General features: G+C 42.8%; 2 protein-coding genes across 9 annotated transcripts in view; both read right to left on the minus strand.

Moving 5' to 3' along the window:
• Positions 1-53,159: 53,159 nt before the first annotated feature.
• Positions 53,160-478,577, minus strand: LOC129699535 (KH domain-containing RNA-binding protein QKI). 8 transcript variants are annotated; one of them, XM_055639419.1, is made up of 9 exons: positions 478,445-478,577; positions 477,676-477,700; positions 349,409-349,551; positions 304,246-304,362; positions 207,617-207,760; positions 108,157-108,244; positions 105,270-105,566; positions 89,360-89,434; positions 82,308-84,867 (listed from the first exon to the last, which is right to left on the minus strand). In XM_055639419.1, exons 2-9 carry the CDS (start codon positions 477,695-477,697, stop codon positions 84,794-84,796), a joined length of 960 nt encoding a protein of 319 aa, XP_055495394.1. In that variant the 5' UTR covers positions 477,698-477,700; positions 478,445-478,577; the 3' UTR covers positions 82,308-84,793. The 8 variants fall into 8 exon arrangements, 7 of the variants coding, with proteins under 7 accessions (XP_055495390.1, XP_055495394.1, XP_055495391.1 ...); XM_055639416.1 differs by lacking the exons at positions 477,676-477,700; positions 478,445-478,577 and adding an exon at positions 475,853-476,406 and having other exon boundaries at positions 105,270-105,542; XM_055639414.1 differs by lacking the exons at positions 477,676-477,700; positions 478,445-478,577 and adding an exon at positions 475,853-476,404.
• Positions 478,578-489,847: 11,270 nt separating this feature from the next.
• Positions 489,848-576,716, minus strand: part of LOC129699538 (parkin coregulated gene protein homolog) — a 203,427-nt gene continuing 116,558 nt past the window's right edge. Inside the window, exons 4-5 of the mRNA XM_055639427.1 lie at positions 574,662-574,811; positions 489,848-490,224 (exon numbers count right to left, since the gene is read on the minus strand). Coding sequence (XP_055495402.1) covers positions 490,064-490,224; positions 574,662-574,811 — 311 coding nt within the window. The 3' untranslated portion in view covers positions 489,848-490,063. The remainder of the gene's footprint in view (positions 490,225-574,661; positions 574,812-576,716) is intronic.

Below are 576,716 nucleotides of genomic sequence, written 5' to 3' on the forward strand. Positions count from 1 at the left end.
GGGAAATTTACAGCAGCCAATTAACCTACAAACTCCCACGTCTGGGATGTGGACAGGCTAGATGCAGGAAGATTGTTCCCGATGTTGGGGAAGCACCAGCTTAAGGATAAAGAAATCCTTTAAAACCGACACGCAGAGAGTGGTGAATCTCTGGAACTCTCTGCCATGTTGAGGCCAATTGGCTATCCATATGTGGCAGTGGCCAGCACTCAGGTACGGGATACTGAGCTGGATGATCCCATGATCATGTGCGGTGCCCCTCGAAAATAGTTCCTGCAAATGTTCTATGTTTTTCTGGGATGTGGGAGGAAACTGAAGCACCCGGAGAAAACCCACACGGTCACTCCATGCAAACTCCATACAGCCAGCACTCTACCAGCTGTGCCACTGTGCTGCCCCTTGAAATAGTTGACAAAATGTTTTTTTTAGTGTGCTATAAATTGGTGATCTAATAACGTTTCATCTTTTTAGTGACTTAAATTTGGATAAAATAACTCAATAGCCCCATCTAGTGAGTTAACGTGGTTACACCAGAAGCATTCGTGTTAAAGATGTGCACACCTGATCTAGAATGTTTAATTTAGTTTATTATTGTTACGTGAAAAGCTTGTTCTGCATGTAATCCGGTCAAACCAGTCGACATGAGTACAACCAATGTTGAAGAGATTTAACTTTTTTTCGCCTTCCATCACAGTGAGGAATGTGGAGGATTCACCGTGATGCATGTTTATGTTAAAATGTGTTTTGTGTATTCCGTTGCTTTTTATTTGTATGACTGACTTGGCAAATGAAATTCATCGGATGTTGCAAAACATACTTGGCTAATAAAGTATTATTGTGATATTGTGATAGACTCTCTTCTGGAACAGCACGCAGCGTCGTCACGTTCTGGCACCAACTTGTAACTTCCAAGTCTTTAAAAAGTCCGATCTTGGCCCAAGGAGATGTGCAGTTTCTTATTTTCTCACTTTAAGGCCCGGTGTCGTGGTGGCACTGGATTGATGAAGTAGGGGTCGGCCTCAAGAATCCAGAATTACTCCAGTGTACCTTACACCCCAAGCTCCATATACATCAAATCCGGAAACGAGAATCACTTCCGTGTACCTTACACACCAGCTCCAGAAGCAAATTCACTGTGGATGGCTCAATTGTAATTGCGTATTGTCTTTCTGCTAAAGGGCCTGTCTCACTTAGGAGACCTCCACCGCGACCTCTGGCGACCTTAGGCGACTTGAAAAAAAATCAAGGTCGCGATGACCTACGACCTTCCACGACTATGTGTACGACCTCCTGCGACTGTTGAAGACCTCCCTCGACTGTGAAGAAGACCTCCTTCAACTATGTTGAAGACTGGCTTCGACCATGTACGTTTTATTCGAGGATGGTCGATGGCAAATTGGTCCGTGAATGAGCATGACCCCCTTCCACCTCAGAAGACCACACCGAAAACCAACAACGACCAGTGACGAGTGTCTACAGCTCAAATGATCACCTTATAAAATGATGTAATGGCCGCATTTTTGTCTCACTAAAAATTGCCTCCCAGGTTTTTTGCTAGATCATTCTGAACCATGCAAGCAAGGAAGGAACTAGTTTGGAGGATGTAAGTAAAAATACTACTGCTGTTTGCAGTAGCCCTTTTGCTTCAGCAGCCTTTTAAGAAAGGCAGAAGGGGAAAAGCAAGGGTGAAGGGGAAGCACAAGAAGAGGTCTCAATGGGTGAATGGAGATGATGTAATGGACTGTCCCAGTATACCAGATGACTGGAAGAGAGTGGCGCTGGGCTTTGACAAAAGATGGATCTTTAAGCACACATGTGGGGCAGTGGATGGCAAGCATGCCATTTATGTCCCTGTACCCCTCATTTTCCTTTTCGTACAGGATGGCATTCTGCTGGAACCATTCCTCAAGGTCCCCCTCGGGCTGCTTGGTGAAGGTGTAGGGCATAACCATCCCCCAGTCCTCCCTCACCACCAATGGGGCATCTGCCTCTGATGCTGTGTCAGACACAGGGGAAAGGGTTGCTTTGCTGCCTTCAAATGAGGCAGTGAAGGATGGGGTGGTGGTGGGGACATATACTCCCACCCTGGTCTCCTCCTCCAGGGGTCTCTCATGTCTCGATTTTTCCCACGGCGACCTATTTTTAGTCGCGGTCATTTTAAAAAATACGCGGCGACCTAGCTGAAGCCTCGACTATGCGGAGACCACTCTCGACCATGAAGGAGCGTGATGAAGACCTACGACCTCGTGGCGAACTTGCCGCGACTATGGGTCACGGGCAAACTCACCAGAGGTCGCGGTGGAGGTCGCCCAAGTGGGATAGGGGCTTAACTGGTTAGCACGCAACAAAAGCTTAACTGTGATTAACAGTGACTTCAGGGCCTGTCCCACATAGGCGATTATTTTTGGCAACTACAGGCGACTGCCGCAAAATTTTCAACATTTTTTAAAAAAGTTTTCGGCGACAGTGGTGACAATTTATGCTGTCGTAGGTTATCGTAGGTGCTGTCGTAGGTTGTCGCTAGGTGTCTTAGGTGAATTCCATTAAAACTAGTCCCTAACAGTCACCTAAAGAATCTCCTAAAGAGTCGCCTAAGTGGGACAGGCCCTTAACTTCCCAACCCAGGGAGTGTAGGAACAGTCATTGTCTCCACTTGTTCAAAGTTTGACCTGCTAGTTTCTAGGAATTGTAGTGAATTAATCTGGAAAGAGAGCAGGAAAGATTTTTGAGGATGTTGCCAGGACCTGGATAGAAAAGGTTAAGAAGGATATGGGCCAAACGCAGATAGATGGGACTTGTGGAGCCAGGGCATCATGGTTCAGTGTGGGGAAGTTTGGCAAAAGGGCCTGTTTCCATGCTGTATGACTCTCTGATTCTATGACTCAAGGGTCTGAGCTTTAGGGAGAGGTTGGGCAGGCTAGGACTTTATTCCTTGGAGCGCCTGAGGCTGAGGGGTGACCTTGTAGAGATGAAAGGGGCAAGGTGTAAAAGGAACCCGAGTACCAACATTTTTAGAGGATCAAGTACCAGAGGGCGTAGGTTTAAGATGAAGGGTGGTCTTGGTCGCATGGACGAGTTGTTCGAGGGGCCTTTTATATGCTGTATTGCTTCTGTTCCTGGTATATTTGTTACTGTTTTGTAACATAGTAGGACTGGATGTTACAATCCCTAAGGTTCTTCACCACAACTGACACCTGGTATCCTTGGGGGTGACCACTAGGTGATTTTGCTACCAATCAGACACATCTTCAGTTGTGTACCTCAACATCACTGGGTGTTTCGGCCTTTTATCACAAGACACCCTCAGTCAAGGCAGGCCCACCGCAGGGTGATCAGCCCTGGGTGTGTGTCTTATGGTTAGCCTCTAGATGGTCACGTGACAGCCCAGACAGCGTCTTTTCTCTTCAGCCACAGCCAGTGACTGCTCCATTCTGCCTTTTTTCTTCCATCTTCCTCTCTACCGCTGACTCTGGCTGGTTGGGCTCTGGACTTGTGTCCGTTGGTGGGACAGTACTTGGTTGAGCTTCGCCTGGGGTGCTGATACCCTGTGGATTGTGGTGGTTAACCTGCCACTGGGCTTCACTCGACTGATTTGGCCTACCTCTTAGAATGGTCAATGCGAGGCCCCACACCAAGCTCTCCCAGGCACTTTTCCTGCCCTGGTGGAACTTGAGACCCTTCTCTGATGTTATCTTTTCCCAGCCACAGATGCAGCGTAGAGGTGTATAAAATCATGAGGTGTATAATCATGTGTCGTTTCGCCAGAGTTGGGGAATCATGAACCAGAGGACATAGGTTTAAGGTGAGAGGGGCAAGATTTAAAAGGAACCCGAGATGCAAAATTTTCAGAGGATCAAGTACCAGAGGGCGTAGGTTTAAGGTGAAGGGGGGTCTTGGTCGCATGGACGAGTTGTCCGAGGGGCCTTTTCTATGCTGTATGACTCTATGGTGCTTCTTTGCTTCTGTTCCTGGTATATTTGTTCCTGTTTTGTGGTAAAAGCTACTGAACTGTGTATTATCTTCAGTAGTCCTGTAGATGGAGCAATATAGCAACTCACTTGGTTAAGAGCATAGGGTTAGACTAGTCCTGGATATACTTCCCCTTCCCCCCGTTCCCTTCCACCCATATCCCTCCCTCTGGCTTTACATTTCACTCCCCTTCTCTCCTTATCTGACACCCTTTTGGCTCCCTTTCAAATCTAGACTTTATCATTTACTCCACCCATCTGCCAAACAAGCACCCCTCACGTGCCGACTTATCTCTTACCAGCTTTCTCCCTCTACTACAATAAGTCTGAAGAAGGGCCCCGACCCAAAACGTCGTCTGTCCATTTCCTCCGCAGATGTTGCCTGATCCGCTGTGTTCCCCCAGCACATTGTGCGTTGCTCAAGACTCCAGCATTTGCAGTTCATTGTGTTTCTTGGATATACATCTGCCACAGAGTCAAACAGCATGGAAACTGGCCCTTCAGCCCAACTTTCCATGTCAAACAAGATGCCCCATCTACATTAGTCCCATTTGCCCATATTATGCCCATATCCCTCGAAACCTTTCCTATTCATGCCCAAGTGTATTTTAACTTTTTATAGGGCCTGCCGCAACTACCTCCTCTGGCAGCTCATTCCCTATACTCATCACCGTCTGTATGCAAGAGTTGCCTCCCAGGTTCCTGTTAAATCCTGTTAAATCTTTCCACTCTCACCTTAAACCTCTGCCCTCAGGCTCTTGATTCCCCTACCTTGGGTAAAAGACTCTGCATACACCCACATGGGTCTGATCTACTGCAATCATGCCGGCGTTCCTCGCTGACCATTGTCACTTGCAGGAAGATCAGTAGGTGAACAGGGAGATGTGGAATTGAAACAGTTGACTCCAGAGAGCATTGGGTAACTTAAACAAGATCACACCTACGTAATCAAACAAAGTATCAAAATGTTCTTCATTCTCAGTGGTGCTCAGGACAGGAGAGGTCAGAGGAAAGGATGGCAGAACCTGTCTCTTCTGCAGTCAACACTGAGGCTTAATCCAGAGACTAAGAATGAAGATGCAAGTGCTGGAGTGACTCAACGGGTCAGGCAGCATTTGTTGAGAGAATAGACAGGCGACGTTTCGGGTTGGGAATCTTCTTTAGATTCTAAATCCTTCTTAAGACCCTAAAGAAGGACCCTGACCCGAAATGTCGTCTGTCCATTCTCTCCACAGATGCTGCCTGACCCGTTGAGTTACTCCAGTCTTATCAGTCTGAAGAAGGGTCCTGACCTGAAACATTATCATGTTCTCTAGTGATGCTGCCTCAACTGCTGAGTTACTCCAGCACTTTGTGTCCTTTTTATGTAAACCAGCATCTGTAGTTCCTCATGTCCCCATTTTACGGCTCCACTGTAAAATCTCCTCAGGTATGCCTACTTTGAAGACGTTTTCCTCCCCTCCCCAGTCTGAAGAAGGGTCCTGACCTGAAACGTACCCTATTCGTATTCTCCAGAGATACTTTGTGACCCGCTGAGTTACTCCAGCACTCTGTGTCTTTTTTTTGTAAACCAGCATCTGCAGATCCTCGTGTCTCCTTCATGCTGCCTTGGCTATTGTTTCTTCCTCTGCACATTGGAGTATGGATTAATAATGATAACTGCATTAGACCAAAGTGTCCTTGGCAATAAACACTTCCACCACTTTGATTAAATGCCTCAACCTGCAACCTCAGCACTTAATCAGCATAAGATCCATTTATCGGCAAGGACATTTGGGACATGTGTCTTAAATGTACCTCCTAAGTAGCAGCGTGAGTGCAGGAGGATAGTCTGTGGTTTATGGTAACTGACACAGACCAATCAATGTTTAAAAATTAAAATATTGATTTTTTTTTCTTATCTGATCTCCGCTCAGCTGCACTGCATTTAACTATTTATCTTAACAATGTCACTCTTGATTAGAAAATTAATTTGGCTAATGCCCGGCCATTGGAACTCGTGATAGGAAAGAGCTTTCATTAAGTTGCTGTCATTTTGTGTCCAGTACTAAATTATATTTTAAACTCTGCCCTTTTTTTAATTTCACAAGTGATATCTTTGAAGCAGATTCTTATATTGAAATATTGACGCAAATCTCCCTAAATTAGACTGGATGGCTGAGTATGAGATTTGTGTCTGATTAGCTCCGGGATAGTGGGAACACAAGTAGATAGAGTATTTAAGAACACTTATGGTGTGCTTGCCGTCATCGGTCAAGGCATTGCGTACTAGAATGAGGAAGTGAAGCTGTACACATCTTCAGGAAGGGAAGTGACACACATACCCTGGTATGTATTGATGGCGCTGAAGTAGAGATGGTTTAAACCAACACCACTACTTACTTAGAAGGCTTAGGAAGTTTGGCATGTCCATAACAACTCTCACCATCAAACAAACTGACCTCCCTTCCAATGACTCCATTTACACCTCACACTGCCTTGGCAAGCTACCACCATAACCAAGGATGAGTCGCACCCTGGCCACTCCCTCTTCTGGAGCTTAACATGCCTGTTAACACAATAACAGAGTATGGATTAATAATGATAACTGCATTAGACCAAAGTGTCCTTGGCAATAAACACTTCCACCACTTTGATTAAATGCCTCAACCTGCAACCTCAGCACTTAATCAGCATAAGATCCATTTATCGGCAAGGACATTTGGGACATGTGTCTTAAATGTACCTCCTAAGTAGCAGCGTGAGTGCAGGAGGATAGTCTGTGGTTTATGGTAACTGACACAGACCAATCAATGTTTAAAAATTAAAATATTGATTTTTTTTTCTTATCTGATCTCCGCTCAGCTGCACTGCATTTAACTATTTATCTTAACAATGTCACTCTTGATTAGAAAATTAATTTTGGCTAATGCCCGGCCATTGGAACTCGTGATAGGAAAGAGCTTTCATTAAGTTGCTGTCATTTTGTGTCCAGTACTAAATTATATTTTAAAACTCTGCCCTTTTTTTTAATTTCACAAGTGATATCTTTGAAGCAGATTCTTATATTGAAATATTGACGCAAATCTCCCTAAATTAGACTGGATGGCTGAGTATGAGATTTGTGTCTGATTAGCTCCGGGATAGTGGGAACACAAGTAGATAGAGTATTTAAGAACACTTATGGTGTGCTTGCCGTCATCGGTCAAGGCATTGCGTACTAGAATGAGGAAGTGAAGCTGTACACATCTTCAGGAAGGGAAGTGGTACACATACCCCGGTATGTATTGATGGCGCTGAAGTAGAGATGGTTTAAACCAACACCACTACTTACTTAGAAGGCTTAGGAAGTTTGGCATGTCCATAACAACTCTCACCATCAAACAAACTGACCTCCCTTCCAATGACTCCATTTACACCTCACACTGCCTTGGCAAGCTACCACCATAACCAAGGATGAGTCGCACCCTGGCCACTCCCTCTTCTCTGGAGCTTAACATGCCTGTTAACACAATAACACACAGGTAAACATATAATAGCCAATAATACAATAAATTAATAATCCATAATACTAGTAAACCATAATAGTGCCAAAACCAAAGTCCGTATTGCACCCAATGACACAGTCCGTAGAAATCCACAATCTGAAGAGGAGTCTTGGTTTGAAACATCACCTGTCCCATTCCCTCCACAGATGCTGCCTGACTCACTGGGTTCTTCCAGCACTTTGTATTTTGCTCGTGATTCCAATATCTGTAGTTCCTTGTGTTTCCATAGAAGGTCATAGTTGCTGAGGTTAGTGTTGTGCAGTGTTCAAGAGCCTGATGGTTCCTGGGAAGAAGCTGGGAAGGACAACTTCAAAGTGAGAGGGGAAAGATTTAATAGGAACCTGAGGAGCAACTTTTTCACTCAGAGGGTGATGGGTACATGGAGCAAGCTGTCTAAGGAGATAGTTGAGGCAGTTACTGTAACAACATTTAAAATAAATTTGGACAGGTACATGGATAGGAAAGGTTTAGAGGGATATGAGTCAAGCATGCAGGTGGAACTAGCATAGATGGGACATCTTGGTCAGCATGGGCAAGTGTGGCCAAAGGGCCTGGAAGTACAAGTAGGATGTAGTGTTTGAAGGTATTTCCCGTTCCTAGTTTAGTTTAGTTTATTGTCATATGTACTGAAGTACAGTGAAAAGCTTTTGTAGTGTGCTAACCAGTCAGCAGAAAGACAATACATGATTACAATTGAGCCGTCCACAGTGTACAGATACATGATAAAGGCGAATAACATATAGTGCAAGATAAAGTCAGTAAAGTTCGATGAAAGGTAGTCTGTGGGTCTCCAGTTAGGTATATAGTCGTTCAGGGTTACTCTCAAATTGTTGGTAGGATGGTTCAGTTGGCTGATAACAGCTGGGAAGAAACTGTCCCTGAATCTGGACATGTGCGCTTTCACACTTCCATACCTCTTGTCAGAGGGGAGAAGAGGGAGTGACCGAGGTGAGACAGGTCCTTGATTATGCTGGTGGTCTTGCCAAGGCAGCGTGAGGTGTAGATGGAGTCAATTGAAGGGAGGTTGGTTTGTGTGATGGTCTGCGCTGAGTCCACAATTCTCTGCAATTTCTTGCGGTCTTGGATGGGTCTGTTTTCAAGTCATGCTGTGATTGATCCTGATGCCTTCTCATGTGTGTGTCTATGCCACCCTGGTTTGTGGATGTGTTATCATTGCTGGTTGGATCATCGTGATCCACACACCCAAAAGGGCTGTATGGTGCCGTTAACAGCCAGGCTGCAGTGGCTGAAGGAAGTGGAACGCCAGGATTTACTCAAGGATAAGCAAACATGAGTACAAACGTTGGCATGGCAAGCACGATCTGAGATGTAATTAAAGAAGAAATTCATGCCCAATGAAATTGACCAGGCAACCAAGCGGAAACTAGACAATCTGTGCATAGTTTCATTTTTATCGTGTTCAAGCTTTTTACTAGACTTTACTTTTTAATCACCATTGTTGAGTGCATTTGATGCTGAGGCAACAAAGAACTCAAGCAGCTCATGATGTCGCGGCAGAACCTTTGCCCCTCTCTCAGAAAGTGCAGGGTTCAATTTTCACTCAGATTCTTGAGTCAGATAGCAGGAGGATATTCCTGTGAAGAATTGAGGAAATGCCGCACTGCCAAAAGGGCTGTCAAGCTCCATGGATGTAAACATGAAAGATGTAAACACAAAACTCAGCACATCTACTATGGAGCGAGAAATAGGAACGATTTGGGCCGAAACAGCAAACACCTTCGATAGATGCCCAACCCCTCCATTTTCTAGCCTTCGATCTCCAGCATCTCAGTTACTGGCAAAAGAAAGCATCCACTTGGAGATGTTCTCTCGTCAGCAAACACTTATTCCAGCTTAATGGCATCTTTCCATTTTGGAGGTTCAAGTGTGGAACATCCAGGGCCTGTTTCCCAGCTTACTGGCATCTTTAGATTTTGGAGGTTAAGTGTGGAAACAGGGCCTGTGGCCCATCAAGTCCACGGCGACCAGCGATCACCCCGTACACTACTGCTACCCTACACACTGGGGACAATTTACAAAAGCTAATTAACCTACAAACCTGTATGTCTTTGGAATGTGGGAGGAAACCGGAACACCCAGAGAAAACCCACGTGGTCACATGGAGAATGTACGAACTCTGTACAGACATCACCTGTAGTCGGGATGGAACCAGGGTCTCTGGTGCTGTAATGCAGCAGCTCTACCACTGCACCGTTATGCCGCCCTGTTCCATACCAGGGCGACCCTAACTGAACACAATACTCCAAATGCAGCCTCACAAACGTCTTGTACAACTCTAACGTAACATTTGTAGATCACAAACTGCTGGAGTACGCGGCAGGTCAGGCAGCATCTCTGGGCAACATCGATAGGTGACCTTTCGGGTCGGGATCCTTCTTAAGACTGATTGTAGGAAGAAGGGGAAAGCTGGGAGAGAGGTGAGATTGGACAAAGCCTGGCAAATGATAAGTGGATACCGTTGCAGTTTAATTAGCAGATGAGTGCCCAAAGGCAAGAAATGAAAAGAAGACAAAAGGCTGTGAGATTCGGAGAGAAGAGTTACAGTTGTACAAGATGTTGGTGAGGCCTCATTTGGAGTATTGTGTTCAGTTTTGATCACCCTGTTATATGAAAGATGCTGTTAAGATGGCAAGAGTGCAGAGAAGATTTACGAGATCCAGAAGTTTAGGGATAGCTCATAGAGTGATGCAGCATGGAAACAGGCCCTTTGGCCCAACTTGCCTATGCCAACCAAGTTGCCCCATCTACATTAGTTCCACCTACCCGCATTTGCCCCATATCTCTCTAAACCGTTCCTATTCATGCACCTGTCAAATGTCTTTTAAATGTTGTTATAGTACCTGCCTCTACTACCTCCTCATTCCATATACCCACCAACCTCTGAGTGAAAAGGCTGCCCCTCAGGTTTCTTACCTTATGCCTTATATTTTCGCTCTCACCTTAAACCTATGTCCTCTGGTTCTTGATTCCTCTACTCTGGGTAAAAGACTCGGTGCTTTCACCCTATCTATTCCCTTAAGATTTTCTACAGCTCTAAGACCTCTATAAGTTACTCCAGTATTTTGTGGGCGGTGGGCGGCGCGACTCACGTCGCAGCGGCCTCTGCAGTCCGTCTGTCTTTTTGTTATTTTTTGTCCCGTTTTAATGTAGTTTTTATTTTTTTTGATGGGGTATGTGTGTGTGTGTGTGTGTGTGTGTGTGTGCGGGGGGCGGGGGGGAAACTTTTAAAATCTTTCCCCTGCACGGGGAACCCGACCTTTTCCCTGTCGGGTCACCGTTGTCGTTGGGGCTGCAACGTGGAGCGGCCTCCAGCAGGAACGACCTGGGGCTCCAGTTACGGAGCTGCGGAGCTACTCACTGGCCGAGTTCGGAGCGGGTGGAGCTGTGGTGGCGCGCTGCTGCGACCCGACCCCCTGGGATTCGGAGGCTCCAACCGCGGGCCCGGTGGACGGTGATATCGGGAGCCCACAGGTCCCTGCTGGGAGACCGCTTTTCGGGGCTTCCGCAACGGCGACTTCTCCCGCCCGAGTCACGGGGTCGAGGAGTGCCTGGAGCGGGGCCTGACATCGCCCGGCGCGGCTTCAACGGCTGCGGAACTTTGCTGGCGCCCGCCGGGGGCTCCAACGACAGGACCCGGAGCGCGGCCTTGCATCGCCCGGCGCGGCGTTGATGGCCGCGGGACGGTTGCCATCGCCCGCCGGGGCTTTGACTCTGACATCGGGAGGGGAATGGGGAGTGCAGGGGAGAGATACTTTTTTTGCCTTCCATCACAGCGAGGAGGAGATGCGCTGTGATGGATGTCTGTGTAAATTGTGTTGTGTCTTGGGTCTATTTTTCTTGTGTGTATGACTGTAGAAACAACATTTCATTTGAGCCTCTATGAGGTTCAAGTGACAAATAAATTGTATTGTATTGTATTATATTGTATTGTGTCTTTCCTTTTATAACGACCCATTCTTCTGACCATTCTACTCACTCCACAGCCCACCCCCTGATGAGTAAACTAGATATTCAATTCTGGAGAGTATCATTGCAGTTAATTTAATTTTTGCCCAGTCGTCTCAGCTCCCATCCATTTGGATAATAACTGTTCATCAATTTGAGTACAGAATCTCAAGGTGAAGGAGATTTATCTGTGCGTTCACCTGTATATGGCAAGAGAGAGGATAACAGCTCTCAATAATAATGTAATGGAACGCTGTTTTATTAGTTCCTGGAAATTGTTGGATATTCTCCAGCTAGAATTTATACTTTAGTGGTAAAAGTAAATCTTGCTGATTGCATCATGTTCCACTAATTAATTTCCTTAAAAATAAAAGGACGGCCATCTTAACAAGAAGAAGGAGATTGAGGGTTATTTAGGTTATGCAAAGACATGGAGTGCTAGAGTAATTCAAGTCAAGTCAAGTCAAGTCAAGTTTATTTGTCACATACTCATACGAGATGTGCAGTGAAATGAAAGTGGCAATGCTCGCGGACTTTTGTGCGAAAGACAAACAACAAAACAACCAAACAAATTATAAACACAATCATAACACACATATTCTTTTACATAATAAATAATGGAAGGAAAAACGTTCTGTAGAGTTAGTCCCTGGTGAGATAGGTGTTTACAGTCCGAATTGCCTCTGGGAAGAAACTCCTTCTCAACCTCTCCAATCTCACCGCATGGCAACGGAGGCGTTTGCCTGACCGTAGCAGCTGGAACAGTCCGTTGCAGGGGTGGAAGGGGTCTCCCATGATTTTATTTGCTCTGGAGTTGCACCTCCTGTTGTATAGTTCCTGCAGGGGGGCGAGTGAAGTTCCCATAGTGTGTTCGGCCGAACGCACTACTCTCTGCAGAGCCTTCTTGTCCTTGGCAGAGCAATTCCCAAACCAGATGGTAATATTTCCGGACAAGGTGCTTTCCACAGCCGCTGCGTTGAAGCACTGGAGGATCCTCGGAGACACTCAGAATTTCCTCAATTGCCTGAGGTGGTAAAGGCGCTGCCTTGCCTTACTCACGAGTGCTGAGGCGTGTGATGACCATGTCATATCCTCGGAGATGTGGACTCCCAGATATTTAAAACAGTTCACCCTATCCACAGTATCCCCATTTATCCTCAATGGAGTGTACGTCCTCGGATGATGTGCCCTCCTAAAGTCCATGATCAGCTCCTTCATTTTTTTGATGTTCAAGAGGAGGCTGTTGTCCTGGCACCAGAGTGCTAGACCAGCCACCTCCTCCCGGTAGGCCTTCTCATCGTTGTCTGAGATCAGGCCCACCACCACAGTGTCATCAGCAAACTTAATTATTGAGTTGGAGCTGAACCTAGCCACACAATCATGTGTGTACAGGGGTAACAATAGGGGGCTGAGGACGCAACCCTGGGGCTATCCTGTGCTCAGGGTGAGGGACTTCGATGTATTCCCTCCCATCTTGACTACCTGGGGCCTGGCGGTGAGAAAGCCCAGGACCCAGGCACACAGGGAGGTGTTGAGCCCCAATTCCATTAGCTTCCCGGCCATTCTGGTGGGGACTATCGTGTTGAAGGCTGAGCTGTAGTCTATGAACAGCATCCTCACGTAGCCCCCCTTCTGGCTGTCCAGATGGGAGAGAGCGGTGTGCAAGACCTGGGAGACCGCATCGTCCGTGGACCTGTTCGGACGATATGCGAACTGCAACGGGTCCATGTTCCGAGGGAGGAAGGCGCAGATGTGTTTCTTCACCAGCCTCTCAAAGCATTTCATGACTACCGAGATAAGGGCCACCGGACGGTAGTCATTCAGACAGGCTGGGGAGGCATTTTTTGGTACCGGTACAATGATGGATTTTTTGAAGCAGGCAGGGACCACGGACTTGTCCAGGGAGAGGTTGAATAATGTAGTGAGCACTGGAGCTAGCTGCGTAGCACAGGACTTGAGTACTCGCCCCGAGATGCCATCGGGGCCTGCAGCTTTTCTCGTGTTCACCCGTGTCAGAGCCCTCCTCACGTCGTGCTCGGACAGCGAGAATGTGTGCACATTCCTCCCTTCAGCTTCGGTAGCCAGCCCGCTGGCGGTATTGTCGATAGTCGGCAGACCTGAAGTTTTTTTTCCTCCAGTGATGCCACCTAATTCAGCGGGTTAGGTGGCATCACTGGAGAACATGGATAGGTGACATTGCAGGTTGGGACTCTTCTTACGATACATTACGCAGGTCATTTAGGTTATTTTATGCAGGAAAAGATCACATGTGTTTCACAAATTATTATCAAACATAATTTGCCACGAGGTGTGGCTAAAGGATGTAAAGACAAGGAACTGCGGGTCCTGGAATCTTGTATAGAACATTAGGTATTGGAGGATACTCAGTGGGGTCAGGCAGTGGAGGATATGGATAGGTGACATTTCAGGTCGGGACTTTTCTTCAGACTGATTGTAATGGGGGGAGGGGGGAGAAGCTGGAAAAGAAAGGTGGGGGCGGGACAAAGTCTGGCAAGCGGTAGGTGGATATCGGGTGATTGCTGATCAGCAATGTCTTGGTAGCTTGAAGGGCCTGTTTCCACGCTGGATCTCTAAAGCCTGAAGTCTAAAGTCTAAGTAATGGACTGGCACTGTCTACCACTCTCTGTTGTCGTTCCTGGGCGTGTAAGTTGTCGAACCAGGCCATGATGCAACCAGCCAGTGAGCTCTCTACTGTACACCTGTAGAAGTTCAAGAGATTCTTCAATGATACACCAAATCTGCTCGATCTTCTGTGCGTTCGTTCACATATCTCCATAAATAGGATAGATGGTCAGAAACTTTCTCACAGTGAAAATTTCAAAGACTAGAGGGCATAGCTTTAAGGTGAGAGGGCCATCATTTTTTTACAGAGGGTGGTGATTGCCTGGAACATGTTGCCAGGGGTGCTGGTGGAGGCAGATACGATAGTGGATTTTAAGAGGCTTTTGGATAGGCACAGGTTATCCAGGGAATGGAGGGATATGAAAACCATGCAGGGAGGGGAGATTAGTTTAACTTGGCTTCATGTTGGGCTTGGACATTGTGGGCTGGGGCACTTGGTGTTTGCTCTACCAGGTCCATTTGCCAGCAGATGGCAGTATTGCCTGCCATTTGGAGGACAAATTATTTGGCAGTGATTTTTTTTGATTTGTCCTTCTCTCTCCGTGCTTCATGTAACATCGACCCTGAAATGACACTGTTTTAATTTGTAATCACACATTGCCAGAATTTCTCAATTTATTATTGTCCACCTGATGCATTAATTCTTCCGTTAGTGGGTTGTCATAACCGTGGGCCACTCTGTTTGAGTGCAGATAAATTCAGTGGTTTAGTTTAATTTAGAGATGCAGCACGGAAATAGGCCCTTTGTCCCACCAAGTCCATCACCCGTTCGCACTCGTTTCATGTTATCCCATATTCTCGTCCACTCCCTCCACACTAGGAGCAATTTATAGAGGCCAATTAATTTACAAACCCGCACGTCTATGGGATGTGGGAGAAAATCGGAACACCCAGAGGAAACCACGCGGTCACAGGCAAAATGTGCAAATTCCACACAGACATCACCCAAGGTCAGGATCGAACCTGGGTATCTGGCGCTGTGAGGCAGCGGCTCGATCAACTGCGCCACTGTGCTGCTTTAAAATAGATTGGGACACACAGGGAACAGGAGCACGCACTCTCATCTCACCGCTACCATCGGGAAAAAGATACAGGAGCCTAAAAACCCTGACCTCCAGCCTCACAGCACCTGGTACCCGGGTTCGATCCTGACTTTGGGAGCTGTCTGTACGGAGTTTGTACGTTCTCCCTGTGACTGCATGGGTTTTTCCGGGTGCTGCAGTTACCTCCCACACTTCACAGACGTACAGGTTTGTAGGTTAATTGGCTTCTGTAAATTGTAAATTGTCCCTAGTGTGTAGGATAGTGCTGGTGTATGGGGTGATCGCTTGTCAGTACAGACTCGGTGGGCTAAAGGGCCTGTTTCCGCACTGTATCTGAAGTCTAAAGTCTAAAAGAATTCAATAGGAATGGTTTATTTTATATTTAACTTTTCCAAAATCTTTTAAATTGTAGAAACGTTTTAATAAACAAGCTTGATTTTGGATTTGTGAACTAATAGAGTATGGAAAGGAATCATCATGGCTGTCCCGAGCCTTTGCCAGAATGTGAGCCAATGGGCTTATTGACGATTGAGATGCCTGCTGGAGCGGCATTGGATGGAGGGTCAGTGCCGGTGAGTGAGGGGGTGGGGCTCATCAGAGGCACTCGGCGGGTTCCGAGATGGCTGCGGGAGGCGTCATGGGGCACGGAGGCTCTTATAGGTGGCATATGCTCAATGTCGAATGGCTTCCTTTTGCCCTGCAACTCCAGGAGATGCAACACCTGTCCCTAAACATCCTCCCTCACCTCCATCCAGTGACCCCAGCTGCCTTTCCAATGGTTCACACGCACCTCCTCCATCCTCATCTACTGCATCCAGTGTTCCCGATATGGAGTCTAGTACATTGGCGAAACCAAATGTAGACTTATGCCCCGTCCCACTTAGGAAACCTCTGGAGACTTTGCGCCCCACCCAAGGTTTCCGTGCGGTTCCCAGAGGTTTTTGTCAGCCTCCCTACCTGCTTCCACTACCTGCAACCTCCGGCAACCACCTGCAACCTCCGGGAACCGCACGGAAACCTTCGGTAGGGCGCAAAGTCTCCAGAGGTTTCCGTTCAGGTTTCCTAAGTGGGACAGGGGCATTGGTGACTGTTTCGCTGAACACTTGTGTTCAGTCCGCCAAGGTCTACTGGATCTCCCGATTGCTAAACATTTTAAACTCCCGGTCCCATTCCAACACTGACCTTTCCATCCTGGGCCACCTCCATTGCTACAGAGAGGCCACACATTTAGAGGGATTTGCGCCAAACACAGGCAAATGGGACTACACGTGCTGTATGACTCCATGACTGCACGATAGACTGTGCATCAGGTTTCTCACACAGTATATTGGTGGGGAGGGAGACTGCTAAGTTTTACAGACTTAAGGAGGTAAATAAATCTGTGTAGTCCAGTGTGTGTAGGGCAGATGAAGCAGACCACATTGTGAGCATCTTCTGCTTCCATTTATGTTTTTATTTCATGGGTTCTGTTGGTCTCCAGGGCATCAACTGTCGAGAGGTTTGTAAATCATCTTTAGAGCTTGAACCTTCCATAAATTACTTTCATTCCTGAAACTTTATGAATGCAAAGTGTGCTTTCCACCATCTACAGTGAACACCATGCATCATAGAATCTTAGCGAGGAAACAGGCCCTTCAGCCCAACTTGCCCATGCCAACCACATGGCCCATCTACACTAGTCCCACCTGTCCGCGTTTGGCCCATAACCATCTAAACCTACCATGTCCTATCATGCTCTATCCATGTACCTATCCAAATGTCTCTTAAATGTTGTGACAGTACCTATCTCAACAACTTCCACCGGCAGCTTGTTCCATGCACCCACCACACTTTGTGTAAAAAAGTTGCCCTCAGGTTCTTATTAAATCTTTCTCCCCTCACCTTAACCATGTGTTCTCAATTTCCCTACTCTGGGTAAGAGAAACTGTGAATCACCTGATCTATTTCTCTCATGATTTTTGTACACCTCTATAAGATCTATAAGATCACCCTCATCATCCTGCGATCCAGGGAATAAAGTCTTAATCTGCTTAACTTCCCCCTAGAGCTCAGGCCCTTGTGTCCTGGCAACATCCCATTAGATCGTCTCTGCACCCTTTCCAGCTTGACAACATCTTTCCTATGACATGATGCCCAAAACGGAACACAATACTCTAAATGTGGTAAAATGTGGGTTATGTTGTTCTCCAGCACATCAAATATTGAGCGGTTCGTAAATTATCTTTGGAGCACGGACCGTCCAAAAATCTACAACTTTGTGAATGTAGAGTGTGCACTAACTACCATACATTGTTCCTGAGGAGAGGGTCGGTGGCGGTGGGTGAGCAGGTTGGGGGCTCATGTCCCACCACCCCCCCCCCCCCCCCCCCCCCCGATGTGCTCTGGGGGTTCAAAGGTCAGCAGCAGGAGGTGCCCCGGGGCGAGGACCTGGAGTGGTCGACGATCGTGCATGGGTGACGTTTCATGCATGGGTGATGCATGGGTGACATTTCTGGACCCTTCTTCAGACTGTATAACATCATTAGAGGAATAGATCAGGTAAATACACACAGTCTTTTACCCAGAGTTGGGGAATCGAGAACCAGGGAACATAAGGTTAAGGTGAGGGAGGAAAGATTTAATTTAAACCTGAGGGGCCAACCTTTAGTTAGTTCAGTTTATTGTCACATGTACCGAGGTACAGTGAAAACCTTCTGTTGCGGGCTATCCAATCGGTGGAAAGACTATACACGATTACAATTGAGCCATCAACAGTGTACAGATACAGGATAAAGAGAATACGTTTAGTGCAAGATAAAGTCCAGTAAAGTCCGATTAAAGATTCACACAAAGTTCACCTCGGGTGCTGTCTGTGTGGAGTTTGCATGTTCTCCCTGTGACTATACAGGTTTCCACTGGGTGCTCCAGTTTCCTCCCACATCCCAAAGACGTGGCGGTTAATTGACCTCTTTAAATTGCTCCTAGTGTTTCGGGAGTTGATGAGAAAGTGAGACAACATAGAACTAGTGTTTAGTTTAGTTTAGATTTATAACATGAACACAGGCCTTCGGCCCACCAAGTCCATGCCGACCATCAATCACCCTTTCACACTGGTTTGATGTTATCCCACGTTCTCATCCATTCCCTGCACACTGGGGGCAATTTACAGAGGCCTATTAACCTATTAACCTGCAGTGAGAGGAAACCAGAGCACCCAGGGGAAACCCACATGGTCAAAGGGAGAACTTGCAAACTCCACACAGACAGCACCCAAAGTCAGGATCAAACCCGGGTCTCTGGTACTGTGAGGCAGCAGCTCTACCAGCTATGCCACCCTGTGTGAACAGCTGATCAATGGTAGGCATGGGTTCAGTGGGCCGAAGAGCCTGTTTACATTCTGTATCTTTCAATTCAATTTTTAAAATACCAGAACTATGCTAGCAAATGCCTGAAGCTGGGAAAGAAGGCTGAAATTGTAAGATTTAATCAGTGTTTAATTTTAATGATAATTTCAAAAAACATATATTATGCGTTTGCAATCATTTGTGCACAGTAATGGCATTGCAAATTGATTATACGACTGCACATAATTCAAATTGCATTCGCCACAAGAATATAAATGATGGCAGACAAGATTGGCTCTCTCCCCATGTAAATTAATTCAGGATTGACATTTCCATTTGCAAAGAGTTGAGGTTTGTAGTAGCCAATTGACAGCTTTCACAGCAGTTAACCGATGGGGCTGACCACAGATTCTCAATCTATTGATTTTTTGGTTTCTTCTATAAGTTCCATTTCTTCATCACAAAGCCCTTTGTTGAGAAGCTGCTCCCTACATCCCTTCTATTGTTGCGAAAACTTGCGAATTGACCAAAACATCGCCTATCCATGTTCTCCAGAGATGCTGCCTGACACTAAGCTGGGGGGCAGTGTTAGCTGTGAGGAGGATGCTAGGAGACTGCAAGGTGACTTGGATAGGCTGGGTGAGTGGGCAAATGTTTGGCAGATGCAGTATAATGTGGATAAATGTGAGGTTATCCATTTTGGTGGCAAAAATAGGAAAGCAGACTATTATCTAAATGGTGGCCGATTGGGAAAGGGGGAGATGCAGCGAGACCTGGGTGTCATGGTACACCAGTCATTGAAGGTAGGCATGCAGGTGCAGCAGGCAGTAAAGAAAGCGAATGGTATGTTAGCTTTCATTGCAAAAGGATTTGAGTATAGGAGCAGAGAGGTTCTACTGCAGTTGTACAGGGTCTTGGTGAGACCACACCTGGAGTATTGCGTACAGTTTTGGTCTCGAAATCTGAGGAAGGACATTATTGCCATAGAGGGAGTGCAGAGACGGTTCACCAGACTGATTCCTGGGATGTCAGGACTGTCTTATGAAGAAAGACTGGATAGACTTGGTTTATACTCTCTAGAATTTAGAAGATTGAGAGGGGATCTTATAGAAACTTACAAAATTCTTAAGGGGTTGGACAGGCTAGATGCAGGAAGATTGTTCCCGATGTTAGGGAAGTCCAGGACAAGGGGTCACAGCTTAAGGGTAAAGGGGAAATCCTTTAAAACCGAGATGAGAAGAACTTTTTTCACGCAGAGAGTGGTGAATCTCTGGAACTCTCTGCCACAGAGGGTAGTTGAGGCCAGTTCATTGGCTATATTTAAGAGGGAGTTAGATGTGGCCTTGTGGCTAAGGGGATCAGGGGGTATGGAGAGAAGGCAGGTACGGGATACTGAGTTGGATGATCAGCCATGATCATATTGAATGGCGGTGCAGGCTCGAAGGGCCGAATGGCCTACTCCTGCACCTAATTTCTATGTCTATGTTTCTATGACCCAATGAGTTACTCCACCACTTAGTGTCCTCACCGTTGCATCACGGCTTGGTTCAGCAACTTGAACGCCCAGGAATGAAGGTGACTCCAGAGAGTGGTGGACACTGCCTGGTCCGTCATGAATGCTGACCTCCCCATCATTGAAGAAATCTACAGGAGGCACTGCCTCAAAAAGCATCAGCCAGTATCATGAAAGACCCACACCACCCTGGCCATGCTCTCATCTTGCTGCTACCATCGGGGAGAAGGTACAGGAGCCTGAAAACCGTGACCTCCAGGTTCAGGAGCAGCCTCTTCCCAGCAACCTTCAGGCTCTTGAAGAATTACATACACCCACTAAACTTCGAACTATGAACTGCTTTGACTGCACTAGGGACTTTGGACTTTGTGTTGTCTTTGCATTATATTGTTTTTCTTATTTTATTAAATTTGTTTTGGTTTATTAAGTTATCTATTAAGTACTGGGTTTACAGATCTGTTGTGCTGCTGCAACTGAGAATTTCATTGTTCCGTTTTGGTACATTTGACATTTAAACACTCGACTTGATTGTTGATGATTGCCAGTAGCTGGAAGTGAATCCTTTAAGTTGCCAATCAGACTCTTTCTGTGGCGGTGACAAGATGGAGTACAAGGAGAGAGACAGAGACCTTAATGACATGGTGTCAGGATAATAATCACCCCCTCAATGTCAGCAAGTTGGAGGAGCTAGTTATTGACATCAGGAAGCATGGTGGTGTACATGCCCCAATCAGCATCAATGGTGTGGATGTGGAAATGGTTGAGAGTTTCAGGTTCTTGGATGTTAATATCATCAACAATTTGTCCTGGACCAACCGCATTGACACTGCAGCCAACACCTCTACTCCCTCAGTAGAGCAAGGAAATTCGGCATGTTTCCAATGACTCTTATCAATTTCTAGATGCACCATAGAAAGCGTGCTGTCACATTGTATCCCATCTTGATCTGGGAACAGCTCTGCCCAAGACCGCAAGAAATTGCAGAGAGTTATAGATATGTAGCCCAGTTCATCACACAGACCCGACTCCCCACCATTGACTCTATCTACACTTCACGCTGCCTCAGAAAAGCAGCCAACATAATCAAAGACTTGTCCCACCCCGGACATTCCTCGTTCTGCCTGCTCCCGTTCGGCTGAAGAGACAGAAGCTTGAAGCTGCACTCCACCAGACTCAGAAACAGCTACTTCCCTTCTGTTATTGGTCTATTAAAAGGTCCTCCAATAATTGATGGTGTAGTTCCTATCATCCAAATGAACTTGTTGCACCTCTTACACCCTTTTTCAGCACACGGGACTGCAGGTGTTGGTTTACAAATAAAAACACACAGTGCTGGAATAACTCAACGGGTCAGGCAGCATCTGTGGAGGGAATGGACAGGCAATGTTTCAGGGTGGACTCCTTCTTCAGACTGATTGTAGTAGATGGGACAAAGTTGGAAGAGAGGTGGGGCAGGACCTAAGTCTGGTGAGTGATAGGTGGATACAGCGGAGGGGGGTGGGTGGATTGGTAGATGAGTGGATAAAGGCCAGAGATGAAAAGAAGACAAAAAGTTGTGAGATTAGGATAGAAGGCGTGAAATGTAAAGCCAGAGGAAGGGATATAGGTGGAAGGGGACATGGGGAGGGTAAAGAGGGGTGGGATAGTGGGAGAGATTAGAGCATACCCTGGTGGGGATCAGGTAAAATAGAGGGATAGAAAAGCACTTCCTCTGTAGATGTAACACTCTATTCCGCACAGTGTATGAAGGAACTGCAGATGCTCGTTTATACTGAAGATAGATACAAAATGCTGGAGTAATTCAGCATTCAAGCAGCATCAGATCTGAAGAAGAGGGTCCCGACCCAAAACGTCACCAAGTCTTTTGCTCCAGAGATGCTGCCTGACCTGCTGAGTTATTCCAGCATTTTGTATCTATTTTCACCACATTCTGTACGGTTTGATTGGACTCATGTTAAGTGCAAAACAAAACTTTCCACTATATTCCAGGACATGTTTCAACAATAAACCGTCGCCAATACCTTGTGAAAGTGACATTGTTGATGTAAGCTAGAAATGGAAGCATTTATATTCGTATTATTTGACTGGACACATGGATATTCAGGGAAAAGAGGTGGACAAATTATGTGCAGGCAAAGGAGGTTAGGTTATTTTGGCATCATGTTCGGCACGGACATTGTGGGCCAAAGGGTCTGTTCCTGTACTGTACTGTTTTACGTTCTGTGTTCTATTAGTGTAACCTGGCAGCACAGACATAGTGGCTGAAAGACCTGTTTCTTTGCTGTACTGTTCTAGGGCCTGTGTTGTATTTAATGTCCTCAGCAGCTCGGATTGGTATCTGGCAAAATTATGCAGAAATGACTGGCGTTTTCTGATTTTATTTGTACATTTGTCTGGATCTCAAAGATGATGTACTAGCAAACTCCCCAAGTGGGACTGGCGGGTGGATCCTGTTGTAGGTTAGGATGTTGCTGATTTAATGCTGACAATACCACTCCGTTATCACCTGACCAGCTGTACATTTGCGCGCGTGACTCTGGTATTAAACACCCCTCACATGGCAGGATTCACACCCACACCTTTGGTGCACTGATGTCCGTTCAATAGACGTAATTTTTGATTCAATCTGTGCTGGCTTGCTGTTCTTCACCACTTTAATCTTTAAAAAAAAGACACATAGTGCTGGAGTAACTCAGCAGGTCAGGCAGCATCTCTGGAGAATATGGATAGATGATGTAGCAATGTTACAAAATTTTGAGATTTTAAAAATCAAGTTTAAAAAAAGCAATTAATTTATCCCATCAGATAAAGCATAAAAATAAGTTAAATTTGACACCTAATTCACTTTCATATCTTCAGTATTAAAAAAGTTATGGCCGTTTTCATACTCAGGAATTAGCATCTTGTTCCCTATTGCTATTTCATTAACACAAAAGCTGTGATCGAGAACAGTCAAAAGCCCATAACTTTCTTAAAAATTAAGAGAACTGAAAGAAATTTTCAGTTATTATAGATTGAAGCATTCTGAAACAAATATGAAACAATCTTACTTAGATGACTTGAAATTAAAGCATACAATTAGATAGTTACCTAATTGTAGCTAATTACAAAATTCAATGGCAAGATCTAAACATCTATCCTTTTTTTAAGAATAGATTCACATTTTTAAATAGCCTAAGTGTCTAAATAACATTCACACAAGAATTCACAATATAACATGATTTTTAAATCTCATTGTCATGGGTTTATAGGCCAAATGGAAGGAATTTAATGTTTAATATCTGTAAATTAATGGCCATTTAAATCAGCTTGCGAGTGGGTTTTTCTGGAACGCTATCAATTGGAATGTTGCGGTTGCAGTGGATTTAAACCCGTATCGGCAGCAAATACACTGCCGGTTCTTTCGGGGGAAAAAATCACCGTTTCGCTACTTAAAATGTGAATTAAATGCATCTTAAGAAACACTTTTATACATAAAAATAAACTACTTTCTTTTACCTGTCCCCTACGTATAATCCGTCCCCGTTGTCGGCGTTGACGGCCTCAGAAGCTGATTTTAAAATCACTCCAGCAAATAACTTGTCGGGCGAATTAAAAAATAAATTTTAAAAAACGGCCGACGGAACGATTCCTCAGCCAAAACCTGCACTCCAACAAAATATAATCCAGGACCAGGAGTGAGAAAACCGCGTTTTAACCCCGCCCCCCCTCAAACGCGCCAATATCGCGCACACGGCCAGTGGCAGAATTGCAGCGCATCAGGCTATTAAACTTGGCTTGGACAAATTCTGAACATTAATAGCCCATTATCTATTATTTGCACTTTATCAGTTTATTTATTCATGTGTGAATATATTTATTGTAACACACCTAGATGATGCTCCTGGTCGGGATCCTTCTTCAAACCAGCTGAAGATTCTAGATTGTAAATGTTTAGTATAATTGTTAAAAGTTTAATTTAGTTTAGTCTAGCTTAGTTTAGTTTAATTTAGCTTAGTTTTGTTTAATGTATTATTGTCAAGAGTACCGGGATGCACTGAAAAGCTTTTGTTTGCCTGCTATCCAGTCAAAAAAAAAGACAACAGGAATACAACCGAAGAATTTTTACATGCACAAAGAGTTGAAGCATTGTGTACACTTTTATTTCTGTTTAGTTCTGCCTCTTATTGAAGCTTGAGCAAAGCACAAAATTCTGGAGGAACTCAGAGGGTCAAGCAGCACCTGTCAGTCAGTCAGTCAGTCAATTTTATTTGTATAGCACATTTAAAACAACTTACGTTGACCAAAGTGCTGTACATGAGTCCAGGTACTAATGTGATACATACAATGGTACACAGACCTAACAATACGTACATAAATTGTTTACAGTGCCCCCTCAGAAGGCCTCAAAAACGCTAGTGAGTAGAAATAGGTTTTGAGTCATGACTTAAAGGATTCGTTGGAGGCGGCAGTTGTGATGAGGAGGGATGCTATTCCACAGTCTCGGTGCTGTAACCGCAAAGTCACCTGTGGAGGAAATGGTCAGATTCCGTTTCGGGTCGGGACACTTCTACTGACTTTTCTTCTAATTGAAGCTCTTTATTTGGAAGCCAGTCCTTTAACATGAGGAAGTTTCCTGACAACTTCCCATCTCTGCCTCCAATGCGAGGAAATCTCCATTAGAAAGTTGTGGGTACATGGAACGAGCTGCCTCACACATTTTGTCTTTTTATCTCTGTCCTTTGTCTAACTATTTGCCTATGAAGCTCTTATTGAAGCTCCTTGTTTGGAAGTCAGAAGGTTCAGGAATAGCTACTTCCCCACAGCCATCAGGCTATTAAACTTGGCTTGGACAAACTCTGAACATTAATAGCCCATTGTCTGTTATTTGCACTTTATCAGTTTATTTATTCATGTGTGAATATATTTATATAATGGTATATGGACACACTGATCTGTTTTATAGTCATGCCTATTATGTTCTGTTGTGCTGAAGCAAAGCAAGAATTTCATTGTTCTATCAGGGACACATGACAATAAACTCTCTTGAATCTTGAATCTTGAATCTTCCACCGGGTGGCGCTTTGGTGGCAGCCTCGCCTACGGTCTGTCTGTCCTTTTCGTATTTTTTTTTGTTAATTGTTGTGTATTTAAAGAGTATATGTTAGTGTTCTCTGGATTCTTTTATGTGAGGGGTGGGCAGGGGGGTCAGGGGAAACTTTTTTTCAATCTCTTACCTTGCTGGAGTTGCTCTGCGGCCTAACATCATGGAGCTGGAAGCCTTGCTCGGGACTGACTTTGAGTCCTAACGCGGGGCGTGGACTTACCATCGGAGCAGATCGACGCTCCAACCGCGGCCTGTGGACTTTAACATCAAGGGCTCGCAGTCTCGGGTTGAGACCGACGTCAGGAAGCTCCAAAAGCCGCATGTCGTTCGACTAGCCCCGACCCGGGGTAGATCGCCCGGCGCAGGGGAGCTGAGATTTCCCCCCCAATGCAGGAGCTTGATCGCCTCGACAAGGAGACCCGTCGCCGGCTACGGGAGTAAGATCGTCCCGTCAACGGAAGGTTAGAGGCTCCCGACTGCGGGAGAACAAAGAAGTAGGTATGTTACAAAACTTACCTTCAGCGGTGCTGCAGTTCTGCCACTGGCGCGTTTGAGAGGGGGGCGGGTTTGAAATGCCGTTTTCTCCAGCCTGTTGAAATCAATCTTTGTCAAGCTGTTTAGCTGCTGAAGAAAAATCGCTCCGACATCCGTTTTATCAAGTTTTTTAAAAACAGTGCTGGATAATTTAATAGCAGGAGTAAAATAAAAATCGTCTTCTAAAGCCATCAACGCCGACAATGGGATGGATCTCACGTATGGGACAAAGCAAGGTAAACCATTTATTTTTACATGTAAACGTGCTTCTTAGGATGCCTTTAATCAAAATTTCACATTCCGAAAAGGTGATTTAGGCCCCATACGAACCGGCAGTATTTCTCCTGCCAATATGGGGTTTAAATTCACCGCAAATGCAACGTTCCAATCGATCGCGTTCCACAAAATCCCACTCGCAAGATGATTTAAATGGCCATTAATGTACGGGAATTAAGCACTAAATTCCTTCCATTTGGCCTATAAATTCATGACAATGAGATTTTAAAATCATGCCATATTGTGAATTCTTGTGTGAATGTTATTTGGACACTTAGGCTATTTAAAAATGTTAACCTTTTCTTAAGAAATGGATAGATGTTTAGATCTAGTAATTGAATTTTGTAATTAGCTACAATTAGGTAACTAACTAATTATATGCTTTAATTTCAGGTCATCCAAGTAAGATTGTTTCAAATTTGTTTCAGAATGCTTCAATCTACAATAACTGAAAATTTAATTCAGTTCTCTTAATTTTTAAGAAAGTTATGCGCTCTTGATCACAGCTTTTGAGTTAAGTCAATGGAAAAGTAATAGGGAACAAGATGCTAATTTCCGAGTATGAAAATGGCCATAACTTTTTTAATACTGAAGATATGAAAGTGAATTAGGTGTCAAATTAAACTTCTTTTTAAGCTTTATCTGATGGGATAAATTGCAGACTTGATTTTTAAAATCTCAAAATTTGTAACATTGCTAAAAGAAGGGAGAGATTAAAAAAATTTTCGCCTTCCATCACAATGAGGAATGTGGAGGAGTCACTGTGGTGGATGTTTATGTTAAAATGTATTTTGTGTGTTCCTTTGCTTTTTTTTGGTATGACTGTATGGCAAATCAAATTCCTCGTATGTTGGAAAACATACTAGGCTAATAAAGTATGATTATGATGAACTCCCCCTTCACCTGTCACCACCTATCTCTCACCAGGGCTTGTTCTGCCCCACCTCTCTTCCAGCTCCCTTCCCCCTCTCTCCCCCTCATACCACAACCACCTCAATCAATCTGAAGAAGGGTCCTGACCCAAAACGTTATCTGTCCATGTTCTCCAAAGTTGCTGCCTGACCCGCTGAATTACTCCTGCACTTTATGTCTTTTGTTTTAAATCAGCATCTGCAGTTCCTTGTGTCTGCCTTTTACACTGGTCTGTTTACTGCTGTTCCCTGGTAACATTGTTATTCAATTCTTAGCGAATTCCATTAGGAACGATTGATTTGCAAAAACCAGTGAGTTATCCCGTCTGCAGTATGGAAGGCATCAGTCTTTTGCTAAAATAGACTCGCTGTGTTTGTTACAAAAAAATAAAAGTCACAATTTCATTTTAACAAATGGCAGCAATATTGTTGAGAGCCAGAGTGACGAGATGCATCTGTAAATCTGCTTGGTAATTGTGATCTATGGCGTGTTATTTTACACAAAAAATTACACATGTGTCCCAGCAGATTATTTTCCGATTATTTCAGAGAAGGGATGTGCATTCCAGGCCAAGGATGAATCCTTAAAGGGACCAGTCTAATGTGAATGAGAATATTGTAATTAGCTGTAAGGAATTACTAGCTGATGGGTACTAACTGATAAATAGACATTTGTCACATTTCCTTGTATTTTCAATGCTGCATTTTTCCGCTACTACTATTTTATTTATTTTTAGTTTTAGCGATACAGCACGGAAACAGGCCCTTCAGCCCACTGAGTCCATGCAGACCATCGATCACCTGATCAAACTAGTCCTACGTTATTTAACTTTCACATCCACTCCCTACACACTAGCGGCAGTTTACAGAGGGCAATTGACCAACAAATCTGTGGGATGTGGGGGAAAACTGGAGCCCCGTAGGAAATCCACGTGGTCACAGGGAGAACGTGCAAACTCCACACAGATAACATCGAAGGTCAGGGTCGACCCTGTGTCTCTGGCACTGTGAGGCAGCGGCTCTACCAGCTGCGCCACTGTGCCACCCAACTAATTACCATATAACCATATAACAATTACAGCACGGAAACAGGCTATCTCGACCCTTCTAGTCCGTGCCGAACACGTATTCTCCCCTAGTCCCATATACCTGCGCTCAGACCATAACCCTCCATTCCTTTCCCGTGCATATAACTATCCAATTTATTTTTAAATTATAAAAACGAACCTGCCTCCACCACCTTCACTGGAAGCTCATTCCACACAGCCACCACTCTCTGAGTAAAGAAGTTCCCCCTCATGTTACCCCTAAACATCTGTCCCTTAATTCTCAAGTCATGTCCCCTTGTTTGAATCTTTCCTACTCTCAGTGGGAAAAGCTTATCCACGTCAACTCTGTCTATCCCTCTCATCGTTTTAAAGATCTCTATCAAGTCCCCCCTTAACCTTCTGTGCTCCAAAGAATAAAGTCCTAACTTGTTCAACCTTTCTCTGTAACTTAGTTGCTGAAACCCAGGCAACATTCTAGTAAATCTCCTCTGTATTCTCTCTATTTTGTTGACATCCTTCCTATAATTAGGCACCAAAATTGTACACCATACTCCAGATTGGCCTCACCAATGCCTTGTACAATTTTAACATTACATCCCAACTTCTATACTCAATGCTCTGATTTATAAAGGCCAGCACACCAAAAGCTTTCTTTACCACCCTATCTACATGAGATTCCACTTTCAGGGAACTGTGCACAGTTATTCCCAGATCCCTCTGTTCACCTACATTCTTCAACTCCCTACCATTTACCATGTACGTCCTATTTTGATTTGTCCTGCCAAGATGTAGCACCTCACACTTATCAGCATTAAACTCCATCTGCCATCTTTCAGCCCACCCTTCCAACTGGCATAAATCTCTCTGTAGACTTTGAAAATCTACTTCATTATCCACAACCCCACCTATCTTAGTATCATCTGCATACTTACTAATCCAATTTACCACACCATCATCCAGATCATTGATGTACATGACAAACAACAGTGGACCCAACACAGATCCCTGTGGCACCCCACTAGTCACTGGCCTCCAACCTGACAAACAACCATCCACCATTACTCTCTGGCATCTCCCATTCAGCCACTGTTGAATCCATCTTGCTACTCCACCATTAATACCCCAAAATTGAACCTTCTTAACCAACCTTCTGTGAGGAACCTTGTCAAAGGCCTTACTGAAGTCCATATATACAACATCCACTGCTTTACCCTCATCAATTTCCCGAGTAACCTCTTCAAAAAATTCAAGAAGATTAGTCAAACATGACCTTCCAGGCACAAATCCATGTTGACTGTTCCTAATCAGACCCTGTTTATCCAGATGTTTATATATATTATCTCTAAGTATCCTTTCCATTAATTTGCCCACCACTGACGTCAAACTAACAGGTCTATAATTGCTAGATTTACTCTTAGACCCCTTTTTAAACAATGGAACAACATGCGCAGTACGCCAATCCTCTGCACTATTTCCGTTTCTAATGACATTTGAAATATTTCTGTCATAGCCCCTGCTATTTCTACACTAACTTCCCTCAATGTCCTAGGGAATATCCTGTCTGGACCTGGAGACTTATCCACTTTTATATATTTCTCAAAACTGTCAGTACTTCCTCTTCTTTGAATCTCATAGTTTCCATAGCTACTCTACTTGTTTCCCTTATCTCACATAATTCAATATCCTTCTCCTTGGTGAATACCGAAGAAAATAAATTGTTCAATATCTCCCCCATCTCTTTTGGCTCTGCAGATAGCTGTCCACTCTGTCTCTCTAATGGACCAATTTCATCCCTCGTTATCCTTTTGCTATTAATATAGCTGTAGAAACCCTTTGGATTTACTTTCACCTTACTTGCCAAAGCAACCTCATATCTTCTTTTAGCTTTTCTAATTTCTTTCTTAAGATTCTTTTTACATTCTTTATACTCCTCAAGCACCTAATTTACTCCATGCTGCCTATAATTATTGTAGATCTCTCTCTTTTTCCGAACCAAGTGTCCAATTTCCCTTGAAAACCATGACTCTTTCCAATTTTTACTATTTCCTTTCAACCGAACAGGGACATAAAGATTCTGTACTCTTAAAATTTCACCTTTAAATGTCCTCCATTTCTCTTCCACATCTTTCCCATAAAACAAACTGTCCCAATTTACTCCTTTTAAATCCTTTCGCATCTCCTCAAAGTTAGCCTTTCTCCAATCAAAAATCTCAACCCTAGGTCCAGTTCTGGCCCTCTCCATAATTATATTGAAACTAATGGTATTGTGATCACTGGTCCCGAACTGTTCCCCAACGCATACCTCTGCCACCTGACCCGTCTCATTTCCTAACAGGAGGTCCAGCACCGCCCCTTCTCTAGTAGGTACTTCTATGTATTGCTGCAAAAAACTATCCTGCACACATTTTACAAACTCCAACCCATCCAGCCCATTTACAGAATGTGTTTCCCAGTCTATGTGTGGAAAATTGAAATCTCCCACAATCACTACCTTGTGCTTACTACTAATATCTGCAATCTCCTTACATATTTGCTCTTCCAATTCTCGCTCCCCATTTGGCGGTCTATAATACACCCCTATAAGTGTTGCTACCCCTTTCCCATTTCTCAGTTCCACCCAAATAGCCTCCCTAGACGAGCCCTCTAATCTATCCTGCCAAAGCACTGCTGTAATATCTTCCCTGATAAGCAATGCAACACCTCCACCTCTTGCCCCTCCAATTCTATCACACCTGAAGCTACGAAATCCTGGAATATTTAGTTTCCAATCACAGCCATCCTGCAACCATGTTTCACTGATCGCCACAACATCATACTTCCAGGTGTCAATCCAGGCTCTAAGTTCATCCACCTTTCTTACAATGCTCCTAACATTAAAATATACACATTTAAGAAACCCACCCTCTCTTATTCTCTGTTTGTGTTCAAGAAGGAACTGCAGATGCTGGAAGATCGAAGGTAGACAAAAATGCTGGAGAAACTCAGCGGGTGCAGTGGCATCTATGGAGCGAAGGAAATAGGCGACGTTTCGGGCCGAAACCCTTCTTCAGACACCGCTGTGCCTTCAGAAGTAGTGTTTTGGCCCGAAACGTCACCTATTTCCTTCGCTCCATAGATGCTGCTGCACCCGCTGAGTTTCTCCAGCATTTTTGTGTACCTCTCTTATTCTCTGTTTATTGTCTTTTTCTTTTCTCTCCCCTACATTTTGGGTCAGAGTGCTACCATTCTCTGCCTCCTGCCTCACACACTGACTGCTAGTTTTCCCAATTTGAGTCCCTCCCCCCAACCATACTAGTTTAAAGTCTCCCCAGTAACCTTTGCAAATCTCCCCGCCAGGATGTTGGTCCCCCTCGAGTTCAAGTGCAACCCGTCCTTTCTGTACAGGTCACACCTTCCCCAAAAGAGGTCCCAATGATCCAGAAACTTGAATACATACCCACTGCACCAGTCCCTCATCCACTCATTTATCCTCCACCTCGCTCCATTCCTACTCTCACTGTCGCGTGGCACAGGCAGTAATCCTGAGATTGGTACCTTTGCTGTCCTTCTCCTTACCTCTCTACCTAACTCCCTAAATTCTTCTTTCAGGACCTCTTCTCTTTTTTTACCTATGTCGTTGGTACCTATATGTACCACGACCTCAGGCTCCTCTCCCTCTCATTTCAGGATTTCTTGGACACGTTCAGACACATCCCTGACCCTGGCACCAGGGAGGCAAACTACCATCCGGGTCTCCTGTCTGCGTCCACAGAATCGCCTATCCGACCCCCTGACTATAGAGTCCCCTATTACAATTGCCCTCCTCTTCTTTTCCTTACCCTTCTGAGCAACAGGACCGGTCTTTGTGCCAGAGGCCCAGCCGTTGTCGCTGCCCCCAGGTAGGCTGTCTACCCCACCCTTACTCAAACATGAGTACTTATTTTCAAGGTGTACAGCCACCGGGGTACTCACCAGTCCCTGCCTCTACCCATTGCCCTTCCTAATTGTGACCCAGTTTTCTGTCTCCCATGGTCTTGGAGTGACCACCTCCCTGTAACTCCTTTCTATGACCTCCTCGCTCTCCCTGAGCAGACAGAGGTCATCGAGTTGCTGCTCCAGGTTCCTAACACGGAGCACATTACACATTGCATTCAGATATTTGGACACTGCCCTGGAATTGGTGTGAGTTTGACACAATGGCAGATAAATCAGTACATTGTCTTTCCTCACCCAGTTGTCCATCCTACACTGAGACTGAACAAAAACTTATCAGTGCATCAGTATATCTGATGGGAAAGTTGGCCCAAGTGAAGCAAGCCTGTGAAAATGATTGACATGAAGTTGCCGAATACAATTCAAATAGCATTGCTTTCTTTATCTCCCTCTTGTAATGTAGGATGTGGAAGCTTTGGAGAGGGTGGAGATGTACCAGAATGCTTCATGGATTAGTGGGTATTAGCTCAAGGAGAGGTTGGACACACTTGGATTGTTTTCTCTGGAACATCAGAGGTTGAGGGAAGACCAGATAGAAGTATCTAAAATTAAGAGGCATAGGTAGGGTACATAGTCAGAGCCTTTTTCCAGTGTGAAAGTGTCATAGACTAGAGAGCATGGTTTCTCCGATGCTCCAGAGAAAACAATCCAAGTCTATCCAACCTCTCCCTGTAGCTAATAATTCAGAGACAGGAAACCTTCTCTGCACCCTCTCCAAAGCCTCCACATCCTTCCTGTAATGAGGTGACCAGAACTGCACGCAATACACCTTAAGCAGCCTAACCAAACTCCAATAAAGCTACAACATGACTTCCTATACTTGATGCCCTGACCAATGAAAGCAAACATACCATACATCTTCTTTACCATTCTACTTGTGCTGCCACTTCCAGGGAGTTATGGACTTGGACTCCAAGAACCCTCTGTACATCAATACTGTATCAAGTACATCAATAATGGTGTTAAGTACCATTAACTATATACTTTCCCGTTTTATTCAACCTCCCAAAGTACAGCACTTCACACTTGCTCGGATTAAACTTCATCTGCCATTTCTCTGACCATTTCTGCAGCTGATCTATATCCTACTGTATCCTATTGTATACTTTAACAGCCTTCCTCACAGTCCCTGATGCCATCTGCAAACTTGCTAACCAACCCGTCTATATTTACGTCCACATCATTTATATATATCACAACAGCAAAGGTCCCAGCACAGATCCCTGCAGAACTCCATGGATACAGACTTCCAGCCAGAATATTGTCCCTCCACCACAACCCAATGTCTTCTATCAACAAGCCAGTTCATTACACCTTTATTTGACAATAATAAACTAAACTAAACTAGACTAAAATGACCAAGTCATCATGTATCTTAATCTTCTGGATCAGCCTACCATGGAGAACTTGATCAAATGCCTTGTAGACAGCCATTGGACAACCCTCATCGATCACTTTCATCATCTCCTCAAAAAAACTGGATCAAGTTAGTAAGTCACAATCTGCCATGTATAAAGCCATACTGACTGTCCCAAATTAACCTCCATCTTCTTCCTAATTAACCCATTCTCTTCCAAATGAGACTAATTCCTATCACGAAGAATCGTCTCCAAATTTCCCTCCCACTGATGTGAGACTCACTGGCCTATAATTCTCTGGATTCTTTCTAATTCCATTCTTAAATAAAGGAACATTAGCTACTCTCCAGCCATCCAGGACTTTGTCTGTAGCTGGAGAAGATGCAAAGGTCTTTGTCAAGGCTCCTGTAATCTCCTCTCTTGCCTCTCTCAATAACCTGGGACAGATTTCATCATCCCTGGGATTTATTCACCTTAATGCTCTTCAAGAGCGTGAACTCCTCCTCCATCTTAATCTCAAAGTGCCCTTGCATATAGGCATTCTCTACATTGACCTCGCTGTCCTCCATGTCCCTCATACATGGAAAAATTACACGCAATAGAGGGAATGTTGGTAGAGCCACTGCCTCACAGCGCCAGGGACACAGGTTCGATCCTGACCTCAGGTGCAGTCGCAAGGACGTGAGGGTTTGTAAGTTAATTGACCTCTGGGAATACATCTCTTCTAATTCTGAAAGCATTACAGGTATATTGTTTTGTGCTGTTTCTATGATTCATATTACTTTTTTCGTTTACCAAGTGAAAATATTATATGTTATGCTGACAATGTTTGTTCAGGGTCAGAGGCCAAATAGGACTGGTCACGTGTGTGACACCACGGAGGCATTTTACAAACTCTGTGAATTTTAAAAAGTTAGAATGTTCATACCTTTAGCTGACGTGCATTATAGTTCTGTAGGTAGGAAAATAGCGATGAATAAGTTGAATCTCTTACAAGAATTTTTTAATGAATACTTTGTGATGCCAACTGGTCACGTGTGTGATATTTTGGTTCACTTTCCAAAGAATGGGCCGGTAGAATAAAAAGGAGGCCTTCCCGAAGTGCCGCGGCCACGGTGTCCGCCCGGAAAGCCTGAAGGCTCGGCGAACCGCGGTACCGGGAGGGAGCCGCTGGAGACATTGGACACGGGTAGCAAGGGCCGGGGTAATGCTGGGGTAATGCCTCCAGGGTAATGCCTCCAGCGGCTTCAAGGTCGGCTGCAGGAGGCGCCCCTGGGACATAAAGATGGCCAGACGAGGAGAGGAGCGTCGGTTCGTGGGCCGATCCGGTCAAAGTTGTCGCAGGGGGCCCTGCAGGAGCTTGGGGCTTGCCAGGATCAGGAACCTCCAGTAGACCCTGCCCGCGGACCAGACTTTGGACTGTGGCAATGGCGTAAAAACATGGTGGCTCCCCCATGTGTAAATATGCAAAAAGAATTTCACTGTGCAGTTGCATATGTGACAAAGAAAGCACTATTGAGGATTCGGGTAGGATTAGTGTAAACCATAGTCATCATGGACCCAGTGGGCTAGCTGTATCTCTGTGTATCTGCATCATAACTTACCGGCCCATATACTGGCATTGTGGTTTTGCCGCATGTGGCCTGATCTAGACGGGGCCTAGACTCCCCACAGTTTGGAAAAGTGAGAGGATATCTCCTGCTTTTTATTATTTCATTCCTTTATGGATTTCTTCACTGATTAACTTTTGCAAAGGCCTATGTTCAGTCCAGCGCCATTGATGCTAATTGCAAGGAATGTGCAGAACCACGTTATAAATTATATCATTATGTTGGCAGCCCTTGGAGCCATGGGAGAGACAATGACAGATGCGATGCACATTCCTTTTCTAATTCTTTTCCAAGTTTCTGCAGAGGAAAATAAGAAAGACCTGAAGAGTCCGATGAAGTATCCTGACCCGAAACACCCTTTTCCATGTTTTCCAGATATGCTGCTTGACCCACTGACTTTAACACTTTGTATCTTTTTTTTCACGGAATGGAGTCTGAAGCCTTGGTATTGTTGCAATGTCAGCAATGTAACAATGTCATAGAATCAACAGGCCCTTCGGCCCCTCATCCTTGCCAATCCAGGTGCCCCATCCTAGTCTCACCTGCCTGTGTTTGGTCCATATCCCTCTAAACCTTTCCCATCCATGTACCTGTCCAAGTGTCTTTTAAATATGGTTATAGAACCTGCCTCAATTATTCCCACATGGGTTTGTGCAAAGCTTTATGGTGATTGCCTTGTGGCATAATGTTCAGACTAAAGAGAGAAATCTTGAGAACCTTTAGACTTTAGAGATACAGCGTGGACTCATGCCCTTTGGCCCACCGTGTCCATACTGACCAGCAATCTCCGTGCACTAACAGTATCCTACACACGAGGGACAATTTATAATTTTACCGAAGCCAATTAACCACCAAATCTGTGCCCAATTAACCACCAAATCTGTACATCTTTGGAGTGTGGGAGGAAACCGGAGCACCCGGAGAAAATCCACACAGTCACAGGGAGAACGTACAAATTCCGTACAAACAGCACCCGTAGTCAGGATCAAACCTGGGTCTCTGGTACTGTAAGGCAGCAGCTCTACCACTGCACCTCTGTGGTATGGTTTACCTGCACTTTCCCCCCAAAAGAATCTTTAATTGCCGTTGTTCAGAGTCAATTACAAACCAAAACCTGCATTAGCATTTTGTGGAAGCTCTAGAGCAGAATAGTTATTAGTTAGTCAAAAATTGCATTGTGCCAATTTCAGATTGATGTAGCAAAGTTTTCAATTATCTTTTTGTTGGAGATGCATTAACTAGTTTAATGCACAATTAGAAAATAAACCTTTGGGTTGAACGCTTTGGCTGTTACATTAAAATCTTCTGCATCCATCCCTCAAACTCTGTCGGCGTATGAGTTGGCATTCTCATTACTTTAGAGATTACATTTAATCACTGCTAGTTATTATTGCAAGAGCTTGTTTCTTTTAGAAGTTGGTGCTGGGCAAAGTAAAACTTCAAATCAAGGGCAAAACAGTGAGTAGATCTCCACAGTTCCATCCTTTTTCCTGTGTTATAATTATTAGTATTAGTATTAGAAACATTTGCCTCAGGTATAATAATCTGAAAATTAGAACCATTAATGTTTGGCATTAAAGAATGTGGTTAAAGAATCTGCAAATTATAAAGGAATAAAATAACTTAACTGAAATTACAAACGTTAACCTTGTGAGCTATGTGGTAAGTGAGCTAACATAGCTGCACTCAACTAACATCGATCAGGAGGGGATAAATGCAGGTGAATTTCTCCTTGTGCAGAAGGCGTGCTTTGAATCTGGACTTGAGCCAGATGCCTGGTGTGGGTACATAACAGGTGTGTCAGGGACCGACCCCGTCTGCAAACAACAGCGGGAATGGGCTGGAGTGGACCAGAGATTCTCACCAGCTTTGTCTGAGCATAAGTCATCGGCTGTGACCCAGCGTGGATGTCAGCCGCTAATACTGCTCTAAATGAAGATAGACACAGAGTGCCTATCGGGATGAATCACAGCATGGTTTGGGAACAGCTCCAGCCAAGACCACAAGATATTGCAGAGAATTGTGGACGCAGCTCAGACATCAAACTAGCCTCCCTTCCATTGACTCCATTGACACCTCATGTTGCCTTGGCAAGGCCAGCAGCATAATCAAGGGGGAGTCTCACCCCAGTCACTTCCTCTCCCATTGGGTAAACGGTATAGAAGTGTGAAAATGCATACCTCCAGATTCAGGGACAGTTTTGTTGCAGCTGTTGTCAGGCAACTGTACCATCCTACCAACAACTAGAGAGCAGTCCTGAGCTACTATCTACCTCATTAGTGACCCTCAGACTATCTATGATCGGACTTTATTGCACTTTAGCTTGCACTAAACATTAATCCATTCATCCCTTGGAGAATCTTTGCCAAAGATCATTGCAAAAGGCAATCTGTCTCTCCCTTCAGAAACCGTAAATTAATCTGAGTTTAGTGGCTAAACTGGCATAAGGAGCTAACTGTTGAATCTTGTATTCAGCATTGCTGCCAATAATGTACCCTCCTGACCTATTCGACATTTAAAGCAGAGTTTTCTGTAAATTCACTTTGTACTATTGTACACTGTGGATGTCACGATTGTAATCATATATTGTTTTCCGCTGATTGGTTAGTACACAATAAAAGCTTTTCACTGTACAACATCCTAAACCCAAACTCATAGTGCTGGAGTAACTCAGCGGGTCAGGCAGTGTCTACCTTCGGTATAAACCGGCATCTGCAGTTCCTTTCTACCTGCTTTAAATGATATTTAATATCGGAATAGATTTAGTTTAGTTTACATGATTGTCACGTGTACCAAAGTGCAGTGAAAAACCTTATGTTGCGTGCTAACAAGTCGATCAGGTAAACGCCTGTCTTTTGCCTAGAGTAGGGGAATCGAGAACCAGAGGACATAGGTTTAAGGTGAGGAGGGGAGAGATTTAATAGGAACCTGTGGGGTAACGGTTTTACATAGGTGGGTATATGGACTATGATATTCTAACTCTATATGATGCTGCCAAGGTCGTTGTTTTCTACCTGGGTCCTGTCTTGTCAGGGAGTAGGGGGGCAGGGGGGCAGGCCCCTACAGAACAGAGAGCATAGAACAGTACAGCACAGGAACAGGCCATTCGGCCCACCTATGTCCGTGCTGAACAAGATGCCAAGTTAAACTAACCTCCTCTGCCTGCATGTGATACATATCCCTCCATTCCCTGCATCTCGACTTACCTATCCTAAAGACTCTTAAACACCACTATCACATCTGCCTCAACCACCACCCCCGACAGCACGTTCCAGGCACCATCCTCTTGTGTAAAAAATGTGCCCAATATCTATCTATCTATCTATCTATCTATCTATCTATCTATCTATCTATCTATCTATCTATCTATCTATCTATCTATCTATCTATCTATCTGTCTATCTGTCTATCTGTCTATCTGTCTGTCTGTCTGTCTGTCTGTCTGTCTGTCTGTCTGTCTGTGTGTGTCTGTCTGTCTGTCTGTCTGTCTGTATGTAGCTATGCCTTTGTCCAGTCTATCTGTCTATCTATCTGTCTATCTATCTATCTATCTATCTTTAAAACTGTGTGTGTCTGTGTTTCTGCCTGACTTGTGGGTGCCAGCCTTTGATTCGTTGCTACGCCAACACCAGACCCAGAAACGCCGAGATTTTATCAATTTCGGTAGAGATTTCACTTTTCATTCCAAGTATCCACTCCTCATTAAGTGTTGTCGTCTTTATGTACACATTTTAAATAAAATCCTTCCCCCCCCCCCCCCCCCCTCCCCCCACCGGCCAACCACCATAACGGCTGCTGGTGCCCGCCACTCGCCTCAAAGACGCCATTTAAAAACAGCCGCACTGCTGACTTCTGGAATCTTATGTTCGGGAACGGCTTGAGTTGGAGGACCACGTCTCCCGTGGGGGCTACGGGTAGGGTGACGGCTGCGTTGGGGGAGCAGACCCAACGGGTCTGCACTTGGTCTAGTATCTCCTTAAATTTGCCCCTCTCACCTTAAAACTATACCCTCTAGTGTTGGACATTTAACCATATACCCATATAACAATTACAGCACGGAAACAGGCCATCTCAGCCCTACAAGTCCGTGCCGAACAACTTTTTTTCCCTTAGTCCCACCTGCCTGCACTCATACCATAACCCTCCATTCCCTTCTCATCCATAAGCCTATCCAATTTATTTTTAAATGATACCAACGAACCTGTCCCACAACCTCTGGCTACACGAGGCACTGCCTCAAGAAGGCGGCATCTCTCACATAGGAGCAGGAGCAGCCCATTCAGCCCTTCTAGCCCTGCTCCTGGCCCCATTTGATAGATGATTGAAAAGGTATAAAGGTATAGATGTTGGAAAAAGTATTGAAGGGAAATGGGTTGTTTGTTGCTTTGATGTTATTCGAGCAGCTGCCTGTGGTGTAGGGTCAGTTATTCCACAGAGTCGTCCCTCAGTTTACCCGTTGTTTTATTTGTAGAAATAAGGACTGGCAGCTGCTGGTCAAGACACAAAGGGACACAAAGTGCAGCAACTCAGGCAGCATCTCTGGAGAACATAGATAGGTGACGCATTGGGTTGAGACCAATAGACAATAGACAATAGACAATAGACAATAGGTGCAGGAGGAGGCCATTTGGCCCTTCAAGCCAGCACCGCCATTCAATGTGATAATGGCTGATCATCCCCAATCAGTACCCCGTTCCTGCCTTCTCCCACTATCCCCTGACTCCGATATTTTTAAGAGCCCTATCTAGCTCTCTCTTGAAAGCATCCAGAGAACCTGCCTCCACTGCCCTCAAGGGCAGAGAATTCCACAGACTCACCACTCTGTGAGAAAAAGTGTTTCCTCGTCTCCGTTCTAAATGGCTTACTCCTTATTCTTAAACTGCGGCCCCTGGTTCTGGACTCCCCCAACATCGGGAACATGTTTCCTGCCTCTAGCTTGTCCAAACCCTTAACAATCTTATATGTTTCAATGAGATTTCCTCTCATCCTTCTAAACTCCAGAGTGTACAAGCCCAGCTGCTCCATTCTCTCAGCATATAACAGTCCCGCCATCTCTGGAATTAATCTTGTAAACCTACGCTGCACTCCCTCAATAGCAAGAATGTCCTTCCTCAAATTAGCGGACCAAAACTGCACACAATACTCCATGTGTGGTCTCACTAGGCCCCTATACATCTGCAGAAGGACCTCTTTGCTCCAATATTTGATTTCTCTTGTTATAAAGGCCAACATGCCATTCGCTTTCTTCACTGCCTGCTGTATCTGCATGCTTACATTCTTAGACTGATGTACAAGGAACCCCACATCCTGTTGTACTTCCCGTTTTCCCAACTTGATGCCATTTAGATAGTAATCTACCTTCCTATTTTTGCTACCAAAGTGGATAACCTCACATTTATCCGCATTAAACTTCATCTGCCATGCATCTGCCCACTCCCCCAACCTGTCCAAGTCACCCTGCATTCTCATAGCATCCTCCTCATAGTTCACACTGCCATCCAGCTTTGTGTCATCTGCAAATTTGCTAATGTTACTTTGAATCCCTTCGTCCAAATCATGTAAATAGCCTTGCGGTACCCCACTGGTCACTGCTTGCCATTCTAAAAGGTACCCGTTAATCCCTACTGTTTGTTTCCTGTCTGCCAACCACTTCTCTATCCATGTCAGCACTCTACTCCCAATACCATGTGCCCTAGTTTTGCCCACTAATCTCCTATGTGGGAACTTATCAAATGCTTTCTGAAAGTCCAGGTACACTACTACATCCACTGGCTCTCCCTTGTCCATTTTCCTAATTACATCTTCAAAAAAACCCTTCTTCAGAGGTACAGAAGACACACAGCTTGAAAGCATGCACTTTCGGGAATAGATTCTTCCCCCCTGTTATCAGGCATCTAGGGCCCTGTCCGATTCACTTCTACCATTTTGCGGACATTGTCTCTGGAATTAATACACTATCAGAATCAGAATCACACTTTATTCGCCAAGTATGTTTCGCAACATACGAGGAATTTCATTGGCCAGGTCAGTCATACAATTAAAAGCAACAGATCATTCAAAAATATATTTTAACATGAACATCCACCACAGTGACTCCTACACATTCCTCACTGTGATGGAAGGCGAAATAAAGTTCAAGTCCTTTCCCTCAGTTCTTCCTCGGTCGTGGGCCTCAAGTCTCCGTTGACAGGACGATCTGGACTCCCGTAGCGGCATTTCAGGCCCTCCGTGTCGAGGCGATCCACTCTTGCATCGGGGGGATGTTATCTCCTCCGCGCTGGACGATCGAACCTCGTGTCGGGGCTGTTTGAACCTTCTGCGGCGTTGGAGCTCTCGACTAGCCTCTCCCGAAGACCGCGAGCTCTTGATGGTAAAGTCCGCGGTGATCACGGTGGAAGCAAGGGATCCGCTCCGATATTAAGTCCGCGCCCCGCGGTGGGGCTCACGACAGTCCGAGGAGGTCTCCAGCTCCAGCGATGGTAAGCCGCAGAGCCCGGAGAATGTCATCCGAAAATTAATCACATCTCCGGGAAGGTAGGAACTTGAGAAAAAAGTTTCCCCTGATTCCCTCCCATCTCCCCCACATAAAACAAACCGAAGAACATTCAAACAAACTTTTAACACACTAAAAAATGACAAAAAGAATGGAAAATCCCCAGCGCCACTGGTGGAACTATAATGGTGAGAAACATATTCTGCACCACATTCTTCCACTTTGCTCTACCAATTGTACATGACTTTGACGACAGGTGGGTCTAAGGTAGATGGGGCATGTTGGTTGGCATGGGTAAGTTAGGCTGTATGACTCTATGATTGCATTTATAAGTTATAGGAGCAGAATTAGACCATTTGGCCCATCAAGTCTACTCCGCCATTCAATCATGGCTGATCTATCTTTCCCTCTCAACCCCATTCTTCTGCCCCATAACCCCTGACACTTACTAATCAAGAATCTGTCAATCTACACCTTCAAAATACCCATTGTACTGGCCTCCACTGATGTCAGATTCCACAGATTCACTACCCTCTGACAAAAGCAATTCCTCCTCATCTTCTTTTAAAAGGTGTGTCCTAGACTCTGGCACTAGTGGAAACTAGAATGGTCTTAACCTGAAATTCACCAATACCTTTTCTCCAGAGATGCTGCATGACCCGCTGAGTTACTCCAGCTTTTTGTGTCTACGGTGAAAACATTATGTATGGCATTTCAGATTTTTTTGGATAGCATGCAAAACAAACCTTGGCACATGTGACAATAATAAATCTAAACTCAAACCATCAGTGTCCTGGGATCTCTAATAACGGTTGAGAGGGAGAGGTAGGACATTTTATAACAATCTCAAAGGTGCCACATTCAACAACATTTCTCAATATTGCACTGAATATTAGCTGAGATTATGTATTGAATTTTCTAGCTTTCTGTCAAGCTCTCTGACTCTATGACAGGGACTTGAATCCATGACCTTTTAATTCAATGATGATATCAAGTGAGCCACCGCTACTTTCAAAGTGTATTCATTATATTAAGTTTCATATAAAGCACACTGGCACAAAACTGGAAGTGCTCCAGTATAACTAATATTGTTATTAGGTTATATTGAATCCCAAGTGAGTGTGGGATGCATCTTAACAAAGGCTGAGACAATATTTATATAACTAAAAGTAAAATCTTGACCACTTCCTGTTTTTCTGTTTCATGATTTTTGAAAAAACGCTGCCACTTCTGGCTGTGATTTTTGGCCATCTCCGGAGTCCCCCTCCGCTGTGCAGAACAAGAGGGTTTTTCCCATCAATTAAAAATAAAACAGTTATTAATGTTTTAAAAATGTTGATATTCTCTCTGCTGCCCCTGCTAGTGGGAGGGGGGAGGGACTATAAATCTCGCAAGTGTTGTGCCTCACTCAGTCTCTGCAAGATGGAGGAAGCGAGAGGGTCACATCTCTCTGAGCTGTGAATAACACTGAACACATGTCTACTCAACTGTAAGTGCCCTTAATGTGGTTTGGAAATAAAAATGTGGTTGCTTTGAAATGCTGCACTGCAAATGATTGTTGGTGGTGGTAACTGCTTTGAAATGCTGCACTACAAATGGTTGTTGGTGGTGGTAACTGCTTTGAAATGCTGCACTACAAATGGTTGTTGGTGGTGGTAACTGCTTTGAAATGCTGCACTACAAATGGTTGTTGGTGGTGGTAACTGCTTTGAAATGCTGCACTGCAAATGGTTGTTGGTGGTGGTAACTGCTTTGAAATGCTGCACTGCAAATGGTTGTTGGTGGTGGTAGTATATATTAATGATTGGTAATATACATTAATGATTTGGACAAGGGAATTGAATGCAACATCTCCAAGTTTGCAGATGACACGAGGCTGGGGGGCAGTGTTAGCTGTGAGGAGGATGCTAAGAGGCTGCAAGGTGACTTGGATAGGCTGGGTGAGTGGGCAAATGCATGGCAGATGCAGTATAATGTGGATAAATGTGAGGTTATCCACTTTGGTGGCAAAAACAGGAAAATAGACTATTATCTAAATGGTGGCCGATTAGGAAAAGGGGAGATGCAACGAGACCTGGGTGTCATGGTACACCAGTCATTGAAAGTAGGCATGCAGGTGCAGCAGGCAGTGAAGAAAGCGAATGGTATGTTAGCATTCATAGCAAAGGGATTTGAGTATAGGAGCAGGGAGGTTCTACTGCAGTTGTACGAGGTCTTGGTGAGACCACAACTGGAGTATTGCGTACAGTTTTGGTCTCCTAATCTGAGGAAGGATATTCTTGCCATAGAGGGAGTACAGAGAAGGTTCACCAGACTGATTCCTGGGATGTCAGGACTTTCATATGAAGAAAGACTGGATAGACTCGGCTTGTACTCGCTAGAATTTAGAAGATTGAGGGGGGATCTTATAGAAACTTACAAAATTCTTAAGGGGTTGGACAGGCTAGATGCAGGAAGATTGTTCCCGATGTTGGGGACGTCTAGAACAAGGGGTCACAGTTTAAGGATAAAGGGGAAATCTTTTAGGACTGAGATGAGAAAAACATTTTTTTACACAGAGAGTGGTGAATCTCTGGAATTCTCTGCCACAGAATGTAGTTGAGGCCAGTTCATTGGCTATATTTAAGAGGAAGTTAGATGTGGCCCTTGTGGCTAAAGGGATCAGGGGGTATGGAGAGAAGGCAGGTACAGGATACTGTTGGATGATCACCCATGATCATATTGAATGACAGTGCAGACTCGAAGGGCCGAATGTCCTACTCCTGCACCTATTTTCTATGTTTCTATGTAACTGCTTTGAAATGCTGCACTGCAAATGGTTGTTGGTGGTGGTAACTGCTTTGAAATGCTGCACTGCAAATGGTTGATGGGGGTTTGGGTTGAAGTAGAAGCACTGCAATTGGTTGGCAGTTTAAACAACTTCCTGTTTGCACTATATATTGATTTTAGGTAAAACGCTGCCACTAATGGTTGTGGATTTTGGGCCATCTTACTCAGTCCCCTTCCGCTCATCAGATGCAGAGGATCACACCCCGCCCCTTCAATGGGAGGGGGAGGGATTATAAAGTGAATTGTGGGTGTGGCTCAGTTTAAAAAATGGGGGAGGGAAGGTCTCAACTCTGTTTGAGCTGTCAATCACAACACACTGAATGTCTACTGAACTGTGAGGGGGGTGTTTTGATGTGGTATGAAACTGCATTTGGGTGTGGCCTTGCACCCTGCGTGAAATGCAAGAAATGGGGATGAAAGAGCATTCACAATTCTGGCCTTGCAGCTGTTTGAATCAACTGAAGGAAACTGGATTTGAATGTACTGAACTTGCACCCTGCGTGAAATGGTGAAATGGTATGAAACTGCATTTGAATTTGGTGGCCTTGCACCCTGCTTGAAATGGTATGAACCTGCTCTTGAGTTTGGTGGCCTTGCACCCTGTTTGAAATGGTAGGAAAATGGATTTGAATTTGGTGGCCTTGCACCCTGTTTGAAATGGGATTTCAAGGAATAGCCGTGAGTCAGCTGCCAGTCAGCCCACCAGCCATGAGTGAGCTGCCAGCACATCAGGCTTGAGGGACTGAGCTGCCCCCAAAGAATTCATTTGGCCCACAATGTCCATACTAGCCCTCTGTAGTCCAGCCACTTCAGCCCACAACACCCATACCAGTGCTCCAGTAAGCCCCGCCCCTCCCCTACTGGCCACCAATATTGGAATTGGTGGAGAGGTGGAATATTGTGTTGGGGACCATCCCTCCTGTGTGATGCTGGGACCCAACGGGTCCCACTTAGTTTAGTATAAAGTTATGAGAGGCTTAGAGTAGACAGAGCCTTATTCCCAAGGTGGAAATGTCAAAGACTAGAGGGCATAGGTTTAAGGTGGGAGGGGCAAAGTTTAAAGGAGATGTACGGAGCAAGTCTTTTAACACTGAGAATGGAGGGTGCCTGGAACGCGTTGCCGGGATTGTGGTGGAGGCAGATATGACAGCAAAATTTAAGAGGTATTTGGATAGGCATGTGGATATGCAGGGAATGGAGGGATTAGGATTACGTGCAGGTAAAGCTGATGAGGGAGAGTCTAGGACCAGAGGGCACAACCTCAGAATAAAAGGATATCCCTTTAGAAAGGAGATGAGGAGGAAGTGCTTTGGCCAGAGGGTGGTGAATCTGTGGAATTCATTGCCACAGACGTCGGTGGAGGCCAAGTCACTGGGTATTTTAAAAGTGGAGATTGACAGATTCTTGATTAATAAGGGTGTCAAAGATTATGCGGAGAAGGCAGGAGAATGGTGCTGAGAGATAGATAGATCAGCCATGATTAAATGGCATAGCAGACTCAATGGGCTGAATGGCCTAATTTTGCTCCTCTGTCTTATGGTCTTATGATTAGTTTAACTTGACATTATGTTTAGCATGGATATTGTGGGCTGAGCAGTAAAATTGCTCATCAGGTGCTGTGCTCCTATGCGATTTCTTTCCAGACCGTTCCCTGAAAACAAACTAAATGTGCAAACTAAAAAAGACAGCTTTCCCGTTATCGTTCTGCCTGTCAAATTGGAGTAAATACCATCAGTAGTACATCAGCTGGTGACGTCTCTCTCAATGTGATGCTTCTGTCACCTGGTAAATGAAATTAAATGGAAATAATGTTAGACGGGACATCTATCAGATAACAAAAGCCTGGGTCAGATGAGAAAGCTTCTGCTGGAAACACTGACTGCTAATGACTGTGTACTGGTGAAAGGCTGTTTACCTCGTGGACTCATAGAGTCCTACAACAAAAAAAACAGGCCCTTCAGCCCACCATGTCCATGCAGACCATTGTAACTATCTATACTAATTACATTTAGCAGCACTTGATTGGTAGACTACTATGACTTGGTGATTCATGGACTTGCTCAAATGTTGTGAAGTTGCCTCAATGGTTCAATGGTACTTTATTGTCACATGTACCTCAAAGCAATGGCCAAGAATGCACACCAATGCCTCAATTTCCATAGAAGACTTTGGAAATTCGGCATATCCCCAACAAACGTCGCCAACTTCTACAAATGGGCGTAGAAATAATTTATCGGGATGCATCACAGCGTGATTTGGGAACAGCTCCACTCAAGTATGTGAGTAATTGCAGAGAATTGTGGACGTAACCCAGACCATCACACAAACCAACCTCCCTTCCATTGACTCCATCTGCACTCCAGGCTGCCTCGGCAAAGCCACCAACATAATCAAGGACCAGTCCACCCCTGACACTCCCGCTTCTCCCCTCTCCCATCAGGCAAGAGGCACAGAAGTGTGAAAACGCACATCTCCAGATTCAGGGACAGTTTCTTCCCAGCTGTTATCAAGCACGCGCACCATCCTATCACCAACTAAAGCAGGGGTCAGCAACCTCCGGGCCTCGGGCTGAATGTGGCCCGTAACCCAAAATCATCTGGCCCGCAGGCGGATTGTTTTTCCCATAATCAACCGGCCGACCTTCTGTGGACACGTTTAAGAAAGAACTGCTGATGCTGGAAAAATTAAAGGTAGACAAAAATGCTGGAGAAACCCAGTGGGTGAGACATGCAAGGATTGCATGAGCTGCCTCACCAGCTGAGTTTCTCCAGCATTTTTGTCTACCTTCTGTGAACAAGTGATTTGATGCCTGCCATCTGGGGTGGGATCCATGTGTACACATGATAGATGTGGCCCGCCATCCGCTCACAGACATGCGTTCTGGCCCCTATGCAGAACCAGGTTGCCGACTTCTGAACTAATGAGTGGTCCTGACCTACCATTTACTTCACTGGAGACCCTCGGACTATCTTTAATTGGGCTTTACTGGACTTTATCTTGCACGAAACGTTATTCTCTTTATCCTGTATCTGTACACTGTGGACTGTTTGATTGTAATCATGTATAGTCTTTTTGTTGACTGGTAGCACGGAACAAAAAGCTTCTCATGGTACTTCGGTGCATGTGACAATAATAATCTGAACTAAATTAATTACATATTAATCAGCCAATAGAATGTGAATGAACTAAAAGTAAAACTCTACACAGACTTATGGTGATGATGCAATGGTTTCAACGTGTGAGTCTGGATATTTATGTATTCTAGCAATGACAGGAAGATAAATTGGATGATTATAAAAGATTTCGTAACAACAAATTTCGGAGCAAAAGGTGACAAGTGCCTTGTGGCTATCCTGTTAATTTGAATTTCACAGCACGAACCTCAGTCTGCTTGAGAGATATAATTTGCTTCCTGATGTATCCCATTATCCTGAAGATAGACACAAAAAGCTGGAGTAACTCAGCAGGACAGACAGCATCTCTGGAGAGAAGGAATGGATGATGTTTCGGGTCGAGACCCTCTTCACATATCCTGATGTATATCGGGCTGGACAGACCACACAACTTGTGCTGTGCTGGGCACTTTTGCCCAAGCCGAAATCGACCGATAGACCTTCCTGAGCTCCTGGACATCCTGAAGAGCTTCACCGTGAATGATGTCCTTGTGGATCAGTCGTGATCCGGGGTGAGAGATTGCAACATTCACGTGGTCCGCCCTGTTTCGATGAATGCAATCAACCTGGCGTGTACAATCAAATAAGATCAAATAGAACAAGTTGTCCTACAACTTCAGGCTGTGCACGCCCTACGCAAGAAGAAGAAGTAGTCGTGATCTGAAAGGAGAGCAGTCCTGAGCTACCATCTAACTCATTGGAGACCCTCGGACTATCTTTGACCGGACTTTACTGGGTTTATCTTGCACTAAACATTATTCACATTATTCCATTTATTGTGTATCTGTACACTGTGGACAGCTCGAATTAATCATGTAATGTCTTTCTACTAATGATCAGCACGCTACAAAAGCTTTTCACTGTACCTCGGTAAACTCATCTAGATGGGCCCCACTGTGTGGACTTGGTGAACTCAGCAGGACAGGCAGCGGGACAGGAATGGTTTAGAGGGGAAAAGAAAGACATTTTGGACTTTACTTTGCATTGTAGAGATACAGCGCTGAAACAGGCCGTTGGGCCCATCGAGTCCGTGCTGACCAGCATTCCCTGTACACTAGCACTATCCTACACCCGAGGGACAATTTACAAATTTACAGAAGCCAATTAACTTACAAGCCTGTTTGTCTTTGGAGTGTGGGAGGAAACCAAAGTAACCGGGGGGAAACCCACTCAGCAACAGGGAGAATGTAAAACTCCGTACAGACAGCACCCGTAGTCAAGATCAAACCGAGTCTCTGGCACTGTAAGGCAGCAGCTCTACTGCTGTGTCCCTGATCCGCTTGGAGCTGGAGTAACTCACTGGCTCAGGCGGCATCTCTGGAGAACATGGTTAGGTGACATTTTGGTTCGTGACCCTTCATCAGACTAATTGTGCTGGAAGAAGTTAAAGAAAGCTGGAAGAAAGGAGGGGGCAGGACAAAACCTGGTGAGTGATAGGTGGATAAAGGTAAGGGGAGGTGAATACAAAAGGTGTGAGATAAGGGTAGATGAAGTGAATTATGATGTCAGGGGAAGGAATATAGGTGGGAGGGGAGGTGCAGGGGGAAGGCGAAGGTGAGGGGGAGGGGAGAAATGGGTTGGGTGCACAAAAGGGGCGGGGGGAGAAGAAAAGAAGGGGGTTTGTAGGTTAGTTACCTAAAATTGGAGAATTCAATATTCGTACCATTGGGTTGTAAGCTACCCAAGCGGAATATGAGGTGCTGTTCCTCCAGTTTGCGTGTGGCCTCTCTGTGGCTTTGAGGGGTTGAGAGATATGGGCCACACACAGGCTGGTGGGACCAGCGTAGATGGGATATCTTGGTTGGCATGGGAAAGTTGATTTTGTGTTTTATGACTTCATGACTGTCACTTTGTGGTACAAAGTAACCTCCCACAGACAGTAGTGATATAAACAACTGACTGATGCTCTGGAATGATTGGCTGGTGGTCAGAAATGATTCAGCGCAGTGATCAGACATCAGTCCTTGTCTACACACTGGACAGACGCATTTACCGCAAGAAAGAGATGTAAATTTGTCCTTTGCAAGCATTGAAGGAGTGCTTTAGAGGTGCATACAATTTAAATGTTGGTTAATTCTAAACCTAGACCCTCACAGAGTGTACCAGGTGTGCACCAGATGTTTCCTAGGTTGCAATCACAAACACCTGATCAGCCTCTCCGCACCATTGACTTCATTTACACTTCTCGCTGCCTAGGAAAAGCAGCCAACATAATCAAAGACTTGTCCCACCCTCCCATTCCTCCTTCTTCCCGCTCCCATCAGAAGATACAGAAGTTTGAAAATGCGCACAGTCAGAATCAGGAACAGCTTCTTCCCCTCTGTTATCAGGCGTCTGAACGGTCCTCCTATAAGCTAGGGTGTAGTCCAAATCTTCCAACCTATCTGATTGCAGACCTTGCACTTTTCCTCTGTAACTAACGCTACAATGCTGAGAAAATATATTTTACATTTTGGCACTTTTCTCTTTCCTCTACCTGTGGTACTTGTGTATAGCTTGATTGGTATGGTATGATTTAATTTAAGTGGCTAGCAAGCAATCAAAGGTTTTCACTGTATTTTAGAACCAGAAGGGCAACATTTTCACACAGAGTGTGGTGTGTATATGGAACAAGCTGCCAGAGGAGGTAGTTGGGGCAGGTACTATAACAACATTTAAAAGACACTTGGACAGGTACATGGAATGGAAAAGTTTAGATGGATTTGGGGCAAACGCGGGGCAAATAGGACTAGGTTAGATGGGGCGTCTTGCTCGGCATGGATGGGTTGGGCCAAAGGGTCTGTTTTCCACACAGTGCGTCGATGTGGAGGGAATTCTGTTGCGGAGAAGGTAACCGAAGGGTGGAAGGCCAGAATGTGTTGCGTTATGACGTTGCCATGGTTACGGTTCAGGCTGCAGCTGAGCAGATGCAGGGGCGGAGTCAGATAATAACATGGAGGTGGGAATAGGCAGATCTACTGGGAATCAATGAAGCATAACCTCCCCACACTCCAACCCCTTCCACATAAAGCACAACATTAGTGGTTTTAATTACCTTTTTCATCCATTCACTTGCTTTCAGTGTGTAGAAAGAAACTACAGATGCTGGTTTACACTGAAGATAGAGACAAAATGCTGGAGTAACTCAGGGGGTCAGGCAGCATCTCTGGAGAAACGGAATAGGTGACATTTCGGGTCGAGACACTTCTTCAGACTCTTCAGTGTGAAGAAGGGTCTTGACCCAAAATGTCACCTATTCCATTTCTCCAGAGATGTTGCCTGACCCGCTGAGTTACTCCAGCAATTTGTCTAACTTCAGTGTTGAGTGCAAATATTCCAGCTAGAGATCCAGGTTTGATCCTGATGACGGGTGCTGTCGGAACAGATTTTGCACGTTCTCCACATGACCTTATGGGCTTTCTCTGGGTACACTTGACTCATGCAAATTGTCCTTAGTATGTAGGGTAGTGCTAGTGTACAAGGTGATCGCTGGCCAGCTGTATCTCTAAAGCCTAAATCTTTCTTCAAATTCCCATTCCCAGTTGCCCTCAGTGAACTTCATCCTCTGTAGGATATTTCCAAGCACTGAGTCTGATTGAGTGTGTTGATCATCACAGGGCAACAGCATTCAGACAGGAGGGTGAGAAGAAGTCCAGAGACCGGTCGAAGATCTCCCCCCTCTGTTACAATGGTCTGAACGATCCTTCCATGAGTTACTGTCCATTTCACCTCTACCCCATTGCGTTACAGGGAAAATGGGATTAATGGGATGTCTCTGTGAGATACAATACAATAATACTTTATCAGCCTTGTATGTTTTGCAACATACGAGGAATTTCATTTGCCAAGTCAGTCATACAGATGTTATCGGTTGTGTAATCACACATCCACAGTGTGATGGTCTTTGCAGTGCATCGCACAGACCAGACTCCCCACCACTGACTCCATCTACCCTTCATGCTGAGGGTTGTGGATGTAGCCCAGTCCACCACACAGACCAGACTCCCCACCATCGACTATGTCTACATTGCACGCTGCCTCGGAAAAGCAGGCAATGGAATCTCCCTCTTCCCGTCAGGCAGAAGGTACAGAAGCTTGAAAGCACGCACCACCAGCCTCAGGAACAGCTTCCTCCCCTCTGTTCTCATGCTTCTGAATGGTCCTTCCATATGCGAGGGTACTGACCGATTCACCACCACCCCATTGTGGACATTGGACACTATGACTCTATGCTGCCTGAACCACTGAGTTCCTCCTGCAGTTAGTTCCCCAAGTTACCTCACCCTAATCTTGTTGACAGGGACATAATGAGTCACCAGAGCATTCCAATAAAGGAAGCGCCTTTTTGAGGATGTTTTTTATATAAAAATATATATTGCCAGAGATTAAACAACATTTTTACTGTGTAGTCTGTCCATATTGTGTTCTGCTGAGAGGGGGAAAAAAACTAATTTAAAAGGAATTGAACTCTCCCCTCTCAGTTTATTTCATCCAGCAACAGCAGCATTGAATTGTAACTTATTTTATCCGTTCCTCTTTATGACATTCAGAAGAATATATTAAAGATCGGGGCAGGTTTTTTTACACAGAGGGTGGTGAGTGCCTGGAACGTGCTGCCGGGGATGGAGGCAGATATGTTAATGTTTCATGGGATTTTGGATAAGTACATGGATATGCAGAGAATTAACGGATATGGATCACGTGCTGGAAGATAAGCATTTGTCTTTGCATCATAGAGAGACACAAAATGTTGGAGTAACTCAGCAGGTCAGGCAGTCGCTGGAAAAAAAGAATTAGTGATGTTTTGGGTCAGAACCCTTATTCACACTGAAAGTAGTTGGGAATAAACTGGAGGTGAGAAAAGATCAGAACATATTAGGGTCGGCAACAGATGACCTCAGGAAGGGTGAGGCCCATAATGGCCCATTGTTGGCTGGGGAAGATGTGATAGCATAAGGGATACACGGATGCGAACAGTAGATGTTTAGTTTAGAAGCATTGAGTTTATATCAGTTTAATTTATTGTCACGTGTACCGAGGTACAGTGAAAAGCTTTTGTCACTGGCTGTCCAGTCTGCAGAGAGACAAACTATGATTACAATCGAGTCATTTACAGTGTATTTACATGATAAGGGAATCATGTCTAGTGCAAGGTAAAGCCAGAAAATTCCGATCAAGTGTAGTCTGAGGGTCATCAATGAGGTAGATGAGGGAGAAAACAAGGGGGGAGGGGGAGGGGGAGAGGGCACGAAATGAGGGCACGTTATTTGAAATTACAGAAATCAATCTTCATACCGCTGGGTTGTAAGACACAAATGAAACATGAGGCGCCGTTCCTCCAACCCACTCTTCCTACTTCAATCCCATTTTTGTTCCATTCTTCTCACATTCCCATCTCCCCCCCCCCCCCTCCCCCCAGGATTCTACCCCTCACTCTTGCCAGGAGCAATTTACCGAATGTGCAGCAGATTTTTTGGGACGTTGGAGAAAACCAAAGGGCCGAGAGGACACCCACACCACCCTGGCCACTCTCTCACCCTGCTGCTACCATCAGGAAGAAGGTATAGGAGCCTGAAAACCGTGAACTCGTTTCAAGCAACCATCAGGCTCGTGAACACTGTACAACACTAACCTCAGCAACTGTTGGACTTCTGTTTTGCACTGTTATGGTTACATAGTATCAAGGTTTTTAATTTATTGTGTTATCGATCATTTTATATTTATCTATGTGTTAATATGTTAATGAGCCTGTTAAGCTGCAGCAAGTAGTTTTCACACAGAGGGTGGTGGGAGAATGGAACAAGCTGCAAGAGGAGGTAGTTGAGGCAGGTACTATCACAACATTTAAAATACATTTGGACAGGTACATGGATAGGGAAGGTTTAAAAGGCTATGGACCAAACACAGGCAGGCGAGACTAGTGTAGATGGTGCATCTTGATCGGCATGGAGAAGTTGGGCTGTATGACTCTACGACTCCATAAGTAAGAATTTAATTGTTCTGTTTTTGGTAGATATTATCATTAAATGCTCATGACTCTTGAACCTACAGGGAGAACGTGCAAACTCCAGACAGACAGCATCTGAGGTCAGGATCAAACCCGGGTCTCCGGCGTTGTGTAGCAGCAGCTCAACCCACTGCGCAACCGTGTGGCCCAGACTACTTGTCTTGTTGACTGTGGGCCTGGACTGTCACTCATGGTAATACGGAACTGAGTGTCTGTTACCTCCCTGTGGCCCGATCACCCACTCCTGTCTTGGACGGGCAACCATACCTCTCACCTCCTGACCCAGACATGAGAGAGGTTGCAATGAGCTGAACCACGCTGAAACAAAAGAGAAGCAGAGGTTAGGACAGCTGTACACGGCGCTTGAAACCATTTCCTCGAATTGTGTGCATGGGGACAGACTTAAAGCAACAACAGCACCCAAGTGACAAGAACGTTAATAACTGCGTGTTGTTATTCCACTAATGATATCGGCACATGTTGGCGGGCAGCCACTGCCCTGGGTATTTTTAGAAGTGCTGTCCAATGCTATTTCTAGTCCTGAATCAACAAAAAATTTCAGACAGAGTGACCAGGACAAGGGTAGAAGGGGCCTCGGGTGGGATGTTGACTGCAGCACTGGGAGTGTGGCTGAATGAAGACTTGCCTCTTGATTCACTGACAGACAGACAGACAGAAATGCCTTGGACGTTCATGCTCTGCTGATAAAGGGAAGAAAATATATTAGTTAGTTAGTTTTGTTTATTGTCATGTGTACCGAGGTACAATGAAAAACATTTGTTGCATTCTAACCAGTCAATACACGATTACAATCGAGCTGTCCACAGTGTACAGATACAGAATGAAGTGAATAATGTTTAGCTTAGATTGTCCAACGGCCTCCAATGAGGTAGCAAGAAAATCAGGACTGCTATCCAGTTGGTGATAGGATGGTTCAGTTGCCTGATAACAGCTGGGAAGAAACTGACTCTGATTCTGGAGGTGTGCGTTTTCACACTTCTGTACCTCTTGCCTGATGGGAGAGGGGAGAAAAGGGAGTAACCAGGGTGAGACTGGTCTTTGATTATGCTGGTGGCACTTGCTGAGGCAGTGTGAAGTGTGGGTGGTGTCAGTGGATGGGACGTTGGTTTTTGTGTGATGGTCTGGGCTGCGTCCACAATTCTCCACACGTGCTTACTCCAATTTGTTCCAATTTGACTCTTGCAAAGAACCAGTCTTGTTAAAGACCCCACTTTTACCCCATCCCGCCTCTTTCCACCAACATACCACCCTCTGGCGTAAAGATTTGACTCCGGGTTTTCTCTCCTTATCTGCCACTGTTTTAACTCAACGGGTCAGGCAGCATTGCTGGAGAACATGGATAGGTGGCATTTCAGGTTGGGACCATTCTTTAGTTACTTACTCCACCCGTCTGTCAATCATTCCCCCCCCCCCCCCCCCCCCACTCACCTGTATCCACCTGTCACTTGCTAGGCTTTGGCTGCCCCACCTCTCTTTTCCAGTTTTCTCCTCCCTGCTCCATCAGTTTGAAGAAGAGCCCAACCCAAATGTCGTCTGTCGATTCCCTCCACAGACGCTGCCTGATCCACTGAGTTACTCCAGAACTTTGGGTTTTGTTCAAGATGAATGCTCCTGCATTTCCATGTTGACCATAATCTCTAATTTGGTTACTTCTTTGTGCTCTCTTCTTACACATCTCCTTTATCTTGTCTCCCACTGTCCCTGCACGCTCTGGACTTTTCCTATATCCAGTGATCAATTGTCACTGGTCAATGGTCATTTGTCAGTGGCCAATGATCAATCGTTATTGGTCAATGGCCAAAGGTGATTGGTCAATTTGTCAATGGTCAATCATCAGTGGCCAATGGTCAGTCGTCAATGGTTCTTCATTGTCACGTGTACATATGTCCAGTGAAATTATTTATTTTCATGCAGTTCAGTAAAGTATTGCCATACCTAAGCATAATCCCTGATTAATACAAAGTGTGTCTAGAAATAGTCCTCTGAGACTGCATGCAACAGTCACCAGGTTTTGGCACCATTTCCAGTTGTACTTTCTGAAGACATCACCTCTGACCTTTCCTTTTGGTTCTGAACATGGTTACGTTCAATCTACTGCTCACACTCCAGCCCGGCTGCATTGGCAGCCATGAGTAAGTCCATGCTTCTTCTCACGTCCCTGAGGGATCTTCTCCGTTTGCAATACAGTTCTCTCTTTAACCCAAACCATCAAAGACTCGTCCCATCAAAATCAGTCAACATAATCAAAGAGTTGTTCCACCCTGATCATTCCTTCTTCTCCCTGCTCCCATCAGCTTCTTCCTCTCTGTTATCTGGCTTCTAAACAGTCCTTCCATAAGCTGGGGTACTGTCCGATTCACCTCTACCTCATTGCGGACATTGGAACTGGTGCGCTACAATGCTGAGAACTATATCTGTATTTTCCCCTTTGCGCTCCCTCATACCCACTCCCTGTACACTAGGGGTAATTTACAGAAGCCAAATTAACCTGTAAACCTGCACATCTTTGTGATGTGGGAGGAAACCGGAGCACCCAGAGGAAACTCATGTGGGAAAACGTGCAAACTCCACCCATAGTCAGGATTGAACCCAGATCTCTGGCGCTGTGAGGCAGGCAGCAGCTCTACCCACTTCACCACTGTGCCGCCCTAATGGTGTAATTTTGTAGAAGCTAGTCAACTAGTCCAGCGCACTGGCTGATATAACAATGTATCAAATGTCCTTCTACACACATATATATTGCACCTCCTTCACTTCCCCCACCTTCACCACGTGTAGATGAATGGACCATCGATAGACTGTGCATCTTCAGCTGAAGGAGCCTCCATCTCTCCACTGCAGAACTAGGAAGTTGATGGGACTAGACACTGGGGAGCCATTGCTTAAATCAACCTTTGGAACGCACAATATTATCTCGGATAATTAGATAAGGCTTTTGCTTCAAGGTATACAGCTAATAAATGCATTTTATAAAAACCTTTTCTGGAACATTTAATTAAATTGTCACTGTTGTGTTTCCTAAACACAAGCAAACAAAATCAAACCGTTAGCTTGGAGGCTTATGGAGTGTAATGCAAGTGAGATAAAGCTGTGCCAGATATTTTAATTTGCCAGCCCATTAGTTTTCTGATTTGCGGGCTGTCTCCGGAGTGTGGTTTGTGGGGGTGTGGAGCTACCCTGTGGGTTGCTTTGGTCCTGTGTTAGCAATGAATTGCTTAATAGTGGTAGTGGTGGTGGAGGCAGATACGATAGAGGCCTTTATTAGACTCTGGGATAGGCACTTGGATATGGAGGGATGTGGATCACATGGAGATTAGTTAACTTGGCATCTCACACACGCGCACACACAGACACACCGACACAGACACAGACACACACACACACACTGTGTTACAGACAGACAGGTCAAAGTTACAAAATTAGAGACCTCAATGTTCATACTGCTGGGTTGTAAGCTACCCCAGCAAAATACGAGCTTCTGTTCATTCAACCTGCGTATGGCCTCACTCTGACAGGTGAGAAAGCCCAGGATAGGAAGGAAAGTATGGGAATGGGAAGGGGAGTTGAAATGTTTGGCAATTGGGTAATCTTGTAGGCCTAGGTAGACTGAGCGCAAGTGTTCAGCGCTCCGAGTCTATGTTTGGTCTCGCCGATGTACAGGAGCCCACATCGGGGAAACACTGGATGCAATAGATGAGATTAGAGGAGGTACATGTGAACCTCGGTCTCACCTGGAAGGGCTGTCGGGGTCCCTGGACAGAGTCGAGGGAGGAGGTATGGGGACAGGTGTTTCATCTCCTGCGTTTGCAGGGGACAGTAGTTGGGGAGGGCGTAGTTTGGGTGGGAAGGGACAAGTGAACCAAGGAGTTGCAGAGGGAATGGTCTCAGATGCAGAAGGCGGAAAGTGGTGCAGATGGGAAGATGTGATTGGTGGTGAGATTGGTCTTTTCTCACTTCATCCCCACCCCACCCCTACTTTTAGTGTGAAGAAGGGTCCCTACCTGAATCGCCACCCAGCATTGTTCTCCAGAGATGCTGCCTGACCCGCTGAGTTACTCCAGCACCTTGTACCTTTGGTATAAACCAGCATCTGCATCTCTGGATAACATGGATTGGTGACGTTTCATGTTGGGACCCTTCAGATCGAGAAAGGGTCCCGACCTGAAACATCTTCTCTCCATGTTCTCCAGGGATGCTGCCTGACCCGCTGAGTTACTCCAGCACGTTGTGTCTTTTTTTTGTACACCAGCATCTACAGTTTCTTGTTTCTACATTGAAGAAATGTTTTATGCTGTATTTTCAGAAGGCTGGTAAATCATTGTGATCCAAAGCCAGGGGATGACAGTGCACGTGACCAGTCGCAGGTAGCCAGGTTCACAACGTGCAAAGGCAGAGTGTGCAGGAAGGAACTGCAGGTGTTGTTTACACCGAAGATAGTCCCAAAATGCTGGAGTAACTCAGCGGGTTAAGCGGCATCTCTGGAGATAAGGAATAGGTGACGTTTCGCGTCGGGCCCCTTCTTCAAACCCAGACCTTTGACTGAGATTCCTCTTCAAACCCAGGCCAATTCCATTCTCATCAGGACCCAGAGGTGACATAAGGTGAATAAGCTGGAAATGGGGCCGATTGATTGATTATATTATTAGGATCAGACTGGAGCTGAGGAAACTGTTAGGCATTTCATGAATGAAATCTGAACAAGGATTTAATGTTCTCCACTTGAAGGGAGCTGCAAGCATAGTTAGACCACATCTTATCAGACCCCTCAGGATGTCAGAGAATTGCTTTATACTCAATATGATCCAGCAAACCATAAGAAGATTAACAGCCAGGAAATGGTCTCAGTAATACCTGTTTGCAGCTCTTAAGCCCTGATTTTAGGCTTTTCAAGTTACTTTCCAATGGAAGGCTCATTTTTAAATCTTACCTGATCCCTGAAACCAGAGAAGAACACAACAGTCTGTGCCAAGGCAAGATCTGTCCAAATGATTAATTTGTTAGAAAGGCTAGTTTATGGATTAATATCCAGGACACCAAAAGAAAAATCAAACGATATGTCTAGCTGGAAAGTGCAGAGCAGATTTACAAGGATGTTGCCAGGACTCGAGGGCCTGAGCTGTAGGGAGAGGGTGAGCAGACTCGGACTTTATACCTTGGAAAGCAGGAGGATGAGGGGTGATCTTATAGAGGTGTAATAAAACAGGTGAATACACAGAGTCTTCTTCCCCAGAGTAGAGGAATCAAGACACAGAGGACATAGGTTTAAGGTGATGGGCAAAATTTAACAGGAATCTGAGGAGTAACTTCTTCACTCAGAGGGTGGTGAATGTATGGAAGTTGCCAGAGGAGGTAGTTGAGGCAGGAACTATAACAATATTTAAAAGGCATTTGGACGGGTAAATGGATAGGAAAGGTTCAGAGGGACATGGGAATGCAAGCTAATGGGGCTAGCTCTGGTTGGCATGAACGGCCTGCAAGGTGTGACATAGTGGCTTAGCGGTAGAGTTGCTGCCTCACAGCGCCAGAGACCCGGGTTCGATCCTGACTTCAGCTGGTGTCTGTACGGAGTTTGTATGTTCTCCCTGTGACCACGTGAGTTTTCACCAGGTGTCCTGGTTTCCTTCCACACTCCAAAGACGTGCAGGTCTGGCTTCGGTAAAGATTGTAAATTGTTCCTAGTGTCACTCTACGAGGTGATCACTGGTCGGCACGGACTCTGTGGGCCAAAAGGCCTGTTTCCACACTGCATCACTAAACTAAAGTAATCAGCATTGTTTACAGGACATTTGGACAGATAAATGGATTGGAATGGTTTAGAGGGACATGGGCCAACCGCAGGCTAATGGGGCTAGTTCTGGTTTGCATGGAAGGCTTGGGCCGAAGGGCCTGTTTCCATGCTGTATGACTTTATGACTGTGTGACTATTCATGGGAACCCCATCCTCTGAGCTGCTCCTGCCACCACACTGTGTGTGGGGCTACCCAGCAGGAAGCCTCACAGTGGAGGCCTGCAGATATAAGCACCGAGTCCTTCCCATGCCACCATCTGCCTGTCTGCTGTTCAGATGCAGCCAGGCTGGGAAGGTCACATCCTCCTCCAAAGCTCTTTGGGTTTCGGCCCTTTGGGTTTCGGCCCAAAATGTTGCCTATTTCCTTCGCTCCATAGATGCTGCTGCACCCGCTGTGTTTCTCCAGCTTTTTTGTGTACCTGCGTCTCCATTTTACTGCTCCACTTTCAGATGTCCTCAATGTACTCCCACATTGAGAGATGTTTTTAAAATCACCTTATAAAACTTTTTTAAGAAAGATGGCACGATCGAACTGTAAAATACAGAATACCTGAGGCATTAAAATCCCATGAATGTCCTGCACATCACTGCACACAGTCCCTGCTCACCCACTGAGAGAGTGGACCAGTGCTGGAGTAACTCAGCAGGTCAGGCAGTAGCTTAGTTTAGTTTTAGTTTAGTTTAGTGTAGTTTAGTTTAGTTTAGTTTAGTTTAGTTTAGTTTTACAGCAGGGGGAGCAGGCCCTTTCACCCACCGATTTTGTGCTGTCCAGTGATCCCCACACACCAACACTATACATCCTATACACCAGAGACAACTTACAATTATACCAAGCCAATTAACCTACAAACCTGTACATCTTTGGAAAGAACATCTCTGGAGAAAAAGCATGGGTGACGTTTTGGGTTGGGACCCTTCTTAAGACTCGGTCACTGCTGAGTTATTCCAGCACTTGTATCTATATTTGGTGTAAACCAGTATCTACAGTTCTTTGTTTCTACACTCCAATGAAGGTTATGGATGAATCAGAATGAATGTGTCTGAAGTCTGAAGAAGGGTCCCGACCCGAAACTTCACCTCTCCATGTCCACCAGAGATGCTGCCTGACCTGCTGAGTTACTCCAGCACATTGTGTCTTTTAATTTGAAAAGAGTCACATTTGAGTCCGATCAATGTTCAGATTTACTGGAGACCTTTTGTGTTGCCAGGCACAGCAATAAACAATAGTAGCGGGAAAATAAAACTCTTCTCTTGCAGTAATTGCTGGGATTGCTGCTGTCAGTGAGGGATCGGTGGCAGATACAAAGTGTTTGTCCACAATAGAGGCTCCAGACCATAACACCAGCCTGCTGTAAGGGGCTTTGATTCAGACCGCAGGGACTTTAGTCATTTTGGATAGGTCTGGCCATGGATGGACAAAGTGTGTGGCTCAATGGTACTTTGTTTTCACATTACAAGCATGTTGTCAGGACTTGAGGGCTCTTTGTGCAAAAAAAGGACCAGGTACACCCTGTTATGGGAAAGATGTCATGAATCTAGAAAGAGTGCAGTGAAGATTTATGATGATGTTGCCAGGACTCAAGGGCCTGAGCTACAGAGGGAGGTTGGGCAAGCTAGGTCTTTGTTCCTTGGAGCGCAGGAGTGGTGGGCATCTTTGATGATGTTGACTGCCTTTTTGAGGCAGCTCCTCCTGTAGATCCCTTCGTTGGTGGGGAGGTCAGTACCTGTGATGGACTCTCTGGCATTGGTGGTCTTTCTGAGGCAGTGCCTCCTTTATATACCCAGGATGGTGGGATAACAAAGAACTAGTGTGAACGGATGATCGATGGTCGGCATTGACTCGGTGGGCCGAAGGGTCTGTACCTGTCAATGATTCAATGGAGTTTGAGCGGACCCTCTGGGAATGTGGGAGCAGTAAGCACTGAAGTGGTCATGATCTGAAGAGCAAGGCAGCAGATAAATGAAGGAAACTTGTTTAAACAGGGGAGCATTCGTTTCTGCTGGAACAAGCAAGCCTTTGTCCTCCCAGACTCTTGCTGCCCCTTAGTGCTGGCAGCTTGTGTGGCCAAGGTTACTGCCTGCAACAAGATGGTTGCTATGGCTGGGAATAGGCTGCATCCAGCACTGTAACCCAGCAGAATCACTGAAAACATGTGTGTTAGACTCACGTTCAGTGGAGCTCTGGAAGAAAGCAGTTCTCTTTACTCTCTCTCTTTTCAATAGAGGATAATTACTTCCCCCGGAGTATTTGGAATCAAAGCAGGTCACGGCTTGCAAGTCCTGCTGGGGATGGGATCCCCTGAATGTAATCATTGAAAGTAACACAAAAGGCGGGTGTGAGGCGGAGGGGGGAATGGAGGGCAGTGGAGGCAGTGCACGGAACCGCTCAAAGGAAGCTGGGCTGCAAAACTTGTCACGCCTTGGGTTATGGGGCATCAGACTACTGAACCGTCCTCCCATGAGCCTGGGTACAGTCCCCATCTTCCCACCTACGGGCGGCACCATGTTTGAGCCACTGCATCACAGCGCCAGGGACCCAGTTCGATTCTGACCTCGGGTGCTGTCTGTGTGTGGAGTTTGTCAGGATCGAACCCCGGTCTTTGGCGCTGTATAGCAGCAACTCTACCGCTGCGCCACCATGCCTGAGAATTAGCAAACCCTCCCCCCACCGCCCTCAAAGGAGTATCACACCAGGAAGGATGTTGTTAAGCTGGAAAGAGTGCAGAAAACATTTGAGACGTTGCTTCCAGAAGTCGAGGGACTGAGCTACAGGATAAGGTTGGGCAGGCGAGGATTTAATTCCTTGGAGTGCAGAAGGCTGAGGGGTGATCTTATAGAGATGCATAAAATCATGAGGAAATAGATAGGGTGAACGCACAGAGTCTTTTTCCCAGAGTAAGGGAATCAAGAGCCAGAGGACATAGGTTTAAGGTGACAGGGGAAAGATTTGATAGGAACTTGATGGGCAACCTTTTTTTACAGAGGGTGGTGGGATATGCAACGAGCTGTCAGAGGAGGTAGTTGAGGCAGGACAAGAACAAGATTTTAAAGACATTTGGACAGGGACATGGATATAAAATGTTTAGAGGGATATGGGCTAAATGAGGGCAGGTGGGACTAGCTTAGATGGGGCATGTTGATCTACATGAGCAAGTTGAGCTGAATTGCCTGCTTCTGTGCTGTAAGACTTTATGACTAAACAGCAGCTGATTTTCTCCTTGCTTCCTTATTTTGTTTCTCTTTTTGTTAAACGATTTCCTAATATCTGATCCAAAGCTCTTTCTAGCGCTGTGGTGACTTACTCATTCTTTTTCATTAACTTCCAATTGAATGAATTCCATCTGAAACAAATGAGATTTGCAATTTAAATTCATGGGAATAGGATCACATGGGTATAAATGGAAGTCCAATCTCATGTTAAGTCAGCCTCAGTGTTTTTCACAGAAGGGAAGGTTTCCTTTATCCCACAGTGGAATTAAATGATGTTATTAAAACTGGTGAAGGTTTATTCACACAGTTTCAGTTTGATTTAACAGACCATTGACCAACTTTGAATTAAGCCGATGCTGTTTGCATTTCACTTTAACAATACAATGCGGAAACAGGCCCTTTGGCCTACTAAGTCCGCACAAACCGGCAATCACCTCGTGCACGAACACTATCCTACACACTAAGGACAATTTACAATTTTTACCAAAGCCAATTAACTTACTAAAAGTCAAAGTCTGAAGAAGGGTCTCAACCCAAAACGTCACCTATTCCATTTCTTCTTTGATGCTGCCTGACCTACTGAGTTACTCCAGCATTTGTCTTGTCCGTCTTCGGTGTAAACCAGCATCTGCAGTTCCTTCCTAAACTTACAAACCTGCTCGTCTTTGGAGTGTGGGAGGAAACCAGAGCACCCAGAGAAAACCCACGCGGTCACAGTTTGCATATTGGCCTTCATCATTCAGCATACATTGCAATCCAAATCAATCAAAGGCAACAGTGAGTATCACCTATATGAGTAAAGCAGTATGTGCAAATGTGACCTACACAGTGGAGAGTGTTGTGGAGCAGAGGGATCTAGGAGTGCAGTACATAGTTCCTTGAAAGTGGTGTCACAGGTAGTGAAGGTTGCCAAGAAGGCATTCGGCACATTGGCCTTCATCATTCAGTATTGAGTATAGAAGTTGGGAAGGAATGGGTGACGTTTCAGGTCGAGACCCTTCTTCAGACTGAAGTAATGACCTCTAGTCCTAGACTCTCCCACTTGTGGGAACATCCTCCACATTCACTCTATCCAAGCCTTTCATTATTCTGTACATTTCAATGAGATCCCCCCTCATTCTTCTAAACTCCAGTGAGTACAGGCCCAGTGCCGTCAAACGCTCATCATATGTGAACCTACTCATTCCTGGGATCATTCTTGTAAACCTCCTCTGGAACCTCTCCTCAGATACGGTGCCCAAAACTGCTCACAATATTCCAAATGTGGCCTGACCAGCGCTTTATAGAGCCTCAGCATTACATCCTTGTTTCTATATACAAGCCCTCTCAAAATAAATGCTAGGATGTTGCCAGGACACAAGGGCCTAGGCTATGGCGAGTGGTTGGCCAGGCTAGGACTTTATTCCTTGGAGCACAGGAGGGTGAGGGGTGAACTGTATCAAATCCTGAGGGGAATAGAGAGAGCAAATGCACACTTTTACCCAGAGTAGGGGAATCTAGAACCAGGGGACATAGGTTTAAGATGATGGTAGAAAGATTTAATGGGAACCAGTTGGGCACTTTCTTTACACAAAGGATGGTAGGTATATGGAACGAGCTGCTGGAGGAGTTTGTTGTGGCAGGTATTATCACAATGTTTAAGAAACATTTGGGCAGCTATGTGTCTGGGAAAGATATACAGATCATATACATGCAGGTGGGATGAGTGTAGAAGGGGTATCTTGGTCAGCATGGGCACGTTGGGCTGAAGATCCTGTTTCTGAGCTGCATAACTCTAAATCATCAGATAGACTGGAGTGTCACTCAAGCTGTATATCAGACATTAAACAAACCAATCTGAGACTTGTTGCTTTATCAGCAGCTGTCATCAAGTTGTTGGAGTCAAGATTAGGAAACCCACCGGTGAGGTAGGTTGCTCATTGTCGATTCTTCCATTGATGGAGTGCTCAGATGCTGTTGGGTGAAACTGGGCGGCCTGCAGACAGATGGACAGGGGCAGACACGATGAAATGCAGACCCTGGAATCTCGAGCAAAACAAGGACCTCAGTGGAGGGAATGGACAGACTCCAGGATGTCAGCAGTGGAAGATGAAGGGGAAAGATGGTGGCTGTGAACAGTCTGTGAACTCAAGAGTCCTGCCATCAGCTCGGGAAATGGGACATGGCGATCTCGGCCACGGGAGCGGAGGGGGGGCTGATGATGACGATGGACGGCACTGTTTGCGGTGATTGCGGGTGGTGGTGCTGGTGGAGGTAGGCGAGTGAGGGCCTACAGCAGCCGGGCGAGTGACTGGATCGTACGCAGCCTGCGGCAGCTGCATGGAGCGGCGGTGGAAGGAGTCAACGGCATTGCGCTGGGCCAGGCCGACCCCTACTTCATCCATCCAGTGTCGCCAGGACACCCGGCCTTAAACTGCAGATCTCCATGGGCCAAGATCGGGCTTATCAGAGATTTGGAAGTTGCAAGATGGCGCTGGGATGTGGCGACTGTATGTGTGGATCCTTTGTACTCATGCATGGATAGCATGGAATCTCTGTACACGTGACGGTAATAAATCACTGTAGATTTGACCATTGTATGATTTGTGTCAGATCCCTTTTGGGAAGTGGTGCGTGTAGATAGAAAATGTGTTTAAAAAGCCGAGGATAATTGAGGTGTCATTTTGAACTCATGTCGTTGGGTAAGAAATAACAATCGCCGATTTTCCAGGATAGCCAGACAGAATGAGTTAAAGAACTGCCAGGCAGACGCCACATCTCCCAGACTTTATCCTGTAACACCGAACGCCAGCAATGTTCAGAATATATTTTTTCTGCTGATGTGATATCTGCAGAAACTCATTACGGCCAGGCAAAGGAAACAATAGTGTACGGAGGAGAGCCAAGGAGATTGTTTGCACTGAGATCGCCCGAAGGCAAGGATATTTCTGGCTGGATGTGTCCCTCATTCTAACTTAATTCAAAATCTCCTTTCACTCCGCTGATTCATGGCAATTAATTATTTACTTTAAACCAAATTTGTATCTAATTGTTCTTGCGTTGATGAGGTTAGCAAAGCACAAAGAGGCAGGAAAGGCAGCTCTGGTGTGCAGAAGCCCCCTGGTGTGTTGGAAGAGGTGGGGGTCGGAGGAAGGGCGGACCGAAGGGGGGGGGGGGGGAGGGAGGTTTAGGGGGGGGGGGGAGGGGGGGGGTCAGAGGGAGGGAGAGGGGGAGGGGTAAGAGCGAGGTGGGGCTCAGATGGGAGTGGAGGGTCAGATGGACATTGTAAGAGGGAGGTTGGGGGTCAGAGGGAGGTGAAGGGGCGGAGGGAGTTGGGTCAGAGGCTGGGCCTGTTGGAGAGACAGAGGGAAGGTCATAGGATGGGTGGGTCGGAGGGAGTTGGGTCGGAGAGAGGGGGTGGTTCAGAGGTCAGAGTGTGGGTCAAGGGGAGGTGGGAGGGTCAGCTCCCCACTGCCATTCTATGCGAGCATGAAGCCAGTGCCAGTGAGTGATGGTCTAGTCATGTGGGTGAACAAACCATCACACAGTGCGGATTGGCTGGTCTGAGAGACTGCTCCCCAACTGCTTTTCCTTCGGCAAGGGTTGAAAAAGAGATTGTAGCCACCCCGCACAATCCAGGCATTTTGTTTGTACGCAACTCCCAATAGAAATCTTTGCAGGTGCTTTGGCAAATGAACCCTCGGTCCCAAGCGAGAGGTTGGGTTAAAGCTTGCACCAGCTGTGTGGCATGAGATCCAGCTCTTGCCCGAGACCCATAGTCATATACGGCACGGAAATAGGCCCTTCGGCCCAACTCTCCCATGCCGATCAAGATGCCCACCTACACTGTCCCATTTGCCAATGTTTGACCCACCACCCTTTGTGTGAAAAAGTTGCCCCTCAGCTTCTTATTAAATCTTTCCCCCCTCACCTTAAACCTATGTTCTCTGGTTCTCGATTGCCCTACTCTGGACAAGAGACTGTGCATTTACCAAATCTATTCCTTTTGTGATTGTGTACACCTCGATAACACCATCACCTACATTAAAAAACAAAAGGGTAACCAGGGAGAAGGTAAGACCATTCAAGGAGTAGCAGGGAATTTGTGCTTGGAGTCTCGGGATGTGGGTGAGGTAATAAACGAGAACATCAAGGGGATGGACACAGATCAGTGTGGAGAACACTAATGTGCAAGGGGAGTTTGAGATTAAGAAGGAGGCTCTCGAAAAGCATTAAGGTGGATAAATCCTCAGGCCCTGATGGGATCTATGCCAGGTTATTGGCAGAGGCAAGAGAGGAGTTTGATGAAGATTTTTGCGTCTTCTCCAGCCTCAGGAGTTGAGGCAGGTGCAATAATATAATTTAAACAAAATTTGGACAGATACATGCATTGGGAAGATTTAAAGGGATATGGGCCAAGCATGGACAAATGGAACTAGCTTAGATGGGACACTATGTTCGGCATGGATGCATTTGGCCAGTTTCCATGTTTTAGGTTAGATTCGTTTATTGTCAATGAAAAACTTTTGTTGCGTACTACACGGTCAGTGGAAAGACTATACATGATTACAATCAAACCATCCACAGTGTCCATGAGAAAGGGAATAACATTTAGTGCAAGATAAAATCCAGGAAAGTCCGATTAAAGATAGTCCGAGGGTCCCCACTGAGGTAGACAGTGGCTCAGAATGCTCTCTAGTCCTCTCTATAACCCGTACAATCAGCGGCTATGCCAGCCTTCCCCAATGCATTGCATTACAGCATTCGGGCAAAACTCTGATTAAGGTGGAGAAAGGTGACTGCCTCGGTCAACATCATCGATATCCCCAAACTTTGCTCAAGACGAAAGAGATCATGAATATTTTATCCCAAAATAACATTCGACTGAGATAAACTTGCTCCTGAGAGGAATCAGCTTCCCTCGTGTGTCCTGGCTCCTGCGATTAGCTCCTGTGATGGCCCCACCAGGCTACACACCGACTGTCAGACGGACAAGACTGAAGCAATTTACAGATCAATGATCACACCTTCTGCAAGGCAGCCTGTTTATCTTCAGCTTCCACACCGACTGCCCAAGCTTCAGGATTGGTAATTCTAAGGGGAACCTGTTAATGCTGGAGGTAGAAATGCTGGAATAAATCAGCAGGTCAGGCAGCATCTCTGGAGAAGAAGGACGTTTCAGACGGGGGCCCATCTTCACACTGAAAGTAGGGAGTTGGCGGAGGGAGGGAGGGAGGCGAGAAACGACCAGGACAAACCAGGGCCAGGACCGGCCACAATTGACCTCAGGCAGGGTGGGGCCTTGTAGGTACATTGCTGGCGAGGGGAGGTGTGATCTCAGGAGGGATACAATGTGAAGAACTGTGGATAGACACAACATTCTGGAGTAACGTAGGGGGTCAGGCAGCATCTGTGGAGAAAAGGAATAGGTGAAGTTTCGGATCGGAACCCATCTTCAGACTGAAAGATAGAGAAGGCCGGAAGATAACAGGACCCAGCATCTGTGGAACTGCTAAACTAGGGTGGAGGAAGGGGGAAAAGGTGGAGGGGAGTGTAAGTAGAAGTTACTTAAAATTCGTTAATTCAATGTTCATATCGCTGGGTTGTAAGCTACACTAACGGAATACTAGATGTGTTTTCTCCAATTTGCATGTGGCCCCAGGACAGAAAGGTCAGTGTGGGAAAGGGAAGGGGAATTGAAATGGTTGGCAACCGGGAGATCCCACAGGCCTGGGCGAACTGTCAATGGTGGAGATTGACTTCACCACAAGGGGTGACTATGACCAAGGCCTTTGAAGTTACAACGTTGCCAGCCTAGAGCACAAACCCTCCCGTCTGTCCCCTCTAACGGTCTCCCTGATTAGTAGAGCAACTCCTCCGCCTCTTTTTCCCTCCAACTAGATCATGTCTGAAACACTGAAACCTTGGAAAGTTGAGCTGCTTTCGTAAGACATATGAGCAGCATTAGGACCTTCAGCCCATCGAGTCTGCTCCACCATTTGATCATGGCTGATCTATTTTTACCTCTCAACCCCATTCTCCTGCCTTCTCCCTGTAACCTTTGACGCCCTTCCTAATCAAGAACCTATCAATCTCCACTTTAAAATACCCAATAAGATTCCAGGCGTGCCCCTCTTGAAACCACGTTTTCACAATGGCCACAACATCATAGTCCCAAGCACTGATCTGCAGGCTCTCTTAATCTGCTTTCTCCACAATACTCCTTGTGTTGAAATAAACACACTTCAGCCCATCAGCTTCACCATATTCCTTCATCTCTGCCTGTCCTTCCTTTGACACTTACTGGTTCTAACCTGTAACTTTTCATCATTCCTTCCAATTTCTGACCTACTACTCTGGTTCCCAACTGCCTCTGCAGTTCAAACCCTCCCTGCAAGGATGTTGGTGCACTTTCAGTTCAGGTGTAACCCTGACCTCTTGTACAGGTCACCTCTGCCCCAGAAGAGATCCAATGGTGTAAAAATCTGCATTTCTGCCTCGGCACCAACTCCTGAGCCATGCATTCTTCAGTCTTACTTTGCTATTCCAATCCCCATTAGCACGAGGCAGCGGGTGTAAACTGGAAACTGCTACCCTCAAGCTCCTGCTTTTTAATCTTCTGCCTAACTCCCTACATTGACTCTGACCAAGGCCTTTGTACTTACAAAGGCGAGGTCCGGAGATATTTCTGTCTGTGGTGGAAATAGGTGCCAAATTAAGAGGCCGAGCCCAATAAAGGTGGCATCAAGCCCTGGAGAAGGCTTCTTACTCACAAAGGATGGGGCAAGTAGGGCAGAGGGAGGGTCTTGAGCCTGAACCCTTCACTCTTTTCCCTCCACAGACACTGCCTGACCTGATGGAAATTTTCAGCGTTGCCTGATTTCAGTTCATATTTCCAATGCCTGCAGTTCTTGTTTTTGTTTTGGGTTTCCAGAGAAGATCAGAAGGAGATGGGATGCCTGGTTGAGTGGGTTGGATGAAGGGGGAACAGGAGGCGACGTGAATATACTTGTGGCAATAATAACCGTACACCTAGAACTGCTGCCTGACATTGCTGGAGACTCGAGCCAGATCCTGCCCTCAGGTGCTGTCTGTGTGTGGAGTTTGCACGTTCTCCCTGTGACCACGTGGGTTTTCTCCGGGTGCTCGGGTTTCCTCCCACATTCAAAAGACATGCGGGTTTGTACATTCATTGCCCTCTGTAAATTGCCCCTAGTGTGTAGAGAGTGGAAGAGAAAGTGGGATAACAAAGAACTAGTGTAAACTGGTGATCGATGGTGGGGAAAAATGCCGTAGTAACTCAGTGGGTCAGGCAGCATCTCTAGAGAAAAGGAATAGGTGACGTTTCTGGTGAAGATCTTTCTTCAGACGGTGGGCTGTGCGGAATCGGTGGGACGAAGAGCCTGTTTCTATGCTATCTTTAAACTAAACCGAACTATACTAAACTAAACCAAATTAAACCAAACTAAACCAAACCAAAATAAAAATGTTGGAGTAATTCAGCAGGTCGGGCAGCATCTCTGGAGAACATGGATAGGTGACATTTTGGGTGGGGACCTTTCTTCAGACTAAATGCAGGGATAGGGGGTAAGAAAACTGGGAGGTTGGCTAAAGTAAACTAAACTAAACGTCAGAAGCAGGGAAGCAAGGCTGAGGATTACTGCAGCAGAGGCTCTGGCCGGAAACCATGGCAAATATCAGCATTGTGTTGATTGAAAGAGCGGAGCAAGGTCCCTGACAAAGGCAGCAGCCTCCAATTATGTAGCAGTGATCCTTATCACCCTCCGCATCAGCGTGTTCATTTTCCTTTATCTGCGCGGCGTAGAGCAGCTCCCGATAGCGATCAGGCAATCACTGGTCACCGCTGCTGCAAATGTCAGGCAGCTCAAAGCTCATTGAATTGTCTTGGCTCCCTGCTCCCTTTCCCCTGCATCCCCTCAGGCCCTGGCTCTGACTCTCGGCACAGTGCAGAGGCTGAGACACCCTACAAACCCAGTACCTACGCATTGATTCCCTCCCAACACCAGGCTCCAAGCGGTCTGGCCATTGGCAGCACCTTCCACTTGATTCCAATGGTTCCAGATTGTGAGCCATTCTGGGCCCCATATCAGAGGGAGGATGCGCTGGCATTGGAGAGGGTCCAGAGGAGGTTTACAAGAATGATCCCAGGAATGGGTTAACAGATGATGAGCGCTTGACAGCTCCGGCCCTGTACTTGCTGGAGTTTAGAAAGAAGAGATGGGGGACCTAATTGAATCTTACTGAATAGTGAAAGGCCTGGATAGAGTGGATGTGGAGAGGATGTTTCCATGAGTGGGAGAGTCTAGGACCAGAGGCCGTGGCCTCAGAATAAAAGAAAGTGCCCTTAGAAAGGAGATGAGGATTTTTTTTAGTCAGAGAGTGGTGACTCTGTGGAATTCATTGTCACAGATGGCTGTGGAGGCCATGTCAATGGATATTTTTAAGTTGGAGATTGATATATTCTTGATTAGTAAGGGTGTCAAGGGTTATGGGGAGAATGCATTTGAATGGGGTTGAGAGTGAAAGATAGACCAGCTATGATTGAATGGCAGGATGTGTAGGAAGGAACTGCAGATGCTGGTTTAAACCGAAGATAGACACAAAATGCTGGAGTAACTCAGCAGGACAGGCAGCATCTCTGGAGAGAGGAATGGGTGAAGTTTTGGGTCAAGACCCTTCTTTAGACTGATGGATGCAGATAGATTTGATGGGCTGAATGGCCTAACTCTGCTCATAGAACTAATGAATGTCATAGAGACATAGAGAATGGAAACAAGCCTGTAAAACCAACTTTCCATTTCACCCAAGATGCCCCATCCACCTGCCCACGTTTGGCCCAGATCCCTCTTTTATCCATGTACCTGTCCAAATCTCTTTTAAATGTTCTTAATGTACTTGCCACAGCTACCTCCTCAGGCAGCTCGTTCCATATACCCACCATCCTTTGTGTGAAAAAGTTGCCCCTCCGATTCCTATTAAATCTTTCCCATCTCGGTGCTCTCAGCTTAAAACTACATCCTCTGGTTCTTGATTCCCCTACTCTGGGTAAAAGACTGTGCATTCACCCTATCTATTCCCCTCATGATCTTACCCACCTCTATAGGATCACCCCTCAGTCTCCTGCGCTCTAAGGTGTAAAGTCCTTGGCTGCCCAACCTCTCTCTATAGCTCAGGCCCTTGAGTCCTGGCAACATCTTCATAAATCGACTCTTTCCAGCTTAACAACATCTTTCCCATAGCAGGGTGGCCAAAACTAAACACAATACCCCAAGTGCGGCCTCACCAGTACTGGTATAACTGCATTAAATTGACAATAAAGTTACTTTGACTTGACTTGACTTTGACTTAAGTGATTTACAAATGAGTTAAAGTCCACTGTGCTACCTCTCATGTTCCTATTAAATCTTTCCCCTCTCACCTTAAACCTATTTCCTCTTGATTCCCCTAACATGGGTAAAATATTCTGTGCATTCACTGTACCCCCCTCATGACCTTATACACCAATATAAGATCACCCTTCAGATCTTGGGCATCTTGGTCAGCATGGGCAAGTTGGGCTGAAGGGCCTGTTTCCATGCAGTGTGATCTTTGACTATCTGTACTTCCTGTGATAGGAGGTTAGGACTAGTGCTCTTGATCAGCGATTGGTTGGTTGGATTGCAGGAAAGTGCTAATTAGACAAAGTGCTGCAGTAACTCAGTGGGTCAGGCAGCATCTCAGAACATGGAGAGGTGACATTTCAGGTCAGAACCATCTGAAAAAGGCTTCCGACCCGAAACATCACCTACCCTTTTTCTACAGAGATGCTGCCTGCCCTGCCGAGTTTCCCCGCACTTTGTATCTATCTTCGGTATAAACCAGCATCTGCAGTACCTTCCTACACTAAAGTACTAATGAGGCTGGAGATGACAGGTTAATGGTGGTGTTAATACGACTGCTATTGTTACACTGCTATTGATCGCTCCTTATAATGGAGAAATAACAACCTTTGGCCTTTGCCTATTTAGTGGGAATGTTCAAGTCAATTTAAAGCACCAGTGGGCCATTGACACATTGTCTGCTCTCAAAACAATGGCCAGAAACCCTCAATATAAGGCATCCCCGCAAATACTGATTAATAAGTTTCAGACACCTTTAATTCATTTATGATGTGGAGCAATAGTTAGTTTTTCAAAGGGCAAGATCCAGTTGTGGATCATCACATTCAGTGTATCTCCAAAGATACATAGAACAGTTGAGCACAGGCCCTTCGATCCACAATGTTTGTGCCGAACATGACGCCTAGCTGAACTGAGCTCATCTGCCTGCACATAATCCCTATCCTTCCATTCCCTGCATAGCCATGTGCCTATCGATAAGCCTCTTAAACACCACCACCCCTGGCAGTGCGTTCCAGACCCCACCTCCCTCTGTGTAAAAAACCTGCCCTGCAAATCGCCATTAAACTTCCCCCCTTCGGTCTGAAGAAGGGTCTCGGCCCGAAACGTCACATATTCCTTCCTTCGCTTCATAGATACTGCCTCACCTGCTAAGTTTCTCCAGCATTTTTGTTTACCTTTGACTTTTCCAGCATCTGCAGTTCTTTCTTAAACATTAAACTTTCCCCTCTCACTTTATAGCTATGCCTTCCAGTTTTGGACATTTCCACCCTTGGAAAAAGGTTTTGACTGTCTACCCTATCCATGCCTCATAAATTTATATATTTCTATCAAGTTTCCCCTCAACCTCCGATGCAACATCTCTAAAGAACATGGGCATTGTAAAGAAGTGTTATCAACACACTGTGACTTTACTTCTTTTATTCATACTGTGGCATTACAGAGAGCACTAGCTGTACGTGGTCTGTCACGGAAACTAGAGAGCGATATGTGGGTGGGGAGGTTGTAATTATACTTGTGATATGGGGAGTGGTTAGTAGTGATGAGGTAACTATATTAAGGGTCGCATGCATCATCTCTAAAGAACATGGATAGATGACGATTCACTTCAGGACCCTTCTTCAGACTGATAGTGGTGTGAACCTATCCATTTCCTCCAGTCACCTATCCATGTCCTCCAGAGATGCTGCCTGACCTGCTGAGTTACTCCATCATTTTGTGTATCTTTGGTACAAACCAGCATCTGCAGTTCCTTTTTGTTACATTTTATAACAAATTATGGGTGTTCGACCAATTTTTGAGAACAAGAAACATTGTGAGGTACCAAAGATTCAAAGTTATTGGGTTATTTTTGTCAGGTATACTGAGACACAGTGAAAAACTTGGCTTGCGTGCTATCCAGTCATATCAGATCACACCTGGTGACAGTGGCGCAGTCGTGGAGCTGCTGCTTCACAGCGTCAGATACCTGGGTTCGATCCTGACCTCAGGTGCTGTCTGTGTGGAGTTTACATGTTCTCCCTGTGATCTTATGGCTTTTCTCCAGGTGCTCCAGTTTCTTTCCACATACCAAAGACATGTGTCTTAGTAGGTTGATTGGCCTCTGCAAATTGCTCCTGGTGTGTTGGGCATGGATGCGAAAGTGGGATAAAATAGAATTTGTGTGAACAGGCGATTGATGGTCAGCATGGACTCAGTGGGCCGAAGGGCCTGTTTCCACACTGTAACTCTAAACTGTACATGAGCGTAATCAAGCCAGACACAAGTACAGTAGGTAGTGCAGAATATAGTATTGTAACATTACAGTTTCAGAGAAAATGCCTAATGTCCGCAATGAGGTAGATTGGAAGATCTTCCCCCTAGCTTATGGAAAGATCGTTTAATAGTGTAATAACAGAGTGGAGCAAGCTGTTTCTGAATCTGATGATAAGTGGATTCAAGATTATGTAAGGTTATGTATTTCTGAAGAAGGGTCTTGACCCGAAACGTTGCCTATTTCCTTCGCTCCATAGATGCTGCCTCACCCACTGAGTTTCTCCAGCATTTTTGTCTACCTTCAAGATTCTGTAACCTCTGTTTGATGGGAGAGGGAAGAAGATGGAAAGACTGGGTTGAAAAAGTTGCTTGATTATGTTGGCTCCTCTTCTGACACAGTGTGAATTGTAGATTGAGTCAATGGAGGGTGAAACAGGGTAGAATCAGTCGTGTCTTGGGTCGTGTTGGTGCGACATCCTTACCCCCTGGAATGTACCTTTGAAGATAGAGTAATGCACTGGGGTTGCAGCACAAACCAGGTACCATCAGAGTTGCACCTACACGCGGAGATTCCTGCATCTCCTGCAGTCCTGCACCTTACATGAGATTAACACAGAATATGCTGAAACTCAGAACCTCGCCCGTCCATTCCCTCCACAAATGCTGCCTGACCGTTGAGTTTCTCCAGCACTTTGTGTTACGCTCAAGATTCCAGCATCTGAAGGTTTTTGTGTCTACATGCTGAAACACTCCGCGGGCCATGCAGCAGCTGTGGAGAGAGAAGTAACCAGAATGCTATCCTGTCCTGTGACCTGTGGGATTTGCCCTGCTGCAGCCCATCAAGTCCATGCTAGCTCTATCTTATCCCACTTTCTCATCTACTCCTTACACTCTGGGGGCAGTTTACAGAGAGCCAATTAACCTACAACCCTGCATGTCTTTGGGATGTGGGAGGAAACCGGAGCAGCCGGAGGAAACCCACGCGGTCATAAGGAGAACGTGCAAATTCCATGCAGACAGCGCCTGAGGTCATGATCAACCCCGAGTCTCTGGCGCTGTGAGACAGCAGTTCTACCCGCTGCTTCACAGTGCCATGTTGCATTCCCTCATGTTGCGTTCAGCTGACCTAGTCTCATTTCCAGGCAAGAGTCTGGCAATTGCATCATCTGCACACAAGTATGGATTTTCTCTTGTGAAATTACCTATATCCACTATATCTTGTTCCTGTCCGCATGTGGAAACAGCTTAAAAAAGAATGGTAAATTACAATTCCTCCTTTGTGGCCTTGAAAAGTCACAAGCAGTGCAGGGGCCGCCTGGAGATAATGGCTGCGCAATTCGCATTTCCTTCCCAGGACAAAAACAGCTATGTAAATCATTTTTTTCGGCACAGAAGAGAGTGTGTAGTGCTTACAGTGAAGGGCTTGTTGCTGCAGAGTGCCCTGACTTCCACTGCCTCCGGCATCAGAGCATGTGCATGCATCCGCTATGACCTGTTTCCTGCCACTCTTATCCCTGAGTCAGACATCCCACTGCCTGGCTGCGACCACAGAAGCCATGCTGACACACCACCGCTGCAGTGTTGCAACACCAGGCCTGCTTCTCTTCAATGCAATTGTTCAACCAGTCAATCACAACACGACCCGGAGCTTCACGTCCACAGATGAGATGTTGTCAAGCTTGAAAGCTTTCAGAGAAGATTTACAAGGATGTTGCCAGGACTCTGGGGCCTGAGGTACAGGGAGAGGTTGAGCAAGCTAGGACTCTATTCCTTGGAGCGCAGGAGGATGAGGTGATCTTATAGAGGTGAACAAAATCATGAGAGGAATAGATGGGCTAGACGCTCGGAATCACTTGCCCAGAGTAGGGGAATCGAGATCCAGAGGACATAGGTTTAAGGTGAAGGGGGGAAAGATTTAATGGGAAACTGAGGGGGAAATCTTTTACACAAAGGGTGATGGGTGTATGGATCGAGTTGCCAGAGGAGGTACTTGAGGCAAGTACAGTCGCAATGTTTAAGAAACATTTAGATAGGTACATGGATAGGATAGGTTTAGAGGGATATGGGCCAAATGCAAACAGGTAGGGCTAGTGTAGATGGGACATTGGTCGATGTGGGTACATTGGGCCTGTTTCCATGTTGTATGCCCTGGACATGGGCAATGTCTCTACCCCACCTATCAATGGGATAGATCACCTGCTCAGGGCTCCGTTACAGATTTACGGGATCTTGCTGTGCACAGATGAAGAACATTGCAAAAAGTGGTGAACAATGCCGGGTCCATCACGGATACTGACCGCCCTACCATTGAAGGGATCTTCAAGAGTCGCTGCCTCAAAAAGGCAGCCAGCATCAGCACTGGGATGAGGGATGAGGGGAGATGTCATTGAAACTTATCAAATTATGAAAGGTCCAGATAGAGTGGATGTGGAGAGAATGTTTCCACTAGTGGGAGAGTCCAGGACCATGGCCTCAGAATAAAAGGTTGTAACTTTAGAAAGTAGATGAGGGATTTCTTTAGTCTGAGGGTGGAGAATCTGTGGAATTCATTGCCAAGTCAATGCAGAGAATGACAAATTCGTGATCAGTAAGGGTGTTATGGGGAGAAGGCAGGAGAATGGGGTTGAGAGGGAAAGATAGATCAGCCATGATTGAATGGCATAGACCACTCAATGGGCCGAATGGCCTAATTCTGCACCTGTAACTTAATAACATGAATCTGTTTGGAATAGCATGCAAAACAAAGTTTGTCATTTTATTTTGGTACACATGACCATAGTAAACCTAAACCTTAAAGCCATGCTCTCCATCGTATGATACTTTCACCCTGGACCAGGCCTTTCAGTCTCCCCTGCCTTCTCTCACGTACACCATATCTTTTGCCTCAGCACCCCTTTCCCGCAGTAACCCGTATCCCTCTATACCAAATAACATCTGTCTTGAATATATCCAGTAAGCGGGTGGGCTTCCACTGTTTCCTGGTCGTGCGCTCCACATGTTCATCACCCTCTAGGTGAAGAAATCTCTCCTCATCTCTGTCTTGTATGACCTCTTCCTTATTCTGAGTACCAGTGCAGGCAACATAATGAGTTGCCTGTAGACTCAAGGAGCTGCAGATGCTGGTTTACAAAAATAAACACTATGTCCTGGAGTAACTTGGAGGCGTCAGGCAACATCTCTGGAGCGGATGGCTGTTGGCTGATGAAACTCCAAAGGCAGGTATGTGGTCTGGAAGCACAAGAGACTGCAGATGCTGGAATCTGGAGAAAAAAACAAACCGCTGGAGGGATTCAGTGGGTCTGGCAGCATCTGTGGAGGCAGAGGGGTGATCGACCATCCAAACCCCGATTGGCCTTGTGTCACTCACAAAAAACCTGAGTGGCAGCACGGTGGTGCAGCGGGTAGAGCCGCTGCCTCACAGTGGCCGAGGCCTGGGTTCGATTCTGACCAGGTAATATTAATGTGGAGTTTGCACATTCTTCCTGGGACCGTATGGGTTTCCTTTGAGTGCTCCGGATTCCTCCCACATTCCCAAAGACACGCAGGTTTGTAGGTAAATTGCCTCTGGTGTTTAGGGAGTGGATGAGAACGTGGGTTAACATAGAACTAGTGTGAATGAGTGATCGATGGTTGGCGTGAAGTCGGTTGGCCAAAGGCCCCGTTTCCATGCTGTATCTCTAAACTAAAGTAAATTCTCCCATAAAAGCAACAGGTGAACTCTCCAATGCCGTAATTGGACAAACACTCTCTGGCAGCTTCACTTTTTCTCATGTACCTTGAATCCTCATTGTTTTCACTCTTAGCATATTTAATCTGTTTACACAAATAAATTGTTCGGCAACTCCATGTGTACAGGTTTACGGTCAATTCATATCATGTTAGCGTCAAATGTCGATCAGAGTGATACCCAGTTGTCAGAGAGCTGCCACTTACGTTGTTAGTTATACCGGTGTGATTGGATTTACCAGAGCGGACTGGGAATTTCATAGCAAAGGTTTGGTCTTGCTCGTCATTTAATTCAGATGTACAGCCCGCTTTGTACCTTCTTCCCTTCCGACTTCACTGATGCTACATAACCTCTCCTCCTCTGCATCATTCCGTCACAGTGCTGTGTGTTCAAGTCTCACTTATGAATAAACACGGGACTTCCCTTGACATCTCGCTGCAGTGCTAAGGAAGAGCCACACAGTTGGAGTTGGCAACGTTTTGACAGGCTGTGGAATTAAGGCACTGCCGGCCCTCACAAGTAGATCCCTTGGAGCTATCTGTAGCGAGAAGCAATGAGTTATCCCCAGTGATTAGTGCATTATTTATATCTGAGTTAACACCATTCAAACATTTCCCGCCTATTAACACACTGCTGTTTGTGGAAGATTTCTGGATGTAAACCAATGGCTGATATTCGCTACACAGCTAACATTCCAACAAATAATTTGTTCATTTACCTCACTCATCTCTTTATTCCTTGCAGTGCAGGAGGCTGAGGAGTGGTCTTATAGAGGGATAGGGAGGATGATACCTGTACAAGGATAGGAAAGGTTTAGAGGGATATGGGCCAAATAGGTAAGAAAGAACTGCAGATGCTGGTTTAAATCAAAGGTAGACAGAAATTGCTGGAGTAACTCAGAGGGACAGGCAGCATCTCTGGAGAGAAGGAATGGGTGATGTTTCGGGTTGAGACCCTTCTTCAGTCCTTCAGACCCATTCCTTCTCGGGAGCACCTCAAAGCTGCGTGCTCAGCCCCCTGCTGTACTCACTCTATACTCATGACTGCGTAGCCAGTCAGAGTGCGAACTCCATCATCAAGTTCGTTGACGACACCACTGTTGTGGGGCGTATCACTGATGGGGATGAGTCAGAGTATAGAAGAGAGATCGAGCAACTGTCCATATGGTGCCAGCGCAATAACCTGGCCCTCAACACCAGCAAAACCAAGGAACTGATTGTGGACTTTGGAAGGAGTAGGAGGGGGACCCACAGCCCCATTTATATCAATGGGTCGATGGTTGAAAGGGTCAAGAACTTCAAATTCCTGGGCGTCCACATCTCTGAAGATCTTTCCTGGTCCGAGAACACTAATGCAATTATCAAGAAAGCTCATCAGCGCCTCTACTTCCTGAGAAGATTACGGAGAGTCGGTTTGTCAAGGAAGACTCTCTCTAACTTCTACAGGTGCACAGTAGAGAGCATGCTGACTGGTTGCATCATGGCTTGGTTCGGCAATTTGAGCGCCCTGGAGAGGAAAAGACTACAAAAAGTAGTAAACACTGCCCAGTCCATCATCGGCTCTGACCTTCCTTCCATCGAGGGGATTTATCGCAGTCGCTGCCTCAAAAAGGCTGGCAGTATCATCAAAGACCCACACCATCCTGGCCACACACTCATATCCCTGCTACCTTCAGGTAGAAGGTACAGGAGCCTGAAGACAGCAACAACCAGGTTCAGGAATAGCTACTTCCCCACAGCCATCAGGCTATTAAACCTGGCTCGGACAAAACTCTGATTATTAATAACCCATCTTCTGTTATTTGCACTTTGTCAGTATATTTATTCATGTGTGTATATATTTATATTATGGTGTATGGACACACTTATCTGTTTTGTAGTAAACGCCTACTATGTTCTGTGTGCTGAAGCAAAGCAAGAATTTCATTGTCCTATACAGGGACACATGACAATAAACTCACTTGAACTTGAACAAAAAAAAAGCAAAATAAATAAAAACTAACTAAAGTCCCTAGTGCAACCCAGACAGTTTGTGGTTTAGTGGGAGGTTGTAGTGTTTTAAGTAGGTTGTAGTGGCTGTTGTGGAGAAGCTGTTCCTGAACCTAGATTTCCAGTTTTCAGACTCCTGTTGCTTCTTCCCCATGGCAGGAGTGAAATGAGAACATGGTCAGGGTGATGTAGGTCCTTGATGATGCTGGCTTCCTTTCTGAGGCAGGGCCTCCTGTAGATCCCTTTAATGGTGGGGATATCAGAACCCGTGATGGACTGGGCAGCGTTCACCACTTCTTGTAATCTCCTTCGTTCCTGGGTGATCGAGTTGTTAAGGAATTAACTCTGTTATCTGTCATCTTCTCCCTTCCTAATACTATTTCCGATTCTGGACAATGATCATTCCTCACCACTGTCTCACAAGCATCAAAGTTGCATGTTCTAAAATGAGCATTGGATACAACAACAGATTGTTCTATCATCAGCCAGGGCATAAAATAGAAAGCACGGGGTTATGAAGCATCCCGATCAGCTTTAGTGCAGACTAGGCCCAGTGAGAGGGGGAAATTTTGAAGGAGATGTGTGGGGCAAGTTTTATTTACAGAGTGGTGGGGTCTTAGAATGCATTTCCAGGGGTGGTGGTGGAGGGAGATACGATATTGGCGTTTCAGAGACTTTTAGATAGGCACATGATATGCAGGGGATGGAGAGATATGGACATTTACAGGTGGAGGAGATCAGTTTATAACCTAGCATCATGTTCGGCACAGACATTGTGGGGCCACAGGGCCCGTTACTGTGCAGTACTTTCCAACTGAACTGAATGTCCAGCATGAACAATTGAAGAAGTGTGGCTTACATGGAAGTGGCAAGTTGTAGGGTAGTGAGTTCATAGATGAAGCTGAGGGTATTGGAAGCTTAGCTTTATGGCTGTTGTAGTTCAGGTGACTTGCAGCTTCACAGAGTGAGGCAGTGCCTAGCCGGAAGCATAACCCATTCACATTGGGTCTCGACCTGAAACATCACCTATTCCTTCGTTTCATAGATGCTGCCTCACCTGCTGAGTTTCTCCAGCATTTTTGTCTACCTTCGATTTTTCCAGCATCTGCAGTTCTTTCTTAAACACATTGCTGCCATGGTCATTTATAGAATCCAGATCCAACACCAGACAATCCACTGCTGTTTTTCCTCCCAGCACCAGCTCATCTTTCAAACTTGCTCCCGTGATTAATACTGCCTCGCTCAGAGTAATAGCAAAGTCAGGTTGTGTGCATAGTGGCATGATATTTAATGGGGGCTTGATGAGCATTAGGTTTCCCGTGCCCTTGGATTTCCTATGGAACTCACCTTATGAGTCACCTTATTAGCATTAACCTATTATGGGAAATTACTATTGCACTGACATTTATTAAGGAAGGTATCTCTAGAGCTGACGATTTGATTGGATTGCTAAAAGATCCTTAATTGAAACAACTTAATCCGATGAGGCAATGCACCTTTCTTGCTGAATGGTGCCATTTCTACAGGGTCAACAATGACGTGGCCTCTTAATAAATCTCTTAATGAAACCTTTGAAAATGAAACACTTGCAGAATTGAATGTGTCTGAAGGTATTGAGACACAAGGAACTGCAGATGCTGGAATCATGAGCAAAAGGCAAAGAAGTGTGGCAACGGACTTATTAGAAGTGGCCCAAACAAACTGGAAGTGTATAGATGAAGTTAAAGGGAAGGAGAGGTTACAGAAGTCCCCAGAAGTAATTGGACGGAACGTTTAAGGAGGGATAAGAGAGTAAGGTCAAGTAAAATTGGAACCAATGTGAGAGGAGGGGTAGTGAATACCGAACTAAAGGTATTATATTTGAATGCACGTAGTATAAGGAACAAGTGGATGAGCTTGTAGCACAGTTAGAAATTGGTATATATGATGTTGTTAGAGATGTGTGCAATGACATCTTTCACCTTTACACCGGTCTTATAAAGTAATCCAAAACATGAATGAGAAGAAGCCAAGCCAACAGCAGGTGATGGATCATTCTTCAGCTTTTCCAGTGTTACCTACTTTACTATGCAGATTCAAACTCTACACTCATATTAATTGATCTATCACACCTGTACACATTTTGCTTTAACAAAGAACTGATAAAGCAAAGTGTTGAAAGGAACAAGAGACTCAAATCCCAATAAGAATGATGTAACTTTGTCACCAGTGAAAGTGATGCCATATTGTTAATTGGGATGACACAGTATGTTCTTAAAGAATCGTTCCTCTGTTAGGACTTTGTGGAAAAGATGCAGGATAAACCGGTTTTTGATGCAGCTATTATTGTGAGGAACTTACTACTTTCATGGACATTTTTATTTTCACTTATTTTATTTAAGTTACAAAAAACGTTAAAAATTACCGTAAAGGTCCATAGCACGGAAGGCATGCACGAATAGAGTAATATTTGTTTTCCTTTTTGCCAGCTATATTAAATGATAAAAGGACTCTATTCCTAAAACTCAGGGATCTTAATATCGTCACGCAGAGAAAGTTGAACAACAGGACATGGATTAAATATGTTATACTGTATTATTACTACATGGTAATTCGCCATTGGGTTAGTCTGACAAACTATGTAATGATTTTTAATCTTTGTACATGGTTTAGAAAATGACACAAAAGCAGTTAAACAGACTTAGTGGTTTGATATTATAACATTTATTAAAATAATGCAAGGGTTAATAGAAACCGCAAAGTATCAGTGAAATCAAACGCAAGCAAGTTAAAAATAAAAGCAGGAATCCAGTTGTCTAAGCCATCAAGTTGCTAACATAAAGAGGTGGAGTACTTTCAATAATATACTACAAAAACCATTGGCATTGATCAGTTATCAAAAAGGTGGGATTTCTATACTTTTTTTTTAATTTATCAGGAAAAAATTCTTGAATGTTATATATAACATACAAAAAACAAGGTTTAGAAAAATACATTATAAATTGTAACAATGGCTGTAAATACATTATCTTACAAGTCTTAGGCAATTAAGTTAGTTAATGGTACAGACACAACATGGATCTATTTCTTGCTCTGTAAATAGCTGGCTCATACCTGTTAACTATGTGACTACAAGCGACACTCCCATCATCACTCCATAGAAATACATAATACTGCCAGAACAGGGAAGAGCGTGGGTCCTTTTTAAACTACTTGTAAATATCTATGGAGATATAATCCCCAACTAATGAAGTTAAGGGTACACAGACTTGCAACCTGGTTCAGTAAAACAAAAAATCGCCAGTGACAGACGATTAGCAGAGATGCATTAGTTTTGTTGTTAGTGTTAAACCTCGCCCTCTGCCATCAAGGCCCCACGTCCAGTGTTTACTAAAAGGGATACTAAAATCTCACTCTAATTCTTGATTCCTTCCAACCTCTTGCTATCACCACCTTCACTTGAGTGTCGCAAGTTTCACTCAAACAAAAACAATACAAATGGCACCAGGATGAAACGTGGATATGTTCGGAGAAGCATGATGTCTGTTTGGAAGATGAGATGGTGGCACAAAATTTAAAGCTGGCTGGATAGTTTCATTTGTGTTGCATAGTAAATCATTGCACCCCCCCATTCTATTGCGCCCCTCCCACATTATGAAGTCAAGTGAATGTTTGTAGCAACCCTTACATGTCTCTCCTCAAATGATTCAAAGAAGGCAGCATGTTCCTTTCTCTAAAATAGGATCCCTCAGTGGACATAAATGAGCCATCAGTTTAATTACGAGACATACATTGTGGTGGGAAATTCCTCTGCTTATTAGTCTGCTGGTTAGTTTGGGTCACGGCAAGGTCAATGCTAATGGAAAGGTCTGCGAGAAGTTTTGCCAACAAGTAATCGTATTCCTCTGTAATTGGAGGTTGATTAAGTTGGGATGAGTATGCATTTGATGAGGTCACCTAACTTAATTGACTGCCATGTTTGTGTTTTTTTTTTGTTTAACGTTATTTCAGCCAAACGGTTCCTATCGATTTGTAATCTTAAAACATAGGAGCAGAATTAGGCCATTCGGCCCATCGAATCTGCTCCACCGTAATGCGTAGTACAGAGTTTCTCAACTAAATTTTAACAGTCGACAACATTGGAGAGTTAGTCACAATAGACCTAGAACGTCTTTGTTTTGGGCAAACAATGCGATCGTGCACAATCCACAGTCAGTGCCGTGTCTCCTGACCATGTGGGAACATGGAGCTACAGTAGCGATTAGGAAATCACTGAACTTTGGCTACAATTGTGAATCTGTGCAACAAATTTTTACTGTTTATCCTTTAGTTCCCCTCAATGCTGTTTATCCGACAATAGGCTGGGTGCCTCTTTAAGATGCGAAAATCTACAGGAATGACAGCTTTCAATGATACTCCAAAAGGCCCAGGGAGTGTACAAATAAATGTCACTGTCACAGTTATTGTGAGCCATGGGTTCAGTGATGTAGCACTTATCAGCCAACACAACTGCCAGCTCATTTTTATTCACACGCAGACCCCTTTCATGTGAGCACTGGGCAGCTCTGTTTGCATGTATTTGAGACCTTGCTTTCAGCAAGATGATTAATATGAGACGCCAGACAAAATGACCATGAATAAAATAAGGCACTTCTTTCTTTAGACGTTTTCCAATCTTTACAATTTAACAGGAGGGGGGGTGGGGTGAAAAAGGAGGGAGGGGGAAGGGAAAAAAGGCGGTTTGGTTTCCTGTTTTGCTTTGTTCACAACTACCAGGAAATCATTTAATTAAATAAAGGGTTTCTTTGTTCAGGTTCTATTTAATACTTGAAAGTATAAAAGACTACACTGTCAAAAATATATATTTTTCTTACCAGCACCCTTGTATAGTAAAAGTATCTACTTTTTTGTTCTTTTTGTGGTCTGTTCAATGCATTATGCATATCTACAATTTCAATACATTAATATAGTAAATAGGCAAGCATGGCTTTACATCCTTGAGAAAACAAATCTATACAAGGAAGAAAAATAAGATTCAACAATTTTGCCCAGTATTGTGACACATAATGCATGGACCTTGTTGCCGAAAGATTGCTTAGCATCTAATGGGTATTCTGTTTGTTAAATCATGACTAATTCAGTCCTCCGCACAACACCCTTTGGTTCTTGTTCAGTTCTTTATATTGCTCAAGCATTAGGTTGAGGGACATTCTGAACCTGCCGGGTCAAATTCCTGAAAGGTTTCAACTGGCATCTGTGTCCTGGAGGAGCACAAACGGAACAAAAGTAAAGTTTGGCCAAATTTGGAATATTGAAACTCGTTCAAAACTCCTTCACCGATGACATCACTGAGCAAAGGTTCATGCATGATGCATCATCACAGCACATTACATTCAAGAAACTTGTGACTTCAGCATGAGAAAAAAATGTTCTTCAAACTCCCACAGTCACTGCCTTTGTTAATAGCTATTCATAGACTTTCATCTGCTGCGTCCTTGGCCTTCTTGCCGTTCATTAGGGAGGGTGACAAAATGATGATCACTGATGAACAGTGAGGGATGAATTGAACTTTATTGCTTTAGTATTATTCAGTGCAGGTTCCAAGACCTCACCATTCACCCAACCAGAAAAACTGAGTGGATGAATAATTTTGTGGTGTGTGTGTGTGTGTGTGTGTGTTTTCATTGTTAGGCAGTAAGACGATCGGACAGTGCCCCAGCTCGCTGCACTGAAGACAGGCGAGCAAAGGCGGTCACCAGTTAATTGATCAGCAGGCAGGCATGGTCAGGTCATCATTGGGTGAAGAGTTCAGAGGTCAGAAGGTCATAGGTTAGTTGCCAATGGCAGCTGGGTGGTTAGAAACAAAAAAAAGAAAAAAGAAAAAAAGATAGAGAAGAGATTAGTGTCAGCTGGCGACAACTGGATGACAACATGAAAAGCTAATCACAACTACTAAAACAAGCACTGTAATACTGACATACTCATCGACACCTATTTTGTGGAATGCATTCAATCACGGCAGCTCTGGATCATGATTAAAAAGCATGAGAAGGAGCCCATTCCCACAATTTGTTAACAGGATAAAAACTAATGACTAATGGTTAGTAGCAGTCAATGGAAGAGCTCAGGAAACAGCGCGAGTGGCAGGTGTCTGGACTTGCATGGAAACATCAGGTGTCCCTCAGTCAGTACACAGTTATCTGTACCTGACTGCTATTAAACATTAGTGTTTCTACAAGAACACAACTGTTATTGATGAAAGAGATTAACTGGTTATTGACAAAGTAAAAGTATTTATGAACTTCACACAACAAAAGTTAACAAACTATGGGGCAAAACCAAGTTGTTCAATAAAATTTTATTGCCTTTCATTTCTTCTATTTACAACAATATGAAATTCTTGGCCTCAAAATACAAGCAAATCTAAATTATACGACTAGCAGTGTAGGCTACATCATGGGAACTTGGAAGAGGCCAATTAATTTACTTTATCCAACATATTCCAGTTGAGTACTACTGTACACTTATAGGACAGTCTTGTATAAAATGCATTTGCATGTAAACACAAAAGAAGTCCTGCCGTTTTAAAAGTCTACATTTATAAAGCCCTAAAATATATCCAAAAATAGATGAATTTTCTACTGAATGCTACAATGCACATTTTAAACTACAAACAGCCCTCTTTTTTGAATTTCATTGCTAATACTCTGCAAATACAATAAAATCTGACATTTTCATATACATTCCTGCTTTATATTTTTATACTTTTTAAAAGAAGCCACCTGTAATACTATTTTCTTTGCAAAAAAATTAAAAATGGAGATGATTACAGTAAAACAAAAGTTCTCAAGTGGAAAATGATAAGTCACAGTGTTCTGGAATCATTCCGTTTCTCTTTGACTCTTCTCCCCATTCTCTCTACCCAACTTGGTCCACTTAAATGTAAAATAAGACTTTTGTTCAACAGCTTAACATGTATCAAAGTTCTGAGGTTCCAAAATATTGTACTGTTGGCCACAAGGCATAAACAGAGGAAATGAAATAAATTATTCAGTGCAAAGTCAAATTTGTGCCATTTTAGCAAGGTAAGGCCAGTGTAATGCTTAATAATAGCAACCCTTTTGATGGCATATAGATTTGGCTGTATATATTTCCCGTGTTGTGGTCATGCTCTCTCATTTTTAGACCTCATCTTCTTTAGGATAAAAAGGAACAGATTACAGGATTGAAGAACAGCACATTTGCCCATGATAGTGGGTTAAAAAAAAGAGTGCATTACCCACCAAGAGCCAATGCAAGGCCAGGGAGATGAAACTGCCTGGAGTCAGACACTGATCCTGTCACAATATCCAAATACATTAGCAGCTGAGGTCATGATGAAACAAAACATAATACTATGATGCCAGTTCTTTCAATGTACTTGTTAAAATCAAGAACGGATTGATGCCTGTATAATCTCTTTACATTCAAAGACTTGCTTACTGTTGCAATTGTTTTTCTTCCCAAAAACTCAAGAAAATAAAATCCTTTGCAATAGTAATTTAATTTATGTTGCAATGTGCTCAGGGAAAATGAAACACATATATGTGTTTACTTGACATAAATTATACAGCCTGTAAGGACCAACAAAATGGGTATGATCTCTAATCAACCAATACACCCGCTACAGATCCTCTGCCCAGTCCAAGGGTCCTAACAGTACACACAGGTTCAATAATCGTGCAACACAATGTGGAGTTTATTCCAATTGCTTCAGTCAGTCTATCTTGTTATCTGTACCAAATACATTACTGTAAAGTTACACTGCAGGGTCATTTTCTTTGCTGTAAAGGTTGATGCAGTCATTAACCCATCACCTAACCTAAATAATTAGTTAAAGGTAATACATCTAAATCAACTGGAAAGTATATTTTTCTCTGTTGCAAAATGCATACATAAGAGACTTATAATCCTATGCAAAGGAAGGGAACCGTCTATTTAAACGTATTATATCAAATATGGAAGTCCCTTAGACCTGGTTGGTAGACACTAGCTTTGAAAAGATCATGAATAAATTAGGGGCCAAATTTAAAGAGATAAGTTAGGTTCTCGACACATCATGCAGATCTGAATGGGACTTTCTAATGGTATGGATGCTCGCTGGCATTTCTGGGAATTCTTTGATAATTTACAGAAATTACCTGAGCTCTGGTGTCTTGAAAATAATCTCTGGATTAAGTGCAAAAAATGTCTCCATTATGTAAAGTAGTGAGAGCTGCAGCATTATCAATGTCTTTTGCCTAAACCCAGTAACTGCAGGATTGTATCCTGACACAGCTTTTGATTCCTGGGTCTGGGTGCGAAGATTCAAGTTATTCTCCACATGCATGCTGTTAAAACATCAGCACCACCTCCCCCTCCCTCTCAGTGTTGGGGATGCACAGCTGATTTAGCAGCTCATAAATCCAGTTGAGGCTTGTAGGCCTGTATAGTCATTGGGAAGCTAATATGCAAGAGGAGGTTGCCTTTTAGTTAGGCGAGACAAGGGACTGCAGAGACTGGAACCTTGAACAAACTTTTAGTCTGTTAGTTTATTGATTGTGGCCAGATCCAGTTCCATATCATATTAATCCTTCCACGCCACTGCTGCTCCTTCTTCCCTTCCTCTCACTTCCCTCTCTCACTCCCCAGTTAGACACGATCTCTCTTAAAACTTAAAGTGCACATAAAATAGCACATTTCCCCACATAAAACAAAGGGGGTCAGTTAATGGAAACAATTTGGATCCAGAAAACAAATATATGCATGGGACAGCGGGGCTAAGGGGAGCAGTTCCATATGTTGTCAGGAAAAGAAAGGTGACTAAATACTGATATTTCACTTGGTTTTGTGTCTAACCTTTCATAAAAAATGGGCAAGAATTTTAATTCCTGGGAGTTTGCTGAATGCAATGATATCAATGAAAACTAAGAACATGGTGTGTTTGTGAGCCTAAATATATTAATAATTTATATGTTTTTCCACTGACAGGTCTAAGGGCACATAATTATGGCAAGAGTTAGGCTGGGAAAATGAACACCGATCCCTGTTAAGACCTTCTGAGTGCATTATGGGGAGCAAATTCCAAAATAACTACAAAGATAAAATGTTGACCCGACTGTATAGGTATGATGGGTCCAATGCAGGTATAAAAAGTACATGGATGCCCCAAAAAGCATCAATAAGAATCAGGTACAATAGTGTATAAAATTCATATTCCACTGAAGATTATAAAGGCACAATTCAGAGTTTCTTCAATGAAAAGGATTTGGTCCTTTCAGAAGCATAGTTTGAAAAATATTTTTGGATTTGACTACTTTTAAAATAAATGAACACATTCTCCCCCCCCCCCCCCCCCCCCCCCCCCCCCCCCCCCCCCCCCCCCCCCCCCCCGTCCCCCCATATAAACAAGCAAAGGCCGTTAGAACATGCCCCTCAATGTTCATCAGTCTTACCAAGCAGGATAGGAACACCAATATTCTTTTTCTCCAGCCTCAAATACTTCTCTATCACCCCTGTCCAATGTGAGGAATTACATTCGGAAGTTCCAACAAAGCTTTGCCACAAAAATCTTCGGAGTCGTTGGGCACAGTGGTATTTGGTTGAATAAAAGTGGACAGAACTGGTCCTCAGAAAGTAGACCATTGGACAACCCCACCTTATGTGATTTTGCAAAGCAGCACCCTTTCAGTCAACATGTTCGACAAAAAACAAGAACTCCAGAACTAAACTAACCTCTGTCTATGGTCACAATCCTTTGATAAGGAAGGACCCGCATATCGCGCCTTCGAACTTTAGTAGCCACTGCACCTAGTTAAATTGCAACATTTGCAACACATGGTTAGAGGAATTTCCTAGGAAGTGATTGGTTAACATATTAATAGCATTTCAACAGCAGATCAAAGATGGATTTACATTAGAAAATACAGCATGGTAGCAGTTAAAAAAACAGGTTAAGGCACAGCACCTTTATAACTCGAACATTTTAAGCAGAAATTACTTAATTGAGTACAACTGTGCATGTTAATATTGCATTCCGTTTCAAAAGACATAGACTTAACCCACTGTCGTTATCCACTTGTTAAAAATCCCACCATATGAAATGAGATTACTTAATTAGATGCAAGCATAATTAAGTTTTACTAGTCACATAATCAGTGGAGTGCACCTTGCAGAGAAATACGTTTTAATTCATAACACTGAATCTATATTGACATCAGTTCTTTTTTTAAAATAAAACCTCTACAAATTTAAAATTTTTTGCAGCAATTGCATGACCTAAAAAATACACGCTTATCTCAGAAGCGACTAGCTACAAATTGCAATGAATTAGGTGATGTATAAAGCAAATACCCTACACCAAGCAGGCAATGAAACACACTGAATGTGCTTCCTCTGGGATAGATGGAACAAAATGATAGGAAGAGCACTAGGCCAGAATCATAACTAATTGACCCAACTGGTTTCCAAATGTGATGCGTGCACACACGCACACACACTCACACGTACACATACACACGCACATAATGCTAGCATCTCACTGACAGTCAGGCCCGGCATATTTTGTCCATGGCTGCTGTGAAACTAAGCATTTGTTAAAGTTCAGATCTGATGAGGGTTTCAGTGACATGGGTCCTTGAATTCTTAGCCTTTCGTTGGGAATGCCATACCTAAAGGTAAAGAAGGGAATTAGAATTAGTGTGATCCATTCCACGTTTTACTGAGAGAAATGACAGGCAATTGTCAAAATGACCCTTTGAGTACCAGATGATCTCTGCAACTTTTCAAACACTTTTAAATGATTTTCCAACATCATCTGGACAAATGATTTCTGGAAATTACATACAAAGTACATTTAATGCAAAACAAGCATCTTAAAGGAAACTGTAGAAATTTCTGGGGAGATATGATGGATGACTTCCAAATTTACCATTTAAGGGCAAATAGTTTTTTATAATTTGCTGGAATCCTACCCCTCTGATTCAAATGGAAGGTTGTTGACCTGAAGTGTTAGATTTACATCTATTTTCACAGCTGTTTCCCAACCTGCTGAGTATTTTTTTTAACATTTTCTGATTCTATTTCTAATTTTGGATAGCATAAACACCCACAAGCATTTTTCAGTTCGTGTATAAACGGATTTGGATCACACCTGACTTCAATTGGGCATTGCAATAATCCAGTTCAATTTGCAGGTATTTTAAAGCAGTATGTTGCAAGAATGGACACATGGGAAGGTATGTGTTCTTTAAGGCATAAATGTAAAGAAGATACAGCTAATAATTCAAAAACATTTGCACATACGATAGTCATAATCTAATCTGATAAAATGTTTCAACCACTGAATTGGAAAATGAATTTCCATTTTGCAGAAGTTTATGCTGCAAGCAGGAAATAGTGATGAGGGGGATTATTTAAAGTGCTAATTTAATGGTCAGTAACCATGTTTCCTAATTAAAACCTTTAATATTCCATCCCCTTTTTAAAATTGGCTTTTAATTTGATTAATTCTTGATCAAAGATTTTGGGGTATGAGATGGAACAAATTTTGGAACGAGTTTTTGTTTGTTCCACATTCAGGGACAAAGGTGAAAAGAAGTTCAGAAGCTGTCAGATGCTCACATCTGTACTGTCGATAACTGACTTGGCAAGATGTGTCTGTGATATCATGTAACGTGCTGTTCCTGTTTCGCTTTGATGAATCAAAGTTATCCTCCGTGAAATGGCCAAGTCATTAGTGCACAAAGATATATTCTACACATTCTTAATTAAATATATTAGCACAATTAAAGTTGGTTTGTTGGACTTAAGATATGTAAAATAATTGCCTGTGAAAAGTTCAGTTCAATAAAAGATCACTGTGAGTGAAATTTATATGAGAAAAGGGTGTTGGCAAATGTCCAAATGGTCACTGGGATTTCCACCACTGAGGTACAAGCAGAACACTTACTGGTCTATAAATGTGTCATACCTCAGGCCATTGTTCAAGCACATCAGGTTTGGAAACTGGGCACAAGCCTCCAAATATCATCTAACCAGCAATCCAAACAGCGTTAAATGAGTGTCCTTTGATTTACACTGCCTATTTTTTTTTTAAATAACCCTTTCAACTCGCACTGTGCTGCGTCACCAGCACTTCCCCTTGATTCTGTCCTCAATTCTTCTAGAACCCATCACATTGTCCTACCTAAATTTACATCAGGAGTACGATGGAAAAGTGCGACGGAAAGGAGCTGACAAGTTGGCAAAAATTGGCCTTTCTTCATCAAACCCACCACCCTCGCAGTCCACCTGCATGCATTGACCTAACCTGTGTCTAAATCCAGAACAATACGATGAGTGAGAAGGACTATTCTTCCCTACTCCAGAATATGCTCTTCTTTCATGGCTGCTGCAGCTACTTCACTGAGAAGCTTTGCCTTTGGAGAATGAAAGTGGATTTGCTTCTGGTCTCTGATGAAGGATAGATTTCCAAATTCCAGTTATCAGTCAGATCCACCTTCACATATTGTCAGTTATCTGAATGCATCACTGTATAGATATTGTACCTATCACATCAGTTTTGTTTCTTTATCTACTTGCAAATTTATTTTCTTGATATTATTATAGTTGATGAGATGTCGTTCATAATGTGAACTGGTTCTACAAAATATCTAGATTTTTTTTTAAATAATGTACACAGAATTCTATTGAATTTAGTGCATCCACTACTACAACACAATTCCATGTCATAAGATGTGCATAATTTACAACTTTCATTGTTATTTTTCCTATCAAGAATAGCAAAGGAATTTCATGTTTTTGTTTAAGTTATGATGACTTGAGTAAGGAGGGAAGAATGTATGTCTAATTTGATGATCAGAACTGAAAGACGATGGTGCATTTGGTTGCATAAAATGCTTGAGGCAATAATAATTGCAATTTGTATGGGAGGCATGAGTTCTATACTGTAAATATATATGGTTCTATGGATTATGGGATAAGAAACTACATTAACCTTTTCCGTACTAAGAAACATTTGAAAGAGTAAAATATGTTAGGCCAGATCTTACTGGCCTAGTTGCCTGCCTGCAATCACCACCTAATTCTCCCCATCAGGTCCTGATACAGAAGACCTATTTTGTAGCCTAAAGTATCCCGGATTCTAGTGTTGTGGTATGGCTGATGGTAGATTTCCAGCTGTGCAGAGAGAAAGCACTGCCCTTGAAATTACCCGCAAAGCTTTAGCTGATGACAAGGTTGAGGGGGGTTTTTAAACGAGTCTAACATTTTTTTTTTTTTTTAATTGAACAAAGTAATTAAAAATGTTCTTTTCAAAATGCAAGGTGTAATTCACAAAACACAAATAATGAAAACTATTAACCACAAATAATTAAAAAAAGAAACTTGCCTTTCACTCTGCCACCTAATGCACTTGCACAGAGGTCCCAGACTTACTGCAGGTTAAATGGGTAAGCCCTCGCCGTTCTGAATGGAACCACCAGCATTGACCAGCCCAATATAAGCTATGTTTAAAAAGGGGGCAAAAGGTTGTTTAAAATAGCATGCTGATTCTATTTTCACTATTACCAGATATTAATGATGGTTCCATTGGACAGTATCTTTTCCTGCCTTTCTGGCCCATACAACATTGTCCTCTTGACAGCATTAGTGAGAAATTTACTCAGAAATTTGTTGGGAATAAGGAAATATCTTTGCCATTGCGGTGCTAACAAGCCAGAGTTCGACAAATGCATTTCCCTGTTCCCAACAACTTTCTCAGTGAATTAATTTCACTAGAATTCAATCATTTATGAGTACGAGCCTGCACATTTTAAAATCATTGCAGAGTCGAACAGTTTTAGCCACCCCCCACCACCCATCCCCAACAGAGTAATATTGAAACCAAAAATCTGAAGCCTATGCATTTGCCATGGCAGTTTCTTCTTAGTGAATGCGGTAGAAAGCTACTCACCTTAATGCAAGTGTCAAATCTAATTACATAGATGTACAAAATAAATCAAAGCAATTTTTTTCTGCCTTTTAATGCTGCCTTTTTTTTATCCCAGTTAATAAAGAGGCATCCATGATTATATATTTAGAAGTAATACTTCATTTCCTTCTCCCAAAGGAATGCTGCCACAATGGAAGTAGTATTTATCTACATCAGTCACGGTTCACTCACAGTTTGTGAACATGTTAATGATCAGACCCAAAGCCACAGAGAAACTTAGGAAATAGAAATTCTTGCACAACTTTTCTTTACGATTTTCTTACTATTCTGTTTCTGTGACACTCACTTGCTAGTGAAGTAGAGAAAGTGATGGATCATGTAAACGGTGTGGTGAAGTTGAGTGTGAGGTTCAAAGCTGCAACTGGAACTGTAGAACAAGATCTTGTCAAGCAAGTAAATATATGCCAGCGGATGTAGCACATACAGAAACAAGCCGCAATTAATCTGGAATTCTTCTGTTCTGAGGACAGCCACATAAACTTTGAGTGACAGATGGATTTCTAACCAATGCACGAGTTTGAAGGTGGCAATTTGTATATTCCTGGGAGTTGACCTTCAACTAGAATTTTAGAAATTCAAGAAATTGTACTCTGCTAATTTCTGGATGGAGAAATTGTTGCACAAACAATTGTACATAAACATGGGTTATATTAGATTGTATTTTGAGGTTTTTAACTATGATACTTTATAGTGCAGATTTTTGAGAGATGTGAGCTACGATATTGAAATTTTATGTATTGACAGATGAACAGCATAAGCAACAAGCATACTCAAGAAGAGGAACAGCACAACTTAAAAACACTTTGAAATATGTGCCTTCAACATGATTTGCTTTTCCATAACAGTGTGCCACAATCCACCCACAGGAATATGTTGCACCAGGTACCCTCTGATTTACAGCATTTAGCTAAACAAAGTGTGTTCATGGAAAATATCCATTTCACCTCGAGGAATGGCAGCAATGTTCCAAAATGAAGCAGATTAAAAAGTAAGCTTCGATAGTCATCACTTCTCTGGAAAACCCGGAGTGAAAACAAAAAAATCCTTTAGTTGGGATACTATACTCTGCTTTGGTGCACTCAAGTTCCTTCTGCATTGCTTTATCTTAACGGGCAATTTCTAGTTGACAGAAACAGATCAGTTCCAGTAATTATGATATGTGTTGCCCGTTAATCTCTGAGCAACTGAATGTTGTATCAAATGAAGGTATTTGAGAAATGATAAAACAATTGGCTTAAATTCATTTCGATCTGCTGCCTGGCTATTGGAAAGGACATGAAGCAGGATTTAAAAATGGACAGACTGGTAGCTCAGGTACCAGAGCATCTGAAATAATTTTCAAGGAGAAACACTTTAATAAGCTAAGGCATGCCCGTGGTGCCTTGTCCTTTAACACAGACAATAGATTTTTGGTTGGGCCTTCAGCAAAGAGATATTGATAAAGAAGAATGTTGGAGTCCCTGGTCTCCACAGACAGAATTAAAACAATTGATTAAATCAATAAACTGTCTTCTGCTGCTGTAAAATAAATATCTGGGGTCACAGTCACCTCGACAGCTTTGTGTTTTGTATTATCGCCATTCAACAAAGCAAAAATGATCTCAATATTTTACAGATTTAGTTTAGTTTACAAATACAGCACGGAAACAGGCCCTTTGGCCCCGCAAATACATGCCAACCATTGATCATCTGTTCATACCAGTTCGATGTCATCATACTTTCCCATCCACTCTCTATACATTAGGGGCAATTTGCAGAGGCCAATTAACCTAAAAACCTGCACGTCTTTGGTATATGGGAAGAAAACGGAGTATCTGGAGGAAACCCATGCAGTCACTGGGAGAACGTGCAAACTCCCCACTGACAGCACCCGAGATCAGGATCAATCCCAGATCCTTGGGGGTGTGGGGAAGCAGCTTCTTCAGCTGAACCACTGTGCAGCTCTTATAAACAAGCTGAAAATATTGGCCCAAAGTGTGTGGTCAGTGGTAAGATATCTGCACTCACTTCATATCTAAGAAGAAAGATTGCAATTATCTTTTTGTGGGTCTCCTGAGGTCAACTTTGTAAATAATCCTGATTACAACTGCAAAAGTAGACTTATGGTGGACAAGAGCTTTCCATTGGCAAATCCTGCCTCGTGGGAAGAAAGATGTGAGTGAATGCATTGGACAAAGTAAGCCTTGCTCAAGAAAATGTTATGAAACAAAAACATTTAACACTGGCAAAGCCTGAGCAAGATCATCTCATCCTTCCCGCATTCTTCCAAACTGCACCGGATACAATCCTAACTTGTCGAAGCTTTCCTCACAAGATAACCAACCCTTTCCAGTGGAGTGGTGGTTCTGTTGTTTTGCTTTGAGAATCAGCTGGGTATTTGGAACTGATAATTAGGATGGTCCCTTGTATAGACCCTATAGGTTGAAATGGTTTAGGTTTATTATTGTCACGTGTACAGTGAAAAGCTTTGAATCACATCGTATCAATATACAGAAATACAATGCCTAACTCAAGTACAATAGACAGAGCAAAGGCTCAAATGAAAGTACACTCGATAGAGCAAAGGGGAAGATACAGAGTGCAAAATATTGTTCTCAGCATTGTAACGCATCAGTTCCATAGACAAGGTCCAATGTCCACAATGAGGTAAAGATGAATCGGACCGTACCCTAGCTTTTGGAAAGGCCATTCTTCTCCTAAGTCATAAGGAAACATGAAAAAAGACTCAGTGCAAACATAAAAGGGAATCCAAAGTCTGGACACGTGAATACGATAAACAGTAATTCTACTCATGGAAGCTGAGGACATGATCGAGGTACTAAATGAGTACTTCACAGTCTTCACAAGGAAGATGATATTGACAAAACATCGGCAAAGGAAAATGTGATCAAAATACTGGATGGGCCACAAACTGATAAGCAGCTGGGGTATAAACTGTCAGGAATAGCAATAGTACAGGCAGATTCAACTGCAGGGTTATGGGGAGAGGGGAAAAGGTCATTTGTCTTTATTAAGGGCAATACGGACTCAACAGGCCAAATGGCTTCCTTCTGCGTCGTAACCATTCTGCGAATCTGAAAAATGGTCATACCCAATGGGCGACCTCTTCTTCTGAAGGGATCTACCCCATTTAGCTCATCAGTATCTATTGCTTCAATAGGATCTTTTTTGGGGATAGCACCAGTCACCACATAATGGATACAAGATGGTGCCGAAGCCACGCGACTCTTTGCGTGCTGGTCCAAGAAGGGGTTCTGCTATAAATCATTACAAATTGCTCCATCTTAAAACTTTAGTTCTGTACACTGTGGATTGCTTGATTGTAATCATGTATAGTCTATTCGCTGACTGGATTTTGCTATTAGCACACAACAAAAAAGCTTTTCATTGTACCCCCGTGGTACACGTGACACTAATAAAAAACAAAACATTTGCCAACCTGTGTGCCCACATCTGTGGACACAATATGCAATGACCTATTGGAGCCACATGGTGGCCGTCTCCTGCAGGCACCTCTGTTTGAAGACGAATGTAACCTAAAATAGTCCCATTATTTAAAGTAGCAATCCTCAACGTTGGGACCCACAGGTGAAATTCTAGCCTTCTCATGGAACTTGAGGTCTGAGGGATTTTGTGTCGATTACGCGTGTACAGGGCCCAGGATTCTCAATTCCACTTGTTGTGTGCATTAAATATTGCCACTGCCGTCCTCCCAGCAGCCTTGATGAAAGCCAATTCAACGCACATTTTTCACTGCAGTAATTCTAACCCGACATATTTATGCCTCCCTCTGCAATGATCATGCATCGATCTCTACAGCATGGTGCATTCAGCTTCGAAAGGGCATTGCAAAGTGCCTTGTGCAGGTGCAACAAAAAACAGCTCATGAATAAATCTATTACTGCAGAATTATTGCAATATTTTGAAATAGTATATACATACCAATTTATCTGGTAATTTGGCAAACTGTGAACTAAGTAGTTAAACTATTTCTTTTTAGAATGGATATTATAAAACCATGTTTAGTTATCTTATAGGGGCCACATGGTATTACAATTAATCATATTCAGAGGTTAGAAGCTAATAATGAAATGGCAGTATGGGGCTATTGATCTGCTCGATGCACGGAATATAAGTACAGACCGCGGCTGGTAAGAAATAGTAAGTTCAGCACCAAACATTTTGGATATAATCAAAATAGCATGGCTAATGCAATTTCAAAAAAATGTAATTGCCAGAACATAGTCTGGAAATTAAGTTGAGTTCTGTTTTTACTGGTGTTGCAAGTGAAAATTGATTTCTCCTTCAGAGTGAAACTTGATAATTGTCATTTCTGGGTCATTTCCTGTCACTATGGAAAAGTAACCAGGCACGTTTGGATGCGAGTCACTCTTGCATGCCAAGCATAATTCCTGGAGGAAAACCTGGACCTCATTGCACCAGAAGCAATCATCAATGGGCAAGACATCTTGGTGTGCCACCGCAGGACCAGACTGGGATGGCTGCCAGGTGACAGGTAAGTCAATACTTACCAAAATCCTTCAGCTCAACTCCAGCTGCACTAATCCGCTCACCGTCCACTTAACCCCCCCTCATGACATCCATGGACCTCACGTCCACAGACCAATGTACCACTTCTCCCCTTGCACAAACCTTTTTGACATTCTGTATGCAAGACACAAACCATCCTGAAGCCCAGCCTTGAGCAGGCAGTGTGAAACTTGGAAAGGAAATAGCAGGTGATGGTTTTGCCACTTGCCTGCTTTAGTGACAGATGCTGCAGGAATAGGATGTGCTGTTGATGTAATTGAGGCAAGGAACTACACTGCATTTTGTATTGCTTGGGACTTTTGTGATGTAAGGCCAAACCGGAACAACTGTGCACAGTTTGTCTCATCCATTAAGAAAGTGTATACAGGTGCACAACCTTTTATCCGAAAGCCTTGGGACCAGACACTTGTCAGATTTCGGACATTTTCGGATTTCCGAATGGAAGATTTTTAGCGTAGATTAGGTAGGTAGTGCGGGCGGCTTGAAAAGTCTGGAGCGGCTGCCTCCTCCCCGGAGACCGGGGAATCATTGTAAATCATTGCATAAATGTTAGTCAGTTAGTTTGGAGGGATTTTATGTGGGTGGGGGGGGGGGGGGGGGGGGGGGGGGGTGAAGGAGGAAACTTTAATTCTTAGTCCCCTACCTGGGCGGGGAGCGGGCAATGCCTCACCGGGTCGCCGTGCAGTAAGCTCCGCAGCGCTGTGGCCGCCAACTCCCAGCTGAGGGCTGCGGGTGGCACCGGTTGGAGCTCCGACCCCGGCAACTCTACTCCTGGCTGCGCGGCGTTCCAAATCCAGTGCGGCCCGCGGCCGGACGCCCGCAGCCCCAGCTCCGCGATGTTGGGAGTCGGCGGCATTGCAGCGCTGGGATACCTGCGGGGAGCGGGCAATGCCTTACAGGGTCGCCGTGCCATAAGCTCCGGAGCGCTGTGGCCGCCGACACACAACATCACGGAGCTGGGACTGCGGGCGTCCGGCCGCGGGCCCGCGCTGGATTTGGAGCGCCGCGCAGCCAGGGGTAGAGTTGCCGCGGCCGGACGCCCGCAGCCCCAGCTGGGAGTTGGCGGCCACAGCGCTGCGGAGCTTACTGCACGTCGACCCGGTAAGGCATTGACCGCTCCCCGCCTCTCCGACCAGGTAGGGGACTAAGAATTAAAGTCCCCCCCCTCCCTTCACATAAAAGCCCTCCAAAATAACTGACTAACATTTAAGCAATGATTTACAGATGTTTAAGTGTCTCCCCGGTCTCCGGGGAGGAGGCAGCCGCTACATTAATACAGACCTGGGTTGACCGTGGGTCGTTTCGGGTCAAGTTTGGCGCCAAACGCGAGCTTTGGTGTGCAGACGACATCCTGGTAAAAATGGCTGGTTTTCCGAGTTTTTCCGTTTCCGGAACTCCGGATAAAAGGTTGTGCACCTGTAGTAGCATTGTAGTAGTAGTAGTAGCATTGTAGTAGTACAAAAGAAATTCACCAAGCTAATTTCTGGCATAAGAAGACTATCCTATCAAAACAGACTGGACAGGTTGGGTCTGTATTATTTGGAGGTTCGAATCTTATTGAAACATGAAAGTCCTCAAGGGCTTAGATATTGACAGGTTACATGTTGAGATGTTTTCATCAGTGGGAGGGTGTCAAATGAAGGGATGTCGTTTCAAGATAAGAAGCTGGTCATTTAAAACTTAGGTGCGGAATTTTTTTGTTTGAATTTCTAGATTTCACTACCCCAGACAGAGTACCCCAGAGTAGCTCACTGGAAGCGTTTTAAGCTCATTAGAAGCATTTCAAATGGAGGTGGATATATTTCTGAAAGACTAGGAGATTGAGGGCCATGGAAATCTGGCACAGAGGAGGAGTTGTGGCCTGGGGAGATAAGCCATGATCCTGTTGGCTGTTAGGGCAGAGTGAGGGGCCAAATGACTTACTGCTGCTCCTATTTTCTTGTTGTCACTCTTGTGATTATTTTCAGCCTATATTTGAATGTTCACAGATTTACTTAGGTTTAGGTTACTTCTTTTGCTGAGGAGTTGTGAATAGAACTGAACATTATGCGACCTTCAGCTAAAATTCCTACGTCTCATCCTGTGCAGGAAGACAATGGATGGAAAGATGACTAGGTCTCCTGAGGAACACCTGAAGTAATAATCAGAAGCTGAATAATTGGCCTCCAATATCCACAACTATCTTTCTTTGTGTGAGGTACCACCCAATCTCAGGAATGTTTTTCCTTTGACACCTACTGAGATGAGCTTTACACACTCGGTCAAATGCTGCCTTGGTGTCAATGGCAGTCACTCACACCTCACCTAGTTCTTACGTTCATAAGTCATAGGAGCAGAATTAAGAGATTTGGCCCATTGAGTCGTCTCCGACTCATGGCTGATCTAGCTTTCTCTCTCAACGCCATTCTCCCGCCTTTTCCCTGTAACCTTTGACACTCTTACTAATCAAGAACATATCAATCCCTGCTTTAAAAAATACCCAAAGACTTGTCCTCCATGGTCGTCTGTAGCAATGAATTCTACAGATTCACCATCTTCTGGTGAAATATATTTCTGTTCATCTCCTAAAGGAACATCCATTTATTCTGAGGCTGTGCCCTCTGGTCCTAGACTCTCCCACTAGTGGAAACATCCTCTCTATATCCACTCTGTCCAGGTTTTTCATTATATGGTAACTTTCTATGAGATCCCCACTTATCCGTCTACACTGCAGTGAGTAAAAGCCCAGAGCCATCAAACTCACATCATTCGTTAACCCAATCATCCCTGGGATCATTCTCATAAACCTGTTCTGGACCCTCTCCAATGCCAGCACACCCTCCTCAGATATGGGGCCCAAATGGAGGGGGTGACCTCCAGGAAATGTGGGGCTGACCGTTAGAATATAGCTTTTGGGTCCAGGTTTGGACCAAAGTCATGAACAGGTGAGGTGCAGAACTTGGCAAAACTCAAAGTGGCCGTCAATGCTTAGGTGCTTCTTGACAACATTGTCGATGACAGCTTCCATCACTTGCCGATCATTGAGAGGAGGCTGATTAGAAAGATTGGATTTGTCTTGTCCTTGGTGAACAGGCACATGGTGCTGGAGTAACTCAGTGGGTCAGGCAGCATCTCTAGAGAACATGGGTAGGTGAAATTTTGGTTTGGGACCCTTCTTTGGGACAATCTGAATCTGAATCTGAATCTTCTTTGTTCTCTCTAGACAATCCATTTTGTTCAGTCATGACAACATTGTGATTGAATTGAAAATAGAGTAGCGGCTAGTTTTTGAAGTACAGATCTTCATAACTACAACTGGGATGTTGCCTGGACCCATGCTCTCCGATATTTCCTGATATCACTTGGAGTGAATCATATTGGCCAGATACTGGCTTCTGTAATGTTGGGATTCTTCAGAGATTACCAAGAGGGAACCTATTCCACACTCCTGTCTGGACATGGTTGTGAATGCTTCAGGCTTGACCTACATGGTAGGCTGCTCCGTTGTTGAGGTTGAGTACTGAGGGAGGATGGGTAGATAGATGATGGTCAGGAAATTTCCTTGTCCAAATTTACCCTGACACCATAAGACTTTATGGGATATGGTTTGATCATGGACCATTGTTGAGGATGACAAGAGTTACTCTCACGATCTAACAACTGTGCCTCCGCCTATGGTGGGTCCTTGTGGGACTGGATGTACTTGAGGATTTGTGGTATGTACTCTCCCAGGTACTATCACAACATTTAAAAAACATTTGGATAGGTACATGTATAGGATAGGCTTAGAGAGATGAGCCAAGCACAGGCAGGTGGTACTACTGTAGATGGGACATGTTCGTCGGCGTGGACAAGTTGGGTTGAAGAGCCTGTTTCCACGCTATATGACTCTATGGTTTGACGTGCCACCATGCCAAGCTGCTGTGCAATAAGTCTGTGGAACCGGTCTCCCAATTTAAACATTAGCTCTCATACAATTTAGACACCAGGCCCCATATGTTTGCGAGTAACACTTTGCAAGGTCGACTGGTCTGGGGGTCACTGCCATGTCAGAATTTGGTGCTGAGGTCAATGCCAAGTGATATGTCTGGTTTATTTATCTCTGTGTTTGAATGTAACAGTAATGGGGCAATGAAGTGGCTTGCTGGACAATTCAAAGAACAGTTAAAGGTCAATCTCATAGAACAGAGATCAGCGCAGCACAGGAACAGGCTCTTCGGCCCACAATGCCTGTGATGCCAGGTTAAACTAATCCCCCCTACCTGCACGTGATCCGTATCCCTCCATTCGCTGCATATTCATGTAAAAGCCTCTTAAACACTGCTATTTGTATCTGCCTCGGCCACTAATCCTGGCAGCGTGTTCCAGGCACCCATCACCCTCTGTGAAAAAACCTTGCTCCACACATCACCCTTAAAATTTGTTCAAGAGGAGGACCTGGAGTTACATACCAGGTCAGGATGGCATCTGCTCTGTGAAGGACTTTAGTGAACCTAATGGGTTAACGATCCTGTACCTCTCTCAGGTTGCCTTCAGCTTCCTACGCTCCAGAGATAACAATCCAACGAGGTAGTCAAGAGTCAATCGTATTGATGTGCATCTAGAGTACTCAATGGTTTAGATGGTTGATTTCCTTCATTACAGGACATTAACGAATCAGATGCTTAATGATAAGTCTAGTAGTTTCATGATCACAGTTACTGGAATTGGCTTACTTTTTCTCAGTTATTTAATAAATAAATTTAAATTCAAGTTGCTTTGATGAGATATTGTCTCTGGTTCATTAGTGCAGATCTCTGGGTAAACTTAACTGACTATGCTACTACCCTCTGTATAAAGTAAAGACAGAATACAAAATAGCCAAGCCTCAGATATAAGTATTAAATAAATGGCTATAAATTTCTCAGATCAATGTCCATCCTAACCATTCATAAAGTTAATCATTCATAGGATCGGGTCAGTTTTTATAATTTTCTTTGGGGTCCTTATGCACATCTTGCATTTATATGGATTGAAAGCTGGTATAATAACTGTAACTAGCAGCACGAATGTTATCAACATCAGACAAAGTTATCAATTTGTCCAATTCTATGCAGCAGATCCATTTGCCAATATTCCTGTAAAAAGCCCTTTGGCTTTATCCTGCAGCAGAATTGGTCTTGCGTGAATGCCTCTTTACAGAAGATAAGGTATTATGTCAACTCTGTCATGTTAGACAGGCGATGCCTTTCTTTGACAATGCTAAGGGAAGACCTGACAGTCAATGGATGTGTTTTTCTAATACTGTGAGAAAAAGATTACATCAGAAATTTAAATTGCACCCTTTGTATTTTTTGGTTAGCTATTAACAAAGAAATGTTAGATATATCATTATGTGGATTGAACCTCAGTAACAACACATTTCAAGTTTCATTACAGTGCAGTCGCAAAAGCCTTAAGAACAAGAGTTGGCTCTTCAGACCCATCAGGCTTGTTCACCATTGAATTAGATTATGGCTGATTGTATTTCAACCACATCCCACATTTGTAACCCGTAGCTTTGCTGAATAAAAACAAAACTGATAATCATCCTTTCAAAATTTCAATTGATCTAGTGAACAGTGTTGGGGGATAAAGTTACTGATTTTGATAGTAATCGTACCTGATTGGCTTTACTCTGATTTTCAGATTATGTCCTTTGTTTTGAACTTTGTTTTTTACCAGAAAAGGGAAGTTTCATAAAAGTAACCCATTTCGCCCCTTGAGTCTGATCCAACATTCATTAACATCATGGCTGATCCAGAATTCTAAAGTGAACACAATTGAACCTCTGATGCTGAGAATTCTAAAGATTCACCGTCCTCTGAGTGAACAAAGCAGTTCCACACAGCTGACCCTTATTCTCAACATGTGTTCACTGGCCCTAGATTCCTCATTCAGGGAACACAACTACTGTACATCAAATAGAATAGCGCAGGAATAGGCCCTTCAGCCCACAATGGCCATGCTAAAAATGATACCAAGTTAAACATCTCCTCGGCCTGGACTTGATTCATATCCCTCCATTTTCTGCATGTGTTTATCTAAAATCCTCAACTGCCACTATCGTACTTGCCTTCACCACCACCCCTGGCAGCGTTTTCAGCCACCCATCACTCTCTTGTCCCATACAATTTTAAACTTTGCCTCTTTCACCTTACAGATATGCAATCTAATATTTGATATTTCCATCCTGGGAAAAAGGTTCTGATTGTTTACCCTACCTATGCCAAGTTATATAAGTTTATATTTCCTGCCCGTAAACTATCTTAACCTTTATTAAAATCAATTTACTGATTCTCTTTTGCTAATTTTTCTCACAATTCTCAGACCTACTGAGATATCTGGCAACTTTGTATGTCTGGAAACACAAGGAAATGAAAATACTGGAATTTTGGGCAAAACACAAAGTGCTGGAGGAACTCATCGTCAGGCAGCATCTTTGAAAGGCCGTCAAAAGGTAACTTTTTTCTTACACTATTCAGAATAACTAACTAAAGACATGAAGACCTTTAGGATGAAACCAGCTGGGGAGACAAGATGATGGGACTGTAACATCGTCATGATTAAGAGCATGCTAGGGGTGGCTTTGCCCGTATTTGTGTGTGTATATGACACCTCTGATCTGTTTTATTTAACTTAAACACATTATGAAATTGTAGACACAAGGAACTGCAGATGCCGTTTACAAAGAAAAGACACAATGTGCTAGAGTATCTTAGCGCGTCAGGCAGCATCTCTGGAGAACATGGAAAGGTGACATTTCAGGTCGGGACACTTCTTCAGACTGAATTGAGTTCAAGTTTGAAGAAGGGTCCCGACCCGAAATGTCACCTATCCATGTTCTCCAGAAATGCTGCCTGATACATTGAGTTACTCCAGTGCTTTGTATCTATTTTTATGACATTGTAAACCATGTAATGAAGTACACTTTACAGTCCTTGCTAACAATTGTCATTTCTAAAGGTTAACTCAATTGGGCTTGAATATTACAATCACTTAAAAGTCTCAAGCTTCAGTAAAATGAAATGAGCCTTAACTCGATCAAACGGGCTAGGATGTTAAACATGTTGTGAACCAGTCACACTTGAAAAGGCTCCTTACCTAAAATTCCACTCGGCTCAATGGGATACTCCAGGATGGAAGTAGCTGGTGCCAGTGTGTACGGGTAGTCGTAAGGAGTATAGATTAGACCGGCTTCAGGTGCGGGAGGCACTAATGCATTTGGATGTGGGGATCCATTAGGCATGACTGTTGCTGTCTGAATTTGCCTAATTAGAGGCATGATAGTTGGACCAGCTGGCGTGGGGGCTCGCAAAGCAGCTGGTGGAAGAACTGACGTGGGCCCTGTAATGATCCGTGGAGCTTGGGCTGTCGCTGCAAGAGAAAAGGCAAGGGCAGCTATTGTAAGCGAAGAAAATACACAGAGGTGGTGTGGAGAGAATAGTGTGTGTGAGAAAGAAGAAAATGAGAAACAGAGGAAGCAAAAAAAGCAGGAGGAATGAAAGAAAAATTAAGTAATCATTAGTACGAGCAGTGGTAATTTGCAATGCTAAAGCACACTTCTAAGTTAAACAACACAAACACACTTCTAAAAGAACTCAAATCACATTAAATACACAAACTGAACTTCATAAATAGCCGGTTTTAAATTAAAGTATAAAATGACTAATATATTTGTTCTTCTGCATAAAACGTTTGAAAAAGCCCAGCATTTATTACATTTTATCCAAGTAAACATTTAACATTCGAGATTCCCTTAACAGTACATTATATGCTGCCCCTCTAACCAACCCCATATATATGCCTCAACGTGAAAACATCCTGGACAACATTTCTCTCTTGAACAGCTAGAAAAGTTGATATGTTCATTTAGATAATTGCTATATTCCAAAAGTACATCACTGTAAAACACTTAGGGAAATCATGACATGGAGATGGGTATATAAATACAAAGGTACACAAAAATGCTGGAGAAACTCAGCGGGTGCAGCAGCATCTATGGAGCGAAGGAAATAGGCAATGTTTCGGGCCGAAACCTTGCCTATTTCCTTCGCTCCATAGATGCTCCTGCACCCGCTGAGTTTCTCCAGCATTTTTGTGTACCTTCGATTTTCCAGCATCTGCCGTTCCTTCTTAAACACTATATAAATACAAATTTCTCCATTATTTGGGAATGCATATTGGAGACATTTCTTGCCCATGTTGAGCCTACCATGTAAGTCATTATCCAATAGATTTTATAGTTCACATTCCAATGTGTATTTTCTGCATTGTAGCAGTGGGAATATTGCTGATTTAAGTGGATAGTGGGATACATTTTGATTTCACCTGGGAATTGTTATCACAGTCACAGTGAATGTTGCCATTCAATTCTATGCTATAAAACATCCATGCTTTTCAAACACATGATTGGAAATGCTTGGTAATGTGACCAGTTTTTTAAAAACCCTCTTTCTGAGTAAGCTAGCCAGATTTACAGCTATCTTCAAAATGCCAAAAATCTAAACATTGATGTTAAATTAAAAGAGGATATTTTAATATCAACGGTGGCTGGAAAAGAAATGAATGGACATGATTGATTTTTAGCACCCTCTTTTTAAGTCGCAGCAAGTTGCTGGATGTTTGGTATACTCGCATTTCTGCAGTTTACACAAATTCCTATATTTAGCTCAATTTTTTTGTTTGAGATAGAGAGATCAAGGAAAATTAAAAGTATGCTTATCTAGTGCTCTTAAAAGCTTACTAATGACAGTTTACAAAAATGTACACCATTTGGAAATTATGTCTAAGGATGGGGAAAAAATCTAAAGAACTGTATTTGCATTCCAGAGAGAAATTTTGATTTGTATTAAAAATATCTTGGTAATTATAAGTCAGTAAGTTAGTCAAGAAGCTCAGACAGTGTACATGTATATTTTGAAGCTCTTGAAGCAGAGCTTTGTCAGAACAGACTTAATTTGACACCTGTATTCCCAATCTGGAATGGGGACAACGACATTTATAGAAAAGTGAATATTTAGAAATATAATCATATGACATTAAGAAGTGTCAAAAATGCAATACAACATCTAATGAGCCCCAAAAAATAAGTTCAATGGTATGTAATCATAACCATTTATTTATAATGTATTATAATATATCTGTGAATATATAGTTCTGAAGTTTGGCTCTTTTGTGAGCTTGTGCCAGTCTTTGAATTGGTGATATTAATGTACACGAATTCTGAATATTTAATGCTACCTAAATCAAAGTTCTAATGATGTCAGAGTGACAATTAGGATCTCCCATTGATTATCAAAGAATATATTTGCTCAGTAAATATTTATGTAACATATTTAAGTCTGATCCTCCAACAGCCAGGCCAAAACCAACAAGGGTGTGTCCTGCATAAAACAACAGATTCCCATCAGAAGGTTAAGAAAAATGTTGTTTAAAATGAGCAAATATAAAATTATATTTTAGTGATGGCCCAGCACGAAGCACCAAATCCATACGTAGACAGAGACTGCAAGATGTTCTCTGTTACATCATGCGGTCCATAGGAAAAATGCAATAATCTCTGCTCATTCGTTTCTCAAGTGCATGATGCTCCATCAAACTGTCAGGCAGCAACTATGCATTTCTCACTGTCAGTAGCCAGCTATTCCTCGGTATTCAACCTGCCAGTTACTTACTTATTTCAAGAACAAATGATTTATTGTGGACTGGGCATTCACAACTTCATTTTGTGTCATGACTTCAGCTATTCTGTGGCCATTCCCGAGGAGTTTAACATCTTGCATTCAATCTGTGAAGATTATTTCAACTCAGGAAAAATGTTCCGTGGTTTACACTGGTGGGATTTAGCTTCTAGATGACAGAAGCTTTTACAAAAGATTTAAATGTCACCAAATGCCCCTTCCCCCAGGTGCTCAGTATAAAACAATTGCCTAAAAGAGGAACATGTATACAAGGTGCAATGCGTATACTAGGCTCTAGAGGTCCTTACGTGATTTGATGTTGGCATCTCTATAAGTGCCGTTCAGTATCGCTAATTCCATCAGTTGCATCTTCTTAAGGTTATCCTCTCCCTCTGCCTGAAAACATAATTAAAAAAGGTCTCAACAGTTATACCCAGTGATGGCCATACTGGCATTTTAAAGGCTTTGAGAACTGCAAATTTTAGCTTTCTGAGCCCCTTACGAATGACATATATTCGATCGTAATAGTCATAGCATTTTTGTTTTAAGCCCTTGTGGTAAAATTCTAACTATGATCCAGTTTTCCCTTTTCTGGAAGTAATGCAAGCCAAGGATCTGTCTGCCTTCAGTTAGACTTTAAAAAATCCCATGGCAAACATTAAGAGTAGTGGAGTATTCCTTGGTGTGTTGACAACATTTACTATTAATCAACATTTTACTATTGCCAACAAATCACTTCATCGCTTTAGTCATAGAAATAATGTAATCATTGCCTGCAGTGCTAAATCTCTGCCACATTTCCCCAAATATAGCTGAACAAAAGAAATGCAATCCTACCCATCTTTATTTTATGTTCAAGCTCATGAAAATAGATTAGTAGTATTGAAACAATTGGTGTCATAATGAGTTACATCAGTGAGCAGTCGAGCACAGTTCCAGGACTGATGTTCCCAGATCACGTGAGCAATTTCAGTTCAAGTTATGGTTGCTGCACTGCAATTGTCCTCAGAGTTGGGGTGATGATATGGGGAACATAGCCCTGCCTTCATGTCACTGTTCAGTACTTACCAAGGCCATCCTGGAAATGCAAGCATGTGAGTTTTAGCAAGGTAAAATGTTGTGATAAACTCAGTGGAAGACATTCTTCAAACAACGAGATAACTAAAAAGCCCTTCAGGAGAAGATGCTGAGGACTTTCACTGCTCACAAAACCGCATCTGAGATAGGAGTAAGTGGCCCAAATCCGGCCAACAGATTGTCAGCGCATTAGTCAGCAAGCAGCCATTCAGGAATTTCAGGTATGCATGTAGAACTGCATAATTCTGAACTGAAATAGTCAGCTACTTGTACATCTGAATGTCTGCTCTCCCTCGACAATGGCAACGTTTGTAGTGGTGCTGAAGAGGATTGAAATGCAATTCACAGCAGGTTCTTTCAAACCAGGAAGAACTACACATTTGAATGGATTGTTGAACTGATCCCAGGGATGATTGGATTAAAATTTGACGGGTGTTTGATGGCACTGGGCCTGTACTCGCTAGAGTATGGAAAGATCAGGGAAACTTACCGAACAGTGAAAGGCCTGGATAGAGTGGATGTGGAGAGGATGTTTCCACTCGTGGGAGAGTAGGACCAGAGACCATAGCCACAAAATGAAAGGGAAGTACCTTTAGAAAGTAGATGAGGCGGAATTTCTTTAGCCACAGGGTGGTGAATCTGTGGAATTCATTGCCGCAGAAGGCTATGGAGGCCAAGTCAGTGGATATTTTTAAGGTGAAGTTTGATAGGCTCTTGATTAGTAAGGGTGGCAAGGGTTATGGGGAGAATGCGGTTGAGGGGGAAAGATAGATCATACATGATAGAATAACAGAGTGGACTTGATGGGCCAAAAGGCCTAATTCTGCTCCTACAACTTATGAAGGAAGATATGGAGATAAGGAGAAAGATCTGTAGAAAGGTCCTGATCTGAAAAGTAATCTATCCGTTCCCTCCAGAGATACTGCCTGACCCGCTGAGATACGATCCTGATTATGGGTGTGTCTGTACGGAATTTTTACATTCTCCCCGTGACCTGCGTGGGTTTTCTCCGGGAGCTCAGGTTTCCTTCCAAACTCCAAAGACGACTAGGTTTGTAGGTTAATTAGCTTGGTAAAATTGTAAATTGTCCTTTGTGTGTGTTAGTGTGCGGAGATCGCTGGTCGGCGCTGTATCTCTAAACTAATCACACATTAAGATACTCCAGCACTGTGTTTGTTGAGGAAGGTAAATGCTTGCCTTATTTTACATTCTTTCAGTCTTTTTAATTATTTATGTTTTAAAGTGTGTGAATTAATCTTTTTTTCTACTTTATTATATTTAACTATATTTGAATCAGGTACTGATGGCTACTTTGTGCTCCGAGCCTGCACTGTCTTGCTAGTCTCCAGTTTGGAGACATAACATGAAAACAGGCCCTCTAGCCCACTGAGTCCACACTGACCATCAATCACCCTTTCACGCTAGTTCGATTTTACCCCACTTCCTCAACCATTCCCTAAACACTTGGCGCAATTTACAGAGGTCAATTAACCCACAAACCTGTACAAATCTTTGGGAGGAAACCGGAGCACCCAGCCAAAACCTATGTGGTCACAGAGAGAAAGTGCAAACTCCACATAGAGAGCACCCAAGCTCATGATTGAACCCAGGTCTCTGGCACTGTGAGGTGGCAGCTCTACTGTGCCGCCCTTATCCTTCCTGTTGTGTTTAAGAAATCAGCCTACCCGGCCCTCTCCATCCAGAAGGGTGGGTGAGTGGGAACTCTAGACAGTGAGTCCAAAGAGAGGGTGAGGTCCAGAATAAACAAACACAAAGCCTTCAGCAAAGGAATTGAAGGCAGGCACAGGTCAAGAAAATTAGTGTGGGAAATGCAAAGTATTTTCAGAAAATTAATTGATATCAATTAACTAATTGGGCAGCACAGTGGCACAGTGGTAGAGTTGCTACCTTACAGCACCAGAGACCTGGGCACAATTCTGATTATGGGTGTGTCTGTTCGGAATTTTTACATTCTCCCCGTGACCTGCGTGGGTTTTCTCTGGGAGCTCAGGTTTCCTTCCAAACTCCAAAGACGACCAGGGTTGTAGGTTAATTAGCTTGGTAAAATTGTAAATTGTCCTTTGTGTGTGTTAGTGTGCGGCGCTGTATCTCTAAACTAATCACACATTAAGATCTGAAGATTCATTTGAATTTTTAATGTTCCCTAAACCTATAAAATGAAACTATCTGGAGACACAAGAAACTGCAGACATAGAAACATAGAAAATAGGTGATGGAGGAGGTGATTTGGCCCTTCGAGCCTGCACCGCCATTCATTGTGATCATGGCTGATCATCCACAATCAGTAACCCGTGCCTGCCTTCTCCCCCTATCCCTTGATTCTGCTAGCCCCTAGAGCTCTATCTAACTCTCTTTTAAATTCATCCAGTGAATTGGCCTCTACTGCCTTCTGTGGCAGAGAATTCCACAAATTCAGAACTCTGGATGAAAACGTTTTTTCTCATCTCAGTTTTAAATGGCCTCTCCTTTTTTCTTAGACTGTGGACCCTGGTTCTGGACTCCCCCAACATGGGGAAAATTCTTCCCGCATCTAGCTTTTATAATTTTATGTGTTTCTCTAAGATCCCCTCTCATCCTAAATTCCAGTGAATACAAGCCCAGTCTTTCCAATCTTCCCTCATATGGCAGTACTTTTTCTTGCATATGGCGTGCACAGCCTAAAGTTGTGGGACAACTTGTTCTATTTGATCTTATTTGATTGTGCACGCCAGGTTAATTGCATTCGTTGAAACAGGGCGAACCACGTGAAGGTTGCAATCTGGCAGTCCTGTTATCCTGGGGATTAACCTCGTGAACCTTCGCTGCAATGTCTCAATAGCAAGGATATCCTTCCTCAAATTAGGAGACCAAAACTGCACATAATACTCCAGATGTGGTCTCACCAGGGCCCTGTACAACTGCAGAAGGACCTCTTTACTCCTATACTCAAATCCCCTCGTTATGAAGGCCATTAGTTTTCTTCACTGCCCGCTACACCTGCATGTTTACCTTCAGTGACTACAAGGACACCCAGGTCTCGTTGCACTTCCCTTTTTCCTAATCTGACACCATTGAGATAATAATCTGCCTCCTTGTTCTTGCTGCCAAAGTGGATATCATCACATTTATCTACATTATACTGCATCTGCCATGCATCTGCCCACACACTCAACCTGTCCAAGTCACCCTGCAACCTCTTAGCATCCTCTTTGCAGTTCACACTGCCACCCAGCTTTGTATCATCTTCAGATTTGCTAGTGTTACTTTTAATCCCATCATCTAAATCATTGATATATATTGTGAATAGTTGCGGCCCCAGCATCGAGCCTTGCGGCACTCCACTTGCCACTGCCTGCCATTCTGACAGGGACCCGTTTATTCCTACTCTTTGTTTCCTATCTGCCAACCAATTATCTATCCATGTCAATACCCTACCCCTAATACCATGTGCTCTAATTTTGCCCGCTAATCTCCTGTGGGGCCTTATGAAAGGCTTTCTGAAAGTCCAGATACATGACATCCTCTGGCTCTCCTTCATCCATTTTGCTTGTCACATCCTCAAAACATTCCAGAAGATTAGTCAGCAGGATTTCTCCTTCATAAATCCATGCTGACTTGGACCAATCCTTATACTGCAATCCAAATGCGCCGTTATTACTTCTTTAATGATTTACTCCAGCATTTTCCCCTCCACTGGTCAGGCTAACTGGTCTATAATTCCCCGTTTACTCTCTCGCTCCTTTCTTGAAAAGTGGGATAACATTAGCCACCCTCACAGGAACTATAGCTATACAGGAACTGATCCTATAGAACATTGGAAAATGATGACCAGTGTGTCCACGATTTCGAGAGCCACCTCCTTGAATACCCTGGGATGCAGCCCATCAGGACCTGGGGCCCAGTCTACGCAATACTATTGTCGCCTAATGCAAATTTATTTCAGTTCCTCTGTCTCCCTAGATCGTCTGAACTCTAGTACATTTGGGAGATTGTTTGTGTTTTCCTTAGTGCAGACAGAACCACAGTACCTGTTCAACTCTTCTGCCATTTCCTTGTTCCCCATAATAATTTAACCTGTTTCTGCCTTTAAGAAACCTACATTTGTCTTTACTAATCTTTTTCTCTTAACATACCTAAAGAATTTACTATCCTTTATATTCCTGGCCCTCGTACTTCATCTTTTCACCCCGTATTGCCCTTTTTGTTACCTTCTGTTGTCCTTTGAACATAGATACATAGAAAATAGGTGCAGGAGTAGGCCATTCGGCCCTTTGAGCCTGCACCGCCATTCAATATGATCATGGCTGATCATCTAACTCAGTATCCTGTACCTGCCTTCTCACCATACCCCATGTTCCCTTTAGCCACAAGGGCCACATCTAACTCCCTCTTAAATATAGCCAATGAACTGGCCTCAACTACATTCTGTGGCAGAGAATTCCAGAGATTCATCACCACTCTCTGTGTAAAAAATGTTTTTCTCATCTGTCCTAAAAGATTTCCCCTATATCCTTAAACTGTGATCCCTTGTTCTGGACTTCCCCAACATCGGGAACAATCTTCCTGCACCTAGCCTGTCCAACCCCTTAAGAATTTTGTAAGTTTCTATAAGATCCCCCCTCAATCTTCTAAATTCTAGGGAGTACAAGCTGAGTCTATCCAGTCTTTCTTCATATGAATGTCCTGACATCCCAGGAATCCCAGGAACATTTCCCAATCCTCTAGCTTCCTGCTACTCTTTGCTATGTTATACACCTTTTCTTTTAGTTTTATTCCATCCCTACCTTCCATTGTCATCCACGGTTGCTTCTTACTCCCCTTAAAATCTTTCTTCCTCTTTGGAATGAAATGATCCTGCATCTTCTGGATTATGCCCAGAAATTCCTGCAATTACTGTTCCACCATCATTCCTGCTAGGATCCTTTTCCAGTCGACCTTGGCCAGCTCCTCTCTCATGCCTTCATAGTCCCCAACTGCAGCACTGGCACTTCTGATTTAAGACTTGAGCAAAACACACAGCATTGGAGGAATTCAGCAGACCAGGCAGCACCTGTGCAGCAAATGGATAGGTGATGTTTCAGGTGTAGTCCTTTCTTCAGTTTATTTTCAGTTTTAAATTAAACTACCTGATGCTCTCGTGAGTTATTCAGTGGCCAAGAACAAGTTAAAAGATTCATGTTCCAGCAGAACAGTGGTATCTTTTGTACAAACCTGGGCACTATATCCACCTTCCCAAAGGATATAACTACTGAGCAACTAGCAACCAAAAGTGATCATCCAACTTTCCAGTGAAAGAACCTTTAAGTAAGAAGAACGCAACAACTAGAGTAAATCATCTGCTGTTGGCCTGTCAGTGGAATGAGGCAGTGCATTGTACTTGTATTGAAGGTAAAGCAGTCTGCTGAAAGGATCTATGAGATGCTCGGTTCTCCACCAAGCGAGGCTGATTAGCATGGCCACCTTCCAGGAGCAGGAAATGCACAAAGTGATGAGACAATTTTCATTTTCAGTTTGGGTTTCAACATTTCCACAGTGACTACAGCTCAGAAGTAAGTCTGGTGTTTGCGCACACCCTAATGTTGCAATGGGAGGCAAAAGAAGGATTTATTTTAACAGCAGAGGTTCAGAACAGAACAAGATCAGGTTGTTTTTTTCAACTTTATGCAATTTGCCTGTAGTCTGCGAGATGCCCTTCTCACAACTGAAATCTGCAAAGTCTGCAGCTTACAGTATTTTCTCTGAGCTCAGTCATGTTGGCAGTGCTTGTGTCAGCTTCCTTGGTGCTCAGTCAGTGAAAACATTGCACACAGCCACATTTTCCGATTTGAACCAGTGGGTTTTGTGTTTGATATCTGCTGTAATATGATTGTAATGTTACCACAGGGTCTATGGTACAGGCTAGGGGAGTAGAGATCCCTGGGGCAAGTGTGAGGTCAGCTCAGTTGAGACTAGATCTGGGTCAAACAGCAACCAGATGCTCATCCATTGGAAAGGCGGTTGGGTGGAGCGACCTAAGGGATACCCTAATTACAGAGCTATGTTCCAGTACGGGAAGCATAAAAGAAGCAAAGGAAAATATTGAAAAATAGAATTGTTTCAAAACACATATACAGGAAAGGCAGAGAGATTGATTTTACCTTGGGAATTCAGGGAAGATTTGGTTAGTTCTGGTAACACAAGCTGCCAGACTAATTGTCACATTACAAATTCTTGGATTTTCTCATTGAAAACTGAAAGGGTAAAATAATATATTTATCTTAGGCATTTTTCTTAGGCTGAAACATGACTGAACTGAAGGTTTTGGCATCATCCAACACCCTTAAGCCTAAAGTGTTATTAGTTGGCTCTCTTCACACACTGTGCTATAATCAGTGGTTTCACTCTATTTTGACTATATTTATGGAATTAATTTTAATAACTGGAAGAAATTCCAAATATTTACTAAAAATGATTGTGCTATGATTGAATACGGAGGAATAGTTCAGACTGGAAGGTTCGTTTGAAAGGACAGATTTAAAGGAATGATAAAACAATTCAGAGGGGTGGCACTGTGGTGGAGCTGCTGCCTCACAGCTCCAGTGACAGGATCAATTCTGACCTCTGAAGAACAAGAACCAAGAACCTCTGGTGCTGTTTGCATGGAGTTGCACACTCTTCCTGTGGGTTTCCTCCATGTTCTCTGGTTCCCCTTACATCCCAAAATATGCAGGTTGGTAAGTTACTTTGACTATTGCAAGTTGCCCTCATGTGTAGACGAGTGCTAAAATCTGGGGGGAGTTGTGGGGAGCAAAAATTGATTAGGGAGGATTTGTGTAAAAACGAGTGTTTGACTGTTCCCGCGGACCTGATAGGCTGAAGAGCCTGTTTCAGTGCCTTCTCTCTCTATGAGTCTATGATAAGAGGAGACTTTTCACGGTTAATTAAGATGATCTGCACACAACTCCATCCAAAATTATATCCAGGCTTTGTTCTGGTCCCTGAATCTTCCAACACAGCTTCAGATTTGAATACCTTATCTTTCTTTGCACAGCTAATAGAGCCACTGCCTCACAGCACCAGTGTTGGTTGCAATGAAGTGCAGGTATTATATAGTTACCTGGCTGCTGTAAATTGCCCCCAAGTGCATAGGGAGTGGATGAGAAAGTAGAATAACATAGAACAAATGTGAGCGGGTGATCGATGGTTGGCGTGGACTCTGTGGGCCAAATTGTTTGTTTCCATTCTGTATCTCTAAACTTTATAAATTCCACTTGTGTAAAGGAACATATGCTGTGGTACATCACACAATTAATGGAAAGGCCGCAGAGGGAACTGATAAGCAGAAGGATCTTAGTGTACAAGTTCCTGAAGTTGGCAGCACAGGGAGGTATGATTTGATGGGGCATAGTAAATAAGGGGATGGAGGTTAGGGAGCTACTTTATTAAATAGTTATTGCGCAACAGCTAGAATACTGCGCAAAGTCCAGATCACCACTTTAGAGGAAGGATGTGATTGCACTGGATAGGATGCAGAGAGGATTCTCCAGGATGTTGCCTGGGGTGGAGTGTTTCATTTAAAAGGAGAGACTGAGAGGCTAGTTTTGTTTTTGCAGGAGGCTGACGAGGGATCTGATCGAGGTGTAGGAGATTTTAAGGGACCTAGATAGGGTAGATAGTATGAAATTGTTTCCATGGTAGAGGTATCTAAAGCTAGATGGCATAGGTTTAGGGTAGTGGATAACGGATTTGGATGGGATCTGGAGAAGACCTTTTTCATGCGGAGGGTGTTTGGAATCTAGACGCACTGCCTGAGATGGTATTGGAGGCAAGCGCTCTCATAACATTTAAGAAGATTAGAGATGAGCTCTTGAATGGCCAAGGCAGAGTAGGCCATGGATTTACTGGCAATTGGAGGTAAGAAGGCAGATTATTATCTGAATGGTGTTAGATTACGAAAAGGGGATGTGCAACGAGACCTGGGTGTCCTTGTACATCAGTCACTGAAAGTAACTATGCATTGAAAACAAATGGCATGTTGGCGTAGTGAGATGATTTGAGTATAGGAGCAAGGAGGTCCTATTGCAGTTGTACAGGGCCCTGATGTGACCACACATTGCGTATTGTGTGCGGTTTTGGTCTCCTAATTCGTGGAAGGACGTTCTTGCCATTGAGGGAGTGCAGTGTAGGTTCATCAGGTTAATTCCCGGGATGGTAGGACTGATATATGATGAAAGAATTGATCGACTGGGCTTATATTCACTGGAATTTAGAAAGATGAGAGGGTCTCATAGAAACATAATATTCTTAAGGGATTGGCCAGGCTAGATGCAGGAAAAATGTTCCCGATGTTGGGGGAATCCAGAAGCAGTGGTCACAATTTAAGAATAAGGGGTAGCCCATTTAGGACTGAGATGAGGAAAAACTTTTTCACTCAGTGAGTTGTGAGTCTGTGGAATTCTCTGCCACAGAAGGCAGTGGAGGCCAATTCACTGGACGTTTTCAAAAGAGAGAGATATAGCTCTTAGGACTAACGGAATCAAGGGACATGAGGAGAAAGCAGGAACGGGGTACTGATTTTGGATGATCAGCCATAATCATATTGAATGGCAGTGCTGGCTCGAATGGCCTACTCTTACACCTATTTTCAGTTTCTATGTAATTGGGATTAGAAAAGCACTTTATGAGCAACACGGACTTATGACTCTGAGCTTCCTACTCTCCTTTGAAAAAAATAAATGACCGTAATGTATATTCACTGCATCTGAGCCTCGAGGCCTGGTGGAAATGCATCGCATTCAGGAATAACAGATCTCTTTGTTGCTGTGATAGCATGTTGCAAGAGGAGAGCTCGGTGCATGCACAGAACACATAATCAACATGTTCTACACGAGGAGACACAAGAGACTGCAGTTGCTGGAATTTTGTGCATAAAACAAACTGCTAGAGGAACTCAGTGGGTCAGGCAGCCTCTATGATGGGAAATGTAGAAAGGTCCCGACCTGAAAAGCCATCTGCCCATTTCCTTTCACGGATGCTGCCTGACCCGCTGAGTTCCTCGAGCATTTTATTTCACGCTCTGTAATCGAATGCCAGAAATCTCCTGATGCACACACACAGACTCTGTTGCATTCTCACCACGTAAATAACCCGACACATCCTTCGGGCAGTTCTTAGCCACTAGCAGGCCAATACATCTCATTATAGAGGTCCAGTTTCAAAGCACTATGAAAACTTGGACAAAGAACACTGGTTCCTGAAATATGATTGCATTGATTTAAAAAGATTATGACTGGTAAGGCACAATATAGAGGTTTTCATCATTTTATTTTGTCACTTAAACTTAGAGACATCAAAATGGTATGATGGAAATGTATCTTTCAAACTTTAATGAGGCCATGTCACGTGCAATATTTCCACAAGGACTAAACGTCAACTCCCAAAAGACAGAGGCTGATACAAATGGCACAACTGACTGGGTGCCGAGCTAGTTTTGAGGCCTTGCATGTAATGCTGGCATCTACTGTGGAGCAACCAAACCCACAAGTTTTCATGCGGTATATCTCTTTTCACAGCCAGTCCTGCCACTTTCTCCTCATTAGCTATTGTTTCCCACTTCAGTGTGGAAGATTTTCACATCCTTTCCATTAACACCTCCAGATGCAGCCTGACTGGTCCTTTTGCTAAGGATCTCTCCTCTGAAGAAGAGTCTCAACCTGAAACGTCACTTATTCCTTCGCTCCATAGATGCTGCCTCACCTGCTGAGTTTCTCCAGCATTTTTGTCTACCTTCGATTTTTCCAGCATCTGCAGTTCTTTCTTAAACATCTCCCCTTATCTTACATCCTTAGGGCTGTAGCCATTGTTCATCCTATTCACACGCCCATACTTGGGATCTTTGCTTGGGATCCATGACATCTTTTCCTCGGAGAGAACTGGTGCGTTGGAACATTTTACTTTCCACAAGGTGCCAAGAATGCCCAGCAGACACAAAACTAGAAGCTGTCGATCTTGCTGCCAACTGAATGAAAAATCCTTCAGCTATGGCTCAGAGAGAGGCACCTTTGCCTCTCAGCAAAAGAGCATTGGGCCCAAGACACGCTCCAGAAACTTAAGCTCGTTACTCTCAGCTGACAGTTCAGCAGCATCACTGCTGAAACTGTGCAGTCGGAGTTGTTTATTTAACCTAACATTAAGAAATACGGCAAAGCCGGACAAACTGCTAAATCCATTCGCTCGATGTGGAGCAGATATTATCCTTTGGTCTTCATTGAATAAAAATGTAAAAATAGACTCCCAAGGTATTACTAAATAACAGACAATCACCTTTAAGGAAAAATGAATGGCAAACAACTGTAGGGAAAATATTAAATATAAATATGCAACATTGAAGTATATTTTATTTTTAACTGTAACTTAATATAATGACTTGGATGATACCAGAAAGCTTCAATCCCCTTGTCCTGGCAACACAAAGCATCCAACACTTAAAATGTGGTGTTTAACACTGAATGGGACTACAGGTCATGGAGAACTAATTCAATAGCAGCAGCAGCATTCGTTTTCCCAATCTCTTCTGGATAAAAGCAGCATCTATGGAGGGAAAAGGACTGTCGACGTTTTGGGTTGGGACCCTTCGGCAGTGCAGATGAAGGGTGCCGGTCTGAAATGCAGACAGTTCATTTCCACCCACAGATCAGTTCCTCCACCTGATCGGTGGTCATTCCAAACAACAGCATCAGGAGGTGAGTAATCTACCCCCAGTGACATCGTGAACAATTACAGTCAGTCTTTCCAGGATAATGGTAATATATTTATTTATATATACTTATGTTTTCATTAAACCGCCACTAAAGACTTTGCTCATGGGTCAGCATTTTCTGAAAGTGCATTTGTTGCAGACAAAAAGGTGGCATACACATACAACCCTATCTGCTGTTGTACATCAATCTCATTTTTAACTGTTTAGGGGTGCCCCCAAGTCGTACCGTCACAAAAGCACTGTTTAAAACTAACATTTTCTAATATGCTATATATGTATATGTTATTTTATATCCAAACCCAAAATATCCCTCCACAGATGCTGCTTGACCTGCTTTGTTCCTCCAGTAGATTGAAGAAACAAGGGTCTGCAATTGCTCATTTACAAAAAAATACACAAAATACTGTAGTAACTCAGCGGGTCTGACAATATATACATATATATATATAGATATACACACACACACATACATATATACACTCACACACAGTTTATTTCTGCCATTTAATACTATTATTTTTTTTAATACTTTTTTCCATATTTGGAAAAATGAAGACTTTGAAATGGGAAAAAAAACACAAAGTACTGGAGCACTCAGCAGGTCAAGCAGTACCTTTGGAGAGCGAATGGTGACGTTTCGGGTCGGAACTATATCTGAAGAAGGGTCCCGACCTGAAATGTCATAGGTTCAGAGTTCTAGGAGCATAATTAGGCCGTTCGACCCATCGTCTACTCCACTATTCAATCATGGCTGATCTATCTTCCCCCCTCCCCCCGTTCTCCTGCCTTCACCCCATAATCCCTGACACCCTTACTAATAAAGAATCTATTAATCTCCACTTTAAAAATATCCATTGACTTGGTCTCCACAGCCATCTGTGGCAATGAACTCCACAGTTTCACCACTCTCTTACTAAAGAAATTCCTTTTCATCTCCTTTCTAAAGGTACGTCCTTTAATTCTGAGGCCTCTGGTCATAGACTCTCCCACAAGTGGAAACATCCTCTCCACATCAACTCTATCCAGGCCTTTCACTATTCGGCAAGTTTCAATGAGGTCCCCCCGCATCCTTCTAAACTCCAGCGAGCACATGCCCAGTGCCTTCAAATACTCATCATTTGCTAACCCAATCATACCTGGGATCATTCTCGTAAACCTCCTCTGGACCCTCTCCAATGCAAGTTCATCCTTCTGCAAATACACCACCCTCTAACTCAAGAAATTGCTCCTCATCTCCTTCCTAAAAGAAGTTCCTTTAATTCTGAGGCTGTGACTCTGGTCCTCGACTCTCCCACTAACCATATAACCATATACCCATATAACAATTACAGCACGGAAACAGGCCATCTCGGCCCTACAAGTCCATGCCGAACAAATTTTTTTCCCCTTAGTCCCACCTGCCTGCACTCGTACCATAACCCTCCATTCCCTTCTCATCCATATGCCTATCCAATTTATTTTTAAATGATACCAATGAACCTGCCTCCACCACTTCCACTGGGAGCTCATTCCACACCACCACCACTCTCTGCGTAAAGAAGTTCCCCCTCATATTACCCCTAAACTTCTGTCCCTTAATTCTGAAGTCATGTCCTCTTGTTTGAATCTTCCCTATTCTCAAAGGGAAAAGCTTGTCCACATCAACTCGGTCTATGCCTCTCATCATTTTAAAGACCTCTATCAGGTCCCCCCTTAACCTTCTGCGCTCCAGAGAATAAAGACCTAACTTATTCAACCTATCTCTGTAACTTAGTTGTTGAAACCCAGGCAACATTCTAGTAAATCTCCTCTGTACTCTCTCTATTTTGTTGACATCCTTCCTATAATTTGGCGACCAAAATTGTACACCATACTCCAGATTTGGTCTCACCAATGCCTTGTACAATTTTAACATTACATCCCAGCTTCTATACTCAATACTCTGATTTATAAAGGCTAGCATACCAAAAGCTTTCTTTACCACCCTATCTATATGAGATTCCACCTTCAAGGAACTATGCACGGTTATACCCAGATCCCTCTGTTCAACTGTATTCTTCAATTCCCTACCATTTACCATGTACGTCCTATTTTGATTTGTCCTGCCAAGGTGTAGCACCTCACATTTATCAGCATTAAACTCCATCTGCCATCTTTCAGCCCATTTTTCCAAATGGCCTAAATCACTCTGTAGACTTTGGAAATCCTCTTCATTATCCACTAGTAGAAACATCCTCTCCACATCCTCTCTATCCAAGCCATTCACTATTCTGTATGTTTCAATGAGGTCCCCGCTCATTCTTCAAAACTCCAGCGAGTACAGGTCCAGTGCCGGCAAACACTCATCATAGATTAACCTACTCATTCCTGGGATCATTCTTGGAAATCTCCTCTGGGTCCTCTCCATAGCCATCATATCCTTCCTCAGATATGGTGCCCAAAATTGCTCACAATATTCCAAACGCAGCCTTACCAGCACCTTATAGAGCCGCTGCATTACATCCCTGTTTTTGTATACAAGCCCTCTTGAAATAAATGGTAGCATTGAGTTTGTTTTCTTTTCCCACAAAGATCAGGGACAGATTGAAGCACCCTCCTCAGGCAAAGAGAAATGAGAAGGTTATCTTATAAGATTAAGGAAAGGTTTGATAAGATAGACACAAAGAAGCTGATTCTCTTATCAGCTATACCAAATGTATAGGGCATAATTATAAGATGCACATAATTATAAGATAGATATGAATCAAATGTGCAAAGCAAGAGAGAATTCCTCACTCAAAGAATAGTTGTATTGTAAACTTACCATCACAATGAAAAATTGAGGATGAACTAAACATGAAGGAGGAATGATAGACAAAATGCTGGAGTAACAGCGGGACAGGCAGCATCTCTGGATAGAAGAAATAGGTGGCGTTTTGGGTGGAGACCCTTCTTCAGACTGAGAGTCAGGGGAGAGGGAGACACAGAGATAAGGAAGGGTAAGGTGGTAAAACAAGACATCAAAGGGGATGTGGTCAAGGAAAATTTAGAATAGATCATTGTTAGCTGGGAGAAGTTGACAACAAAGCATACAGAGATCAAATTTAATCAGGGGGACCATCAGACTGGTCAGAGAACTAGGAAGATGGAGGGATGGAGAAAGTGAAAGCAAGGGTTACGTGAAGTTAGAGAAGTAAATATTCATACCACCTGCCCAAGCGAAATATGAGGTGCTGTTCCTCCAATTTGCGCTTGGCTTTAACCTCACTTTAAACCGTGGGGGAGGCCCAGGACGGAAAGGTCAGTATGGGAATGGAAGGGGTAGTTAAAGTGTTTAGCAACCGGGAGATCGGGTAGGTTTAGGTGGACTGAGCAGAGGTGTTCAGTGAAATGATCCCTGAGCCTGCATTTGGTCTCGCTAATAACTAAATCATTACCAGGCAGACTGAAACTAAATATAATGAACAGAAGATATAGTTTAAACAAAATATATAATGATTGGCAGAATTTTATCTCCAAAATATTGAAAAGATCTCACAATCTCAAGTTAAAATGCAATACAATTTATTCAGTTGCCTTAAACAGGATCAAAAATGTCAGTCTAACAACACAGCTGTAGTGCAAAAAATAAGGTTGGTCAATACCATATTTCAAGCAAAATACAGCATTTTACTTATTTGTAATTTATTTTGGAGCCAAAGTTCTCACTTTTCACAGAGCATAGTCTTGGTATCATGTTCGGCACAGGCATTGTGGGCCAAATGGTCTGTTCTAGTATTGTACTGCTCTATGTTCCATAGGCACGAGAATTACTTAAAATAATATTCCAAAAAATATAAATCATTGAATAAGATAATCAGGGGGATTAAGCAGATAAAAACCATAAGTAGATAGGCTTTTAAACAAAATAGCATGAGAGCTGATGAATAGTCACAAAATATGGAAAGCATCATGAGAGAAGATTTTTGAAGTGAAAATGAGCAGACTGCAGGCGCATGCTGCAAAATGGTACCACGGTACAATGACTGGAACAGATATTCAATTCAAAATGGAGAGGGATTGAGAACTTGATATTGGCTAAAAGTATAGTTACAACAACGGATACAGATAATGTACTTGTGAGGTCAATATCAAAAAGAACGATGGAATAAACTATTATGCCACCATGTACACACTTTAGGCCATTAAATAGTGAAAAAGGCAGTGCTAAATTTCAAGGCAATTTACCAGAAAATACATTGAAAAACCAATAATAAACAAGTCATTTTGATTACCTCATGGGTGAATAGAGGACAAAGGCTTGAAAGTCAGGGAAGACCATTTTCGTCCTCAACAATTTCCAATCGTAACATTATTAACTTAAGAGTTATGGAAATGGACAAGGAACAGTCAAATTTCCAACTGGAGGATGACCAACTTGTGTAATTTAAAAGATGGATCTGGTCCAGATGGATTGAGATCATGTATTTGTCAATGAAAGGCCTTCAAAGAAGAGACAGCTCAGGTACCAAAAAGACTCATTCTCACATGGAGGGGAGGATAGGAAGAAAGTTATCCTCTGGATATCAAATGATAATGAACCTAAATAGAAAAGAAAGACGCTTTGTGCAATAAATTTAATGTTTAAAATGGAGTAGGGAATTAAAATGAACAAATATTGTGCAAAGATCTATAAAAAGAAAAAGAGAAGCAAATAAACCATGGCATTAGATTCGTAGTTAGCATAAAAAGAAATTTAAATATTTTTACAAACCTATTGGTAATATAACATTCAAAGGACAGGAGCTGATTGGATACCAACATGGAAATACAGTATATCCATGGCTGGGGTACAAAATGCTTTATTTTTTGCTTGCCTTCAAAATAGGAGGGTCTTACCATGAAGCAGTAGTTGAGGACATGGCAGTGATTTTAGAGAGGATAGAATAAAGAGATAGGTAAAACTCTGCTTTTATTAACAAGGTGATCATTTTGAATTGCAAGTTTTGTTGAGCCATTTCAGGGGAGAATTAAAAGGAATTTAACAGCAAACTGAGGGATAACATTTTCACATAAAGAGTGGTGAGTGGATGGAACGAGTTATCAGAGGATGTAGTTGAGGCAGGAACTATCGCAATGTATAAGAAACAATTAGACAGGTATATGGATAGAACAGGTTCAGAGGGATATGGTCCAAATGCTGGAAAGTGGGACTAGTAGTGCATATGCGATATGTTGGTCCGTGTGGGCGAGTTGGGCCAAAGGGCCTGTTTGCACCCTGTATGACTGTAATTCTATGAAAGACCCAAAGTGCTGGAGTAATACAGTGGGACAGGCAGCATGCCTGCAGAACATGGATCGGTGACGATTTGGGCCTGGACCCTTCTTCAGATTAATCTTTGTTTCCATGTTCACCAGGGATACTGCCTGAACCGCTGGGTTTCTCCAGCATTTTGCATCTTTCCTTGGTAAAACACATTTGCAGTTCTTTTTCTCTACGAGAATTAAGAGGACATCTGTGAACAAAGTGCATTTTTCAACCAATCCCGAAGAGTCATGCCACCATTAATAGTATTAGCTATATGTTGAGTTAATTAACTGGATTTAAATTCCCTACCCGCCGACTTGATATTTGATCTCAATGTCTCCAGATCTTTAGATTTAGCACAGGAAAGATAGAAATCAGTTGAAAAAATAACATTTCTAGTCAGATCTCATATTCCCTTACACTTCGTCGATGTCTACTTGAATAGAAATGCTTTATAAAAAACTATGCAGTCTGGCTGCATAAATTCAAACACTTATTGATGACACGGAAGAGATTAAATGTAAACCTTTTTGTCATCGTACCAACGGAAAGGTCACCGTTTTATTTTTATATTTGAGCAATCAAGCTTCATTTTTTATCAATAGTAGATTTTCACTTTCACAATTTAGAAGATAATTGGATATAAACAAATTCTAAAATTGCCACGAGAGAATATTAGGTCATTATTTAAACAGACAGTTATCCTATTTCTCTGGAATACAGACTGAATGACACAACTAATAAACCTATGTATGGAGACACAGGAAACTGCAGGTGCTGGAATGTTGAGCAAAACACAAAGTGCTAGCAGAACTCAGCAGGTCAGGCAGCATATAGGGAGGGAATGGATAGATTATGTTTCAGGATAGGATCCTACCCTCCAAGATGTATGGTATTAAGGGTATTACAACCTAAGATTTTCTTACAAGTTAGTAACAAATTAGCAATTAAATATCATGCTATTTATGTTGATATAAACATAAAGTTGTCAAGAGGCTGAGAAATGACCACCAAGTAATTTTGCTTGGGGTTTTCTCTCTAATTACTAATAATACAATTCTTTCCTGTTTCAGGGTAAACTCCAGACAAATTTCTTAAAATATTCCTTGAGGTAATAAAATATGAGCCACACTTAAAGTATTTCCTATATGCCCTTGGGAATCAGGGGCTGTAAAGGATGTTTGGTTTACTTTAATATTCTCTTGGGTTCAGCAACGTTAATCACTCCAGCAACTGATATAAACCTCAAGCATAGGAATGCAACCATTTTGCTCAAATTCCAAGCACTGGGTTTTGTAGTCAAAAAGATGTAATAATTGTACTGGATACACATGATCTTAACTGGAAATTTATGACATTAACATGTGAAGGCAAGCACATGAGATTTGGCTTGTGCTAACCTACAACTGAGTAACAGATATGATTGGCTATCCAAATTTAAGACCAGTACAACTTGTCCTCACAGAATAAAATATGTATATCATGCTCTTTTTAACTCACATCTGAAACCCCCAATACATTTCTTCCTCAAAACATCACCCATTGCCCTGTAGTGTTTGATTAATGTTGTCTGTTTGGTTAATGTTTAAAGCCAGAATAGGAACGAGGGACAATTTAACATTACAGGCAGGTTATTTTTTCCCAGTTACTCACAGGATATTAAATTGTTGAATATTTACACGGGTAAACACCCATAACAGTAGCTAAGTGGCATCTAAAAACATCAAGTGATTAGTTTTGTAATTTGCATGCAATATATTTTTTTTAAACTGCAGATTCTGGAAATCAGAAATAAAAATAGACTTTTTCTTTCCATTTTCCCAATGGATCTGTGACCTGAGATGTTCATTCTTATGGATGACCTGCAGTGGATTTCCAGTATTTTCCGTTTTTAATTTTTATTCTAAAATTCCCCCACCCCCCCCACCATCCAAAAAAACCCTGCAGAAAAATGTTCAAAAGATTTGAGAGGTAGTTTAACGGTCCACTGAATCAGCTCTAAAGATGAGCAACTTTGTCCTTTAGCAGTCTCGATAAAGGGTGAAATAAAACAGCAGGATGTGAATTGGTCTATCAACAGCAATGGTTCCAGAGCTACCCACACATAACTGCAATCATTAACCAAATGTCAGATGCTAATTGATTGGTTATCATTTTTACATCATGCTTCTGTTGTGAGAGGTGAAATCCTCATCATTTGGACATTCCACAATAATTAGCTGAATAATTTTATTTAAATATTAGTGATTATTCAGAAGAAATATGAAAATGTGCTACCTGGCCCAGGAGATGGCACTGTTTATTGTACAAAGGATAATCCATCCTAATGACAGGTAGTTATCTGTTCTTTACGAACATCACTATGCTGTATCACTTGCTGGCTAAAATCTGATGGCATATTGAATATCTTGTCAAAACTGCCTTTCTTTCAGCTGTCAGCTTCAAAGGTACATCGAGAGCTCCGTGTATACCCACACAAGCTGTTCTATCGACGTGTACATTCACTGATGTCACAGGCCCCAATTTCTCATCATCCATCAGCTTGTAGCAAGAGACCGCAAAGCCATTAAGGAAGCCACAGTATTTTCATTTTATGAGTTTTTCTCTCCTCCAACACAACTGACAGCTGATCAAACCAAGCAAGCTAATGCAATCCATCTTCCCCCCAGGCAATCCTGCAGGCATGCTGTTACAACAGAGGAAGGTTGTGTGAGGTGTTATACTGTGCTCGGCCCTTCGAGAGAGTGCGTCACCTGGGCACCATGTGAAACAGCTATTTGTGTATTGGAAATGTGTTTCACTCAATATTACAGGGTCATTCGCGTTAAATGTACCAATCTCATTCAGTTCCTTCAAAACCCTACCAATTGTTATGCTGCTAAAATTCAGCTCTGCTCTCAATGCTTTCAGAGTCCTCAAACCCCTGCTGCAGCACCTTTGGCTAAGTAATGGTTGTAGAAATCCAACCAATGTGCATTCCAATTTAGTCAAATATTTCACATATTTCTACCCTAATTCCCAATTCAATGTAATTCGAATTGGCCATGATGAGGAACACAACTTGGGGAGGGGCAGATCACTGGCAGAAATAAGGAACTGCAGATGTTGGCTTACCATCAAAAAGCTGGAGAAACTCAGTGAGTCAGGCAGCATCCCTGGAGAACATGGATAGGTGATGTTTCAGGTTGGGACTCTTCTTCAGACTTTCAAATGTACCCATGTCAAGACTTAATCCAGTCTCATTGGCTACACCTCCCACCATGAAATATAGATACTAGGAACTCACTGGGGAGAGCACTATTTATGTATTTATTAAAATGGTTTATGATTAATAGTTTATCACTAAACTATCATTTTCAGCAAATTTATATCGTATTCTTACAAGAGTGTTGAGCATGATTCAACGTTTGCTTGCCACCTTAATATTAATATTGCATAATAAATGTAATCCAAAAAAATTTAACTTCAAAATTTTACCAAACTACTTTTAGATAATTTTGTGATGTTCACTAAATTATTTTGTAAAAGGTCTCAATGTTAAAAATACAATTTCCTGAACTAGTCTCATTTTTTAAACCCTGATTGTACAGGTGAAGCTGAACAATCAATCGGGCATTTAAGGCTCTAATGTCTCATATGCTCCTGGCGATATGATAAAAGTAGGCACATTAAGAAACAAAGGGCATTAATACACCAAGTATGAAGAAAGGAATCCACTAAACTGCTCTGCAACGTGTAATTGTTAAAAAGAGAATATTTTTGTGTGCTTTTACCCAGTTGGATGACAGTCCATGCATATCAACGCTGAAAAATCAAGACAAATCTCTAATTTATAGGGTAACCATAACAGGATGTCATATTCCTTTAAAGTCTGGCAAATTCCCACAATGTGTGTCTCATTTATCTTATATATCCATAGTATTTCTTAGTGGGTGCCTCTCCTGTTAAGTCAATTCCTTCCTGTGTGGAGTGTGATTTTCATTTATTGCAATGGTGACCTAGACTGTCTGAGTGGAATGTAGCACTTCCTCCAGTGCCCATCATAATGTTTGGGACAAAGACCCATCATTTATTTATTTGCCTCTGTATTCCACATTTTGAGATTTGTAATAGAAAAAAATCACATGTGGTTAAAGTGCACATTGTCAGATTTTATTAAAGGCCCTTTTTTATACATTTTGGTTTCACCATGTAGAAATTACAGCAAGGTTTATACATTGAGTCTCCACCCGAAACGTTGCCCATTCCTTCTCTCCAGAGATGTTGCCTCACCCGCTGAGTTACTCCAACATTTTGTGTCTACCTCCGATTTAAACCAGCATCTGCAGTTCTTTCTTACACATTTTAAACATAGCCTCCCATTTCAGGGCGCCATAATGTTTGGGATACAGCAATGTCATGTGAATGAAAGTAGTCATGTTTAGTATTTTGTTGCATATCCTTTGCATGCAATGGCTGCTTGAAGATAGGGTGTGTCTATACACTTCAGAATTCACTACCATCAGCAGTTGTACCATCAATGAAGATAAGTGAGCCAGTACCTTCAGCAGCCATACATGTCCAGGCCATAACACCCCCACCACCATGTTTCACAGATGAGGTGGTATGCTTTGGATCTTGGGCAGTTCCTTCTCTCCTCCATACTTTGCTCTTGCCATCATTCTGATATGTTAATCTTCGTCTCATCTGTCCACAAGACCATTTTTCCAGAACTGTGGTTGCTTTTTTAAGTATTTCTTGGCAAACTGTAACCTGACCATATTATATTTGCAGCTAACCAGTGGTTTGCATCTTGCCGTGTAGCCTCTGTATTTCTGTTCATGAAGTCTTCTGTGGACAATTGACAAATCCACACCTGACTCCAGAAGAGTGTTTCTGATCTGTCGGGCAGGTGTTTGGAGATTTTTCTTCATTATAGAGAGAATTCTTCTGTCATCAGCTGTGGTGGTCTTCCTTGGCCTGCCAGTCCCTTTGTGATTAGTAAACTCACAAGTGCTCTCTTTCTTCTTAATTATGTTCCAAGTAGTTGATTTTGGTAAGCCTAATGTTTGGTTGATGTCTCTTACAGTTTTATTCTTGTTTCTCAGTCTCATAATGACTTCTTTGACTTTCATTGGCACAACTTTGGTCCTAATGTTGAGATTCAGCAATAAAAATTTCCAAAGGTGATGGAAAGACTGGAGGAAAGACTAGGTGCTGAGAGCTCTCTTATACCTGCATTAAGTAGGCAATTAAACACACCTGAGCAATTACAATCGCCTGTGAAGCCATGTGTCCCAAACATTATGGTACCCTGAAATGGGGGGACTATGTATAAACACAGCTGTAATCTCTACGTGGTGAAACCAAAATGTATAAAAACGGCCTTTAATAAAATCTGACAATGTGCACATGTGATTTTTTTTTTTCTATTACAAATCTCAAATTGTGGAGTACAGAGGCAAATAAATAAATGATGAGTCTCTGTCCCAAACATTATGGAGGGCATTGTCCCAGCAAACTGACTCTCAGACCTCAACTCGAGTGCTTCTTTAACTAATACATTGGCGCTATCATCACTACCCTCAAAAAAGTTGAATGGTAAAAATAAAATTATCACTGATACCTAATTTACAAGAGTTTGGTAGCTACATTCTAGATGTCAAAATTATATCAACAAAAAATAGTTGTGAATCTAGAGTGAATCCTTGTGATGGAGAGTCACTGATAATGGTTGGACCTAGGACAGTGCGTTAGGTACACCTGCAACACTGTCTTGTGGCTGGGATAATTCACCTTTAACAAGCACCGTCATCTCTCCTTGCCCAAGGTATGAATGCGGCAGTTGACAAATCTCCCCTTAATCCCCATTGACCTTTTGCATTCTTTAACGCGGCACTCACTCACTTGCTACCCTGATGCCAACGGCAGTCAGTCTCACCTCAGCTCTAGAGTTCAGATTTTGTCTCTCTTTTTGCACTGAAGGCATAATGAAGTCTGAAGCCAAGTAGCCCTGGAAAAACCTAAACGGAGCATCAATTATCAGAGTGTTGGGAGTATGTGTCATTTAATGACAGTGCCTACATCAGTTTCTGTTACTCCACTGAAGCTTGAGAGCAGATTAATGAGTGGTAATTAGCTAGATCTGTTCTGTTTCTTTTGCCGACAAGACCCATCCTGGCAATTTTCCATGGGATCAGGTACGTGCCAGTGATGCAGTGTTACACATCTGTAACTTGTCGTTTCTAACTGGTAAATTCCCAAGCAAAATGAAAATTGCAAAAATTATACCTTTATATAAAACTAGGGACAGACACCACTTCACAAATTATAGGCCTGTTTCCTTACTTTCCCAATTCTTTAAGATACTGGAAACATTATTTATTGAAAGACTAGACAAATTAATTGAGAAGCACAAATTGCTGACTGACAATCAGTATGGATTCAGATCAAACAGATCCACGTGTATGGTGCTAATCGAATTAAAAGAAGAAATTACAAATTGTGTGGATTAAAAAAAAATGCAGTGAGAGTATTTATAGATCTAAAAAATGCTTTTAATACCATTGATCACATATTACTTGATAAATTGGAAAGGTACGGTTTCGGGGGGGAGGTGGGGGTATAGAATTGGTTGAGAAGCTATTTAAGTAACAGGCAACAGTTTATGAAGATAGGTGAGCATAAATCAACATGCTTGGATATTACTTGTGGAGTACTTCAGGGGTCAGTATGAGGACGAAAATTGTTCATTCTGTATATAAATTATATATGTAGAGTATCAAAAATATTGAAATTTGTTTTATTTGCGGACGATACTAATATATTTTGGCCCGGAGAGAATTTACAGCAGCTTTTGGAGGAGATCACATCAGAAATGAGAAAATTAAAAAGGTGGTTTGACATAAACAAATTACCATTACATTTGAACAAAACAAAGTTTATGTTGTTTGGAAATTGTGAAATAAACACTCAGGTACAAGTGAGGATAATGGTGTTGATAAAGAAAGAGTATATAAAAATAAATTTCTAGATGTGATATTAAACCACAATATCGGCTGGAAACCTCATATAAAAGCTGGCAAGGAGCATTGCAGTCCTGGGAAGAATTAGGCACATTCTTTATCACAAAGCGTTGTACATTGTTTATTGTTCACTTGTACTGCCATATCTAAATTACTGTGTGGAGGTATGGCGTAACACAAAAGCACCCTACATCCATTATGCAAACTGCAAAAAAGGGGCATAAGGATAGAAACATAGAAACATAGAAATTAGGTGCAGGAGTAGGCCATTCGGCGCTTCGAGCCTGCACCGCCATTCAATATGATCATGGCTGATCATCCAACTCAGTATCCCGTACCTGCCTTCTCTCCATACCCCCTGATCCCTTTAGCCACAAGGGCCACATCTAACTCCCTCTTAAATATAGCCAATGAACTGGCCTCAACTACCCTCTGTGGCAGAGAATTCCAGAGATTCACCACTCTCTGTGTGAAAAAAGTTCTTCTCATCTCGGTTTTAAAGGATTTCCCCTTTATCCTTAAGCTGCGACCCCTTGTCCTGGACTTCCCTAACATCGGGAACAATCTTCCTGCATCTAGCCTGTTAATAATGTGGGATTTTGTGAACACATCAACTTTCTGTTTTTAAAATTAAATGCCTTGAAGTTTATGGATCCAGTAGAATTTAATTCAGCACAAATAATGTATAAAGCAAGAAATAATTTACTACCAGGTAATATACAAAATATGTTCTTTAACACGGAGGGTGATTATGATTTGAGGAAAGTATAATTTAAAGAAAATTTGTGGTTGTACAACTATGAAGAGTACTTGTATTTCAATCTGTTGGTTGAAATTGTGGAATGATTTGGATGTGGAACTCAAGCAAAGCACAAACATTACTCAGTTTAAGAAGAAGTGAAAAAAAAATATTTTCCAGAGGTATAAGAATGAGGTAGGGCTGTGATGACGGTTAAGTTTTAGTTTATTGACACAGTGTGATATTTGCGTTGTACATAGAATTTGGATAATTGTTTATAAACTGTATATATTATGTTGGCATATGTGGATATGCGTGTATATATGTATGTGGCTTATGTATGGATATATGTATGTAGGTATATGTTTGTGTATGTACATATATATATGTAGATGAGATAAAGTTTGTGAATTAATTGATGCGTAGCGGAGAAGGGGTAGGAATAAATAAGTGTACATTTCCTTCTGCTCATTTTTGAACATGTAAGATTTAATTTGTGATGTTTATGAGGTGTTATTCAATTAGTTGTGTATAGGTTTATTGTTCATTTCATTTTCTGTTTGAATTGGAAGAAATATTTCACCCTCATTAACAATCAGTACGAGAGCACCTCAAGGCTGTGTGCTCAGCCCTCTGCTCTACCCACTCTATACTCATGACTGTGTAGCCAGACATGGTGCGAACTCCATCGCCAAGTTCGCCGATGACACCACCGTTATGAGACAAATTACAGATGGCGATGAGTCAGAGTATAGAAGTGAGATCGACTTATTGACCAAATAGTGCCAGCACAATAACCTGGGTCACAATATCAGTAAAACCAAGGAACTGATTGTGGACTTTGGAAGAGGAAGGATGAGGACCCACAATCCTGTTTATATCAATGGAACGATGGTGTAGTCAAAAACTTCAAATTCCTGGGCATGCATATTTCCAAAGAACTTTCCTGGGCCCAGCACACTGATGTAATTATAAGGAAAGCACATCAGCACCTCTACTTCCTGAGAAGATTACGGAGATTCTGTATGTCAAAGAGGATTCTCTTGAACTTCCACAGGTACATAGTAGAGAGCATATGACTGGTTGCATCATTGTCTGGTTCGGCAACTTGAACGTCCGGGATGTATACATATACACATATGTGTGTATGTGTATATATATTATATATATATAGATATATATATATATATATATATATGGGTATGTTGTGAGTATGTGTATATACACACTGAGCTTTTCTTTTCTCTCTCTCATTTGTCATAACTAGAGCCAGGATTTTGCCATAAATGCCATATGCCTTTTCATGCCTTTTTTGATAATTTCAGGAAAATAATGCCTTTTTTTACAATTGAGTGCCTAAATCAGCCTTTTTTGCCGTTTTAACGTAACTTACAAGAAAATTTATGCCACTGGGGCGAAACCCGCTGTAAATGGGTATTAAGTGGTGATTGGAAAGGGGAGCGTGGGAAAGCATCCAGTCTTTGCAAACTGGAGTCATGCTTAAGTAGGTGTGAAGTGGTGATTGGGGAGGAGTAGGTGGGGAAGGATCCAGTCTTTTCAAACTGGAGTCAAGCTGTGAGTAGGTGTGAAGTGTTGGTTGGGGTTACCATGGTTAAGTTTCTGTTTATCGAAACTGGAGTAGAACTCGTTCAGGTCGTTGGTCAGCTGATGATTGTCCAAGGAGCAGGGGGTTTTCTTCTTGTAGCTTGTGATTTCTTGCAAGCCCTTCCACACTGAAGAAGAGTCATTTGCTGAGAACTTGCTCCTCAACCTCTCAGAGTACCTTTCCAGAGGCTCTGATTCCTCTTCTTAGCTTGTACTTGGCCTGTCTGTAGAGGTCTGCATCCCCGCTCCTGTATGATCTACCCCTGCAGGCGTCAAAATGCCTGAAGTCAAGTCAACGACTTGTAAAAAACTGAACGATTTGGTGAGTGTACGGGAGTGATATATTCTCTACAGACAACCGTGTGCTGTTTTGCAACGCATGTGAGAAAGCAGTGAATCATGAGGAAAAAGAAAATCATCTCCATGTATGTACAGACGGCTAAATACACATTGGTGGCAGAGAAACAGAAGGTAGGAAATATACAAGCTTGTCTCCCCACAACATTTACTGCTGGCTCCAATCGCAAATCTGAGTTTGCGAGTGATCTGTGCAACGCATTCATTGATGCTGGAATTCCACGGTGGAAATTGGAAATTGGAAACCAAATCTCTCAGAGGTTTTTTAGGGAAATACACAGAGGAACATATACCAAATACATCATTACGGAAAAATTATGTTGACAGCAACTTCACCATTGTTGTGCAGAAAATTAGAGATGAAGTTGCATGCAACAAAATATGGATCTCAATAGACGAGATAACTGATGTTGTGGGGAGATTTGTTGCCAATGTGGTCATTGGTACACTGGAGGCAGGTCAACCTTCAAAGGAGTATTTCTTCGCATCAGAAGTATTGGAGAAGTCAAAGAGCTGAACTATTGCTCAGTTGTTTACATCTTCACTTGCTGTACTTTGTACTTAGTTCCTGGCGATGTAGGTGAAGACATACAAGGAAAATGTGAGAAGGTGATTTTAGCTAACAAAGGTCTTGAAGAAATACAAAACATAACTAAAGTTCTCAAAGGTAGTTGTAATGCACAAGATATCGACATGAATGTAGAGTTTGTAGCTTGTTTCAGGTATGCACCAGTGACCGCAGCTGGGGTAGAAATATGTTTTTCACAACTGTAGCATATTCTGTCTGACAGACAGCATAGTTTAACACCTGATAATTTGAAAAAATGCTGGTAGTTATGTGCAACCAGGCAACTTTGGTCATTTAATGTAGTATACCTTTATAATTATCATTTTTAACAATATTTTTATGCCTTTTTTTGTCAACAAATGCCTTTTTGTGCCTTTTTTGTAATTTTATTATGCCTTTTTGCCTGCCTATTTCAGAGATGCCTAAAAATCCTGGCTCTAGTCAAGTCATGTTTGCTGCAGCAAGTAAGAATTTAATTGTTCTATCTGGGACATATGACAATAAAACACTCTTGACTTGTCTCTTATTGTTATTTTGCTTTGTTTTTAACTTTTTTTGTTTTACATGTTCGAAATAAAATATATACTACTACTACTACTACTACTACTAGAACAGCTTGGCTAATCATCTACGCGATGCAAGTCTTCAACATTCACTTTGTGACAATGTACAGTCCTATAGCTTTTACTGTTTCAATTGTTCTCGCTTGGTACTTGATATATGAAGTAAAGAGTGTTGATTTGTCATGTGAAACAGCAATGGAACAATTAAAGTCTTACTTGCTGCAGCTCTACTGACCCATTAACACAATAACATAACAAATAAATATACAATTATTAACAAAATTAACATCAGTAATACTTGGTAACCATAATAAAGCACGTAGTACAAAATAAAGTATGTAGCAAAAGAAAGTCCATAGTAGAATTAGTTGCTGAGGTGAGGTTCTGGTTAGTGTTGTGCAGAGTTTGAGCCTGTTGATTACTGGGAAGAAGCTGTTCTTGAACCTGGAGGTCATGGTTTTCAGGCTCCTGTACCCTCTTCCTGATGGTAGCAGAGAGATGAGAGCGTAGCCAGGGTGGTGAAACAAATTGGCTGAAGCCTGGCTTCAGTGATGGTGGGGATCTCAGGATGAAGCTGGGATGGATCATTTACTTAGTACTTGTGATGGTGATGGTGAATACTTTTTTTGTCTTTGGGCTCTGCATTGGAGATCTTCATGGAACTTGGTCCTCTATTTAGCTGGGTATCTCTCGTCCACAACTCATGACTGGATTGCAGAGTTTCAATCTGTTCTGCTTGACATGTAGAAATATCCTCTGGCTCTCTGATTTGTAGCTGGAAATTAGTTCTAACATGGACACAATTACTACAATACTGCAATGTTTAATTAATAGATTATTTTAAACCACTTCAGAAGAGTGCATGGAGGTTTTGTCACATTTAAATCATTCTAACCAAAGAATTCAGTGACAGCCAAGAAAAAATATCTCAGTGCCCTGCAATGTTTCAAGAAAATTATAAGCTACCATTCAGAAAGAATCAATAAACTCACTTTCAGAAATGGAGGTTGATATATTTTGGAAGGTAGAAGGAGAGTCTTATATTTATGTAACAGATCATTTCATTCAGACATCCACAAGTGCCTCATGCATGAAAATTTGTATTTTGATATATTATTACTGTTGTTATTCTGTTAGTAAATGTGATCAAATAGCAAAGAGAAGAGTGTGCAATTAATCTGTTTGTTGTTGGTGTTGCTAGTTGATGAGGAGTGCTGTCCAGGAGACTAGCTCAGTGATTAATTGCACCCACACGCCTGATGTGTGCAACACAAAAAAATCGACACCATTTAGTCTTACTAGCAACCCATTCACCATGTTCAATGTACATTTCTTCAAAGCTGGTGTATGGTGATTGGACTGATCCATGATGAGGAGGAATCTGCCTACAGACAGGACGTGACACAGCTAGCGCCCTGGTGCCATCGCAACAACCTGGAGCTCAATGCTCTTAAGACAATGGAATTGATTGTAGACTTTAGGAGAGCTCCCTCTCCCCTCACCCCACTCACCATTAACAAGACCACAGTCACGTCTGTGAATCCTTTTAAGTTACTGGGAACTATCATCTCCAAGGACCTTAAATGGGGGGGTTACCATCAACTCCACAGTCAAAAAGGCACAACAGAGGATGTACTTCCTGCGGCAGCTGAGATAAGCACAATCTGACACAGGCAATGATGGTCCAATTCTATACGGCCATCGTAGATTCTGTCCTCACCTTCTCCATCATAGTCTGCTTTGGCTCAGCCACGACATCCGGAGGCTGCAGCGAATCGTCCGATCAACTGAGGTTATTGGCTGCAACCTTCCCGCCATTGACGAAATGTACACGTCAAGGGCCAGGAAGCGAACGGATAAGATACTCTCTGACCCCTCTCACCCTGGCCACAAACTCTTTGAATCACTTCCCTCTGGAAGGCGACTCCGGACTGTCAAAGCTGCCACAGCCAGAATTAAAAACAGCTTTTTTCCACGAGTAGTAGCTCTACTCAATAACCAATAATCTGTAGCCTCCTTTTGCTCTGGTATTTTATTTAATTCACATGTTTAATCGATAATGTTTTATTATTAATGTTTAATGTTTTATGTGTCATTCCTAACTATCACTGTATGTCATGTTGTCACTTGCGGGCGGAACACCAAGGCAAATTCCTTGTACGTGAATATACTTGGCCAATAAACGTATTCATTCATTCCATTTCTACATTGTCTCAAAATCTACAAACTACTGATTCAAAGGATCAAGGGAATACCTTTATTGTATGAACTGGAGTTTAAGAAAGATTTCCCCCAACCTTATCGAAGACAATTAGATCAGAGTGGGTAATTATTACCAGCCTTTCTAGCAACACCCACAGCCTGTTAATGGATACATGAAGTTGGATGTCTTGAGTTCAAATTTTAGTATGGACTGTTTAATATCCATTAAAACAGTGAGGTTGAATCTCACATATGAAACTTCACTTAAAGGGGAGAATATAAATGGGTGCCTGTTGGTCCATATGACATGATGCTGATTCTAGAGTCTAGAAGAGTGATCTCATTGAAAGCTTCCCCTTGCTGAGTAGTTCAGAACCGGTGCTCTCGGTGTCAGAATATGCGGTAGCCACTGACGACTGAAATAAGGTAAAATGTCTTTACTCAGAAGATGGTGCAATGTTAATTTGTTTCTATTTCTACAGATGCTACCTGACCTGCTGAAGGTATTCAGCATTGTCTGTTTTTATTTAAAAATGTATGATGTGGCATCAGACATATAAAAAAATAAAATATGTCCTACCTGAAATAATGTAAAGCAAACCATTGGCTGGTTTTCCTTTTGCACCTGATTTAGTGAGGCACTACAATAGAGGAATATTTTAAAATGGCAAACAAATGGTAATTTTAAATGTTGGGTTTTACATAGTTGGATTGTAAATGGCTATATTCAGGTGGTCGTCTTTTGTATTCAATTACAAACACGTTCATATGCAGTCCAACTGTGGTAGCTCACTGTTAATGCAGCCAACAAGCCAGATGCAAGCCAGATGTATGAAGTGAAACCAAACCAGCCAAGTTATTCGAATTAATTGATTGAAAGGAAATTAATTGATTGCATAGAAACAGGCCTTTTGGCCCACTGAGTCTACGCTGACTATCGATCACGTATTCGCACTAGTTCTATGTTTTCCCACTTTCTCATCCACTCCCTACAAGTTAATGGCAATTTACAAAGGCAAATTATCCGACAAACCTTGAGGTCTTTACTTAAGCTGACTTGCATTCCAACACTTTTTTAATGTAAAAGGACAGAAAGCGCTGGCGTAACTCAGCGGATCAGGCAGCATCTCTAGTTCTTTGTGTCCATTGGTGTAAACCAGCATCTGCAGTTCCATGTTTACACTTTTTTTTATACACCTTTGGTTAAATTCATTTCTAAATAAAGACAATGCAGGCAGCTAAAAGGGAATATTGATTATCCATTTGTTGCTATCTTTACAAAGCTCTGGATTAAAAGGGCTGTCCCTTCTGATAGTGTTGCTTCTAGTCAGGTGTAAAGCACACAAAGATGCTGCATTTGAAGACTGAGGCCTGAGGCTTACTGGACTCCATGTGGGCAAATATTTTTAATCCTAACCTTTAATTTATGTAACAGGGGATGCATAGGTGGAATGAGGGTGTGCATAAAGACAAATGTGTACAAAATCATTATTGTTTTTAGGTTCTGTATCTTTCCACCCAGTATCAACATTAAGGCTTACATCTAAATGGACAATTCATGCATATTTGCACATCCTAATGTCAAAAAAATTACAGGACAGTAGATAGCAATTACAGAGAAATAAGCTTAATTTCTCTTCCTTGTTTTTGGTGCATAAACCTGTTTACAGCACTTCATAAACACTTTAAAAATAACAAGAGTTTCTGGCTCTGCAACTTTGAGGTGTGAATTCCAAATCCTCATAAGCCTTTGGGTGAATAGCAAAAAATATCACTCACCATTACTGGTTATTGAGCTTTCTGTGAGGAAAAATAGGTCTTCTCTGTGACTCTATTTAGATCCTGCAAAATGTAATTGACCTTCCTTCATCCGTCTGTCTTCCAAAGGAACGTTGTGTTGACTTGATTCCAGTAGTGAGTGAAATAGGATCAGCTTCATAAAACCAAGATGCTATCATTTTATATTACCAGTCCTAAATCTTAATATTATTTTGGGCAGCAGTGGCGCAGCTGCTAAATCTGCTGGCTCACAGTGCCAGAGACATGGGTTCAATCCTGACCTCGGGTGCTGTCTGGGTCAAATTTTTACATCCCTCCTGTGATCGTGTGGGTTTCCTCCCGGTGCTCCGGTTTTCTCCCGCATCCCAAAGATTGTTGATTTGTAGGTTAGTTGGCCTCTATTAATTGCCCTCAGTGGGTAGGGAATGAATGCAAAAGTGGGATAACTTAGAACTAGTGTTAACAGGTGATCGATGGTTGAAAAGGCCTGGTTCTTTGCTGTATAGTTCAAACAACCAATCAATTTTCATTGAGATTTTCAGAAGAACATAAAAAATAGAAGCAGGAGGTGGTTATATGGCCCTTTGAGCCATCTATATACTTCGCCATTTTCCAGCCCTTTCCCCATCTCTCTGAATGAACAATGATCAAGTTTCCATGGACTTAATCACGCTCTAGTTTTCCTCAGGACAAAAAGACCTGTCCTTTATTCCTAAAGTGCTTCTCTGGTCCCAGATTACTCAGCCTGTGGGAAATGTTTCCATGAATCTAGTCTGTCAAGCACTTTGACAATTTTGTATGCTTCAATGAAATCTCCTTTCATTCTTTGAAACGCAAAAGAAAACTGTTCCAGTCTACTTAATCTCTCCTCACGCAACAAACTTGCCAGCCTGGGAACTGCCTCAATGGTCTTCGCTCAACTGGATGGCACCACATCCATTCTAAGAAAACTAGAAATGTACACAACACTCCAGTTGCCGTCTCACCAAGGCCCTGCACATTTGCAATTAGAGTTCCTTATTCTGGTAATCAAACTCTTTTGTAATAAAGCAAAAAACAAATGGCTGGAGTAACTCAGCGGGTCAGGTTGTATCTGCGGAGAAACTGATGAAGGGTCCCACCAACCCAAAATGTTGTCTGTCCATTTCCCTCCACAGATGCTGCCTGATCTACTGGGTTCCACCAGAACGTTGTTATTGGCTCAAAAATCCAACATCTGCAGTTCTTTGTATCTCAATTTTACTGCTCCACTGCAAAATCCTCTCCAAGAACGTCTAGTTGGAAGAAGTTCTCCTCTCTCCGACAGGAGTTGTGTGAGACCCTCTTTCACTGCTCACCCTCTGCGATTCCTGTTGCTCCTCTACTCTTTCAACGTGCTATCACCCAGAGTCACTACTACAGTGACATATTTCCCCATTTGAAGAAGAATCCTAACCGGAAACATCATCTGTTCATTCCCTCTATAGATGCTGCCTGAGCCAAAGGTTCCTCCAGTATTTTGTGTTTTGCTCAAGATTACAGCATCTGGACTCTTTGTCTCTCTTATTACAAAGGCTAACATATCACTTGCCCTCTTAAATGCTTGCAGTACTTCCAAATTTGACTTTAGTGACTTGTTAACAAGTGTATAAAGTCCCTCTATACATCACCACTCACTAATTATCGTGTTTCTTGTTATCTGTACCAAAAGGATAACCTCAGGTTTTTCTCAGCCTCTACTCTGATCAAGAAGGCTCATCAGCGTCTCTTCTTCCTGAGGAGACTGAAGAAGGTCCATTTGTCTCCTCAGATCCTGGTGAACTTCTACCGCTGCACCATCGAGAGCATCCTTACCAACTGCATCACAGTATGGTATGGCAACTGCTCTGTCTCCGACCGGAAGGCATTGCAGAGGGTGGTGAAAATTGCCCAACGCATCACCGGTTCCACGCTCCCCTCCATTGAGTCTGTCCAAAGCAAGCGTTGTCTGCGGAGGGCGCTCAGCATCGCCAAGGACTGCTCTCACCCCAACCATGGACTGTTTACCCTCCTACCATCCGGGAGGCGCTACAGGTCTCTCCGTTGCCGAACCAGCAGGTCGAGGAACAGCTTCTTTCCGGCGGCTGTCACTCTACTCAACAACGTACCTCGGTGACTGCCAATCACCACCCCCCCCCCCCCCCCCCCCACTTATTATTATTTTTTATTCAAATCGTTTGCTATGTCGCTCTTCAAGGGAGATGCTAAATGCATTTCGTTGTCTCTGTACTGTACACTGACAATGACAATTAAAATTGAATCTGAATCTGAGGTTTTTCCACATTATATTCCATCTGCCATGTACAGTGCATTCAGACCCGTTCACTTTTTCCATTTTGTTACATTGCAGCCTCATTCTAAAATGGAATAATTATTTTTTTTTATCATCAATCCTACACACAATACCCCATAACAAAAAAGCGGAAACAGGTGTTTAGAATTTTTTGCAAAGTAATTAAAAAGAAATAACTGAAATATCATATTTACATAAGTATTCAGACCAATTGCATTGACACTCAAAATTGAGCTTAGGTGCATCTTGTTTTCATTGATTATCCTTGAGATGTTTCTAAAACTTGATTGGAGTAGCAATGTTACAAAATTTTGAGATTTAAAAAATCAAGATTAAAAAATCACGGCTGGAGTCTACAGCCAGGGCCGGGCCGAGTACGAGAACCAGGCCGACTTCCATGCCTTGGAGCTGCTCTACGACCTGGGTAGGTGCTGGGGCAAGTATTGGGAGTGAGGGGAGGAGGATTAGGGAAATGAGGAGGAGGGAGATGGGGTGGGGAGTGCGGTGGTAGAGGGAGATGGGGGGTGGAGGAGAGAGATGCCATCTCCCTGTCTACCCTCACACTCACCCTCTCTACCCTCCCTCCTTCCCCCCCACTCTATCTCCCTCCACCCCCTCCCTCTCTCTCACTACCCCCCCCCCCCTCTCCCTCTCTGCCCCTCTCCCTCTCTACTCCCCTCCCTCTCTACCCCCCTTCCTCTCTAACCCCCCTCCTTCTCTACCCCCCTCGCGCTATCCCCTCCCTCTCTACTACCCCTCCCTCTCTAACCCCCCTCCCTCTCTACCCCCCCCTCGCTATCCCCCTCCCTCTCTACTCCCCCTCCCTCTCTCTACCCCCCCCCCCCCCCCCCTCCCTCTCTAGGGATTGACGAGGGAGGGTGAAGAGGAGGAGGAGGGAGTGCTGGGGGATGAGGAGAAATGAACTGCGCCTGCGGAGTTGGGGGCTATGCGTGAGTGGTACAATATTGCATCGGGGGAACGGGTGAGTGGTGGAATCTTGCGTTGTGGGAGCAGACCCAACGGTCTGCACTTGGTCTAGTATCTCCTAAAAACACAGCACAACATCAGACTGCATTTGTCTCATCTTCCTTTTAGTGTAAGACGTTCCAACACATATGCTTATATCTATTGGCAGACAGAGATAAATTAGCATCATTATTTCTCCTGGCCAACAAGGCCTGCTTATCTTCTTCAAAGCAAGCCCTCAGTTTAAATGATATGCAGAGACAACTCCGCTACCACACTTGACAAATTCATGGGTCACAAGGCTAACCATGCACCAGGGAAAAGGGTTCTTCAATGGAGTTCTTTACATCCCTGATTTTCTTATCTGCCAGTTGCCTCTCTTAATGAATATGCTCTGTAGTGCTTCCAGATTAGTTATATAATATGAGTCTATATAAGGGAAACATTAAACCCAAATGCAATATCACATCCAATATTTTTTTTTCTCTTTTAACAATCTTTAGCAAAAAACAACAGCATTCATTCTACTACAGACATAAAAGTCTGGCACCAGCAAAAAAAAACCCTAATAACTTTCACTGGATCGCATAATTTGGACGTATTTAGCATTAAAAAAAAATAAAATAATGAATAGCGTTATATGAGGGCTCTATTGAATATTTTCTTATGAATTTAATTAAAAACAAGAGAAAATGCATCAAACAGATTTGCAATCCAGAAGCCACTTCCCACCTGCTTACCTGTGACAGTGTCAGAGCACAAATGGGTACCAAATATAGGATGTATCACCAAATCCAATTTGTTACCTGTGACATATTGAAGAGTGAAGCATGCAAAATATATAATTTTAGTTTATTATGGCTACAATAAAAAAATTAAGTATCTAGAATGTATATTTTACACCATTTCAAGCAAAATACAAAAGTGCTGGAGTAATACAGCCTGACACCCTGGGTTCCTCCAGCATCTTGTGTTTTGTTTAAGATTCCAGCATCTGCAGTTCCCTGTGTATCTATTTCAAGTTATTTCACAGAGTGATCATTGCATTTGGTATTTGGTAATGATTCTGGGGGTCTCGATTATTGTTCTATGTATACTGATTTACAGGAGAGGAGTCACTGCGAATACTATAAAAGATGCGAGCCTCAGTCTGTACATTTTGTCACACAATGCGCCATGGAGATCACTTGTACATATAACTTCAAAAGTTACAAGCATTTTAATGATGACCAAGTCAAAGCTATTACTGTTTTTTTAGATTTTGATGGCAGTGCTCTCTTGAATCTCCGATGAAGGCGTGTCTTCAAGACAAAACAAAATCCTTCCATTACAAACTACCCGCCTTCTTAACAAAAGCAACAATTTTAAACATGAGACAGAATTCCACCAGCATTCTGGTGTTTTGTTGGATATTTAGTTGAAGAAAAATCAAAGAGATTAACTTCTGCCATCCATGCAATAAAATACAACATGATACAGCTTCTATATATCATCCGGAGTATCTCGGAAACACCTGTTGGTGAAGGCAGACATCGAGGATGAAATCCACCACCTCCTTTAATGCATCTACTCAGACTTTGGTACCCTTCCACAGTATACAGTGCATTCAGAAAGTATTCAGACCCCTTCACTTTTTCCACATTTTGTTACGTTACAGCCTTATTCTAAAATTGATTAAAATAATTATTTTTATCATCAATCTACACACAATACCTCATAATGAAAAAGTGAAAACAGGTGTTTAGAAATTTTTGCAAAGTAATTAAAAAGAAATAACTGAAATATCACTTTTACATAAGTATTCAGACCGTTTGCTATGACACTCAAAATTGAGCTTCGGTGCATCCTGTTTCCATTGATTATCCTTGAGATGTTTCTACAACTTGATTGGAGCCCACCAGTGGTAAATTATATTGATTGTACATGATTTGGAAAGGCACACATCTGTCTATATAAGGTCCCGCAGTTGACAGTGCATGTCAGAGCAAAAACCATGCCTTGAAGACGAATGAATTGTCCGTAGACCTCCGAGACAGGATTGTGTCAGACACAGATCTGGGAAATGGTATAAAACAAGTTCTGCAGCATTGCAGGTCCCAAAGAGCACAGTGGCCTCCGTCATTCTTAAATGGAAGAACTTTGAAACCACCAGGACTCTTCATAGAGCTGGTCGCCCGGACAAACTGAGCAATCTGGGGAGAAGGGCCTTGGTTAGGGAGGTGACCAAGAACGCGATGGTCACTCTGACAGGGCTCCAGAGTTCCTCTACAGAGATGGGAGAAACTTCCAGAAGGACAACTATATCTGCAGCACTCCACCAATCAGGCCTGTATGTAGAGTGGCCAGACTCAGTAAAAGACACATGACAGCCCGCTTCGAGTTTGCCAAAAAGCACCTAAACTAGATTCTCTGGACTGATGAAACCAAGATTGAACTCTTTGGCCTGAATGCCAAGTGTTACGTCTGGAGGAAACCAGGCACCGCTCATCACCCGGCCAATACCATACCTACAGTGAAGCAAGGTGGTGGTAGCATCCAGGGCCGGCCTTAGGAGGTGCGGGGCCCAATTGGGAACAACGTTTGTGAGCCCCACGTTCCCAGCCAATGGATATCATAGAAATACAAATAAAGTCTATTATAGACTTTATATCTCTATGGTAGAATGGAAGGTGATCAAAATGTGCGCTTAAAAAGTGCCTGCAAGTTAATGGACCAAACAGATCTAAGCTACATTTTAATATAAAATTGCACACATGTACCTACAAGTAACAAACAAAATGTGTAGATCACCTTTGAATAGTACATAGTTACAATACCACTTTAGTGACTGTGAAATGAAAAAAAAAATTAACTAGATCCTGGAAACCAATAACTATTGGCGAAAACCCAGTCCAGGCATTCAATTTTGGGCTTCAGCCCCATCCTACCCTTTGGGCTTCTACCCCATCCTAACTTAGGTGTGTGTGTGTGTGTGTGTGTGTGTGTGTGTGTTATTTGTGTGTGTGTGTGTGTGTGTGTGTGTTGGGTGTGTGTGCGTTGTGTGTGTGTGTGTGTGTGTGTTAGTTGTCTGTGCGTTGTGTGTGTGTGTTAGTTGTGTGTGTGTGTGTGTGTGTGTGTGTGTGTGTTAGTTGTCTGTGCGTTGTGTGTGTGTGTGTGTGTCTTGTCTGTGCATTATGTGTGTGTGTTAGTTGTCTGTGCGTTGTGTGTGTGTGTGTTAGTTGTCTGTGCGTTGTGTGTGTGTGTGTGTGCAGTGATGGAAATGGGGGGGTATGCAGGGGGACGACGTTCCCCTAGTTTCCACTTTCCATCCTGTGCATGAATTTGCAGCTTTATTCTGCGCTACTTAATCCAAGGGCGAGCGAACGAGCGGACAGACGGACGAAAGCAACGTTGATAGAGCGGAACAGATGACATTTCGGGCCGAGAGCCTTCTTCAGACCGAGTCAGGGGAAAGAGGAACAAGAGATATAGACGGTACTAAGGACAAATGAATGGAAGATATGCCTATATCTCCTGTTTCCCTTTCCCTTGACTGTCAGTCTGAACAAGGTTCTCGACCTGAAATGTCACCTATGCCGCTCTATGAACGTTGTTTGCGTCCGTCTGTCCGCACGTTCGCTCGCCCTTGGTGCCGGCGCTTCTCCCCTTAGACTTCTCCAAACACACACACAGCATGTCCGGCAGATCAGCGCGGGTCAAGACCAGGAACAAGGAGAAGGATGACATCAAACGGGTCATGGCAGCTATCGAAAAAGTACGGAAATGGTAAGGGGGAAATTTAAAAAAAAACACCCGAAGGAAATAGATTTTAACAAAAAAAGGGGCTGGCGATCGTTCCGCGTCCGTGTCGGAGAGACGGTGGGGAGCGAGGGCCGGCCTTTATAGTAAGGGGGCCAGAGTAATCTCTTGGCTCAGGTAGATCTACCCTGGGTGGAGGGTGGAGAGAGGGGTGGAGAGAGAGTAGAGGGATGGAGGGGAAAGAAAGGGGTAGACGGGGAAGGGGGTGTGAGCGGGAATGGAGAAGAGGGAGCAGGGGAGGTGGGTTGTTCTCTCGCAGTCCCGGGGCAGCGCTCCCGCCCCGCTAGTCGCCGTGCTTCACGCACATAGCCCCGGCTCCCCCTCTCTATCCTGGGGGAGACGCGGTGAACAATACAGGGAGGGCCGGGCCGGGGGTTGGAGCAACGTTTACAAACCTTGGCCTCAGCTCACACCTGTCTGCCCGGTACCCAGCATCCACCCCTGCCGCCCTCCCTCACCTTCCCTTCTCTCCCACCTTCTATCCCTCCCTTCTTCCTCCCTCCCTTCTGTCCTTCCCTCCCTCCTTCCTCTCTCTCTTTTCCCTGCTCCTTTCCTCCCTCCCTTCTTTCTCTCCATCCTCCCTCCCTCCCTTCTTTCTCTACTTCTCTCACTCCCTTCTTTCTCTACTTCCCTCACTCCCTTCTCTCCTTCCTTGGAGTAGCTCAACAGGACAGGCAGCGCAGCAACTCTGGAGAGAAGACCCTTCTTCAGACTGAACTGAACTCTCGTCGGTGAGAGTACTTGTGATTGTCTGAAGAGTAGTCTCGACCAGAAATGCAACCCTCTCCCCAGAGCCCCTGCCCGTCCCGCTGAGCCACCAGAGACAGGGAGTTGAAGGTAGACACAGGGGGGTCCACCTTCAACTTCAGAACCATGCTGCGAGTATGAGTCGAGGGCAACCTCGCCAGAACTCGCGGATTAGATCGCCCAAGTGGGACAAGCCCTTTAGATGGCACAGAGAATCTCATATTTAGATGGCAGTACACAAAGGCTATGCATATTTTTTTAATTGCTTGTAATAAATATTGAAATATCTTTGCTGATAGCCCTGAGTAACAAAATTATTCTGTTCTATGTATGCTCATTTATTTATGTTCAATATGAAAAATAAAAAGGGGAATGTTAAATATGGAAGTTGTATTTCAATCCTTCTCATCAGCAGCATTGCTTGGAAAAATCCTCCACACATTCAGAAAGTCATGTCACTGATGTGACATATATGCACCAATTCTGCAAGCAACATGAAGAAGTTGTTTTTTGATTTAAAATCTACTTATCCTTATTTTAGAGAATATATGCTGTGTCCCTGATACTTATAAACCATAGTAATAAAGGTGAGATTAACTCTGCTTCTTTGGGAGTGTTAATGAACTCACATTGGTGCTTAATCAAATACGTATTATTGTGCATATATTTTACATAAGGACTTTTGTAAGAAAATGATGCTGGGAAACAGGTATAAAATTAAATGAATTTTAATAACTATGAATTTGTACATGTAGGCATTATGTTTTTGATTTAATGGCAGAGACTGAAAGGTGAAGCAGGTTATTTAATGTTAAAATTATCCCAATTTGCCAAGTGATCAAACTGATCTATAAGCTTCACATATTGTTCAACTGAATTTTAATGCTGATATTAATATTCAACAAGATTAGTATTAGATGGCTAATTGGCGTTGCTTCTTCACTGACAGATAGCTTGGCACATTGTAAATACCACAGGTGGTTGCAAAGATGTGGTTCATTGCTATTAAATTCTCCAAGATCAACTGGTTCTATTAAGTTAGAAAAAATGTGATTTTAAGAACCCAGGTCCTGAATGGTTAGCATGGACATTTTTGGTTGCTGGCAAAGGAGTAGGATACAATGCTGATCTCAAGGTAACCTGCCCACAAACATCAGCCACATGGGCTTTCCGTTTCCCTATATAAATTGTTAACAATCACCTCAAAAGAAAAGTGGCAACAACAGAAACCGTATTGTCTAGTAATTGCACTAACAACTAATCAAATTCTAACACTTTATAGATAACAAGATAATGATTAATGTAGAAATTACAAAGGATTACAATTCAGGAATTTTGTTTAAAAAATGCTATAGAAATTAGACATTGCACATTGATCCAGAGGTTGTTTGTCAACAATCCAAATAATTCATACATTAAAATTAATTTAATTTTATGTCTGCTCTCCAGCTTCAATTTATTACACATATCTTTATTTAAAAATAGGCACAATAATACCTATCATTTTGCTTATTATTATTAATAATACTCCATGCTGTATCTTGAAACAAAACTAACTATGACTCAGGGTGTCCAGAGAAGCTCAGTGTCACCGCGTTCAACAAAGGACATCTTCAAACGTTTACCCTGAGAAAATGCTCATGTGTTATGAGTGATTCGAAATTGCTTTCCTGGCAAAGGCTGCAACAATGCACCGTGCAGTGGAGCAGGGCAGCACTCACAGCAATTTCTGCATTTCCATATTTTTCACGTGTGGATGTCAGACGTTGCTGTCAGTTTTCAGAATAATATCAATGAACGCTGACACCTTCTCTGTCATTAAAGCTATAAATCCTGTGCCCGTATCCTCTACCTGGTGATTTTCTTTATTTGCATAGAACTGTTTATCCAGTGGACCATGGGGTATACAATATTCATCATTGGACTCTGTGGCTAATCACTACGGAATGCTCAACCAGAATACTGATGATGTTGCTCCTGAGGAATAAATCGAGCAGAAGAGGACAGAAGACTGCTGATCAAAAATGCTCATATTGCAGGACGCAACTTCAGTAAGTAGGCCATAATTTTACAAAGGAACCTTGGGGAACGGTCTGAGAAAGGCAAGCAACTTGGGCATAGTAAAAAGCACCAAAGCTCATCATGGGAGCAAGTAGTAGACTGATAACTCACCACAAGAGATATTGGGTCAGATGGACAATGTGCGGCCTCTTTTAGAGGTTTTTATTTCAAGTTACCAAAGTTCTAGGAATTTACTTTATTGCACCTTTTCAGGCAATAAATTTAATAATAGGCAATTTACCTATCTATTTTTCACCATAACAAGTAGTGCACCTCTGCTCACTGGAACACACCGTACCATAATACCATACAACATTTTACCCAGAAGCTTTGATTTATGAAATTTTAATTAACAAAATGTTATCAACACTTTCAAAAATCGACATCAGTGGTCTTTTCAGGAGGGGAAAAACAACTTTAAAGTTACCCAAGTCATGATTTTTCACAGATATAGAAACCTGTTCTTTGTGATTTGGAGTAATATAAATCTCTATTTCATGAAAGTTACTTGAGATTATAGCAATTAAAAAGTTAGAAATTACCAGAAGCTTGAAAAACTGTATGATTTTGTGAAGTTACAACAAAATAGCATCACAGAACATAGAACAACAATACAGCCTATCACCAACTAGAAGGGGTCAAGGAAAGAGCGTTCACGTTGCGGCCCTGTTTCCACCAATCTTTCCACCAGCACGCACAAGAAGCAACAAGACATTATATGCAGATGCAGGGAAGTGTGTTCAGCTCTGGGCTGACCAACTTCTAATCTTGTGTGTGGACTCGATAAGGAGAAGACCAACTAGAAAGTGGTCCTGACCTACCATCTACCTCATTGGAGAATCTCAGACTAAGCATTAAACATTATTCCCTTTATCCTTCATCTGTACACTGTGGACGACTCGATTGTAATCATGTATATTCTTTCCTCTAAATGGATAGCACACAACAAAAAGCTTTTCATTGTACCTCGGCACATGTGACAATAAACTAAACTAAACACAGGAACTAGCCCACAATGTTTGTCCCAAACATGACACCTAGTTAAACTGATCTCACCTACCTCCACATGATCTATATCTCTCTAATCCGTGCACTTCCATGTGCCTATCTAAAAGCCTCTCAAATGCCACTTTGGTACAGGTGCACAACCTTTTATCCGGAGTTCCGGAAACCGAAAAGCTCCGAAAACCGGACATTTTTTCCAGGATGTCGTCTGCACACCAAAGCTCGCGTTTGGCGTCAAACTTGACCCGAAACGACCCACGGTCAACCCAGGTCTGTACTACTGTAGCAGCTGTCTCCTCCCCGGAGACCGGGGAGACACTTAAACATCTGTAAATCATTGCTTAAATGTTAGTCAGTTAGTTTGGAGGGCTTTTATGTGAAGGGGGGGAGGGAGGGTGAAGAGGGAAACTTTAATTCTTAGTCCCCTACCTAGTCGGAGAGGTGGGGAGCAGGCAATGCCTTACCGGGTCGCCGTGCAGTAAGCTCCGGAGCGCTGTGGCCGCCGACACACAACATCGCGGAGCTGGGGGCTGCGGGCGGCGCCGGTTGTAGCTCCGACCCCGGCAACTCTACCCCTGGCTGTGCGGCGCTCCAAATCCAGCGCCGCCCGCCCGCAGCCCCAGCTCCGCGATGTTGTGTGTTGGCGGCCACAGCGCTCCGGAGCGTACCGCAAGGCGACCCGGTAAGGCATTGCCTGCTCCCCGCTGGTATCCCAGCGCTGCGACGCCGCCGACTCCCAACATCGCGGAGCTGGGGCTGCGGGCGTCCGGCCGCGGGCGGCGCTGGATTTGGTGTGCCTCGCAGCCAGGGGCAGAGTTGCCGGGGTCGGAGCTCCAACCGGCAATGCCCGCGGCCCCAGCTCCGCGACGTTGGGAGTCGGTGGCCACAGTGCTCCGGAGCTTACTGCGCGGCGACCCGGTAAGGCATTGCCTGCTCCCCGCCTCTCCGACCAGGTAGGGGACTAAGAATTAAAGTTTCCCCCCCCCACCCCCCCCCCCACACCACACCAAATAAAATCCCTCCAAACTAACTGACTAACATTTAAGCAATGATTTACAATGATTCCCCGGTCTCCGAGGAGGAGGCAGCCGCTCCAGACTTTTCAAGCCACCCGCGCTACCTACCTAATCTATGCTAAAAATCTTCCATTCGGAAATCCGAAAAAATCCGAAATCCGAGAAGTGTCTGGTCCCAAGGCTTTCGGATAAAAGGTTGTGCACCTGTATTCTGGTTCAAGTCACAAATTTATTTTATTCAATAATTTATTTATTTGTTTCTGTTATTTCAGCGTGTTGCAATTGTCTGTAAGGCAACAAAAGATTAGTACGAGCCCGCCCTCGGGCTCCTCCTCCTCCCCTTTTCCTTCCTTCTCCCCCCCCCCCCCACCCCCCATCAGTCTGAAGAAGGGTTTCGGCCCGAAACTTCGCCTATTTCATTTTCTCCATAGACGCTGCTTCCCCCGCTGAGTTTCTCCAGCAATTCTGTGTACCTTTAGTACTAGTCATATGTGCTTGCTTGATATACCGAATGTTTTAGCTTTAGTAGGATAAAGTGCAATTGTCTGTTTTCCCCCAATGCTTGTAATACAGAACAGAAAGCTTCATGTGAAAACAGTGAGAAATGTTTGAACTTCATACTGACAGAGTTGTCAAACACAGGAGTGAAGCGAGGTAGGCAGGGTGAACAGAAGATTTCAAGCATCAGCTAAGCTAACTTTCACATGAGTTTTGTTGGTCTCAGTAAGTAGTTCAATTACATTTTCTTTGCCAACTCATGTTGTTATTAAAACATGAGTGATTAAAGGTTTTGATACTTGAAATGTACCTGGCCATCACATTGGTTCCTTGAATTGTAAATAATGAAGCTGAAGTCTAACCAATTAATTTAATATTCTATATTCTTCTAGGTATTAATCGATAGTGGCATAAAATTCTGTCAGCAAACCTGGAGTTAAGAGTAGAAGGCTTGCAACTGCAACTCTTCCTCAGGGGTGGTTCTTTTCAACATAAGAGACTTTGTTGAGTTCCAGAGGAGCAACTTAACCCCCGTTTTCCAATGATAAAATAAACACAGCATTAAATAAGAAATGTGAATGGGCTAATAGATGGTGAAGGATTAATATCAGCAATGTAGTAGAGCTTGAATGTGTCAATATGTAGAATTTATATAAATATCTGGGATAGAATCACTCAAAGTATTTTACATAGTCAGGCCTAATATTAAAATTATGAATTACATTTTAAAATGCAACAGTTTCAAATTAATTTTGCTGGGGGATTGTGACTTCTTAATTTGGACATTACAAAATCTCGGGCGGCACGGTAGAGTTGCTGTCTTACAGCGAATGTAGTGCCGGAGACCCGGGTTCGATCCTGACTATGGGCGCTGTCTGTACGGAGTTTGTACGTTCTCCCCCCGTGACCTGCATGGTTTTCTCCGAGATCTTCAGTTTCCCCCCACGCTCCAAAGACGTACAGGTTTATAGGTTAATTGGCTTGGTAAATGTAAAAAAAAACTAAACTAAACTAAAAAAAAAGGAATGATAGGTCAGGTGGTGGTGGGGAATGCTGGGCGTCCCATGCCTAAATGCTGACATTAATCAGGAAAAGTGCCAGCAAGTTTAGGATTCTAGCAAGACTGCAACTTGCAGGCTGCTCTTCATTGATCATACTCCCGCTGTGTGCTGATGTTTGCCTCTGCAGGGAACAAACTTGCTGCATTTATCCCAGTACTTTCATTATGGGTATCTGCCTGCTGAAACTATGACGTTTAGAGCACTTTTCATTTGGTAGGCCGCAGCAAGTTTGGTTACTTGAGGGTCCCTTGGCTCTCACCATCTCAGCTCACCAATGAAATTTGCTTAAAATCGTAACACCTCTTACTGCAAAACAATGAAATACTGAACCATGAAGGGACTGGTGAAAATAAGCAATCAAGTCAAAACTGTTCAGAGACCATACTACGGACATCAAGATATTTCTCTTGGCAACATGGCCAATACTTCCATTTCCTATTTGGTCCTCCAAGCACAACTGTTAGCTCTTGAAGGGATATTAATTGATTTCAATCTTAGTGTTCAATTGACTGATCTAGTTGATGATCTAACACAAATATGTAATGCTGTACTATTCAATTTTCTCAGCAAGGAAGTAGTTCCAGTGTAGTGATAGAATATTCTAGTATCAGTGCCTTGAAGTGCTTTGCATCTCACAGTTGCAGCTTTCTTTCTTTTCTTCCCATCCTCATTCTTCCTTTACATCCAAATTCTCCAGATTAACAAGCTTTCAACATCTTCCCTCAGCAGGTACAACTACCTTTTGTCTCCATGTGGTCTCCACCGTATTACTGCATCATTGCATCATTGATTATTATATGTATCTGTGTGTTAATAATAAATCAATATCAAGGTGCAGCATATGTGAATGTCAATGTATCATTGCTGTACATATGACAATTAAACACTCTTGATGTTCTCCGTGTTCTCCCCACCCGCTCCCTTCGCTGTAACTTAAAGCATGTTAGATTTCTGACATTCTGTTTCTTTTGAAAGGTTATTGACCTGAAACCTTAACTCCTTCTCCAACTATACCATCTGGTCTGCTTATTTCCAGCATAAATAAATGAGAAGATAGTGGATTAAGAAGCAAAGCCAGCAAAATTTGTTCCTTCTTCCTATTGAAAGTCTTTTCACCTTATTTAGCCATTACAAATTAACATTTGCGAGATGTTAATTATAAAAGAAAATTAACATTGTGATAATGTGATAAACCAAATTTCTCATTCAGGCACTAATTAGTTGTGTCATTACATGCAATATTCCAAAGCTTCTGTGTGATTTAAACAGTCCCTCTGACCTGATGGAGGTTCTTACGTCAAGACAAATGATTCCATCCGCACAATTAATTCCTGTAAAATCATTCATGACTTGTATTCACTGGAATTTAGGATGAGAGGGGATCTTATAGAAACATTTAACATTCTTAAAGGATTAGACATGCTAGATGCAGAAAAAAAAAATCCTGATGTTGGGGGAGTCCAGAACCAGGGGTCGCAGTTTAAGAATAAGGGGTAAGCCATTTAGGACTGAGATGAGGATTTTTTTTTCACCTAGAGAGTTGTGAATCTGTGGAATACTCTGCCACAGAAGGCAGTGGAGGCCAATTCGCTAGATGTTTTCAGGAGAGAGATAGATTTAGCTCTTAGGGCTAAAAGAATCAACCGATATGGGGAAAAAGCAGGAACGGGGTACTGATGGTAGATGAATGAATGAATAAGTTTATTGGCCAAGTGTATTCACATACAATGAATTTGCCGTGGTGCTCCGCCCGCAAGTGACAACATGACATACAGTGACAGTTAGGAATGACACGTAAAACATTAAATATTAATAATAAGACATTATCGATTAAACATGTGAATTAAATAAAATACCAGAGCAAAAGGAGGCTACAGATTTTTGGTTATTGAGTAGAGCTACTACTTGTAGAAAAAAGCTATTTTTATGTCTGGCTGTGGCAGCTTTGACAGTCCAGAGTTGCCTTCCAGAGGGAAGTGATTCAAAGGGTTTGTGGCCAGGGTGATTTTACCCATCAGAGATGATCTTAACCGCTCGCTTCCTGACCCTTGCAGTGTACAGTTCGTCAATGGAGGGAATGTTGCAGCCAACAACCTTCTCAGCTGATCGGACGATTTGCTGCAGCCTCCGGATGTCGTGCTTGGTGGCGGAGCCAAACCAGACCATGATGGAGAAGGTGAGGACAGACTCTACGATTGCCGTATAGAATTGGACCATCATTGCCTGCGGCAGATTGTTCTGCCGCAGGAAGTACATCCTCTGTTGTGCCTTTTTGACTGTGGAGTTGATGGTGGCCCCCCATTTAAGTTCCTTGGAGATGATGGTTCCCAGGAACTTAAAATACTCCACATATGTGACTGAGGTGTTGTTGATGGTGAGTGGGGTGAGGGGAGGGGGAGCTCTCCTAAAGTCTACAATCAATTCCACTGTCTTAAGAGTAGGTATGTTACAAAACCTACCTGAATCGTGGCTGAGCATCTGCCCCACCCCTTGTGTGTGATTTTGGCGCTGTTTAGAGGGGGCGGGTTTAAAACGCGATTTTTACTAGGCTGTTGCAATCGAAAATGTTCAGCCTAGTAAATCATTAACGAAAAATCGCTGAAAGACCCCGTCGCAAAAGGTATTATTAGTTTTTATGGCCTTGTAAAATAGAGTAGTTTAAAAATCACTCTCTCACTCCGCAACCTCTCGCAGCCCCAGGGTTTTATAAAGCAAACAATTAAAGGTATGTACCTTATTTTTACATTAAATGGGGCATGTATATAACCCTGTTATTAAAGTTTTCTATAGCGAGTAGCTCATTTTGGGCTCTTTATATCCCGCAGTATTTTTTCTGGGCATTTGAGGGCACAAATCCAGCGCAATGTGAACGTTCTAAACCAGTGCGTTTCACAGGAACCCACTAGAAAGCCAATTTAAATTGACTTTAATTTACAGCAATTGAACACTAAATTCCTTCCATTTGGCCTATAAATTGATGTAAATGAGATTTAAAAATCATGTTTTATTGTGAATTATTTGTGAATATTATTTGGACACTTGGGCTATTTAAAAATGTTAATCATTTATTAAGAAATGGATAGATGTTTAGATCTAGTAAATTGAAGTTTGAAATTAGCTACAATTGGGTAACTAACTAATTATATGCTTTAATTTCAGGTCATCCAAGTTAGATTATTTTATATTTGTTTCAGAATGGTTCAATCTATGATAACTGAAAATTTCATTCAGTTCTCTTAATTTTTAAGAAGGTTATGGGCTTTTGACTGTCCTCGATCACAGCTTTTTTGTTATGTCCATAGAAAATCAATAGGGAACAAGATGCTAATTTCCGAGTATGAAAATGGCCATCACTTTTTTATTACTTGAGATATGAAAGTGAATTAGGTGTCAAATTAAACTTATTGTTATGCTTTATCTGATGGGATAAATTGCAGACTTGATTTTTTAAATCTCAAAATTTTGTAACATTGCTATTAAGAGCATTGAGCTCCAGGTTGTTGCGATGGCACCAGGACACCAGCTGTGTCACTTCCTGTTTGTAGGCAGATTCCTCCCCATCTTGGATCAGTCCAATCAGGGTTGTGTCGTCCGCAAACTTGAGAAGCTTGACAGAAGAGTCAGTGGAGGTGCATTCGTTGGTGTAGAGAGAGTAGACGAGAGGGGAGAGTACGCAGCCTTGCAGTGCTCCTATGCTGAGGGTCTGTGGATCCGAGATGTGCTTTCCCAGCCTCACATGCTGCTTCCTGTCTGTCAGGAAGCTGGGGATCCACCGACAGAGGGGTTCAGACACAGTCAACTTGGGGAGTTTGGAGTGTAGTAGCTCTGGCACAATGGTGTTGAATGCAGAGCTAAAATCAACAAACAAAATCCACGCATACGCCCCCTGGTGGTCTAAGTGCTGGAGGATGAAGTGCAGGCCCAGGTTGACTGCATCATCCACAGATCTATTGGTATGCAAACTGCAGAGGGTTTAGCAGGGGGTTCGTGATATTTTTCAGCTTGGCCAGCACAAGCCTTTCAAGGGTCTTCATGACTACAGAGGTCAGTGTGTGACAGGCCTGTAGTCATTAAGACTAGTAATCCTTGAATTTTTGGGTGCAGGGACAATAGTGGAGACTTTGAAGCAGGCAGGGACAGTACAGGTTTGCAAGGACTGGTTGAAAATGTCTGTGTAGTCCAGTGCCAGTCGTTCGGCACAGAGCCTGAGGGTGGAGGGGGAGACATTGTCTGGTCCTGGAGATTTCTGGCTTTTCTGTCTTCTGAACAGCATCTCCACCTCCTCTATTTTTATTGTTGATGATGGAGAAGTCGTCAGATTGATATTGGGCAGCACGGAGGGAGTGGGTAGTGGACGAGGCCGCAGTATTTTGCAGTTAGGCTGTAATTGGGTGTTAAAGTGATTGGAGAGGGGTGGGTGGGTAAGGGTGCAGTCTTTTCAGACTGGAGTCTTGCTTTCAGTAGGTGTGAAGTGGTCATTGGGGAAGGGTGGGTGTAGAAGGGTCCAGTCTTTGCAGACTGTGAGTAGGTGTGAAGTGTTGGTTGGGGAGGGTGGGAGGGGGTACCAGGGTTACGTTTCCGCTTGTCAAACCTGCAGTAGAACTCATTCAAGTCGTTGGTCAGTTGACGAATGTCCAAAGAGCGGGGGGCTTTCCTCTTATAACCATATAACCATATAACAATTACAGCACGGAAACAGGCCATCTCGACCCTTCTAGTCCGTGCCGAACACATATTCTCCCCTAGTCCCATATACCTGCGCTCAGATCATAACCTTCCATTCCCTTCCCGTCCAAATAACTATCCAATTTATTTTTAAATGATAAAAACGAACCTGCCTCCACCACCTTCACTGGAAGCTCATTCCACACAGCCACCACTCTCTGAGTAAAGAAGTTCCCCCTCATGTTACCCCTAAACTTCAGTCCCTTAATTCTCAAGTCATGTCCCCTTGTTTGAATCTTCCCTACTCAGTGGGAAAAGCTTTTCCACATCAACTCTGTCTATCCCTCTCATCATTTAAAAAACCTCTATCAAGTCCCCCCTTAACCTTCTGCGCTCCAAAGAATAAAGCCCTAACTTGTTCAACCTTTCTCTGTAACTTAGTTGCTGAAACCCAGGCAACATTCTATTAAATCTCCTCTGTACTCTCTCTATTTTGTTGACATCTTTCCTATAATTAGGCGACCAAAATTGTACACCATACTCCAGAATTGGCCTCACCAATGCCTTGTACAATTTTAACATTACATCCCAACTTCTATACTCAATGCTCTGATTTATAAAGGCCAGCACACCAAAAGCTTTCTTTACCACCCTATCTACATGAGATTCCACTTTCAGGGAACTGTGCACAGTTATTCCCAGATCCCTCTGTTCACCTACATTCTTCAATTCCCTACCATTTATCATGTACGTCCTATTTTGATTTGTCCTGCTGGTCTTGTAGCTGGTAATTTCTTGCAAGCCCTTCCAAACTGAAGAAGAGTCACTGACTGAGAACTTGCTCCTCATCATCTCAGAGTACCTTTCCTTGGCAGCTCTGATTCTTCTTCTCGGCTTGTACTTGCCTGTAGTCTGCATCCCCGCTCCAATAGGCCTCCTCTTTAGACTGTCGGAGCTGTCTGAGTTCTGCCGTAAACAGGGCTTGTCGCTGTTGAACCAGGTCCAGGTCCTAGTTGGAATGCAACTGTCCTCACAAAAGCTGACATATGATGATACAGTGCCTGTATACTCATCGAGTCTTGTGGTTGCTTCCCTGAACACATTCCAATCCGTGCAGTCAAAGCAGGATTGTAGGTTCTCAATGCCCTCGCTTGTCCACCTTTTCGTTGTTCTGACCATAGGCTTAGCAGATTTTAGTTTCTGCCTGTAGGTCGGAATAAGGTGAACTAGACATTGATCAGAGAGACCCAGACCCGCCTGGGGAACAGAGCAATATGCGTTCTTGATTGCCGTATAACAGTGATCGAGTGGTCTCTCCCCTCTGGTGGGGCAGGTAACATGAAGTCTGTACTTTGAAAGGTCACGGCTGAGGTTAGCTTTGATAAAGTCCCCCAAAACAATGACCATGGAGTCCGGGAAATCACTCTCTACCCTCATTATCTGGTCAGCGAGTTGCGTTTGCGCCTCTCGTACGCAGGTATGGGGGGGGGGGGGGGGGGGGGGGGGGAAGTAAACTCCAGCGAGAATAAAGGAATTAAATTCCCTCAGAGAGTAGAAGGGTTTGCAGTTTATAAAGAAGGTTGGGCGAGCAGATGTTTGACATTACCGTAATGTTGCTGCACCAGTCCTAGTTGGTATAGAAGCATATTCCACCGCCTCTTGATTTCCCCGCTGCCTCCACTTCGCAGACCGCTCTGTGAAGTTGGAAGCCAGCCAGTTGCAGCGCTCTGTCCTGGGTCGACTCACACAACCAGGTCTCGGTGAAGCACAGGGCAGCGGCTCGAGGGAAGCCGTTGTTTGTCCGGTGTAGGTGTTGCAGTTCGTCCACTTTGTTATTGAGAGAACGTACGTTTGCCAGGAATATGCTCGGGACTGGTGTGCGTGATCCTCGTCGCTGGAGTCGGGTGAGTGCTCCAGAGCTCTTCTCACAGGTCCTCCTCCGTCTCACGACCTTGAACACAGCCACAGATCCACCAACGAGCATGTCCAAATAATCCAGTGAGTGAGAGAAATCCGGAACGATGATTGGAGGTACTGTATGTCCGATGTTAATGAGTACCTCTCTCGTGAAAGTGATCTTTGTAGGGTTTTCACAGACGATACAAACGAACAAACACATACGAAACAACAAGGAGCGATACACAGTGGCAGCCATCGTCGGCGCCAGCAGCAGTTAATCAGCCATGATCATATTGATTGGCGGTGCTGGCCCGAATGGCCTTCTCCTGCACCTGTTTTTCTATGTTTCTATGACTTTTGCTTTTCTGGTTCTACTTTTAAGAAACTGTTTTCACATTGCTAAGGTTTACTCTTTCCCCACATTCTAAATCACCAAAGAGTGCAATTGCTTTGTGTAAGCAGCGCAACAATTTTTCATATAGTCAGATTCCAAGATTATGATTTGCTGAGGTTATAGAAATGCTATCCTTCCGCCACAAGCAATCCCTTACAAGGCATCAATCAGAGAGCCATAGTAATATTCAATCCCCAAGAACATGAAGATAAAAACCATACCTAACACAGGAATATTATCATGGATATCCAAGAGTAATGATCCATTCCTGCCATGTTGCCCTGTAGTTATTAATGGCAATACTCTATCCCAAGCCGTTTTCAGTGCTTCATCAATGACCCTCCCTCTATCATGTCAGAAGGGGAGATGTCTGTGATGACTGCAGTGTTCAATCCCAATTGCACTTCCTCAGATCATAAAGCAGCCCATACAACACAGAAGATGAATGCATCAACTTTCAGGTTTGAGTTCAAAATGTGATGACAACTTTAGTATCAGCAATGATTAATTCCAAAGAAGAGAATCTATCCACTTCTCCCTGGTTTTCAATGGCATTATTCTCATCATATCCCACTGAAATCCTTAAGGCTGTGCCTTGTAAATATTGTGGTTGCAGAGGTGAAGTATTCAGTATCAACTGACACTTCACTGAATCTTTTCCTCTGTCTGCCTGGTAATTCCTTTCCATGACTGAAATACATGTGTTGGAGTTGGACATATGATGGGGACAACCACCATACACAGCCAACCACCACAGGAACAATGCTGGAGATATTCATCTGCGAGTGAATTTGGTGAAGACAGTGTCGCTTATATATGTTCAGCATCCTGAAGTGCCTGATGCAACAGATATTAGAATATTATAAGTCACGAGGATATAAGAAAACAGGAATAATTACTGCCCTGTAAACCATACATATTGCACCTGGTGTGAGGTCTTGATGATCTAATATCAGACACAGGCTAACGTCTGTGATTTTTCTCTACAACTAGTGGTTTAGCTTGAAAGGTTTTTATTTACAAACTTGCAAATTCAGTATAGACATACAGCATGGAAAACGGCCTTTCTCTATGCGGCCTTGCTTGTCTATGCCCAGCTTGATGCTCCATCTAAGCTAGTCCTATTTACCTGCATTTGGCCCACATCCCTCAAAACCTTTCCTATCCATAGTGCGCATAATTCCTAAAAATGGCTCAAAAGATTTGCCAAAAACGTTGTTTCTCATAAATTAGTTGTCAAAGAGATGATAGGTTTTATTTATTTTTCTAGAGAGCATTCAGGATGGTCTGGTAACCACTTATAAAGCATTTAGTTATGACAGGAAACAAGAGAAGATCAGTGATTAAATTAAGTTTCTAAGTCCACATTAGATACAATTTGTTAAATATCTACTGGAAACATGTCACAGGCATGTGACATGTGACAAGATCTGCATTTTTAATTTAGCTTAGAATTACAGCATGGAAACACGCCCTTCGGCACAACGAGTCCTTGTCGGCCAATGTTCACAATAGTGCTATCCTACACCCTAAGGACAATTTATAGAAGACAATTAACCTACAAACCTGCACGTCTTAGGAACGTGGGAAGAAACTGGAGCATGCAATCACAGGGAAAATGTACAACCTCTGTACCAACAGCACCCGTATTCAGGATCGAACCCGGGTCTCTGGCGTTGTCAGGCAGCAACTCTACTGCTGCACCATTGTACAGCCCCATGCATCATCTAGTATCATTTTGACACAGCAGGTCAAATGGCCATTTTCTGAATATCATACTTTGCCAATGGTTATGAAGTTCTTTCAAATGAATAATTCATGTTTAATAAAAGTTTAAAAAAAGCATTAATATTCTACTAAAACTGTAAAGTAGATACTTCACACAATAACTAAAGAGTATATGGATTTCTAAACAGTTAAAAGGACTATGTTTGCATAACAAAAGCACATATGTTGCATTGAAATCTAAAGCCTAAAAACATTCAAAAGTTCAAAATGATAACTCATCTTTATTAGCCTGTGCTTATAGATGCATGTTTAGGGAAGCCGGATTTCAATGCGCATTGCAAAGATGAGCTTAATGCCAATTTTATCTTGTGACATATATACTAAGAGACTTCACTGTGTATTCATGGAACAGAGAAATGTTGGTTTGTCAAATTTACTATAAACAACATTTGATATTTCAACCAATGAGAGTTATAACATTCAGTATTAAACTAAAAATAGCAAGATTAATATACAGATTATAAACTAGCATTGCAATTATGGAAAAATATACATAATTGGACAAAGCTTAATGGTTATCAGATGCTACCAATCACACCAGCAAGAAATTGAACTTAGCACATAATGTCTAATTCATAACCAGTCTGAGCCATGGAGGCAAATTAAATATTTATATTCAGAAATTGTGATAGTCCCCCCTTGGTCATCAATTTGTATCCTGTTACTATGTGTAGAATTGATTATTTTTAAACCTTGAAGAACCACTTCCCTATGATGAATGTCTTATTGGCATTTTTTCTGGAAAAAATAATGCAGGCTACATATATATATATATATATATATATACATATATATATATACACACATGCACACATTATATAAATAACTTGATAATATAGATGTAAAATGAAACATAAGTAATAAAAATGATTTATTATATACGTAACAGACTTCCATGCAGAAGTCTTATCAGGCTTAGATAAGACAACATTATCAGGCTTAGGAAAGACATGAAGACAATATTTTCAGGCTTAGATAAGACAATAAGACAATATTACCAGGTTTAGATAAGACAAACAACCTACTTAAATGAATATCTCTCAGGTCTATATCCAAGGCACTAAATTGCAATGATACATTCCTAATGTCAAATTCAAATAACACATGGATATTCAAAGCTTTTTCTTTCAGAAAATAAATGCTTTCAGACGAATACATTGAAAGTAAACTACCTAATACCATCCAGAGTTCTCCATCACACTATCATTTCTCTTTCTACAAAGAAAATTCAAACAAAAACAATTGAATGGGCTGAAATCAATCACCGTCAATCAACGGTTCTTAATAATACGTCACTCAGTTAACCTGGCATCAAAACCAAACTTTGTGTTCTGCCATGTTCTAGCTCACTCATGCAGTCTGTCTCGATCTTTTGATGCGCCTTCCACCTTGATTTGTATCATTGGCAACATTGGAAATCTGACATCTTGTTCCTTCAGCTGAATTATTCACATAAATTGTGAATAACCATGATATAATTTGCATTTGGTCAAACATAAGTAAGGAATTCACTCCCAATTGCTTCACCGTTCTTCCTCAGCTAGAGAATCAGTATTCCCTTATTGTGAACAACACTTGGAAGAGTAGGATGATGAGAGGGTGGGATTTTGAAGTCACCACTACTGACCTGATTGACGAAGTCCTGGACAAAACAAGATCCAAACTCTTCTGCAATAAGTGCTGAGTGACAAACACGAGAGATAACCTGCCTAACCTTTTCATCACCAGTCTCCGTTGCAGATTAATCTATCAATCACAGTACAGTTTGAGAAAGCACAGACATTGGTGTGCTTCCTTGGCCGTGGCATTAATGGCTTTGGACCAGGACAGATTATTGATAATGTTTACACCTAGGAACTTAATTTACTCCATATGTTATCAAGAAAGGATTGATATAATTGGATACAGAGTTACATAGAGATGCAACTTGGAAGCAGCCCACAAGATTTGTGACAACTATCAAAGCAAAGAATGAGCCTGACAATAGAGTTGCAGTACCAAAGATGTGCACTCAGAACCAGTGGCCCTCCCTCCAAGCCATTCCAGTAAGTCACACACTGGCACGGACAGCTCTGCCAATGACCCGTTTATAAAAAGATGGGTAAATCTAATTCCACCTATAGTACTCAGTCTAATCTCAATCATGGGCAATCTGTCATTAGAGGGATCAAGCAGCCTGGTAACCAATGCTTAGTTTTGATTCTGCCACAACCACTTTTCTCTAGACCCCTTCAAGTTGGTCTAAAGATGAAACAAAGTGCTGAGTTTAGTGAAGAGGAGATATCAACTGTCCTTGATATCAAAGTGTGCATCAGGGGGAAAACTGATTTTCCCCAATGACAGTCCACAAACAAAAATCACAGCTCAATGCACAAACCAATAGCTCAATGCACATTTACAAATGCAGTCTAATTTGAGATAATGTACCTGCATTTCAGGAGACAAGCTTATCATGTCACGATTACGCAAGTAAAGCAAAATTTACCTCAAAACATTTCAAACGTTTCTTGATGACAACTTGTAGTGCCAACACCTAAAGCACTTGACCTGTCCATTTTTTAATGGCATTAGGGAATGCTATTGCATCAAGGACTGCTGATTTTGAGAGTTCTTGCTTCTGAATCTGAGGAATCTGGATTCATGACCATCCTTGGAATGTCCTTGCTTACATTCAGATGCAGCACTGTAGCAAACAAGACATTGCACCAAGAATCCATTTGCTCTTTTAGGTGAATGTAAAAGATTCCCCGCCACAATTATCCACAATGTCCAGGTCAGTATTTTTCCACTCAATTAAAATTCCTAAACTAGATTATCGGGCCGATATTGTATTGCATTTTGTGGTAGCTTGCTGTGAGCCCATTGGCTGGTCGTCGGTCGACGGGACCATGAACCCACCCGAAGGCTCGTTAGTTGGCAGGGTCGGTAACTCACCCAGGCTCGTTGGATGGTGAACTGGGAGGGAGCTAGAGACATTGAATGTGGGAAGTGCAGGCTGGTAGGAGGGAGCACCTGGATAGTGCCTCCAGCACCTTAAAGGTAAGCTGCAGGAGGCGCTTCTAGGACACAAGGTGACTGGGCGAGGAGAGGGACGTTAATTTGCGGGAACTGCTCCAGTACATCGAGCACGGGCCAACCAGACTGAACTTTGAATAATGTCAAAAATGCCGGCGCCCATATGTGTAATATATGAAAAAAGAATTTCATTGTGCTGTTGCATATGCGACAAATAAAGCACTATTGATTATTGACATTTTCTACGTTATAAATGAGGCTTAACTTCAAAAATATTTTACTGCCTGCCAAGGACTTTGGATGTTTCCAATCTGACACCAAAGATGTAATATGAATGCAATATGTAGGAAGGAACCGGAGATGATGGTCTACACCAAAGATAGACACAAAATGCTGGAGTAATTCAGTGGGACAGGCAGCATCTCTGGAGAGAACGAATGGGTGACTTTTCGGGTTGAGACCCTTCTTCAGACAGAATGTCAGGGGAGAGGGAAACGAGATATGGAAGGGTGCAAAGAACATGTAAGGTGTGAAAAGAACAGATCAAAGCAGACATAATCAAGAAAATGTACAATGGTACACTGTCTCTATCCCCAAACTCCATCTCCGCTACAGTGACAATTTCATCGGTGCTACCTCCTGCACCCATGCAATAGGTGCAGGAGTAGGCCATTCGGCCCTTCAAGCCAGCACCACCATTCAATGTGATCATGGCTGATCATCCACAATCAGTACCCAAGAGAGGGTGTTGCAGAGTGAAATCTCTGGAGTGAAGGAATGGATGATGTTTCGGGTCGAAACCCTTCATCAGACTGAAAGCAAGTTCACTTGGTCTTGCATTGCTGTTGGTGGTACCTTTTTCTGGCAGGTTTATGGATCTGTTCCCAACATTACACACCTGCTATTTTTCACACCTTTCTAATTGGGTTTGAATCCCGATGGAAAAATCCTGGGGTGACAAAATTAACTATATAATCCAAGCTCTTTTTCTCTATAAAAGTAAATTCATTGTCTTTGTAATTAGAATGGGTCCTAAGTGGAACCACTTTTTGAATAGCTTTAAAATAATTAGATGTATAACAGCTTTACATGTAATGGATTAGAAATACTTCCGCATGCAAATGTGAACGGCAGACCCATACTGCGAGGAGAACCTGTATCTGCTTCGAGAGCCTTGGTGGTCGAGAAGATTATTGTCTGGAGCCACTGAGGAACTGAGAGGAAAGTAAACAAAATGTTCTGCAACAATCCTTCCTTTTTAAGACGTTTTCTCCCATGTTTTGATCATTTAAGCTCTTGCTGACAAATGATGCCTGCAGCACATAAGTACAGGTTTATTATTGTCACAAGTACTGAGGTACAGTGAAAATATTTGGTTTTGCAGGCCATCCAAACAGATCAGACATACCATACATAGATATAATCAGTTCAAACTCAAGTACAATAGATTGAGCAAAGGGGAAGATACAGAGTGCAGAATATAGTTTTCAGCATTGTTACGCATAAGTTCCAGAGGCAAATGGGGGAAAGGTGATTCGAACAGTACCCGAGCTTATGGAAGCCTGATAACAGAGGGAAAGTCCCTCTTAATAGCAGTATTACTTTCAAGATTCAGAACCGAACTAGTAAAAACCGGTAATACTAACTTTCATCTTTGTGGTATGAATGTGAGAAATTGCCACCTCACAACAGATGCGGTGAAGGCTTAGCAGTCGAGGACCAAGAAAGATTTTAGTCTAGTTTAGTGTAATTTAGAGATACAGCGCAGAAATAGGTCCTTCGGCCAATGAGTCCGCACTGACCAGTGATCCCTGTACACCAGCACTATCCTCCACACTAGGGGCAATTTACAATCTTTCCCAAAGCCAATTAACCTACAAACCTGAACGTCTTTTGAGTGTGGGAGGAAACCGGAGCACCTGGGGAAAACCCACGTGGTCACAGGGAGAACGTACAAACTTTGTGCAGACAGCACCCATAGTCAAGATTGAACCCAGGTCTCTGGCGCTATAAGGCAGCAACTCTACTGCTGCGCCACCGTGTCATGTCAAAGATGAGAAGAAATATCTTCAACTGGAGGGAAATGAATCCCTGGAATTCTCTGTGCAGGAGAAATGCAAATGCTCAGTGGCTGAGTATATTCAAGACTGCAATTGATAGATTTTTGAACATTAGGAGAAATTAAGGGAGATGGGGTTAGTGCAAGAAATCAGTGCTGAGGTAAATGATCAATTATAGCTGTGCTAAATAGCAGAGAAGGCAAGGGCGTGCTGAATTGCTTACGCTGCTTCTGTTAGTGTTCTAATATGCTCCCTGTTGTGTGGATGTTGAAGCATGGTGGGCACCATGATTACACAAGAATAAATGTGTCAAAGACAAATTGGACATCCAGGGACTTCTAGCCATGTGATTCACGTAGAGCTCCGAGTTCCTCAAGGGGAGCTTGAAGTACCGCACTAATGCTATATTTGATTTGCTGGGCCTGTGGAAAGTCTATTATCTTTGAAAATCTGCCTACCTTCTCAGCCTGAGGGTTTTTGCTCAAAGAAAAGATACGGATCCATGATTTTCCCTGAGCAACTGGGATACATGGCAAATATCAGCTACCACCTCTGGAATGATTGAGACTTGGATGTCAGAGTGACAGGATTGATTTTAATCACTTATGAAATTGTATTTATTAGACTGCAATGAAAACTTGGCTCCATGTAAGCACACAGCAGTGGCTCCAAAGCAGTCAAATATGATCCAATTTCAGCTCCAAATGCTCCAAATGAATTTCGCACACCAATTGATATCATTCACATACAGTCCAAGTGCTAGATATCGTACATTCGCTGGTGTAAATTGCAGGCTTTGTGAAATACAAAGAAATTACTTAGTTTCTGCTATTTGCACATATGGATTCAAAATTCACTAATACTACGTACAAAAAAGCTATGCAAGATGAATATATTTCTAGGTGATTATGCTTTGATTCCCAATGTAAATTGGGGAAAAATACTTCAAACAAAATATTATGGGAAATAAAAAAGTGTCATATACATTTAATTATTTCAATACAAGGGATAAATACCCATTTAGGTAAAAAATGTACTCATTTAGTCTGGTCAAAGTGTAATTATTCCAGAGTGGATAAAAACCTTGTCCTCGTATATTTGTTGACAGCAGTAACAGAAAACAGTCCAAACGCCTGAAACTAATTTAAAACCATTCTCCCTTACCCACTCAGAGTCTTGTTGACAAGTGCTTAAATGAATATTACACATCTGGAGAAAAGCTAAAAATCAATAACGTTAATGATTATTGAAACACTACAAAGAGCTATTTTTAATGAGGAAATTCAATTTTTATTTCGATCAATCAGATTCAGCATTTACTCCAACCTATGTCTGCTAAAATATGATTACTGTGCTGCATTTAGCACAAACCATTTAGCCTTAATAAGCTGAACACTGGCGCAGGCACAAATTAGCTCGCACTCATTATAAACAAAGCCCGTTTCTAACAGTTTTGCTTGCTGTCAGGTTTCTTTGGAAAAATTGGGGATCTCTCTTTTAAACACATAATTTATTCGTTTATAAAATCCCACCATCAAGTAAATCCTTATTACAAGTTAAAAATTCCCATGGAAATTCATTTAGTTAGGCAGGCAGAATTCAATTCAATCCTTTTATCCTCCAGCTAAACCATTACGATCATAATTCTGCTCTGACATTCATAAGACTAATTTCTGTGTGTTTGAGGTCCCTGGACAGATACAGACAGATGTCTTGTCTGCAACATTGAAAATGTTGCACCTCTTTTCTTTGGAAATGCTGCGATTCTCCAATACCTTTACTTGCAACAAAAGCTTCCTACCTAAGTTAGCAGAAATCAAAAATTGCAAAAGTGACCTTTGGTAATTAATGGCATCCACTTTTCTCAGGGCTTGCTTTGAAGCTTGTATTAACAAAGGGAAGCTAGCTAAAGTACACTTTCAAAACATCACACCATCACATACTGTGCTGGATGTTCTCTTTTGAGTTAAAAATGCTTTACACTTCATTGTTGCAAATGGCTCCTGAGGAAAGAGAGCTCTGACTGCGATAGAATATCGCATTAAGCTTGAAAGTGATGTAGCGCACAGGATTTTCAACCTTTATCTATGAAGGGTTGAGGGTCGGATTGGCATTGCAGACTAGGAAAAAGCTTTAAAGGGAATGAAAAGAGACAGGCAATGGCTCACATTCAAAGAAATAATGATTTGCAATATATATGCCTTTCGGGCACAGAAAGGAAGCCATTCAAAGGAGTGAACCGACAGAGTATTAAAGGTGAAAATAAAGATCTTGAAACTTAAGGAAAAACCCTACAATGTTGTCAGCAAAAGTAATAAGCCTGTGAATTGTGAATGTTCGAGAATTCTGTAATGTATGACCAAGAAATTGAGAATAAAGAGAAAACAGAATTAAAAAGTCGACTAGTACAACATAGAAAAACAGACTAAGAGCTTCTAGTGGTGTGTCAAATAGAAAAGACCATGAAGGACAAAATAGGCCTCTGATGGATATGGACAGAAGACTTTATAATGGACTAGCCTAAGTGGGACCCGTTGGGTCCCTGTCACACAGGAGGCTTCGTCCCCCAACACAATATTCCACCACTCACCCATAGCCCCCAACTGCACAGGCGCAGCTGATTTCCCCTCATCCCCAGCTCTCTCTCACCCTTCTCTTCACCCTCCTTTTTCTTTCCCCTCTCCTCCCCCAATCCCTCCATCAGCTCTCTCCCTCTCCTTTCTCCTACCCTCAGTCACTCACTCCCTCCCTCCATAACTCCTCTCCCCTCATTACCCCCCTCCTGTCCCTCTATGCCCCACCTCCCCCTATCCCCCCCACTAGCCCACCTCACCTCCTCCACTGCCCTCCTCTCCCTCTATTCCCCCACTCCCTAACTCCTCTATACCCCCCTCTTCTCCTTACTCCTCTCCCTGTATTCCCCCTCCTCCCCCTCCTCACTTCCTCCTTTTTCCTCTCCTCCTACCCTCCCCAATCCCTCCCTTACCTCTCCTTTCCCCTACCTCAGTCACTCCGTCCCACCCTCGTTCCCTCCATAACTCCTCTCCCCTTCCTACTCCCCTACTCTATTCTCCCTCCTCCCCCACCCCAGGATCTCAAGGTTGCCGCTCCACTCCCTTCTTGCGTGCCCCGGAAGAGCATCAGCCATCAGCGCGGATCCTCAGCTCGGCCTGGTAGCACCAGCCGCCTCGGCCGCGCCGGCGTGTGAGTGGGGGGGGGGGGGGGGGGGCTCGAGAATAGGTGGGCGAAGAGCCATGGGGGAAAGGGAGGCAGGAGCCAGCGAGGGGGACCAGAGGGGAAGGGGCTGGAGCTGGGGGGCGTTGTGATGGTGCTGCGTTTGGGACTCACAGCGGGTGCTAGACGCTCTCCTCCGCTTCCGGTCCCTCGGAAAATTGTGTCTTGTTGTAGACGTCCGCCAGCCACCCACCACCCGCAGCGTCCCTCAGCTCCAGTAAAGACGCGATGGCGCAGGGAGGGGAGGACCATGCCGCGGAGTGACCAGGAGAAGAGACCAACCCGCGCGGCGCAGACTGGCAGGAGAGGAGATCGATCTGCGCCGCGCGTTTTTTAAGATTTTTAAACCTCGCTAACTTTTACAATGTACCACCGATCAGAACAAAACGTGTTGCACTCGCAGTACAGGGGAACGGTGAGTGAGCTGGCGAAAAATTGTAGCGCTATCGCGTACCGGTTTTGAGCAAATAAAAAAAACGTGCAAACCGGAAGAGCACAAGATCAGAGATTTAGTTATGTATGCATAAAAAGAAAATGATACAGGAATTCAATACATTATGCCTGTCTGCATGGACGATGATGAAAATAATGAAAAAAACAGGGATCGAAGAAAACAAGGAAATAGTTGTTAAGGGAATACTACTGGAGAAGTTAATGAGCCTAAAATCTGATTAATCACAAGGAATTAATGATCTCCATCATCAAGTTTTGAAAGAAGTGACAATGGAGATGATGGAAACTCTGGTTATCAGCTTTGGCAGACTGGAAGATGGAGAATGCAACCCCTTTATATAAGAAAGAAATAAAGAACAGAGAAAACGGAACAATCAAACTATTAGCTTGACAGCATTTCTGAAAAGCATCTTTAATTGTTGAAATGTATAAATGTAAGCTGTTGTGGAAGATCCAGCTATTTGTATTTAGGCTCTCTGAATAGTTAACTGTATAGCTAAGGTAAAGGATATTGGTCAATTTAATAATAAGAAACTGCAAATGCAGGTTTATGTCAAAGAAAGACACAAGTGCTGGAGTAACTTAGCAGGTCAGGCATGACCTCTGGAGAGCATGGATAGATGATAGGTGCTCAATGCTTGGCAAACCTAAAACGGACATAAATCGCTCAAGCTATTTATGCAAATATGGTCAGACAGTAATATAAGCTTGTCCAATAATGATCATTTTAAAGATAACATTTGGATGTTTAAGGTAGTTCTTGGAGCTTAGTGATAATAGGAAAGAAGATACAGAATTGATCATGAATTTTTTTATTTTTTTTTAATTTGTATACTGAACATGAGTACGTCAGGACCCACACTGGTTGTACAGGTGCGATACCCAAAGGAGCGTTCCATTTAGTTATTCATTGCCTGGGTTTCACAGCTAATCATTTGCGAGGAGAACATTCTTTGGACCTCATATGGTGGCCTGAGTATGTTACTGTGGATGTTGAGCTCCCATGATACTATTCCTTCCCCAAGAAATTGGAACAAAAATAATTGCTGTTCAACTCACTTTGTACAACCTGCCTGCCCATCTCAATAATAAGCAGTGCAATCCATTACATGCCATGTACTTTGAAATGTTTCCAAGTGTTTGTAAACACTGACTATGAGCCATGAATGAGTTATTCCTTCATGTAGCTAGAAATGAATCTAAATTGAAGCTGTACATGATAAGGACAATGCAGCTATCTCGAGAAACTATAACCTACATGTAAACAGAACCAATGAATTTACTAAAAGATGAGAGATGTCAAGGGCATTTGGGAAAGAAATACCAGGATATGATAGAATTTGACATTGTACTACATCATTTTCAAAGTCAATGTGAAACATAGGTGGTAACTCCAAATTAAAATTAAAACTATGAAAATATGAGAGAAGGACTGACTGTGGTTGACTGGGAGAAAATATATTGAAAGACATGATGGTAGACAGGCTATGGACAGCATTTAAGGAAATGAAGCATATGTTGCAAAACAAAAACCCTTTGAGGCAGGAACAGTGATTCATCTTTGGTTGACAAGATAAATTAAAATGGTATTATGTTTAAGGAAGAGGTTTAACAAATTGCCCATAATTACAGTAGGGTCTATTATTGGTAGCACTTTAGAACTGGGCAAAGGTGAACCAAAAATACCGATAAAGGAAGGGAAGATTGAATATGTCAATAGATTAGTGAAAAACATTTAAATGAATTTGAAGTGTTTTAATAGGTATGAAAAGGGAAAATATGCAGAGATAAGAATGTGTGATGAGGAATAAGAATACGGCAGAGGAATTAACCAGTTACTTTGTGCCTGTCTCCAAGGAAGAATATACACAAAACATGTCAGACACAACATAGAATTGAAGGTTTAGGGATAACTAGACCATGTGGTGCCCATTGGGTCCCGTTCCTCAACGTGCGGTTGCGGATGGCTGGCCTGCATACACACAAACTAACCATCCCCCCCACACACACACAAACCACCCCCCCCCCCCTTGATATTATATTAATATTATTAATTTGCTCCTTTTCCCCCATCCCCCGACCTATCCACTCACGCATAGCCCCCAACTGCGCAGGCGCGGTTAGAGAGGGAGAGGGAGGGGGGTAGAGAGGGAGGGGGGTAGGAGGGGGGTAGAGATTGAGGGGTGGGGGGGGGGGGGGGTGGCATCACAGGGAGGGTTTTTGTTTAATTTTGTACTGAAAATATTATTGTAAATAATTGATTAAAAAAATAAATAACAAAATTAAAAAGGATAATATGACCTAACATAGATTTACAGAAGGAAAAACACATTTAACAATCTGCAGGACCAAGAAGATACAGGAAAAAAGTGAGGAAAAGTGAGTATTTGTTAAATGGTGAGAGAATATGTTGTGCTGGTGTTCAAAGAGATCTGGGTATGTAAGTTGCTGAAGGTGCAGCGAGTTAATTATTAGTGAAATTGAATACAGAAGTAATTATACGGGACCTCGGTAACACCATATTGCGAGCGCTGCGGCCACTTTAAGTATGTTTACCATAGTAGGTTTAAACTTGCCATAGAGGATGGTGAAGATTCACTCAACCAGTTCCAGGAATGGTGGGTTAGCCATAACAGGGAACATTCATAGAAGTATATAAGATTATGAGAGGCATAGATAGGGTAGACAGTCAGAACCCTTTTCACTGGATGGGAAACTGCAAAGTTTTTAGGAGATGTACAGGACAAGTTTTTTATTTTTACACCGAGGGTGCCTGGAATGAGTTGCCTGGGGGTGGTGGTGGAGGCAGATATAATAGAAGCATTTAAGAGATTTTTGGATAGGCACACGGATATGCAGGGAATGGAGGGATATAGATTGTGTGCAGGCAGTTAAGAGTTGGTCTTGGCACATGTTTCGCACAGATATTGTGGGGCAATGGCCCTGTTCAAAGGTCTTTTATTGTCAATTATGTAGCAATTAAGGTACAGTGATATTCGTATTACCATACCGCCATACTAAAAAAAAAGCATTAAGCCACACAACTACATAAAAGTTAACATAAACATCAACCACAGGAGATTCCCCACATTCTTCACTGTGATAGAAGGCAATAAAGTCTAATCTTCTTTCCTCATATTCCTGTGCTGTACTCTTCTATGTTCTATTGGGTAGATGGGGACTGTGCTTTCTAGTGTTTAGAAGAGAAAACATCGTAATGAAGCATACAACATTTGTACAAGGCTTGACAGGCTAGATACAAAGATTATAGGTACACAAAAAAGCTGGAGAAACTCAGCGGGTGCAGCAGCATCTATGGAGCGAAGGAAATAGGCAACATTTCGGGCCAAAACCCTTCTTCAGACGTTGCCTATTTCCTTCGCTCCATAGATGCTGCTGCACCCGCTGAGTTTCTCCAGCTTTTTTGTGTACCTTCGATTTTCCAGCATCTGCAGTTCCTTCTTATACAAAGATTATACGTTCTCTGGTTTATGAATCCACGTCAGGAGGAAACATTTGAGAATAAGGTAAAGACTGAGATTAAGTGAAATGTCTTCACTCAAGGGAGGTGACTCTTTGACATTTTCTAACTAGGAGGGCAGTGGAGGCTTAGTCACTGTGTTCATTCAAAAATGTAAACTGATTTTCTAAAATAAACTAACTTGTTAAATTGCATTGATTGAATAATTTTTAGTACTTAAATTTTAAATATGTTTTAATAGTTCTATTGTTTTCTTACGTTCTCATTTTTTTAATTGTATTTCAAATATTATTGTCTTTAGATGGTTTAAATAATAATAAGTGATAAATGTTGGAAATAGTGGCAGTCCCTGGGTTGTTCTGCTCCTGAGAATTGTGTGTAAGCCGATTTCTTAGAAAAGTACACTTTCTATAACTATCAATATCGTATTGCGCTAAAAATACACTTGTTTTTTTCATTTCATTATATAGTCTATATTATTTGAAGCATTGTTCATGCTAGTAATAATAAAGATTTCATGATATCCATTAGGAATGGATGCAGAGTACGGTGCACGAGTGTGAGTGAGAGAGTGTGAGTGTGTGTATGTGTTATATAGAATTTGTGCATGGTCAGATTTCCGTAAATCATAATCTGAGGAGTCTCTGTAATCAGCGTTTTGATTGACAACAGGCTGAGCCGGAAGCGTGGCTTAGCTGGTGGCTGAAGCTTTCCAGTCACTTCATGGATAGGGATAGTTCTGGACCATCCACTGAACACCTCAGCATCACACGACAGCTTGGCAGTGCGCTATGCTTCAATATTTACAATCAGGATGGCACGTACCAGCAAGACTAGGTCAGCGGATCTGCAAATAGTAAGTTTGTATATGCTGCGTATCTTTCCCGTGGGAAAGGGAGGCTTTTCACTGGAGTCCTAGTCCATCTTTTAGGGATAGAATGGCCCCAAAATTAAAACCAGCCTTTTTAGAAAAGTTACATGATCCAAAAACTGAATTGTGTAGTGCATGTCAGAGACAAGAAACGGAACAAACGACAACTTTTAAAATCATCACCTGTTTAGCAAGGTCATCACATGCTGCCAGTTGCAGAAAATGTCAGAATAAGGAAATTAGATCAGATAACGATAGACATGGACAAGGGACATGATATTCAAAATTCTTTATCTTAAAACAGGTGACCAATTATGTAAAAATGGGGCATACGAACACTTCTTAAAGAAAGCAGCAATAAATCAAGCTTCAGCAAATTATTTTTTTCTACTACTGAAATGGTCACATTGCACTAATTCATTCAAAAAAACTGATTCCTTTTCTACAACCAGTCTATAACAGATCATCCCCACAACATTAGATATTTTTGAGACAGTATTCATTCAGTACATACAATAGGCCACATTTATCATTTATAAATTGCAGGACAGGCACACAACTGTTTCTTTATTTTTGTCCCAAATTTCAATCAACTAAAGATTATATTAAATGTGGCATACGCTTTTGAGCAAAGACTGCTATCTATGGGAAATAGTACATGAACATGCGAATATTTAAGAAAAAAATAGGTTTGAATCTTGGGACATAAATTTCTTGATTACAATAAAAGTTCCATCAAAACAGATGTGCACACTGCTCTCCTGGAACCTTACACCCCAAGAAATCACTGTACTTATCAGTATCAATAAATTGTCAGTCTAAATATCTGGGGCACATAATCACAAATAATGATTAGTGCAGAATATTGGACTTCAATCCATTCTGTTTTCAGAGCAGTGCAGAGGTCAGCAGTTGCCGCTTGTCAAATTCAGATTGTAAGTTTTGTTTAGTGGAAAGTCGAGGGTTTAAAGAAATAAAGTTGAAAAACCAATAACTAAGACAGCAAAGACACAAAAGCACTCAGCTTTCGTCGTTTAAAGGACCTTAGTACAAACCTGCAATGTGTCAGAATTTGTCCCTAAATTATCAAAATGGCATAATTTAAATCTCAAATAGGTTAAAAAATTGGATCAATTTTCCATGTGCTTTTAATGCACAAATCACCTACTCACTAGCGGTTACCTTTGGGTAAAATCCTGATCACTAGAAAATTAATGGGCACTTCTATGTATAATTAATTGAACACAGGAAGACATTTTCTGGACCACGTATCTAAAGATATCACGTTATGTTGCACACTTTTTCTCCATTTAGCAAAAAGTGGAGCTTTGAGGGCAACCTATGACCATTGTTGGTTACATAGAAAATTAGGAGCGTACATGCAAGAATCAGCAATGAGGAAAAATTAAAGAGCCTGCACTGTGACGGTTGCTTTGCCCACTGCAGCTGCCACTCTCAGTTGTCAATATTCCACAACATCCTATCCCAAGATTAAAGTCAAAGGTATCCTGATTTATAATATCCCATTGGTTGGAATACATGTTTATAAATAAATGTCACGACATGCAAATGGAAAGAGATGGAGCTTGAAGGTGGCAACATTAATAATTCACATGCTAATGTGAGTCTTTTGCACAAATCAAAGCTGGTGGGATTTATGAGCAGTAGTCACTAAAATTAAAGAACATAATAGTCAGAGTTGAGAAGTAGCTCATGCTTCCACAAAATCATTTCCTAAACTTTTGTACTCATGTTAAGTTCAATATTATGCTTTCAATATTTCAATATATTAATAATTTTGAGAACTAAGGGCACTCGTTGATCTCTGGAAATGTTTAATACTCAGCAACTATACAACTCTGAGGAATAAACTCCTTACATAACTACTGTAACTGCATTAGTTGAGATGGTTTGACTCTTTCAGCAAACAAATGGTTTGTATACATGCCGGGTGAATTAGTATGAAAGAAAGCATTCAGTTCCACAAAACTAAGAGCTATCCATTTGATGACTGAATATTTTACTTCTTCAAAATATTGGCTGCACATTTAAAAATCATCAAGACTGGTTCCTCCACATTATAATGTAAATTATTCTGAAGACTAAAATACAGCAGATTGGGGCATTACAATAAAAAAATCAAAAAAAAGGAATGGGATGAGAGTGAAGTGGGTGGGGAAGCAACATGGGAGAGGGAAGCCTCATGGCACAAGGGAGTTGGGATGAACGAAGGTAGAGGATGGTTGGGGACACCACAGGTTAAGGAAGGAGCCAAGAGAACATTAGGGGAGACAAAGGCTGCAGAACCTATGAGGGGAGGGATAAAATAACATGAGGGATGGGGGAGGAGTGTGGAGGAAGAGGATCAAAGGAGAAAGGGAAGGAGGGATGGGGGCTGTAGCAAGAGGGAGAAAACAGGACCATGGGGGAGTAGTGTAATACAAGGACATAGGGGAAGGAAGAATTGTATGAATGAGGGGCTGTCTGAGGCAAGTGGGGCTGCATGGACAGGAGTGTAGGGATGAGAGGAGTTTGGGAATAAAGTAGAGTGGGGCAGAGGAGGAGAGGGTAAGGAGGAATACAGTGCCCTCCATAATGTTTGGGACAAAGACCCATCATTTATTTATTTGCCTCTGTACTCCACAATTTGAGATTTGTAATAGAAAAAAAATCACATATGGTTAAAGTTGTTAGATTTTATTAAAGGCCGTTTTTATACATTTTGGTTTCATCAGTCTTTCCTCCCATCTTTCTATTACCTTTGGAAACTTTTATTGCTGTTTATCAACATGAGGACCAAAGTTGTGACAATGAAAGTCAAAGAAGCCATTATGATACGGAGAAACAAAAATAAAACTGTTAGAGACATCAGCCAAACCTCAGGCTTATCAAAATCAACTGTTTGGAACATCATTAAGAAGAAAGAGCCTACTAATCGCAAAGGGACTGGCAGGCCAAGGAAGACCTCCACAGCTGATGACAGAAGAATGTTTTCTAAAATAATGAAAAATCCCCAAATACCTGTCCAACAGATCAGATACACTCTTCAGGAGTCAGGAGTGGATTTGTTAATGACCACTGTCTGCAGAAGACTTCATAAACAGAAATACAGAGGCTACACTGCAAGATGCAAACCACTGGTTAGCTGCAAAAATAGGATGGCCTGGAAAGTTTGCCAAGAAGTACTTAAAAGAGCAACCACAGTTCTGGAAAAAGGTCTTGTGGACAGATGAGACAAAGATTAACATATCAGAGTAATGGCAAGAGCAAAGTATGGAGGAGAGAAGGAACAACCCAAGATCCAAAGCACACCACCTCATCTGTGATAAAGTTTACAGGAGATGTGCAGGGCAAGTTTTCTTTTACACAGAGAGTGGTAGGTTCCTGGAACGTGATGCTAAGCATGGTGGTAGTTGAAGCAGATATGATACTAGCGTTTAAGAGGCAGAGGAGATTAGCTCCTCTTTTTATTTATTTTTTTATTTTTTATTTTTTATGATACTGCCTGTCAGGGAAATTCATTTCGTTGTCTCAAATTGAGACAATGACAATAAATTTGAATACAATACAATTAACATGGCATCATCTTCAGCACGGCCATTGTGGGCTGAAGGGCCTATTCCTGTGGCTGTACTATTCTATGTAGGATAGTAGTGCAAGAGAGGATGATGAAAATGACGATGTAATATTGTAAAAGATAGAGGGAAGGGGTGCGCATAAGGCAAGGAGATGTTTAGGGAGGATGTGAGTGACAAAGTGTGCAGAGTGACAGGACGAGAAGAGTAGATAGGCAAATTACTTGTTGGCCCCCTGAGAATTGTTTCTTTAATGTGTCTTCTGAAATGTGTAATCAATATGAGTGAGCAAGCTTTGTTAGTCTTCTATGTTTTCAAATATTTTCTGTTCCAATTTCAGGTTTCCAGCATCTGTAATGGTTTACTTTCCAAACTGGTTAACATATTTGGAAATAAATACTGCAGATCTAGCTTTCGCTCTAGGAAACATTCTAATTTTTGATAAACTGTATCACAATATTCTTACCCACTTTGTTCCAGAGGTCAGCCAATTTAAAAAAAACGATTACTGTTTTATTTAAAACCATTTCAAAGCTGTTTAACATGATCTACTCCAGTGTATTTCTCAGTTCCCCGATAGTTTCTTTGTAAGAAGTTGTTTTTACATCAACCTGTCACAAAACTGAAATAATACTACACCCTCAGGAGAAAGATTAAAATGTCAATAATCCAACTAATACAGCTCAACATGCTTGGATTCAAATCACGACCATAAGTTGTCCAAACAAAAGGAGCATTGTAGTTCATCAAAATAGACTTAACTTTGAATTGAAGATTAGGATTGATTAAAGTTATAACAACATTCTCCAAAGGATGTGTTGTTAAAAGTTGGCTTAATTTTGGAAGGTGAAACGTGATTTTATATCTTTTCAATATTGTTAGACTTATTTTTACAAATTATGATAACAACGCTGAGCTTGGCTGGTGAAAGTCTCAGTTCCTTTAGCTGAGGCCGAAGGACATTGCAGCATAGTTAACTACTGACATATGATTACGATTGTGCTGCTCTTGCACATTGAACTCGAAAGGATTCTCCGTGCTTGATTTATTTTGCATTCTCTGATGCACAAATGCATAGTTGCAGGAACAAACAAATTGCTGGGGGAACTCAGCCAGTCAGGCAACATCTGTGGAGGCAGAGGGAACTGTCGACATTGCCTCCACAGATGTTACCTAACCCATGGAGCTGCTCCAGTGGTTTGGATTATGCTCCAAATTCCAGCATCTGTATTCCCATGTGTCTTCATCCTATTGGTTTTCACTTCTACATTCTTCAAGTATTTAGTTGAGGCATTTGTGTTAAACTATATCGTCACATGACATGAATTACTAAAAATAATCTCAATTTCCATATGCAGAAATTTTACGATGTTTTAATGATAAGTAACAACTTTTATGCATTGACATATTTTTTAGAGGATGTATTTTCATTCCTATATATAATTCAAATGCATCACATTAAAAGTTTAGCTAAATGGCCTTCAATTATGCAAATATAAATGTACAACTAAATTTGAATTAGATTATCTTTTTAAGTACAGGTTTCCACATTTCTGAACATTTAAAATAATCACAGTCTAGGCAGGGGTAAGTAGTTATATTTGTTCTAGGATCTACATCAATTTTTAACTATGGAAGATCTTGCAATAGAAATCTGAACGTAATCCTCTTGAACAATGTCAGTTATATATTTACCCAGCAACTGAATGGCTCAACAAATCAAACAGAACTGCCTTTGTTAAATTTGCACAATTTAACAGGAAACGGCAGAATCCAGAATTTAAAATACATATTAACTCTGCATGGCCTAAGTTTAGGATTATTATTGTCACATGTACTGAGGTACGGTGAAAAAATTTGTTTTACATGCGATCCAAACAGATATACCATACATAAATACAATCAGTTCAAACTCGTATGATAGTTAGATCAAAGGGGGTATAGAGGATAGTTCCCAGCAATGTAGCGCATTAGTCCCTTAGACAAATTCCAATGTTTGCAATGGGATGGGGTGATTTGGATAACCCTAGTTTATGCAATAACCTTTTAAACGCCTAATAACAGAAAGGAAGAAGTTGTTCCTGATGCTGATGATGCACAGTTTTATGCTTTTATACGTTCTGCCGGATGGGAGCAGGAAGGAGGAATGAGCGGGGCGAGATGTTTTTGATTATGTTGGTTGCTTTTCCGAGGCAGCATGATGTGTATATGTTTGTCAGATCCTGGTAATTTTTCTAAGTTTCTAGACCACTGTTTTATTCTGTTGAAGGATGAGGAGTATTTTTACATTGTGAGAAGAAGTTTGATTTGACACACCAACTATGAGGTTTCTAAGTAAAATACGCTTCAAATATTATTGTAAGTAGGCCATATTACACCAGTTCTTTTCTCATTAAAAAAATTGAAACCTGAAGTTCCTATTGTTTTCTCTAAACTTTAATTTATTGTGGCACCTTCAAGTAATGCATAAATAAATTGAAAAAGCAGGGAGATACCAAATCAGGCAAATTATAGACAAAATAAGGGACAGAGGCATCGAGTTTAAAGTTCTCCAAAATCTTCCAGTCTGGGATACAGAGAATGTATATCCTGGTTGTTTATTTTTTGGGGAACAGTACTCCCTTAAATAGATACCTTTGCAAATCCTGGCCACAGTCTTACCATGTACATAACATGCTGCCGTAACTCATCATCTTCTGAACCCATAACCTCTCCTTCCTAGAAAAACAGAAACACCAACATCTACTTCCTCCTAAATCATATACGATCTGGATTTAGTAATTTCCCCTAGATCAAAAACCTGGAACTCCCAACTAACAGGATCATGAAAATACTCCCACCCAGAGTACAATGATTCATGGATGGTACACAAAAATGCTGGAGAAACTCAGCGGGTGCAGCAGCATCTATGGAGCGAAGGAAATAGGCAAAGTTTCGGGCCGAAACCCTTCTTCAAGGATGTTGCTCGCCACTCAAGGGCAACCATGATGGGCAACAAATGAGATCAGCACTTATCTCCCCAAAATGACTAAAAAAGTGCCATGAGAAGAGCAGTAGAGTAGAGTAGAGCCATTAGAACTGTAGCCTTCTTGTGAGGCTTCCAGTCATCTGATGTGTCAGGCTCCACCTTCTTACAATTGCCAATGGCTGAATAGTTTTAAATACACCACTATCAAATTTCCAAATGAAATCAATTATAGTGAAATGCGCAAAATTTGTCATCAACAAACTCTTCAATTACATCAATTTGCAAATGGCAGTTACAGTTCGGCCACAGAAGAACCAGCTTGTTACTAAAATGCAAGGCTCACAAACAGCATTTCAAGGATTGATCCTACAGGCCCAATGTTGTTATCCAGACTGCTGCATATTACTGTCCTCACTCACAGTTTGTACTCTTCTCACAATGAAATCTCATTCAAAATTGTTTGAATGACAATAAAGGAAATTCAATTCAATTCAATTCAATGAAGACCAACCCTTCCTTGCATTTTCACAACTGAACCGACACACATTTTTGCAACCGAGCCCGACTTGGAATGCCCATTTATCTAGACCCAACTTTGTGAATGACAGGGACATGCAAAAGAGGAACCCAAGGTGAGACGGACAGGGTTCAACACCTAGCACTGTATATATCCACGATTTACAAGGAGGCAGACTCTTAGTAACAATGTCCATGCAGGCTTCACTTTCAGAAATAGATCTTACTTGCATCCATCTCCTGATAAAACCGAGCGTAAGCCCAAACAAGTACCTACACTTTACAATCAAAGTCAAGGTCACCCTTCCAAGTCAACTTTCAACTTCCTAGTCGCTGAGTTGTCCTTCGCAGGCTGCAGCTGCTGATATGTGCTATATATAACAGGTTGCTTCACACTGTCATGATGGACTGACATCCTCAACTGCATTAGACCAGATTTCATCTGCTCCTCCAGAAGCAGGCATTTCCTGCCATTCATAGACTAATCTCCTGTGGCTATTACAGCTACCATTCTCAACCCAGAAACATATCGGTAACAGGAAGGAATTGTATTTTCTCGATGGGTAGGCTGACAGCTCTCATGAATTGTTCAAATCACAGGTGTTGTTCATCTTTAACGATAGCCTAAAGGTGCATGGGGGGAGTGGGGGGGGGGGGAGAAACAAATGTGGCAATGTCCCCCATTACGTATGGCAGATCAATCCACGTATTTCCAAACATATCAGCTGAACAATGGTATAATCACAGCCACTCCACCACCATGAATACATAAACTTTACAATTCAGCTACCCGCTGACATCTCTGTATGCACTATTATGGTGAATTCCGACAGTATTCAGTCGTTAAGGTGTCATTCTTTGCATTGGTCTGCCACACATTGAATAATTTTAACATTGTACACGGCAGCTGTTACCTATCAAGTCAGCAGAGTGAAGACACATACTAGGAGGTGACGGAGGGGAAAGGAACTAGATTATGGGAACAGGGGGAGTGGAACAGAAGGTGCTTTTCAGAGGACCTGGGTAGATCAGAAGGAGAGAGAAGGGGAGAAGCTTTACCAGAAAATTGAGAATTCAATGGTTCAATGCCATTGAGTTGTAGGCAGAATGAGGTGTTAATTCTTCCAGTGGCCACAGTCTGGCAGCCAAGGACAGATAGGCCAGCATGAGAACGGGAAGGGAATTTAAGTGTGTTGTAACCAGGAGCTCTAGCTGGTCCTGGTTGGCAGAGCAAATCTGTGAAAAGCTTTCACCACACAGTGAGGGGAAATACCTACTGCTGGGTGAGAATGGGATGTTCAAGGCCTCAATACAGACATCCAAGACCAACAGGTCTGGAGAAAGGAACCATCCCAAAGAAGAGTGCCACTCCCCTGAAGTTCCATCCAGATTTTGGGGCCAAACCTGGATCAGATTTGCATCACCTGGATGGGAAAATATATCTAATGATAACAGACTATTTTTCAAATTTCTGGGAAACAGATTTCTCAGAAAACATTTAATTATCAATTGTCATTCACAGGCTGAAAGAACAGATGTCTTAGTATGGCATTTGGATGGTGTTTATCACAGGTCATGAGCCACATTTACAGAGACATCACAAAGAACAGGCAGCTTGATCTCTGGGGTCAACCCGACTTCCAGAGTAATGGAAAGGCAGGAAAGAAAGTGAAGCTGGCAAAGGTGCTCTGAAGAACAGATACCAGTGTGGTAGCTGTACTGGAGAAGCTTGCCTAGATAAATGGCTTCACTGGAGTTCAGCAGCACAGGTGGGATGTTGTAAGCGGCTGGAGATTGCTCAGGCATTTCTGGATATCACGGAGAATGAAATGAATGGATTAAATGCAGACTTCTACGATCATGCGACCACAGGAAGATGAAATAGTATCATTACAACAATTTTGTACTTTTGTTCATCATAAATCTTCTCTTTTGCACTCAAGTATTTGGCTCCGCCATCACTTAGGACTGAATTAGTCATGGTCTCTTGGTAATTTTCTATTTGTGGCTGGATATGCAGGACCACGGAACTTTGATTGAAGCTGTTGGCGGTGGGATCACTTTGCTCTGTGCATAGACTTGTTCTATGGTGGTGGACTGTAACCTTGCCAGATTTATATCTCATTTTAAGATGCAGCTGGTGTTTCTCCTTCAACATTCTTCAAACCCTAAATCAGGATTGGTCCCGTGGTTTGAGAGTAAATTAATGGGAACGATGAAAGGTTGTAAGATTATAGGTAATTCAAGGAATAAGCTCAGATGATACTACTGGACCGCAGATGTCCAGTTTTGTATTTCAGTTCGTACAATTTATTGATGCCCTTACTTATTTTTGTGGTTGCAACAGTAAATGTGGAAAGTGTGGTGGAAGTGGTGGTGGGAGGGGGCTGTGGAGTTGGGGGAATAAAATTCTTGCAGTTTGCTTCGATGGATACCTTTCCCCATTTACAATATGTTGGTTGACAGCTTAGGAAGACTATCTCCCTCTCGGCGTAGTGATGGCACAGGAGTCAACAAGACACAAATGAATCTGGGACTTAGAATTAATCTAGATTTAGAAGATGTGAAACCTCATGTTTCCGAAAGCCCTTTAAGTACATGCATTTAAACTGATGTGTATAGTTCATATCATACTTGTATTTGAATGGTTAATTTATGGGTGGCACAGTGGCGCAGTGGTAGAGCTGCTGCCTCACAGCGCAAGAGACCCAAGCTCGATCCTAACTATGGGTGCTACCTGTGCGGAGTTTGTACATTCTCCCTGCAACTGCATGGCTTTTCTCTAGGTGCTCCGGTTTCCTCCCACATCCCAAAGATGACCAGGTTGGCAGGTTAATTGGCTTCTGTAAAACTGTCCCTAACTAGTGTGTAGGTGATCAATGGTCAGCGTAGACATAGTGGGCCGAAGGGCCGGTTTCCAAACTAAACATCTAAACTGGTCCCCAAACAAATTTAATTCAAGGCCCCTACCCACCCCCTAACTAAGCATACTGGAAAGCCACCCACAAAGACCAATGGCAGCCTCCACCTTCATCCCACCTCTCCTCACTCCGTGTAGCCAGCGCATTGAGAAGTTAAAATTCCTTCCTTATTCTACATGATTAACAAATTAACATTTAAAACCATACTTGCTCCAGGCACTGTGGTACTATTTGTTAATTTTATACAGCTCGAAATAGCTGTAACAGTGAAGAGCTTCACCATTCTACCAGGAGCCGCAGGGCTCATGGAAGTAGCCAACGTTTAATTAAATTGACTCATAAATAATCTAGATTGCATGCAATAAATATAGCATCATAAATCAATTTCAGCAATAAAGCTGCTACAAGGCTCTTACTAAAATGACCACGACTGTGCAGACACAACCAGCTCCAGCTTTTAAGGACAGATCTGCTCCTTGACAGGGTTTAAGACTAAACTCTATTTTAATTTGTACCAAACAAATTGTATGCACCACACTCCAAACAGGATGCGACCATTATCTCTTGGCCTGTAGATGATTAAATTTGAAACATGAAAGCGGTGCATATCTCAAGATTACAGCCTGTGATATTGGAGGTTCCCATTAAAGGACCAAGACAGCAGCATGTTGAAGCAGAGTTTCACAAAAGTGGTATTGTTTTATTTTTGCCACATGTACTGAGATAAGAGAAAAACTTTGTTTTACTTACTAGCTAGGTAAACCATTGATATACAATTACAATCAAACCATATACAGTGCCCTCCATAATGTTTGGCACAAAGACCCATCATTTATTTATTTGCCTATGTACTCCACAATTAGAGATTTGTAATAGGAAAAAATCATGTGGTTAAAGCACACATTGTCAGATGTTATTAAAGGCCATTTTTACATATTTTGGTTTCACCATGTAGAAATTACAGCAATTACATAGTCCCCCCATTTCAGGGCACCATAATGTTTGGGACACATGGCTACACAGGTGTTTGTAATTGCTCAGGTGTGTTTAAATGCCTCTTGAATGCAGGTATAAGAGAGTTCCCAGCACCTAGTCTTTCCTCCAGTCTTTCCATCACCTTTGGAAACTTTTAGTGCTGTTTATCAACATGAGGACCAAAGTTGTGCCAATGAAAGTCAAAGAAGCCATTATGAGACTGAGAAACAAGAATAAAACATTAGAAACATCAGCCACACCTTAGGCTAACTAAAATCAACTGTTTGGAACATCATTAAGAAGAAAGAGAGCACTGGTGAGCTTACAAATCGCAAAGGGACTGGCAGGCCAAGGAAGTCCTTCACAGCGGAAGACAGAATATGCTCTACAATAATGAAAAATCCCCAAATACCTGTCCGACAGATCAGAAACACTATTCAGGTGTGGATTTGTCAATGACCACTGTCCGCAGACGACTTCATGAACAGAAATACAGAGGCTACACTGCAAGATGCAAACCACTGGTTAGCTTCAAAAATAGGATGGCCAGGTTACAATTTGCCAAGAAGTACTTAAAAGAGCAACCACAGTTCTGGAAAAATGTATTGTGGATAGATGAGACGAAGATTAACATATCAGAGTGATGGCAAGAGCAAAGTATGGAGGAGAAACGAACTGCCCAAGATCCAAAGCATACCTCCTCATCTGTGAAACACGGTGGTGGGGTTATTATGGCCTGGGCATGTATGGCTGATGAAGGTACTGGTTCACTTATCTTCATTGATGATACAACTGCTAATGGTAGTAGCATCATGAATTCTGAAGTGCACAGACACATCCTATCTGCTCAAGTTCAAACAAATGCATTAAAACTCATTGGCCGGCAGTTCATTCTACAGCAAGACAATGATCCTAAACATACTGCTAAAGCAACAAAGGAGTTTTTCAAAGCTAAAAAATGGTAAATTCTTGAGTGGCCAAGTCAATCACCCGATCTGAACCCAATTGAGCATGCCTTTTATATTCTGTAGAGAAAACTGAAGGGGACTAGCCCCCCAAACAAGCATAAGCTAAAGATGGCTGTAATACAGGCCTGGCAGAGCATCACCAGAGAAGACACCCAGCAACTGGTGATGTCCATGAATCGCAGACTTCAAGCAGTCATTGCATGCAAAGGATATGCAACAAATAATAAACATGACTACTTTCATTTACATGACATTGCTGTGTCCCAAACATTATGGTGCCCTGAAATGGGGGGGACTATGTATAAACACTGCTGTAATTTCTACATGGTGAAACCACATACAGTCAAACAATTTAAGTTACTGAACTTTCATGCGTTCAGCATGTAAATTTTAAAGTAGCATTAATATGCACTGCAAATGACAAATGACAGTAGTGAGAATTATCTCCAATGGGAGCAGGAAAAGTTGGTCCAGTTCTTAGTTGGTTATTCACTTTGAAGGCAAACAAAAAGTTTGGTAAATTGATCAGAGTATGAAAATGGTAAAATGACTTTTTAGATACTGTAGACTAAATTAGATCGAACATTTTGTTGAACGTATCGCTGCCATCACTGAGTTCACGCAATGTTCAAATTATCTGCAATATTCTTAACCGAAATACAATTTCCTAATTGAAAGTATCCAAAATCACATAATTTTGCCAAGAATTAGAGGAGGAATATTGGCAGCATGAGGTATTCGAGAATGGAAATTGGATATTAATGTTGGCTCATTCTAAACTGAATGATCACATTTGTGTTTTGAAATTTATTTGAGCTGAATTGGAACTGCTGGCATTCAGCCATTCCAACAGGGAGCAATGCTGAACATACATAGCACACAGAAAATAGGTGCTGGAGTAGGCCATTCGGGAAAATCTATCATTGTACCGGTACCAAAAAATGCCTCCCCCGTCTGTCTGAATGACTACCGTCATTTTGACTTGACAATGATGGATGCCCCCCCCCCCCCCCGGAAACCGCTTGTCCCGATGGTAACATGAAATTTCAAATCAGCATTTTTTTTTTTAATGGGGTTCTATCTGAAACTAAAATACTTTTAAACGGTAGGTATTAATAATTAAAAGATTTATCACCCTTAAAAATATTCCTGTATTCTTGATAAAAGTTAAAATCTTACCGTTTGTTTAAAAAATTCCTTTTCCCGACGATTGGAGTCATTTACCGTCACGTACCTTTGTGGAGCAATCCCACAAGGCCATAAGTAGAGTAGATGCGAACTTCCGACCTCAAAAGAGCGCGGACTTGGATAGTCTCCTGATTCGCGGCACAAGAAGTGTGTAAAAATTCTGCTTTTTGTTGCATGGCGAGGTGAGTACCTTTAATCACCGCCATCTCCAAACGGTGTTGAAGTCGTAGAGAAATAAAATCTTTCTTTTTTGATTTGAACTTGGAGATGCGTTCCTGGTGCCGTTCGTCCAAACGCTATGGCCAGGCATCGACTTCCGGCGAGGCCATGCTGAGCTAAAGGCTTGGGCCACCATTTCGGTCACGCCACCTCCGTAACGTAATCCCCAATCTCCATCTAGCTCCAGCTTATCTTTTCTTCCCTGACGCTAACCTTAACCGCTAACCTTAACACTAGCCCCAACCCCCAGCTCTCAGGCCCAGCCCCCAGGCCCCAGATCTCCAGCTCCCCAGCCCCAACCCCAGATCCAGACCCCCAGCCCCAGCCCCCCATACCCAGATCCAGACCCCCCAGATCCGGACCCCCAGCCACGAGCCCCCAGATCCAGATCCCCAGCCCCAGGTCCCCAGCCCCATATCCCATCCCCAGCCCCAGATCCAGCTCCATCCCCCATCCCTCAGCCCCAGCTCCCAGCTCCAGCCCCCATCCCTCAGCCCCAGATCCCCCCCAGCCCCAGACCCCCCCAGATCCACATCCCCAGCTCCCAGCCCCCCCCATCCCCCAGATCCCAGAGACCCCAGCCCCAGATCCCAGCCCCCCAGCCCCAGAGACACAGCTCCAGATCCAGATCCAGAGCCCCAGCCCCAGTCGCTGCCTTGTATTTTCACATGAAAAAAATGATAAAAATGAATGAAACACCAGTATTAAGGAAACACTAATCCCTGTTCATTATGTTGCTTCCTGTTCTCAACCTTTAGCAACTGTTGGAGCCTTAAGATAGTTTAGGCATCTCCGTCACGTGACGGATATGCCGGCACCTCCCTACCTGATGACCTGAACTCCTTTTACACTCGTTTCGAGATGGGCAACACCACCTCAGGTCTGCCGACTATCGACAATACCGCCAGTAGGCTGGCTACCGAAGTTGAAGGGAGGAATGTGCACACATTCTCGCTGTCCGAGCACGACGTGAGGAGGGCTCTGACACGGGTGAACACGAGAAAAGCTGCAGGCCCCGATGGCATCTCGGGGCGAGTACTCAAGTCCTGTGCTACGCAGCTAGCTCCAGTGCTCACTACATTATTTAACCTCTCCCTGGACAAGTCCGTGGTCCCTGCCTGCTTCAAAAAATCCATCATTGTACCGGTACCAAAAAATGCCTCCCCAGCCTGTCTGAATGACTACCGTCCTTACCTCGGTAGTCATGAAATGCTTTGAGAGGCTGGTGAAGAAACACATCTGCGCCTTCCTTCCTCGGAACATGGACCCATTGCAGTTCGCATACCGTCCGAACAGATCCACGGACGATGCGTTCTCCCAGGTCTTGCACACCGCTCTCTCCCATCAGGACAGCCAGAAGGGGGGCTACGTGAGGATGCTGTTCATAGACTACAGTTCAGCCTTCAACACGATAGTCCCCACCAGACTGGCTGGGAAGCTAATGGAATTGGGACTCAACACCTCCCTGCGTGCCTGGGTCTTGGACTTTCTCACCGCCAAGCCCCAGGTAGTCAAGATGGGAGGGAATACATCGAAGTCCCTCACCCTGAGCACAGGATCGCCCCAGGGTTGCGTCCTCAGCCCCCTATTGTACTCCCTGTACACACATGACTGTGTGGCTAGGTTCAGCTCCAACTCAATAATTAAGTTTGCTGATGACACTGTGGTGGTGGGCCTGATCTCAGACAACGACGAGAAGGCCTACCGGGATGAGGTGGCTGATCAGGCACTCTGGTGCCAGGATAACAGCCTCCTCTTGAACATCAAAAAAACGAAGGAGCTGATCATGGACTTTAGGAGGGCACATCATCCGAGGGCGTACACTACACTGAGGATAAATGGGGATCCTGTGGATAGGGTGAACTGTTTTAAATATCTGGGAGTCCACATCTCCGAGGATATGACATGGGCATCACACGCCTCAGCACTCATGAGTAAGGCAAGGCAGCGCCTTTACCACCTCAGGCAATTGAGGAAATTCAGAGTGTCTCCGAGGATCCTCCAGTGCTTCTACGCAGCGGCGGTGGAAAGCATCTTGTCCGGGAACATTACCATCTGGTTTGGGAATTGCTCTGCCAAGGACAAGAAGGCTCTGCAGAGAGTAGTGCGTTCGGCCGAACGCACTATGGGAACTTCACTTGACCCCCTGCAGGAACTATACATCAGGAGGTGCAACTCCAGAGCCAACAATATCATGAGAGACCCCTTCCACCTCTGCAACGGACTGTTCCAGCTGCTACGGTCAGGCAAACGCCTCCGTTGCCATGCGGTGAGAACAGAGAGGTTGAGAAGGAGTTTCTTCCCAGAGACCATTCGGACTGTAAACGCCTTTCTCACCAGGGACTAACTCTACTGAACGTTTTTCCTTCCATTATTTATTATGTAACGGTATATGTGTGTGTTATGATTGTGTTTATAGTTTGTTTGGTTGCTTGGTTATTTGTCTTTTTGCACAAAAGTCCGCGAGCATTGCCACTTTCATTTCATTGCACATCTCGTATGTGTATGTGACAAATAAACATGACTTGACTTGACAGCGTGATGGAGATGCCTTGATTGATCATCGCCATCACACTGCGTCATATCCGTCACATGAGCATTTGTAAAATAATACAACAATTACCATAATTATCAATTGTAATTGATAAATGAACAGTATGCTTCAGCCTATTCATCTGAAGTTAACATTGTTTTAGAGGAAGTTGGTGAAATGTTATGTGACGGTTACCAATCTTGCTAAAAATCACCACTTTTTTCGGCAGTAAACTGTTATGAAGGTTTAAAATCAATGCGTTAGATATTTTTTTGGCATTTTATTTGAGGAAATACTCTATAATTTTTAAGATTTTTCCCATAGTAGAGATGTTCATTTATGTGAAACAACATTCAAGTTGTAAAAATTTAAGTTTTATAATCGGGTTTCCAGAAACTTCAAACTGTACACTTACTGAAGAATCACCCTTATCCACATTGTACAAGTCTCTGCTCTTCTGAGCAACAGAACCTGGTCTGAATTCTATGTCGAGTATGGAAGCAAAGCTTGGTTTTGGTAACATTCCCCATTTGTTAAGATGGGACATGACTCCAGAAGGAAAGTCAGAGATTCCACTCATTTGAAAGGGATTTTCCGATTTGTCAGAAGGAAGGCAAGTTATTATTTTTAAATATTTTAGTTTACTTAATGCTTTTCATGATTTATATTTGAATGTTTTAATGAAATCTATGCAAATCTTTTTAAAAAATAATTATTTAAATTTACATCAATTTTGCTTCAATGCTTCAAAACATCAATGTTAAATCCATTAAACAAGAGCGAAGGAGGCAAAACTCTAACCCCAGCTTTGCCTTTTGTCAAAGACAAAGAGCAATGTCTGGGGATGGGGCTCGAGGATTACTTGGCCAAACGCAGTCACGTCATTTGAAGCTCACCAAATGCATCCTGTGAGAAGACGTTCAAGTTCAAGTGAGTTTATTATCCTGTCCCTGATAGGACAATGAAATTCTTGCTTCGCTTCAGCACACAGAACATAGTAGGCATTTACTACAAAACAGATCAGTGTGTCCATATACCATTATATAAATATATAATGACGTCGGGAAGATCATCCTTCTACCTCTGGTATAGGAGACCGCGTGCTACTGGAAGATTAGCATTATGCTTCTGGCACAAGAGGCCAGGCCGCATGTTAATGGAAGATTAGCTTTATGCTTCTGGTAATGGAGGCTGCATGCCAGTGGAAGATTAGCATTATGCTTCTTGCATAGGAGGCCGCATGTTAGTGGGGACTGCGGGCAGCATTTTGGGCAGTGGGTCAGATCCAAAAATATCTAGTATTTTATTCTGAGCCTCTCATGATCAATGGGACCTACTCATCATTTCCTGAGCACAAAGCAAGTTGATTGTTTTTAACTAAGTTACTTGAATACATTCATGTGTGATTACATGCTGTTATAAATCAATGAGAGGGACGCATGAAGACAAATTGGCTAAGTCTATATTTAATTTGATGAAATACCAAGTGAAGTATGTGCGGCAGCATCACCTGACACAGCTACATGTGGAGTATATCTGGATGGATCTTGTTATATTTCACCAAATCCTGCATGGCTCTAATTGCAGTCCAATGCTTAGCACCAGCATTGAAGGAATTTATAAACTGCTAATACACCAGGCACTGGAATACATTTATGCTTACTTACATTGTCTTGAATAAATTCGACACAAAAAGTTATTTTAGAAATACATTTTTTTTTGCATTAAAATTTGAATTATTCCTAAACAATTAGGATCAATTGAGATGTATAATAGAAAAAAATAACTTGTGATTAAAGAGCACATTGTCAGATTTTATTAAAGACCAATTATTATGACCAATTGTTATGACCAATTATTGAACTTTGTCGCAATTGCTTAACAACTTATTAGAGCAGAACAAAGGACAATGATAATCAGTTACAGGGTGGCACTAAAGTTATACAGAGATCAGTATTGCATCTTATAGTGCCCTCCATAATGTTTGGGACAAAGACCCATCATTTATTTATTTGCCTCTGTACTCCACAATTTGAGATTTGTAATAGCAAAAATCACATGTGGTTAAAGTGCATATTGTCAGATTCTAATAAAGGCCATTTTTTATACATTCTGGTTTCACCATGTAGAAATTATAGCAGCATTTATACATAGTCCCCCCATTTCAGGGTACCACAATGTTTGGGACACATCAATGTAATGTAGTTGAAAGTAGTCATGTTTAGTATTTTGTTGCATATCCTTTGCATGCAATGACTGCTTGAAGTCTGCGATTCATGGACATCACCAGTTCCTGGATGTCTTCTCTGATGATGCTCTGCCAGGCCTGTATTGCAGCCATCTTTAGTTTATGCTTGTGTTTTGGGGACTAGTCCCCTTCAGTTTTCTCTTCAGCATATAAAAGGCATGCTCAGTTGGGTTCAGATCGGGTGATTGACCTGGCCACTCAAGGATTGACCATTTTTTAGCTTTGAAAAACTCCTTTGTTGCTTTAGCAGTATGTTTGGGATCATTGTCTTGCTGTAGAATGAACCGCCGGCCAATGTGTTTTGAGGCATTTGTTTGAACTTGAGCAGATATGATGTGTCTGTACACTTCAGAATTCATTATGCTACTGCCATCAGCAATTGTATCATCAATGAAGATAAGTGAACCAGTACCTTCATCAGCCATACATGCCCAGGCCATAACACCCCCACCACAGTGTTTCACTGATGAGTTGGTATTCTTTGGATCTTGGGAAGTTCCTTCTATCCTCCATCACTTTGATATGTTAATCTTCATCTCATCTGTCCACAAGACCTTTTTCTAGAACTGTGGTTGCTCTTTTAAGTACTTCTTGGCAAACTGTAACCTGGCCATCCTATTATTGCGGCTAACCAGTGTTTTGCATCTTGCAGTGTTGCCTCAGTGTTTCTGTTCATGAAGTCTTCTGCGGACAGTTGACATTGACAAATCCACGCCTGAAGCGTGTTTCTGATCTGTTTGACAGGTGTTTGGGAATTTTTCTTTATTATAGAGAGAATTCTTCTGTCATCAGCTGTGGAGGTCTTCCTTTTCCTGCCAGTCCCTTTGTGATTAGTAAGCTCACCAGTGCTCTATTTCTTCTTAACGATGTTCTAAACAGTTGATTTTGGTAAGCCTAATGTTGGCTGATGTCTCTAACAGTGTTACACTTGTTTCTCAGTCTCATAATGGCTTCTTTGACTTTCATTGGCACAACTTTGGTCCTCATGTTGATAAACAGCAATAAAAATTTCCAAAGGTGATGGAAAGACTGGAGGAAAGACTAGGTGCTGAGAGCTCTCTTATACTTGCGATTAAACACACCTGAGCAATTACAAACACCTGTGAAGCCATGTGTCCAAACATTATGGTGCCCTGAAATGGGGGGGACTATGTATAAACACAGCTGTAATTTCTACATGGTGAAACCAAAATGTATAAAAATGGCCTTTATTAACATGACAATGCACACTTTAACCACATGTGATTTTTTCCATTACAAATCTCAAATTGTGGTGTACAGAGACAAATAAATAAATGATGGGTCTTTGTCCCAAACATTATGGAGGGCACTGTAGTTGAAGAATCCTTAAGCCCAATTTGCCCATGCCGACCAAGATGCCCTATCTATGCTAGTCCCAGCTGACCATGTTGTGGCCCATATCCCCCAAAACCTTTCATGATATGGGGATGAATTTGTTGAACATAGACCAAGTTCTGCAAAATGGCCGAATGTGTTTCTGGAGGTGTATGAAGGAATAGACGTTTGAGTGAGCTCCAAAGGGAAGTAAAGTAGTTCAACAACCCAACCCAGATGTGCAGAGCTTTGGGTTGAGCATGAATCAGGATTCTGCACTTGTTTACACTCTGACATGACAATTAAGGAGGTTTGCGAATGCAGAGGCACTTTGTAGGGCAAGGCTGAAAATGGTAGAAGTAAGGCAGTTAATGAATAAACTACAGACATCACTCTCATGACAAGTCGGTAAATAAAATGCTGGAGGAACTCAACTGTCCCGACTTGAAAAGTTGTCTGCCATGTCCTTTCACAGATGGTGCCTAACACAGAGTTCTTCTAGCACTTTGTTTTTTTGCTCAAGATTCCAATGCCTGTAGTCTCTTCTCTCTCATTGTCGTGACAGGTGACAGACTAAGGCTGGAAATAGCATGAGGGGCATCTTTCAAGGACTGAAAATACTGTTGAGGAGCATTGGACACAGACTTTTTGATGTCCAAGCAGAGAAAACAATCCAAGAGGCAAATAGCAAAAGAGGCAACAGAAAAATTGCTATCGCATTACAACAGTCACAGGGTGTAGCTATTATAGATGGGAGAGTTAACGTGGAAGGGAGAATAGAGCCATGAGGCTGATGAATGCACAAAATGGCTTATTTAAGATTGAGATTATAATTCACAAAGATGCGTTGCTTCAGGAAAAGGCAGGGAGAAGAGCAATAATATCACAGAAACTGACCCTTCAGCCTACCACATCCATGCTTAAAATTTCGCCCATCTACACTAAATCCATTTGCCTACATTAGGTACATATTCTTCACCACGCTTCTATACAGCGGCACAGTGGAGTATACCTGGTGGAGTGGCAGGCTACCAAAGCCACAGACCTTGGGTCGATCCTGACTCAGATGCTGTCTGTGATTCATCGGTGAGAAGGGAGGAGAATGGGGTTGAGAAGGAAAGATAGATCTGCCATGATTGAATGGCGGAGCAGACTCAATGGGCCTATGCCTTATGTACTATACCATACCTATTTATGTGCCTCTGTAAACATCTCTTAAATGTTGTGATTGCTTCCAATTCCACCAGCTCCTCTGGTAACATGTTCCAGTTATCAATCATCCTCTATGCAAATTTTCCCCTCACACCCCCTTTAAAATGTCTTCCTCTCACCTTAAGCTTGTGCCCTCTCATTTTTGTTTTGGATTAATAATTGCACAAGACATGCATGAAAGTGAGAGAACTAAGGACATAATTTCAAATCTCCGCGACCGCAGGAGAAACGTTGCACAGGTCCCAGGCAGTCCCGGTGCAAAATCCAAAACACCCATCAGGACCATTCTACTAGTAGCCTCCTCTACGTTATTCACTTAAATTATTAACAGGAATGTTCAGTCAGTATGCCTGGCTGCACCACTTGGTAAGATTACAACCTCATCAGCCGAAACATGTCGTGCTAAAACAGCTGCAAAGAAATTAGTGAAATGTTTCTTGGCTGGTCCAGATTTGGTTTCAGATCATAATCAAGAAAGATGCTCTCAGCTATTCTAATGCTAATTACAGGTTTTATTTTAAATTACTTTACACACTAGTCATAATCTAATTTTCTGGAAAGGTCTGCCAATGGCAGAAATGGCACTCCGGTTAAGGCGGTGAATATATTAGCTGAATCCATAATTGCTGAACTTAAACAAAATTGGGAAGTTATCGTAAGCATAAACTGATGCATCAATGGGTGGCACAGTGATACAGCTAGAGAGAGGAGTTTGGCCCCTCAGCACAACACACCCGGGTTACTCCTGAACCTGGGTGCTGTCTGTGTTGAGTTTGCGCGTGCTGCCTGTGACCCTATTTCTCCTGGGTGCTCCGGTATCCTCCACATGTCAAAGACATATTAGTTGGCAGGTTACATGGCTGTTGCAAATTGTCCCAATAGTGTGGGTGAGTGTGGGCCATGTGGTGCAGTCTGGGAGTTGGTGAGAATTGAAAAATGGGACCAATATGGAATTTGTGTAGGAGAGTTCATGACTCTCTATGATTCTATTACTATCTTGTCAGAATGGCAAAATACTTAAATCTGAAACTAATACAGAACATATTTGCAGCAATCAATATTTGATTTCTGCAAGATAGAAATAGTTTAGGGACCACAATCTTAAATGAGGAAAGACAGGTCGTCCAAAGCTCAGGGGTCTCTGATCACAGAGGAAATGGTGGTGCAAATAAAACATGGAGTAGTAGGTATGGGATACAATAGAAAGGTAGGAAGATTATAGGAAATGTCGAGGAGAATAGTTACAGGGCAAACAGTATGATACTGAACTAATAACATAAAATCGCACCCAAAAGATTTTGGAAATGTAAGTGACCCAGATTTGACATAGGGAGATCAATTTTAAACATTGCAGAAATTGTAGGAAATGTTGTTAATGCAGTAAACAGTAACCATGATAGTAAATTCACAAATGTAAAGAAGAAATACACCAATTAATGAAATGTGTTTGCATACAGAACGTCTAATCTAACATGGATAAAGCAAATTTTAGTTGGGAGAAACATGGAAAGTTAGTATTATCTAAATTAGCCATGTCTGATGTCACCACTTTTGCACGTGGGGGTGCACATTTATAAATCTGGCGATAAAGTAATTAAGGAAACACATTGGACCCCTAGACTAGCAAATAGGGGAATTAAATATTAATACAAATGCATGTCAAATAATATTTTACAAATCTCTGGGTAGCCCACAGACAGATTACTATGGTCACTTTTAGTTCAACTTCTTTAAAATTCAAATTTTACTGCAACCAATTCAAATTCTCAGTACTCTGAGTAATAGTACTCTGTATTATTACTCTGGTAGTCTGCATTTCCCAAAGATATACAAATTATCTTTTCTCTCCATGGCTTTCTTGCCCGGGGTGTGTATAAAAGAACAGGTCCAAGTCAAAATGATAGAAACATAGAAAATAGGTGCAGGAGTAGGCCATTCGGCCCTTCGTGCCTGCACCGCCATTCAATATGATCATGGCTGATCATCCAACTCAGTATCCTGTACCTGCTTTCTCTCCATACCCCCATAGGCCTATTATAATTGTGTTTTTGATTGTGGATAAATATTGGCCACAATATTTGGGTACTTGGCAGGACCTATGGCTGAGGTCATCATGCAGAACTCAGCACTTGACCATCACACCATCCTTTATTTTTGGACTCAGGGCTTTAGAAGAACACTTGAATTCTCAGTGTTGTTACTCTATCAGTTGAGCCATGACCGTGATTCTATCCTCTGTGCAGCCCACTTTGCATCTCGAATCATTAACAAATAATTATAATTATCTAAAAGAATTACATTCTATTCCAAATAGAAAGGCGTTTTAATCTTTTTACACATCAATAGAATAATTACATTTTAGTCTGCAATCTGGGTAAACACAAAAGGTGCTGATTTTTATCCCTCAGTTACATCTACACCGTGCTTGCTCCATTGCACTCAATCTATATTGTGGAACAAATTCAGCGCCACTTACATGTAAATAAACCACATGAAATCTAAACCTTAGCATTCCATTCAGTAAATATTTATTCTTGTTAAATAGGCTTTTAAATAAAATGCAGATTTGATTTTTGTCAGTTTGTCAAATAAGAAGTAATTTTAGACTCCCAGGGATTTATTCTGAAGCATGTTGTCAACATTTGTTTTGCTACACCATTCAAAGCATTCAAAATTCCAGTCTGCGAGTAGTGTGGGATAAGTAAGACGAACTGGACTTAAAAATCTCAATCATTAACTAATGTTCAAAAGATGAAATTATTTTGACATTTCTAAAGCTAAATTAATTGTTGCAATTCATGAAGGGCCATTTAGGCGACTTTTTAGGCGAGTGCAGGAGACATAGAAACATAGAAAATAGGTTTAGAAACATAGAAAATAGGTGCAGAGTACGCAATTCGGCCCTTCGAGCTAGCAACATCCAAAATCAATGGCCATAATATGATTAGTGTGACCATAACATGATAAGTTTTAATCTACAATTTGAGAGGGAGAAGGGTAAATCGGAGGTGTTAGTATTACAGTTGAAAAAAGAGGACTATGGAGCCTTGAGGTAGGAGCTGGCCAAAGTTGACTGGAAAGATACCCTAACAGTGGAACAAAAATGGCAGGTATTTCAGGGAATAGTGACTAGTGGGGTACCGCAAGGCTCAGTGCTGGGATCCCAGTTATTTACAATATATATTAATGATTTAGACGAGGGAATTGAATGCAAAATCTCCAAGTTTGCGGATGACACGAAGCTGGGGGGCAGTGTTAGCGGAGGAGGATGCTAGGAGGCTGCATGGTGACTTGGATAGGTTGGGTGAGTGGGCAAATGCATGGCAGATGCAGTATAATGTGGATAAATGTGAGGTTATCCACTTTGGTGGCAAGAACAGGAAAGTAGACTATTATCTGAATGGTGGCCGATTAGGAAAAGGGGAGATGCAACGAGACCTGGGTGTCATGGTACACCAGTCATTGAAAGTAGGCATGCAGGTGCAGCAGGCAGTGAAGAAAGCGAGTGGTATGTTAGCATTCATAGCAAAAGGATTTGAGTATAGGAGCAGGGAGGTTCCACTGCAGTTGTACAGGGCCTTGGTGAGACCACACCTGGAGCATTGCGTGCAGTTTTGGTCTCCTAACCTGAGGAAAGACATTCTTGCCATAGAGGGAGTACAGAGAAGGTTCACCAGACTATTTCCTGGGATGGCAGGACTTTCATATGAAGAAAGAATGGATAGACTCAGCTTGTACTCGCAAGAATTTAGAAGATTGAGGGGGATCTTATAGAAACTTACAAAATTCTTAAGGGGTTGGACAGGCTAGATGCAGATAGATTGTTCCCGATGTTGGGGAAGTCCAGAACAAGGGGTCACAGTTTAAGGATAAGGGGGAAATCTTTTAGGACCGAGATGAGGGAAACTTTTTTCACACAGAGAGTGGTGAATCTCTGGAATTCTCTCCCGCAGAAGGTAGTTGAGGCTAGTTCATTGGCTATATTTAAGAGGGAGTTAGATGTGGCCCTTGTGGCTAAAGGGATCAGGGGGTATGGAGAGAAGGCAGGTACAGGATACCGAGTTGGATGATCAGCCATGATCATATTGAATGGCGGTGCAGGCTCGAAGGGCCGAATGGCCTACTCCTGCACCTATTTTCTATGTTACTAAGAAGTATAACATAACAAAGATGAGCGGGAAGCCAGATGATTGGGTAACTTTTAAAGAGCAACAGAAGATACCAAAAAAAGGCAATACGGGGAGAAAAGATGAGGAACGAAGGTGAGCTAGCCAAGAATATAAAGGAGGATAGTAAAAGCTTCTTTAGGGATGTGAAGAGGAAAAAAATAGTTAAGACCAAAGTTGGACCCTTGAAGACTGAAAAAGGTGAATTTATTATGGGGAACAAGGAAATGGCAGACGAGTTGAACAGGTACTTTGGATCCGTCTTCACTAAGGAGGACACAAACAGTCTCCCTGATGTACTAGTGGCCAGAGGATCGAGGATGACGGAGGGACTGAAGGAAATGCACATTAGGCAGGAAATGGTGTTGTGTAGACTGATGGGACTGAAGGCTGATAAATCCCCAGGGCCTGATGGTCTGCATCCCAGGGTACTTAAGGAGGTGGCTCTGGAAATTGGTGATCATTTTCCAATGTTCTATAGATTCAGGATCAATTCCTGTGGATTAGAGGGTAGCTAATGTTATCCCACTGGTTCATATGGCAATAAATGTGAACTTGAACTTGAAATATGCAGATGACACAAAGCTGGGTGGCAGTGTGAACAGCGAAGAGGATGCTGTGAGGATGCAGGGTGACTTGGACAGGTTGGGTGAGTGGGCAGATGCATGGCAGATGCAGTTTAATATGGATAAATGTGAGGTTATTGGCAAAAACAGGAAGGCAGATTATTATCTAAATGGTGTCAAGTTGGGAAAACGGGATCTGGGGGTCCTTGTTCATCGGCCAATGAAAGTAAGCTTGCAGGTACAGCAAGCAGTGAAGAAAGCGAGTGGCATATTGGCCTTCATAACAAGAGTAGTTGAATATAGGAGCAAAGAGGTCCTTCTGCAGTTGTATAGGACCTTAGTGAGATCACACCTGGAGTATTATATGCAGTTTTGGTCTCCAAATTTGAGGAAGGACATTCTTGCTATTGAGGGAGTGCAGCGTAGGTTCACCAGGTTAATTGTCATATGTTGATAGAATGGAGTGGCTGGGCTTGTATACTCTGGAATTTAGAAGGATGAGAGGGAATCTTATTGAAACATATAAGATTACTAAGGATTTGGACATGCTTAGCTAGGAAACATGTTCCCACTGTTGGGAGAGTCCAGAACCAGGGGCCGCAGTTTAAGAATAAGGGGTAAACCACTTAAAACGGAGATGAAGAAAAACTTTTTCACAGAGAGTTGTGAGTGTGGAATTCTCTGCCTCAGGCGGTGGAGGCCGGTTCTCTGGGTGCTTTCAAGAGAGAGTTAGATGGAGCTCTTAAAGATAGCAGAGTCAGGGGATATGGGGAGAAGGCTGCACTCCCTCAATAGCATGGGGCGAGCACAAATTGAAGGGTTTCAAAAAAGAGTGAACCCTCTGAGGTGAGGCCCTGTGCAGACCTGTGCTGTTAGGGATTAAACAGTTCTTTAAGAAAGCATTCAAAGCATCATAAGACATGGATGCAGAGCTTCCAGAACCCACGGGAACAGGTAATGAAAATATACTCTGAAAAATCTGATTTGTCTGAATGAAAGTATTAATTTGAATAGGTCATTGTTTCAGCTCAGAAATAAATTTTATTCTCCGAGGAGGTCAGGTGAAACTTTAAATCTAAAATTGTTCATGTGAAGTTTTAAATGGGTGATGTTTCAGGTCGAGACCCGTCTTCAAACTGAGAGTTAGGGGAGAGAGAAACTGGAGCGAAAAGCTGAAGAACAGGAGGAATCACCAAGGGGGAGCAGCAAGAGAGAGTGTTACAGAACTCTCGTCAGAGAGAGGAGGAGAACTTTTTCAAAGTAGGCATACCTTGAGGAGGTTTTGCAGTGGAGCAGACATAATGTGCAGGAAGGAACTGCAGATGCTGGTTTACACCAAAGATAGACACAAAATGCTGGAGTAACTCAGTGGGACAGGCAGCATCTCTATTTTCATTGCAGAAGAGCAAGAGGATTTCAAGAGGCACATAAGGAAATGGTAACTAAAGATAGACACAAACAACTTAGTAACTCAGCAGGACAGGCAGCATCTCTGGAGAGAAGGAATGGGTCGAGACCCTTCTTCAGACTCTAACTTCCTAGAATAGATTGAAACCATAATGTGTGGATAGACTCATTGTTTAATTTATGCAATGATTTTACCAAAATAGGAGATCTCTGGCCCATTAAACAACACAAAAGAAAATAACATCACTAAAGGCGGTGGAAAGTCTGATGCATTAAATCTCATAGTAAGTCTGACAGGACACAGCTTTGCAAATATCATTTTTCAAATCCCACTATTAATGCTCATTTATAAATTCAGGATTTCAGATATATAGCATTTTGTGAATCTCCAGAATTTGATTGATTTATGATGCTCTGTTCTGTCTTTTGCATAATCAACATGTAACCCTTCATCTTTCCATTAATAATTTGCAGGGTTTGTAAATTATTTGTCCATTAAACTAGCTAAAGAAGTTAGTTCTGGTAATTTAAACCCTTTTAAAGGGTATGATAATTGTTAATGCATTACCAATCAACCATGCTGACAGAAATAATTTAAATAGTTTAATGGCATTTCCGAAGCTAATCAATTTTCAAGTATTGAACATTTATAAAATGTAATAGTTTTCTTTCTTTTCCATGTATTCCTTAGTCTTTAACCAAATCAAAATGCCTTATTTCCACTTTTCTTTCTATTCTTAATTTAATTCATATCATTGGTCCTGTTTGCATATTACAAAATGTTTGTATGTTATAGGACGGGGTGCAATACCATTGTCTTCAACTTACACACACACATAAAAACAAACAATAGTAGTGTGAAAAGCAAAACCAATGCCCCCAAGTCTATGTGGTTTGGAGTTTATTTGGAAGTTGAGTTCTCTGTGATGGACTGGGAAAATGATCTAAAAGAGAGGTTAGAAGAAGACCATGACCATATTCAGGCAGTTCGGTTAAGGGGAAAAGTTTCCTGCAGCCTTTCCCTCCCATAATTTTATATACCTCAATCATGTCCTCTCTTTGGAGTTAGAATGAATGGGTCTTTTTTAGGTTGGAGGGATGTAACTCGTGTAGTACTCCGGGAATCTTTTCTTGGCCCTCAATTGTTAACTATTTACATCAATGACCTGGGAAAGGAACAAAATAAGTTTTCCAAGTTTGCTTCTACTTTCTTATGTTCCTGCATCTCAGTTGCCCCTTGCCTTCCTCTTCTGTTATACAGTTCCTCTCTCAACCAGCTTTGAGCCCCAATGTCCCAAGCAAAATCTAAAAGCATAAGCTATTGAATGATCTTGTCCAGGAAAAAACAACTAATTTTGGAACCTTCCCTACAATTATTAAATTGGCATGAATTTCATTTGAGGTGCTATGACATAAGAACATCATTTTGGTAGCAAGAGAGAAATAGGGAAGCGTGAATGAGCTTTACGCAGCAATAAATGATGACTGAAATCCAAAATGGTGAAAGAATGAAATGAAGAATAAATTGCTACTACAAAATCAGGTGTCTCAGGAAAGAAGGAGTCAAAATGAATCACAATCTAATCAGAAACTATATAGGTTCACTGAACACAAGATAGGATACCTTACAAAGATCACAATGCAGGTATTGTGGGAACAGTGTAAATACCTGACCATTAGTAGGTGTAATGTCTTCACCATCTTAAATATTCTGAATATTTTATTTAGACTATCTAGGCCTTTTATTAAAATATACTTGTTTTTTAATTTTCAACAACAGGGAATGCTGAATCTTCCTCAAAAAATGCAATATACTCTGGCAGAGCACGACTGAAGGGCCAAAAATAGCACATTGATATGGGAAAGGGGAATCAGATACAATTGAGTCCACTTTATTATCTCGCTGAATTTCTCATTCAGTTCGAAAAGCTGAGTCTGCATCACAACCAATGATTGGATAATATTGGAGCAGAGTGTGACAACATCTAGACCTGATATAATTTTAGCCAAATATCAATGTTAACTGACTCGTAGCAGGCAAAGGAAGTATAACCATAGCAATGGGATTCATTCACAACTGTCATGATGCATTTCGATGTTAAAAAAAGGTAGATATTTATATGGAAACCTCATAATTCCACCGACTTCCATTTAGATTTAGGTGCCACTGCACTTTTGAATAATGCAGATGTCATGATGTATTTGTTATGAGATCTGCTATATTAGTACTAATTCTATGGCGTGTGATGTTGCTGCAAGATTTTCATTGTACCTGATTCCCACTGTAATTGTGCACATGACAGTAAACTAAACTTGACTTGCTGAATGATGATTATGTGCCATTGCCTCTTTAGTTCAAGTCTGGACATTGTTATCTACATTCATAATAATCATATTTACCAAACAGTAATTGTGGATTATGACAGTATGGCTGATGTAAATCGGATGAGTAAACCACTGAAATGAACTAACAATATTTTCAGTTTAAATCTGAATTCAACTGAGAGAACAATAAAAATAACACTTAAAACTAAACTGTAAACACTAATAATTAAACACAAAATTAGTGGAAAATATCCAATTAGCTTATTGCTTTGTTTCAGAAAACATATCATTTTTAGGCTGTCCAATATGAGATAATTGCTAATTACCCATATAACCTTAACCTGCCTCTGAGATGTTGGTTTAAAATGTTTTAAAAAATTGTGATAGTACCTGCTTCAACCACCTCTTCTGGCAGCCGATTCCATATACCTACAGCCCTTTGTATAATAAATTTGCCCCTGAGGTTTGTATAAAATCTTTCCCCCTCACCTTAAACCCAAGTCCTCTGATCCTTGAGAGACCCGAGAGAATTATATAAAATTAAGAGAGACATAGATAGGGTAGACGATCAGAACCATTTTCCCAGGATTGAGAAATCAAATAATAGAAGGCATAGCTTTTAAGGTGAGAGGGGAAAAGTTTAAAGCAGTTGTGCGGGGCAAGTTTTCTTCTTACACAGAGGATGGTGAGTGCCCAGAATGTGCTGCCAGTGTTAGTGATTGAGGTAGATACGATAGTGGCTTAAGTTAGTCTTGGCATCATGTTTGGCACAGACATCATGGGCCGAAGTGCCTGGCCTTGTGCTGTACTGTTCTATGCTTTATGTTCCAAGATTGATTCAATCAAAATTATATGCTCTATTCATATTTACTCTTTGGAAGTAGATTAAAGTAGTAAATGAACAGCAATCTTACAACCAAGTGAATGGCAGTCCCGCCAGGTTAATGGTAGAAAGTTAAAAGGGGGCAGCGGAAGTTGCGCTGACTCACAGCTCCAACCAGTTTCAATCCTGATTTCTCGTGCTGTCAGTGTAGGGTTTGCATGTTCTCCTTGCGATTGCGTGATTTTCCTCTGGGTGATCCAGCATCCTCCCACATCCCAGGTTAATGGTTAATTTGCCATTGTAAACTGCATGTAGTGTGTAGTTGAGTATAGAATCCAGGACTACTAATTAGGAATGTGGGGAGAATAAGACAGATTATGCTAAAGTTAATGTACAATGTTGGTTGGCATAGACTAAAGGGCCTGTCCCACTTGGCAATTTTTTCGGTGACTGCCAGCGTCATATCAGTGTTGCCAAAAGATTTTGAACATTGACAAAAAAAAACGTTTTGACACTTGAGAAAACACCGTGTGTCAATACGTCATCATGTCGCGTCACTGCCGTGACTTTTTCGGTGACCTGATACGTCAGTCAATGATGCCGACAGTGGCTGAAACAAATCGCCAAGTGGGACATGCCCTTTAGTGGGCCAAAGAACCCGTTTCCATACATGATAACAAAACAATGTATTTACTGAGCTTGCAAATCAAAAGCCTTTTGAAGTGGAATTAACGGAACCAATTAGGAGAACAAGCTGATTTCAACAGCAAAACACAAGACTATGTTAAATATGTAATCAGAAGAGAGTGCCAATCCATCACCAAAGCCAGAAGTCCTAAGTCCTCAGTAAGAACTAGTTTAATGAATGACACAGGCATGTTCCAGTGATAAAACTGAAAAAGTATTGTTCTCTTCTCATACTATCAAATTCATAAAACACATAACTTACAGGTGGAATAAAGCTATAAAAAATGTTGCAGTTTTAACGTAAAGCTTACTTCTCTGTACCTGATGCGAGTAAAAATTACATCCATCAATATGAAATTAAATAGTACAACTTTTTAATGTTAATAGTAATAATATTTCTCTGATAGCACATATTTTAATAGTTGATGCAGTGGGATGTACCATTGAAACAACTCAAATGAAGAATACTTATCAACTATAACACTTCACTATTTTTCCTGGTGGTCTATTCTTTATTTTTCTCTCATGATACACACTAGTTCACACCAAGATGACAGCACCCAAATATCAGTCTGAATCACTCAAAGTAATGTTGTCCGTGATTGGCTCTCTAATTTAATAGCAGAGACAATAAGTCAAAACTGAACTGGGGTTTGATGCTGGTGCTGGAAGAGGAACAATTGCTCACTTGCATCAGCATGGCAATGCTGGCAAGCTTGATGCCACTGAAGGCCTTAAAGGCAGCCGATTGTCAGAGAGGAGTTGTCTGATTCTCAGGACAATTTCCGGGGCTGGTGGGAGGAGAGCAGTCAGGACACTGGCAGCAATCCATCATATTAATTTTCCTTTTATTTATCTGTTCATGGAAAATGGATATTGCTAAGATTTACTGTCCATTCTTGATGAGAGTCACATAAAGGCCAAGTTGAATATGGCTGTTTGATATTTTTCACATTCTAGATTTATTTAAATACCTGAATTAAAAACGCCCAACTCCGATGATGGGACATGAACTCGTATCTCCAGGTCAACGATCAGTTGGATTAGTTCAGGAATTTAATAATTATCTGGCTATACTCAATTTATTTTGAGCCAGGAGGAACACTTGTTTCCCATCGTTACACGAAGTCTTGCCTTTCGTGTGGGAACTTTTCGCAGCCCTCAATGGACAACAGGTTTGGCTCCTTACAGCTTGAAGTAATATTGTATAATAAGCGTCATCAGGCCTTATTGGCAAAGGGAGCTGAATCCTGCATAGGTCCTGGATTTGCATACAAAATTAGCCAAGACTAACATCGGCCATGTTCCCCAGATACTCAAAAAGCAGCATCACCCAAACAAGACAGGCTATATAGTTTTCACTTGGAATGAACGCATATATGACCACCATGCTGGTTTACGAGACAGCTCTTTTGCATGTGAAATGCCACTACATTTCCTGGATATGATGTTGCTCTTTCTAGGAGGATTTCATCTTTATACCAGTGTGAATAGAAGCTGGAACCGGGCTTTTGGGGATTTTCTACATAATTGCATGCATTCAGAAGTGATTTTGCATAATTGTGATGTTTCACTGGACAGCTATCTCTGTGATTACGTGCTATACTGATAAGATGCAGTAGACAACAAGATTTGTAACTGTAAATAACTCCCCCTGTGAGTGTAGTTATCAGGGGGCGAAGAATACAATCACTTGTGACACTTGGTCAAACAATTTGCCAACACCTACTGTAAAGATTTTGGTAAAATGCTGTAGCTAATGAATGAAAATACATTCCAACAAGCTGTCAACTCGTTCAGGAAATGCAAAAGAATTAAAATGTTTCAATGGAATTTTCCTTAGCAATTTTGAATCAAAACGTATTGATTATGCGCATGACATAGCCAGACTTAAATTACATGAGAGAAAGTAGAATCCATTGCTGAAGGTACTTACTGCTGGTACAAGTAACTTTTTAACTTCCTCCACTGCCCTCTTTAGCTTGATTTCTGCTCTGTTCTGTGCATCTTCCACAGTGATTAATACATGCAGGTCTTCATTCAGGTGTTCCCAGTTGGGTTTGCCTCTGTTTTGCTCCTCCTGCAACATCAATAGGCCAAAAAAAAAATATTTAAAATTAATGAAGGCATTTTTTTTAAACTTGTGTTAATTCTAATTCTGTTGAATGCCTCTGCCCAAAATATTCTGTATTGATCACCCACATGGAATTCCAAAGGAGTTGCTTGAGGCAACAACAATTCTACTCAGCACCTTTCAATCCCACACAGTCATGCTGAGAAAGGGAACCACTAATACTTCAATGGTACAAGACTTTTGTAAAAAAATGCCAGACATTATCCAAGCTTAAGATGAATTGTGGATTTCATTGCACACACACACAACGTAAATTTAAAAATAATCATTATTTTCCACAAAATTGTGTAATATGCTTCATGGTGCTTCAATGCACTCACATAAGGATTAAATTAAGTTTATGATACGACTTAGAATCATAGAGCTGTACAACATGGAAACAGGCCCTTTGGCCCACCTTGACAAACAGACCAAGTTGGTTATTCCCATTTGTTTGCATTTGGCCTAAATCCCTTTAAACCCTTCCTGTCCAAATATCTATTTTAAAAGTCTTAATTGGATCTGCTCTATAGCTTCCTCTGACAGCTCCCTCTAGGTAAACACTGCTCTCAGTGGAAAAAGTTGTCACCGAGATACCTCTTAAGTCTCTCCCCTCTCACCTGAAGCCTATGTCCTTTAGTTTTAGAATATGCATGGCTTAATTATTGCAAGTCATTTATTTAAAATGATCCAAGTTGACAGTAAATACCCATGACAGTAAATACCTGAATCTTTGTATGTGGTAGTCAAATTGCAGCTTTAAATATACAACTACAAAATTAAAATGGCATCCTCAGTTTTAGCTCTGTGCTCTATTTTGCAGACCAATGTTTCCTGATTGATCTTAAAGCTCTGTTGTAAGGTTATATGCTCTCCATCTCAGTTACCATGAGGTCAGGCCAGACCATTTCTGCAAGTGAGCAAGAGATTCATATAGAATTAAGTTTGGCTTCAACCCTACAAAAGAGTGGTTAGAAACATAGAAAATAGGTGCAGGAGTAGGCCATTCGGCCCTTCGAGCCTGCACCGCCATTCAATATGATCATGGCTGATCATCCAACTCAGTATTACCTGCCTTCTCTCCACACCCCCTGATCCCTTTAGCCACAAGGGCCACATCTAACTCCCTCTTAAATATAGCCAATGAACTGGCCTCAACTACCTTCTGCGGCAGAGAATTCCAGAGATTCACCACTCTCTGTGTGAAAAATGTTTTCCTCATCTCGGTCCTAAAAGATTTCCCCCTTATCCTTAAACTGTGACCCGTTGTTCTGGACTTCCCCAACATCGGGAACAATCTTCCTGCACCTAGCCTGTCCAACCCCTTAAGAATTTTGTAAGTTTCTATAAGATCCCCCCTCAATCTTCTAAATTCTAGCGAGTACAAACCGAGTCTATCCAGTCATTCTTCATATGAAAGTCCTCCTGACAGTCTGGTGAACCTTCTCTGTGCTCCCTCTATGGCAAGAATGTATTTCCTCAGATTAGGAGACCAAAACTGTACCCAATACTCCAGGTGTGGTCTCACCAAGACCCTGTACAACTGCAGTAGAACCTCCCTGCTCCTATACTCAAATCCTTTTGCTATGAAATTAGAAGGTAGACAAAAATGCTGGGGAAACTCAGCGGGTGAAGAATGAAGGAATAGGTGATGTTTCGGGTCGAGACCCTTCTTCAGTAAGAAATTTGAAATTAGAAAGTGGTTTCCTAATAATTTTGCTGAATTTGGATCAAAATTCTATATTCATTGCAGCATAGCATTAAGAGCAACCAAATTCATAAAATAAATTCACCATACAGCTTTGAGAGATGTACCACCGCTACACCCCTCTGCAGGATGAGCGTGACAAATGGCACAGTGAACTGCAGTGAAGAGATTCATTTGCGCCAAATTCATTTAGGTTATTTGGATATACAGGTGCACAACCTTTTATCCGGTGTTCCAGAAACCGAAAAGCTCCGAAAACCGGCCATTTTTTCCAGATGTCGTCTGCGCACCAAAGCTCGCGTTTGGCGCCAAACCTGACCCAAAAAGACCCACGGTCAACCCAGGTCTGTACTACTGTAGCGGCTGCCTCCTCCCTGGAGACCGGGAGACGCTTAAACATCTGTAAATCATTGCTTAAATGTTAGTCAGTTAGTTTGGAGGGCTTTTATGTGAAGGGGGGTGAAGGGGTAAACTTTAATTCTTAGTCCCCTACCTGGTCGGAGAGGCGGGGAGCGGTCAATGCCTTACCGGGTCGCCGTGCAGTAAGCTCCGCAGCGCTGTGGCCGGTGGGGCAGCGGGCGTCGCCGGTTGTAGCTCCGACCCCGGCAACTCTACCCCTGGCTGCGAGGCGCTCCAAATCCAGCGCGGCCCGCGGCCGGACGCCCCAGCTCCGCGAATGTCGGGAGTCGGATACCAGCGGGGTGCGGGCAATGCCTTACCGGGTCACCATGCGGCAAGCTCCGGAGCGCTGTAGCCGCCGACACACAACATCGCGGAGCGATGCTAGATTTGGAGCCGCGCAGCCAGGGGTAGAGTTGCCGGGGTCGGAGCTCCAACCGGCGCCGCCCGCGGCCGGACGGAGCCCCCAGCTCCGCGGCTCCAAATCCAGCGACGCTCCGCGAATGTTGTGTGTCGGCGGCCACAGCGCTCCGGAGCTTGCCGCACGGCGACCCGGTAAGGCATTGCTCGCTCCCCGCTGGTATCCCAGCGCTGCGATGCTGCCGACTCCCGACATTCCCGGAGCTGGGACGTCCGGTCGCGGAGCGTCGCTGGATTTGGAGCGCCTCGCAGCCAGGGGTAGAGTTGCCGGGGTCGGAGCTACAACAGGCGCCGCCCGCGGCCGGACGGAGCCCCCAGCTCCGCGAGGTTGGGAGTCGCCGACCAGGTAGGTAGGGGACTAAGAATTAAAGTTTCCCCCTTCACCCCTACACCACCACCACCACATAAAATCCCTCCAAACTAACTGACTAACATTTATGCAATGATTCTCCCGGTCTCCGGGGAGGAGGCAGCTGCTCCAGACTTTTCAAGCCGCCCGCGCTACCTACCTAATCTACGCTAAAAATCTTCCATTCTGAAATCCGAAAATGTCCGAAATCCGACAAGTGTCTGGTCCCAAGGCTTTCGGATAAAAGGTTGTGCACCTGTATTAATGAAGTTGACAGGCAAGAAGATGAATATTTTCCACCCTTATGTATTTAATTAATCCTGAAATTACCACGACGTTTTGATTTGTTTAAAATATTGATTTCTTAGATATGTTTCAACCTCCGGGACTGTAAATTATATATTAATTATTACTTTATCAAATTACAATGATAATTTATGAAAATAAATATAATTAGAAATCAATTTTAACTGCACTAAGATTTATTGCTATGATATATTGTGTCTATCCCGTCTATTGTTTGAATATTGAAGAACGAAAAAAAAAGAATAAAAACAATAATGGCTGTTATACATTTCTTTCCTCTTAATCATATCGCAGATTAATGGGCGGCTAACCTGCTCTGATGATATCACAATGTGGCTGGCAAATATAGATTATTAAACCAATTCAAGATGGCCAAGTTTTCAGAAGCTGAGGAAAGTTGGTAGCTTAATACAAGCGAATATAGAACTGAGAATGATGTTACACACTGTTTGTGGCATTTCCTCCAAGCTCCTTGGATTGAATTGTACTATATGCTACACCTGCCACCACACTGCTCTCACCTCATAATTCCACGCCTCACACAAAGATACCATAATTGAACACCCTGGAGTCAGCGATCTCACCATCTTCTCCCACCCCAGTGTTAGAAGCAAATGCCACTTTCCCCACTACGATTAACTGCTCAGTTGGAAGCAAAATGTGTCAATGCAGATGACATCTGAGTAGACCCCACCGCTTGAAGCATGTCCCGACAGTAATTTGGTAATAATTTAGCAGGCCATTACAAAAGGCTTAACAACTGAACAGTACTAATATGGTTCTCTGATAGAAAAGTTATGTTTGACACATTTATTATAGAGTTCTTTGAAGATTTAACTCGATGGTGAATAAACGAAATGTAGTTGACGTAAAGTATTTGGCTTTTCAAAGGCATCCATTAAGTTGCCTCATAAAAGTTTAATGCATTAATTGAGAGCTCAAGGAGGGGTGCATTAGCATTGATAGAGGATTGGCTCACTTAAACAAGGCAGAGAATTACAATAAATTGCTCTCATTCTATCTGGCAAACTCTAATTAATGGGCTGCCACAAGAATCAGTGCTGAGGCCATAAATATATTAGTAACTTAGATAAAGGAACCAAGGGCATTGGAGCCAAACATGTTGACAGCATATAGACAGGTGGGTAAACTTTTGAAGAGACACTGTGTGTTCAAAGGGTTAAGAAAGTTTTAATAAGATCACTTCACATTCAAGCGAGACATGAAGATCTTATGTAGCAAGTTAAATACAATGTGAAGAAGTGCAAGAAAGTAAGAACAGAATGGCAGAATATAGTTTTAATGAGGTGAAACTACAGGATGTTGCTGTCCAAGAGGTGGGCATCCAAGAGGATGCTGCTGTCCTTGCATTGCATGGGGGAATGGAGCACAAAAGTGGAAAGTCTTCCTCCAACTATACGATACAATGGCACTTTATTGTCAGACTGAGGTCCAAAGGTTTCCCACTGTGAGGGAAGGCACCAAAGTCAGTCATCTTCCTCGATGTTCCTGATGTTCACCCGTGGTCAGGGCCTCCGGAGCCCTCCACAGTCGCCGCTCAGGCCTGCTCGCCGGGATGATGGAACTCCAATGTAGGAACGGGAGGCCTACCTCAGCGGCTTAGACCTCCGAAGCGGCCGCTACCCACCGGAGTCCGCGGCTCCCGAATTCCCCAGGCCACACCGGGCATTGTTTCACGCTGGTAGCCCTCGGGCAAAGGGCCCCAGGGATTCCGCGGTGTTGTTCCGCGCTGGGAGCTCTGCGAACCACAGCTTCGCGATGTTGACGCTGCAGGCCCAACGCTACGGAGCTTCAAATGGCAATCCGGGTAGGTATCGCCCGCTCCGCGGTGAATCCAGCGCCGCTGCTGCCGAAGCTCTGGTCCGGCCCCCGGTCTCGGGTAGGAAAGGCCGCTCTGATCCAGCTGGTTGGCTAAGAGGTGGGGGGGGGGGGGCGATGATGTGACCCAGAGAAATAGTCACATCCTCGCCAGGGGATGCAACTATATAATACTATGCAGGGGTATTAGTGAGATCACACCTGGAATGGTCTAATTCTGCTCCTATGACTTAATAACATGTTAGGAATTAATTATTCCAAGCCACTTAACTTTTTAAAGGAGACACAAGAAACTGCAGATGCTGGAATCTTAAACAAAACACATTGTTGGATGAACTTCCTACCTATAGTGCACAAACGATATAGGTAAGAAGAGGAAGGAGGTTATGCAACTCGAGTTTAAGGAATTAGGTTAAAGGCTGAAAAGCAGGAACTCCAGGATAGTTATCTCTGGTTTGCTTCCAGTACCTTGTGCTAGTGAAGGTAAGAACAGGAAGATGGGGGAAATTAATGTGTGGCTGAGGAGTTGGTGTAGTGGGCAAGGATTTAGATATCTGGACTATAGGGATCTCTTCTTGGGCAGGGGAGCCCTGTACAAAAAGGACGGGTTGCACCTTAACTGGAGGGAGTACCGACATCCTGGCGGGCAGGTTTGCTAATGCTACACGGGTGGGTTTAAACAAGATTGGCAGGGGGGTGGGATCTCAATCAAGATAGAGGCAGGTGAGAGGCTAGAAGTTTGGTATGGAGGGTGGTGAAGGAAAGGTTAATGGACAGAATAGGTAGGTGAAAGGCAGAGAGCGAGGAAGGAGGGTTGGTTTAAACTGCACGCGTTTTAAATTCCAAGGGTCTGACGGGTAAAGCAGATGAGCTTAGGGCATGGATCGGTACGAGCACCATTGTCGCCATTACTGAAACCTGGTGAAAGATGGGCAGGACTGGCAGCTCAATGATCTGGGGTACAGGAGCTTCAGGAGAGACAGGGGTGAGGGAAAAAGAGGAAGGGCAGTTGTATTGTTCGTTAAGGAAGTTGTCTCGGCAGTGGTCAGAGGTTGACATTATGGACGGTTCATCAAGTGAGGCTATATGGAGGAGCTGAGGAACAAGAAAGGGATGATCACCTTTTTGGGGGCGTATTACAGACCCCCGAATAGTCAATGGAAATTAGAAGAACAAATATGCCAGGAGATTGCAGACAGCTGCATGTCAAATAAGCTTGTTGTCGTATGGGAATTTTAACTTTACCAATATTGACTGGACCAATCAGAGTGTGAAGGGTTTAAATGGGGTGCAATTCCTCAAAAGTGTTCAGGGGAGTTTTCTCAAGCAGTATGTAGAGGCCCCCACATGTGAGGGCAACACTAGATCTAGTGTTAGACAATAGGTGCAGGAGTAGGCCATTCAGCCCTTCCAGCCAGCACCGCCATTCAATATGATCATCCCCAATCAGTTCCTGCCTTCTCCCCATATCCCCTGACTCCGCAATTTTTAAGAGCCCTATCTAGCTCTCTCTTGAAAGCATCCAGAGAACTTGCCTCCACCGTCCTCTGAGGCAGAGAATTGCACAGAAATTGTTGGGAAATTGGAAGGGCAAGTTAATGAAGTGTTTGTGGTGGAGCCTTTTGGGACCAGTGACCACAATTTGATTTGGTTTAAGATATTTATGGATAGGGACAGAGGGCCCACATGTTAAAATGCTCAACTGGGGTAAGGCCAACTTTGAAAAAGGTCTCGCTCAAGTTGACTGGAGCAGGTTATTTGAGAGGAAAGGAAAATCAGCCAAGTGGGATGTTTTTAAAAGTGTGCTGACAAAAGCTCAGGATATGTACATCCCCTGTTAACGTAGAGATGCTTGGCTGACGAGGGAAATTGAGGCATTGGTCAAAAACAAGAAGGATGCATGGGACAGGTATAGGCAGCTGGGATCAAGTGCATCTCTGGAGGAGTTTCGGGATCTAAGGAGTAAACTGAAAAAGGAAATCAGAAGGGCAAAAAGGGGACAGGAGACAGCACTGGCAGGTAGCGTTAAGGACAATCCCAAAAGATGTTATAAATACATAAGGGGCAGTCAATGTAATGTCTTGAGAGCAGTCAGTGTTACCGTTGAAGAAGTACTGAAGGTACTATCGTGCATGAAGGTAGACAAATCTCCAGGTCCTGATCAGATATATCCGAGGACATTATGGTGAGGAAATATTATATAATAGAACTGCTCAGATAGTAGAATGGGCTATGGTTTTCAAGGGAAATTGGACATCTTGTTCGGAAAAAGAGGGAGATCTACAATAATTATAGGCAGCATGAAGTAAATGAGGTGCTTGAGGAGTATAAGGAATGTAAAAAGAATCTTAAGAAAGAAATTAGAAAAGCTAAAAGAAGATATGCGGTTCTATAATCCTATAAGTCACCAAAAAGGTTGATTAGGGCAGAGTTGTAGATGTTGTATACATGAATTTCAGTAAGGCGTTTGACAAGGTTCTGCATGGCAGGCTGCTCTGCATGGAAGGTTAGATCGCATGGGATCCAGTCAGAGATAGCTGAATGGATAGCAAATTGGCTTCATGGAAGGAAGCAGAGGGTAATGGTAGACGGTTGGTTCTCAGACTGGAGGCCTGTGACTAGTGGTGTGCCTCGGGGTTCGGTGCTGGGCCTGTTACTGTTTGTCATCTACATTAATGATTTGGATGTGACCATAACGGGCAAGATTAGCAAGTTTGCTGATACAAAAGTGGGTGGTTTTGCAGATAGATAAGATGGTTGTAAACAATTGCAGCAGGATCTTGATCAATTGGCCTCTGGGAAGTGTTGTAGAGCAGAGGGATCTAGGAGTGCAGGCGCATGGTTCCTTGAAGGTTGAGTCACAGGTGGTCAAAAAGGCTTTTGGCACATTGGCCTTCATCAGTCAGTGTCTTGAGTATAGAAGTTGGGAGGTCATGTTGCAGCTGTATCAGACGTTGGTGACACCGCATTCAGAGTATTGTGTTCAGTTCTGGGCACCATGTTATAGGAAAGATATTGTCAAGCTTGAAAGGGTTTAGAGAAGATTAACGAGGATGCTGCCAGGACTGGAGGGTCTGAGCTATATAAGGAGAGGTTGAGTAGGCTGGGTCTCTATTCCTTGGAGCGCAGGAGGATGAGGGGTGTTCTTATAGAGGTGTATAAAATCATGAGAGGAATAAATTGGGCAGATGCACAGAATTTCTTGACCAGAGTGGGAGAATCGAGGACCAGAGGATATAGGTTTAAGGTGAAGGGGAAAAGATTGAATAGGAATCTGAGGAGTAACATTTGCAAACAAAGGGTGGTGGGTGTATGGAGCAAACTGCCTGGGGAGGTAGTTGAGGTTAAGAAACATTTAGACAGGTGCATGGATAGGACAAGTTTGGAGGGACCAAACGCAGGCTGGTGGGATTAGTGTAGCTGGGATATTTTGGCTGGTGTGGGCAAGTTAGGCCGAAGGGCCTGTTTCCACACTGTATCACTCTGTGACTCAGCGGGTAGGGCGGTATCTGGGAGGGAATGGACAGAAGGTGCTTTGGATTGGGACCCTTAAAGTTTTAAATGGAATAGGCTAAATCGAAAAAGAGATAATAACTTTATTTCAAGAGATAATATTTATTTCAAAGAATGGATTAAAGGCAATAGAGATGAAGGATTTTCCTCAAAACTAGTAAAATTAGTCTCAGTGCAGCAAAGAAACATCAAGAGGTAGGAAACTTCTATGGCTATCCGGAGAAGTTGATGAGAGTATTAAATGAATGGAAAGGATTTATGTTGACAAACAAAACCAGTAAGAATGGGAGAAATTTCAAAATCCTGTGGAGGACCATTGAACCACAGTTGGCGATCAGGAACCATAGAAGCAAACCATTCGAATTTTTATAAATGGATAAAAAAGATAGGGCTATCGAAATTAATGGACATCTCTTACCAATTATGACAGGAGAAATTAAACAATGCATCATAATAATGTAGGAGGATTGCAGTTATAGAGCGAATAAGGAGTTCAAAGAAATACCATTAGTAAACTATTAGTATTGGAGAAATAAATGGGCTTGAAACGCAATAACCTTATGTCCTACACGCTAGGGTTTTGAAGGAGATGGCAACAGGAATAGGAAATGTAACTCGCTTCTTAAGGAAGAAGAATGAGTGAGAAGAAAGCAGGAGAAATAGACCAGTGAGTACACAATAGTGGAAGGGAACTAATGGATTCTATTATAATGGAAATAGTTCCAGGGTATGAAGAATGTAATAGGATTGGGCAGAGTCAAAATGGCTTTATGAAAGGAAAATTGTGCATGACAAATTATTAGAAGTTGTAACTAGCCAAATAGATAACATTCATAACAACTACTGAACATTCATTGTTACTGATGATACAAAGCTGAGCAGCACCAATGGATATTAGAGGATGCCAATCATTCCTGTGATGCCAGGTTTGTCGTTTGAAGAGAGAAGAATGAGGGGAGATTTCATGGAAACTTCCAAACTTCTTACAGGGCTTGACCAGGTAGATGCAGAATTGACAATTCCCCTCAGTAGGGTGTTTCGAACCAAGGGTCAGTTTTCAAATAATGGGTTAGCCATTCACGATAGAGACGAGTTGTTCGCCCTGGGAGTAGTGAATCTTTAGAATTCTCTATCCAGGTGAGCTGTGCAGACTCGGTAAACTCAGAGAATGATAGATGTTTTAGTGTTGAGGGAAACAAAGGTGATGGGGTCACCCGAGGAAAGTGGTGCTAAGGTAGAAACAAATAGGCACAAGACACTAAATGGTCTTCTCCTGCTTCTACATCGTATGCTACTTACGCCCTTTATACTTTCCCACACACAGTGCCCTCCATATTGTTTGGGACAAAGACCCATCATTTATTTATTTGCCTCTGTACTCCACAATTTGAGATTTGTAATAGAAAAAAAAAATCACATGTGGTTAAAGTGCACATTGTCGGATTTTATACATTTTGGTTTCACCATGTAGAAATTACAGCTGTGTTTATACATAGTCCCCCCATTTCAGGGCACCATAATGTTTGGGACACATGACTTCACAGGTGTTTGTAATGGCTCAGATGTGTTTAATTTCTTCCTTAATGCAGGAATAAGAGAGCTCTCAGCACTTTGTCTTTCCTCCAGTCTTTCCATCACATTTGGAAACTTTTATTGCTGTTTATCAACATGAGGACCAAAGTTGTGCCAATGAAAGTCAAAGAATCCATTATGTAGCGATGTTACAAGACTTACCTTCAGCGGCGCTGCAGTTCTGCCACTGGCCGTGTGCGCGACTTTGGCACCTTTGAGGGGGGTGGGGGGTTAAAATGCAGGTTTGTATCGCTTGTCGGAGAGGGATTTCCTCGGGCTGCTAGTCGATTAAGTAAAATCGATCGGACTTCCGTTCCCGTTTTTTAATTTAAAAAAAATCGCTGGACAATTTAATAGTTGGATTAAAGTAAAAAGCGACTTTGAATGCCCTCAACACCTACAACGTGACTGATTGCAATATCAGGACAAAACAAAAGGTAAGTCGTCTAATTCACATATAATCTTGCTTCTTGGGGTGGCTTTAATCTAATTTTACGACGCGAAAATATTTTTTGGGCCTTATACGAACCTGCAGTGTCTTTGCCTGCCGGTATGGGGTTTAAATTCACAGCAACGACAACGTTCCAATCGATCACATTCCAGAAACACCACTCGCAAGATGATTTAAATCCTCTTTTTTTTTTGGACAATCATGTCATAAATCGTCTATATTTTGTGTTATTGTCTATCCATAGTCAATATTTTTATACTAAATATCCACAACAGTTTTAGCCACATGTATTGTACAAAAAATAATAATTTTGATTATATTGAGAGTGGATGTTTCTGGATTAATTTATGGGAATTAAACATTAAATTCCTTCCATCTGGCATTTAAGTTCATAACAGTGAGATTTTAAAATCATGTTATATTGTGAATTTTTATGTGAATGGGATTAGTTTGTTATTTGGATACTTAGGCTATTAAAAAAAAATTCCTTTTCTTAAGAAATGGATAGATGTTTAGATCTAGTAATTGAATTTAGATGAATTTATCAATTGATTAGATGGAATTTGAAGACATTTTATGAATATGATTTTTTTTGTTGGGTATTTACTATTTGTTTTAGCGTTTAACTTTATAATTTCCACCTTTTTTCTAAAACAAATAATAACTTGTTTCCGTTAATGCTGTTCAGTGTTTTTTTTCCTTTACATTTCAAACAGATGTCTCTGAAGAAGAAATGCAAATTTGTCAATCCAAATGCCCAGCAAAAGAGACTGATTTAGACAGCATTCGCAGAAATTATTCGAATTTGGACTACTCCAAACGTGATGATCTACGGGACTTTCTTAATGGGAAAGTAGTGAGCAGAAAGGCATGTCATGCGTGGTTTGAAGAGCAAAAACTTGTAGCTTACAATGCCAAAATTGAAATGTTGAGGAAAAACAAGGTGTAGAGAGTTGCTTATTGGTTACAATCTGAGGGGCATGATGAAGCTACTGATTATGATATGCCAATGTACCAGCTAGAAACTGATCTTCTCCATAAAGACTTGGTCTATTGCTAGAAATTGTAATTTATTTACCTATCTGTTACGGACACATAATATGTTACGGCATATAATACAATAATATTAAAGTTCTGATCTTGAGAATATCACATTTTTGAATTTTCAAGGTAGTCTGGCTGTTTATTACTATTTCTGTCACAACGGTCAATTTTGTAATTAGCTACAATTAGGTAACTAATTATACGTTTTAATTTCAGGTCATCCAAGTAAGACGTTTCATATTTGTTTCAGAATGCTTCAATCTATAATAACTGAAAATTTCATTCAGTTCTCTTAATTTTTAAGAAAGTTATGGGCTTTTGACTGTCCTCGATCACAGCTTTTGTGTTGTCAATGGAAAAGCAATAGGGAACAAGATGCTAATTTCCGAGTATGAAAATGGCCATAACTTTTTTAATACTGATGATATGAAAGTGAATTGGGTGTCAAATTAAATTTTTTATGCTTTATCTGATGGGATACATTTTTTAAATCTCAAAATGTTGTAACATTGCTACATTATGAGACTGAGAAACAAGAATAAACCTGTCAGCCAAACCTTAGGCTTACCAAAATCAACTGCTTGGAACATCATTAAGAAGAAAGAGAGCACTTGTGAGCTTACTAATTGCAACGAGACTGGCAGGCCAAGGAAGACCTCCACAGCTGAACAGAAGAATTCTCCCTATAATAAAGAAAAATCCCCAAACACGTGTCCGACAGATCAGAAACATTCTTCAGGAGTCAGGTATGGATTTGTCAATTACCACTGTCCGCAGAAGACCGTGAACAGAAATACAGAGGCTACACTGCAAGAAGCAAACCACTGGTTAGCTGCAAAAATCAGAGTGATGGCAAGAGCAAAGTATGGGGGAGAGAAGGAATTTTCAAGATCCAAAGCATACCACCTCATCTGTGAAACACTGTGGTGGGGGTGTTATGGCCTGGGCATGTATGGCTGCTGAAAGGTACTGGCTCATTTATCTTCACAGATGAACCAACTGCTGATGGTAGTAGCATAATGAATTCTGAAGTGTATAGACACATCCTATCTGCTCAAGTTCAAACAAATGCCTCAAAACTCATTGGCGGGCGGTTCATTCTACAGCAAGACAATAATAATACATTTTATTTATGGGCGCCTTTCAAGAGTCTTACAAAAAATTAGCAGGTAGAGGAAAAACATGTAAGGGGAATGAAATAAATAGTAGAGACATGACTAGTACAGAAAGTAAATACAGAATTCAATACAAAACACAGTATGCGGCAACTAATGCACAGATGAAAAGGGACGACACGTGGGGCTAAGGATAGGCAGAGGTGAAGAGATGGCTCTTGAGGCGGGACTGGAAGATGGTGAGGGACACGGAATTGCGGATCAGTTGGGGGAGGGAGTTCCAGAGCCTGGGAGCTGCCCTGGAGAAGGCTCTGTCCCCAAAACTGCGGAGGTTGGACTTGTGGATGGAGAGGAGACCAGCTGATGTGGATCGGAGGAACCGTGAGGGTTGGTAGGGGGAGAGGAGGTCAGTGAGATATGGGGGGGCCAGATGGTGGAGGGCTTTGTAGGTGAGGATCAGGATTTTGTAGGTGATCCGGTGGGAGATGGGAAGCCAGTGAAGTTGTTTGAGGACTGGAGTGATGTGATGCCAGGATTTGGTATGGGTGATGAGTCGGGCGGCTGCGTTCTGGACCAGTTGGCGTCGGTTGATGTAGGTGGAGCCGATGCCAAGGAGAAGTGAGTTGCAGTAGTCCAGTCGGGAGGAGATGAAGGCATGGATGAGTCTTTCAGCAGCGGGCGGTGTGAGAGAGGGTCTGAGTTTGGCGATGTTGCAGAGATGAAAGAAGGAGGTTTTAATGACATGGCGGATGTGAGGCTCAAGGGAGAGGGTGGAATCAAAGATCACGCCAAGGTTGCGGGCCTGGGGAGATGGGGAGACAGTGGTGCCGTCGATGGTGAGAGTGGGGTTATTGATTTTGCTGAGTGTGGCTTTGGAGCCTATGAGGAGGAATTCTGTCTTATCGCTGTTGAGTTTGAGGAAATTATGTTGCATCCAGGTTTTTATAGCTGACAAACAGGAGTTATATATAAAATAACTGTTTCAGGACTGGACGAGGGTTGGTCAAGATTATAAATAATGATCTCCTTTTCTTTTTTATTTTATTTTATTTTCACTATTTGTCCTATAGGTGCCAAGGTAAATCTGGTGTCATCAGCGTAACAGTGGAAGTCCAGATTGAAGTGGCGGAGTATCTGACAAAGGGGGAGGATGTAGATGATGAACAGGAGGAGGCCGAGTACGGAGCCTTGGAGAACGCCTTGAGTGACTGTGGCTGTAGCAGAGGTGTGGTTGTGGAGAGAGATGAAGTGGGATCTGTTGGAAAGGTAGGAACGGAGCCAGCTGAGTGCAGAGCCTTCAATGCCGAGGTCTTTGAGTCTGGTGAGCAGGATGTTATGGTTCACTGTATCGAAGGCTGTGCTCAGGTTGAGGAGGATGAGGATGTTGAGGGAACCAGTGTCAGCAGAGGTGAGGAGGTCGTTGAGGACTTTGAGGAGAGCAGTTTCTGTGCTATGGAGGGGGCGAAAGCCAGATTGGAGGGGTTCAAGTAGGTTATACGCAAGGAGGTGGGAATTAAGTTGCGACGCAACGATACGCTCCAGGGTTTTTGAAAGAAAGGGGAGGTTTGAGATTGGGCGGTAGTTAATGAGAGCGGAGGGATCAAGACCAGGTTTCTTTAAGATTGGTGTAACAGCAGCAGTTTTGAAAGCGGAGGGGACAATTCCTTGGGACAATGAGGAGTTGAAGAGATTAGTGAGGTAGGGGCAGAGAACGGAGGCAGGACTTCAACGGGGGCGAGGGAGCAGGTAGTGGGTTTGGAAGAGCTGATGAGTTTGGAGATTTCAATAGGGGTGACCAGGTCAAACTGGGTTGACAGTGCGTGCGGTCAGCTGGGATGGGGGGTGACGCGAGTGAGGGGGGGCAGAGCGTGGTAGTGAGCAGATGGATGGAATGGAATGTCTGTGGTTGAAGCAAACAAGCCTTCGCCGAGAGCCTCTGTGGATGAAACGGGGTTGACGCAGAAGTCCAAGCTGTTCAATGACCTGGGTGCAGGATGGGATGTGGTTGTTGCAGAGACCAGTCATCTGCAGAGTTGAGTATTTGAGCATGATGGTGAGGGTGCAGAGAGGTGTCCAACGGTGCAGGTGCAGGTGGAGAGAGTATCCAGCGGTGAGGGAGCAGAGAGGTTGTCCAGCAGAGTGGGTGCAGGGAGGTGTCGAGCAGTGAGGGAGCAAAGAGGTTGACCAGCAATGCAGATGCAGCGAGGTGTCCAGCAATTGAGGGAGCAAATAGTTGTCCAGTAGAGCAGGTGTAGATGTAGTCCAGTGATGAGGGTGCAGAGAGTATCCAGCAGTGCAGGTGCAGAGAGGTTGTCCAGCAAAACAGGTCTAGAGAGGTTGTCCAGCGGTGCGGGTGCAGGGAGGATCCAGCTGGTGCAGGGATGTGTCCAGCGTCGATGGTGCACAGGCACGGGCAGGGAACAGACAGGCAGGTAGGTAACGGGTAGGTAACGGGGGGGGGGGGGGGGGGGGGGGACAGCGGGCGGAGAAGTGGCGAACATCCTCTCCGGGCAGCGTGCAGGGATTCAAGCGGTTCTGGCGGCTAGCTGTATAGGCCGCAGGGGGACGATCGTTCAACGGCCGAAAAAGACCACAGACCACCTCAACTCGAGCGACCCTCCAGTGGTCCCACGACAGGTGGTAGATCAAGACCTCATCCGGGATGAAAATAAACCGCAGTCGGCAATTGAAGGAGATGAAGCCGATTCGCGGTAAGGGACCGTTATTAATTTGAAATTCCCGCCGCTGCCATTTTTTCCCGATATGACCCCTGACATACTGCGAAAGCAACAAAGGAGTTTTTCAAAGCTAAAAAATTGTCAATTCTTGAGTGGCCAAGTCGATCACTCGATCTGAACCCAATTGAGCATGCCTTTTATATGCTGAAGAGAAAACTGAAGGGAACAAACCCCCAAAAGAAGCATAAGCTAAAGATGGCTGCAATACAGGCCTGGCAGAGCATCACCAGAGAAGACACCCAGCAGCTGGTGATGTCCATGAATCGCAGGCTTCAAGCAGTCATTCCAAAATATTAAACATGACTACTTTTATTTACATGACATTGCTGTGTCCCAAACATCATTGTACCCTGAAATGGGGGGACTATGTATAGACACTGCTGTAATTTCTACATGGTGAAACCAAAATGTATAAAAATGGCCTTTATTAAAATCTGACAATGTGCACTTTAACTATATTTGATTTTTTTCTATTACAAATTTCAAATTGTGGAATACAGAGGCAAATAAATAAATAATGGGTCTTTGTCCCAAACACTGTATATAAATCACCAGCATCTAAATCTAAGAACTGTAAAGTTTGTTTATTCCTTTGTGCACAAGAATACCAATCAGAGTGAGCTATTTCACTCCACCATTCAGTGTGAATATTGAATTCTGTTCTTTTCAGTCAGACCTTGTTACAAGACACTTCACTGCTCTCCAATAACTCAACTGTACAGCATTATGTAAAGGAACTCGATCACGGAGGAGCAAGGTTCAAGCCTTTCTCACTCAATACTGTTTATAAATCTGTTTCCCTTCATAAGTATTAAGCTTGATGTGGAAGCCATCCTGGTGCTATCACCCCAAAGCCATTAGGTCACTTGATGTGATCAAAAGACACTCCAAAGGGTCCCAACCCAAAATGTCACCTATCCATGTTCTCCATGAGTTGCCTGACCCACTGAGATATTCCAGCACTTTTTGTATTTTTTACAAACAAGAGTTAATTCAAACATAATAATTTATTGTGTGATAGGAGAATGCGATGGTTTACTTTTGGGAAGATAGAAGCCTGTGAGCAGAATGGAAAAGCTGAAGCTGTTCAGTCATCAGTTTAAATAGATTGTCAGCTAAGCAAGCAATAATAACTTCAGTTACCAATTTAATTTGGAAGAGGACTGAATTATGTTGGCCAATTATGCTCCTATGTCTTCTAAAACATTGGTACTGTTAGGGAAAGGATTAATCTGGATAATGCTGTGATAGTAGTGACACGCAGATCTATTTCTTGACAGAAAAACATGAAAAGGAAAGTTATCGCCCGGCCACCACATGATCACAGTTGGCACACGGTATAAGAAAAGCTTGAAACAATATTAGTGAATAGCAAAGGAGCAAATTGGATGAGCTAATTATTTCAAACTAGAATCATAATCTAAATCAAAATGAAAATATCATAAACAAAATAACTGACTCTGCCTTGTCATTTGATTTATGCAATTAATGGGAAAATTGAATTAGTTCAAAATCTATAATTATCTTCTAATCTGTGAGCAGCTCAGCTAGTCCCTTTGCCAAAGAGAACTACAACATTCACAAAATGCAGCATCAAAAGAAATCATGACCAATTTAAAGCACTGTCCAAAATGTGGAATAAGGTGCATTTTCTTTTCTCAAAAATTCATATAGTCAAGATATCAAAATAAATCCCTTCTTCCACATAGCAGAAGTGAAATGGATTTATATATAGAAACATAGAAAATAGGTGCAGGAGGAGGCCATTCGGCCCTTCGAGCTAGCACCACCATTCATTGTGATCATTGCTGATCGTCCCCAATCAATAACCCGTGCCTCCATTAGCCCCTAGAGCTGAGGAAATGTTTAGATTTGTTAAGACCAGTGGAACAGATATTTTTGTTTAAACCAATTAAGCTACCTGTACTTTTACAACTAAAATTAAGGCTATCTGAACAAAAAAAACAATTATTTCATTAGGAACAGGAAAGATAAATCACTAGTTTTCTCTCTCTCCACTCGGTCCTGAATGTAGGGTTTGAGCACAAGACAATGACAATTCCTTTTCCCCGCACGGATGCTGCTCGCTCCACTGACTTCCTCTAGCAGATTGATTGTTGCTCCAGATTCCAACATCTGTCAGTCTCCTGTGTCACCAAAGAAAAATACCATCTGGGCTTGGTCTATTTGGGCATCCTTTTGGTCCTTGCAGCCTAATTGATTTTATCCCTATCCATTTAAATCCAGTCATTGGAGATGTGTCATTGTATTACTATCTACGTGGAAGACATGGTTCCTGGGTTTTCCTGCATCAGCAAATTTAGTTTTATTTTAGTGCATTATTACAAACAATTTGCATTTACACAGCATCTTCAGTGGAGCAAAATAAAATGCTTGTTGCAGGAACCAACAGCGGCAGCTCTTGTATCTATGGTAGTTTAAGCAGATAGCTTTGAGGGGATGTTGCAGTGAGAGTTGGAAAACGAGGAGGCATTTGCAACAACATTTCCAAATTTGGGTATAGGTAGCTCATCGTAGTGGACAACAATAGCACACTTATATCAGTGATGCATAAGAAGCCAGAATTATAGGAATGTCGAGATTGGGAAAGGTTCTGATATGGAGATATGGAAGGATAAAGCCAGAGAGATTTGAAAACTAGAATGTGAACTTTTAAACAAAAGTGTTGGGAAGCAATATAGATTCATAAATACTAAAATGCTGGGTGAACTGGCAATTAGGATATTGGTGTCAAATGTCAGTAAATGGCTGTCCAGAAGAGAAAAACAACTGCTATTACGCGTCCAAACAGAATATCAGTCCCTTCCTCACTACCCCCAATTTTACAACCGGATAGATGTTTGTATGACTTGCTGGGAAATGTGGAAAGCACAGAACCGCTACTGTACCTTGTCACAAAATTTGCTTGAAAGGACACAGATTGCTGGAGAACTCAGTGGATCAGACAGCATCTATGAAAAATAGAGAATGGGACGTTTCAGGTTGAGACCTTTCCTCAGTCTGTTGAAGGGCCCCCGACCGCAAACAGCACTTAATCATAATCGCCAGAAATACTGCCTGACCCGCTGAGTTACTCCAGTACTTTTGAAAACCAGCATCTGCTGTTCCTTCTTTCTACAAAATTTGCTTTGCTCTGTGAGAAAAAAAAATGCAGGAAACATACAGGAGGAAGCACTAAAAGATTAAGATTTGGGGCTGTGGGTAGTCCACTGCAGCCAATATAATGGCTGTTGGGTCCAAACAGAACACCACAGAATAATTGCAGAAGAGAAGAAAACTTTAGTTTAATTAACAAAGATGTCAAATAAAGGAGTAATGATAAATGGAGCTGACCTGGATCATTAACTTGAATCTCAGACATCACCAATGGAACATTGGTTTCCTACACACAAAATGGTGCCCTGCTCCAAGTCAAATTGAATGGTACAGAAAAACAATGAATTCCATGTGCAAGTAGAGCATCACCATGAGTGGCAGACATCATTAAAACATACTGATATTAACGTGTAGGAAGGAACTGGAGATGCTGGTTTACACCTAAGATACACAAAATTCTGGAGTAACCCAGTGGGACAGGCAGCATCTCTGGAGAGAAGGACTGGGTGACATTTCAGGTCGAGATACTTCTTCAGACTGAGAGTCAGGGGAGAGGGAAACTAGAGATATGGAAGGGTACGAAGAGCATGTAAGATGTGAATAGGACAGATCAAAGCAGACGATTATCAACAAAATGTACAATGGTTCATTGTTGGCTGAAGGGAAGGTGACAACGAGGCATACAAACAGTAAAATTAATCAGGACAGTGAAATTAGTCCAAGAACTAGTCAAAAGAGAAATCAATATTCATATTGCTGGTACCTGGTGAGGGGGTGGTTTAAGTGAATATTGATTTCTCTAACTTCAAGTGCCCTTGCTTTCTCTCCCTCTCTGTCCCTCCCCCACCCTAGTTCTCTGACACGTTTCACTGTTCTCCCGATTCATTTTACTGTTTGTATGCCTCGTTGTCACCTTCCCCACAGCTAACAATGAACCATTGCACATTTCCTTGATCACCATCAGTTTTGATCTGGCCATTTCACATCTTCCATGCTCATTGCACCCTTCCTGGTTTCTCTCTCCCCTGGACTCTCAGTCCGAAGAAGGCTCTCGGCCCAAAACGTCACCTATTCCATCTCTCCATAGATGCTGCATGTCTCGCTGAGTTACTCCAGCATATTGTTTCTATCTTTACTTTTATCAGTATGCAACTCATTTTTAATATATTAATAATCATTTAGATATGTGACGAGGAAAACATTAGTTAAGACCAAAGTTGGACACTTGAAGACTGAAAAAGGTGAATTGATTATGGGGAACAAGGAAGTGGCAGATGAGTTGAACAGGTACTTTGGATCCATCTTCACTGAGGAAAACACAAACAATCTTCCTGATGTACTCGTGGCCAGAGGATCTGGGGTGACGGAAGAACTGAAGGAAATCCACATTAGGCAGGAAATGGTGTTGGGTAGACTGATGGGACTGAAGACTGATAAATCCTCAGGGCCTGATGGTCTGCATCCCAGGGTACTTAAGGAAGTGGCTCTCGAAATCGTAGACGCGTTGGTGAGCATTTTCCAATGTTCTATAGATTCAGGACCAGTTCCTGTGGATTGGAGGGTAACTAATGTTATCCCACTTTTTAAGAAGGGCAGGATAGAAAAAACAGGGAATTATAGACCAGTTAGCCTGACATCGGTGGTGGGGAAGATGCTGGAGTCAATCATAAAAGATGAAATAGCGGCACATTTGGATAGCACTAACAGGATCGGTCCGAGTCAGCATGGATTTAGGAAGGGGAAATCATGCTCGACTAATCTTCTAGAATTTTTTGAGGATGTAACTAGGAAAATGGACAGGGAGAGCCAGTGGATGTAGTGTACCTGGACTTTCAGAAAGCATTTGATAAGGTCCCACATAGGAGATTAGTGGGCAAAATTAGGGCACATGGTATTGGGGGTAGAGTGCTGACATGGATAGAAAATTGTTTGGCAGACAGGAAACAAAGAGTAGGGATTAACGGGTCCCTTTCAGAATGGCAGCCAGTGACTAGTGGGGTACTGCAAGGCTCGGTGCTGGGACCGCAGCTATTTACCATATACATCAATGATTTAGATGAAGGGATTCAAAGTAACATCAGCAAATTTGCAGATGACACAAAGCTGAGTGGCAGTGTGAACTGTGAGGAGGATGCTCTGAGAATGCAGGGTGACTTGGACAGGTTGGGTGAGTGGGCAGATGCATGACAGATGCAGTTTAATGTGGATAAATGTGAGGTTATCCACTTTGGTAGCAAAAACAGAAAGGCAGATTATTATCTAAATGGTGTCAAGTTGGGAAAAGGGGAAGTACAACGGGATCTGGGGGTCCTTGTTCATCGGTCAATGAAAGTAAGCATGCAGGTACAGCAGGCAGTGAAGAAAGCGAATGGCATGTTGGCCTTCATAACAAGAGGAGTTGAGTATAGGAGCAAAGAGGTCCTTCTGCGGTTGTATAGGGCCCTAGTGAGACCACACCTGGAGTATTGTATGCAGTTTTGGTCTCCAAATTTGAGGAAGGATATTCTTGCTATTGAGGGAGTGCAGCATAGGTTTACAAGGTTAATTCCTGGGATGGCGGGTCTGCCATATGCTGAGAGAATGGAGCAGCTGGGCTTGTACACTCTGGAGTTTAGAAGGATGAGAGGGTATCTTATTGAAACATAAGATTATTAAGGGTTTGGACACGCTAGAGGCAGAAAACATGTTCCCGATGTTGGGGGAGGCCAGAACCAGGGGGCACAGTTTAAGAATATGGGGTAAGCCATTTAGAACGGAGATGAAGAAACACTTTTTCACACAGATAGTTGTGAGTCTGTGGAATTCTCTGCCTCAGAAGGCAGTGGAAGCCGGTTCTCTGGATACTTTCAAGAGCGAGCTAGATGGGGCTCTTAAAGATAGTGGTCAGGGGATATGGGGAGAAGGCAGGAACGGGGTACTGATTGGGGATGATCAGCCATGATCACATTGAATGGCGGTGCTGGCTCAAAGGGCTGAATGGCCTACTCCTGCACCTACTGTCCTATTAATATCAGGCTTCATTTTAACCTTTCAAATGCACTCTCCGGTCAAAATGGGTAATCAGATGAAACTGAACTATTAAGATTTATTGACCTTCGGTGAGTTAGCATCCCATCCAGTGATTTGTACGTCTGGTCCCACATCCATACATCCATAAGATTATAAATTCCAAGCAAGGCTAACCTGATTTGTAAATTCATTGTGAATTTATTCCTAACACTGAGAAATAATTTACCCGTCATGTTTTATAACGTGTTGTAATCTGTAAATCTCTGTTCAGACCTTGAACTGACAGATGAGGAGACCAGGAGAAACACAATTAAAACCATTAATGTTCAATTGAAAAGTCTGTAGTAAACAGCTATAGAAATGAGCAGGTCCACATGGAATCTAGCAGGTGACAGTGTAGTTAATTGCATTTATTTTTTAAACATAAAATATTTTGGGATACTTTTATTACAGTTTGCCACACAAAAAGTAGAATACATTACCAGTAATACTTTGCGTAAGAAGGATCTGCACATGCTGGTTTAAACCGAAGATAGACACAAAAAGCTGGAGTAACTCAGCGGGACAGGCAGCATCTCTGGAGAGAAGGATTGGGTGATGTTTCGGGTCAAGACCCTTCTTCAGACTGGTTAGGGATAAGGGAAACAAGAGATATCGACGGTAATGTGGAGAGATAAAGAACAAAGAAAGATATTCAAAAAAGTAAGGATGATAAAGGAAACGGACCATTGTTAGCTGATTGTAGGGTGAAAATGAGAAGCTAGTGTGAATTGGGTGTAGGAGGGATAGAGAGAAAAGGAATGCCGAGGCTACCTGAAGTGAGATATATCAATATGCATACCACTGGGCTGAAAGCTGCCCAAGCAAAATATGAGATGCTGTTCCTCCAATTTGCATTTAGCCTCACTTTAACAATGGAGGAGGCCAATGACAGAAAGGTCTGTGTGGGAATGGGAAAAATAATTAAAGGTACACAAAAATGCTGGAGAAACTCAGCGGGTGCAGCAGCATCTATGGAGCGAAGGAAATAGGCAACGTTTCGGGCCGAAACCCTTCTTCAGACTGATAGGGGGTGGCGGGGAGAAGTTAGGAAAAAGGAGGAGGAGGAGCCCGAGGGCTGAGGGATGGGAGGAGACAGCCCGAGGGCTGAGGAAGGGGAGGAGACAGCAAGGGCTAACAAAATTGGGAGAATTCAATGTTCATGCCCGCAGGATGCAGGCTCTCCAAGCGGAATATGAGGTGCTGTTCCTCCAATTTCTGGTGTTGCTCACTCTGGCCATGGAGGAGACCCAGGACAGAGAGGTCGGACGGGGAATGGGAGGGGGAGTTGAAGTGCTGAGCCACCGGGAGGTCAGGCAGGTTCTTGCGGACCGAGCGGAGGTGTTCGGCGAAACGATCCCCCAACCTCCGCTTAGTCTCGCCGAACACCTCCGCTCGGTCCGCAAGAAGAGACAAAACAAGGAAAGCATACTTTGACAAACTCAGTGTGGCAACCCCAGATTTTACAGGGACATATCTATCCATGCACTGTACACTTGTATTTATACTTATGCATTTCAAATATGTATGTCAAAAACATGACAATGTTTTTTTATCATGCCAATAAAGTTTTTAAATTGAATTGGATTGAAATTGAAAATTGAATTGAGAGAGAGACAGAGAGACAGAGAGACAGACAGGCCCTGAACTCACCCGATCTCACAAATAAAATACTGAAAATCAATTTTGAGATATATGGAATAACCTGAGCACAACAAAACTACAAACACTACCAATTCAAGATGGTGATATCTGGAGAGCACACTTCAAAAATCTATATAAAGACATCCCAATAAATAAAATAAACTCAAATTATTCCCATATCAAAGAAAAACTCCAAACACTAGAAACAGTCATTAAAGATTATCAAAACCCTCTTGATTCCCCATTTACTTTGGAAGAACTGACCATAAAAATAAAATCTCTCCACTCAAAGAAACCCTGTGGTCCAGACAGCATCAAAAATGAAATGCTCAAGTACAGCACTCCGGAGATGCAGGACATAGTGCTTAGGCTGTTCAACATCATACTACGTTCAGGATATTTCCCTGATATTTGATGTCAAGGGTTTATTTCACCCATTTATAAGAGTGGAAACAAATTAGACCCAAATAATTATCGTGGCATCTATGTCAGTAGCTGCCTAGGGAAGTTATTCTGCATTATCATAAATAACAGAATGCAGGATTTCCTTAACAAACACAACATTCTCAGTAAAAACCAAATTGGCTTCCTCCCAAAACACCGTACCACTGACCACATTTATACCCTCCACACTCTCATTGAAAAACATGTACACCAAGCGAAAAATGGGAAAATATTTGCCTGTATTATTGACTTTGAGAAAGCATTTGACTATTTGGCATGAAGGGCTCAATTACAAACTCCTCAGCTGTGGTATAGGAGGAAAGGTATATGACCTTATCAAATCAATGTATCTGAATAATAAATGTGGCGTTAAAATTGGGGACAAACGCACTGATCTCTTCGCTCAGAGAAGAGGCGTCCGGCAAGGCTGCAATCTGAGCCCGACTGTTTAATGTATATATCAACAATTTGGCAGTAAAGTTGGACCAGAACACAGCGCCGGGCCTCTGTCTTCTGGACGGAAGGTAAAATCCCTGTTTTATGCAGATGACTTGGTTCTGCTGTCCTCCACAGAACAGGGACTGCAGCAACAGTTGGACATAGTTGATGAGTACTGCCAAAATTGGGCCCTGGCAGTAAATCTAAAGAAAACGAACATCATGATTTTTCAGAAAAAGACCCAGATGTCAGGAAGATAAATACAAATTTGCTCTCAATGGTACTGTTATCGAACACACTATGAGCTATACTTACCTTGGTCTAACTATTTCAGTATCAGGGAGCTTCAATATGGCAGTGAATGCACTAAAAGAGAAAGCTCGAAGAGCTCTGTATGCAATAAAAAGAATATTCTACAACATCCAAATTCCAATTAAAATCTGGCTTAAAATATTTGACAGTGTAATCCAGCTTATTGCGATTTCTGGTAGTGAAGTATGGGGTCCGCTCAGTCAAAATAGTTATAGTAAATGGGAAAAACATACAACGGAGGCCCTGCATGCGGGATTTTGTCGGAACATCCTCCGTATCCAAAGGAAAACACCGACAAATGCATGTAGGGCGGAACAAGGCAGTTACCCACTGATGATAAATATCCAGAAAAGAGCACTAAATTTTTGGAATCACCTTAAATCTAGCCCTCCAGATACCCTCCAGTTTAAAGCCCTTCAAACACAAGAGGGGGACCCAGAAAAGAGTTCCCTGTGTCAGTTGGTACTGAGACTAACTACCCCTATTCAGTTAAACCCTATCCAGTTAAACCCTGACCGGCCTCAGATCAATACTGACCCCCAATCACCAGTTAGAGTGAACCAAATTATCAAACAATGTAAAGAAAGGTATTTGGAACATTGGGATAAAGAAACCAAAAGCCAAAGCAGATTAGAATGTTACTGCGCCCTAAAAAGAGATTATAAATTGGCAGACTATCTCTCAACTGTTAGAGACATAAAGCAGAGACAGACCCTCACCAAATACAGGTTAAGTGACCACTATTTGGCAGTTGAAAAAGGAAGACAGAAGAGATTCTGGCAACTAAGAGAAAACAGAATATGCGGCCACTGTTTGACAGATGAGGTTGAAACAGAGGTGCACTTCCTCCTAAAATGCAAAAAAATTGACAAAACAAGGAAAGCATACTTTTTGACAAACTCAGTGTGGCAACCCCTGATTTTAAAGAACTAGATGATACATCAAAACTAAGAATAATCCTTGGCAAAGGAATACGGCACATCTTGGTGCACAATATGTAACAGCATGCCATAACCTGAGAGACGGTGAATGACCAACATGCACATATGTACGCACACACTAATTGACATTAACTAACACTAAGAAATTAATATTGAATTGCTAAACTTGCTATTGTGTTGTACTGCTTACAGCTGCAAGAACGTGTAGCAATCAATAAAGGGCTATAGGCCTATTGCGAGTTTATGTACAGGGACATATCTATCCATGCACTGTATACTTGTATTTATACTTATGCATTTTAAACATGTATGTCATGTTTTATACTTTGGCAATATAACAATGTTTTTTTATCATGCCAATAAAGTTTTTAAATTGAAACAAAAAAGAGAGACGTTTCAGATAAATTTTTAATTTTGTAATGGAGATAATTATTACATTTGAATACATCAGTTGTTTCTAGTGTTGAAGTGATTAATGTATCAGATTTTTGATTAATTTTGTATGTTTCTAGGTGTCAGTAATCACCACACACAATCCAAGAGTTTGGACAGCAGCTTTGCTTGGAGGCTCAGACAGCTGTCAAAGTTCCAACAGGCTTCAACGGTCAGCTGATCATGTGCCAGCTTCATGCAGCTGGCAGGCTGGTATGCTGCAGTCAGTCTGTGACTTTCATTGAGGTCATGGCCAGCCTATGTCATGCACATAGGCACTTGGCCATTCAAAAGGTGCTACATCTGTTGGAGAATTGAATGTGGGCGGCTCAGAAAAAATGGGCCACAGGCCACATATGGACTATTCTACATGGTATTAAACCTAATCAATGCGTGCAAATGTATTTAGGAAAAGATACATTTAGGAAAAGATGTTCCACTGTATTTATGAAAAGATGTTCCACTATACTGCGTTGTCAGAGTAGCATCCAGCTCCAAAAGTATAGAATCACGGAGACATACAGCACAGAAACAGGCCCTTTGGCCCATCAAGTCTGTGTCAAACACTTAATCCCATAATAATTTACTACCCATTTAAATTCAGGGAGGAAATCGCTTTCTATGGGTGTATCTGCAATCCTAGAAAAGGGAATGAATGATGTAAATGATAACAGAGTGAAGAGAATAGATTGACACACAAAGAAACAATGAATAATTGGCAAGATTCAAGTGATGTGCCACAGATATCGGCACTGGGGCTGCCAATTTTTTCAAAATGAGATAAACAAACGCAATGAAGACACCATAGGTATGGTTGTCAAATTTGCTGATGGCACAAAGATACGTTGGAAAGTAAGTTGTGAAAGAAAAGCAAGTTGTGAAAGGACACGAGGAGCCATGTGTACCTTTCTTCTTCCTAACATATGTTGGATTTGTAAATGCTTATAAATGTACAAAAATGTAGCTCAAAATTATTACTGAAGGTAAATTAAACACATCTCAAAGATTCTCCCCAAAAGATTAGATGGATCATCTTGATGGCATTATGAACCGGATGGAAAACATTGAATAGAATAATAGAATATAAGGAGAAATTTAAATTTGAGTAAACCTAGAGAAAAACATTAAATACAGAGCTCTTAGATTAAACAAAACCACAATGTCAGAATAAAAATCTATTTGATTGGTTGGAGCTTTGTAGTCTGAGGGAATTATTTTGTTGTGTGCTGATTTCCTGCAAGAAATTAGTGCATAAACCAACAGTCATTCCATTATTTTTTTAGGGTGTTCAATTAATTACTACAAATTAGCAGGATTCTCATGATCCCAACAAAACATAAAAATGGAAAACGTCCATATGCATTATCACTGTTTAACATTGGTATTGACGTCTGATATCTGTATTGGAGTCTTAAAAATAGCTGAATATAGGCACCCAACCACTCAATAATTTAAGTTTTTAGCAAAGAGCGTTGGTATACTCCATGTTTACAGTAAATGCATTAGATTGAAATATAAAAATCCATGTTATAATGTACATTTAAGATTCCAGACACCAATTTTATGCTGATCGGTACACATCAATCTTTTTAAAGATGATTGCCTTCAACTTCACAATAGCTATTTCAACATGCAACAGTCTGATCAGGTTCTCCTGTCTATTGAATGTAATAGTGAAATTTAAAAAATAATAGAACCTATTGTGCTAGGTTTTTGATCAATTCTGTCAATACCTAAATTCTCCACACAGTCCTCCATCTTTCAATGCATACATGGAAACATAGACATAGAAAATAGGTGCAGGAATAGGCCATTTGGCCCTTCGCACCAGCACTGCCATTCAATATGATGATGACTGATCATCCAAAATCAGTACCCCGTTCCTGCTTTCTCCCCATATCCCTTGATTCCATTAGCCCTAAAAGCTATATCTAAAGGGGCTGTCCCACTGCGGTGACCTAATCTGCGAGTTTAGAAGAGTTTGCCCTCGACTCAAACTCGCAGCATTGTCGACACGTGGTCCTAGGAGGTCCTATGAGGTCACTGGAACTCTCCTTCATGCTCGAGGGAAGTTCCCGCATACTCGCGGCCTCAGCTTGGTCGAGGAAAATGTTTCAGCATGTTGAAACATTTTCCGCGAGTAAATATTGGTGGGTATGGTTCTTTTGAACTCGTAGTGCAGTGGAGTGGGGTCGCTATGTAGTTATAGGCAGTCGAGGGCAGCCGTAGGCAATCTCCTTCGCTGACCGGGCATTTTAATTGGCTCATTGGAGTTTTCAGGACCAAGGAAAACAGACCGGTAATGTAAAATGCCCGCTAAACTTTATTATAAGTTGTCTGGCTTCTTAAAAGTGTCTCCACTCCCTTCTCTCTCTCTCTCTCTCCCCCCCCCTCCGCACTCTCTAAAGGACTTACCGTAACTGTGCCAGCCGTCTTTTACCTTCCTGTTCATCGCGGGTGTGAATTTCAGACAGCGCTCCCCCGCTTTCCTTGGCCCCCGCCTTTGCGATGTGTTGTGCGTGTGTGTGCGTGTGTGTGTGTGTGTGTGTGTGTGTGTGTGTGTGTGTGTGTGTGTGCGCATGTATGTTGGTCGATCCAGCTCGCGGTTTCATCACTGACAGTCGATCCAGCTCGAGGTTTTTCAGGCGAGTGCCCTCGAGCTTCAAGGTCGAAGACAGTCACTGAAAGGTCACGTCAGTGGGACAGGCCCTTTACTCTCTCTTGAAAACATCTAGTAAATTGGCCTCCACTGCCTTGTGTGGCATCTGTGACGGTCAGCTGGTTTAATTTATTAAAGTCAAGTGCAAGAATAAAATTAATTTCAATTGTTTCAATCAATGTATTATAAAAACATTACATACTGAAAATACTTAGTAGGTCAGGCAACATATTTGGAAAAATAATATCTAAGTTGTGGAGAGGATGGGAAGAGATAAATAGGGCAAAAGCAGTATCTCTTTGGGGGAGCGACTAGAGTTGTCAATAGGGGATGTTGTAAAGACCATGAATTACTGAGTTATTGAAGGCAGAGTGTGAGAATGAGGTGGAAGAGAGCGGGAGAGAGCGAGAATGAGGCAGGAGAGAGCACAAAATGACCAAAGCCTATGAATGAGGGTAGTTGCAAGCATATAAACATAGTCATGTAAAGGTGGTGGTACATTTCCAGCTAGAGAGAGATAACCAGGATATATTATAGATGGTAGACAAATGTGCTGGAGAAACTCAGTGGGTGCGGCAGCATCTATGGAGCGAAGGAAATAGGCAACGTTTCGATCCAAAACCCTTCTTCAGACTGATGTAGGGGGGGGGGGTGGCGGGGGAAGGAAGAAGAAAGGAAGAGGTGGTGGATCCAGTGGACTGAGGGAGAGCTGAGAAGGGGAGGAGACAGTGAGAGCTACCTGAAATTGGAGGTCAATGTTCATGTCGCTGGTGTATAAACTGTCCAAGTGAAATATGAGGTGCTGCTCCTCCAATTTCCAGTGGTCCTCACTCTGGCCATGGAGGAGGCCCAGGACAGAAAGGTCTGGTTCGGAATGGGATGGGGAGTTGAAGTGCTGAGCTACTGGGAGATCAGGTTGATTATTGCGAACCGAGCGGAGGTGTTCGGCGAAGCGATCGCCAAGCCTACGCTTGGTCTCACTGATGTAGATCAGCTGACATCTAGAGCAGCGGATGCAATAGATGAGGTTGGAGGAGGTGCAGGTGAACCTCTGTCGCACCTGGAACGACTGGTTGAGTCCTTGAATGGAGTCAAGGGGGGAGGTAAAGCGACAAGTGTAGCATTTCTTGCGGTTGCAAGGGAGAGTGCCCGCGTGGAGGGGTGGTTTGGGTGGGAAGGGACGAATTGTCCAGGGAGTTATGGAGGGAGCGGTCTTTGCGGAAGGCAGACGGGGGGGGGGAGATGGGAAGATGTGGCGAGTGGTGGGGTCACGTTGGAGGTGTCGAAAATGACGGAGGATTATTTGTTGTATTTGGCGGCTAGTAGGGTGGAAGGTGAGGACTAGGGGGATTCTGCCTTTGTTACAAGTGGGGGGGATGGGGAGAAAGAGCAGTGTTACGGAGTATGGAAGAAACCCTGGTGAGAGCCTCATCTCTAGTAGGGGAGGGGAACCCCCGTACCCTGAAGAATGAGGACATCTCTGATGCCCTGGTGTGGAACACCTCATCTTGGGAGCAGATGCGGCGTAGTAGATGGAGGAATTGGGAGTAGGGGATGGACTCCTTACAGGAAGCAGGGTGGGAAGAAGTGCAGTCTAGATAGCCATGGGAATCAGTGGGTTTATAGTGTATGTCAGTCAGATGTCTATCACCTGCGATGGAGATAGTGAGGTCAAGAAATGGTAGGGAAGTTTTGGAAATGGTCCAGGTGTATTTGACTGCCGGATGGAAGTTAGTGGTGAAATGGATGAAGTCAGTGTGTTGTGTGTGGGTGCAGGAGGTAGCACCAATGCAGTCGTCGATGTAGCAGAGGTAGAGGTCGGGGATGGGGCCCTGCAACGTCTCGAGCAAGGATTGTTCGACGTGCCCTACAAAGAGGCAGGCATAGCTAGGGCCCATGCTCGTGCCCATAGCTATGCCTTGTCTTTGGAGAAATGGGAGGAGTCAAACAAAAAGTTATTAAGGGTAAGGACCAGCTTCCGCTAGGCGGAGAAGAGTATCTGTAGGGGGATTGGTTGGTTATTACAGATGGTTGACTTTATATTACAGATGGTTGACTTACAGCAGAAATTAGCAATGTGCTGGATGATTCAGAACTCCCTGGTGCCTGTCATTTACATTTTCAGAGATATTGCCTTTGTCCTATCCATTCTTCAGCCAAACTTCTCTGCAACTTAAAACAATCGTTATTTTTCTCTTGCCGAGTTCAGCCAGTCATCGATCTGAAATCTCAACTCTCTTTCTGTTTCCATAAATGTTTTCTGACTTGCTGAATGTTTACAGTATTTGATCAGTTGCCGATTTCTAACATTTGTAGCTATTTTGATTTTCCAGCAATATTGACCAAAATAAAAAACTCCTAATCAAAAAAACATCAACTCGTATTCAGATATTGGACAAGAACTTTCTGGCCAAGCCTCCTTCCTGTGCTTTCCTGATCAAAATGCAGAGGGCTTATTTTGCTGGAACACCACCAGCATGATCAGGAGAGGAACAGGGTCCTCGATGGCACAGAGGAATCAGTGTCCTCAAAATGCACCCACTTTGCCAGCTGTAAATATTCTATACATCTCAAAAATTCAAAATCATTTACGAAGTGATGGAAATGAAGCAAATATTTTTTTTAATGGAATTGCAGAGATAATAATTTCCTTTAGTTTAAACAACCAGCTCCATAGGTTAAACAACCTTTGCCACCCAATCTATAGGTTCACAACCTAACCGGGGAGAGCATCACTGAGGCAATTGCTCTGCATAAATATTAGGGAATCTCAGGAAGCTGGTCTTTGTCATTGTCAAAGCCACTGCTTTCCAAATGTCAGTAAATCCAGTGTGCATGTGCTGAAGTCCCCAACTTACTGCCATTTAAATAACTAAACACCAACAGATGAGGGGTAAGAAGCACGAGTGAAGCATAAATTGTAGAAAACGTCAAAGCAAATGATTTACCTTTGTACTGTGCATTCCCTGTAATATTAAACTTTCACTATAAAATTGTTACAGCATCTCCCAACAATGTGACTTGAATTTTTACACAGAATCTTACTGCTCTACCAACAGAATTCAAGAAATCATGAGGTTTGGGAATTCCAAGACACAAACGAACTCAAAAGGACTGAAACTGGAAATTCCTATAATCCAGATCACATCAAATAAACCTGCTCTGTCTCTAAATAATTCCGGGCAAGAAATTCCACTTTATGAACTTATGCTACTTATTTTCTTGTGCTACTTATTTTCTAGAGCAATTCAGACTCATTTTTGGCATGCAGCAGTTTTTAAACCCCTTTCTCACGGGGCGACGACGCAAGAGTTAACCAGAGTTGAACATCGTGGGAACCTCTTGCGATAACCGTACGGCATTCGTGGACCACCGTGGATCACCGTGGCGCTAACGGCAGATACTCGTGTAACTTGGTGACTCGGGAGAAAATTCAAACAAGCTTGAATTTCTCCAAGAGTGACTTGTACACTTGTGGCTGAACATTGCAACATTATATGCACGTGGTGGCCAGTGCGATATCCGTACTGACTCTTGCGTGTACCGTGGGAACTCCTGCGAACGGTGAACCCGGAAGCTGGACAGAGGGGACAGAAGGCGAGTAAAAATTGTCTTCTGTGGGATTGAATTTAAAAAATAACGATTTGCATCCGCATATGGACATCAACTTATTCATGAGTTATGTTAATGAGATTCAAGAAAATAACTATAATCTTTAAAAGGGACTTTACTGAAAGGTCCCGCATTTTTATGGTCCGTGAGAAATTTTTCACATGTACTTCTTTGAGAGATAGATGCTGCTTGGCCCGCTGAGTTACTCCAGCATTTTGTGTCTAACTTGCTGATTCAGACAGTTTTTGATTATCAAGGATTCTGCGCTGACTCTTTACTCTGAAACACACGTTGGAAATTTAAACTTGGGCGCAACTAACATCGTCTTACTACCGTTGGAACTCTTTAACTCAGCGGGCAGGCAGCAGTTAATTGTTGCTCCCTTCAGTTTCCCAGGGGGTCGGGACAGGACTGGAGTTGGGAGGGAAAGGTGGGGGAGTCGAGGGAGAGGAGGGGGAGACAGATGGGGGTGTCTTCATTTACTGGGGGCGGGTGTCTGTCACTGAAACAGGCAGGTGAGATTTCACATCCACCTTGTGTGTGCCTCTCTCTCCCTCCCACACAGGCTGAGAGACTCTGCCTCTGTGAGCGTACGTCTCTTTCTCCCCCTCTCCCACACACAGTTAGACCGAGGTACTGTGCTCAGTCCATCTGTGTCTCCCACATACATAGTAAAACTCTGCTTTGTGTGTGTATATACATCTCCCCTCATTTCTCTCTCTCCCCCCCATCATTTGTGCCACTTGATGATTTAATTACACTTGACAGTTTACAATGTCTTTCAAGATTTAACGGGAAAGCTCGGGAGACGGACAAGTCACTCGCACAAATAACAGAAATGCCGAGTACCGTGGGAACTCTTTGTCTACCCCCCCGTTATATCGTGTGATATCGTGCTAGACCACGACCACTTCACTCTGGTTACATCTTGCGTCAAGTCGCCCCGTGAGAAAGGCCCATTACAGAATCTTGATATTAAGGTTACTTTCTTCTCATAATTTAATTATCTATTTTCTGCAAACATTTTCAATCTCCTTGGGAAGTTCTTTGGTCTTAATTTACCATTGTGTAATGGTGGTTACTCTAAAATAGGGTGGACACCAAGAGTAACCACCGTTACACTCTTTGAAATATGGCCATTGAGAGCACTTAATGCCAAATTCATCAAATGTTTTGCTTATTACTGTGAAACATGCATCTCTGCAAAGCAACAAACTTGAAAAAGTTTTGAATTATAATGAAATTAATGCAGAAATTGCCTCTTTATTTCATTGTGTCAAAGCATGTCACATTTCTGGTGTCCTAAAAATTGATATTTTGAGATATAAACTGGTTGAATCAGGGAATTAATTTAATTCCTAACTTGATTTTATCTCTACTATCTCTTGCACATTTGAGTAACAATCCCTGAAAAAATTAACACCACACCATAATTCTGAACATAGGTGGTCTCGGTGACCGCAGGCCGTCGGTTCTGATGAGCGAAATGTTTACCTTGATGGGCGGTCATCAGCCGTTTCCTTTTCAAACACGTATTCCTGGATGCCCGAGAACATCCACCTGCTCCTCGTGGGTGACGATTTTTCTGACCCGCTGCAGCTGGCTGAACATACCGACGAGCTGTGGGAGGCCAAACAGCAGGGTGGATTTTTCATCGGTCGGTTGTCGGTGGGGCCGCGACGCAGCCTATGGCCAATTCCGGTTTTGGATTCCATTAGAAGGCCGGTTTCGAGTGACGTGGGTAGAGGTAGGTGGTGCTACTACTACCAATGCTGGGGTCCTGCAGCCCACCAATGCCATCCGCCCTGCTCGTATCCGGGAAACGCTGTGACCCAACAAAACCTCCCACCCTGCTCGTATCCAGGAAACGCTGCAGCCGGCCGGCCCTAATGCCCCCAGCGGGAGTCGACACTCGATCTGGTAAGCAGGGGCCCACTCTTATCACAGTTAACGGCAGCCCCACCACACCTATGGTTTTCATACGGTCCCGCTTATTATCAGCTCCTGCCATTTTACATGGACTTTCACTGTGGCCGACGTGTCCCAACCGTTGCTGGGCGCCGATTTTATACGGGCCCAATCCCTGTTAGTTGAAGTGCATGGGCAGCGGCTTGTACATTCTGGAACTTTGGCGTCGATTTCCCTTCGCCCTACACCAGTTCCTCTGCCTCGCCTCGACCCGGTTTCCGCTATTGACAATATATATGCTCAGTTTCCTGCAATTCTGACCCCTCAGTTTCAGTCGGGCGTTTCCAAACATGGGGTTTTACATCATATTACTACCACTGGACCACCACTGCATGCCCAGGAACGCCGTTTGCCTCTTGACAAGCTTCGCATTGCCAAGGCGGAGTTCCGCCAAATGGAGGAGATGGGAATTGTGCGTCGCTCTGATAGCCCGTGGGCCTCTCCACTGCACATAGTTCCCAAAGCGAATGGGAGCTGGAGGCCTTGTGAGGAATATCGCCGTTTCAATTATGTCACGGTGGCTGATTGATATCCTGTTCAACATATCTAGGATTTCACGGCCCATCGGAATGGGGCCAATTTTTTTTTCAAAGATCGACCTGGTGAGAGGTAATCATCAGATTCCAGTTCATCCAGCTGATGTCCCCAAAACTGCTATCATTACCCCTTTTGTGCTGTTCGAGTTCATACATATGCCTTTTGGTTTTAAGAACGCCACACAGGCTTTCCAGCGCCTCATGCACATGGTGGGTCATGGTTTGGATTTTTTATTTATTTACTTGGACGATATCCTCCTCACAAGTCGTTCTCGTCAGGAGCACTGGGCCCACATTCGTTTGTTGTGTCAGTGTCTCAGTGAATACGGACTGGCCGTCAACCTCGCAAAGTGTCAGTTTGGTCTGAGTTCTATCACTTTTCTGGGGCATCGTGTTACACCACAGGAGGTGGTGCTGCTCCCGAGTAAGGTTGACGCCATTCGGCATTTATCGGGATGGTCAATTTTTACCATCGTTTCGTACGCGCGGCTGCTTGGATTATGCGGCCATTGTTTAGGTTCATGTCCAGCAAGCGGCGTGACCTGGTGTGGGACGATGAGGCCACGGCTGCATTTGAGGGTGCAAAGGAGGCGCTGGCGAATGTGACGATGTTAGTCCATCCACGAGTTGATGCTCCGACTGCCCTGACGGCTGACACTTCTGACACTGATGTTGGGGGCGTACTAGAGGAGTTGATGGATGGGCGCTGGCAGCCTCTCACCTTTTTCAGTCGGCACCTGAGCCCGGCTGAGCGGCAGTACAGTGCGTTTGATCAGGAGCTCCTTGCGCTGTACCTGGCCGTTATCCATTTTCGATATTTTCTCGAGGGCAAGCTTACTGCTTTCACGGATCACAAACCTTTTACTTTCGCTTTTGCAAAGATCTCGGATCCCTGGTCAGCACGGTTGCAGCCTCATTTGGCTTACGTGTCGAAATACACAACTCGCATCCGGCACATTGCGGGGAAGAGCAACCTGGTTGTGGATGCGTTGTCCCGCACCGCCACCATGCCGTCCATGAGGTGGCTCCGAGTATTGATTATACCACACTGGCGCCTATTTCTGGTTTGGTTTTGGAGGATGTGTGTTTTGGTTCTGTTGGTGCCACTGTCCTCTGTGACGTGTCGACTGGTCAGCTGAGACCCGTCCTTCTTGCAGCTTGGCGTTGCCGGGTTTTCAATCTGGTTCATGGCTTGGCCCATCCATCCATCCGAGTGACGATTGCGTTGGTGGCGGCCAAGTATGTGTGGCATGGTTTGCGCAAGCAGGTCGTTCACTGGGCGAGAACATGTACCTCCTGTCAGATGTCCAAAATCCAGTGTCATGTCAGGGCGCCCATGCAGGGTTTTGCTTTGCCCCAGAGGCGTTTTGACCATATCCATATGGATATTGTGGGTCCATTGCCCCCGTCCAGAGGGGTTACTCATCTGTTTACCATCATTCATTGTTTCACTCGATGGCCGGAGGCTGTTCCGATCACCGACACCACTGCTGCTCCGTGCGCTCGTGCCCTTGCCGCTCATTGGATGGCTTGTTTTGATGTGCCGGTGGACATCGCATCTGACAGGGGGGCACAGTTCACCTCTGAGTTGTAGTCTGCCATGGCCCGGCTGTTGGGGGCTCAGCTGCACCACACCACGGCCTACCATCCGCAATACAACGGGTTGGTTGAGCATTTTAATCGCCTCAAGGATGCTTTAAAAGCACGGCTCACAGGTCCGGATTGGGTCGATGAGTTACCGTTGGGAATTTGCACTGCCCCTAAGGAAGAACCGGCTACGTCCTCTGCCGAATTAGTGTACGGTGCTCCGCTTACAGTTCCAGGTGATTTCATTCCAGCTGCACGGGAGCAGCAGGAGTCGCCCTCTGTGCTGTTGCATCTTCGGGAACAGGTGGGAAAGTTTTCTCCCGTTTCAACATCCCGGCACGGAGTCGCTTTTTCCTATGTTCCATCTACCCTCAAGGACTGCCCATATGTGTTCCTGCATCAGGATGCTCATTGTACGCCGTTGCAACGCCCGTATGAGGGCCCATTCCGGGTGTTGCAGCACGGCATTTCAACTTTTGTGTTGGACGTGGGCGGAAAGCCTGAGACTGTATCGGTGGTGCGTCTTAAGCCGGCTCCTGTGGACATTGGCCAGCCATTGCAGGTGGCTCAGCCTTGCCGTCGGGGGCGTCCGCTGGCTCAGCTCCCGTTTCCCGTGCCTGCGGGATGTCCGAATGCGGGTCCTCTGGTTACGAGATCAAGCCGTGGCATTCGTCAGCCTGCTCGTTTTAGTTCCTCCGCTTCTGGGACGGGGGTCGTGTGGCGCCATCTGATAGTCGGGCCATTGTTTAGTCGAACCCTCGGAAGAAGCGCATGACTGAGGGTCGGGGGTTGGAGATAAGGAGTTAAAAAGGGAGTTTTTGTGTGTGCCTTCAAAGGGCCATGCAGCTATTCTCTCAGCCACGCCGCTATTGTTTTGAAGTTCTATGGTATTTAATAAAGCTTTCTCAGGAATTTACAACTCGCGTTATTGTGCTTCAATGTCACACTTTTTGAACTCAGTATTGTAAAAACACACATTTTCAAATCATACTGGTCATTCTGGGCAACAGTAACTAGCATTAGTGTCACTGGCAAGAAACCCGCTACCCAGCAGGAGGGGACCATGGCACTTTAGGGAACAAGAGCCTTGTTTCTCACCCCACAGTAAACACATCTGGTTTGATTTTCCTTTAAGATAAGACAAAACCCTCAAAAGAATTTGCACCGCTCATGGGCGGTGTAGGCACTTGCTTCACAAATGTTCCGTGACCAAAAGTACAACTGCAGCAATCGAGCACATTACATCAACCCACAGAGACTAGGACAAAATAAATATTTTTACATACTGATAGAAAACATACTTCAACATTTTTAATAAACCTCCTACATGAAACAGTCTACCTACTGACAATTTAAACCCAGTTAGGAGATAATAATATCCATTTAATGATTTGCAAAATGAAGATGAAGCTACAAAACAAAACCAAGAAACCACAGCAACTAACAATGAGAAATATTGTTTCTAACGATAAATCCCAAACGCTAAACCAGAAAATGATCATTGCTTTCTGTTTAGAATATCTACTCATTTGCTGCATATGTTATTCAGTTAGATTCATCCTATCGTGTTAGTTTACATTTGCCAATAAAGCATCTCGAACTCCTCAGTGGTAAAGATAATTTAAATCTTAAAAATACTACTTTATCTCCTTTTGGTTCAAAGATAGTCAGAGAAGAAAATCCACAGCTGTTTTTTATCAATAGCATGAAACCCTTGCAGTTCTCAAAGCTGACCTTGACTCAGTAACCTCTATTCAAACTAAATTAGCCAGAAATGACGAGCCTTGATTGAAATCACAGCACTTGAGTTGTAATACTATGATTTTCCTTCCTTCACAATAACTGATTAGTGATTGGTAATCCGGGAACATTCGAGCAAGCCCTCAATGCCATGAAAACTCTGTTTACATCACGTCCTGAAGAAAAACACATCCTGGGCTTTTCATTGTCCGTAGCCGCTTTTACGGGAATTAAAAAAACCACTGCTACGTCTCAGCTGGATTAAACTAAACCCTATCTTAACCCTATCTTAAGTAGTAAAATAGTTAAGTCACCAATGGAGCAGTGATGTGTACATTATGTCATATCCAACATCTTAAAAGTCAATTAATTCCAACAATTTTGGGGGGGATCTGGGTGTTATTAACAAGTCCAGCATTTACTGCCCATCCCCAAATGCCCCCGAGGAGACAACAAGCAGCCGTCTTGAATATTGCAATCCTTCTTGTGAAAGTATTCCCAGAATGTTATTGGGAAAGGAGCCCCAGGATTTAGACTCAGTGACAATGATGGACTGGCGATATATAACCAGCTCAGTTTGGTGTGCCACTTGGGGGAAAGACAGATGTGAGATGGATGTCATTAAGCTGGAAAGAGTGCAAACAAGATTTACAAGGGTTTTGCCAGGACTCGAGGGCCTGAGCTTCAGGGAGAGACTGGGCAGGCTAGGACTTTAGGGCTTAGGGATGATCGTCTTGCTTTTGTGAATAATGATCACCCAAACATTTTTTGCACTGCAGGAAGATATAGCTGGTCCAATTACTGAAATAGAATAGCTGGGCTAATACTGCATCTAATTCTAGTGTACAGGTCTTCTAAATTATAGTTGGTCTGTTGGCTGGTCCCAAACCCTTTATTGTATCCAGTAACTTAAGTAACTTGTATCCAGTAACATTTATTGATATTACATACAGTGTAATTGGCTGAAGTTTGGTTTCTGAATTGGTGGGAATCCAGGAAGGAAGCTGAGATAGATAATTCATTCAGCACTTCTGGCTGAACACAGTTGTGAACCTTTACAGTTGTGCACCTTTAGTGCTCACATGGTGGTCCCGTCATCACTTGATATCTCTAAGAGAGAACTGCAGATGGTGGAAAAATCGAAGGTAGACAAAAATGCTCGAGAAACTCAGCTGGTGAGGCAGCATCTATGGAGCGAAGGAATCGGTGATGTTTCGGGTCGAGACCCTTCTTCAGACTTGATATCTCAATCACGTTATTCAAAGTTCGACTAGATTTCATTCATAATCTGAACAAAGTGATAAAGAGTGCAGACAAGATTTACAAGGGTTTTGCCAGGACTCAAAGTTGACCCTTAACAACTTCTCCTTCGACTCCTCCCACTTCCTCCGTCCAAGGCATAGCTATGGGCACCCGCATGGGCATCAGCTATGCCTGTCTCATTGTAGGGTACATTGAATAATCCCTGTTCCAGGCGTACACTGGTCCTATCCCCGAACTCTAACTCCGTTACATTGACGACTGCTTCGGTGCTACCTCTGGCACCCATGCAGAATTCATAGATTTCATCAACTTCACCACCAATTTCCATCCTGCATCTCCGACACCTCCCTTCCCCTTTCTTGATCTCACAGTCTCCTTCACAGGAAATAGACTATCGACTGACGTCTATTACAAACCCACTGACTCCCACAACTATCTCGCCTATACTTCTTATATAACCATATAACAATTACAGCACAGAAACAGGCCATCTTGGCCCTTCTAGTCCGTGCCAAACACTTACTCTCACCTAGTCCTATCTACCTGCACTCAGACCATAACTCTCCATTCCTTTCCCGTCCATATACCTATCCAATTTATTTTTAAATGATAAAATCGAACCTGCCTCCACCACTTCCACTAGAAGCTTATTCCACTCAGCTACCATTCTCTGAGTAAAGAAGTTCCCCCTCATGTTACCCCTAAACTTTTGTCCCTTTATTCTCAAATCATGTCCTCTTGTTTGAATCTTCCCTACTCTCAATGGAAAAAGCTTATCCACGTCAACTCCGTCTATCCCTCTCATAAATTGTGCCACTGCCCAAGCGAAATATGAGGTGCTACTCCTCCAATTTACTGTGGTCCTCACACTTCACTTGGGCAGTTTGCACCCCAGCAGTATGAACATTGACTTCTCTAATTTCAGGTAGTCCCTATTTTCTCCTCCTCTTCGCAGCTCTCCTTCAGCCCACTGGCTCCATCTCTTCCTTTTTACTTCCCCCCCTCCCCACCCCACCTTCACATCAGTCTAAAGAAGGGTCTCGACCCAAAACATTGCCTATTTCCTTCGCTCCATAGATGCTGCCTCACCCCATAAGTTTCTCCAGCATTTTTGTCTACCCTCGATTTTTCAGCATCTGCAGTTCCTTCTTAAACATACCAGTTTTTTGTTCTCATTTTATTGGTATCTAATATTTTTTTATAATTAATGCATGTAATTATTTTAAACTAGGATATTATATAGATAAGCAATAAAAGACAGAACACACTGGAAACATTCAGCGGGTCAGGGAACAAGTGTAGAAACAGAAACAGAAGTAATAGTTCAGGTGGAAGATCCTTCCTTAGATCAAATATCAGCTTGCACCAGGTTGAAGATTTTTCACTTGTGTTTTGATAAAGAATATTCAGCCTGATACATTCCATCTGAAGTATTGAGTGTTACCAGCATTATTTGATCTTAACATAGATTTCCGGCATCCGCAGTTTAAAGAAAACACTCAGATAGGCAAATTACTTTCAGGAACAGACATGTTATAACAGCTTTCCAGAGAGGAATTCCAATTATGCTCTCACCTTCTCTGGTCCAAATCAGTTATGGGAAGAAAAGAACCAAGTTAAAAAAACTGAACCTCAATATTAATATTTGCTGCAGTATGTTTTTGCAATATGTATTGAGCAAAACTTGAACAGGTGAGATTTTATGTATGCTATTCTCTGAGAAATAACTGGCACAAGCAGGCAGCAGTTGGGCCCAAGGGATAGACTACTCTGGCAGTTGCTGGAGAGAACTCTCAAAACAGAATTACTCAGATACAACTACAAAGGGAAAGTAGATAGGTGACACTTGTGGAAATAGTACAATGTCTGACTGTCAGATAATATGCAAGAGACTGAAGAAATCTACCTCTCACCTCCTTCAAGAATACAAAACCTGGAATCATTCTTCCCAGTTTTGAAGTGGTGTGCAACTAACTCACTCCCACAGTTATAGAGTAGAAAATGCTGACCTACAGTGCCCTCCATAATGTTTGGGACAAAGACCCGTCATTTATTTATTTGCCTCTGTACTCCACAATTTGAGATTTATAATACAAAAAATCACATGTGGTTAAAGTGCATATTGTCAGATTTTAATAAAGGCCATTTTTACACATTTTGGTTTCACCATGTAGAAATTACAGCAGTGTTTATACATAATCCCCCCATTAGAAACACAGAAACATAGAAATTAGGTGCAGGAGTAGGCCATTCGGCCCTTCGAGCCTGCACCGCCATTCAATATGATCATGGCTGATCATCCAACTTAGAATCCCTTACCTGCCTTCTCTCCATACCCCCTGATCCCCTTAGCCACAAGGGCCATATCTAACTCCCTCTTAAATATAGCCAATGAACTGGCCTCAACTACCCTCTGTGGCAGAGAGTTCTAGAGATTCACCACTCTCTGTGTGAAAAAAGTTCTCCTCATCTCGGTTTTAAAGGTTTTCCCCTTTATCCTTAAGCTGTGACCCCTTGTCCTGGACTTCCCTAACATCGGGAACAATCTTCCTGCATCTAGCCTGTCCAACCCCTTAAGAATTTTGTAAGTTTCTATAAGATCCCCTCTCAATCTTCTAAATTCTAGAGAGTATAAACCAAGTCTATCCAGTCTTTCTTCATAAGACAGTCCTGACATCCCAGGAATCAGTCTGGTGAACCGTCTCTGCACTCCCTCTATGGCAATAATGTCCTTCCTCAGATTTGGAGACCAAAACTGTACGCAATACTCCAGGTGTGGTCTCACCAAGACCCTGTACAACTGCAGTAGAACCTCTCTGCTCCTATACTCAAATCCTTTTGCAATGAAAGCTAACATACCATTAGCTTTCTTTACTGCCTGCTGCACCTGCATGCCTACCTTCAATGACTGGTGTACCATTTCAGGGCACCATAATGTTTGGGACACAACAATGTCTTGTAAATGAAAGTAGTCATGTTTAGTATTTTGTTGCATATCCTTTGCATGCAATGACTGCTTGAAGTCTGCAATTCATGGACATCACCAGTTGCTGGGTGTCTTCTCTCTGGTGATGGTCTGCCAGGCATCTTTAGCTTATGCTTGTTTTGGGGGCCAGTTCTCTTCAGTTTTCTCTTGAGAACATAAAAAGCATGCTCAGTTGGGTGCAGATCGGGTATTGACGTGGCCACTCAAGAATTGACCATTTTTTAGCTTTGAAAAACTCCTTTGTTGCTTTAGCAGTATGTTTGGGATAATTGTCTTGCTGTAGAATGAACCGCTGGCAAATGAGTTTTGAGGCATGTGTTTGAACGAGCAGATAGGACGTGTCTATACCCTTCAGAATTCATTATGCAGAATTCATTCATCCAAACTTTGCTCTTTCCATCACTCTGATATAAGTTAATCTTCATCTCATCTGTCCACAAGATCTTTTTCCAGAACTGTGGTTGCTCTTTTCAGTACTTCTTGGCAAACTGTAAGCGGGCCATCCTATTTTTGCGGCTAACCAGTGGTTTGCATCTTGCAGTGTAGGCTCTGTATTTCTGTTCATAAAGTCTTCTGCGGACACTGGTCATTGACAAATCCACACCTGACTCCTGAAGAGTGTTTCTGATTTGTCGGACAGGTGTTTGAGGATTTTTCTTTATTGTGGAGAAAGTTCTTGTCATCAGTTGTGGAGGTCTTCCTTGTTCTGCCGGTCTCTTTGCGATTAGTAAGCTCACCAGTGCTCTCTTTCTTCTTAATGATGTTCCAAACAGTTCATTTTGGTAAGCCTAAGGTTTGGCTGATGTCTCTAATAGTTTATTCTTGTTTCTCAGTCTCATAATGGCTTCTTTGACTTTCATTGGCACAACTTAATGGTCCTCATGTTGATAAACAGCAATAAAAGTTTCCAAAGGTGATGGATAGACTGGAGGAAAGACTACGTGCTGAGACCTCTCTTATACCTGCATGAAGATGCAATTAAATACACCTGAGCAATTACAAACCTGAAGCAATGTGTCCCAAACATTATGGTGCCCTGAAATGGGGGGAACTATGTATAAACACAGCTGTAGTTTCTACATGGTGAAACCAAAATGTGTGAAAATGGCCTTTAATAAAATACGTCAATGTGCACTTTAACCACATGTGATTTTTTTCTATTACAATCTCAAATTGTGGAGTATAGAGGCAAATAAATAAATGATGCGTCTTTGTCCCAAACATTATGGAGGGCACTGTATCTTAAGATGCCAGCATTACTTCTATCACGGCTTCCTTGCCGCTCCATGCAACCTCTAGCCAGATACTGCAAACAATTAACCTGCAGACCAAAGTTATTTGGTCTGCAGGTTAATAACTGCAGGCCCTTCTGGACCTAGAACTGTTTGTTCATCACAGCCACTCATTTATCAATATAATTGAGGGGAAACAGGCTTCTACAAATCTGGCGGCAGTCACTGTGGGGAATGGGCATGAACAGCATAGTTATGGATGAAATGGATGACTATCTCCAAAGGAAACAAAAAGGTGACAGTTATTATGATTGCACAGTAAATTTTTCTTTGACACTAATTAACATAAATTTCAAATTGTTAATTTTTTCCCCATTAAAACATGTATGCCAAGTCACTGTAATTAAATGAAAAGATTGCATTACAAGCAAGGCTTTAGAAAAACAGACCGCTGCATGGATCAATGGTCTTTGGCTGTGGAATCTCTATTATCTATTTGTGTTGTGTAAAAGCAGACAAACTGGCAGATTACTCACTTTGTTTCAGGTGTTGCCACAAAAATATTGGTCTTCACCTTCAATAATGCCCCCAGCAGACGTGAGTAAACTAATCATGGTCTGGGCACTTTCCCATGAACAGATGCTCAGTTGTGTTTCCTGAGTTGCTGGATTTTTCCCTGACCTTTATTATTATTTCAGCAGAATTTTTAGGACTACTCAGGGGAAACACATGTTGCTGGGCCTTCACTTTGTACTTGAACTGCTGGTGAGGCTTTATTTAAAATTCAGATACAGACAATATTAACTTGGGGATAAGGGATTGCTTGAGATAAAGATTTTCAGATGAATGTCAAAGCAATTGCATAGATAGGACTGTGTACTTGTTCAAATTATATAAATACATATCTATTAAACAAGACTATCTTTTCAGTTGTAAATCACCGATTCATTTTGGTCAGGGAGATGAAATTACTATAAGTGATCACTGAACTGGAAATTAAAATCTTTGAAATACATCTTTGAACTATTAACACGTAGCAGCAAGTACAAATACGTGTTCCAGACAATCTGGAAGATGGACTCTAAAGTTGCCGTAGCTTCTACAATGGCCTGCAATTTTCAATATCCTCATTACTTGACCAACAAAAAGGCAATGTTTTAACCATCTCTTTTTCCTTTTCAAGACTACTTGGGGTCCATACTGCACTCCTATATGTGGACCAACAACACGACAAATACTTTGATGTAAAGCTGCTGAGTATTGTTATTGTGCTGAGTCAGTCTCAGAATTGCAGCTTCCCAAGCTTGACTCATATTGAGATAGATGGTTAACTCCACAAGTGTCAGACACTGGCACTCCAATCAAACAATTCCCCACAAGGATGCTCAATAAAATCAGGTGATGAGACTAAATAATTGTATGAGTTAGAGGTCATCCTAGTGTTGGCTTTGGTTCAAGAAATCATTCTTCCTAGTGCCTTTTATGGAGTTAGAACCATCAGGACTATTGGCTGCTAAATGCAGTTCTTTTGTGAAACCTGGTCACCAGAGCAAACTTGTTGCAGCTTTGACTATCAAGTTGGCCATGGTCAGAGAAACAACAGTGGGTGTGATTTAATGCAGTTGAAGTGCAGTGACCAAATCACATGGTAATCACAAGTCACTGGACCTTGACAATTATATATCAAAGAAGGGTGGTGTAAAAACAGTAGTTTTTATCCAAACCTTTTAACCTGGGTAGGTAACCCATGGTATGGCGTACTAAAGATATATCTGAACAATAATATTGGTCCTGACAGCCTTCTGGAGAGGGCTTTCATTGGACATTGTTTGCTGATCCTCCTCCTCCACATTATCTGCCATCAACTCTGTCTAATCCTCCCTTTCGCTTCTTAAAACACCTACTTCTTCTGTTAGACAACTGCCTGGCAAAAGCAAGGTTCAAGGATGCAGCACAAGATGTTAATAAAGTATCCAGTTTTCATTGGTGTGTTGTGAGACACTTCTAGAGTGACAACAATATTAAAATCTCATCATGAGGTCTCTGAGGGTATCCTTAACTATGCCTGATGGTCCTATGCCAATTGCGTCAAAGTGATAGAGTGTGGAAACAGGCCCTTCGGCCCAACTCACCCACACCGCCAACAATGTCCCAGCTACACAAGTCCCACTTACCTGTGCTTACCTGGCCTATCCATGTACCTGTCTAACAGTTTCTTAAACAATGGGATAGTCCCAGCCTCAACTATCTCCTCTGGCAGCTTGTCCCATACACCCACCACCCTTTGTGTGAAATTGTTACGCCTCGGATTCCTATTCAATCTTTTCCCCTTCACCTTGAACCTATGTCCTCTGGTCCTCAATTCCCCTACTCTGGGCAAAAGACTCTGTGCATCTACCCGATCTATTCCTCTCATGATTTTGTATACCTCTATAAGATCTCCCCTCGTCCTCCTGCGCTCCATGGAATAGAGACCCAGTCTACTCAACCTCTCCCTGTAGCTCACACCCTCTAGTCCTGGCAACATCTTTGTAGATCTTTTCTGAACCCTTTCAAGCTTGACAATATCTTTCCTATAACATAGTGCCCAGAACTGAACACAATATTCTAAATGGAGTCTCACCAACGTCTTATACAACTGCAACATGACCTCCCAACTTCTGTACTCAATACTCTAATTGACTGATGATGGCCAAAGTGCTAAAAGCCTTTTTGGCTACCTTATCTACCTGCGACTCGACCTTCAAGGAACCATGTGTAGTGACAGATTTTTATATCGTTTCAGAGATTCCTCAAGGTAGTTCTTCTGGTTCCTACTTTCGTTGTTCCTTCTCAAGCAGCCGTAGCTAACCCATCCTAGTAGGGTTTTCACAGCAAATGGTCCATCCCCTTGGCTCCTCAGTCTGTATAGGTTCCAATGCCTTCAAAGCATTTGTTCCGATAAGTAGGTCGATACCAGAATTTATTTTAGGTATCTTGACATCCTTCAAATAAGGCCATTGTTTCAAGTCCTCGTGTCTGGGTATATTTTAATGGCAAACTGACATGGTCTCATGTGTAAACACCTCAGATATTGGTATAAAATTGTCTTCATCCAGACTAGATATTTCCGTACTTGTAATGTAATGACTACCACAGGATTTCTCCTCATTCATGGTACGCAATAGAATCTTAACTTCTTCTCCTGTAATGTCCAGCTTTCTCATCAAGCTTTCTGTACAAAAGGTAGCCAAACTTCCATGATCCAAAAATGCATATGTTTGCAACACTGTATTACCCTTGCTATTCCTTACTTGTACTGGTAAGATAGAGAATGTAGATTGGCTATTGCATGTTAGCCAATCAGAATGCTTACTAGTAATAACTCCGCTAAGTGCATGCTTTATAGTGTTAAGAACTCGTTTATTACATTTGGTAGATGCAGCAGACTGAACGTATAATGTACTGCATATCTGACACTGAGAAGTCTACTAAAGATGCTTATACCTTTACCCGTGTACGAGTCAGGAAATTATATGGTGTCAGAAAAGTGGCTCTAACCCACTCTGTTGGTTTACCGCGATTTAGTTTGCTTATCAGTTTTACTTTGTAATTTTTCACCGTTATGGCCAACTCCTGCCAGTGTTTTTGACTCTGACATAGCCGAGCGATGGCGCATGTTTGAACGTGACTACGCTCACTATATTCGCAATGTTCAACGAAATTACCGCGATGATCTGAAGGCTATTATGAAAGCTTCATACTGCAAAGGATCGCCATCATATCTAGGAATTTCTATTGGTGGTAGGGTGGAAGAGAGATTTTGTTGAGCTATGGACTTGCTGATTTCGTTTGGTTCCTCAACAATTCATAGAATTCCCCTTGAGATCCTTGGCTTGGCGCAGACGGATGATAAACAGGCCTCTGAAAAGCATACTGAATTGGTGGTTTGTTACGGGCCTCATCAGGAGGCCCATAAATTTGTTGTTTCGGTCTAACATCCTGTTGTTGAGGTAAAGCTTTGTCGGCCCGCCAGTGTTCCAGTGGGTGTTCAAAGCCATGAGATCTGGTGGTCCTCGGTTGTGGATTTAATCCAGCTGCCGTCTCCCTTTGAGCAGTTCTTTTTCTCAAATAAGAGTTCTCTTCAAGGCACGAGTTCATCCTGGAACTCTATTAAATAGATAACCCGCTTCCATAGCTTGTTTCTCTCCTTCTGGTATTTCTTCAGAAATGCAACTCGGGCCTTTTCGGTGGGCTTAGTTTGTCTCTTCGGATATCTTGGCTTCTCTCCGCCACCTTGTGGCTCCTGACTCACCTGCTCCATCTTGCTTCATGGATTAAACAGGTTTTGGCAGGCCGCCAAATCTGCTAATTGGACAAACAGGACCTCTTCGGTTTGCTTCTGTCTTATTGGTAAGTGGGCAGGTGCTATAGACCTGCACGGGAAGGTAGATGCTCCCACCCCCACGAGTCGGGCACATGGGGTTCGTCAGCATGGAAAGGCAGTCCATCTAGCAGAGGGAAAATTCTGATTTAAAACCTCCACTGCCTTGTGGCCATATCCAGTCATGGAAAAGGCTCCAGGAGTAAACCTCAAGAAAATCAGGTCGGAGACGGAGCCCCTAAGGCAGTTCGTCGTTGTCTACAACCTCGCTCTGGCAGCTCCTGCGACGGCGCTGGTGCTAAACTGTTCCTTTGGATCGATCAGCGACGTGGAGAGGGGGGACATGCTGCATGGGCAACTGCCTGTCCTCCATATGACATCGCCCAGGCTTGCATCCGACCAGGATGCATCACCCATGCTCAGTCATGACCGATGAGGGGCCTATTACTATTACTATTGATAAACATTATGGTGAGTGTTCCAAAACAAACCAAGACCAGCACCTGAATTCCAGCTTTGCTCACACTTGGCTGCCTTCCAAAACTTAGCAGAACTGGCTTCCAATACATCTCTAGACTCTTTATCAGAGCCTGTAATTTTAGTTTAAAATACGACGTTTTCGAACTTTCACAGCATCTCGTTAAGAAGCTGTTCTAATTAAAGTGTTCCGGCCTTCAAATTTACAGCATAATACAATAGCTGTTCTACTAACGCTTTAGATCAGTGAAGTTTTCAATCTTCAGATAAGTCGCGTGGCTTTGTCGATTAACCTACCGGTAGGTAGGCTCTAAAGCAATCTCTGGCTGAGATCTATCTTCAGTTCCTCTTCTATGGAACCAGTTTTTCTGGCAGTGAGATTCAGCCCAATCTTCTGTTCCTCTTCTATGGGACCACTCTTCTACCTCCTGGCTGTAGTGACAGAGTTTTACATCGTTTCAAGGATTCCTTCTTTAAGTCACTATGATTGAAGACAGGGGTTTAGGGGATAATCGATACGCATTTACGAGCTCTCTACGAGACATTCAATGCCGTCAAAAGATAAATCTTCCAAAACGCAGTCTATTAATTAATAGGTTCTTTATTGCAGTAGTAAATACAGTAAGATATTCATCCAAACTTCTTCTTGTTTAAGTGCAATTTGATCTTACTCGTAGTCAAACTCGTGCATGGTCAAACTCATGCATGGTCTAAAGCTGTCCCCCATGCTTCTTCAAACTAAACTAAACTAATTACTAAGGCATCTGCGCGAGAATCCCAGCTGTAAACAGGCCTCCGACTACATTTAAATCCCACCCTCATAATAACAGGCAGGTAAAATTTAAAGGTAACTGGTTATAGTTATAACATACTGAGTTAAGCTAAATGGCTACTACACCATGCACCTGTACTCCTAGATCTCTCTACTCTTCAACACTGCCCACTACCATTTACTGTGTAGGTCCTGGCTTTGTTCAACATCCCAAAATGCAACACCTCACACTTTTCTGTATTAAATTCCATCAACCATTCCTCCGCCCACCTGGCCAATTAATCCAGATCCTGCTGCAATCTTTCACAACCATCTTCACTATCTGCAAAACCACCCACTTTTCATCAGCAAACTTGCCTTCATCAGCAAACTTGCTAATCTTGGCAAATTAAAAAGGTACAATGCAGTAGTAGATGCAATGCTAATATAGATGGGGCATCTTTGTCGACATGATCGAGTTGGGCAAAAGGGTCTGCTTCCGTGCTGTATGACTATGATTAAAGATAAAGTATCAGTTATTATTGATAAACCAATGCACAGCTGCCGACCTCGCTGCCTACAACGAAGATGCCAAGAAGTGCGTTCAGCTCTGGCTGAACAATATCTAATCGTGTGATGTGAACTCAATAAGAAGTTATTATTAAAGACACAGGGACATTCACAACAGAACCTTTCAGCAGTGGCTTTACATTCCTTCTGGATTACGAGTCAAATTTTCAGCATCTGGCATGAGTTAACAAAATCCTGTTAATGTTCTTCACCTCACATTTCCCTTGCCAGATAAACGAGGGCATTATCACTGTTTAATGTAAGTTTTAATTGAGTACTGTCACTGATGGTAAGAAAGTGTGGAACTGCTAGTTTTCACATCAAACAAAGCAGGTAATTAACAGCTATTCTGGCACTTTCCCTTATCTGTGGAATACATGGCACTATTACATTTAACCATATAATAACCATATAACAATTACAGCACGGAAACAGGCCATCTCGGCCCTACAAGTCCATGCCGAACAAAATTTTTTCCCCTTAGTCCCACCTGCCTGCATTCGTACCATAACCCTCCATTCCCTTCTCATCCATATGCCTATCCAATTTATTTTTAAATGATACTAATGAACTTGCCTCCACCACTTCCACTGGGAGCTCATTCCACACCGCCACCACTCTCTGCGTAAAGAAGTTCCCCCTCATATTACCCCTGCAAAAAATGGCATTTTTTCAATGCCAAGCTGTGCTACAGTAAAGGAGAACTGACAAAGTTTAAAGCAGCCCTGAATTGCATGGTTTCCATTACAATTAGACATGCAAATACTAAAAATTGTGGAAAAGAGCAATTTGAAAAATAATTATTGTCAGAATGCAGGAAATAAGCAATGTTCAGTCATTCTGTCATTTCATTATCACTCTAATAAATCCAATGTAATACCACAGGCAAGAGGAAATAATTTCTGCAAAATATTTCCGTGCCTTTTAGCATTGTTCTTGCCTGCTTCCACACTCCCCCTGAACTCAAGACCAAGATTGTGAACTTAATATGGAGAAATTATCCACACATATCCACACACTGAAACTGGGAAAGGCTGATATGCTATGCTGCTGCATTAGACATCTAATTGGAATCAAAATTAAAGTTCAACTTGAAATGCAGCTAAATATATCCACCACTGGACACAATGACAATTGAAGGTGTGACAACGAAGCAGAAATTTAACTGATAGTTCATTCACGTGACTTGTGTAATAATTAAAACAGCACTTGATTTTAAGAGAACCCATGCTGAATTAAATCAATTTTGCTTTGTGTCCTCATGTACAGCAGGAAATGCCTACAGGTTAAGTTTTCATATTTAAAAATAGCCGTAATTCCACAGTAAATTCAGATAGATTAAATTAACTCAGTCTTTAATAAATTTAATGTGAATGTTGATGGGGAGGAGTTAAATTGCCTGGAGTGGGTTAGAATTTGGACAGGGGATAGTGCAGAACAAATAATGATTTTTTTTTGATGAGTTGAATGCAAGAGACTAAAATGAAATAAATGTGATTAATCATTACTCAGCTCACATCTCAAGGTTAAAAACATAAGATAATAGTAATTGAGCTTTGCTTGACATTAAATTGAAAAGTTCAGCTGTGGTCTACATAGGAATTTGAACCATATCAATGAATTCTGTTTAATGAAGCGTATTAGTTGCAACAAATATTTAATACTGGACAATAAATATCAATATTCCCCAATTTAATATATTCTGTATGAGTATCATGGCATAATTTGGTTTGCAACTTCTGTAAAAATGTTCTGTAAATGGTAGATTAGGGGCTTTGAAGTGGCTAAAAGGCAAATGGTAATGCAATAAATTGCAACATTTTCTGACAACTGAGCTCCAATTAGGCTTTGAACGTGTGGAAGTCAAACAGTGCAAATTGTTGGAGGAACTCAGTGGGTCAGGTGGCACAATGGGCCTGAACAATCTTTTTTTTTCAGTTAACTGGGAATAGATCATTTGCATGGCTTTATTTTGCATCTAACATTGGTGTGAATGACATTCCATTTATAATTGCATTAAAAAGACAAAATGTTTGAAAATCTATCTCCAAATTAAATTCATTTAATCCAATCTTCAGTTTACAAGTTCTCACATGGTACAGAAAATTAAGCGCCAGCTGGCTGAAAGTCAAATAGATCTAATCTATTTGCAGCTTTTCTGTCAGAAAATTCAGTAACTGACGTATTGAATATGTCAAACATTAAAGTACGATGAGAAATTGGCTCTAAAAGATATACATAAACTAAGAATACAGCAAAAGTAAACAGGAATATAGAAAGTTCATTGATCTGAAATGTCAATTTCTCTCTTCATGTTATATGATTTGCTGAGCAAATGTAACATTTTCTGGTTTGCTTGTGTTTTTGGCAAAACAAAATGCTCCTTTTCCATCCTGTCCTGAAACGTCGTCCATCCATGGTCTCCAGGGATGCCAAAATGTTCTATAAATGGTAGATTAGGGGGTTAGAAGTGGCAAAGAGGATGTTCCCTGACCTGCTGAGTTACTCCAGCACTATGTGTCTTCTTTATGCTAATTTTCTCAGTTTGTTTCAAGACACAGAGTCCTTGCACAGGCATCTAGCCTGCAGTTGGTGCTTGCCATTCTATTTATACCAGACCTTCATGCTTCACATTTCTTTTGATGCTACTTTAATAGAATGAGATAAGGCAAAATGGCGTATTCATTATGCGGGCGATACAGTGGCACAAAGGTTAAGGGCAATAGTAATGTTCAATGCTATTGTTAGCATACTGCAAACCTGTCTCCACAGGTCTCCACAGGTTCCATTTCTCAGTTATTTTCCCTGAAAATGTGACCATGCTCACCATCTGTACCTCCGTCACAGAAAGGTAGTAATGTCATTAGTTGTTTAGACAATACCTCCAAGTCACGTCATTAATTATCTACGTCATGGTCTTTTTATGACCGGCAATATAATTAATATTTTCTGTACTGCTCACATCTTTAATACAGAAGATTTAATTTGAAATATAATCTTCAATTATGATGCAGCACTTCTGCAGCTCTAGAATGTTACATGCTGTTCATATTTTAAAGTTATATTGCTTTTATCTGCCTATTTCACATTAATTTTCACCATTAGGGAGTTTGGAATGCCCAGTCTGATGAATTATGTGTTGGTTTCTTTTGCTAAATTAAAAAAACTATCAACAAGATACTTTCCCCTTTCCATTCTCCATATTTACGTGTCTGTATTTACCGTGAAGGTGGTCATGGAAGCTAGTGAGTTCAGGTGGAGAATGGGGAGATATTCTGAAGATGTTGGCTGTCTTGAATTGTATAAAGGTAGATAAAGCCCCGGGGCCTAACCAGGTGTGTGGTGGGGGCACTATGGGACGCCAGGGAGATCACGCTGGGGCTCAGGCAGAGATTTTTGCATTTTCATCAGGCATGAGTGAGGTACCAGGAGACTGGATGAAGGCTAATGATATGCCTTTGAGAAGGACTGTAAGGACAAGCCAAGGCAAGTAACACAGTGGAGGGGATGCTGGGGGTCAGGATTTATTTTATTGGGAAAGGCTAGGACTGATTAGAGATAATCAGGATCTCTTTGTTCATTGAAGATCATGTCTCACAAATTTGACTGAGTTTTTTTGAGGAGGTCACCATGAGGCTTGATGAGGGCAGGGCAGTGCATGCTGTCCATATGGACTTTGCATTGCTTTTCACATGATAGGCTGTTTTGGAATGTAAGATCACATGGGATCAAGGGTGAGGTAGCAAATTGGATGAAAAATTTGTTTGATGAGACAAATTGTGGTAGTGGAGGATTATTTTTCAGATTGGAGACCTGTAACCAGAAATGTTGCACAAGGTATGGTCCTGAATCATTATTGATTGTCACATACATTCATGAATGGAAAAGAGTATAAGTGGCGTGTTTAGTAAGTTTTTAGATGACACAAGAATTGGTGGTGTAGTGGACAGTGAAGAAGGTCGTCTAAAGTCATAACAGGATCTGGATTGCCTGTGACAGTGGGCAAGTGAATGGCTGATGGAATTCAATTCAGGTGACAGTGAATGATGCATTTTGGGAAGTTAAACCAGTCCAGGACATCCATATGAATGAACAGGGCCTTGGGGAGTACTACTGCAGAACAAGACCTTGGGGTACAAGTACATAGTTTCCTGAAAGAGTTGACACAGGTAGATACCATGAAAAAGGTATGTTTGCCTTCACTTACCAAGGCGTTGAGTCTAAGAGTTGGGACATTGAGTTACAAATGTACAAATCTTTGATTCGGCCACACTAGCAGTACTGTATGCAGTTGTCAGTCATGCAATAAAATGGATGTATTTAAACTAGAGAGGGTGCAGAAAGATTCTGAGGAATGTTACCCGGATTGGATGGTTTGAGTTAGCTGGTTGGATCTCCAGGAGTCGGATATAAACAGTTTAGTCACAGACTTTTTCCTCTGTTTAGGAGAGGCTGAAACCACAGGTCATAGGTTTAACCGAGATGTGTAAGATTTTTGGGATTTCTGAGGGGCAAGTTTTTCACACAGAGGATATATGGAACAAGCCGTCAGATGAGTAGTTGAGGCAAGTACAACCATAACATTTAAAATAAATTTGTGCAGGAACTGGGATAGGAAAGGTTTCGAGGGATACAGGCCAAACACAGGCAAATTGATGGCGTAAACAGGCATGTTGGTCGGCGTGAATAAGTTGTGCGCAAAGATCTCTTTTTGTGCTGTCCACTGACACAAATCATTCTATATCAAACATATACTGCCCACTCGTGTTTCAGTCAGCTCTCTCACCATTCTTTACATTGAGTTTCAACGTTGGCAGTTTCTGACAAGTCTTCAGGCACAAATAACACTGAGGTAGCTAAAAGAGGTTACTTAACTGAAACATCTGTTTTGCTTGCACTTACACCAGATGTAATCTCTGTAAAGGAGGTGAATTCCACAATGGGAACAACTGACAAAAAGTTAATTAAGGGGCTCTCTGTCACTTAAACTGTCTGTTCTCATTAAAGGACCTGCATGTAATTTTCGTAGTGAACACTTGCCTTCACTTTTTCTTCTAATTGTAGCTGGCTTATAATAGCACACACATTGCTCAGGTGATTTCAAGCTTATTTAATGGTGACAAAACTAAGCTGAAAATCCTGTTGGAGCTGTACACAGATAATCATCAAAAGTCTTCTGGGGCAGTCTGGCAAGAATTCAATATTCAACTCACTTAGTCCATAAATTTGAGGATTTTGCATAAAATTTCTGTGCTCTCCAGATCATTATTGTAAGCTTATATGTCAAGGATAAAGGGAGTGCATGGTCGTCATGAGCAGTATACGAGAACCCCTTGGTTGGGGCAAACAATGGGAGAGATCTGAGATGAGTCAAGGCATAACCTAGTAAACACTGAAAGCCAATTACACCGTCTCAAAAGGTAAGAAAGCATAGAAATAAAATTAAAGAAGAAAATAAGAAAATAATGAAAGAGGTTGTGGAAAATATTGGCAAGCAAATTCAAAGAAAACCCACAGATGTTTTATAAGTACATAAAGAACAAGAGGGTAACGAGGGAAAAAGTAGACCTATTAGGCCTCCACAACCCTCATCACTCACCCCAACATATCCATCTGAGCCATAATTACCCCCTGTTCCCTCTTTGTCCAAGCTTCCACAGCTTCCTGACACTACTAATTGAAGCAACCGATCCTCCCCCATCCTCGACACATCAGGCCACTCTTTCACACCATCCCAGAACACTGCCAATACTCAGTGTCTAAACTTTCCCCAATCTTCACCGATATCCTCAATCTCCTCTCCTCCAATCCATACCCAACTACTCTGCTAGATCCTCAGTCACGGAGCTCTTCAATACACACTTTTTTTTAATTTTTATTAATGGTTTTAAAACAGTTGGTAAAAGGATTGGTCATATCTCCATGATAACTACTCAGATCAATTCCACCCTTGGAAATCCTCGGTATTTGAATACAATATTTCATTGAAAGGTCCAAGTAAGATCTGGCGCCTCTGAAAAATGTGTGAGAAAGCTTTTTGCTGACATGCATATCTTAACTCCTCTCCCATTGTCCACATTCATCAGGAGTGGCGAATCATTGCTATAATTACATCAATAGTACCAGGTTGCTCAAGTATGTTCAAGGTATACAGTTTAGTCTCCAGATGTTATTACAATCTCTAAAATGATAATACAGCAACACGACAGTGCAACACGTTCATAATTCTAATGAGATTGAACCTTAAAGTAATAATTTTCAAACACTAATTTACATTAGCATGGGAGAAAATAGGAATTGCACACTTTGGTGAACATGTGCCAAAAGTTACCCAAAGAAATTGGGCGTGTTGACATATACCATGCATGTATGTGTTTGGTTCCATTTAATAATGGACTAGACCAGGTGCGAACCCATTGGGCCCATCCTCCAAGGCAATATTCCACCACTAACTCATAGCCTCCAACTGCGCAGGCGCGGCTGAGGGGTTTCCGTTGTGACGCCAGAGATCTCCATTGTGACGCGAATCATGGCAACCCTCCATCAATTGCTCCTCGCCATCCCTCTTCCTACCCCATTCTCCTCCATTACCCCTCCTCCTCACCCTCCCTCTTCTTTCCCCTCTCCTCCTCCTCGAAGGAGCAAAGGGGGAGGGGGGGGGAGGAGAAGGGGGGAGAGAGAGAAGGGGGGGGAGGAAGGGGGGGGAAGGAGGGAAGGAAGGGGGGGAGGGAAGGAAGGGGGGGGAGGGAAGGAAGGGGGGGGAGGGAGAGAAGGGGGGAGAGAGAGGGAGAGGGGGGAGAGAAGGGGGGGGAGAAGGGGGGGAGAGAGAAGGGGGGGGAGAGAATGGGGGAGAGAGAAGGGGGGGAGAGCGAAGGGGGGGGAGAGAGAGAAGGGGGGAGAGAGAGAAGGGGGGGGAGAGAGAAGGGGGGAGAGAGAAGGGGGGAGAGAGAAGGGGGGAGAGAGAAGGGGGGGAGAGAGAAGGGGAAGAGAGAAGGGGGAAGAGAGAAGGAGAAGAGGGAAGGGGAGGGAAAGAGAGAAGGGGAAGAGAGAAGGGGGAAGAGAGAAGGGGGAAGGGGGGAGAGAAGGGGGGGGAAGAGAGAAGGGTTAAGAGAGAAGGGGGGGAAGAGAGAAGGGGGGAAAGAGAAGGGGGGAAGAGAAGGGGGGGAAGAGAAGGGGGTGGAAGAGAAGGGGGGAAGGGGGGGGGAGAGAAGGGGGGGAAGAGAAGGGGGGGAGGAGAAGGGGGGGGGGGGGTGAAGAGAGGGGGGGTTGTTGCAGTATAATGTGGATAAATGTGAGGTTATCCACTTTGGTGGCAAAAACAGGAAAGTAGATTATTATCTGAATGGTGGCCGATTAGGAAAGGGGGAGATGCAACGAGACCTGGGTGTCATGGTGCACCAGTCATTAAAAGTAGGTATGCAGGTGCAGCAGGCAGTGAAGAAGGCGAATGGTATGTTAGCATTCATAGCAAAAGGATTTGAGTATAGGAGCAGGGAGGTTCTACTGCAGTTGTACAGGGTCTTCGTGAGACCACACCTGGAGTATTGCGTACAGTTTTGGTCTCCTAATCTGAGGAAAGACATTCTTGCCATAGAGGGAGTACAGAGAAGGTTCACCAGACTGATTCCTGGGATGTCAGGACTGTCTTATGAAGAAAGACTGGATAGACTCGGTTTGTACTCACTAGAATTTAGAAGATTGAGGGGGGATCTTATAGAAACTTACAAAATTCTTAAGGGGTTGGACAGGCTAGATGCAGGAAGATTGTTCCCGATGTTGGGGAAGTCCAGAACAAGGGGTCACAGTTTAAGGATAAGGGGGAAATCTTTTAGGACCGAGATGAGGAAAACCTTTTTCACACAGAGAGTGGTGAATCTCTGGAATTCTCTCGCACAGAAGGTAGTTGAGGCCAGTTCATTGGCTATATTTAAGAGGAAATTAGATGTGGCCCTTGTGGCTAAAGGGATCAGGGGGTATGGAGAGAAGGCAGGTACAGGATACCGAGTTGGATGATCAGCCATGATCATATTGAATGGCGGTGCAGGCTCGAAGGGCCGAATGGCCTACTCCTGCACCTATTTTCTATGTTTCTATGTTACCGAACCAAACTGAACTCACTGTGGAATGAATCCATTAACGGAGCCACTCTGCTGCTGGATTGTAAGTTGGCCCTGCCTTCCCTCTGGAAACCTCCTCGTCCCCATCAGATGCCGAGTTCCCAGAGCCCTAGTTAAATGCAGGGGCCACTCACGGTAAGTCTGTGAAAGCGGCCCCATCAGAGACTGTGAGCTGCAGCAGGTTTCACTATAGGAAGGACCATTGCGCCTTTATGTCACCCGCCTGTCACCTTATCTCTTGTCCCCTGAAGCAGGTCAGTCGGGCACAGTTGCGAGAAGCTGAAAACTAAATATTGCAGTGGGTAAACTGCGGCTCTGGCAACAGCCGGTGTTCTGCTCTGTCTGGGGGGAGAGGGCGAGTGGGGGTGAAGGGGGGGAGAGGATGGGGAGAGAGGTGAAGTGAAGTGGGGGGGGGGGGGAGGGTTGGAGCGTGCGTGCAGGCGGGCGGGCTGGAGTCCAGCTGCGGGAGGCGTGGCACGAGCGTACTTGGAGGCATACTGGAGGCAGGTGGGCCTGGATTGGTCGGCATGTGTGCATTGTGACGTCACCTCTGGTAAGAGCCGTTTAGATCTTAAAAATTGAGTGGGGGGGGGGGGGGGGGGGGGGGGGGGGGAGGGGGGTGTTGTTACCGAAATGAACTCACTGTGGAATGAAGTTAGTGAAAGTGCCTGTTAGAGAGTGTGAGGCCTCGCATCCTCCTGAGATGCTGGCTCTGTCGCGCTGGCTGTTCCCCGCTGCTGGAAAAGCAGCGGTTGAAGATTCGATCTTCGGCACTTGTGAGACGCTGGCTCTGTCGCGCTGTTAGTTGAAGATGCGATGGTTGGCTTGAGGCAGTGTGACAGAGCCAGGCCGGGCACCAGCGGTAGGGAAAAATGTCTGCATTTTTGGAGCAGAGGCGGACGTCAGCAGCCATTATGGTCGCTGGCCAGCAGGAGGCAACAACATGAGTGAGTGGGGGGGGGGGGGGGGGTGGAACATTTTGTTAAAAAACGGGTACATTAAAAAGTCAAAATGTTTTGAGGAGTGCATAATTGAATGTAAAAGTGAATGAGCTAGCGAAATGGAAAAAATGACGGAGTTTCATGACGGAGCGCTGGCGGACCAAGGAATCAAAGGCCGAATCTGACATACACCCACCCACCCACACAGAGTTTTAACAGTATATAGATAGATATGATATAATATGACTAGACCAAGTGCAGAGAGAAAGGGAGGGAGGGAGAGGGGGAGGGGGAGGAGAGGATTTCACTGGGAAATGATCACCAGCATGAGCTGCACCAGGTTTACAATAATTTTTGCACAATTTCTGCAAAAAGAACATATGTAAATCCAGTCAATTTCCAGGTCAGTATGTATTTGTGTAATTCCCAATAGATTTAATTAGTGTATTTTTCTCAATTTCAGTCTTTCTTTAGTCATTCCTGTCTTGATTTATATATTTTAATATTCCTTTCTGTTTCTCATAAGAATAAATAAATGTTGATGACTCCAAGACTTTGGGCCAGTATAAAACTAGTATTATTGACTTTTTATTCACTCTGCGTTTACCTATTTTCCTACCTTCTTCACTAAATTAGTTGCTCTTTCCTTTCTACCTGCATTTCCTTCTTGTCTTCCTGAATTTTAAAGTCATAATTTTGATAAGGCTGAATGCTGTTAAAATATAAAAAATACGTACTGTAGATTCTTGGGCTCGGTTACAATTTATATTTAGCCTCAAAGCAGGCTTTTCTCCAGAGGTTGATACAGAAAGACAAGCCCAGACTTGCCCCAGATTGCTGTATATAAAGACAATGACTTATGAGCTCAAATGACTCTATTGAACTAGCCAGACTTGCCTCCGGTTAACATATATTGAGAAAATGACTGATGACTTTGAAATGTGTCTACCAATTGATGAGAGAGGAAGCTTAGATTAATCCCAGTGAGAGGTATTGAGGCAATGTCCGATGCCTTTGAGGTGTGCAGTGACATGATGCCTTTGATACGCAACTGCCTTGTACCACATGACAGGAGGCCTTTGATGCGACTGATGATTGACAAGAGACAAACTCAAACGCATTCTGTAGTAATGTGTATTTACTGTACCTCTGACCATGACTAATGTCTTTGGAATGTGCTTAGGTGACAAAAGAACAGTATAAAATACATGTAATTCTGTGTTCAGAGAAGTGGAGTACGGAGAGCCAAGTGTCCATGTTGCTCACTTGGCTGGGGTTATCCTTGCCACTTCCATCGGTCGATAAATAGTAAAGTTTTGAATTGGTCTACCAAACCGCTTTGTGAGTTGTTTCTTTATTAAGAGGTGAACCTGTTTGTTTAATTATAAGTTAACCTTTTTCATTGGCGTAGTCGGCAGGCCTTTGAATTTGTCATCAAAGCTAGAGGCACTTAGTCCATCAAATTTTATTGCAAGTTTGGTTTTTATGCAAACTTGAGAAGATAAGAACAGAAGTAGACTACTCAGACCCCGAACCCAAAAAGCCTTCAATAGATTCACATACCTCTGTACAGTTTCCCATTATCTCTGAATTCCTCAATCTTTCTAACAGCTAGCTTCCTCCTCTTTAAATACCTCCAAAGTTCTACCTTTCATATCACTCTGAAGCAGTGAATCCCAAAGATTCCCCACACTCTGCGAGAAGTTGTTCCTGCACAGATTCTGTATATGTATGCACTCAAGCATAGAGTTTACGGGACACACATTCACCTTCCATTCACTGGGGCCTTGGTTCCTTTATCCTCTCACAATTACTGGGTTCACGATAAAGTTTATTAACATATGATGTACTAAATAATTAAGTGTGTTGGGTATCCATAGAAATAACCCATTCACTCTGAAAACTGCCAGTCCTGGCCAGGGAGGTTTATCAGAAGCTTACTGATAAAGTACAACAATATTCTGCTTTCCCATCACAATATCCAATAGTTTATTCTTTTCCAAGCCAGTAGGGATTACCTTGTGTGATTGCCTGATATTTGGCAGATACCATTTTGTTTTCTGTTACGATATGGTTGGCAGACGTGCTGTTTTCAAAAAGCTTGTAAGCAGTAAATAAAAATGACAAAGGATCAAACTCATCCTCCTGCTTTTAATACAATGTAGCATGTTGGTGAAGAGGAAAAATGTTCCCAAACCTAGATGAACATCACGTTAAGTAGGACCATAGAGAAATTACAAATAAAAATTGAGGTCCAACAACTGTGTGAATAGGAAAGAATAAAAATGAGAAAACTGCAGCGACAATAGGCTTGATTGCGGCATTGTATTCACAAGCCAAAACATGGGATCAATATTTGTTGCAGGAAATAACTAGTACAATGGAAAATGACACAATCTATCTTGATCAGTATATGTAGGAAAGAACTTCAGATGCTGGTGAAGGGCCTCAACCCGAAACATCACCCATTCTTTCCCTCCAGAGATGCTGCCTGTCCTGCTGAGTTACTCCAGCATTTTGTGTCTACCCATCTTGATCAGTGTTGTGGGAGCTCTTACATATAGCTTAATGAGAAATCAGTGATCCCAGCAAAACCCAGTCATAGAATGTTTGAGGAATTGGTGTTGTTGAAAAAACAGTTTAATCCATAGCCTAGCAAGATTGCCTGAAGGTCTAACATGTAATTCACAACCAAACTTTTAAAGATAACACAGAACAAATTAATGTCCATGATCTATGGTTGATTTTCAACCTTTGAAAGAAGTGGAATAATCAAGTAATACTTCCAAAGTTTGAAATTAGACTCCATGGAACAGTGTGCATGGGGACATTTTTTTAAAAACATACTATTCTGAAGCAAACAAAAAAAAAGACTCTCATGATGAGGTAGGGACAGGGGGGTGGAGGAAGCACATATTTCCTGAATGTGGGTTCCAGCAAGAAAAGGCTCTCATGGTTTAAAAGTCCACATTGCCAGGGCTGCATGAAAAAGTATAAGGCTGAGCAAACAAAATGAAAGCAAGAAACCAAAGCGCACTAAAAATGTCCAATGTTACCACATTTTGCCCACTTAGAAGAAGCAGGAACCATAGAGGAGATGCTCATAATGTTAGATGTAAAGGTGGCTTATTTAACAAAATTAGAAACGCTGGCTGTGTCATAAATATATAGGTGAAAATACAAAGTTGCTGACAGACAGTGGAATACCAAAAAACAGATTAAAAAATAACCATTAGTGGATGGTAGAGACCTTGGATCAAACCTGTGGGGAAGAGGCTGCCCGAATAAATCCTCCAAGATTGAAGGCACATTTATCATGTTAAGACAGATGAGTCTGGGACATTACAGCAGATGCTGGGGCATGTAGAGGTTTTCAATGAAGAATTGAGTACACTGAAAGTCATGCAATCCAAAAATCATCCTGATCCCAATTTCTCACCAATGTTCTTCAAGCAAAAGTTAGTACTTGGTGTAGCCCCATGCCTGGGTACGTGAGGCACAAACGCAACTCGCTGACCAGGTAATGAGGGTAGAGAGTGACTTCCCAGACTCCATGGTCATTGTTTTGGGGGACTTTAACAAAGCTAACCTCAGCCGTGACCTTTCAGAGTACAGACTTCAGGTTACCTGCCCCACCAGAGGGGAGAGGACACTTGACCACTGTTACACGTCAATCAAGAACGCACATCGCTCTGTTCCCCGGGCGGGTCTGGGTCTCTCTGATCATTGTCTAATTCACCTTATTCCGACCCACATGCAGAAACTAAAATCTGCTAAGCCTGTGGTCAGAACAACGAAAAGATGAACAAGCGAGGGCATTGAGAACCTACAATCCTGCGTTGCCTGCACAAAATTGGAATGTGTTCAGGGAAGCAACCGCAAGCCTCGATGAGTATACAGGCACTGTATCATCATACATCAGCTTTTGTGAGGACAGTTGCATTCCAACTAGGACCCGGACCAGGTTCAACAACGACAAGGTACACAAAAATGCTGGAGAAACTCAGCGGGTGCAGCAGCATCTATGGAGCGAAGGAAATAGGCAACGTTTCAGGCCGAAACCCTTCTTCAGACTTGTTGAAGTATTACTTACGACAAGCCCTGGTTTACTGCAGAACTCAGTCAGTTTCGACAGTCTAAAGAGTAAGCCTACAGGAGCAGGGATGCAGACCTCTACAGGCAGGCAAAGTACAAGCTGAGAAGAGGAATCAAGCACCCCTCTCCAATCGCCACTTAACACCCAATTACAGCCTGACTGCAAAAGACTGCGGCTTTGTCCACTAGCCACCCCCTGCGTGCTGCACAACATCACCTCTCCATCATCAACAATAAAAATAGAGTAGGTGGAAGGCTGTTCAGAAGACAGAAAAACCAGAAATTTCCAGGACCGGACAATGTTTCCCCCTCTACTCTCAAGCTCTGTGCCGAACAACTACACAGACATTTTCAACCAGTCCCTTCAAACCTGTACTGTCTCTGCCTGCTTCAAAGTCTCCACTATTGTCCCTGTACGCAACAAGGCAAGGATTACTGGTCTTAATGATTACAGGCCTGTCGCACTGACCTCTGTGGTCATGAAGACCCTTGAAAGGCTTGTGCTGGCCAAGCTAGAAAATATCACGCCTGCAGTTTGCATATCGGGCCAATAGATCTGTGGATGAACCTGGGCCTGCACTTCATCCTCCAGCACCTAGACCGCCAGGGGACCTATGCGAGGATTTTGTTTGTTGATTTTAGCTCTGCATTCAACACTGTTGTGCCAGAGCTACTACACTCCAAACTTTCCAAGTTGACTGTGCCTGAACCCCTCTGTCGGTGGATCACCAGCTTCCTGACAGACAGGAAGCAGCATGCGAGGTTGGGAAAGCACATCTCGGACCCGCAGACCCTCAGCATAGGAGCACCGCAAGGCTACCTACTTTCCCCTCTCCTCTACTCTCTCTACACCAATGACTACACCTCCAATGACTCCTCTGTCAAGCTTCTCAAGTTTGCGGACGACACAACCCTGACTGGAATGATCCAGGATGGGGAGGAATCTGCTTACAGACAGAAAGTGACACAGCTGGTGTCCTGGTGCCATCGCAACACCCTGGAGCTCAATACTCTTAAGACAGTGGAATTGATTATAGACTTTAGGAGAGCTCCCCCTCCCCTCACCCACTTACCATCAACAACACCACAATCACATCTGTGGAGTATTTTAAGTTCCTGGGAACCATAATCTCCAAGGACCTTAAATGGGGGACCACCATCGACTCCACAGTCAAAAAGGCACAACAGAGTATGTACTTCCTGCGGCAGCTGAGGAAGCACAATCTGCAACAGGCAATGATGGTCCAATTCTATACGGCTATCGTAGAGTTTGTCCTCACCTTCTCCATCATGGTTTAGTTTGGCTCAGCCACAAAACATGACACCCGGAGGTTGCAGCGAATCGTCCGATCAGTTGAGAAGGTTATTGGCTGCAACCTTCCCTCCATTGACAAACTGTACACTGCAAGGGTCAAGAAGCGAGAAGGTAATAACATGTCTGACCCCTCTCACCCTGGCCACAAACTCTTTGAATCCCTCTGGAAGGCGACTCCGGATTGTCAAAGCTGCCACAGCCAGACAAAAACAGCTTTTTTCCACGAATAGTACCTCTACTCAATTACTGTAAAATCTGTAGCCTCCTTTAGCTCTGGTATTTTATTTAATTCACATGTTTAATCGATAATGTTTTATTATTAATGTTTTATGTATCATTCCTAACTGTCACTGTATGTCGTTGTCACTTGCGGGCGGAACACCAAGGCAAATTCCTTGCATGTGAATACTTGGCCAATAAGCTTATTCATAAAAAAACGTTATAATGAAATCAAATTTGGAGGCAGAAATTCCTACAGTCTGCAGATGTGTTGATGTAATGCTTCACTACTTAATAGACAAATAACTTTATCTTGTATTCACGTCACCATAATGTTGGTGCTGTGATGTTGAATCAAATATAATATAGTTCTGTAAAGCCAGTAGTATGTCCCATTCGAAAAGTCGATGTCCAGACGGCTGAGCATGGCAGAATGAAAATCAGCTGGATAGAGAAGGTTGAGCTGCGCCATTTGCACAGACCACAAACCACAAACTTTCCTGTTGCATGATCTGAAGCCAGAGCCTCAGATAATTTGCCCAAGAGTTCAAAGAAGCAGTCTGAATGGGAGAGCAAATAAATATGCGACATTTATCAAAGCAGGAAAATACCTGGGAAACATTGCTTTTTAAATAGTCTTCTGGTGCCAGAAACAAATACTGGTAAAGGAATACAGGCCCAGATGCTAATAATGGATCATCAAAGACTCTGCAAAGCAGACAATGAACAGCACAAGATCTTGTACAGCAAGTGGAAGCTGGACACTCTCCCAAAAAATACTCCAGCATATTTGAAAGATTTTGTTGAAAATTGCGCGATCCTTTTTTCTAAACTGTACTACAAGATTGTGACTAATGAGCCTGTCCCACTTTGACGACTTTTTAGGCGACTCCAGGAGACTATGCAGTCGCCACATGGTCGCCACATGTTCACGGGTGGTTGTCGGGGAGTCGCCTTCATGGTCGTGAGGAGTTCCCGCGTTCTGCGTGTGTGTGCCTTCCATTCCACTCTGACAGTCACCGTTCCAGTTACCAGTTTTTCAGTTGCCGGCAGTCGCCTGAAAAATCGCCTAAGTGGGACAGGCCCATAAAGAAAGGGGGGTCGGGGAGCATGGGAAGAGTAATGCAATGATGTCTAATAGTCAGTTCTCCTGCTAGTCAATGGGGTCATTGTGCACTACTGATTATACAGTGTGACTGTTCTGGCTCAGTAGACTTGCAAGCTACAAATAAAACTGTCAAAAGGTTAAACTCATCCTCCTCCTTTTGTTATATTACATTGTTCTCCTGAAATTTTGTATTGCATTGCTACACACAATTACTTATCGCGCTGCACATTTAGCAGTTTGTTGAATTCTCAATATTTCAGGAGTTTTCTCCACAGATTCAACCGTACCTCAGACGTTCCTCACTAAGTGGTTCTTTGGCTATTTAATAATTGCTATCCTTCAAGACAAAAATACCAATTTTGCTTCTTACTCTCTCTCTATATATATATATATATATATATATATATATATATATATATATATATATATATATATATATAATGTATTTTCAGCCAAATCCACTTGGAATGGAATGGTTGGAAAAGTGGTAAGAAATTTGCTAGCATCAAAGGAAGCTGACCTGGGGAAAATGATGCAATCTGCAAAGGAAATGAGTAAACATGCAAATACAGGAAGCAACTGCAGTCTTAACAGAGCAAAAAGGGAAATGGGATATAGGGGAATGGAACCAATGAAGTGTTTAACCACGTGACCAGGGTTAAAAAGCCGACAATCCATTCCAATATTTAAAAAAAAACGATTGAAATTCAGCAGTCTTATACACTTCCTTAAAAACCAAAACCAAGTGCACGTTCTTTGCCCCAAAATCCATTGACCTCATGAGGATCAACATATCCAATGATCTTAGCTCTGACTATAATATATAATATTTGTGTAACACAAATTACACAACCTCCAAAAAAAGTGTGCTCATCACCGTCAAATGTGACCAACATCATCCTGAGACTATGTCTCCTGGTTCTTGACTTACCAGTCAATTAATCTCCCAATCTTATACCTGAATATTTTAATTTATGTGAAATAGAAATGGGATGGTAAGAATTTTCTCAATGACAGGCAGGCATAGTTGGATATTTTTCAGTTTACCATGGTGCTTACAATGGTCTGGCATAGGTACAAAACTATTCAAATTTTATATATTAATTTTACTCAGATAAAGAGTTGTTATTAGACTGGATATAATCAAAATATATTAGCTAGTGGTGAGGATAATTGTAATCTTCAGGATGACAGACAGAATAACGAAATGGACAGAGGTGCAGAGACATATGCAGAATTGCACAACTGAGAAATTAATTTGGAACAATAGTAAAAGCAAGAATCGACCATTTGGTCCCTTGAGGATGCTCTGCCCCACTTAGCTGATCTTTTTTCCACGTTTTCCTGCTCTATAGCCATATCCTTGATTTTTGTAACATCCAGGAATCTACCGTTCTCCCTTGAATGAATTCAACGATGAACCCTAGAGATTTGTAAACATTCATTAACTTCTTGAGGAAGACATTTCTCCTTAACTAAGCCCTAAATAGCCTCCCAATGATACTAAGACTATGATTCTGGTTCTAGACTCCTGGGCAAGGGGAAACATCTTAGCTACATCCAGCATGTTGAGCTCTATAACCACGTTTAAGTTCCAATTAAGTCTCTTTTCCTTGTTTTAAACTGTAAATAATGTGAGCCCACTCTATCCAGTTTCTCCTCACATGGCAAACATGCCATCCCACAATCCAGTCTTGCAAATCTTTGCTGAACTCCCTCAATGACAAGCCCATTAATTAAGGCAAGCAGACCAAAACAATACATAATACTTCACAGTGCTCTCATCAACCCTGCCCAATTATGAATTGCAAATGCAATTTGCATTAATTCCTAGGTCACTTCAAACGTCAAGATTAAAAAGTACCGTTTAAAAGTACATTGCTATTTTGCTTTGTGTGTTAAAGTGGATAGCTTGATATTTTTCCATATTATATTGCTTCTGGCATGTTCTTGCCCACTAACTCAGATTCATCCTTCTGGGTTTTTACAATCTCCTTCCAATTCACTGTTGCATACAGTTTGATATTATAAATAGCAACAATTTTTAAAGTGCAGAAAATAGTGGGGCCATGGGCCTTTGTCCATCATGACTGTTCATTCAAATAGTGACAAGCAAAATGGAGCAATTGTTCATCAAAGATGCAGGTTACTGTGACTCCATGATTTCAGACAGATTGTTACAGATCTTGAATTTAAAGTGGAAACTTTAAAAGATCCGATTCTTCCCCGTCACTCCGCACTATTCATACCGCCCAATCGAACAGTCTGTTCCATGCCCAATTTAAGTTAACTTCCAATGATTGGCAAATACACAATTATATCACATTAGCAGTCTTTCAGCTATAACATTCCACCACATATCTTTTTAATTATTTTCTTATTCGTATTTTCTGAGCTAAAATAATGATAGATCAAGTATGGCCACAAAGTGCTGGAGTAACTCAGCGGGTCAAGCAGCATCCCTGGAGAACATGGAAGGGTGACGTTTCAGGTTTGGACCCTCCTTCAGACTGATTGTAAAGGGGGCAGGAGGAGAAGAAATACCAAACCTAGGTATGGTTAGTATAGTAAGACCTGAGTGATCTCCTGGACAAGTGTCGATCGCCTAGATTGGGGTCGGAGAGGAATTTCCCGGATTTTTTTCCCGAATTGGACCTGGGTTTTTATCCGTTTTTTTGCCTCCCCCAGGAGATCACGAGGTTCTTGGGGTGGAGAGGGGTGATAGCGGTATAAAGGGGAGGGTAGTGTCTTGTGTTCTGTGTCTTGTGTCTACTGTTTGTGGGTAAGTGTGTCTGTTTAGTGTTCAGCCATGAGTGAATGGCGGTGCGGGCTCGATGGACCTGGTGGTCTGCTCTCGCACCTACTTAATAAAAAAAATAAATAAATAAAAAAAAACTGGAAGAGGAGAGGCTCGACAAGTATGTGTGCTTTAATAAGTAGAGGTGGAACTTTGATCCCTTTCCAGACCAATGCATGCTTAATAGAATGCATACCTTGTGCAATCTGAGAAATTCAAACTCTTGCCTCAGTACTTATTAACCTGCCCTCTGTGGGTTCTATATATTGAAAGATGCGAGGCAGACGTGGTGATTAATTAAATAGTGATTGATTCAATGGCAGAAGTTTTGATCCAACAGTTAATGGAGCAACCATAACAGATAAACCAACAGACCAATGGATGGTGGAAGCCTATCTATGATTGCTTTGGGCATCATCCAAAATAAATTAAATCTTAGTTGAATATATATGCTAATCTCACCACAATGACATGATTAAATAAATAATAATAATAATAATAATAATATTTATTTATATAGCACTTTTCAACAAAACCAGTATTTGAACCAAAGTGCTTTACAAAGATTGATTAAATTAATTGAACAGATCAATGCAATAAATCCATACAAATCAAAAAAAGAGAAAAAAGAGAATAAGAAAAAAGACACAGAAACAGTACACTATAGAAATCAACATGAAACGTCCCCCCACAGCAGAATTCACTGTGAGGGAAGGCACCAAAAATAACCAGTTCTCCCCCTCATAGTCCACCCGAGGTCGGGGCCTATATCTGGCCTCCTCAGCCAGCCCGGTGTCTTCAGGCCCTCCTGCCGCGAAGCTGGACCATCGGCGTCGGTGAACATCCATCAGCGGCCTGGACTGAAGCGGCCGCTTCCCCCCCGAAGACTGCAACGACCAAAGTTCACAGGCCGCGCCGGCCGAACCTCCGACTCTGGCGATCTCGGATCCCAGGCTCCGCGGTGCTGTCGGCGGTCACAGTGCCCCGGAGCTTACCGCAAGGCGACCCGGCAAGGCATCGCCCGCTCCTTGTAGGTGTCCCAGCATCTACACCGCCGTCGAAGCTGCAGTCCCCGCAGGAAACGCCGCTCCAGCGCTGCTCCAGTTCGACTAGGCCGCACAGAGAGGACGAAGATGCGGTTCGGAGAAAAACCGCATCTCCGACCAGGTAGGACTGGGGTTAAAAATAATTTCCCCCTTCCCCTCCCCCACCCACCACATAAAAGAAGACCTCCAACAGGACTAAAAATAAAAATAAATAAGGGTGAAAGGACGGACTGCAGGAGGAGCGGCCATACACAACGGCGCATCACCCCCGCAGTCCGCCATCTTGAAAAAGAGGGTCAGGACAGGCAGCTTAATGCTTCTACAGGATTTTCAGATGAGATAGAGAGGAAGGCAATATTGGATAAAAAAAACAATCATAACAGTGAATGGGTTCTGTTACTTTGGAAGGATCTTCAAATGAGGATATATGGGTTGAACTAAAGGACAAAAAATAGGTGTTATACAGTTTGGTATGTACAATAGATATCCAAATGGTGTCTAGTTGGGAAAGGGGAAGTACAACGGGATCTGGGGGTCCTTGTTCATCAGTCAATTAAAGTAAGCATGCAGGTACAGCAGGCAGTGAAGAAAGCGAATGGCAAGTTGGCCTTCATAACAAGAGGAGTTGCGTATAGGAGCAAAAAGGTCCTTCTGCAGTTGTACAGGGCCCGAGTGAGACCACACCTGGAATATTGTGTGTAGATTTGGTCTCGGAGTTTGAGAAAGGACATTCGTGCTATTGAGGGAGTGCAGCGTAGGTTCACAAGGTTAATTCCCGGGATGGCAGGACTGTCATATGCTGAGAGAATGGAGCAGCTGGGCATGTACACTCTGCAATTTAGAAGGATGAGTGGGGATCTTATTGAAACATATAAGATTATTAAGGGTTTGGGCACGCTAGAGGCAGGAAACATGTGCCCGATGTTGGGGGAGTCCAGAACCAGGGGCCACCTTTAAGAATAAGAGGTAAGCCATTTAGAATGGAGATGAGGAAACACTATTTCACACAGAGAGTTGTGAGTCTGTGGCATTCTCTGCCTCAGAGGGCGGTTCTCTGGATGCTTTCAAGAGACAGTTAGATGGAGCTCTTAAAGATAGCGGAGTCAGGGGATATGGGGAGAAGACAGGAACGGGATACTGATTGTGGATGATCAGCCATGATCACATTGAATGGCGGTGCTGGCTCGAACTGGCCTACTCCTGTACCTATTGTCTATTGCCAAACACTATGACAACTAGCAAACATGTAAATACATTTCTGACGTTTAAAAGAAATATCCTTTTTAACAGGGGATCACATTTAAAAAATATATTAACTGGAATTTGTTATGGACATTACAAAATTATAAAATACATGCAGAAGGGCTTCCTTAGCCAGTACGTAGCAAGCCCAACAAGAAGGAATTCCAGATGCAGTTTAAGGGAATTAAGCTGAGAAGATAGATGTATGAAATAGATTATTTTTTACTGTCCTTAACTTCAAAAATAGTTATACTAAGTATGTACGACAAAATAGTTGCAAAGTTATAATATGAGTAAGTCCAATTTTATTAGGTCAAGATGAAAGTTTGCAAAAGTGGAGTGGATATAGCCATTTGGACGTTAATCATTCTCAACAATTCAAACAGGAGATTCTATAGATTCCGCTAAATGTATTCTCACCTTGGAAAAGGGTTGGATTTCCAAATCTGGAGTTCCGTGGATGGGAAGGTGCATAGAGAATAATATAAGGCAAAAAAGGTACGGTTATATGAGCACTTTCTACAATGGAAAGCCTAGAAGGGTATCAGAAGTGTAAGAGTGAAATTAAAGACAGCAGGAACCGGAAAGTTTTTAATATAAACTGCATTACCATTTCCAGCAATTTCCAAAGCTACATTTTATCACAGAGGAGCTTTAGATTTTATGGCACAAACGGTGACCAAGGGTTTATGATTTTGCGTTACTACTGCAATGTTAAAGTTGACAACTTGAACAATTACAATAATATAGGGTCTAAAATAATAAATTAACAATCCAGGGCTCTCATAGAAACATAGAAATTAGGTGCAGGAGTAGGCCATTTGGCCCTTCGAGCCTGCACCGCCATTCAATATGATCATGGCTGATCATCCAACTCAGTATCCCGTACCTGCCTTCTCTCCATACCCTCTGATCCCCTTGGCCACAAGGGCCACATCTAACTCCCTCTTAAATATAGCCAATGAACTGGCCTCAACTACCCTCTGTGGCAGAGAGTTCCAGAGATTCACCACTCTCTGTGTGAAAATCTCTCGCTTCACTTTTTTTCCCTGTTGCCAGTCGGGCAACCTTGGCAGCTTTTTAGGTTGCCAAATGACATTTTTGGTGGTCATTTAAGATGGCTTGCATGACGCGTGCTCGGACGAAGTGCGTAGTTACCAGTCGGAATTATGCTCAATGAAGCATTCACATATTATTTCTGCTTCAAATAAAGTCACAAACTAATATATTCACCAATCAAGACATGATATATACCACAATGACATGCAGCAAAATTATAATACAGAATCTCAACTTTTTTTACACATTGCAATTAATGCAATTTTTATTATTTCTTTCCACTTCCAAACAAAAATGTGGTTGGATTAGTCAGCGTATGATCAACCTGTGTCAATAAATCCTGGACCTTGATAACATATATGCTTAACCATACACACTACAGATTGATGCAAGCATGTTTTCTGTGAAGGGCCGAAAATTATCATGACATGGCCATAGCATGGGTCGTTATTGCTATTGTTACAGAAACACTCTCGCTTCCCACATAATTTATCCACAACAAAATATACAGGTTGCAAGGAATTTTCTAAAGGCATTTTATGATAATAGCTGTTAAAACTGACTATACCCATCTGACAGGTAATATACCCATATTACAGTCAGATTGTCACTGACTGTAATAACGTGTCAGTGACAATCGAACACTGCAGTTTTAATGTTTCACGTGTTCAAAATTTAATTAATCCATCTTTATGGATTAAAACAAATAATAACATTGGGAATTAAAACATATTTGATTGCATTCCGTTATCAAACATAGTCAATGTTAGCTCTGAAGACATTTCCAGCACAATAGGGTCGGGGGGGGGGGGGGGGGGGGGGGGGGGGGGTGTATGAATCAGTGCAGGATGGATAGATGGGGGGGGGGGGGGGGGCTTAAGAAGGCAATCGGTGTGGATTGGATGGATTGAGGCAGGGGAATTTGTCAGTGTTGGTGAATGTAGGTAAAATTGTGAGGGGAGAGCGCAGGGGATGTCAGTGGGGTTGAATGGGGATGAAGGGATGAGCAGTGCAGGATGGATGGGAGGGGGGGTCAGTACAGGATGAATTGGGAGACCAGTGTAGGATTGATGGGGAGTGGCAGGAGAATCAATGCGAGGTGGCTAGGGAGATCAGTGCAGGATGAATAGGGAGGTTTCACGGCAGTCGGGTCACGACCCATGACCCGTACTGTTGCTACGCTACTCCAAATGGATTACATGCGATGAACTGCAGGTAGGAACTTACCATTGTTTCCAGCGTAGCGGGCCCGTTAAAACCCACTGAAATTGTCAATTTTTGCGCTGTAAATAATTATGGAAATCGGGATAAGCGTGTGAGACATTTAGCATACTTCAGAATTCCAAAAGTGAGGAGAAATGACGGTAGATAAAAACGAGTGCTGAAGGGACAACAACAGCCTGAGTGCTTGGCGAACATTGGCTGTTTGCTCACTGCATTTCATCAACAGTAAGGCATTATTTGTGTTTTTTCTTGATTCCTTTGGCATCTAAAAAGTTTCAGAAGTGATAAATCTGGCTTTATTTTTTGAAATCGCCCATGGCTCTCGTGGGTTTTTAAATACAAAATGAAAACGCATCTGAAGAAAAATTTACAGCCAGATTTATCACTTCTGAGAATTTTTAGATACCTAAGGAATCAAGAAAAAACACAATTAATGCCTTACTTGATGAAATGCAGTGAGCAAACGCGATAATTCCCAATATTTTCAATGTTTACCAAGCACTTTAGCTGCTGTAGTCCCTGCAGTTCTCGCTTCTCTATTCCTTCATTTCGCTTCACGTTTGGAATTCTGAAGTTGGGTACACGTCTCTCACGCTTACCCCGACTTCCACAATTTATTTCAGCGCAAAAATTCAACATTTTGGTGGTTTTTAACAGGTAGGAAAGTACGCGTTTCTAGTAAATCCAGTTGGATTTAGCGGCTCCGTGCGTCGAGCACTATGACCCAGTGACCTTCCGTGCAACCCCCTATAGATGGGGGGGGGGGGGGGGGGGGGGGGGGGGGAGGGGGAAGGGGGGGAGCACAGGGGATGTCAGTGAGGACTGCATTGAGACAGGAATGGGATCAGTGGGATGGAGAGGAGGGGTCTCAGACGGGGAGTGGAGGGGGGCGTACGAGAGAGAGGGAGAGGAAGGGGCAGAGGAGGTGGGAAGGAAGGCCAGCACTCCTCGGACACTTGTCAGGCACGGAAATCGCAACAGTGGACAGAATATCTTGCGCACACTCACACACATGCGCAAGGCTTTTGTGAACGGTAATTTCAGCTCAATCCAGCGCTAAATGCAGCTCAACTGCCTGTCTCGCCTACAGCCCTGTCTCAATCCAGACGGGGCTGTTGGTTAACCTGGCGGGACAGGCAGAGTGAGCTGGGTTTTGCGCTGGCTGTGGGCCTGGGGGCACCGCGCCCATCTGACTCCCGACGACTCTGGCCACCCCTGGGCGTGGAGGGGGGTGCAGTGCCGGTTCAGCACCAATTGCAGCACCGGAGAGCCGGGATTGATCCTGGCTGCTGTGCAGGGCTGCCGAGAGTGTTTTGGCTCGTCTCCCTCCTCTGATCACCGCGCTCTATCCTCAGTCCCGCCTCCCCCTACTTCCGCCTCTGACCGACACCTCCCTCCTCCAAGGGTCTGTTTTGGCAGAGTGGCAGCAGCTGCCGTTAACAGGCGGGGCGGGGCGGGGATGCGGGAGGAGGAGGAGGAGATGTAGCCGTCGTCGCCACCGCCTCTGCCCGTCATTCGCTCCGACCCTCCGTCACGCCACACTTAGCATTTTTCCCACAACCGTCGCCGACACAAAACGTCACGTTCCTTTTCTCCAGAAATGCTGCCGGACCTGCGTAGTTACTCCAGTTTTTTTGTGTCTTATCTTCGGTATAAACCAAGTTGCCAAGCCGGGCAAAATGACTCGACGTTTAGGTTGCCCAGCGGCACTTTTAGTGGTCATTGGCACCCGGGCAACCGTGAATTTCGAGCTCTGCAATCCCATTTGAAAAAGAACCTGAGATATGATACAGCAAAGCAAGTTACTCATGGCATTACTTTCCTCCAGAATTCCATACTAGATCTGGAAAATTAGAAGGGAAGGACAAATTCTTGGGAGAGTACAATCATCAGGAAGTGGTGCTGTGCAAATTGTTGTAGCACCAGGCTGACGATGGCAGCTCATCGTAATTGCTTTCGGGCAAAGTCCTGATAGTTTTTGAAGTATGAACAGAAAGGAAAGTGGAGGGAAGCCTGATGAATGATAGGTGGGGGAAGGGGAGATTGGCAGATGGCAATTAGTTGGGACAGGCCAGATATGAAACGACATAAAATGTGAAATAAGGATAGAAGAGTTGCGAATTGTGAAGGCAGTGGAAGGAATATAGGTGAAAGAGTGGGGTGGGGGGGGGGGGAGAAATGAGCACGAGTCAATTTGGGGCAAATGGAAGAGAGGGGAGGAAGGGGATTGTTTGTAGGATAGATACCTAAGATTGGAGAATTCAATGTTTATACCATTAGTTTGTAAGCTACTCAGGCAGAATATGGAGGCGGCCCGGGACAGAAAGGTCAATATCCATATCTCATATTTTCTCTTTTCATCCCTGGCCTTTGTCCAACCATCTACTAATTAGCAACCCCTGTCCCACCCCCGCCCCCCACCCCCCCCCCCCCCCCCCCCCCGCATCAAGGCTCCTGAATTATCCTCTCTTGCCTCTCTCAATAACCTGGGATAGAACATGCCCTGGGGATTTATCCACCTAATTGCTTTTTGAGAGATGTGACACAATCTCCACCATGATCTCAAACCATATTAGCATATTAGTGTACCCAACATTGATTTCACTCTTCATCATGTCCTTCTTTTAAATAATTTTATGGTGATAGATAACTGCAAACTGTTATTAATCGACAAAGCAATTTAGACTGAAAAAAGGGACTAGGCTGCCACCCTTTCAGGGTTATCAGGAATTAAAAGATTATCCTTCAGGTTCCTAGAGTGAGCCATTACAGGAAAATGACTAGAATTTTGTTTTAATGAAAAAAACTATTTGAACCCCAGTGTTGCTTTGAAGGGTTATCCCACTTTTTTGGATGAACTAGCAGGATGTGAAAATCTGATGATGAGGTTAGAGTATGTTATTACTGTTAGAGAATAAATGCTGAGTTGCAGAAATAACAGATTGTACTTACACTGCACTGAAATAATGTCATTAAATACTCACCACATTGCCCACTGGCCTGTAATGACCTTTTCTGGAACTGGAGGTCCAAAAGATAATCTAGGAGATGAATGGGCCTCAGGCGATATACTGCCGAGGCCCTATCCCCCTCTTCAATAACTCAGTGTAAAAGGCTTTTAAACTATTCTAAATGTCTCAATAAAATACATTTAAAAACAATTAATGAATTGACTTTTTCCAAGACAATTGAATAAGACAATTGTCTTATCATCGGTTGACTATATCAAAACGAGTTGAGCCATGAATGGCTGCTGCTTGGTTTGACCCATGATGGAAATGAGGGTACAGCTGATATGGATTTGGAAAAAGACCAAGTTAGCCGGATTTTTTTACCATAGAAGTTACTCCCAGATAAATCAGCACACAAATATTTACATTTTTACTTAAAATATAATAATAATCAAATGCACTTTAAAGTTCTGCCAAGGAGAAATTAATATTTGGAAATTAGTGTATTTTTATTGAAAATAACTCAGATTGAAGAGTTGTAATTATTTAAATGCATAATCATTGTAAACACACTTACATACAGAGTAACCCCAGAATAGTCAAGGATGTGGTTGAATTTTACTCAAAGCCAAGTCCTTTGCTCAGCACTTTCAGTTCTACAAATTCATCACAATGTCAGCATTTCAATTTCAGCTGGCTAAAAAAAAAAACCTTTCTGGGTTGAAAATTATAGGATTCCTCTGTGGCCAGCCACTGCTGCTCCAATTTCACTGTCTGCATTGCTGCTGGTTTTAAGAGGAGAACATACAAGGGTGATTCTTCAGTAAGTGTCTACTTAAAACCCAATTATAAAACTTTAATTTTTGCAACTTTGAATGTTGTTTCACATAGATGAACATCTCTACTATGGGAAAAATATGTTTGGCGAAATCTTTCAGAAAATTTAATTTATTTTCCCCTCTTCTTTTTCCAGGCTGCCCATTGCATTCAGTCAAATCCATCGCATTTTTCTGATGATCAACAGTAAAATATAATGTCAACAAAAATTCTCGAGAAACTCAGCGGGTGAGGTAGCGTCTTTGGAGCGAAGGAAATAGGCAACGTTTCGGGTCAAAATCCTTCTTCAGACTGATGTGAGGGTGGGGGGGGGGAAGAAAGGAAGAGATGGTGCCAAAGGGTTGAGGGAGAGCTGAGAAGGGGAGGAGAAAGTAAGGAGTACCTGAAATTAGAGAAGTCAATGTTCATACCGCTAGGGTGCAAACTGCCCAAGTGAAATATGAGGTGCTGCTCCTCCAATTTATGGTGGTCCTCACTCTGGCCATGGAGGAGGCCCAGGACAGAAAGGTCAGATTCGGAATGGGAGGGAGAGTTGAAGTGCTGAGCCACCTGGAGATCAGGTTGGTTATTGCGAACTGAGCGGAGATGTTCGACGAAGCGATTGCCAAGCTTACGCTTGGTCTCACCGATGTAGAGCAACTGACATCTAGAGCAGCGGATGCAATAGATGAGGTTGGAGGAGGTGCAGGTGAACCTCTGCCGCACCTGGAAAGACTGCTTGGGTCCTTGGATGGAGACAAGGGGGGAGGTAAAGCGACAAGTGTAGCTTTTCTTGCGGTTGCAAGGGACAGTGCCCGGAGAGGGGGTGGTTCGGGTGGGAAGGGACGAATTGCCCAGGGAGTTATGGAGGGAGCCGAAAGCAGACAGGGGAGGAGATGGGAAGATGTGGCAAGTGGTGGGATCACGTTGGAGGTGGCGAAAATGTAGGTAGCGAATTTGTTGTATGGGATGGCTGGTAAATTGGAAGGTGTGGACAAGGGGGACTCTGCCCTTGTTACGAGTGGGGGTATGGGAAGTGAGAGCAGAGTCACGGGGTATAGAAGAGACCCTGGTGAGAGCCTCATCTATGGTAGAAGAGGGGTACCCCCGTTCCCTGAAGAATTAAGACATCTCCGATGCCCTGGTGTCAAACACCTCATCCTGGGTGCAGATGCAGCGTAGATTGAGGAATTGGGAGTAGGGGATGGAGTCCTTACAGGAAGCAGGGTGGGAAGAAGTGTAGTCCATGGGAGTCAGTGGGTTTATAGTGGATGTCGGTCAGTATATGTAAAATATGTAAAATAATCAATATAATATGTAAAATATAACTAATTTAAGAATATAAAATTACATTTTTGTCAGACTTTCAAATTATAGTATCTTCCTCAAATAAACCACCAAAATAAATATAATTTTTCAGTCTAACGCATTGAATTTAAAACTTCGTAACAGTTTACTGCCGAAAAAAGTGGTGATTTTCAGCAAGATTGGTAACCGTCACATAATTTTTCACCAACTTCCTCTAAAATAATATTAACTTCAGAAGAATAGGCAGAAGCATACTGTTCATTTATCAACTTATAATATGGTCATTGCTGTATTATTTTACACATTCTGAGCATAAAATACTCATATGCGGACATAACTCAATGTGATGGAGATGATGAAGCTCGAGAATGTCACGTGATGGAGATGGCTAAAGCTAGGGTTAGGGCTGGGGTTAGGGCTATTCACGTCATCTGCAAACTAAGTGCATGGACAGGAGTCCCGGCAATTATCCAGTGGATCAACTAACGGAACGGGACACTCCCGGTGAGCTGGGACACTCCCGGTGAGCTGGGACACTCCCGGTGAACAGGAACACTCCCAGTGAACAGGTACACTCTCGGTGAACAGGAACACTCCCGGTGAACAGGTACACTCCCGGTGTGCTGGGCCACTCCCGATGAGCTGGGACACTCCTGGTGAACAGGTACACTCCTGGTGAACAGAAACACTCCCGGTGAACAGAAACACTCCCAGTGAACATGAACACTCCCGTGGACTGGGAATGGGAGCGGTGGTGGGGGGGAGAAGGGGACGGAGGCAGACCCTGCACAAGGGCCTGGTGAGAAGACCCGGGGACCTTATCCTCCGTGCTATCGAGGCTACCTGCGGGAGGTATTAATCCGTCACGGTCACCTCCGTTACTTACCCCCGATCTCCCGGACACAAAGGCCTGTTGCAGCCGTCGCCTTTACCCGTGATCCGACGTCCGTCTCCACGCCCGGCCTTCTTCAGCTCTTGTCCCCCGCACCGGGGAACAAGGGCTGAAGAGGGCCGGGCGTGGAGAGGGACATCGGATCACCTCAGGTCACGGGAAGAGGCGACGGCTGCAACAGGCCTGTTGGAGCTGGAGCTAGAGATAAAGCTGGAGCTGGAGCTAGATGGATATCGGGGGTTTAAGTTACGGAGATGGCCGTGACGGGTATGGTGGCTGGAGCTAGATGGATATCAGGGGTTAAGTTACGTAGATGGCCATGACGGCCCAAGCCTTTAGCCAGCATGGCCTCGCCGGAATGCCATGCCTGGCCATATTGTTTGGACGAATGGCACACGGCATGAACACATCTCCAATACATATCAAAAAAGAACAATTTTTTTTAATTTTCTATGAGTTCAACACCGTTCGGAGGTGGAACTGATTAAAGGTACGTACCCTTTATAGTGTGATTTCACGAAAGGTCACTGGATCATAGATCCTCACCCATGTGACCGCAAAATCGAACTGGGGTACAAACGTCACTTCCAGTACATGTTATTGATGCTGAAAACGCGTACTTTCAAACCTGTTAAAAACCGCGAAAACGGCCCGTTTTTGAGCTGTAAATAACTGTGCCAGTCGGGGTGACCGCGAGGCACAGCTATCTTACTTTAGAGTCCAGAAAATAAAGAAAAACGAAGGTAAAGACAAGAGAGCTCTGAAGGGAAAATAACAGCGGAAGTTGTTGGCCGTGCAGATATAAAGATCGAAAATATCAGGAATTATCGCGATATTAGGACATATTAATACATGGATCCATTGCAGTTCGCATACCATCCGAACAGATCCACGGACGATGCGGTCTCCCAGGTTTTGCACACCGTTCCAACACACTTCAAAACAAAGTTGCAAGACAGGAACACTCTGAACTTTTCACCTCAATGGGATATCACAGCAAGTGCTTCAACAGGAGGGGGAGGGCCAATTGGTATTGCAATTGGAAGTGCTGCAGCAGGCAGGGGAGGTGCAATTGGAATTTTGTTTTAATCCACTGCTGAGGGAGGCAGGGGAGTGCTGGAATCTTACATTTGGGAACGAGTTCAGTTCCGTTGGAGGAGACGGGTGCATGGTGGAATATTGGGTTGGCGGATCACACCATTGGGGGAGCAGACCCAACGGTTCTGCACTTGGTCTAGTTATATATTAAAACTGTGTGCCTGCCGCCTGCCTTTCGATTCGTTCCATCGTGTGATGTCACAATGCCCAATACTCGCAGATGTCCAATCGGAATGGATCCATTTACATGGACGGCTGACGGCCGCCTTTCTTCCTTTGATTCACTGCAACTCCGAAACCAGACGCAGAATCGCCGACATCTTTTCCATTTCGGTACAGATTACACTTTTCTTTCTAAGTATCCGCTCCTCATTACATTTCGTCGTGTTTAAGTACACGTTTTTAATCAAATCCTTCTCCACCCCCCCCCCCAATATTTCAAAAATAAACTGGCTTCATAGAAGCAGCCCCAGCCCCAGCACATGGTGAACATTCCATCGTGTGATGTCACAATGCCCAATGTTCAAAGACATTCTTGCCATAGAGGGAGTACAGAGAAGGTTCACCAGACTGATTCCTGGGATGTCAGGACTTTCATATGAAGAAAGACAGGATAGACTCGGCTTGTACTCGCTAGATTTTAGAAGATTGGGGGGGGATCTTATAGAAACTCCTGATTACATTTCGTTTCACTGCACATCTCGTATGTGTATGTGACGAATAAACTTGACTTGACTATCAAAATAGATGTGATTTCTTCTTTTTCTACCTCTAAAAGCAAACACCTTATCTTTACAATGTCAACTTTTCCAACGGTATCCATTTTAAACATTTTTAGAGTTATTGCTATTATTCTCAGCATTATTCTGGGTCAGAAAAACTCAGTAATAAAGGCTAATATTTTTAACCTTGAAATGCCTCAAAACAAGATATTTGGCTGTAGATTGCCGCAAAAGTGCAATTAGACTGCTCCCAAGCCGATATGTTTGGCAGATATCCAAAAGTGATTTGAGCCACTTTAATTGTAAAACAAAATATTCTGAAGAGTTAGTTCAAACATTTGGCACTTTTGGCAGTTGCTATGCCTATTATTGTACCATGCCTTTCAATTATATAATTATCTCACACAAACAGATCTTCAGAACATTCCCATACTTTACAATGATTGAAGGGCAGGTGGCAAAATTAATTGGCACACTGCCCATTTTCAGTTCTTGTCTGGTTTAAGTTTGCAGCCAAAAATGATGCCTAAAATACCTCCATGCTCTGCTGACATATTAGGAAATTAGGTAGGCCAGAGTTAACATAATTCCTAACAGACACATCACCGGGAACAGTTTCAAAGAATGCAAGTTTATCAATTCTTTTTTTTTTTTTTTTTTAACTCATTGTGGCTCTAATTAATAATGGAGCATAAAGAAAATTGAAAAGTTTAAGATCATCATTTAGACAATTTCTCTAGCAAACTGACCACTTCCTAAGGTTCTTATTGAGAAATTCAAGCAAAACCAAATAGCCTGATAAGTGTAGCAGCAAGGCTCCAAAAATTGATTTGTTCATTGGTCCTCCCAAGTCTTCAATCACGTGACGTTTTCAGCACCTGTTGGTAACCTGGATTGAAGGTTACCTTATGTTGGAGCGAAGGTAGAGTATGGGAGCCTGGGAAAACATGCTGGTTGTGCAGTTCTATTGTTTTGGACAAGGGATGATGGGGAGGAAACTGTCTCGGCATATAGGTCAGGGATCAGTGGTTGAGGAGGGTAGGTCAGGAAATTGGGATAAACGAATGGCATATTTGCAAGAAAGCAAGAAAGAGAAAAAATGAAATGTGCAAAGATAGAGCCCCTAGACTACCAAAGTGTTGTAGCCAAAGAGTGAATAAATGAAAGAAAGAGAGGAATAGAAAAAATAAGAAAAATAAAAGGACAAAAAGAGAAAGAAGGAAAAAAGTGGTGATATATCTGCCTCGCATCCCTCCCCACCCACGTCACCCAAGCCGTATTTAGATTTAAATCCAATGTTGTGTTGTACCATACTATCCTTGTAATAAATCGATGAATGGTGTCCATGTCTTCGAAAAATGATCTGGTTTTTCTGCCAAGACAAGTCTAATATTTTCAAGATGTAGTGTCTCAGACATGTTTATAATCCACATCTTTAGAGTAGGGACAGATGTATGTTTCCAAAATTTGAGTATTAATTTTTTTGCCGTTATCAGGCCATAATTAAGGAAACGTCTTTGAAATATTGATAGCTCAGAGCAGGCTTCTGATGTGCCTAGAATAATCAATTCCGTATCGGGATCCAATTTTATTTTTAGTGTTTTTGAAAAATTTTCAAAAATTCCTCTCCAGAAATTATGTAATTTTGTACGAGAGACAAAGGAATGTGTTATTGTTGCTTCCTGAAGAAGACATTTATCACAAATAGGAGATGCATTTGGAAAGATCTTATTCAGTTTAGACTTTGAATAATAAAGTTTGTTACACACCAAAAGATTAACAAACAGTTTCCACCCCAAGGCCATCACCACTCTGCACTGAACACACATCCCCCATAGCCAATATTTTGTTCTGCCACAACACTAGACAGTGAAATATTGCTCATTGACTTGACAACGTTTTTCCTGCTGTTTTCGTTGTTTCCATTGTCGTTATTATTTATCTGCTACATTGGAGCTCCGCTCGGGCAGTGCGCCTGAAATTCCATTGTATGTATTTACAATGACAATAAAGTATTATTATTATTATAAGATCGCCTCCAGAAGATCACCCCTCACTCTCCTGCGCTACATGGAATGAAGTCCTGCCCTGCCCATCCTCTACCTATAGCTCAAACCTCAAGCCCTGGCAACAACCTCATAAATCTTCTCTTCACTCGTTCCAGCTTAATAGCATATTTCCTACAGCAGGATGACCAGAAATAAATAAAATATGCCAAGGTAGTCCTCACCAACAACTTGTATAACTGTAACATAATGTTTTAACCTCGATAACCAATTTCCCGGCTCACGAAGGCCAGAGTGTCAAATGCCTTTTTCACCACCCTTATCCACCAGCAACACCATTTTCAGGGAATTATGTACTTGTACTCCTAGACCCCTCTGCTCCACAATATACCCCAATGCTTTGTGAAACACTGAAGGTCCTGCGCAGGAAAGAACTGCAGATGCTGGTTTAAATCGAAGCTAGACACAAAATGCCAGAGTAGTACTCCCAAGTCCCTTTGCACCTCCGATTTCTGGATTCTCTCTCCATTTAGAAAATAATAATCTACGCCTTTATTCTTATTACCAAAATACATGACTCTGCACTTTGCAACACTGAATTTCATCTGCCACTTCTCTGCCCACTCTCCTAACCTGTCCAAGTTCTTCTGCAAAGTCCTTGCTTCCTCTACACTGCCTGCCCCTCCACCCATCTTAGCATCATCTGCAAACTTGGCCACTAAGCCTTCAATTCCCTTATCCAAATTATTAATATAAAACGTGAAAAGAAACGGCCCCTACACCGACCCTTGCGGAACTCCACTAGTCACTGGCAGCGAACCTGGAAAAGTGCCTTTTATTGCAACTCTTTGCCTTCTGCCATCAAGCCAACACGCTATCCTTGCGAATATCTTTCCTTTAATACCATGCGAATATATTCCCTTTAATACCATGCGAATATCTTCCCTAGCCTGACCTTATTGAAGGCCTTCTGAAAATCTAGGTAAACAACTTCTACAGTCTCCCTTCTGTCTGTCCTCCTATTAACTTCCTCAAAGAACTCCAACAGTTGCTCTTAATCATATTAGACCATCAAGACTTGGCTTTTTAAGATCATATCATAAAGCATTAATATGAAGCATTAATAAGAAGGAAACGCAAAATAAGCGAAAAAAGAGAATCACTTTTTCCCGTTCCCAGATGTATCCAGAAATCACCTTGATGTATCCATTCCACCTTGCTCAACTGTTAAAGCACAAACAACAGATTGAACTTTCTGATTGAACTCTGCTGACTGAATCAGATCAATTATTCTAGTGCAAGAGTTTGTCTAGATTTGGGGTTCTCAAGGTAACTGCAGCTTTGTGGCTAATGTCTCAATGATGAATTGTACAAATGTTACCATATTTATCCGTGACATAGAAAGAGCACATCTCAGCCAACTGAGTCTATGCCATTACCAAAGCAATTACATTCTGCACTAAATTTTCCTGTAATCACATTTTCCATACATTCCCATCAATACTTCCAAGATTTTCCACTTACCTACACATTAAAAGCAATTTGCAATGATTAATTAACCTACCAATCTGCACATCTTTGGGATGTGAATGAAAAATGAGAGTGCCTGGGCAAATCCCGTCACTGGGAGAATGTGCAAACTCTCCACAGACAGCACCAGAGGTTAGGCTCAAACCCAGATTGCCAGAGCTGTGAAGTAGCAGTTCCATTCACTGTGCACTGTGCTGAATGAAATCCTTCAAACTTGATTTTAGTGTTTGAAACTAAATCTATGTTATTTAAAAAAAGTCGAGATATTAGATGTCCTGAGGCAAATACAAATTACTTAATTTGCACAATTGATTATACATGCCACTTCTGAAAAATGTTGAGCTAAAAATTACAATCATTACAATCATTAATAAGGCCATTCTTAGGCACGTGTGACAAAAATATGAATATGAAATACGTCTTCTAATTCTGAAAGCATTACAGGTACATTGTTTTGCACTGTATATATGATTCATATTTTTTTCAGTTTATCAAGTAAAATTTTTGTTATGCTGACCATGTTTGTTTCGGGTCAGAGGTCAAATATGACTGGTCACGTGTGTGACCTCACACGGAAGCATTTCTTTCTTAACTCAGTTTTATCATACAAACTCAGTGATTGAAGAAAAAAAATTAAATTATAGTTCTGTAGGTAGGAAAGTAGCAGTGAATAAGATTAATCTCTTACAAGAATGTGTTAATGTATTACTTTATGTGATGACATTTGTTCACTTTCCAAAGAATGGCCTACTATATTTCATGATCTACTGAAATAGTTCAGTACCCAATGATAAGCATCTATCATATTATATCTCTATACTTATAAAACTCTGATCTTGGGTGTGTGTGTGTGTGTGTGTGTGTGTGTGTGTGTGTGTGTGTGTGTGTGTGGCAGGCCTCAACCCAGCCCCCGCAAATGCGCGTTGAGGGGATGGGACTCAATGGGTCCCATTTGGTCTAGTACATAACTAAAACTCTGATCTTGAGCTCTGACGTTTTGTGCGTTTTTTCTATTTGCGCAAAAACGGTAAGCGATAGCGCTACGATTTATCGCCAGCTCATTGACCGTTCTCCTGTGCTGCGAGTGCTCCAAGTTTCATTCCGATCGGTGGTAAATTATAAATGTTAGCGAGGTTTAAAAATCCTAACAACTGTGCGTGCGCAGATCAATCTCCTCTCCTGCCAGTCACAGCCGCACGGATTGGTCTCTTCTCCTGTCACTCCCCGGGACAGTCCGCCCCTTCCTGCGCCATCACGTCTTTACTGGAGCTGAGGGACTTTGTTGGTGGCCGGTGGAAGTCTCCAACCGGATACAATTACCAGAGAGACCAGAAGCGGCTCGGCCCGCAGATGTCACCAAACGGAAAACGGACAATCTGATCCCGGTGGAGGAGAGCGTTCAACGCCAGCTGGGAGTCCCAAACGCACCGCCATCGCAATGCCCCGCCGCTCCAGCACCTTCCCCTCTGTTCCCCCTCGCTGGCTCCTGCCCCCCTTCCCTTTGATATCCCCCTCTCTGCCATGGCTCTTCCCCCGTCGTTTCCCTAGCTCTCCTCATCCCCCCCCTCCCCCCCCTCCCCACACTCCCCTCCCACCCACACGCCAGCGCGGCCATTGCTGCTGGTGCTTCCGGGCTGATCTGAGGCCTGGCTCTGAGGGCGCCGACGGCTGATGCTCTTCCGGGGCACGCAAGAAGGGAGAGGAACGGCAACCTCGAGATCCTGGGGAGGGAGAGTGGGGGAGGAGAGGGGATAGAGGGATAGGAGAGGAGTATGGAGGGGAGAGGAGTTATGGAAGGAGCGAGGGAATGACTGGGGGTAGGTGAAAGGAGAGGTGAGGGAGGGATTAGGGGAGGGTAGGAGGTGAGGGAAAAGATGAGGGAGGAGCTGAGGAGGGAGAGCGGTGGAGGAGGGTGTATAGAGGGAGAGGAGGGGGTAGTAGAGGGGGGGGGATTCGGGAAGGTAGGGAGAGGAAAGCAGTGGGGGAGGGATAGTGGTTGGGGGATGGGGGGGTGAGAAATGGGGAGGTGGGGAATAGAGGGAGAGGAGGGCAGTGGGGGAGGTGAGGAGGGATAGTGGGGGGGGGGGGTTTAGAGAGGGGAGAGAGGGAGTGACTGAGGGTAGGGGAAAGGGGAGGGTGAGAGGTGAGGGAGGGATTGTGGAGGAGGAGAGGGGAAAGAAAAGGGAGGGTGAAGAGGAGGGGGAGAGAGTGCTAGGGATGAGGTGAAATGAGCTGCGCCAGTGCATTTGGGGGCTATGGGTGAGTGGTGGAATATTGCGTTGGGGGACCAAGCCTCCTGTGTGACAGGGACCCAACGGGTCCCACTTAGTCTTGTAATAGGCCTTTTTCACGGGGCGACTTGACGCAAGATGTAGCCAGAGTGAAGTGGTCGTGGTCTAGCACGATATCACACGATATAACGGGGGGGTAGACAAAGAGTTCCCACGGTACTCGGCATTTCTGTTATTTGTGCGAGTGACTTGTCCGTCTCCCGAGCTTTCCCGTGAAATCTTGAATGACATTATAGACTGTCAAGTGTAATTAAATCATCACGTGGCACAAATGATGTCACTTTTTTTTCACACACTATAAATATCCTTCCTTGGTTGAATTGGTATATACACACACAAACCAGAGTTTTACTGTGTATGTGGGAGACACAGATGGACTGAGCACAGTACCTCGGTCTAACTGTGTGTGGGAGAGGGGGAGAAAGAGACGTACGCTCACAGAGGCAGAGTCTCTCAGCCTGTGTGGGAGGGAGAGAGAGGCACACACAAGGTGGATGTGAAATCTCACCTGCCTGTTTCAGTGACAGACACCTGCCACCAGTAAATGAAGACACCCCCATCTGTCTCCCCTTCCTCTCCCTCGACTCCCCCACCTTTCCCTCCCAACTCCAGTCCCGTCCCGACCCCCTGGGAAACTGAAGGGAGTAACAATTAACTGCTGCCTGCCCGCTGAGTTAAAGAGTTCCCACGGTAGTAAGACGATGTTAGTTGCGCCCAAGTTTAAATTTCCAACGTATGTTTCAGAGTAAATCAAAAACTGTCTGAATCAGCAAGTTAGACACAAAATGCTGGAGTAACTCAGCGGGCCAAGCAGCATCTCTGGAGAAAAGGAATATATTCAATTTTTGGTCGGGACCCTTCTTCGGGATGATTGTAGGGGGGAACTGGAAGCAAGAAAAGACCGGGACAAATCAGGGCCAACAACAGATGACCTCAGCAGGGTATTTTGAAGAGGGATCCCGACCCGAAATGTCGCCTAACCCTTTCCTCCAGAGATGCTGCCTGACCCACTGAGTCACTCCAGCACTTTATGTCTATATTTGGTTCCCTGATAGGCCAATTGTTGGCTAGGGATAGTGTGATCCCAAGAGGGAACCAGCGTTGCAAACCTTGGACTGGTTAACCGACATTTACTGCATGGGGGTGGGGGGGGGGGGGAGGGGGGGGGGGGCGGGGGAGAGAGAGAGTGTAAGTTACCTAAAATTAAATAATTCAATGTTCATAGTGAACACAGACACAAAATGTTGGAGTAACTCAATGGGTCAGGCAACATCTCTGGAGAAAATGAACGGGTGGCGTTTGTGTCTATCTTCGGTAAAAACCGCAGTTCCTTCCTGCACAATGGATCTCAGTGTCAAGTCTCTGACTCCCGTTGGCAGGCCATTCGGCCCTCAGCCTGCCCAGCAATGACTAACCCATGTCACAGGGGGATGGTGTGAAGGCGGAGTTAGACAGAGCTTGATTAATGTTACGGTTGGGGAATGGGCCATAATATGGCCAGGGAAACGCTGTTATTCGTGATGCCCCCTCCGCCCTTTCCCAGCTGTTCTCAATCGCACCCCTGGCCACACAAAAATTTATACTTTAAGAGGGAATACACGGAACATTTAAACTCAGAACGCTTCTAACTGAGTGAGCCATGTGAGCACTTTGATCATTCTCCCTGTATTTGCATTTGACAAAATAGTCGAAAAAAAATGTTTAAAAGTGGTCATACCTTTCGCTATGCCTAATTGGCCCTTACCTCTGCGAAAATAGTCTGATATTCGTAGGTGAAATGTCACCAACAATAATTGATTCTATTATTAATTGACTAATAATTGACTCTACAGGTGCACAACCTTTTATCCGAAGTTCCAAATAACGAAAACCTCCGAATAGCGACATTTTTTCAGTCCTTGAAGAAAGGTCCTTGAAAACGTTCACCGAGGGCGGCCCGCAGAGGTGACAGCGGAACCTCCGGTCGGTCCTCGAAGAAAGGGGAACTAAATCCCCATTCATAAAAGAGAAGGTGAGGGTATATTGCGCGAGGGTTAATAATTGACAATCTGCTGCTGCCTGCCCGCTGAGTTAAAAAAGTTCCCACGGTAGACTCACGATACACAGTGTATCGTGAGTCTTGCATGAGAACTTTTTAACTCAGCGGGCAGGCAGCAGCAAATTGTCGCTCCCTTAAGTTTCACCCCACCTACACCCCTCTGCTTCCCGGCCATGTGTGTGACCCCTTCCCTCCCCTCTCCAGCTCCCCGCCCATTGCACCGGCGCGGGGGTTTTGCACTGTCTTCACGTCGGAGCTAGGGCCAGTCACCGGAGACGTCAGGACCAACGGGACACCGGCCCCCAGGCCCACTGCAAGCACGGAGATCCCAGAGACCCACAGCCAGCAGCAGCCCAGCCCCGTTCCAATTCCAGAGAAACACGATCCCCATAGGGACCGAAGCTGATGGTGTGCAAGGTGCATCTTGGTCTTGAGGTTGCGGATGAGGGGGCGCAGCTCGGGCTGTGACGTCTCCGGCCACCCCCTGTACAGGAGCTGAGACTGGGAACTGTGGGGTTGTTTGCAGTTGCAGAGGGAGGGGGCAAGGGCGGTACAGTTCCCAGTCTCAGCTCCATTCCAGGGGGGTGGCCGGAGACGTCAGGACCAACGGGACACCGACTGCAAGCACGGAGATCCCAGAGACTCACAGCCAGCAGCAACTCTAGCCCAGACCCGCTCCAACTCCAGAGGAACCCGGGTTGCGATGAGGGTGCGCAGCTCGGGCTGTGGGCGAACTGCCACTTGTCATTGTAGCGGCGCATCGGGGAGCGGGTTCCTGTTGGTCCTGATGTCTCCGGCCGTCCCCCTGGACAGGAGCTGAGAGACGTCAGGACCACCAGAAGCCGCTCCCCGATGCGCCGTTACAGCGAAAAGTGGCAGTTCGCCCACAGCCGGAGCTGCGCCCCCTCATCGGGACACCGACCCCCAGGCCCACTGCAAGCACGGAGATCCCAGAGACTCACAGCGAGCAACAACTCTAGCCCAGCCCCGCTCCAACTCCAGAGGAACCCGGGTTGCGGATGAGGGGGCGAATGTATGGATCTACAAAATGCAATCCATACATTTCCCTCTATCATGTCTAGAGTTTGTGGGCTTGGGGAGAGGAATCTACTAACTGACACAAGATGGTGGAGAAAATTTTAAGAGAGACCATTGTGGGGACTGTGAAGCAGAGGTCACTGGTTTGAAATTATGTCAGTTCTTGCTACTGTGATCAATCTAGATTATTCCATAAAAACCTAGATAATAAGACTGAATTGTCATATCAAATAGTAAATTAAAAAAATAGAACTAGAACCTTGATGTTACAAATAAAACAAGGGCTTTTTTTTGTAATGATCAGTGCCATGCATATCCTTTATGTAAAGCCTGGGGTGAAACCAGGCATACCGTGCCCTCGATAATCTTCGGGACAAAGACTCATCATTTATTTATTTGCCTCTGTACTCCACAATTTTAGATTTGTAATAGAAAAAAAATCACATGTGGTTAAAGTGCACATTGTTAGATTTTATTAAAGGCCATTTTTATACATTTTGGTTTCACCATGTAGAAAATACAGCTGTGTTTATACACAGTCCCCCCATTTCAGGGTACCATAATGTTTGGGACACATGGTTTCACAGGCGTTTGTAATTGCTCAGGTGTGTTTAATTGCCTCCTTAATGCAAGTATAAGAGAGCTCTCAGTACCCAGTCTTTTCTCCAGTCTTTCCATCACCTTTGGAAACTTTTATGGCTGTTTATCGACATGAGGACCAAAGTTGTGCCAATGAAAGTCAAAAAGCCATTATGAGACTGAGAAACAAGAATAAAACTGTTAGAGAAAAGAAAACACTTGTCCGACAGATCAGAAACACTCTTCATGAGTCAGGTGTGGATTTGTCAATGACCACTGTCCACAGAAGACTTCATGAACAGAAATACAGAGGCTACACTGCAAGGTGCAAACCAATGCTTAGCTGCAAAAATAGGATGGCCAGGTTACAGTTTGCCAAGAAGTACTTAAAAGAGCAACCACAGTTCTGGAAAAAGGTTTTGTGGACAGATGAGATGAAGATTAACTTATATCAGAGTTATGGCAAGAGCAAAGTATGGAGGAGAGAATGATCTGCCCAAGGTCTTAAACATATCACCGCATCTGTGAAACACAGTGGTGGGGGTGTTATGGGCTGGGCATTAATGGCTGCTGAATGTACTGGCTCACTTATCTTCATTGATGATACAACTACTGATGGTAGTAGCATAATTAATTCTGAATTGTATAGACACATCCTATCTGTTCAAATTCAAACAAATGCCTCAAAAGTCATTGGCTGGAGGTTCAATCTACAGCAAGCCAATGATCCCAAACATACTGCTAAAGTAACAAATTAGTTTTTCAAAGCTAAACAATTGTCAATTCTTGAGTGGCCAAGTCAATCACCCAATCTGAACCCAATTGTGCATGGAATCCATTTTATGGATTGTAATTTTATGGATATTAGTAATCAATGTATCAGCTGTAGAACAAGAATGAGATCCCTTCTGCACTCTGAATCTTTCTCTTTGCTCTACCTATTGAACAGGAGTTTGACTTAACTTGATTGTATTTTTGTATAGTATTATTTGGAAACCTTTTCATGGTTCTTCAGTACGTGACAATAATAAACTTAAACCTGGAATCTGTTGCAAAAAAACAAGTTGCTGGAGGAACTCGGCAGGTCGAGCATCTCCGAAGGGAAAAGAATAGTTACTTATGTGGATTCAGATCTAGCAACGCATATGAGAGAGTGGAGGAAGGATCAAAGAGGTGAAAAGTATTTGGTGAACCTTTTATGGAGTGAGGGATGATGAAGCCAGATGAGCAAGGAGGAGGATGGATCGGTGGAATTAGACAAGGAAGGAAAGATGAGGCATACGTAGCTAGGTGGAGGGGGGGGGCTGAATATAGAGACAGAAGGTGAAGAGTGGAGGCACAAGAGGGCAAAAACAGGAAAGTAGACTATTATCTGAATGGTGGCCGATTGGGAAAAGGGGAGATGCAACGAGACCTGGGTGTCATGGTACACCAGTCATTGAAAGTAGACATGCAGGCAGTGAAGAAAGCGAATGGTATGTTAGCATTCATAGCAAAAGGATTTGAGTATAAGAGCAGGGAGGTTCTACTGCAGTTGTACAGGGTCTTGGTGAGACCACACCTGGAGTATTGCGTACAGTTTTGGTCTCCTAATCTGAGGAAAGGCATTCTTGCCATAGAGAAGGTTCACCAGACTGATTCCTGGGAAGGCAGGACTTTCATATGAAGAAAGACTGGATAGACTCGGCTTGTATTCGCTAGAATTTAGAAGATTGAGGGGGGATCTTATAGAAACTTATAAAATTCTTAAGGGGTTGGTCAGGCTAGATGCAGGAAGATTGTTCCCGATGTTGGGGAAGTCACAGTTTAAGGATAAGGGGGAAGTCTTTTAGGACCGAGATGAGAAAAACATCTGTGGAATTCGCTGCCACAGAAGGTAGTTAAGGCCAGTTCATTGGCTATATTTAAGAGGGAGTTAGATGTGGCCCTTGTGGCTAAAGGGATCAGGGGGTATGGAGAGAAGGCAGGTACTGGATACTGAGTTGGATGATAAGCCATGATCATATTGAATGGCGGTGCAAGCTCGAAGGGCCGAATGGCCTACTCCTGCACCTATTTTCTATGTTTCTATGCCCCCTTCCCCATTGTGATATGTGGTTCCATCCACATATCACACACACACACACACATTTCCTCACCAAAGATCCTGGTAATGATGGTCCACCAACCCCACTCTTAAATGGTTCCACTAACCACTATCCTTACTTACCAAATTCCAACATTTGCACTAAAAATTATTTTATGGGCTGATTTAGACTAACTGGATGACTGGGTACATGGCAAACAAGACAATAGAGATAATAATGTGGACTTCCATAATGCCACATGAATGCGATTATAACATTTACAGGCATCATAACACAATCTAGGAGCACCTATTAAAGAAAGCAATTGGAGGAATCTACTATGAAGAGTACAATCAATACAAGGTGACAGAAAGAAATCTGAACAAACAACCGCAGCAAAAGTCCATTTGGCCAATCGTGTACCAATGTAAACTAATCCCATTTTTTCTCTTGGATCCTCATCAAGGTCCTGCACCTTCAAGGAGTACCTGTATTCAGTCTGCAGGGGTGATTGATTCTTAGCTTCTGGTTACTCCCACTTTAATCTCACTCTCAGTCTGACCTTGAGGCGACCCTGTGGCTGTTACATCAAGGCTTCATATAAGCTAAAGGAACAACATTTAATCTTCTGTCTGGGCACAGTGTAACCTAAAGGACTCGGAATCGAATTATCCAACTTTAGCAACCTGCTCTTTCTATATGTCTGCATTAGACCTGGTCATTTTTACCTGCCATCATTTTGTCCGTTTTTGTTTTTCTAACAATGCATCTGACTTGCTGGGCATTAGAAATACATAACACAGACTATTTGAGTCAAGTGTGAACATGGCAGAAGCTCCCAGCGGGTCGCAGCCTTTTGGAGGGAAGCCGCCAAGCCGACCCCTGTTCCTCCTCTGCAGCCGGAAGCACAAAGACCTGGTGGATTGTCATTGGCAGGGAGGGAAGCCACTGAGCAGGCCCTGCTCATCCCCGGAGACCAGAGACAGGGAGGATGGAGCCGGCGATAAAAACGGACACAACAGGCGAGGAGCAAGGCCGGTAGAGGAGGTACCAGGGTCGCCCTCAAGGTCGACTGTGGGAGGCACTCCCGGAGCACAAAGGTGGACGGGTGAGGAGAGGGACATTGGTTCACTGGTCGATCCACATGTCCAAGGAAGAAGTTAGCTGGAAGCCCTGTAGCAGCCAGGGGTTTGCCTGGGTTGGGCGCTGCTCATAAGACCTAGAGAGCCGACTGGACTTTGAAAATGGCACCAAAACCTGCCGACTATCTGTGTACACTTTGTTGCTGCTTGACAACATCTTTCCTATAATACAGTGCACAAAACTGAACACAATACTCTAAATGTGTTCACCTCCAAACCTCACCAATGTCTTATATAACCAATCAAGATCCTGCTGCAATTTTTGACAACCATCTTTACTATCTACAATACCACACAGTTTAGTGTCATCTGTAAACTTGTTAATCATGCCATGTACGTTATCATTCCAATCATTGATATAGATGACACACAGCAATCGGCTCATCACCGAAAGAGATGTTAATTTTGTTCCACACGCCCCTCCCTCTCGTTGCTACTGAAAAGTAACTTGTTTTCTGTGTTTCCAGTTATATCAAATGGACTCAACCCTGAAACATTATTTATTTATTTTTACCATAGATGCTGCCTGGCTTGCCGAGTGTTTACAGCAATTTTTGTTTTTATTTAAATTCAGGCAGCTTGAATAGGATATAAAACTTCCTCCGAATGAGAACCATTCATGATCAATTGGCTTTGCTCTGCAAACTACAATTGTACGCTTCCATTTCTTACAACACATCCATTTGGTGTTGGCAGTCTCTTCAAATTATGTCATGCACTGCTAATTGAACTAGAAATGACAAATTATCACCATTTAAACTTGCAAAGTAGAAACTGTTTAGAACAGAAATTACTCCATTACTGAAGGTTCAAATCACATTCACAGCTATTACTGCAAACAGAAGCTTTAATTTGAAAAAGTGTTAATTTACAAACCGGTTGAAAGATTTAAAATAATTTATATTTTCTAAAAAGGTCATAAGTGAATCATTGCCGTGTTTTGCCAAGACGTGAAGTACTATATTAATAATCATACATCTGCAGGGGCACATTGGGTGCACCTTTCTATAATTCTTTGTCCACGTATACATTGGGAGGTGCCTTTCAAAACTCGTTGCTCCTAAACGTACTTCACTGAGGCTTCATTCTATCAACTGTTCTGCAGATGATTTCTATGATGGACTTCGATTATTAAAGATGTTATAGTGGCGCATTTGGAAAGCAGTGACAGGATTGGTCAAAGTCAGCATGGATTTATGAAGGGAAAATATACTTGACTAAACTTCTGGAATTTTTTGAGGATGTAACAAGTAGAATGGATAAGGGAGTGGATGTGGTGGATGTGGTGCATCTGGACTATCAAAAAGCCTTTGACAAGGTCCTACACAAGAGATTAGTGTGCAAAATGAGAGCACATGATATTGGGGGTAGGGTATTGACATGGAAAGAGAACTGGTTGGCAGACAGGAAGCAAAGAGTAGGAATTAACGGGTCCTTTTCAGAATGGCAGGCAGTGACTAGTGGGGTGTGCATGGCTCGGTGCTGGGGCGCCAGTTATTTACAATATATATTAACGATTTAGACAAAATAATTAAATGTAACATCTCCAAGTTTGCGGATGACATAAAGCTGTGTGGCAGTGTGAGCTGCGAGGAGGATGCCATGAGGCTGCAGCGTGACTCTGATTGGTTGGGTAAGTGGGCAGATGCATGGCAGATGCAGTACAATATGGATACATGTGAGATTATTCACTTTGGTGGCAAGAACAGGAAAGCAGATCATCATCTGAATGGTGTCAGATTAGGAAAAGGGAAGGTGCAATGAGACATGGGTGTCCTTGTACATCAGTCACTGAAAGTAAGCATGCAAGTACAGCAGGCAGTGAAGAAAGTTAATGGCATGTTGGCCTTCATTGCGAGAGGATTTGAGTTTAGGATTAAGGAGGTCCTACTGCAGTTGTCAGGGCCCTGGTGAGACCGCACCTGAAGTGTTGTGTGCAATTTTGGTCTCCTAGTTTGAGGAAGGACATTATTGCTATTAAGGGAGTGCAGTGTAGGTTTACCATGTTAATTCCTGGGACTGACATATGATGAAAGAATGGGTCGACTGGGCTTGTATTCACTGGGATTTAGAAGGATGAGAGGGTATCTTGTAGAAACATATAACATTCTTAAAGCATTGGACGCTAGATGCAGGAAAAATGTTCCCGATATTGGGGGAGTCCAGATCCAGGGGTCACAGTTTAAGAATAAGGGGTAGTTCATTTAGAATTGAGATGAGGAAAAACCTTTTCACCCAGAGAGTTGTGAATCTGTGGAATTCTCTGCCACAGAAGGCTATGGAGGCCAATTCACTGGATGTTTTTAAGGGAGAGTTAGATTTAGCTCTTAGGGCTAAAGGAATCAAGGGATATGGGGCAAAAGCAGGAATGGGGTACTGATTTTGGATGATCAGCCTGGCGGTGCTAGCTCGAAGGGCCGAACGACCTACCTCTGCGCCTATTTTCTATGTTTCCTTGTGCTAAATAAATCGTTGTTAATTTGTTCTAATTTTACTACATATTAAAAAAAAAGTAGAATATAACGCAACTTCAAAATATAGCTGGATTGCTTTTGAAGTAATTCAGAATCAACATTTCCATTCTTGGATGAATTGTAAAATCATGATCACCACGTTTGAAATCAGACTTAGTGATGTAGTGCTCAGTCATTATAAACTGGACAACGCTCGAAAGAAGGTCCAATAAAATGGTATAAAATCACACATGGAACAGATTCAAAGACATGCAGCATTAACAATGTGCCATGGAGAGCATCTACAAATCACCGATGAATAGCACACACCTCTGACTTTGGGCCTCCCCCATTGGAAGCAATCAAAAAAAGTGTGAGCGAAAGGCCGAGACCATTCACACGCAACTAGGTACCAATGTCATGCGCATACTTGGAGATCATGATTGGCCTAACTTCTCAATCAAATTTACAGATAATGACTCATTGTGTCATTGGCTCAAAGCATAAAATATTACATTAAAAATGCTATCTTCATTTCTGATTATTGTATCCATAGAGTTGATTGATACACATCTTCCTTGAATTACCCCGGTTACCTAATCACAACTTAAAATTGAAATTGTTCATAGACCTCAGACAATAGGTAGAACTCACAATTTATTATTAGCTACCTGAACTAATGTGAAGAATTACTTTGAGATTAGACTTCAATGCAATTTTTGACCAGAATTAACATTTGCACCAGAGAAAACAGTATTCCACAGCTATCCAGTTACATCACTCACCTTCTTCTTGTCCCTCATTGAGCCCTTCCCTCGCACCATAATCTTGCATCCAGTCTCCGCTTCCAACTGTTTTGCTGTTAGTCCCCTGGGTCCAAGAATTCTTCCAACAAAGTTGAACTAAGTGGTTAACAGAGAAAAAGAATGTGACTAAAATGCTTAAACAGCAGTATATCTTTGGATATTTCACAGATATTCAAAATGTTTAAAAAAAAAAATAATTAAAGAACTGTAATCAGCATTATAACTTGAATATTAGATTCTGAAAATTGGAAGGGATTCTGAAAACAACAAATGTTATAATGAATAATGGTGAACTATCAATTATCAGCTCGGCCTTTAAGATGGCTGCCCATTCCATCCTGCTCCAATGCCTCTGCACTGTTATTCGTCTTAGATAGAGCCACATTCACCTGGTTCTCCATCGGGACAGTCATAGCCGAAGAACCTATTTCTGTTAGATTTTAAGGGAATCAAGGAATAAGCGGTTAATACAGCAAAGTAACACTGTTGAATAATCAGCCATGATTTTATTAAAATTAGTAGGCATTTGCCACCAAAATAAAAATTCCTGATTCTAATCTCCTATGTTCCTATCAATCGTTATAATTCTACATCTTTTTTTGTTATCCAGGATCTCTCTCTCTGGCCCTTTCATTTACAATAATACGAAACATAATCATTACAATATTTGAACATTATCCAAATCATAATCATCAATTTCTAGATCGATGCTGAAATCATCAAATCAAATTTAATCTTACTGTTGATTAATTGAAAGCTGCAGCATGGAAATAGGCCCTTGGGCCCACCAAGTCCACGTCAACTATCGATCACACTTTCACCGTAGTTCTGTGTATCCCTAGGCACTAGGGGCAATGTACAGAGGAAAATTAATCTACAAACTTGTACGGTTTTGAAATGTGTGTCGAAACCAGAGCACCCGGAGAAAACCCACGCAATCACAGCCACATAAACTCCACACTGACAGCTCCCGAGGTCAGGATCAAACCCAGGTCTCTGGCACTGTGAGGTAGAAGCTCTACCAACTGCACCACTGTGCCATCCTCAACTGGCATTGTCATGCCACTATCCAATGTCTAGTACTGGATAAGATTAACTTTTTCCATGACTAATTATTGGGAGGACCAAACTATAATCATCACCTCCACTGACAAAGCGCATTTTCTAGTTAACAATTTTATGCTCGGGTCCTTGAATCAGGTACTTTGCAATATTTGAACCAAGATAAGCTCGGACCACACAGTCTCACCAACATTATCTCCATCTTTGTGGCATCATCCAACCCTGCAGCTTATCAGCTGCTGAAACCCTCACCCATGTGCTTGTTCCCTCTTTGCATAAATAAAGTTATGTCAGTATGAAGTTATACAGGGATAAATAAAGTTATATCGTATCGCATCTATTACAATGCACACGTGGTCAGTTTCAATATTTCATACACTTTCAAATTAAAGTCATCTGAAACTCAGCTGCTATAACTGCCATTTCTATGTTTTTGAAAACAGCCTCCTTGTCAAGTGACACTGATTTTAAACATATTATTTCCTGATCCTTTCAGCCTCGACCTCCCTGCTTACTCCTCCAGCGCAACAACTCTGTGAGATGTCTGGAGTGTTACAATTCTGGACATTCACGAAACTGACTTTTTGGTTAATTACCACTAGCCCAATTAAAAGAAACCTCTAAGCTCTGAAATTCTCCTCCTAAACCTCTACACCTCTAACACTCTTTTTCCACCTTTAACTTGTCTTATAAAACTATTTTGGCCAAGCTTTTGTTTTTTTTTGCCCTTATACCAACATAGCTTGTTAACAAATTTTGTTCAATAGTATTCCAGTGAAGTAACTTAAAGGTGCTATATTAATACAATTAGTCTTTTTAAATATTTTTGATCTGTATAATAATAAATGTATAACGTGGATTATGTTGAATTGCCATTGATTTATCATATGGCATGATCTACAATGAGCCAACAAAAGACAAAAAATAAATACAATTTGATTAAACTAGAGACGGGTGGTGGGGGGAGGGAAGGGATGAGAGCCACAGCATGGGCACACCAATCGGTTTCCACATGAAGGAAAGCACAGGTGCGCAAAAGACCAGAAATGAAGGTGCGCGGTGATCTTGGGGGATCGTAAAGTCACGAGGAGGGAAAAATCCATAAAGTTACTTAAACGCAATTATGTAACTTTTTCGGCCCGAAACGTTGCCTATTTCCTTCGCTCCATAGATGCTGCCTCACCAGCTCTGTTTCTCCAGTATTTTAGTCTACCTTTGATTTTCCAGCATCTGCAGTTCCTACTTAAATATGTAACTTAAAAGTTTACTTAAAACTTAAAAGAAATATCACTGAACACAAACAAATTCAACAAATTAGCAGAGCTCAAAAACACAACAAAGAGTTATATGGGAACAAATTAGAGTTGCACAGGAGCCACAGAAGAAACATCATGACTTTGATTGCTGATCCTTCCAGTTGACTATGTAAACCAAGGGCAAATGTAGACAAATGGAAGGAACCATGACTTTAATGAATGGCTATAACTGGGGTTTATAAAAATATGGCACAAAACCAAAACTAATTTCTTAATGTTTCCTCAGTACATTAAGAAATTAGTTTTGGTTTTGTGCCATAATTTTATAAACCCCTGTATATAAATGAAGTAGAATCTTATTCCACAAACGATGGGTGTAGGTGAGACAACTATAGCTAATGAGGAGAAGAAACTGGCTTTCCAAGGAATGACGTGCCGACTTCATTGAATTCATGCCATCATATGGAACCAAGTGTATTCAACAGATTACACCATCCTTATCTCACTCCTTGTACTGCTAGTGGTCAATGTTTCTATCTTCTATTCCGTATTGCATTGTCTTTCTACGGTAGTGCAGCAACTTTGACTTGCCAAAATCAAGGCAATCTTACTGAATTTCCCAATAAGAAATTCCATGGAGTTCCATGTCCCACTCTGAAAGCATTGCAACTAATACAGCAACACAGATGCTGAATCTGCTGTGATTGATTTGAGAGAATCACAAAGTAAAAGCCATCCTTCCCTGATCAGTAATCCAGTAGCAGGTGTCGAGACTTTAATCATACTAGATTTCCCTAATGATCCTAAATGAAACCAATTCACTTAATAATTCCCCTGGGTTTGTTGAGAAAACCTCATGAGAACAGCTGCAGAAGAAACCGTTCCGATGTTGCCTTTCAACATGATCTGCTTTGCTGTTTAAGATACCATTTTCAAGGTAAGGAAGTGACACATTCTCTATATCTTTGTCGCTGTGCCAGTGCTGCCTGAAGAATGATCTGCTTACTTATCTTTCTGAAAGTTAATTGCAGGATTACTGTGGATATTACTTCTAGCTCACAGAAGACAATTAGTGCATGGTGGCACAGTGGTAGAGTTGCTGCCTCACAGCACCAGACCCGTGTTCGATCCGGACTATGGGTGCTGTCTGTAGGCATTTGTACGTTCCCCATGTGACCTGCGTGGGTTTCCTCTGAAATCTTCGGCTTCCTCCCACAATCCAAAGACGTACAGGTTTGTAAATTAATTGGCTTGATATAAATGTACATTGTCCTTAGTGTTTGTAGTGTTAGTGTGCGGGGATCACTGGTCGGCACAGACTCGGTGGGACGAAGGGTCTGCTTCTGCGCTGTATGTTTAAACTAAACCCAAGTATCTGTAGGTGATATTAACTGTGGTGGGGGGGGGGTTGTGACCTCTCCCTCCTCCATCTTGCAGAGACTGAGCCATGCCCACACTTCTGGGTTTTATAGTCCCTCCCCCCTCCCACCAGAAGTGTTCATGGTGTGATTGACAGGAAAGAGAATCTCAACATTTTTTAAACACTAATAACTAAGATGGCCAAAAATCACAGCCGTATGTGGTAGCGTTTTTTTCTAAAATCAATATAAAGCGCAAACAGGAAGTGGTTAAGATTAGACTTTTAATTATATAGAAGGCAAGGCAACTTGAATTAGGCAAGGCAACTTGAATTAGGCAAGGCAACTTGAATTAGGCAAGGCAACTTGAATTTGGCAAGGCAACTTGAATTTGGCAAGGCAACTTGAATTAGGCAAGGCAACTTTAATTAGGTAGCTTTAGCTTTAAACCAAAGGCAAGCATTTCCAAACCAAAGGCAACGCAGCTTTAGCACTTCCAAACCAAAGGCAACGCAGCTTTAGCATTTCCAAACCAAAGGCAACGCCGCTTTAGCATTTCCAAACCATGTTTTCAAACCACATTAAGGGCACTGACAGGTCAGTAAAACCACTCACAGTTTAGTGGACATGTGCTCAGTGTTATTCACAGCTCAGACTGAGAGACGTGACCCTCTCGCTCCACCATCTTGCAGAGACTGACTGAGGCACTCAACACTTCCGGATTTTATGGTGCCTCCGGAAGGGGCGTGGTCTTCAGGAGAGAGAATCTTAACATTTTTTAAACACTGATAACTCTTTTATTTTTGATCAATGGGAAAAATCCTCTTGTCCTGCGCAGCAGAGGGGGACTCTGAGTAAGATGTCAAAAAGCACTGCTGTAAGTGGCAGCATTTTTTCTAAAATCAATATACAGAACAACAAGAAGTGGTCAAGATCAGACTTTTAGCAATATAGATAGTTTATCATTTATCTAATCGTCAAGCCCCTGCCTTAGCACAGAGCCCAAGAGAATATTGGGTCATTCAGAGTTACCATGGTAGCATATTTAAACATAGTGTCCTTTTGTTGCCATCTTTTGATATCTTCATGGATCATGCCAATAACTCTCTGAAAGTGGCAACACACCTAGAGTATCTTGGTTTTGTTGGTCAGGGCTTTGAGTATATGAATCAGGAAGTCATGATATAGCTTTATGGGATGTTGGTGAGGCTGTATTTAGACTATTAGCTACTGTTCTAGGAGCCCCTATTACAGGAAAGATGTGGAGGCTTTGGAAAGGATGCAGTGGAGGTTTACCAGAATGACGGGGAAAGGGGGCATTAGCTACAGGGAGAGGTTCGACAGACTTGGATTGTTTTCTCTGGAATGCTGGATGATGCAGGGAAACTTGGTAGAAATATATAAAATTATGAGAGGCGTTGATAAAGTAAGATAATCAGAACCTTTTTACCAGAATGCAGATATCAACTAATAATGGGCATAGTTCTAATGTGAAAGGGGCAAAGCTTAAAGGAAATATGTGGGGCAAATTTTGTTTTTACACAGAGGGTGATGAGTGCCTGGTACACGCTGCTGAGATGGTGATGGAGGCAGATATGATACTGACATTTGAGACTTTTGGATAGTCACATGCATGTGCTGGGAATGGAGGGATATGGATTATACGCAGGCAGATAAGAATTCTTCTTGACATCATGTGTAGCACAGATATTGGGACCAAAACGGCTGTTCCTGTGCTATGCTCTCTGTGTGTACCTGCTCTTATAAATTTGTCCTCCTCTTTCTACCTAATGAATTTAGACACGGGTTGAGTCCTAATCATGAGTTTATGGAGAATGCAGGAAATGGCAAAATATCCAGCCCCTTCTAGATATGGATACAGATGTATTGTAATGTATGGCTGCAGAAACGGCATTTCGTTTGGACCTCAAGGGGTCCAAATGACAATTAAATTGACTCTTGACGTAAATACAAGAACTTTAACTCCAAGACCTTCTGACATTCTGTTGATGATCTTCAATAAAGAACGTAAATCTTTGTGACCTTGTTATAAAAAGGCTTTACTGCACTATTCAAAACCAAGAAAACTGTGCATTCAACCCTAAATCTGGCATAGCAGATAAAACTCACTGTGGCTAAGTTCAGAAATGTATGGCAGTGTAGGAGGCCAATGGCCTGTTATCCCCTTTAGCTAAAAGTGAACATTAAGTCAATCCCACTTCCTGTTCTTGGTCCATAAGCCTGCAGATTATTGCTCAGCCATATACTTATTTTCTGTCTCCCCCACCCTTTCAAGTATTCACCATTACAATTCACCATTTTTTCCCTCTCAATTCCTTCTAATTTTTCCATGATTTAACTTAAAATTGCATCCCAAACATTCTAATCTCCTTTCTCGGGAAAATAGGTTCTTTCTTAAACTAAATTACCCCTTCCTCTCCTTTGTTCTATGAAAACTGTTTTTCACATAGGATAATCCTAGTCCTCCATAGGATAATTCTTCATCCATAGGAACATCCTTAATCGTTTTTGCATCCCTTCTAGTGAATGTCCATTATTCATATAGTGCAGTGACCAAAATTGTGCACAAGATTCGAGCTGTGGTTTGTCTGTTTTATACCAGCAGTGCACATTGTCTAGGATGGATCTGTTCAGCAACCCTTGCAAACACTGCCCAGTACATTCAGTGAGTTCTACATCTCTTCCATGCCAAACTCCAGCCATCTTACAACAACACACACCCCACAAAGGGTAGGCTGTTAGCTTGTGCACACAATAACTTTACAACCTTAATTGTTTTTTTATTTGGAGGCCCCATCAGGAGGAAACTCGATTACTTGGATTGACCTATATCCAGATCAATACTTGCATTACATTGGGATAATTTATTTAAAATTTATTTTTATTGTAGACAAAAAAACAGTACATCTGACGTATTGCATTACATTTCCCTCCATTTTGTTTTTTATATATAATAACAAAATAACCCTTGCCCACCCTCCCTAAACACCCCTTGGCAGCTAATGTGTTCACAATACAAACATATCACAAATACAAATGCACATTTTAACAATAATAAAGTAACAAAACAGAATAAAGGCGGATCCCCACCTACTGTCAAGTGCCCTCAGTCAATAGGTAGTTCCTTTAGACCCTCAAAGTATGATAAAACAAAAGGTTCCCATTTCAAATAAAACTTTTTCACAGACCCCCTCAATGTGAATTTAATGTTTTCTAGCCTTAAAAAAAACATTGCGTCTTCCAGCCAAGCAGCAGCAGATGGAGGAGTGGTAGATCTCCAGACCAGCAAGATTCTCCTACGGGCCAAAAGTGATGTAAATGTAATGATATCAGATTGGGTTGTATTTAAACCCAAGGTTTTATCTGCTACACCAAATATAGCTACAAGTGGGCAAGGTCTCACTGTCATCCCAAGGACTTCACTGATGGTTTTAAAAACTACTGCCCAGTAGTTACCAAGTTTGGGGCAAGACCAGAATGCATGAGCTAGATTGGCTGGAGAGAAGGAGCACCTATCACAGTCAGCTTCTGTCCCCGGATATATGTCAGCAAGCCTGGCTTTGCTTAAATTAACCCTGTGTAAAACTTTGAATTGTATGAGCCCCAATCTAGCACATGATGGCGAGGAATGAACTCTTTTCAGCTGGATAATTTTACTGGTTCATTTGAATAATTTCTAATTTATTGTTAGTTAAATCTGTTTTATTAAAATAAAGTAAGAGTCAGCACTTCTCCCCTCCATTAAACCCAGTTCCCTTCCTTTGCACTTCTAACAGTTGCAAACAGTGCTACACGTTTATTACTTTAAATACCTGCTCAAAATCCACGTTCCATTTCGGTTTATAGCAATGAATAGGTACTAGTTCTAGCTAACCACTTAATTAACTGTAAAACTACCACTGGCAGGTAGCTTATTACCCAAAGATGGATAATGCAAATTAAAGTAACAGCAACATTTTAACTTAATTTTAGAACGGGATTATTATCCACTGAGAGTCAATGCAAATTCCCTGGACATAGGCCATTGATGACGTTTTTTCTCCTCACATCATTACATTCAAGTTACACGTTCAGAAAATGCAGACAGATCTCCAGGTTCTTATGAGTATTACAAAGTGAAACATGTGCAGTATATAATGTTCTGAATAAAATGTCCTCTCAAATCTATTTAATCCTGCTCTGCCTTATTATTTTTATTTGAGGAAATAGACAGACTAGATTTAATTAAACAAAGAACAGCTTCCTGATTACTGCAAGGTCAGATACACGGCATGGGACTTTGGTTACGCCACATTTGGAGTTTTGCTACAGGGAGAGGTTGACAGACTCGAATTGTTTTCTCTGGAAAGCCAGAGCTTTCAGGGAGACCTGATAGAAGCATATATAATTGAGGCATAGACAGGGTAGACAGTCAGAACCTTTTTCCTAGGATGGAAAAATCAAATAATAGAGACCATAGCTGTAAGGTGAGGGGGGCATAATTCAAAGATGTGCGGGGCAATTTTTTTTTAACAGAATGTGGTGAGTGCCTGGAACTCGCTGACAAGTTAGGTGGTTGAGACCGATACCAGAAGTGGCATTTAAGAGGCTTTCAGATAGACATATGGTTATGCAGGGAATAGAGGGATATGGATTATGTGCAAGTAGATAAGAGATAGACTTGTCATCATGTTTGCTACAGACATTGTGGGCCAAAGGGCAGGTTCTTCTGCTGTACCATTGTTCAACTACTTTAACTGGAAATATTATGAAAAACTAGGTAGATTAGAGAAATTCAGCAACTTTGGGAGGGGTACATGACTATACCTCTATGCAGCGAGAGTTACTCATTTTAACTGTCAATTTACAAAATTGTACCCTCTGGTTTCATTGCTCTTTGTGCTACTGGAGATAGGAAACTGATGTTGTGAACACTCTGGACAGTTAAGATCCACAGTCAACAATTCCTCTCCGTGGAGTTCACAGGCAAGGCAGCCCTGCCTTTGACATCTGTCTTGTAGCTTACTCATGCGGCATATTCAAAAGACCATGACAGAAACATCAATGACAATGAGGTAACTACAGTAAGGAAAGTGAAAGTGCTGATCCAAAGATACTAACTTAATTGAGGCTATTTGCCTAAGATTTTAAACTGCATTTTAAATTAAGCACTGGTCAGCGCAGGTTCCAGGGCTTTAAGAAACCTGTAGATAAGGGGAAGAAAAATACTGCAATGCAGAGATCAGAGTATCTTTTCAGCAATGATTCTAGACCAGTTGAAGCAGGAACGATTTCAGGAATGAAATCGGCAGGCCAAATGCATTCAGTTGCCAAAAGGGTCTCATTATATGTCATAATTTTTATTATGATTATTTGATCCCTTGCATTCAGAATGCTGGCAAAGAGAGAGAGTCAGTTGGGGAGAAAGCAAGAGAAGGATGTTAAGAGAAAGATGGGGGAGTTAAAAGGAAGTGATGATAAAATTTGCAGCGTCAGAGAACATCAATGAAAATGAATCTGTGAGAGTCAGAGAAACAGGGTGGTCAATGAGAGACACTGAGCAAGAGGGGTCAGAGCCAAAAGGAAGAAAACAGCAGAAGACAGAAATTAGAGGCGGCAAAGGAGAAAACTGAGAACAATTGGCATGCTTAATACAGTTCCAACCACTGGCATTACCCATGGGTATAATGTCATTAAAATAATCTTTCAGAACAAGGAGCACGGGCACACGATAGACATAAGCACTAAACCCAAATGATTTAAACCATTTACAGTACACTATAACAGATGGTACATTCATAACCCTCGTCACAATACAATTCACAATCTTGCTAATTTCATGTTAACATGAAATCATTGGAATTTGTTACAGTTCACACAAATTCCAAAGTCATTCATATTTTCATTAATCCATTAATTCTTATTAAACATGTAAATCATTTCAAGATAATTTAAAAATATAATTTCCCCAGAAGGTATTAATTAAACACTGCTGGACTCTGTCCTGTACAGACAAATGTTCTCCGTAAAGTAAGAACAGTCTGATAATCTTTCCTGTATCACAACAATGTAAGGTACATAATTTCTTTAAAAGTACACCGAGAAGTTCAGAGGTCATAAGGGGCATTTTTTTTATAAACAAAAAAGTGGCTGTCGTGCTTTGCATCCTACCACTACAGGTTACAGGATTTGAAACAGATGTATATCTCATTTTTCATATCACATTTTCTCAAATTTACAACTATATACAGTAGAATGTGCAATTGTAGGAATATAAATAAAAATCAAAAGTCCATTTAAGTCATTCTGCACCTCAAAGGAGCAAGGGAACAATGTTTAGTTTTAGTCTTAGTTTAGTTTAGTTCATAAGTATAGGAGCAGAATTAGGCCATTCGGCCCATCAAGTCAGCTCCACCATTCAATAATGGCTGATCTTTTTCTCCCTCCTAACACAATTATTCAGCCTTCTCCCCATAACCCCTGACACCCATACTAATCGAGAATCTATATCTCTGCCTTAAAAATATTAATTGCAGTTTAGTTATACATGGTGGAAAATAGCCCTTCGGCCCACTGAGTCCATGCTAACCAACAATCACCCATTCACTAGTTCTAATTCCTCCTACAAAATAGGGGCAATTTATAGACGCCAATTAACCTACAAACCCTCACGTCTTTGGAGTGTGGGAGGAAACCCACACGGTCACAGGGAGAATTTACAAACTCTATATAGTCAGCATCCGTAGTCAAGATCAAATCCGGGTCTCTGGCTCTCTTAGGTAGCAACTCTACCGCTGTGCTACCCTTTGTAGATTCTAGAAAGATTAAATGTTTAAAATAAGCAAATCAAATGATTACTAAATGGGCATCCAATACAGCCCTCTGCATGCTAATAAACTTATTTTATAATCCAAATTTAATCTAAATAAATGAACACTTCACCCACAAATAAAATTTCTACCTTGTATTATGAAAACATTACATTTCTCCAACAGATAGAAAATTGCCTTCTTTGCCACTACTCAGTGAACTTATTTAAAAAAAAAAATTCAGCAACGTCGAGTCTATTCATTTGAAGTGGTAATATCTCACAATCTTGATCTAACTCTGATCCAAAACAGTTTTGAAAAAATCAAAAGAAATCTGCAGATGCTGGAAATCTGAAATCAAAACAGAAAATGCTGAAACACTCATGAGATCAAGCAGCATCTGTGAAAACAGAAACAGAATTAATGTTTCAGGCCAGTCTTCATAAGAAAAACATAATTTGTTTATTTCAGTGGTCCAAAACACATCCACTTGCAATCTGTTTCTTGCAACCACAGTCATATCTCCAAGAGCCACCAATCACTTTTCATTTTGTTTAAAGCAATTCACTTCCACAAAGTTTGCCAATGGGTTTATTGCTGTTATCCTGTTATACACAACAAGAGCGATTTGAGAGTCAATGCAAACCAATTGTATATTAAAAATTTGAACTCCTGCAAAACACTCAAGTATTAAATATTGTATACTGGCTACTTTGGACAGTTTTTGTTTATTATCAATACAAAACTCATCCAAAAATGGATTCATAATATTTGAAAGTTTTAAACCACATCTTTGTACAGCTACTGGTCTCAGATCAAATCTCACCCTTAAACAAGAATTCTTCGATTAAGTAGTCTCATACATGGAGGGCTCTGCTACTGGGAGTTAGAATTCAATTGTGTACAAGAGCATGAGTAACTTTGAAAAAGTTGTCTGGAAATTCAAGAGACCATGTGAATTTCTGAAACCTGGTATCTCAACATTTATATATTGTTGTGCCTTCAAGGGAGGAGAATATCCCAAGGCACTTCAAAACCAATAATTACACTCTTAAGGGCCTGTCCCACTTGCCGATTTTTTTCGGCGTCATATCAGTGTCGCCAAAAGTTTTTGAACATTTCAAAATCCAGCGTCGACAAAAAAATGTTGCGACGCTTGAAAAAACACTGCGCGTCAATGTAAAATGTAAAATGAGAATGTAAAATGAGAATGAATTTTTTCCTCAATGTAAAATGAGAATTAATTTTTTCATGTCCTATTTGGTGGGGACATTAGAACATGCAGCACAATATATGTTCCAATGGCACGTTCCAATAACTAGGAACTTCTTATATGTTACTTTTATAAAACATTTGAATGTAGAGAGTTAACAAGTTTGCATGTATAAATATGCTCGTTTTAATCATCGTTCTGGCGGGAATCTTAATTAGAACTATTTTCAAACAATTAAATAATTACAAAGCATATTTATTATACATTATATACGGAAAATAAAATTTGTTTGAAATTCAAATTAAATTAGTGATGCAGAAATCTATGTGACAGTATGAGTGCATAACAATTTATATATTTGTGAAACACCTTTAATGTATTACTAATGCTCCAAAATACTTCACAGGAGCATCAGACAGCAATCTGACTGGTAATTCAAGCACTGATCCAAATGTTAATAGCCCAAACTGAGACTCACTAAGATAGTATTTCTAAATAAATCTCTCGGTGTTGGTTTGAGAAGATACTTTGTGGAAGGCCAAACGATTATGCACTAATTCTGAAAATACAAAATCTGAACTAAATAAATAATTCCACTGATTATGATATTTCAAATGTGGTATGGTGACACAGAGAAAATGTTACCGATTAGATGTCAAGAGGCCAAAACTAATGATCAGGTGAGTTCAAATCCCAGTATTCCAGATGCACAATATAAATTTAGTTAACAATATATTTATGGTCTTTTATAATGCCTATCTGGTTTATAACATCCTTTCAGGATGTGCCCATACCCAATATGGGTAAAATAATCTTCCTGATGCTCCATAATGGCCTAATAATGGTTTAAGAGTTTTTCACATGGATAATATATTTTGTTTTGCCAGCGATAACTACACCTTGTGAAGTAAATTAAATAAGCTCCTGTTGTCTACACGTATACGAGGAGGTGCCACAAATAGCAATAAGGTAAAATGGCAAAAACATCTGTTTCAGGGATACTTTGTGAAGGAGCAAACAAGGCCTTAATTTAATAAGGCATCACGGTGGCACAACGATATAGTTGCCTCCTTTCAGCGCTTGCAGCACCAGAGACCCAGGTTCGATCCCGACTACGGGTCCTCTCTGTATGGAGTTTGTACGTTCTCCCCGTGACCATGTGGGTTTTCACCGAGATCTTAGGTTTCCTCCCACACTCCAAAGATGTACATGTTTGCAGGTTAATTGGCTTGGTATAAGTGTAAATTGTCCCCAGTGTGCTTAAGATAGTGTTGATGTACAGGGATTGCTAGTCGATGCGGACTCAGTGGGCTGAACGGCCTGTTTCCGAGCTGTATCTCTAAACTAATACCTCAAAAAAAAAACCCGCCACAGAATAGCACTACTCCTGTACTCAACAGAAGTGATTTGGTAGATTTTGCATATTTTAACCTTAGTCCAGGACTGTTTATCATACACCAAAAATATTAGTCTATCCCGGGGTGGGAGAAAGGAGAGGTGGGGGTGGGAAGAGAGAAACTGTCTCTTTGGGACTATAAAGTGGAAATAAAATAAATATTTTTTCTATTTTTGACCAGTCTCACAATTTTCTATTGATTGGAGGAATGTCTACATTTTGGGTTAGGTGTAGACCACTCCTGAGATACGCATGCGATGACATGCAAAGCAAATGGCAGGGTTTTATTTCCATAAACATTCTATAGGGTGTTTTGGAACAGAGAGATCTAGTACAGGCATATAATTCCACGAAAGGGGTGACACAGCAGGCAAAGTGGTGAAAGAGGCCTTTAGCATGCTAGTCTTCATCAGTCAGGGCATTTAGTACAGAAGTCCGGATGCTATGTTGCAATTTACAAGTTGTTTGTGTGACCACAATTGGGAGTTATGTGCGCAATTCTGTTGCCCATCTGATATCATTAAGCTGGAATGGGTGCAGTTTCGCAAGGACGTTACTGGGATTGGAGAGCTTAAGTTTGCAAGAGAGGCTGGAGTGGCTGGGACTTCTTTCCCTGAAGCATAGGAGGCTGAGAAGTGTCCTTCTAGAGGTATACAAAACCATGAGGGGCACAGATAAGGTAGATGGTCACAGTTCTTTTCCTAGGTTAGGGAGACTAAAACTATAGGGCACGAATTAAGGTGGGGGGTGAGGATTAAAAGGGGACTTGAGAGACAATTTATTCCACACAAAGGATGGTGGGTATGGAACGAGCTGTCTGATAAAGCTGTAGAGGTGGGAATAAGGACACTGTTTACAAGACATGTGGACAGGTATATTGATAGGAAAGATTTGGAGGGATTTGGGGCAAAATGCATGCAAATGGGAAAACCTAGAAAGACATATTGGTTGGCATGGACGACGAGGCCGAAAATCCTGCTTCAGTGCTGAACGATTTTATGATTCTCTCTCTCTCTCTCCTGCTTCTTCAGTTTAAAAGCAACAGAATAAAATGTTCACTTTAATATAGCAAATGTAAATCCAAACAGTTTCAAAACTGCAACCACAATATTCAGAAAAATCCAACTTTTAGAAATAATATGCTGATTTGTATTATTAAAAATATATATTTTTTATAAATAACTGCTAGGAGGCTGCAGCAATACGATTCCGGGGTTCAAATTACAGTATAAACCACAAGTGTTTTATAACTATTACTTTGATCCTCAGATGAGTTTGCAACCTAAACTCTCCAAGGCATTGAAATTTGTAAATAGATATAAAGTGAAATATTGGTGCCTCCACATTGCTATCTTCGCAATTATTAACAGAGATGGTCCAGTGATCGATCTTTCAGTTGTACTTTAAGTGTTGAGTTTATAGAAGTGGCCTGGCACCAAAACTATATTAAATACGCATCAGTTACATTGCCTAAAAATCATTACATACTGATTCTTTACCACTGGAAATATCGTAATACCAGAGACCTACAGAGTGAATACAACACAAATAGAATCACAGATATATCTATTTCAGCTTTAACTTTTGAACTATTAATGCTGTACAAGTTAGAATTGCAAAATGCATTTTGTTTATTTAGTGTGGCACTTGCAAATTTTAATAGAATTCACAAGTTGTTTTAAAATGAAATCATAGAGTATGTAACTGGATTAAATTTCATTGGCCTCTTCTGCCAACCCATCTATTTTTTCTTGCAGTCTCTTACCATCCTCCTCCTGTTTACCAGACTTGGAACGTTTGTGTCATTTGCAAATTTCAAAATTATCCCGCATTCCCATATCTGTTGATGTGCGTTAGTATAGAGTGAGTTCATTTTACCTATGCATTTTCAAGAGACTACAGAGGTTGGAATACAGCAAATGAGAATTTGGCAAAATTGGAATTGAAATGGGGAAGTTGAGGAAGAATGAGTCAATCAAGATGCCTCTCACCAACTGATATTCCACACTGCCCTTTTCAATCGTTCCTCACCCTCTCAATTAACGTTCAACTAACTTGTTTCCTCCCTTTCCTGGTTCTGACAAAACATTTTCATCTTGAAATGTTAACGATTTCTCTTTCCTTGGATGAATCCCAATCTACATTTTCTGTTTTATCCCAAGCATACATTATGATAGTAAAATTTCAGCACATTATCTCACCTTCCTTTACAGTTTCTCTGGTCATGTCAACTATGTGCAAACTCACTAACAGAGCAGAACTATTCCTTCAAAACTGAAACTCAAGGTGACTGGTTGTCCAAAAAATAGAAAGTATAAACGACAATATTTATGCAGTCTTAAGAATGGACCCAACTCTAAACTTCACCTATCCATGTTCTCCTGACCCACTGAGTTACTCCAGCACTTTGTGTCTTTCTTTGGTAAACCAATATTTGTCGTTCCTGGTTATTACATCATCCTATTTATGCACCCATTCACCACTATGTTGTTTTTTCATTCTATGAACATATACCCATTTCTTACGCTGAATGAGTTAAGCATGGTGGTCCAAGGTCTAAAATTTCTCTTACTGTTGACTTGATTATGAGGAGCTATTTTCGTATATCAAGGGTCTGTATCAGTGATCAGAATGATAATCCAATATGGACACTTCTTGGATCTCAATAAACCTTCCTATTTAACTCTGGTGTTCTAAGATCTCTCAATCTTGCTTTGAATATAAAATTGAGCAACCACAAGCGTTGAAGTTGAGAATCTAAAGCTTGACAATGGCCTGCGTACAGAAATGTCACATCTGTCATATCTAGCTAACCCCTTGTCGTGTGACTATGTCTTCTAGTTTTAGATTCTCCAATCTAAGCAAGCAAATCCATCAGAACCTTTCATATCTCAATGGGATCATTTTCATTTTCTGTTGAGCAGAGGTCACGCTCATTCAATCTGTCCTTAAATGACAAATTCCTCATCAATCTAGTGAAACTTTATTGCATGACTCTAAGGCAAATGCATTCTTCCTTGAAATATAAACAGAGAATGCTCAAAATACTTAGCAAGTCAGGCAGAGTGTTCTGTAGTCAGCTTTGGCTAGAGTATTCAGTATAGGATATTTCACATCAGGAATCATAAATTGGATTTAGAATGAATATACAACAGATTTACTCGAAACATGTATGAAACTGCCAAGAAATCTATCTCCAGTTGTATGCACTTAAAGTGCTATCCTTCGCTCCATCGATGCTGCCTCACCCGCTGAGTTTCCCCAGCTTTTTTGTGTACCTTCGATTTTTCCAGCATCTGTAGTTATTTCTTAAACTAAACGTGCAATAGTCACATCAGATAATTATTTTTGTCCACTCAAATTTAATCCATTGGCACACTTAAGTTTCCTGCCAGGGATGAACTACGAGTAAAGCTAGTATAAACTTTGGTTATAATAAAATAATTCAATTGAATAAACACAAAAAAGCTATTTCCACTGGCTAGATTTCAAAATATAGTCATGTAAATAGCTCGTTCTAAGCTTCCCCCCAGACTAGTTTCAGTCAATAAAATATTGAGTCAAGCACTTGCGCATCTAAACTTTATTTTGGAAAAACACAATAACAGTTCCCCTCTACTATACCTAACCTCTGCGGATTCGATCCTTGTATCTGCTTGTCCAAGCCCTCCTAGCCTTGTGCAAGCAGAGACACTCCAAAAGGTCACGCAGTCCCAAGCGTTCTCCCAGAAGATCGACACAAAACCTCGTGGGTGCTACCTTTTATAGGTCCCCAAACCTTGAAGAACCAAACCATATGGGGGTGGTCTCTTTACAGTCCAATAACAGATATCGATTAACACAGTACATGATAGACATTTCCCTAACCCAATAATACAGTAACTAATACAATGTATTTAAACTGAGCTTCTGGAAGGAAGCAAACATAGCAACATTTGCCCAGATATTCAAGAAACCCAGACAAGGCTCAACATTTAACCCAATCAACATCTAGCAAAGTAAAGCTTTGCAACAATATTTACAATGTGTATGTCTGGTTTGCATTCACCCAATCCGTTTCATGCAATTTACACCTAATTGTAAGAATCTGCAGATGTCCCATTCTTTCCCTGCAACTCTTATCTAGGCTCCACACAAGCTGGCACCATTCTGCAGCTTGTCCCATTTCTGCAGAAGGCACATTTAAATTGACCAAATGGCCTAGCAGCATAGAAGCCTTTATTCAATTTTAGTGTCCTGACATCGCCAATTTGGCCAGAATTACCAGTCACATAATTTTAATATCGGAGCTGAATCATTCAAGAGTGAAATAAGAAAGCACTTTACTCTTACCTCAAGAGTAGAGAAAACGTAGAATTCTTCCTTCCCCCAAAAGGCTGAGAATAGTATGTCAAAATCTAAACTGTCACATTTTTATTGTGAGGAATACCAAGAGATACATAGAAACATAGAAACACAGAAATTAGGTGCAGGAGTAGGCCATTCGGCCCTTCGAGCCTGCAACGCCATTCAATATGATCATGGCTGATCATCCAACTCAGTATCCCGTACCTGCCTTCTCTCCATACCCCCTGATCCCCTTAGCCATAAGGGCCACATCTAACTCCCTCTTAAATATAGCCAATGAACTGGCCTCAACTACCCTCTGTGGCAGAGAGTTCCAGAGATTCACCACATACAATTCAGAGACAGGTAAATGAAACAAAATTGTAAATCAGTCACAATGGTGGTTTATGTTCATGGGTTCAGTGTCCCAAGTTCTAAAACGATCACAAGTAACCAGGATTGGATAATTCTCTCACGTCATTCATTTAATATTTGTACGTTGGAAATAAGCAAGCAAGGCCAGAAAGATTAGATTCAGAGCAAAACTGTAGAAAGTCCATTGACCATAACAAAAGTAGCATGTCAGGCGTTACAAGTGACACAGAGGATCTCCAAATCTATCGTGTTTGTGACAACAATCTTGGATGGGCATTTGCTCATTTCCCCTTCTCCTTAAATACAATTGGTCACTGTAGAAAGAGCGAGCATCAGGTCAGATAAATGCACAGTCTTTTACCCAGAGTTAGAGATTCGAGAACCAGAGGACATTAGTTTAAGATGGGGGTGGGGGGCAGAGAGATTTAATAGGAACCCAGGGGATAACTTTTTTTCCCCACACAAATGGTGGTGGTTTTATGGAACGCGCTGCCAGAGGAGATAATTGAGGCAGGTGCTATCACAATGTTTAAGAGACATTTGGATAGGTACATTGATAAGATAGGTTTAGAGGGTTATGGGCCAAATGTGGGCAGATTAGACTGGTGTGGATGGGATATGTTAGTCGACATTGGCGGTTGGGCTGAAGCCCGTTTCCACACTGTATGACTCTATGACCAGAAGTGGACTGGAGTCTTGTGTACTTAGCATATCTATAATCTTTAAAAGAGGAGACACATTCAGGAAAAATGTACTTAAAAATTAAAGAATTCATACAATCATTTAAACAAAGAGCATATTCCCTTGAGTACCCACAAATCATGAAAAAAGCAATTACAACAGCAGTTGCAACAATGGGATTGCTGGCCAAAAGAGGATTTCCATCAAGTGGACCAGTGAACAATTCCATGCTCATGGCACGGTTGGCAACCCTGCATGGATTTACTCAGAAGAAGATTAAAAACTGGTTCTTCTATGGAAGAATAACAAACATTAGTCTGAAGAAGAGTCCCAACCTAAAATGCATCAGTCCATTTCCCTCCAAAGACGCTGCCTGACACATTGAGTCTCTCCGGCACGATGTGTTTTGCTCCAGATTCCAACATTTGCAGTCTTATGTCACCTCTTTTGAAAATAGGACTTTCATGCTATAAACAGCAAAACCATCCATGTTTACAATTGCAATCATGTAAGTCATGTCACCACGTTTACTAGCCATCAATCCTTTCAAAAAACTAATGTTTGTGAATGCCTTTAATGTTTGTTGTTGACACAGTGGTTAGTTGCTTGGTCAAACATTCCAGAGATACAAATTCAAACTCCTTCTGGGCAACTTTGGAATTCAAATTCAGAAATCAATTCAGAATCTTTTCTGAAATATAACAACTACTAGTCATTGTATGACTCTCCATAAATGCTGCCAAACACCTCAATCGCATTCAGGGGTTGGTTACAGATTACTAATGCTAGGGGAAATTGCTCTTGGGTGTTCAACATTGACTCAAGGCTGTAGGTCAAGTGCTGATGAGAAAATCTCCTCTCAATTAACATTTACTGTCCTTTCTCAGCTGATCAATCAGTGCTCCTCTATGAAAAGGAGCACATGGAAGCTGAACAGAAAGTGAGAATATAGAGTATACTTTGGGGTTAGCGACTTCAAAGTGCATCAGCAAGAGTGTCCAGGTCGTATCACTGGTGACAATGCTGGCCACTTTCTGAAGGACAGAACTGTCAGATTTGTTATACTGAAGCGGTGAGCGAACTATCGCATAAAATAACTCTGCCTGCCCTTGTCCTCACAATCACCTGTTTCCGATTCATTTGTCCCTTTATTCCTCGCATGTCTTGTGGGAACAAGGTTCCTTCTTAGCACTGAGGACCTCCTCCATCATGTTGTGCACTGCTGCAATTGTACTTATATTCATCCGGCACAGATATATGTCCTTCAGCCCAAATTATTCATGCTGAGCAAGTTACCATGCACCTAAGTCTCAAAACCTTTCATGTGCCTAAGTGTCTTTTAAATGGTGTAATTGTAGCCACCTTACTTCTCCCTCTGGCAGCTAGTTCTATGTCTCAGAAAGGTTGCCCCTCAGGTCACTTTTAAATCTTTCCCTTCTCATCTTAAACATATGTCCTCTAGCTTTAGACTCGTCTACCCTGGGAAAACACAATGGCTATTCACCAAAGCCCATCGTAATTTAATATACCTGTATACGGTCACTGCTCTGCCTCCTACATTGTTGAGGAAAAAATGACTTGGCCTACCCAGCCTCTCCTTATAGCTTAAACCTCCTGGTAACATCCTCGTAATTTATTTTACACACATACTTTCCAATTTAACAGCATCCTTCCTTTAGCAGGGTAACCAGAACTTCTTCACCAACCTGTCTACCTATGTTGCCACCTTGGAACTATGTACCTTCATCCCTATGTCTGTCTGTTCCATAACACTCCCCAGTGCCTACCATTTACTGTGTATATCCTGCCCTGATTTGTCCTTCCAAAATGAACCACCTGTCATTTATCCGAATTAAATGCCATCTGCTATTCATGGGCCCATTGGTCTAGTTGTTTAAGATCCCGTTGTAATTGTAACCAACCTTCTTCAATGTCCATACTTAAAAGGGATACACTGAGAACAAATAAGACTGTTCAAAACTGGGCAGCAAGAGTACACCACCACAATTTAGAGCATCATATTCCAGCAAAACATTCATCCTGCCATTGTTATCAAACCGTGAAATTTACTCTAATGTAATGAAAGTGAGCATGACAGGAGAAAAACCAGGCACATGTAAAGATGAGATATCAAAGTGGTGAAGCTGCTACCAAACTTAACCGGAAAAAATGGCATGCAACGGAGAGAACCATGCAATCCCACAACGGTATAGATTGCAAATTTGCAGACAGACAATTAAAAAGCTTATTAGCGGCTCAACATGCAAGTATCAAAGGCAATGTTGAAGAATTAACAACTACTTTCAGCCACAAGCGTCAAATAGATGATCCATCTCAAATTTTTCCTGAGATATCTGTTGTCACAGAACCCATTCTTCAGCAAAATGCTTTACCTTGCATTTCTCTAGATGAAATCCCACTTGGCTTTCCCCTTCCCAACTAACTAAATCTTCTATATCTCCCTGTAGTCTGAAGCTTTCCTCCTTGCTCCTCACCACATACAGTCCAAATTATTAATACATCACATAAAACAAGGGATTAAGATTTATGCCCTGTGGATTCCCACTGGTTACAGCCCAGCACTTTCTGCTGCTAAGCCAATTTTGGATCACATTAGATTTATTTTAACAATCTACCATGTGAAGTCCAGACACAAGCCTTGCTAAAATTCAGATAGAATACATCAAATGTGCCACCCTCATCAATCCTCCTTCTTATCTCCTAAAATAAAACAATCAAGTTGGACATGACTTCTCAATAAATCTATGCTGAATGGTCTTTATTAAAGTGTACCTTATACCATCTCAGATGAATTTCAAGGTATAGCCAACTAGTCTACAGTTACTTGGTTTATCCCTTCATCCCCATTTAAATAATAGCACAAAGAACTGCAGATGATGGCTTTCAAAAACGACACAAAGTGCTAGCAACCTTTCAGGTCGGGACCCATCTTCAGATCCTTCTTATGAAGAAGGCTCTCAACTGAAATGTCACCTATCCATATTTTCCAGAAATGTGACTGCCGCGTTGAAACTTGTCCCTTTCACAGTATAAAGTTCATTAGTTTATAAAGTGATTTACTTTGTAAAATATAATGAAACTTAATACTGCCCACCGCAGGTGAATGGCGAGTAAGGCGTGTGTGTATGTGTGTGTGTGTGTGTGTTTGTATACACACACACACACACACATATATGTATATATATATATATTACTAAAACTCTGTTCTTGACCGGTTTTGGCGATCTGTGCTGCGATTTCCGAGAGAACGCCGCCACCTACGGCCGTCATTTTTGGCCACCTCGCTCAGAGCCCCCCTCCGCCATATGTGTGCCGATGACAGTGGTGAGTAAGGTGGTCCGAATATTGTAGCGCTATCATGTACCGTTTAGGCGTAATTTGACGACATCACCGAATCAGAGATCACAGACACGCACACAGACATAGAAACAAACAAGATGAGAGTTTTAGAAATATATAGATATAGATAGATGTGCAGGGCATTGGGCAGCAGGTGTACACAGAGGGTGTACCAAGAGTGGTGAGGGCTTAGATTGTGCTGCCAGGGGTGGTGGTTGAGGCAGATATGATAGTGACATTTAACAGATTTTTGGATAGGCATATCGATGCGCAGGAAATGGAGAGATACGGATTACGTGCAGGCAGATATGAGATGGTCTGGCATTATTTTCGGTACAGATATTGTGGGCCGAAGGGCCTATTCTTGTGCGATACTGTTCTATATTCTGCGTTTCCCTGGCAACAATCCCACAGCTAGTACCACCACAATTCCTTCTCTTACTTTTTCAAAAACACCGGTATATATTTCATCTGTACCTTGCAACTTAAGAATTTTCTTCAATATTTGGAACTCGTCTTCTCAAAAGTGATGAAGCAAAATCTTTGAATATTCCTAAAGCAGTGATGCTTGATAAGCAAGGAAGGGACAGGTTGAGGCAGGAGTACAGAGGGGGGGGGGGGGGGGGGGGGGGGGGGGGGGCCAGGACGGTTTAAGATCACTGATTTTATTGGATAGCTGACCAGTCTAAAGAAATTAAGTCACCTACTCCGGCTCGACTTCATTTGTCCACTTATGACGCCAAACCCTTAACACTTCCTCTTTTGCCATTTGTATCCATGCAATATTTCAGAAATCAGTATCCTCTTCCTTTTGAGAATACCACTGCAAAGCATTCATCTAACAAGATAGATTGAATGGTGACAATTGATCATTTGCTTTCAGGCTTATTATTTTTATGCATTTTGGTCATCAACATATATATTAAATAAAATTAAAATTGAGGCATTACATCAGAGGATATTTGATAATTGAAACACAAAAACAAGGATAACAGAATTCTCTAAGTGAATGGACAAATTAAATTAAAAAAATACAAAATGTGATGCAGTTCAAGAAAGAATGAATGGCCCATTCAATGAGAGGCATGAAGCCAACTCACAAAACGTACATCGAGTGAATGCATGGCACGAATCAACAAAATAAATACAACAATGAGCTTTAGTGTCCTATCATTATTTAGAAATCAGACAATTATGCTGAACAAAGCACACAGGAAACATCTAAACCCTGGCGGAAGTTCACAAAAGGGCCACAAGGCCAATCAGAAAATGAAGCTGTTAGTCATTTAGAATTTTTACCTTAAAGGAGTAAATTATTTAAAAAAATTATGGAACTATTTACTTGTTTAGTGATTTTAACTTTTAATCTGTATTTGAAAATACAGCCTTTTACTATTTTCGATCTACCTACGTTTAATTTGAAGAATATCCTGAAAGGGCTGCAAACAGTGCATTTGGCAGAAACTGGTTCCTAATAAATTTGGTTAATTTGTGGATGAATCTGATTGACCACATGGTGATTATCTAAATTTTGGTAAAAGGTAAAAAAAAATAATTTATGTCGGGCAAAAATGTAGTTAAAATGTAGATTTTTTTTAATGCTTCGACCAGTGATAGAAAATGTTGCATCCTCACTCTCTATGAATTTAAAATAATCTTTTGAATTCCCTCCTAACTTCCTGGTGAGTTCCTTTCATTGCCAGCCCCTGGTTAGGATCTTCTCCGCAAGTTTAGGCATTCTTTTTGTATTTAGTCTATCAAAACCTTTCATCATTGTAATGGTCTTTGATATACTGTAAGGTCAGAAGGTTATAAGTGATAGGGGTAGAATTGGGTCATTCGGCCCACCAAGTCTACTCCGCCATTCAATATTGGCTGATCTATCTCTCCCTCCTAACCCCTTTCTCCTACCTTCTCCTCATAACCTCTGACACCTGTACTAATCAAGAATCTATCTATCTCTGCCTTAAAAATATCCATGAACGGGCTCCACAGCCTTCTGTGGCAAATAATTCCACAGATTCCCCACCCTCTGACTAAATACATTTCTCCTTATTTCCTTAAAAGAACGACCTTTAATTCTGAGCCTATGACTTCTAGTCCTAAACTCTCCCACTAGTGGATGTCATCTATCAGACTTCTACTTGAATTTCTGATTCATTCCCTGGAAATATTTACTACATCATTTGAAGAGTATAGGGGCTCTAAGAGTAGGCTTAGGAGGGGAAAGGGGGACTTGAGATAGCTTTGGCAGAGAAGGTAAATGAGAATCCGAACAGATCCTACAAGTATGTTAGGGGGAAATGAGTAAGTAAGGAGAAAATACGGCCTTTTAAAAATCAACAGGAGGCACAGTAGATAGGAAAGGTGATAAATGAGTATTTCTCATCTGTATTTACCTCAGAGAAAGATGCGGAGACAAGGGAACCCAGGAAGTTAATAGTGCAGATGACACTCAGGTGGATGGTATTGTAGATAGTATGGTTGTCAAAAATTGCAGCAAGATCTTGATCGAATTGGGCAGGTGGACTCAGGAATGGTTGATGGAGTTTAAACACAGATAAGTGTGAGTTGTTGTATTTTGGGAAATCTAATTAGTGCAGGTCCTGCACAGTGAATGGCAGGCCTCTGGGGAGTGTTATAGAGCAGAGGGATCTCAGATTGCAGCTACATCATTTCTTGAAAGTGGTGTCACAGGCAGATAGGGTAGTCAGAATATTAAGTATAGAAGATTGAAGGTTATGTTACAGTTGTACAGACATTGGTGAGGCCACATTTAGAGTACTGTGGTTAGTTTAGGTTACCCTGTTATAGGAAAGATGTTGTTAAGTTGGAAATGGTGCAGAGAAGATTTACGAGGATGTTGCTAGGACTTGAGGGCCTGAGTTATAGGGAGAGGTTGAGCAGGCTAGGACTTAATTCCTTGGAATGCAGGAGGATGAGCGGTGATCTTATAGAAGTGTATAAGATCATGAGATGGATAGATAGGGTAAATGCAGAGTTGTTTTTACCCGTATCAAGAACCAGAGGACATAGGTTTAAGGAAAGGGGGGAAACGTTTAATAGGAATACGATGGACAACTTTTTTTTACACAAATGGTGAAAGGCATATGGAACGAGCTGCCAGAGGAAGTAGTTAAGGCAGGTACTATGCAATTGTTTATAAACCTTTGGACAGGTACATGGAAAGGATAGGTGGGCAAATGGGGCTGAAGGGCCTGTTTCCACGGTGTATGACTATAATGGCTATATATATGACTATATGCATTGAGATAGATAAATAGCCAGGATCTGGATCAATGTCGCCTTAGACATTACGGAGCCACTGGCATAAGTATTTCTTCATCAATAGCCATGGGTGAGGTGTTGGAACACTGGATAGATACGTTTTGCCTCTATTTGCGACTTTTCAGCAGGCTGTCTGCGACCTTAAAGCTCATTGGCACTCGCTTGAAAATCCGTGAGCTGGAACGGCTGTCAGGGCGGAACACACACACACACCGCAAAGATGGGGGTCAGGGAAAGCGAGGGAATGCTGTCTGAAATTCACACGGTGCAAAGCCAAGGTGATACCCGCGATAAACAGGAAGGTTAAAGACGGCTAGCACAGTGTACGGTAAGTCCTTTAAAAGTGCGTGGAAGGGGGGAGGGGAGAAGAAGTGGAAACACTTTTAAGAAGCCAGACAACTTTTAATAAGCCAGAGATACACAGCTGTGAAGTTTAGCGGGCATTTAACATTACTGTCGGTTTTCCTAGGTTCTGAAAACTTGTGCTTACGTTTTTTCCCCCCAATGAGCCAATTAAAATGCCCAGTCAGCAAAGGAGATTTCCTGTGGCTACCTACAATGACATGGCGACCCCACGACCACGACTTCAAAAGGATTGATTTTCTTCATGGCGACCAATTTGTGGTCGCAGAAAATTTTTCAACTGAGGCCGCAAATAGTTACCACCATGTGGGAACTCCTCTCGACCATGAAGGAGACTCGTCAAAGTCCACCTACGAACATGTGGCGAGCGCAGAGTCTCCTGAACTCGCAAATAAGGTCGCCTAAGTGGAACAGGTCATTTACATCAGTGGTGGGCAAGTTATTGAAGGGAATTCTGAGAGACAGGATCTATATGCATTGGGGAAACCAAGGACCGATTATGGATAACCAGCTTTGCTTTGTGCATAATAAATCAATGGTTAAATGGTTCTATTGATGACAAAATACACAAAGTGCTGCAATAACTCAACAGGTCAGGCAGCATTTCTGATGAACGTGGATAGGTGACATTTTGGGTCAGGATTCTTCTTTCGATTGTTTTTTTCTTCCCATTGGTACTGCTCAACCTGCCGAATATTGCATACATTTTCTGTTTTTGTCACAGATTTCCAGCACCTGCAGCACCTTATGCTTTTCATATAATTTGTCTTTTCTTCTCACATCTGTCTTTTTGTTCAGTGCTTCAAACAAGAAATACCATCTATTTGCTCTTGCATATGGAGCTAACTCTGCAGCAATGTTTCTCTGGTGCAATTTATAAAATCACATTGTTTGTCAGGCTGCGGACAGCTCCTCTGATTTAAATCCTAGTTAAACAGATCTATAAGGCAGAGCAGTCAGATTAACTAAAGCTAAAATGATTGACGTTACCAGGTATGGAATTTATATTAATTGAACTCAGTACACTTAACACATGCTAGATTGCCAGCACATCACTGGTGGAATGACAATTTCACTGTAGTTAATTGAAAAATTAGGAATTTCCAGAAGCATCGTCTACATTGCTTTTTAGGCAAAATATATGAAAAATTAAGAATGAAGTGCAGTGACAACATCACTTTGTGGAGAACTCTTAACATAGGCTTTAAAATAATTATTTAAACAGAAGATCCAGCCTAAAAGCAGTTGGCTAAATTTATGTATGTTACAAAACTTACCTTCAGCGGCGCTGCAGTTCCGCCACTGGCCGTGTGCGCGTCTTTGGCGCCTTTGAGAGGGGGCGGGATTAAAATGCCGTTTTCCCCTCCCTGTCGGAGTCGATCTTTCTCAGGCTGTTCAGCTGCTGGAGAGAAATCGCTCCGACATCCGTTCTATGAAGTTTTTTAAAAACATCGCTGGGTAATTTAATCGCAGGAGTAAAATAAAAATCGACTTCTAACGCCGTCAACGGGACAGATCTCCCATACGGGACAAATAAAGGTAAGCCGTTTATTTTACATATAAATTTGCTTTTTAGGATTACATTAATCCAAATTTTACGTTGCAAAAAGGTGATTTAGGCCCCATACGAACCAGCAGTGTTTTCCTGCCGATATGGGGTTTAAATTCACCGCAAACCGCAACGTTCCAAATGATCGCGTTCCACAAAATCCCACTCGCAAGATGATTTAAATGCCCATTAATTCACGGGAATTAAACACAAAATTCCTTCCATTTGGCCTATAAATTCATGACAATGAGATTTAAAAATTATGTTATATTGTGAATTATTGTGTGAATGTTATTTGGACACTTAGGCTATTTAAAAATGTTAACCTTTTCTTTAGAAATGGATAGATGTTTAGATCTAGTAATTGAATTTTGTAATTAGCTACAATTAGGTAACTAACTAATTATATGCTTTAATTTCAGGTCATCCAAGTAAGATTGTTTCATATTTGTTTCAGAATGCTTCAATCAATAATAACTGAAAATTTCATTCAGTTCTCTTAATTTTTAATAAAGTTATGGGCTTTTGACTGTCCTCGATCACAGCTTTTGAGTTAAGTCAAAGAAAATGCAATAGGGAACAAGATGCTAATTTCAGATTATGAAAATGGCCATAACTTTTTTAATATGAAAGTGAATTAGGTGTCAAATTAGGTGTCAAATTAAACGTTTTTTTATGCTTTATGTGATGGGATAAATTGCAGACTTGATTTTTAAAATCTCAAAATTTTGTAACATTGCTACTAAATTACAAAAAATAAACACATGGGATACAAAGGGACAAATACTAATCCACCAAAGTACCAACTAGACCAATTTCCAATTGAATTATCTGGCTGATCCCCCTTGTCTCTTTCAAATAGAAGGACAGTCCATCTATTTGTTGTGTTGCCGATGAAAATAGTTTCAGAATCATAGACATTTATAATAGTAATAAGCATATGTATTCATTCAGCTAAACCATGTAACATAGCAGGAAAGATATTTAAAACGAAAGTAGTCTCGCCAACACAGTGGTAATGTGGTAATTGTGTGCGTTAGTTAACTATCAGTGGTAGGAAAGTAATTGGAAGAAAGTTTAAGGGAGAAGATTATTCCTCCACTTGGAAAGGCAAGGACAGACACAAAATGCTGTAATAACGCAGCGGGTCGGGCAGCATCTCGAGAGAAAATGGATAGGTGACGATTCGTGGACGGGAAGACCATTCGTGTAAAGGAAGGTCCCAACCCGAAACATCACCTATTCATGTTCTCCGGAGGTGCTGCCTGGCCTGCTGAATTACTTCAGCATAGTGTGTCTATCTTTGGTATAAACCAGCATCTGCAGTTCCTTTTTATTCCAATTGATCAGGAATAGTCAGCCTGCATTAGTTTGTGGGAGATCTTGTCTGAGCTTTTATTTGAAGACAAATACAGTTTACATGGACTTTAGTAAGACTTTTGATAAGGTCTTATATGGAAGGTTGGTCTAACCGGTTAGAGCCTATGGGATCCAGGGCAAATTGCATCCAAAATTGTCTTGGGATTATTGTTTACCTAATCTATATTAGTACACCTGGAGGATTTGATAATTTCTATTATATCCTTCCTATTTGCAGAGTAGAAAATATTCCAAAAGGGATATTACGTTTAACTTTAGTCACATGGATTCTGCCCTTGAGCCTGCCCATTCTTGTCTTCCTTTTTTTCAAACATCATGTATCCAGGGGTACAGAGTGTCCAATCCTCCCATATTTTAGAGGGATGTGGGCCAAACACAGGCAGGTGGGACTGGTGTTGATGGGACATGTTGGCCAATGTGAGCAAATTGGGCTGAAGAGCCTGTTTCCACGCTATATAACTCTATGACTATTTCATTCTCTTCCTTCTCTTTATACCTTCCCAAAGACAACATTTTTGTTCACTGATTACCATCACCATTCTCTCACAGCCAGCACAGCCACCACACTCAAGTAATTGAATCAGTCCAAAGACAAGCCTTCACTTTGGTACTCTGTTCTTTGCCACTTTCTCTGTAACTTAAATCCCATCTCATTTTTAACTTTTCCCTGTTCCAATGAAATGTTATCATCCGGAATGTTGGCAATATCCGTCCACTAATGCTATTTTTAAAATGTTCACAAACTGGTACGTTTATTTATGATTTTAAGGTCACAGAGCTTCCATCAAAACTAAGAAAAGTTTTGAATGAAGCAAGTTCTAAGATGCAGTGGGAGGGGAAAGAAGAGAACACAAAGGAAGAATGTGAGAGGGGTAGGAGGAAAGATCGGGTCAAAAGGCTGAAAGAGGATAGCAATTGCAAACGGTTCATGAATAAAATGTAAATAGATGGTAGCCACTAAAATTTGTTGTCACAGATGGTAATAAATCTCACCATAATGTGTGCTTAACAAGCAACAGCAAATGAAAAATGCATAAATGTAAGACGGATAGTATCTTAACAACAGTATAAAACTGCTATCCATGTTTAGTAGAGGAGGAATTTCTTGATCACTAATGTGAAAACATGCTCATCATGAACACCAAGTAAACATCTGTGAATTTAGTTCATCAGGCACATTTATGCAAAATTATTAACTCTTTCATATTCTGCACAGCACCAAAGAAAACAGTATTATTTTGAAAACTTGTCTACTTATGGTAATTTTGTAATGTAAAGAACAAAGCAACGATGGAATTCACTTCTACATTGAGTGCACTGCATGCAATAGATTAATTTGTGGCAATTTAATTTTACTTCAGCACTTGAACATAGAACCCTTAACTACAAATAGCTCTCATATTAATAGTAGGTAAAAACGGCTGTTCAGTGCAAAAAGTCTTGAAAGGAAATCACACACAGCTACTATTGTAACAGCCACTCATAAAACTGAATCACAAACTATGCATCATACATTAATTGGTTTTAATGATTTTACTCCTATTTCAATAATTTATGCTTTTTGAAAGTATTGTAATTGTACTCTATATTTGAGTAAAAAATAGGAAGGTGAGTCTAATGTCCCAAACAAAAATACTGACATTAGCTCTCCCAGGCAGCAAAGACCTCATGCTGCTTTCTTGTCGGAACAAACAAGGTCACTCCTATCTCCTATACAGATTACATGGCAACTGGGAAAAAAACAAATGAATCACAGCAGCTGCTTTGTCTAGAGCAACCAGTTTCCCAGTTAAAAATGGTTTGCATTTCATTAAAAATTCATACTGTTGATTTATTGTTCCAGTTCTCCAGCTTCATTCAATTAATACCATGTCACAACACTTCCACAAAAACATTTCAAGCCACTTGTTTTAAGTTCACCTATAAAAGGCCACAGAAAATGCAAAATAAAAGGAAATCACAATATTAATTAACCCTGCTGGTATTTCAGTCTTCCATTGCATGCAATTATAGAGCAGACGATAGAAAGCTATTATCACTGGTCCGTGAATTGGAAGTTAGATATTTATAATTATAAGATTGCCTATTTTTCATTTATCTATCTATAGTACAGTGGAACTAATTTAGTACATAAACAATACAATATTTATTCACGAGACTGAATGCACAAGATTGTGTGTTATTCATAGCTATTCATAATATTTTGTTGACATGTCACAAAATACCATTCCTTTTTTGTTCTTTCAAAGCATCATGTTTCATTTAATTACCTCAAATTTTGACAACTTAGCAAGCTATTTCAAAGGAAATTGACAGAATTCCAAAAGAGTAATGCCCCTGTCCCAGTTAGGCGATTTTTTAGGCAACTACAGGCGACTAGGCTGTCGCAACATGGTCGCCGGGGTGTCGTCTGTATGGTCGTGAGTAGTCTCCTCATTCGTCCAAAGAATCGTAGCGTTTTTCTGGTCGCCGCTATATTTTGAAATGTTCAAAACTTTTTGGCGACAGTTGGCTTGATGCCATTGAGCCTAGCCTGACGTAGGTGCTGTCGTAGGTTGTCGCCAGGATGACGTAGCTTGTCACCAGGAATGCGTAGGTTGTCGGCGGTGCTGACTTCGGTGAATTCCATTGGCGACCACCTATGTCAACCGGCAACAGAATGAATTGTCTTACCTTGTCGTAGCTTGAGAACGTAAGTTGTCATAAGTGTGATCGTAGGTGGACGTCCTAATGGGTTGTCGGTAGCTTGCCATAGCTTGATGTCAACTAGGTTGTAGGTTGTTGTAAACATTGTCGTGGGGGGGGTCCAGTCGTCGTTTTTTCAGTGACCTGCTACGACTATGACAGTCGCCGGCAGTCGCCGAAAAAAAATCGTATAAGTGGGACAGGCCCATTAAAGTCAGAGAAGAGCTGGAGGTTAATTGTTGGAGCATCTACATGGAACAATACAGCACAGGAACAGGTAATTTGGCCCACAATATATGTGCCAAATATTGTACCAAACTGAACAAATTTCTTCCATCTGCATTCGCTGAATATTCATGTGCCTAATTAAAAGCCTCTTAAATACCAGTATGATATCTGCTTCCAGCACATATGGCAGCACATTCCAGACACCCACCACCCTTAGCACAAAATATATTGCCTCATGCATCTCCTTTAAACCTCTTAACCTTAAGGCTATGCCCTCTAGTCTTTGACATTTCCACCCTGGGGAAGAAAGGGTCAGATTGTCTCTCCTCGGATTCCATTCATCAGAAAAAACAATCCAAGTTTATCCACCTTTTCCCGCTAATCCAAGCAGCATTCTGGTAAATCTCTTCTGGAATTTCTTCAAAGCCTCTACACCCTTCCTGTAATGGGGCGGCCAGAACTGAGCGGAATATTCCAAATGGGGCCCATCTTAAGTTATTATAAAGCTACAACACGACTTCAAGACTCATACGCTATGCCCTGACCGATGAAGAATAGAATATCATATGCCTTTGCTACTACTCTATCCACTTGTGTTGCTATTTTTGAGGAGCCATGGACTTGGACCCTAATATGTATATATAAAACATCCCTCATCCCTCAATTAACATCCAGAATTTAGGGAATATTTAATCAATTGTCATCATAGGACAATCTCTCTGTCCAGGAATTAGTTCAGTGAACCTCCTGTGCCCTGATCTTGAGGCAAGTATATCTTTGGATGAGGAGACCAAAACTGTAATATTTTTATTTTTATTGGGGGAAAAAATAACAGTACATCTGACGTAATGGATTACATTTCCCTCCATTGTGTTTTTTATATATAATAACAAAATAACCCTTACCCACCCTCCCTAAACACCCCTTGCCAGCTAATGTGTTCACAATACAAACATATCACAAATACAAATGCACATTTTAACAATAATAAAGTAACAAAACAGAATAAAGGCGGATCCTCACCTACTGTCAAGTGCCCTCAGTCAATATGTAGTTCCTTTAGACCCTCAAAGTATAATAAAAAAGGTTCCCATTTCAAATAAAACTTTTTCACAGGCATGGTTTTTCACACAATGTGAATTTAATGTTTTCTAGCCTTAAAAAAAACATTACGTCTTCCAGCCAAACAGCAGCAGATGGAGGAGTGGTAGATTTCTAGACCAGCAAGATTCTCCTACGGGCCAAAAGTGATGTAAATGTAATGATATCAGACTGGATTGTATTCAAACCCAAGGTTTTATCTGCTGCACCAAATACAGCTACAAGCGGGCAAGTGGAGGGGGAAAGAGAGCAGGGGGAGAGAGAGGAGGGGGAGCGAGAGGAGGTGGAGAGAGAGGAGATGGAGAGAGAGAGAAGGGGAGAGAGAAAGGGGAGAGAGAAAGGGGAGGGAGAGAGAGAAGGGGGGAGTGGGGGGGGGAAAGGCACGGAGTGGAAGGGAGGGAGGGAGGGGGAGAGATCTACCACCCCTGTCCCATTGTGATTAGACATCTGTGAGATGGCACTGTGACTCATGCAGCAGTTTGATTTTAGTGGGACCACATAAAGGTTCCAATCTCCCACCCCTGTCCCATTGTGATGTCATATCATATATAAATGAGATCCTTTATGATTGGACATCTGTGAGGTGTGTGACCCATGCAGCAATCTGATTTAATTTTTTTTGATGTTTTGTGAACAATTTAAATCAAAATCTGGGGAAATAATTGACAAAATCTAGAGAGGAGTGGATTTCTGTAATCATGTTAGATCCCTACCGAAATATATAAGAATCTCTGCGTTTGTGCATCTGGTTTTCGAGGAAATACGTTTCAAAGGCAAAATCACACACAACACACAACACACACACACTATTAAAAGTATATAGATAGATAAGATAGGCTAAAGATAACCCCGGACAAGCAAAGCATTACGAGAAAGAAGGAAGTAAAAATTGTATCCCAGAGAGCAATTATAGACATTTACATTTTCGCTGGTTGAAAGTCCTCGACTCATTACTCAAATTTTGTAGCATGGCAGTTCAGCTCAGTCGAGTTCCACAAATTAAACTGAAGAATGAACAAATCTTACAAAGATTAACAGTTTACCGCCGTCACCTCCCCAGTGTGAGTAGTAAAACTTTTTGGCAGCCTCTGGTGTATCGAAGTAGTGCTTTTTACCTTCATGAGTGACCTGGAGCTGGGCAGGATACAGGAGGCCAAACCGAACCCCTTTCTCGTAGAGCAGGGATTTTATTTCCCTAAAAGTTGCACTTTTCTCCCCAGCGCGCTAAAATCCTCATGAGAACAAAACTGTGCATAATATGTCAGATTTGGTCAAAACCTACTGTCTTCACTCTTTTACTCCTATCTTCCTGCAATAATACTTCCTATAATCATTGCACAAAGACCCAAGATGACACAGCATGTTCATGATACACAAATTATATTTTTTTATTATGGAGGACTGAAGTGGCGTCAAAACGAGGTGGTAAAATCCACGTGAACACTTTCTCTATATTGGGAGTTTTAAACACCTCATTTCTAAATACCTTTAAAGGGTCCTGAGAAATCTTTCATTGGGAAAAAATATTTTGAAAATCATCGATAAAGCCATGCAACTTATTAGAATGCAAACATGAAACTTATGGAATTTGTGATAGTGCATCTGTAGGAATTGTGCATTAGGGGACCCCAGGCGGACTTACCCATTATTTTTTTATCATATTCGATAACTTTGTTTTCTCCGCATTATACTCTAAACTAAATCAGGTGAGGACCCGTTGAGCCCATCCCCCAATGCAATATTCCACCACTGACCCATAGCCCCCAACTGCGCAGGCGCAGCTGACGGGTTCCCGTTGTAACACCAGAGATCCCCGTTGTAACACCAGAGATCCCCGTTCCCCTACCCTCAGTTACTCCCTCCCTCCATAACCCCTCTACCCTCCCTACCCCCCTCCTCTCCCTCTATCCCCCTGCTCATCCATTCCTCACCTACCCCTATCCCACTCCCGACTCTCCCTCCTCACCCCCCCCACTGCCCTCCTCTCCCTCACGTCCTACCTCCCCATTCCTCTCCCTCTATCCCCTGCTCCCTCACTCCTCAGTCCCCCTATCCCAACCCCCACAATGAAAATCGCGATGTTTTGTTTAAAATGAAACCTCTCCCATATTCCCCCCCCCCCCCCCACAATGAAACCCCCCACGCGGGGGGTGGGGGGCGACATCGGCGCTGCCCCCCCTCCCACAAGGAAAGTTCTGGAAATGAAGCCTCTCCCCTATGAAACCTCTCCCCTATACCACCCCCACCCCAATGAAACCCTCCCCTACCCCATCCCACAAGGAAAGTTCTGGAAATGAAACCTCCCCTATTCCACCGCCCCACCCTACAATGAAAACCCCCATTGTCTCCTCCATCCTATCTCCCGCAGAAGGAAAATTCTGGAATTTGTTTTTATAAAGGAAAGCTCTCCCCAAGAATCTGATTAAAACGGACCTCACTACAAGGGCCACAGTCTTAGAATAAAGGGGAAGCCATTTAAGACTGAGGTGAGAAAAAACTTTTTCACCCAGAGGGTTGTGAATTTGTGGAATTCCCTGCCACAGAGGACAGTGGAGGCCAAGTCACTGGATGGAGTTAAGAGAGAGTTAGATAGAGCTCTAGGGGCTAGTGGAATCAAGGGATATGGGGAGAAGGCAGGCACGGGTTATTGATTGGGGACGATCAGCCATGATCACAATGAATGGCGGTGCTGGCTCGAAGGACCGAATGGCCTCCTCCTGCACCTATTTTCTATGTTTCTAAGGCCAGTTCAATCCAGAATGATTAAAATTTCACAGCCTACATTTATACAGTCTTTCTGAATTCCATAAAATTGATCAACAGCCTGTTAAGATGACAACCTCAAACGTATATGTTTTAGTTGGAAAAATTATTTGGGTCCCCGATGAGAAGATGTTTTGTCTCAGTCATTGTTCATAAATTCACAAATTATAGTAGAATTAGGCCATTCGGCCCATGAAGTCTACTCTGCCATTCAATCGTAGCTGATCTCCATCTCCTAATCCCTTTTTCTTGCCTTCTCCCCATAACCCTTGATACCCTTTCTAATCACGAATTTGTCTATCTCTACCTTAAAAATATCCACTGACAGCCTCCACAGCCCTCCGTGGCAATGAGTTCCACAAATTCCACATTGTATCGAAAGTGCCTTAAGGAGAATCAAAAAACGGTTAGGAGTTCCTTGTTTCTACAACCTTTCCACATTCTTCAGTGATGCTGTCTGGCCACTGAGTTACTCCAGCATTTTGTATCTTTACTTGATAAACCAGCATCTGAAGTTCCTTGTGTCTACAAACTGTTGGAGCAACTCAACGGATCATAAAATGTCAACAATCCCTCTGCCTTCACAGATGAAGAAATGGATAAGACAGGTTTAGAAGGATATTGACCAAACAGGCAGGTAGGACTTGTGTAGATGGAGCATGTTGCTCAATGTGGGCGTTGGGCCGAAGGGCCTGTTTCTGCTCTGTATGACTCTATGCTGCATGACCCACTGAGTTTCTTCAGCAGTTTATTTTTTGCTCCAGATTACAGCATCTGCAGGCTCTAGTGTTACCCTGAAGGGAGTAGTTTGCAGATGGAACAAACAAATAATTTTGTGTGTAGGAAGGAAATGCAGTTGCTGGTTTACACCGAAGACAAACACAAAATACAGGAGTAACTCAGCGGGACTGGCAGCATCTAAACAAATTAATTTCTGCAACTGTAATACACTTCCACATCAGCCACATTTCCCTTCTGCTCCCCTTTCAGCAATTCAAAGTGATAATTCCCGCCACAACTCTCTTGTGTCTCTTCCCTCCCATGGCACGTAAAAATGTTTTTCCTTGAAAGGCATTTTTGTTTGGAGAATTAAAAAAAATAATATTTCACCTTCAGAACACATTTTCTGTGTCACTAGTTTAATTGCAAGGTAATTAACTTCACATAGGAATTTAAAATTAAGAAAAACACATGCTGTCAAGAGTTACCATTACAAATAACAATTTACATATATTTGATGCTAATATTGAGAAGCACATGCACACAAAATCCATCATCCTTCCCCAAGGCTTTTCCTCCTTCCGGGAAACGCATACAATCTGAGCTATGCACAAGAGCTTGCAACAGATAAAGCAATAACTTAATGCACTTAATCCTCACTTGATCAATACAGTACAAGCACAAGTTTGCAAGATGTCATAAGTGATGGTGAGGTATAACTGGCAAAAGGCACTGAATTCAATACAAAATCACCACTATCGCAGTGGACAATATCATGTAAGTAGGTCATAACCCTATTTTGCTGGGTTTTAATTAGTGAATATCTCGTTAAAAATAATAACGAACTGTGCATCTTGCACATGTTGTTGTAATTGTTTTTTTATGGACCGTCCACATGGGTCTGCTGAAGACCTTTGTGGACTGTCAGCTAAAGACCTATGTGGACAAGTGTGCCAATCATTTGTGTTCATCAGCTCTCAAGAGCTTTGTTTAAAGAACGGAACCCCACAATACTCAAGATGAGGAATAAGCAGCTACATTCAGGATAGTTCTTTGTCTTTCTGAATACTAAAGTCTCCAAGCTTTCAATCAAGTGAATTAGAAAAGATGGCCGATTATTCTAGACTATACACATGGGACTCCCTAATTTGCTACGTTACACAGGGAAATTATAACATTTTTACTCACTGTGAACGCTCCCTTTCCAGCTCCATTTTGTAACTGGCTCATTTCTCATTTCCTCTTAGTTCTTTATTTTAATGTTCCAATATTTTTCCTCCTCTGACATTTTCTTTCTTTGTTTCTTGTGTATAGGCATTTTAATTTTATTCATAAAAATGTATTAAAACATACTAAAAACTTTTAATGATCTCCAAGCAATATACATGGCAAAATGCATAAGAGGAACCTCAAAATGGCTAATACTTGCAAAACTGTTAGACCTTATATACTTCAAAGCCTTCCTACAAATTCAAAGATAGGATATAGCCTTTTACAAGTTAATTGTCTTTTACTGAGTTAGGATTATTGGCATTTCCTCATCCTTTCTACCCCCAGTTTCCTATAGTTTCAGCTGGTCTGCATAAGGTGTCAATATGTTTTTCAAAAGGAATACTTTTTGTGGAGAGGTTTATACTTTATCAAGTCTGAAACTGACAGAGAAACATTTTGAAAATAGGGGCCTCTCAATGGACAAAAACTAATACCAGTCCTCAAGGTATGTTTCATCATACTTCAACCATGTAACAAGATAAGACATTAGTATCAGACTCCAATAATGTGATGGCCTATGGCCTATATGTGATAGAATGTAAAGTTCAACAAACATTTCACACTTCCATAACTAGTTTGACACCAGACCATAGAGTTACGCATTCATCATATGGTCTGAGTCATCCACCATTCACCACAATGCCCCAAACCTCAATCTTTCCACACTACAGGAAGTTTCCGTTGAATATAAATGTTTTAAAAGTTTTGTTTTCAGAAAAATGTTTACCTTCAACATTAAGCTCTATTTAAGGTACTTCATCATCAACAAAAGGGCAGAATTCTGAAAGCATTTTGGGGTATTAATTGTAATATAAAGTATAAAACATATTTTACTTGTGGATTCATACACACTCTGCTGCTTAATTAAAATATTAGCAACAATACAGTTGAAAGTACAAAGACAATCACAATCTTATGGAGCAGCTATTTAAGAGCATAGTTATTTATATCACACAGGCATCGTAGAGTACAGCAGCGACCGATAATATCACCACGAATAAAACAGAAATAAATGCAGTCTACATTTCCCATAATTCTGGCAAAATCATACAAACTACTGAGTACAATTCCAATCATTTGCCCATATCCATTTAATTTTGTTTTGCGCCATTGCCAACAATGTAGCAATGTTACAATATTTTGAGATTTTAAAAATCAAGTCTGTAATTTATCCCATCAGATAAAGCATAAAAATAAGTTTAATTTGACACCTAATTCACTTTCATATCTTCAGTATTAAAAAAGTTATGGCCGTTTTCATACTCGGAAATTAGCATCTTGTTCCCTATTGCATTTTCATTGACTTAACTCAAAAGCTGTGATCGAGGACAGTCAAAAGCCCATAACTTTATTAAAAATTAAGAGAACTGAAATAAATGTTCAGTTATTATAGACTGAAGCATTCTGAAACAAATATGAAACAATCTTACTTAGATGACTTGAAATTAAAGCATATAATTAGTTAGTTACCTAATTGTAGCTAATTACAAAAATCAACTACTAGATCTAAACGTCTATCCATTTCTTAAGAATAGATTAACATTTTTAAATAGCCTAAGTGTCCAAATAACATTCACACAAGAATTCACAATATAACATAATTTTTAAATCTCATTGTCATGGGTTTATAGGCCAAATGGAAGGAATTTAATGTTTAATACCTATAAATTAATGGCCATTTAAATCATCTTGCGAGTGGGTTTTTCTGGAACGCGATCAATTGGAATGTTGCGGTTGCAGTGGATTTAAACCCGTATCGGCAGCAAAAACATCGCCGGTTCGTTCGGGGAAAAACATCACCGTTTCGCAACTTAAAATGTGAATTAAAGGCATCTTAAGAAACACTTTTATACATAAATATAAATGCTACTTTCTTTTACCCGTCCCCTACATATAATCCGGCCCCGTTGTCGGCGTTGACGGCTTCAGAAGCTGATTTTAAAATCACTCCAGCGATTAACTTGTCGGGCGAATTTCTTTTAAAAAACACACAGAACGGCCGTCGGAACAATTCTTCAGCAAAAAATTGCACTCCAACAAAATATAATCCAGGACCAGGTCGGAGAAAACCGCGTTTTAACCCCGCCCCCCCCCCAAACGCACCAAAATCGCGCACACGGCCAGTGGCAGAATTGCAGCGCCGCTGAAGGTAAGTATTGTAACATACCTAAACAATGTAGCACATTATCAAACACAGTAGAACTCATTTAAATACAGCACCCTTGGCCTTTTACCCAACGAGCAAACTTTCCACAATGTTGGATGTATGCAGCAATATCCCCAAAATAACTTTAATTAAAAAAAAGTGGTACAACAGTGGATTTTCTGTGACAATATGTGCTGGCAATATCTACTGGTCCTTGAAAAATTTAACGTCAATATTTTGTTTACCAGCATATGAATGAATGAATGAATGATTGATTGAATAAGTTGAATAATAAGTTTATTGCCCAAGTATTCACATACAAGAAATTTGCCTTGGTGCTCTGCCCTCAAGTGACAACATGACATACAGTGACAGTTAGGAGTGACACATAAAACATTAAACATTATTAATAATAAAATATTATCGATTAAACATGTGAATTAAATAAAATACCAGAGCAAAAGGAGGCTAGTTTTTTGGTTATTGAGTAGAGCTACTACTCGTGGAAAAAAAGTTTTTATGTCTGGCTGTGGCAGCTTTGAAGATTCGTTGCAGCCTCCGGATGTCAGCTGCTGCAGGAAGTACATCCTCTGTTATGCCTCTTTGACTGTGGAGTCAGGGGTTATGGGGAGAAGGCAGGAACAGGGTATTGATTTGGGATGATCAGCCATGTTCACATTGAATGGCGGTGCTGGCTCGAAGGGCCAAAAGGCCTACTCCTGCACCTATTGTCTATTGAGTCGATGGTGGCCGCCCCATATAACCATATAACAATTACAGCACGGAAACAGGCCATCTCGACCCTTCTAGTCCGTGCCTTGCCCCATTTAAGGTCCTTGGAGATGATGGTTCACAGGAACTTAAAAGACTCCACAGACTGTGGTGTTGTTGATGGTGAGTGGGGTGAGGGGAGGGGGAGCTCTCCTAAAGTCTACAATCAATTCCACTGTCTTAAGAGTATTGAGCTCCAGGTTGTTGCGAAGGCACCAGGACACCAGCTGTGTCACTTCCTGTCTGTAGGCAGATTCCTCCCCATTCTGGATCAGTCCAATCAGCGTTGTGTCATCCGCAAACTTGAGAAGCTTGACAGAGGAGTGGAGGTGCAATCATTGGTGTAGAGAGAGTAGAGGGGATGGGAGAGTACGCAGCTCCTATGCTGAGGGTTTGCGGGTCTGAGATGTGCTTTCCCAGCCTCACAGGCTGCTTCCTGTCTGTCAGGAAGCTGGTGATCCACCGACAGAGGGGTTCAGGCACAGTCAACTCGGAACGTTTGGAATATAGTAGCTCTGGCACAATGGTGTTGAATGCAGAGCTAAAATCAACAAACAAAACCCTTGCATATGTCCCCCTGCAGTCTAGCTGTTGAAGGATGAAGTGCAGGCCCAGGTTGGCTGCGTCATCCACAGATCTATTGGCCTGATATGCAAACTACAGAGGGTCCAACAGGGTTTTTGTGATATTTTTCAGCTTGGCCAGCACAACCTTTTAAGGGTCTTCATGACTACAGGGGTCAGTGTGACAGGCCTGTAGTCATTAAGACCAGAAATCCTTGCCTTTTTAGGTACAGGGACAATAGTGAAGACTTGAAGCGGGAAACGGACAGTACAGGTTCCAGGGGACTGGTTGAAAATATAGATCTGCTGACATCTAGAGCCAGTTATTCGCAATAGAGAGGTTGAGAGTAGAGGGGGGAATATTGCCAGTCATCTATGCGTCCGCTGCTCTAGATGTGCAGATCTATATCGGTGAGACCAGCGGAGGTTGGGCGAAGTGTTGGTAGACACCTCCGCTCGGGTCCGCTTTTCAAGCTGAGTCTCCCTTTAAGTAGGTGTGAAGTTCAACTGGGAAGGAGTGGGTCCAGGGTCCGACTTTGCAGTCTGGCTGTGTTGGTTGGGGAGGGGCGAGGGGGTACCAGGGTTACGTTTCTGCTTGTCAAATCTGCAAATTCAGGTCATTGGTCAGCTGATGATTGTCCAAAGAGCGGGGTGCTTTGCTCTTGTAGCTGGTGATTTCATGCAAGCCCTTCCAAACTGAAGAAGAGTCACTAGCTGAGAACTTGCTCCTCAACTTCTCAGTACCTTTCCTTGTCAGCTCTAATTCCTCTTCTCAGCGTGTATTTTGCCTGCCCCTGTATCAGGTCTGAATTCCCGCTCTCGCCCGAAACGTATTATATATAATCTTCGCTCCATAGATGCTGCTGCACCCCGCTGAGTTTCTCCCAAGCTGCTTCACATGTTACATTACATTCATCCAGGCAAAGGTGAGAAGCTCTTCCCCAAGGACACAACGACAGTATGCAATCATCCAAGCGAGATTCGAACTGGCTACCTTCGCAGCTCGCTATGCTGAACACTTTGCCCATTGTGAGATGTGCTTCCCAGCCTCACAGGCTGCTTCCTGTCAGATTCAGATTCAGATTGATCCATTCAAGGGGGGGTTCAGGCACAGTCAACTCGGAACAGTTTGAGAATATAGTAGCTTGGCTCCCTTGGTGAGCGACATAGCAGAGCTGAATAAAAATAAAAAAACCCTTGCATATGTCCCCCTGGGGGGGTGGGGGGGGATGAAGTGCAGTCACCGAGGTACGTTTTACTGAGTGACATCCACAGGAAAGAAGCCTGATCCTGAAACTACTGAGGGTCAGCAACGGAGGAGACCTGTAGCGCCTATTTTTCAGCTTGGCCAGCACAGTCCATGGTTCAAGGGTCCTTGGCGATGCAGGGCGTCCCTCCGCAGGCCTGTAGCTTTAAGACAGAAATCTCGCCTTTTTAGGAGCGTGGACAATAGTGATGCGTTGGGCAATTTTCACCACCCTCTGCAGTGCCTGCCGGGACTGGTTGACAGAGCAGTTGCCATACCAGTTATTCGTTGGTAAGAGCTTGCTCTAAAGGGGGAAATATTGCCAGTCCTGGAGATTTGGTGATTGGGGAGGAATGGGTGTAGAAGGGTCCTTCTTTGCAGTCTCCTCAGGCTGAAGAGGGCTGTGAAGTGTTCTAGACAGAGTAGAGGTATTGTCTTTCCAAGACTGAGGTTGCTTTAGTAGAAGTGTTGATTGGGAAGGAAGGGTAGTAAAAGGGTCCAGTTCCACCTCCGTCCCGGCTGTGTTGTGGGGAGGGGGTGTGCGTGCCACCAGGGTTACGTTTCTGAAATCTGCAAATGAGGTCATTGGTCAGCTGATGATTGTCCAAAGGCGGGGTTGTTTGTCAGCGTAGCCATGCTGCAAGTGCAAGCCTCCTCCAAACTGAAGAAGAGTCATAGTTGTTGAACTTGCTCCTCAAATTCTCAGTACCTTTCCTTGGCAGCTCTGATTCCTCTTCTCAGCGTGTATTTTGCCTGCCTGTAGAGGTCTGCATTCCCGCTCCTATAATAATCTTATTTATATATAATCTTATTTATATAGCACATTTTTAGTCAACTTGCATTGACCCCAAAGTGCTTCACATTATTACTTTACATTACACACAGGCAAAGGTGGATGAAGTTACCGTCTTTGCCCCAGTTTTGATGGAATAAACGACAGTATGCACTCCAATCGGGATTCAGCATCTTACATACCTGTCTCGGTGCCAAGGTGAACACTTAGCGGATTGCGCCATCTGTCGTCCCACAGGCTTCTGCAGGCTTCCTCTTTAGACTGTTGGAGCTGTCTCTATCCCCTACTCCCAATTCCTCCCTCCAAGCTACATCTACGCCCAGGATGAGATGTTCCTTACCAGGGCATCGGAGATGTCCTAATTCTTTAGGAAAACGGGGGTTCCCCACTTCCATTATAGATGAACCTCTCACTAGGGTCTCCTCGATATCCTGCAGCTCCGCTCTTGCTCCCCCTCCCACATTCGTAACAAGGACAGTCCCTCTTCTGCCCCATCAGCCGTCGCATACAGCATATAATCCTCCAACATTTTCGCCACCTCCAACGGGATCCCACTACTGGCCACATCTTCCCATCTCCACCTCTTTCTGCTTTCCGCAGAGACCGTTCCCTCCGAAACTCCCTTGTCAACTCGTCCCTTCCTACCCAAACCACCCCACCCCAGGTACTTTCCCCTGCAACCACAGGAGATGCACCACCTGTCCCTTTACATCCCCCCTCGATTCCATTCAAGGACCCAAACAGTCTTTCCAGGTGAGGCAGAGGTTCACTTGCACCTCCTCCAACCTCATCTACTGTATCAGCTGTTCCAGGTGTCAACTTCTCTACATCGGCGAGACCAAGCGCAGGCTCGGCGATGTAGGGGATTTCTGTCCTGGGCCTCCTCCATTGTCAGAGTGAGGCCCAGCACAAATTGGAGGAACAACACCACATATTACGCTTGGGTAGTTTACACCCCAGCGGTATGAACATTGACTTCTCTAACATCAGATGGCCCTTGCTTTCTCTCTCCATCCCCTTCCCAGTTCTCCCACTAGTCTTACTGTCTCAGACTACATTCTATCTTTGTCCCGCCCCCTCCCCTGACATCAGTTTGAAGAAGGGTCTCGACTCGAAACGTCACCCATTCGTTCTCTCCAGAGATGCTGCCTCACCCGCTGAGTTACTTCAGCAATTTGTGTCTACACACGTTCATTAAAGGTGCATACCGGCAGCTTTTGTCCACACAAAAAGTGTTACACAATAGAACGGTACATTCTTTAGTGAAACTAATAGGTTGAAAGAAAGCACAGCCAATGATATCTCTGAAACTTTCAAGGAGGCATGAGAATTAGAACCAGCTGAGTTTCAAGGGAGTGTAGGAACATGGCCCCAGTAGAGATGGCGATGGAACCAGTCCCCCAGTGAGTGGAAAGGAGCACGGAAACTGTGTCCCAGTAAATTTAAAGATGGTGGGGGAAGTCAGGGCCAAAGTAATGGAAGGGACGATGGGGACAATTGCCCCAATGAGTGGAAGCAAAAGCAGAAACTGGTACCTCATTGAATGGTAAGGTGAGCAGAAACCAGGAACTCTGCAAGTGGAAATTAGCACAGAAAGTGGTTCCTGGTGAATTTAAAGATGGTGGAGAATCAAAAGCGCCATGATTGAAAGATGCATGGGAACCAATACCCAATAAGTGGAAAAAGAAGGACCAGTACCACACTGAGTGGAAGCAAGAACAGGAATCGGGGCTCCAGTGAGTAGTAGAGCAAGCACTCGGGCCCATGAGTGGAAAGGGAATGCAGGAACCATGGTCCCAGCAAATAGGAGGGTAGCAGATATTGGAGATTTACTGTACATTAGTTGCATTTATTGCTGTATGTAACCTTTGTCAGTACAAGATGTTTCATGGTAGTATGAGGGAGTATGAACGTAGCTCAAAGTTCTATCAACCTTTTCTGCTCAACTGCTCTGGGTGTCTGTGACTGAGCCTTACTGCAACACAATACTCTAGTTCACTTCAAAGTCATGTAAAAAATGTAAACACCAGATTAGATCAAATCAGATTGCAGAGAGATTGAGAAAACTAGGAATAAAAGATAAAGGGGAGAGATTGAATGGATGGAGGGAAAGGATAAGTGGGAGATTGCAGTTTGGGAATAAGTGGAAGAGAGGCATTTTCTAATTGATAATTTGATTTATGTTCCGACAGTACTTGGCGGGTTGCGGCCAAGGGAAAGGACAAAGTTGATGCCGTGGTGGGGATGGGCCAAGGGGTGAAAGTAAGTAGCAGCACAGTTCAGTACCATCCAGAAAAGACCATGTTGAAGCACTGCGAATATGGAGGTTTTGTGAATGATCACAAACACAATAGAACTCATGGTCTTCCAAATCACTATAGCTTCATTAATAACCAAATAGTGTCATTATTGTTTTTTTAGATGAACATTATACTTACATCTGGATATTCTTTAACAGGCACATACAGTTTCTCTTGTAATTGTACAATAGGCCCCACACCATCTGGTAATTCTGTACTTCTTTTCTCTGTGCTGCCATTTAATGTGTCGTTGTACATATCTTTCCGCACTCTGCTGATCTCTGCAGAACAAAAGGGATGTTAAGGCAGGCCCATGCAGTATTTATCTCAAAGACAGTTGAAAATGCTTAACTTGTCACAATAAAAAAGAAACAATGTATTTTTCTGGAAGGTGACAATAAGCGGAGGTATTGTTTTCTGTTGCGGCAGGTTGCAGGAACCCATTCTCACACAAAAACTAGATCCCTCCGCACAGAAAACTCATCGAGTAATTCTTAATTAATTCTCAGAGCTAGAAAATTCTCTGGCTTATCGTAGGAGTGGTTGAGAAAGAAAAGGACAGAAACCTTAGTAGCAGTTGAGAGAGGATGTTGCAAAAAGTAGTTTCCTAATTTAGTTCACCTGTGGATGAAACATCTACATTTTCGCACATCTTGCTCTTTTGCACTGTTCATATCTTGTTCCAATTAACATTAAATACGCGTTGTCATATTGCACCTTGTTATCCTCTTACATACTATTCACAGATTTGCATGCTCACAAATTGATCATGTATTACTGGGAGTGTTGGTAAATATTGCACAATCCTCCAGAATCTTCTCCTGTAATAACCAGTAAGATGGTGAGAGAGTGCATTCACAGCCAGTGTCTGGTGTGGGAACAGCAATGCTCCGAAATGTGGGACGGTTTTGCAGCTGGAGGGAGGATGAGGCATGCGACCAGAAACATGGTTCAGAGTGTGGGCCGGGAGTTGGAAAGTGGGCAGGTTTCTGGACCTTGCATGCTTCAGCTTATTTCATCATGCTGAAATTTTAAAACTTGGTGTGGGTTACTTTGTAACTTTGTAAGCCCCCTTTACGTGGCAACTATTGGTATACCTTGAGTATGCAAGCTATACCAAACATTTCTCAGTGACTTGACACATGTGACAATAAAGTATTCAATCAATTCAATTTAGTAAGCGCAGGAAATCTATAAATTTGGCCTTTTGAATCTATCAGTAAATCCTTGACGTCCATCTTTCTGTGTATGCATGGAACTCCAGGATTCACTACAGAGTAAAGAGTTAAATAGCATTAATTATGAATGCAATATCAACCTATAACCTGCGAGATCCAGCCATTTGCATGGTGAAGTTCTGATCATTTATTACCAGAACACAATTAAACAACAGCTCATAAATTCTATTAAAGATATCTGAAAAATTAGGAAATCATTTGGGATCTCTCTCAAAAAAATCCAACTCATTTTCAATACAGATGAGGCTTTTCCAGTGTGTGGCAGGTTAATACGTGTTCGCATTCAAAGAACAAGACAACAATTCGATAAGAAAATGTTTTGATATGATATCCTACAAATCTTCATAGCACTATCTAGGCTTTTTATATAGTTTTCAGAATCAGAGTTTCCTGATGCATGAACTCTGAGCGTTTGTGTCTACTGACTATAAAAGCATTTAATTGCAAGATAGTTACTTTACAATGTCAGGTTGAGATACCATACATATAAAAAAAAGTGATAAATCATAATCACTCAGCCTTTGAACTGCAGCTTTAGTTCTTTTCAAAAAACACTGATCTGAATGCAAAAAAATAGACTGCTGGAGGAACACAGCACACCAGACAACATCTGTGGAGAAAAATGGACACACAGCGTTTCAGGTCGGGACCATTTTTCAGTCTGCAAAAGCCCCCCACACAAAATATCACCGAGTTCCTCCAGCAGGTTGATTTTTCCTCATGATTTTACCCAATCGTGTGTCTTTATAATGATCCAAATGTTAAACTGAAATGCATTGAAAGGAATGTGAAAATTGGTTTCATCACTAAATTCTTACTTGAAATAGATAATTGGCAATTGCAATTAATGCTGAAAAATCCATCCACACATTTACAAAATAGTAATGCCGCAGATCCCAAGATCCCAACTCGCCGAAAACCATCGTTCAGCCAATTTAATTCTTTTTGTGGGACATCAAGAAATGGCTGAGAGCACTGTATATATAAATGGTTCTGGGACCAGGCAATATCCCAGCTGCAATACTGAAAACGTTTCAGAATCAACCATGTCAAGCTATACCAGCACATAACAACATTAGCATTCAATTAACATTGAGGAAATTTACCCAGTGTTGCCCTATCCACAAGAAGCCTGATTTGTCTACTTTGACAAGTTCCAGCAGAAGCAAGCTGCTTTCAATTTTCAGCAAAGTAATGGAGGGTGCCATTTAAAGTGTCATGAGGCATCACATAGTCACCAATAAGTTGGTGATATACGCAGAATCTAAACTTCACCAGGACAAGTAAATTACTGAACTTGTGAGGTAAGGAACTGCAGATACTGGTTTACACCAAAGTTAGATAGAAAATACCGGAGTAACTCAGCGGGTCAGGCAGCATCTTTGGAGAAAAGGAATGGATGACGTTTCGGGTCGAGATCCTTCTTTGATGTGAATAAGGGTCTCGACCCGAAATGGCACCGATTCATTTTCTTCAGAGATGCTGTCTGACCCGCTGAGTTACACGAGCATTTGGTGTCTAACTCCTGATCTATTGTTTCATCAGTCACAACACAGACCAAAAGCGAATCCCAAAGGTGAGGTGAAAAAAATTACCCTTCATATTAATTCAGTATTTGACGCTCAGGAATTTGAATCTGCTAACTCTCTCCACCTCTGAATGAACAATGTAAACTGGTGCATGGCTTTCCAATTTCCCCTTACTGAAGCTTCTGAGCTATACCCTCCCAATTCAAAAACATATCGCCATCCCATCACTGATACTGGTTCTAAATTCTTAAACTCTCTCCACAACAGCAATCTGGGATAATAATCAGTCTGAAGAAGAGTCCTGACCAGAAACATCACCTTCCATTTCCTTCTCAGGTGCTGCCGGATCCACTAAGTTACTCCAGCACTGCACTGAGCAATATGGGAGTACCTTCATCAGAAGTGCTGCACTGGTTCAAAGTGAATGTTCATTACCATTACAGCAAGAACAACTAGGGAGTAATAACCGCTGGGCCTCATCAGCAATGCCCAAATTCTAAACAATGAACAAAAGTGTTCTACAGTTTCCCATCCCCACATCAGTTTGATAGCGGTGCAATAGGGGTGACTAGTGGGGTACCGCAAGGCTTGGTGCTGGGACCGCAGCTATTTACAATATACATTAATGATTTAGATGAAGGGATTAAAAGTAACATTAGCAAATTTGCAGATGACACAAAGCTGGGTGACAGTGTGAACTGTGAGGAGGATGCTATGAGGATGCATGGTGACATGGACAGGTTGGGTGAGTGGGCAGATGCAGTTTAATGTGGATAAATGTGAGGTCATCCACTTTGATGGTAAAAACAGGAAGGCAGATTATTATCTGAATGGTGTCAAGTTCGGAAATGGGGAAGTACAACAAGATCTGGGGGTCCTTGTTCATCGGTCACTGAAAGTAAGCATGCAGGTAGAGCAGGCAGTGAAGAGTGCTAATGGCAAGTTGGCCTTCATAACAAGAGGAATTGAGTATAGGAGCAAAGAGGTCTTTCTGCAGTTGTATAGGGCCCGATTGAGACCACACCTGGAGTATTGCGTGCAGTTTTGGTCTCCAAATTTGAGGAAGGACATTCTTGCCATTGTGGGAATGCAGCGTAGGTTCACAAGGTTAATTCCTGGGATGGCGGGATTGTCATATGTTGGTTGAATGGAGCGACTGGGTTTGTATACACTGGAATTTAGAAGGATGAGAGGGCATCTTCTGAAACATATAAGATTATTAAGGGATTGGACACGCTAGAGGCAGGAAGCATGTTCCCAATGTTGGGGGAGTCCAGAACCAGGGGCCGCAGATTAAGAATAAGGGGGGGGGGGGCATTTAGAACAGGGATGAGGAATTTTTTTTCACCCAGAGAGTTGTGAATCTGTGGAATTCACTGCCAGAAGGCAGTGGAGGCCAATTCTCTGGATGCTTTCAAGAGAGAGTTGGATAGCTCTCTTAAAGATAGCGGAGTCAAGGGATATGGGGAGAAGGCAGGAACGGGGTACTAATTGTGGATGATCAGCCATGATCACAGTGAATCGCGGTGCTGGCTCGAAGTGCCGAATGGCCTACTCCTGCACCTATTGTCTATTACATAGTGTTTACTTCAAATAATGATGCTGTTTCTTAACCACATGAAGAATTGTTCTAAAATTAATTCATCTTTTCAACTGAATAACAACAAAGCTCATTTTCCACTTCTAGAGACATAACCCATAAAACACTAACTCAGTAACTGAGTAAGCATTAACATACCTATAAAATATGTAGATCGCACAAATCAACTTTGATATATCAGGCATAAAATGCTTGGCTCACCAAAAATACGTCATGATGCTTATTCTGCCAGTCTTTTGTCCTTTGGCAGTGGGACAAACTGTGCATTCATGGGCAATGCCATTTTTCGTTCAATGCAATCACTCAGCCAAAACTTGGTGCAACACAATGCCCTGTGCTAATCTCATGCCCAGCATAATTATCAACATTATCACAAACCTTCAGTGACTACTCTATTCAATGAGCTCAACAGAGAGCAATTCACATTTCAGACTAAAAATAATTGAAATAATTGACATAATGAATTGCACGCAAGAGTTTTAATTTCATACAGATTTGTTAGAACTATTAACTTTCAAAACTAGTGCTAAACTATTGAAGACTAAAGCAGTTAGAAAGTGATAATTAAAACTATTTGTTTAGCTTATATTTCATGTAATATATACATATTTCAGACTATTATACTGTACTGTGGCACTGCCCCAAAAGCATAAAAAGGAATTTGTACAGACAAACATTATAAAAATGAAATACTGAATTATATTATAATCATAGACAAACAGTTCTGCATTCCATCACTATTAACAATTCTTACTTGGTTGATTACTCCAGCATGTGATAAAATGGTTAGTATTTCAATTATCACATAAAATCGTTTAAAGAAAAAAATTCCTGGAATATGCTACTAAGGTAAAAGTAATAGCAAAACTACAAATAGTAAATACTTAGACGATATCTTATAAATAGCTTCAGTTATTAAAAGGCATTCCACGGGTTTACCTTTGTGGCAACAAAAATAAAAATGTGTGCTTCATATAAATTACAATTGAAATCCTTGTGTATGAAACTATGAAATGTAAAATAAACAAAGACAATTCATTTTAAATCTTAAACTTAGCACCTCGAGTCAAAACCATATACTGTATATACCAGATCCCTTTGGTGGATTACTTAATGAAGTTTCATTCTCTGGATTAAAGCAAATCAATTGATGAATTTGGAATGTTTGGCAAAGTTTGGATTGGAGATTGAAGCAAAATCAGTCATGTTTCTTTTTCAAGTGCCAAAAAAAGATTAAATGGAATGCCTCCCATACACAGCTGAATACAAACCTAAATTTCAAATATTAAAAATGAGCCATGTGTCTTGGAACCTGTGGACAGTTCACTGCCTTGTGGTTCTGCAATTGTTTTTGTAACTAATCATTCAGGATCCCAACATCCAAATAATAATTCAGTAACACTAGGACATTGAGGGAAGTTAGTGTAGAAATAGCCGGGGCTATGACAGAAATATTTCAAATGTCATTAGAAACGGGAATAGTCCCCGAGGATTGGCGTACTGCGCATGTTGTTCCATTGTTTAAAAAGGGTTCTAAGAGTAAACCTAGCAATTATAGATCTGTTAGTTTGACTTCAGTGGTGGGCAAATTAATGGAAAAGATACTTAGAGACAATATAAATAAGCATCTAGATAAACAGGGTCTGATTAGGAACAGTCAACATGGATTTGTGCCTGGAAGGTCATGTTTGACTAATCTTCTTGAATTTTTTGAAGAGGTTACTAGGGAAATTGACGAGGGTAAAGCAGTGGATGTTGTCTATATGGACTTTAGTAAGGCCTTTGACAAGGTTCCTCATGGAAGGTTGGTTAAGAAGGTTCAACTGTTGGGTATAAATGCAGGAATAGCAAGATGGATTCAACAGTGGCTGAATGGGAGAAGCCAGAGGGTAATGGGGGATGGCTGTTTATCGGGTTGGAGGCAGGTGACTAGTGGGGTGCCTCAGGGATCTGTGTTGGGTCCTTTGTTGTTTGTCATGTACATCAATGATCTGGATGAAGGTGTGGTAAATTGGATTAGTAAGTATGCAGATGATACCAAGATAGGGGGTGTTGTGGATAATGAAGAGGATTTCCAAAGTCTACAGAGTGATTTAGGCCATTTGGAAAAATGGGCTGAAAGATGGCAGATGGAGTTTAATGCTGATAAATGTGAGGTGCTACACCTTGGCAGGACAAATCAAAATAGGACGTACATGGTAAATGGTAGGGAATTGAAGAATACAGTTGAACAGAGGGATCTGGGTATAACCGTGCATAGTTCCTTGAAGGTGGAATCTCATATAGATAGGGTGGTAAAGAAAGCTTTTGGTATGCTAGCCTTTATAAATCAGAGCATTGAGTATAGAAGCTGGGATGTAATGTTAAAATTGTACAAGGCATTGGTGAGACCAAATCTGGAGTATGGTGTACAATTTTGGTCGCCCAATTATAGGAAGGATGTCAACAAAATAGAGAGAGTACAGAGGAGATTTACTAGAATGTTGCCTGGGTTTCAACAACTAAGTTACAGAGATAGGTTGAATAAGTTAGGTCTTTATTCTCTGGAGCGCAGAAGGTTAAGGGGGGGGGGACCTGATAGAGAGTCTTTAAAATGATGAGAGGGATAGACAGAGTTGATGTGGACAAGCTTTTCCCTTTGAGAATAGGGAAGATTCAAACAAGAGGACATGACTTCAGAATTAAGGGACAGAAGTTTAGGGGTAATATGAGGGGGAACTTCTTTACGCAGAGAGTGGTGGCGGTGTGGAATGAGCTCCCAGTGGAAGTGGTGGAGGCAGGTTCATTAGTATCATTTAAAAATAAATTGGATAGGCATATGGATGAGAAGGGAATGGAGGGTTATGGTACGAATGCAGGCAGGTGGGACTAAGGGGAAAAAAAATTGTTCGGCATGGACTTGTAGGGCCGAGATGGCCTGTTTCCGTGCTGTAATTGTTATATGGTTATATGGTTAACACTGAATGGAGTGAAGATTGTCCCAATTATGCTAAGAATGACAACTGTAAAGTTTGGTCTTTAATCAATTACCAGGCACCTTTCTGAAAGCATCATATGTTTTTATTAGCTAAATCAGACTGAGACAATATGAATCAAAGTAAAAAGAGATTTTTACATATTATCCCTAACAAGCACAGATTGCCCCCAAAACACGGAGTAAAGACATTTGCAGTGTGTTCACTGGCAACAAATAAGAATACTGCAAACTCCTACAAACAAATGTATTCATGTTCAGTCTGCATTAGTGATGTTGAGTGTCAGATAAATATAGATCAGGTCACTTGGGATAAATCTCCCACTATTCCTTAGAACACAGTGGCGCAGCGGGAGAGTTGCTGCCTTACAGCGCTTGCAGCAACGGAGACCAGGGTTCAACCACGACTATGGTGCTGTCTGAATGGAGTTTGTATGTTCTCCCCGTGATCGCATGGGTTTTCTCCGAGATCTTCAGTTTCCTCCCACACTCTAAAGTCGTACAGGTAGGTAGGTTAATTGGCTTGATGTATGTGTAAATTGTCCCTAGTGTGTGTAGGATAGTGTTAATGTGCGGGAATCGCTAGCCAAAGGGCCTTTCCGCCCTGTACCTCTAAACCAAACTAAACTAAACCTTTTACACCCATTTACTAGACCAAACTGGGCTTTGAATTAAAACCTCATATTTGCTCTGACAGTCCAGTGCCCTCCCTTAAGTATTCGAATGGGGAGTCAGTCCAAATCTGCTTGTCCAGATTTAAACCAGACTTTCTCACAATTCCCGATTCGAAGCGAAAAATGGTACTGAATGAGCTGTTGTGTATATAACTGTATAGGTATCTTTAAAAATGGGATTGTATCGCACGGTGTCACCCTTGACACAGTTATACCTATACACTTCAGTTGAGTTGAATGCTACTCTAAATATATTGTGTATATGCTACAAAGCATATCACTATCCTGAATTTTCTTTTGTATCTCCGTTGAATACTTCTCTAATTATGTTTTCTTTAAACATAATTCATTTTTAAAGATACCTATACAGCTATATACACAACAGCTCATTAATTAAGGGACAGAAGTTTAGGGGTAATATGAGGGGGATCTTCTTTATGCAGAGAGTGGTGGCGGTGTGGAATGAGCTCCCAGTGGAAGTGGTGGAGGCAGGTTCATTAGTATCATTTAAAAATAAATTGGATAGGCATATGGATGAGAAGGGAATGGAGGGTTATGGTACGAGTGCAGGCAGGTGGGACTAAGGGGAAAAAAAAATTGTTCGGCATGGACTTGTAGGGCCGAGATGGCCTGTTTCCGTGCTATAATTGTTATATGGTTATATGGTTAAACATTTTTGTATTGTGACTTATTTTGACCCTTCCAATTTGATTTGTTGCTTTCCCAAACTTTTCTTATTTCTCTTTCAACGATCTCAAATTCAGTTTCAATTTTGTCCTTATTTCAACATTCATCACTGCTGGTTAATCTGTTCCCTTTTTTAGTATTATTTCTGTACAACTTTTTATGACTATTTTAAATGCATTTAATTAAAAACATTTTTCAATAGTTTTCAATCAGCTTTCAAAACCAATTATTTTTTTTAGTGTTAATGATATGTAATTTATCAACTTTATTCATGATTTCAATCATGAGGGAATTTTGTACAACAGTGTGCACAGGTAGAAAAAATAAAGGTTGGCAAGTGGAGAGAAACAAGTGCAACTGGATAACAGAATGGACCACCTGCCAGCCAAAAACACATAATAAATTTTGAAACATAAGATTTGATGTAATTTTCCATGTATTCTACATAGGGACTGGAGGGATATGGATTATGTGCAGGTGAGTATAATAGTTTAACATGGCATCAGGTTCAGCACAGGCATTGTGGGCTGAAGGACCTGTTCCTGTGTTCTCCTGTTCTGTTCTACAGAACATTGGCAGTTATCTCTTCAAAGATATTTTTGTAATATATTTCAATCTTTGTTTACAAGTAGAACAGAAATGGATGAGCTCTTGAGAGTAGAGCAGAGGGATCCAGGAGTGCAAATACATAGTTCACTGCATGGAACGAACTGCCAGAGGAGGTAGTTGAGGCAGGTACTATTGCAAAGTTTAAGAAACATTTAGACAGGTACATGGATAAGACAGGTTTAGAGGGGTATGTGCCAAACGCAGACATATGGGGTTGGTGTAGGTGGGGCATGTTGGTCAGCGTGGGAAGTTGGTCCGAAGGGCCTGTTTCCATGCTGTATGTCGCTATTACTATGGTGTTGATGGGGCATTTTGGTCAGCTGCATGAATCCATGACTGTTATTGGAAACATTTAAGTATAATTATGATCTTCAATTTAGTAATGTCCATTTCCATTCAATCATAAAATAAAATTGCACCAATCAACACTAATATAATACATAATCAATGGACTCATGCTCCAAAATAGCATTAAACATTTTCAATGTAATCATCTAGTTAGATCTGATACAAGCTAACATAAAAAATAATTTAAACAATACGACCAAATATATCCATGTCAATTATTATCTCAATTAAATGCCTGAAAATGACACTGTTGGATTTTGTTTTCTGCGTGAAAAGGATAAAACTGATTATTTGGAAGAGACTTTACATACAGTTGCAAATTATTCTGGAATTTATTTTTTACATTGCAAACATCACCAAAATATTTTACAAAGCGTGGAAGTATCATTCAGCTTAATTGAGGAAATGTTGATTTTTTACAGACAAGAATGACTTGAATTCCGACCAAATTAATTCTGTCCTTTGGTGGCAGCAGGTTTCCTGACAGAATATCAACAGTGCATTTACTTTAGATATTTTCAGTATTTTATTGGTCATTACATTTTTGACCAATTTGCTAACTGAAAGACAAAAGAGACAGTGATAAGAGAAAGGGAGAATGAAACAGTGGAATAGAAATTCATTGCCTGCATTTACTGCTGTATGGCCAAACCAAGTTACCAACCACACGCAAGTTGGAGGAACAGCATCTCATAATGCACTTGGGCAGCTCACAACCCAGAGGTATGAATATTGATTTCTCTAACTTCAAGTAATCCTTACATTCCCTCTCTCTCCGTCCCTCTCCCACCCTAGTCGTCGTACTAGTTTCACTGTTGTCCTGTTGAGTTTCACTGTCTATATCACTCATCACCTAGCTCAGAGCCAACAATGGACCATTGTTGGACCATTTCCTTGATCATCATTGTTTTTTTGCATATCTTTCATTCATTTGTTCTATCTTTCTCAATCTCACCGTTCATATCTCGTTTCCCTTTCCCGATACTCAGTCTGAAGGAGGGTCTTGACCTGAAACGTCACCTATTCCTTTTCTCCAGAGATGCTGCCTGACCCACTCCAGCGTTTTGTGTCTATCTTCGGTTTAAACCAGCATCTGCAGTTCCTTCCTACACAAGAATTTGCATACTTTGCTCGAAAGCGAATTAATAAAATAACAACAGGACAGCAGATTGCGAAAGCTAACATTGCGAGCTAGCAACGTCAGTCTATGCAACAAGATAACAATGGAGTAAAATGTACAGAAATCAGTGAGTTCGCAGAGTACAGGCTAGGTAGTCAATCAAGAACTGATCATGTATCTCCAATGCGGATACCGATAGTGAGGTGTGAATATTGATACTGAACTACTGAGGCAGTTGAACATTGCCAGACAACTCTTCAACCAAAGTGGTTGAAATCAAAAATGTCTGTTCATCCCAGACTGACTGAGAAACAACTGTTGATAGCAACTGTTAGCCACATTGGGATCTGTAATTACAGGTCCACCATTGATTTTCCGGCAACTGATGGTCCGGCGCCTCCTTTAATCTAGACAAAACTACGAGAGTGCACTTGAAATCCCCACCTAGAAGTCCTCCAGAAAATGTTGCACCTAGGCCAGGTGAGGGAGCTAATCTTGACCTCATCGGGAATTCCGCAGCCGATCGGCAGGTCTGAACAAGGGTCTCGACCCGAAACATCACCCATTCCTTCTCTCCAGAGATGCTGCCTGTCCCGCTGAGATACTCCAGCATTTTGTGTCTACCTTCGAATTTGCCCCACTGCAGGCATGGCTCTGGTACTCCAGCGCAGCCAGAGCCAGAGAATCGTTTCCGTAGCCGACTTCCGTGGCCGATTGGGCGGACGCTGATCCGACCCTCGTTGGAACTTCCAAAGACAATGCAAAGGCTGCCCGTGAAAGAAATACAAGTTTTGCTGTAAATTTAGTTTACATTTAATATTTGTTTTATTTCAATTTCTAGCAGTCCATGGAGCTTTAGAGACACGGGAGGGGTTTAATTGGTGGGTCAGAGGTGTAATGTTGTGACATTTTCACGTGACCTCTGTTGTTCCGGCAAAATAGATAATATGGCAAGGCTCTGGACGCAAGGATGCTGGAAAATTGCTGCTGGACCAGTAGTTTAAGTGAAATACAAATAGGAAAAGGTGGTATTTGTAGAAAGGGACTGCACAAACGTTAAAAAAAAATTTGTGTAAGGAATTCCAGTTCTCTGTCTTGTTTGCAAATAACAAATGAAATTCAGAAAAAGGAACAACTAAATAAAAAGAGACACTTGTTTCCACATATTTGGCCACTGTAACAGGAATTTGCTTTTCAAGACAATTAATGACAAAGAACGTTCTTAAATTGAGTAAACTGATGCTGACTGGATAATGAAATACTGTGCTTGTAAAATAAATGCACAAGAGAGAGGTGCAGTAGATATTTGTGTGGTGAGGAATTCTGTTCTAAGAATTTGGAATGGTCAGAGGCAAGAGAAACAGGAAAACGTGTTGCGGTTGGAACAAAGGACAGCAGGAAAGGACGTAGTAATTAATCAATTATTGAAAGACTCAGAAGGCATGAGAGAGCCAAGACAAAAGGGTAAAAATATTGTTCAGTACTTCCATTGTGAGGAAATGGCAAATATCCAAAGGTGCCAGCAATAAAAAGGGAAAATGCGATAGATGGAGAGCCAGCACAGAGTGCAAAGAAAAGAAATGAAAGGAAGTCAGAAAGGGATAAAGTAAAAGCCGTCTTTCAGGACTTACAGATCTCATAGCAAGTGGCGCAGTGGGTAGTGCTGTTGCCTCACCACTCTATCACCGGATATGCAATTTACCCATTTGTTCCTCTTGCATTGATTGCAGAGTTGGCACAAACATAATTCTTTTGAAAAGGCAAATCGTGGAACTGAAAGGGCATGTTTCTTGTAAAGAAATGTTAGATTTAATGTCCATTGGAACTCCATGGGTTGGGGAGGTAAATAGTGACTGGGGACCCCAACTGAGGATCGGCAAAGCAGGACAGAACTGGAAGCAGATGATGGAAATTAATATTGGCACCCTTTGATGCTACCTATGAACCTTTTCAAAGGTTTCCTTTGAACTGAGCTAAACTGGGTGAGAAGATTCACCACAATGTAAATTTGTTGTACGACATACAGTGCCCTCCATAATGTTCGGGACAAAGGCCCATCATTTATTTATTTGCCTCTGTACTCCACAATTTGAGATTTGTAATAGAAAAATATCATGTAGTGCCTAAAGTTGTCAGATTTTAATAAGGCCATTTTTATACATTTCAGTTTCACCATGTAGAAATTACAGCAGTGTTTACATAGTTCCCCCATTTCAGGGCACCATAATGTTTGGGACACAGCAATGTAATGCAAATGAAAGAAGTCATGTTTAGTATTTTGTTGTATATCCTTTGCATGCAATGACTGCTTGAAGTCTGCGATTCATGGACATCACCAGTTGCTGGGTGTCTTCTCTGGTGATGCTCTGCCAGGCCTGTAATGCAGCCATCTTTAATTATGCTTGTTTTGGGGGCTCTCCCCCTTCAGTTTTCTCTTCAGCATATAAGAGGCATGCTCAATCGGGTTCAGATTGGGTGATTGACTTGGCCACACAAGAATCGACCATTTTTTAGCTTTGAAAAACTCCTTTGTTGCTTTTGCAGTATGTTTGGGATCATTGTCTTGCTGTAGAATGAACCGCCCGCCAATGAGTTTTGAGGCATTTGTTTGAACTTGAGCAGATAGGATGTGTCTATACACTTCAGAATTCATTGTGCTACAACATCAGCAGTTGGATCATCAATGAAGATACAGTGCATTCAGAAAGTATTCAGACCCCTTCATTTTTTCCACATTTTGTTACGGTACAGCCTTATTTTAAAATGGATTAAATTCTTTTTTTTTTTTTAATTGATCAATCTACACACAATACCCCATAATAAAAAAAGCAAAAACAGGTGTTCAGAAATGTTTGCAAAGTAATTAAAAAGAAATAACTGAAATATCACATTTACATAAATATTCAGACCCTTTATTCAGTACTTTGTTGAGGCAGCGATTACAGCCTTAAGTCTTCTTGGGTATAACGCTACAAGCTTGGCACACCTGTATTTGGGTAATTTCTCCCATTCTTCTCTGCAGATCCTCTCAAGCTCCGTCAGGTTGGATGGGGAGCATTGATGCACAGCCCTTTGCGATTAGAGAGCTCACCAGTGCTCTTTCTTCTTAATGATATTCCAACAGTTGATTTTGACCAGCCTAAGGTTTGGCTGATGTCTCTAACAGTTTTATTCGTGTTTCTCAGTCTCATAATGGCTTCTTTGACTTTCATTGGTGTAACTTTGGTCCTCATGTTGATAAACAGCAATAAAAGTTTCCAAAGGTGATGGAAAGACTGGAGAAAAGACTAGGTGCTGACAGCTCTCTTATACCTACATTAAGGAAGCAATCAAACACACCTGAGCAATGACAAATGCCTGTGAAGCCTTGTGTCCCAATCATTATGGTGCCTTGAAATGGGGGGACTATGTATGAACACAGCTGTAATTTCTACACGGGAAACCAAAATGTACAAAAACCACATGTGATTTTTTTCTATTACAAATCTCAAATTGTGAAATACAGAGACAAATAAATAAATGGGTCTTTGTCCCAAATATTATGGAGGGCAAGGTACTATGAATTAACTGCAAACAGTTTGAAGAAATCTATCTTGAGCAATTTAGTCGGCTATCTGGTAGCAGAATTCTGGCAGCTGGTAATCATGGATGGAAGGAGGGAGAGCAAAGAAGAATGATTTTTGTCGTTTTCACACCCAAGATGTTTGGGGTTTGCCAGCACTTTCAACAAGAGAAGGAAATATCTTCCAGAATATAAAATACCAGATTCTAAGAGAGGTCAGAGGCAGCAATCTGTCAGCAGAACTGGATAAGTCTTGAAACCCAGAGAATACCCACAGCAAACCCAGAGAAGACCCACAGATATTTGTGGATCACCTATGGGGTTCATAAATATTGAACACTCAGGAGGGAGTACTCGTGAAAAGTGAATTGCGAGAGAAACACTTAAATTATTGGCTTAGAACCAATTGCCTTGTTTCACCCAGGAGCGAAGGGCAAAACTTGGACATGATTTGATTTCCCAGATCATGATTAAAATGGCAGAAAGTTCTCTGCAAAGTGACAATAATATAAACTAGCCACCTGTGTGTAAGGAGCCGAATGATCTAAAAGGGAAGTTTTTGAGGCTAGACCATATTCTAAGATGGCAGTGGAAGTAGCATGCAAACAAAAATCACAGTGCGTTGAAAGATTATCTCTGCCATAACTGAATCAGGAAGGGGCATTTTCCCAAGGAATGTTGAACGCCCAATAAAAATCAGATGGTGAGAAATGTAGTAATGGCCTTCTTCACTCCATTAACACTAGGATCCAGCTCTTAATACACACAACACAGCATCCAAGAAAAGCTGATGGAATACCCAATAATTGCCAAGTTACACTCAACGAAAGACAGCAAAAAAAAAAAAAATTTCCATTGCAGTAACCGTCTTAGTGAGGTGCAAGAGAACCTACATCCCCGAATGAAAATTGCATATGTTGAAAACCTCAAACATGGAAATTTATCATTGTTCCTTCAAGAAGGAACTGCAGCTGCTGGAAAATCAAAGGTAGACAAAAGTGCTGGAGAAACTCAGCGAGTGCGGCAGCATCTATGGAGCGTTGAAACCTTCTTCAGACTTTCGGTCTGAAACTCGACCTGGGATCCAGGTGAGTTGATTGGTTAAGGCCCGCAGGTGGCCGGAGTGCAGTTAAGGGTCGGTAGTGGCAGGCACGACCTGGGAGTGGCCGAGGAAGTTGTGTGGGCCAGCGGTAATGGCAGTAGATCCAGGCTGGAAGTAGCCGGGGGTGGCGGGACAGGCCAGTGATGGTGTCGGCAGCCTAGTCTAGAACTCGCCAGAGGAGGCATGGCAGCTCAGTCTGGAAGCAGCCTGGGAGGCAGTGTGGACCAGGAGTGGCATTGGCAGCCTGGCCTGACGGTGGTCAGTCGGCCCGTTTGCTCTAACGGAAATCCATTACGATGCCCATATCAAGGGTTTACTGTATAGCAGAACTTCAGAAAGGTGGATCAATATCATCTTCTTCTCAAAGGCGATAAATTCTGACCTTGCTAGAGAAGCCCACATCTTTAAAAAAATGAATAAATGAGAAATGTCGAACCTACTCAATTTTAAACAGCTTATGTCTACTCTTGGCCAACTATGGGCTCTGTACAAGTGCTTACTGAGATAAAATGTTTATAATATTTAAATTAAAAGCCGCAAAGAGATTGGAGTAGGAACTGGGGAAACTATATCTATCTATCTACGTGTGTGTGTGTGTGTGTGTGTGTGTGTGTGTGTGTGTGTGTGTGTGTGTGTGTGTGTGTGTGTGTGTGTGTGTGTGTGTGTGTGTGTGTGTGTGTGTGTGTGTGTGTGTGTGTGTGTTGTGATTGTGTTGGTCCCTTTGCCAAAACCACATGCTAAAACTCCGAGATTTTTACCATTTCGCTAGAGATTTTACTTTTACATTCGCATATCCACTCCTCCTTAACTGTAGTAGTTTTTATATACACATTTTTAATAAAATCCTTCCTTCCCCCCCCTCCCACTCATTCATTTTTTCGTCTCATGCTGGGCACGTTCTCATCGCATGCCCCGCGTGACCATAACGGCTGCTGCCGCCCCGGCTCTCCTCCAAAAACGCCGAGATCTTTACCATTTCGCTAGCGATTTTACTTCCTGCACTTCCCCACCACCCCCCCCCCCCCCCCACCCGGCTCTGTCACGCTGGCCGAAGCCAAAGATCGCCTGGTCCCCCTGCTGCTTTTCGCCGTCCCTTCGGGCTTGCATTGTCTGAAAATCCTACGTCTCAACGGCCTGTCGGCCGGCAGGCGCATTGAGGGCGTACGCAGCGTCTCGACGGGCATACGCCTAGCGCGTGGCGTTGCGCGCCGTCTTAACGCCGTACACCTAGCATGTGGCGTTGCGCGATGACGTCAGGCCACTCCCTCCCTCCTCCCTCCCCTCCCCCCCGGCAATAACTCGAGAAATAATGCATTAAACTTTTAGATAAGGCGATTTTTGACTTCACGGCATAAATCTCTGTTGGAATATGTAAAAATGTTACCATTACCGCGTTGTTTTTAAGAGAAGATGTGATCATACACAAACAAATAAATACACAAATCCTTATACAAGATCAGTTTTATAGTTGTAAGGATAGATACAAGTTGGGCCCCGTTCTCCCAATGCAATATTCCACCACTCACCCATAGCCCCCAACTGTGCAGGCGCGGCTCATTTCCCCTCATCCCCAGCATTCTACCCTCTCTCACTCCCTCCCTCCCTCCATAACCCCGCTCTCCTCCCTACCCCCTTGACGTTATTGTGAGGTGGAAGCTGCTGTGTTAATAAACTTTATGTTAATGAGAAACAAGTAGAGAGGGAGGGGGAGGGGGAGAAGGGTAGAGAGGGAGGGGGAGGGGGTAGAGAGGGAGGGGGTGGAGAGGAAGGGTAAAGTAGAGAGGAAGGGTAGAGGGAGGGGGAAGGGGTAGAGAGGGGCAGAGAGGGAGGGGAGTAGAGACCCTACCCCATCTCCCTCCTCCTCATTTTCCTCATCCTCCTCCCCTCACTCCCATTCCCTGCCCCAGGACCTACCCAGGTCGCAGAGCAGCGCCAGGAACTCAGCCCTCACTCCAGCTCAGGTGCCTGCTCGTCCCGCAGCAGCAGCCTCTCCACCAGGCATCAGATGGCCAGCAGCCGCCGCCACTCCTTGTTCACCGTGAGCGCTGGAGTGCCCCTCCCTCCCGTAGTGTCCCATCCTGCCTTGCGAGTGCATTGTGAGAGAGTTTTTTCACAATTTCCTTACCTTCCTTTACCAGTGATCGCCCAGCGACCACTCCATACACTAACACTATCCAACACACTAGGGACAATTTTACAATTTACAGAAGCCAATTAACCTACAAACCTGCATGTCTTTGGAGTGTGGGTGGAAATCAGAGCATCTAGAGAAAACCAGGAGAATGTATAAACTCCCTGAATAAACAAACTCCATACACCCAGCACCCATAGTCAGGATCAATCCTAGGTCTCTGGCGCTTAAAGGCAACGGCTTTACCACTATGCCACAGTGCCTCCAGGATCCTAAATACTTTTAAATTACTTTCTCAGTCATACTTAACCTTTAAACAAGCTATGTACAAATCTCTCGGGTCTCCAAATGCAAAATAGAAATATGTCCTCGAGTTCATAGTATTTCTGCATGTTGGTCCTAACAAAACGCAACACATCTCTCAGCATTAAATTTTATCTGCCCATTTCAGTAGCCTGCCCCTGCTTGTGCTGAGTAATCACAGCTTTAATTAAGTAAAGAAAAGGTGTTTTGCTTGAGAAATAAAGGAGGCCCTCGTGAGATCCAAGCTGCTGTAGGGACCATTAGTACCCCAATGCTCTGTACACACTGATTCTTCCCAGACCTAACCAAGTAAATGATTTATTGATGGTGCGGAAAAAATGCTGGAGAGCATCAGTAGGCACTTCCTAACCTGAACTACACTGAAATGATTCGACAAATTACGTTCTGGCTGTGAAAAGTAGATGTTAAATTAATTGGGGGGAAGGGGTGTGCCATCATATAACCATATAACAATTACAGCACGGAAACAGGCCATCTCAACCCTTCTAGTCCGTGCCGAACACGTATTCTCCCCTAGTCCCATATACCTGCGCTCAGACCATAACCCTCCATTCCTTTCTCGTCCATATAACTATTCAATTTATTTTTAAATGATAAAAACGAACCTGCCTCCACCACCTTCACTGGAAGCTCATTCAACACAGCCACCACTCTCTGAGTAAAGAAGTTCCCTCTCATGTTACCCCTAAACTTCTGTCCCTTAATTCTCAAGTCATGTCCCCTTGTTTGCATCTTCCCTCCTCTCAGTGGGAAAAGCTTATCTGTCTAACTCTCTAACTCTGTCTATCCCTCTCATCATTTTAAAGACCTCTATCAAGTCCCCCCTTAACCTTCTGCGCTCCAAAGAATAAAGCCCTAACTTGTTCAACCTTTCTCTGTAACTTAGTTGCTGAAACCCAGGCAACATTCTAGTAAATCTCCTCTCTCTATTTTGTTGACATCCTTCCTATAATTAGGCGACCAAAATTGTACCCCATACTCCAGAATTAGCCTCACCAATGCCTTGTACAATTTTAACATTACATCCCAACTTCTATACTCAATGCTCTGATTTATAAAGGCCAGCACACCAAAAGCTTTCTTTACCACCCTATCTACATGAGATTCCACTTTCAGGGAACTGTGCACAGTTATTCCCAGATCCCTCTGTTCACCTGCATTCTTCAATTCCCTACCATTTACCATGTACGTCCTATTTCGATTTGTCCTGCCAAGATGTAGCACCTCACACTTATCAGCATTAAACTCTATCTGCCATTTTTCAGTCCACTCTTCCAACTGGCATAAATCTCTCTGTAGACTTTGAAAATCTACTTCATTATCCTCAACCCCTCCTATCTTAGTATCATCTGCATACTTACTAATCCAATTTACCACACCATCATCCAAATCATTGATGTACATGACAAACAACAGTGGACCCAACACAGATCCCTGTGGTACCCCACTAGTCACTGGCCTCCAACCTGACAAACAACCATCCACCATTACTCTCTGGCATCTCCCATTCAGCCACTGTTGAATCCACCTTGCTGCTCCACCATTAAGATACCAAGATAGGGGGTGTTGTGGATAATGAAGAGGATTTCCAAAGTCTACAGAGTGATTTAGGCCATTTGGAAAAATGGGCTGAAAGATGGCAGATGGAGTTTAATGCTGATAAATGTGAGATGCTACACCTTGGCAGGACAAATCAAAATAGGACGTACATGGTAAATGGTAGGGAATTGAAGAATACAGTTGAACAGAGGGATCTGGGTATAACCGTGCATAGTTCCTTGAAGGTGGAATCTCATATAGATAGGGTGGTAAAGAAAGCTTTTGGTATGCTAGCCTTTATAAATCAGAGCATTGAGTATAGAAGCTGGGATGTAATGTTAAAATTGTACAACACATTGGCGAGACCAAATCTGGAGTATGGTGTACAATTTTGGTCGCCCAATTATAGGAAGGATGTCAACAAAATAGAGAGAGTACAGAGGAGATTTACTAGAATGTTGCCTGGGTTTCAACAACTAAGTTACAGAGATAGGTTGAATAAGTTAGGTCTTTATTCTGTGGAGCGCAGAAGGTTGAGGGGGGACTTGATAGAGGTCTTTAAAATGATGAGAGGGATAGACAGAGTTGATGTGGACAAGCTTTTCCCTTTGAGAATAGGGAGGATTCAAACAAGAGGACATGACTTCAGAATTAAGGGACAGAAGTTTAGGGGTAATATGAGGGGGAACTTCTTTACTCAGAGAGTGGTAGCGGTGTGGAATGAGCTTCCAGTGGAAGTGGTGGAGGCAGGTTCATTGGTATCATTTAAAAATAAATTGGATAGGCATATGGATGAGAAGGGAATGGAGGGTTATGGTATGAGTGCAGGCAGGTGGGACTAAGGGGAAAAAAAAAATTGTTCGGCACGGACTTGTAGGGCCGAGATGGCCTGTTTCCGTGCTGTAATTGTTATATGGTTATATGGTTATATGAAAGTGGTTATGCTGATGGCGCTAATAACAGCCCAAAGAGTCCAGACACTACAAAAACTACGACTGGACTACATGACCAGCAACATGAATAATATAACATTCATTGTAAAGGACCTGATCAAAAAGAGCAGGCCAGGTATGCCAGTGATGAAGATCCAGTTCCTGGCATATCCAGAGGACCAACGATTGTGTGTGGTAACACATTTACACCACTACCCGAGAGTCACAGAAAACCTCAGAGGCTCAGAACAATCGGTCCTCATCAGCCACAAGAAACCACACCGAAAGGTGTCGACACAAACTATCTCCAGATGGTTAAAGAGGGTAATGGTGGTAGCGGGAATAAATACTAATTTCTTTAAATCTCACTCCACCAGGGCTGCATCTACGTCGGCAGCAAGAACGATGGACGTGCCCCTGGATGACATACTAGCAGCTGCAGGATGGATGAACAAACGAACGTTCCAGCGGTTTTATAATAAACCCATAATCGGACCAGGGGTATTTGCTCGTGCCATCTTAAGTTCTGTAAACTAGCTTTCCCACAGGTTTGGAGGGAAAGCAAATAAAACATTTATTTTTCTTTTCTTTACTTTAAAGCATCAGTGTCATTAATAACTACGTTATGTCTGAATGCTTTAATAATAATCTCATCCATGGTCAATCCATTCAGTGTGTGACGCCTGGATTCGTAGCCGGCGTAAAATCACAGAGCTTTGAAATCTTCACGTAGTCACTCACGTGACTCCGAAGTAAAATAGTAAAATTAAACGAGAACTTACCAGTTTGAAGTTTGATCTTGATTTTATGAGGAGTTACGATGAGCGATTACATGCCCACCGTTCCCACCCTCATACTATCAAGGTCACATGGAAGTTCTAGTTTCTTCAATCTTGCTATTCTCAGGTCTTCTTTTTATCTGTGATTTAACACCGCTGCTTTGAAGATTGACGCGCACACAGACGGACGGCCCTTCTTCACGTAATCGCTCATCGTAACTCCTCATAAAATCAAGATCAAACTTCAAACTGGTAAGTTCTCGTTTAATCTTACTATTAAAAGCAACCTACCTGAATCAGATACCTATTGTCAAGAGGCGCCCTGCTTGGGACTTTTTAAAAGTGTCCTGCCAAAGAAATGGCAGCCGTTTTGTCGAACACTTGTGTTTTGTCTGTCAAGGGTTGCTGGTTTCTCACCATTTTAATCTCCACCCCTCTTTCCCATTGCCATACTGACCTTTCTGTCCTTGTCTCCTCATTTGCCAGACCACATGCAAACTGGAAGAAAAGCATCTTATATTCCACTTGCGTAGCTGACAATTCAACAGCATGGACCTTCCACTCTCTTTCAGAAGGCTTTCGACAAGGACCCACATAAGAGATTAGTATACAAACTTAAAACACACGGTATTGGGGGTTCAGTATTGATGTGGATAGAGAACTGGCTGACAAACAGGAAGCAAAGAGTAGGAGTAAACGGGTCCTTTTCAGATTGGCAGGCAATGACTAGTGGAATACTTGAAGTTAGAGAAGTCGCAGATGTGTTCCTACCGCAGATGTGTAAGCTGCGAAATACGAGTTTGCTGTTCCTCCAATTTGCGCTGGGCCTCACTGACAGTGGAGGAGGCTTAGGACAGAAAAGCCAGTATGGAAATGGGAGGGAGAATTAAAGGGTTTAGCAACTGGGAGATCAGGTAGGTTGAGGCAGACTGAGCGGAGGTGTTCAGCGAAATGATCGCCGAGCCTGCACTTGGTCTCGCCGATATATAGGACTCCACACCTGGAACAGCAGATACAGTAGATAAGGTTGGAGGATGTGCAAGTAAACCTCTGCCTCACCTGAAAAGACTGTTGGGGTCCTTGAAAATAGTCGAGACAGAAGATATAGGGACAGGTGTTGCATCTCCTACGGTTGCAGGGGAAAGTAACACCCCCTCCCATTCCCATACTGACCTTTCTGGCCCGGGCCTCCTCCATTGTGAGAGTGTGGCATTGGAGGAACAGCACCATATATTTCACACCTTACCCTTCTTTATCTCTATGTCTCCCTCTGCCCTGACTCCCAGTCTGAAGGTCTCGATCTGAAATGTCACCCATTCCTTCCATCCAGAGGTGCTGCCTGGCCCGCTGAGTTACTCCAGCATTTTGTGTCTATCTTCGGTGTAATCCAGCATCTGCAGTTGCTTCCTACACACTACTTTTCTCCTCCTTGATATGTTCATCTCCCACCCTTCCCATCCCAGAGTTTTATATTTCCCTTTCAATCACCCTATTTCGCCTCTTCCTGTCCCATTCCATCCATACCCCTCCCTTTGGCTTTACATTTCACTGTTCCGCTGTTCTTTCCTTATCTGAGAATTTTTTATTTCCTTTTCATCTTTTGCCTTTTTCACTTACTCCACCCATTTGTCAATTACCACCCCTCCCTCTTCCCCTCAACTACTTATATATCTATCTATCCTTTGCAAGGTTTTCCACCCCTTACCAAATTTTCCCTACTACTCCATTAGTCTGAAGAAGGGTCCCAACCCAAATTGTCGTCTGTCCAATCCCTGGACAGATGTTGCCTGACCAGAGATCGTCCTGGACATTGTTTTCGTACTGCAGTTTCTTGTCTACATTTGTAAAATATGCTTCAACTGGGAAAGACCAATTTTTAATATAATTTTGCACTAACCCATTCAAATTGATTAAGACTGATCAAAATACATGTAATATATTAATTTAACAATATATTTTTACTTAAAACAAGCAAGCAAAACTTGCTCCTAGTGATTTTCTCTTGTAACTTCAAACATTTATCTAATAATTTTTCAAAAAAATGCTTTATGTATGGTTTGTGGCAGAAAATGCCTATACTAAGCAGCAAATTATTTAATTTTAGTCTACTTGAACTAAACATATGAATTAGGAGATGTATGCCACCTAGCTCCTGAAACTGCTCAGATATTTAATAATATTATGGCTGATCTAACTGTAACCCTTCAACATTTCTGCTTTCCCCTATTAATCCTTCACTTGTATATACAATACGATACAATATGAAATAACTATATTTATCCCAGGAGGGAAATTGATCTGTCAAATGTCATAAAATCACAAAATACATGAAAAATAAAATTAAAGTGACGAGTGGAAAGGCTTGGGGGATGTGCAAAGATTGGGGAGGGGGGCTAGGGGAGTCAGTGTCAGCCTACCCCATGACAGAAGGGGGAGGAGTTGTAAAGTTTGAAAGCCATAGGGAAGAAGGATCTCCTGTGACATTCTGTCCTGCATCTTGGTAGAACCAATCTGTTGCTGAAGGTACTCCTCAAGTTGACCAGTGTGTCATGGAGGGGGTGAGCTGTATTGTCCAGGATGCTCCGCAGTTTGAGGAGCATCCTCCCCTCCAAGACCAACTCCTATGAATCCTACTCTGCCCCCACGATGGAGCCAGCCTTCCTAATGAGTCTGTTGATCATATTGGCATACGCAGCCTTCGCCCAGCTGCCCCAGCACATGGCAGTGAAGATGATGGCACTGGGTTACCACTAATTGGTAGAACATCCGCAGCATCTTACTGCAGACGTTGAAGGAGCGGAGTCTTCTTAAAAAGTACAGCCGGCTCTGTCCCTTCTTGTACAGGGCCTCAGCGTTCCTGAACCAGTCCAATTTGCAGTCCAGGTACACTCCAAGGTATTTGTACTTGCTGGTAATCTGCACATCCACACCATTGATGGTGACGGGACCAGAGTGTTCTTCTCCTCCTAAAGTCCACCACCAACTCATTAACCTTTTCGGTGTTGAGCTGCAGGTGATTCAGCCCACACCACTTAAGGATCAAGGATCTATCTGCCCCTGCCATAAAAACATTCAAAGATTGCACTTTCAGCATTGTTTGGAGAGGAGTTCCGAAGACATGATCCTCTAAAGTGGAAAATAAAAGCTTGACGTCTAAATTAAATCAGCAACCCCCTTATTTTAGATTCTCCCACAAGGATAGATTGTTTCAACATTTCCCAATCAAGACTCTCCAGGATTTCTTATATACTTAAATGTATTTACCTATCACTCTTTCGTTGGGTGGCAACTAAAAGCAACACATTTTGAAGAATAATAAGATAACTTCTCCATAGTTTCTCTAATTATTTAATTCTCCTTGGACCGTAAGCTAGCAACATTCCAATTTCCCCATTGTTTTCCCCAGGTTATGAAACTATTCTTTACCCCCTTTTGTTTCTCCCATCCTTCTCAGTTATGGCTGGTCCCCGATCGCGATATTTCATCACTCACCAATAACCCCCAACTGCGCAGGCGCGGCTGTTGTGACATGACCCCCCCCCCCCCCCCCCCCCCCAGATTCGCTGCTAAATGAGATTCCATTGTGATGTACCCATTCCCCCAATGCAATAATCCCCTCCCTGTTCCGGATGTTAGGGGAGTCCGTCCAGCACCAGGGGCAACTTTAAAAGAAAAATGCAATTGCACTAAGATTTAATGTGATGTAGGTGCCACTGACGAGGCCATCTTTTGTTATCCAAATCTAATCATTAAACTTTGCTGTGCTGGGTTAGGCTGGCAGATTCTTTACCTGAAGGATATTTGCTGTAAAGGACTCCGTGTTCTGGGATAGAAACATTGTAGCGGGTAGGGCATTGGGACATCATAACTGCCTAACTGCCAACTGCCAGTGCAGAATTGAAGAAATCCAACTTTTAAATGTCACTTTAAAACTTTTAAATCTCCCCACTACGTCCCTCTCCTTACAAACAATGTAAAAACACTTTCATAGCTTGTGTATTGGCAGCAGAGATCACATTGTGATGTCATTTTTGGTTTTTGGAATGTTCACTGCTACATGTGCTTGAGATCCCATTGTGATGTCATTATCGGTTTTCGGAATCTTCACGGCAGCCTGTGTAAATGAGATCCCATTGTGATTAGACAAATGTGAGATGCCATTGTGACATCATCACTGGAAGCTGCTGGAAGAGTCTCCCACTCAAAGGCAGCTATTATTCTCAAAGTAGGCTTTTTTAAAACTTTAAATATCAATAACTTGTGAAATAGAACATCAAATCTGAAGGAAACTTATTACATCGACGACAGAAAAAAGCTGAGTAAGGTTCTGCAAAAATGTTTGCTCTATTGTGTACCGTTTTGGCAAAAATAATCTCACACGCACACACAAACGAGACTTCTATAAGTATACTAAACTAAGTGGGACCTGTTGGATCCCTGTCACACGGGAGGCCATGTCCACCAACGCAATATTCCACCATTGAGCCATAGCCCCCAACTGCGCATGATCGTCTGACGGGCCCGCAGTAATGGCAGAAGTTGTTTAAGAGAGAGAGAGAGAGAGAGAGAGAGACTTTTAATAATAGATAGATAGATAGATAGATAGATAGATCATTATATACGGGCAAGGTGCAGGAAGACTGGAGGATGGCAATTGTTGCGCCCCTATTTTTTGAAGGGAAAAAGCTTGTGAATGCAGGCCAGAAAGCCTATTTTTATGGCAAAGGGCTGATTAGGGATAGTCAGCACAGTTTTGTACATGGGAGATCGAATCTCACAAATCTGATTGACCAAAAATGGTGATGAGGGCAGAGCTGTAGACGTTGCATATATGGATTTCAGCAAGGCATTCAACAAGGTTCCACATGGTAGGGGGCTCAGGAAGGTTAGATTGCATAGGATCCAAAGAAAAATAGCTGAATGGATAGAAAATTGACTTTGTGGAAGGAAGCAGTGATGTTAGAAGGTTGTTTTTCAGACTTGAGGCCTGTGACTAGTGGAGTGCCTCATGGTTCGGTGCTGGGTCCATTGCTGGTTGTCATCTATATCAATGACATGGGTGAGAATGTATAATGCATGATTAGCTAGTTTGTGGATTAAAGTGGTTGGTATTGCAGACAGTGGAGAACAGGCCATCTCGGCCCTTCTAGTCCGTGCCGAACACTTATTCTCACGTGCACTCAGACCATAACCCTCCATTCCTATCCCGTCCATATACCTATCCAATTTATTTTAAAATGATAAAATCGAACCTGCCTCCACCACTTCCACTGGAAGCTCATTCCACACAGCTACCACTCTCTGAGTAACAAAGTTCCCACTCATGTTACCCCTAAACTTCTGTCCTCTTGTTTGAATCTTCACTACTCTCAATGGAAAAAGCTTATCCACGTCAACTCTGTCTATCCCTCTCATAATTTTAAAGACCTCTATCAAGTCCCCCCTCAACCTTCTGCGCTCCAAAGAATAAAGACCTAAATTGTTCAACCTTTCTCTGTAACTTAGTTGCTGAAACCCAGGCAACATTCTAGTAAATCTCCTCTGTACTCTCTCCATTTTGTTGACATCTTTCCTATAATTTGGCGACCAAAATTGTACACCATACTCCAGAATTGGCCTCACCAATGCCTTGTACAATTTTAACATTACATCCCAACTTCTATACTCAATGCTCTGATTTATAAAGGCCAGCACACCAAAAGCTTTCTTTATCACCCTATCTACATGAGATTCCACTTTCAGGGAACAATGCACAGTTATTCCTAGATCCCTATGTTCAACTGCATTCCTCAATTCGCTACCATTTACCATGTACGTCCTATTTTGATTTGTCCTGCCAAGATGTAGCACCACACACTTATCAGCATTAAACGCCATCTGCCATCTTTCAGCCCACTCTTCCAAATGGCCTAAAGCTCTCTGTAGACTTTGAAAATCTACTTCATTATCCACAACACCACCTATCTTAGTATCATCTGCATACTTACTATCCAGTTTACCACACCATCATCCAGATCATTGATGTATATGACAAACAACAGTGGACCCAACACAGATCCCTGAGGCACCCCACTAGTCACCGGCCTCCAACCTGACAAACAGCCATCCACCATCACTCTCTGGCATCTCCCATTCAGCCACTGTTGAATCCATCTTGCTACTCAATCATTAATACCCAACAATTGAACCTTCTTAACCAACCTACCATGTGGAACCTTGTCAAAGGCATTACTGAAGTCCATATAGACAACACCCACCGCTTTACCCTCATCAATTTCCCTAGTAACCTCTTCAAAAAATTCAAGAAGATTAGTCAAACATGACCTTCCAGGCACAAATCCATGTTGACTGTTCCTAATCAGACCCTGTTTATCTTGATGCTTATATATATTATCTCTAAGTATCCTTTCCATTAATTTGCCCACCACTGACGTCAAACTAACAGGTCTATAATTGCTAGGTTTACTCTAAGAACCCTTTTTAAACAATGGAACACCATGCACAGTACGCCAATCCTCCAGCACCATTCCCGTACCTAATGACATTCTAAATATTTCTGTCATAGCCCCTGCTATTTCTACGCTAACTTCCCTCAATGTCCTAGGGAATATCCTGTCAGGACCTGGAGACTTATCCACTTTTATATTTTTCAAAAGTGTCAGTACTTCCTCTTCTTTGAATCTCATAGTTTAAAAACATAGAAAATAGGTGCAGGAGTAGGCCATTCGGCCCTTCGAGCCTGCACCGCCATTCAATATGCTCATGGCGGATCATCCAACTCAGTATCCTTCACCTGCCTTCTATCCATACCCCCTGATCCCTTTAGCCACAAGGGCCAAATCTAACTCCCTCTTAAATATAGCCAATGAACTGGCCTCAACTACCTTCTGTGGCAGAGAGTTCCAGAGATTCACCACTCTGTGTGAAAAATGTTTTTCTCATCTCGGTCCTAAAGGATTTCCCCTTTATCCTTAAACTGTGACCCCTTGTCCTGGACTTCCCCAACATCGGGAACAATCTTCCTGCATCTAGCCTGTCCAACCACTTAAGAACGTTGTAAGTTTCTATAAGATCCCCCCTCAATCTTCTAAATTCTAGCGAGTACAAGCCGAGTCCACCCAATCTTTCTTCATATGAAAGTCCTGATATCCCAGGAATCAGTCTGGTGAACCTTCTCTGTACTCCCTCTATGGCAAGAATGTCTTTCCTCAGATTTGGAGACCAAAACTGTACACAATACTCCAGGTGTGGTCTCATCAATACCCTGTACAACTGCAGTAGAACCTCCCTGCTCCTATACTCAAATCCTTTTGCTATGAATGCTAACATACCATTCGCTTTCTTCACTGCCTGCTGCACCTGCATGCCTACTTTCAATGACTGGTGTACCATGACACCCAGGTCTCGTTGCATCTCCCCTTTTCCTAATCGGCCACCATTTAGATAATAGTCTACTTTCCTGTTTTTTCCACCAAAGTGGATAACCTCACATTTATCCACATTATACTGCATCTGCCATGCATTTTCCCACTCACTCAGCCTATCCAAGTCACCTTGCAGCCTCCTAGCATCCTCCTCACAGCTAACACCGCCCCCCAGCTTTGTGTCATCCGCAAACTTGGAGATGTTGCATTCAATTCCCTCGTCCACATCATTAATATATATTGTAAATAGCTGGGGTCCCAGCACTGAGCCTTGCGGTACCCCACTAGTCACTGCCTGCCATTATGAAAATTCCATAGCTACTCTACTTGTTTCCCTTACCTCACATAATTCAATATCCTTCTCCTTGGTGAATACCGAAGAAAATAAATTGTTCAATATCTCCCCCATCTCTTTTGGCTCTGCAGATAGCTGTCCACTCTGACTCTCTAATGGACCAATTTTATCCCTTGTTATCCTTTTGCTATTCATATAGCTGTACAAACCCTTTGGATTTACTTTCACCTTACTTGCCAAAGCAACCTCGTATCTTCTTTTCGCTTTTCTAATTTCTTTCTTAAGATTATTTTTACATTCTTTATACTCCTCAAGCACCTCATTTACTCCATGCTGCCTATAATTATTGTAGATCTCTCTCTTTTTCCGATTTCCCTTGAAAACCATGGCTCTTTCCAATTATTACTATTTCCTTTCAACCAAATGAGATCCATTGTGATTGGATGTCTGTGATATGGCACTGTGACATCATCAGTGGAAAGTGCTGCAAGAGTCTCCCACTGAAAAGCAGTTAATTTTTTTGAAATAAACGATTAAAACGGAAATATAGGTTGAAATGCGACGGGAGGCGTTTATTCCGGCAAGGGTAAAAATGTGAGAAGCATTTTGGAAGAAGATACAAATTAAGGAGAATAAAAGTAAGCCAACACAGCCCTGCATACACACGGAAATTTAGAATGTTGAGAACAAAGGGAAGAGTTTTAGTATAATACTAGGCCAAGTGGGACCCGTTGGGTCCCAACCCCTCAATGTACGGTTTCCGGGAGGTGTGGCCTGCGGCGTCACACACACACTAACCAACCCAAACACACACACTATCCACCCCCTTGATATATTATTATTATTCATTCGCTCCTTTTACCACATCCCCGTCCTATCCACTCATGCAAAGCCAACTGGCAGGCGCGTCTAGAGAGTGAGAGGGAGGGACTCAAACCCAAGACGTACCCGACCCGAGAGGGACCCGACCCGAACTCATTCTTCACTCGCAGTGCTTGGAACACAGTGCGCAGATCCATTGTGACTTCATCAGCGAAAGACGCCGGTTTTTCCCCCAAAGTTTTTTCAGACTTGTGAACAATTTCATTAATAACTCGAGAAATAAAGCATGAATTTTTCAGATAAGGCGATTTCGGACTCCACATGATATATCTCTATCGGAATATGTAAAAGTTTTACCGTTAGCGTGTCGTTTTTTCGAGAAGATGTGATTATACACAAACAAATAAACACACACACACATCCAAGATCAGAGTTTTATAATTATAGAGATAGATAGATTTTGACAGGTAAACATAGAAATTAGGTGCAGGAGTAGGCCATTCGGCATTTGATGCACCGCCATCATGGCTGATCATCCAATTCAATATCCCGTACCTGCCTTCTCTCCATACCCTCTGACCCCCTTAGCCACAAGGGCCACATCTAACTCCCTCTTAAATATAACCAATGAACTGGCCTCAACTACCCTCTGTGGCAGAGAGTTCCCGAGATTCACCACTCTGTGTGAAAAATGTTTTTCTCATCTCGGTTTTAAAGGATTTCCCCCTTATCCTTAAGCTCTGACCCCTTGTCCTGGACTTCCCTAACATCGGGAACAATCTTCCTGCATCTAGCCTGTCCAACCCCTTAAGAATTTTGTAAGTTTCTATAAGATCCCCTCTCAATCTCCTAAATTCTAGAGAGTATAAACCAAGTCTATCCAGTCTTTCTTCATAAGCCAATCCTGACATCCCAGGAATCAGTCTGGTGAACCTTCTCTGCACTCCCTCTAGGGCAATAATGTCCTTCCTCAGATTTGGAGACCAAAACTGTACGCAATACTCCAGGTGTGGTCTCACAAAGACCCTGTATAACTGCAGTAGAACCTCCCTGCTCCTATACTCAAATCCTTTTGCTATGAAAGCTAACATACCATTCGCGTATCTAACATGTACAGGTACATTGATAGGATAGGTTTAGAGGGCTATGGGCCAAGCGCGGGGAGGTGGGACTTGTGCGGATGGGGTATGTTAGTTAGCGTGCGCAGTTTGCACCGAAGGGCCTATTTCAATGCTGTATGATGATGACCATCTGTTCCATTCCAAAAGTTGCCTTTGCTGATATTGTTAACCAGAGAAAAGTAATACAACAAGCAGTCTACAGTTAGACTATTGTACCAGCATTACAATCTCAATTATCTAACTATAATTCACCTCTGAATAAGACGCATGCGATTTGATTTAAATTAATCAAATGTAATCAACCTTTATTGTCATCTTGCAAAGCACCAATTGTACAGTGCAAAATGAGATGACGTTTCCCAGGGAAAACCAGAGCGTCGCACATAAAACTTAAACATTTCACACATAATAAAAGTAAAACAATCCAGTCCCTGATGAAACAGTATAAATAGTTAAAAGCAGGTAAAACAGCAACATTAAAATACAGTAAAAACAGTCAGTAAAATGTCCAGGGCAGCTGATTTGAGTGGCCAGTGCCAGAGTTATTAAAATGTCAGTGCAAAGCCGCAGAATCGGGTGGAGTGACTGTTTAGCAGCCTCACAGCCTGTAGCAGGAAGCTGTTTAGCAGTCTGGTAGCTTTGATGCTACGGTATCTCTTGCCTGATGGCAGGAGATCCAGATGTGTGTGGATGGGGTGCAGTTTGTCCTTGGCTATTCTCAGAGCTTTTTTCAGGTAGCGGCTCTGGAACAGTTCTTGTACCGGGGGTAGGGAGACGCCAATTATTCTCTCTGTTCTCCTCACTACCCTTTCAGAGCCTTCCTGTCTGAGCAATTACAGTTGGAGTAAAAAGTCCTGAGGATGTTGGTGGGGAGTGAGGCCTGTTTGAGTTTTCTCAGGAAGTGCAGTCGCTGATGGGCCCGTTTGACAATCCCAGTGTTGTTTCTGGACCAGGTGAGACTGTCTGTAATTTGCACTCCGAGGAACTTTATGCTCTCCACTCTCTCCACCGTGCTGCCACTGATGTTGAGGGGTGTGTGTTTTGGCTGCGACCTCTTGAAGTCGACAATAATCTCCTTTGTTTTGTCGACGTTTAATGCTAAATTGTTGTTGCCGCACCAGTCCACTAGTTGTTTCACTTCCTCCCTGTACATTGTTTCATCCTCTCCGCTGATGAGTCCCACCACTGTTGTGTCATCTGCGAATTTTATGATCTTATTGTCCCTGAATCTGGCAGCACTGTCATGTGTGAGCAGTGTGAACAACAGCGGGCTGAGGACACAGCCTTGGGGGGAGCCGGTGCTCAACGTGATCGAGCCCGAGGTGTTCTTGCGAACACAGACTGACTGCGGTCTCTCTGTCAGAAAGTCCAAGATCCAGTGACACAGGGTGGTGTTGAGGCCCAGCAGGGTTAGTTTCTCCACAAGTCTCTGTGGGATGATGGTGTTAATGGTGTTATTTATTTAGGTCCCGAGTATTATCATCAATGCCTGTATTATTTCCCATCCTTAACTGGCCTTCAACTTGGTAACCTGTCAACCCAGTTCAGAGATCATTGAGCAGTCAAATACATCGGTGGATCTGGAGTTACCACAGGCTAACATTAACAAAGCAGACTATCTATCACAGTGGCACAGTTCAATCCCGTGGGTACTGTCTGTGTGGAGTTTGCACGTTCTCCCTGTGATCATGTGGGTTTTCTCTGGGTGTTCTGGTTTCCTCCATCACTCCAAAGTTGTGCACACATAGGTTAATTGCCTTCTGTAAATTGTCCCGAGTGTGTGGGATAGAGCTAGTGTACTGGTCAGTGTGTACTTTGTTAGCTGAAGGGCCTGTTTCCTTGCAGTATCCCTAAACTAAAGCTAAAAATTGCACCAGTTATCAGCCATGTTGCCTTCATGATAATAGCAAGTTAATTTCTGGAGTATTTTGCTTCCGAAGAAAAGCAATTTGGAATGTCTTCATGTTGTGAAAGATATGACATAAATGCACAATTTAAGTGAGCTATCAAGGTATGCAATAATTCACAATCTACTTTTCTCGTGACCCTGATTATCAAACCACTCTTAATCTAGTAATTTAAATATTCATGTATTCATTATTGTGGAAGAATTGTTCATACCCTGCAATAGCAGTGACTCTTTTACGTCCATTTTTTATTGAAATTGAAAAGATCATTAAGTCAAAACTCTCCAGCTGTTACCATCTATCATTACATGCTTTTTCAGTGTGCATCTGGTCCTTAAGAGAAGGAAAGCTGCCATCCACCCACAGCCAAACCTAAATGTGATTTCAGATTCATAGCAACATGATTAACGCTCAACTACCCGCTAAAATTGCTTTGCAAAGCATTCAAAACTTTAGAAAAGTAATTGACCCAAAATATTGGCTACATTTCTCTCACCTTAACTGTTGTATGATCTGCTGAAAATTCCCAGAAAAGGCCTTTTCATTTCAATTTCACTACCTGCATCAAGCTTCTTTTAGCAAGTAATTCAGCTAATACAAACTAAAGGTACGCACAGGCCAGTCATTCTGACATTGTAACAACAAATATACTATATGTTTCTTTGTGGTACAGTCCTAAATAGGAAGTATGGTCAAACAGACCCTATCAAAACAAGTGAAGTATAGTTCTAGCTCAAAGGAAAAAGGGACAATACCGTACTAAAAATGCAAATGATGCCTAATGCCTAATGATTGGGAAAACTTACATTTCAGTAAAACAGCACCAAAACATTACCAAGTATTAAAATACGGGTGTGATAAAGTAAGCAGAAATACAACCAGTAAAAATTTCCACAGACATACAATAAGTTAATGCTGGTCCTTTACAGAACGAAGCAGGTTAATTAGATAAGGAAATTGCAGACAAATTAAACAACTATTTTGTGCCAAACGTCATGCAAAATGACACAGAAAACTCCTTCAAAATAGTGGAGAACAATTGGTTTAAACTGAATGAGGAGCTGAAAGAAACTGGTTTTAAAAATTGAGAAATTAATGGAAATAAACACCAATCAATCCCCAGGACATGATGACCTGCATCTCAAGGTTCTGCCAAAGGTCTGAATAGTCAATCCATCGTACTCTCTATAATTTGAGAAAGTTGCCTTCAACCAATTGAATTCACTCCAAACAAAAACAGTGGTGTGTGGAAAAAAGCTGAGTACTGGCAACGCTGTGGACTGGCAGTATCCCAAAGATGTTGTCTAAAAAATGCTACACAGTCTGCTGAGACTTTAGTACAATGCAAGTATCTCCCCAACAAAGTTGTAAACTACTCTCATATGTCCAAATTCATTACAAAAAAGTGGAGCAAATCAAATCTGGATATTTCAAAGCTCGCTAGTCAATTCTAATTCAGATGTAATGGATGCAATGCTGTTAAACAGCAATTAGACACAAATAACTTTAGTTATATTCCCCCAATCTATTCAATTCTAGATCACATTACAATCCAAACAGGGAAGAATGTAGAATTTAATGAGTGGCATAATTTACTAATGGGACAGTATTTGGTTTTGGATGTGACAAGTAACATGCAAGCCACATTGTGCACCATGACCAGCTCTTACTACCGCTTACCCATCAAGATTACCTTGCTATTGCTCCTCACCATTAACATCCTGGGTGTGTTCTGATTGACTAAAACCTTTCCTCTGTCTATAATGCACTAGGTTGTGTCGGAGTACTTGCATTAAGAAGTGTAACAAGAAAGCATAGCAACACTACCCCAGGACTAAGCAGTCCATTTGATGGGCTTCTTAACACAATGCCTGGTGCATACTATGGCTACAGTATGCACCATATACATAATGCACTGCAGCAACTTGTCACGGTTTCTATAAGATCACTTCCCAAACGCACAATATTTACCATGGACAGCAGGCACATGGAAACACGGCCATCTACAAACTCCCTGCTGAACACACAAAAAAACATGCCAACTCAGAAATATGCAGCCTGTTATATTCACTTGTTAAAATCCCCAAACTCCCTACTACTACAGGAGAATTGCAACAGTGGTTGAAATTAATGTTTAATTATCACCTTCTCCAGCTAATTTCATGAGCATTAAATTTGACTATGCTAGCAATCATACACTTCCTGTGAATAAATGTAAAAAATATTTTCAGAGGATGCTCAATCCAATAAAATATGGAACAATTGCAGATATGTGGTTCCACAAGAAAAAAAGCAAATAAGCAAAAATTAAATGACTGGAATTTTCATTGAACTGCCGTCCAGAATGAGCCAACGCTTCCATTCTATCCTGCAGCCTTCAAATGTGGCATGTCCAGGAACAGCACCTATCAATGGGCAAATGACATTGATACAGAAACAAAGGAAATCCAGCATGTCAATAAGTTTGTTTTGTTTTCAAAATCAAACCAATTACAAAACATTTATACATGGACCACAAACTACAGCTGTTGTATACATTTCAACAGCTTTGCTTCTTCGGATATGACATTTTACAGATTAATTTATTGCATGGATCATTGAGAAATCTTGATTCACCAACATATGTTGGTGAATCACTACAGAGAGTTATTAAAACAGACCAGAGAATCACAAACGCTCAACTACCTCCCTGGATGACATTTACAGCGTCCGATGCTTACGCCGGGCCACAAACATCAAACAGGACTCTTCCCACCCTGCCAACCACCTTTTCACTCTGCTGCCCTCTCGGAGGCGATACAGGTCTCTGAAGGCCCGCACTTGTAGACTAATTAACAGTTTCTACCCATGTGCCATAAAAGAACTAAACTCAGGTAGACAACACTGCGGGCAACACAACACAATTCGTGGTGCAATATAATGCGCAATATTTTTTTAATATTTCTGTTATCTATTTATTAATTTCATTTATTGATCTTGCCGGTATATTAGAGTTAAGGGTTGTTTGTGTTTTTGTTCTTTTAAATCCTTTATCCCGTGTCTTCTATGTATACCACTGAAGGAGATGGAATGAAATTTTGTTGTACAGTTGTTGTGCAATGACAATAAACATATTTGATTTGATGTCTTAGATCCAATTCAAGAAGGTCTACCCTGGTGTTGAATTCATCATATTGTGAACATGGGGAAGTTATCCTTTTAAAATAAACTAGACCAATGGCAGACCCGTTGGGTCTGCTCCCCCAACGAAGCCGTTCCCTACCCGTAGCCGTTCCCTACCCGCAGCCACCACGGGAGACGTGGTCCTCGAACTGAAGCCGTTCTTGAAAGGCCGAATTAAATGGCGTCTCTTGAGGATGAAATGCGGGTGCCAGCAGTCGTTATGGTCGCTGGCCAGCAGGAGGCGACAAAATGAGTGAGTGGGGGGGAGAAGGATTTGATTAAAATCATGTACTTAAAGGTGACGAAATGTAATGTAATGAGGAGCGGATACTTAGAAAGAAAAGCGAAATCTCCACCGAAATGGAAAAGATCTGGGAGATTGAGCGTCTGGATTGGGCGTGGCAGTGAATCAAAGGAAGAAAGTAAAAGGATCCATTCCGATTGGACATCTGCGAGCATCGGCCATTCCGATTGGACATCTGCGAGCATCGGCCATTCCGATTGGACATCTGCGAGTATTGGGCACGAACCAAAAGGCAGAAAGGCAGCCAGACGTCAGGCACAGAGTTTTATAGATATTTAGATAAATGTAAATTATCAGTTATTTTAAGGAGATTCATTACCGCACAGTTACTGGCTATCTGCCAAGAGGAATAAAAATACCAGGCACAAATGTTAACTAGACATATTGTTGCTGAGTTACAAAAAGTTACTTATTTAAAATGAAAGAAATCTGGGTGTTAGGAATAAGAACAGTCATAACAGCTGATTACTGTTATCACAGGATCCTGGGAAATACTTTGGCTTCCATTTTAAATCATTATATTAGGAAGTATTACATAGCGTAAGACCACAAAAAGCATAGACAAAAATAAACACTGCTTGGGTTCATTCAATACAAAGTTAATATTGATCCCTTGTAGAATGAGATGGAAATTACTTAAAAAACTAAATCGCAGGCAAATTAAACAAATATTCTGTGCCAGGCTTCATGCAAGATGACGCAGACAACTCCCAGAAATAGTGGAAAGCAATGGCTTAGAGTGAATGAGCTGATGAAACTTTGGAAAAAATGAAGAAACTAACAGAAATAAACACCAATAAATCCCCAGGACATGATGACCTAAATCTCAAAATTCAGCCAGAGGTCTTGAATAATCTATCTAATGCACTTTCTATCATTTGAGAAAGTCACTTTAAGCAAATTCAACTCATTCCATCCAAAATCAGAGGGAAACAGCTGAGTACTGGCAACAGCTATGGATTCTGGCAGTAAAATAAACACTGAACCCAAATAAACACTCTTACGTTCATTTGATCCTCCACTTTTCAGCAAATGCTCCCCTATTTTGCTGCAGCCTTGAACCAACTGTAGACAAAATGGGTCACTCCCTCAATTATAGCACTGAACAAACAACTCAGAAGAAGGGTTTCGGCCCGAAACGTTGCCTATTTCCTTCGCTCCATAGATGCTGCTGCACCCACTGAGTTTCTCCAGCATTTTTGTGTACCTTCAATTTTCCAGCATCTGCAGTTCCTTCTTGAAAACAACTCAGAGATCCTGAGACCAAATTTCAGATTGAATATGGTAAATGACCCATTAAGCTCCTGCAGTAATAATCCAAATGGTTTACCAATATCTTTTAAAATAACTTGCCATTTCTATTCAGTGTGTAACAAAACACCGAGCCCATGCCATCTCGACTATTAATGCCCTTGAAGTGCACATGCGAAAGTTATACTACAGTGTTAGATCCCAAATATTAATTGGGGTCAAATGCCTTCAGGCATAGAATTACACCGTTTCAAACAATCTCTAGAAAATGACTAGTAACACTAACAGTTCCTAAGTTTTCTTTGTTGGTATGGCAACTTACTACAGCACAAAATTGGTAAATTACATATATAAACTCAAAGTATGGCACTTTTTGTGAGTACACTCTTCCCCAAAGCAAAATTTCACAAACATCAAATTCCAAACCTTAGTTAGGTTGGCATGTCAGTCAACAAAGTTAATGACTTCCGCCAATCAAATGGTAAATGAGCCCAAATATTATTTGGGAATTGTTTTTTTTTTCAGTCACCACAATTTTGGGACTCAACCCACTCCTTCTTCTATCTCTAAACTTCGTTTTAAAGGGTGAAATAGCTGTACTCATGAAAGCAACCTACAATTTCATTTAATATTCCAATGACATTGGATATCTTGCGTAGGAGAAACAGTAACATCTGCTCATGCAAGTTACACTTCTGCATAAAAGTAAGCAAGCTTTGACCCATTAACTATGCCAATAGGTTTCTCCATAAGGTAATCTCCATTCTCCATAATGATCAATAACCTCACTTCTTTCATAAGTATGCATCCAATCTCTCTTTAAATAGATCTAATGACTAAGATAATTACTAATAACCACCAAGTACATCTAATGCACATAAAATTAACAATTTTGCACACAAAGTCTCAATCCTTTAATTAATGAATCATTCTGGATTTTTTTTAAATCCTGTACTTTTCCTTTACCTTCTTTTGACATCTGTTTTTGTTTTTTTAAAGTCACCAGTACTCATTGTACTTGAGCATGCCCACAGGTTGTCTATGCCTTACAGATTACAACTTTAAGCACAGCACCCTCTACAGGGTATCAAAAAATCACATAAAGCAAAACCGTACATTTCTTTAACCATAATGAAGACTTTTTTTACTGAGACAGAGAAAGTACATACAAAGAGTGCAAAATGAAATATTTAATTCCAGACAAAACCCCATGTCCTAGAATCAAATTAAAGAATAGAGAGAATTACATAAAAGTCATCAAAACGTTTTCTTCAAACCCTGAGAAACGAAAAGAGAGTCCACACTGATAGGAATTAATTTTCAGATTTTCAGGACTAATTATGAACAGAAAATATATTTAGACTTGGGTTTCTGAGACATGGTGCAGTAAAGCAGTAAAGCAATGAAGACCAAATTAAATTGAAAGCTAACTGTCACATTCTAATCCAAACACGTCATGTTTTTACTTAAATATCTATATGTAGTGGCCTGGTCAAGGTCAGGAAAAGACCGGACACCAGGCGGATTCAAAAGAAGCTTTTTAATTCCAACAGTTCAAGAACACACACTGACACTCTTATCTCTACCCCTCGGGAGTAGACCGGTAAACCCCATGGCAGACCTACGCCCCTGTCCCTCAATCGTCGAGGGGGATGATCCAAGGAGTGGCCTACCCCCCAGGGACCGCCACAGGACCCCTCCCCCCAGTACGAAACGGACAGGACGGCGTACACGACGGCCAGACCGGGTGCACACTACGCTCGGACCCGGAATAGGCGCCTGATCAACAAGTGCGGGGTACGAAGTAACCAAAGGAGGAGGTACCCTAGACAGAGGTCGCCCTCGCTTACGGGGCAGCGCTACCAGCGCTGGCCGATCGATATCGATATGTGCTGGCTTCAACCGCGCAACTGAAACAGTCTCCCGCCGACCCCCCATGTCCAGGACGAATGTCGACAAGCCCTGTTCCAAGACCCGGAAGGGGCCTTCGTACGGCCCCTGTAGAGGTGTCCGATGTGCATCCCTGCGCAGAAAAACAAACTGGCAGTCCTCCAGAGCAGAGGGAACTTGCGGACGGAAGGACCCATGACGAGAAGTGGGCACCGGCGCCAGCTTGCCCACCGTCAGCCGAAGACGTTGCAGAGCTTCTGAAGGCTGCTCCACCTGGCCACGTGCCGGCGGGATGAACTCCCCAGGCACCGTTAACGGAGACCCATACACCAACTCAGCGGAGGAGGAGGCCAAGTCTTCCTTGGGTGCGGTGCGTATCCCCAGCAAAACTCACGTCTACCCAGTCTGGGTCAGTGAGCCGCGCCCTTAGGGCACCCTTAAGCTGTCGGTGAAACCGTTCCACTAGGCCGTTCGACTGCGGGTGGTACGCTGTCGTGTGGTGCAGACGAACACCCAGGAGGTGTGCCATGGCCGACCACAGCTCTGACGTGAACTGAGGCCCCCGGTCGGATGTTATGTCCAGTGAAACCCCGAACCGGGCGATCCAGTGCGCCAACAATGCTCGAGCACAGGTAGTTGTGGTGGAAATCTGTAGCGGAATGGCTTCAGGCCACCGCGTGAAGCGGTCCACAATGGTAAATATATACGTCATGCCCTGGGACGACGGCAGCTGCCCCACGATGTCCACGTGAATGTGGTCGAAACGTTTATGAGGAATGTGGAACTCCTGCAATGGCGCGTGCACATGTCGTTGCACCTTGGCGGTCTGGCACGGTATGCAAGTGCGCGCCCAATGTCCAACCTCCTTCCGCAGCCCGTGCCACATAAAGCGGGAGGCTACCAGGGCCGTTGTTGCCCTGGAGGGATGCGCAAGGCCATGGAGCACCTCCAACACCCTGCGCCGCCAGGCGATTGGGACGATGGGTCGCGGAACTCCAGAGGAGACATCGCACAACAGCGTGGTACCCCCAGGATCACAGACAACGTCCTCCAACTGCAGGCCCGAAACTGCTGTACGATAGGCAGCCATCTCCTCGTCGACCAGCTGCCAGGTCGGAATAGTTGATCCCCTCACCGACTTGGAGAACCGCGTGGACTGCAGGTCTTGATAAGGCATCGGCCACCCTGTTAAATTTGCCCTCAACGAACCGGATGGAGGAGGTGTACTCGGACACATACGCCAACTGCCTCTGCTGCCGGGCAGACCATGGGTCTGATACCTTGGCGAACGCGAAGGTTAGTGGCTTGTGGTCCATGAATGCAGTAAATGGTCTCCCCTCCAGAAAATAGCGGAAATGGCGTACGGCGAGATATAGGGCAAGGAGCTCACGGTCGAAGGCGCTGTAACGACGCTGTGGTCCACTGAGATGCCTGCTGAAGAAGGCAAGTGGCCGCCAGCAACCCTCAACGAGCTGCTCTAACACTGCCCCAACCGCAATCTCCGAAGCATCCACCGTCAAGGCGGTCATGGCATCCTGGTGATACCTCGCACAGCAAACTGGGCCTCTGCCTGCTGGAACCAGGTTTCGGGTTCTTCAGTCCATAGAGTTGGGAGCTTCAGCGCAACAGCGTTATTATCCATCACGACGCGTGATGAACGAAGTCGGGGTCACCAGTGTAGTGGCCTGGTCAAGGTCAGGAAAAGACCGGACGCCAGGCGGATTCAAAAGAAGCTTTTTAATTCCAACAGTTCAAGAACACACACTGACACTCTTATCTCTACCCCTTGGGAGTCGACCGGTAAACCCCGTGGCAGACCTACGCCCCTGTCCCTCAATCGTCGAGGGGGATGATCCAAGGAGTGGCCTACCTCCCAGGGACCACCACATATACACTGATTCACCCATTTTCATTCACTATCATTCCAAGCTCTTCCTGCATAATCCTTACCTTTTCAGAACTTATCTGTTAAGGAAATACAGGAATACGCTGATTATCAGTCTCAGTGGCTCAGTTGTTTTCACACTATTGGCCAGCAACTTCACCAGCAAAATTGTAACCTTAACAAGAGTACACAAATTCCTGGAACAAAAAGGAGGATGTAGTACAATCTAAACCAAAGAAAGCAGTGATTTAATCCAAGTTGTTATAACCTTATTTGATTTCTGTGTGCCCTTTACAAAATTACCTTCTTCAAAAATGAAGAGAGCAGACTGCAATATCTCTGCACTGGTGGTTGGTTAAGTGTTGGCAACGATCCTATTTTTTTTAAAAACAAATCTTTGCGAGATATGCTGCTCTATCCTCCTAAATGTTGCATCAACAAATAATTATTTATGCATCATTTGCTGACCGTCAAAAACCTTCATCACGGTTGGCAGAAGTGGCAGGAAAATCCTATTGAAATTTGCTTCTCATTATTCAAGGACATTTGGAAGAAACAAAAAGAATGAATCTTCATTTGATTCAGTATTGATACTGGTAAGAGTCTGAATGTGTAATAATATTTTAATCCTAATGAGGCCATTCTAAAATCTGGTGAAAAATTACCTGCAGCACAATCTTTATTTTCACAATGAACTTTATTTTCAAGTCTCACCTTCAGATCAAGGAAATTCATCACATATTAATTATTCTCAATATTTAAATCCATAGTTTTACATTATTTTTAGTTTTTATATTGCATATTCTATTAGACAAAGTATTTAATTTGTCTCAGCGACTTCCTTACATATCTATCTATACATAATTAAAACTCTGATCTTATTCTGTTCCGGTTTGCACGGATTTTGTATTTGCGCAAAAACGTTACAAGATGGTGCTACGATTTTTCGCCACCATACTCACCATTCACCTGTGCTCAAGCGCGACAAGTTTTGTTCCGATCGATGGTATATTGTAAAAGTTATTATGGTTTGAAAATTAAAAAAAACGCGCATGTGCAGATTGGTCTCCTTTCCTGTCAGTTGCTGCAAAGCAGATTGGTCTCCTCTCCTGTCAGTCAGGAAGGGGCGTCGCCGGGACAGCAACACCTCTACCTGCACCATCGCCACACTGATTGGCCGCGTCTGCTGTCAGTCGGCTGGAGGCCGCAACCAGCGCCGCGGTGAAGGAGTGGCGGCGGCCGGGTGGGGAGGGTGGTGCCGCAGCCCGAGCCCGGGGAATGAGCCTGGCCTGGGCTGGAGCTGAAGTGAGAGCCGAGCCCGGGACTTGGGATGGGGCCGTGACCGGGGCCGAGAAAGAAGCCGCGGTCTGGGATGGAACCAAGGACAAGCCTGGGTCCAGGATCAGGGACGAGCCGTCCTTCCCTCTCTCCCACCCCTCCCTGCTTCCCTCCCCAACCCCTCTCCCTATCCATCAACTCTCTTTCCCTCCCCCTCTACCCCCTATTTTCTGTAAAATTGATACACCCCTCACTCTCCCTCCCCATCCCTTTCTTTCCATCCCTCTCTCTCTCTCTCTGCCTCACTCCCTCCCTCTCTCTCTCTCTGCCTCGCTCCCCCTCCCTCTCTTTTCCTCCTTCCCGTCTTCCCCTCCCTCCCACTCTCTCTCTCTCACTCTCTCTCCCTCCCTTTCTCCCACACCTCCATCTCAACCCCTCTCCCTATCCATCAATTCTTTCCCTCCCCCTCTACCCCTATTCACTGTAAAACTGATACACCCCTCACTCTCCCTCCCCCATCCCTTTCTTTCCATCCCTCTCTCTGCCTCTCCCTCCATCCCTCCCTCCCTTTCCCCTTCCTTTTTTCCCTCCCTCTCTTACTCGCTCCATCCCTTGTCCCCCCTCTCCTCTTCCTTCCTCTCCCTCCCTCCTTCTTTCCATCCCTCTCTCTCTCTCTCTACCTCTCTCCCTCCCTCTCCCTGTCTCCCAGGCGAAAGAGGGGGTGTCAAGAGGGGGATGGAGTGCTGGGGGATGAGGGGTAATGGAGGAGGATAGGAGTAGGAAGAGAGATGGCGAGTTAATGGAAATATTAAATGCAAAGTTATTAACTTTAACTTAACTTCTGCCGTTAGTACAGGACCGTCAGACGATCATGCGCAGTTGGTGGCTCAGTGGTGGAATATTACCAGACCTCCATGTGGCAAATAGTTACCTATTAAAAATGCTTCTATTGAAATGAATTTATTATGCATCAATCCACTTTCCTCATTACATACTCGCAAAAGCTCCTATATTTTTAAAAACGTTAATTTATTCTCATTCTATTTTGTTTTTCTCTTTCAAATTTTTAGTCCTGCTGTCTGGCTTCACAAGCTCTCCCAATTCTCAGGTCTAATATTCTTCTTGGCAACAGAGCACAAGACGCCCTCAATATTCATACGAAAAAATGAACAGAATAAGATTATGCACAAGTACATATAAGGTGCACATTTCTCCACAATCTGTACCCAGAAGACACACTTGTATACCCATTGAAAAACAGTCACATTTAACATTCTAGTGTACACCTCTTTACAATCTAAAAGTTCCATGAATGAAAAGGAACGCATGAGTAGATCATGGCGAGTCATAAAGTCAGACTCATGAAGCACAGAAACAGACTCTTCAGCTCATTATATCCATGACAAATGGAAGGACAGTCTCCTCCTATGTAATGGTCATTGAAGTACTTGTTTCGATGCTTCTTAAATGCCACGAGTATCTGCCCCCTCCATCACATCCAGCAGGGCATTCAAGACTCCAGACTCCAGACTCAGACAAATGTTCCCCTCAGAACCTCCGACCTCTCGCATACCTTATACCCACTTAGCCCAACCACTTTTTACTATATATACCCCGGCAAAGTGTTATATACCAGATCAGAGAGTCATCAAGTGATGCAGTGCGGAAACAGACCCTTCGGCTCAACTTGGCCTACATTTCCCAGCTATACTAGTTCCGCTCCCCGCATTTGGTCTATATCCCTCCAAGCCTGACCTATCCATGTACCCGTCTACCCGTTTCTTAAATGTTGGGATAGTCCCTGCCTCAACTACCTCCCCTGCCAGCTTGTTCCATACATCCACCATCATTTGTGTGAAAAGGTTACCCCTATTAAATCTTTTCCCCTTAACCTTAGTTAAGGTTATGTCCCCTGGTTCTCGATTCACCTACTTTGGGCAAGAGACACTGCATCTATCCGATCTATTCCTCTCATGATGTTATACACCACTACAAGATCACCCCTCACCCTCCTGCGCTCCAAGCAATAAAGTCCCAGCCGACTCAACCTCTGCCTGTAGCTCAGACCCTCAAATCCTGGCAACATCCTTGTAACTTTTCTCACCAACGTCTTATACAACTTCAACATGACCTCCCAACTTCTATACTCAATATTCTGGCTGATGAAGGCCAATGTGCCAAAAGCCTTTTTGTCCACCTGATCTACCTGCAACCACCTTCAAAGAACCATACAACTGCAATCCTGGATCCATCTGCTCTACAACACTACCCAGAGCCCTACCATTCACTGTGTAGGTACTGCCTATGTTAGACTTCCCAAATTGCAATATCTCACATTTTTCTTCATTAAATTCCATCAACCCAGCCCATCTGGCCAATCAATCAAGATCCAGGCGCAATTGTTCACAACCATCTGCAAAACCACCCACTTTTGTATCATCTGCAAACTTGCTAATCTTGCCGTGTATGTTCTCATCTAAATCATTGATATAGATGGGAAACAGTAACGGGCCCAACACCGAACCCCGAGGCACACCATTTGTCTTCTAGTTCGAGAAGTAACCTTCCACCATCATCCTCTGCTTCCTTCCCTGAAGACAATTTTCTATCCATTCTGCTATCTCTCCTTGGATTCCTTGTGACTTAACTTTCCATCGCAGCCTACCAAACAGGTCCACCACCAATTTTCCAGAGCCTCGCCAGATTATTGTTTTGCTGCACCTCTGAGAGGAGTTGAACGGTACCGGAACGGACCACCTAGGCAGCCAGGGGAGCCGAGATACCTGCCTACAAAGTCTGACCACGGATGTTGGCTATGGGAACAATCTGCCACCTGTAGCCGGGCTGGAGTTCCAAAGCCCCAGCCGCAGAGGACAAATTGGACCCGCCTATCGCTGCGGAAGTCCTGATGAGGGAAAGATTGGCCACCTCACCGCTGGCCCAAGCGCTACATTTTCGGAGGGACTTCCAGGGGGGAATTCAAGTGCACTCTAGTAATTTGTTTCTATTACAAATCTCAAATTGTAGAGTACAGAGGCAAATAAATAAACAATGGGTCTTTGTCCCAAACATTATGGAGGGCACTGTATATGTGCATTTACTTACAGTAACATTTCATGTCCATGTTTATTGGATTTTTATCTAACTCTACTTTAAAAATGTAGATATTCTGCTTTGAGGAAGTGAATTTTAAAGATCCACTAGACCAAGTGAGACCCGTTGGGCCCTGTTCCCCAACGCAATATTCCACCCATAGTCCTCGACTGCGCAGGCACGGCTGAGGGGTTCCCGTTGTGATGCCAGAGATCCCCGTTGTGACGTGAATCAGGGCAACCCTCCCCCAACTGCGCGTTGCCATCCCTCTTCCTACCCCTATCCTCCTCCATTCCCCCATATCCCCCAGCACTCCCTCCCCCTCCTCTTCACCCTCCCTCTTCTTTCCCCTCTCCTCCTCCCCTCCCCCACTCTCCCTCCCCTTTCCCCTACCCTCAGTCACTCCCTCCCTAATCCCTCTCCCCCTCCTCTTCCTCTACCTCCTTGCTCCTCCCCACCCACAATGAAAATTGCTATGTTTTTAAAAAAAAAAAAAAACGAAATTCTCAATGAAAATCGCATTTTTCTTTAAAATAACCTAAACGCGATGTTAGCTGTTAATGAAAACGGATGAATTTGATTAAAATGGAGTATTTTTGAAAATCGCGATTTTTTTATGTAGAGATTCAGAATCCCACTGTGACGTCATTGTGACGTCGAATGCGGCTGACAGGCAGGGCAAGTGAAAATTTGGTTTGAAAAGTGATTATTGTGAAGTTTAATATGTCAATAACTTGTAAAATATAACATCAATCTGAATGAAACTTGTTTCATTTACATCACAGGATAATGGTGAGTAAGGTAGGCCAAAAATTGTAGCGCTATCATGTACCGTTGTGGCGGGGTTTTGGGATGTCATGCGCACGCATACAAACAAACAAGATGAGAGTTTTATACTATGCTAGAATATTTCAATTTAAAAAAAAACTTTAATCAGTAATAAGTCGAGAAATAAAGCATCAAATGTTCAGTGAAAGTGTTGTCTGCCTCGAGGGGGAAAATGCGAATCAGAATATGTAAAAATCTTGTGCAAGTTGGCATTTTTATAGCTTTAATCGCGAATAACGTCAATTATAGGATGAAATCTTCATTGAGGCTGGTCTCTGCTAGCTGAGCCATTGTGATGTCATCAGTTGAAGCTGGTGGTTTAAATTTCAAAGACTGTTGACTTTTTTAGACTATTAATCAGTAATGAGTCGAAAATAAGTCAAGAAATAAAGTATGACATTTTCAGATAAGGTGATCCTGGCCTCGACGGGAAAAGTGTCAATTGGAATATGTAAAAATGTAATCATTACCACGTGTTTTCGCGAAGATGTAAAGACATAGAAACATAGAAAATAGGTGCAGGAGTAGGCCATTCGGCCCTTCGAGTCTGCACCGCCATTCAATATGATCATGGCTGATCATCCACATACACACACGCGTACAAGATCAGACTTTTAATAATACAGATAACGCTCAGAAACATTTCACTTCATTTAACCGGGTGACCCATCATGTTTAAATAATTACCCCTGATAAGAGAGAATATCCTTTCTACATCCTTCGGAATGATATATATTTAAGTCATCCCCTCTCACTCACATTAACTCCATTAGATGCAAGCCTAGTTTGTCCAACATTTCCTCATAAGCCAATTTACCATTCCACAAATTGGTTCAGTAAACCTAGTAAAGGTGAAAGATGCCAGTTTCAATCACCACCAAGAAGGAGATGATGCATGCAAACACCATCTCCAAGACATGCATTTTTTTGATTTGGAACGTATCATGAGCAAATCAAGATCTATTGTCTATAATACAAATGCCAACTAATAATATTGTTTGCATAATTTCACTAAACTGACAACTGTGATTCGGGAAAGGTGCCTGTCTCTTTGTTTTAATGGCAGTGCATTCTGGCTTTGCCAAGAATGACCAAATTCTGATGTTTGAAAAATGTTATGGCAGCATGATCTAATAATTCCATGGGGGTGGGATACCAACATCTGCTTTGATTTTACTTTAATTAACGTTCCAAAACATGCTCAGAAACAAAGGCAGTTAAAAAGTCAAACCAACATTACCTTTGCACATGCTCATAGCCAGTGCTCAAGGCTCCAGCACTCCAATAGAAATGAGACCACTTTCAATAGTTATATAAAAAGATATATGTGCATTTAATGTTTCAACGCAGTGTTATCTTATTGAAACATATAAGATTATTAAGGGATTGGACAAGCAATTGGACAAGAGGCAGGAAACATGTTCCCAATGATGGGGGAGTCCAGAACCAGTAGCCACAGTTTAAGAATAAGGGGTAGGCGTGCGATAATGTGCTCGGACGAAGTGCATAGTTACCAGTCGGAATTATGCTCAATGAAGCATTAACATATTATGTTTAAGAAGGAACTGCAGGTGCTGGAAAATCGAAGGTAGACAAAAGTGCCGGAGAAACTCAGCGGGTGCAGCAGCATCTATGGAGCGAAGGAAATGGGCAACGTTTCAGGCCGAAACCTATCAGTCTGAAGAAGGGTTTCGGCCCGAAACGTTGCCTATTTCCTTCGCTCCATATCTGCTGAGTTTCTTCAGCACTTTTGTCTACATTCACATATTATTTCTGCTTCAAATAACTCACAAACTAAACATATTTACCAATCAAGACATGATATAGACCACAATGACATGCAGCAAAATTATAATACAATATCTCAACTCTTTTTACACCTTGCAATTAATGCAATTTCTATTAGTTCTTTCCACTTCCAAACAAAAATGTGGTTGGATTATTCAGCATATGATCAACCTGTGTCAATAAATCCTGGACTATGGTAACATATATGCTTAACCATACACACTGCAGATTGATGCAAGCATGTTTTCTTTGAAGGACCGAAAATTACCATGGCATGGCCATAGCATGGGTCGTTATTGCTATTGGCACAGAAACACTCTGGCTTCCCACATAATTTATCCATAACAAAATATACAGGTTGCGAGGAAATTTCTGTTAAAACCGACCATACCCATCTGATAGGTTAAACATTACACTAACTAACAAGAGATGGTCAAAGGACATAACTGCAGCAAATGTTCCCCCTCTTCCCCTCTACCCCCCCCCCCCCCCCCCCCCCCCCCCCCCCCATCTATTCACCGCGCACTGATTCACACACACCCTGATCCTATTGTGCTTCATGGTCTTCAGAGCGAACATTAACTATGTTTGATAACGGAATGCAATCAAATGTGTTTTAATTCCTAATGTTATTATTTGTTTTGACACCTTTAAACATATTACCAAAAGAACATTTGCTGCAGTTATGTCCTTTGGCCATCTCTTGTCAGTTAGTGTAATGTTTAACCTGTCAGATGGGTATGGTCGGTTTTAACAGAAATTTCCTCGCAACCTGTATTTTTTTAATTTTTTTTTTTTTGGTTTATTTTATTAGAAGTTAATACAGTACAAAACAGTACAGTGGAACCTAATTTTAGGTGCCAACTATGTCATACCGTAATCCATTCTATGTACAACCTCTAGTTTTATGTTATGAAAAGGAAGTAAGCAAGACAAGAAAAAGAAAACAATAGAAAGAGGAAAAAGTGGAAAAATAGACGGTAGAGAGTAGAAAAACGTGAAGTGTGTATATAAAAAAGAAAAAAGAAAAAGAGGAAAGTAGAAATAGAAGAGAAGGCCCCTTAAAAGAGAATTTTTCAAATCTGTATTCAGAGATGTAGATCTATCCACGTCATGAACTGAAATCAGCAATCTTTACAGTACCGCTGCATCACATGATTCCAAAAAGTCGATGAAAGGAGACCAACTCCTTAAGAATTGGTCATATTTATCTATTAGTCAGAGTCTCATTATTTGTATATTATGTTATGGATAAATTATGTGGGAAGCCAGAGTGTTTCTGTGCCAATAGCAATAACGACCAATGCTATGGCCATGTCATGGTAATTTTCGCTCCTTCAAAGAAAATATGCTTGCATCAATCTGCAGTGTGTATGGTTACGCATATATGTTACCATGGTCCAGGATTTATTGACACAGGTTGATCATATGCTGAATAATTCAACCACATTTTTGTTTGGAAGTGGAAAGAACTAATAGAAATTGCATTAATTGCAAGGTGTAAAAAGAGTTGAGATATTGTATTATAATTTTGCTGCATGTCATTTTGGTATATATCATGTCTTGATTGGTAAATATGTTTAGTTTGTGAGTTATTTGAAGCAGAAATAGTATGTGAATGTAGACAAAAGTGCTGGAGAAACTCAGCGGATATGGAGCGAAGGAAATAGGCAACGTTTCGGTCCGAAACCCTTCTTCAGACTGATGGGTTTCGGCCTGAAACTTGCCTATTTCCTTCGCTCCATAGATGCTGCTGCACCCGCTGAGTTTCTCCGGCACTTTTGTCTACCTTCGATTTTCCAGCATCTGCAGTTCCTTCTTAAACGTAATATGTGAATGCTTCATTGAGCATAATTCCGACTGGTAACTACGCACTTCGTCCGAGCACATTATCGCATGCGTCATGCAAACCCTTAAGTGACCACCTAAACAGTCATTTGGCGACCTAAAAAGCTGTCAAGGTTGCCCGGCTGGCAACAGGGGAAAAAAGTTAAGCGAGAGCCCTGCAGTGTCTCCAAATTCTTTTATTGGCCTGCTTCAACTCAGCTACACCTCCTCCATTCTAAATTCAAAACTCACCTAAATATCTCCATTCCTTTAATTGCAGTCTCTTTACTATCCTTCTTTGTATCCACTCACTGTCTGTGGGGCCTTCAATAACCTTTCATGACTCAATAAACACCTTTGCTTTACCAGAACCATTTTAAAATCAACCCGTTAACCTTCCAAATCACTACTCCAATGAATCAATGCCAATTTTCAGAGGGGCCTTGGGTCAATTTGCTACACTTAAATAACTTGATTTCATGTAGCAAAAAAATAAACCAAAGCTGTTGTCAAAGTCTAAACAATTTTCTAAATGGGTATTAAAAATATCTCCATTAATTTTCACCATCCTTCTGGATTAAATTATTGTGAACAGTTCCCAATGATTTGTTTCAATAAATACAGAACTGGCATGTTCCTTAACTGGACTCCCCATTAACTATATGTCCATTAGTTGAATCAATTCAGTTCATCAAATCATTAATCCAATGCCCTGACCTGAATTCAACACTTGTTTGTTAAATCAATACGCTGAGTAGACTGTACATTTTCACTGATAACAGCTTTCATTAGTTTACATGCAATGTATCAGGAGAAATAAACATTCACCTGCAAAATACATTGTGACACATTAAGCTGACAACATGATGACCCCCACCCCCTCCACTGCAACCTCACCCTCATGTTGTTGAAACAATCACATTTTTAATATATTGTCCTTGTCCTGAGTTTAGCGACACATCCCTTTTAGCCTACAGTTAACAGCAGGGTGCTGTCTAACCTCCAAAGATACCTCATGCTCATCTCACTCAGACCTGCAGTGATGCGCAATAATGCTAAAATGTGGCTGAGACAACCAGCAGTCATGGACCCATTTCAAAGTATTAATACTTTCTAAATATTTATGACATTTCTAAATAATTAAGTTAATCAAAAAATTTAAAATGTGAACATTTAAATATAACTCATCAACAAGCTTAAAATATAAATACATCCAAACAATTTTAAATAAATAAAAACAGCATGCATGGAATTATTCAGCATTTCAGATAGCATCTGAAGAGGGAGAGACCAAAGTTCATATTTCAGGTCGTTGATGAAAGGTCAACTCTGTTTCTCCATTGAAATTTAAGATGTATTAGAGATACAGCATGGAACAGGCCCTTTGGCCCATAGAGTCCGCTCCGATCATCGATCACCTGAACGCTATCTTATCTCACTCTCGCATCCTACACACTAGGCACAATTTACAGAAGTCAATTCTATGTCTTTGAAATATAGGAGAGAACCGGAGCACACAGAGGAATCCTATGCAGTCACAGGGAGAACATACAAACTCCATACAGACAGCACCCGTGGTCAGTATCAAATCCAGGTCTCTGGTGTTGTGAGGCAACAGCTCTACTGTTGCGCCACTATGCCAGCCAAATCAGTGGAAAAGCTGTCCCAGTACTAGTCCAGTGTGGCACATTTTAAATGTTTATTCCCCACACTAAGTGAGAATGGCCTCAACTTTGTACACCATCCCTGACATAGAAACATAGAAAATAGGTGCAGGAGGAGGGCATTCGGCCCTTCGAGACCAGCACCGACATTCATTATGATCATGGCTGATCATAGCTGACAGATGGAATATCTTTGGAAATTCATTTTTTGCATTTACAGACGTACAATTACTCAAAGTTACTTGCTAAAGTAAATTAGTTACACAAGTTAAAAGTCTGCAATCCCAGATAATTTTCTTTAAATTTCCAAAATATATCAATCAATCAATCAACCTTTGTCATCTTCCACAGCAGCAGTTGGACAGTGCAAAATGAGAAGACGTTTCCCAGGGAATACCAGAGCATCGCACATAAAACATTTCACTCGTAAATAAAAACAATCCTGCCCGTTACAAACAATACGAATAGTTAAAAAGTGCAGGTAAAAAACAGCAACATTAAAATACAAGTAAAAAAGTCATAAATTGTCCAGGGCAGCTGATTTAAGTGGCCAGTGCCAGAGTTTGTTATTAAATTGTCAGTGCAAACAAAGCAGCAGAATCAGGTGGAGTGACTGCTTAGCAGCCTCACAGCCTGTGGAAGGAAGCTGTTTAGCAGTCTGGTTGTCCAGGCTTTGATGCTGCGGTATCTCTTGCCTGATGGCAGGAGATCCATGTGTGTGTGGAGGGGGTGCAGTGTGTCCTTTGCTATGCTCAGTGCTTTTTTCAGTCGTAATCATTATAGCAGCAGTGTGGAGCACGCAGGTCTAGATCAGCAGATAAGTATCATTCAAAATCCATAAGAATCCATCTCATTACATTGTATTCATCACAAGAACAACACCATTGAAATTCACCAGGGTTGTTTAACATGGAGGGGTGAAGGGAAGCTCAATAGGATCATGGCTGTAAATTTATTTCAGTTACGTACACCATATCTCTTCCATTAAGACATATAGGATTCCAAAAGTGTTCTTGGATTAGTCCAATGATTCATTTCAAATATTAGGCCAGAATTAGTCAGAAAATGTAATTAAGAAATGGAACATTTATCTTATACAAGTGCACGTACTTATTCAATTTCACCCAAGTAATTTTTTTTTAAATTACTAAACACAGACTCCAGAATAAGATGCTGGCATTCCTTTCCTTTCTATTTACTCAAGTTGATGCCAAGGCCCTAAAGACAGAATCATAAATGGAAGGGACCGAAAGTTCAGAATACTTCAGTGTGTCAATTTGTCGCTCCTCCTGTATCAACAATGGCAATAATACTTATCTACCACGTAATTAAAAAAAAAGAGACTCGTACTAGGATAGTGGGGACTTCAGAGAGTAAAGAATGTTGATTACATCATTAATTGTTCTGGCAGAATAAATAAAGAAAACCTAATTTTGCTGGAATGAGGATCAGCAACCAGAAGGTACAGCCTAAAGTAAATCATAAAATACCAGAGGGGCAATATCCCTTAAGTGGGCCATTCTTTGGAAAGTGAACCAAATGCCACACACGTGACCAGATGGCATCACATGAAGTAATACATTAAAAAAATCTTCTAAGAGATTAATCTTATTCATTGCTATTTTCCTACATACAGAACTATAATGCATGACTGCTAAAGATATGAACATAACATTAAAATTTCACTTGATAAACTTCGGAAAAAAATATGAATCACATATACAGTACAAAATAATATACCTGTAAAGCTTTCAGAATTAGGAGATGATGTATTCCACAATTTTTCCAATTTTTGGTCACACACGTGACTAAGAATGGGCCAAGTACATTTTAGAATGTGTTGCTTGAAATGGGTAACAGAAGTAAATTTGTCTAAGACTTCTGCAAGAACATTTGATTCCATAGACACTGTAAAGGAAAACCTCTGGAGAAAAAAAGCAGATGAGAAGGACTGATTAGACTAACAACACATAATGGCTTAAATGGCCTTCACTAAAAGTCTGATCTTGACCACTTCCAGTTCAATATATTGATTTTAGAAAAAATGATGCCACTTATGGCTGTGATTTTTGGCCATCTTACTCAGAGTCCCCCTCTGCTGCACAGGACAAGAGGACCTTTCCCACCGATGAAAAATAAAATAGTTATTAGTGTTTAAAAAATGTTGAGATTCTCTCTCCTGAAGACCACGCCCCATCCGGAGGGACTATAAAACCCTGAAGTGTTGAGTGCCTCAGTCAGTCTCTGCAAGATGGTGGAGTGAGAGGGTCTCTCAGTCTGAGCTGTGAATAACACTGAACACATGTTCACTAAACTGTGAGTGATTTTACTGCCCTGTCAGTGCCCTTAATGTGGTTTGAAAATGCTAAAGCTGTGTTGCCTTTGGTTTGGAAATGCTAAAGCTGTGTTGCCTAATTAAAGTTGCCTTGCCTAATTAAAGTTGCCTTGCCTAATTAAAGTTGCCTTGCCTAATTAAAGTTGCCTTGCCTAATTAAAGTTGACTTGCCTAATTAAAGTTGCCTTGCCTAATTAAAGTTGCCTTGCCTTCTATATAATTAAAAGTCTAATCTTGACCAATTCCTGTTTGCGCTTTATATTGATATTAGCAAAAACGCTACCATATACAGCTGTGACTTTTGGCCATCTTACTCAGTGTCCCCCTCCACTCATCAGGTGCCAAGGATTTCTCCCATCGATGAAAAATAAAATAGTTAGTGTTTAAAAAATGTTGACATACTCTCTCCTGTCAATCATGCCATGAAGGCCACGCCCCTTCTGGTGGGAGGGGAGAGGGACTATAAAACCCAGAAGTGTGGGCGTGGCTCAGTCTCTGCAAGATGGAGGAGGGCGAGGTCATGACTCGCTGTCTTTAGTGGCCTTGCACCCTGCTTGTAGTGGTAAGAAACTGCACTTGAATTTGTGGCCTTGCACCCTGCTTGAAATGGAATTTCAAGGAATAGCCATGAGTCAACTGCCAGTCCACCAGCCATGAGCGAGTGAGCTGCCAGCACAACAGGCTTGAGTGACTGAGTCGCCAGCACAATAATCCATTCAGCCCACAATGTCCATATTAGCCTTCTGGAAACCAATCCCTTCAGCCCACAACACCTATACTAGCGCTCCAGATCACTCACGGTAGCCCTTCGAGCGCTTGATGTAATCTTCGCTGGAAGATTTCAGACGATACACTTAAACCGAATGGCAATCTGCGCCACCAGTAACACCCGAAAGGCGTGTTGAACGTTGTCAGATTGCACGATTCGTCTTCAAGTTTCACCTGCCAGAAAGCTGAGAAAGCTGAGATGTCTAGCTCACTGAAGATCTTCGCTTGGTCAAGATCTGGCAAGATGTCCTCAATTACTGGGATCGGATAGTGTTCTCGCTTCAGCGCTTTGTTTAGCGGTCGTGGATCGATGCACACCCGGAGATCGCCATTCTTTTTCTCCGCAACCACGAGCTGGCTGACCCAACTCGTCGGCTCGTGAACTGGTGCGATCACGTGACGCTCTACCATGCACTCAAGCTCCGTCTTCACCTTCTGCTTTATCGCATGAGGGAAACGTCATGGTGGTAAGACTGTGGGTTGCACTTCCTCGTCAATCTGCAGGTGTGTTTCACCAGACAGCTCTCCTAGTTTACTGTCAAACACCTCAGCATAACGTTCTTCAGTCTTACCCACTTTCGCTTTTACGATCGTCGACGTGTGTACACGGTGAAAGCTGTCGTCATTTACAGTGATCAAATTAATTCGCTGACTAGCAGCGGTGTGAAGTCATCACTGACCACAATGAACTCAACCGGATATTTGCGGTTTGTCTTGGGGTTGAGCAGCTGAACCTGGCAAACTCCTTCTGCATCCATTTTAGTCTTATTCCACATCATGAACTTCGTTTGACATGGGGCTAGTGTGCGGTTTATGCCGTGAAAATATCTGCATAGCAAGATGTTCACGCTCGCTCCACTGTCCACTTGGAAGTCGACCTGCTTCCCATTGACAAGCATCGATGCGTAGACATCACCTCTAGGCCGCACCGTGTTAATTGTGAGCGTGATACTATCGATGTACTCAATGCTCGTGTCACTTCCGGCCTGGTCGTCCACTTTCTTTTTTCTGCACTTTGGCAAAGTGGTTGGGACTGCCGCATGCCCGACATATCTGTCCATATGCTGGACATTGCTGTTTGTCCATTGCATGCTCTTTGCCACAATACTTGCAGGCTTCCACTTCTTGATTGTGCTTGCCTTTCCTTTTCTTCGGCTTAGCGCACTTGCTTTGCTTGTGTGGGTAGTGCACAGCTGCGCCTCTCTTGCCGCTCGGCTGTCTGACTTTGTGGACTGCAGCAGCAGACCTGCTACTTCCGGTAAAAGCTTGGAGATGTGACTCAGCAGTCTCGGCACTCTTGCAGATGTCGATACATCTGTTGAGAGTGAGCTTCCTTTCCTGCAGCAAACGTCTCCTCGTCTACGAATCACTAATGCCCAACACAATCTTGTCACGGAGCAAGCTGTCTGTCACGCACTGGCAGAAATTACAAGTTTTCCCTAGTGTTCTCAGGCTAGTGAGGAACGATTCAAAGTTCTCACCTTCTTGCTGTTTCTTGTTGAAGAAGTATCACTCATACGTCTCATTCTTCTCGCCAATGGCGTAGCTCTCGACCACGCGAATGATATCGGCCATTTCTTGGCTCTTCTCGTTGTTGGCTAACACATAACTGTCGTAAATCTCCAGTCCTGACGGGCCAATTGTATGGAGAAACAATGGCGTCTGGTATGCTGGTGTTTGCCTGTCTAGCTGTGTGACCACGCTGTAGTTTACCCACATCCGACGCCATGTTTTCCAAACCTCAATCACTCCGCGGTTGACGGTTAATGGGGTCGGTGGTTCCTATAGCGCTCATGGGAGGCGGACCAGCAGCGTGCTGTGGAGTGCTACTGGTGGCCGTCTGCGTAGGACGCTGGTCGCCCGTCTCCTCGTCCGCACTCGACTGCTTGCTGCTGAGCGGCCATCTGCCCCACCTTTCAGGTAGCCATGTCGTTTTCCGACAGTTTTAATATTTTCCGTGCCTTAAATGCTGCTCATTCACCAATCCTATGGTGCTTGGCAAATTCACTCGTCCTTAGCTTCATGCAAATGGTCCAGCCGGGAGCTTCAGGTTGTGGCAGAAAAATTATTCTTTAAGGCCCCACCACTGCCACCATTTTCAAGGACAAGCTTTTCCAGTGAGTAAAACTCCTATGCATGCCTGGAACCCCCGCTCATGCATGGACTTTATTAAGTCGTTAAAGGCACATTACACATATCATAACACTATCATGTGTCTGCTATTCTTATCCCTCTTAGTGGTAGAGGCATTGGTTAGGACGTAGAAAGGCATTGATTAGGAAGCACATAATGCTGATGGTGGGCTTCTTAAAATAGTTGGTACTATTGTGAGGACGTGGGCCTGAGCTATAGGGAGAAGTTGGGCAAGCTGGGACTTTATTATTTGGCGAGCAGGCAGCCAATGGGCGATTTTTACAAAGGTGTATTAAAGCATGAGGGGAATAGATAGTCTTTTCTTCAGGGCAGAACTTGGGGCCAGAAGTTTAAGATGAGAGGGGAAAGGGTTAAATTTATCACACTGAGGTGGCAGGTCTATGGAAAGAGCTGCTTGAGGAGGTAGTAGAGGCAGGTACTACAACACCTTTAAAATACATTTGGTCAGTTACATGGATAGGAAAGGTGTTGAGGGATATGGACCAAACACAGGTAAAAAGAACTAGCTTAGACAGGTTATAGATGGCTTAGACACAAAATGCCGGAGTAACTCATCAGGACAGGCAGCATCTCTGGGGAGAAGGAATGAGTGAAGTTTCGGGTAGAGACCCTTCTTCAGACTGATGTTAGGGGAGAGGGAGGTACATAGATAAGGAAGTGTAAGCTGTGAAAATAGGACAAAGGAAACAATGATCAAGAAAAATGTAGAATAGATCATTGTTAGCTGGGAGAAGTTAACAACAACAAAGCAAACAGAGATAAAATGTAGTCGGAGACAGTATGATTGGTCGGGGAACTGGGAAGGGGGAAGGTATGGGGGGGCAAGAGAGGGAAAGCAAGGGTTACTTGAAGTTAGAGAAGTCAGTGTGCATACCGCTGGGGTGTGAGCTGCCCAAGCGAAATATGAGATGCTGTTCCTCCAACTTGCGATGGATCTCACTCTGACAATGGAGGTGGCCCAGGACAGAAAGGTCAGTGTTGGAATAGGAGGGGGCACTCTAAGTAAACCATGTGGAATGACAAAGTGGTCTGGGAGATATCAAAATTGAATGAATAAATCATGACATCAATAATGGGGTGAAAAAGTGAGAATTGCAAAACAGACTAGATTTGGAGGCACACGAGATGCAAGAGGTTTGAGCCCCCAAAAGGTTGCAGATACAGTGCCCTCCATAATGTTTGGGACAAAGACCCATCATTTATTTACCGTATTTCCCGGCAATGAAGACGATATTTTTTACCCAAAAATAAGGCACGAAAATTTACCTGCAAGAACCATCAAGAACGATGTTGCTGTACTGAGGGATAGCCAAGTCTATCCCTCATTGCTCGCAGCTGATGGGAAGCGGCTGTAAAAGGACAACGCCACTGGAGGGGGGGGGGGGGGGGGAGGGAGTTCCTTTCACGGTGTGTGGGGAGTCCGGCTCGGGTCAGCAAGGGCAGGAGCGTTGAGAAGGAGAGGGTCGGGGATCTTGCCAGCAACTCACTCACCGCTGCCGCATCGCTCTGGGCGCGGAGCCACCGCATTCTGGCCAGGGAGGGAAGTAGCCCGGGTGGCTGCGAGCGGCCGCCAGGACCGAACAGCGGAACGAGCCGCCACCTCACCCCGGTTGAGCCTTCTGCTGGCCCGCCAGCCAGCCACGGTGTCCGTGGGCGGATGGTGGTTGGCGGGTAGCTACTGGGCAGAAGGCTGGCTGCTCCATCCCGGGCTCGGTCTCTCTCTCTCTACTAGTCCCGGGGTAGGCGACCTGGGCGCTACAGCCAGTCCCGGGGCAGGCGACCTGGGAACTGCAGCTAGTCCTGGGGCAAGCAAGCCGACCTGGGAACTGCAGCCATTCACGGGGCATGCTGCTGACCTGGGCGCAACAGCCAGGCCTGGAGCAAGCGAGCTGACCTGGGCGCTACAGCCAGTCCCGGGGCTCACAGGCGACCTGGGAACTGCAGCTAGTCCCGGGGACGCGAGCATCTGGGAACCGCAGCTAGTCCCGGGGACACGAGGGATCTGGGAACTGCAGCCAGTCCCAGGGCACACATGCAATGTTGCCGAACTCTGGACTAAACCAAACACTTGATCCTGTCCCGCCATCCTTTTTTCAAAATGTAGCAACTTAAATTGGGGGTGCGTCTTCGGTGCAAGTGCGTCTTCATTGCTGGGAAATATGGTTTTTGCTTCTGTATTCCACAATTTGAGATTTGTAATAGAAAAAAAATCACATGTGGTTAAAGTGCACATTGTCAGATTTTAATAAAGGCCGTTTTTATACATTTTGGTTTCATCATGTAGAAATTACTGCAGTGTCTATACCCAGTCCTTCCATTTCAGAGCACAATAATGTTTGGGACAGATTCAGATTCAGATTCAGATTCAATTTTAATTGTCATTGTCAGTGTACAGTACAGAGACAACGAAATGCATTTCATGTAAATATCATGTAAATGAAAGTAGTCATGTTTAGTATTTTGTTGCATAATCTTTGCATGCAATGACTGCTTGAAGTCTGCGAATCATGGACATCACCAGTTGCTGGGTGTCTTCTCTGGTGATGCTCTGCCAGGCCTGTATTGCAACCATCTTTAGCTTATGCTTGTTTTGGGGGCTAGTCCCCTTCAGATTTCTCTCTTCATCTTCTTCCTGAGAAGACTGAAGAAGGTCCATCTGTCTCCTCAGATCCTGGTGAACTTCTACCGCTGCACCATCGAGAGCATCCTTACCAACTGCATCACAGTATGGTATGGCAACTGCTCTGTCTCCGACCGGAAGGCATTGCAGAGGGTGGTGAAAATTGCCCAACGCATCACCGGTTCCACGCTCCCCTCCATTGAGTCTGTCCAAAGCAAGCGCTGTCTGCGGAGGGCGCTCAGCATCGCCAAGGACTGCTCTCACCCCAACCATGGACTGTTTACCCTCCTACCATCCGGGAGGCGCTACAGGTCTCTCCGTTGCCGAACCAGCAGGTCGAGGAACAGCTTCTTTCCGGCCGCTGAAGTAAACAACGTACCTCGAACTGCCAATCACCAGGACCATTATTTATTTTTTTAATCAGTTTGCTATGTCGCTCTTCAAAGGAGATGCTAAATGCATTTCGTTGTCTCTGTACTGTACACTGACAATGACAATTAAAATTGAATCTGAATCTGAATCTGAATAAAAGGCATGCTCAATTGGGTTCAGATCAGGTGATTGACTTGGCCACTCAAGAATTGACCATTCTTTAGCTTTGAACCTCCTTTGTTGCACCATTGTCAGCAGTGAGTTTTGAGGCAACTCATACACTTCAGAATTCATTATGTGATCACCATCAGCAGTGTATCCAGTATGAGCCAGTATCCTCAGCAGCCATACATGCCCAGGCCATAAGACCCCCACCACCGTGTTTCACAGATGAGTTGGATCTTGGGCAGTTCCTTCTCTCCTCCATACTTTGCTCCTGTCATCATTCTGATATGTTAATCTTCGTCTCATCTGTCCACAAGATCATTTTCCAGAAAAGTAGTTGCTCTTTTAAGTGCTTCTTGGCAAACTGTAACCTGGCCATCCTATTTTTGCAGCTAACCAGTGGTTTGCATCTTGCATAATCTGAATTTCTGTTCATTAAGTTTTTTGCAGACAGTGGTCATTGACAAATCCACATCTGACTCCTGAAGAGTGTTTCTGATCCGTCAGGCAGGTGTTTGTGGGATTTGTCTTTATTATAGGGAGAATTCTTCTGCCATCAGCTGTGGAGGTCTGCTTTGGTTTGCCAGTCCCTTTGTGATTAGTGAGCTCACCAGTGCTCTGTTTCTTCTTAATGGTATTCCAACAGTTGATTTTGGTAAGCCTAAGGTTTGGCTGATGTGTCTAATAGTGTTATTCTTGTTTCTCAGACTCATAATGGGTTCTTTGACTTTTATTGGCACAACTTTGGTCCTCATGTTGATAAACAGTAATAAAAATTTCCAAAGGTGATGGAAAGGCTGGAGGAAAGACTAGGGGCTGTGAGCTCTCTTATACCTGCATGGAGGCAATTAAACACACCTGAACAACTACAAACGCCTGTGAAGCCATGTGTCCCAAACATTGTGGTGTCCTGAAATGAGGGGAACTGTGTATAAATACTGCTGTAATTTCTACATGATGAAACAAAAATGTATAAAAATGGCCTTTAATAAAATCTGACAATGTGCACTTTTACCACGTGATTTTTTCTATTACAAATCTTAAATTGTGGAGTACAGAGGCAAATAAATAAATGATGGGTCTTTGTCCCAAACATTATAGAGGGCACTGTATAGGAAAGATTGAGACCACCAAGGGTTTTAAAAACAAGGAACAAATTGTAAACTTGATGCAGTTGGTGACTAGAAGATATTTCAGAACCATGGATGATGGATCATTAGGATTTAATTTGGATGGGGTACAGATTTTTTTAAACGTTTTTTTATACAGCAGAGGTGAAGAATAGAAAACAGTTTGGGAGAATACTTGAATCATTAAGTCAGCAGCACAAATGTAGCATGGCTGCATGTTTCAACAGTGGAGGAGACAAGGATTGTATTAATAAGTATGGAACTGGTCACTTGTTACATTCAAGACAACAGTATGGTTTTCAGATTCATGATGCTTTTAAAACTACAGATCTGCATGAAATTGCAAAAATCTTCCACTAACATTATTCTCCAAGAGACATTACCATGCTTTATACATGTTTTTTTCTTTATAACTCCAATGTATGTAAGCAGATATAAACAAGACAGGTTATGACAAGCATCACTTGTACAATGTTTATAAGCTTTCAAACTGCTTTTGTGTGTCACTTTAATTTGAAATGAACACCCATAACAAGTCAGAACACATTTGCAAACAGGATTTCATGTCAGCAAACATCAACTTTGTGAAAAATAATTTGTTAGACATGCTTGATACCTTCTCATTAATAATTCACTTGTGCAGAATTTAAGAAATAAAATGGAGAAAGTATTGCTATTCAAAACCTTTGCAGCATAAAATGTCAATGCCTAGCCAGTTTTTGTAATCCTTAAATTTAGATTACGCAACTGGTCTTATTGGCTGTAAGCACTGTCTTGAAGAGGATTTTACAGTTGTTCACTAATCGAATCCACTGTAAGTACCAAGGTAGAATAATAGCTGCAAACTCAACTCTCTCCTGATTCTGTGGTAAAACGATATCTTCAATTTTTGTATACAATACCACAATTTCAATCACATCACAAAATTCTGCATTGCAGAACTCACTACATTTGATGCTGAAGGCTAAATATTCATCACTTTACCCTTCATAACAATTTACTGTAGTTGATGCAGAGTATAATAGTTCTAGGGTTCTCCAAACTTGACCTTGCTCAAGGCTAATGCTTTGTTCAAAATAAAGGAATCTTCCATTGCCTAGGATAAATATCCAACAAAATTCACTAAAATAAATGGAAAATCAGATCTTCAACGAGGTCAGAAAAACACTTCAGGGTATTGCAAATAGCCCGTCAAATGAATTTTCCAACATAATTATCCAATTGAAATCAAATTCTCGACAGAAGCTTTCCAGTTCAAGGATAACTAGTGCCTGCTCAGGATTTTCTTCTGTTCCGAATCCATCCATAGCAAATTCTCTAATGTACGCACTCACAGCACAAAGCATAAACTGACACTGTTTCCTCCATTTTGAGCAAAGTCTTAGCCTTGAGCAAGGGCTAGCTTGGCAGAGCTTCAGAACTATTATACATCGTCATTAATTCTTCAAGCTTAAGACCATCAGCTTCCTCTGTATTTATCAGTACTTTAACAGCACAGCAAAACGTAGCACTGTAACTGTTAAAGCTCAATAATCAGCCCTCAAGCCTCTTGGATTGCTTAATTTCACAAACTAACCTGAAAGACTGCATGCGAGAATCCTGTATTAAATCCATGCTTTATGTACCAGATAGTCTAACAAAAATGCACCAGCACAGCCTCTATCAACTAAACAACAATAGTGATGGCAATTTTTCATAAATTATTGATATTTTCATGAAAATACACTATCTGCGCAGAGATAATCGCTACCTCTTGCAGACTGGAGTTTCGAAGAATGAGGAGTGATCTTACTAATCTTGTTTCAATAACATCACTCCTCATTCTTCTCAACTCCAAAAAGTACAGAACCAACCTGTTTATCCTTTCTGGACACTATTCGTGCTGGTAAACTGAATTAATCAGGTTGACGAATTTGGAGAGGTCAGTCCTTCTGTCTAATTTGCGCCCATGCAGCAATGTAATTGTATCTGCACAGTGATAATGTCTACCTTTCCCAGTACTGGGGCAACAAATGGGAACAGGGCAGAGGCAGCTGCTGAGGTTCACAGCTGAAGCTGAAACCCAATTCAAACTGAAGACCAAATTAGAAGCATCTCTCAACTTGGCCCTGACTGTTATCTGTTCAAGTCAGTTATTGTTGTAATTTTATTGCATATAAGCTGAATTGAGTGGACAGAAGATTTACAAGTATGTTGCCACGACTCGAAGGCCTGAGCTAAAGGGAGAGATTGTGCAAGCTAGGACTTTATTCCTTGGAGCACAGATGGCCAAGGGGTGACCCTATGGAGTTAATAAAATCATGTGGGAATTTGATAGGGTGAATGCGCAGTCTTTTACCCAGGTTGCGAGAATCAAGAACCGGAGAAGGTAAGGTTAAAGCAAGAGGGGAATGATTTAGAAACAAAGAAGTGCAGATGCTGATTTACAAAAAAAGACAAATTGCTGGAGTAACACAGCAGGTCAGGCATCATCCCTGGAGAACATGGATAGGTGACGTTTCCGGTAGCTACCCTTTTTCAGACTCAATTGAAACCAGAGGGATATTTTTTTTAACTCAGAGTGTGGTGAGTATATAGAATGAACTGCCATAGGAGGTAGTTGAAGTAGGTATGATAGTAGCATTTAAAAGACACGGACAGGTACATGGATAGGAAAGGGTTAGAGAACCAAATGCAGGCAAAAGGGGCAGGCTTAGATGGGGCATCTTGATCAGAATTGATGAGTTGGGCAGAAGGGCTTGTTTCCGTGCATAATTACATATTATGTCAGATGCAATTATGTCTGCCACAATACGTTATATGATGAAATTTCTTGGAACAGATTTAGTAACCAGATTCACAGGATTATTTTCAAGTGTGATCTTATTAACTGGAATCTCATCATGGACTCCAACGTTCTGGAACCTTCTGAGGTCTGAGTCCTTGTGGGATTCACGGATTCTGCCAGAGTTTGTGTATGAATGGGTTGGGCAGTATGGGAGTTGGTGCATCCCTTTGGCTCCTTTAGCTGAAGTCACAATTTGTGATATCCCACATGCTTCTCCTCCATTTTGATAGATCACGAGCAAGAGTCAATGAGGAATCAAAGAGACATAAACCCAGGATGTATTTTCTCCGTCTCCTAATAATCCCTTGGAGGTATGATAGTGCTCAGAGGAGAGTTCCTCTCTCCCCACTCCGCCCTTGCAAAGAGGAGCTAAACATTTCAAGCACCTTCACATGAAAAATACAACTCAGAAACTAACCATAATTTTTACTTATTGCCATCAAATTAACCAAAGTTTTACCCATAGATGTCTTGAATGGAATGCTTGCCAATATTATCATGTTCTCTGCTTTACCATCCAGCTTAAATGCTACTGATTTATGAGATCTGAACTATTTAATCCCTTTGAGATCTGGGTGAAAATGGTAAAGTTTACAACTGTATTCTAAACACAACATCATGCCTCAGACATGGATAGTGGAATGTCATTACTAATTATCCAAATTGCCATCAGTTAGCATACCAGCTGATGACTCGCGTTACAGTATGACTCCAATTACCACATAAACATTTCAAGAATCTTGGACGTCCTAATCAAGGTATTTCATAAGCTAAAGAGATGAAATCAAAAATTGAACAATTGGCTGCTCTTTCTTATTGAAAATGCACACTAATTTAAACTCAATGGTGCATTCAGGCACATTCTATTTGAAAATTTGGAGGAACATACTTTTTTAGTTCAATACTTAATGTCAATTGGATTTAATGAGATTCAAAAAAGGTCAAAGGTACATATGGGTTTGTTGCAAATGAAAGTTTAATTGTTCAGAATCTAATTATTTTGCCATAAAAATTTACATAGTTGAAGAATGGATATTCCATCTTCTATGTGGCATTCAATTCATCCAATCTTATACTAATAGCTACTGTACTGTTTAAAAAAACTAATAGCATCATTATGCTCTCACAAATGGCTCTACGGCACAATCTAAATGTACTGAGCAAAATTTCAGAATCCCATCTGTTTTCTCTGTGCATCACTACTCATCTGTACCCACAGCCAAAATCAGTCACAAAAAAATAATTAACACCATTACAGCAACACTGAATCCTGATCACAAATGTTAGTGCCACAATGTCGTTGTTCATTAACTGAAAAATGGGAGTGCTCATGATTCAATCTTATATTTATCTTCAATTACTTTAATTCAGTCAAACAGTGATGTGATGGAGTTAGTTCAATATTTCTGAATAAATTAATGCTGCAACTATGTAAGTAGAGGTGATATTTTTTTTTGGGGGGGGGGGGGGGGGTTGGGGGGGGGGGGGGGGGGTGAGAGGCTGGCCCAAGAGCTCACAGATAATCCACGAGATAATCCATTTGAAGAGGTGAATTCTGGAAAGTGTAAAGAACAATTCCTGATTCTGCCGCAACCTTACCCATTTTCATTCTATTTTCCAATATATCAAACAAAAAGACAGAAAATAATGCTTGTCATATAATAACGGAAACACATCAATTAATTAATCTTTAGTTTAGTTTAGATACAGCATGGAAAGGCCAGGTCCACACACTGTGAGGTGCCAGAGACACGGAATCTCAAGAATAAAAACAAGATTAATCTATTTTATGATTTATAGCACTAGGTCCCACGGACAAAACAAACCATATTGTACATCAGGCATTAAAAAAAAAACGGGAGCCAATGGTGTGGGAAAGACTGTTCAGAATTGTGGGAGAACTACTGTTGTGTAGGAAAGAACTGCAGATGCTGGTTTAAATCTAAGGTAGACACAAAATGCTGGGGTAACTCAGCGGGCCAGGCAGCATCTCTGGAGAGAAGGAATGGGTGGACGTGTCGCGTCAAGACCCTTCTTCAGACTTTGACTTGAAACTTCACCAATTACTTCTCGCCAGAGATGCTGTCTGTCCCGCTGAGTTACCCCAGCATTTTGTGTCTACCTTTGAGCCACTGTTGTCATGGATAGATAAGCATCCGATGCCTGATCTGATCTGTGATCAAGCAAGTGAACAATATCCCACCATGCCCCTGACCTGTTCTTTGTAAATGATTTAAATACATTTAAACAGAATGTGAATCACTCACAACAGGATCCCGAGTCTTTGACTATAATATTTATTTGGCTGGATGAATTTTCAATCAATGGTGACCTCCAGGCTGTGGGTGGTGGAGACTTGATGATGGTAATGCCTTTGAATGTGTCCAATAGATAACATAGATGACAGTACCTTAAGTTATAACTCGTACTCAAAGATAAATTAGTCTTTTAAAAACCAGAAGTATTAACAATTCATAATGACCATCCACGATTTCCCATATTAAAAGGTTATGTCATCAAAACATTCCACGAGTAACAAAGAACCCGACGCGTGAAGGGGCAATCCAAGCAATTAGAAGCCTGCCTCACACAAAATGATTTGGAGGGAATTATGGTAACTCATTTTACAACAAATTAGCAGAAAGAGAACTCTTTGCAAAACTCCTTCATTACATAACTCTAATGATTAAACATATTAAGAATGAGAATACTCTTTTTTCAAGAGATGCAGTTGGTAATTGGGAAGACTAATGGAATGCTGGCTTTTCATTTCAAGTTAAAATCTTACTATAACTGTGCAACCCCAGCATTTGAACAGTTCTGCTAAAATGGGATTATTGCAATTTAGAAACATGGAAATATAGAAAATAGGTACAGGAGTAGGCCATTCAGCCCTTCGAGCCATTCAATATGATCATGGCTGATCATCCAAAATCAGTACCCAGTTCCGGCATTTTCCCCATATACCTTGATTCTCTTAGCCCTAAGAGCTAAATCTAACTCTCTCTTGAAAACATGGAGCTTTAAAGCATAGTTCGGATTCAGAGGGCCGAATGGACTGTTTCCATAGTCTATGGCTCCAAGATTAAATCAGATGACCCAAGTATGGAGGGAACGTTTTTGAGTAATGGCTCGGTCTGCGATCTTTGCAGTTTAGAAGAAAGTTTGGAAATTGAACAAGTGGCAGCTGGAAGCCAGGAACCAGGGTCAGAAGTACTAGGAGAAGTTCCAGGAATTGATGAAGACTGGAGGGGAAAAAGGTGGATCCAAGATGGATGATAACCATGAGAGGGAGTTGTTGGAGGTAATTAGGGGTAATTTATTGGTGTTTAATATCCTCACCCGTATAGAAAATAGAATTTTTAAATACAGGCTTTTGAACAAGAATAAAGTCATTTAATTTCAGTTCATGGATTATGGGAGTGCCAATCAATTTATAATACGTGAAATGTTCAAATCTTCAAATTTCTTTTTGGATATGAGGATTTTCTTTAGCACAATTAATCAAGAAATAAAATTAAAGATCCTTTTGTTAAACATCACCATAGCAAAACATGCTTTAGTTACAAAGCACGTATCTACACATTTGATCCACTAGTAACTGGTATAATTTCCATAAACTCCAACTACAACTACATAATTGGATTCTAAACACAGAATCCACAGTAACTTAAGTTACTAAGACATAGCGTAACTCTAAAAAAAGAAAATATCAAAATTTCAGCAATTCTTTCATTTGTAAGCAATGTTCTTCAGTGTGCTTATTTTGTTCATTTACCCGAGGCAATGCTAATGCTCGACTTGCAGTGTTTCCATGTCTTTTCGTTTTATTTCAGACTTTTTCAATCCATAGCATTTTGCTTTTACAGATTTGCCTGAAAGTTGATGAGATCGATGCATGTTGGGAGATTGTACAATTTATAGGGGTGGGCGGACCATTAGTTGCCAGAAAATCGGTGTTCAATCTATAGTAGGATTTTACTGAATTAAATTCAGAAAATAATTTCACTGTACCTAAGTACATGAGACAATAAAGTATCATCGTACCACTAAACAATTCATTAGCACCCAAAACCTTGTGTCCCTGACTCCAAATCAACATTCCACAAATAAAACAATTACCAATCTATTTGCAGTAATGTGCCGAGAAATTAAATTGGTTCAAAGCCAAATACCTAGGTCAGATGGCTTATGACATCTCTCTCTGCCTGTGCACTGAGCCTGTATAGTGGGCTATTTAGATGAATCTGAGGAATAAGTTAGCCTCTGACAGGGCACCCAGTGCAGAACCTCTGAGAAAAGACATGCAAACAATGAAGAATTCTAGCACCCTCTTTGCAGAATATTTCTTTGCATACAGACTTACAGAATTCCAAAGATACCCTAATGAAATTCTCTATGCGGCTTCTGGTGGCCCACAGAATGATATGTTCCGAGAGTGATAACCCCCTGTGATTCTACATTCTGAAGGTGAATCTGAGAGGCTACGTTATATCTATTACTCCCAGAGGACCGAGGAAACCTATAATGTTCACAATTCCCCTGCTCTGCTCTCTTTGCTGAACATAAAGCACAAGAAGTTCCTTTATTTTGAAAAAAAAAACACTTATGACAACTCTGTGGCTGCACAGTAGACTGTCATAGACATAAATCTCCTGTAAATCCCTAGAATACCCTTCAGAATGAAGGAGATGTTGACCACGTCAAGAAAAGCATTCCAGGCAAGGCTACTCAATTGTCAGGCTGTCTTAAGATTGTTGCAGATCTTCATCTTTACAAACCTCAGTCTGCAGTTAACGTAGTCACTTTGAGTCTCCAGTTAATGTTCACAACACTATAGATAAGAACAGTTGTGGATAGGGTCTTCTTCCCTTTCACAACTGTGTAATTCCCAGCCATACCTGACCTGCTTCATATGCCCCATGCAACACTCCCTTGGGGCTACCACAGAACAAAGCACGCATGGGAGAAGAGGTAGGAATGCAATGATGTGGTAAATAGCAAACAACGTTCCAGAGCAGAATGTGTTATCAATTGTGTTGAATGACACTTTAAATTATACAGCTGCTGGGGATGGCAAACTATGAAAGCATGGGTCTCGGTGGTTAAACATTTTCATGAATCAGAAAAATGCGACCCATGTCAACCTAACAATGCTCAAAATGAGAAATGCTTAATAAAAAACCTAATTCTTTGTGTGTCGTATGTCCTAACATATGACATGTGCCAGTGTGCATCAATGGAAGTACCAAATCAAATTTCCCGAACTATGCAAAGTTCAGAAATTAAGTACATTTACACAATTTTCTCCCAAAGTCAGTACATTTTCAATTGTGCAGCTCTTAAACATACTGAACAATGAACTATGTTTCTATGTAATTCCAACATCTCGATAATGTTCAATGCATTCAGAAATTAATAGTCACAAATTCCTAATAGACAAATTCTTGAGGGTGTCAAGGGTTATAGAACATAGAAAATAGGTGCTGGAGTAGGCCATTCAGCACTTCGAGCCAGCACCGCCATTAAATATGATCATGGCTGATCATCCAAAATCAGTACCCTGTTCCTGCTTTCTCCCCATCTCCCTTGATTCCGTTAGCCCTCAGAGCTATATCTAACTCTCTTGAAAACATCCAGTGAATTGGCCTCCACTGCTTTCTGTGGCAGAGAATTCCACAGATTCACAACTCTCTGGGTGAAAATCATTTTATCCCTGTTATGGGGAGAAGGCAGGAAAATGGGATTAGGAGGCAGAGATCAGCCATGATTGAATGGCGGAATAGGCTCGATGGGCCGAATGACCGAATGCTACTCCTATAACTTGCGAAGTAGTAAACAGTCAACATGTTAATCAGGGCTTATACTATAAAAATAAATTGAAAATTGCCATCGCCCAGGTCCCACAAAAAGCTAGACTGAAGCTTGCCCGCAACCTGAAACGGCCACGAGTCAAATCGGAACCAGTTGATAATGGGAACAGAACTACTGCTGCTATTTTTTCCCATCCAATCCACTTAAATGGGGAATAGGTCAGAGAATTAGAAGGAACCATATTTCCCAGGTTACATAAGGGTTCAGTTCCTGAGACCTGTCCATAAACCAACTTCTCCGCTGTTACAAACATTAGTTTTCTGTGGCAACCCATATTATATCGCTCTATATACACATGCAATTATTCTTTCATTTCATTGAATAATCATCTTTACTCATAATTAAACTATTGGAATATATACTGTAACCCGTCATTAATGAATACCATAAAACATTATTATTACTAACTTTAAAAATACATGGGAGGATTTGTGCAAAGTCAGATTCAATAAGTCAGGTCATTCACAACCCTTTTTGGTGGTGTTCTCAGTGATATGCTTTAAAACATCTCCCTTGAACCCTAGCACATAACATCCATTCTATCTATGTTGCAGCAAGTGAAAATTGTTACATTAAGTCGGGGAACGTGTTAATTAAAATTGAATTCTAGTATTATCCAACTCCATGATTACCTTGCTTTATACCATCGTGTAATAAACAGTTGGTTCTAACTAGCCTAATGTCTGTCGGAAAGCCAACGGCAAGCATTAAAATATGTCATATATTAATGAGAAATTTGAAATGATCTTAGCAAAAACTACTAGACATTTGCAAGTGATTCAAAATCCATCTGACAGCTACACCAGAGCCCCTAAAATAAACTGAATGTGACATTTTAGTCACCTTAAATAAGCATTAAGAGGTTCATTGCAGGCTTTGCACTTGGGTTAAATATCAGTCAACTTAGTGAATTAGATCAGGCTTCACCACAAGGCCTTGACATTGTATCTAACAGAATTAGAATGCTAGGATCCTTCTGTAAATGTATTTTGGTAGTGTTGACCAGGTTGGTTGGGCAACAAAACCCCAAAGTAGCCAATGACTCAACACAAAACTATTAAGGATATAAATATGGAAGGGTGATATTCAGCGGTTGACATATGGTACACTGGACCGTTGCATTAGAGAAAAAGGAGTATTTCCATTACTAGTCTTTGTACACTATCATTTAAAGATGCTGAACAAAGGCATACAAAAGTGGCATTTAAGAGCCTTTTGGATAAGCACATGGAATGGTGATCTGGATTACGTGCAGATAGGAGTTATTCTTGGCCATGTTCGGCGCATACATTGTGAGCCAAAGGGGCTGTACCTTTGCTGTGCTGTTCTATGCTACTGATGGCATCATGCAATACCAAAGAGGAACTATGCAATCCAAAGAGTGCATAAAGTTAGGATCTATAAGGTGAATGATGGAAAGATAAATAGTTAACTCAAGTTTGATTTATTGTCATATCCACAAGTACAGTGCAGTACAGGTACAATGAAAATCTTGATTGCAGCAGCATCACCAGAGGAATATAGTCAGACAACACACAAAAACAAATGATACATAACTCAAATATAAGGTACACATACACTCTACAAAACATTGGAAAAAAAAAACTGCAAAAAACAAGACAGTGTAAAATTACATAATTAGAAAACAAGTCCAGGTTAGTACATAGAAACATAGAAAATAGGTGCAGGAGTAGGCAATTCGGCCCTTCGAGCCTGCACCACCATTCAATATGATCATGGCTGATCATCCAACTCGGTATCCTGTACCTGCCTTCTCTCCATACCCCTGATCCCTTTAGCCACAAGGGCCACATCTAACTCCCTCTTAAATATAGCCAATTAACTGGCCTCAACTACCTTCTGTGGCAGAGAGTTCCAGAGATTCATCACTCTCTGTGTGAAAAATGTTTTTCTCATCTCGGTCCTAAAGGATTTCCCCTTTATCCTTAAACTGTGACCCCTTGTCCTGGACTTCCCCAACATCAGGAACAATCTTCCTGTATCTAGCCTGTCCAACCCCTTAAGAATTTTGTAAGTTTCTATAAGATCCCCCCTCAATCTTCTAAATTCTAGCGAGTACAAGCCAAGTCTATCCAGTCTTTCTTCATATGAACGTTCTGACATCCCAGGAATCAGTCTGGTTGTGTACAAGAGGTGATCTGAAGTGTTCCATTGCAGAGTTTGGATTAAAGTTGTGCAGGTTGGTTCAAGTTGTAGGAAAGTAGCTGTTCCTGAATCTAGTTGTGTGGGACTTCAGGCTTCTGAACCTTCTGCCCTACAGTACCAGCGAGAAGACATGGCCTGGATTGTACACCATGTATAGAGAGGGGTTAGTAAATTCAAGTAATAGAGAGAAAAGTTGGACACTGAAGTGTCTTTCTCCTATCAGTTTGAAAAGAGTAAGAGAGGTTGAACACAGTGCAATTGACCAGGACAGCTGTGAAGGTAAGGGGCAGGCCAATGTAATGGTAATAAACGCAATTTAACGTTTATAATAGTCATTGGACGGGTTGCAGCATCAAATTAGTTAATTGAGTAGTAAATAAAAATAAGGCAAGTTGAAACAGAGTGGCCGAGTTGGGTGAGAGGCTGTGTGCTGTGGAAAGGTAAAGTGACAGTCCTTGGCTCAAGTCTTCGGCAAGGAGGCTATCAGCAGCAGCTAGGAGAATAAGGTTCAATCATCTCTGAGTGAGTCTTGTTATTTAATTATTGATTTGGTGGCAGTGATAATGGCAGGCAAATTGTTGTAGTGTGTCTCCTGCAGGATGCGAGAAGTCAGGGAAAATGCTGGTACACCTGAAGACTACACGCGTCAGAATTGTGTCCTGGTGCTGCTCTTCAAGGATTATGTTGGGGATTATGTTGGGGGGTAGTAGCTGGATGACCTTGGGACCACCCGGAAAAATGAGGGGTTATTAGACAGGACCTATAGCGAGGTCTTCACACTGAAGGTCGATGAAGAGAGAAGGCTGTATCTTTTCAAAACCGATACACCCTTTTGGAAGTTGTCACGGCATACAGCATCAAGGTTGAGTAGCAGGCAGGGCTGCAACAACAACCCTGGCGCTGAGGCGCAACAGGGAAGGGCAATGTCAGGTAGAGCCATACTAGTGGGTGACTCGATAGTTAGGGGTGCAGACAGGAGATTCTGTGGCAACAGATGAGGCGCCAGGATGGTGTGCTGCCTCCCTTGTTCCAGGGTCCAGGACATATCGGAGCGGCTGCAGGATGTCTTCAAGAGGGAGGGGGAGCAGCAGGAAGTTCTTGTGAATGTTGGCACAAACAATATTGGTAGGAAGAGGAAGGAGGTTCTGCAACATGAGTATAGGGAATTAGCTAAAAGGCTAAAAAGCAGGACCTCCAGGGTAGTTATTTCTGGATTGCTTCCAGTGCCACATGCTAGTGAGGGTAAGAAAAGAAAGATGGGGGAGATTAATGTGCGGCAGAGGAGTTGGTACAAGAGGCAGGGATTCAGATTTATAGACCTTAACTGGACAGGGGCCAATATCCTGGCAGGCAGGTTCACTGGTGCTACACGGGTGGGTTTAAACTAAATTGGCAGATGGATGGGATCTAATACAGGACCAAGGCAAGTGAGAGGTCATAAGTTGGTGTGGTGGGTGATGAGAGAAAGTATAAAGGACAGAATAGGTAGGAGAAAGGTATGTCTGTTTAAATTGAAGTATTTTAATGCAAGAGGCCCGACGGGATGAAATTAGGGCACGGATAAGCAAAGGCGATTGGTATGTTGTAGCCATTATAGAAAGCTGTTTAGAAGCTCAATGTTCCCGGGTACAGGTTCTTCAGGTGAGACAAAGTTGAGGGTAAAAGAGGAGGGGGGAGGGGGGGGGGGCTGCATTATTAATGGAGGATGTCACAGCATTAGTCAGGGGTGACATTACAGACAGTTCATCTAGTGAGGCCATATGCATGGAGCTGGAACAGGAAAGGGATGAGTACCTTGTTGGGGTGTGCTACAGGCCCCCAAATATTCCATGGGAATGAGAAGCACAAGTGTGCCAGAAGATTGCAGGCAGCTGCAGGTCTAATAAGGTTGTCATGTAGGGAATTTTAATGTTACCATCTTTGACTGGGAATGTCATAGTGCAAAAAGTTTAGATGGGTTGGAATTTGTCAAATGTGTTCAGAAACGTTTCCTATGGCAATATGTTGCGGGCCCTACAAGGGAGAGGGCAATACTTGATTGGGTCTTGGGAAATTGGAAGGGGCAAGTGGATGAAGTGTTCGTGGATGAGCCTTTTGGGACAAGCGGCCACTATAAATAATTATGGATAATTATGGTTCAAAATAATTTTGGATAAAGACAGAGCGGGCCCATGTGTTAAAATGCTAGATTGGGACAAGGCCAACTGAGGATATGAGACGGGAACTCACTCGAGTTGATTGGAGTAGGTTGTTTGATGGAAAAGGAACTTCGGGAACGAAGGAGGTTTTTAAAAGTGTGTTAACGGAAGTTTAGGACGTGCACGTCCCTGTTAGAGTGAAGGGCAAGGCAGGCAAACGTAAAGAAGCTTGGATGATGAGAGAAATTGTGGCTTTGGTCAAGAGAAAGGAGGAGGCATAAGACAGGGATCAAGAAGGAGTTTTGGGAACTAAGCAAAAAAGGAAATCAGAAGGGTATAAAGGGGACAGGAAATTGCTCTGGCAGATAACATTAAGGATAAAAAAAAATCAGAGAGTGGGACCGCTCAGGAATAAAAGAGGTTAACTGTGTGGAGCCACAGTGGATGGGCAAGGTCCTCAATGAGTATTTCCCCTCTGTTTTTACCGTGGAGTAAGACAGGAGATCTTGAGTTAGTCACTGTAATTGTCTTGAGACCACTCAGTATTACAGTCAAAGAGGTGATGACACGTATGAAGATAGACAAATCTCCTGGGCCTGATCAGATATACCCGAGGACACTGGGAAGCAAAAGAGGAAATTGCAGGAGCCCTCGCACAGATTTATGAGTTGTTAAATACAGGTGAAGTGCCGGAAGACTGGAAGGAGGAAAATATGGTGCCTATATTCAAGAAGGGCTGCAAGGAAAAGGCTGGGAACTCCACGCCATGAGCTTAACATCTGTGGTCGGAAAGTTAGAGTATTCTGAGGGATAGGGTATACATGCTACAGGACTGATTCAGGATAGTTAACATGGTTTTGTACGTGGGAGGTCGTGTCTCACAAATCTGATTGAATTTTTTTGAGGAAGTAACCTAATAGGTCGATGATGGCAGAGCTGTAGACATTGTATACATGGATTTTTGCAAGGCATTTGACTGGTCCATATGGTAGGCTGCTCTGGAAGGTTAGATCCCGCGGGATTCAAGGAGATAGCTGAATGGATAGAAAATTAGCTTCATGGAAGGAAGTGGAAGGTTGCTTTTCAGACTGGAGGCATGCGACTAGTGTGCCTCAAGGTTTGGTGCTGGGCCAATTGCTGTTGGTCATCTCTATCAATGATTTAGATGAGAACATACATGGCATGGTTGGCAAGTTTGCAGCTGACACAAAAGTGGGTGATATTGTGGGCGGGTGGGCTGAGGGATGGTTGATGGAATTTAATGCCGAGAAATGTGGTGTTGCATTTTGGGAACAATAACATGGGCAGAACCTATACAGTGAATAGTGGGGCACTGGGTAGTGTTGTAGAGCAGAGGGATCCAGGAGTACATATAGTTTGTTGAAAGTGCATCTCAGGTCGGTAGGGTGGTCAAAGGCTTTTGGCACATTGGCTTTCATCAGCCAGAGTATTGAGTATAGAATTTGGGAGGTCGTGTGGCAGTTGTATAAGGCGTTGGTGAGGCCACATTTGGAATAGTGTGTTCAATTTTGTGCATCATAATTTTGGAAATATGTTGTCAAACTGAAAAGGGTGCAGAGAACATTTACGAGGATGTTGCCAGGACTCGAGGACCAGAATGCTGCCGCCCGACTCATTACCCACACCAAATCCTGGCACCACATCACCCCAGTCCTCAAAGAACTTCACTGGCTTCCCATTTCCAATCGGATCATCTACAAAATCCTGGTCCTCACCTACAAAGCCCTCAACCACTTGCCCCCCCCTTATCTCACTGACCTCCTCTCCCCCTACCAACCCTCAGTCCCTCAGATCCATTTCAGCCAGTCTCCTCTCCATTCTGAAATCCAACCTCTGCACTTTGAGACAGAGCCTTCTCCAGGGCAGCTCCCAGGCTCTGGAACTCCCTCCCACAATTGATCCGAACTTCTGAGCCCTCACCATCTTCCAGTCCCCCCTCAAGACCCATCTCTTCACCTCTGCATACCCTTAGTCCCATGTCCCCCTCCCCTTTGCATCTCTGTCTTACTGCTCTATTTTGTTTTGTTCTTGACACACCATGTAAAGCGACTTTGAGTCCTTGAAAAGCACTATACAAATAAAATGTATTATTATTATTATTATTACCTGGAAGGACATAATAAAAGGTACCTCCCAAAACACCTGGCTCCTCGCTTTCATTTCGGGACCTACGCCCTACAACACCACTTCAGTATTTACAGTAAAGAAACATTTCCTGCTTAACATCAAGGATAATAATGTAGCAAAATAATTAATAAAAGGGGAAATAGAAAGACCATGTACAAGCCAAAAAGTCCAAAGACCGCTGTGGGAAAATTATTGGAGGAAATCGTGAGTGACAAGTAAATCATTATTCAGAAAAGCTTGGATTAATTAGTCGGCCAGCATTGATTTCTTATGAAAGGCTGTAACTAACTAACCTGAATGAGTTCTGAGGAAATTAATAAGGAGGATCAATGAAGGTTGTGTATTTGATGTTGTCCACTCAGATTTTAGCAAGGATTTGGCAAGCCGCCACGTAGCACACTGGCAGAAAACCAGAAGGTCATTGGTGCAAAGAATGGTGGATCCAAACTGGTATAATCACTGGAGAAAAGGGTTTTACTGAAATGGAGATTTTATGCATTGAGGTTATTGAACGATTAAGAATTTTTCAGATTCAAAAAAAAATCAGTTGTGTGCTCAATGAAGGGGAAGCAGGAAGATCAATGTGCTGGCTAATCAGGTAAGCAGAAAAGTAGCAAATATAATTCAAGGTAGACAAAAATGCTGGGTAAACTCAGCGGGTGAGGCAGCATCTATGGAGCGAAGGAAATAGGCAATATTTCGGGTCGAAACCTTTCTTCAGAAATATAATTCAATCCTGACAAGTGTCAAGTAATGTATTTTAATGTGCAAATAAGGCATTGAAATGTCAGATGAATTGCATTTCAAAAGTCCAGTTGGAAATGAAGCATTCCTCTTCCCCCCCCCCCCAAGCATTTTAAGATTGATTAATATTGTATTGTATTGTATTCAATTTATTGTCATTATCTCATAAGAGACAACAAATGGATTTTCCTTACAGTCAAGTAACATAAAAATAAATAAATAAAACATTTTTAAAAAAGCATAAACACAGAAGTCCACGACACGGCACAACACAAAGATTGGTAATATCTATTGCTTGCTGTAACAAGCGCTCTTTAAGCAGGGTTTAAATGACAAAATTTACATCCTGCATGTTGGATTTCCAACATCATCAGTGAAGAAGGGTTTCGGCCCGAGACGTTGCCTATTTCCTTCGCTCCATAGATGCTGCCTCACCCACTGAGTTTTTCCAGAATTTTTGTCTACCTCTGTCGGGTTTCCAAGGCAGTTACTACTTCAAGTGTCTACTTATAAAAGTTTGATTGCAAGCACCATAAATTTCTACTAATTTGAGGAACACACATGCACGGACACACACTTTTAGGCTTTGTTGTTCTTTATTGTTGTTCATCAGCATTATATTGGAAAATCCCGTTTAAAGTTTCACTTTAAAGATTGGTAAGAAGACAGCCTAGAAATTCCAGTGTTCCCTGTGTCCACCTTCGCACACAAGCAGCAACATATCAATGATTGTTTCAGTTGTTAGCCCAAGCTGAGGTGGCTGAAAAGGGACTGTAGGTCTGCGAAGTTACAAGTAATACTTAACTTAGTGGCATCCTCCACCATCACAGCACAATGAAGATCTAATTCCCTGTTGGATTTTGCAATCTAATGTAACCCTCAATGCTTCAAGAGTTAAACAAAATGAAAATGATGTAATTTGATGCGTTGAATGCAAGCAGAGAGGTCTCTGAATTTCTTGAGTGACAGAAAAAACTGAAATTAGTGTTAATCACTTTTCACTCAATGGAAAGTATATTTACAGAGTTCCATTGTTGTTCATTTGTTGTTAAAAAGGCAAAACATTGTTACAAATGTTCATATCTGTTAAACCATACAAGGCCATTTCAGCCCATCATGACATGCCAACTCACTGAACAATCCTGTTCCCCTGCAAAACATAGGTTCGGTGGAAATCATTGGGTCGGACAGGCCTCCCGCTGTTCATTCATGTTCTGACTGAATTCTGATCCCGAAATAATTTCCCCTGTGACACATTCTTTGCACAGCAGAATGAATTTGGAGCAATCAATTAACTTATTAGCCTGCATGTCTTTGGAATGTAGGAGGAAGCTGAAAAACCCAGAGTTAGCCCACAAAGTTGGAACCTATTGAGTCCAAAGAAGGGTCCCAACCTAAAACGTCACTGATCCTCCAGAGATGCTGCTTGACCCGCTGAGTAACTCCAGCTCGTTGCCTCCAGTTAAAGAATACCAGTTCTCTATCCAGCGATTGATAATCAATAATTATTCCTTGAATAACAATCAAAATAGATATTAAATTCAGTTGTTAAGATTTAAGTGATAGTTTTGCAGTATAAAATATACCAGGGATCTAGTGTTAATTATTTTCTAGTTAATCTCTTATTTTAATAGAACAGTTTAATTTAATTGATGTTTAATACAACAGTTTTATGCACCTGTCAATTTGCAGCAAATTCCAGTATCAAATTAGTAATAAAACAACTATTTTCTTTTCTTTAATAATAATAATAATGCATTTTATTTATGGGCGCCTTTCAGAACACTCAAGGACACCTTACAGTTAAAACAAGCAAATTACAAATATATAATAAAAGGGAACAAAAATAACATCCATGAATTTGATAATTAGTAGCGACAGCAATAATACATAATCCTCTTGGTCCTTTATGAATGGCAAATCAAATTCCTCGTATGTTGCAAAGCATACTTGGGCTAATAAAGTATGATTATGATTAGTAAATTCATTATATTATATTATTTTATTAATATTATTCATTTTATAATTCAGAATACAGGATTCTAAAAATCATCATCAATTGTGATCGTGTTCTAAAATTGAATGTGAGAAGCAGTGGAACTAGTGTATCTGAACCAAATTTGTTCTCAAATATGTTCAAGAATTCCTATTTTTCTCTTGATATTGGAACAAATATAAAGCATAAAGTTGTTTCAGTCAATTCTTCATAGCATCTTAATATCAGTTCCATTATCCCATTAAAATTATACATTTTTTTTAAATAAGGCTGCATCCTCTCCCCATTACATAAGCACCTAGAAAAATTTACCATTCATAACCATTGTATTTATCTGATCCTGTAACGTTTAGCTTCCTCAAACTAGCCGTCTTAACAATTTTATTTCAATAGAGCTTTAAAATTAATTCAAAATGCAATTCAGCACAAAATCTTATGTTTGTCAAAAACAAGCTAAACCTTTACACAGCCATTATAAATTAGTGTTGGAAGTCACAGCTTTGATCAGAATTCCAGCAATGTATGAGCAATTTGGGGGGGAAACGGCAAATTTAAACTCCCATTATGATAATGATTAATATCTGCCATCTTTCATTCTATTATTAATAGATCTGCTGTAACAAACTAGTTTTCATTAGTGGAACAGTGGTGGAGAGAGTTAGCAGCTTTAAATTCCTCATTGTTAACATCTCAGATGACCTGTCCACAGTACAGCATGCAGATGTAATCACAAGGAAGGAGTGTCAACACCACTTTGTTGAAATTTACAGAGATTTGGCACATCACCAAATACTCCAATAAACATTCACAGATGCACTTTAGTAATTATCCTGACTGGTTGGGTCATGGCCTGGTACAGCAATTCCAAAGCTCAGGATTGCATTTGGTTGCAGAATGTGGTGGATTAGGCCTGTCCATCACAGCAATAGCCCTCCCACCATCGAAAGCATCTGCTGGTGCTGCTTCAAGAAGATGGCAGCCATCAAAAATACCCATAAGCCAGGTCATGCCCTCTTTGCTCTATTACCATACAGAAGGAGGTAAAGAATAGTGGAGCCTCACACCACCAGATTCTGGAACAGTTACTTTCCTACAATTAAGGTTCTTGAACCGACCTGCACAACCCTAATCTTGCCTTAGCAGAATGGCAGAGACCACCTCTGGTGCTACCAAAGACTTGTTTCCTAATATGTGTATTTATACTCGTGTTTTGTTCTTTTATTGCACAGTCTTTTTCCTTTTCACTGTCCTGTAGAATAAGCAATTTATCTGTGCTGTTGTGTGTTGTCAGAGTCCATCTGCCCGTGAGTAAACATTTAATTTTACCTGTACCTCACAGCATAGGAAAGAACTGCAGATGCTGGTTTAAATCAAAGGTAGACACAAAATGCTGGAGTAAATTAGCGGGACAAGCAACATCTCCGGAGAGAAGGAATGGGTAGACAAAGTGAATAGGAAAGATGCTGCTCGTCCAGCTGAGTTACTCCAGCATTTTGTGTCTACCCTCACAGTATAGGCATATGACAATAAATTTGAAGATAGAGATAAAATGCTGGAGTAACTCAGCAGGTCAGGCGGCATTTGTGGAGAAAAGGAATAGATGACGTTTCAGGTCAGAATCCTGCCTCAGACTGAATTTTCAGTCTGAAGCGTTCCAACACGAAACGTCACACAGTCCTTTTCTCCGGAGATGCTGCCTGAACTGCTTAGTTACTCCAGCATTTTGTATCTATCTTTAGTTTCAATCAACATCTGCAGTCCCTTCTAACATATTTTGCTGCTTCATTGCGAAAGCTCCCCAAGTTATGCCTACTTTCAACCTTCTCTCCGATGGGCGTTTTCCCCCTCTGTGAATCCCACTGCTCTTGGCTCCATGGCCACGATTTAACCTAGACTCGTTACCACAGCCATGCGCGTTTCTCCGCACTTGACTACACCACTATCTTGTGCCCCATGGCTCCACACCTTGGCCGACAACACCTTGAAGCCGCAGATTGCGGTGCATCTAACCGCGGGCGCGGAGAGGACTGACTTACTTACCATCTGGAGCGGGATCCTTCGCCGGGAGTCCCTGGAGAAGACCTCTGACCGCCAGCTTGCGGCCTACGTCATCCTGAAGCCACGGTCTCCAGTAGGGAAGCATCGATTCAGGACTTACCTTCCAGACGAGAGGGCCTGTCATCTGGCCGCCTGCAGCAGCGACTGCGGAGATTATAGCCCCGAGCACGGGGGAAAATGGAGGAGGACTGACTATACAGTGAAGAATGCTGTGGTGGATGTTTGTGTTACATTTTTATTGTGTATTGTGTGTTCTTTTTTATTGTACCACTGCTGCCAAGTTCATTTCACTGCATTTTGTGTGTGTGATGAATAAATCTTATTGATTGATTGAGAGTCAGACCCAACCCGGCAGTCAATCCACCACTTCTCGCAACAGTTTTCCTTCCGTGCACTGCTTTCTGCACTTATTTACCCAGACCTGCAACTTTGCTCCGTTCAACGGCAGATCCATACATTCAATAAACAGTTCCTCACAAATCCTGGACTCCACTGAGGATCACAAGCTTGTCCACCTCCAGACTGGTTCATCCACCAACACTCTTAGACGCAACCACCCGCAGGCCTGGAGCTCCACCGCTGGACTATGCCGGGTTCCCGTCTGAAGAGGGGTTCCAACCTGAAACATCACCTGTACCTTTTCTCCAGAGATGCTGCCTGAAATGTTGAGTTACTCCAGCAATTTGTTTCTATCTTTGGTATAAACCAGCATTTGCAGTTCCTTTTTCCACTGACAATAAAGTTGACTTGACTCAAACTGACACTTATTTCAGTCAAAATTCCTGTGGAATAAACTTCAAACAGAATAACACCAATGTTTACTCTCATCCAGTGAGATAGTGTATGCCACATTTTTTTTTTAACTCATCTCCATTCTGATATTTCCTCAGAACCATGACAATGTAAGATTTACTTTAACTTTTCAAAAATAAAACATTTCAGGCTATTCAGCTCTCTATTTAGACGTTTAACTAAACTTTCTTTGGGCCTTCTCTGGGCCTTTGGGAGATTTTCTTATCCAGTAAAGATTTCAATAATCAGCTAGTTGTGTGCAAATATGCCCGAGCTGCTTTCCCCGAGGCAATAATTATCTTGACAGCAATAATGCTTTATTTGTCTTACCATGTGTGTCAATTGCATTTTTTGCAATACAACAGATGTAAATATGAAATACCAGTTTATACTTCACAAGTGATCAGTGTCCCGCTCGAACACAAGCTGTTCGCAATACTTTATACTGTTCTTAACTATGATAGAGCCAAGGCAAGATAAGAGATTTAAAAAAACATTCATAGGAAGGGTATAGTAACTTCCCTCATGGACCTGTCCCACTTGGGCATCTGCAGGAGACTATGCAGTCACTACATGTTCACGGGTGGTTGCCGGGGAGTTGCCTTCATAGTCATGAGCATTCTCAGAACTAGTCGCGGCCTCATTGTGGTCGACGTGAAATTTTCAACATTCAAAATTAGCGACGACTAGAATGAAGCTGCCATGGAGAGTAGCGAGAATTCTTGAGCCGTAGGTGGGTCGGCGGGAGGTCCTAGTGGGTTGCCAGGAGGTTGAAGATTCTCGTAGGTTGGAGCTGGTGCTGATCGGTGAATTTCATTGGCTCATTGTGGGAAAAAAAGGTAAGCAGTAGTTTTCAGAACCAAGGATAACCGATAGGTAATGTTAAATGTCCGCCGAGCTTCACAGCCGCGTATCTCCTCCTTCTCCCCGTTTCGTTTAAAGGACTTACCGTACACTGTGCTAGCCGTCTTAATTACAGCGCCAACCTTCCCGTTCATCGCAGTTTTTATTTTTTTATTTTTTTATTTTTTTACACAGGGCAAGCGGGGGGAGTGCGGTCTAAAAAATTCACATGGGCTGGTGAAGGAAGGTGTAGGTAGGTGTGGGCGAATGTGTGGTGTGGGCGCGTGCGTGTGGCGTGGGCGCATGCACGGGGTGTGCGCGTGCGGGGTTTGTTGTGTGCATAACATTTTCAAAAGTCAGCCTTTATCATTCTCATTTTCTGGTAGCTTGCTTCACACTAAATTAAAGAAAAACCCCGACGATGATCGGAGATACAAAATATTTGAATATTGAAATTGTGGGCTCAGACTGACACACTTGTAAAGTTCTCGTTATCATCTCTATCTGTATGGATTTATACTCAATAGGATGAATGGAATCAAAATAGCATTTTAAGAATGTAGTTAATTATACATTTTGTACTTCCCTCAAATTACTTTGTTGTTTAAAAGCCTTGCAAATAATTGAGATCAATGTGTACTCATCGTCCAATATCTTTTCAGTGACAGCTATGAAAAGGTATACCTATCATCTATTATTAGAGCTCCACGGGATACAATTGCAATACATTTGGTAAGTTACATGTTCACAGCACATGGAAATATTTTTTTCAAAATCATCTTAATTGCCATAGTTTGGTGGTCCATGAATATGTAAGAAATTTAAGTAGAATTCTCAACATAACTCCACAATGCTTTGAATGTTCCCATTAACCAGAAAGTCAACTGGATTGGCAATATGATCAGAGGCCAGTTAAGCTGATATGTAGCTTGCCATTTTTCTAAACTATCAAAGCTGCAGATGCAATTACAAGTTTGTCAGAAAGCAAAGTCCCCAATGTGGAGGTAGCTTGACAACATGAGCCTACTTAATACCAATCATTCTTATGAGTGGTTTCGGCCCGAAACGTTGCCTATTTCCTTTGCTCCATAGATGCACCCGCTGAGTTTCTCCAGCTTTTTTATGTACATTCTTATGAGTGGCTTCATTTCCATTTCCTCCACCATAGTAGATCACAACACAAGGATACAAAGCAACCTATTCTCATGCGATCTTTACCATCAAGAAGAATGAACAGCATTTTGCAGGAATTCCTTCTGGAATCACACAAAGTTAAATAGTATCCTTTCCTGGGCACAACAGAATTCCATAATTTCTGTCAATAACCTAGTCAATAACAAGCTGGAGCATTATCTCAACGTGAACGTCTACTGGTTTAAAAAAAGACCAACCCGTCAGGTAACAATGAATGGGAAAGGAACCTGGTATTTCCACGTCACTCACAGATTAAGAGAATAAATTAAAACAAATGGCGCGTGGGTTTCTTGCCAAGTTTAAAAATAAACCATAGATATCTTAAGACATGTTGATATTTTGCATTGTGATCCTGGGCATCCAACCTATAATTCAGTTGTTGACAACTAATTCTGGTCACGTTACCATATTCTTGAAGTTAACAAGATGTTAGCACTTTGTTGGGCAGCGGGGCAAACTCTCAGTGACCATCCAAACTCAGGAATGGAACACACGCCCAAAGGATTTGTATTGCTGGTGGGAAATCCCTAATTGCAGGTGCTTCAGAATTTGGTTCACCAGTACTGTGTATGGCAAGGACCGCCATAAATAAAAAGCATTAAGTACCTATGGATAGAGAAAAAATAATAATATTTCAGACAATGTCAGAATATTAACTAAGTATCGCAAGTGATCTGTGTTTTTATTTCTGATTTCCAGTTTCTGCAATGTATCACCTTGTTACAAAATTGACAGGAACTTGGCCTCCAACATAGGTTTTGCAGTAAAACGGTGATCACTTTATTTCAAAAGCAAGACAGTAATGTATCCTAAATTGTTTGGGTGTTAAAGTAATTCCATGATGGTCAAGATGGTGTTTTGATCTGCAACGTATTTAACCAGTGTTAGCACAAGATTATATGTTGGTGAAGGAATTAAAACCAATGCTAAAAACAACTTCGAAAGATGTTTGAGGATCTCAATGGTACTAAGCCTCTTACTAACAATAATCTGGTTGCCATTATTAGGTGATGGTGGCCAACACCGTAAATAATACAGGTAGCTGAGCAGAAGTTAATGAGGGTTAATGAGCTGTTAATGAGGGTTTCCAGTATTACTTAAAATCATTCTCACCATTGATTGTACATTTGTTACTCGAGATGAAGTGCCTTTGAACAGTATTTTTCCAACAAATTGGGAAACATTCAGACTATCATGATTTCATCAGCCTATTAATGCCAATTCTACAAAATCTCTTGTGCCATAGTTAAACCAAGTGAGCACTGGCTATTCTAAAGTCAGTCAAAAATAACTGGAGGATTATATGAATGGAAAGAGTTATTGAACTCGAGCAGAGCAGTAAGCCTAGGATATTCCTTTTCCTTAGGATTTCTTCTACCCTGACGTCCAATGCAAGAACAAAAGCGTCAACCCCTAGACTCCATATGTTCAGAGGAAACAGGAACGTGGGGGAGTAATAAACACCACTATACAAATTGCTTCTAATTAGTGCTACATCTGCAGGTGTTCTGTTCAACCTCAGGCAGCTTTACATCAGGATAATCAATGTGGCCAACTGATGGATAAAACCGAGCTTAACAATCACATCTTATTATTGCAGTAACTACAATTATTTTTCACCCTTCTACCAAAACACATTATGTTCATCTTTTCCTGTTACAGTACAAATTAATCTTTCACTCCTCTGGTTACTTTTACAGAATGATAGTAAATGAAGAATTATTTTTAACTCATTGTATCTCTTTAGAAGAACTCTCTAATTGACCACCCATTTTCACACTATTTTGCCATTCACTGTAAACTAGTTCAGGTTACTGATTATTCAATCACTGTAAATAAATCCTCCTTATTTATTCCATCTTTTCACGTTTAACATCAAATCTTATCTATCTAAAGACAATAACCAGTTTCTCAGCATAATTGAATTCTCTCATTCCTCTTTTGCATTATTACCAAAATATGATTTTTTTCCAAAAAGTCCTCTGGCCAAAATTCAGCTCAATGTTCAAACCTGACAAGGGTGTCATAGTTTAACAAAATTGTCTTCTATTCAATATATGTTTTAATAAATCCAAGGACTCCATACCTTTAAAATGTGTCCTGCACCTCTCCAACTCTCTCCATCCCCATCACAACCTGCAATATGACATATCTTTAAAAAAAAATTAGTAATTTTGCATCATTACAATATCGTTAAAACTTGATTTTGTTATTATATTAATAACAATATTATAATCATGCAATGAGACACTACCAGTATAATCATTATAACATGGGATGGATCACATGTTTATACTGTTGAATATGAAAAACATTAAGGATTACAATTTGATTAAATATATTTACTCCCTAATCAAGGAGAGCGGGAACATGCACAACATTGGTGTTATGCAACACGAAGACGGAAAAATGATCTTGATTTTCAACATTCGAAATTCCCCTAAATTGGAATAACATAATTATACAAATACATACTGCCATACGAGCAATTATTTTCTTACAAATAACTGCTATTTCTCATAATACATTGGGTGTATATAGAGCACTTGATTGGAAACATTTCTAGTTCAAATTTCAGTTTTGCTTAAAATCAGTTGTCAGTTGTACATTAACACTGATAATTCTCATACTTAGTGCAAATCTCAGCCTAGCAGGAGATTCATTTGTTACTGTTCAGTCATTGCTGACAGCATCTGGACCTATGAACACCAAATTAACATCAGTAAACATAGAAACATAGAAATTAGGTGCAGGAGTAGGCCATTCGGCCCTTCGAGCCTGCACCGCCATTCAATATGATCATGGCTGATCATCCAACTCAGTATCCCGTACCTGCCTTCTCTCCATACCCCCTGATCCCCTTAGTCACAAGGGCCACATCTAACTCCCTCTTAAATATAGCCAATGAACTGGCCTCAACTACCCTCTGTGGCAGAGAGTTCCAGAGATTCACCACTCTCTGTGAAAAAAAGTTCTCCTCATCTCGGTTTTAAAAGGATTTCCCCCTTATCCTTAAGCTGTGACCCCTTGTCCTGGACTTCCCTAACATCGGGAACAATCTTCCTGCATCTAGCCTGTCCAACCCCTTAAGAATTTTGTAAGTTTCTATAAGATCCCCTCTCAATCTTCTAAATTCTAGAGAGTATAAACCAAGTCTATCCAGTCTTTCTTCATAAGACAGTCCTGACATCCCAGGAATCAGTCTGGTGAACCGTCTCTGCACTCCCTCTATGGCAATAATGTCCTTCCTCAGATTTGGAGACCAAAACTGTACGCAATACTCCAGGTGTGGTCTCACCAAGACCCTGTACAACTGCAGTAGAACCTCCCTGCTCCTACACTCAAATCCTTTTGCAATGAAAGCTAACATACCATTCGCTTTCTTTACTGCCTGCTGCACCTGCATGCCTACCTTCAATGACTGGTGTACCATGACACCCAGGTCTCGCTGCATCTCCCCCTTCCCCAATCGGCCACCATTTAGATAATAGTCTGCTTTCCCGTTTTTGCCACCAAAATGGATAACCTCACATTTATCCACATTATACTGCATCTGCCAAACATTTGCCCACTCACCCAGCCTATCCAAGTCACCTTGCAGTCTCCTAGCATCCTCCTCACAGCTAACACTGCCCCCCAGCTTAGTGTCATCCGCAAACTTGGAGATATTGCCTTCAATTCCCTCATCCAGATCATTAATATATATTGTAAATAGCTGGGGTCCCAGCACTGAGCCTTGCGGTACCCCACTAGTCACTGCCTGCCATTGTGAAAAGGACCCGTTTACTCCTACTCTTTGCTTCCTGTTTGCCAGCCAGTTCTCTATCCACATCAATACTGAACCCCCAATGCCTTGTGCTTTAAGTTTGTATACTAATCTCTTATGTGGGACCTTGTCGAAAGCCTTCTGGAAGTCCAGATACACCACATCCACTGTTCTCCCCTATCCACGCTACTAGTTACATCCTCGAAAAATTCTATAAGATTCGTCAGACATGATTTACCTTTCGTAAATCCATGCTGACTTTGTCCAATGATTTCACCACTTTCCAAATGTGCTGCTATCCCATCTTTAATAACTGACTCTAGCAGTTTCCCCACTACCGATGTTAGACTAACTGGTCTGTAATTCCCCATTTTCTCTCTCCCTCCCTTCTTAAAAAGTGGGGTTACGTTTGCTACCCGCCAATCTTCAGGAACTACTCCAGAATCTAAAGAGTTTTGAAAGATTATTACTAATGCATCCACTATTTCTGGAGCTACTTCCTTAAGTACTCTGGGATGCAGCCTATCTGGCCCTGGGGATTTATCGGCCTTTAATCCATTCAATTTACCCAACACCACTTCCCGGCTAACCTGGATTTCACTCAATTCCTCCAACTCCTTTGACCCGCGGTCCCCTGCTATTTCCGGCAAATTATTTATGTCTTCCTTAGTGAAGACGGAACCAAAGTAGTTATTCAATTGGTCCGCCATATCCTTGTTCCCCATGATCAACTCGCCTGTTTCTGACTGCAAGGGACCTACATTTGTTTTAACTAATCTCTTTCTTTTCACATATCTATAAAAACTTTTGCAGTCAGTTTTTATGTTCCCTGCCAGTTTTCTTTCATAATCTATTTTTCCTTTCCTAATTATGCCCTTTGTCCTCCTCTGCTGGTCTTTGAATTTCTCCCAGTCCTCCGGTATGCTGCTTTTTCTGGCTAATTTGTACGCATCATCCTTCGCTTTGATACTATCCCTGATTTCCCTTGTTATCCATGGATGTACTACCTTCCCTGATTTATTCTTTTGCCAAACTGGGATGAACAATTTTTGTAGTTCATCCATGCAGTCTTTAAATGTCTTCCATTGCATATCCACCGTCAACCCTTTTAGAATTAATTGCCAGTCAATCTTGGCCAATTCACGTCTCATACCCTCAAAGTTACCTTTCTTTAAGTTCAGAACCATTGTTTCTGAATTAACAATGTCACTCTCCATCCTAATGAAGAACTCAACCATATTATGGTCACTCTTGCCCAAGGGGGCACGTACAACAAGATTGCTAACTAACCCTTCCTCATTACTCAATACCCAGTCTGAAATAGCCTGCTCTCTCGTTGGTTCCTCTACATGTTGATTTAGATAACTATCCCGCATACATTCCAAGAAATCCTCTTCCTCAGCACCCCTGCCAATTTGATTCACCCAATCTATATGTAGATTGAAGTCACCCATTATAACTGTTTTGCCTTTGTCGCACGCATTCCTAATTTCCTGTTTGATACCATCTCCAACTTCACTACTACTGTTAGGTGGCCTGTACACAACACCCACCAGCGTTTTCTGCCCCTTAGTGTTTTGCAGCTCTACCCATACCGATTCCACATCCTCCAAACTAATGTCCTTCCTTTCCATTGCATTAATCCCCTCTCTAATCAGTAACACTACCCCACCTCCTTTTCCTTTCTGTCTATCCCTCCTGAATATTGAATATCCCTGGATGTTCAGCTCCCAACCTTGGTCAGCCTGGAGCCATGTCTCCATGATCCCAACTATATCATAGTCATTAATAGCTATCTGCACATTCAACTCATCCACCTTATTACGAATGCTCCTTGCATTGAGACACAAGCCTTCAGGCTTGTTTTTACAACACTCTTACCCCTTATACAATTATATACAGTAAACAGTTAACCATATTTACATTCAAGTATTACATTTATGCATGCTGATATGAGATACACACTTTTATTTGTTATCCAGTCTAGAAGAAATTTCTTAAAGCAGTCTCATATAACATTATTTATATTGTGAAATATGAGAAAATCTATTGCAAATAATATTACAGATAATTAGAATGGAACAATTACAACATGTATACAGGGCTCGAAATTTACGGTTGCCCGGGTGCCAATGGCCACCTAAAGTCCCGCCGGGCAACCTAAAAGCCGTGTCATTTTGCCCGGCTTAGCAAGCGAAGGAAAGCTTGGCTGATGTGGACAGCGGACGGCCTGATGCAAACTGTGCCACCGTTTCTCAGAGAGCCACTGCCTTATCGCTGTTCCCTGCCTTGCCCTGTGGAGTTGCTGTTTGTTTGTGAACCAGCGGCTCAGGCAGCGGATTGGCGCTCGACACCGCTGCAAATTGTTCTGTTGCTGTTGTTCTCTTAAAGGGCCTGTCCCACTATGTGATTTTTTTCGGCGACTGCGGAGCGTCAGTGACAGTTTTACGGGCGTCAGTCACTGACGCTCCGCAGTCGCCGAAACAAATTGCAAAGCGGGACAGGCCCTTTAAGAGAACAACAGCAACAGAACAATTTGCAGTGGTGTCGAGCGCCCGAGTCGCTTCTTCCTTTCCCCCTCTTCCTCCCTTCTCCCCGCTCCACTCTTCTTCCCCTTCTCCACCCCCCTCCCTACTCCCCTCGCATCCTCTTCTCCCCATCCCTTCTCCAACCCCCACCCCCCCCATTTGTGGACCCAGCCTGTGACCAGCGATCCCCCGCACACTATCCCACACACGCTAGTGACAATCTATACAAACCTTTAGAGTGAGGGAGGTAACCCTAACCCCGTTGATAGGCTTGGTATTTATAAGTTGTCCCTAGCATGTGTGGGATAGTTTACGGGGGATCGCTGATCGATGCGGACTCGGTGGGCCGAAGGGCACTGTATCTCTGAACTAAATGTGACACAGGAACCCCAGGGGTTGGACACGAACCCCCAATATTCTGCATGGGAACTAAACTGTTGGTCACGAGTTGTCCCAGAGGCAGATCTCTCTTCCAATGGTCTCTCCAAACCCCCAGAGGCCGCAGGCTTTTCAACTGGGTACTGGCAATGTTGCCAATGTACTGGTGCCACCCACCTGCTCTGGCCACTGAGTCTAAATAAGCACCACCCATTTTGACGCAAGACGAGGTGGCGGGGTGTTGTTCCGAAAGTCTGCATTTATCCCACAGTCAATGTGATTAAAACAGATGTGGAGTAGACTTTTGTGCAGTACTTTTAATTGGATCTAGCTGTCACAGGCTGGGTCCACAAATGGGGGCGTCGGGGAAAGTGGGAGGGGGTGTGGGGGAAAATGGGAGAAGGGGGGGGGGAAGAAGAGAGGATGCGAGGGGAGGGGGAGTGGATAAGGGGGATAAGAGTGGAGCGGGGAGGAGGAAGGGAAAAGGGGGGGGGGGAGAGGGAAGAAGGGTGGGTGCAGGATGGGGGTGGAGGGGAGAGGGGAGTCAGTCTACACTCAGTGAATCCATCCCTGTGAAAAGTTAGAGACGGAGATTTGGATCTGGAAGCGGACCAATACAAAATAAAACTGAACGATTCAGACATCTTTTCATTTGCACAATTGATTTTATTGTATTAATTTTAATATGTTAATGTTTAAAATCCATGCATTGACTGAGGAATATTTTATAGCCTATCTGTGGTCCCCAACCCCAACCCAAACCGGGCGTCACCGGCAGGACAGCATACATCAGCGTGTGACAGGGTGCACAACATGATGAGACACCCAAATGTCACCCCTGGATTTTGAACATTCCAAAATCCTGGGGGGGGGGGACAGGGTGACAATACGCGTCACTACGTGCGTCCCGACCCGACCACGACGTGACAACCTCTTTTCAGGCTGTCGCCGATAATGTCGCCCAAGTTGGACAGGCCCTTAAATCCCTCACCCCACGGGAGGGGGAGAGAAACTGCAAAGCCACCTGCCCGCGTTTGGTCCATATCCCTCCAAACCTGTCCTATCCATGTACCTGTCTCCGTCTCTCTCCGTCTCTATCTCTGCCTCTGTTCTTTCTGTCTCTCTCTGTTTCTGTGCTCTGTCTCTCGCTCCCCTACTTCTTAATCAGAAACCCACCCCCAAATGTGGGCATTAAAGATCCCCCTAATGCTCCAGTGTAGTGCCAAGTAACAGCCATGTTGCTGAAAGGGTTGTTGTGATACAGCATGGTGTTCCTGAAGTCCCACACCAGAAGAGCTACCCAACATCTGCACTCTCCTTGACCTCGTCCTTACCATACCGGCAAGTTCAGCTGAGGCTTCAGCCGGCTGAAGACGACCATCAGAAGTTCCCTCCAGGACGGCCAGGTGACAGACCAGCTCCTCATCATGATGCATGCCAGTAACATCAAGGACTTTGATCCCCGGCCAGCCATCAGCTTGTGGCATGCAGGAGGGATGAGGGCAAGGAGGCCTGACACGGGAGAAGACCCAGCTGCAGCATCTGCCTTGGGACCTCACCCTGACAGTGACAAGTCTGATGAGGAGGATGCTCTGCTCGAGAGCGACTCAGATGACAATTAAAGTGACTTTTAGATGTATTTGAACAGCTCTCTCTTTACTTTGCTTTTCAGAAGATGGTTTAAATATCAAGCAGAAAAGTTACACGTTCTCACCAATATAATTTTTCCGTTCATTTAAAGTTGATATCCGCCCCCCCCCCCAAAAAAACCCACTTAGAAACATAAAAACATAGAAAATAGGTGCAGGAGTAGGCCATTCGGCCCTTCGAGCCTGCACCGCCATTCAATATGATCATGGCTGATCATCCAACTCAGTACCCTGTACCTGCCTTCTCTCCATACCCCCGATCCCTTTAGCCACAAGGGCCACATCTAACTCCCTCTTAAATATAGCCAATGAACTGGCCTCAACTACCTTCTGCGGGAGAGAGTTCCAGAGATTCACCACTCTCTGTGTGAAAAAAGTTTTCCTCATCTCGGTCCTAAAAGATTTCCCCTTTATCCTTAAACTGTGACTTCAGCCATTTTTATTGCCCGTCTTGGCAATCTCACTTGCCAAGTTCCATGACTGATTCAATATAGTCACCTACTTCCATGACTCTTCTTAGTGGGCACAGGTCATGTAATAATAATACAGTAACAAGTATGTTACAAGAAAAAGAAAATCAAAGTACACTTCCATTCTCTTTATTTCTTTTAAATTACAAAATCCTAGAGCAGAAGGGAAATATTATGTATCTATTTTTTCTCTCTTGATGTTGTTACTGTGTCTACCTTCAAAGGTGTCAAACAGATCAATTACATTCTTTATCAACTTGCTGTGAGTGGGCACAACAGAGATTGACGATTTAAGATTCAAGAGGAAAAGACCAATGCTATGGCTATGTCATGGTAATTTTCGGTCCTTCACAGAAAATATCCTTGCATCAATCCATAGTGCGCATGGTTAAGCATATATGTTACCATGGTCCAGGATTTATTGACACAGGTTGATCATACGCTGAATAATCCAACCACTTTTGTTTGGAAGTGGAAAGAAATAATAGAAATTGCATTCATTGCAACGTGTAAATAGAGTTGAGATACTGTTTTATAATTTTACTGCATGTCATTGTGGTATATATCATGTCTTGATTGGTGAATGGTTAGTTTGTGACTTTATTTGAAGCAGAAATATGTGAATGCTTCATTGAGCATAATTCCGACTGGTAACTACGCACTTCGTCCGAGCACATTATCGCATCCATCATGCAAACCGTCTTAAATGATCACCTAAACTGTCATTTGGCAACCTAAAAAGCTGCCTAGTTTGCCCGGCTGGCAACAGTGAAAAAAAGTTAAGTGAGAGCCCTGGTATAGCAACAAGACAAAACAATAAATGAAAAAAAATAAAAATTCAAGAAAAAGGTTGCAGCCTTTAGTGTTGATAGCCCAAAATTATTTACAGATTTAAACTATTAGACCAGACCAGAATACTAGTTCCTTCATTTGATTTAAAATTTCAATTTTTCATTTCTTTTTCCATCTTTAACAGTTTGAAAAAATTAATGATCAAAATCTAAATTAATGATAATTTTACACAAACACAATGGCACGTACTTGAAAGAATTGTACATCAAAATTTAGAATCTTATTCCATCCGAAAAACAAATAAAAGTTTAAAGAAATAATGAGCCGGATGGAATAGAAATTGGATGTAACTGACTAATAAATTAGAAAACACTTGGTATAACTAGGCCAAATTGCCCATAATGCAAATTTGATTGGGAACAAGAGAACTACTTACAAGTTACATTGGAAATTACAAGCAGAAAAACTGTCTTGGGGAAAAAAATGTTTCAGTGTAACCTCAAGGCATCAAGGCACTATTGTTTATTTAGAACACTGTCTGACAGTTTCAACACAGATAGCCATTGAAATTAACAAGCAATTGCTTCTATTGACACTTGCACAATTAAACAATTACTCCATTAAACAATGTAACATACAGCCCTCTATTTTTTTTTTTAACAGTAATAAAAATAAACTTATTACTCTTGAAAAGATCCTTGTTTTTGAAAATACTGTAGAAACAATAACTTTGGTATTACAAGTAAGAAGATCTGACTTCCAAATCCCTTTCCCCAATAACAATTGTTTTTATAACCCGATTTTCGATAATGCAAGGTTTCTTGCGAACATAACTACTGCGTTAAAGCAGAATTACCTGCAATATAACTACATAGCTCACTCCATACCAGATTATAAATCTTCTATTTGGTCCTACGTTCTAAAAAAGCAAATGGCATTGAGTAGTTACATTTATTTGTTCATAATGAATGCACCTAAATGCCTTGAGGTTTTGGATAGATCCCAATTTATATCAACTGCCTACTCTTTTTGTTCTTCAGCCATTTCAAATGTTTAATTTGCGAATATACTACACTGAATGTTTACATTTATTTTGCCATAGTGTTCCAAAAGTGATTATTAGAAGATTTGATGCCAATTTAAATATCCACAAATCATGAAAAATAAATTTAAAATAAGCATTATCAAGTATTTCCAAACAAAAATATTTCAAATATATGAAAAAGTTATAAGATTATATTCCAGATTACGATTCATCTCCCTCTACAATGAAGAAAGAAACTCAGATGAGCCAATCCGCAGGCATAAATTACGTTTCCAGCTACTTTAATTCATCACCCATTTCCAATCTGTCTGTGGCCCCTCTAGTGTTTCAATGGAGCCCAATGTCAACCTGAGGATCAACATTTTCAATTCTGGGTAAATTGCAGTCTTCAGGAATCAATATTAAACTCTCCAACTTTTTTAACTCACTCCATCTTTCCATCTGCATCAGAACTGGCCATTTTTGTACATCGCCAATTCGGCCCAGTTTCTTTTTTTCTATTTGTATAATCTTAGCCGACTGAGAATATCCCACAGCCTTACTATTAGCAACACATCACCCAAAGAAGCATTATATGATTCTAACAATTCCTTACCTGCCACATTTGCTTTCACCTTTCGAGATATTCCTTTTGCTTTACCCATCCCTTCCCCATCTTCTCCGTTACAAAAAAATAATCTGTTTTCTTTCTTTCCCAGTTCTTATGAAGGGTACTAAAACCAAAATATGAAATGTTTTGTAAACAAATATTTCCTGGCCAGCATTTTGGCATTGATTTGTTATTGTCACATGTAACAAGAAACAATGGAAAAATCTTTGTTTTTTTTTAAATCCTTCTATTTGTACTAAAAAAGGAACATAGTGCTCGAGAGAAAAATACATTCTGGAAAGAGTTCATAAATAATCCAAAACCATCAACAAAACAGACAGGTGGAACATGATGAAAAGACATTTCTCAAACCGGCAAAAAAGGGAGTGCAGACCTTGAATATTACTTTATATTGGTATCCAATGCAAATATAACCTGCTTTCCTGGTTACCATTTGGAATATAAAGGGTTACAACTTGTACTACACCTTTGCTGAATCATGCCATCAGCAAATTTTGGTTTCAAAACCCTGGTCCTTGCAGAAGGCCTTCATGACCACCAATCACATCCAATCCATCATCATCACCTTTCGACATTTCACAAGCTTGCAACAGTGATAAATTGTTCCGTTATTCACTTCATGCTAATCTGTGGCTGGCATAAGCATATATTTCATATTGCAAGCATTTGGTAACATTTAACCCATCCAGGAATAATAGTGGGCTATTAAATTGATCAAAAGTGAAAATCTAATAATTTAATTATCTAATTATCCCATAAAGTACTTAGAATGCAGTTTTTTAAAGAACAAACATGAAAAAAGTATTACAAAATTCCTCGGAGCCGAATGAGAATCTGATTTATATTTCAATAAAGACAGGTCACTGAGTAAGGGCAATTCATTATACCACAATACTCATGGCAAAACACATTCTCTTGTCTGCCAAAGTAGCAGTTAAATCCACTGGTTTATGTGCCAGACTTAAACTTTACTTCAATCAGTTTCAGCTGTCGGCCTAGTCAGGTAGTTAGTATAACGTAGACCACTTCTCAGCTTCACAGCACTGAGATAACATTAATTATTGTGCCTTGTGTCAACATTAATTATTCATTTGATAAAGAATTTGCTTAAAGTTTTTTTTAACAAATCTATTCAAAATTTGCATGATTGGCAATTAAAACTGTTTAAAGCACAGAAATATGCCCGATTTATCTGCATAACAAACTGAATGGCTTAAATTTAAATTTTATTAACCACATTGTGCAAAAGAAAATTAATATTTATTAATCTACAGAACAAATTGCTTACCCCAGAAAAGTCTCAGTAAAGACTTTGAGTGTTAATATGGTTCTGGGGGTCTGTGAGGGGGGGGGGGGGGGGGGAGAGGGGGGGGGGGGGGGGGGGGGGGGGGGGGGGGGGGGGGAGAGAAGGGGGGAGGGGGACAGCGGGGGGGGGGGGGGGGGGAGGGAGAGAGGGGGAGAGGGAAAGAGGGGGGGGGGAAGGGAAGGGGCGAGAGAAGGGGGGGGGGCGAGAGAAGGGGGGGGCGGGAGAGAGAGGGGGGGGGGGGGGAGAGAAGGGGGGGGCGAGAGAAGGGGGGGCGGAGAGAAGGGGGGGGCGAGAGAAGGGGGGGGGGCGAGAATGAGAGAAGGGGGGGCGAGAGGGGGGGGCGGGGAGAGAAGGGGGGGAGAAGAAGGGGGGGGGCGGGAGAAGGGGGGGCGGCGAGAGAAGGGGGGGAGCGAGGAGAAGGGGGGGGGGGAGAGCGTGAAGGGGGGGGCGAGAGAAGGCGGGGGGCGAGGAGAAGGGGGGGGGCGAGAGAGGGGGGGGGGCGAGAGAGAGAGGGGGGGGAGGGAGAGAAGAGGGGGGGCGAGAGAAGGGGGGGGCGGAGGAGGCGAGGCGAGAGAAGGGGGGGGCGAGAGAAGGGGGGGGGGGGGGCGAAGGGGGGGGCGAGAGAAGGGGGGGCGAGAGAAGGGGGGGGGCGAGAGAGAGAGAGAGGGGGGGGAGGGCGGGGGGGGGAGAAGAGAAGGGGGGGGCGAGAGAAGGAGAGGGGGGGGAGAGAGAAGGGGGGGGGCGAGAGAAGGGGGGGGGCGAGAGAAGGGGGGGGAGAAGGGGGGGGCGGGAGGAGGGGGCGAGAGAGAAGGGGGGGGCGAGGAGAGAAGGGGGGGCGAAGGAGAAGGGGGGGGGCGAGAGAAGGGGGGGCGAGAGAAGGGGGGGGCGAGAGAAGGGGGGGGCGAGAAGAGGGGGGGGCGAGAGAAGGGGGGCGAGGAGAGAGGGGGGGGGGCGAGAGAAGGGGGGGGGGAGGAAGGGCGGGGGAGGGGGGGAGGGAGAGAAGGGGGGGCGAGGAGAGAGAAGGGGGGGGGAGAGAGAGGGGGGGGGGGGAGAGAGAAGGGGGGGGCGAGAGAGGAGAGGGGGGGGGGGAGGCGAGAGAGAGGGGGGGGGAGGAGAGAAGGGGGGGGCGGAGGAGAAGGGGGGGGGGAGCGAGAGAAGGGGGGGGGGGGAGAGAGAGGGGGGGGGGAGAGAGAGAAGGGGGGGAGAGAGAAGGGGGGGGCGAGAGAGAAGGGGGTCGGGAGAGAGAAGGGGGGGGGGGGGAGAGAGAAGGGGGGGGCGGGGAGAGAGAGAAGGGGGGGGCGAGAGAAGGGGGGGGCGAGAGAGAAGGGGGGGGCGAGAGAAGGGGGGGGAGAGAAGGGGGGGCGAGAGAAGGGGGGGCGAGGAGAGAGGAAGGGGGGGGGAGAGAGAGAAGGGGGCGAGGGGGGGCGAGGAGAGAAGGGGGGGGCGAGAAGAAGGGGGGGGCGGGGCGAGAGAAGGGGGGGGGGTGCGAGAGAAGGGGGGGGCGCGAGAAGGGGGGGGGGGAGGGAGAGAGAGGGGGGGAGAGAGAGAGGGGGGGGCGAGAGAGAGAGAAGGGGGGCGAGAGAGAAGGGGGGGCGCGAGAGAGGGGGGGGGGCGAGAGAAGGGGGGGCGAGAGAAGGGGGGGGCGAGAGAAGGGGGGGCGCGAGGAAGAGGGGGGGGGAGGAGGCGGGGGGGGGGGGGAGCGAGAGGGGGGGGGCGAGAGAAGGGGGGGGCGAGAGAAGGGGGGCGCGAGAGAAAGGGGGGGGGAGCGAGAGAAGGGGGGCGCGGGGAGACGGGGGGGGGCGAGAGAAGGGGGGGGCGAGGAGAAGGGGGGGCGAGAGAAGGGGGGGGCGGAGAGAAGGGGGGGGCGAGGAGAAGGGGGGGCGAGAGAAGGGGGGGGAGAGAAGAGGGGGGGGGCGAGCGAGAGAAGGGGGGGGAGAAGAAGGGGGGGGGCGAGAGACTGAGAGGGGGGGGGGAGAAGGGGGGGCGAGAGAGGGGGGCGAGAGGGGGGGGGGGGGCGAGAGGGAGAAGGGGGGGGCGAGAGAGAGAAGGGGGGGCGAGGCAGGGGGGGGCGAGGAGAGAAGGGGGGGCGAGAGAGCGAGGAAGGGGGGGTAGAGAGAAGGGGGGGCGAGAGAAGGGGGGGGCGAGAGGAGAGAGGGGGGGGGGAGAGAAAGGGGGGGCGAGAGAGGGGGCGAGGGGCGGGGGGGCGAGAGAAGAGGGGGGGCGAGAGAAAGGGGGGGGAGAGAAAGGTGGGGGGCGAGGAAGAAGGGGGGGGCGAGGAGAGAGGGGGGGGCGAGAGAAGGGGGGGGCGAGGAGAAGGGGGGGCGGAGAGGAAGGGGGGGGCGAGAGGAGGGGGGGCGAGGGGCGGAGCGGGGGGGGGCGGAGAAGGAGGGAGGGGGGGGAGAGAGGGGGGGGCGAGAGAAGGGGGGGGGGGCGGAGAGAAGGGGGGGCGAGAGAGAGGGGGGGCGAGAGAAGGGGGGGGGGCGAGAGAAGGGGGGCGCGAGAAGAGAGGCCGGGGGCGAGAGAGAGAGGGGGGGCGAGGGGGCGGGGCGAGGAGAAGGGGGGGGGCGAGAGAGAAGGGGGGGCGAGAGAAGGGGGGGAGGAAGAGAAGGGGGGGGCGAGAGGGAAGGGGGGGGGGGGGAGAGAGAGGGGGGGGGGCGAGAGAGGGGGGGGGGGCGAGAGAAGGGGGGGCGAGCGAGAGAGAAGGGGGGGGCGAGAGAGAAGAAGGGGGGGGCGAGAGAAGGGGGGGGCGAGAGAGGGGGGGGAGAGAAGGGGGGGGCGGAGAGAAGGGGGGGGCGAGAGGAGGGGGGGGGCGAGAGAAGGGGGGGCGGAGCGAGGGGGGGCGAGAGAAGGGGGGGGCGAGGAGAGAAGGGGGGGGCGAGAGAAGGGGGGGGCGAGAGAAGGGGGGGGGGGAGAAGAAGGGGGGAGAGGGGGGAGAGAGGGGGGGGGGGCGCGGGAGAGAAGGGGGGGCGAGAGGAGGGGAAGGGGGGGCGAGAGGGAAGGGGGGGGTCGAGAGAGGGGGGCGAGAGAGGGGGGGGGAGAGAGAGAGGGGGGGGCGAGAAGAGAGAAGGGGGGGCGGGAGAGAGAGGAGAGAAGGGGGGGCGAGAGGGAAGGGGGAGGCGGCGAGGGGGCGAGGGGGGACGAGAGAAGGGGGGGCGCGAGAGAGAGAGAGAAGGGGGGCGCGAGAGAAGGGGGGGGCGAGAGAAAGGGGGGGCGAGAGAAGGAAGGGGGGGGGGGCGAGAGAGAGAAGGGGGGGGGGCGAGAGAAGGTCGGGGGGAGAGAGGAGAAGGGGGGCGAGGAGAAGGGGGGGCGGAGGAGAAGGGGGGGGCGAGAGAGAGAGGGGGGGCGAGAGAAGGGGGGGCGAGAGAAGGGGGGGGGGATGAGAGAGAAGGGGGGGGGGCGGAGAAGGGGGGGGGGAGAGAAGGGGGGGCGAGAGAAGGGGGGGCGAGAGGGCGAGGAGAGAACGGGGGGGGGGCGAGAGAAGGGGGGGGAGAGAGAGGGGGGGGGCGGAGAGAGAAGGGGGGGCGAGAGAGAAGGGGGGGGGGGCGAGAGAAGGGGGGGCGAGAGAAGGGGGGGCGAGCGAGAGAAGGGGGGGCGAGAGAAGGGGGGGCGAGAGAAGGGGGGGGCGGACGAGAGAAGGGGGGGGGCGAGAGAAGGGGGGGGAAGGAGAGAGAGGGGGGGCGAGAGAAGGGGGGGCGAGAGAAGGGGGAGGCGAGGGAGGGGGGGGGGGGGCGAGAGAAGGGGGGGCGAGAGGGAGAGAAGGGGGGGAGAGGAGGAGAGAGGGGGGCGGGAGGGAAGGGGGGGAGAGAAGGGGGGGGCGAGAGAAGGGGGGGCGAGAGAAGGGGGGGCGAGAGGAGAGGGAGGGGGGGCGGAGAGAAGGGGGGGCGAGAGAAGGGGGGGGAGAGAAGGGGGGGCGAGAGAAGGGGGGGCGAGAGAAGGGGGGGCGAGAGAGGGGGGGCGGGAGAGAGAAGGGGGGGGCGAGAAGGGGGGGCGAGGAGAGAAGGGGGGGCGAGAGAGAAGGGGGGGCGAGAGAAGGGGGGGGCGAGAGAAGGGGGGGGCGGAGAAGGGGGGGGGAGGAGAGAGAAGGGGGGGGCGCGAGAGAGGGGGGGGAGAGAGAGGGGGGGCGAGGAGAGAGAAGGGGGGGCGAGAGAAGGGGGGGCGAGAAGAGAAGGGGGGCGAGAGAAGGGGGGGGGCGAGAGAGAGGGGGGGGCGAGAGAGAAGGGGGGGCGAGAGAAGGGGGGGCGAGAGAAGGGGGGGCGCGAGAGAGAAGGGGGGGCGAGAGAAGGGGGGGCGGAGAGAGGAAGGGGGGGCGAGAGAGAAGGGGGGGCGAGAGAAGGGGGGGGCGAGAGAGAGAAGGGGGGGCGCGAGAAGAGAAGGGCGGAGGGCGGAGCGAGAGAAGGGGGGGGCGAGAGAGAAGGGGGGGCGAGAGAAAGGGGGGGCGAGAGAAGGGGGGCAGGAAGAGGGCGAGAGAAGGGGGGGGCGAGAGAAGGGGGGGCGGGCGAGAGGGAGGGGGGGAGAGAGGGCGAGAGAAGGGGGGGCGAGAGAAGGGGGGGGAGAAGGGGGGGCGAGAGAAGGGGGGGCGAGAGAAGGGGGGCAGCAGCTTTTTAGGTTGCCAAATTACAGTTTAGGTGGTCATTGGGTTGCATGATGGGTTGCATGACGCGTGCGATAATTTGCTGGGACGAAGTGCGTAGTTACCAGTCGGAATTATCCTCAATGAAGCATTCACATATTTCTGCTTCAAATAAAGTCACAAACTATTGGCAAGTTCTTTAATTGCCCTCCTTTGTGCCTGCCTTGTATAGTGTATATATCCAATATCTCTTTATGGCAGCAGCACAGCTGGATAAAGTAGTTTAAACAAAAAGTGATACTTGCCTTTGTTAACCATAGATTAAAATATTAGAGCAAGTTGATTATAATAATAATAATACATTTTATTTGTGGGCGCCTTTCAAGAGTCTCAAGGACACCTTACAAAAATTTAGCAAGTAGAGGAAAAACATGTAGACGGATTAAATAAATAGTAGAGACATGACTAGTACACAAATTAAAGACAGAATTCAATTCAAAACACAATATGAGGCAATTCAAGCACAGATGAAAAGGGAGGGGGACGTGGGGCTAAGGATAAGCAGAGGTGACGAGATGGGTCTTGAGGCGGGACTGGAAGATGGTGAGGGACACGGAATTGCGGATCAGTTGGGGGAGGGAGCTCCAGAGGCTGGGAGCTGCCCTGGAGAAGGCTCTGTCCCCAAAACTGCGGAGGTTGGACTTGTGGATGGAGAGGAGACCAGCTGATGTGGATCTGAGGGACCGTGAGGGTTCGTAGGGGAAGAGGAGGTCAGTGAGATATGGGGGGGCCAGATGGTGGAGGGCTTTGTAGGCGAGGACCAGGATTTTGTAGGTGATCCGGTGGGAGATGGGAAGCCAGTGAAGTTGTTTGAGGACTGGAGTGATGTGATGCCAGGATTTGGTGTGGGTGATGAGTCGGGCGGCTGCGTTCTGGACCAGTTGGAGTCGGTTGATGTAGGTGGAGCTGATGCCAAGGAGAAGTGAGTTGCAGTAGTCCAGTCTGGCATGGATGAGTCTTTCAGCAGCGGGAGGTGTGAGAGAGGGTCTGATTTTGGCGATGTTGCGGAGGTGAAAGAAGGAGGTTTTAATGACATGGCGGATGTGAGGCTCAAGGGAGAGTGTGGGATCAAAGATCACGCCAAGGTTGCGGGCCTGGGGAGATGGGGAGACAGTGGTGCCGTCGATGGTGAGAGTGGGGTTATTGATTTTGCCGAGTGTGGATTATGGGACAACTATATAAAACATTTCTGCAGTCTGTGTGCTATCTAAGTATCATACTAAACAAAGAATATAATTGCACTGGACAGGCTTAAGGGGATTCACCAGGAGGTTCAGCTATGAAGGGAGACTTGAAAAGTTGTCTTTAATTTCCTAGGAGGGAGGAGACTGTGGTTAAAATCTGGAATACAATGCCTGATATTTATTTAACTCCATACTAACTCTCACCATATTTAAATAGTATTTGAATAAACACTTGAAATCCTATTGGTATAGAAGTGCCAGAATAAGGGATGAGTATAAATAAGGGCTTTTTTTCAATTCAATTCCATTTATTTGTCATTTGGACCCCTTGAGGTCCAAACGAAATGACGTTTCTGCAGCCATACATTACAAACAAATAGACCCAAAACACAACATAATTTACATAAAAATCCATCACATCGCTGTGATGGAAGGCCAAAAAAACTTCTCTCCACTGCACTCTCCCCCCCCCCCAATGTCAGAGTCAAAGTCAAAGCCCCTAGCTGGCGATGGTGATTGTCCCGCGGCCATTAAAGCCACGCCGGGTAGTGCAAGGTCGCACACCGGGTCTTGATGTTGGAGCCCCCGGCGTGCGCTCGCAGAGTCCCGCGGCCACTCCAAGCCGCGCGGGGCGGTGCTGCAAGGCCCTGCTCCAGGAGCTCTTCGACCCCACAACTCGGGCGGGAGAAGTCGTGTTGCGGGAGCCCTGAAAAGCGGTCTCCCTCCAGTGACCCGCGGGCTCCCGGTGCCGCCGTCCACCAGACCCGCAGTTGCAGCCTCCGAATCTCCGGAGGTCGGGCCGCAGCAGCAGCAGCGCTCCAAACTCGGCCAGCTCCGCGACGGTGAGGTGAGTCGTCGGCACCAGAGCCCCCGGTCTTCTCCTGTTGGAGGCCGCTCCTTGTTGCAGCCCCAACGACAACGGAGACCCGACAAAGAAAAGGTCGGGTCTCCCGTGCAGGGAGAGATTAAAAGTTACCCCCGCCCTCCCACCCCACCCCCACCCCCCCCACACACACACCCCAACAAAAAATAACAAAAACTACATAAAAACCATAGACAAAAAATAATAAAAACGCAGACGGGCTATAGAGGCCGCTGCTGACGAGAGTCGCGCCGCGTACCGAATTGATGGCCAATATGGACAGATTGTGTCTGTTCCCATTATGCTCCAAGCAGCATTCAATGGAATGAGGAGGCTGCAGGTGACCTCAGAGGTTTACAAAATTATGAGATGCATAGATAGTCCGTATCCTTTTATCATGGTTGGGGAATCTATACTGTTTAAGTTGAGACAAATTTAAAGAAGATCTGAGGGATATGATTTTGCCACACAGAGGACAGTGAATATTTGGGACAAGCAGCCAGAGGAAGTAGTAGAGGCAGATACAATTACAATGCTAAAAAGGCATTTGAACATATACTTGGATAGAAAAGGAGTAGAGATATGGACTTATTGGTGGGCTCAGCTTGGTTCATAACAGACACAGCCCTTCATCTAACGAAAGCATCTACGAGGTGCTACCTCAAAGGATTCAGCACCATCTGGGTCGTGCCCTCTTCTCTCTGCTAGCAGTATGCATGAGACAGAGGCCTGAATTCCCACACCACCAGGAACAGCTACTTACCTATAAATATCAGGTTCCTGAACCAACCTATACAACCCCAACCCTACCTTGACAACAGAACAATATGGACCACCTTTTATTCTACTATGAACTTGTTTTCTTTGCTAATGTCTTGTTTCTTTTTGCCCACTATTCTCTCTTAGAATTTTGTATTATTTGTATGATTTGTTTTCATATGTATGTGGGTGTTTCAGTAAAAGTAGAGAAACTGAAGGTCTCCAAGCTTCCAGGTTATTTTCCAGTTTTTTTATGTAAAATTCCCGTTGTTTCATATCCTGTATTTTAAGTAGTATAGATCATGGTGTATAGCCAAAATAAGGAGATGAAGCAAAAATAAATAAATATGTTTTTACAAAGAAAAATCTGTTATGTCCCTGTGTTTTCTTGCCTTTTTTTGAGACATTTTTCAAACAGGATTTCATCAAATCCTTGGGCTAATTTATACCAGAAAGATTACATTAATTTAAAAATTAAATAACTACATAACGAAATTCTGATTCTGATTTTTTTTTATTTATCACCCGATTAGATGGTTTTCTGTTGGCCCAAGTTTTTTCAGCACAACGCGAGTAGTAGTATCCATTTGGTCACGTGTCAATTGTGTGAATTAAAAGCAGAGTAACCATTTTTATATTTACTGTTTCTTTTTTTATTGTTTATATTTTGTGTTTAAGCTTTCCATTGAAATACTTAGTAATGAATAGAACTTAAAATCATGAAATAAAAATCTAGTTTGCTTGCCTATTTTAGCGATGTCTCATTCTGTAGTCCCACCCGTTTTTTTGACGTCGTCAATGCTAATATTTTTTGAACTCGTGATTAAAAAAAAATTCAAACAACGCGATTATAATGACCATGACCTGAACTACAGGCCTAGTGGGGACGTAGGTGCCGACATTTTGTAAGGGAGCTTAGAAATCAGTATAAGAGACAGCATCCCAGTGTTCACGTTGTGAGCATGCTGTGCTCTGAATAACAGTGTTCACTTTTTTTTTGCTTGGAATTATCGTTTAGTAAAAATCTTTTTGCATTTTTGCGTTCTTTCCTCGTTAATGTTGCTGCTTGTTTACTATAGAAATGTTTAAATTTCGTTAAAATTTCATTGCTTGTTGCTATGTTGTTGTAAAGTGCGTGTGCACTGTAGCGAAGGGAATCAAAAGTGATCTAACCCAGATAACACCATGTCTCGTTGAAAGTATGCTCCTGTCTACACAGATGCTTTGGTTCTGGGCAAATTGAGTAAATTAACATCAAATTCGATGAAAGGTTACTACAGGTGCACAACCTTTTATCACAGCGCAGCTCGGGCTGTGGGCGAACTGCCACTTGTCGCCATAGCGGCCCATCGGGGAGCGGATTCCTCTGGAGTTGGAGGGGGAGGGAGGCATTGTGCTGTTTGATCGCCCCCTACTATTCCAGGGACAGGGAGACAGGACGTTCCCCGAGGGCGGCCCGCAGAGGTGACAGCGGAACCTCCGGTTGGTCCTCGAAGAAAGGGGAACTAAATCCCCATCCATAAAAGAGAAGGTGAGGGTATATTGCGCGGGAGGGTTAATAATTGACAATATGCTGCTACCTGCCCGCTGAGTTAAAAATTTCCCACGGTAGACACGATACACAGTGTATCGTGAGTCTTGCGTGGGAACTTTTTAACTCAGCGTGCAGGCAGCAGCAGATTGTCGCTCCCTTCAGTTTCACCCCACCTACACCCCTCTGCTCGCCGGCCATGTGTGACCCCATCCCTCCCCTCTCCAACTCCGTGCTCATTGCACCGGCGCGGGGGCTTTGCACTGTCTTCAAGTCGGCGATGGCAGCAGGTCAGTGCAGTCACCGGAGACGTCAGGACCAATTGGACGTCGACCACCAGGCCCACCGCAAGCATGGAGAACCCAGAGACCCACAGCCAACAGCAGCCCAGCCCCGCTCCAACTACAGAGGAACCTGGGTTGCGGATGACAGGGCGCAGCTCGGGGCGTCGTAGGGGCCCATCAGGGAGCGGGTTCCTGTTGGTCCTGACGTCTCCGGCCACCTGCTATCCTCCGGGAACTGTACCGCCCTTGCAGGAGAGTGGGGTTGTTTACAGTTGCAGAGGGAGGGGGCAAGGGCGGTACAGTTCCCAGTCTCAGCTCCAGTCCAGGGGGGTGGCCGGAGACGTCAGGACCAACGGGACAGCGACCCCCAGGCCCACTGCAAGCACGGAGATCCCAGAGACCCACAGCCAGCAGCAACTCCAGCCCAGCCCCGCTCCAACTCCAGAGGAACACGTAGGGGCAGAAGCGGATGGTGTGCAAGGTGTTCTTGGGGTGGCGGATGAGGGGGCGCAGCTCGGGCTGTTGGCAAACTGCCACTTGTCGCCGTAGCGGCCCATCAGGGAGCGGATTCCTCTGGAGTTGGAGGGGGAGGGGGGTATTGTGCTGTTTGATCGCCCCCTGCTATCCCAGGGACAGGGAGACACAGCGGCTTTTTAGACTGGTGGGCAATCACTTCCAAAGTTCTGCCCACACAGTCAGTACACCTCTCCTACACTGCATTTCATACAAACATTTATTCTGCAAGAAAAAACGACATTGAAGACTCAAACTCGCGACCGAGTAACTGCTGGGATCAAGGCGCAAACTCGCGACCTTGCGGATATGAGCCGAGCACTCTACCACTGAGCCAGCCATTAAAATCTACGCTAAAAAATTTCCATTCCGAAGACCGACAAATTCTGAATTACGAAAAGTGTCTGGTCCCAAGGCTTTCGGATAAAAGGTTGTGCACCTGTATATTCTTTCTCGTTTATGTATAAAAAATATATTTTTTCTCCCTCATTTTCCCCCCAAATCGTGTAAGTATTAAATTTTCGTCAAATTTTGGTTGCTTTATTATCACAAATTAGCTCATAAGGATCATAGGTAGGCCCATTTTTAATGCTGTGGTATTTTGTTATAATTGAATAACTTTCAAATTTGGCCACCCTTATTTACAGAGACACTCATGTCCAAGTCCATGTACCCATGATGTTGCTGCAAACAAAATTGTTCAACTGTGCCTTGTCGTACCAGTACACATTAATAAACATGAATTAAACTTATACGAATGCAGGCAAATAGGATTGGTGTAAACAGTCATCATGGTTGCCATGGGCCATGCAGGCCCATTTTCTGTTGCACAGTTTTATGATTCTATCAAACCCCATCCAATTGATTATCCTGGAAAGGAAATCTGATATCCCCATGTCCTTGCCTGTGTGATTTCTGAAGATGGTTAATTCCAAGTAGCACAAATTTAACCATTAATGTTCTGCACACTACACATATTAAACTGAAAAGCAATAAAAAGGTGCTGATAATTTAAAACAATAACTGATTTTCTTTGCACTTATCTATTTGCACAATTTAAGCATTTTTCAACCCCCACCTCTTCCCAAACTTCCTCCTGCAGCTAAGCAGCAGCAGCGACCATGCTTCTTAGTTATAGATTACAGCCAAACAGTACTTGCATTCAAAGGCATACATGTCTCAAGACATGGGAAAATGTAGCTGAACAAGACATATGCCATTATCAACAGAGAAAGGCAAGCCAAAGAGAATTAGCAGCAAAATCAGGAATATTATATGGCTCTTTGTTTCTCTTCGTTTTATCCCCATTTGATCCCTATTTCAATAAACGAATCACCTGCTTTGCCCAACAGAATCACTGAAATAGGTGCATGTTCAAGCTCTTGTGCTTAAATGTTGCTCAGATCATAAACCATGCATCAAAGAGTGATGAAAAAGCTGTAAATGAAGTCAATGGCTTATTGATTAAAAGCAGTAGGTAAGGACAGTTGTTCAACCCGAGGCATTTGTAAATGGGTCGAAATGAGATGAGAAATAGTTATACCCAGTTACATCAAAGCTGGATTTAAAAATAACAGATGTTGGTAATTCACAGCTTGTACCTGAAAACATATTCAAAGACATTGCTGAATACAAAATAGCACTATAGCCAAACAGTGTACAATATATGTTTTAATGTTTCCTTTTCCCTGTGGTATGAATTTGGCTTTGGTACTTCTATCACCACCATGGCTAGCCACTCAAGGATGCATAGTCACAGCCCGATAATAACCATAATTGTATTTTGGTCCTATGCAAGGAAATATCTTGTTCCCAAAACAGTATTTCCCTGTGAAAGCTTGAAAAATATTTCATATTGCTTGATATAATAGTTTTGCCAGGGCAGGGATAAGTAGGTGGCACTGGTCATATGGAGGTGCCATTACTAGAAAAGAATGTCAGTGATTTGATACAAATGAAAATAATTTGAATATTTTACCAGAGTTTATTCCTACGTGTTTTATAATTGTTCACTATACTATACTTCTATGAAACTTAGTAGGTCTTACATTGGATGCAAGAACATAAGAAACAAGAGTAGCAGTAAGGCATTCAGCCTCATAAGCTTGTTCCTTTGTTCAACAAGATCATGGCTGAACACATTTTCCCATCCTATTCCATATCCCTTAATTCCTTTCACGGAGTAAGCACGGAGAATGAACGTGCTCGGGACGTCTCTTAGCGCTAACGCAGGTACTCGGGAAGACTCGTTAACGGCAGGTAAGCATAGGAACACTCAGGAAGATTTTTCAGCATGATGAAAAATGTCCACAAGAGCCCCGAGTACCGACGAGTGGCCATGCTGTTGTCAACTCACGTAAGCACCATCAGCATTTCTCACTGTCCCACTTAGTTGTATCATTAATCAATTTTACTTTGGTTCTTTCAGCAACATCAACATAGATTTTGAATGGCATGATCCAAGCGTCCATTTCAGCAGGACCCCACTGGTCACAGATTGCCATACTAAGACATTAATCTCCTCTACCTTGTTGGTACAAATTTGCTCAGTCTGTAGATGAAATGCAGTGAGCAAACGGCCAATGTTCACCAAGCACTCTGGCTGTTGTTGTCCCCTTCAGCTCTCGTTTCTATCTACCGTCATTTCTCCTCACTTTTGGAATTCTGAAGTATGCTAAATGTCTCTCACGATTATCCAGATTTCCATAATTATTTACAGCGCAAAAATTGACAATTCTAGCGGATTTTAACGGGCCCGCTATGCTGGAAACAATGGTAAGTGCCTACCTGCAGTATATTGCTTGTAATACATTTGGAGTAGCCTAGCAACAGTACTGGTCATGGGTCGTGACCCGGCTGCCGTGAAACCTCCCTATACCATGCCCTGCATTAGTTACTATTCAGAAACCTATAATTAACAGCCACTGATTTTTGCTGCTCCCTCTTGCTTCTTAGCTCCACACAAACTAATTTGATTTCTATACCATGATCTACAAAGCTAAGATCCTTTCTAACATGTGCCATCTCTCATAACAGCAGTAATCTAACTTTTTTCCCCCTTTATACCTGTGTTCTAAACATTTAACGCCCAGAAATACCTAATTCATTGCTTTAATCACCCTGCAACCACATTTTTGATGGATAAGATTATATCTATTAATGCCCTAGTGTACACTTAGTGTTTCACAATAATTCTCACATAATATGTCTTGCTTCCACAAGGCACACCCTGAAAAAACGTGTAAGAAAGAACTGCAGATGCTGGTTTAAATCAAAGGTACACACAAAATGCTGGAGTAACTCAGCGGGTCAGGCAGTATCTCTGGAGAGAAGGAATGGGTGACGTTATGGGTCGAGACTCTTCAGACTGATGTTAGGGGAGTGGGTGGGACAAAGATAGAATGTAGTCGGAGACAGTAAGACTGGTGGGAGAATTGGGAAGGGATAGAGAAGGAAAGCAAGGGCTATTTGAAGTTAGAGAAGTCAATGTTCATACCGCTGGGGTGTAAACTACCCAAGCAAAATATGAGGTGTTGTTCCTCCAATTTGCGCTGGGCCTCACTCTGACAATGGAGGAGGCTCAGGACAGAAAGGTCAGATTGGGAATGGGAGGGGGGAGCTAGAGTGCTGAAGTGCAGTTGCAGGGGAAAGTACCTGGCGAGAGGGTGGTTTGGGTGGAAAGGGACGAGTTGACCTAGGAGTTGTAGAGGGAACGGTCTCAGCGGAATGCAGATGGCGGTGGAGATGGGAAGATGTGGCCAGTAGTGGGATCCTGTTGTAGGTGGCAAAAATGTAGGAGGATTATATGCTGTATGTGACGGAAGGTGAGGACAGGGGGACTCTGTCCTTATTACGAATGGGGGAGGGGGAGGGGGGCATCCGGGATATCGAGAAGAGCGAGAGCCTCACCTATAATGGAAGAAAAGAACCCCCGTCTCCTAAAGAATGAGGACATGTCCGATGCACTAGTATGGAAAACCTCATCCTGGGCGCAGATGCAGCTTATCGGAGGAATTGGGAGTAGGGGGATAGATGTCCTATTTCTTTAGGAAATGGGGGCTCCTCTGTTCACCTTTAAGACACGGGATCCCACTGCTGGTCACCACTTCCCATCTCCACCCCTTTCTGCTTTCCTCAGAATCTCCCTGGTCAACTCGTCCCTTCCCACCCAAACCACCCCCTCCCCAGGTTCTTTCCCCTACAACCGCATGAGATGCAACACCTGTCCCTATACCTCCCCCTTGACTCCATCCAAGGACCCAAACAGTCTTTCCAGGCGAGGCAGAGGTTCACTTGCACCGTCTACAATCTCATCTATTGTATCCGCTGTTCTAGGCAGGGCTGTGATACCCAAAATACCAGACTCCTTGATTTCTTGTGTATCCGACTCTGACTCCGATCCCGATCCCTAGGTATAATAATTTTAAATCTGCTGTGATGACATTACACTGGCATTTCATAAGAACTACATGAATCATCAGGCTACCTTTTTAACCCATGTCCTTAATGTTTTGATTCTAATGGTTGTAGCTATGTTATTGTGTCTTTTTTAATTGTTTATTTTTGAAAAAAAAAAAAACATAATTCATTATGCTAAAAGGGGGAAAAAAAATTACATATAGGACTATGACAAAATGAAAATTCCATTGAATTAAGTAAAAATTATAAAAGCATTACTCCAAAATTGTATTAAACCAAGGCCACAGGTATGAGCAAAACGGCTGAATTATGACCAAAAAAAATCTCATGTGCAATAGAAATTAAAAGTAAATGCATAGGTAGTTAAGTTTGCTACAAAAGTACATACCTAAAATTTATTAATAACTTGCCCTTCTGCCAGATCCTCTTTCATTGAAGCCCTTAAATCTGATTTAATTATTTTCAGTGCGGAGAACAGACTCTCCACGCTGACCTGATAGTACGGGATCCCATGCTGATAGTACGGCTGTTACTATCAATGCTGCAAATTTTACTATTTCTGGATAAGCAGGGATGACTTATTGTACTGCAAGTTTAGATGAGCGATCATATTTCTCTACTTCTTTTAAATCATCAAGAAAATCGTGCTTAAATTCCATTAATTTAACATCAGGACTGATATTTGGCTTTTGCTGAATGTATTTATCAAATAAGCCCAATTCCTTCTGACAGTCTAATTAACAGTTAGTTTTAACAACTGGCTGGCAGCTACCACTCACCGAATTCTCAATGTTGCACCAATGGCCTCCTTCAATGCCTTAATGACTCTAACGAACTCTATGAATGATAGATACAAAGTGCTCGAGTGACTCAGCGGGCCAGGCAGCATCTCTGGAGAAAAAGGATGGGTGACATTTCCGGGCGGGACCTTTCTTCAGACCTGAAACATCACCCATCCTTGTTCGCCAGAATGGCTGCCTGACCCGCTGAGTTACTCCACCACCTTGTGTCTATTTTCAGTATAGACCAACATCTGCAGTTCCTTTCTACACATTAGAACTGCATGAAATTGCACTCCGATAAAAATACACACCGTGCTACCAAAGAAAAGATCTATAAGATAGACACAAAAAGCTGGAGTAGCTCAGCGGGTCAGGCAGCAACTCTGGAGAAAAGGAATTGGGTGACATTTCAGATCGAGAACTGTAAGGACAGTTTCAGTCATTTAATAGCTGTACTTTAGAGATGACTACAATGCATGTAATGTTCATGTCTGCTCTGATACCTCTTGAGCATGGAATTTGATGCTATTCCTAAAGCAGCTTACTGGGATATGGCAGAAATCAGTAGAAGCAGCCTTGAGTGATCATGAAGTGAGGAATTTCAAAGTGACTGCAACCTTTTTTCATAAATAATATAATGAAGACAAGGCACACAAGTGAGATTGCATTCAAGATGGTACATGGTTCATGGATTTACATGGTAAATGATAGGGAATTGAAGAATGCAGGTGATGGATTTACATGGTAAATGGTAGGGAATTGAAGAATGCAGGTGAACAGAGGGATCTGGGAATAACTGTGCACAGTTCCCTGAAAGTGGAATCTCATGTAGATAGGGTGGTAAAGAAAGCTTTTGGTGTGCTGGCCTTTATAAATCAGAGCATTGAGTATAAGTTGGGTTGAGTTGGGTGTAATGTTAAAATTGTACAAGGCATTGGTGAGGCCAATTCTGGAGTATGGTGTACAATTTTGGTCGCCTAATTATAGGAAGGATGTCAACAAAATAGAGAGAGTACAGAGGAGATTTACTAGAATGTTGCCTGGGTTTCAGCAACTAAATTACAGAGAAAGGTTGAACAAGTTAGGGCTTTATTCTTTGGAGCGCAGAAGGTTAAGGGGGGACTTGATAGAGGTCTTTAAAATGATGAGAGGGATAGACAGAGTTGACGTGGATAAGCTTTTCCCACTGAGAGTAGGGAAGATTCAAACAAGGGGACATGACTTGAGAATTAAGGGACAGAAGTTTAGGGGTAACATGAGGGGGAACTTCTTTACTCAGAGAGTGGTGGCTGTGTGGAACGAGCTTCCAGTGAAGGTGGTGGAGGCAGGTTCGTTTTTATCATTTAAAAATAAATTGGATAGTTAAATGGACGGGAAAGGAATGGAGGGTTATGGTCTGAACGCAGGTGTATGGGACTAGGGGAGAATATGTGTTCGGCACAGACTAGAAGGGTCGAGATGGCCTGTTTCCGTGCTGTAATTGTTATATTGTTATAAGATCATTGGTAGTGCAAGAACTTATTTTACACAAAAATTACATTTTCAGTACTTTTTAAAGAACATTTTGTAGAATATCATGAAAGAGATGGGATAGAGGCTTAAAAATTCGGGGAATCAATCTAGAATTATGTTCCTATGTAGCTGAAAGCACAGTTCCCAATGCCAATTAGGTGAAATAACCCCTAATGATTTAAATAATAGTCCTCAAAATAGTGTTTAACCCTGATCCTATTCTGATAAATCTCCCAGATGGGAGCACCGATGTGATTTATCCTTCTCTCAGGTGTGTTTAAAAAGTGGGATTTTTTTCTGATTTACGTAGTCTCTGAAATTTATGTTGAAGTCGGAGTCGGGACTTTCTTACCGTCTCTGACTCCAGCAGCACCAAAATTGCTCCGGCTCCGATTCGACGACTCCGACTCCACAGCCCAGATTCCAGGTGTTAACTTCTCTAACTTCTGAAGAATGGTTTCAGCCCGAAACGTTGCCTATTTCCTATATCTACCTTTACATCTCTACATCGGCGAGACCAAGGGCAGGCTCGGCGATCTTTTCGCTGGACACCTCCACTCAGTCCATCATAACTTACCTGATCTCCCGGTTGCTCAGCACTTCAACTCCCCTCCCATTCCCAATCTGACCTTTGTCCTAGGCCTCCTCAGCACCTCAAATTTCATTTGGGTAGTTTACACCCCAGTGGTATGAACATTGACTTCTCAAACTTCAAATAGCCCCATGCTTTTCCACCCTATTCCCTCCCACTTCCCAGTTCTCCCACCAGTCTGAAGAAGGGTCTCAAACCAAAACGTCACCGATACCTTCTCTCCAGAGATGCTGCCTGTCCCGCTGAATTACTTCAGCTTTGTGTCCATCCTGAAAAAAACTACTGCTGTGCATTTTCAGTAGCCAGTACAGTGCAGAGGGACAGATTCCGAGCACAGAATCCAGTTGTGGCTATTCTTGCATTTCATTGTAGATGCGGTGTGCGTTCAGATACAGTGCTTCAGAACATTTATGTGCTCAGATAGGCACATAATAGGAAACAAAGGCAAGCAAGCCTATTTGCTGCTTGCCTTTGTTTCCATTGCCTATTTATTTTGCTTACTATATTTCTAATTAACATCTCCACATTTATTTCTCCGTCATGACTCCCCAAGAGATCCTACATGATACTTTAAAAAGTCCTTGAAAACCTCAGAAAAAACTTCACAGGCTTCTATATTATTGGAAGGATAAACGAAGAAGAGGTTACAAATGAAATTGAACTTTATGCAATCAATGAACATCCCCTCCTCAGACATGATGATGGAACGTCACTGACCCACATTAAGATGCTGTGACATAGCTCTGCGGAACTCCCACAGTGTAGCCGAGGCTCCAATGATGGATCTTCGACATCTTCATCCATCTAGCTTGTTGTTTTTTCCAACATTTAAACGGACTCTCTGCTGACAACAAAATACCTGACCTGCAGCTCCAGCACCAATTGCAGGCTACTCACTAATCTCCCCAAATCTACAGATGGTTCAACAAAAAGATAAACATTTCATGAATGCCTCAATTTCAATATCAATCAATGTGTTTTATTTGTCACTTGCACATAAAGTGCAAGTGAAATGGATTTGCCAGCAGCGATACAATGAAAAAAGAACACACAAAAACACAATAAAAATGTAACACAAACATCCACCACAGCAATCATCACTATGGTGGAAGGCACAAAAATTGGCCAGTCCTCCTCCATTTTCCCCCGTGGTCAGGGCCTCAACCCTCCGCAGCCGCAGCTGCGGGCGTCCAGATGAGCAACGGTCAAGGTAAGTGCTGAATCGGTGCCTCCCAAACCGGAGACCGCGGCTTCAGGTTGGTGTAGGCCGCAGGCCGAAGATTTAAAGTTCCCACCGCGCCGTAGCCAGAAGCACCGCAGACTGCAGGGCCGGAGGTCAGAGCTGCTCTCCAGGGGCCGCGAGGGACCCTGCTCCTGATGTTAAGTCCCCGCCACGCCCGCGGCAGAAGTAGGCCGCGGGCCAACGGTCGGAGCTTCTTCTCATCCGTGGCCCCCCACGAGGGATCCTAGGCTGCGGACACCGCGCTGGCTGGAGCTCTGCAGACCGCGGCTTCAGGCTGCCGCGGGCCAAAAACACGTCCTTCTCATTAGTGCCTATTCACAAAGTCTTCAGAAACATGAATCAGACCTTCATCTCACACTCGGATGTTTCATGACTGCTAACATGAAGTAGGTTGCATTCTGCAGGATGCCCTTGGGCTACATTCTTTAGTGTGGCCTGCTTTCTTCTTGAAGGCAAGATCAACTTCCTCACAGTAGGATTTTCCCAAGGGGTCACAGCAGCTCTCTGCATGTTGCTCAGTTGTCCGCTCAATGCTTCCTCAGAGCGGTCAGTCAGGCACTGTATTCCTGAGGAAATGATTTGGCCTATTTTAATTTAGTGCTGAACAGAGAGCACTGCAGGCAGTGGTATTTGCCAACATTGTCCCTACTCAGCCATGAAGACGCCCATTGACTGATTATGCCCCTAAACTGCTTTCATTAATAATCTAGCTCTTCAGTAATTAAAGGTTGAACATCGATTTTCCAACAACTGATGGTCTCCCCCCCCCCATACTCCAAACAAAATTACGAGACCTCAGTTGAAATTCCTTGAGCAGCCACAAATGGCTTTGTAAACGGAATGTCAATGGAATTACCTGCCGACACATCCCTGCTCGCACCGACTCCCGACCCGACTCACAAGGTGCATCAGCGAGTACTTCTAACCTGCTGATGTTTCTCGCTGTCCTCCCACCGCCTCCTTATTCCCCCTGCTCCCTGGAGTCACTGACATATTCCACTTGGAAGCGACAGCAGGTGGGACGGGAGGGAATCCCACGGAAACCGCATCTGGTTTTAAAGTGAAATGACACAAAGTGCTGAAGTAACTCAGCCAAATGAATCAGTCTGAGGAAGGATCCCATTGTCACCTATTCATGTTCTCCAGAGATATTGACCCACTGCATTACTCCAACACTTTGTATCCTTGTGTCCATTAACCATCATCAATAACGGATACCACTCCTTTCGTTATAGTCCATTATAACGAGGGTTTACTCCAGCACTTTGTGTTGTATCACTTTAAAACTAGGCACAGGTGCCATGGGGCTCCCACACCTTCTCACCTGCTGTCACTTCCAAGGTGGAGCATGTTAGTGATTCCAGGGGAGAAGGAGAAGGCAGTGGAGGACGACGAAGGGGGGGGGGGGGGGGGTTGAAGCAAACTGGACAAAGTGAAGGGAGAAGCAGGTGGCAATGGTGGAGCAGGGAGCGGATAAAGCCACCGCCAACAAGAAACAACAGATGAGAGCAAAGTGCTGGTGCATCTTGCCTGTCAGGAGAAGGGTTGGAAGTTGGGGATCTAATGGCCAGGGAGACAGTGGGAGATGTGATGGATTGGCAGGTCATTCCATTCACAGTCAGTTTATAAATTACATATATATATATTTTTAAGTTTCTGGCCCTTCATGGTGCTTTGGGAGGGGTATCATTAGTGGACCAGGGGTGTACTGTTGTTTCATTATCACGTGACCTCTGGTGGCCAAGAAAAACGGATAATCCAGAAAGACTCTGGAACAGACGGTGTGGGAAAATCAGTGTTCAACCTGTATAGGATTACAAATAGGATACACACGTTTGATATAACTTTCCCATGCTTGCTCCATGCTCCACCCCAATCTTCTCTTGTCTTGCCTCATTAAAAACCATTAATGGAACTCTCCACTCAATTCTTTCTCCAGCACACCCAGCCTCTGGCATGTTGCATTTCACAGTATTCTTGCAAAATAAATGTCTAACTTCTACAAAGCATGTCCTGAAAAAAAACTACTGTTGTGCATTTTCAGCACCAGGTATAGTGCTGGGGAGCGGGGTTGCTCTCCAACCACAGCAGCCGAGTCCACATCCTGAAGATTTGGAGGATTCCTGGGAAACATCAATGGCCGGTCAGATGCATCAGTCTGGGGACAGTACACACCGGTCAGATAAGGAGTCATCATCAGCATACAGCGCATGATCTTGCAAACCAAACTTCGTCATAGGAAAAGCAGCAGTGAGGCCTGGAGCCTAAAGCAGTGTGAACACAAGGAAGCAGAAGGCTACCAGCGGTGGTCAACATTCATAGCCTCATCCTTAACTGAACAGAAAAAGGAAGTATTGATGATACAGGGTAAACGCGACTTCCTGATAAGAAAAACGTTGCAAATTCCTAATGAATTTTCAAATCTGTTATCTCTAATGAGGGGCAAGAGTCCCTCTCCATTCTCCCACCATTTCCAACAACATAATACAATTAGATGAGGGGGGGAAGGCGAAACAAAGACAAAAACGAAATAAAGTGAAAATCTCTAACATCCCATTTTTCATGTCCATCAGCATTTATAACATATGACTTAATAAATGATTCAAATTAGTTAAAAACTATTCTATAGAATCGCTAATTCTTGCTGAATAGCACCATGTTCATAGAACTGGAACATCTGCATAAAATGCATTTTCCAGTGAGGATCCCCATCAAAAAGTGCAAAGAGAGGTGTGTAGATCATCTTGACATTTGTGGGGACATACATTTTCTTTTAGTATTGCTCCTTTGTGTACAGATTGTGTGGCCATTTCCTGTCAGATCCTTTCCAGGACGAACTGGTTGCCTATTCCCTCACCTTGCGCTTGCGAACCCCCCCCCCCCCCGCCCCGCCCCTTTCCACTCACCCCCCACACACAAAGGACCTTCCTCTTGGCATACATCTTGTTGACCAGGGCTTGGATATCCATATGAGTAACTGTGGGAACTACCTCCCTCTCCCCTGCAGCCTTTGTTTCCTCCATGGCAAACATAATGAGTCTTGTGCTGTGTGGTTGCCATGGGAAGTATTCTTTTAAAGGATGATGTCCTTCTGACTGCTGGACAATAAAGCGTCAGGAGCTGTACCAAACTGAAGTAGATCCCATTTTGGTTCTTAATTCTGGATGTAAACCACAGTTCCATACTGGATTCTGTCCAATGCCGCTAATTTTTCAAGTTGGCATTAATGCTAAAAACGACATTTTTTGTAAGAGTAATAGCTGCAATCTAGTTCTACGCAAATAATTATCTTTTCACTATTGAGTTTGCAGTGCCTCCCGTAAAGCTGCCAATTCATGACTATTCTTAACTACAAGCTGGAATGGCTAAAGCATTAAAGGCATCGGAATTATAATAGCAAGTTCAGATATGGTATTACTAATTACAACTTTGCATATTATTAGAGTAGCTTTAGCAATTGAATTCTACATCTGAAGAGCATTGAATATCCTTAAACTGCTACTGAATATTTAACATCATGATTTAACGCACATTCGACAAGTTAGGGAAATAAACCAATTTTATTAACCTACAATTATTTACTTAAATTATTGAAATTGTTATCATGTGTGCAGTTCTATGTTATTCAGTGTATTGAATACATTCAAAGTTGGCTCAAATATTGCTGTATTAAACAAAATTAATTTGATGCCAGCAAATTCACAAAAATCTGCATGAACTTGAACCGACTTTCCTCAGTTCATCCAACCCCCATGATGCTGCAAACAAAGAATGCATAGGGTTATATCACATGCGGTAGAACTATGCCCATATATAATCACAGATATGTGCATGCGCGCACACATATTTTTACATGGATGTAAATGTAAATGTGTGTGTATATATTTTTATACAGATGGTGATGAGTCAGAGTATAGAAGTGAGATCGACCGACTGATATGGTGCTAGCACAACAACCTGGCTCTCAATATCAGCAAAACCAAAGAAATTATTGTGGACTTTGGAAGAGGAAGGTTGAGGACACACAATCCTGCTTACATCAATGGGATGATGGTGGAGAGAGTCAAAAACTTCAAATTCCTGGGCGTGCATATTTCTGACAATCTTTCCTGGGGGGGGGGGGGGGTGATTGGCAATCACCGAGGTACAGTGTTGAGTAGTGTAATAGCCTCAGGGAAGAAGCTGTTCCGGCAACAGAGAGACCTGTAGCGTCTCCCAGAAGGTAGGAGGGTAAACAGTCTGTGGTTGGGGTGAGAGCAGTCCTTGGCGATGTTGAGGCCTCTACTTCCTGAGAAGTAGACACATCAGCGCCTCTACTTCCTGAGAAGATTACGGAGATTTGGTATGTCAAAGAGGTGTATGTGTGCGTATGTATAAATATATATTTGTCAATATATGTGTGTCAAGAGTGTTTTATTCTACTCTTGAACTTTTACAGGTGCACAGTAGAGAGCATTCTGACTGGTTGCATCGTGGCCTGGTTTGGCAACTTGAACTCCCAGGAGCGGAAAAGTTTGCAAAAAGTTGTAAACACTGCCCAGGCCATCACCAGCTCTGACCTCCCCACCATCGAAGGAATTTATCGTAGTCACTGCCTCAAAAAGGCAGCCAACATCATGAAAGACCCACACCATCCTGGCCACACACTCATCTCACCACTGCCATCGAGAAGGTATAGGAGCCCGAGAACTGTAACTGTAGATTCAAGAACAGCTTCTTCCCTACAGTCATCAGGCTATTTATTAAACACAACAACCTCATAAGCTCTACCTACAATAGACTATTATTATTGCACTGTTAGTGTTTGTTTGTTTTTTCCAGAGTTTGTTATATTATTTATTATGATTACATATTCTGTTGTGCTGCAGCAAGTAAGAATTTCAATGTACTATCTGGGACATGACAATAAAACACTCTTGACACACATATATTGACAAATATATATTTATACATACGCACACATACATACATTTATACACAAAAACACACAATTTATTGGGAACTACAGAGGCCTTCTTGCCCCATTAATATTTGTCCCCAGCATAATTAAAATGGGTTAATTCACATTGGAGATTACCAGATTGTGTTGTTTGCAGATTGGTTACAAATTTCTTATATTGCAAAGATTCAATCGGCTGTAAAACACTAAAATGGTCTCTATGACTGCACATCTGACTTGCGCATTTTAAAAACGGTTTCTCTCAGCACACCCCTCACTACCCCTCTCCCCTCTCCCTCTCCCCCTCTCCACCCCCCCTTTTTCTCCCACTCCTCCCCTCCATCCCCTCCCCCACCGTCCCTACCCTAAACCCCCCTCCCCTCCACACTCCCCACCTCTCCTCCTCCCCTCACTCTCTCCTCCCCGCCACCCCCACCTTTCCCCTCTCACCCACCCTCCCTCTTCTCCACCTCGCCACCCCCTCTCGCCCCTCTGTGTCTCTGCCCCTTCTCTCTCTGCCCTCCCTCTCTAGATGTGACTGCAAGTTGGGGGCTATGCGTCAGTAGATAGTGTGGTTATGGGGTAAAAAGAGCAAATTAATAATATTAATATAATATCAAGGGGGTAATTAGCGTGAGAGCGCGGGGGGGGGGGGGGGAGGTGGGGGGAATAGTTAGTGTGTGTGACGCTGCATGCCGCCTCCCCCCACAACCGCACGTTGGGGAACAGACTCAACGGGTCTGCACTTGGTCTAGTATTTTATAAAAGCAATTGTGCATTATAGCAAGTACCCTGTCAACACCACACTGCTTTCATCCTCCTTTACTTGTGATGATTACATAAAGTAAAATTAAACCATATGGTCCAGCCCTGGGAATTTTAATCCCTATGCTGCATATTAGTTTAATTAATTAGTGAAATAATTTGTCAATATACTACTATGTGAAATTAAACGTATCGTACAACTTTACTGTCACTGATGTTAAAAGCAAAAGTTACTACTTTTGAAAATCCAGAGGAATACCCCAAATTGAATCAGCAAAGGAAGCGGCGACAGACACTCGAAGGAGGGTATTTGCACGTATGTATGAAAACGTAATCAGGACACCAACCCAGTCAGCCAATAACATTGTTGATTTTGACAATAACATGAATGGCAACACTACTTAAATGCAAACTGTACTGGAAAAGTGACCAACTTTAGTAACATAACCAACTTCTATGAACACATAACAAATGTCCTTTCACCTGTATTCACAAGACACCTATAATTTATCTGCTGGGAATATATTGCTACACTTCAGTGTAAAGTAAATATAAGTGGTACTGACTCTCTACTGAGCCTGACATTGCAAGTCAAAAGATGTGCAATATAAACAATATTGCAGCAACTTAACATTCAATACCAATTTATAATTGCACTGCCATTCAGGGCAGCACACGAGTTTTGTATTAATACAGAAGGGAACATTATCCTTCCCCATTCTGTATTAACACTAAAACTTGGAAAGGAATAAGAAACCAGTAAACAGATTACAATAACTTTACATTTCTCTTGCACCGTTGACATAGTGAAGCATCCCAAGTGGAAGCAAATTACTTCTTGGTCAGCATATTGCAAGTTGAAGGCCCTGTTTCACTGGCTCCCAAGGTCTTCACAGACAAAACTACTGTCATAATCAAAAGAATTAAAATTTTGATTAAAAAAATATTTTTAAGAAGTAATGAAATAGAAATAGCACGTAAAACTCTGGAGCTTAAGATCTGGATGCGTGATGGTATGGCTGCCAATGGTACCCAAAGATGCACAAGAATTCTGAACAGTAAAAGGGCCACATACTCTAGATATTGCAGGCCTGTAGGAAGCTATACAAGCAGGAGAGGCAAAGGAAAATGGAATGATTCGAATTTGAGACTGAAGATTTTAAATTAGGGAGAGTCAATGTGAAATATATTTTTAAAAAGCCAACCTTCCACAATCCCTTCATATTAATACTGACAATTTAGTTTTGCTGCAAAGAAATGCAGAGCTTTCATACTGGCACAATTGGAACAAATTGGACTAGCAAATACTTAAAAGGTATACTTAATTAACTCCATCCTCCTGCTAAATATACAAATGTATTAAAAGTAGCAATTTCCAAAATGCATAGTATCACATAATTTCTCCATCACACACATATATTGGATATGTATGAATCTAATGGGTATTGGAAAACATACTATAACAACCTTGGAACTTTAGGAAGATGTTTCCCCCCGAGTGCTGTTGGCTCGAATTCTCCTGTTCCATATACTTGACATTTTATAATGGTTTGTACTGTGTATTAAAAATTTTTTTTAAAGTTCAGTAATAAAATGTTCACACTTATTTAAGAAAATATATTCTATTTGCAGACATTTCCCTTCTCCCAAGCCTCCAAGCATTAAGGCAGTTGTATATCTAAATGATCTGTATACATCACATTGACATTCACAAAATAATTTGTCCAAGAGCAAATCCAGAAAGTTGTCAGAAACTCTTTCAATGAGTCAGGCACAATTATTCCCCAATCACAATTTAGTCCTGACAATGCACGAGTTTCATATTTAGTATGACTATTGGAATGATAGCTCACCAGCACGTTAATTTATACTTTAGGGAATTAAATTCTTGCAGTCTATGTAGAGCAAACTGCAGGAGTACTATATTAGTAAATAGAATACCATTTGCAGTTTATGCCACCATAGCCAAGAACTTAACCCACAATGACTTCTCCAATAAATTTTCTACCGTATTTGATGGCGAACTGAGATTCATAAATTACCGTGAAAATGAACATAAATTCTTCTTAATATCATACAAGCAAGCTATAGAATACCATCATTATGAAGTGCTTCAAGAAGCTGGTTATGGCGCACATCAGTTCCGGCCTCCCAGCCTTGATCCATACAATTTGCCTACTGCAGCAACAGGTCCCTGGCCCGACATTCATCTTTGGAACATCAGGATGACATGGACATTTATGTCAGCTACATATTTATTGACTACAGCTCCAACCTCCAACACCATAATTCCATCCAAACTCATCTCCAAACTGCTGGACTCAGCACCCCCCTCTGCAACTGGTTCCTTGATTTCCTGACCCTTTATTTCCTGACCCATAAAACACAATAAGTAAAGATTGCTGACAAAACATCCTCAACAATAATTTGCAACACCAGTGCCTTGCAAGACTGCAAGTCCCTATACTCTCACAACTATGCCACCAAATTCTGATCTAACTCCATTAACAAGTTTGCAAATTATGCCACCATCATGGGCCAAGTCACAAACAGTGACGAGTCGGAGAATAGGGAGGAAAATAGGGAGCTTAGTAGCATGGTGTCAAGACACCAATTTCTCCCTCTGTATGAAAAAAATGAAGGAGTTGGCCATCGACTTCAGCAAGTGGGGTGGAGTACACACCCCAGCTGCAACAAAAATAAAATGAAGATGGTGGACAATTTCAAGCTCCCAGGTGTAAATATCACCAATTTGCCCTGTTCCAATTACATTGATGGCATCCAAGTAAGCATGTTACGATACAACTTTATTTATCCCAGAGGGAAATTGGTCAGCCACCAGTGAAAAGAAACAATTACAAGGCATTGAAAGTGTCATGTATATTATTATAATAATGAGATTTCAGTGACCTGTTATTGCACAGCACATATGTAATTTGCACAAACATGAAATTAAAATATCGAGTAGAAAAGTCCAGGATAAGGGATGTGCAAAGATTGCGGGGGGGGGGGGGGGGGGGTCAGTCTACCCCACAACACAAGTGGGTGTTGTACAGTTTGAAAGCCACAGGGGGAAAAAGGAGCTTCTGTGCTGCACCTTGGTGGGACCAGTCTGTTGCTGAAGGTGCACCTCAGCTTGGCCAGTGTGTCATGGATGGGGTGAGATGTATCGTCCAAGATACTTCACAGCTTGAAGAGCATTCTCCTTTCTGAGACCACCTCCAATTAATCCGACTCCACTCCCAGGACGGAGGCAGCCTTGCTGATGAGCTTGTTGATTCTGTTGGCGTTCTTGGCCTTTGCCCTGTTACCCCAGCGCACAACAGCATTGAAGATGGCATTAGCCACCACTGATCCATAAAACATCTGCAGCATCTTACTGCAAACGTTGAATGAGCAGAGCTCTTACCAATTTTTTCAGATGAACCTTAGAAAGTATCTTATCCATGCGCAACACTGCTTGGTATGGTAAGCGTTCTACCCAAGACAGCAAGAAATTACAGTGTTGTAAATGTAGCCCAGTTCATCACATACCCTCCTCCCATCTACTCCATCTTTATGTCAGCTGCCTCAGGAAAGCAGCCAACATAATCACAGATTACTCATGTCCCGGCCATTCTCTCTTCTCCCCTCACCCATTGGGCAGAAAATACAAAAGCTTGAAAGTACATACCACCAGATAAGAATACCCCCTTCCCCACGGTTATTAGTCCCTTGAACAGCCCTCACGTGCTGAAGAATTCCTGATCTCCCAATCTATCTTGCAGCATAAGCACTTAAAAAAAATCTGCACTATCTCTGTAGCTGTGTACTTTTTTTTTCCATTTTCTCTTTTACATTGCCTGATGCTTTGAATTGCCTGGATAGCATGTCAATACCAACATTATGTTTATTTTGGCACCTTGTTAATAGCAGATTAATTTACGTAGTAAAAAGGGAAGCTGACACTTCTAATATGTTGGTTCTAATTGAACTAACCTTCAGTTCATTATAGAGGGGAATGTAAATATTTTGATATGCGAAACAGGAACGTTTGCGGAACAAAAGGGTATGGAAAAAAATAATTGCAATAAGCGCTGAGAGCAAATGGTTGTCGCGAGTGTTAAATTCTGATTGGCGTTCAGTGTCTTATGGACAAATGTCAGTCACCCTGCGTGCATTTGTTTCGCAAGTAACAAGAGGGCTTTGATACAATGCCTCGCTGATTTCATAGTGCAAGATTTGGCACCCCCTAGCGTTCAAACGTGGAACTTGTATAAAGTTTGATAGATTTATGTAAGCAACAGCGGCGTTAGATTCTGAATGTGACCTGGCTCCTAACCGTGAAAAGCTAAAGCAGAACAGCGATTCAACTCTGCAGGCATTTCCTCTCCACTTTAGTTCATGTTTTCCTTTCAGAAAAAAAGGGAAATACTTTCCAACCTCGGCCTAGTTGCCTAGCATTGTCGCTGCGGAATTGGTCGTATGAACAGATGCTGTTTGAGCGATCTCCAAACGTGCTGTAAAGGACACTGAACTCAAGTGAAATGGTCGTGGATGTCTTTTGTTGACGCCCTTGCTTGGTGCAAGGAATTGACATTGCAATAGTTCATTATTTAAGATACGCGGCGCAGAGTAGCATTTGTTATTTGGCAGTGCGGATTCAAAGCGAAAATACCATACACCGAAACAGTTAACGAATGTTACGTTTATGCTTCTCACTTTAAAATTTGCATCAAATTTATGAATACCATACAGCGCCAGCAAGTATACCCAAGACTACTTCCTCGCAATATTTACTTCCCCCACTTACAACTATTCTTTTGGATTTACATTCGCCCAGTAGTTTTAAAAAAAATGAGTGCTGGGAAATCGATGTGAAAGTTGCCTGCCGGTCTGCAGGTCCATATTACATCTTTGTTTACTCTCCCTTCCCCAATCTAATTCACCCCAGTTCTCTTTTCGCAAGGCGAAATCTGAACAGTTCCACTGAAATTACAAAGTTAAACTCCCTCAGCTAGGACTTCCTCTTTACACTACGCGAACTCCTTTCCGACGAAATTCCTAAACATTTGCCTAAAATAAAGCACATCTATGCGATCCTTGGATCGAAGCAAATTAATCTTATCAGCCGTTCGGCACTATGATGCCTTTATGATACTGCAACCTTTCCACATTTCGGCGCAATATCTACTGCATGTGGTGCGAGGCAAAATAGGATCACAATATAGACGACCTCCATTTAAATATTAGCATGCAAATAGAGGATGAGTTCCGCACATGAGTATAACACGAATACTACAACTCTTAACCAACCTACGCGCCCCACAAAGCTCGAACCTACGCCAGCATAGGACTGCCCTAATTTCATCAATCACTAGTAAAATAAATCAATCCCCGTGCCTTTCCTACTAAAACACCCGTGGATCCCAACGGGGATCATTGGAGTTGATCTGACCCCATGATTGCCACTTCCTCGTCTGCACCATGACAATCACAGCCTCTCAATAAAATCAAAATCGCATTGGTGTACTCGGCCGCCCGGTGCTATTCCAAACGGGATGTATCGGACACCGAGCCCGGAGGATCCAGCACCGTCCGGCGGTGGCCCAACTACGTGCAACCCCCTTTCCGCAGGAGCTCTGGCTGCATGCATTTTGGGGCTTAGTAGACTCCAGTCTTGTAACCCACCCACCCCATCTTGTCCATGCATTTGCAATCGCCGCCACCCGATGCTAAACAAGACGTGAAATACACGTCCACGCCCGGCACTCCACCGTACAAATACTCGCGCTCTACAATTCTCAAGGGACACCCCATCTCCTCCCAAATGTTTAAAATTACGCAGCCTTTGCAAATACGCGAGTTTGTAGTTTCCAGTGTTTACAAAGCCTAGCCACTCCCCCTCCCCTCCCCAGCGGAGGGCTGCGAGCAAACTAATCCCGGCAGCGATGTAGAGGAGATACCACTGACACGGGCGCTCACCCCGTTAACATATGTGTGAAGGAATGTCCCCACCCCGCTTCCCCCTACCTTCGTCCAGCAACCGCTCCAGATGGTTGAAAATGCCGCAGAAGTTGGGCAGGCTACTCATCAGCTTCTTGTCGTTCATCAGTTGCATGAGATAGTCTGGGGTCGGTTTTGGTCGCTCCTTATTTTCCATTTCCCCAACCATATTCCAACAAACTTCCCCCCTTCCCCAGAACACACACACGCGCGCGCGCGCGCGCGAGCTCAGGAAAGTTCTGGCGTTGCAAGACTCTCTGGAATTTATTTTCCCCCTTCCTCCCTCCCTCCCTCCTTCCTCTCCTTCTGTGGGTTTGCTTGCTTCTCTCTCTATTTTTGTTTTGGTGGTTTTATTTTTGTCCGTCTGTTGGTTCTGGTCCTGCGGGAGGGCTGCGAATCGGGCTGTGCTCCACAAGGCGCGGCGCCTCAGTATCTTTGCTCAACACTGCCACAGCCGCTCGCGCACTAACGGCTCTCCAATGGCTCGGGCTCGAGTTCAACCCTCGGACGCCGTCACAGCCTCGGGGAAGGCAGTTGGAGGAAGGAATTGAATTGGTCATGTGACGCGCGAGCGTCTAGTGCCCCTCGCGTACACGCGCGGGTGAATCGGAGGGAGAGAGATTCCGCGCAGGCGCCGTGGTAGCTGGGCCTGGATAGCGATTGAACAAAAACGAGAGGCCGCCACACCGCGTTTCTGATTGGGCGAGAGAGGCAGCGGGGGCGGAGCCCGGGCCCGGGGCCAGATTGCGCGCATGCGCACGGAGTGAGGGACGGGAGATTTGCGATGCAGAGTAGCGCTGCGCTGAAATAGTTGACAGATGAATTACCCTCGAGAGATGTGGGTTTGTATTCACTTTCCATTTGCTATTGTACCTCACACAATCAGCTTATTCATATACATATAAACTATCTGTGTTAGCTGCTAAATACCTGTTTCTTTGGATGGAAGGTGGCGAAGGAGCCTAAATATTCATGAGTCTCTCTCTCCTTCTTTTGAGTTGGTGCTGAGATATGGAGGGATTGCGTTAATGAATGCATGCCTGCACACGCGGAAACAGAAACCGGGTAAAGAAGGAACTCTTCAGCTTCATTTGTTTAAAATCTACACTTCATCAACTGTTCCCATGGAAAGTAACAGTATATTGTCAGGCGATATAATTAATCCTAGGCTCGATGGATAAGAAATGCAACACGTTCTCATCTCGAATATGGTTTCGATCACACCTGTTCTTGCAAATATTTAATGGAAATCATCATTTTACTGCAAAATCGTTCATGTTTAGATTACATGCAAATAGTTTTGCACCTAATCTAATATTAATTTTCTGTTTTATAGTGTGAAATTGTCAAATAAAGTTTAACTATTCCAGATCCTTCCTTTAATTGTGTTACTTGTCAAAAAAGCTCCCATTCGCAAGAGTTTACAAATGTGTGGTTTTAACCTGTTCCAGGCTTGGCTGTTTTATTGGGCAGCGCGCGTCCTTCCCTGCTTCGATTCAAAATACATAATCTAAGGGGTTGCAAATATTTCCAAACAGATTGAATAAATGTGTTGTAAAGCGACCGTCTATCGTTACAATTCCAGCTCTACCTTTGTGACATTGATATAGCCACAACTGTCTTGAAGTTATTTGTGCAAATAATTCGTTTGGTTGATGAGTTGACGCCGTGCTGAAGGAAAGAAGGGTGCATGTTTACTTCGGCGTCAGGACGATAGAATGTTATCTATTTAGCGCTTGGAGGAGAAAGGTTGTGCTTTCTCCCACCAGGCGATCAGGAAAAAAAGACCCATGTACCACAACTAAGTGGTTGGTGTCCGCAGCAGATCAAATCAACAAGGGCATACTTACCAAACGACCTATCTTCCCACATTTTCTGTCGGATAAAGACAACATTGTTAGCTGTAATTTGAATACATACGCATTTGCATTTCCACAAATAAAACATTTTTTTACCGCTCAGCTATTTTTTGCCAAGATCCTCCAACGTGCAATCGCGACGTTTCTATAATATATATTGTTCCCGGGGATTTGAAAATAAATACGTTTTATTGAAAATACATCGCATCCCTAATGCTCCATCACAACATAGCAATTATTTGCCACGATTGTTGATCCAACACTAAACTTTGATTTAATATTAGTTGTTTCTATTGATATACAGTTTCAAACGTTTCAAATAACAAAGCGAGTCAACTTTTGTTTGCTTTGGCAGGTTCCTTTCGAGACATATCCGAACCGGAGTGATCAGTAAACTGTGTGGTGTAATCAATGGGATTGTGGTGGATTTTTAATTTAAGTGAAAAATCCTCAACATCCCTAACAATTAATTTTTCAATTACATATCAATTGGATGCTTCCGGAATGTGTTGTCCGAACGTGAAAGCGGTAGGGAGTTCATGTCCGGTGCCATCTTTTGGACCAAAGAATTAGTTTTAATTTCGTCTTTCATTTTCCTGCAAACCTTAAATTAAGAATGAAGCAAATCCGATTAAACAAATCTCCACATCAAGCGGCGACGATGTGGGTGGAATTGGGGCATTTTCTTGGGAATGTAGAAATGTACAGGGGCGGTGTTGCAAAGCGCGTGGAAAATATATACATTGTAGTTTTTACAAACCTTCTGGAAATATTTATCTTTTCATAGATTTGTCCACGTTGCTTTTGTCAGCAGACTCGGTCAGTTTTCCGATACTTTGCTTACACAGAATTACTGCCTAACAAATCATTTCACTCCTTGCTTCCACGTCTCTATTTCTCCCGACACGAATCGACATATCAGTTTGCAAGTCAGCATTTAGCAACGCCGTGCCAGTTTCAATTGCCATGTGATCTGGTTTTACAGTTTACTAATCTGCATTAAAACCATTATTCTATCTCTGAAATTTCAACCGCTTCAGTTGAGCAGACGGAAGACCTGCACGTTGTCTCATGTGATGAGATGATATAATTATTTTCGCAGTCTTCCAGTGTGTCTGATTATTGTTGCATTCATCTTTACCAAAAGATGACTCCAGCTATTGTACATCTACAAACATCTTGGAATGGAAATATGGATCTGCAATGCCTACAGGAGGCTGGCGAACCGCTGAGTTGTGGCTGCTCGACATAATAAAGATGATTTAAGTTAACAATATTGAATGTCCACAAATCAGACATGATAAATAGGAATACCAGCCCCACAATAATATATTATTCAAATATGTAACTAGTCAACTCGTCGACACGAAACAACCTTTAGGTAATCCATTTGAGCTGAATCTTACATGGCATCATATCAAACACTTGTAAAATACAATGTAGGCATATTTGGTACTCAGCACATGCCAAAACTACAACATATAAAAAACGTAATAAGAGACTTCTTGTTGATAATTTTGCAATAAGGACACTCAAATGTGACAGATTTGATTAATAAAAGTTGAGGGCTAATTATTTGTGCTTACGCGGTAGCTACCGATTAGGACAGCTACAATTTGCCAAGTTTACAAGCTGAAATGTTCTCGAGACCAGGGTGACATGTCACCTATTCCTTTTCTCCAGAGATGCTGCCTGTCCCGCTGAGTTACTCCAGCTTTTTTGTGTCTATCTTCGGTTTAAACCAGCACCTGCAGTTCCTCCCTACACTTAAGATCTGCAACAGTTCTCTCCAGCTGGGTGGTATTCTTAACTCGTAATAAAACACACTGTGGATGGAGAAATCCCCAATGTCTAAATATTTATTTGGAGGTTAGACAAATTTTTACAAAATGCATTGAGAATGTTCAGTGGGCCTCCAAACTATCTGAAGATATCCCGACCCGTCACGTCACCTATCCATGCTCTCCAGAGATACTGCCTGATTCGCTGTGTAACTTCAGCACCCTGTGTCCTCTGAACACTTTATTCTATGCATGATATGACTTTAATATTATTCTGGAGAATCTAGTGAGAATTAGTCTCTAATTCCAGATAGGCTGTAAATTTACCAAAATCATACTAACTATGCTAAACCTATGGTTTTTGAAAAGTTTTAATTAATAAAGTTGGCAGACACTTAGATCTCTATTTTAAATGAGTTTTGGTTGATAAAATTAGCTGCATCTACAAAGAAGTCTACTTAAATTATCCAACCAGATGGTCTAAATCTGATAATAAATGTGTACGTGTGAAATTTGATCATTTTTTAGTGATACCAATGTGTGTAAAATATACACATTCTGTTACATTTTCAAAATTGTAGGGTAGGACAGAACCCTTTGATATGTCTTAATATAACAAACTGGAACGATCAGCAGATATTTTCTCAACATAAAAAGTTCCTCACTTTTTACCCAAGTTGGAATCAACAAACCCTCACTGCAGGAGCTGGCAGCTAAAGTGATCCAGTTGCAATGGTGAACAGAACATTTAAGCTTAAAGTTTCACTTTACAAAGTTTAGCATAATGATATTGTTTTGATAAACTTGTAAACTCTCTGGAGCTTTGAAACTTGTTTTGAACATTGACAAATTTGAACAATTAATTAAAATTAAGATTTCAATTATGATTCATTGTTACATGCTATTCCACTGGAAATAGACAATAGACAATAGACAATAGAGTAGGCCATTTGGCCCTTCGAGCCAGCACCGCCATTCAATGTGAGCATGGCTGATCATCCCCAATCAGTACCCTGTTCCTGCCTTCTCCCCATATCGCCTGACTCCGCTATTTTTAAGAGCCCTATCTAGCTCTCTCTTGAAAGCATCCAGAGAACCTGCCTCCACTGCCCTCTGAGACAGAGAATTCCACAGACTCACCACTCTCTGTGAGAAAAAGTGTTTCCTCGTCTCCGTTCTAAATGGCTTACTCCTTATTCTTAAACTGTGGCCCCTAGTTCTGGACTCCCTCAACATCGGGAACATGTTTCCTGCCTCTAGCATGTCCAAACCCTCAACAATCTTATATGTTTCAATGAGATCCCCTCTCATCCTTCTAAACTCCAGAGTGTACAAGCCCAGCTGCTCCATTCTCTCAGCATATGACAGTCCTGCCATCCCGGGCATTAACCTTGTAAACCTACGCTGCACTCCCTCAATAGCAAGAATGTCCTTCCTCAAATCAAGATTGTTTGTGTCCTCCTTAGTGAAGACAGATCCAAAGTACCTGTTCAACTCATCTGCCATTTCCTTGTTCCCCATAATAAATTCACCTTTTTCGGTCTTCAAGGGTCCAACTTTGGTCTTAACTAATTTTTGCCTCTTCTTTAAAAAAAATATATTTTTATTTATTAGAAGTACAGTAAGTTACAGTAGTACAAGACACATAAATCTTATTACATTTATTGTACACCTTCATTTTTTTAAGCTTTAAGAAAAGATAAAAATAAAGAAAGTAAAGAAAGTGAGAGAGAGTCGTGTTAGTGTGAAAGAGTGATCAAAAAGAAAAACCCATTAAACAAAGTTAGGGAAAAAAGTTAAGAAATAGGCCATAGAAAAGAAAGAAAGAAAAAGAAACAAAAGCTCTATTATGAAAACCGCGCAAAAAGGGATATACCAACTTCGTATTTTTCATCCCTCCTTACCAGATCCTGACACCATTTCTTTTTTAAAGTACTGTTGCACCTTATACTTGTAGAATGTCGATAAATGCAAAGGAGGAGTCTCATATCTTCCAGGTGTAATGTTTCAAACATATTTGAAATCCACGTTTTTATTGTTGGTATAGGAGCATTTTTCCAGAATTTAAGTATTTTTTTCCTCTTCACATACCTAAAGAAGCTTTTACTATCCTGCTTTATATTCTTGGCTAGCTTACCTTCATACCTCATCTTTTCTTCCCATATTGTCCTTTTGGTTATCTTCTGTTGTTCTTTAAACATTACCCAATCCTCTTGCTTCCCGCTCCTCAGTGTTACGTTGTATTTCATCGCTTTAATTTTTATACTGTCCCTGACGTCACTTGTCAGCCATGGCCGTCCCTTTCTCCCCTTGGAATCTTTCTTCCTCCTAGGAATGAACTGATCCTGCACCTTCTGTATTATTCCTAGAACTACCTGCCATTTTCGTTCCACTGTCATCCCTGCTAGTGTATCTTTCCAGTCAACTTTGGCCAGCTCCTCCCTCATGGCCCCATAGTCCCCTTTATTCCACTGCAAAACTAACACCTCCGATCTACCCTTCTCCCTCGCCAATTGTAGATTAAACCTGACCATGTTATGGTCACTGCCTCCTAATGGCTCAGTAACCTCGAGGTCCTTTATCAAATCCGGTTCATTACATAACTCTAAATCCAGAATTGCCTTCTCCCTGGTAGGCTCCAATACAAGCTGTTCTAAGAATCCATCACGAAGTCACTTTACAAAGTCCCTTTCTTGGGACTTGAAAGATTGAAGAAATTCAGCCTTGTACATGTTGCCATCAATCTCTGCTGCTCCAATGGTCCCGGCACCACCCCAGCAGAATGTCCACCTTGACAGCCAGTGACCTGAAGTGTTCCGACCAGAAATATCGCTTATCTATGTCGCCCAGAGATGCTGCAGACTGCTGAGTAACTCCAACAGTTGCGTGTTTTTTTGTAAGCAGCATTTCCAAATCCTTGTGTCGACAGCCAATGTCCTTCTAGTGGTTGGTCTGAGTTTCTCAGTGGTTCTTCTTTATCTCGTTTTGACACAATTTCCTATAACGACATTGGAAAACTAGGAAAATGTCAGCAGTGGAGGAGTGTGTGCTGAGTATAGTGGGAAAAATGCAATGTAAATCATAGAAATGTGATATAGAGGAAAAAGGTTTTTGAGGTGTACAATTGAGTGAACTCACAGAAACCCACCGGCAAAGGTTCAGCATGATGGTTAAAATGTAGAACCAATATGCAATGATAGGATTCCTTTCCCAAAATCCGGACATGTCAAATCGTCTGTTGATGAAAGGTCATGAACCTGAACCAATAACACTCCATGCTAGGTGTTTCACGTGCTATGTGATCAATTCTGCAATAGTGTAGATGGGGCATCTTGCTTGGCATGGGCAAATTGGGCTGAAGGGCCTGTTTCCCTGCTGTATAACTCTACAATGTGGAAGATACATCAGTAAATTTGAATACAGCATTGTACAGCAAACACCAATGAGTTTAAGAATTTAATAATCCATTTTAATGATATTTGTCTATCCTTCCAAAAGGCAGATGGAACTTCAGATTAATATCTAACCTAAGCACTTGTGCAGGATTTCTCTGGAATTATCAGCATGAATTATGTGCTCAGCATATTCAAAAATACAACCTTTTGACTCAATGGTCAGGGTGCTACCACTGAATCTCAATCTTCAGCAAAGTTTATATTGTGAATTATAAATAGAAAGTGTTGGCCAACAAGTAGGACAACATCCACGGGGAAAGATACACAGTAAATATTTCACCTTATCTCAGAAGTTCAAGGCTAGAAATGTGGAGAGGGGAGGGAGGGAGGGGGGGGGGGGGGGGGGGGGGGGGGGGGGGTTGGATGGAGAGATCAAAGGGAATGTCTGATTTGAGCGGAAATCGAGAGAGACTGGATAATGGAGCTAGAGGTGGTGCTGGTTTTGTTTTGTGAGATGGTCAAGGCTTGTTAATTGCAGTTGGTCTATTACGAGGAAATGTACGTAGAACATGGAACACAGAGCAGTACAGCGCAACACCAGGCCCTCAGTTCACAATATCTTTGCTGAACATGATGCCAAGGCCAACTCTTATCCACCTACACATAATCCATATCCCTCCATTCCCTGCATATCTGTATCAAGTTACCCATGGCAATGCCATTAAACATTCTTTTGGCATCAAAATCTCAATTATTATTTACATATTTAGAAACAGTGTAGGCCAGGTTTGCTGGATGATTGAAAAAGTTGGAGATGTGATTGTTAGCAGTGATGGTGGTGTGGGAAGGTAGCTGGCAATTTACCAAATAACAACGGTTCTCTGGGCTGGTTTTCATATCAATGACGTTGCACGTTGAAATATTCTACAAATGTTTCTTTGTTTTCCCCCCCAATCATCTCAACTGCCCACCACCACCTCCACAACCCAAGACTTGCAGCACACTGAAGCTGTGGCAAACTCTCACAGGATGATTCCTTATTCCCGAAGGCAGGAGGTGTTCGGTCAAAAGGCAGGAAGGCTGTGGATCCATAATTGTTGACTATATTTAAGGCTGAGATTGATCGGTCTTTAGAGGTTGGGGGGGGGGGGGAGTTTGCAACCTTCACTTGGTCCGCCCTGTTTCAACGAATGCAATCAACCTGGAGTGCATAATCAAATAAGATCAAATAGAACAAGTTGCCCTACAACTTTAAGCCCTGCACGCCATATGCAAGAAGAAGAAGACGAAGAGGTTAGGGTGTTCAAGGGAAACTGAGAAAGTGCAGGATAGAAGTGCTGAGGCAAATATTCTATTTTATTTGCATTATGTTCCTCCAACCATCAGTGCTCTTATTCATCTTAAATATATGCCTACATTCAACATTATATTCTGTCCTATTAAAGTACAATGAATATCAAGGAAATTCTGGGCTGCTTGATAGAGTTTATTAAGATTATTGAACAAAACATAAAACAGAATTACAATGATTATAGTTTATCAACTCTTCACACAAGTTTTCTAACTCACACAACTAACCAATGTAAATTTAAGAATAAATCGTTAAAGATCTTTTCTAAACATTTATGTAAATCTTTGAAAATGAAAAGCTGTTTAGAAATTGCTCGCAGATAATGGAAACATTCAACTGTTCAGCTCATTAAAGGGTTCCACTTAATGCGGTTGGTATTGATATTTATTTATTGTTGTCACATGCACCGTTCATGCTATCCAGGCAAATCATACTATACCTGAGTACATCAGGAAGTGCAGAGTAGAAAATAAATTATTGTTCAGAATATAACATTATAGCTACAGAGAAAGTGTAGATAAAAGTGCAAGGTCTGAAACAAGGTAGATCAGAAGATCTGTAATTCATTGTTAGCATATGAGACATCTGAGTCTGATAACAGCAGGGAAGAAGCTATTCTTGATTCTGGTTATATGTGCTTTCGTGCCTTTGTACCTTCTGCTTGATGAGAGAGAAAAGAAAAATGACCAAGGCGAGGGGTCCTTGATCATGTGTAGAAAGGAACTGCGGATGCTGGTATATACTGAAGATCGACACAACTTGTTGGAGTAATGCAGCAGGTCAAATAGCATCTCTGGAGAAAAAGGATGGGTGACGTTTCAGGTTGGGACTCTTCTTCAGGTTGCTTCATGTTGGCTAATTTCCCATTTTTTAAGTGTTGGTGGAGTAGAATGGGATTGGGGTTGGGGGGTTGGATTGCATGATGGACTAAGCTGTGTCCACAACTCTCTGCAATTTCTTGAGGTCTTGGGCAAAGCAATTTCCATACCATCCTAATAAGAAGCTTTCTATCGTTCATCTGTAGAAATTGGTGAGAGATTTATTTGTTGTCATGTGTACCCAGGTACAGTGAAAAGCTTTTGTTGCATGCTAACCAGTCAGCGGCAAGTCAATACATGATTACAATCAAGCCATTCATAGTGTAAAGATACATGATAAAGAGAATAATGTGAATAACGTTTAGTGCAAGATAAAGCCAGAAAAGTCTTTGCCTTCTGAAAAATTAGGGGCGATGGTATGCTTTCTTGGTCATGGCGTCAATGTGTTTGGACCATGTCAAATTGCTGGTGATATTTACAACCAGGAATTTGAACCCCTCAACCATCTCCATCGTTGATAGACTGGGGCATGTACATTGCATTGTCATGTTCGAATGGATGTACACTTGGGCACAATGGCACTTCTGGTAGAGTTGCTGCTTAGAATCAGAGAATCAGAATGCCGTTTATTGTAATTTAAACATAGGTTCAAACGAAATTACGTTCCTACAGTCAAAACAAAAAAAAACACACAATTAACACAATTCCACACAAAACATCCATCACAGTGAATCTCCAAACACCTCCTCACTGTGATGGAAGGCAAAAGTCTTATCTCTTCCCTGTTTTCTGTTCTTTATTCTTCTCCCGCAGTCAAGCAGTCAAACTGCTGCATCGAGCTGATTGAGCTGATAGAGGCTCTTGATGTTATAGCCCCCGACGGGCGATGGTAAGTCCCGCGGCCTTTTGAGCTGCGCCGGGCGATGTAAGGCCCCGCTCCGGGTCGATTTAAACCCCTCGATTCGGGCAGGCGAAGTTAGCCGTTGCGGGAGCTCCGAAAAGCGGCCTCCCACCAGGGAATCGCGAGCTCCCGATGTTACCATCCATAGGGCCTGCCGCCGAAGCTCCGAAGTTGGGTCGCAGCCGCGCGCCACCATATTTGACCAGGTGGTTTCCCTCTGGATGTTCAGTTTGCTCCCACATCCCAAAGATGTGCAGTTTGCATCTGTAGCTTCTGTAACTGCCTTTGGTGTGTGGGTGAAAAATAACATGAAAATTAGTTTATGAAAATGTGGGTAGACTACAATATGGGATTAATGTGGGATTAGTTCTTAGTGTGGACTCAGTGTGCTGAAGGACCTGTTTCCATGCCGTGGGCAGAGGAGGGGGGGGGGGGGGGGGGGGGTAGCTCTGCTGGTGAGGGATGGAATTCAGTCCCTTGCAAGGGAAGACATAGGGACTGACGAGGTAGAGTCACTGTGGATTGAGTTGAGGAATTGTAAAGGCAAGAAGTCACTAATTGGTGTTATCTACAGACCCCCAAATAGTAGCCCGGATGTAGGGTGTAAATTGTAGCAGGAGTTAAAACTGGCATGTAACAAAGCTAATGCCACTATGGTGATGGGGGATTTCAACATGGAGGTAGACTGGGAAAATCACGTTGGTACAGGACCCCAAGAAAGAGAGTTTGTAGAATGCCTCCGAGATGGATTCTTAGAGCAGCTTGTAATGGAGCCGACCAAAGAAAAGGTAATTCTGGATTTAGTGTTGTCCAATGAACCAGATATGATAAGAGAACTCGAGGTAAAGGAAAAGCTTGGAGGTAGTGATCATAATATGATTAGTTTTAATATGCAATTTGAGAAGGAGAAGGTTAAATCGGAAGTGTCAGTGATGCAGTTGAACAAATGGTACTATGCAGGCATGAGAGGGGAGCTGGCCAAGGTAGACTGGAAAGGGATCCTAGCAGGAATAACAGTGGAACAGCAATGGCAGGAATTTCTGGGCATAATCCTGAAGATGCAGGATCATTTCATTCCAAAAAGGAAGAAAGATTCTAAGGGGAGTAGGAGGCAACCATGGCTGACAGGAGAAGTCAGGGATAGAATAAAACTAAAGGAAAAGATGTATAACACAGCAAATAGTAGCCGGTAGCCAGAGGATTGGGAAACTTTCATAGGACAACAAAAGGAAACAAAACGGGCAATGCGGGTTGGAACTTGGATGGAAAGCTGGCCAGGAATATAAAGAAGGACAGTAAAAGCTTCTTTAGATATGTTAAGGGAAAACGAGTAGCAAAGTCAAATGTGGGTTCCTTGAAGGCAGACACGGGTGAAATTATTATGGGGAACAAGGAAATTATTATGGGGAACAAGGCAGAAGAGTTGAATAGGTACTTTGGATCTGTCTTCACTGGGAAGACACAAACAATCTCCCAGAAGTACTAGAGGACAGAGGATCTAAGGGGGTAGAGGAACTGAAAGAAATTTTCATTAGGCGAGAAATAGTATTGGATAGGCTAATGGGACTGAAGGATGATAAATCCCCGGGGCCTGATGGTCTGCATCCCAGGGTCCTCAGGGAGGTGCTCTAGAAATAGTGGATGCATTGGTAATCATTTTCCAATGTTCAATAGATTCAGGGTCAGGTCCTGTGGATTGGAGGATAGCTAATGTTATCCCACTTTTCAAGAAAGGAGCAAGAGAGAAAACAGGGAATTACAGACCAGTTACACTGACTTCGGTGGTGGGAAAGGTGCTGGAGTCAATTATTAAAGAGGTAATAATGGGTTATTTGGATAGCAGTAAAATGATTAGTGCAAGTCAACTGTTTACCATATATATTAATGATTTGGAAGAGGGAATTAGGAGCAACACTAGCAAGTTTGTGGATGAAACAAAGCTGGGTGGCAGTGTGAACTGTGAAGAGGATGTTAGGAGGTTGCAGGGTGACCTGGACAGGTTGAGTGAGTGGGCAGATGCGTGGCAGATGCAGTATAATATAGATAAATGTGAGGTTATCCACTTTGGGGGCAAAAACGGGGGCAGATTATTATCTCAATGGGGTTAGATTAGGTAAGGGGGAGGTGCAGCGAGACCTGGTTGTCCTTGTACACCGGTCACTGAAAGTTGGCTTACAGGTACAGCAGGCAGTGAACATAGCTAATGGAATGTTGGCCTTCATAACATTAAGACCTTGCATCTCACCTGACAGCTCTCTGTCTTTTGCTACAGATTCAAACATCGACTGCCTCTCGTACCTCCAAATGGAATGTCTGTAATAGGGTGAATTGATGGACAGCCATTGAATGGACAAATAAGCTCCTTTATGCAACATTTTTCTAATGTTGCGAAGTCTGGACTGCAGAAACATACCGCCCAGGTCAGAAAATGCATCGAGTCAGACAGCACCGAAACAGGCCCTTCAGCCCACTTGCCCATGCTGACTAAAATGCCCCCTATACACGAGTCACACCTGCCCACGTTTGCTCATATCCCTCTAAAGATTTCCAATCCATGTCTTTTAAATGTTATTTTAGATACCTCCACGTGGCTCTTTCCATATACCGACCACCCTCTGTGTTGCCTCGGGTTCTTATTAAATCTGGCCCCTTTCACTTTAAACTTATATCCTCTAGTTCTTGATTCCCCAACTCTGGGTAAAACCAGAACAAACTAAACCAGTACAAAGTAAACAAAAGTGTGAGAGGAAATGTATCAGAAGGAACTGCAGATGCTGGTTTAAACCGAAGAAGGGTCTCGACCCGAAACGTCACCCATTCCTTCTCTCCAGAGATGCTGCCAGTCCCTTTTTGTGTCTATCTTTGAGAGGAAATGCATGCACCAGTAACCAACCCTAATACAAACTGAAAATAAGAACAAGTTATTTGAAGTTGGAGAGTACAATATTAAGTCTAGCCGATTGCAAAATGTGCAGACGAAACAAAAGGTGTTGTTACTCGAGCTCACATTGAGCCTCCTTGAAATAGTGCAGGAGACTGCAGGATGGCCCAAGGCAAAGTAGTTCAGACATTATCCAACGTGTAATCTATCAACATCATTGGCAAAGGTCAGGATGAAGGAATGTTGCACAGCACAGTAAATGAAAGGAGGTGGAATAATGCAGGTTTCACGGGGGAGCAGATCAAATTTAGGCAACGCATTCAATTTCTTGATTCACAAAATGCTGCAATTATCACAAACCTACAAGGAATATGTAAATATTACAGTTGCCTTAAGAAGGGGAGAAGAGTATTTATTTTCTTTTTGAATGGCATCTCAATATATTAATGATGGTCAGAATCCTTAATAAACCCATCAAAATCACCATTCCTTCATATAGAACAACAGGAACAACTTTTAAACTGAATTATAGAATCATACAGCATGGAAACAGACCATTTGGCACAACTCATCCATGCGAACCAAGATTTCCCATCTAAACTAATCCCGTTTGCTGTGCTTTGCCCATATCACTCACATTCTTTCCTGTACCATCTACATGTTTTTTACATGTTGTTATTTTATCTGGCACAACTACTTCCTCTGGCAGCTTGTTCCATTTGCCTTCTATGTGAAAAAGCTGCCTCTCAGTTTCCTATTAAATCTTTTTCCAATTGCCTTAAACCTATGACTTCCAGTTCTTGATTCCCCTACACTAGGAAAATGACTGTGCATTTACCTTATCTGTTCCCCTTCTGATTTTATACACCTCTATAAGAGCATCCCTCAGCCTCCTGCCTAACCTCTCCATTTAGCTTTGGCCCTCGACTCCCGACAACATCCTCGTAAATTTCTGCACTCATCTAAAGTCAGTTCACATTATAGACTATGAAATTACTTTGAACATGAGCTAAACAGAGCAGCAATCATTCAGCTATGTAAGAAAATTGTTTTATTGTTCAGAAAGATTGAGGTTTGATCCAATGGCAGTTTAAATTCACCATGCAATACAGTGGCATGTGTACAGGAACAATCAAGAAAGCAAGAACACAATTATGGTTAATTTTATGGTGTAATTGATGCACTTGCTCTTACAGAACTCCCAGTTACATAAATTAATGCAGTCTACAGAACATCAACCAGTTTATTTGGTTCAATTATAAATGCATGACTCATAAGTCGGAATCATGTACTTGATGTTAATGAAGGCATCTTCTCCTCCGTACAGCTCAAAGATCTCCAGAGTCTCTTGAATCAGGTCTCCGATGTTTTCTCTTTTCTGTTGGCTGTAGTCAATTCCATCTCCTGTATTAACTAGAGTCCAAAACAAAAGAACGCAAAGAAAACAGCAGTTTTAAAAGTTTTTGGTATTTAACTCAATGTATCCCTCCAATCCACCACCCACCCCACCCAAAAGAAAACGCCACATACTCAACCGATGTTGAGCTATGTGGGGTCGAACCGAATCAATCCACATTACCCAGCCGCACTGTGGAGTTGGCTACGGTTGTGAGGTCCTGGACAAGCAACTGTATGTGACAATAAGCTCTGTTGAAATGCAAGAAAGCTCCGAGATGTTTGGTTGTTTCCTGGGCAACTTCCACTGGCAGCGCTTCAAATCTTATGCTGTCACACAAGGCACATTATCCTGTGAACATTTTCACGCATATTATAAGAGAAGATGATATGATAAACTGTGTAAATTTTATTACCTATATGAATGATCAATATTTTGACTTTTTCTTTGGATACATGTCAGCTCATTAGACGGTACTATGTCTGCATCTCTGTTCAAGTCCCAAAAGATACACTAAATTCAAGCAATACCAACTGATAGGTTGTGGCATAAAGTGCATTTTGACAGGATATTAATTGATTTTCCATTTGTTCACATTAGAGGTTCTATAGACTCAATAAGCACAACAGATGAGCAGCCTATTATGTTTCAGAAAATATAAGTATCTCTCGATCATGGGGCAGAAGCTGAAGTGAGTTGAGGAATTCTGCCTGAGATTAAAATCAACCCACTCATTCTTGCTTGATTTATGGCACAAAACCATATGGCCTCTTTGTACGATTTCAATGTACTTTTAGTGTCAGGGTGTTGTACACTTCCCTTACACCATATCCATGGAGACCAATTTACTGCAATTGTTCAAGCTTGCTATAGTTGCAGCCATGGAGTCAGAGTCAGACAGCACAGAAACAGGCCCTTCAGCTAACTTGCCCATACTGACCAAGATGTCCCATCTAAGCTAGACTCATGTTTAGCCCAAATCCCTCTACCCATGCACCAGTACAAGTATCTTTTAAATGTTGTATTGTACCTGCCTCAACTATCTCCTCTAGTTGCTCGTTCCATTTACCCACCACCCTCTCTGTGTGTACAAGTTGCGCCGGCAGGTGGGACTAGCTGAAATGGAGCATCTTCATAAGCATGGACGAGTTGGTCTGAAAGGTCTCTTTCCATGCCTTATGACTCACCACAGAACGTATGGGTAACAGTCGTGGGGAGACCTGTAAAGATGGCACACTGTAACCCTCTGAATTCTCACTTATCAAACAATCCTTTCAAAATTTGAAGATCTTACCTCTGAGAAGAGAGTCTCCAATGGTTAGTTAAAGACACCAAGAAACCAATGAACAAGGCACCATGTAACTTAATCTGCTAATGCAACCACCAGCTCAGACTGATATACTGCACGCTGTGAAGGTTAGATCAGAGGCTGGATCTGCAGTCAGAGCAATGGGAAGGTCTAACAACCATGACATGCTTTTGATGTAACTTTGTTGTGCCCAGATTTGGTGCTTAATTTGATGAGAAATGATCTACCCAGTTTTATTCTTCGTCTGTTTGAATGTAGCAGTAATGGTATAACTACGTGGAAGGTCCCAACCTGAAACATCACCTATCCATGTCCTCCAGAGATGCTGCCTGTCCCTCTGAACTACTCCAGCACTTTGTGTCCTCTCCTAACTAAATGGCTTATTTGGCAATTTTAGCATCAACCAAATGGAGTGGGCCTGAGGTCACATGTAGGTCAGAAGAAGCATATTTCTTCCCCTGAAGGACATTTGTGAATCAGATGCACTTTTCTGACAAAAGGGTAGTTTACACTGTTAACATTTCTAAGATCAGTTTATTTTGTTTTATCCCCCACATTCCTTATCATTAAGTTGAATATGTTAGCACTTGTAAGCATTCCATAAACCATGCCCTCAGGAATTATGAAATTAAACAAAAACAAATATGTAAGATGTACAAATATTAAAAAATGTACAACTTCCCTTCCAAAATGTACTGATAAATCTTTTGAAGATCTTTTTAAGTAGGACAGATGGACGGGGGCTTTTCCTGTTGCTTAGAGTCTTCTAAAGTGCTTAACAGGTGGCAATAGATGTAATGCTAAAGTTCATTTTGCATGGAGGCATCAAGTAACAACTGACATCAGTATTTCTTCAGTCTACATAACTTTGGCATGTAGGAGTGATACGTGACTTGCCGCACTGAACAAAAAGAGTTGCCTGCATTTGCACATGAAATGAAAAGCTAATTGACATCTGTATAATACAGCCCAACTTTGCAGCCTATGACTCTGTTGCCTTTTCACGACATTTCAGCACATTTTACTGCGAACCAAATCCAATCTTATCTACAATACTATTGCTGCACACTTTATCATTTGTCTGGCCTATTTGTATGACATTATGACACTCACCCATTATTCAATCAACATAATTATTTTATTGCTCTTTGCAAGTTCAGGCCAGCATAATGTAATCTTTAGACAATAGACAATAGATGGTAGACAAAAGTGCTGGAGAAACTCAGCGGGTGCAGCAGCATTTATGGAGCGAAGGAAATAGGCAACGTTTCGGGCCAAAGCCCATCTTCAGACTGATGTTGGGGGGGGGGAAGAAAGGAGAAAGGAAGAGGAGGAGCCCGAGGGCTGAGGGAGAGCTAAGAGCTAAGAAGGGGAGGAGAAAGCAAAGGCTACCGGAAATTGGTGAGTTCAATGTTTATGCCACTAGGGTGCAGACTGCCCAAGAGGTGTTGCTCCTCCAATTTCCGGTGGTGCTCACTCTGGCCATGGAGGAGGCCCAGGACAGAGAGGTCGGATTCGGAATGGGAGGGGGAGTTGAAGTGCTGAGCCACCGGGAGATCAGGTTGGTTAATGCGGACCGAGCGCAGGTGTTCGGCGAAACGATCGCCAAGTCTACTCTTGGTCTCACCAATGTAGATCAGCTGACATCTAGAGCAGTGGATGCAATAGATGAGGTTGGAGGAGCTACAGGTGAACCTCTGTCGCACCTGGAACGACTGCTTGGGTCCTTGAATGAAGTTGAGGGGGGAGGCAAAGCGACAGGTGTAGCACCTCTTGCGGTTGCAAGAGTAAGTGCCCGGGGTGGGGGTGGTGTGGGAGGGAAGGGAAGAATTGACCAGGGAGTTACGGAGGGAGCGGTCTTTGCGGAAAGCAGACAGGGGGCGAGATGGGAAGATGTGGCGAGTGGTGGGGTCACATATAAGGGCCAACAATATACTTGGACCAGGTTGCCTCAAGGATTTGTCAATTCGCCTACCTTATTTTCCAGGTGTCTGCAGGATCAACTAAGTACTTTGAAGTTCAAAATGAATTCAACATTAGTGCAGTATGTTGATGACCTATTGGTGGCTAGTAAAGATGAATCCAGTAATCGGGAAAGACACTGCACAACTACTAAATCATCTAGCCGATCTAGGATATGTGGTCTTACCATCATAAGTACTGGTAGCTCAGGAGAAAGTAAAATTTCTAGGAATTATAATTTCGGCCACCGAAAGAAGTTTTGAGAAGAGCAGACTCGAACCTATTTGCGAATTTTCAATCCCAAAAGAAGCCAAAAAATGAGGCAATGGCTGGGCATGGTTAATTATTGCAGGCCCTCGATTCCAAATATAGCTTAGAAACCAAGGAGCTAACACCCTATAGCAGCAAGGAGGGCAAATTTAAATTAACAAAGAAGGCACAGGGAGGCATTTGAGAACTTAAAGAGATCATTGATGCAGGTCCTGACATTGGGAAGGTCATTATACGATCGTTCTTTCCAGCTGTATTGTACAATTCTATCTGATTGTGCCACTTCAGTACTAACGCAAAAGCATGGGGATAGACATAGACCAGTTGCATATTACTCCTCCAAATTAGATCCAGCAGCTAGGGGACATCCTCTTTGCACTCAAATCTTAACTGCAATCTATAATCGTTTACAATCAGCTGCTAATTTGACATTCCAGCAGGAAATTGTAGTGTATAGTTCACATTCGGTATTGGCATTGTCGGGGCAACTTCAAACCCAGCACTTGACAAAGGCCCGCCAAAATAAGTATGAGATCTATCTGTTGAACAATCCGAAATTACAGTTCAAACATTGTACATTGATTAACCCAGCCTCTTTTCTTATTTCACCCCCAGAAGCGCAATTAGTAGACACGACTGTCTATTTGTTATGGAGGAAGAGACATCAGTGAGGGAGGACTTGAGGGTTGTACCCATGGAAGACCCTGACATCGCATTATATGTGGACGGGTGCATCCATTGGACCGCGGGGTGAGAGGTTGTCTGGGTATGCAATTATTAATCAAAAGATGGAGATTGTAGAAGCAGCTGCTTTTGAATCACCCTATTCAGCACAAGCTGAATTATTCGCTTTAATTCAGACTTGTATTATTGGGGAACATCTAAAAGTAAATGTTTACATTGATTCTCGATACCCATTTGGGGTGGTGCATGATTTTGGACAATTATGGAAAAATAGGGTATTCCTATCTTCTGCAGGAACCCAAATATCACACAAACAATTGGTGATACATTTATTGAAGGCCTTAATGCTACCCAGACAAATCTCTGTAATGAAATGTAGCGCCCGTACTAACGGACAGACCCCAATAGATCTTGGAAATCGTAATGCCGATTTAGAAGCTAAGAAAGTATCGTGGGAACGTATGGCGGTGGTACCTAAAATGATGAGGTAGACTAAAAGTGTAACTAACAAGTCTCCCTAGTCTCCCCTGGAAGCCATCCAAGAAATTGTTCGATTACAAGAAGAGGCTACTGAAGGAGATAAGGAAAGATGGAGACAACTGGGTTGTGTACTGGATTGTATTACTGGGCTGTGGACCACTCCAGCAGGGCAAACTTGCATGACAGACTCATTAGCCGTATGGGTTATCGAGTGTAATCCACTATGCAACCCATTGTGGTGCAAGGGCAGTAGGGGACACTCTATTAGCTATTTGGTGGCATCCAAAATTACAATCCTTTGCTCAAAAGGTAAGCAGTAATTGTCTGGTCTGTCAGCAATACAATCCAAGGAAACGAATAGGATGTGAAGGAGGGAAAACACCATTGCCTATGGGTCCTTTTGAGACATTGCAAATGGACTATATTGAATTAGAAAGATGCCAAGGATATAAATACGTTCTTGTCATAGTCGATGTATTCAGCCGGTGGATCAAAGCATACCCAACCATTGACAATAAAGCGGCTACTGTTGTCAAGGTGCTAATGAGAGAAATTGTCCCTAGATTCGGCATTCCCATTAGACTTAGCTCAGATAACGGTCCACACTTTATTGGACAAATCAATAAAGAATTTTGTGAACAACTGGGGATCCAGCAGCAGTTACACTGCGCTTATCGACCATAGGCTGCTGGACTTGTAGAAAGGGCAAACCGGACTCTTAAAACTAAATTAGCCAAATTAAAGGTGGAGACTGGACTTAGATGGATTAAATTACTCCCAATAGCCCTATTTCAGTAGGTATGTTACAAAACCTACCTGAATCGTCATTAGGAATCTGCCCTCAGCCATGTCGGCCCTATTGGCGCTGTTTGATGAGGCGGGTAAAACGCCTGCGCAGAGAAATCATTAGAAAAATCGCTGCAAGCCCAGCTGAAAAGGTATTATTTTTATAGGCGGTAGTTCCCTTTTTAAAAACTGTCTGATTCCGCAACCAGAATGCCCCATGGTTTTATAGAGCAAAATAGTTACCTTATTTACATTAAATGGGGCATATCATTATCAAGTTATCTGAGTGAGTAGCGTGGGCTTTTTAGACCCGCAGTATTCCAGGTGCACTAATCCAGCGCTATGTCAGCGTTCTAAACCAGCGCGTTCCACATGAATCCACTAGAAAGCCGATTTAAATGGGCATTTATTTACAGCAATTGAACACTAAATTCCTTCCATTTGGCCTATAAATTAATGTAAATTAGATATAAAAATCATGTTATATTGTGAATTATTTGTGAATAATCTTTGGACACTTAGGCTATTTAAAAATGTTAATCTTTCCTTAAGAAATGGGCCTTTGACTATCCAAGATCACAGCTTTTTTGTAATGTCCATTCCATGGAGATGCTAATTTCCGAGTATGAAAATGGTCTGGGAATATGAAAGTGAATTTGTGCCAAATTCTAATTTATCTGAGGGAAATTGCAGACTTGATTTTTTAAATCTCAAAATTTTGTAACATTGCTAATTTCAGATGAGAGTAACGCCTGCAGAGAAATCTAGATTAAGCCCAGCTGAAATTATTTACGGTAGGCCCTTAAAAAACCCTTGGAACCAGAATGCGATGAAAATAGTTAATTTTACTTTGGAGTCACGCGAGTGACTACGTGAAGAGACCCCGTCCAGGTGCACACGTGTAGCGACTGCGACCGCGTTGGGAGGACCAGAGCCCTCCAAGCGGTGAGTGAAAGAAAACGTCAAGGTATGTACTTTTATTTTCACCGGGCCATTTTTCTTCCATGGAGATTGTGTTCTGGGAATCAGGCGTCTAATTATGGAGAAAAGTGGGAAAAGTAAAGGGAAGTGCTCCGCAGCTAGAACTCAAGATAGAGTGTCTGAGAGTAGTGGGCTCCCTGATAAAAAGTCGGCTGCAGAAAAACCAGCGACTGCTAAAACGGGAGAGAAAAGTTCCGTTGAAACACCCACAGGGTGTTTGGCCAAAAAGAAAACAAACAGGCCAGTGGACCCGGATGAGTCGGAACAGGAGGTCATGTCAGACCGGGTTTCACAATTGGAATTCCTCATGGGGAAAATGATATACAAAGGCAAACTCCACAAGGAGTACAGTTATCGTGGGCCTACAGGAGAGCCAGCGTATGGAACACCCAGGAGAGGTCCTGGGAAACGTTGGCCTACAAGTGAGCCAGCGCCAGAAATGCCTGATGAAGAAGAATATATGTGTTGGCCTAGCAGAGAGCCAGCACCAGAAATGTCTGAAGAAAGACAACACAGACGTTGGTCTACAGGAGACCCAGCGTTAGCAGCATCCAAAAAAGGGCTGCCAGAGTAAGGTTCTCTGGAAGAGCTTGTAATACCCCAAAAAGGGTTTACTAAGCGTAGGCCTATAAGAGAGCCGGCGCACTAAACACCTGAAGAAGAAATACCAGGTGAACCCCATTATGAGGAGGAATATCCAGAAGATTCTGACAATGAATAATATGAAGGCCAGAGCCCAATAACACTGCTCAAAGTACCAGGTCTGGCCCAAACATTCTCAAGTCCTAGACACAAGGGACAACCTTTGCCAGAGGAAATAGCAGCAAGTATAAATTACCTGCTTTCCCATCACTTAGAAGAACTAACGATGGATGAGACTATTAATAAATATGAAATCCCGCAGAACTGCGCACTGCTAGCAGCCCCAGCAGTAAACAGTGTAATATGGGGCTATTTGGGCACCGCAGTACGCGCACAAGAAATGAGGTTACAGCAGGTACTGAGATTAATGGGGTCAAGCATAATGTTTGCCAAAGGCATGGAAGAAGGAAATGTGACACCGTCACAACAGGATGTTTTGGGACTAATGTGTAATGAACACTTTGAAATAAACTGTATTTGTAAAAGTGCTATAAGACCTAACATACATTCTAAGTTTGCAGGGCCCTGTAAACCATCTAATATACAATTGCCGAACTTACTCTTTGGAGAAGATCTAGCCAAAAAGCTGAAAGTCCTGAATGAAGAGGCAAAAACCGTGGGCATGATAAAACCACCGATGTTTAGCAGATCAATTTGAAGGCAATATCCATACCGAAGGGTGGCTGGAGCTGGTGAAGGAACAAGTCGCTCGTACCCGTATACGCGTTATTGGAGGACATGGCATTCCCACAAGGGGCAAGGTACAAAAGGTGACACCAGCAAAACCTGAGGTAGGTGGCTCTGGTTCTGAAAGAAACATATCAGATGTTTCACATTCACAAATTGGGGGAAAGTTACAATTCTTCCTAAAAGAATGGCGAAAAATAACATCTGATGCATTTATACTGTGCAGTATTATGAGGTTCAGAATTGAATTCTACCCACATTTAAATCCCCCTATTCAACATGTTCCTAATCAAATACATGTTTTCTCTAAAGAAGAGAATAGAAACATTCAAGCAGAACTTGACATATTGAGTAAAAAGGGGGTTATTGAAAAAACAGTCTATCAAAACCAATTTATATCTAGTATTATTTCTAGACCAAAAAAGCATGGTGGCTGTAGAATCATTCTAGATCTAACAAGTCTTAACCCTTTTGTGCAGAATAAACATTTAAAAATGGAGACATTTACTAATGCTTTGCAGCTAATTTCAACAGAATGCTATATGGCAAGCATAGATCTGCAAGATGCATATTACTCTGTGGCTGTGCATTGTATTGATCGCAGATATTTGAAATTTAACTGGATGAATCAATTAAGGCAATTCAAAGCATTGCCTAATGATTTAACCTCAGCCCCTAGACTGATACAAAATTGTTAAAACCAGTTTTAGCATTGTTAAGAACCCAGGGCCATTTGATAATGGCTTATTTGGATGACATTTTAATTGTGGGGGACACTGAAGCTACAACAAAAGCATCAGTATCAGAAGTCAAACTCACATTTCAAAATCTGGGCTTTTTAATACATCCAAATAAATCTAGACTGTCTCCAAACAAAACAATTGATTACTTGGGGTTCACTATTAATTCAGAACAAATGATAGTGACTTTACCCAAGGACAAAAAGCTGCAGCTAATTGAGGGTTGTATCAAACTAATTACAGAACATCAACCATCAATCAGGAAAGTGGCAAGCCTACTTGGCAAACTGATTGCTTCCTTTCCAGCTGCACAGTTTGATCCACTGCATTATCAGCAACTGCAGCGAGCAAAGGTACAAGCATTAAAAATACACTTGGGGCATTTTGATAGGCCCATGCAACGATCAAAAACAGCAATTGATGATATACAATGGTGGATTAAGAGTGTTCCCTATTCTGCCGGAAAAATTCTGGTTGAATCACCAGCTATCATTCTACAGACTGATGCAAGTGCGCTAGGTTAGGGCACTGCTGATACCATTTCCAGCTGTGGAGGTAGATGGAATGTGGAAGAGGAACCTTTGCTCGAAGCACATGGAATTAACTATCTAGAATTATTATGTATATTTCATGGGCTTAAAGCTTTTTGCTCTAATGTGCAAAATCTGCATGTGCAGGTTCAGATTGACAACACTACGGCAGTAGCATATATCAATCATATGGGTAGAATCAAGTCAAAAGCTTGTGACAGATTGGCAAACCTTATCTGGCACTGGTGTATTATTAGAGACATTTGGCTTTCGGCAATTTACCTCCCAGGTAAATTCAATATAATTGCAGACAGTAGGTCACGAAAATTTAATGACAATACAGAATGGATGTTAAATCGTGACATTTTCTATAACATTGTTCAAAAATTTGGAATGCCAGAAATTAATTTGTTTGCATCCAGACTGAACCATCAATTACCTCAATATGTTTCATGGGAACCAGATAGAAACATAGAAACATAGAAATTAGGTGGATGCCATTCGGCCCTCGAGCCTACCGCCATTCAATATGATCATGGCTGATCATCCAATCAGTATCCCGTACCTGCCATTCCCTACCCCCCTGATTTGTCCACATCTATCCCTCTTAAATATAGCCAATAGGTCTACAAAGAGATTCAAGCACTCTCTGGTGAAAAAAGTTCTTCTCATCTCGAATGATGCTTATCCTTAGGTGATTGTCCTGGTGGTCCCATCTAGCCTGTCCAAATTTTGTAAGTTTACAAAATCCATGGCGGTGGATCCATTCTCGTGTTGGGATGGAATGTTTATAAAAATGGTAGACAGAGGACGATGCTTCTAATGCCTACATATTCCCACTAGAAAAATGACAGAACCTCTAATGCATATTCCAAGACAAGAAAACCTACTCATACACCCTGTAACTGGTGATTTTAATCCTTTACATGATCGTATTGATTTGTTGATTTGCAGATTCTAAAAAGGCCATATGTCGGAAGAGGACTATCAGATCGCACTATGGATGTAATTGCAGGAGCCTGGAGGGATAGTACCCAGAAGCAGCACATTTCTTACATTAAGAAATGGGAGGAGTTTTGCTCAAGACAAAACATTTCATACCACACAGCAGACATTTCAGATGTTTTAGAATTTCTGTCAACATTACATTTTGATGTAAATTTAAGTTATAATGCGATCAACACTGCAAGGAGTGCCCTCTCTGCATATTTATGGAGAGCATCTGAACAACAGGTTCTAGGATCACACCCCTTGGTCTGTAGATACATGAAGGGAATTTTCAATGCTAAACCTCCCAGACCCAGATATACAGAAATCTGGAATGTGAGGGATCTACTCATGTTACTTCGGGAATGGAGTCCCATTTCAAATTTGTCTTTGGACAAAATTACCATGAAAGTAGTCAAGTTAAATGCATTCGTTTCAGCACAAAGAGTACAGACATTACATATATTACGTATAGACAGAATGGGAATGACAACAGAGGAAATTACATTCTATGTCTATGACTTACTCAAACAGAGCAGACCAGGAGTCACGGGGTGTAAATTGGTCTTTACAACATATCCTACGGATCCAAGACTATGTGTAGTGACACATTTAAAATGTTACATTGCGGCCACCAAGGACTTAAGAGGTGCAGAATCAGCATTATTTATCAGCCATAAAAAAACACATAAGAAAGTGTCAGTACAAACTATTTCCAGATGGCTGAAGCAGGTGCTGTTGGATGCAGGAATTGATACTGACAAATTTAAATCTCATTCCACCAGGGCGGCGGCAACATCGGCAGCCAAGGATTTGGACGTTCCAATAGACCATATCCTCGCGGCCGCAGGATGGGCAAATGAACGGATGTTTTACAAGTATTACCATAAAGAGATTGCAGACCCTGGTGTATTTGGTGGTACTGTTTTGGATTCAGTATTAAATGTTCCCCAGTGATACAAAAGGGGACTAAAAATGTTTTATAATAAATAAAAACCATTAACTGATTACATTAATGTTATGGTTGTATGTTAATGATTGTTTTTCATTCATATAGAGTCAATCAATGCAGTGAGATGCCTGGATTGAATCTACGGCATTAGGAGAGGAAACATGGAACATCATGTGTCTCTATACGCCGATGACCTCCTTCTTTATGTGTGTGACCTTACAGCTAGTGGTCCTGCAATTGTGTCCTTGTTAGATCAGTTTCTCTGGCTATAAACTAAACCTCCAAAAAAGCGAATGCTTTTCCATCAACCTAGCCCTACAGATCCGACAGGAATCCTTGCCTTTTCCCTTATCTCAAGATGGTTTTGTATATCTAGGAATACTCATTACCCGCTCTTTCACATCTCTGTTTGAAGCTAATTATATGCCTCAAGTTAGCCAAATGAAGGCTGACTTTGAGAGATGGCGTAGTCTACCTCTCACTATTGCTGGGAGAGTGCAGTCGGTGAAGATGACTGTATTTCCCAGATTTCTTTACTTGTTCCAATGTTTGCCAGTCTTCCTATCCAAGTCATTTTTTAACTCAGTTAACCAATCTATAACCTCCTTTATATGGGGTAACAACGTTCCAAGGGTCAATAAGTGTACTCTCCAAAGAGGTCGTGAAGTAGGTGGATTGGGCCTTCCTAGCTTTATTCATTATTACTGGGCATCCAATATCGAAAAGATATTATTCTGGCTCCACCGACCAAATACAGACTGGTGTCTACTTGAGTCACAGTCTTGTTACTCCTCGTCTCTCCCAGCTTTGGTGTATTCCTCCCTGCCATTGAAACCCTCTCGATTTACATCCAATCCTGTCATACTATCCCCCTCAAAAATTTTGAATCAATTTCACTGCCACTATAAGTTTACATCAGCTTCAGTTTTGGGTCCCATTCACTGTAACCATTTATTCCCCACCTCCACACTTGACTCAACCTTTAGACAATAGGGTTTGAGTGGTCTTATGTGCATTAAGAAATTATACACCAACAACATATTTGATAGTTTTGATAACCTATACAGAAAATATAGCCTCCCACATAATCATTTCTTTAAATATCTTCAGATCCGCCACGAAAACATTTCCCTCCTTTCCTGATCTCCCGCCTGTCACCGTGTTGGATAAACTCACTCTTACTTTTGCAAATAAAGGACTGATCTCTGTAGTATATTCTCAACTATCTTTAGGAGATCAAAACATGAACAAAGTTAAAACTAGGTGGGAGGATGACCTTGGTATGGATCTGTCTGAGGAATGCTGGACAGAAGCACTGAAAAGAGTCCATTCCTCGTCATCATGTGCTAGATTGGGGCTCATACAATTCAAAGTTTTACACAGGGCTCATTTAAGCAAAGCCAGGCTTGCTGACATATATCTGGGAACAGACGCTGGCTGTGATAGGTGCTCCTTCTCTCCAGCCAGTCTAGCTCACGCATTCTGGTCCTGCCCTAATCTTGGTGGCTACTGGGCAGTGGATTTTAAAACCATCAGTGAAGTCCTTGGGATGACAGTGAGGCTTTGCCCGCTTGTACCTGTATTCGGTGTGGCAGATGAAACTTTGGGTTTAAATGCAAACCAGTCTGACATCATTGCATTCACATCGCTTTGGGCCCGTAGGAGAAATTTGCGGGTCTGGAAATCTACCACTCCTCCATCTGCTGCCGCCTGGCTGGAGAATGTAATGTTTTTTCTAAAACTAGAAAAGATAAAATTTACACTGAGGGGGTCTGTGAAAAAGTTGTATTCGAAATGGGAACCTTTTTTGTCATACTTTGAGAGTCTAAAAGAACTACCCACTGACTGAGGGCACTTGATTGTAGTTGGGGATCTGCCTTTACTTATGTTTTATTTTTATTTATTTACTTATTTTTGTTTACATAAATGTTGATTACCTCACAGGACGGTCGATGCATAATGAATGAGTGTATTCTGAACCATCTGACATGTTGTGGGTATGTATGGGCCTGGGCCTTGGCCTTGGAAGAATGTAGAGGTATTGTTGTCAAAATGTGCATTTGTATTTGTGATATGTTGTATTGTGAACACATCAGCTGCCAAGGGATGTCAGGGAGGGTGGGTGAGGGTAACTTTGTTGTTATATATAAAAAACAAAATGGAGGGAAATGTAATGCATTACATCAGCTGTATTGTATATTTCCTTCAATAAAAATATTTATTATAAAATAAAAAAGTGTTTCCTCATCTCCGTTCTCAATGGCTTATCCCTTATTCTTAAACTGTGGCCCCTGGTTCTGGACTCGCCCAACATCGGGAACATGTTTCCTGCCTCTAGCATGTCCAAACCCTTAATAATCTTATATGTTTCAATAAGATAACCTCTCATCCTTCTAATTTCCAGAATATACAAGCCCAGCCGCTCCATTCTCTCAGCATATGACAGTCCCGCCATACCGGGAATTAACCTTGTGAACCTACGCTGCACTCCCTCAATAGCAAGAATGCCCTTCCTCAAATTTGGAGACCAAAACTGCACACAATACTCCAGGTGTGGTCTCACTAGGGCCCTGTACAACTGCAGGAGGACCTCTTTGCTCCTATACTCAACTCCTCTTCCTCTTGTTATGATGGCCAACATGCCATTCGCTTTCTTCATTGCCTGCTGTACCTGCATGCTTACTTTCATTGATTGATGAACAAGGACCCCCAGATCCCGTTGTACTTCCCCTTTTCCCAACTAGACACCAACTCAACTACTTTAATTTGAGAAAATGTTGCATGGAATTCTGTAGTTTTATCTAGTTTAAGCATGCTGGTGAGTTTTTATCATGGTCATTTTGCATGTTTATATTTGTTTATTCATAAATATTGTGATTTATTTTGCTTTTACTGAAGCCTGAGGTTCATTGGCCTGGCATCTTACGTGTGCTACCCAACAATTCATTGATGCCGTTCATCATACTCACTGGAAAGCATATAGGATCATCCAAACACAAGGGGTATACTTCAGATACGTGCCTGTAAGGTAAGCCAGAGAAAGGATCCAACCTTGGAAATGTTGAAAGTAATGTAGATTGTGCGACTCATTTCATTTGTTTGGGAAATCTGTGCCAGAGACTTATCAATATAAGATTGACAGTGAAAGTGAAGAGAAGTATAGGAGATTGATTTTATGCAGGGGGATGCTCAGGCACGTTGGCAGAGGAGACACAAGGAACTGCAGGTTGGAATTTTAAGCAAAACACAAAGTGCTGGTGGAACTCAGTGGATCAGGCAGCATCTGTGGATGGAATGGACAGGTAACATTTTGGGTCGGGGCCCTTCTTTAGAAGTGGTTCAGGTAGTAGCCAACACATTTTTGTGAGGAGAAAATAGAAACAATTGTTGAATCAGAGGTTGAGATATGCCTTCTGGGAGAAAATGGATTGATTCTGGAATGCTGTAACAGAAAATGACAGCCACATGAGACGCAGTGGCCTCCTTTGCTTCCCTTGGTGGTGTAAACATTTGTTCTACTATATGTATTAGGGCAACTCTGCTTATTTTGTCTTTATGATGGAGTATTATGAAGCAAAAGTAAGGTAAAGATTAAGCTATTTTGTTAACCTGCTTCGCAGACACAAGGGCTTTTCTCAGCTAGCGCCCATGAGACAAGGGGAATCTTTTTGAAGAACATTTGTTTCTTTGAGAATTCATATTGGCTGATGGCCCAGTTGACGTGGGTCCTTATCTTTTGACATGTTGTCTTGGTGATGGCATTGAGGACTCTGACGGTCCCACCTTTACCATAAAGGTCACATGGCAGTGGAAACAGGGTTGCAGTTTTACCTGTTTGCACATGTTGAGAGTAAGGTAGTTGGTGGGAAGACATGGTTCAGTAAACACAGGCACATTTTCTTTCTACAAGAATCAATTCTAAACAGGAACTGGAAAGAAATCAGGGATAATACTTTACTTTGACTTTGGACTTTAGAGATACACCATGGAAACAGGCCCTTCAGCTCACCAAGTCCACACCGACGAGTGATTACCCCATGCACTAGCACTATCCAACACACCAGGGCTAATTTACAATGTTGTACCCAAGCCAATTAACCCACATTTTTGCACATTTTTGGAATGTGAGAGGAAATCAGAGCACCTGGAGAAAACCCACGAGGTCTCTGGGAGAACGTACAAACTTCGTACCGACAGCACCCATAGTCAGGATCAAATCTGGGTCTCTGGTGCCGTGAGGCAGCAACTCTACAGCTGCACCACTGTGCTGCCCTTGTCAATTAAGCAATGCAAGCTAAGGATATGGATATCACTGGTATTAAAGTTCTAACAGATTTCAAAGAAAATGACTATCCTCAACACCAGTCCATTTTAATGATGGTTATTTTCTGTTTCCATTTGTTATTGTGTTACATAAAGCTATATGCAACCAGAAAAATTTAGAATGATAAAGTATATGACAGATTAAAGAGCATCATTTCAAATAATTTTGGAGTAAACATTTTGTTTGGATTTAATTTCAAGAAACTCATGCTCCAAGCTCAGCATGAACTCATCTTATTTTGTTTCTGCTATGCAACAACGTTTTTAACAGGCACAGAAATTACTCTTGGTATAAATATATTTTACGCGAGACACAAGAGACTGCAGATGCTGGAATCTTCAGCAAAAAATAAAATGTTGGAGGAACACAGCAGATCAGGCAGTATTTGTGGAGGGAAATGGACAAGCAACATTTTGGGCTTTGGCTCGTTAGACTCAGATACCGACCTGAAACTTCGCCTCTGTATTTCCCTCCATAGATGCTGCCTGACTCGTTGAATTCCTCCAGCACTTTGTTTTTTGATAAAAATGTTTAAATTTCTTTACTGGAGATAATATTTTATTCAAATTGCATTTTTTTGAAAATCTGGGTTTGTTATTTCTGTTTCCATTTATTGTATGAAATTTGTAAGTTGGACACAAATGTGAAAATCTGCATTGTGGATAAGAGCCAAAATGTAAGATATGGTCACATCACAAATGTAAGTCCAGAGTGCACTGAATGAGGGCAAAACTTTCAATTAATTGTTCGCGATTATTGCAATGAAGAATTTCTGGACTGCCAGAGAGAGATTGTTGAGGGAGATTCTAACTAAGGCTGGCCTCTTGAGACTTCTGGCGATCATCTTTCTGGCTCAATATGATTGCTTGGAGAATCCTGGAAACTTTATGTGGTTGCGTTAAAAACAGTGACCACATAATTCTTTCTTCTAACTTCCCTGAACATTAGGTTCAGAATGCTGCTGCTCGCCTTTTAATAAGGACTCGAAAGAGGGAGCACATATCGCCAATTCTGGCCTCCCTACACTGGCTCCCGGTGCACTTTCGAGTTCATTTTAAGATACTGTTATTTGTTTTTAAATCTCTGAATGGGCTCGCCCCGCCTTACCTCTCTGAGCTGCTCCACCCATACTCTCCTGCCCGGTCCCTCAGGTCAGCTGGTCAGCTGCTCCTGGAGGTACCGAGGTCTAGTCGGAGGCTCAGAGGGGATAGAGCCTTCTCGGTTGCTGCTCCGGCACTCTGGAACTTCTTGCCGTTGCACATCAGACAGGCCCCCTCACTGTCCATCTTCAAATCCAGTGTTAAAACACATTTGTACTCCCTGGCTTTTGACCATGCCTGAGGCTTTGCTTCTGTTTGTGGTGTTTTTGATGTTTCTTTATTTTACATGTCTTTTCCTACTATTTCTTTTGATTGTTATTTTTGGTGTGTATTAACTTTTTTTGTCAATGATTAGTGATGTACAGCACTTTGTTGCAGCTATGTTTGTTTTTAAAGTGCTCTATAAATAAAATTATTATTATTATTATTATTATTATTATTATTATTATTATTATTAGCAGTATATATATTAATTGCTGGCCTTTGTCCAAGCATCTGCCAATCAAAAAACACGCTTACCTGTATCCACCTATCACTTGCCAGGCTTTGTCCTGCCCCCACCTCAATTCCAGCTTTTTCCTCCTTACTTTACTCCATAAGTCTGAAGAAGGGTCCTGACTTGAAACATCGCTTATCCATGTTTCCCAGAGATGTTGTCTGACCCACTGAGTTATTCCAGCACTATGTGTCTTTTTATTGTAAACCAGCATTTGCAGTTCCTTATGTCTGCATCTAAACTTCCTTTCCCTTCACAATTGCTAAAGCACCAGGTATCCACAATTAAGCCCATGGTTTTCAAAGAAAAAAAGTAATGATGGCTATTACTAAGAACAGGAGATAATAATAACAATGAAGTTATTTGATATTAGAAATATTAGTAATAGCAATCAGTACTTTTTGATATCAGAGATATTAGTAATATCAATGTACATTTTTGATATCTAGATATTAGTAATAGCAATCTGTAGTTTTTTGATATTGGAGATATTAATGATAGTAATCAGTACATTTTTGCCTTGCCAACAACTCAAAACCCTCCAAGCCCATTGGGCAGGCAGACAGACCATTATTGGTATTCACACTGAACATAACAGAAAGAGAGTTGTGAATCTGATCACAATCAACACCAGTTCCAGTGGTGGTCACATCCTCTGCATGCTGAAACAAGACTTCTGAAACAAGCACTGTACTCTGAGCTCATTCAAGGCGAGAGATCTCCAAGAGGACAGAGGATACAATTCAAAGGTGTTCTCAAAGCCTCCGTGAAAAATGAAATATCTGAATTATTCATGGAAATCCCTGACCCATGACTGCATAAAATGGTGATGGAGCATCAAAACGGCATGAACCTCGAGTCTCTGATAGAAACTAATGGAGGTCATGCACGATCAGCAGGAATGCACAAGATCTCAGACAATCCACTGCCTGCCTTGTTGAGCACCATCTGCTTCATCCATGCAGTTCCCTCATAATACACTTCAACCACAAATTGGAGCAGAGGCAAGTCATCCTCAGATAGATGGATGTGGACAAGTTGGCTGAAGGTCTTATTTCTGCGTTGTATGACTCTGTGACTGCTTTGTTAATATTTGGAAGATAGCTGAATCAATGGAATCCTTACATTATCATTGAACCACTGATCTCACAACCTTCTACCCACTGGCGAATTGGGTCCCTTAACAAGCCACCGGGAACAAACTGACTTGACCTGGGTGTCAATGACAACCTGCTTTTCTAACAGTCTGGGCTCCATCAAGAGCCTCTGGTGCACCTGGACCATTGGTGGGAGGTCTCTGACTCAGAAAAGGAATAACGTCTCTAATCCACAATGGATGACAGGGTGATGTTGGTCAAAGAGCGATGATGATGGTGGGAGAAGCACATGGGGATTACTGCTTGGTGTTGACAGTCGCAGTAGAATGCAGATTTAAGAAGCATTAAAATACAGCAAATTATTTATTTAAATTGACATGGATGAACTGCACTAAATCTTTGCTCTCACAGTCATTTCAGAGGTTTTGATGTTGATTTCACACACATAAAAACTTATCTTTGCTCCATTCAAAATGTTGCAACATCTTTGGATTTAAAATAGGCCATAAAATCTTTATTTCATCCTCTAAGAAGTTAGTTCTTCCAAATTAGATATAGGTGGTCACATGTTTTCATTAAAGGCATTTCTATTTCACAAAGTAAACATCCCTGTAATCAGCACAATGAAGTCGTCAATTGTTTTGAAATAATAGCTAAAAGAAATGGCATAACAAATCGGTAAGGATCAGTTCATATTTTCTCTGGGTGTGGTCATCACTAGAGTTTTATTAGGTTGTCTCATAACGCGCAATGGGTATATGGAACAAGTTACCAGAGGAGATGGTTGAGGCAGGTACAATAACAACATTTAAAAGACATTTGGGCAAGTGCATGGATAGGAAAGGATTAGAGAGATACTACTCTTAAGTGGGACCCGTTGGGTCCCTGTAACGCGGGGAGGCCTGGTCCCCCAAAGCACCCTGTTCCCCAATGAAATATTCCACCACTCACCCATTACCCCAATGCAACCTGTCCCCCCAACGCAATATTGCACCACTCATGCATAGCCCCCAAATGCGCAGGCACAGCTCATTTCCCCTCATCCCCCAGCACTCCCTCCCCCTCCTCTTCACCCTCCCTCTTCTTTCTCCTCTTTCCTCCCCTTCCCATCCCTCCCTCCCTCCATCTCTCCCCTTCCCACCCCCTCCTGTCCCTCTATCCCCCACTCCTCACCTCCCTCCCACTATCCCTCCTGACCTCCCCACTGCCCTTCTCTCCCTCTATTCCCCACTCCCTAATTCCCCCATTCCCCCCTCCTCCTCTCCCTCTATTCCCCCTCCTCTCCCACCTCTCCTCACCTCCCCCACATTCCCCCTCTCCCTCCCTACCCCTTCCCCTCCCTCAATCCCTCCCTCCCTCCCTCCCTCCCTCCATCCATAAAAAGCAGCATCTGCAGTTCCTTCCTCCACAGATCATTCATTGTTAGCTGTGGTTTAGATCCCGTTGACTTGACAATTGGACCAGTTTGCATTGTGTGCGTGTATGTGTGTGAGTTACTCAAACTCTGCGCAAAATGCTCGGCCACCCTGCAACCCGATTCTCCCTCCCTCCCTCTTCCCACTCCGGTTTAAAGGACGCTCGTCCTGTCCCCGTCCTGTCTGACCACCCGCTGCTGCCGCTCGGCCCCGCCCGTCCCCGCCCTGCCCACCCGCCTACCTGCCTGCCTGCTCGCTGCTGCTGCCGCCGGGCCATGGGGAGGGGGGGGCGGGGTATGTCGGTGTTCATCACGGTGGGCACCACGAGTTTCGATGACGTGGTGGAGAAGATCTCCTCCGAGAAGGCCGTGAGGGTGAGTTACCACGGTGGCGGAGGAGAAGGACCCGGGGGGGATGGGTAGACGGGACCGCCATTGCCACAGAGGGCGGGCGGGGAGAGGGGTGAGTGATGAGGGAGAGAGGGACCAGGGCCTCCACTGGGCCTCCACTGAAACCCCCCCCCCCCCCAGCCGCCGCCGGTGGTGGGGGAGACGATAGACAAGTTACTGTGAGGAGGGGAGAGAGGAGTTTGTGAGTGAGGCGGGACAGGCTGCCGCCGGTGGGGCAGGAAGGGGCGTCGCCATCCCGACGCCATCCTGACAGAAGAGACCAATCTGCTTATCGCTGACTGAAGGAATCTGCGCAAGCGTGGTTTTAAAGATTTTTAAACCTCGATAACTTTTACAGTATACCACCGATCGGAACAAAACCTGGTGCGCTCGCAGCACAGCAGAATGGCGAGTAACCTAGCAAAAAAATCGTAGCGCTATCGTGTACCGTTTCTCGCAAAAAGAAAAACCTCGCAAACCGGAAGAGCACAAGATCAGAGTTTTAGTTATGTATAGATGGGTATCGATGCTTTTGGTACACTTAGAAAATGCCCTGGGAATTTCATTAATTTTGTCCTCCAGTGCTATTCTGTGCCCTCCTAATTTCTTCTGTAAGTACCTTTGCATTAGGAAACAGACTGCCCATTAATATAAAGAGGTCAATTTTCTTCTAAATCAAGGCTGACCTGACAGTGTCTTAATGATTACATGCAAGTAGTTAATAACACATTGTAAAGGTGGGAATCCAGAATTGCAAGCCTGAACAGCCATTCATGCTGACTGTATTCATTGGAGATAGTGTTGATTTTATAAGCTAATCCCACAAACAAACTAAGAGTTGAGAGTTTTTAATTGTCAGATGTACTGACAACGGAACAATTAAATTCTTACTTGCAGATAACTCAATAGACACAGATAATATATAATAATTCAATACATTAATAAACACAATACTAGTGCAAAAAACCCCCTTAGTGCAACCAAAGGCAGTCCGTAAAAGTTCATAGCTGCGGTTAGTGTTATGCAGTGTGCAACAGCCCAATGGTTGCTGGGAAGAAGCTGTTCTTGAACCTGGTGATCACAGTTTTCAGACTCCTATAGCTATTGTCTGATGGTGGGAGTGAAATTTGAGAACCTGTCTTACACACTGAGGGGTAGTAACTCGGTGTTCCTGTTGGAGCTCACCAAGAACGATCACCTGGAATTTGCCATCTTTTTCTATTCTGGCCCACATAAGGGAAATTGGGGATGAATACCATACCCAAAGGCTGAGAAATGAATACATCGAAAAATATTGTGTCCCTAATATATTCAGATTACTGAGGTATCTATCCAGAGGGAATTACGCATACATGGCCTAATGTACTACAGGGAATCACAGTTGGGGATTTGAAACTGACTCTCCAGCAGACTGTGAACTCCCTCAAAAAACACACCTAAATTTATCTGCTTTTGGCTAACTAAAATTCAACTCTCCTGCTTTCAAGTCCATCTATATGGGCTTCAGTCAATCATTGCCAAAATGTAGAGACACAAAAAAATGCAGATACTGGAACTTTAAGCAAAGCACAAAGTGCTGGAAGAACTCTGCAGCATCTTTGGAGAGAATGGCAGACAACGTTTTGGGTCAGGCTGATGGAGAAGGGGGGAAGAAGCCTCGAAAAGGGAGGTGGGAGTGGGACAAAGCCTGACAACTGATAGACGGATACAGGTAAGGGGAGAGTGGGCAATTGGAAGATTGGAGATACAACCTTCCCAGAATTTGGACTGACAATAATTCCTTCTAACAGAATATTTTCTGTAGTCAACAGTTGTGTATACCTTGAAGTGCAATATGACAGAGTTTTATTGGGGCGATCCTCAAGATACATTCTGCCCAAGAAAAGAATGCTGTGCAGAATGCTTGTGTGTGAACATTCCAGCCTGAAAACTGGAGGGTGTAACATCATTTTTTTATGTACAGACTGCATATAAAAACTGAATTCAGAAGACAGAAAAACTGGAAATCTCTAGGACCAGACAATGTTTCCCCCCTCTACCCTCAAACTCTGTGCTGTACAACTGGCATCGGTCCACACAGACATTTTCAACCAGTCCCTGCAAACGTGTACTGTCCCTGCCTGCTTCAAATTTCCACTATTGTCCCTGTACTCAAAAAGACAAGGATTACTGTTCTTAATGACTACAGGCCTGTCACACTGACCTCTGTAGTCATGAAGACCCTTGAAAGACCAATCTGAAAAATATCACAAACCCCTTGCTGGACCCCCTGCAGTTTGCATACCAGGCCAATAGATCAGTGGATCGCAATCAACCTAGGCCTGCACTTCATCCTCCAGCACCTGGACTGCCAGGGGACCTATGCAAGGATTTTGTTTGTGGATTTTAGCTCTGCATTCAACACCATTGTGCCAAAGCTACCACACTCCAAACTCTCCAAGTTGACTGTGCCTGAACCCCTCTGTCAGTGGATCACCAACTTCCTAACAGACAGGAAGCAGCATGTGAGGCTGGGAAAGCACATCTCGGATCCACAGACCCTCAGCATAGATGCACTGCAAGGCTGCAAACTCTCCCCGCTCCTTTACTCTCTCTACACCAAAGACTGCACCTCCACAGACTCCTCTGTCAAGCTTCTCAAGTTTGTAGATGACACAACCCTGATTGGACTGATCCAGGATGGGGAGGAATCTGCCTGCAGACAGGAAGTGATACAGCTGGTGTCCTGGTGCCTTCATAACAACCTGGAGCTCAATGCTCTTAAGACAGTGAAATTGATAGTAGACTTTAGGAGAGCTCCCGCTCCCCTCCCCCACTCACCATCAACAACACCACAGTCACATCTGTGGAGTCTTTTAAGTTCCTTGGAACCATCATCCCCAAGGACCTTAAATGGGGGGGGGGGGGGGGGGGGGGGGGGGCATCATCCACAATCAAAAAGGCCCAACAGAGGATGTACTTCCTGCGGCAGCTGAGGAAACACAATCTGCCACAGGCAATGATGGTCCAATTCTATACTGCCTTTGTGGAGTCTGTCCTTACCTTCTCCATCATGGTCTGGTTTGGCTCAGCCACCAAGCATGACATCCGGAGGCTGCAGCGACTCTTTCAATCAGCTGAGAAGGTTGTTGGCTGCAACCTTCCCCCCATTGACGAACTGTATGCTGCAAGGGCCAGGAAACGAGCAGGTAAGATCATCTCTGTCCCCTCTCACCCTGGCCACAAACCTTTTGAAGCACTTCCCTCTGGAAGGCGACTCCGGACTGTCAAAGCCGCCAGAGTCAGACATAGAAACAGTTTTTTTCCACGAGCAGTAGCTCTACTCAATAACCAAAAGTCTGTAGCCACCTTTTGCTCTGGCATTTTATTTCAGTCATGTTTAAACTACAATGTTTTATTATTAATGTTTTAATGATTTATGTTTTATTCTTAATTGTTTACTGTATGTTGTGCTGTTACTTGCGAGCGGAGCACCAAGGAAAATTCCTTATTTATTCAATAATGTCTATTTCCAGTGAAAATCCTATCCACCTGGAAAGTGGATGTCAAGTCAAGAGAGTCAAGAATGTTTTATTCTCATATGTCCCAAACAGAACAATGATATTCTTACCTGCAGCAGCACAACAGAATATGTAAAGCTAGTACTCTATAAACAATATCATTATACAACTGTTCAACTCAGCTTTGCCCAACAAATTTGGCACGGTGGCACATGGAGGGTTATGCTATGAGTGCAGGCAGGTGGGACTAAGGGGGAAACGGGTTGTTCGGCATGTACTTGTAGGGCCGAGATGGCCTGTTTCCGTGCTGTACAAACATGCGATCTATGAGTTCTGTATTTAACTCCCAATAGAACAGGAAGCAGACCCCACTATGAGTCAGGTAGGGGCATTACAAATATATTTTCAAATCCAATGGACCCTTTGAGAATCTTGGGACTTTGCAAGATCACAACCAATGCATGCACAATCTCTATAGCCTGTTTTCAAAGAATCAAGTGAATTGTACGCCTTTAGTCCTAATTTGCTTTGTACTTTTTTTCTAGTGATTGTGAATAAGTTCAATTCTCTTTATTGCCCCTGGATTTCCATCGATCATTAAAAGAGAGTGATGACAGTCAGAAATATTTATCCAAAGTCTCAGCCATACACTTATTGTCCATTATTAATACTCAGTCTCATCTTCTTGGAGACCAACATTTACCTTAGCTACCATTGCACTTTTTATGTATTTTTTACATCTGTAGGAGATGTAGTCAGTGAAGAATTCAACTATTTGCCCAATGTTTGTACTGAAGCCATGATGAGGTCTGGCACTGATTGGCTGGTTAAACACAAATTGGTGAGAACAGGTTATTGTTGAGTGTGTGCTGCATGCTGCACTGTCGAAAGACCTTACTATATCACTTTGCTCGTTATTGAGAGTGTACCGATTGCAAGGTAATAACTTGGATCAACTTTGTCTTGCTTTTAAAAGACAATGAAGACAGACAGAAAGTATTTGTCCAAAGTCTCACCGATTCTCTTATTGCCCACTATTAATTCTCAATCTCATCTTCCTGCGGACCAACATTTGTCTTAGCTACTTTTGCACTTTTTATATTTTTTATACATTTATAGTAGCTCTTTGTAGTAGCAGGAATGTCCTGAACTGCAGACAGGACATTCTTGGGCAATTTTCCACATTGTCAGGGAGATGTGAATTGTGCTGGAACTGCCTTGCGAGAGGTGTGACTGGCTCTGGAGTGTAAGTCTTCAGTATTGCAGCTGGGATTTTGTCCGCTCCCATAGCCTTTGCTCTGCTCTCAGCATATAATTACACAAAATGTACAACAAAAAATGAAGTTTATTTGGCTCCTTTTGTCCATGCTGGTCAACAGGGATATACTAAACCTAATCCCACATGGCAGGACCGGATTACTAAAAACCTTTTAGAGACACAGTGTGGAAACAGGCCCTTCGGTCCACTGAGTCTGTACCAACCAACGACCCGTGTATACTAGCACTATCCTATACACTAGGGTTAATTTACAATTTTACTGAAACAAATTAACTTACATGTCTTTGGAATGTGAGAGGAAACTGGAGCGTTCGGGGAAATCCCACGCAGTCACAAGGAGAACGTACAAGTAGCACCTGTAGTTGAACCCGGGTCTCTGGCAGCAACTCTACTGCTGTGACATCAGGCCATCCTGTGATCATACATCATAGAACAGTACAGAAAAGGAACAGGCCCTTCAGCCCATAATGTCAGTGCTGAGCATGATGCCAAGCTAAACTAATCTCATCTGCCTTCATGTGGTCCATATCCTTCCATTCCCTGCATATCCATGTGACAATCTAAAAGCCTCTTAAACACCATTATCCTATCTGTCACCACCATCACCCCAGGTGAGTTGCAGACACACACCACTTTCTGCACACAAACGTGCCCTGCACATCTTCTCTAATCTTTACCTTAAAGCAATGAGCATGTTTACATGATCCCCTACAATCTCGTTGAATACCTCTCTTTGCTCTGAGACCGATTTCCCATCAAGTAGCTGGTTAAATTCCACTTTTGCAAAATCACTGCTCAGCATGGTAAAATCAACCTTTGCAACTGTTACTTCGGTTTTATCTTTGTCTTTTTCCATAATCATTGCAAGTCTAACCGAATTATATTCAATATCACAAAGGTGCTCTCACAATGACATCCCTTTCAATTTTCCAGCTTCTCCCTCTAAAAATAGATCCGGAATAGCACGATGAATTCACGTGAATTGATTTGGTTGAAAAATGGCTTCTTTGATGCGGGAATTTCAAGAGGAAGCAAAGATGGATCATCCACTCCACACTTCTACCAGAAATTGGGTGCAGATGCTTCATTGTCCACTACCAGGTCGCAACCAGATACAACAAGACTTCAAAAGCTTTAGATTATCCAGCAAAGGATTGGTTGTGTCATACGAACATGCTAAACTATCCGATTTGCTACTGATCCATACACAGTGTTTGTGCCCTGTCCTCTCTATTTATCCGCATATAGTCCTTTGTCTATCCATTGGTTGTATAGCTTATATCTACTTATTGGCACAGTCAGTTTATCCTGATCTGCCTTATTGTAGCTTCACAGGATGGGCACCTCAGTGAGGATCTGCCTTGTAATACTCTTGGCCGGTCCTCTGCGATCCTCAGCAAAGTAGGATTGATCCCCTCTGCGGCAGCTCTCTGCATTTAGCCCCAGTTAATAATTAGGAGGCTTTTGCAAAGTCACTTTAAGTGGGGTTCAGGATCTTGGCTGTGCCAAATGTTGTGCCTAGGCTGATGCCAGGTGTTCACTCTGATTTTATCCATTATCTAATTTGACGGTGCAGGTATGATATCTATTAAGTATCTTGCTAGATCATTTGATCAAATTCAATTACATTGCCTGGATCTATACTTGCACAATGGCTAGATTGGATAAGAATGGCAGATTTATTTTCCCGAAGGACATCAGCGAATCTGATGAATTTTTACAACTATCCAATAATTTGCAGGGACAATTTTTCTTAAATTTCTTAATTTATTAAATTTCTTAATTTATTAAATTCCATTCTTTTAAATAATTCAAATTCCAGAGCAGCCATGATGAGATTTGAACTCACATCCCAGAATTACTAATTCAAACTTCTGGATTTGTGGGCTGGTAACTTAACCATTGAACCATAATTTTGTCGAATTAGCGATGATTCTAAAATGGTGCATTGAACATGTGAAAATTGAATTGGATAAGTACAAAGACTCTAATGGATGTTGGACCTGGATATTATAGATGTAGAAAGGAAAAGGCCATGAAGGGGTTTAAAATCAAGAGTGTAAAAGTTAAGGTATGACCGAAGAGAACCTTCAGTATATGGTTCTAGTGCTTTATGCTGTTTTGTTCGTACAAACTTACAAACAGTTCATGAAAACTCCCAAGAAATAGCAGTGACTCCGCAGAGCTAATTTATAATCATAGAGCACAGAAACAGTCCCTTTGACCCAAATTGTCCATGCGAACCAAGCTGCCCCATCTAACCTAGTTCCCTTGGCCAGCACCTGGCCCATATCCCTCCTAAACTTTCCTATCCCGGTACCTGTCAAATATATTTTATATATTATTATTGTACCTGCCACAACTTCTTCCCTTGGCAGCCCGTTCCATAGTTCCATAGAGTCATAGAAAGATATAGCGAGGACTAGCCCACCGGGTCCACGCCAACCATCAACACCTATTAACACTCATCCTACAGTAAACTTCCTTTCATTTTTATTCTCCCCACACTCACATTAACACCTCCAGATTCTATCACACACTGATACCACGAACCATTTACCGTGACCAATTAATCTACTGACCCAGAGGAAACCAACATGGTCACAGGGAGAATGTGCAAACTCCACACAGACAGCACGTACAAACTCCACAAAGATAGCACTTGAGGTTAGATTGAACCACTGTGAACCTGCAGTTTGTCTAGCTATACATAGACACAAAACGCTGCAGTAACTCAGGCAGCATGTCTGGAGAAAAGGAATAGGTGACGTTTCGGGTAGAGACCCTTCTTCAGACTAGTCCAGCTGTACCCCATCATCACACTTACTTTTACCTGTTTGCTAGCCAGTGCAAATTGCTAACTTTCATTTAAAGACTATTATCCAAAGGCAGGTTTTCTATGACTGAAGATAATTATTCAATATTGTGCAGCTTCCTCACTTAAAGTCAGCAGCCAACTATAAGTCATTGTGCAAAAATAGAATATACCGAAAACTCTCAATAGGTCACGCAACATCTCTGGAAAGAAAATAAGAGAGTGAACGTTTCAGGCTGAAGATCCTTTTGACGGTGAGCATTTCCGCCATTTTCTGTTTTTGTTTCAGATTTTCAGCATCTGCAGGTGTTTCTGATCACGATTCATGATGCAGCCTCTCGTGGAACTGTGCATAAGATCACTCAGACAGTAAAACACCAGGCAGAATAGAGGTTCCAAGGCAGTGCATCGGGGTGTTTAGTTGAGGTTTGTGTGGTATTGCCATATAACATTTATAGGAAGTGTAGAAACAATGAATTGCAGATGCTGGTTAATACATAAAAGGGCACAAAGTGCTGGAGTAACTCAGCGGATCAGGCAGCATCTCGGGAGAATATGGATAGGTGATGTTTCAGTCCAAGACCCTTCTTCAGGCATGCATTAGTGATGATCACCTTTATCCTGATATTATGTTCAGGCAGACACTTGGATAATCCATGACAAAGGAAATGTTTCTAGTAGTACTCCAATGTAAAAGGGAATTGGAAAAGCAGTCACTGAAACTGCAATCTATTTCCTTCCACAATCCGGCTCAAAAATGTGAATACAGTGTTCTCTCTTAAATTACTGTCCCCTGAGCATAGCAACTCTCTGGCTAGCTGCACATGCAAGGGATGAAAGCTCTTTCTGTTGCTAAACATCTCTGATATCAAATGTGGCGTCAGGAAAGCAATGTGAATGCAGTCAAGTATCTTCTAACGACATCGATCAATCCATTTGATCAATCAAGTGTATGCTGTCTCTCAAAGCAATCACATCAATTGAATTTCCCCATTTATTTGTCCAAAGGTTAGTCTCTCTCACAGGTTCATCAACTCCACCTATATTCTTCTGCCAGCTACACCAGGCATAATTTACAGTAACTACATACCCTAACAATGGGCACATCCTTGGTATGGAAACCAAAGCTTCCAACGGAACCCCACGTGACCATAGGGAGAATGCGTAAAATCCATGCAGATAGCACCAGAAGTTAAGATGGAATTCCGTTCACTGGACCAGTGAGAGAGCAGCAATACCCCAGCTGCATCACACTGCCTTACAACTTGCTCCATTGAGAAGTTCACACTCCAGATAAAAGCACAAGCATTGTTGCCTTTCATACACTATCGTGGGAGATGAAGGCAAATGTTTTTCCCTCTTGAATAGAAAGTGCCCATGACTTCTCTGAAGCAGCAATGTGCTCTAAACTATGAAAGATCACTGATGTCCCTTGGGCAAAGGTGGGGGGAAAATTGAAGTTGAAAAGTTGATCAGATCTTTGTGCATTAGCAACATAGTTCTGGGTTGTCTGTCTCAGAATTATGGCCTCAGATGTGGCATATCTGTGGAATTTGGTGGTGGTGAATCTGTGGAATTATTTGCCACAGAAGGATGTGGAAGCAAAGTCAGTGGATATATTTAAGGTAGAGATAGATAGATTCTTGATTAGTACAGGTGTCAGAGGTTATGGCTAGAAGGCAGGAGAATGGGGTTAGGAGGGAGAGATAGATCAGCCATGATTGAATGGCGGAGTAGACTTAATGGGTCAAATGGCCTAATTGTATTGTATATTGTATTGTATTGTATTGTATTCAATTTATTGTCATTATCTCATATTAGAGACAACAAAATGAATTTTCCTTACAGTCAAGTATCATAAAAAAATAAAATAAATAAAACATAAATAAAACATATTAAAATTAAAAAAGCACAGACACAGAAGTCCACGACACAACATAACCACAAAACAACACAGAGGCACCAAAGTTGAGGAAGGTACCATAGTCCAGCCAGCCTCCCCTCCGATCTTCCCAAATGTTCCCCCGTGGTCGGGGCCTCCCGAGCACCCGCAGTCGCCGCCACGGGCAGCCCGATGCTCAGGCCCTCACGCCGGGCTGATGGAACACTGACGCCGAACCCCGACGGAGAACATCCTCAGCGACCCAGACCTCCAGATCAGCTACCTCCCACCGGAGTCCGTGGATCCCGAGTCCGCAGGCCGAGCCGGGCAGAGTCGCAGGACTCCGCGATGTTGATCAGCGCCGCCAGCGTTGGGAGCTCCGCGAACCACAGCTCCGCGATGTCGGTGCAGCAGGCCCAGCACTCCGGGGCTCCAAACGGCGATCCCAGGTAAGGCATCGCCCGCCCCGCCATGTTTCCAACGCTGCGCCGCTGCTGCTGCTGGAGCTCTGGTCGTTCCCGGCAGGAAAGGCAGCGCCAATCCAGTAGGTAGGCTGCTGGGGAGGGGGGGGGGGGGCGAGGATGCAACTCGAATAATAGTCGCATCCTCCCCAGGAAGCGACTGAAGGACGGTATCCCCCTTACTGTACCCTTTTCTCCCACATAAAGTCATTAAAAAAACCCCAAAAAAACACACTTCAACATAACAAAAAAACAAAAAGATACCGGACTGAAGGTGGAGGCAGCTAGCACCTCTTCTACTCATATCACATGATCTTATGATCGATCCTATAATATCCTCGTTAAAGATCTCAGAGACTCCTAAGGCATGACTTCTCTCTAAGATACACACAGGAGAATTACTACACAAACCTGCTCAGAATGCAAGTCCTCTTGCTAAGGACTCATCTCTGCTTCATTCTTGCCGTCTCTTTCAGCAAGTTTTGCTTTCTGTTCATTCTCCTAACTACACAACACATCTTAGAGGAACAGTCAACAAACCTGAGACCAATAGAATTTAGTTACATTGTGGAAGTCCTGCCAGACTATTTCCTGTAAAGCTAAGAAATGTTGATGAGATTTGCAAACCTGAATCATTACTATTCAATAATCCATGCCTACAGGTCAAGCAGCAACTAACCAGCACATGATCAATGGCATAGAAACATAGAAAATAGATGCAGGAGTAGACCATTTGACCCTTCGAGCCAGCACTGCCATTCAATATGATCAGGGTTGTCAAGAGACAAGAGAGTCAAGAGTCAAGAGTCAATTTAATTGTCATTTGGACCCCTGGAGGTCCAAACGAAATGCCGTTTCTGCAGCCATACATTACACACAAATAGACCCCAGACACAACATAATTACATTTAACATAAACATCCATCACATAGCTGTGATGGAAGGCCAAATCCAATCATCCAAATTTAGTACCCCGTTCCAATCCAATCATCCAAAATTAGTACCCCGTTCTGGCTTTTTCCCCATATCCCTTGATTCCCTTAGCCCTAAGAGCTAAATCTAACTCTCTTTTGAGACCCTTTTTATTGTGCAAGCAGAAGGCTTTCCTGCTGCTAAACCTTGCTTCGTCCAGTGATTTGACATCACGGCATTACTTGCACCTTTGTGTTCTAATGTCGCAGTGCAAGCATCAAATTAGCATTTTCTATTTGACATGTCGCTGTTATGCTAGAGTGGCACATGTGTGATTACCTTTCTATCTACGGTACATGATGCAAAATGAAGAACGTGCAGAAACACTGGTGAAAACTGGCACTCGTGGTGCCTATAAAAGCTGAACTTGCATTTTTTCTGTGTCAATAATAGGAGTCTTTATATGGAAAGATATGAAGCAAAGCAAAGCGGACAGCACAAAGTAGCAGAGAAAGTGTTGCAGGAAGGGAACCACATTTTTGTTTCTCTCTGGATGTAACACTACACGAGATGAATAGTATTTTTAATAAACATTCAGTTGAACCCTGAAATTATGTCATAACCAGTGAATATTAAAGCTCAAAATTGCCATGAATATTAAAGCTCAAAATTGTACATTCAACTCTCATGTCTATTTGCTGTTGAGGATGCCAGACATCAAGAGCTATAATATACTGCATTAGGCCGACAGTTTGCTTATAAGAACAGGGTACCAAATAGGTTAAATCCTATTTGCTTTAAATTTCAAGACAATATTTTTAACTAATCTGCTATTTAACAAGGACACAGTACAAGTTCCTCAGACTGCATTACCACTGATATAAATAATGCTTCTTCTAGCCATTTTACATTTTATCTTCGCTCTCTCTGGGAATAATTGTTAAATAATTTCTGTTCTTCAGCCTTCATACTGTTAAAGCTGGCTTTTTAAAAAAGCTTATTAGAGCTAATAAATGTTGCATGTTCCTCAGCAGATAAGCTAAAAATAACTTACTGGTAATTGCTATGTTTTGGAGAAATGCAATTACTACTCAATTAACTATTTTATTGCTCTCGATGATCAGGGGAATAAATGAGAGCTGTAGAAATAGTCCAGGGTTACATTTCTGCTTGTCAAACCTGGTCGTTGGCAGCTGACGATTGTCGAAATTGCGGGAGGCTTTTCTCTTGAAGCTGGTGATTTCTTGCAACCCCTTCCAAACTGAGAAGAGTCACTAGCTGAGAACTTGCTCCTCAACTTCTCAGAGTACCTTTCCTTGGCAGCTCTTCTCAGCTTGTACTTTGCCTGCCTATAGAGGTCTGTATCCCCACTCCTGTAGGCTTCCTATTTAGACTGTCAGAGCTGTCTGAGTTCTGCAGTAAACCAGGGCTTGTCGTTGTTGAACCAGGTCCAGGTCCAAGTTGGAATGCAACTGTCCTCACAAAAGCTGACATACAGGAGCGGAAATCCCGAGGGGTCAAGGGACACACGCCCCCACCTGTTTCGAGAGTTGGGGGACGATCCCCTCATTTTTTGTAATCCGGATTTTAAAACCCGGTGAAATCTCCTCTTTCCATGAGACAGTGGTGGTGGGACTGATGATCGAGGGCGGTGATTGGAGGAGGGAGACATCCTGGTGGAGCAAAGATCACAGAGCGGAGCTTGAATTGCATGCCCAGGTCATAGGGTCACAAGCGAAAAACACTCTCGGCAGCCCTGGACACAGACCTACGCCGCATCCGCAACCAGGATCGAACCTGGGTCTCCAGCGCCGCTATCGCTGCCGAACCGCCACTGGACCATCGCCGTCCCCACCCGAGTGCCCCCCACCCCCCACGCCCGGGGGTGGCCAGAGACATCGGGCATCAGACGGGGGCGGTGTCCCCAACTCCACAGCCAGCGCAGAGGTGTAGCGCTAAACCCAGCTCAACTCTGCCTGTCCCGCCAGGTTAACCTACAGCCATGCCTGAACTTATGGGAATGACGGCCCAGGTTTACAGCCAGAGCGGAGAAGTAGCGCTAGCTCCACGGCTCCGGACTGGTGTCCCATCAATCTAGGCAGGGCTGTAGGTTAACTCGGCGAGACAGGCAAAGTTGAGCTGGATTTAGCGCTGGATTGAACTGAAATTACCGCCCACAGGGTCCACGGCTGAAGCCTCCGAAGCCTGTGTGTGTGTGTGTGTGTGTGTGTGTGTGTGTGTGCGTGTGTGAGTGTGTGCGCGTGCGTGCGCGTGTGTGTGTGTGTGTATGTGTGTGTGTGTGTGTGTGTGTGTGAGGGTCTCCCCCCTCCGGTCCCCCCCCATGTTTTGATAGCGATTTCTGTGCCTGCTGACATATGATGATACAGTGTCTGTATACTCATCGAGGCTTGTGGTTGCATCCCTGAACACATTCCAATCCGTGCAGTCAAAGCAGGATTGTAGGTTCTCAATGCCCTGGCTTGTTCACCTGTTCGTTGTTCTGACCACAGGTTTAGCAGATTTTAGTTGCTGCCTGTAGGTCGGAATAAGGTGAGCTAGACATTGATCAGAGAGACCCAGACCCGCCCGGGAGACAGAGCGATATGCGTTCTTCATTGACGTGTAACAGTAGTCAAGTGTTCTCTCCCCCCTGGTGGGGCAGGTAACCTGAAGTCTGTACTTTGGAGGGTCACGGCTGAGGTTAGCTTTGTAAAACTAACTAAAATGGGAAAAACTAATCTAAACTAACTTAACCCAGAAACACGTAGAAGAGCTAATTTAATAAATGATTTTTGCATGCTGGCACCCTGTTACATAATATTTGGATACAATATCAAATTATGTCGAGGAAATCGACTACAAACTGGCATTTTACATTGCTTCAATAAGCAGATTGTGTATAAAGATATTAATGAGTGGCAGTTATATACCACCATTTTGACCCCATTCAGAGCTAACTATTGGTGAAAACAATAATCTTCAGTTGGTCTGGATACTGTGGAAACATGAAAATGTGTGAATGGGATTACTTTGGTTTTAATGGTCTTTGAAGTTAAATAACCTGCTGACACATTGTCTAGGATTATGAATAAACACTTGGGCTGGGTACTGGAAAGCTGCCAGATCCTTTCTGAACCAGGTCCCAGAATAAATCAATGCTTTCGGGAGAAAGATGAAATGGTGCAGGAGATGGAGAAAAATGATGTAGGATAACCCTCAAATTTTACTTCGGAGTCACGTGACTGACTACGTGAAGAAGCCCGCCACGACGCATGCGTATAATATCGCTTTCACGCTTGCGAAACGACAGGCGGGGTGGAGCGTTCCCCCGCAGCAGTAAGTTTGAAACCCCGACCTGCAGGTAAGTGATTTACTCTGCGGTAGTGTTTGTCCCCGCGCTGTTTTACACGGGGGGGGGGGGGGGAAGCTGGACAAAATAGTGTCCACAAGTGCTGCGAGTGAAGCTGGCTGGGGAGGACCGCGAAGTTGCGGGAGCCAGCAGCAGCTGAAGGCACAAGCCCCGTAAGGGATCAGCTGTGCCGATTTCTGATCCCGCGCCGGCCAGAACACCACGGCCGGGCGGGAGACTATTCAGAATGGGGCCGTCGACTTTTGACAAGTCGATAACGGCAGGAGGCGGGGTGGAACGACGTTCCCCCGTAGAGACAATTTAAACCAGGACCTGCAGGTAAGAACTGCAGTCTTTTTGTGTTTTCCCACGCTGATTACAGGTGGAGAAGACAAGGTCTGCGACAAAGCTGGTGAGGGAGGACCGCGGAGCAGCGGGCAGCCAGCAGCAGCCAGCGGCACTCGGATCACCGATAGTGGGATCAGCTGTGCCCGATGTCACCTCTGCACCGGCCAGATCCACGCGGCCGGGCGGTAAGGCTAGACACAAAAACAAACAAGGTCGTGGACTCAGAGGAGTCCGACTTTGAACAACCGTGGGCGGCAAGCGACCGAGAGCGCTGGAGCCGGATGGAGCGGTGTGTGGAGCATTTGCTCCAACGTGACAGACTCCGGGAGATGAAGTCGGGTCACTGTGGGCCCTATGATAAACCCACAGCAGTACCTCTTGAAGGGCTGCACAGTGCTTCTACCTCATCAGAGGGGAACACTGCGGATCAGTTCTGGGCTGACCTGGAAGACGGGTCCGCAGAAGGAAAGACAAGTGTGCAAGGGGTGCAGGAACGAGAGAACCTACTGGACTAATAAAAGGGACTCCAACAAAAACCCACTACAGCCAAAGACAGCACCCCTACGCACCCACCAGCTGAACTGGTGACAGCTCAAAGGCCCGGTACTCAAAACATGAGTCTTTTTTAGGCCATGAACCAGGCCGGCCTTCTTGGAAGATGCGGGGACCTCCAACGGCAACCAAACCGAAAATTCAGACACCAGCGCAAGAACAGCAGCGAAGAACCTACAAAAAGAAGTAAACCTGCCACTGGTAACTATGGAGGTAGGTGGGTCTGGTTCCCTACAAAATACAGGGAGCATGGGCGTTGGGGGGAGATAACACTCTTTTCTGAATGCATGGAGCATGTTAACAACCGATACTTACATCTTAACCAGTATCCAGGGATATACAATAGAGTTTATACACAAGTACAACCCTCCAGTTCAACATATACCGAACTGAATGTTCATGCTTTCTGATAAAGAAAAATCAAAAGCACAAGCTGAACTGGAGCGGCTTTACGTAAAAGTTGTAATTGAGAAAACTCAACACGAACCATTAGAATTCGTGTCCAATATATTTACCAAAAACAAAAAAGATGGTGGTTGTCGCATCATCATAGATCTGACAAAATTGAATACATTTGTACAATATATTCACTTCAAAATGGAAACCTTTGTTACTGCTAAACAATTAATTTCCAAAGGTTACTTCATGGCCAGCATCGATTTAAAAGATGCTTACTATTCAGTGCCTATACAAGGTGACCACAGATGTTACTTAAAATTCAACTGGATTGGACAACTCTGGCAGCATAAAGCACTGCCAAATGGGTTATCATCAGCCCCAGGCTGTTCACAAAAATTTTGAAACCAGCCCTAGCGTTTCTACGGAAACGTAAGCACATGGTCATGGCATATTTAGATGACATACTCATTGTGGGCAAAACTTTGGAATTGGCCAAACAAACTGTAACAGCCACAAAATAGTTATTTGAAAAACTGGGATTTATTATCCATCCAGTTAAATCTAAACTAACGCCTTCCACTACTATGGACTGTTTGGGGTTCACCATTGACTCAGTTCACATGTCGGTGACTCTGCCCAAGGGAAAGGCTAGAGATTTAATAGAGGCTTGCAATAACCTCATTGACATCAGCAAACCATCCATCAGATTGGTAGCAAAAGTAATTGGCAAAATGGTGGCTGCCTTTCCAGCCACACAATTTGGACCTCAACATTACCAAAACTTACAGAGAGCAAAAATACAAGCACTCTAAATTAATGCAGGTCACTTTGACAGACCTATGAAACTACCAATCAAAGCTAAAATGAAACTAAAATGGTGGATAGATAACATCTGGCTTTGTTCCAATCCAATCATTGTCAGTAACCCTTCCATGGTACTACAAACTGATGCCAGTACACTTGGGTGGGGAGCCACCAATACCATCACCAGTTGTGGAGGTAGATGGGCTGCTCAGGAAGCATCATTATTACTCACACTGGGCATAAACTACCTGGAAATGTTGGGTGCATTCCATGGCCTAAAGTCATATTGTACTGGGTCATATCACCAGCATGTCAGACTACAGATAGACAATACCACCGTGGTAGCATACATTAACCACATGGGTGGAAACAAATCGACATCATGTGACAATCTGGCTAATACAATTTGGCAATGGTGTATCCAGAGAGATATTTGGATATCAGCCACTTACCTACCAGGAAGATTAAATTTAGTGGCAGACACCAGGTCACGCAAATTTAATGAAAACACCGAATAGATGTTGAATAAACAAGTGTTTAAGAGGGAACTGCAGATGCTGGAGAATCGAAGGTTACACAGAAAAGCTGGAGAAACTCAGCGGGTGCAGCAGCATCTATGGAGCGAAGGAAGTCTATGGAACGTTTCGGGCCGGGTTTCGGCCCGAAACGTTGCCTATTTCCTTCGCTCCATAGATGCTGCTGCACCCGCTGAGTTTCTCCAGCTTTTCTGTGTAACCTTGAATAAACAAGTATTTGCTGATATTACTGCAAAATATGGAACACCAGATATCGATCTATTCGCATCCAGACTTAACCACCAGTTATCAAATTATGTTTCATGGGAACCAGACCCTGGGGCAGCGGTGACAGATGCATTTTCGCTGCATTGGGGGGGAAATTGTTTACTTACGCATTCCCTCCTTTCTGCCTCATCAGTCGGGTATTAAGGAAAATACAACAAGACTCTGCGTCTGGTATTTTGGTAGTACCCGATTGGCCTACTCAACCATGGTTCCCAGTGGTATTAAACATGGTATTAGAACCATGTATCACCATCCCACATAGACCAGATTTATTGCTACATCCCGTAACAAGGGATAGCCACCCATGCCATAAACATTTGAACTTATTAATTTGTAGAGTTTAAAAACACCTCTACTACAACTGGGACTGACGGACCGAACAGTGAACATGATCTCGGCGGCCCAAAGACAGTCAACCAAAAAACAGTATCTGGTCTATATCAGGAAGTGGGAGATGTACTGCCATAAAAACAACATCACCTACAGAGACATGAACATCCCGTCTGTTCTGGAATATCTGGCAGGCCTCCACTATGATGAGGGGCTCAGTTACAGTGCCATCAACTGCGCCAGAAGTGCCCTATCGACTTACCTATGGCAGGGGACAGAGCGTTACACTGTTGGGACTCACCCACTGGTAACAAAACTTATGAGGGGAATTTTTAATACTAATCCCCCAAGAACCAGGTACTCCCAAATATGGGATGTAAGTATTGTCCTGAAGATGCTCAGGAATTGGTCTCCAGCAACAGCTCTGTCCCTACACAGACTGACATTAAAAACAGTCATGCTAATGGCATTGGTCACGGCACAGAGGGTACAGTCACTGCATAAACTAAGACTGGACAACATGACTTCCTCAACAGAAAATATTACGTTTCATATCTATGAGTTAGTAAAGCAGAACAGACAGGGATCAGCAGGCCTCAATATACAATTTAGGTCATACCCAACAGATGACCGTCTGTGTATAGTAAGACATCTGTCGTTATACATGGAGAAAACGAAAATCCTAAGAGGCAATGAGAAGGCACTTTTTGGTCAGCCACAAGCAACCACACAAAAGAGTGATGGTCCAGACCATCTCAAGATGGCTGAAACCAGGTGCTAACCTCAGGCCGGGTGGTCTGGGGATAAAAACTAATATTTTAAAAAAACTGAAACCTGGAACGTTTGCAGAAACAATTTTAAGTTCTGTAATTGTTGTACCAATGGACCAAATCCTCAAGGCAGCAGGATGGTCTGGGGAAAAAACATTCCAATTATTTTACAACAAACCAGTAATGAAACCTGGAACGTTTGCAGAAACAATTTTAAGTTCTGTAAATTAATTTAACCCCATAAAAAGGGGTTATAATATTGTGTTAATAAATTTTATGATTTCAATGTCGAATTCATGTCCAAATTATGTTAACACAATTCCTCCTACAGTCATCAAGGCAGACGTGATGCATGGATCTGTGATTTCACACCGCTGCTTTGAAGAATGACACGCATGCGTCGTGGCGGGCTTCTTCACGTATTCCCTCATCGTAACTCCTCATAAAATACAGATCAAACTTCAAACTGGTAATTTCTCATTTAATCTTACTATTAAATGCCACAGTGAGTAGAGGTGTTTCCTCTCCACTCCCCAGTGACCCAGGTTCAAGCCGGACCTCCGGTGCTGTCTGTGTGGAGTTTGCATGTTCTCACCATGGCCATGTTGATTTCATCTAGGTGTTCCCGTTTCTTTCCACATCTCAAAACCTGCGCAGATTGGTAGCTTAATTGGCAACAATAAATAGCTTTGAATGTACAGGTGGATAGATGGTAGAATAAAGGGCAAATTGATGGGAGCGAGGGGAGAATAAAATGGGATGAGTGTAGAATTAGTCTAAATAGTTGGCATGTACGCAGTGTGCTGAAGGGTCTGTTTCTGTTCTATGTGACCTTATGACTTTATGACTCTAAATTGTTTGGCCAGATTAGCAGTCACCTTTAAGAACTCTGGTGGTAATATGTGACTGTGTGGTGGTAATATGTGATACCACCTGCCATTACTTCTGAGTAAAGAGGACGCAGCCTGGTCCATCACGAAAGCAGCCCTCCTCTCTATCAAAACAGCCACCATTTACATGTACATGTAGGTGACTGTCATAATTTTTGTTAGATAAATTTGTTCTGTAAACTTGAGTTAAAAATCTACAGCAGGAAAATTGTCATCGTCCTTTTAATAACCAACCTGAGGGTTAAGATCATTTAACATTTAAGCTACTTAAGGGGCGGCACAGTGGCGCAACGGTAGAGTTTCTGCCTTACAGCACCAGAGACGCAGGTTTGATTGTGCCTCCGAGTCCTGTCTGTATGTATGGAGTTTGTATGTTCCCCCTGTGTCCTCGAGGATTTCCTCCGGGTGCTCCGGTTTCCTCCCACACTCACATCAATGACATACAGGTTTGTAGGTTAATTGCCTTCGGTAAAAATTGTAAATTGTACATAGTGTGTACGATAGCGTTAGTGTACAGGGTTCACTGGTCAGCGTGGACTCGGTAGGCCGAACAGCCTGTTTCCATCCTGTATCTGTTAAGTCTAAAGTCTACTTGATGATTCCAAAGTTATGGAATGTTAGGCCTATCCAGTCGAGTATGAACTTGGGCCCTTCAAAAGGTTAGGCACCATTTTCATTGACAGGCTCCTTTTGTTTGTGAGCCTTTTGCAGTTCTCAGGCTCCTGCTGTTGATGCTTATATATCAGGGCTGGCAAAGTGCCACACATTGCATTACCTCACTGTTTGTCAATCACGTGGAATGCAGTGTGTGAAAACATCCATTAAAATTGAATCAAATTAAACTTCTTATACTATTACTGGGCAACGAATATTAAAAATGTAATTTACTGGCTGGACAACTCTAGCCAACAGGTAGACTGGTTAATAATGGAGAGAGAGGATTGCTCGCCTTTTAATATAGACGTGATTCTTCTCTCCCTAACTAATTTGAAGAACACACTATATGATAAAAAATCTGATTATTCACAGCACTCTGCGAATCTGGAGACAAGTAAAATCAACTTTTAAACTAAGAAATGTATCTCTTCTTTCACCAATAGCCAATAACCCTTTGTTCAAGCCATCTATCATAGATAAAACGTTTACATATTGGGAAAGACTAGGAATCAAAAAACTTTGAGATCTCTACGAGATGGGAACTCTTCTCTCATTTCAGGAATTACAGTCGAAATATCACCTGAAAGGTAATCAATATTTCAGATATCTTCAAAATCAAGACTATCTGAAAACATATACCCAAGACTACCAAACTTTGCTGCCAGATATACTAGACGAATGTATGAATAGAAATTCAGAGTCAAACAACTTAACATCATATTTGTATAATACCCTTCTAAATATAGAAATCCCATCATCAGAAGCAATTAGAAGAGACTGGGAAGAGGAACTTGGCCTAAAAATTCTAAAAGACAGATGGGAAGAAAACCTTTTATATATACACAATTGTTCCATTAACGTTAGACATACGTTAATTCAATTTAAAACACTGCATAGACTCTACTATTCAAAGTCTGAACTGAATAAGATCTTTCCAAATATATCTCCTATTTGTGACAAATGTCTCCTTCAAGAAGCAACTATAACACATTCCTTCGCCTCTTGCATAAAATTACATAACTTTTGGAGAGAAATTTTTGAAATTCTCTCAAAAACATTAATTGGACCCCGACGCGGAACTGATTATTCTAGGAACGTCAGAAGCCTGCTCTGCTATCAATATTTCAAAGACGTTTCCTGAATTATGGTCTGATAACGGCAAAAAAACGAATACTCAAATTTTGGAAACATATATCTGCCCCTACTCTCAAAATGTGGATTACAAACATGTCTGAGACGCTACATCGTGAAAATATTAGACTTGTCTTAGCAGAAAAACCAGAGCATTTTTCGAAGACATGGACACCATTCATTGATTTATTACAAGGATAGTATGGTGCAACACAATTTTGGAGTTAAATCTAATTACGAGTTGGGTGATGGGTGGGGAGGGATACGAGGCAGTATATCATCATCTTTGGTTTTTCTTTCTTTTTTTGTCTTTTTATTTCTCTACGTCTTTCTTATTTCTTTTACTTACTCACTCTTTGGCTACACCAATTTGGTAGTCTAGGGGTTCTATTCTTGCACATCCACTTTTTCTCTCTCTTGCTTTTTCTCTCTTCTTTTCTCTTAACTTTAGCTAAAAATTAAAATTGAAGCTGTACAATAACTGTATTATGTCATATGCCGCTGCTTATATTTTTGTACACTGCTTCTAATAAATAAAAATAAAAACTAAAAAAATAAAAAATTGAATCAAAAGAAAAGGAAACAGTAAAAACCTTAAAGATATGGTCATTGCTGTTGGGTTTCCATAACAAGAAAAATTGAAACCAATTCTTTAAAAAAAAACAACTCAAGAGAAATGAGCTTGAAACAAAGTGATTTCAAAATTTATGGTTATTTATTAGATTTAAAAATATTAAATGGGTTCCAATGTAGTTAATGCTAATTCTAAATAGTGTATTTATAAAATCCACAAAGCAGGATGAGGTGTTCAGTTTAGTTTAGTTTATTGTCACATGTACCGCGGGATAGTGAAATGTTTTTGCTGTGTGCTAACCAGTCAGCGGAAAGACAATACATGATTACAATCGAGCTATCCACAGTGTACATACACGTGATAAAGGGTATAACGTTTAGTGCCAAATGTTTCTTACTTAATTTGATTCATTTTAGTTTTAGTTTTAGTTTCAGAGATACAGCGCAGAAACATGCCTTTCAGCCCGCCTAATCCGCACCGAAATGCAATCCCCGCACATTAACATATCCTACACTCACTAGGGACAATTTACATATACACCAAACCAAATAACCTACATACCTATATGTCTTTGGAGTGTGGGAGGAAACCGAAGATCTCGGAGAAAACCCGTGTGGTCACGGGGAGAACGCACAAACTCCTTACAGGCAGCACCCATAGTCGGGATCGAACCCGAGTCTCCGGCGCTGCAAGCGCTGTAAGGTAGCAACTCTACCGCTGCGCCACCGTGCAATGTTTAATTGATCACAGCTAACGTGATAAAAGGACAGATTGCTTAAGTATGAATGTGATCTTCGAATATAGTTCAAACAATGTGGTATTTAAAAAATAAATCTAAGTACATACAGAAAGTCACAGCTATTTAAACGTTAACAAGTTGAAATTACTTCATTTTCTACAGTTATTGGGTATGATTGTTTTGCTTGATTTTCATTTAGCTTGAAACCATGCACAACCAGACTAAGGAACAGCTTCTTTCCCTCTGTTATGAAACTTCTGAATGATCCTTCCATACATTAGGGTACTGTATGATTCACCTCTACACCACTGAGAACATTTGTTTTTGTCTATGGACATGGAGCGTTACAATGCTGCAAACTATATTCTGAACTCTGTATCTTCTCCATTGCTCTATCTATTGTACTTGATTTTGAGAATTGTATTTATGTTTAGTATTATCTGATCTGATTGTATAAGATGCAAAACAAAGCTTCTCACTGTCCAGGAGTACACATGACAGTAATAAACCTAAACCTAAACTTATATGTAAGATGCACTTGAACCAACATCCACAGCTAATGGTAATCAGGCTTGGACAAGGTGCTGACAAAAAAGGCCTGTTTCTAACTGATGCAATAATGACCACTAACCATCCATACAGATGCGCTTCAAGGCTGCGTGCTTACCCCCTGCTCTACTTACTCTCTTTACTCCGATGGCTGTGTCGCTATGTATAGATCAAAAGCCACCTATTATTTTGCCAAAGGCACCACTTGGCCAAATCAACAGTAATGATGAGTCAGCAGACAAGAGAGAGACAGGACAACCCTGGAAGATTGGTGCCGCAACAATAACCTCTCGTTTAATGTCAACAAAATCAAGGGATTGATTGTGAACTTTGGACAGGGGAAGTTCAGACTTGTGCAGGGGTGACATAGTGGGCAGCAGTAGAGTTGCTGCCTTACAATGCCAGATGCCTGAGTTCGATCCTGACTTTAGGTGCTGTCTGGCCAGAGGCCACCTAGATTTCGAGGCCCTAGGCTTCAGCCTATGAAGCCTAGTGCTAAATCCGGCTCGGCGAGGCCCCCCTAGATCTCAAGGCCCTAAGCTTAAGCTTGTCAAGCTGATACGTAAATCCAGCCCTGCTGCTTGGGCTTCTTCTTCACCCTTGTTCTTATCCTTCTGCCTTCCGGCTGTACAAGCAAAAGGGCTGCAGCAAGCAGCAGGGATTGTATCTGTATTGATGAGTTCCTCCCTTGCATACATGGCTCTGAATGATTTTAAACCGCACCCTGCAAGCCATTTTATAGTAAAATATCATTGTAAAATGACGTCATTGTTTTGGTGGTGATTTTTATGCCTACAGAGTTGTAGCTTGATGCCTAGTCGTAGCTTGGGACGTAGATGAATTCTGTGGTCGTGGGTGTAGTCGTCTGTGAGGTTGAAGGTTGTTGTCTTCAGTCCCTCTATTGGGTCGCCAGTTGTCACGAGCGTATCGGCGATTAAACCATAGATTGTCGTAGGTTGTCGTAGGTCGTCGTAGACATAGTCGTAGGATGGGGTTGATACATTCAAGTTTCAACGATCCAACAAGTCTGTGACAGTCGCCGGCAGTCCTCTAAAAAGTCGCCTAAGTGGGACATGCCTATAACCCGACCTCACAAAAGGTCTACCTCTTGCACTGCCATAAACTTTTTTTTTTCTTAAATTATGTTTTTGCACTGTTTAAGTTAATTGTCAATTCTTGAGTGCAATGTACTCATGCATATACCAATAAACGAACTGAGAAAATTGAATTCATTTTTACGAGCAGAATTTTTTTTTTGACAGACTTCTTTCGTTTAGAATTTCATGTGTAATTTTTGAATGATCTGTGTATAATTTTGTTTTTTGTGCGTTTGTCTGAATAAATGTGCCTGTGATGCTGCTGCAAGCAAGTTCTTCATTGTACCTGTCCTTCATCAACTCTTGCATATGACAATAAACCTGACCTTGAGCTGTGAAAACTGAACGTCTTTGTGAGCAGAAATGCTAGAAGAAGCCTCATTCACATCGCTTCCTTGCAGAGACCTGAATAATCCAATAGCAAGCCTGAAAATAGCTTCAAACAAGACATACAGTGTTCACTGATGTTCAAGTAACTGCTGTTCACAGAACGTAAAACAGTTCAGCACAGGAACAGGTCCTTTAGCCCACAATGTCTCTGCTGAACATGATGCCAAGGTCAACTCTTATCTGCCTGTACATAATCTGTATTCTTCCATTCGCCGCACATCCATGTGCCCATCCAAAAGTTTTGTAAATGCCACTATCGTATCTGTCCCCCCACCATCCCTGGCAGTGCATTCTAGGCACCCACCAAGTCTGTGTAAAAACCTTTGCCCAGCACATCTCGGTGGCGCAACACTAATGTTGCCTTACAACGCCAGAGACCCAGGTTCTATCCTGACAATGGGTGCTGTCGGTATGGAGTTTGTGCGTTCTACACATGACCATGCAGGTTTACTCTGGGTGCTTACCAAGTTTCTTCCCAAACTCCAAAGACGTACACGCTTGTAGGTAAATTGGCTTCAGTAAAATTGTGTGTAGGATAGTGTTAGTGTACGGGCTGATCGCTGATCAGCGCTGACTTGGTGGGCCGAAGGGTGGTGACACCTGGACCTTCAGACTATGAAGTGTGTCTCTTCCCAGAGTCACTGTTGCAGAGGCTAGATCAGGCTTCCTGAGGGTGAACCCATGGAAAGCAACTGGCCCATACAAAGTTCCTGGCCGTATCCTTAGTAGCTGCACGGACCAGCTAGCAGAAGTATTTGCAGACATCTTTAATCTCTCCCTACCCCATTCTGAGGTACCCACCTGCTTTAAGAAGAGCAACATCTTTCCAGCATAGAAGAAAATCACCATAATCATCGTTAAAAACATCAAAGGACACGGTGCCTTACAATGCTATGTACGACAGTGTTTGCAACTATTGAAGTGCAGATGGCTGTTGGCTCGCTAGGAGCTCATGTGCCATTTAACAGGTCTTGTTTTTGGTCCTGCTGGGAGTCCACCAACAACTTCTGCTCAACCACCCATATTGAAGCAATGACCAAGAAAGCATACCAACATCTCCACTTCCTTAGAAGGCTTAGGAAGTTTGGCATGTCCCCAACAACTCTCACCAACCTCTACAGATGCGCTGTAGAAAACATTATATTGGGATGCTTCGCAGCTTGGTTTGGGAACAGCTTCATCCAAGACGACAGGAAATTATAGTGAATTGTGGACACAGCCCAGATCATCACACAAACCAACCTCCCTTCCATTGACTACATTTATACCTCACGCTGCCTCGGCAAGGCCAGCAGCATAATCAAGGATGACTCACACCCTGGCCACTCCCTCTCCTCCCCTCTCCCATCGGGTAAAAGATATAGAAGTGTGAAAGTCTAAATAAAGGTCATGACCCGAAATGTCACCTATCCATGATCTCCAACGATGCTGCCCAACCCGCTGAGCAACTCCAGAACTGTGTGTCTTCTTTTGTAAACCACATGAAAGCAGTGCTGAAGTGTCGAGGACACCATCTTTCTGTCCTTTCAGAAAGTATTGGAAGATCCGATGGGACTGATCAAAGAAAAGCATCAGTTCGCCAAGAATCCTGCCCAATATCCCATCATCTCATTGCTGTTGGTGGAACTACACTGTTGGGAATTTCATTCCAATTACTAAGTGTTTTGGGAAGGCATAATGCAAATGCAAGTTCATTCTTGTTGCTTTGTTTGCGATTAAGATGTCTTCTCAATGATTTTGTGACTCAAACAGAACACTGTTCCTGGAACCCTCTTGAGAAAATGACACTTTAACATGTTATTATTTTTCCAACCTTTCAAGTCACTTACACCCCTGGCTTGTTGTTTGTACATATGCTAATTCGAAAAACAAGTCAATGCCAAGGTTTATTACGTGAGACTATTGTAGTGACATCCAAAAATCTAAGGTTGATAACTGCAGTTCTACTGCATAAAGATACTATATATTAAAAAAAAAGCACGTCTAGCTCAGCTTCCTGCTGTGTAACATCAAAAGCATTGAAGCAGAGGAATAAAGAAAAGAGGAATAAAGAAAAGATGCAACAATGCAGTTGAGGCACAGATGTGAAAGAAATGAGAACAGGGTTGATTGTCAGAGCAGAAAAAATGGTGTTACATAGATGCTTTCTGTTGTGTGCATGATCTGAGAACAAAAGCATCCAACTCATGCATCATTGCACTAGCTGCAGCTTCCTGTCATAGACCAGTTCTGGGGGAAGAATGGAGAACATACAGAGCGTGATTTAATTAGAAAACTTTTTTCTTCCTCTCTCTCAATTTCCCAGAGCAGCATTCTTTGCTTATTGCTTCAAATACACATTGCATCTTATTTGTGAAAAGTCTTGTGTACAAAGATAACAATTAAAAATGAAAGCAGGTTGTTTGGTCTTGGAACCATCTGGACTTACCCTGGAGTCAGGTCTGTCAGGAGAAAGTAATTAGTGAGTTAACAGGAACAATTCCTGCTGCATCGTAATGTAACAGCAGCAAAGCAACACCAGAAAAGGACACAATTTCATCTGAATTCTTATTATTTTGCCCAGAAGATGGGTTCTGGAGGCTAAACCATCTGTACAGAAATTAACATGCATAATCAAATTAACAAGGTCGATTATTGTGGATGTTTGCTTCAGAACCCAGCTGCCTCAATAGAGATGTTTGTGCACAATATTTGCTACATAAACGAGCAGTCTGAACATCTCTCATCAGTGCCGACACAATGTGTGACAAATGCACAACACAATACTCTAAAGGTAGTGGTCAAAACCTGGTAAAACGCCTGTCAGACTAACTATATAATTTATTTTTTACCATCAGATTAATGATCACACACAGAAGGATTTACTTGGCCTAAAATATCCAGCGTTAGTTACTTGCAAACAAGAAGTGTCAGTAGAGGTTGCAGAGAATATTAAATTTTGCCCAGCAGAGCTTCCCCTTTCACTATAGAAACAGTGATAAATTCTTTCATATGTGCCAGTCGCAACTGATTTGAAAAGACATGATCACAGAACACACATAGATACCACGCAGGGAAAATCTCAAAGGGATTTGGGGGAGGGGGCAATGGAAAGCTGCACTGTGCATTGTGTAACAAAATCATAAATCTATTTTGCAGCTGTAGCTACGAAATTACCCATATTAACATATTTCCTGCGAAGTTGAGACAATGTTATTGAATCATAGTGGACAGTGTAGTTAGTCAGATTTATCCCCATTATGTTCAGTCCCAAGAAGAACAGTGAACAGAGACCAGGAGCTGAAGCTCCAGATCCTCTCTGTAACTAAGGGTGCTCAGACTACTGTAGCAACCTCCCCACTGCTGCAGCCTTGAACTTGACACTCAAACCCGCTTAAAAATCACTGCTGAGCTTCCCAATATATTAATTTACCGAGTTATTAAAGTGGAGGAGGGTTGAAAATCAGCAAAAAGTATGTGCTCATTCTTATGGAAACAACATTCTTGTGAATAAGTGGTTTCTTTTGGGTCAGTGTGGTTGTTGTGCACGTGCAAATTAAATATAATCAGAGTGAAGAAAAAAGAACAATTGTGAAAAGAAAGGTCTTTGTTCAACTTGCTTTGGATTCGGTTTAAGCCAGAAACCAAAGCACTTCATGTTAAAAGCAAACTTAGAGCAAAAACACATGGTGAGTTCTGATTTGAAACTTTGGAAATAGTATCGAAGGCTGTGGTACTCACTTCCACAAATTTAATTTATTTAACCAAAATCAAATTAATTTAATTAAATTTCCCCACTAATACACGTGTACCAACTTCCCCTTTATGACACATCTTTGTTAAGCTTACATTTTTGTGAATCAGTCAATAAACATATATCCCCTTCACCTACTACTCTGAAGTTTCTGAGAGCCACTTCATTATTTTGTGGTCTTGTCATTTTTCTGAATTGGTGCCATTTTTTCCAATGCACAGTGAAACTCCAAGAGATCATTGGTACCACTGTGGCAAAATACAGTTGACGCAAATTGCCATACAATCATTAGATTTTGAGCAACCAGTCGAGAGTAACTATTGAATCACTTCATTATATACTCCAGTGATTTCTTAAACAAATTCATTCTATATTCCACCTAGACTAATTATAATGCAGATGCTGGTTTATACAGAAAATAGACAGAAAGTGCTGGAGTATCTCAGCTGTGACATTTGGGTCAGGTCCCTTCTTCACCTGAAACGTCACCTATCCTTTTTCTTCAGAGATGCTGCCTGACTCATTGAGTTATTTCAGTACTTGGTGTTTATCTTTAGACTCATTATCACATTGAATCAATATGCCCATCGACTTATTAAAATATATAATTTCAACAACAGAGAATTAAAAACTAGTGGTGCACACACATGATCTGATGGATGGTAGGCAGGTCTGTTGTAGAAATGTATTCTCCATTCTTTAACCAAAAATACGTTTTGTCAATGCTGCAGAGATTTAGCCAACCCACAAGAAACCGGTCGCGATGCGCCGGCACCAGCAGGAACTCACATCTACCTTCTCTCCACAAGAAACCAACTTGTGTGGTTGGCATCTAGTCTACTGTCTTACCACTCAGTCATTCGCTCCATCACCATGTCGGTAGTAAAGTCAGAAAACTGGGAGTGAAGGACTTGCAAAGCCTGACATGCTGAGCTTGTCCCACATTTCACCACCCTGGCATTCTTATCTGCGTTCTTCTGTCTATTTTCTCACCTATTCACTCACTGATCATGCATCAGATAACCTTGTTTTACCCAAGTCCCCGGTTCATACCTTATCAAAGACATCCCTCTTCCTCATCTTTACAAGCTCTTTTTGTCTCTTTTACACCAATACTATTTTATGATGATTTGCTTGAAATGTTGACCGTTTCTCTTCCCACGGGTGCTGCATGATCTGATGAGTGTTTTCCAGCATTTTGTGTTTTTGTTTTAGTATTCTGGCATATAGAGTTTTTTTTTAAATTATGACTATGGCAATTTGTCCAGGTATGTCCTATTCACAGATCCAATCTGGCTAATTATCACCCAATCAATCATTAGCGACATGATGCAGGATATCATTGACAGTGATATCAGGAGGCACTTACTCACGGTGCCCAGTCAGGGTTCTGCCAAGCTAGAGACCTCATCACACCTGTGTCCCAACATGGACCAATGAATTGAATTCCAGAAGTGAGGTAAGAATTATTGTTTTTGACATCAAGGCAACATTTGACTAAGTGTGGCTTCCAGAGACCCTGATAAAACAGAAGGTAGACAAAAATGCTGGAGAAACTCAGCGGGTGAGACAGCATCTATGGAGCGAAGGAATAGGTAACGTTTTGGGTCGAGACCCTACTTCAGGCTGATGTGGGGGAAGAAGAAAGGAAGAGGTGGAGACAGTAGGCTGTGGGAGAGCTGGGAAGGGAAGGGAAAGGAGGGAGAAAGCAAGAACTACCTGAAATTGGAGGAGTAAATGTTCATACCGCTGGGATGTAAACTACCTGAGCTAAATATGAGGTGCTGCTCCTCCAATTTGCGGTGGGACTCACTCTGGCCATGGAGGAAATCCAGGACAGAAACCCAGGACAGGATTCGGAATGGGAGGGGGAGTTGAAGTGCTGAGCCACCGGGAGATCAGGTTGGTTAATGCGAACTGTGCAGAGGTGTTGGGCGAAGCGATCGCCAAGCCTGTGCTTGGTCTCACCGATGTAGAGCAGTTGACACCTAGAGCATCGGATGCAATAAATGAGGTTGGAGGAGGTGCAGGTGATGCTCTGCCTCACCTGGAAAGACTGCTTGGGTCCTTGGATGGAATCGAGGGGGGAGGTAAAGCGACAAGTGTAGCATTTCCTGCGTTGCAAGGGAAAGTACCAGGGGATGGGGAGTGAGAGCGGAGCTGCAGGATATACAATACAATCAATACAATACAATCAGTTTTATTCGTCACTTGTACATAAAGTGCAAGTGAAATTAATTTGCCAGCAGTGGTACAATGAAAAAGAACACACAAAAACACAATAAAAATTCAACACAAACATCCACCACAGCATTCATCACTGTGATGGAAGGCACAAATTTTGGCCAGTCCTCCTCCATTTCCCTCTGTGGTCGGGACCTCAACCCTCCGCAGCCGCCGCTGTGGGCGTCCAGATCAGTGAAAGTCCATGTAAGTCCTGAAACGGTGCCTCTCCCACCTGAGACCGCGGCTTCAGGCCGGTGCAGGCCACAGGCCGGCGGTCGAAGATCCAAAGTTCCCGCCGCGCCGCAGCCAGAAGCACCACAGACTGCTGGGCCGGCGGTCGAAGCGCCCCTCCAGGGGTCCCCGACGAGGGACCCCGCTCCTGATGGTAAGTCGCCGCCGCGCCTGCGGTAGAAGTTGGCCGCGGGCCGGCGGTGGTGGCTTCTTCTCCTCCCGGGTCCCCAACGAGGGACCCCAGACTGCGTACGCCGCGCCAGCTGGAGCTCTGCAGACTGTGGCTTCAGGCTGCCGCAGGCCAGTGAAACGGAGCGCTCCCCTCCAGCGATCCCCGGCGAGGTCTCGCCCGCTCCACGCCGAGAGTCCGCGCCGTGCCCGCGGTTGAAGCCCCGGGCACGTCTCCAGGAAAGGCCGCACCGATCCTCGATGTTAGGCCACGGGGGAGGCGACATGGAAAAAGTCGTCTCTCCGTGGAGGAGGCGACCAAAGCGGTTTCCCCCTCACCCCCCCACACCACCCCTCACACCACCCCCCACACAAGACACACAAAGAAACATCAAATACATACATTAAAACGCACTAAAAAAACAAAAACAGTAGAAAAAAACGGACACGCTGCTGACAGGGCTGCCAGCTTGCAGCGCCCCCACCGACCACGATACAGAGGAGGACCCTGGTGAGAGCCTCATCTATAGTTGAAGAAGGGAACCCCCATTCCCTAAAGAATGAGGACATCTCCGATGCCCTGGTTTGGAACACCTCATCCTGGGTGCAGATGTGGCGGAGACAGAGGAATTGGGAGTAGGGGATAGAATCCTTACAGGAAGCAGGGTGGGAAGAAGTGTAGTCCATATAGCCATGGGAGTCAGTGGGTTTGTAATGGATGTTGATCAGTAGTCTGTTACCTGTGATGGAGATAGTGAGGTCTAGAAACGGTAGGGAGATGTCGGAAATGGTCCAGGTGAATTTGAGTGCCGGATGGAAGTTAGTGGTGAAATGGATGAAGTTAGTGAGTTCTGCATGGGTGCAGGAGATGGCAGCAATGCAGTCGTCAATGTAGCGGAGTTAGAGTTCGGCCATAGGGCCACGGTACGCCTCAAATAAAACTGAAGTCAATGGGAAACATCCCAATAGTTGGAGTCACATACTTGCATAAAGAAAGATGATTGTAGATGTCGGTCAATTATCCTAGTCTCAAAACATCTCAGCAGTAGTTCCGCTGGCAGTATCATAGGTCATTCACCTAGCTGCTTCATTAATGAGCTTCCTCTATCATAAGGTCAGACATAGGGATGTTTGCTGATGTATGCTTAATGTTCAATTCCATTTGGACTTGCTCAATAATTTAAAATAGTTCATGCCGAGTAGATGTAAGATCAAGACTTAGTCATATTGCATTGAAAAGGACTTTAGGACCACCAAGTTCATGCTGACCGCCAGCCACACTTTTACACTGATCTTACATTTTTATTCTCTCCACTTTCTCATCAACTCCCCTCAGTCTCTATTCCACATCCAGATACTGTGGCAATTTACACAGGAATTAACCTCCCGACCCGCACGATGCCAAGGTCAGTATCGTACCCAGGTCTCCAGTGCCAAGGGACAGCAGATCTACCAGCTGCGCCATTGTGCTGCCCTACATTTAATAGGATTTTTGATAGCATTCAATCTGATAGGTGCAAGTAATATTCTCACCACAAAAGTACCAGGCAATATCATATCAATATTATAATGCAGAAGTTGGTGGACTTAAAGTAAATAAAGGTGCATAAATCAGATACTGTGGGAAAAGGAAAGAAGTTGCGGAAGCCATGGCAAAGATTTGCCCTGGCACAGTCTGAAGAAGGGTCCTGACCTATAATGTCACCCATTTATTTCCTCCAGCGATGTTATCTGACTCGCTGAGACTCCAACATTTGTGTCTATTTATTGTATAAACCAGCATCTGCAGTTCCTTGTTTTTACAAAGCTTTTTTTAATGTTTCTTAGACACAGGTGAGGAACCTGAAGACCATAATGTGTTCAAGAAGAAACTGCAGATGCTGGAAGATCGAAGGTACACAAAAATGCTGGAGAAACTCAGCGGGTGCAGCAGCATCTATGGAGCGAAGGAAATAGGTGACGTTTCGGGCTGAAACCCTTCTTCAGACCATAATGTGACTAATATCTGCTGTTATTTAACATGAGCTACAAGAGACAAGCCAGGCAATTACAGGCTGTTGAGTGTAAATCAGTGATGGATAAGTGATGGAGAGGGTGCTGAGAGAAAGGATCTATCTGCATTTGGAACTCTATGACGCGAATATCCATCTCCATGACAGAATATTTTCCATGTCCCTGGATGACAGCAGCTCTAACAAACTTCAAGAAACTCAAAATCATCTAGGCCAAAGCATTTACTTGATAGGTATCCCAAGAAACACCCAAAACATATATAATTGCACCACTGACACACAGTGACTACCGTATGTTCTACAAAATGCACTGCAGTTACTTGGCTGTGCAAGTAGCACAACATTATAATTTGGAAATATATCAATCCTTCTGGACGACACAGTGATGCAGCTAGTAGAGCAGCTGACTCACAGGACAAGAGATTTGGGTTTGATTCTGACCTCAGGTACTTTTTGCTCCACAGAACTTGGAGATTGCATGTTCTTCCTGTGACCGTGGGTTTCCTCCAGGTGCTCTGGTTTCCACCCACCTTCGAAACGCGTGCAGGTTTGTAGGCCTCTGTAAATTGGGCCAAATGTGTAGCGAGTGTTTGAGAAAGTGGGGTAACATAGAACTAATGTGAATAGATGATCAATGGTTGCCGAGGACTCAGTGAGCCCAAGGGCCTGTTTCCATACTGTATCTCTACACTAACTTAAACTAAACTAAATGCTGGCTTTGCCTGTTATGCCCAGATCCCCAAAATAATCAATAAATAATTTTAAAAAAAGGAATGGATCGTCTCAATGGTAACAGTTTAACAATTGATTTGAAAGCTTCAAGGCAAAATTGGACAAGTAGCTGAATAAACACATTATTGGTAACAACTATCAGAACATCATAAACATGGATAAGGTAGATCGATTCTTTTTTCCCCATTTTTGGGTCACATATGTTTCTAGTTCAGCTGAAATTATAAACATTGAAAAAGATTTAATAGACATGAGATCTGGATGTTGTAAAATTGTGTTGCAAGATGAGGTAAACTGTGGCCAAACAAATGAGAAGTTGCCAGGGCATTGGGAAAAAGCAGGAACATGTGCCTAATTGGACAGTTCATTCAAAGACCTTGTGCAGACAACTGGAATCAAATTAACTTCTCCTGGTATGAGGGGAAACAGTGAAGGACAAATTCTTCAGACATATACCAGAAGAAAAGCCTCTACTCATTTAGAACAAACTGAAGTGTTTGTTGATTGTGTTCTTGAATATCTCCAGTGCAATAACTGAGAAGAGTTTGCAAACAATTTGAATAGTCTTTTTACCTTTTATGAACATTTTCCAATCCTCCTGATCACGCATACTCCTGAACATTATTTTTGGAAAGTTAATTTCGTCAAACTTTTAATCTATAAATTCTCATTCGAAGGATGAAACTGTTTTTGCAATCCAAGCAGGTTAGATTAGGCTAAATCATTCCCATTATATTCCAAGTCATTGTGAATTTGCTGAATCTCCATTGCAGGAGAGACAGGATACAGGAATGTAAAGGTGGAGGATCAAGAGGGTAGACTTGAAGCATGTTAAATTGCCAGCAGGTTGAACAGGAGAGAAACAGCTACATTCAGGAGCAGGAGAGGGTCAGGAGGACTGACAGAAAAAAAGAGTTGGTGGGGTTTGAAATCCATGACAGGAAAGAGTTAATGGGGTATGGATCTGTGAGAAAAATAGGAATGCGTCGAAGGTTGAGCAAGTGAAACATCGCACAAAGTGCTGCAGGAACTCAGTGGGTCAGGCAGATGTTGCCTGACCCACTGAGTTCCTCCAACACTTTGTGCTTTTCTGAAGACTCTAGCATCTACAGTTCGTTTCATCTGCACGCAAAATATAAAGGAAGAGAGATGAGAAATTTCTAAACCCAAAGAAATAGATAACAAAGAAAATGATCATAAATAGCGAGAAAGATGAAAATAAAAAAGAACAAAGAGAAGCAAAGTATTTGAAATCTGAAATAAAGGCCAGAAACATAATTACATAATTATGCATATGTAACTGAATTAATGAAACATAAGTGCTTTTTTCTGCAATCCTCCATAACATGTACACATCACCTCAGCAACATCCTCAAACCCATGTTCAGTCTATTTCACCAGCTTCATCAGTCACAGCCTGAAAATTTACAGTTAACTCTCAAACTGTCCCATCTTCTAAGTGCAAAATACAGAAGATGCTGAAAATCTGAAAGAAAAATAGAAAACACTGGGAATTCAGGATGGTCAGGTGGCACAGTGCCGCAGCTGTAGAGCTGTTGCCTCACAGCACCAGAGACCCAGGTTCGATCCTGAACACGGGAGCTGGCACGGGAGTTTGTTCGTTCTCCCTGTGATTGTGTGCGTCTTCTCTGGGTGCTAAATTAAACTACAATGTGGAGAGTTCAGTCACCTGAGAATCTAGTATTACAGAAAAATTACAGGAAAATAACAACAGGAATTCCATCTTAATCAGAACTAGACTAAATGGGATCCGTTGGGTCCCATGTTCACACGTGAGGGCCAATTTTGGTGGCCAGTGGGGGGGCTTTCTGGAACGCTAATATGGGTGTTGTGGGCCGAAGGGACTGGTTTCCCGAGGGCTAGTATGGACATTGTGGGCCAAATGGATTCTTGGGCTGGCAGCTCAGTCACTTAGGCCTGGTGGGCTGGCAGCTCAGTCACTCAGGCCTGGTAGGCTGGCAGCTCAGTCACTCAGGCCTGGTAGGCTGGCAGCTCAGTCACTCAGGCCTGGTGGGCTGGCAGCTCAGTCACTCAGGGCTGGTGGGCTGGCAGCTCAGTCACTCAGGGCTGGTGGGCTGAGCTCAGTTACTCGACGCTGATGGGCTGGCCCCCCCCACCCCCCAGAAGGGGCGTTACCTTCATCGTGGTGATTGACAGGCGAGAGGACCAATCAGCTGATCTCAAGATTTTTTAAACACTCATGACTATTTCTTTTTCATCAATCAGAAAAATCCTCTGGGCTGCCTCAGTGGAGGAGGACTGTGAGTAAGATGGCCAAAAATCATAGCGATATATGGTAGCGTTTTTTCTAAAATCAATATAGAGTGCAGTCAGGAAGTGGTCAAGATGAGGCTTGTAGTTATATAGATATGAGAGCAACATCCAATATTACAGATCAAGAAATGCAATTGGAAAAAGTGACTGATCTGGAATAAGTTTATACTAAACTGGGGCAGCTATCAATTTGAAACAACCAAACCAGTGGTCAGGTACATGAGGTATTTGTGTACTTGTGTACACGAGTGGCTGAATTTGGATATAAGTTCACAGCCTGTGTTGATACAAAAGTATTAATAGAGTTTAATGATCTGAGTTGTCTTCTATATGGGAAATGTATCAAAAATTCACACTTCTGGGTAGTATTTTTCAACCTGCCTCCTAGCAAAAATCAAGAACCGTTGATAAGTGCATGGATACAATGAAAACAAAAATCCTTCTTACGTCCCCATGTTGGAAATGGTGTAACTGTACCTATTTTGTACATCAGGCTGCCATAAGCAAAACTGGAGCAATAGGTACTGTAATTGGACAAACATTGCTGGAGTAACAGTGGGCCGGGCAGCATCTCGGAAGAGAAGGAATTGGTGACGTTTCGGGTCGTTTTGGTTCTGAGTTACTCAGAACGTTTTGGCTCTGAGTTATTCAAACATTTTGTGTCTCCCTTTGGTTTAAACCAGCATCTGCAGTTCCTTCCTACACAACAGGTAAGTATATCTGATCAACAGCAGAGTGAAGAAAGGTTAAATAAACCCTAGACACAGAGTGCTGAAACATAAAAACATAGAAAATAGGTGCAGGAGTGGGCCATTCGGCCCTTTGAGCCTGCACCGCCAATCATATGATCATCCAACTCAGTATCCTGTACTTGCCTTCTCTCCATACCCCCTGATCCCTTTAGCCACAAGGGCCACATCTAACTCCCTCTTAAATATAGCCAATGAACTGGCCTCAACTACCTTCTGTGGCAGAGAATTCCACAGATTCACCACTCTCTGTGTGAAAAATGTTTTTCTCATCTCGGTCCTAAAATACTTTCCCCTTATCTTTAAACTCTGACCCCTTGTTCTGGACTTTCCCAACATCGGGAACAATCTTCCTGCATCTAGCCTGTCCAACCCCTTAAGAATTTTGTAAGTTTCAATAAGATCCCCCCTCAATCTTCTAAATTCTAGCGAATCTATACAAGCCGAGTCTATCCAGTCTTTCTTCACATGAAAGTCCTGCCATCCCAGGAATCAGTCTGGTGAACCTTCTCTGTATTCCCTCTATGGCAAGAATGTCTTTACTCAGATTAGGAGACCAAAACTGTACACAATACTCCAGGTGTGGTCTCACCAAGGCCCTGTACAACTGCAGTAGAACCTCCCTGCTCCTATACTCAAATCCTTTTGCTATGAATGCTAACATGCAGTAACTAAGCAGGTCAGGCAGCATCTCTGGAGAACAGGGATAGGTGACAATGGTTGGGACCATTCTTCAGACTGTAAACCATCATCTGTGTTGAAATAAAATCTATCTTTTGACTGTTGAATTAAAAATGATGGTAATATAGATCTTCTGTTGTGGTTGTATCGTATTGATAAATTGTGAAGGGAACATGAAACGAAGATTGTGACTCCACCAATACAATTTTCATGATTATTTGTTGAATAAATTTCTCGAGGCTCTTCCTTTTAATTTGTTTCAGAGAATTTTAATTTTAACTATCTCTGAAAACAATTTACAAAATAAAAACAATATCGCCAATTAATTCCGTAAATGAGGCAGGCTGCTGGAAGAGACTAATGTAATGCTTTGTGAACCATGTCACGATTGTAGATTTGCATTCTGAAGTCACAAATCCAGAATTCAGAGCTACCCTGTAATGACAGGAAGATGTGATGACAGTGAGGATCACAGCCACTGAACTGACATCAATCGTTTCAAGCTACAGTTCGGTTGTAGGGGAAGGGACAGAATAAAGTGAAAAAAATTGTCTCTGGTAAACAACAACATGTTACAACACCAATAAATAGGTTACAGAATATTCCAGTGACTGTGGAAGAACCAATGGAATTATTTAGCGTTTGTTTGAAAATATTATGATTCATGCTGTGCCTAAAGGGCCTGTCCCACTTTCACGACCTAAGTCACGACCTCTGCTGAGTTTGTCCTTGACTCATACTCGCAGCATGGTCGTCACGAGGTCGTAGGAGGTCGTAGGTAGGTCGTAGATAGGTAGTGATGTTAGTCATAGGTACTCGTGGCATCAAGTAGGTCGGGGCGTTTTTCAAGCCTGATGAAAAATGTCCACGAGTAAAAAAGGTCGTGTGAATTAGGTCGTAAAAGTGCGACAGGCCCTTTAGTTTGTTACTTGACTGTATTTATACACAGGTGAAGTACATCAAGCCGGTGAGGAGAGCTGCAGAGAAATGTATTGTGAATTGTACATACATGTAGGCCCCCCTCGGTCGTGATTGACCATGGGTGATGCATCCTAGTTGTTGGCTGCTTGCTCCAAACCTTGGATAGAGCAGCATCGCTTGTGGCTGAAGAGACCAATGCGGGAGTGACAGTCTCTGTCGCAAAGGTTACATTTGTGTGTGGTCTCTGGTTTGTTGAAGTTGCTGCGTCCAATCTCTGCGTGCCCGCTTGTCTGCCGCTGCGTTCAACAGTTTCTCTTCCCCTGTTTTGAGATGTTGGTTCAGGGTACCTCTCCACGTCGTGCGGTCAGCTGCAAGGTTCTCCCAGGACTCCACATCGATGTCAAGCTCCTTCATATCTCTCTTGCAGACATCTTTGTAACGTAGCTGGGGGCGGCCGATGGTTCTCCTCCCAGATGTCAGCTCTCCATAGAGGATGGCTTTTGGAATACGGCCATCTTCCAGGCGGTGGACATAGCCCAGCCACCGCAGTCTGCGCTGCCAGAGTAGAGTGTACATACTGGGAAGGCCAGCGCGAGACAGGATCTCGGCATTGGACACTCTGTCTTGCCAGAATATGCCCAGGATACGGCAGATGCTTCTAAGGTAGAAGGTGTTGAGTCTTCTCTCCTGTCTGGCATATGTAGTCCATGTCTCACAGGCATTGTAGACTGCTATCTTTGTCTTCACTGTCAGCTTTGGGTTGGTCTTAACTCGAGTTGTGGATCGAGCGAGAGTTGTAGTTGCCTTCCCGATCCTCTTATCAATCTCTGTGTCCAAGGAGAGGTTGTCAGTGAAGGTGCTGAGGTACATGAACCGATGGACGGCATCAAGTTCGTAGTCAATGATGGTGATGACAGGCGGTGCCTCTGTATCCTGCCCCAGGACTTTCGTCTTCTTCTGGCTGATAGTGAGCCCTAAGTCCTTGCATGCCAAATAGAAGCAGTCTATCAGTGACTGTAGTTCCTGCTGGGTGTTGGACACAACTGCAGTGTCATCGGCAAACAACATGTCTCTGATAAGAGCTTCACGTACTTTTGTCTTTGCTCTGAGGCGGGTGAGGTTGAAGAGCCTGCCATCTGATCTAGTACGCAGGTAGATCCCCGAAGGCATGTTTCAGGAGCAGAGTGAAGAAAATCCCAAAGAGTGTGGGAGTGAGGATGCAGCCTTGTTTGATGCCACTGCGGATGTCGAAGGGCTCAGAGATGCTGCCATTGAACTGCACTGTCCTCTTCGTGTTGATGTGGAAAGATTTTATCATGCTCTGCAGTTTTGGTGAGCAACCGATCTTTGGCAGAGCATTGAATAGGCCATCTCTGCTGACGAGGTCGAACGCCTTGGTTAGGTCAATGAAAGCAACATACAGGGGCATCTACTGTTCTCTGCACTTCTCCTGGAGCTGGCGAATGGAGAAGACCATGTCCACTGTTGACCTTCCAGCTCGGAAACCGCACCGTGACTCTGGGTAGACACGTTCTGCCAGCTTCTGCAGGCGGATCAAGATGACCCGAGCAAAGACCTTGCCGACGATGTTGAGGAGGGAGATGCCTCTGTTGTTGCCGTCGCTTCTCTCACCCTTGTTCTTGGAGAGGGTAATGCTACCCTATATCGCTATGATTTTTGAGCATCTTACTCACAGTCCGCTGAGACAGTCCCCAGGGTTTTTCTGATAGATGAAAAATAAAAAAGTTATGAGTGTTTAAAAAAATCTTGAGATCCGCTGATTGGTCCTCTCGCCTGTCAGTCACCATGATGGAGGTATTGCCCCTTCCGGGGGGGGGCAGGACTATAAAACCCCGGATGCCTGGATGTGAGTCAGTCACTCTGGAAGATCGCAAGGGAACGGCCACAACTGTGATTATAAGCTATGAATCAACTGAACTGTGAGTATGCAATGTACTTGCAATAAATGATTTGTTGACCCTTAATGACAATGCAATGGGTTGTTTGGCCTGCTCTGCCTGTGCTTGAAACTGCAATGCAAAATTGGTAATGAAATGACAATGCCATGAGATGTTTGGCCTGCCCTGCCTGTGCTTGAAATTGCAATGCAAAATTGGAAATGAAATGACAATGCCATGAGTTGTTTGGCCTGCCCTGTCTGTGCTTGAAACTGCAATGCAAAATTGGAAATGAAATGACAATGACATGAGTTGTTTGGCCTGCCCTGCCTGTGCTTGAAACTGCAATGCAAAATTGGAAATGAAATGACAATGCCATGAGTTGTTTGGCCTGCCCTGCCTGTGCTTGAAACTGCAATGCAAAATTGGGAATGAAATGACAATGCCATGAGTTGTTTGGCCTGCCCTGCCCATGCTTGAAACTGTAATGCAAAGTTGAAAATGAAATGACAATGTCATGAGTTGTTTGGCCTGCCCTGCCCGTGCTTGAAAGTGCAATGCAAAATTGGAAATTAAATTACAATGCAATGAGTTGTTTGGCCTGCCCTGTGCTTGAAATGGATTGACTTGACTTGAAATTAATTGACTTGACCTAACTTGAAATGGATTGACTTGACTTGACTTGAAATGGATTGACTTGACTTGACTTGAAATGGATTGACTTGACTTGAAATGGATTGACTTGACTTGAAACGGCCACCCGCGAGAAGTTACGACCCTGTCGGCGACAACTGAAGAACTTAAGACAATGCCTGTCGCTACTTGACTTCTCTTGACGCCGGTACCTGTCGCAGGTTGACGTAGGTTGATGTAGGTAGTCACCATTGGAATTCACCGAAGTTAGCACCGGCAATGACCTACTTCACCTGGCGACAATCTATGACTGCACCTACGTCAGGAGAAGTCAAGCTGTGCTCACTGGTGTCAAACCCACTCGCCGACTGTCGCCAAAATGTTTTGAAAATTTTGAAAATCCAGCGGCGACCAGAAAGACGCTACTACTCTTTGGGCAACTGAGGAAACTACTCATGACCATACAGGCGACACCCGGCAACCATGTGGCGACAGCCTAGTCGCCTGTAGTGGCCTAAAAAAACACCTAAGTGGGACAGGCGCCTTAAGAGAACAAAAGGGATGAAGTTCAAGGGAAATGTAGAATAGACCATTGTTAGCTAAGAGAAGGTGACAACAAAGCAAACAGAGATACAATGTAATCAGGGGGACAGTCAGACTGGTCGGAGAACCTGGAAGGGGGAGGGATGGAGAGAGAGGGAAAGCAAAGGTTACTTGAAGTTAGAGAATTCAATATTCATACCGCTGGGGTGTACGCTGCCCAAGCGAAATATGAGGTGTGTTCCTCCAATTTGCGCTTTGACAATGGAGGAGGCCCAGGACAGAAAGGTCAGTGTGGGAATGGGAGGGGAAGTTAAAATGTTTTCAAACTGGGAGATCAGGTAGGTTTAGGCGAACTGAGCAGAGGTGTTCAGCGAAACGATCGCCAAGCCTGTGCTTGGTCTCTTGCCGATATATAGGAGTCCACACTTGGAACAGCGGATACAGTCGATGAGGTTGAAGGAGGTGCAAGTGAACCTCTGCCTCACCACAGTGAACTAACCTGACTTGACACTTGTCAATAATCTCCACAAGCCCTGAAAATGTGATAAATAGTATCTAATTTTAGGCTGCACTTTTATTTTATTAGGTTAATATCAATTGGCCTTCTTTTGAAGAGATATTCATGAAATATTAGGACACGTTTTTCAAAAGACTTCAGATTAGCACAACATGATTTATGACAATTGTTACGTAATGGTGGCAAATTGTAGTTCAAAATAAGCAGGAAAAGGCTGAATTATAGCACAAATTTCATGTAATTCACTTCATAAAGCACTATTTGGTATATCTTGCCTGTTCTTTGGGAGAGTTATCCAAAATATTCCACTCTTATGTCTTTCCCCATAGACATGTTTTCCAGTTCTTTCAAACAATTTGTACTTTGAAAATTACTGCTGAATCTCTCAACCATAAAATTAGGTTATGTATTGCAATCGTAATAAAACATAAAACAGTACAGCACAAGAACAAGCCTTTCGACCCACAATGTCCGAACATGATGCCAAGTTAAACTAATCTCCTCTGCCTACATATAATACATACCCCTACAAGCCTGCATACCGATGTGTCTATCCAAAAGTCTCTTAAATTCCACGATCGTATCTGCCTCCACCACCACCCCCGACAACGCATTCTACGCATTCACCAATCACTTGCTCCGCACATCTCCTTTAAACTTTACCCTCTCACCTTAAAGCAATGACCTCTAGTCTTCAACATTTCCATGCTTGAAAAAAAATTCTGACTGTCTACCCTTTCTATGCCTCTCCTAATTGTATAAACTTTTATCTAATCTCCTCTCAGCCTCTGACGCTCCAGTGAAATGAATAATATGAAATTGCCAACGCTCTCATATTTCTTGCACTATTGCTCCCAGGAAAGACTGAAAATCCTCTATTTTGTTCGACTGACAATGGTTTCTTTCACAATTCAAGTTACTGTGGGTGTTCTAAATGGCACCATACAAAATACTGAGCAGAGACATTCTTCGTTGGGTTTTGAACTTGCTGCATGTTTTCAAATGGGCAGTTCACAAATAGCCAGCAAATGCAGGCGCAATGATATCGAATGTACTACATGTTCATCCATCTCACAGACATATCCAGGGCTCATGCCTATAAATCCTGCATGATCCTGGACGTGCTAGGCAAAATCAGTCTTCATCAGCTTTGCTTCACAAAACTCTCAGCTGTCATGTTTAATGCAGGATGAATTGCTGAGAAATGCTGGCATGAGAAGAGGGGTTACTTTCATGCTACGACGTTCCTCCTTATTCTAGGGAAACTGACATGGAGTCTCCATCCAATAAAGCTCAATCTCCAGGTCACCACTACAGCAACACAATGGAAAAACCACTGAGGCATTAAAAAATACAGTGCCCTACATAATGTTTGGGACAAAAACCCATCATTTATTTAATTGCCTCCGTACTCCACAATTTGAGATTGTAATAGAAAAAAATCACATGTGGTTAAAGTTCACATTGTTAGATTTTATTAAAGGCCATTTTTATACATTTTGGTTTCACCATGTAGAAATTACAGCTGTGTTTATATATTGTCCCCCATTTCAGGGTACCATAATGTTTGGGACACAGCAATGTCATGTAAATGAAAGTAGTTATGTTTAGTACTTTGTTGCATATCCTTTGCATGCAATGACTGCTTGAAGTCCGCAATTCATGGACATCACCAGCTGCTGGGTGTTTTCTCTGGTGATGCTCTGCCACGCAGGGCCGGATTTACATATCAGCTTGACATGCTTAAGCTTAGGGCCTTGAGATCTAGGGGGGCGTCGCAGAGCCGGATTTACCACTAGGCATCATAGGCTGAAATCTAGGGCCTCAAAATCTAGGCGACCTTCGGCCAAGGCAGGACACCTGCTGTTCAACTCTGGGTGGACCCCCTCTCTATCTCTTTCTCTCTGTCTGTCAACCTCCGTCTCCGCCTGCCATCCGTATCCGTGTCCGGGCCGCCGGGTCTCGGCTCTCCGCTCGCTCCTCATCCGCCGGCACGGCAGGCCGCCTTGCACATGCGCACTGTTACGGCCAGCACATCCTCCCCCCTGCACATGCGCACAATCACGGCCAGCACATCATCGGCCGCCTTGCGCATGCGCTCTGCCATGGCAACTGGTCGCCGCTGGGCACTTTCTCCCTCGCTTTGAATTGTGGGAGATCTGGCCGCCATTGCTGTCCGGTCGCCGCCTCACTGCGACCGCTGAAAACCAACGCAGAATCACTACCTGACCCTGGATCTGGAGTAACTCCTGGAGTAACTGTTGCTTCTGGTTTCCTGGTCCTCCATAAATATTCTAAATAGAATTTAAACTGGAGGTGGTGGAGGGCCTATTGCATTTTATCTGTTTATTTATTGTGTATATATATGGTCTATGGTATATAAACACGCTGAACTTTTATCTTCTGTTCTGTATTATGTTTAAATATTCTGTTGTGCTGCAGCAAAAATTTCATTGTCCTATCTGGAACACATGACAATAAAACTCTCTTGACTCTTCACTTGGACTTAAGCAAAAAAGGGTTCTTTGGGGAAAAAAGAGGTACCTTAAATTTGGTTGCATCTGGTTGGGTAACTATGGTAGGGTGAAGACTATTCCATGCTTTAATTGTGCGGGGGAACTCCAATGAGCAGCCAGCAACTCTGGATAGAAGAAATTGGGTGATGTTTCATGTAGTGACCCTTCAGATTCAGATTCAGATTCAATTTTAATTGTCATTGTCAGTGTACAGTACAGAGACAACGAAATGCATTTAGCATCTCCCTTGAAGAGCGACATAGCAAACGATTTGAGTAAAAAAATAAATAAAAAGGGTCCGGGGGGGGGGGTGATTGGCAGTCACCGAGGTACGTTGTTTAGTAGAGTGACAGCCGCCGGAAAGAAGCTGTTCCTTGACCTGCTGGTTCGGCAACGTGAGAGACTATGTAGCGCCTCCCGGATGGTAGGAGGGTTAACAGTCCATGGTTGGGGTGAGAGCAGTCCTTGGCGATGCTGAGCGCCCTCCGCAGGCAGCGCTTGCTTTGGACAGACTCAATGGAGGGGAGCGTGGAACCGGCGATGCGTTGGGCAATTTTCACCACCCTGTGCAGTGACCCGGTCGGAGACAGAGCAGTTGCCATACCATACTGTGATGCAGTTGGTAAGGATGTTGGTTTAGAAGTTCACCAGGATCTGAGGAGACAGATGGACCTTCTTCAGTCTCCTCAGGAAGAAGAGCCGCTGATGAGCCTTCTTGATCAGAGTAGAGGTATTGTGGGTCCAAGAGAGGTCATCGGAGATGTTGACTCCCAGGAACCTGAAGCTAGAAACACGTTCCACCTCCGTTAATGTGGATGGGGGTGTGCGTGCCACCTCTGGACTTCCTGAAGTCTACAATGAGCTCCTTGGTCTTCTTGGAGTTAAGGGCCAGGTTGTTGTCAGCGCACCAGAGGGAGTCTTCTTTAGACTCCCTCTGGTTTTAGTGTTTTTAGTTTAATTTAAAGATACAGCGTGGAAACAGGCCATTCGGCCCACCGAGTCCAAGCCGAGCACCGATCACCCGTACACTAGTTCTATCCCACACATTAGCGGAGTGAGTCAAGAGTGTTTTATTCTCTCACGTCCCAGTTAGAACAATGAAATCCTTACTTGCAGCAGCACAACAGAATATGTAAACACAGTACTCTGTAAACAATGTTATAAACGAGAAAACAAATGGTGTATATTTATATAGGAATACATAACTATATAAATATATGTGTGTGTGTGTGTGTGTGTGTGTGTGTGTGTGTGTACATATGTGTGTGTGTGTGTGTGTGTGTGTGTGTGTGTGTGTGTGTGTGTGTATAATATATATACCCACACACACACTCACAATTTCCCTCCAGGGATTAATAAAGTTCTATCGTTTAGTGTCGTGTGTGTAGGAAGGAACTGCAGATGCTGGTTTAAACTGAAGATAACACAAAAAGCTGGAGTAACTCATCAGGTCAGACAGAATCTCTGGACAAAAGGAAAATATTATGTTTTGGGTTGGGTATGAAATAGGTTCCTGCACACCTTTGGAATGTGGAAGGAAACAAGAGCACCCGGATAAAACCCATGCGATCAAAGGGAAAAGGAGCAAACGCTATACAGACAGCACCCATATTCAGGATCAATTCCGGGTCTCTGGCACTTTTAGGCAGCAACTTTATGGCCAATGTACTGCCCCATAGTCTTGAACTTAATTAAAACATCCAGTTGCTGTAAAGGGGGACATAGCGTCACTTGGAGATTTAAAACAGAAAATGGATATTTTCATTTTTTTAGTAACCAGTTATCAACGTATAATTTTTTGTGTGTTGGAAAACAAAATATAGCGGCATAGCTGATAGACTTGCTGCCTCACACGACAGAGATCTGTGTTCGATCCTGTCCTCGGGCAATGTCTGTGTTGAATTTGCACATTCTCCCTGCAAGCGTGTGTTTCCTCCCACATCCCAAAGACGCATTGGCTTTGTAGGTTAACTTGTCTCTGTAAAATTGCCCCTAATGTGTAGGGAGTGGGTGAGGAAAGTGGGATAACAGAACATGCGTGAATGGGTAGACAAAAATGCTGGAGAAACTCAGCGGGTGAGGCAGCATATATGGAGCGAAGGAAATAGGCGACGTTTTGGGTCGAGACCCTTCTTCAGACTGATGTGAACGTGGGGGGCACGGGAAGAAGAAAGGAAGATGCGGAGACAGTGGGCTGAGGGAGAGCTGGGAAGGGGAGGAGAAAGCAGGGATTACCAGAAATTGAAGAAGTCAATGTTCATACCGCTGGGGTGTAAACGGCCAAGCGAAATATGAGGTGTTGCTCCTCCAATTTATGGTGGGCTTCACTCTGGCCATGGAAGAGGCCCAGGACAGAAAGATCGGATTTGGAATGGGAGGGGGAGTTGAAGTGCTGAGCCACTGGGAGATCAGGTTGGTTATTGCGAACTGAGTGGAGGTGTTGTGCGAAGCGATCGCCAAGCCTGCGCTTGGTCTCACCGTGGTTGATCATACGCTGAATAATCCAACCACATTTTTGTTTGGAAATGGAAATAATAGAAATCGCATTCATTGCAATGTGTAAAAAGAGTTGAGATACAGTATTATAATGTTGATGCATGTCATTGTGATATATATCATGTCTTGATTGGTGAATATGTTTAGTTTGTGACTTTATTTGAAGCAGAAATAAGTGAATGCTTCATTGAGCATAATTCCGACTGGTAACTACGCACTTCGTCCGAGCACATTATTGCATGCGGCATGCAAGCCATCTTAAAAGACCGCCTAGACTGTCATTTGGCAACTTATAGAGCTGCCAAGGTTGCCCGGCTGACAATAGAGAAAAAAAATTAAGTGAGAGCCCTGCAAGGTGTATGATATTTTTGACACTGTCATAGGCCTTTCTTACATATGCTGTCACAACGCACTGTAGTCTCTAAACAACCCTTCAGTAATTATCCTTGCCCTCCATTTCAGAATAATAGTGTTTTTAGCCAATAACTTGACACTAGCACTGGCAATAAATAAATAGATAAATAAATGCGCAGCTTTCCAGCCCCTTATCTTATTGGCCATGCTCGGCTGTAAATCAGTGTCAATCTGGTGGACCATCTTCCTCTAGTCGTGGGGGTGGGGGATTGGGAGGGGCCTCACAAGTGAAACAGCTTAGGGCCTCTCTTCATCTAAATCCGGCCCTGCTGCCAAGCAGCGATCATTTTGTGTTTATCTTTGGTTTAAACCAGCATCTGCAGTTCCTTCCTACACATATCGCGCATGTGTTCTTTGTTAAAATGACACCCAAAATATTACATCAAACTTTTAATGCAGAAACAGGCATTATAACTTTGGAAGAATTGTTGACTAAAAGTTCAGACAAAGGCAAGATTTTAATGAGTGGCTTAAAGAGGAGAAAGTTTATGGAGTTATATCAGTCTTTAATGCTAATAATTTGAAGGCACGGACACCTGTAGTAAGACATGTAGGATGTAGGATTTTTTGCAAGGATGCTGCACTGGAGGAGCACAGAAACCTCAAATTGTTGTGGGAATAAGGAAGTTATTTTGGGTTGAAAACAATGAAATGAGCTCATAAGTTCATAAGTGACAGGAGCAGAATTAGGCCAATTGGCTCATCAAGTCTACTCTGCCATTCAATCATGGCTGATCTATCTTCCCCTCTTAAACCTATTCTCTTGCCTTCTCCCCATAACCCGACACCCGTACTAATCGAGAATCTATCTATCGCTGCCTGAAAAATATCCATTGACTTGGCCTCCACAACCTTCTGTGGCAATGAATTCCACAGATTCACTACCGTCTGAGTAAAGAAATTCCACCTCATTTCCTCCCAAAAAGAATGTCATTTTATTCTGAGGCTATGACCTCTGGTCCTGGACACACTAGTGTAAACATCTTCACCACATCCACTCTATCCAAGTTTTTCACTATTCGGTCGGTTTCAATGGGGACCCCCTCATCCTTCTAAACTCAGTTAAGGTGACTTATCCACCTTCAGACTTTTTCAGTTTCCCTAGCACTTAAGTAATAGCCACTGCACTAACTCCATCCCCGACTATCGAATTTCAGGCACATTGCTGGTGTCTTCTACCATGAAGACTGATGGAAAAAAGTTATTCAGTTCCTCTGCCATTTACTTATTTCCCATTATCACTCCTCCAGCATCGTGCACTCTTGCCTCTTTCTTACTCTTTATATATCTGAAGAAACTCTTGCTATCCTCATTTATATTATTGGATAGCTTACCTTCGCATTTCATCTTTTCTCCCCATATTGCCTTTTTAATTACTATCTGTTGCTTTTTTTAAACTTCCGAATCCTCTAGCTTCCTTCTAATATTTGCAATGTTGTATGCTTTCTCTCTTAGTTTTATGTCTTTTAGTCCAAATGATCAATTTATATTCCAGTATGTGTGAACCTGCACAGACTTCTTTTCCCATTCCCACACTGTTGAGATCCCCCATCTCCCCTTCAACATCTATCCTTGGTTCTCCCTTGACAATATCATCATCAAACACCTTCAGATTCCACGTGTACATTGACAACATTCAACTGTGCTTTGCCATCACATTGTCAATTCCTCATGATCTTCCATCTGTCACAATATTTGTTTGACACCGGTCAGAAATTTATTCCAATTAAGTATTGGGAAGATTGAAGTCAACATCATTTTTCCAACACAAACTTTGTTCCCATCTGAGCAACTCTCTTCCTGATAATGATGAGGTTGAATCAGAATGTTCAGAAAATGGATGTCATATTTTACATTGAAATGAACAGCGCAATTTTACTCCTGTTCAGCCCATCTGTGATGGGTCAGTGGTCAGGCCTTTCCTATGTCAAGACATCACCATTACAATGCTGCTTGGCCTTCCATCTTCCACGGTACTAGATGCCCCATCTAAGCTAGTCCCAATTGTCCGTGTTTGGCCCATAACCCTCTAAACCGTTCCTATCCATTTAATACTAATATCTAAGTATGTTTCAGTGTTTTGTTTGATGTTGTTCACACGACCTGCTTTAAGAGAATGTTGATGAATGTTAAAGATGCTATTAGAAATGGAGACTTAGAGACTGCAGATGCTGGAATCTGGAGCACATAAATCGAGAGGAACTTTCCCCCCATAGATGTTGCCTGACCTACTGAGTACTTCGAGCAATTTGTTTTTTTACATGCTATGAGAAATACAAGTTCCTGTTTGGTTTTATAATTCCCCATAATGAAAATGGTGTAGTCTTGAAATACATGTGGTTGCACAATGCCTCTCCTATTGTAATGATAACATATACACAGGAAGGAAAGAAACAGCCTTAACAAACATCTTTGAATTTTATAAATAGCCAATTTCTGACAGTTTATGATGTTATTGAAACCCCTGAATTGCAATTGCTGATTTGAACATGTCCTAGCTTATTGTATGTTAAAGAAAATGCACCAAAATGATTGCAACCTGTATTAGACTGGCTATGATGTTTCAGTTGACACCACATTTCATTACGTTGGTATTCTGCAGATTGATTTGTAATAGTATCTTCATTTCAAAAGACCTCACTCTCTCACCTAGTCTGCCAAATGCACATATTCCTTTCCACACACATACTGTCTCTCTTTCATGCACATTAGTTTGCAGTGGTTAATAGACCTTTCATAATGTTTAATAATCATTACTAATTTGACTAAAAGGGTGATTGGTTAAAAAAAAGCTATATTCTTCAGATGATTTAAAATGATATTGGACAGCTAGGCATTAAAGCAGGAACAAAGGCTCAAAGGGACTATGTATTCCTCACTCTTTTCATGCTAACAGCTTCAGAGGAATTATATTTTATGCACATTTTGTTGCACTTCTTATAAATCTTATTTGTATACTTATTTTTCTGCTTATCTTCATTCGTCCTTCAAATTCTGGTTACAATTTCCCACTCTGTCACTGTTTAATTTAAATGATTTTTCCAATTTTCTGCCCGTTTTGCTTAAAGCTGTGACTCACGCTGGGTATTGATCAACAAGTACTGGCTAGCTTGTGGTTTTACATTTAACTATCTGCCTGTCATAAGGTAGGCTCTTTCGCAAAATTAGAAAACCGATCCTGGAATCTCAATCTGTGATTAACCCATACCTTTCACATGGGTAAAGCATACATCTCGTTGAGATTATGCCAGGACTGTAGGGCCCGAACTATAGGGAGAGGTTGGGTACACTAGGACTTTATTTCTTGGAGCACAGGAGGATGAGGAGTGATCTTATAGAGGAGTATAACCTCATGAGTGGAATAGATAGGGTAAATGTACAGTCTTTTACCAAGATTGGGGAATCAAGAACCAAAGAACATAGGTTTAAGGATGGGGGTTAAGATTTGATAGGAATCTGAGGGGCAACATTTTTACACAAAGGGCGGTAGGTATATGGAATAAACTGCCAGAAGATGTAGTTGAGGCAGGAACAATCACAATGCTTAATAAACACTTGGACCGATACATGGATAGGATAGCTTTAGAAGGATACTAGACCAGATGCGGACCTGTTGGGCCCATCCCCCAAGGCAATATTCCACCACTGACCCATAGACTCCAACTACGCAGGCGCGGCTGAGGGGTTCCCGTTGTGACACCAGAGATCTCTGTTGTGACACAAGTCACGGCAACCCTCCCCCAACTGCGCCTCACCATCCCTCTATCTACTCATATCCTCCTCCGTTCTCACTCATCCCCCAGCACTCCCACCCCCTCATCTTCACGCTCCCTCTTCTTTTCCCTCCCCTCCTCCCCTCCCCACTCCCTCACTCACCTCTCCCGCCCTCTCCTTTCTCCTACCCTCAGTCACTCCCTCCCTCCATCCATAACCCCTCTTCCATCCATAACCCCTCTTCCCTCCCTACCCCCCTCCTCCCCCTCGATCTCCCTGCTCCACCACTTCTCACCTCCCCTCTACCACCCCTCCCTCTCTACCACCCCACCCTTTCTACTTCCCTCTTTACCCCTCTCCCTCTCTAGGGATTGAAGAGGGAGGGTGAAGAGGAGGAGGAGACAGTGCTAGGGGATGAGGAGAAATGAGCCGCGCCTGCGGAGTTGGGGGCTATGCGTGAGTTGTCCAATATTGCATTGGGGGAACAGATTGCGTTGGGGGAACAGGTGAGTGGTGGAATATTGCGTTGGGGAGCAGACCCAATGGGTCTCCACTTGGTCTAGTACATAACTGAAACTCTGATCTTGTACTCTTCCGGTTTGCATGGTTTTTCTATTTACCCAAAAACAGTACATGATAGTGTGACGATTTTTTGCCACCTTACTCATTATTCTCCTGTGCTGCAGGTGCAAGTTTTGTTCCAATTGATGGTATATTTTCAAAGTTATTATTAAGGTTTAAAAATCTTTAAAAACGCGCATGTGCAGATTGGTCTCCTCTCCTGTCAGTCAGTGCCACACAGATTGGTCTCCTCTCCTGTCAGTTAACTAAACGGCCGGGGCCGCGACGCCCCTTCCTACACCGTGGCCTCTCCCGCCTCACTCACAAACTCCTCTCTCCCCTCCTCATAGTAACGTCTACCGTCTCCCCCACCACCGCCGTGGCCGTTGGGGGGGTGGGGGTTCAATGTCGGTCCTGTCTACTCGTCCCCCTGGGTGAATGGCTGCGACCGTCCATCTCCTCCACCGCTGCGGTAACTCACCCTCACGGCCCTCTCGGAGGAGATCTCCGACACCAGTTCGTCGTAACTCATGGTGCCCACCATGACGAACACTGATTCCATCCTCCCCCACGGCCCGGCCAGGCCCAGCCCAGCAGCGGCAGCGAGCAGGCAGGCAGGTAGGTAGGCGGGTTGGCAGGGCGGGGACAGGCCGGGAGGGTGACAGAGGGTAGGGGAAAGGAGAGGGAGGGATTGGGGGAGGGGAGGAGTGGAGGGGAAAGATCCTGGGGTGGTGAGGAGGGAGTGTTGGGGATTGAGGGAGAGAAGGGGGTAGGGAGGGAGAGGGGGTGAGTGGGGAGGTGAGGACGGACAGTGGGTAGGAGGAGAAATAGAGGGAGACGAGGGAGGTGAGGGGGGGTAGGGGAGTGGGGAATAGAGGGGGAGGAGGGCAATAGGGGAAGTCAGGAGAGATAGTGGGGGGGGGGGGGGGGTAGGGGGAGGTGAGGAGTTGGGGATAGAGGGATAGGAGGGGGTAGGGAGGGGGGTAGGGAGGGGAGAGGAGTTATGGGGGGAGGGAGGGAGTGACTGAGGGTAAGGGAAAGGAGAGGGAGGGAGAGGTGAGGGAGGGATTGGGGAAAGGGAGGAGGAGAGGGGAAAGAAGAGGAAGGGTGAAGAGGAGGGGGAGGGAATGCTGGGGGATGAGGGGAAATGAACCGCGCCTGCGCAGTGGGGGGCTATGTGTCAATGGTGGAATATTGCGTTGGGGGAACGGCTTGCATTGGGGGAACGGCTTGCATTGGGGGAACGGGTGAGTGGTGGAATATTGCATTGGGGTGCAGACCCAATGGGTCTACACTTAGTCTAGTCCACAATAAAATCTGAAAATGATGGAAATACTCGGTTGGTCAACATCTGTTCATACCAAAGTAAAATTAAAGTTACAGAACAATGACCTTTCATAAGTACAGAAGAAAGTTCTGATGGTGGATATTTGACCTGAAGACAAATTGGAAAACACAGTGATTTGAAAATTCTAATTTATTCACAGATATGCGCCAAATGCAGGCAAATGACACAAACTTGGGAAGACACGGGTCAGCAAGGCCAGGTTGGTCAGAGGGCCTGTTTAACTCTATGATTCTATGAGATCCTTGGCTTTCACTCTCCCCACATCCAATCTCTTCCTGCTCTGTAGCCACCGTTATCTCTAGGAGCACTTCCTATTCTGGCCTTTTGTAATTTCTTGATCATTGCCACACTGTAGGCTTTAGTTTCAGCTGGAATTCAGCTATACCCACAACTTCAGATCTTAACTCCTATCTGCCAACAAGAAAAGATTCCAGCATCGCAGTTTCTTGTGTCTCCATTTTACTGCTTCATTGCTAAATCTCCTTAATGTATGCCTACTTCGAAGAAGTTCTCCTCCTGTTGAAGCCCCCGACGGGCGATGCCCTTATCATCACTCCAAAATCCTCCTATCCTCTGCTCACTTCTCCCCATTCTTTCATGTCTGATCAGTCGCACAGCATAATGCTCAACAGCACACAAATGGCTTCTTGTTCTGTAACCTCTAAAGTATCCCTCTACACTTCTGGACAGCTTCCACATGTGCCCTGATTACACACGACAACACCTCTCCACCAAATCAGACAACCAGATGCAGAAATGTTGATCCTATTCTCTCTCCTTTACCAGTATTGCCTCATTGCAATTCCACAACTCATCCAGTCTTCCTGGTATGACTTCTTGTCTTAACTATTCCAGTCCTTCATTAAGTTTCAGCTCGTCCAAAACCTTTCTGCTTTTAATGTGTCATGTATAAGGATTTCTACATCCATCACCCTCATCCTTGCTGCTCTAGGTTACCTCACAACCTCCAATACCCTCCAAATTAAAATTGTAATATTTCTTCTCAAATTCTATCTTTTTGTCAAAGGTCCTGTTTCAAAGATAACTTCCATTACAATTGCCATCAACATTCTTCTCTCTCAGGCTTCCTCTACATTCACACCATTGGAGATCATTTCTAAATAAATTGGCCTGCACTCTGAAATATACTTAAATCTTTTCATCTTGCATATCCCCCCTGACCTCAAAGCTTTGCATTTAAACCAAGTCTTCTAAAAATACCCTCTTTGATTTGGTACTTTTTAATTATACCGTGAACAAACCTTGGGAGGTTTATCTACATGAAGACTGCTGTATAAATACAAGATGTTCTGATGATTGCAGTGGTCTTGATGACCTTTAAAGATATCAAAATCCACGGTTGCCAAGATCCCAATGCTGAATTAGAATTGCTGTATCATACAAAAGTAGTGCTAGCTTCAGAATTGTTATCCCTTTTCATGCAATAGTCATCATTTTTGAAGCTGAGATTCATCGTAGTATTTTACACAATGGCAGTTACATATAGCCTTTCTACTGAGAATAGCTATTAAGGAGCGTGCTACTTCATGTTTTTTTAAATTAGATATGAAGTAAATTCTTATGAGACATGTAAAAGGTGAGGTGGAATTTATACTGATTTACATTTTTGAAATGAAAAGCATTTTAAATTGAAAATGAGAAAGAAGAATCCTCTTGGCTGTGTGGATTGTTTATACAAAATGCAAACAGGGAAAAACCAAGCCTTTGAACTGGGTTAAGTACATTCGAACATTTGTAAAGCGCTGAATTCCAGAACTTATGTGTAAGAGGATGCCCTTGACATTAGAGAGCCTGAGCATTATTGAAGTAAATGAAAATCAAAAAAAAATCTTGATTCTGTGAACCTGATCAATGGAAATTTACTGTGGTTTTTGAAGATAAAGCAACTCAATCCCAACACAGGAGCTCAAGCAGGACAGGTCCTAGACTCTGTTCCCCACAGTGCCGGGGCGGAAATCGCTGTCAAAACATGGGGGGAATCGATTTATTGTCGCCGCATGCGCGCACATACACACACACGCGAGACATCAGAGGCTTCGGCCTTGGGCCTTGTGGACGATAACATCGGGAGCTGACCTGGTTGGTGACCAACTCCGAACTCCAGCAATAGCAGCTTTGTCCGCCCCGAATCGTGGGGCTTGAAGCGGCCCGTTCGCGGGGCAATTCATCGCCCGGCGCGGCTTAAAATCGGCCGCGGGATCTTCCATCTCCCGGCGGGGGCTTCAACATCGGGAGCCTCGATCATCTCGACACAGCAATTTGACCGCGGGACGATGGAAGATCCCGCGGCCAATTTTAAGCCGCACCGGGCGATGAAAGGCCCAGCGAATGGGTTGAATCAAGCTCTGCTCTATGATCCACCAGGACGTCTCCCTCCTCCAATCATATAACCATATAACAATTACAGCACGGAAACAGGCCATCTCGGCCCTACAAGTCCGTGCCGAACAACTTTTTTTCCCCTTAGACCCTGCCTGCACTCATACCATAACCCTCCATTCCCTTCTCATCCATATGCCTATCCAATTTATTTTTAATGATACCAATGAACCTGCCTCCACCACTTCCACTGGAAGCTCATTCCACACCGCTACCACTCTCTGAGTAAAGAAGTTCCCCCTCATATTCCCCCTAAACTTCTGTCCCTTAATTCTGAAGTCATGTCCTCTTGTTGGAATCTTCCCTATTCTCAAAGTGAAAAGCTTGTCCACATCAACTCTGTCTATCCCTCTCATCATTTTAAAGACCTCTATCAAGTCCCCCCTTAACCTTCTGCACTCCAGAGAATAAAGACCTAACTTATTCAACCTATCTCTGTAACTTAGTTGTTGAAACCCAGGCAACCCAATCACCGCGCTCTATCCTCAGTCCGCCTCTGACCGACATCTCCAATCATCACGCTGAATCATCTTGTCCCCCCCCCCCCATTGCCTGCTGGCCTTCGTCTCTCTCGTCCAATCGGCGCCCTTGATCATCAGTCTCACTGTCTCGCGGAAAGCGGAGATTTTTAATAGTTTTTTTAACCGAATTTCAAAGTCCGGATTACAAAACATGGGGGGGGATTGTCACCCACCTCTCAAAACATGGAGGGGACGTGTCCCCCCTGTCCCTCCCCTGGATTTCCACCCATGCCATAGTATACTAGACTCATCTCCCCAGGGCAGTGCCCGAGACATCTCCACACAGTGTTCTAGACTCAGATGACCAAGACACTGTCCTAGACTCAATCATCTTCAGTTGCTTCACCTATGACATCCCATTATGCTCGAAGTAGGATTGTTCAATTAATTCCACTTGCAACTTTTCAGATAACAAAGCCGTTTGTGTCACATAACACGTGACATAAAAATTGACAGGCAAAGAAAAATTCAACACTTCAATTGAAGGTGAATCTAACCACCTAATCTAGCTGACATTCAATTAATACCATAGATGAACTCTTCCAATATTTACTTGCGGGAAACATCAAGATTGATCAGAAGATTAATGGAAATGGCTACATGGAAACTGTGGAGAGCAGGCCAGAAGCTGATAATCTTGCTGCAAGCAATTCCACTCCTGACTCCTACCAGGTGGCACAGTGGCGTAGCTGGTGGAGCTGCTGCCTCACAGTGCCTGAGACCTGGGTTTGATCCTGACCTCGGGTGGCGTTTACATATTCTTCCTGTGGCCGCATGGGTTTCTTTCTGGTGCTCTGGTTCCCTCCCATATCCCAAGAACGCACGAAAGTTTTGTTTTGGAGGTCTTTTTCAGTCTTTTTAGTTTTGTGGGGGGTGGGGGGGGGGGGGGGGGGGGGGGGGGGGGGGGGGGGGGGGGGGGGGGGGGGAAAACCGTCTTCTCAGTCACTACCTGGTCGAGGATGTGTCTTTTCTCCGAGCCGCATCTTCGCCACCCCTCCCCACGGCCTACCATCTGGATTGGTGCGGCCTTTCCTGCCGGAGAGCAGCCAGAGTTTCAGCGGCGGAGCAGCACTGAATTACCATACCGGGATCGCCGGGTTGGAGCTCCGGAGTGTTGGGCCTGCCGACTTTAACACCGTGGAGCTGTGGTCTGCGGAGCTTCCAGCTGCGGGCGGCGCTGACTTTAATATCGCGGAGGCCTGGGATCTTTCGCCGAGGATCGCCAGGACTTCGGAAGCCGTGGTCTCCACATATTAGAGGCAATTTTACAGAGGCCAAATAACCTACAAACCCTGTATGCCTTTGGAATATGGGTGCAAAACGCAGCACCTGTAGGAAACCCATGCTGTCACAGGGGGAACGTGCAAACTCTGCATAGACAGCACCCGAGGTCAGGATCGATCCCGTGTCTCTAGTGATATGAGGCAGCAGCTCTACCATCTGCGTCACTGTGGCACTTTACTTGCATTTCTTGCAAGTTGCTCTCCAGGTTATACAGTACATAATCATGACTTATCATTCTCATTCTTGGACCAATATTCCCTACTTTTCGGCATTGTGGGTATAACTTCAACACAAACTGCAACACCTCAAGAGGTTGTCTGACAATCACATCCTCAGCAGCACTTCAGGATGTTAATGAAAACTTGCTTTTCCACTGATGTCCATATTTTGCAAAATAAATATATTAGATGGAAGCCAGTATAAAGAAATTCAGCACATTACAGAGAGTCAGCACATAATTAGTTCCTTCAACCTATCAAATCTGTGCTAACCATCTATCACCCAAATATAGTAATCCTACATTAATCCTTTATTTTTATTCTCCATCAACTATCCCCAGATTCCACAAACATTCTATTTGCTAGGAGCAAATTACAGTCAATTAATCTACCCCATCATGTCTTTGGGATGTGGAGTACCCACCATTAGTACAATGCAAGCAGTCCAAATACCACAATTTTAGCACCAACTCTTCCTAAAAATATTCTGGTTTATTTGGTGCAATTAGCAGGAAACTTAACATGTGCTTTGAAACAAGTAAGTTTCTTTCTAATAGTAAGCTATGCATAAGTAATAACATTTGATGCAAACTTGGTTTTGGCACTCCAGCAAATAAGTGTCTAAGAGACCAACCTTAACACTTAGGACACGGATAGGAACAATTTAGAGGAATATGGGGTAAATGCAAGCAGATGGGACCAGCATAGATGGGACTTCTTGGCCAAATTTGGCCAAAGGGATTGTTTTTATGCTGTATGGCTGTCTGACTCTATGACTTACTTGAAGAGTCTGACAAGGAAATGCAGCATACAACTTAATTCTATTTCCCTAACCTATTTCACTCTGTCATCACTTAGATTTTCAGGAAATTTGCAGAAATGTTTACATTCTATTTTCATGCATCTGCTGTAATTACGTCAATACGTTTTCCACGTTGATTTGGGTTTTTGTTTTGAAGGAGAGCCAGCGAAGCAAAGGATAACAGGCAAGTCAGGCTGCACTAGTTCTGCATCCACTCACTAGTTCTTGATACCACAAAACAACATGAATAACAGGAAGTGGTGACCAGGCAGTGTTTAAATTACTAGACACCGGTAATTGAGATGAACAAATGAGAATGGAACAATGAAATTCACAGTTGACGATTTAAAGTCAAGTATTTGAAATGTAAAAAAAACACGTCAACAGTAATAACCATGGAACCATGGAATGTATAAAAACCCATCTGGTTCATGAATGCCTTCCAGGGAACAAAATCTACAATCCTCACTGCTTTGGCCTAAATGCTTAGGTTTGGCCTAGATTTCTTGCAATATGTTTGATCCTTCACTGTGGTCAAAAGTGGCTCAACAAGTTTCGCATTCGGTTTAGGTTTACATAGAAACATAGAAACATTGAAATTAGGTGCAGGAATAGGCCATTCGGCCCTTCGACCCTGCACCGCCATTCAATATGATCATGGCTGATCATCCAACTCAGTATCCCGTACCTGCCTTCTCTCCATACCCCCTGATCCCCTTAGCCACAAGGGCCACATCTAACTCCCTCTTAAATATAGCCAATGAACTGGCCTCAACTACCCTCTGTGGCAGAGAGGTCCAGAGATTCACCACTCTCTGTGTGAAAAAAGTTCTTCTCATCTCGGTTTTAAAGGATTTCCCCCTTATCCTTAAGCTGTGACCCCTTGTCCTGGACTTCCCTAACATCGGGAACAATCTTCATGCATCTAGCCTGTCCAACCCCTTAAGAATTTTGTAAGTTTCTATAAGATCCCCTCTCAATCTCCTAAATTCTAGAGAGTATAAACCAAGTCTATCCAGTCTTTCTTCATAAGACAGTCCTGACATCCCAGGAATCAGTCTGGTGAACCGTCTCTGCACTCCCTCTATGGCAATAATGTCCTTCCTCAGATTTGGAGACCAAAACTGTACGCAATACTCCAGGTGTGGTCTCACCAAGACCCTGTACAACTGCAGTAGAACCTCCCTGCTCCTATACTCAAATCCTTTTGCAATGAAAGCTAACATACCATTCGCTTTCTTTACTGCCTGCTGCACCTGCATGCCTACCTTCAATGACTGGTGTACCATAACACCCAGGTCTCGCTGCATCTCCTCCTTTCCCAATTGGCCACCATTTAGATAATAGTCTGCTTTCCCGTTTTTGCCACCAAAATGGATAACCTCATATTTATCCACATTATACTGCATCTGCCAAACATTTGCCCACTCACCCAGCCTATCCAAGTCACCTTGCAGTCTCCTAGCATCCTCCTCACAGCTAACACTGCCCCCCAGCTTAGTGTCATCCGCAAACTTGGAGATATTGCCTTCAATTCCCTCATCCAGATCATTAATATATATTGTAAATAGCTGGGGTCCCAGCACTGAGCCTTGCGGTACCCCACTAGTCACTGCCTGCCATTGTGAAAAGGACCCGTTTACTCATACTCTTTGCTTCCTGTTTGCCAGCCAGTTCTCTATCCACATCAATACTGAACCCCCAATGCCGTGTGCTTTAAGTTTGTATACTAATCTCTTATGTGGGACCTTGTCGAAAGCCTTCTGGAAGTCCAGATACACCACATCCACTGGTTCTCCCCTATCCACACTACTTGTTACATCCTCGAAAAATTCTATAAGATTCGTCAGACATGATTTACCTTTCGTAAATCCATGCTGACTTTGTCCAATGATTTCACCACTTTCCAAATGTGCTGCTATCCCATCTTTAATAACTGACTCTAGCAGTTTCTCCACTACCGATGTTAGACTAGTTTATTATTGTCACATGTACCGAGGTACAGTGAAAAGCTTTGTTTTGTATGATATCCAAACAGAGAGGATAATACTATAAATAATTACAATCAGTTCAAACTCAAGTACAATAGATAGAGCAAAAATACATAATGAAGAATATAGCCCTCAGCATTGTAGCACATCAGTTCCATAGACAATGTTGAATATCCTCAATAGGGTAGAGGTGAATCGAACAGTACCCCAGCTCATGGAAAGATAATTTAGAAGCCCAATAATAGAGGGGACGAAACTGTTCCTGTGTCTGGGGATTTGCGCTTTCACGCTTCAGTATCTTTTGCCAGGCGAGAGCAGGGTGAAGAAGGAATGACCGGGTAGGTACAAGTCTTTCATTATGTTAGCTGTTTTCCGAGGCAAAGTGGTGTAGATGGAGTTAATGGTGAAAGAACTGGTATATGTGACGGCTAATTATAATTGTAAGGTTGGCACTATATTAAAACACAAAAAAATAAAAGAACAAAACCAGTGGGTCAGCTGACACTGATGTGGTATTAAATCCAGAACTGGTAAAGTTGCTCCTAGCCCAGACAATTTTACAATATCCTCCTCACGGACATCTAATGATAGGTTTTTAGATTGGAAGAGCAGCAGCCTGATATGGTTGTAATGGTAACTTACTACCATGCGCCTAAGCCTATACCTCAATCTTCAGATACATCCTGTCCCTCAAAGACCAGGGTTCAGTCCTGACTTCAAGCGCTGCCTGTGTGGAGTTTGCATCTTTTCCCTGGGAATTAAACATCTCAAAGTTTGCGGATGACACGGCAGTGTGAGCTGCGAGGAGGATGCTATGAGGTTGCAGGGTGACTTGGATAGGTTGGGTGAGTGGGCACATGCATGGCGGATGCAGTATAATGTGGATAAATTTGAGGTTGTCCACTTTGGTGGCAAGAACAAGAAGGCAGATTATTATCTGAATGGTGTCAGATTAGGAAAAGGAAGGGGAGGTGCAACGAGACCTGGGTGTCTTTGTACATCAGTTACTGAAAGTAAGCATGCAGGGACAGCATGCAGGGAAGAAAACTAATGGCATGTTGGCCTTCATTGCGAGAGGATTTGAGTCTAGGAGCAAGGAGGTCCTACTGCAGTTGTACAGGGTCCTGGTGAGACCACACCTGGAGTATTGTTGTCAGTTTAGGTCTCCTAATTTGAGGTAGGACATTCTTGCTATTGAGGGAGTGCAGCATAGATTCACCAGGTTAATTCCCGGGATGGTGGGACTGACATATGATGAAAGAATGGGTCGATTGGGCTTTTATTCACTGGAATTTAGAACGATGAGAGGGGATCTTATAGAAACATACAAAATCCTTAAGGGAGTGGACAAGATGGATGCAGGAAAAATGTTTGCGATGTTGGGGGACCAGGGGTCACAGTTTAGAGTCAAGAGTCAAGAGAGTTTATTGTCATGTGTCCCAGATAGGACAAAGAAATTCTTGCTTGCTGCAGCACAACAGAATATTGTAGGCATAAATACAAATCAGATCAGATCAGTGTGACCATATACCATGGAATATGGAATATATATACACACATAAGTAAAGGGCAATAGGCTGTTATAGTTCAGAGTTTGTTTGATGTTGTGTTTAATAGTCTGATAGCTGTGGGGAAGAAGTTGTTCCTGAACCTGGATGTTGCAGATTTCTACCTTCTACCTGTTGGCAGGGGAGAGATGAGTGTGGGTCCTTGATGATGCTAGCAGCCTTTTTGAGGCAGCGCCTGCGATAGATCCCCTCGATGGTAGGGAGGTCAGAGACGATGATGAACTGGGCAGTGTTTACATCTTTTTGCAGCCTTTTCCGCTCCTGGACGTTCAGGTTGCCGCACCAAACCACAATGCAACCAGTCAGCATCCTGGTCCCAGAACACTGATGCAATCATAAAGAAAGCACATCAGCGCCTCTACTGAGCACCTGTAGAAGTTCGAGAGAGTCCTCCTTGACATACCGACTCTCCGTAATCTTCTCAGGAAGTAGAGGCACTGATGTGCTTTCTTTATGATTGCATCCATGTTCTTGGACCAGGAGAGTCGGTTGATTTGGAAATGTGCACGCCCAGGAATTTGATGTTCTTGACCCTTTCCACCATCGACCCGTTGATATAAAACGGGACTGTGGGTCCCCATCCTACCCCTTCCGAAGTCCACAATCAGTTCCTTGGTTTTGTTGGTGTTGAGAGCCAGGTTATTGTGCTGGCACCATTTGGTCAATCGGTAGATCTCACTTCTCCACTCTGACTCGTCCCCATCAGTGATATGTCCCACAACAGTGGTGTCATCAGCGAACCTGATGATGGAGTTCACACTATGTCCTGCTACGCAGTCATGCATAGGCCACTTGGGACTGAGATGGGGAAAAACCTTTTCACCCAGAGAGTTGTGAATCAGTGGAATTCTCTGCCACAGAAGGCCGTGGAGGCCAATTCACTGGATGTTTTCAAGAGATAGTTAGATTTAGGTCTTAGGGCTAACAGAATCAAGTGGTATGGGGAAATAGCAGAAACGGGGTACAGATTTTGGATGATCAGCCATGATCATATTGAACAGCTCAGAGGGCCGAATGATCTACTCCTGCACCTATTTTCTATGTTTCTATGTTTATATATGTGGGTTTCCTCCAAGTGACCTGGTTTCCTCCCATATCCAAAGCTGTTCCTAAAATTCCCAGATGTTATCAACATCCTGAAGCTGCTGTCTCCGGTAGGAGTGCCGATTCGGGACCTCCAAGCCGCGGAGTGTGTTTGATCATCCCGACATCAGAGTTTTGATCATCCCGACGAGAGGGCATGTTCATTGGGCAGCCCGTAGCGGCAACTACGGAGGGCTTATGGTCCCGACCACGGGTGAACAAAGGAGGAGGACTGGCTGAACTTTGTTGCCTTCCACCACAGTGAAGAATGCTGTGGTGGATGTTTGTGTTAAATCATATTGTGTATTGTGTTCTTTTTAAGTGTATCGCTGCTGGCAAATTCATTTCACTGTACCTTCGGGTGCATGTGACAAATAAAATTGACTTTGACTTTACCTGAAGTAAGAGAAATTAAAAAAATTTGCTGCTGGGTTGTGAAGATCTGATTAATTATCGAAGTAACTTCCAAGTCAAAGATCCCTGGGCGGAAGTTCACCCAGTGTCAATGAAACAATACCTCAGCAGTCATGACAGAGAAGGGGAAAGTGGGATACTTCAATAAAATACAATAATACTGAGAAAGTTATTATTTATATTTTAGAGGATATAGTGTGAGACAATCAGAAACAACTTAAAATTGAGGCCACGGAAGCTCAAAGGTGTAAAGGGCCTGTCCCACTTACGCGACCTTGGCTCACAAATTACGCGACCTCGTGGTCGCTTGAGGCATATGGCCGCGCGGGGCCGGTCCCACTTAGAAGCGCGGAGGGGTATGGAGTTGTGCGGGGCTGGTCTCGACATCGCGCGGGGCTCCGAAATTCCCGCAGTGACCAAAATCTTCGCGTGCCAGCGGGCTTGTCGGCCCGCGTATGCACGCAGGCGCATTGCAGGCATACGCAGCGTCGTGACGTCGTACGCAGTTTCTTGACGGCGTACGCAGCGTATTGACGGCGTACACCTAGCGCGTGGCATTGTGTGATGACATCACCGCTCCCGACGTCGTGCAACGACCAAAATCAGTCAGCACTTTTGAAGGCAATCCATTATTCTCATTCTAATCACACAGGCAAAACTCGAGCCTGAATATGGCCACGGTACTCTCGACTGACTGCTTCAGGCAGCCAAATCCACCCTCTCTCTTTATTGTTAATTAAGTGTCATGACCCGAATTTGAGAATTTCTCAATATCTCTCGTGAAACACCCAGTTGATTAGAATTTTCAACCTCAGTCCACCACTTTTCAAAGCCATCCCACAGTCCACAATAAAAGCTCATTTGGCCTAAACCAAATTACCAATACAATTTCCAGTCCAAAATGCCATTGCTTTTGTGTCAATGAAGGCTTGGTGCTTAGAAGTGCATATCTGTGGTTTATAACAACACGTTTTTATGCGTAAATGACGTCACGCGCAAACTTCGCACGACCTCTGCTTCCAGTTGGTCGCGCCAAACGCACGCAATCGCATGCATGTGGGACAGGCCCTTAAGTAACTGAACATATGATTACCAAGAAATTAAAAGGATAATCTCAAAGCACTCAACTTTGTCACACTTCTTTCTTCGAGCACATTAATCTAATTACTCACAGTCAGTAAAACACAAAGTGCTGCAGGAACTCAATGGGTTAGGTGGTATCTGTGGTGGGAATGGACAGGAGACGTTTTGGGTCGGGATCATTCTTCAGACTGATCCTGACCTCAAACATCGTCTGTCAATTCTCTACACAAATGGTGCCATGTCCTGCTGAGTTCCTCCAGCACTTTGTGTTTTGATCAAGATTCCAGCATCTGCAGTTTCTTGTATCTCCAAGATTATCCACCATTTTAATCTTACCTGCTCAGTGAGAATGGAATTGAGGCCTGGAATATGGCTGAGGTGCATTGAGAATCCACCATGACTCCACTTTGATTTCCACATTGCAGGTTTGGTCAAAATTGGGGATTAAATCTCATGTATATATTCTATTGATTGGATGCACATTACAGACAGGTCCACAGCAGCCAATAGGCCGCAGGTGGATGAGATATATCAAGTTCTTAACTGTAATTATAGCAGATGCACTTTCCATCCTCACTCTGTCTTGCACAAAATACCTGCAATGGGGAACGTGAGGAGTGATATCTGCCTGATGACTTACCGTTCACGTTCTTGAAAATGTTGAGGACGGGGAGGATTTGTCGATAATAAGGCACTAAGGCTTCACCCACCATGTCAGCTGACACAACCAGGTGCTGGAGCACTTTCAGCGTGATGCAAATGATTTGCTTATTCCGAGTGTTGAGTGCATCTGCAGAGACAGAAGGGGAGAGAGAGGAGAATGATGGGTCTTTGTGAAGAGGAAACTTTAATGGATAAATGTAATTAAATTATTCTCTGCTGGGGATTGCAAGTAAGCCTTTATTAGCAGGGCTTTGAAGAATTCCAAAGATGGATTGCACCACTGATGTTATAAAACACTGCCTTGTCCTGACTGTTATTTGTTCCCACAATTTGAGCTGACTCTTCACTTGGAATACAGTTCATTTATTCATTTTGCAGACTGCTCACTGCTCCGTCCAAATCACAGCATGTACCATAGGGCTGGTGGAACTGTGCTAATGTGCAACGTTCCACAACAGATACTTTCACTTCAAACAATTGGGTATCTATGTTTTGAGTTTATTACTGAGAAATCATTGAAGGCAGCCCAATGAATAAATTCTGAAAATCATAGTTTTTTTGTACAAAGAGGCAAATGTTTACAAATAATTTGGTAAGCTTCTATTAGTCACAAACAAAAGCATTAACATGCAAGCTAGTTCTCATACTGTATCTATGTGGCAACACATGATTATTCCCTTTTGTACCAATGACCTTTATGAAACATCTTCTGTAGCCTTTGTTCGACAATAATCTCACTTTTGTGAATAATAGACTAAATGAACTTTTGTTATGGGAACAATTTGATTGTGTTTAAAGGTAAGTATAATGTCTTTCTATAAGTAACACCTCCAGATCCTGACCTCCCCCAGAATTCCTTAGCTTGAGAACAGCTTACATAGAGACATTCTGATTAAAATTTGAACAAATAGTTGATACATTGAACAATGCTGTCATTTAAGACGTCAAAACACACCAACACCAATATTACAAAAGACACATTAACTTCTGAAACAATGGATTTTGTTGCAAATTGCTACTTTACTGTATACATTTGAAAAATATTTCATTGATTGTTACTGGTACAATAGGTTACTGACCTTTCTAACAATCTCAATGATGAAACTGTGAATAAAACATTACTTGATAAAAAAAACATGCCAGTTAGTAATTTGAGGATAATATTTATAATTTTCCAAGCACCCATGGTTTTATAAAAGTTTAAAAAAATCTAAAGCTCTGCATAACAATATTGTTTTATGGATAAACATTTTATTTAGCTCCTTTGAAATGGGTGTTGCAAAACCAGCGTCTGCAGTTGCAGTACAATCTGCGAAAGTAGGTTTGACGAAAACTGCCAATAGAGATAATTAAAGTTGTGATATTGCTTTTCTGTTTGTACACTCTTTCTTGATATTCTTAACATGAATTTAGTGGACTTTATAGGCTTAATCTATGAAATACTGACCTAAACCAGGCAGGAACCTCAAGAAGGGGTGAATTGGGGCTCTATTATGCACAGTCTTAGCAGGTGCTTTCCAAAGATATTGAAATCAGTTTGCAAACAACAGTTTCTCCAAGTTAAGGGCGCATTTTCTTTGAGGGTGGCAGCCATGGAATTATACGTTAGCAAGAGTCAGCACTTTGAAAAGAACAAGGAAGAAAGCTGCCAAGTATCAAAGCACGATGTTAGGGCAAAATAAGTGTTTTGTTTGGTTCAATATGTGCCTTATCTGAGAGCGTTTGACACAATAATGTTGCTTAAAAAGAAAAGATGTTACATTTTTTCACATAGACATTTATCATCATGCCTCACAAATAGAAAAAAATAATATTTTTACAGCTTAACAATATTTTTCAGAAATGTTTTTAAGTGAAGGATTTGATTGAAAATCATGGAAGGAAATTGGTTCTTCTAATATAAAATACAAAATAAAGCAAGTGAAAGAAATGACAAGAAAAGCTATCTGAATGTAATTTTTTTCTGAAATGTTTCATTTCTGGTCACGAGATTGAGCAATGTTAATAAACTAGAATACTGAATTACTGGAGA

This window comes from Leucoraja erinacea, chromosome 8 (assembly GCF_028641065.1).
Source record: "Leucoraja erinacea ecotype New England chromosome 8, Leri_hhj_1, whole genome shotgun sequence".
NCBI classification, from domain to species: domain Eukaryota; kingdom Metazoa; phylum Chordata; class Chondrichthyes; order Rajiformes; family Rajidae; genus Leucoraja; species Leucoraja erinaceus.

Excerpts from the sequence above, each read along its gene's own strand:
- LOC129699535 (XM_055639414.1), bottom strand. The coding sequence starts at position 475,994 with ATGGTTGGGGAAATGGAAAATAAGGAGCGACCAAAACCGACCCCAGAC. Across the intron at positions 207,761-304,245 it reads CAATGAGGGACAAGAAGAAG|GAGGAGCAAAACAGAGGCAA; the intron begins GTGAGTGATGTA and ends TTGATGTTGCAG. Across the intron at positions 89,435-105,269 it reads TGAGCCGAGTGGAATTTTAG|GTGCAGTGGCTACTAAAGTT; the intron begins GTAAGGAGCCTT and ends CAATTTAACTAG.